The following is a 541047-nucleotide window of genomic DNA, read 5'->3' on the forward strand; positions in this document are numbered from 1 at the left end:
TAAGAGTCCAAGTGGTTTTTACTTTCTTATTTAATATTTTATACTGATCAAATTGTCTAAAATGAGCATAGATAGATGTTACACTTTTGAAATTATTTTTTTAAACCTATTCCCTTCTTTCTAAAAAATCTTAGATAAAATCTTAAATAGAATAGTTGCTCCAGGGAAATTCATGATGTTTACCCAAAAGCTTCTCTTCCTTCCCAGTATGTGACTTTGGGTCCAGAAAACCTGTGTCCTTACAGAAGCAGGCTTTAGAAAGCTTCCTGGAGAAGACGAGAGAGGATTAGCAGTGTGCTACATGTAGAAAAAAAAATCCAGCTGTAAGTAATTGTCATTTTGTATGTTATTTCTATATTTGCTCGGCTGTCTCTACTTATGTTTCCTGTATACTACATACGTTTTTCTGTTTTGCCCTCACTAATGTTCTCCCGGGAGAGAACCAAGCTGTAAGCTCCTTCATGTAGAATGCCAAGAGAGCACGGATATTTGAACAATGCTTTTGACACTGCTAATGAAGATCAATATTTCAAGCACTAATTAGTGCAACTAATGTTCTTGGTGTGATTGGAAGTATGCCTGAAAACAGTTGAAAAATTCCTACTTGTAACATCTTTCTCATGGGAATTATACCTGAGGCTGTGAGGTTCAATTCCGCAGTCATTTCTTTACCTATTAAGCACCAGATATTATTGCAAAAATCGTCAGGGTCAGTCATCAAGTTCACAGCCAAATGCAGGCGGAATTAAAGCTAAGCCTAACTGATCAATATTTAACATCTGGTCATTCCTCAGTCCTTCTAGAAGAAAGACAGATGCTAACAAAAGGCTTTTTAGCTCTATTTTTCACATGGATTAAAAAACTAAGGCGAGTTTTAACTTTCTAAGAGAGTAGAAAGAATCTTAGGAGGAGTTTCTCCCCATTTTAAAGATAGAGAAGCAGGCTGAGTCAGACCAGCTGTCTCTGATGTGTATCCTGAAGGGAATGTTTTCTATTAATATCTCCAAGAACCTAGCTGATCTTCCTCAGAATGGCCCAGTCAGGAGTTTATACAAAGAGTACACATTAGGGCCATATCAGGACAGCAGCTTAACCAAGCATGGACGTCAGGGAGGCAGAAGTAGCTTCATTTCCTTGCAACCCTCCTAGGCAGTGACTAGAACTTCTTTTGAAAGATAAGCGTACGCTCAGAGGACGGAGAAAAGCAAGTTTTACACTTCCTGACCTATGAGGGTTTACTGTACAACCTGAATGCCAGGTTAACGTGCCATATATTCTAGGGATGCCAACAATAACAGAACATTCTCCTCACTGTCGTGTGTGTGTGTGTGTGTGTGTGCGTGCGCGTGTGTGTGTAGCCACCCACAAAACAAAAGATGGTATTTTCTATGACTCCATTTCTAGGAATGGATATAGATACTGTTGTTGGGTAGAGAGGCTATCAGGCCCTGTGCTGGCATGGAGCAGGGTCTCACAAGATCTACACTATATCACCCAGTTACAACAGATGTAGGTCATTTCAGATCACAAACAAGGAAGTCTAAGTTGGTTTTTTGGGGGTTTTTTTCCTAAATTTCTAAAGGAGTCTCTACAAACTCCATTACTACTGCATCCATTGACAGATCTCCCTATCAGACACAAAGGCAGGGAAATGGTGCCAGAGCATGGCCTAAAAGCAGAAGCTGCCAGCACCCCGCTGGGGACAGAAGATAAGCTACAGGCCTGAATATGGGGCCGTCTTAGTCAATTTGTGTTGCTATAAAGGAATATCTGAGGCTGGGTAGTTTATAAAGAAAAGGACTTTCTTTGGCTCATGGTTCTACTGGCTGTACAGGAAGCATGGTGATAACATCTGCTTCTGACAAGGGCCTCAGGAAGCTTCCACTCATGGGGGTTGGTGAAGGGGAGCCGCATATGCAGATCACAAGTTGGGAGAGGTGGCAGAGAGTGTGGAGGAGGTGCCAGGCTCTTTTCAACAACCAGTTATCACAGGAACTAACAGCAATAACTCACTCTTGCAAGAATGGCACCAAGCCATTCATGAGGGATCCACCCCCATGACTCGAACACCTCCTACCAGGCCCCACCTCCAACACTGGGGAGTAAATTTCAACATGAGACTTGGAGGGGACAAACAAACCATATCCAAACGATAGTGGAGGCATAGGTCTCCAGATCTGGGATCCAAACTCTCCTTTGGGGGATTTCACTTAGCCCCTTCCATTTTTTTTTTTTCCAAATAAGGGATTACCCTCCCCATTTTGCTAATGCAGGAAATACAGGACCCAGACTTAGCCACATCCTAGTGTTTGTGACTCAACCAACGCTCCATGCTCATGGGAAGCTGCTAAAATGGGAGCCTGCACAAACAGGAGTTGTCCTGTTCATTCTCACAGCACCATCCATTCTATCTCTGGAGTACCCAGCCTGGTAGAGAATCCTCCCTCCTCATACAACCACAGAATAAGAATCAAAATGGAATACTTCCAACTCCTATCTCATCTTCCTCATATCTTTTCCAGTCCAAGCTGAATTCCCATCTCTGTTTTCCTAGATGGTAGATTCTCAATCTTCCCCCTCGCCTTCTTCAAGTATGTTTTGTGAAATAAGATGGAATAGGTTAGGATCTTGTTAGCGGTGCAATGCTGGTAGGAGAAGAGGTCCATTCGTTCAAAAAAGGTGAGGACAAAAGAAAGCCAAAATCAAAAGTCTAGGAATTAGAATTCTAGGCCCGTGTGTTCTGATATGGTAGCCGCTACCCCCGTGCGGTTACTGAGCACTCGAGATGTGCCACATGCAACTGAAGGGCTGGATTCTCTATTTCATTTAATTTTAATTAACATAAATTTAAAAATCGATCATTTGATTCTATTGTTGGAAAGCATAATTATGTATGTGGCAACGTAGGCTTGTAAATCTATTTCCTCAACCATAAATGTTATGAAATCTAAATACACATTGAATATTTCCAATGAAAATGTAGTGTCTGAATGTAAATGTGCAATACACATAAAATATAACCAGAGTTGGAAGACTTAGTAGGAAAAAATGTAAAATATCTTATCATTGATTTTTCATATTGACACACGTTGAAATGATATTTTAGATATACTGTGTTAAATAAAATATATCATTACAATTACTTCCACCTGTTTCTTTATATTCATTTTTAAACGTGGCTCACGGAAAATTTTTAACGACATATTATATTTCCATCGGTTCTCCACTGTAGACGTTTAATGTTACTGGGGATACTACTAGAGAGGGAATACCCTAGCCCAGAGCTTCATTCATCACTCACCCTCTCCTACTGCTAAAAAAGTCACTCTAGGCGTTTTCCAACCCTCTCTTTCCTCATTGCTGTTTCAATGTTATTAACTTTGGTGAATACTGACTTCCCCTCACCCTTACCCTCTTCCAGCATTCCTCCCCTCCTTGGGCCTACTCCACTCTTCTTTCTTACTTCTGGCTTTTGAAAATCCATCTTCTACTACGAATAAGCTTCCCCTTCACTCCCCATTCCCCAGGCTCTTTCCTTCACACCACCTTCTCTGAGTTTTTCTGACCATCCCTGTCTGTTTAAACGGCTCCCTCAGAGGCCAAAGGGAGCGGCGTCGGGGCCTGTGCTCATTCAGGCCTCCCTCCCATTGTCGCTGCTTGACCTCTCAGTCCCACCTTTTCTTTGTTTCCCACGCCCTTTCTCAGTGTCCCTGTACCTCCGAATGGATTTCTAGGAAACAGACTCTGCACAGAGATGGAGGTGGTATGCGGGAGGTCTCCTGGGAGGTACTCTTGGGAACAACACCTTGAGAGAGTGAGGGAAACAGGATTCGGCAGAGAATGAACTTGAACTGTGCCGCTTTCCACAGAGGCCTCGGCGGATCCTTTGGGAAGTTATGGAGCTGGGGTGGCCCTTCAGGGCCCTCCATAATGGAAGCAAAGAGGTGAACCTTTGTATCTCCCCATCAACCAATTGGATCCGAGATACAGATGCACCCCCAAGGAGTGGCAACCCGGTTTATAAAACCCACCACTCAAATAGGTATCTTGAACTAACCCAGCGATCTCCTAATTTCTAAATCTAAACCAGTTTTTTTGGGGCGCCCTCCTCCTTGGTGTCCCTGCAACCCGGGCCCCCACTGAACGTCCCTCTTCTCCTGAGTCCTGTCACCCTGCACAGTCCTGACCCTCCCTCATGGTTTCTCCTGATGGTTTCCGTTCCTCTCATGGGCTCCTTCTAGGTAGACCTAGGTTCTGTCTTCAGCCCTGTTCTCTCTACCTTTTCTACCCTCTCCCTCCACCTCCAACTTCTTTCCAGATGATTCCAAAATTCACAGCCTCTCCTGTGAACTCCAGAATCACCTTTCCAATTGCATTTGCTGGATATCTGCCCCTGGAAGAAGGTGGCCTGCTTCTCCAATCCAACTTGCCCCACACTAAACCCAGTCACATCACTCCAGGTGCTCCTCCAGACTTCCACAATGTTACAGCCCCAGTGTGCGCCTCCTGCACCACACACTCTGTAGACTCTCCTTTGCTGCAGCTTCCGCATTCATCCCCCAGTTAAAGTCTTATCTCACCGGACTATTGGAATCATCTCCTTCCCGGGTGGCCCCTCTGCGAAGCCCCTCTCAGCAGTCAGCTGGGGTATTTAGAACGCTGGTGCTCCCGGTGCAGTGGCTTTGTCAGCGTTCCCTGCCTCCAGTGGCTTCCCTGGCCTAGCAACCTGGTAAATGGGTAATCTTCCTCACTGCAGCTAAGTTTCAAAAGAACACGGTTGGATAAGCACAAGGCCCTGGTTACTTTGGGAAATACATAATCCATGCCCCACTGTTAGGGCCGGTCCCGTTAGGGCCAGCTTTGCACCTTCACAAGAGCTCAGCGGGAACAGATGGACTCTACTCTCTGCTCTTCCTTTTTGCTTCTGATTAGAGAGACCTTGATTCTCCCCGGGGCCCAGGAAATGTAAAGCTGATGCTCCACAGGACTCTGACAGGGACAGGGCAGTGATGGGGGGTGGTGAGGAAGGGGGATGGTGAGGAAGGGGGATGGATAGGCTCTCTCTTATCAGACAAGCTTGTCCGTAGAGTCCCTGGAAACCCCCAAAGGCCAACCTCTCCCAGGGGCCGACAAACGTAGAGGGCAGGGGGACATAAGCGGGGAGCTGCGGAGGGCGGGAGTTTGAAAGTCGCTCCACCGCCCCCTAGTCGATTCTTTTGCCCCGCCCCCCGCAGGGATACCCCCGGCAACCGCACAGCTGCCTCGGACTCTGACTTAATTCCCTCCGCGTGCTCTGAATCGCAGAGAGGCAAACTCCCAAACAAAGAGCCGGCAGCTAGCGTGCGGGGCTCCTGGGCGCGTCCTGCCGGCTGGGCTGGGAGAGCCGGCGCCGGGGCGTCGCGGCGGAGCGCGGGGCGGGGCGGCGAGGGGGAGACGCTAAAGCCGGCAGGAAGCCTCCGTGGGCGCGGGGGCGCGGGCCGTGCTGCCCGCAAGCTGACCTTCCCGGGCTGGGAGGGAAGAGCGTTGGCTGCGGGTGGTGGGCGGCTGGGCGGCCCCGGGAGCCACCGCTCTCCGCCTCTCTAGGCGCAGCTCCCGTCGCCGCGTCCGGAGCCCCTGACCGGGTAAGTGCAGAAGCGCGCCTGGGAAGTGGGGGCGCCAAGGGAGAGGCTGGGGGTCTGGGAGAGGCGCCTCCACCTCCGCTGCCAGCCCCGCCCGCAGTCCCGAGCTAGACTGTTCCAAGCTTCCCCCGGGCGGGCAGAGGGAAGCCGGCTGGCGGTGAGGAGTGGAGGAGGCAGGAATGCCTGGGACACTCGCGGGGCATGTGAGCAGGTATTGGTGTCTGCACGGAGCACGCAGCACGGCGTCCATAACTACGCGCCTGAGTCTGCGGGAGAGAACTCTGGGCCTCTGAGGGCCTCGTGCTGTCCAGCGTGCCCGGGGCATGTCTGTTCCTCTTGAAAATGTCATTCTTTGTCCACCCTGAGTTCGAGTAGCTGCCTCTTGTGCGTACACCAAGATGACAGACCCAGAGTCGCCTTAGCAAGATGCAGACAGGCCTTGGCAGCATACCCCATGCAACGCAGGGGTTGCTAAGTGCTGGCAGCTGCTGTATCTGGTACACATTGCTTTCAGAGGGCCTGTGCAGGGATGTCCCCGTGTTCTGGGCCCGTCTGTGTATTTGTGACAACATGGCTGTGTAGGCCCTGTCACTTGTGTTTTCGTGCCCGTCCTTGCACGTGCAGTTGGGCGACTCCATGTGGAAAGAAGGCATGGAAGGTTCTGGGGTGTATCCTTTTCACCAGCGTTATGTGCAGTGTGCACATGTGTGAACGGGCTGGAAAGTATGAAAGGGAGGCAGCTCAGTTGGGGTTGGTGGGACAGCATCTTAACTTGAGTCTAAGCTGCTGTGTGTGCAGGAGGAATAAGTGTTCCAGAGGTTTCCAGTTCCTAGCAAGTATTGTGAGGTGAGTGTGGGGATGGGGGGTGAAGAGAAGAGGCGGCTTATGGAAAAACTCCTAAGTGCACTGTGGAGCATAGGGTGTGTGCAGGAGAGCGTGAAGAAGAGAATGATGGTGGTGTTAGTCAAAAGTGGATGATCTGTGTTCGATTTGTGGGCAGCTGGATTGTAGTGGAAAGCAGCAGTTAGAGGCTGGAGACAGGTTTGAATCAGAACTTAATGGTTGTCACTGTGTCAGTAGCATTGTTCCCTGGACAGATAGGTCATCTGGGGCTCAGTTGCTTTGTGCGCAAAATGGGACTAATAACCGCTGGCCCCACCTGTCTCCCAAGGGACTGGAGGCTCCAATTAATGCCTGGAAATGCTTTAAGACTCCTAGGGTGAGGGGGCACTACTGGCCCACAGGGGCCAAGTTGGTGGTCTGGCAAGTGCTTAGGTGGTCCAGAGCCGTTTGGTTTGTGGGTACCAGAGGGAGGCATTTGTGTGCTCCTTCCCACGATATTCAGCATAATAGGAATTTTACACCCACCTTTGGACTCGTGTGTAAAATATGTACAGGCCTGTGTGATTCCCCGTAGTTCTTGTGTGAGTGCCTGCTACAGAACAAGAGGCAAACTGGCTTTGATATCTTTAGGTCTCCCTAGAGCACCTTGACTTTCCAGAGAGCCCTCTTTCAGATGAGCCCAGGACGTTTATAACCACCAACTTGCTTTTCTCTTTATGCCACCAAATGAAGCGGTAAGGAGCACCCTTCACAGTTTGCAGCCAGGGAGATAGGAGATGAAGAAGCTTTCCCAGCTAAGGTCACAGGTCTGGAGTGTCCACCACCGAGTTCTGTCTCTTGGGTTATAGTGCTTTCAGACCCAAGGCCAACCCTGGACTGGGCTGAGGAAGGAGGGAGGCATCAAAAGTCATGCACAGACGGCAGCGAATTCCAGGATGTAGTTGGGTGGTTTGTCCAGCCTCGAATGTCACCTGTCACTGAGACTTTTTTGCATGTGGTTGCTGTTTAGTAGTGTTTGTAAAAGGAAAGATCCTTGGGTGGGAGATGCCGGCAACCCAGGTCAGGTCCTGGCTCAGCTCCCTGCCTGGGGAAGGTCACATCAGCTCTCTGGTTCTGCTTCCTCTTTGGTCCAAATCAGGGCATCTTTCCAGATTATCATTCTGATTTCAACTGTGTTTTGCTTCCTCAGAGAGACCTTTCTGATCCCCCATCCAAAGTAGCCACCTCCCAGCCATGATCACATCATTGTTCCTTCCTAGCACTTGCAACCTGTCTGAACTTAGCTTTGCCACATCCTACTCCATGTGAGCTCACCAAAAGCGGGGCTGCCTTTGTGCTGTTACCTGCTGGCTCCACCTGGAACACAGTAGGTGCTCAAGAGATATTATTGTTTGTGAACGAGTGAGTGAATCAATTAGGAAGGGGCTGTGCATGTGTGTTTTTCAACTTGTACTCCTGGGAGCTTTGGAAGGGAAGAGCAGGCTCCATTGGCAGGGCCCCAGTTCCCTCACACCAGCAGCTCGGGGTCCATCTAAGTTACATGTCAGCTTCCAGATAGGATCTCCTTTGAAGTAAAGGCTCTCTCGCTAAAATAAAACTAAAAAACTGTTGCACCAGAAGACTTAGAGGAGTCTTTTCAACTCCAAGTAGAAATAATAGTACCGCAACTGGAAGAAATCTGCACTTGACCCTCAACGAGGATTATAGGCAGGATTCAGAGGTACAAAGTGCTTGTTCCACATACCATTTCTGCTTAGCCATGGAATTCATCCTATGGCTATTTTTATACTACTGGTTTAATTTCCTGAATTTTGGTCAGAGTTAATATGGAAATGATTTTGCTTACAACACAGCAGCAAGGGCTATGTGAGAACTCTAACCCATCTATATCTGAGACAGGCACTAGACGGAGGACACCAAACATCTGCAAGGTGGACAAGCTGTGCACAGATATTTGAGAGCTACCTATCTAGGGTGACTCTGTCTGTCATCATCCTCTATCGGGGGTATTCCCAGGCATACTTGCCCAGACGTGCCTCACCCCCAGTAGATGCCCACTCAGCATTGTTTTTCTTGAGTAGTTGACAGTGCTGAGGAACTCTGGTCTCTGAGTGATTACTGAGCGTAGAGGACAGCCACGTCACGAAACCTGGCTATATTTACACGTGATGACCCTGGCCTGTATTTACAGCAGCCATGCTTCCTGGGCTTTCCAAGCTCTCCTCCATGTAAAACAGTCTCTTGTGTTGCCTTTTCCTAGAAATACACTTGGAAGTGGCAGCACAGCTGCTGTGTCCAACACCGTGCCTGGGTTCAGGGCACAGAATCTAGATTTACCACCCTTTTCTAAGCCCCATAGGAGGAGCATTAATGACCGTGCCCGTGATAGAGGAGGTGGTGGTGTTCAGTTTGGTTGGTTTAGGTGGGTTGTTGAGGAGGGAGACTGTGGAGAGAAGTGGAGAGAAGGGTCGGGAGTAGAGAACTAGACCCTCTGTTCATTCCTTTTGATGCTGTCTTTGCTTCCCTTTTGATGATGCCCTGCTCCGGCTGACTCTGGTGGGTTTCTGGGTTCAAAGGTTTATACTCGCAAGATGGCACTCCACAGGGTAGAGGAAATTGGGGAGGGGGCAGCAGATATACGCTATACGTGTATGTTTTCCAAGTGCCTGCTGTGAGCTTTGAACTTCCAGGCCCTGAGACATGCAATAAGGACCTAGCCGCTGACCTCAGAGCACTCGTTGTTGAGGACATTAAACTCATTCCCAGGAAGGGATGAGAAAACAGCTGAGTGCAGACTAAGTGGCACTCACCCAAGCCCCAGCTGGAGCTCCGAGAAGGAAAGGTGTGCAGAGAGGGCAGGCAGAGGCAGCCAGCAGCAAGGGTGGCAGGAGAGCCCAGCTCTAGGGCCAGATGGTTCAGGCACAGATCCTGGCTCTGCCCCTTCCTCTCCGTGTGAACTTCTGTGTGTTATGTTAAGCTTCAATTTCCTCATCTGTAAATCGAGGAAATGACCTCAACTCCTAGCAGGGTGCATGGATGCCTGCCTAAGCTGAGCTCAGAAGAGAGGTACAGAGCACCCAGGTGTCTGATGACCACAATGAAGGAGTTTGAAAAAGGGCTCATGGCGAGGAGGGGCGTTGAAGGGTGGTGACGACTGTGGGACCTTGTCTAATGCTGGTCTCCCCTGTAGTAGTCACAATGTAGTGGCATCGTGCTCGGTAGGCCCCAGGCCAGTCAAGCACTCCCTTTCTCCCTGGGATGCTTTTCCAACTGGCCATGCGACTTCCACTCACAACTATGGAGAGGGAAGTAGCTGCGTCCCTCTCTCACTGCCCTGCACAATGTACAAGCACTCGTACAAGCACGTGGCCCTGCTTAGAGGCTTAAGGATTTTTGCTGTAAAATATCAAGAATTGAGGATGTTACAGAGGTTCAGGAAATGAGAATTGCTCTGATGGTTCCCTGGTCTGTTTTGAAAGGGAGTAGAGGACCCTCCTTGATGGTGGTATGGGATAAATCCCCCAGCGGTTCTCAGCCCTGTCCTGGCTTAGGCATTCTTTTTTTTTTTTTTTTTAATATGTACTTCGTGTTTTGAAAGGGTTTGTCAGCCAAACTTCAATATAAATGAGAATATATTTCTCTATCTTAAAAAGATTAATAATCAAAGACCGTATAACTGATAGTTTGATTCCTTTCTGCTTGATATATATCAGTTTAGGTCATTTGCTAGCAGATTCTAGTGTGTTTAAAAAGCCCAGAAGAAAAAAGGACAAAGGACAGAAGCAGACTGGTGTTGTCTGGTTTGTCCGAGGTCTGGCACAGTTAGCAAACATTTAATCACATAGCTGGTGTGGTAGCTTGACTGAAGCCTTTTTGTCAGGTAGAAATTCAAGTTTCTATGAGCGTTCTTGAAATGCAGTAAAGAGATTTCTCTCCCAGAGCTGCCTTTTGTAGATAAGCACTAGGGTTTTGATAGTTGGAAACCACGGTCCTATGCTGTGCTTTTAGAATTGGAGTCCTAGGCTCATGCCTGTAATCCCAGTGCTTTGGGAGGTCAAGGTGGTCAGATCACCTGACGTCAGGAGTTCAAGACCAGCCTGGCCAACATGGTGAAACCCCATCTCTATTAAAAATACAAAAATTAGCTGTATGTGGTGGTAGGTGCCTGTAATCCCAGGTACTCGGGAAGCTGAGGAAGGAAAATCGTTTGAACCTGGGAGATGGAGGTTGCAGTGAGCCAAGATCGTGCCACTGCACTCCAGCCTAGGCGACAGAGTGAGACTCTTTCTAAAAAAAAAAAAAAATTAGAGTCCTCATCCTATCCTACTTGAGAATAAAATTATGTTTATTAACTTTTTATCCCTAGCAACTAGTGCAAAGCTTGGCAAACAGTAAGAATTCAATAAACGTTCATTGAATGGACATTTTAGGAAGGTGCTTATCAGTCATCACCGAGACTGTGCCTCAGGGAGACGTTCCTCAACCAGAGCCAGATAGGTAATTTGTGGGACCCAGTGCCAAATGAAAACATGGAACCCTAGCTCAAATGCAGGAAAAGATACCATTAAAGGTATATTTATACCTTTATAAATATAAGCCTTTTCCTTTTTTCCGTGGTCTTTCTCTCAACTTGTCATGTGGTATTTTTATTTACTATTTAATGATATTTTAAGTAAAGAAAAATTAAATTTTTAAATTATTAGCATGAATTTTCCTGTTCATCCTTAATATTGTGCAATGCCACTTTAAAAGACTGAGCATATAACGCGTGTAGAATCATCAAACTACACAATTCCGATTTCATAGCTCATACATGCACATGCATTTTGTTCTTACCGGAGCAGTGGCATTGCTGCTCTCAACTACTCATCAATGCACTCAGCATCGCTAACTCAACTGTTTTTATTCCTCTAGCAGCATCCCTGGGGCTCACTAGGTCTCTGCGACTGTGCTGGGCATATGGTCCTTCTCTTGAGAGTTGATAATTCAGGCCTTGTCTGTGCCTACCCAAAAAAGGAGGAAGGGTTGGACATCAGTGGTTCATACCCTGTTTGCGTGAGAGTGTCACAAACTCCTTTGGAGATCTACTAAAACCTATGGAACCGCAGCACATAGATGGTAAAAATGTTTTATACAATTTCAGGAGCCCCCAAGTTATAACTCCATGGAAGGAATTGTCTTTTAGGCTTACTGCTACGCTGTGGTATCCTGTTCCAGAGACAAGATAGGGACTATTTTGAAAGCAAATGAGAAATTGTTCAAATCCTTCTGTCTGGGAAAGGAGATGAGATGTCATTTGGCTTTTGAAATTCAATTCCTGATGCCTAGAAGGGAATGACACTGCCTTTCTGATTCCCAGTGGACAGGTTGTAAATGTCCTTAAGCGTGAAATGACGTGGTCCACGATGAAGGCTTTTGTGAGAGAGCTTCTCTTTCCGCCCCACAGGCTGGACTCTCCTCCGGCCTGGCTGACCCCGGCCAGAGCCGCAGGATGACAAACTGCCACCATCCTGTTGCTGGGCTGCAGCTGCTGCTCTAGTGGGGAGAGGCAGCTGCACATCCAACCAACACTGACGGAATTCAGGCACAGGCTGGGGCATCACGGTCACTCTCTGGGTGATCCTTGCCCTCTAATTTCACCGGGCAGAGGAGGACACTGGCTCAGATAGGTTAGGTGACCTGCCCAGGGTCCCCCAGCCAGTAAGAGTGACATTAATCTTCCCTCCATGTATGTGACAGCCCAACCCCCAAATCAGGAGGACACTGGCTCAGGTAGGTTAGGTGACCTGCCCAAGGTCCTGTAGCCAGTAAGACATTCATCTTCTCTCCATGTATGTGACAGCCCAACCCGTAAACCAAACATCGAGAACCAGGCTCATGTTTATGTTCCCCTTTCCAGCTCCCTCCTCTCAGCACTGGGGATGGGAGAAGGGAGGAAAGCTGCCCGCTACCTCTGTCCGGGATAGTGCAGGAGCCTCTGCACTGACCTCTCCCTGAAGCTCATGGGTGTCCTTTGCAGCATCCAACCAGTCATTGCCCATCCAGTTCTCAGAAATTGTCGGGTCAAGCAAACAGTGGCTGCAGCTGTAGTGGCTGCAGCTGTGGACCTGGGACAGGCTGCTCTGGGGACCTTCTCCAGTGGAAGACACAGCAGTGTTGTTGAGGCCACTGTGTCTTAGACTCTGGGTCCCCTGTGTCAAGCCTGATGGTGAGCTCTTGATTCAGATTGAGTTGAGATCATTGTTGATTTGGGGCCTGGAATGCCTCCCATGTCCTCTAGACAGCCATGAGGGGCCATGTCCTATACTCCTTCCCTTCACACCTACACACAGCAGTGAACACACACCAGGGCCCCCATGAATAGAGATGCCTATGGACCTTTAGCGCCAATCTCAGTCCTAAATCCAAACCTGGGAGTCCCCAGAACCTGGAGGTGTCATTCACTTTGGCCCGGCTCTCTGGGGGACTGTGGATGCGGGCTCTCAGAGTCATGATTACCCAGCTCCCTGGCCGCCTCAAATTTCTGCAAGGCACTAGCCCCCAGCTGTTGGGTGGGCCAGGCCCAGGTGGACGGGGGTGACTGGGAAGATGCACTTCAGATGTTTCTGTCTTGGCTTCATGCCTGAGGGGCAGAGCAGAGCCAACCACAGAGGACTCCTGCTCTGCACCTGCTGGAATTGCAGCCATGTGTGCCTTGTTGTGGTCACATGGACTCAGATCCCAAGGCCTGGGTACAGGCTCCAGAGAATCCATCCAGGCTCAGCTTCTCTGGCATCTTAGTCCATTTTCACACTGCTGATAAAGACATACCTGAGACTGGGAAGGAAAAGAGGTTTAATTGGACTTATAGTTCCATATGGCTGGGGAGGCTTAACACACCCCTTCAACAAAAGAGATCCTGCTTTATCTGCCTTATATACTGAGGTTCTACATCAAGCTTGTCAAACCTACGGCCTGCACGTGGCCCAGGACAGCTTTGAATGCAGCCCAACACAAATTAGGAAACTTAAAATATTATGAGAGGTTTTTTTGCAATTTTTTTCTTTTAGCTCGTTAGCTATCATTAGTGTTAGGGTATTTTATGCATGGCCCAAGACAATTATTCTTCTTCCAATGTGGCCCAGGGAAGCCAAAGCATTGGATACCCCTGCTCTACATAAAAATTTATTTGAAAGAATCTACTACTACCATAACTTTCTCAGAATACAAGTAAAGAAACTCAAGTCACAGAGAGGGTCAGTGACTTGCCTGAGGTGCTGGCAAGTAGAGAGGGACCTCCTAAACCTAAGACCTCTGCCTCTGAAACCTAGGCCTCTGCCTGTCCCCACCCCCATCTGTGTGCCATTGCCTTTATAAACACAACACAGCTGTCAACAGATTCCCCTCACATCACTTTGGCAACTCCCCTTTCTTTGGTCATCATGGGAAGCAAGGACTCCCTCAGCCCCTGTCCCTCTCCTATGATCCGAGAGCATACACTCTCCCCAGCCAAATTCCCCTTGTGCCAAGCACTGGTCTTCCCTGCAGGGAGGTGAGCAAGCAGCTCCCACGCAGACAGGGCGTCATACAACATGTCTCCATGGGGTGAAGAAAAGAGCAGCTCTTCTCCACAGAAATCATACATGCATTCAGTCAAGAAGACTGGGGAAATTATCACAGAGATCATTCTCTGAGTGTGGGAAAAAGTATAGACTGTATCCTTCACTATAATTAAGCTCAGCTTCAAGGGAGTAGTAAGTATATTAGCCAATGCATTGTTCTCTCTCTCTCCCTCTCTTTTTTTTTTTTTGTTTGGGAGGTGGAGTTTCACTCTTGTCTCCCAGGCTGGAGTGCAATGGCGTGATCTTAGCTCACTGCAACCTCCACCTACTGGGTTCAAGCGATTCTCCTGCCTCAGCCTCCCAAGTAGCTGGGATTACAGGCACCCGCCAACATGCCTGGCTAATTTTTGTATTTTTAGTAGAGACAGGTTTTCACATGTTGGCCAGGCTGGTCTTGAACTCCTGACCTTAGGTGATCTGCCCACCTCAGCCTTCCAAAGTGCTGGGATTATAGGCATGAGCCACCACACCTGACTGCGTTGTTCTTTTGGGAAAGTATTTTTGCAACCCGTTATGTGAAAGTTAAAACCCTGTGCTCTTAGTGCCAAGAGGCAGTGATTTTCCTGCATGGGCTTAGGGTCACCAGCAGCCTCCTCCACTCCCCTAGCTGGATCCATTGGTGCAGTTAGGCAGCCTGGGTCAGCTGCCATGGACTGACCATAGGCCAGGCTGGACAGCCCTTGACTGTCCTAGGTGACATAGTCTCTGCCATGGTCTTGCAGAATCACGGGAAATCAATTAACAGATGCCCAATTATCCCTACAGAGAAGTCGTTTTAGAACTCATCTAAATGGATGCTTGTTCCCTAACGCCAGCTCTGGTTTATAACCTGCTGAACCATTTAGGTTTCTTTAATTTAACCTCATAAGTGGTGGGTGACTCTTAAGTCTCATTCCCTGGATCAGAAAGCCCAGTGGTGCCCTATTGCTTACAAAATAAAATCCTGAAATCTTGAGCCTGGCACATACCTTCTCTGTTACCTTCTTTGCTTAATTCCTGCTCTTCCTTCAAAACCCTTGCCCACAGCTCCCTCCTCAGCACTCCTGTACACATTTTTCTCCCTGAACTGCATACATTGTGCTACAGTGATGTTGATGTGTCCATTTCCCCAGCTGTGAGCTCTTTGAGGTCAGGGACAGCTTCATTCATTCTCTTTTCTTCATTCTTTGTCTTTGGGAATCTCCAGCATCTGGCACATCGTGTGCCACATACGAGGCCTCAGATGTTCAATGAATTAATAATTAACTGGTTAATTTCAAGGGAGAAAACAGATACCTGAACCACCAAGCACACCCCTACAATGATAAATGAGGAGGGCAGCCTCAGGCAGGGCAGCATCAGGGAGAAGAGTGGAGTGGTGGGTTCGCAAGATGTTCATTGAGAAGAGCTGCAGAAAGGAATGGCTTGGTGTTGGGGTGGGAAGTGGTAACACTGAGAAAAAGGAGTGAGCACTGCGTAGGTGGATGGAGTGTCACAGATTAGGAATACAAGATGGATGGGTTGCAGTGGGAAGATACTGACTTAGTTCTGGGCATGCTGGATGTTAGGGGGCCTGTGGTCATGGGCATGAGCCTGGAGCCCAGCAGGCTTTGAGAGTCATCAGCTTGTTGGAGATGGGTGGAGTTTGGCATGAATGGGGGTAGCAAAGAGGAGACAAGAGGCAAAGCACAAAATGTTCCCATCTCACCCTGGAGGGAATGCCAGCCTTAAAGCTGTAAACCAGGAAGAGGACCAGTCGATGAGGCCAAGGAAGAGTGGACAGTTTCGGAGACTTGGTTATGATGTTCAGATCAAGGCAAATTGGAAACTTGGAGAAGAATACAATGAGAATGGTAACATGAAACCAGCAGTGGGGGAAGAAGGCTTCAAAAGAAGGTGTGACCAACTTTTCAAATTCAGCAGAGATGAAGCAGGAGGAGATAGGAAAAGCCACCTTTGGCTCTGGCAATTAGAAGTGACTTTGGGATGAGTGGGTAGTGGAGGAGGTCAGACAGTGGTGGGGTGCAGGATGAATGGATGAAGAAGTGAGTCTTCAGAGGAAGAAAGCTCTGGCAATAACTTAAGAGGGAAAGAGGATCTAGGGAAGTGTGACTTGAGAAAGTCTGGTCAAAGTATGCATGGTCATTAGGTTGAACTGTTGCATCTTAACAGCTGAGATTGTGTCCTGGCTCACTATACTAGTCTTATTCAGGACTAATTTGTTGCTTCTAGAAGTGGAGCTAGAGCAGTATTTTTTTGAGGGGACGGGGGTAGTGGAGCAGGGACATTTGTACGAAGACTCTGACCCCCAGCTATAAAAGTCAATTAAAACAAAGGCTGAGCTGCATGTCAGAAACCCAACAGGACTGCGGCTTAAAGAACAAAGAAGCTTCTTTTTCTCTCATATAACAGTCCAGGCTAGGCAAGCTGTTCTGCTCCACACAGTCACACAGGGAGCCAGGTTCCTGCCCTTGTTTCTCTGCCATCCCTAAGGGTAGTGCGTGGTCTCAAAGTGTGGTACCTAGACCAGCAGCATCAGCCTCACCTGGAAACTTGTTAGAAATGCAGAGTCTCAGGCATCACCCCAGACTTACTCAGAATCTCTAGTAGGGGAGCACTGTAGTTTTGAAAGCCCTCCAGGTGATTCTAATGTACCCTTGATTTTTGAGAACCACCACTCTGAGGTGCTGTCCTTGTCTGCATGGTTGAAGCTGATTTCAGACACATCTGTGGCAAGGGAAAGACTGGAAGGGGAAAGATTGTGGCAGTATGCATGGGCAGTATTTTAAGGTCCAGGGGTGGAGTGCTACTTCCACTCATCCATTCTCAAGAATACTATATGGCCAGAGCTAGCTGCTAGACCGGCTGGGGAATGCAGTCACTTGTTAGGTGGCCACATACCCAGCTACGACTCCATTTTAATGGAAGAAGGGGAGAAAAATCTTCCGGGAGACCATTAGTAGTCTTGGCTCCCTTATGAATCAAACTTAAGTTTAATGCCACATCCCATCCTCTAGAAGGAAAAGAAAATATCTACCTACAGATCACTACAGCTTATCTGTTTAAAGAGATCCATGGGGGTCTTTTATTGGGTGTACCACCCCCCAAATGTCTGTCCACCCTCACTGGACGTGAGCAACCCAGCCCTTAGACACCTGCCTCAACTGCTCACCCACTATATACTGTGCTGCCCAGTCCCTGGTTGGTAACTTCCAATAAACATCAGGATTTCCCCAGCTGACCCCATCAAAAGGAAGGCACCCAGGCTGGGCAGGGAAGGATATGTAGTTAGAAGGGGTGCTGGTTTATTAAAAATCAGAGCTAGAAAGATGAGCAGCTTGTCCAGTGAGCAGCTGGGCACTTGCAGGGCAGCTGTGCACACCTGCACAGACTGTGCCTTGCACAATTCCAGGGACAGCCATTCTCATGTGTCTCAACCATGTCCCACCCTCAGGGGAACCCCAGCAGCCTGGGATGTTGGGCCTTCTGCTGCTGCTGCTCTTTGCCTTACAGATCCTGAGCTCACCCTCAATGGGTCACCCCTGAAGCTTCCATCCTTGCTCTGAGCAGCTTCTCAGGAAGCATCTCAGTGCTCCAAGGACCAAGCCTGGACAGAGAAATCAATTCTGGATGGGGACAGCTTATCTTCCCTCCTCAAAGCCTACTAAAAGCCCAAACCTGAGAGACCTTGACTTTGGCATCAGCAACACCTGGGCTTGATTCCCAGGTCTGCCAAAGGAGCCTCAGCCTCCTTGTTTATAAAACAGAAGTGGGCCGGGTACAGTGGCTCACACCTGTAATCCCAGCACTTTGGGAGACCAAGGTGGGTGGATCACTTGACGCTGGGAGTTCGAGACCAGCCTGGCCAACATGGTGACTCCTGTCTCTACTAAAAATACAAAAATTAGCCGGGTGTAGTGAGCATGGTGGCGCATGCCTGTAGTCCCAGCTACTCGGGAGGCTGAGGCAGAACTGCTTGAACCTGGGAGGCGAAGGTTCTATTGAGCCAAGATTGCTTCACTGCACTTCAGCCTGGGCAACAGAGCGAGACTCCATCAAAAAAATAAAAAGTAAATCCCGAAGGAATGGCACCTGCCTCACTGAGTTATTGAGACAAGAAACTTGGACCAGATGAGGGCCCGACCACTATGCTGAAGCTGCAGGGGGCTGGGTTTTCGACTACTGGCCAGAGTCTGGGAGAGATGGTTTCTCAAGGCCATAAAACACCTGTCTTCATAACTAGGAAATCATAATTTCTGAAACAGAGGCAGGATGATGCACCTTCCTTAGATCTGGCATTCGTTTATGTAATGATCTACCTTCAAATTCAGCCACATGCACGCGCTCCATCTCTAACAGCTCTGCCGCTTGTGACGCTGAGGTCTACAGCAGGAGAAGGGAGCCACTTGTGTTTGTCGACACTGAAGTCACACTTGTGGTGGGCCTTAGGGGCTCTGGGCTTTCCCGGCCTCTGCTGTGGGTCCGTTTTTAAGGGCTGGAGCAAAGGCAAGAAAAAGTGGGCTGGGCGCGGTGGCTGAAGCCTGTAATCCCAGCACTTTGGGAGGCCGAGACGGGCGGATCACGAGGTCAGAAGATTGAGACCATCCTGGCTAACACGGTGAAACCCCATCTCTACTAAAAAATACAAAAAAAACTAGCCGGGCGAGGTGGCGGGCGCCTGTAGTCCCAGCTACTTGGGAGGCTGAGGCAGGAGAATGGCGTAAACCCGGGAGGCGGAGCTTACAGTGAGCTGAGATAGAGCCACTGCACTCCAGCCTGGGTGACAGAGCAAGACTCCGTCTCAAAAAAAAAAAAAAAAAAAAGAGTGTGGGCAAAGGGTTAGGAGAAGTGAGGAGACTGCATATTCATTTTCAATCCCTGTCAGAGCTGCCCCCTCCTGTGGGTTTCTTCTGAGGTCTCACTCCTCTAAAGGGCCTGATTATGCCCTCAGGTGTTTCCCATCAGTGGAACTGTCCTGTTCACATTGGTGCCTTGTTTGGATTATTTTCAAAAGGATTTTTTACTTTGATATACAATGGACATAGGTCTGTGTCTCTCATCTGAGGCTGAAATTGGAAAACGAGGGAAAAGAGAAGACACTGTGGAGAGTGCACAGAAAGCTTAGGGAGAAAAAGACGGGGGCAATCCCCGGACTGGCTTGTGAAAGACTCCCAAAGGGCCCTGTTGGGAGAACTGGCTGGTGCCTGCACTAAAGCCATCTACACAGAAATGCATCCTGCACGTTCCCACAGGCGCACGCCATAGAAGCGATGGCCTGAGTTTCGATTCTCTCCTTTCAAATACCTTTGACTTAGGTTCCTGGGGAACCAGGTGAGAGCCTGAGTGGGATAAGAAATACTTATGTGATTCTCAAAGAGTTCATGAGCATTCACATGGCTCCTTAGTGCATTCCTTCCTTCCTTCATTCAGCATCCGACACTCATACATCAGGTACTCTGTTGGGTGTTCAGGGCCCAGAACTCAACTCAGATTTTATCAGATAATATAGCTAAGGGGCATGCCTCAGGCTTCATTAGTGGGGATTGTTGACCCTGGGATGTAAGAGCAAGAAGTGGCTTGGAGAAAGACATAGAGTGTGGAGGGAATCTGACAGGTTTGGAAGCTTGAGGAGTGTTGAATATTGTTGACAAGCAGCATAACATGGTGGTCAAGAGCCAACCTGGGATGTTTTTTAAGTGAATAGAAGCACTGCTCATAATTATGTCCACAACAGGTGTAAACCAGAGTTAACCTGTCTCCCTTTCCTCTTCTGTAACATGCGGATGATGTGCGTGCCTACCTCATGGGGTGGCGAGGATTAAAAGAAATAATGCTTACAAGGCAGGAGTCCCTGACCCCCAGACCATGCCCCAGTAGGAACCAGCCTCAAAGCAAGAGGTGAGTGGCAGGTGAACGAGCATTACCGCCTGAGCTCCACCTCCGGTCAGATAAACAGCGGCATTAGATTCTCATAGGAGCACGAACCCTATTATGAATTCACATGTGAGAGATCTCAGTTGCACACTCCTTATGAGAATCTAATGCCTGATGATCAGAGTTGAAACAGTTTCATCCCAAAACCTTCCTCCCCCTACCTCCACCATCCGTGGAAAAATTGTCTTCCATGAAACCAGTCCCTGGTGCCAAAAAGGTTGGGGACCGCTGTTACAAGGTACAGTTGATCCTTGAATGGCATATGTTTAAACTGTGCAGGTCACCTGCATATTTTTCAACCAAAACAGATAAAAAATACAGTACTTGCAGGATGCAAAACCCATATATACAGAGAGCTGACTTTTCACATGCAAGGGTTCTGTGAGACCAACTGACAACCTTGAGTATGCGTGGATTTTGCTATACTTGGGGATCTTGGAACCAATCCCCTGCGTATACTGCGGGACAACTGCTCTTAGTACCGTGCCTGATGCATGGTACATGATAAACACTAGCCACGGTTATTCCTAGGCACACAAAATGCACAGAGCATTGGGTGATGCAGAAATGGTCCGAAACTACTGTGCCAGCAGTAAGTCTTGGAATCAGGCCTCATTTTTACCCAACCCAGTAAGGAAGGTGGTCACTCCAGTATTATAGGTGAGAAGAACTGAGGCCCAAAGGCAAGGAGCAAGTTAGAAATAGAACTTGGACTAGAACCCAGGTGCCTGGGTGTAGGCCTAGCCCCTCTTAAGTTGCAGTAGTGTTTGGGGGCCTATTGAGAAGGGAAGGAATGTGTAGAGGTGACCCAAGCACCAAGACAGCTGTCACCTTCTGGACTTGATGACCTCACTGGCCCTGCTGGGATGGCAGAGGCCCTGCCGGTGCTGCCTCCTGGAACCCCACCCACAGAGCACCGCAGCTGCAGCCCCGTCTGGGGGCACCTCTTCCAACCCCACCAAGGGTGCTCTTTTTGCTGTGCCTTGCTGCTATGTTGAAAACAGAGATGAGGGACTTCTCTCATTCTACAGCGCTTATCACTGTAGCTGTTGCCTTCTTCCTACTTCTTTTAAATGACTTTCCTGTCGGAAGCAATTTGCTTTGTTAAACTCAGGTCTTGGTTTTCTCCAAGTAGATTTTTCATGGCCACCTGGGGACAGGGTCTCCCCTCACAACCATCTGAATAGAGTGCACTAGCAGGCCGGTGGGCTGAGGGGCAGAGGTGCTGAGACTGCATCCCAGCCATCAGATTCAGGCTCTGAATGATGTATTTTTAGGGTTACCCAACCTTTTCCCATTGTCTTTCATCGGAAAGCTCTTAGAAACTTGGGTCTAATAATTCCTTTACCCTTGTCTGGCACTGGTGCCATAAAATTGAAGTACACACTGTTCTCACAAATTCTCCATCCCAGTTGGTCCTCACAGTCACCATGCAAGCGAGACAAAGCTGGCCCAGCATCGTCTCCATCTTACAGAGGAGGAAGAGAGGCTCTGGAGGTCATGGAATTTTTCTGGGGTTCACACTGCTGTAGGTGGCAGCTGGTACTCACACCCAGATCTTCAAACTTGCCAACTAGTGGCTATTTTCTGTTTGCTTCATCACTGATTTTTGTCACAAGCACTGAAGAAGTTCTGGTTTCAGACTGCAGCTTTTTTAAAAAAGAAAAAAGGATCTAGGAAAAGCATGGCATGTGTGTGGCATTGGAATATTTACCAAAAAAGAAAGAGAAACACACATAGCAAACCATCCAGGGACTCTGTCTGTATGTCTGCATCTAGAGAACAAGGACAAGTCAAACCACTTGCCTAATGATAGGAGCAGAGTCCTGACTAAGACATGGAATGCAATTTGTTACTTGCAAATGAAGTAAAAAAAAAATAGTCATGTACTTAGGAAAACATGTCTCTCAGGGCATAGAGACAAAGAATTCTTAGTGCTAGGGTTTTAATTCAAGTTCTGCTTACAGCACCATCCACGTGACTCTGTACTTAGCAATCTGACCCCAGGTTTAGTCCAAAAGAGTTGCCTGAATTCATTTACCTGCACACAATGAACATGGTGATAGAAAAGGCCAGCGGTTGCTCAGAGACCCCCGCCCAGCCTGTGCCTCACTGTGGCACTGGCAGCCACTGGATCTCTTGGCCTAAGTCAAGGAGACAGAGGACCAGGGAGAAGTTGTGATTCCCTCCAGAGGGTTCTCCAAGCAGTTTGTTTCTTTGCAGTGACAGCCATCATGGCCCTGCTGACTCAGGTTCCCTTAAGGGTCAGAGAACACTGTCCCTGCTGCCTCCCACAACCCCGACTGGGGTCTCTGCCCAGGGCAGATCCCCTCATTCTTAACTTCCACCAGAGACCACCAAGCTAAAAGAAACTACAAGAAACCCAAACTAGATCTGCGCAAGGAAAAGTCAAACATCTGCTCTGGGTGTCCGGGTCTCACTTGCTGGGTCTCAAACATCTGCTCTCATGTGTCTGGGTCTCCACTTACTGTTCTGTGCCTCAGTTTTCTCCTCTACAAGAAGGGATGATAATCCATCATGGGATTATTTTAAGGATTAAATTAATTAATGCACATACATCACTTGGTTTGCGGCATGCCTAGCATGTGGTTAGCATTTAGTAAATGTTTATGTTTATAATTAGTGTATCTGCCAATGAAAATGTTGTTGGTAGCTGTGGAAAGAACACTGGCCTGGGAGACAGGAAACCAGATCCTGCCCTGCCACTAATCTGCAGTGTGACTTTGGCCACAGTGTGACCTCCTGTTCCCCGACCCCAAGCTCCACCAAACAGGCTCAGCTTCCTTGATTCTCACACAAAGGAGCTGAGCTCAGGATCCTTTTGGCTTCTTCCAGCTACCCCATTCCAAGAGTCTGAAGAAGTCTCACTTCTATGACAGCTTCAGGAATATGGACAGTCACAGTGTCCACTCATCGGGAATGGAGCAGGAAAGTGAAAATTAAATAAGAGGGAAACGGGTACAGAAGGACAAGGCTGTTGGCATGGGGTGTGGAAATCCACATGCAGGGACTGTAACCAAGTTTCATCTGAGGCCTAAATTAAGTTATAAATTAAATCATTTAGACTGTTTTTTCCTTTCCAGCTGTCTTTGGTCATCGAGCAGGCATGACCTTTTGTTGGCCAAGAACTCAGAGGTAGAAACTGGCACTTATTTAACCGAAGGGATGCAGAGTGGGGTCTAGCTTATCCCCTATGGCAAACACACTAGTTTTGTGGGGAGTTTTCCTTTTTTTTTTTTAATGACAGATAAAACTGTATGTATTTACCATGTACAACAGGATTTTTGAAGCATATATACATTGTGGAATGACTAAGTCTAATTAACATAGGTGGTACTTCATAGAATTATCGTTTTGTGGTGAGAGCATGTAACATTCACTCTCTTAGTGTTTTTCAGGAATACAATATATTATTCACTATAATAATCTTGTTGTACAATGGATCTCTTGAACTTCGCTTGTCTAAAAATTCTGTACCCTTTGACTATCATCTCCCTAATCCCCCTCACAACCACCCCAGCCCCTGGGAACAACCATTCTGTTTCTATGGGATCAATGATTTTAGATTTCACATGTAAGATCATATGTTGTTTGTCCTTCTGTGCCTGGCTTATTTCGCTTAACATAAGCCACTTCTGTGTCTACATCCAAAGGAAGTGAAGTCAGTATGTGAAAGAGATATCTGCACTCCCATGTCCACGTCAGCACTGTTCACAATAGCCAAGATATGGAATCCACCTAAGTGTCCATCAACAGATGAATGGATGAACGGAATGTGTGTATATACACAATGGAAGACTGTTTGGTCTTTTAAAAGAAGAAAATCCTGTTGCTTGTGACAATATGGTTGAACCTGGAAGACTTTATTTAAAGTGAAATATGCCAGCTTTGTTTTTATTTTAGAAGCACCAAGTTCCCCAGAAGCCCTCCCCTGGATATGGGATGCTCCCCGCTTAGGGAATAGAGAGTCAGAGTCCCCCAACCTGAGCTTTTGCTAATGGGAGCTTTTGCTAAAAAGCTGATGAGATCCCAGGAGTAGAGGATGTGGAGAAAGGGAGGCAAGTCACAACTAAGTGAGGCCAGCCAGACTGTTCCAGGCCCTAACCCGAACCCGACTTCCCAGTGCTTCCTGTTGCACTGGCCCATGCTGCCCGGCCGTTCCCCGAGGCCTTTGCTCACACTGTCCCCTCCGCCTGGGCAGCCCCTGCTCCTTTTCTGCCCTCAGAAACCCTGCCTGTCCTCAAGGACCAGATTAAATGCCCCTTCCTTTTGCCATCCCCCTGCCCCCACCATCCCTGTCTGGCAGAATGAACACCCCTCCCTCTGTGTTCCCATTATCAACACAGGCCAGCATCTCAAAAGTGCTCCCGTGTCTGGAAGTTGTTTATATGCCTGTGGCCCACCCTGCATGGCTCTGTCAGCTCCTGAAGGAGTTAAGTCCAGTGATTCTAAGTACCAGGCCTGGCACCTGCTGGTGACTCCACACATCTTTGAGTGTGTAAAGGATGTAGCTGGCCCAGGGCCTGAAAATGCCTTGTATTTATGTCTGATTTATAAAAATCAGCTCCCAAGCACTCCTCAACTCCCTGCCAACCATCACCATTAAAGGACTCAGCTCTCCCGCTCAGCCAGTAGTTGTGGTCCCTCTGCTTCTGGTCACTGGCCCTGGCCGGAGCCTTGCCCTGTTCACTGGGACTCCCAGCACATCTGGCCAGCCAGCTGGGCCCTTTCTACTTGTCCCTTGTCTTCTCTGTGCTTTGACCCTCATTCACTTAGGGAAGGGGGGATCCAGCCGGAGACACAATGATCCCCAAGTCTCACAGCCCATGACATTACACATCCGGCCCTGAAGAAAGTCGCCAAAATCCATCACCTCACCATCAAGGCATCTGCGGTTGCTTTTCTGAGATGTCCTATGGCCTGGGTCCTGCCTATGACATTAACGGCCCCCAGGGCCTGCTGGCTCCCCCTGAATCCCAGCTTTGTTCTGCAGTCAGAACCTCAGCCTGGAAGAAGGCCCACTGAGGCCCGTTACCAGGACATCTGGGAAATCCTTGACATTTCAACAGGAACTGTGTCCTAAATGTGAGTTAGCATGAGAGAACACGGCCACCCTTGTGCTCCGCCCCACTCAGTTTGTTTCAGATGTGAAGGATACTTACACTGCAAGGTCGTGAACTTTCAGAACTGGAAAGGGCCTTGAAGAACATTGAATCAAAGTGTGGTCCCGAGACCAGCAGCATCTGGGAGCAGTGGCCAGCCATCCTGGTTTTCCGGTATTACCCAGGTTTAACACTGAACAGCATTACCATATTCCAAGAAATCCCTCTGTCCTGGGCAAATGGGGATCATTAGTCGCCCTTCTGAGAGCAAATTCTCCAGGGTCTCACCCTAAACCTAATGAATCAGAAACTTTGGGGGTGGACCCAGCAATTTGTGTTTTAACAAGCCCTCTAGATAGTTCTGAGACTTGCTCAGGAGAACCACTCTGCTGATAGCTGGGAAAACAAACACCCTGAGAAGACAGTAACATACCTCACGAAGCACAGGCAGCAAAGAAGGGCAGACCCAGAGAAAGGGTCCTGACTGCACTGTGAGGTTCAGCTGCCCCAGCTCAAGCCAACAGGCTCGGAGAGTTACCCCACAAACTCCATCAGCCTGCTAAGTAAATATGGTACTGAAAAGGACCCAAACCACTTGCTGTGGTCCACGGGCACTGGGTGCCACTCTGGGGATCTGGGAAGGTGGGGACAGCCACCTTCAGAGAGGATGGGATCCCTCTGAGCCCTGAGCATTTGGACAGGCAGAGAGGAGCAAGTGTTTCTGATTCAGATCACAGCGTGAATGACCTGGAGCAGGGATGCAGCAGGGCCTTTCAGAGGCCAAAGAAAAGACCAGCTTCACAGAGGTGGGGGGTCTGGGGGTATGGTCCCTCTCCTTTGTCCTCCTGGGCCTGTCCGTGATTCTGTGTCCAGTGTTGATTACCACCCCTGGGTGGGAGTCTCTGCCTTGCCTGCCCCCCGCTCTCTGGCTCTTGCCCCTTAGGGACACCTCCTCCCATTGGTTCAAGAAGCCCAATTCCTGTGAACAGAAATAACCCACTTAGGAAGGCCAGTCTGCTTCCCAGAAATCAGAAGACACTCCTCAAAGCTCAGCGAAAACAATTTCAGGGGATTATCCAAAGTCCAGGTCCTTCCGTTCACTGGTGGGGGCAGATGAACCCACCTCAAGTGGCATATGTTTGCTTCTCTCCAGGGGCTACTGCAGCCATTACCATGCCCACCTCGTGTATCACTCTCTAGGCAAAGAAAAATTGTGGGGTACAACAAGGTCCTAGACAGGGGAGTTCATTGGGCAGCCAGGAGGAGGGCTGGAAGTGGTTGCTAGCAATAGTAGCTCCTCCTCTCTCCCTCCTTCAGCCCTGTCCCCTTTCCCTAGAGGTAGCAGAGCTAAGTGGGCTTTGGAGCCTTTCCCAGTGCTCTAGGCATGCTCCAGCCTCCCTTCCTGACAACACAAAAGCGCTTCTGTATTAGTCCGTTTTCATACTGCTGATAAAGACTTACCTGAGACTGGGAAGAAAAAGAGATTTAATTGGACTTACAGTTCCACATGACTGGGGAGGCCTCAGAATCATGGCAGGAGGCAAAAGGCACTTCCTACATGGTGGTGGCAAGAGACAATGAGAGAGAAGCAAAAGCAGAAATCCCTGATAAGCCCATCAGATCTCGTGAGACTTACTATCACAAGAATGGTACACGAAAGGTTGGTCCCCATGATTCAGTTGCCTCCCCCGGGGTCATTCCCACAATACATGGGAATTCTGGGAGATACCATTCAGTTGAGATTTGGATAGGGACACAGCCAAACCTTATCATTCTGCCCCAGCCCCTCCAAATCTCATGTCCTCACATTTCAAAACCAATCATGCTGTCCCAACAGTCCCTCAAAGTCTTACTTCAGCATTAACCCAAAGGTCCACGGTCCAAAGTCTCATCTGAGACAAGGCAAGTCCCTTTCACCTATGAGCCTATAAAATCAAAAGTGAGCTAGTTACTTCCTAGGTACAATGGTTGTACAGGTATTGGGTAAATACAGCCATTCCAAATGGGAGAAATTGGCCAAAACAAAGGGGTTACAGGGCCCATGCAAGTTCAAAATCCAGCAGGGCAGTCAAATTTTAAAGCTCCAAAATCATCCCCTTTGACTCCAGGTCTCACATCCAGGTCACGTTGATGTAAGAGGTGGTTCCCATGGTCTTGGGCAGCACCAGTCCTGTGGCTTTGCAGGGTGCAGCTGCTTTCACAGTCTGGCATTGAGTGTCTGCAGCTTTTCCAGGCACATGGTCCAGGCACAAGCTGTCGGTGGATCTACCATTCTGGGGTCTGGAGGACAGTGGCCCTCTTCTTACAGCTCCACTAGGCAGCTCCCCAGTAGGCACTCTATGTGGGGGCTCTAACCCCACATTTCCCTTCCACACTGCCCTAGCAGAGGTTCTCCATGAGGGCCCTGCCCCTGCAGCAAACTTTTGCCTGGGCATCCAGGTGTTTCTATATATCCTGTGAAATCTAGGCAGAGGTTCCCAAACCTCAATTCTTGACTTCTGTGCACCCACAGGCTCATCACCATGTGGAAGCTGCCAAGGCTTGGGGCTTCCACCCTCTGAAGCCACAGCCTGAGCTTTACGTTGGCCCCTTTCAGTTACAGCTGGAGCAGCTGGGATATAGGACACCAAGTCCCTAGACTGCACATAGCAGAGGGACCCTGGACCCGTCCCACAAAACCACTGTTTTCCTTCTAGACTTCTGGGCCTGTGATGGGCAGGGCTGCCATGAAGACCTCTGACATGCCCTGGAGATATTTTCCCCATTGTCTTGGGGATTAACATTTGGCTCCTCATTACTTATGCAAATTTCTGCAGCTGGCTTGGATTTCTCCTCAGAAAATGAAATTTTCTACTGCATTGTCAGGCTACAAATTTTCCAAAGTCTTATGCTCTTCTTCCCTTATAAAACTGAATGCCTTTAATAGCACCCAAGTCACCTCTTGAATGCTTTGCTGCTTAGAACTTTCTTCCGCCAGATACCCTCGAGTTCAAAGTTTCACAGATCTCTAGGGCAAGAACAAAATGCCGGCAGTCTCTTTGGTAAAACATAACAAGAGTCACCTTTGCTGCAGTTCCCAGCAAGTTCCTTATCTCCATCTGAGACCACCTCAGCCTGGACCTTATTGTTCATATCACCATCAGCATTTTTGTCAAAGCCATTCAACAAGTGTCTAGGAAGTTCCAAACTTTCTCACATTTTCCTGTCTTCTGAGCCTTTCAAAATATTCCAACCTCTGCCTGTTACCCAGTTCCAAAGTTGCTTTCACATTTTCTGGTATCTTTTCAGCAATACCCCACTCACTGGTACCAATTTACTAATATTAGTCCATTTTCACACTGCTGATAAAGATGTATCCAAGACTGGGAGGAAAAAGAGATTTAATTGGACTTACAGATCCACATGACTGGGGAGGCCTCAAAATCATGGTGGGAGGCAAAAAGCACTTCTTACATGGTGGCAGCAAAAGAAAACGAGAAAGATGCAACAGTGGAAACTCCTGATAAACCCATCAGATCTTGTGAGACTGATTCACTATCGTGAGAATAGTACGCGAAAGACTGGCCTCCATGATTCAATTACCTCCCCCTGGGTCCCTCCCACAACACATGGGAATTCTAGGAGATACAGTGCAAGTTGAGATTTGGGTGGGGACATAGCCAAACCATATCAGCTTCCTTTCCCAGGCCGCCTAGCTGCTTCCCTCCTGGCCTTGTCATTTGAAAATATCCACCTCCCGGTCTCATTTCCTCCCACCTCATGGTGCAGCCCTAACCCCCCACCTGTCCTCCATGGATGAAGGTGAGCCCTTGCTAGTCCTCATTTGACTGAGACCTCTTGGCAGCATGTGGCACTGTGGACCACCCTGTCTTCCCTGGCTTCCAGGACCCTGCACTCCCCTGGTTCTCCTTCTATCCTCTCCCTCGCATACCATTTTGCTGCCTGGTTTCTTCTTCCTCCACTGGCTCTCTTTTTAGACAGCAGGGCTCCTCCTCAGAATCTTTCCTCCCCTGCCTCTTACACACACTGCCTGCCTGATGGAACCTCCTCTCTGTGCTCTTGAGGAGTCTGTGCCCTGCTCTCCATCCCCCACCCCCTTCTCTTTCTTGGACTTAAGCGCCACCATCCTGGGGTCAGCCTTATCTTCAGGATGCAAATCCAAGTCTCAGAGCTTGGCACGTAAGGTCACTTTTGACCCCCTACATATCCTTCAGCTCTCACTCCCTCCACTCATACTCTGTACCAGTGGCCTCCAAAGTGGAGACAGACAGTACACTGGGGTGCAGGGAGGACTTACTAGAATCTGTATCCCTAATTATTTTTACCTTTAAACAGTGCAGAATTAAACTTTGAATATCTGCATATAGATTGATAATAGTACATGAATAATATTTATCAATAAATTAGTGGAGGCAGTTGTACAGTCAGAATTGCTTGGCAACCACTGCACGGCATTATCTCTGGTCTTGCTGTGTAAGACCTGCCATGCCCCAGCATGGGATGCTCCTATACACCTTAGTACCCACTGCTTCCTCTGCTGTGTCAGGGTGATATTAGCTGCGAGCAATAGCATATTCAAACATGTAGCCGAAAGAAGCTACAAGTTTGTCTTTGTCTCATGTAAACTCAGTCTGGAGGTAAGCAGCTCAGGGATGGTATGGCAGCTCTAAACTCATCTGTGCCCAGACTCCTTGAACCCATGGTTTCCAGCTCATGGCCCAGGATGGCTGCTTGAGCTCCAGCCATAACATCAGCATTCCAACCAACAGAAAGAAAGGGTGAAGAGAGACATCCCCCCCACACACACATTAAGGATACCTCTGATTATTAGCGATAAAGAATGACATTTATTAATGATGAAGAGTTTGATCCACCAGAAGGATATCACAACTCCAAATTTCTTTGCACTCTATAAAATATCTACAAAATATATGAAGCAAAAATTAACAGTATTAAGCAAGGGATAGATAAATTCACAATCATAGTGGGAGTCTGGAATATACCTTTTTCAATAGCCAATAGAACGTATCAGTAAGGATATAGAAGATGTGAAAAGTACAATTAACAAATTTGATCTAACTGACACATACAGAATTTGTACCCTATAATGACAGGATTCTCATTCTTTTCAAATGCCTGTGAAACATATGTCAAAAAATGATCCTTGTAAGAAGTTGCCTATACCACTTCTTATATACCATTTACCGGCCAGCAGTGAATCCTCCTTCTAGCAGGACGGGAGTCTGGGAAATGTTGTCTGTTCCAGGTGACTAAGTATCTAACTAAAATTGAGAGGTTCTATTCTAACAAATACTAGGGGGACCAGCAGTCTCTGGTCCCTCCCCTTCCTCCTTTGCCCTGGTAGATCTCGTCCTGTGAGTACTGCACAGTGGGTAAAAGCTTGAGCCCAGAAGCAGAGATTCTTTATTCAGCTCTGACTTTGTCATTTACTTGTTATGTGACTTTAGTTTAATTATTTAACCTGTCTAAACCTGATTATATTATGAAATGGGAATAACCCTATTTCATAGGGGTATTGGGAAGATGGACTGAAATCATGAGTGTAAAGCACTTAGTTCTGTGCCTGGCACATAGTAAGTGTTCCATAAATATTAGCTACATAGAGAGGTTAAATAACTTGCCCAAGGTCACACAGCCAGTAAAATGACAAAGCTAGCTTTCAGATCCAGTCATCTGGCTGCAGGCTGGTACTGACACTTCTTTGGGGCCTCTGCCACCCCCAGCACAGTGCCCCACATGTGGTGTTGGGGAAAGGAGCACTGAATGGTGGAGAATAGGAAACTCAACTACAGATTAGCCATGTGACCTTAGAAAAGTCATTTTTAAATACACATCTTAAATATGTAAAGTTCCTCATTCTTTCTGCAGAAGATTGAATTAAGTGAGCCCAAAGGTTTCCCCTGACCCTGACATTTTGTGGTTCTATCTTCCCTACCACTAATGACCGAAATTTTACCATTAGAATGGTTTCTTTTCCTTAAGCCTTGTCTTCTGCCTGAAGTTCTTTTTAAAAGATACAATTTTCCTTTAGAGGGCAGGGTCCTGACTCTGTGGTTTGAGTAAGTGAATCAGGCCCCTTTGCCGCAAGTAGAGAGAAGGTTCTGGGGCAGAAGTCCAGTGGCCCTGCCTGGGAGGGGAGGGGTGTGCGCAGGGGGAGAGACTGCAGACAGGAGTGGCCAGGCCCCACAAACTATGCCACTCGCTAAGGGCCTGCGGTGGCCCAGGAGACGCTGCACCTGCTCTCTTGTCAGGACTGACTGCATGACCGTGAAATCGCTCCCGTTACATCCCCTGGCCGACACCATCCACGGCCATATCTTATAGGCTTTCTTTTTTTTCTCCTTCTGTATTTATTCTACCACCCTACCTCGAAAACTAAATTGGAGAAAAATGAGTTTTGTCTTTTTTTAACGAGAAGACTAGCAGTCTTAAATTGCCTTCTTCAAAGTCTGCAAATAGAAATCACAAATAAGTCAGCCACATTGTCTTTTCTCTCTTCCTCTCTTCCTGTCTCAGTGAGCCCATGAGCTTGAAATAAGAGGCAGAACAGTGGCTCAGAGGAAATAACTGGGGCGTGGCCAAGCACCAGTCCAGGAGGCAAGAACAGGATGAAAGGAGGGCCCAACTGGGGGTTGGAAATAATGGAGGAAGAGATGGAAATGCTAAATCCCCCTGGCCCAGCCCATATGTCTTCTCTGCAGGCCCAGCAGCCATGGTCCATTATAAGACTGAACAGGATGACTGGCTGATCGTCTGCCTGAATAAGCATAAGCTGTGCCTCATTGCTTATGGTTCTGAAATAAAAGAGGTTCCCAAAATGGGGGTAATTTCTTAAAGACCAACTACTCTGTGAGTGTGGGTGTGCACGTTCCCGGGGCAAATGTAGCTCAAGAAGGGGAAACTACAAAGGCTTCAGACTTTCTGAGGTTCAGACAGAGAAGCAAACAAGATTACCAGGCACAGTAGGCCCTCTCTGCCTTTATCACCACCGTCGATGTCATACTTCCCAGAGAGTCCATCAGTGGGTGTCAGGACAAGAGAGAGCATGGTGCTGGGGTAAAGACGGGAGTTTTAGGACTGGAGTCTTAGGCCGTCACCCCAGTTCTATGACATGTAATAATGGGTAACATTGATTGAACACTTACTACATGCCAAGGACTATGTTAAACACTTCACATAGATTATTTCATTTAATCCTCAAAACAACCCTATGATATATGTGTCATTATCCCCACTTACAGATGAGAATGCTGAGGGATGGGAGGTCACATAACTTGCCCAAAGTATCACACATCTTGTGACAGATCAGGGTGTGAACCCAGGGAGTCAGACTCCAGGGGCTCTTGTACTTCTTCCTGCCAAACCACCAGGCCTGTCTGGGCCTGCTTCCTCATCTGGAAAGTCAAGCTGCAGCAGCCAGGTTGGGTGGACTGGGTGATCACTGGGGCCCTTTCCAGCACAGGTGCTCTGCTCTGGGGTTCATGCCGCACCTGTGGATTCAGAGTCCTTTTCAAATGATGCAGAGTGCAAGTTTCCTATGCAAAGTAGTGATGCTGAATATGTGTGTGTGTGTGTGTGTGTGTGTGTGTGTGTGTGTGTGTGTGTGTGTGTGTGTGTAAGACAGGTAAACTTGTGTCCTGCAACCCTGATGAGACAGGACAAGAGATTAAGAATACAGTAAGACCAGCGCAAAGTCTGTGGGAGAATTGTAGGTTAGAACTTTGTCAGGAGGACAAAACTGACATCTAAAGTTCTGGAAGATTCTGCCCCACCTCACCTCTATTTGATGTCCTTAGCAATTCCCAGATCTTTGCTCCATGCTACCCATGCATAGCCTCAAAGTCCCCCGGCAGATAGGTTAATGAGCTCTTCGAAGGGAACCTTGCCAAGATCCTCTGGCACTGGGAAGGACAAGGTGGTTCTTGGTGATTCCCTGGCCCAGCATATGTGTCTTCTCTGCAGGCCCAGCAGCCATGGCCCACTATAAGACTGAGCAGGACGACTGGCTGATCGTCTACTTGAAGTACCTACTCTTTGTCTTCAACTTCTTCTTCTGGGTGAGTGAATTTTGCACACACATCCTCTTCCCAGAACACTGAATGAGTCAAGCCACCTTTTTTTTGTGTCACCACTTTGAGGTTGATATCTTCCAAATCAAAGATCAACGATCAACCATGGATGAACTCTTCCCACTTTAAAGCGAATATGTACATTTGCTACTGAGAAGGAAGAGAAGAATTGGGTCTGCAGGTTGGCATGGAGTTCGTACCACCTGGTATCTGAATAGAGGCACAAACATAAAAATAAGCTTTGTGTTCCAGCCCTACTGTATGAAGGGTCCAGTTCTTTCTTCCCCACTAACTTGTTGCACCAGTGCCTTTTGGAAAATGTGACTGCCTGAAATAATAACTTGTTTTCCACTGAAGTCCATTCGCCTTTCATGGTTAACATTCTCCAGGCCCAGGGCAGAGAAACAGAAGTCCTGGAGGCTCCGACTACTGCTGCCTGTGATGAAAATGATCTCTATGGCGACTCCCCTCAGGAGCCTCTCTGGGTGAGGTCTTCCAGAGGGGTGTAGTCTGTCCACTTGAAGCAATCATCTGGGTAATTGGGAGCAGAATACCATCAGTTCCCGAAAATAGACACTGGAATGTATATATTTGTTACGACAGTCTCACTAAATTTGAGAAGGTAGAAGGGTGACAAGAGTGCAGGCTTTGCAGGCAGCTGGACCCATGCTCTGCTGACTACTAATGGTGGAGCCTTGGGCAGGCTACTTAACTTCCAGGAATCTGTTTCCCCAGCTACAATTCAATGATAAATTCTAGCCTGTTGGGGTTGCCTTCAATGAATGTAGTATTTTGAATATATTAGATGTCAAATGCCTAAAAATACCAGCCAATCAACCCATGATAAGGCATAGCTGGGCTTCCTGCTACCATGGTAAGGGAGAAGACACTTGACAGAGTCTTAGAAGCATCTCAGAAAGGCAAGTGCAAAGGTGGGGGACATGTCTGAGTTTTCTGGGTCTTTCCTACAGGGGCTTGCTTAAGATTGGAAAAGACCATGACGTGAGAGTTTAGGGTGGGTAGACATGGCAAGGCAAGAGTTCTGAAGAGCCTTGGAGAATAGACCAGTCATTAGATGCTATCTATTAAAAAGTTGTGCAGTCTGCTATTTGTTTAAATGTTTGTAAAGTTCCTGAAAGGAATAATAAAATAATTTGTCACTTTTACCTTCCTGGACGAGAGTTTCCTGCAATACTGAAGTCGTGACGATGAAGATGGTGCAGTAATAAAGCTGTGTTGATATGGATAGGAAACTGTGTGGTAGAGATGGTTTCCATTCTGAGGGACAAATCCAATAGGGCGATAAGGATTCTTGCTAAGTAAGCATTTCTTTTTAAGAATAACTTTATTTCCTGATTATAAAAGTCTTATGTATCCACTACAGATAATCTCTAAAATATTAAAAAGTATCATAAAATGAAGATTGTTTTTATCTCACTATGTTCATTTCAAAGTGCCATACACTGGATGGCTTTAAACAACAAAAATTTATTCCCTCACAGTTCCGGAGGCTAAAAGTCAGAAATCAAGGTGTCACAGGGCCAAGCTCCCTATGAGACTTGGGTAGAATCTTTCCTTGCCTCGTCCCAGCTTCTGGTTGTGGCTGGTGATTCTTGGCACTCCTTGGCTTGTGGCTGCATCGCTACAGTCTCCAAAGCCTCTGTCATCACACACTGTTGTCCCTGTGTGTCTCTGTCTTCACGTGACATTTTCTTCTTACAAGGACACCAGTCATGTTGGATTAGGACCCACCCTAATGACCTCATCTTAACTTGATTACATCTGTGAATATCATATTTCCAGATAAGGCCACATTCTCAGGTACCAAGGGTAAGGATTTCAACATATCTTTTGGGGGACCCAGTCCAACCCAAACCACTGGCCACCCCAGGAACAGCCACTGTTGACATTCCCTCTAGACTTTGCTTTGATCAGGGCAGGAGATGGTGGTGACTTGCACTGTGGGAGTGTCAATGGGGATCTAAGTATTTGCAGAGAGTGAAGGGATTTAAAAGGTGAAATTGTCAAGATTGAGTCCTTAACCTAAAAAGGCATCTGGGACGTATGGATGGTGGATGGTAGAGCTCTTCATTGTAAACAGGAGACCAAGGTTCAACCTCAGTCTCCAATAGCGCTGGCTTTAAGACTTTTGGGATCATGTCCCATGTAAGATATACGTGGAAGCATAAGAAATAGTTATGTGAAACATTGTTCACCAAAGTAAGTTTACCCTTATGTTGCGTGATGCGCTCAGATTTTTTTTCTATTTTGATTATTTCCTTCTTTTTGTTTTTAGTGCAGCTTACAACCCACTAAACTTAATCACAACCCTAATGGGTCACATTCCAAAGTTTGAAAAATTCAGAGTCATCTTCACCTCCACCTGAACGAGGTCAGACTTCAGATGGCAATCCTTCCCCACCACCCTGTCCCTCACTCCCGCCTCCCGCCCCGGCCTCCACCACCTAGAATTTCAGTTAAGCTGGTGTTGATTGGATGATCCTACAGAGCAGGGAAGGAACCAAAAATGCTGACACTTTCTTGCCTCCTTTGCAACCGTAAAAGAAAATGTGGTCCAGGGTTTCCTCTGTGGCCACCCAGGAGATGTGTTTCTTTCCCCTCCCTTTTCTTCCATGGCTCCCTACGGCTCCCATCGCCCCTGCAATGGTGTTCTCTAACTTCTTATTTTAGTCAGCCGCTTGGCTGTGTTAATAATCAAAACTTTTCTAGCCTCTCAGGCGCTCTGCCAGGCTATGGGGAGCACTGAGGAAGCAGCTGCTCCCTTGCCTGGAGAGGCTGCCTCTGCTCCACAAGCTGTGTCCCGCCCTTGAGCATTAGCTGAGGCCTTGGTATTTCCTCAGGGACCAGGGATACATGGGGCTAAGACAGGTAGCAGAGAAGACGGAGGACTTGAGCCCCAGCAGGGGAGTGAGATGACTTGAGAGCATCACTTCGGGAGTCAGGGAGGCCGTGGGAGCGAAGCACCTTCTGCCGAGGCTCAAAGCCCTTCTCTTGGTACATCGACATCCCACCGAATGTGGCCACTGCCCACTTTCCAGGCTTGCCATCTAAGAAAGAGCAGGTGATGGCTTTTCTGCTACACCCCTACTTGAGATGCTGAATGGCCTGGGACCACCGCCCCCCCACCATGGTCTTCTGCCCCTCTGTGCTGTCAGGATCTGCTGGGAGACAGAGTCACAGTTGAGGGGGATGTGCACTTGGTCTGCACAGCGCCATGGCAGATGAGACAAGTCAGGACGAAGCCTACAGTAACCCCTTCTAGCTGCTCTGCTGTAGCTCAGGACTCTAGGCCTGCTGTAGCCCAGACACCAGTGACTTGCTTCCCAGGCCAAGCAGCTTCGTTGTGGGTCAGCAGCCCAGTTGGTTAAATGGGCACTAAACTGAGCATTAGGATTCTTAATTTCTGCTCTCCACACTTCCTTTGGCCTTCTTGTGGGACTGTGGAAAACTCACTTCTCTCCAGGCCTTGGTTTCTCCATCCAGAATATAAAAGGGGTTGAAATCAATCTGTCCCTTCCTCCCTCCCTCCCTTCCTCCCCTGCTTCCTTCTGTCCTCCTGTCCTCCCTTCCTCCCTCCCTCCCTCCCTTCCTTCTTTCCTTCCTTCCTTCCATCCATGTGTAGCCCTCTGCTAGGGATATTAAGATGAACGAGATTTAATCAAGAGGCTAAAAGAGGAGGCACACAAGGTATCCAATAAAATAAATAGACTATGAGTGTAATTATACAAACATGTGCAAGACATGGAGTTGGTACAGAGGACAGAATGATTTGCTGGGAGATGGGGCAGGGACAGCTCCAAGGAAGGTTTCCTCGGGGCTCTGAGCTGGGTTTGGAAGATGAACAGATGATCATATGTTCCCTCCCAGCTCCACCCTTCAGTAAGACTCATGAGATTTTGCTCTTGTTATAGGGGTAGATGGGAGTGGGGAAGACAGCAGAGGAGGTAGTGTTCTGAGGTTAAAGGCAGAGAGCCAAAAACAAGGATGCCTCAAAGTGGAAAATAGCCCTTAGCATGACAAGCCTATCCTTGAAGATTCCATAAACCAAGGCAGCAGGAGCATGGGCACAGCCGGAGAGAAATGCATGCCTGGCACTCAGAGAAGGTCGTTCATGAGGAGGGTGAGCAGCAGCACCTGATGCATGCTTTTGTGTGCCCTCCTGGAGAGCTCGGCAGCTCGGGCGTGGGACTGGGGTGCCTGCCTGCGTGTGGGCATAGGGCTCAGCTGTGCTGTATCAGGACTGCAGCCCAGGGTTCAGCTGACTGTTCTGATGTGGGAATGGGAAACCATTCTTTAAAAGAAGTTGAGTCTTGTTCAGACCTGGTCTCCCAGTCCTCTCCCTGAGCCCCCACGCTGTGTTTGCTCCCCATATTAGACCCATTCACTTCTCCTTCATAGCACCCTGGTGATTACTAAGTCAGGTCTTTCAACCCAGTGTCCTACAAGTGATCCTGGGGCAGGGGCAGTGGCAGTGTCAGGCATGGGCCCCATGATGGCCCAAGAGCCTGGCATCATCATAGCAGGTGCACAGTGGGTATTGGTTGAAAGAAGGAATGAGAGTAACCAAGCATCAGTCTGTCCTTAAGATACCTAGGGCGCAACCCCAGCCTTTCCAGGAGCCTCTTCTTAATGACCCAGAGAAAAACCCATTCCTCACTGGGACTGCTGGGACTTTGTAGACTGCCCCTTTAAAAATCAAAACAGCCATAAAGCAGGAAAGAGAAACACTAGCTGTTGCCCTAGGAGCTCAGCAGACAGAGGCAGGTAGGGGAGCAGGTGCCATTTCCACAGCCCTCTGCAGAGCCCCATCCACTGAGTCCCACACTCACTGGGGCGGCTCCCCGGTGCCAGGCCGTGTGCTGGGCTGTGTTCTGAGGGGAGTGAGGGGCCCCCTGCCCCAAGTGCCGAGGGCTGCTGTGAAGTGAGCAGCACCACAGGCTTGCAGGAGAGGGATGAACTCACCTGCCCAGGACAGTCAGAGCAGGTGCCACACTCAAAATCTCAAAATGGGCCTTAGAGGGTGTGTAGGAGTTCAATGGAAAAGGAAGGGCAGAGAGAACAATGTGTGAAAGGTGGGCAGGAATAAGAGCCTCCCTGAGGCCCACAGAGGCTGTCTTGCTTATCCAAATCCACACAGCCAGTAAACAGAGGGGCTTGGACTCAGACACCGCGCCACGTCCCAGAGTTCACCCTATTTCCCACTCTGCTAATAGTGCCTGAGTTATTAGGTAACCACACTGTTTTCAAGAAAAAGCAACTACTTAGTTCAAAGTGATTAAAACCCAGGAAAAAAAAATACAAAAATTAGCCAGGCGTGGTGGCACGCCCCTGTAATCCTAGCTACTCAGGAGGCTGAGGCAGGAGAATCTCTTGAACCTGGGAGGCAGAAGTTGCAGTGAGCCGAGATCTCACCATTGGTCTCCAGCCTGAGTGACTGAGGAAGACTTCGCCTCAAAAAAAAAAAAAATACAACCCAGGTGTGGGGGAAAGAAAATACCAGAAGATGATGCCAAAAAGTCAGGTTAAGGCCAGACAGTAAGAGCCCCGAGGCCATGTGAAAGAGTTTTTGGGCTGGGTGCCCTGGGCGTGGGAGCTGGTGGGGACTTCTCAGCCGGGGGTGCCTTGGGGGATCAGCCTGTGGCTGGAGCAGGAGTCAGGAGCCGGCAGCCGACTGTGGTGGGGAACCAAGTTGGGCAGTGTGGCGGGGAAATGGAGACAGGTTTGAGGGCAGAGGGGAATTGGCACATGGTTGTCGTTGAGAGGAGGAGGAGCCTATAGTGACCCTGCGGTGTCTGAGGTTGGTAGGTGATGGCACCATGGATGAGACTGAGCAGGGAGGAGGAGCACAGATGATGAGTGTGGTTCCCATGGGTGAGCTCCTGTCCAACCCCAAAGGCTTTTCAGTCCAGTGTGGGGCTTGGCATGTAGCAGGTGGCCAGTAAACACAAAGTCTGCTATCACCCTGTGCACTTCCCGTCACCCTGTGCATTTCCCGCATCCTGAGCCATGGGCTCCTCCTCACTGAGCGTGGAGAACTCCCCTGCCCAGAGGATCCTTCTGTATTGGGATTCAAGTGGTCCTGGCTCCTGCCCCATCCCTTTCCTTCCCTCATTGTGGAAGCCCTGTGGTAGCAAGACACAAAGAAAAACGCCTACAGTCACTTTTATACTCTCTGCCTGCTTTCCTCCAGGTCTGCTGCCTTATTTCTCTCAGCCCTTAGGCATGTGCAGCCACTCAGGTTAATGCTTCACCCCATCATGTTTCTTTCCTATGAATGGAAAGTTCCTAAAATTACACAGCAGGGGTGGCCTGCTCCGCCCCTCCTGGCCGGCTTGCATCCTCATTGCCTGGCTTCACCCTCCGCAGGGCTTGCCGGCTAGTCAGCCACAGGCTATGGCTTTGAAAAATGTAGTTATTGCCTAGGCCTGGTGGCTCACGCCTGTAATCCCAACACTTTGGGAGGCCGAGGTGGGTGGATCACCTGAGGTCAGGAGTTCGAGACCAGCATGACTGACTTGGTGAAACCCTGTTTCTACTAAAAATACAAAAATTAGCCAGGTGTGGTGGTGCATGCCTGTAATCCCAGCTACTCAGAAGGCTGAGGTGGGAGAATTGCTTGAAAACCTGTGAAGTGGAGGTTGCAGTGAGCCGAGATCGCACCACTGCACTCCAGGCTGGGCGACAGAGCAATAAAAAAAAAAAAAAGAAAAGGAAAATGTGGTTATTACCCTCACGGAATACCACACCAGTTTCTGTAAAGAGCCAAATACTGTTGAATCAACTGTATGCCAATGGTTGTTGAATAGTTCAGTGGTGTCAGATCTTTCCCCACCCCATCAGTCCCTCTTCCTGCCTCTTCTGCTGCTCTCTGCTGACTTAGGCAGTTTCCAGATGGCTTGAGTGACAGCCAGGAGCCACTGGTTCAGAACCATCTTGCCGGAGGTTCTTTGGCAGAAGCTTGACCTCCAGTACTAAGAGGGGCAGTTTAACCATGTGGAAGGGACCTCAGAGATGTTCCCATCCAGTGCCCCCAGTTTACAGATGAAGAAACTGAGGCTTAGAGGGGCTGCGTGTGGTTAGTCAGGCGCACAGTCAGAACTAGAACCCAGGCTGCTGACTTCTGTCCTCCCGTGACCCCCTCTGGTGACCCATCCAACAGTGAGCAGTGTTCATTTTCCTGCCCAGAGAAAAGCTTGTTTTCTAAAGAGATGACCATGTCCCAAGCAGGTCTTCTGAAGGAATGAAACCTTCTCATTCCTTACAGCTAAGCCTAAGGACTGGGACGGGTGGAGGCCCTCAAAACATTAGATCCTGGGAAAAGCAATCAAAGGGCTTCCCAGTAGTTATAGGCTGGGAACCACCTAGATAAGCCTGGGAGAGGGGTGGAGGCCCTCAAAACATTGGATCCATGGGGAAAAGTAATCAAAGGGGTTCTTAGTAGTTACAGGTTGGGAACCACTGGTCTAATACATCCCTTATTTAGGAGATGAAGAAGCTGAGGTCCAGAGAGAGGTTAAGGGACTATGTTGAGGTCACACCGCTAGTTATGCAAAGTTGGGACCCTCACCCAAGCCTTCCAGGCATGCTGAAGGGGGCAAAAAGAATTCCATGCAGGATATTTGGCTGCAAACCCTCACTTGTTGACCCAAATTCAGGAAATCCCTCACTGGTCATGGAGGTTGTGTGAGCCACAGATAACCTATACCCACAGAGAATTTTAAAACCTATTCTAGGATTTCACTGAAGCTAAGATATCAGTGGTAAGATACACTATTTGTTTTTTTGTACCACTAAGAAAAACTGCCAAGTATAATTATAAAATACCATCAGTCATAAGATACATCCCAATTGTAGAGATGTTAAAATGTGAGAGAAAAATGTGTGCATCATGGAATTGAAGAAATCTGCGTGATAGCCACTCCCATTCTGTTTGCTGTAGCCCAGATGGTGTCCTTCCACCTGGCTCTTTCACCTGGTGGAGGTGCCAGTGGAGATAAAATGGCACTTTGAAGAAATAGTATCTGTTACAAACGGAGAAGTAGAGGAGCAGGCCCAGCCCAGTCTGTGGGATCTGGGTAGAATCGTGGATTTGCTCTCTCAGGAGACGTGGGTTTGAATCTCAGTTCTGAAACTCTAATGGTGTCGTCTTGGGCACATTCTTATTCTCTTCAAGCCTCAATTTCCTCATCTGCACAAGGCAGAATATGTGCCCTGCCACCCTGCTGCATGCCCACAGAACTGTTGCAAAGCTCAGAAGAGAAAATGGTAAATATGTGTTTGTTAGATCCACAAATGTCTGTGAATGCCCAGAAGGAGAACTGGGAAATGACAGGGTAGGTTGTGTGGAGTCTTCCTGGGGCAGATGGGGAGCTCCTCTCGGCAACAAGGCTCAGGGGGCATGGACAGGGCCCAGGGCACTTCTCTAGCTTTGACCACACCCAGGACCCCTTGAGGAAGCATTCCTCACCCATTAGAGGAAAGAGACCCATCCTTAAATGGGGGCAGGGAGACTAGCCGGCAGAAGTCCACCTTCCCAGGAGCAGATGGCAGAGATAGTCAGAGGTCCCAGGGGTTCTGTCCCCAAATCCTGGGCAGACACCCTCGTACTCCCCACCTGGCACGCTGAAGATGCTGTGCATGTGTGCATACACACACATTATGCCCTGCTGGGTCCAACAGTCACAGAAAGCGTAACTTGGCTTCATTGCAAATAGAATCAGCCAAGCCGAGCCATCCCTGCCCTATTTCCCAACTCCAGTTTCTAAGGAGGCGTCCCCCCATCTGCAAGTCAGGAGGGTCCTATCTATCCCTCCCTTCTTCTCCGGACCAAAGGAGAATCAGACAGTTAGCAAAAAAGTTTCTCCTCCTGCAGTCCCAGGCGGCTCCAGCCTGTCAAGCACCCTGACTCGTCAATCATGGAGGCAGCGTGACTGAGTGGGCAGGCCCTGGGCTCTGAGTTCTCGTCCTGCCTCTGCCCCTACCCCTGCCCCCAACTAGAGGCAGGACCTCGGGCAATTTACCTTTCCCCCATGGGTCTCAGTTTCTTCCTATGTATAGTAGGGATAAAAAGCCCAGCTGTGCTTCCCAAATGGGCAAACATAAGGATTAAACAAGGGGCGGTGCTGGAACAAGCCCCACAGGGGAAGTGTGGACAGAGGGAAGGAGTGCTTTGAGGGAAGAGGAACCAAGGGTGGCAGGAGTTGGGGAGGTGAAAAGTCAGGGAGGCAGAGGGACTCAGATACGTTGGTCATCGCTGAAACTGCAGTCCTCTCCCCCGGCCTCATATGCAGTAGGCCACCACAGTAAAAAGCACCGAATTCACAGTCGGACCTGGATTCCAAACCTGGCTCTATAGGCTGCTTACCTTGGACAAGTCTCCTAACCTCTCTCAGCCTCGATTTCCTCATCTATAAAATTGGGTAACCATACCATTCTCGCCTCCTTTGGAGGAATGAATGAGCCGGTGCAAAAGAAGTGCCTGGTGCCCTGTGGGCATTGAATAAATGGCAGCTGCTGAGGCCCCCACCACCCCCTGCTCTAACCCAGTGGTCTCCTGCAGGTCGGGGGAGCAGCCGTCCTGGCTGTGGGCATCTGGACCCTGGTGGAGAAGAGTGGCTACCTCAGCGTCCTGGCCTCCAGCACCTTTGCCGCCTCCGCCTACATCCTCATCTTTGCGGGCGCACTTGTCATGGTGACCGGCTTCCTGGGCTTCGGTGCCATCCTCCGGGAGCAGAAGGGCTGCCTCTCCACGGTCAGTGCCCACCCCGTGCTTGGCAGGGAGGGGGAGCCCTGCACCACCCAGTCAGGTTTCCAGCAAGCGAGAGGGGCCCCAGCCCTGGAGTGGGAGGGGCTGAGGCTGTGGGAGAGCCAGAGAGGGGGTGGCGGCTCCTGGGTCTGGTGTTTGCCACGGTCTCCAGGTTCCTAGGACCCAAGCAAGCAGGGCCGTCTCAGTAGCTGCAGTGGCAGCTCCTTCTCCACATCTCCATCTCTGTCTCCTTCTCCCACTCCCCTTCTGCCTCCTCCTCCATTTCTTCTCCTCTTCTTCCTGCTCCTCTCCTTCTTCCCCTCCTCTCTACCCTTCCCCTCATCCTTATCCCTTTTCCTTCTCATTCTCTTTCTCCTCCTACTTGCCCTCCTCCCCTTCCTCTCCCTCCTTCCTCCTCTTCCTCCTCCTCTTCCCCTTCCTCCTTCTAGGTTTTATTATGGCAGTTTTCAAAGATATACAGAAATAATGAGTGTTTTTCATGAAGCTCTGTCTTCCCTTCACCCAAAGTTCAACAATTACCATCTCATAGCCGATCTTGGTTCCATCCACTCTCTCACCTGCATCCTGCCCGCTTCCTAACCCCAGGGTGGTTCTGAAACAGTCCCAGACAGCATGTCATCTGTTAGTGTTTCAGTGTGTACCTCTAAAACTTCAGGACCCTCTTCTAGAAAACGTGATAACATTACCATTATCACATTTTAAAACAATTAACAGTCATTCCTTAATATCATGAAATACCCAGGCAGCTTCACATCTTCCCAATTGAACCATAAGCTGTCATTGTGTTTACATTTGAGTTAGAATCTAAATTAGGCTCATGTGTTAAAACTGGTTGCTTATCTCCTAAGTCTCCTAAACTGAAGGCCCCCAGAGTTTGGATTTTGAGCTATTTTCCAGCAGGTGGGACATGTGTGCTGAGAGCCAGCCACGCCACCACCCACCCCCACATGGGGCCTACCATGAGGATTTCCAGCAGGGCGATGCAGGTCGGTCAGCTGAGGTCCTTGAGAGCCACGTAGCCCATCCCAGATCTGACCAACGTAGCCGGATGAAGGCACATGACATGACTGACTAAAACCAGGCATGTAGGGTATCTAGGGATATTCCCTGTGGGTGGCACTGACTAGCCATGAGGTTTACGGGGATCAGTGCAGTTGGGCCCAGAGAGAGAACCCCTCTCCTCTGCAGTGTCAGCAAGCCTGTTTGTATCCTGTCTGGCTCTGCACCCCTTAGCAAGTAGGGCCTTCAGCCTGGCCTCAGGCTTCAGGCTGGGCCTCTGGACCTCAGGCCTGGAGGTCTGCCCATGAGCAGGCTGCTGAGCCGCCTGCCCTCACCTGCCTCCTTCCTTCCGTTGGGTCATCTAGTTCGGAGAGGACAGAACTCACCTCTGGACAGCTCGAGAAGGAATGCAGAAGCCCCCACCGAGCACCTTCCTTCTGACCCAGAGCCATCTGTCCTGGTTCTGTAGAGCCACTAAAGGCCAGTGCTCCTCTGCAGCACTGGGAAACAGGCCCTGCATTCCTCCCTGAGCCCAATTAGAACACAAATGGCCACTATTTACTAGAGCCACCTCCCTGTATCCTCACTACAGCAACCTGCAAAGTCCCGGTAATCTGAACTCTGTGCCAAGCAAGTGCCGTGCTCAACACTCATGCGCATCAACTCACTCAGTCCTCGCCCTGCCCCGAAGAGCAGCAACTCTTACTCTGTGTATGGACGGGGAAGAAACAGCAGAGGCAGGTGAAGCGGTTTGCCAGAGTCACCTGGCAGCTGTGTTCTTTTAGGTGATGGTCAGTCAGGTGTGGCCACAAGAGGGGGCACAGGAGAGGCACAGGACCACAGAGTTTACCAGATTCATAGGTCCTAGACCGAGCCTGTCCAACCCGTAGCCCACGGGCCGCCTGCAGCCCAGGACAGCTTTGAATGCGGCCCAATACAAATCCGCAAACTTTCTCAAAGCATGAGACTTTTTTGTGATTTTATTTTTCTTAGCTCATCAGCTATCATTAGCGTGTTTTATGTGTGGACCAGGGAAGCCAAAAGATCAGACACCCTGTCCTAGACAGATTCACTGCACACTCCACCAGGAGTGGGGTGGGGGGTCACACGGGTGGAGAACTAGGGCTCCCCAAGCAGGCAGGGAACAGAGAGTGAGTGTCAGGATGGCACCATCAGAAAAGGCAGGAGGGGATTCCATTGGTGCATTTGAATATCATTAGATCACAGTCAGGGGAGGGTAGCAAGGGGAACCTGTAGCAGGGCCAGCCCTGGTGTATCTGCTTACCCCAGCAGGTGCGCACAGCCCGCATGTAGGGATGTGGAGGCAGAAGAAATGCAGAGTTTTAAAATGCATGATACACACTGCTGGTGAGCAGCATGTGGTCTGCCTCCAAGCCCACGCTGTCACCCACCTCACTCTTCTGCATCCAAAGAGGTCATATTCACTCCCATTTTCCAGATGACGAAACTGGGCTGAGATGTGGAGCAAGTAATGCCTGGAGCTGGACTGTGCATTACAATCTGTTGGAATCACCTCTAAGAGTCTGCTTCCCTGGGGAGGACAAGCCTGATGGGAGGCAGAGGGACCAGAGGCCAAGGGGGAGGATGTGTGCAGGGCACACCCTGCCCTCCATCTCTGGAGAGGTCTTCATGAAACAGTGGCTTTCAGAGATCTGGTTGGTAACAAGGGAGGGCTCCTTGCAGCACCTAGCCCAGAACCCTAGGGCAAGATATGGGGGTATGGTGGGGGGACCCTAGAAGCCTCAGGTATCTCAGTGCCTCCTTGCTCCCATTATAGTAAGGAAAGAACAGCACACCTGGGTCAGAGCATATTCAGTTTAGAAGGGACCTCGAGGGTCACAGAGTCCAGTGCTCCATCCAAAGGTTACAGGCTGAACGACAGTGTCTGGGTGAGTGTGTGGGTCACCCAGGCATTAGTGGGAGACACTCAGAATTATTGGAGTGTTTGGAGAATAGTGTAATCATAGGAGCTCTTCTCCTTGGCCATCTCAAAGGCCAGAAGGGAAACCTAAGCTTTAGCACCTGACCACGCTGTGCTCTCCAAGCCACCGATCACAGCCTCCCATTCCACACTTCCTCTCACACCATCCATTCATGAGATCTGTCCAGACATCCAGGCTGATCCATGAAGAATGAACGTCTTCAGCCTCTGCATCTCAACCTGGCTGTCACTTAGTCTAGGCGGCCTGCCCAGAGGGAACCAAGCCCTGTGCCTGGGCCATGCAGGAGAGATGTGGAGAGTCAGTGAAGGTCAGGGCCTTGTGCTTGCCTAAAGGCTTGCTGCGCACCTCTTGCCCTACCCTTCTGCACTTCAGGGAGTCAACAAAGTGAGCCTTATCCCTCTGGGGCTTGAGGCAGGGAGGGGTACAGCAGCTGTTGGACAGGCTGGTGCAAGATTCCCTGCTTCTTCTCAGCTCCAGTTTACCCTCTTCTGTAGAGACTTGTCTGCGTTCACTCCCATCCCACACAGTACTGGCGATCTCTCTGGTCCAAGTCACTAAACAGACACATCAGGGAGGCAACAGCTTGAAACTGAGGTCAGAAAAAAGTGTGCATGCACACACACACATGCATATGCACACACACACATGCATATGCACTCAGCCACCAATGCAGGACTGTGGAGACAGGCACCTCTGCCAGGGCACTAGCAAACAGCAAACTCCATGGCCTAGAAAGCTTTCTTTGCTTTGTCTACTCCTCTGAAAGAACCAGTGACAGAACTGGCCCAAGGACAGAGCAAGAGATAAAGCTGGGGATCCTGAGTAATTCACATCCTGGCCCAACAGCCCCTGAAACATCGAGCACTTGATTGTTTAAACCAAGAAGGTGGCTGTACAACCTTTCTTGGGCTAACACAAGTAGGAATTTTAAAACCCAGGCTCCTGTTTAGAGTCACGTGGTGTAGTTAAGGCAGTGTAAAAGTGCTCCATGCCTCTCAGCAGTTCCTTTCTGGTTCCATTTCATTTTGTCCCCTCCATGTCTCACTTCCATGTGAAATCTTGAATCAGCTGACAGGTGAGGGAAGCTCCAAAGGAGAAGGGCAGCGAGTCTATCACTAGACAAAGTGGTCCCTGAGGAGGAGAGGGAAAGATGAAAGCCCAGGCATCTGAATGACATGGGTCTACCTTGGATCGGGAGGAGCGTGGGAGAAGTTCCCAAGGAATGACCCAGAGGGAGACCATCCAGCTTCCACACAGGCACGAAGTCCGTCCTGGCACAGCCCTTTCTCCTCGCTCACCTGCAGCCCCTCAAGGTCACTTTCCCAAGAAGGAAGTGGCTGTCGGGGACAGAAATAGCACATCTCTGCCGGTGCTGAAATGATGATCAGCTTGGCACTGGAAATCTGCCGAGCAGGAACAGGAGTGGGGCCTCAATTATTCACACCAGATCTTTTTTAGCAAAGACTGCATGAGAGAGATCATTCAGGCCGTCTGAGCCTAGGGCCAAAGACCAGGACAGAGGCCACCTAGATCAAAAGAGAGGGATATTTTTAGAGTTTTGAATGGAGGCTCTGAAAACTTCTATATTTTAAGCCAAATGAAGATCATGGTGGATGATTCAAACTAAACTGGGTCTTTATTGGGCGTTCTTTTCTGTTTGGGGGATGGATTAAAAAGTAAGAAGTTCTAAAAACCAATTTCTGAAAACAAGGGGATCCAGAATTGCCACACCTCCATCAAATAGGCCAAGACTTGGTCAACCAGGGCACTAAAGTCCACAATCAGAGGTGAAAATATATGGGCTCGGGTTCAAAAGCTGGTTTCCGTGTACCTTGCCCAGCTTGCTCTGGGACCTCGGGTAAGTCACTCAGCTTCTGCCTGCCTCTTTGTGTTGCCATTTTATACAGGATGATGTGTGAGGTTAATGAAGAAGTATTTTCAGGTCTTAGGAAGTGAATCACCACATTATAAAAAGACGGTAAAAATGGGGCTCTAATGAACATCCGCATCACTATTGCCATCACCATGACCAAGCTCCCTTAAGAAGGAACCTAAATAAATAAGAGTTATTCTGAGGGCCATGGCTCCCAGGGCCCTGCAGCCTGAGCTGGGCCACATCCTCTGAAGTAGCTGGCGCTGATGGGAAGTTCAGGGTGAGGAGAGCCTGGGTCCCCATGCCTGGGAACTGGACTGTGTCCTCCCTGGCTCGTTTCTTACCTACATGTGCTGTTATGTTGCTCCACCAACCACCCAGCTCCAGGGTGGGCCTTGCCTCATCTGTTTGGTGGCTCTTTAACCTTTGAGTCCGCTGACCCCACCGTGCTCCAAAGGGAGCATTCTATAGCCAGGGCTTGGGGAACCCCGACCGCTCTCCAGCATGAGCCTTTCCTCATCCAGCGTGGCTTCTGCAATGCAGGCAGGGGAATGGACCAGGTGGCCTCAGAACCCTGAAGGATCCTTGGGAAGCAGGATGCAAACATCCCCGAGAGCTGGCCGCTCAAGAGACCCATAGGATCTGTGTTGACATCCACCCTTTTCGGGGTACAGCAGGCGTATCTGATCACCACAGTCCAGGAGCATTGTCTCGAAGGGGTGGTTCTACGGCCAATTAGCTTCCACCACCACCTCCCTCCAGTTTTCTGCAATGGATGCTCCATATTGCATGGATGGGACTGCCTAATTCATCAATAGCAACAAGCATTTCCAGCACATTCCTGGCAAGTCCTGCTCTGCTGGGCCCAAGGCAGGGTGAGAAGGGGAGGAAGGAAAAAGGCACCCTGACTTATTCTAGGCTTAGAGTCTAGTGAGGAGCACGAGGCGCCTGTATTAAAAGGCAAAGGACCATGCAGGCAGTTTAAATTTGTGTTGGATTTGGTCAGAGGCTCTGACCTCTCTGCGCTTTCCTTAACTTCCAGGCTGCCCTGTTCCATGGAGCCTGGTGTCTCCTCGTTCTTGGGAGCCTTCCCTTTCCACCCATAGCCAGTCCTGTCCTAGAATTAATTACCACTGCTCGGGACCCATCACCAGCCCTGTCCTGGGGTCCCTGCCACTGCTCCTTGTCCTACCCTTGCTCCTTCCTTGCACAGGTGCCTTCAGGCTGTACTATCTCTCCCACAGCCTGCAAGAAGACAGCCAATGGGAAAGTCTGGGTCCTTCCAGGGCACTGGGAGGGAGTAGCAATTGGTCACTTTCCTCATGCCTGAATCCACTGAACACCAGCATCCTCTGAGTTCCCTGCGCCGTGTCTGCCTATAGGGGGACTGGCCCTCATCACCCCAGCCAGCTGACCAGGGCCTGATGCCCAATCTGCGGGGCCACTGTCACTCAGCCTGTTCAGACTGGGCTCTCAGTCGTCCCAGCTTGAATCCTAGTAAACGCCTGTCTTTGGCCTGGAGTTCTGAAACTGTGTTCTCCTTCCATGACCCTCACCACCTCCTGGAACACACACAGTGCCATCTCCTTAGACCTCCAACATTTGGGCTGGAACATTGAAGTGCCTCAGCCACATTTTCTTGATGTGCCTCTGGAAGACTTGCTGCCTCCCCGAGACCCAGTTTTGTCCCTCCGTGCCTCTTCCAGCATGCCCTTACTCTGTCCACCGGTTTTCTGCACCCTAGCTCTGGCCCCCTTTTCTGCTCCCAGAGCCACATGTCAGTATCACACATTGGCCAGAGCACATTCTTGAGCCCTCACTGTAGAGCCGCTTCCAGGTGGAATGGCTGAATCCCAACCTTTGGCGTGGTTGCAGCTGGACGACCCAGGCGTTGAGCCCTGGGCTGGGGCCAGGAGGGGTAGAGGTTACCTCCATCTTTCTAAGAGTGACCCTTGGTTACAGGAATGGCTGAAGGCTCCCAAATCTACATCCTCTCTTTTCTGCACAAATGGGCCTGGCAGCTGCACCTCTGAGCCGACTGCAGTTAATGGTTAATTGCCAGAAAATAATTCACCCTGAGGCCGTTGCCACTGAAAAAGCTGGCTTCACTTTTCCTGTTTGGCGGGAGTGACCCTCCCTCCCTGACCCTCCCTCCGGCTTCCTCTGTAATCCTCTCACACACACAGCCAGCTGGGAGCCTCGGGCTGGGCTCTCCTCCCTGCAACTTAACCTTGGCAGGGTCTTGGGTTTTCTTTGGCTGTTGCTGCACTGTTCTGAGAATAGGCTAGTACCTCCCTCTCATCCCAACCTGCCTGGACTGCCTTGACTGGATGTGGCGTGGCAGGAAGCTTCACAAACCCTGACTATCTCTAATTACGCAGAATGGCTGGAGACACAGATGAGGAATGCTTCAGTGAAGCTCCCTTCTTTGTGGTAGAATCAATACAATGGAGAAATTTCGAAATTCCAGTTTCATAACGTTCTTCAAACTTACCTCAAAGATGGCACCAGCTGATGCTGAGCTGCCCTGTCTCTTATGCACCAGTGAATCTGCCCCAAAATCTCTATCTGGGGCTCAGCTTGCCCCAGGCAATGTAAGTCCAGCCCTCAATTTCTGGCAGGGCATGGTGGCTCATGCCTGTAATCCCAGCACTCTGGGAGGCCAAGCTGGGAGGATTGCTTGAGGCCAGGAGTTTGTGACCAGCCTGGGAAATATGGTGAGACACCATCTCTACAAATAAATAAATACATAAATTTAATTAGCCAGGCATAGTGGTATGCACCTGTAGTCCCAACTACTCAGGAGGCTGAGGCAGGAGAATGGCATAAACCCGGGAGGCGGAGCTTGCAGTGAGCTGAGATCCGGCCACTGCACTCCAGCCTCGGCTACAGAGTCAGACTCCGTCTCAAAAAAAAAAAAAAAAAAAAAAAAAGAATTAATTGGAAATAAAATCACTTTGCTATATGGGGAAAGATGAATGTTTGGATCCCATTCTATGCTTAACACACTGCTCTCGTTTGGCATATTTTGAAATGGGATCATTCTTATGGAGGGCTCTGGGGCAGATGCTACAGGGGCTTTCTTTGGAATTCTCGTTATCTGTTTCCGTTAGACCATAGGTGGTCACTTTTGGAAGGACCGGCAGCCCTGGATCTGCAGGGGCAGACCAGTCACAGAAACCAGAGTGGAGCTGGAGGTCAGTGGAGTAGGTTCAGGTCATACCAAGGGCACAGGGACCACGAAGGCAGAACCAGGTAAAGATCAGAGCCAGGAGGGCAAGCAGGGATCAGCGCGTACACAGTCCCAGGGAGCGAGACAAGCAGGGAGGCCCCAGAGTCAGGGAGGCTCAGAAACAAGGATGCTAACAGTGAGACCATGGCTCAGAAACTTCTGGCCCAGGGAGGGCTTCATGGAGGCTGTGCCTGAGCTGAGAGTGTTGGTGGCTGAGCAGCCAATAAATAGAACACAGATGGGGTCGGGGCAGGGAATTCTGGGCAGGAGGAACAGCGAGAGCAAAAGGCGCAGAGGCTGGAGGCTTCACTGTGTACGGCTCTTTGTGCACGCACAGGAGTGTTTCTCAGGTTTGTACAGCAGTGACTAGCTTCTGAGGTGAGAGCGGGCTGGGTTGAATAAAGTGAAGGGTGGAGGGGGCAGAGACAGGCATTAGAATCCACGGCCATGAACCCAGGATGAGCCAAGGGGTTGAGGAGCAGGTGAAAGCTGCTCTTGTGCCATTCTTGGCAAAAAGGAAGGCCAGCTGCCCGGGGCGGGGCGGGGGACCTGGATTATCTCTTGCCTGCCCCACTGGTGCAGGGAGGGCTTCCCTGGGCTTCCCTCTATTCTCTCCATCTTCACCTACTCATTCCTCACCTCTCCTGACACTCTGTCCCTTGTGGAGCACTGACACCCCTGTGTTCACCTGAACCATACCTGCCCTAAAATGCTGAATCCACCCTGAGTGAGCCCAGGGAGCTCATCCGTCCATCTCTCCCCCATTTAGTGGGGACAGTACCATGCAGCAGGTCAGAGCACAGGTTCTACAGCTGGAACTCCTGGGTTCTGTTCCTCACTCACCATGTACTTGCTAAGTGACCTCCAGCAAGCTACTTAGCGTCTCCGAGCTCCTGTCCTCACCTATAAAGTAAGGCTGATGCTCGTGCCCACGTGGCAATGTGATGAGCAATGCTTAGTACTCATCTCCAAGGGTGGACAGGAGATGCCATGCAATGTGCTTATAAGGAGGGGGCTGGCACCTGGGAGAGCTTGTACATGTGGGCTGTTACTGTTACATGTGGGAACCATGTGCCAGGCTAGGCTTGGTGCTCCAGGGCTGTGCAGATGAGTAAGGCACTGCCTCTGCCAAGGAAGGGTTATTTTTTTTCTTTTGCTGGAAGGCATGCCTGTCTATTGCTCCCACTACAGAAAACCTGCCTGCCCTCTGCTCCTCTACGAGAAGCAAGGCCAGCCCGCCCTGAGTTGGGGTGTTGCCTCCTAAGCCATGGGCCAGTGCTTCTGGGGGCTCTCTGCAGAGAATTCTGGGCTTTATTGGTGGAGCGGGGGCCCTCCCTGGCACAGTGAGCTAGGAAAAGCAGGACACCATGAGGTCCAGTGAATTCTAACTACATGGAAATATGGGCTGAGAATTTCTTATTACTGACTTTTGTATAATAATTCAAAAAGCAATACCAAACCCAACTTAAAGAAGGCTAAAGGTGTTTCCAGAACCTTCTTGATGCTTCCTAGAGTCAACCCCTAACACAAACCTTATGGCGTCATACCCCTCCCCAGCTCACTGAAGCAAATGGAGGAATCCATGGCTGCTTCAGAAAACAGATGATCACCAAGGAAACATTGAGAGCTCTCGGGTTGTACCTGGTCTCATGGAATTCCCTCGTGGAATTCCAGCCCCTGCGGTCCCATGGGATGTGAGCTGAAGCAATATAGGCTTCCCTGATCCTTTTGTCAAGGTGAGCAGCCTCCTACCGCAGAGGCGCCCTCCCAGGCGGGTACAGTGCTGCACGTGCTTCTGTCCATGTTCCGTTTCCAGCTGCTTGGGAGCTAGCTAACATTCCTTGGATCTTATTTTTGTGGCTCCCACAGTGCATAGGGACACATAAGCGAATCAAGTCCCAGCATCAGCCTGAGAACCTGAAGGTAAATGTGTGACCCAGGGTTTTGCCACCTCGGCACTGCTGGCATTTTGGGCCAGATAATTTTTCACTGCGGGAGACTGCCCGCACCCAGTGGGATGCTTAGCGTCTGGGCCTCGATCCTCTAGATACTCCTTTTGCCAAATACCCACTGGGTGCAAAATTGTGCCAGGTTGAGAACCACTGGTGTAAATTTAACTAAGGTAACTGCTATCCTACTCTCAGATCAGAAAAAGATTAAGCTACTGCCCCCAGCATGGGGCTGGTATGCTGCAGCCAGTTTCTGCTGTCTCAGAGGTGTACTTTATTAGAAAGTGCACTCCTGCATCTTAATCAGGGGATGTCTGCTAAGTGTGTATCTAGACCCAGCACCATACCGGGCACTGTGGAGGAGCCAGAAGCAACCTCAGATGTGGTCCCTGTTTCTCCGAAGCTCACAGTCATTCTAGGGGACAGAGTGGTAACACCTGAAGCAAAAGCAGTGCTACAGAGCAATGGGTAAAGCTGTGTCACTCATCCAGTGATGACCTACACTGAGGAACCACATGGCAGGCAGGGGAGGGACACAGAGGTGAAGCCCAGTCCAGCCGAAGAGAGACAGGCAAAGCAGAGAGTGCAGGTGTCAGGAGACAGCAGATGACGCGCTGCAGGCATTCAGAGGGCGGGGAGTGGCAGTTGCTCCCGCCCAGGGATGGCCTGGTGGAGCCATGACTGAGCCGAGCCAGGTGTGGAAGGAGAGGTAGGCGCCAGCATTCGGCAGGGGGACAGGCAGGGCAAAGGCCCGAAGGCTGGACACTTGGCCTGTGTGCAGCAACACCAGGAACACTTTTCAGCTTTGCACACAGAGCCAGTGTGTGCCGCAGGGGCCCTGAGATGATCCCGCCGGACCCAGGGAGTTAGGAAAGGCTGGGTAAGGTGCAGGGTGGAGGGGCAGAGGTGACGGCTCTGTCAGAGCCCATGACCTCACCCGGCTGAAGCCCTAGCTGATGAGGGACCCTTTGCCTGCTCCTGGGCCTGGTGGACCACACACCTGGTGGGTCACACCTGCAGCCTCCCTGCTGTGGAAGCTGCTGCCTGGAGCCAGTGCCTGTGCCCACCAGCACCCGGCCTCAGTCCCCTCGAAGCCCCAGGCCAGGCCTTCACTCCCCTCCCAGGCATCTTTACACACTGGAGCTTGAGAAGGCTATCCCCACACACCACTGCCCCTGCCAAGTGCTCCCCCTCCTCCTGGAGGAGGTCACTCCAGCAGGTCAGATAGCCTGTGTGATGCCTCTGAACCAGCCTGTGCAGATAGGATGCACAGGGGTAGGATGTACTAATTTAGCCAGCCACTAAACCAAGGGGTGAGGTTCGGTATCTCTACCTCCCCATCCTCCCTGTTTGCCACCCTGTCTTCAATAGGAACCGGGGCAGTGGCTTCTCCTGAGAAGCGGCATGACAGCTATCCAGGAGTATCCTGTGGACGTGACTCACGGCCCACAGGGGCGATGGGGAGAAGGAAGGTGTAGAGATGCCAGCATGCGGCTCTCCTAGCTGCCAGCAGCCTGGGTGCTCCTGTCAGTTACGGACACTCCATCACCTCTTCCTCCCATGTCCCCGAGGTTTCTGGGAGCGACTGGCATCAGTGCCTTCAGGTCCTGTGCAGCGGGAGGGAGCCAGCCTCAGCACCATAGCTGGGGATGGTGGAGGGAAGTTTGGAGCAGGCAGGAAGGGCACGCATGTCAGAGAGGAGCCGCAGGGCCCCGCAGCATATGGCAGGGGAGAGCCCCTGAGTCGAGGAGGCTCAGAAACAAGGATGCCTCACCCTGGGTAGGGTGAGGGTGAATGTGTAGCCATGCTCTGTCTGATGGACTGGGCGGCTCCCTGGGGGACCACACTCTGGCATGGGCTGGCTGCGCCTCCCACTGGCTGACAAGGACCGCACCCCTCATGCTGTGGGACCTGGAGCTCTGGGAGGGCAGGAGGCAGGTCAGATCACTGGAAAGTACATTTCCCCTCTCACTGGGTCCTTGTTGACCCTAAAGTTTGCGTCCTACACAAGGGGACCAAAGAAGGCTGAAATCCGGCCCATGCAACTCTTCCTGAGCCACGTTTTTCTAATTTGCACCAAAGTACTAGCAGCCATCCGGCTAGAGCCAGCATGTGGTGGAGCCTGAACCCAACCCAAGTTCACTGACTTTCCCCCAGCCTTCCTCAGTGTTTGGGCCCTACTTCTCAGAGGCTTGTCAAGCAGGAGGACCATCCACAGACCCTCTCTTCAGCCTCCTGCCGCAGCTTACCCTGCATCCCACTCGGTACATGTAGACCCAGGCTTGGGCCTGAGGCCCTCTTCATCCACACTCGTCCCCAGGGAGTGGAAAGTCCGTAGGGTGGAGGGAATGTGTCCTTGTGGAATCTGCAACTCCCTCCCACCACTTCCTGACCTCCTCTTAGAGACCCAGGAGTGTGAATCCTCTGTCCAGACAACCTGCACGCAGCATCTGCAAGCATGTCCTGAGGCTGACTAGCATGTGTGCCTCTAGCCTGCACCACACTCAGCCCTCTCCACACCCCCTGCCAAGGGGCATCTGACCCTGGGGGAGGGGCAGGCAGAGCTGGAGGTTGTTCCTGGTGCAGCGAAGAGCCTGGGGCAGGAAAGGAAGGGGCAGGGACCTTGCATTTGTGCTCTTGGCCTCAGGCCCCACAAATGATGGGGCTGGGCCTGACACTGTTACTCTGAAACTGGAAACTCTCCCTGTATCCCTGATACTGGGAGACTATAGGACACAGTAAAATTGCAATGAGGAGGTGGGTAACACACTTCATGTGAAAGGAAGCCCTGCTCTTGGACCACAGTTCTTTCCCTGTGAAAAGAAATGGCCCCTCTCCTACATTCCTTAATCCCTGCCCATGCCAGGCTCCCTGCTGAGTGGTGCAGGAGATGGTTGGGCGAGTCCCATGGGCCCATGGATTAGCATTGCCTCTGAAATGCCCTGTCTGTCCTGGGCATCCCCCACCACCACCCACCACCATATACCTCCTGCTCACACTCCTTTCCCTGCTGGGTGAAGCCTAGAGTTTCAGTCTCACCCACAGGCTGGGCCTTCCCTAGAATCCAGCCATCCCAGTGACCATGGGCAGCTGCCCTGCTGTGGCCAGGTGGGCGGGGAGTGCCTGGGGGCAGCCCGGGTGGGAGGTGCTCTTGAGTCGGGCTGAGCTTCCCCACAGTGGGGCTGGTTTTGATCAATAGTGTTCCCCCTCTCTTCCCCTCTCTCCCCCTCTCTCCCCCTCTCTCCCCCTCTCTCCCCCTCTCCCCCCTCTCCTCCTCTCCCCCCCCTCCTCCTCTCCCCGCCTCTCCTCCTCTCCCCCCCTCTCCCCCCCTCTCCCCCTCTCTCCCCCGCTCTCCCCCTCTCTCCCCTCTCCCCCCCCTTTCTCCCCCTCTCTCCCCCTCTCTCCCCCTTTCTCCCTCCCCCCCTCTCCCCCTCTCTCCTCTCTCCCCCCCTCCCCCTTTCTCCCCCTCCCTCCCCCTCTCTCCCCCTTTCTCCCTCCCTCCCTCTCCCTCGCTCTCCCCCCCTCTCCCCCCTCTCCTCTCTACCCCCTCTCACCCGCTCTCCCCCCCTCTCCCCCATCCCCCTCTCTTCCCCCTCTCCTCCCCATCCCCCTCTCTCCCCCTCTCTCCCCCTCTCTCCCTCTCTCTTCCCCTCTCTCCCCCTCTCTCCCTCTCTCTTCTCCTCTCTTCTCTTCCCTTGTCCCTGCCTGGGAGCTCCATGGCTGCCTGTAGCCAGCTTCATCCCCCTCTCCCCGCTCCTCCAGGGTTGGGAGAGAGGGAGGCCCAACATGCCTTCTAGGCCTGTTGGCTCCTGCAAGCAGAATTGGTTGAGCAGGGTCTCAGGAGCTCCCCCTGACTGTGCAAGCCAGGTGGGAGTGAAAAGGAAGCAGCACCCATGTCCTTCTACAGGTCACACTGAGTGCAGGGCCGGGAAGCCAGCAGCAGCAGCAGGCCTGGGAGGTGGGAAGAGCAGTGGTGAGGGGAATAAGAACCCTGCAGGGCCATGAAGAACAGGAAATGGGCATCAGGGCTGAAAGACAGCACAGGAATCGCCTTCCCCTGGATCTCTGATTTGGTTTTTCCTGAGCCTTGGTTGTTGCAGTCCACCCTGGTCCCTGCACTGCAACTACAAGGGTACTGTCCACTCCCTGAACACAAATGCCCCATGGCTTCTCACTTGTTCTCCCCTCTTTCTGGAATGTGCTTCCCTCCTTCACTTAGCAAATGCCTATTCAGTCCTTAAAGATGTTACTTAGGTGTCACCACCTCCAGGAAGCCTTCTCTGACTGCCCACCCTACCAGGAGCCTCCCACCATCTCTAGAGCTTACCCCATAGTGACATTTATAACACAGCATTGCAGTCACTCATCTGTCTTCCCACCATCAATAACTTTGAGAGCAATAGTTGTCTTACGCTACCTGGCATCTGGCATATAGCAGGTATTTAATACATATTGGATCGGTAGATGCATTACTGAATTGTCAGCAGACCAAGGAGGGAAGGAGTAAGTGGGGAACTTGGTACTGGCAGCCAGTGAGACTGGTACATCCAGGAGGAAGATGGTCTGGATGATAGGGGTCCCAGCAGGTATCTCTACCACCCCCACCAGTGTGGGGAAACGTTTGTCATAGCAGCATCCTGATCCCGGTGGTGACTGTCCTCTCTCCTTGCTCCTAGTATTTCTGCCTGTTGCTCGTCATCTTCCTGGTTGAGCTGGTGGCGGGAGTCCTGGCCCATGTGTATTACCAGAGGGTGAGTGACGTTTCCTCCTCCTGCATCCTCTGTCAGTGCCCCTGAAGAAGCAATGTGGGTAGGGAGGTTTGCATTGTGATGAGGGAAGCTGAGGCGGGCGCAGGGGTGGTCCTGTTTCCCAGGCCCTGGCAATCCCCCTACACATCTGCATCCCAGCTGCTGGTCCCGGCTCCAGCAATTCTGTCCTGCATGTGTGGATGCTGATGTCTTCCATGTGGGAACTGGGGACGGGGGTTTCCCGTGGGACATTGGGTCATCCCTCTCCCCTTCCAAGGATGGTCTAGAGGATGAATCCATCTGTCAGAGACATCCAAGAAAAAAGGCCTGGGCCAGGGTCACATGCCAGACCCTGAAGCAGGATCAGGCCTTGCCTGCCTGGATTGAAAAAGGATGGAGTGAGTCCCAGAGTCAGTCCTATCCACTCCCACCCTTGAGCCCGCTGAATCGGGAATTTGAGGTCATGACCAGGGTAATGTTTGGTTGGTAGAGACAGTACGACTCTGCTGGTTGTTTCCAGCCAGTGCTGATATGATGCCCAGAGGGTAACAATTATAAATACTTTCAATATCACCTCATGATCACAGTTAAGATCAACAGACGTTTCAAAGCACCGTGTGTCTGGCCTCACCACCGCCTCCCACCAGCTTCTGGATGTGACCCTTTACCTGAGCTGTCTCCGCAGCCTCTCTCAGCTCTGCCCATCACACCTCTGCCCTAAGTGGGGGCCCAGTTTTGGTATCTTCCTCTCCATAGCTGTCTTCTGCACTGTCTCTGGCTGATGGTCCCTTACACTGCTGAGAAACCTCTGCATCACACCATCCACAGTCCACAGTGTTCTAGAATTAGCTGGGGGGTGGTGGGGGGTTGTGAGTAGGCCTGGGGCCAGGACGGGGATGGGGCTGGTCCTGCTGATGGCACCTTCCCTCTTACCCTCCTCAGCTGAGTGATGAACTGAAGCAGCACTTGAACCAGACTCTGGCTGAGAACTACGGGCAGCCTGGAGCCACGCAGATCACCGCCTCAGTAGACCGGCTCCAGCAGGATGTAAGCCATGCCCCATATGGCCTTGAAGGCTAAGCCCACATGCGTTCAAACCCTAACTGTTCTTTCCTGTCTGGGTGACCCTAGGCAGGTTACTTACCCTCTCTGAGCTTCAGATGTCACATCCTTAAAATGAAGCCTCTTTAGGGCATATGAGCATTAAACATGGTCACATCCGTAGATGTCCCCACTGCCATGAAAAGTACCTGCTGAAGCCCGGTTCCTCTCCTATTCCGACCACCTCCTCCAGGCCCCACCCCTGCTGCCTTCCCGTTCTGGGGCCTCTGTGGCCAGGAAGCCGGCTGTGCCAGGAGAACTCCGTCTCCTGCCAGGATCCAGCCCAGGAAGCTCCTGTCCAGGCTGCTTCTATCCGCGGGGCTGCCTTCCTCCTTCCCCGGGGGGCTGGCTACTGCGGCTCCATAAGACTGAGCTGTAACCAGCAGAGAGATTTCAGTTAAGCTGCCACAGGAACCCTCCAGTGTGAGCCATCAGACAGAATGCTGGGGGACAGAAAGGATTTCTCCAAATCCCTCCAGGGACACCCACCGGCCTGACCAGACATAAACGATGGGCAAATGGACCTCAGAGCTGTCCTGTCCAATATGGCAGCCACCACCCACATGTGGCTATTTCCAGCTCAATTAAATACAACATTCAATTCCTTAGTCATACCAACTGCATTTCTCGTGCTCATTAGCCCATGTGTCTAGTGAGCTCCGATCAGACAGCACAGATGTAGGACGCTGCCTTCATTGCAGAAAGTTCTCCGGGACAGCGCTGCTCTAGGATCCGAATGTGTCCATGTCAGAAAATTCAAAGCAGTCCCATCTGCCCACTCTGGTCCCCTTTCTCTCTGCCACCCCACTCCCCATCCCCACCCCCTGGACCTGAGGCCTTGCTCTTGGCCCCAGGGAACATCAGGCAAGTAGAGGAAGTAGATGTGGGGAGCTCTGAGCCCCAGGGGCGTCAGGGATCAACTGGAAGGCCCCTCCCCATCTCCCCAAGACTCAGGACCAGCTCCCACTGGGTGCTGCAGAGAGGAGTCTCTTCTCTGAAGTAGTGGCCTGGGACATGCCTGTACACACAAGTACACACCCACAGGCGCACTCGCACCCCACGGGCTTAGCTCAGGACCAGGAGGAGGCAGCGCACACTGCTGGCCAGCCCTGTGCAAAACTAAGTGTGCACTCCACTCACTGGGCCTCACCTGTGAGGAACTGTGCTAGACCAAGCGGAATAGGACAGGATCCCTGCCCTCGGGGAAGCTGGACACACAGCGGGCAACGTGCAGGCAGTGCAAGGCTGGGCCACCTTCAGAAGAGGCAGGAGCCTCAGAAGAGAGAGCAGCCAAGGTAGGGAGGGCTTCATGGGGCAGAGGCAGGGTTTGCTTAAGTGAAGAGGGTGGAAGCGGCAGGTCAGGGCCAGGGGCAGATAAGGAAAGGCACAGCTGAGAGCGAAGGCTGTGTCGCTGACGAAGACTTGCAGGGTGTCTATGCGTGCGGACACGGCCCTCACACAAGCCGGGAACACTCAGAACCCCAGACCACATCTCAGGCAGGAGACTGAGCCCAAGAAAGCAGTGGCTGCAGAGCCAGGGCCAGCACCCAGGCCAGCATCCACCACCACGTGGATGTAAATGAGAGAGACACACGAAGCTGTATTCACACAAGCGTGATGGTGGAAGCAGGTGTCTCTCCTTCACCACTGACTCAGCGCCGGGCTCTCTTCTAGGTGCTTTATGTGAATCACCTCTGTCAGTCCTCACAACAGCATGGCATGGAGGTACTTTTGTTGTCCGCATTTTACAAATGACAGCCATCAGGCGGCACCAGCACAGACAGGCAGTCACGCGGAATGTGCAGTTCCCACGTGACTCCTGCACGCTGTGCCAGTCCCTGCTCTGTCTGTGTGCTGTCATGCTCTCCTCAGCTCCTGGGGCCCCTGTTCATCCCTGTGGATTGTTCCTGGCCCTGGACAGAGCCTCTGTGCCTCACACAAGCTTCTATCATCTCCTACTATGCGACAGTGGATGCTAAGCTACCCAAGGGTAGGCCCCATGCCTTACTCAGGTTGCTTCACTCCAGGCACATAGTAGCTGCCTAGCAAACTCTTGGTAGCTGGACTAAACATACCTCCACCCCCCATCTCCAGACACACACCAGCAGCAGCCTCATAGCAGCCCTGCTCTCTGTCCCGTGTGGGAACTTTGAATCTCAGTGCTGTAACTGGGAAAGGCGAGAAGCAACCAATGTCCGCTGTCTTGGAATCATTTTATATCTGGGTGGGCGCTTTCCTGCCCTGGGGTGGTGCAGATGACCCCAGGTCTTAGCACTCATGACAGCCCCTCTGGTTGACACTGGTCTCCCAGTGCCATGGGCAGATCTGGGGCTCTGAGACTTCAAAGCCTGAATGGGGGCCTGGGAGCCTCTGGCCAGGCTAGATCCCTGTCCCCACACCCTGACCCCTGGGTGACCAGGAAACTCCCCTGCCTTGTGGTTTTGTCCCCACCCTGGGCTCTGCCACCTAGTAGTGGTCCACAGCCTCACTCTCTGGGGACCCACCTCGCAGACCCGGCCTGCCCCCAAGACACCTAGCATAGCCTCCTTGAAGGACTTGGGTGGCTAAAAAGCTGGGAAGCAGGTGTCCTGCAGGCAGTTCAGCACTGAGTCTGAGAAGGGCCCTGGAGTGACCAGCTCTCTTCTCAAAGCATGGGAAGGGAAAACACATTATACACATACTAACTAACCATGGTTCAGATAGACAAGTAGGGGTTGGGTTAGTATTTGAATAATGTGTCCTGCAGCCTGGAACCCTACGCAGGCCTCTCACCTCCAGCCTCTGCCTCTGCCTCCAGTTCAAGTGCTGTGGAAGCAACAGCTCAGCTGACTGGCAGCACAGCACGTACATCCTGTCGCGGGAGGCCGAGGGCCGCCGGGTGCCCGACAGCTGCTGCAAGACAGTGGTGACGCGCTGCGGCCAGCGGGCCCACCCCTCCAACATCTATAAGGTGGAGGTGAGCACCCAAGCTCAAGCTGGGGGTGAGGAGAGGGCCCCGGCCTGGCCGTTCAGGAGCCCCAGAAAGGCTGGATCAGGCAAGTGGGTGTGGGAAAGCAGGACACATGTGCTCCTTGGCCACGAGCCCACAGTGCCTGGGGCTTTCCAGAGTCTCTACAAAGCCCTGGGACAAGCAGCTCATACCGGAGAGTCTAGGACACCACGGCATGCCCCTGGGTCCACTCAAGTAGCCTGTGGGCAGTTCAAGGCTAGGTCCAGCCTGTGAGTCCTCTGGCTTGTCCTCAGTCTCTGCGGCAGTGACAGCCCGCCCTCCCTCCCCACCCGCGCCTGCTCCTGGGCCATGGCCGCGTCACCTGCCCTTCTCTTACAGGGAGGCTGCCTCACCAAGCTGGAGCAGTTCCTGGCCGACCACCTGCTGCTCATGGGGGCTGTGGGCATCGGGGTGGCCTGCCTGCAGGTGAGTTGCAGTGCAGGGACGGGTGGGGGTGGAAGGGCTCTGAACCCCTCTCGCATTGACACAGGTCTTCAGTAACCACCTGGGCTGAAATAACTGACCCTTTGCACACCCGCACCCTACCCTGCTCTCTTCTTCTCTCCCCCTCCCTCTGCAACCAAGGCTGAATCCCACGGTCAGTATCTCCCCCAGAGAACATGAAGGAAAATAGCTGGGGGACAACATGAACTTGTCGGGAACAGGGACCTGGGAGGAGTGTGAGTGTGGGCTCAGGTATGTGCATGCACCCCATGTGTGTGCACGGAGGGGCGAGTGTGCAAGCCATCTGTGGTACATGTGTCTGCATGCTTCTGGGTCCATGTGGTTGGGGTTGTATGCATGTATATGTGTTTAGGGGTGCTTGTGCATGTGTGTGTGAGTGTGCATGTATCTGCATTCATTCCTTTGTGTGTGCATGTATGTTTGTGTGTGTACAGTCAGTCCTCCATGTCCATGGGTTCTGCATCCATGAATTCAACCAATTGTAGATCAAAAATATTCCAAAAAATGGATGATTGCATCTGTACTGAACAAACTTTGGCACCATTGCCTGAATAATGCAATATACCGACTATTTACATAGCATTTACACTGTATGAGGTAGTATAAGTAGTCTAGGGATGAGGTTCAGGTATTATATAGGGGAGAATGTGCATAGGTTATATGCAAATATTGCACCATTTTATATCAGGAATTGAGCATCCATGGATTTTGGTGTCCAGGTTGGTGACCGTGTGTGTGTGTGTGCGCCCTCATCCAGCTGTCTCTCTTAGGATGAGCAATGTCCTTGGCTCCCATTTCTCCCTGTGCCCTCTCCCCTAGCTGCTACCCAGGAAGTCAGGGTGACTCTCTCAGGTTGCTCTAGTCAGAGGTCCGAAGGGGGTGAGCCAAGAAGGCCTCCTCAGCAGCAAGGGCCCCTGCAGTCCCCACCTCATGTACATGGCTGCTTCAGCTCAGCAGGGCTGAGTGTGGGCTGTCCTTCTAGGAGTCCTGCTGTCCTGCGAAGCCCTTCCCACTCCAGGGTTAAGCACCGTCTAGAGAAGGGGAGGAGCAGAGGGTTTGGTCTCAGAAGGCCTGGGTCCAGTCCTGGCTTTGCTCCTAGATAACCTTGAGCTATTTAACTTCCCTGTCCATTGACTTCTTCATCTGCAAAATGTGGACCATTTCCCCAGCTCTTGAATGAGGCGATGCCTGTGACCCACTTACGAAGTACCTGGCACATAGGAAGGCCTCCAGAAGTGGAAACTGTCTTTCTCCCGTTTTCTGTAGACTTCAGAGGATTTCTGATACTTCCTCTCGTTGGGCCCACACAACAGCCTGAGACTCAGGCCAGAAAAGGGGTGGTGTTCTTCGCTTTTTTTTTTTTTTTTTGCGACAGAGCCTCACTCTGTCACCCAGGCTGGAGTGCAGTGGTGCAATCTCAGCTCACTGCAACCTCCACCTCCCAGGTTCAAGCGATTCTCCTGCCTCAGCCTCCCAAGTAGCTGGGATTACAGGCGCACGCCACCATGCCGGCTAGTTTTGTATTTTTAGCAGAGGCTGAGGTTTCATCATGTTGGCCAGGCTGGTCTCCAACTCTTGACCTCAGGTGATCTGCCCACCTCGGTCTCCCAAAGTGCTGGGATTACAGGCATGAGCCATGGCACCCAGCTGCTCTCCACATTTTACAGATCAGAAAGTTGAGACCCAGAGAGGGGAGTTACCCAGGGCCTCACACCCTGAACCAGCACCCAGGTCTCCTGGCTTTGGTTCTTTGCTTTCCCGAACTCCCTACCATGACACAGAGGTCTGTGGGAAAGAGAGCAGGGGACAGTGCCCTTGACTGGCTTGGAGAGACTTCCAGTGCAGGGTCCTTGGAGACCATGGTGCCACCTACCCACATCATCTGTGGGCCTGGAGGGCCTAGCTGCAGCCTAACACACTGGGAGGAGGGTCCGTCGCCTCTGGAGGGACACCCATCTTGGTTCTGCCACCTACAACTGTGTGACCTAGGGCCAGTTCTTTCATCTCTGAGCCTCAGTTACTCATTTGTAAAATGGGGCTAGTTATACCTTATCTGCTGCCTGGTGGTGGGAATTAGCGATATCCATGTAAGTCACTCAGCTCATGGCTGAGCAGATAGCAGGTGTTCAATAAATGATACCCATCATTTCTGTGATTTCTGCATAAGCACATCATCTCTCAAAAAAAAAGCTCTTGTTCCTTGACCAGACCAGCCTGCTCCTCGTCATCCTCACTCAGCTGCAGGGCCAGGGAGCCCAGGTAGCGTGAGCATTGCCCCTCTATTGCACTTCCCCAGGGCAGGCCTCCTGTCCCCTGTGCTGAACCCCAGGGAAGTCGTCAGTGGGAACAGGGGAAGGGATGCTCAGCAGCACAGAGCAGCTGAACTTTCCAGAAACCTGTGAACTCCAGGTGCTGAGGGGTCCTGCTCTGTATGGACACTGACCAGGCCTGGGCCACTCTGTCTATTTCTTCCTCACCTCTCTGGCCTCAAGAACCTGTAGAAGCTGCAGACGAGGTCAGTGAGGCCGAGGGCAGGGAGTGGGGCTGCAGATGCCCAGAGCCGGCCGTCAAGGTAGACCATACTGGTGGAGGTCTGATGTTGAAAAGGTCAGGTTGTTGAGCAGTGGGCCTGCAGGCCTGTCACGCCTCCTGCCCACTCACAACCCCCACTGCGCAGCCTGTGTTCCTTCGCCGTTGCTGTGGAATGGCTTTTGGTGGCTCTCAACCTCTTGCCCAATTTTCTCCCCTGTGGCCCACTGAGCCAGCCCTGCAGCAGCCAAGCCTCGGGTTAGAGCTCCCTCTGCCAGCCGACGCTGGGCACTAGACTGCTCAAGTCCCAGGTGGGTCATAAGCCTTGAGAAAGGGCTCATACCAGTCTCTTCCCCAGGGTCATAGTTTCCCTCCCAGTGAGCAGACACCAGGCATTTATCTCCCCTACATGCCCAGCCTGGCACTTCCAAGACCCCCAAGGCTCAGGAAATATCAACCCAACATGGTGTCATAATGTTCCCCAGCCCCCAGCTACTGCAAGAAATCTTGCTTGGGAGTTACAAGGCCTGATTTCTAAACATAGCCCCACCTCTTGCTGTGTGACCTCAGGGAAATCTCATTCCCTCTCTGAACCCTTAGTGTCCTTACCTGTAAAATGGACAGATTGGATATTTGTGAGCCTTTTTAAAGCAGCAGCATCCTCTTTTCAATGGAAATCTTATGTAGGAGCCCAGTACATAAACCATGGGAGGTGGAGCTGTTCCAGGCAGACACAAGCCTAGCATCATGACCTCCCCTCACAGCCCTTGGTGGCCCTGAGCTACGCAAGGGTTTCCAATACAGCTTGCAAGCTGTGGGTCTAGCCTATTTTGTGGGACCTTCTGGATCTAGCGTTCTATGATTTTTCAGTGAAGTTCTCATCTTAGGAACCAGTGACCTTGAGACTGATGTCCTGCAATACCTGGAGTGTTAAAGCAGATGGTTTGTGAACACTAAAAACTAAACAGAATATTTAACGCAGGGAGCACACCTTGATTTCAGCGAGGTATTTGGCAGTGCATCACTTGTTGCCTTGTGGACATGTGGACCAGGCACTTGTCTGCTCAGGAGAAATCAGGGCAGGCTGACTGACCACACTGTGAGAGGGAGATGAGCGAGTTCATGTCAGCTTGGCAAAAAGTCTCCAGGAGTGGGCTGTGGCCCTTCAGCCTCAGACCTGTCTCTTCATTTTTCTTGGACCTCAACAAAGACCCAGGAAGCATGCTAAACTATTTACCTAGCGTTTCTGGTCTGTTGTATGATAAAGCTAGTATTGAAAAAAGAGCTTGTTGGATGTGAAGATGTGCTGAAATGAAGGTTGAAACACTTAACAGAGTTAAAGTCCTTGCACTTGAGCTTTGTTTTGTTTTGCATTTAAGCCTGTAACAGAGAGAGGGCATCTGCCTGAGTTACATGATAGGGTGCTGCCCCCAAAGATGTGGCCTGGAACGGCACTGGTAGAAATCGTGGAGAGAGCCAGGGTGTGGGCAATGCCAGCTCAGGCCACCCTCCGGGTAGGAGCAGACCTCCACAGAGCCCCCACGGCAGGGACCTCAACCTCGGCTGCACATTGGGATCACCTGACAAGCTTTAAAACTATCCCAGGCCTGTCATCCCAGCACTTTGGGAGGCTGAGGTGGGCGGATCACAAAGTCAAGAGATCAAGACCATCCTGGCCAACATGGTGAAACCCCATCTCTAGTAAAAATGCAAAAATTAGCCGGGCGTGGAGGCATGCACCTGTAATCCCAGCTAATCAGGAGACTGAGGCAGGAGAAATGCTTGAACCCAGGAGGCGGAGGTTGCGGTGAGCCGAGATCGCGCCACTACACTCTAGGGTGACAGACTCCATCTCAAACAAAACAAAACAAAAACAAAACAAAGCTACCCCAGGCCTGGGCTACCCACAGCAAAGTGAAACAAAATGCTCTGGGGCTGGCACCTGGGCATCAGTGTATTCGTGAAGCTCTCTAGTGATGCCACTGTGTGGCCAGATGCAGAGGGAGTGGCAAGGGGTGTGTGGGGCCCGGAAGTCAGGTGTGTGAGAGGTCAGGAGATGGGGAGCAGACGCAGCACCCTCGTGGTCTTGAAATGCCCAAGGCAGTCATGTGGGGAATGGAGGGACTGTTCCTGGGAGGTTCCAGAGGGCAGAAGGGGAACAGTAGGTGGAATTAGTTTCAAGGAGACACATTCAAGAACTTTTTAACAATTTGAATTGCTAAACAGTGGCCCTTGCAGAGTACTAAACTCCCTGTGGCTGCAGGTTGGGGCAGAGGCTGGGGGCAGGGATGCTGAAGGGAGGATCCCCTGCAGAGAGGAGGGGCAGAGGCCCCTCCACGCTGAGGTTCTACATTCTGGGAGTGCACCTATCCCCTCAGCAGAGACCTCCCAGGCTTCTCACCCACGTCAGTCATGGAGCAGCACACCAGAGGCAGTTTCAGACCTGGACAGGATCATCACAGCGCTGAGGTACTCCCTGATCAGACTCTTCCGCCTGGAAAGGCCTTACAGACTCCCTGGACCAGTGCCACCGGTCCTGGTTGCATGCTAGAATCGGGTTTTTAAATACCATTGCGGCCAGGCGCAGTGGCTCACGCCTGTAATCCCAGCACTTTGGGAGGCCGAGACGGGCGGATCACGAGGTCAGGAGATCGAGACCATCCTGGCTAACACGGTGAAACCCTGTCTCTACTAAAAATACAAAAAATTAGCTGGGCATGGTGGTATGCACCTGTAATCGCAGCTACTCGGGAGGCTGAGGCAGGAGAATCCCTTGAACCAGGGAGACGGAAGTTGCAGTGAGCCAAGATTGTGCCACTACACTCCAGCCTGGGTGACAGAGCAAAACTCGGTCTAAAACAAAACAAAACAAACAAAACACATTGCTCTGGCCCCCTCTCCACAGACTGGCTTGGATTGTCTGGGCTGGGGTCTGTGCACAGGTATTTTTAAGCCTCCCAGCTGGGTCAAACGTGCATTTAGGGTTCAGAGTCCCTGGGCTCATCTCATTCATGCACATGTGAAGACATGAAGCCTCACCAGAAAGTCACCTGCTGAAGGTGACAGCCGCTGTGGCAGAGCTGGCCAGGTCTCCAGCTCACGGGCCTGCTTCCTCTGCTTCCTCTGCTTCCTCTGCACCAGCTTCCCCTCTTGTGGGTAGACTCTGGAGGCACTCCACTTTGAGGTAATTTTAGAAGCTAATTTCTAGAATATTCTGGCTGGGGAACATTTCACTGAAAATGTCAGAGTAGCCCAGGCCTTTTCCTGCAGCCCTCCTCACATCAGCGTCCTAGGAGCCTCCGCCCAGGCAGCCGGCAGAGGAGGCTGTGTTTACTTTGGAACAGAGCTTCTGTGTGCCAGGAGCTGTGCCCAGTGCCCGGGCCCCATTGCAGGCAGGGTACCGTCCCTTCTTCCAGGGAGATTTTACTTGAAGGAAGGGGACAGATAAGTGTGTGGCAGTCACAGTGCAGTGCTAAGTGCTGTGTTAGTAGGAGCCCTGGGGTTTAGGAAGCAAACATCAGTGGCCCTAACCAGTCACGGGAGGTCAGGGAAGGCTTCCTGGAGGAAGTGATATCTCGTTAAGTCCTGAAGAAGCCCGATAGAGGGGAAAGAGCCAGGGTGAGGGAATGGCATATGCAAAGCCCTGGCTTGCAGGTGGGGAGTGGGGGTCTTTACCCTGCCTGGCCTCTCAAAGGATTGGGGTGTTGGAAGGACTGGGTGTTGTGCTGTTGGTTTCTGTTATTCTAGTTTTTAAAGAATCTCACCAAGGAAGACCCTAAACCAGTGTACAGACTGGATATTTTCCTATTGGCAGAGGGGGATTTGAGGCTCAGAGAGGGAGGTAACTGTACCCAAGATGACACAGGCCACTGGTGTAGCCTCGAGTAGAACCTAGCCCACCTCCAACATGCTCACCTTGCAAATGTAAACGTGTCTCAGAGCATAGAAAACTCACAAGACAGTCGAGACTGGGATCTGCAGATCATTAAAAGGGAAACCGAACGATCATTTTGGAATGACTTCCTGGACGCTCCCTGGCCCTTCCTTCATGCCCTCTGCTGACAGCCAGGTGCTGACTCAGAAGCCTCAGAGGAAGCTGAAGGCAGGACGGCCTCCCTGTTAAAAATGTCGCATGTGTGGCCAAGTGTCACACACAGGCAGCTGTCGGAAGACAGCACCAGGCACCGTGTGGCTGGGCCTCCAAGCTGAGCCCGACCCCATCTGCCACCTGCAGCGCCTGCGGTTAGCTGGCCTCGTGTTGTCTCTGCGTGCCCCCTGCTGGCTGCAGGAGCCATCCGTGATGGTGTCTCAGTGTCCTCTGTCAGGAGGGAGATGGCAATGCTTATTCAGGAACCAGACTGAGTGGCATCCTGTACCCCTCCACATGCTTTGGCGTGGTGTGCACATGTGTGTGTGTGCATGTGGACGCAGTGATGAGAATCTGGCCCACACACCTCTGCCCCTTACTGTGCCTGTCCTGGGAGGCTCCCTGGGAACACCCAGCTCACACAGGACCCTGTCTGCCCGGGAGCACGGCCCCTCCAGCCCTCCCCCAGCAGGAGACGTACACCGCAGGCAATGCAGATATGGTTTCCAGCACAAACCCGTGCCAGCCAAACAGCTCCCTTCTGGCCTCCCTCTTAGCACAGATAAGAAAGATCCAGAAAACCCCACAGGAAAATCATCAAACCATGAGGTAGGGACACCTGCACGGGTGGAACGGCATGACAGCTGCCTGCGTAAAGCTAGCGGGAGATGAGATAACCTCCTAAGCCGCCTTTCAGCCTGAGGCCCCAGGTGGATTAACACCAAGTCTGCAGGCTGAAAGCAGTGTTCAGGCTCCACAGTGTCCTCCAGGTTGGGAGGGATGGAGAGGAGGAAGGAGGGGAAGGAGATGGACCCCTCCCATACTACCTCCCCCAGCTAGACTGTCAGAGACTGGGTACGGGACACACACATCTCCACCAGCCTGCTCTCCTCCCGCTGGATAGAGCTCCACCTGCGTCCAGGTTTGCACCAGCAAGGTCAGGGCAGCAGCAGCTGCTAGCAAAGTCAGGACACTGTTTCAATACTTAGGGGAGCCACCTTCACTCCAGGTACCATGGGACAGTCATGGGGCTGCTGTAGTCCAGTGCCCCCTCCTGTGTGCAGACAGCCAAGATCCAACAACATGCCATCGTCATTATCAGGATCATAATCACATTACCCTCAATGCGTCCTTGGGTGGGAGGGAGGAGAGGAAGAGGAGGAAGAAGGCAGAGGGGGGCCATGAAGAGCAAGGAGGGAGAATAAAGCTCCTCTGCATTCTGGAAGTGGGAGAAGTGAGAAGGGGTGTGCAGGGTGATCCTCCCAGGCCTGTGTCTGCTTTGGACCAGATGATCCAGCCCCTTCTTGTTTAGCCTGTGGATACCGACAGAAGGGCTGGCAGACAGGACTCCCGGGGCCTGGGCTTGGTGCTGCATTCTACACTGATTGACAGGGTGAGCTCACCAGCTCTTATCATTTTATGCTGACTGACAGGGTGACAGCTCAGCGGGCTCCTCTCAGAGTCTCAGTTTCCCCCATGGTTCCTGTACACCAGCCAGAGCATCGAAGATGGACCTGAGTTTTGCTCTGGAGTCCAAGGACAGCAAAACGCAGGCAGACTCTTTCCTAGAGAGACAGTCCACTTCAGACAGCTCTGGTGAGGAAGTGGAAATGTTACTCTCAGGGCCTAATTAAATCAGGCCGTCTCTGGAGATCTAGGACCACGGACCAGCAGCATCAACTGGGAGCTTGCTAGGAATGCAGACCCTCAGGCTGCCACCAGGCCTGCAGAATTGTAATAAGGAGGTCCCCAAATGATTCATGCCCATTAAAGTGTGCAAAGCCCTGCTCTTGGATAGTAGATGGCAGAATGTGGTTCCCCCATGCACACCGCCATCACCTGGGAGCTTGTCAGAAATGCAGAATCTCAGGCCCCACCCTGAGCTTTTGAGCAGGAATCTGCCCTTTGTCCAGGCCCCAGGGGATTCAAGTGAGCAGCACTGCTCCAGGGCCCTCGGGGTCAGCGGCTTCCATGAGTTCTGATTTCTCTTTGCTCCTCTGCTCTCTCCACCTGGCAGATCTGCGGGATGGTTCTCACCTGCTGCTTGCACCGGAGGCTCCAGCGGCATTTTTACTAATGGCCAACCACCTCCTCTTCCAACTGCCCCTCAGGACGACAGGTGGCCACATGCCATCTGCAAGGCCTGCAGAGTTAGCACCAGCTCCACTAGGGCCATAGATACCCCCTCTTTTGTGCCCAGCTCCTGCAAATCCACCAAGTGCCTGAGACCATAGCTTCTATTGTGCCCACCCAGGCAGGGACCCTCGGCCCCCCTCCTCCATTTTTCAGCCCCCATGGCCAGATCCTGGGCAGGGAAATGATCCTTTCAGGAGACAACCAGAGCCCCTCACCAGGCACAGGGGCACCCGTGGACTACGAGATGGTGGCAGTTGAGTTCTCTGCTCCCTCCCAACCCCTGAACCTGGAACAATGGGCAGAAAACCCAGGAACCCCGGCACTCCTGCATTCAGCAGGGGCTTCCCCCACCCATGCTCAGAAGCCCTGACCTTGTTGTTTCTGAAAAATGCATGGGTGGGGCAGGGAGGGCTGACTACCCCCCCACCCCCCCCTCCGGAAGACCTTGCCCTTTGACCTGCCCGCTCTCCACACTGCCTCACCTGGAAAGCCATGTCCTGCTGGCCTCCTTCCTGCAGGGCCTGGGAGTGGGGAGGCCTGGGTAGGGCAGCCACAGGCTGGGTAGAGCCGCCCTGGCAGGAAGCAGGGGGTAAGGTGGCCACACCAGCACATGCTGCACTAGGAGCAGAGCCCTGCACCTGCCTAGCAGCCTTCCCGGGAGAAACCCCCTGGGAGACCATGGCCCCAAGCCCTGGCCTCTAGTGATAAGCCCCCCAGGGATCTCCTGTTCCGGGGCCTGATTCTCAGGAACACCAGGTTTGCAGACCATCTTCAGTTCCTAATGTTGGTGGGTGTCAAACATCTGGAGTGGACCAACTCGCAGCCCTGCAAAGTTGGAGCCGCTGAGAAGCAGCAGCTCTGAATAGAGGGGCATCTGCCTGAACCTCACTTTTCCTGGGGCCCTCTCCTTGACCCCGTGGCCACCGCACTGCTTCCAGGGGGTCCCGCTCTGCTTCCCTTCCCACCCATCCTAGAGTGGACAGAGTTTTTCCCCCAGGTTCTCTCTTGCATCACTAAATTCAGCAGGGAATTTTCAGGAAGAACTTTCCCCAGTAATAAGGGAGAACGGAAAGAAAATCCTAGAAAATACAGAGTATCCATGCTGGCAGCTTTTTGTACAACACCCATAGGGACCCCCCAAATGGCTATTACAAGGGGGCAGCCCATTCACTACACAAGAACACCATACCTGGCTTCCACCCTCCCCAGGTCCTACATTTCTCCCCAGAGCGGGACCCTCTTCCCCTCTACGAAGGGGGGTACCTTGTGCTAAGGCCAAGACAGAGAGAGGTCCCAGCTCGCCTCCCTGCTTGATCCAAATTGCACTGTGGTGAGCACATTGCTGACCTAGGCCAGTCCTGGGGCAGGGGTGCTCTCTCTCCCATACATAGGAGTGGCCTCAAGGCCACGCAGTGCTGACCCCAACAGAGCCCTGAACTGTCCAGAAGCTGCATCCTCAGCACAGGAAGTACCCACATGGACAGAGGGAAACCCAGCCTCGGGGCCGGTTGCCGCCTCTTCTCTGGGTGTTGTCCAGTGGCTTCTTGGAGCCTAGGCTGGTTTATCTCCCCTGCCTAAAAGGCCCTGGAGTTACCAATGCAAATTCATTAAAAGGAAGACCAGATATCCCAGACTGCACAGGGCAGAGAGAAATGGTGTAGTGCATGATTCGCGCTGCTCTCCAACCTCCTGGAATTCGTGCAGATAATCGAAAACTGGCTGTGACTCCCAGGCTCCCTGAAGGATGAGATCACAACTGACAAATCTTACTACAGAGGGAGAGTGGAGAGAGAGGGGGGTACTGGGCTAGAGCCATGTTCTTCCTGCCGGGGTGCCAAGGGGAGGCGGCAGTGGGCACGGGGTGCTGGGGCCTTACCTGTCTGCCCTAGTGGGGATGAAAGACAGGTGGCAGGCAGGTGCCCTGTGCGCAGCCTTGTCACTGAAGGCAGGCCCAGGAGAGTGTGCCCCATCTGCCCCAGCCCCATGGGATAGTTGGTCCAGCCTTACTGAGGCAGGATTAGCTGTGATTCCTGCCCTGTGTGTCGTCCAGCCAGACTGCCTCTTAGAGAATGGCTTGTCCAAGCTGCAGACAGTGGTAGAACAACCCAGGGCCTGGAAATCTGACCTCCTTGGCCATGCCAACAGCCTGGGAGATCAGACAGGGTTAGAGGAAATGGAGGCCCAGGATAGGGCAGGTTCTGCCTGGGAGTGTACAGTGGCTGGAGTCCAGAGCCAACCATGTGGTCCCCAGTGGGGTGTGCCCTTCCTGCTGACCAGGGTACAGCTCCATGTCCAGTTCAGTTCCTCCCGGGCCCGTGTTTGGAAGCTGGTACAGCCTTGAGTTCCTTGGAGAGAGAGGACGTGCCTGTGGAATGTCACCATCAGTCCTGTGTGGGCAAAAGGCCTCTGTACGCCAGGGCACCAGGAAAGCAGCATCAGGAGCTGGGATCCCACCCAGCTGGCCTGGGCACATCCTTGCCCTGCACACACCATGCTGCCCTTCCCTAAGCTTGCAGGGGCAGACACTAAGGGAGAAGGGCGCGTCCCCGAGTCCCCCGGGTGACCTGTGTCAGGACAGCCAGCAAAAATGAAACATGGCCTTGGCTGAGGGGGTGGAATGTTTGTGTCCATTCTCTTTCTCCCTCCTGCTTCCCTAACCCTAGCCCCATGTCCAGGGCCCCTCAGGCAGAGTAAGTGAGGAGTGTGTCCAGGCATGTTTTTGTGTTTACCAAGGTCCTGCCGTGCACTTAGAATCTGTCACCATAAATACTTATCTTGCAGTTACCCCAGTAAGAGGGCGTTACTTCCCCCATTTTATAAATGAGGAAGTTAAGGCTGGGCAAAGTTAAGACTTGTCTGTCAGTGGTCATGGCAGTTGTCTTGCCACCCCCAGCCAGGGAAAAGGAAGGAAAGCTGGGCCGGGAACCCCTCTCCTCAGTGTCCCCCAGTTCTCCATCTCCATAATGAGCCATCGGGCTGTCAGTAAGGAACAGAGTGTCACTCGGGGGGCACTGTCACAAAGCAGCACCCGTGGCACATGTGCCGGAGATGCGGAAGCCTGGCTCGTTTCAGGCTGACAGCTGGGCCCTCCGGGTACAGGGGCTCAGGCAGCAGCCAGGAGCCCAAAGCGCCAAGGCTCATGACGACCACCCAGCCCATCACCCCAAGTAGCAACACTAACCCCAAAGCAATAGCAGGGACTGTCCCTCAGCCCTCAGGGCCTTCATGCAGAGTGCGGAATCTCATGTCCACATGGAGGTCACACCCACTTCCGGAGCCACCCTGGGCAGGCAGGGAGGGGCACTCTGGGGATGCGTTGACCACCTCCCCTTCAGGTGAGGCCCTTTTCTGCCTTCTTTCTAGCCCCCGCGTGGAGTACCTGCTGTTGCTGGGGCTCTGGGGTGGACCCTGTGTGATTTCTCTCAGCGAGCCTGTGCAGTGCACGGCCAGAGGTGTTTACATCCAGAAGGGCCCAGCACGGCCCTGTGGGGTATGGGGGGAACATGGTAGATCACTGTGATGTGCCTCGGGGCCCTCCTGCCCTGGAGCCAGCTGTGGTTTCAGAATCTGCTACTTGGGCCCTCTTCAGGGTTTTGAGGCTGGAGAAGTGAGTTGGAACAGTCGCTGTCATCACCGCCCACCCTGTCACCCACCTGGAAAACATGCTGAGGTACTGGCCACTCTGGGGCTGAGGAGGGAATGCCAGTCTTTTGCATGGCTGCTGGGGCAGGCTCACATCCACTGAGGGTATGGTGACCAAGCGTCTAAACCAGTCGTTCTCAAACTTCAGTGAGTATCAGAATCACCTGGAAGGGCTTTTCCAAACAGATTGCTGGCCCCACCCCCAGAATTTCTCATCAGGAGGGGGCAAGACCAATCCTTTGCATTTCTGACAAGTTCCCAGGAGCTGCAGCTGCTGGCCCTGGAACCACACTTTGAGAACGACTGCTTTAGACCAAACCCTAAAGGAAGATGCAGCCACCCTCCTTTATATGTCACAACGCTCAAGGTTCACGAGTACCTCAGGCTGTCCAGCTGAGCGCCACCTGCAGCAGCCGAGATTCCCGACTCGCTCCACCACTGGGGGCTGGGAGTGAAGCATGTCACCATGGTCAGCTCATGGCCAGCCAGGAAAGCGTTTCTGCTGTGCGTCTGTGCAGTGCTTGCTCTTCCCTGGAGGACTCTTGGATGGCCTGTAATCTTGGCCAGGAGACCAGGTGCCTGGGTCCCTTCCTGGAAGGGGACAAGTTACACACCCCAGCCCCATTTTCCCACCAACTTCTACATGCCTTGGGAGAACCTGCTACATTCTGGCTGCTCCCTTCCCCTATTTCAGCAGTGCCCAGCCCTGCTTATAAACCTGAGGCTTGCTCCCCATGCCCTGCCCTGTGCAAGTGCCAGCCATTATTCCAGACAGCCCAATGTTGGTGAGGCCGGATGGACTCCTGGAACCAGCTGGCTCATGGATGTGGGTCATCGCAGTATTCTAGAAACGGATGTCTTAACCTAGTGTGTATAGAGAAATTGTTCTCGTTATAAACATACCCCTGTTCTTACCTGAACTCGGTGGAAGCCCAGCTTCGTATGCTACGGGGCATGATAATGATAATAAAGGAATTGTATCTAGGACTACCTTCTGTTGGTTGTTTTTCTCCTCTGCAAGGAAGCCCCAGGCCATCAGTTCATCAGATGTACTGTGACCCACTGCTACATCGTGAAGCTGCCATATTAGCCACGGCTTCCCTATAAGTAAACCATTGGCCACATTGGATACGGTCCTGCTTACCCTTCTTTTGTCAGCCCTCATCACTGTTGTGTTTGAACTGACTTCTCCTGCTCACAAGTGTCATTAGCTCCTGGCTGCAACAGAGAGCCAGGCTCAAACACATGTACTTAAATTTTATTCCTCCTCAGGCTTCCTCCCTTCAGTCAGTCATGTTTTCATACCATTTACCATGACGCACAACCAGCATCTGTTCATGAACCTGCAGTGAGCTCCTTCCACTGCAGGCGGCACCCTCTGCTTGGCTGCAGCAGATGCAGAGTGTGGCAAAAAGTCAGGAGCAAGGGGGCTCGGTCTGGTGAGACACACACACCTACTGCAAGCCGCACCCCCAGACCAACTCACTCCACTGTGACAGGGTTTCTCCACCATTGACCAGCTGATTTGTCCTCATCCCCAAACCTGGAGTTGGACACGTTTTCACTGCAAATGCAGAAAGATGAATCTTTGCTGAGGGGACTAATAGTTACCTAGTCCAGAGCTACAAGAAAGTACGTGTTTTTGTCTTCTATGACATAAAATGGTCATATTATTTCATTCACTATTCTGTCTAGAAAACTTGCTTGAGAGGTGGTATATTCATCTGTATTCACAGTGCTAAAAAGAACTACCTGAGAGTGGGTAATTTATAAAGAGAAGAGGTTTAATTGACTCACAGTTTCACAGGCTTGCCAGGAAGCATGGCTGGGAGGCCTCAGGAAACTTACAATCATGACAGAAGGCGAAGACGAAGGGGAAGCAGGCACCTTCTTCACATGGTGGCAGGAGAGGGAGAGTGAGGGGATAGGTGCCACACTTTTAAACAACCAGATCTCATGAGAACTCACCATCACGAGAACAACAAGGGGGAATCCGCCCTCATGATCCAATCACCTCCCACCAGGCTCCTGCCCCAACATTGAGAATTACAATTTGACATGAGATTTGGGGGACACAGAGCCAAACCATATCAGGCAGTGAGGAACCTGAAGAGTACCCAGGTAGTCTGGGCTCAGGGGTATCCCCAGACAGAGGGATGGGGGTGGTGAGGGAGGCAGCTGAGAACCCAACAGGGCTCTGCCACTTGTGGTGTAAGCACATTGATCCACCCGGGGAGGTCCCCAGGCAGGGACCCACTTTGCAGGGGAGCTCCAGTCGCTCTCCTGTGTCTGCAGGGCCTCTTTGGTCAAGGTCCAGTTGTTCACTGAACGGTCATAGCAGTGGCCGCCTGACTGTTTAGATGCTGAGCAGGGGAATTGAGCCAGCCTAGGGCATGCTCAGGGTCATCTGTCCCACTGGAGTGAGTTGCCTGCTCCCCTCCACCATCACTATGAGTGTGTGCATGTGTATGTGCAAATCATCCAACGCGAATGTACTAAGGAGGGACAGGTGCCCTCCAGGCTCTTTCCTGCTGCAAGTAGGCAGCACTGTTACTGGCTTACAGCTGCTGCCTACACAGCCCCAACAGCCAACAAGAGCCATGTCAGCCAGGCAGGCAGCATGATGCCATTGCTGAAGCTGTGCCTTTGGTGGCTGCTGGCTGGCCTGCCACCCTCTGGCTTCTGTCTCTAGCTGAAACCCTGTCTGGCAGTGACTTGAGCAGAAAGAGGAGGATCCTTCCAGGAACCTGGTGGGAGCCTTTGCATCAGGCCAGAGGACAAGAGGGAAAGAGTGAAACAGGAATCCAGCCCTTTCCATCAGCAAGGTACAAACAACGTCACCGCACTAAGGGCATAACAAAGCCAGCCAGAGGCAAGAACATTAATGTTCCCATGATGGGGACAAGGAGCAACTTCCACTGGGCTTTTAAAACACACCGTAGTTCACGAAGCCCAAATTCTACTTTAGAGAACCCTGAGTTAGGGGCCAGAGGTCAAATTCAACATCCTCTCCCCAAGTTCCCTATTGGTAAATAAGAAGGTTGGGTCATTTTAGGAACTGGGGTCTCTCACCAAAGAAAAGAAATATATTGAGAATATACAGATGCTCCTCAACATATGATGGGGCTACATCTTGATAAATACATTGTAAGTTAAAAATATTGTAACTCAGTTAGGTGTGGTGGCTCACATCTGTAATCCCAACACTTTGGGAAGCTGAGGTGGGAGGATTGCTTGAGTCCAGGAGTTCTAACCTGGGCAACATATGGAGACCCCGCCTCTACAAAAAATAAACAAAATTGGCTGGGCATGGTGGCACACACCTGTGGTCCCAGCTGCTATGGAGGCTGAGGTAGGAGGATTGCTTGAGCCCAGGAGTTCAAGACTGCAGTGAGCCATGGTTGCACCACTGTACTCCAGTCTGGATGACAGAGCAAGACCCTGTCAACCAAAAAAAAGGAAAAAGAAAAAGAAAGAAACAAAAAGAGGAAAGAAAGGAAAGAAAAGAAAAGAAAGAAAGGAGAAAAGAAAATATCAAGAAAGAAAAGTAAAAAATGCATGTTAAATACACCTAACCTACCAAACATCTTAGCTTAGCCTGGCCTACCTTAAACGTGCTCAGAACACTTAAATTAGCCTACGTTTCAGCAAAGTCATCTAACGCAAAGCCTGTTTTATAACAAAGTGTTGAATGTCTCATGTAATGTATTAAATACTAGTTTGAAAGTGAAAAGCAGAAATGGTTTTTGTATGGGTATTGAAAGTACGGTTTCTACTGAATGTATGTGGCTTTCACACCATCATAAAGTTGAAAAAAATCACAATTTGAACCATCATTAATAGGGGACCGTCTGTCTGGGGATTCCAGAAATTTGCCCACTGGTGGATTGGCCCTGCTCTGGATGTTGGACATGGGTAAGTTCCAGAATTCGGTAACCAGAAGAAACATTTCTAGGCAACAGGTACTAACCGCAGGCCACTGTGCAGCCTTCCTCTACCAGTTCACCTCTCTCCTCTCACAGGGCCAAGGGACACTAGTGTCCAGGTCTGTCCCCGCTGGTTCTCAGCTATCTGATGGTCTCTGGGGCCACAAAGGGGAAGTCCCGAATAGCAGCATCAGCCAGGAGAGCCTGGCTCAAGTGTGCCCTGTGGAGTGTTGTTACTCTTTCTGTTAGCTTGAGGAGACAATAGGCTGTCTCGTGGCTGTCATTAAACTCAGCAAAAGCAAGATGGCTAAATCAATAGCCTCCCAATTGATGAATGCTTTAAGAAGGGGCCATCCCGATGCCAATATCTTTGAGTCCAAAATGACATTTATTTAATCTGGCTTTCCTCTTGCTTCTGTGGAATATTGAGTGCTGCTGCTGAGCTAACCCAGAGCAAACTGAGGCCTGGGGAAGCTTGTTCCCTGAGCTCCTGCAGGCAGCAGCTCACCCACCTTGATACACCAACTCCCCTTCCCCGACCACCCCCTTCCCACACCACTCTCCTGTATCCCCGGCTTTCGGCCTGGAAGATGCTCTTCCTTGAAGACCTGACTTTAATTTTTTAGGGACTCGTGTCCAACCAATTTCTTGCCAAGCTCCTATCCTGGTCTAGGAACAAGCTGGATGCCTCTAGACACATGCTTTCATTCAATCCCCACAGCAGCTCTGTAAAACAGGCATTATTTGCATTTTGCGGATGACAAAACCAAGACAAGTTCAATGACTGCCCAAGGTTCACATGGACACCAAATGCAGAGTGGGAATTTAACCCAGGGTCTCCAACTCCCAAACCAGTGCCCTTTCCATCCGCGCCACAGTACATGTCTAATGGTGAAAGTTCAAGTGTGGTGATGGCTGATAAGATAGTTTTGGTCTGGAGGAACCTCGATAATGTTTTGCAGGCTATGAAGCTCAATACACACAAAAGAAGAGGTTTAATTACACCATGCTGGTCTCTGCCCTCTCCTGCACAGGAGCACCGAGCCCAGAAAATCCGTTCATCCATCTATTTGTATGAACAATAAGTCATCTTCCCATTTATGCTGGATGAATGGCAAAAATGCTCCCTCTCCCACCAATAAATCTAGTTAACCACAAAGGCTGTACATCTCTCAGATCTGCCGGCTTTGTCTCCACCCCACTGCCCTTCCCTGCAGCTCTATCATCTCTCACCTAAATCACTGCAGTGCCTGTGCCTGATCTCCCTGCAGCCTCCTCTGTCCCTCTGACCTCTCTTCACACTGTAGCTTCAGCCAACTTTCTAAAGGCCAGATCTGAGCCCATCACATTTGGGCCTTTCCATGGAAAGCCTTTCCATAGCTCCCATTGCTCTCAGCCTAAACGTCAAGCTCCTTGACCAGGTTTTCAAGGTTGTGATCTGGCAGTGTCTCCAGACTGTCCACCTTCACCCTCTGTGCTTCAACTCTGTGGACCACATCCATCCACAGGACACATCTCCTTCCACTCCTTGCCAGGTTAACTAACACATCCTGTCTTCAGTTCTTAGCATCAACATCACCTCCTCTGGAGGGCCTCCTTCTCCTCAGGCTGGGTCACAGCCTCTCCCACATGGCCAGCCAATAGCCTGTGAATATAACCATCAACACTGACCTGCAATCACATTCACTCTTCTGGGGTCCCCACTGGACGGTTGGCCCTGCAAGCACAGGGACTGTGTCTGCATCTTCCTTGACTGTTGTCTAGGTGCTTGGCATGAGTTACTTGAGTATTCAGTAAGTCTGAGCCAATAGACATTTGTGTGTGCAGACACCAGTGTTAGCCACATGAAGGGCTGGCAGGGTTCTGCTGCAGCTCATAAGCCGCCCTTTCTCAACTGTGCTTTGCTGAGCACCAGTGGGGAGGCAGTTCCCATACCACATCGCACAACAGTGAGAGGACTCCCAGAGTCATCGCAGCCACTCCCATGGACGCATCCCAGACAGCTCTAGCCCAGTCACCAGACGTCCCCAGGGAAGGAAGATGACCCTCTCATATACAGCCAGGGCAGCCTGCCTTCCACAGCTCTGCTTGTGTGACGGGGGCCCAGTGCTAAGAGAGAGGCCAGTGCGTTCCACTGCCCTGTGAGCCACAAGCACACAAGTGGGTCCACAGACCTGGGGGCAGGAGCCAGAGCAAGAACAAGCAGAGATGAGGTGGCTTCCACCAAAATTCCCATGACTTGGTTGGTCCTCCACAGATGATGGGGGTCACCTGCCCCTCTGCCATGACCAGTCCACATCCTGCAGTCACTGAGTCTCTCTCAGCAAATCCCCTGGGGAGGCTCTTAGGGACCCTGCTCCAGCTGGGCCTGTGTCAGAGGGTCCCCTCAGACACAGAGTGGTCTCTGCGGGCTTTGGGACACGGCGGCTGCAGGATGGGGCCCTGGAGGCTGATGCCTTGGGACAATTCCATGTGGACCTGGCCACCCCCTTGAGGAGAGAAGGAGGTAGAGCTCCATGTGCAGAGGGGTTTCAAGATGCCCACCTCCAACTGTTGTCAGACCCACGTGCACACTCGTTCTTTATGCCTGCCTCCTCTCCGGGGACGTGGTTCAGCAATGACCCAGGGCAAGGGGAATTCTCAGCTGCCGTTGTCTACCATGTGTCACTGTGACTGTGACAGCCAAGGAAACCCCATACACCAGGACCCAACCAAGGCCACTGCGGGACTTCTACTGCAGTAGGACAGTGGGATGCCCCTCAGGCCCCGCCTCTTCAGAGTGCCCATTTGGAGCAGGAACCCATCCTGGACTACTGCCTCACTGCAGCAGAGGGGCACACCGGACTCTGAGGGTCTGCAAGACAAAGAATGGACCCCATGCAACTGGCACCCAGCTCCCATCCTGTGCCATGTCCCTGCTAGTTAGCATCTCCACCTATATGGGGGCCGGAGAGGAAGGGACAGTCACTTCCATCCACCTGAACTGCTCTTTGGCCACCAAAACCTGGAGGGATGGCCATCTAGTTTCAAGTCAAACCAGAACATCTACAAGAGGTTCTAGGGCAGGGCAGCAACCTCTCCAGAGAGCCCAAGATGCAGGCGCATGTTAGAAGGAGGGAGAGTGACACCGCTCCAGCTGGGGGCTGCGGGGAAGAGACTTACACCCTGACGCCCACTGCCAGCCGCCCGGAGGCAGTTCTCACCCCCTGCCTGCTCACCCCCTCTGTGAGATGACTGCAAAGAAAGGCTGAGTCCACATCAGACATCCCCCTGTAATCATCGACAAACTCACAGGGACTTTCTGAGACAAGTCTGTAAATTGGTTGCATCAGACCTGATTGAACTAACTCTGATGTTGGCAAGGGAAGCAGAGTGAGGGAATTCACTCAGGGGAATTCTGCCCCAGTGAGATCATAGTCAGGAGACACTGAGGAGAGACACTGAGCCACCTTCACTGGCTTTACAGGATGTGGCCCTCTGGGAGGTGTGGGGACCGCTCCGCAGGACAGGCAAGGGGCTTGGAGGAACATCTACTCTATGCGTGGAGGCTTCCACCGAATGTAGACTCGGCCAAATGATGAAACGGCCAAGCAGCGGGTGAGCCAAGAAGGCAGTTTGAGGACCTGTGAACGAGGCTCTGCAAACGGACAGATGAGGTGGGGGGTGGCCGGGGGAGCAGACACTGCAGCAAAGGCTCCAGGGCCAGAGGATACCCCTAAAGCACTCCAGAGACAAGATTTTCAGGGAGGACACATGTCTCCCAATGCACTGGACTGTTGCTGTTGATATTAACAAAAGCTAAAAATGGCATAAACAAACCTACCTCCCCCACACCCACATCAGAAACACATGATGCTCCACGTCCCACTGGGTGACTTGAGCACTTGTTTGGTGAGCATCTGTCTACAAGAGTGTGTTTGCTCTGGAATCTGCACTTTGGGGCTCCCGGGGAGGACTCCTGACCAGGAAGACCGGCCAGAGGACTAGGGAAGGCTAGTGTTGCCCAAATGTGTGCCTCTCTCGTATTGCATCAGCACCATGGCTCCTGCCTCAGAGACTTTACCCCATCCAGCACCCTAAGACCAGCCTACTGTCCACTCCCACCTGCCAAAAATATGAATCCTGAACACATCAAAAGTTATATCCTCCTGGTCCCAATTTATGTATTACTTAAAGATGAACAGAGGAGTGACAAGAAGCTGGGTGGCCATGACTCAGCCCTGAGAGCAGACGGGCAGGTGGAGGATGGAGAAGAGAACTCGTCTGGCTGGGAAACCAGGGTAAGGAGCCAAACTGTAGGAAGAAGGGCAGCCACCCACCAAGGCCCCACCCAGTGATGTGCACTGGATCCTGGCTAGTGGATAACCTTTGCACGCTGAGTCCCATAGATTCTTGACTTTTTCTTAACTGCAAAACATTACACTACACCAGCCTCAGTTCTGAGGGGTGCCTCCTGCCATTGAATACCCAACCCTGTCTGTTCATCTCACACATCCGGGTGTGTGCATGCCATGACTCCAGCTCTTTCTTTCTGGGGCTATGGTAGCCTAGGGCCAGTCTGATCTCTCTTGGGCTTTCTGTATTTCTTCTCTTTGAGATCATAGAGGATGTGATTGTCACCCACCCACTGCTGATGTCAATGAGCCCTGGGAAGGAGATAGGGATCCTAGGACCAAACTGGACATCTTTCCCTCCCTCCCAGCAAGGCAACCTGTGGCTGGGTGAAGCTGGCAGGAACAATCAGGGGCGCCACTCCTACTTGCCCTCATGATGGGTCCTCTGTCGCTGTCTGAGTAGTAAAACTTAAGAACAGTTTCCCCACCCAGAAGCAAGGGGAGAAAGTGAGTAGCATCCACACTAGAGAGAAATTTGAAAGGTGTGCAGAGCCTGTCTCGAGAAAGCCCGCATGTGGTGGAAGGGGCGGCCTCCCATGCCAGTGGAGGGCAGGAGGAAGGAAGAAGGAAAAACCCAACAACTGCTCCTCAGTGAAAAGCACAGGGACCCTGCCAGCTCTGCTACGTTTCTGGCAAAGTGCTTCACCAGCCCCCAGGGGACCCCCACTGCTGTGGCATCTGAGCTGTGTTAGCAAACACCATCACCCTGTGATTAGTTGCCTCCAGCCTCCTTCCCACTCCTCTCTCCACCTGCCTCTCCCAGGCTCCTGTCTGCAGATGCCAGGCCTGGCAGGACCCCTGGGTCCTCTCCATGCATTCTGAGCATAGGCTGGTGAGTCTCATCAGAGAGCTTTGTGGGGGTTGCACAGTGATTTGGCCTGACTGAGACTGAACGGGGGTCCTGTATTCCCACCCATCCCCCACACTTAGGGAAAAAATAAATTAAGCCATTAAAGAAATCAACACAGTAAAAAGTTATCAATCAGAAAGCTAACCCTTAACTTACCTCAGAGGTAGTATTCCTGAACAATTAATCACAATAAAGTAAAGTTAACAAATTACACTGTAAGGTATAAAAAGCCTGGTGAGGTGCCCCAGGGATCTTGCCTGGTGGCAGGCAGACGCCGCCCCGCCAACTCCCCCACGGCGGCCACGGATGGCAGCAGCCTCCATGGGGATAGTCTCTCCGCAGGTGGAAGCACTGTGCTCCCTGCCCCATGGGGGGACAAAGTGTCAGGGTGAGGAAAGGCAGGGGACAGACACCCATCAGTGGGGGTGGTTCCTCCAGAGCACACCCCCCGCCCACTTCATCATCTCTGGCAAATATGCACACACAGATGCAGGCATCCAGGTGCCCCATGCCCCAGGTCTCCATGTGCTGACACCGCCTCCCCGCCTCTCCACCACTGAGAAGGCTGAGGCTGAGGCAGGGGTGGGTGGGCGCAGGGGTCATATCTGGAGAGTGTAGGCCAGCGACACAAAGCTCAAATCCTCTCCCTCCACAGAGCATCCAGCAGAGGAGTGGGGAGTGGAGAGTGGGGAGTGGCTTGTGGGGACACTCCGGCCAGCCCACACACACATCCTACTTCTTACCAGTCCCATGGATGTGCTAGGCAATGGTTATGGAGAAGGCCATGCCCAGGATCTGAAAGATACACGGAAGGGCCTTCGACAGGAGCTCCAGCACTCTGGGTCTGACCTCCGCCCCACGAGTCGGGGTGTCACAGGGCTCCTAGTGCGTGTGGGGATAGCCACTGGTGTGGTGGGAAAACGTCCCTGGAATGGAGAAGATGGTGAGCAGAGGTCACCCTGGGTGTGGCAGGAAGGGAGAGGGAGGAACAGGGCAGGAGGACGCCCAGTACAGGAAGGAGGCAAGGCCTGTGGTAGCACAGCCAAAGCTCAGAGCCAGAGAGCTTAGCTGGTGGCATTCGGGAAAATTCCCTTTCAAAACCACAGAGTTGTCTCAGTGGACATGGCCAAAGCTATCATCTGGTCCACAGCAGGAGAATCTAGGGCGAGGCAGGGTGACTCAGAGGATCAGGCCCCAGCCAATGTCAGCACCAACCAGCCAGAAGTCGCCAACCATCCCAGTGTGGTCCAGGCCTGATCAGTGCCCTTCTACAAGCAGGGGCAGGCCTAGGGGCCAACCTGAGTATCAAGCCTCCCCTGCCACCTTCACCAGCTGAGGGCATTTCAAACTAACTTTAATTCAGGGCTCCAAATAAACCCACATTGAAATTTGAGAAGATGAAATTGAGAAGATTTGCCAATGGCCTCCTCAAGGGCCAGGATTTGGGTCTGTTGTGCTTGTGGTTAAATCCCCAGACTGGGGCCTCACCCTTGGCAAATCCTTTGGGTCCTCCTCCTAGGGTGATCCTGTCTGGACCCTGCCCTGACTCTGCAGGAGGGAGAAAGTGCAGACCCCTGGCGTAGAGAGGAGTCCTGAGCCAACGGGCATCTCAGGTCTCCCTCATCACCACAGGCCCATTCAACACATGCACAGCAGGTAAACTGAGGCCAGTCAGGCCATGACTGTATAGTGAGCCCACGCTTCAGACTCCTCATTTATTAATTCTTTTAATTAGCTCAATATCCCTATGGCATTATTTTCTTCTTTTGGTTGAACCATATTGACTTGTAGTTTTAATATATGTTTCTGCCATATGTATATGTCATGCAGACATCCCATCTCTCTGGGGGTGGGGCCCACAATTTCCCCTCAAGCTACCCTCCCTCCTGAGCTTCTACCCTCACTTGCACACTGCTTAGGACCCATGGACAACCACTGCCCATAGCCGTTCATAGCTGCCACCAGTCTCCGATTGGTGTAGGGGTGGCCCCTCCCCAGGGGTGACCTCTTGTGCTGGGGCTGGGCCCAGAGCAGCACATTAGGAACCCTCCTAGGCTTCTGTGTAGACTCGCTGCCCACCTTCTCTAAAAACAAGAGCATTTCCAAGACCTGGGTTCATATCTTACCCATTTCCCCCCCCCCCCCCCCCCACTGTAAGGTCTAGAATATGCCTGGAATACCAGATAAATATTTGCTTGAGGAATGAATAAATGAATGATGGGGACAGGTGGGGGTTCCTGAGCAGACCACAGCCCAGGAACAGGGCCACACCCAGACCCACAAACCCAGAGAAAGCCCTCTGTGCACCCTACCTTCCCCACTCCCAGAAACCCCAGGGCCCCCAAATTACTCCCCTTTCAGCCACCCTTGGCTCCTCACTGACCTGGGGTAGGTCGCCTGTCCTACCTGCCCCAGCCCCCATCATAGCCCATCACATCCCCTGGCTACTTTAATCCCCACTGCCTCATGCCTCTCTGCAGAGACACCCAGTCTGGTATCTCTGGTGGCCCCCACCCCGACCCCTCGGCCCCTCTGCCACCCTCATCCCCTCTTTGCTTCCAGGAGATTTTCAAATGCTAGGGCTCAGCACTCCCCGATGCTTTCTGTGAGCTAGGGCCAGGCTCAACATTTAATAACATTTAATAAATTAGTGGATGGGAAGACTTTTTTTTTTTTAAGGCTTTAATTTCACAGCCTGACATGCCTGCTAGTAATGAACCTGCCCGGCCCTGGGAGAAGAAAACCTGCCAAGAACTTCGTCTCAGGGAGCAGGGACAACATGTCAGTTTCAGGAGTGCCCCTGCTTTGTATTTCAGCACCCCTTGCCTCCAGGGACTCCGCAGCTCCGTCATTCTCACAGCCGTAGAGGCGGGGCCAGGGAGGAGGGAGAACCGGAAGGTGCTTCCACTTCCGCATGGAGGGACATGGAGGGGCAGAGACACCTTGGTCAAAGTTACCCAGTAGGCAGAAGGGCCACAGCTCCCTAGAACCACAGAGGGGGAGGCGGCCACACTGAGTCCCCCAGGATCTGAGTGTTCACCCTCCAACAACTTATTCCGTTTCTTTTTTTCTTTTTTTTCTTTTTTTTTGCTTAACTTTAGTCAAGAATTCTTTCTTATTAACTCAAGAATCTACTTCCCTGTGGCTAACACACATCCTCCTAGTTTTGCTCAAGAAATCTACCAAGAACAAGTAAAACAGGCCTTTAAATATTTGAAGCTATGCATGGAACAATTCAGGTTCCTCTGCTGAAAGCTGCCTGTCCAGTTTCCCCAGAGAAACATGTCCAAGGTCACGGAGCTCCTCATAGTACAGTCATGCCTGCTCCCAGCACGCAGAGCCCCTTCCCTGTCCTTTCTCCTTGGTGCTGTGCTGCTGTGGATGGTGCCTGCAGCCCCAGGCTAAATGCCCCAGGCTAAGGAGACCAGGCTGAAGCAGGGCAGCCATGAGTCAGGAGCTGGTAGTGGAGAGAGGTGAGGACGTCCTGCCACTGCCCCAGCTGCTCCAGCCCCAGCCCGCCCACGAGGGGGCCACTCTGCTGGCCTCCCGGAGCCCCATCCGCCCAGGACCAGCAGCAGCGTCTGGCTAGACAGGCTCTCCTCCCTCCACCATCCTCCCGGGAGGCAGCCTGCTTTTCCAATTTGCAGCATGTTTTCTTTTGGCAGGGAGCTGCTGCCATCTGTGCTCTGGACTGTGAAACAAGTTTTCATCAATAAATTAAGATAGTGACTGAGATGGGAAGTCACTCTGCAACACAGAAGGGGCCAATGCGAATCTAAAGCAAGACTGGGTTCCCACCCACTTCCCTGAGTTTCCTGTGAGCCATTCGACCCAGGCTTCTAAGAGAAGGAGAGACTCGGAAGGTCACCTGCCTCCTTCTGGCCCCATTACATCCTTGAGGTGGGTAAGCCAAGGGTCACAGTGACAGGTAAGCCAGGCTTTCAGCAATGCTCTGAGCCAAAATAATGACCCCAATCACTGTGTTAGACGAGCTAAGTCACTCAGACACTGCCTGCCCAATGACTAACACTTTAAAACCTCCCCGCAAATCAAAATGCTCTTCCCCCGGAGTCTCCTCGCTCTTCAGCATGACCTCTGCCTCCACACCTCTGCCTTCCACAAATGCGCCTTCCACACCTCTGCCTCCAGACCCTGCTCACAGCACGCCTTCTCACCCAGAAAGCCTTCCTTGTCTTCTCTGCCCTGTTCTCAATCCAATCCGGGGCCTTCAAGGCCAGCTGAAGCTCCACCTCCTCCTCTGGACCTGCCCACCCCCTATTGCTCCGCAGTGGCTGTACCCTCATCAGCCTTAGAGCCTTCTCCCGCCCTGTGAGCACTGACCTCTTGCGGGCGCCTATTCGGGCTACAAATGGCTGCACGAGGACAGGAGCCTCTGTTCAGACTTCTCTGTGCAGTGTCCTAGCATCAAGCACGATGCTGGGCACAGAGGGAATCTCGTTCATAAACAGCCAGATATGGGCTGTGTGAGCCACGCAGGAGGGAAGCAGCAAGCAAGACATGTTTTCAGCCCAGCAACAGAAGTGCCTCCCCACCTTGGTGCGATGATACATGATCTCCTTCAGCCCGGCTTGTACAGGCCAGAGCAGATGGCAGGAGGAGGGCCATCTGTCCATCCACCGCCACACACAGAGAGGTGAGCCTCTCTGCATATGCTTATGAGTTCACAGACAAGTAGGCCTTTAGATGAAGCAGTGTCATGAGGCCAAACAGCACAGCACCCTGACCACATGCTGCTAACGGGACGCGTCATCCTGGGCATCATTCACTCCTTTCAGCCTCGGTTTTTCCATCTATAAAACAAAAAGTTGAAACTAATAATATCCAAAGCCCTTTCCAGCCCTAAGAGCCTATGACTGCCCTTCTATTTAGTCCTCCCTCTAGCTGTATGAGATACGTAAGACAACTGCTATTAGTTTATTTTACAGATGAGCAGGCTGAGGCCTCTCTAAGTGACTTGCCCACAGAGCTAGGAGCTGGAACCAGGCACCTCTGCCTCCATGAGAGTGGCCCCACTTCTCTCAGGGAAGAGCGCAGGAAAGAAATGATGTCCACCAAGTGCTATGTGAGCTGGGCCTGAGAAGTGCTGTTACTTGCCCCTCATCCCCTTGTGAGATGACATCATGATCCAAATTCCCTGGTGCAGGAAACCAAGGCTCAGAGATGTGACTTGCTCAGGGACCCCGGGGTCAAGGTCTGGTGCCAATTCCCCACCCTACCTTGGGAGCTGGTGGTCATAAACCAGAAACAGAAATGTCCACATGAAACTGTGTGCTGCATGTTGGCCATCACTCATGGATCACTAATGAAAACCGACTTGGAATCACTATTTTAAGGACAGGATGGCGAGGAGGCATGCTTGTAAACAGTCTTGCTTTAAATACACACAAACAGAGAGAGAGAAGATGGCAAAGTTTCAGGCCACAACGACATTAAATCACAACTGCTAATTATACCCCAACCTGGCTATAAATCAGAATCAATTACTTCTGAGTTCAGGCACTTCCCATATGTAGAGTGAACAGAGTCATGTGAGGCCTTTGGTCAAGTGTAGGCTGGGGTAGGCTCAGGGTGAGCAGCTTTAAAGCAGATCTCTGGCTGGGCACGGTGGCTCACACCTATAATCTCAGCACTTTAGGAGGCTGAGGCAGGAGGATCACTTGAGTTCAGGTATTTGAAACCAGGCTGGGCAACATAGTGAGACCCCATCTCTAAAAAGAAATTTTTTTTTTTTAATTTACTGGGTGTGGTGACACGTGCCTGTAGTCCCAGCTACATGAGAGGCTGAGGTGGAAGGATCACTTAAACCTGGGAGGTTGAGGTTGCAATGAGCCATGATTGCGCCAATGCACTCCAGCCTGGGTGGCAGAGTGAGACTCTGTCTCAAAAAAATAAATAAAATCAAAGTAGATCCCAACAGGCCCTCCCTCCACTCCTCCAACTCTTCATGATAAAGATAAGCACTCCCACTACCAAGACCTGGCGGCAGGAAACAAGGTCGTGTTAGAAAGATGAACAGAGGGGTCAGGAGGGCACCTATGTCAAGGTGTGAGCTGGCAAGAGGAGCTAAGAACAAAGTTCAATGAACACAACAGAAACAGATTGAGAACAGCAAAAAGAAACACTGTGCGTTTTCGTATGAGATCTGAACAATAAATTTGTTCTTGCTCTTGTTTATTCAACAGGCCAGGTGTGGTGTGGCTCACCCCTGTAATGCCAGCACTTTGGGAGGATGAGGAGGGCAGATCACGTGAGGTCAGGAGTTTGAGACCAGCCTGGCCAACATGGTGAAACCCCGTCTCTACTGAAAATACAAAAATTAGCCAGGTGTGGTGATGCATGCCTGTCATCCCAGCCACTCAGGGGGCTGTCTTTTAAGCAACGCGGAATAGTCATAACTTAGGGGTTTTTCTGTAGTCCCTCTGAAAGACTGAACCTGGCCTCCAAAGTCAAGATCAGGGGTGCCGCTGGGGAGCTTCTCTGACCTCCTGAAGGAATTAGTATCCAACTCAAGAAATGCCAATCAGCCAATGAGGCCACATTTAACCGCTTCCATCCCTCCCAGCACTAGCCAAGGCACTCCCAAAATCAGCAATTACACTGGAGGCGACTCTCACTGCAGCCCGGCATTAACTACTTGCAACCCACTCGCCTCCCGCAGGAACCCGACACCTCCCATCACAGCGCACGCCAGGCACCAGGCCTATGGCCTTGGCCTCAGGGACTCTGTCACGCTGCCCACACCTGCACAGGACCCCTGTGCCACCAAAAAAAAAAAAAAAGGAAACCCCATTGGTGATTCCATGAAACTAACACAGGCCCCCGTGCTGCCCTCCCTCTACCAGCTTGCAAAGGCCACATGCCTTTGGGGTGGTACAGGGACAATCTCAGGTATGTGGCGGCAAAGGCTTGAGAGGGAAGAAAGCGCTAGAGAAAAGTTTAACAGAGCTGAGTTGGGCTCCTTTTTCAGTTACCCTGATCAATTTCTCCCGTTACTTGATGTGGGCCGTGGGCAGGGCCAGTCAGCTGCTGGGGAGATTCAAACCCAGGTCGGCCCAGGGTCCCTGTCTCCTTAGACCACCTCTGCGAAGGGTCAGCACGCCACAGTCAGATGAGGTCCATGCACAGCTCACTCCAGGCTCACCTAACACAGCCTCTTTATAAAAAGCCGGGAGTTGGCGGGACAGACAGAGCCAGGCTGGAGGGCCCAAGGCTGACTGTTCCTGCACCATCAGCCCTCCAGCCCAGCCACATGCCTTGCCTCTCCTGACTGTGCACCGCTGTTTTGGCCTCTGGGGGACAAAGGGGAGCTGAAGACTGTAGCAGGGAACCCCCAGGATGGGGAGGCTGGCACCAGAACAGCTCTCCTGGTGGCGGGACAGCTGCTGCCCTCCCTCCAGCCTCTCCTCTGTCCCCTGGAAAGCAACAAATACATTTCACTCATCAGTCAACACATGTGGTGCATGATGCATCCACCCCGTGCAGTGGTCATAAACCAGAGAGAGAAATGTCCACATGAAACTATGTGCTGCATGCTGGCCATCACTCATGGATCACTAATGAAAACTGACTTGGAATCACTATTTTAAGGACAGGATGGTGGGGAGGCATGCTTGTAAACAGAGCCCTTGGTGACTCAAAGTTCATCTGCAACTCATTTTTCTTATATTGTTAAATATATCCCTTCAAGATCATTGCAAAGAAAAATTAAGTTAACATAAGAAACAGTGCCTGGTGGGTAGTGAACGTTCTACAGGTGTTGGATGCTGTTGTCATCATTGTCATCATTATCAGAATGGACAAGACAGAACCCCACAGTCACTCATTTCAGCTCTCTTTTTGGTGAAGAAATGTGTTGAGCATTTAGCTGGAAACCTGGCACTCAGGCACAAGGTTGGTGTAGAAGGCACCAGCAGGCCTGACCCAGGGGCAAGGCTAGGCACTCTTGTCCAGTTCTCTGCTGATGTATAGGCAGTTCTCCCTGACTGCTCCTCACCTCCAGAATAAGCAGACTCCCTCAGCTTTGAGGATGTGGGAAGAACAGGGGTGAGGGTAAGGAAGAGAGCCTCTGAGCATTGAAAGGGCTGGGAAAGGAGGCTGGAGCCCTGGAGGCAGTCAGCACCTGCTCCCAAGAATGCAAGGCTGGGCCTAGCAGAGAAGCAGGCCCCTGCCCAGCCTGCACTTCAAAGGGAATGACATGACTCCCACTATGCCCTTTCCAGAACCAGGCCTGGGCTCTAGGCTCTGCGCTGGGTGCTCCCAATGCTCTATTCCATTTAACCTCACACCAGTGGCTCACACAGGTGGTCACTGCTGTCCAAGACCCATGCTCTTGCCAAACAGGAGGGTTCTGTTTCTGGTTGCACACCATGAGATGCTGGACGAGGGATGCGTCCCAAATCAGCAGCTGCCTCCGGCCATGGTGACAAGAAGATCCTGCACGAGTCGGTCAGGACCCAGTTGGTGGCAGGCTCTCCACATGTGTACAGCATGAGGGCTCTGTCCCCAGTCCCAGAGCTCTGGGAGGGCAGGAATGGCTAGATAAGGGCATAGGGCTGGGGGAGCCCAGGGGCTGGGATTTCTCCCCGGCTCAGGGTAAGCCTCTGCTCACACACGCCTGTACCTACACCTGCCACAGATGAACGGCCATTCCTGCACCATTCTCTGGCGTGGAATGAGCTTCCCTATGTCACTGCCTTCACCATGCCCTCCAAACGCCATTCCAGTCTCACCTGCTCCACAAAGCCTGGCTACAGGCTTCACCTCTCTCTGGCTGCACCAGCATCCAGGCATGTGGAAATCATATTCCCCACAGGAACTGGGTGGGAACTAGAGGTGCCTGGCCTGAGAGGGATTTGGCAAGGAACGCAGATGAATGCAGAGTTTTAAGTGTGAGAGGATGGCCAGGTTTACAGTGTCTGGGCTTACTCCATGAGGCTCTGGGGGGCAGAACAGGGACCAAGTGCTAGAAACTACAAGGTAAAAACCTATCCCTCAAGCTCACTCACCCAGGGACTCAGAGCGGGCTAACATGACGGCTGAGCAGTGAGGTCCCCGCCATGAGAAGTCTGGACAGAAACCGCCTGGCCCCCTGCCAGACCTCTGCTCCGGGAAGGGCTGTCCTGTGAGCTTCGGTCCCAGCCTTGCCGCACTGCTTGCTCCCACACTGCACTAGGAGCTCCCTCCCGGGAGCAGGGTCCCCTTTCCAGGTTGGCCTCCCCTCCCAGCTCTGAGTTGAAGCATGGCGCTGATGGGCTGCCCAATCCCCAGGGGTGGACAGCTGGTACTGTCAGAGGGAGGAAGGCTAAGAACCCAGCATTCTCTGTGTAAAGTAAAAGGTGCAATGAAAGAACTTCCTCCCCCACACGCCTAGGAAACTCAACAAAACATTACCCCGGATGACAGCGTTGTAAGTGGTTTTAATTCATGTAATTTTCATGCCTCGCTGTTCTTTCCTGTACTCTCTGATGACTATATGCTAGTTTTATAATCAAATAAACTTTTTTTTTTGAGACGGAGTCTCACTGTTGTTGCCCAGGCTGGAGTGCAATGGCACGATCTCGGCTCACCGCAACCTCCACCTCCTGGGTTCAAGTGATTCTCCTACCTCAGCCTCCCAAGTAGCTGGGATTACAGGCGCTCGCCACCACGCCAGGCTAATTTTTGTATTTTTAGTAGAGATGGGGTTTCACCATGTTGGCCAGGCTGGTCTTGAACTCCTGATCTCAAGTGATCCACATGCCTTGGCCTCCCAAAGTGCTGGGGTTATAGGCATGAGCCACCATGCCCTGTACAAATAAACTTTATTTTTAAAAACTAACTCCCTTCTCCCCTCTCAGACACATCTATCATCTGTCAAGATCAGCCACTCAGAGCCCTCGACCTTGCCCCCTCCTCCTTCAGACCCCGTGGTACAGTCACACCAGGGAGGGTGTCACAGTGCAGGGGTTTCATCTCCAGGGCAGCTCATTGCTGGGAAGGCCACAGCACCCAGCTCCCTGTGCTGCCAGATTCCAGGCCCTGTAGACAGCGTGTGTCACACAGCAGGTGCACACTGACTGTCATCTCCCTTCCTTAGTCCTGGAGGTGGTCTCTGCTGTGGCTCTGCATGTCACCAATGCTCTCTGACCATCTCTAAAGACAGCGTTTGATCTCAAAAATGCCCCGGCCTCTAAGTAACCTGTGGCAGTATGAAGCCAACAATGAGGAATTTCTTCCAAGCTCTCCCCTGGAGATGGTGTGGCAGGAGGGCATGCCTGCCACTGAGATAACTCCCAAAGCACAGCGGGAAAGGAAGAGGAGAACGATGAGGAAGAAAGGGAGCTGAGAAGGGAAGGGAGGCAGACAGGAGATGAGGCGGTACATGGAAGACAGCCCAGTGCCACCCCCATAGGCTACCCTATCACCTCAGTCCCTCCCAGCATCCGAGGCCCTTCTTCAGGGCTGCTATGCCTATCACGGCCACTAATCTGGCTGCTCCCTGAGTCTGGCAGCCAACCATCACACAGAAGTCCAAGAGCCCAGCTCTGCACACCTCAAGCACTCCTGCCACAGCAGCGGGAAAGGGTTCTGGTGTCACCGACGTGGCGCCTTGAGTCAACCTGGGACGGGCAATGTCTGTGGCCACTGGGAAGCTGACCTCAGCGTGGTCCCGCTGGGACTAGCATGGGAGCAGAGACGGGGCTTCTCGAGTCTATCTGTGCGGTTGGGAAGGTCTTCCTGTATGTGTGGCTATGGGCAGATCTAGAAAGAGGGATAATGGCCCTGCCTTCAGGGCACCCCAACTCTACTGGGGAGACTCGCTCTGACACATGAAACACACCAGACACCCAAGAGGCATATGAAATGGTGAGACATGACAGGTGAATACTAAAAAGCCAGGAACTCCATTCTGGACAAACAGGACTGATGTCATTGAATCAAGTCTGCAAAATCACAGAGGACAATAAAGAGAACTGACACAGACCTGTCTAAGATCCTGAAACAGGACCCCAGGCATCCCTTGAAGCTCAAAAGAATGATCTGAGGACAAATAAAGGGCAGTTGAGTTTTACACAATGGGCAAAGGCAAGGAGCTCCTTACCATGCAGGTGACACAGGATAAAACATGACTGAGACCAGGAGAGCTCAGATAAACTCCGGGGAGAACCACAATGTGCTGTGGAGGGGAGCAGACACACGGGGGCGCTCCTGACCTCCACAGACGGCCCATGCCAACAGGGCCCGATGGAGCTGCCTACCTAGCGTGGGTAGGCCTCATTCCTTCAGAGAAATGAAAGAAATTTTAATTTCTTTAAAATAAAATGCTTTAATTTTAAGAGACTTAAAATGAAAACCTTTAAGCCAGCCCTGCCCTTGTGTGTGCTGAGTTCCAGAACCAGGGGCTGCCAGCGAGCCGCAAAGGCAACGGCCTAGGCTGGAGGGGAGCAGGGCCGGGGGCGCGGGTGCCGGAGGGGAGCAGGGCCTGGGGGCGCGGGTGTCGGAGGGGAGCAGGGCCTGGGGGCGCGGGTGCCGGAGGGGAGCAGGGCTGGGGGCGTGGGTGGTGGTTCCTGTTCTTCCCAGGGTCACTGAGCACCTAGGTGAGCTGAGCTACCAGAGTCCTTGGAAAGACCCAGCGCCCATCCTTTTAGGGTCAAGAAGTAAGGCGCAGAGAGGGAGAGCGGCTCGGCGAAAGAGGCCCCTAAGCTCCCAGGGCAGACTGCTGGATGCTGAGAGATGAGGCCAGGTCAACTGCCCTAGGAGGGGAAGGGGAGGGAGAGCCCTGGCAAGGAAGCCCCTGACTCCGCAGGAATCGTTTCCTGAGCCTGGCTGGGGTGGTGCGAGCCTAGTGAACCACGCTCCCTCCTTTCTCTGCTACTCCAGCAGGAACTGGCCCCTGTGAACCCTCTGCCCGCATTACTCGGCTCTCACACTGTGACTAAAGAGACCAGCCACCACACAGTCCCGGTTACAGGGGCGGCTGGGGCCTCGCCCTCTGCAAGGACCTGCTGCCACTGGCGCTCGCTGTCTGTGAGCACAAGGTCTGGTGGGCAGGAGGTGACTGGAAGGCATGTTTTCCCAAAGCAGAGCTCGCCAGCCACTTCCCAGAGTTCCCAGCCCACACCACCAGCTGCCTCCCCTCCTCCCATCTGTGCACCTTGTGCCATCGAGGGAGGACTGGCACCCAGCTCCAGGGCTGTGGCTGGCAGAGAAGGAGCTGGCCTCCTGCCCACTGGGACAGAGAGGTAGTGGGTGGGGCTTCTACCTTCCTCACCTCCCGAGATGTCCACAGGCTTTGAGGAAATGGTTGAGGGGCTTTGGAAGTTCAGGGAAAGAAAAGGAGGCCCAGGAAGAGGATAAGGCCAGCCTGGACTTGTTCACCACAGGGACCAGGGTCCATGTAGCTGATAGTCTCCTGGGGAGGGGACAGGAGTCTGGGTCAAGAAGGCTAAGTCCCAGACATAGTCATCTCCCTGCCTCTGCACAGACCGTTGGGGTCAAAAACAGCATCGTGTAAGCACCCTCCCCTTGGAGTGCACTGTTTGGGGCAAGGCGCCCCCAGACAGGCCCTGTAACACTTACACCCAGCTGTCCCAATGGGCAAGCTGAAAGGACAGCCTCACCCCAGGTGCCCGCACCAGAGAGCTATGACTGACAGCCAAGGCTGACTGGTGAGCCCTTGGTTCTGAGCGAGAGGGCCTGTGAGCGCAGTGGAGCCTCAGGACAGCACTACTAGAGCTGGCTTCTCAAAGGCCGTGCCCTTGAGCTCAGTCACCTCTCGCCCCTCTGCCGCCCATCACTGGCACCCAGCTCAGGCTCTCCGTCTGCCCCACACCTCGTTTCAGAGGAAACAGGAAACCAATGGGGCCTTCACTGCCCTCCTCAGCCAAACCTGGGCAAGGCCAGCACATGGAAAGGGAGCCAGGAAGGGTGACAATGGAGGGGCAGAGGCCTGGCTGCTTCTGCTGTGATCTGGGTGTACACTAAGCTGCTTAGCCAACAGCTCTCCCTCCTGGGCTCAGGGCTCAGCCATGTGAGGATGAAGGGATCAATGCAGCCCTGAGGGAAGAGTGTGAGGGCCTCAGCCAGAGCTGGTGCCCCGCAAACTACTGTGAGACCCAAGTAAGTTACTCCACTTCTCTGAGCCCCCTTATGTGCAAAATAGGAACAGCAAACAGGAGCCCCCACCTCCTGGGGTTTTACCGGAAATTCAGTGAGGTAGTAAAGCACCCCGCTCCACGCCTGGCCTATGAGAGATGCTCCACAAACGGGAACTGCCATGGCAGTGGGGTCATCACCACAGGATGGCTGAGCCCAGCAGACAACAAGACGTGGAAATCAACCCCTGTGGAGTCACTCACAAGGAAGAAGGTGGAAAAGCTCATGAGAAACAAGCATCCTTATGACAGGCTTGCACGGATGCCTCTGTATTCAGTTATTTTTTTCTGCTTTGTTTTTTGTTTGTTTGTTTGCTTGCTTTTCTGAGACAGAGTTTCGCTCTTGTTGCCCAGGCTGGAGTGCAGTGGCGCAATCTCAGCTCACCACAACCTCCGCCTCCCAGGTTCAAGCGATTCTGCTGCCTCAGCCTCCCGAGTAGCTGGGGTTACAGGCACATGCCACCACACCCGACTAATTTTGTATTTTTAGTAGAGATGTGGTTTCTCCATGTTGGTCAGGCTGGTCTCGAACTCCTGACCTCAGGTGATCCGCCTGCCTCAGCCTCCCAAAATGCTAGGGTTACAGGTGTGAGCCAACGTGCCCGCCCTCTGCTTTGGTTAAGGCTCATCAGTGATAGCCTCCTTCATTCCCCCAAATATACCACCCACACCCCAGCTTTCTCAGGCTGATTCAGAGGCTGTGCAAGGAGGCCTCTGGGGACCCCGTTCTCCCACAGAACTCCTGGCTGAATGCCCTGCCTCATGGTCCCTCTAGGACAGGCCCACACTTCACTTCTGCGCAGTTGGGAATGTGTGTGAGGTAAGGGTGTAGCCGCCATAGAGGGAAGGGCCCTGGACCTGGGTCAAGCCCAGTGACTGCTGGAGCTCCTTGTTCGTCTGTTACATCCTCTGCTGGTAGGCAAAGGGGAAAGAAAACTCCTGGCCATCAGAGCACCCAGATTCTACTCGGGGCTCTTTCCAGAACTGGCCATGGGAGCTTGGGCAGGCTGTGTTGCATGTCTAGGCTGTGGCTCCTTATCTGCAGAATGGGAGCCATGCTCACTGGTGGATGGAGGAGGGGACAGCGGGCAGGCTGGGTGGCATCCCAGGGCTCCAGGCATTGGACAGAAGGCATGTCCAGGGCCTGGGTCATGCCCACAACAACCTAGAGCAGGGCAAGCAGCCTTCCCAGGCTGCTGGCAGGGGCATCCTTGCCCTAAAGCAGCCCATCCCTATCCCACCCCAGGTAGCGACTTTGAAAGAGCAGCTTCTAGATGCTTAGCCAACTACACACGAAGGCTTCTCCCTGCTGGGTACAAAGTAAGAATAACGCCACCCTCATGGGCCCAGCGAAGCTCTGAGAGGGGATCCATGAAGCCGGCCTCAGGAACCAGAGGAGGCAGGGGGCAGCAAGAGGACTGGGCAACAGACTGTTCGCTCGCCTGATTAGCTGACCCCACCCAGAAGAAGAGGGAGGATTCTAGTTCTTTAGGGGAATGGGCAGACTTCTCCTTCTGTAGGAGCCCCCTGCCTCCCGGAGCCCCAGCTCTGAAGCAGCTGCCTGGCAGAGACGGTGAGGAGCGTGCAGGGAGAGGACTTCGCCCTCCACTGCTCTCCAGCCAGGACACAGCCCCAGCTGGCAGTCTTTCGTTCTGTACTGAGCCAAGGGACACACACCAGAGCCCCAGGCTGGCCATGCTCCACCACCTCTCCAGCCCCACTGGGCACACTGGCAAGTCTGGGGCTTCTGCCCATAGTCAGGACCTATCGTGGCCTGGAGCCCACACCCACCACACTGATTACAGCAGGACTGAGGGCACTCATGGTATCTCAGGGAAAAAAACTGAGGCCCAGAAGGAAAATGTTTGTTTAAAAATTTGCACGCCATTTCTCCAGGGCCACTAAGCCAGGCCCACTTACTTTGATCACTCTTTAGTGCTGTCCTTCCAGCCATATGAAGAAAACATGTATGTTTTCAAAACTTAGGAATATACTGTATTCTATTTTTTCTCACTTGAAATTACATCGACACACCTGCAACCGTATGTATTTTTTAAAACTCCAAGAACTGTACACCAAAAAGAGCAAACTTAAAGCTGGGAGTTGTGGCTCACGCCTATAATCCCAGCACTTTGGGAGGCTGAGGTGGGTGAGTCGCCTAAGCCCAGGAGTCTGAGACAAGCCTGGACAACATGAAGAAACCTGTCTCTACAAAAAACACAAAAATTAGCTAGGTGTGGTGGTGCGCACCTGTAACCCCAGCTACTGGAGAGGTTGAGGCTTGAGCCCAGGAGATTGAAGCTGCAGTGAGCTGAGATGGAGCCACTGCACTACAGCCCGGGCAACAGAGCCAGACCCTGTCTCAATCAATCAATCAATCAATAAAAAGAGCAAACTGTAAGGCATGTATGTTGGTAATACATAACCTAATTATACATATATATACACAGTATATAAACTTCACAGTGCATTGAGAACATTTTCCCTGTATCATTGAATAGTTTCCCAAACCCACTCATCCATGCACATACTATACTTTATTTAAAATGTTCCCCTAATGGGCCAGGTGCGGTGGCTCATGCCTGTAATCCCAGCACTTTGGGAGGCCAAGGTGGATGGATCACGTGGTCAGGAGTTCAAGACCAGCCTGGCCAACATGGTGAAACCCCATCCCTACTAAAAATACAAAAATTAGCTGGGCATGCTTTCATGCACATGTAATCCTAGCTACTCAAGAGGCTGAGACAGGAGAATTGCTTGAACCTGGGAGGCAGAGGTTGCAGTGAGCTGAGATCACACCATTGCACTTTAGCCTGGGCAACATAGTGAGACTCTGTCCCAAAAAATAAAAAGTAACTGAATAAATAAAATGTTCCCCTAATGTAAGATATTTGTTTTTAATTTTCCTTTATTATAAATTCCTCCTTAATGAGCACTCTAACACATAAGATATTTGATAGCTTTTCTTATTATTTTCTTAATATGGAGTTTTAGAAGTGCAGTTACTGGTCCGAGGATAGGCCTTTAGTACCCTTAGCCTTAGTTCTTTAGGCTTTTAGTACCCTCTGCAAAGAGGTTTTCCTGAAAGCTTTTGACAAGCTATACTCCACCAGTGCTGGAGTAGAGGGCTGCATCATATTAGCAGTTATCAGCTTAAAAATCCGTGCGCATTTGGAAGGCGAGATGGCGTGCAGCTATAGTCCCAGCTACTAGGGAGGCTGAGGCAGAAGAATCACTTGAGGCCAGGAATTTGAGCCTGCAGTAGCTGTGATTGCACCACTGCACTCCAGCCTGAGCAACAAGGTTGAAGGGGGCCAGCCTCTCCACACCTGTGGGTATTTCTCGTCAGGTGGGAAGAGAGACTGAGAAAAGAAATAAGACACAGAGAAAAAGTATAGAAAAAGAACAGTGGGCCCAGGGGACTGGCGCTCAGCATATGGAGGACCCACACCAGCACCGGTCTCTGAATTCCCTCAGTATTTATTGATTACCATTTTCACTATCTCAGCAAAGGGAATGTGGCAGGAGAACAGGGTGATAGTGGGGAGAAGGTCAGCAAGAAAACATGTCAGCAAAGGAATCTGTGTCACAAATAAGTTCAAGGGAAGGTACTATGCCTGGATGTGCACGTAGGCTAGATTTATGCTTCTCTCCACCCAAACGTTTTAGTGCAGTAAAGAGTAATAGAGCAGCATTGCTGCCAGCGTGTCTCGCCTCTGGCTACAGGGCAGTTTTCTCTTACCTCTGAATAGAACAAATGTACAATCGGGTTTTATACTAGACATTCCGTTCCCAGGGGCTTGCAGGAGACAGAGGCCTTCCTCTTTTACTAATTCTCCGCAGCACAGACCCTTCATGGGTGTCGGGCTGGGGGACAGTCAGGTCTTTCCCATCCCACAAGGCCATATCTCAGGCTGTCTCAGTGGGGAGAAACTTTGGACAATACTAGGCTTTCCAGGGCAGAGGTCCCTGCAGCTTTCCACAGTGCATTGTGCCCCTGGTTAATCGAGAATGGAGAATGGCAATGACTTTTACAAACCATACTGCCTGTAAACATTTTGTTAACAAGGCACATCCTGCACAGCCCTAGATCCCTTAAATCTTGATTCCATACAACTCATGTTTCTGTGAGCACAAGGTTGGGGCTAAAGTTACAGATTAACAGCATCTCAAGGCAAAACATTTGTTCAGGGTACAGATCAAAATGGAGTTACTTATGTCTTCCTTTTCCACATGGACACAGTAACAGTCTGATCTCTCTTTTCCCTACACAAGGTGAGATCCTATCTCTATAAAAAATAATAATAATAAAGAAAAAAGAAAGGCAAAAACAGCATACTATGACTGCCGTTGAGTATACGTTACAGAGGGCCTCTGCTCTGAGGGCTGACCGTGGGAAGGCAGGGAACTGGACCCAAAGATCCTGGCTTTTCCTCCCCAGGAGACCAGGGATACGCTCAGCATCCCCATATGCCGAAGGCTGTCTAACGCCCCTCCTGCTTTGTAAGAGGTTCCATCCTAATGCAGAGCTGGGGAAAGGAGAGATGCTGGGAGGGATTAGCATGCCCCACCAGGGAAAAGGCTGGTGCTCTCAGTGGTGGCTGGCTCTGGCTGCAGCTACGGGACTGAGAGAAGAAAGTCATTCAGAGAAATCCCAAAACACAGAGATCAGCTTCGTGGCTTAGATCCTTCTTGCTTCCCTTCTCCGAGGGCTGGCAGTGGGGAGTGTATATTCCTCCGAAAATGAGAGCTGGCTAATACCAGGTGTGGTGTCGTGCCCGTAATCCCAGCTACTTGGGAGACTGAGACACAAGAATCACTTGAACCCAGGAGGTGGAAGTGGCAGTGAGCTGAGATCGCACTACTGCACTCCAAACTGGGAAACAGAATGAGCTCATCTCCATGAGCTCAGCTCAAATAAATAAAATGCCCCAGGAGGGAAAAAAGGAGTGAGAGCAGATGGAATAAAGTCACAGTAGAATGTGGCAGCCAGGTGAGGGTGACAAAAGGGTTCACTACGTTATTCATCATATTTTTGTGCATGTTTAAAAATTCCCACACAAAAAAAAAAGATAAGAGGAAAAAGGGGAGTAATAGAAACCGGGGGACTACATAAGATCACGATGCCTGTCCCTCTTTGTCAAACTTCTCTGTACTTCTCATCTTGGCAATGCCCTCCCTGTTCCTGCCCTATAGCTGTGTTCTTTTGCCTTTATTCCATTTCAAAATTTCCACACCCTTGGCTGTTTTCCTCACCCCAACTCAGCTCCTTGCTTATCTCCTTCTTCCTCACCCTCCCTGTCAAAACCCTGTCAGAAGCTCTGATAACCCTCCAAGAAGACCAAGTCCAGAAGAGCAGACCAGGAACCAGGACTCCTGGGTTTCAGCCCCAGCGACGCCACTGTCTGCACCTATGCAACTAACCCCTGCCCAGTACACATCACATGAAAGCCCAGCAGAGCCAGGAAAGAGACGTTCAGAAGTCACTGCTGCTACTACTTCTACAAGGCAAAAAAGGAGAGCCCCCGTCCCTCAGAACCTATTTGCTAGGATCCACTTCAGGTAGCAGAGCGGGGACATGGTGGCCTGGCAGGGCACCACGGAGGGCTGGGGAAATGGGAATATAGATGCCATCATGATTATATTAATGAGGGTAAAAATTAGGCCAATAGGGGATGTCCCCTCTGCACATGTGTACAAGTGTGTGCCTTTCACAGACAATAGAGGCTGAAGTCAGGAAGGCAGCATGCACAGGCAGGCCTGGCTCAGACAGGGGCCACGTCCCAGCCAGACAGTCTCCTGCCCCGCGTTCCCAGCAAGGATGTGAAAACAGCTCTGCCACTTTCTTTCCACCCGCCCCCCCTCCATGCCTTGCCTTTCTCCCTCTTTTTCATGAGGGAGGAGAGTGTGCTCACCCTCTTCTCTCCCAGGATGACGGAGTCAGGCCTGGAAAACGGAAGGCATGGATTTGTCAAGGGACAAATCCATGTGCCCTCCGGTCTAATACTAGCCATGTCCTGCTGGCTGGGTGCCTGCGGAATCCGCCACCGCTCTCCAGGCTGAGAAGACGGCCACCCGACCTCCTTTGGGAGGTCATTCCTTTGGGGCAGTCATGTTTTGGGGGAAACCAGAGAGAACCTGAAGTGAGGAAACAGCTTGGGGATGAAGGTGCTGTACAGATACCGGGCCAGTCCCGCCAGTCCCTAATGTTTACTAGGCACAGCCAGCATGCCCGTGGGTGAAAGGCCTTTGGCGGCCCCTGCTCCCTAACAGCTAAGCACTAAACAGTGCATCCGCTGCTGCTCTCAGATGACCCCTGCTAACTCTCCCAGTGGACCTCACGCTGCCCCACTAGGGACTGGGATTTGAAGTGGTAGCCTTTACCTCCATTCTTGAGTGAGGAAATGAGGCAAGGGATTTTACCCTAAAACAGGGAATATAGACTAGTTGGCCTTGGGATCTAAACCTAGGAGTCCCGACTCCCAGCCAGGGCTCTCCCCATGAGACGGGGGAGAGTTGGCCAAGTTTTCCGGGGAAGGGCACCATCTGGGGTTCGGTTTTCCTAGCTTGCCAAGGAGAAGGAGCCGGCCCTGACAACTCAATGACATTCACAAAGGGCATCGTGGGAACAAATGAAAGCCACAAACCACAATTCAGCACAAAGCAGGCTGGCTCCTGGCAGCTGCAGACTGATCAGCCCAGTATGTCCCAGGGGTGGGGCAGGAGCGGACTCTGAGATGCCCAGGAAGGACGTTTGGCATGCCAGCCAGACCAAGCCTGCTCCACAGAACGAGGGCAGCAAAGGATGCAGACCCAGGACCAGGGTTCCAGGCTCAGCTCAGCTGCTTCTAACCAGGAGCCTTGGACAGATCACTTGGCCTCTCTGACCCTCAGTTTTTCTACCTATAGAGTGGACATAATGCATCTTCTCTACAGGAACGATAGAAGTGCTTTGTAAACCATAAACAGCATGGGAAAATGAGGGACTATCCTAGTCCTCTTGAGGATGAGATGGGGAGGGAAGAGGAGGGAAGGAAGAGAAGAAGGTAGAGAAGGATCCACAATGAGGCTGAGATTTTGAAACCCAGCCTGCTGGCTTTATAGCCAAGCTTTTCATCATCACTGGAAACTCAACCTGCAGTAAATGTATGCTGAGGTCACAAACGTGATTTAAAAGGTTGTTTGCAAAGTTGATTCCAGGGAAATGAGCTGCAGATGGCGGCGGCATCAATGTCCTTTCGCAGCAGGCAGCAGCTGGCTGTGTGGACTCAGGGACAGCTGGAGGGAGTTGGGCTAATGCCCTCTCCCAGCTTTGGAAGGCGGGGGCAAGCTGACTCTGCCCTCTCTGTGCCTGGGGATGGGGGAGATTTGCAGAGACGTGAAACCCTAAACCATAAAACTGCCATTTGTTCCAGAGAGAAAAGCCAGTTTTTCAATTCCAGCCCAACCAGGAGGGCGGGCCAAGCTCAGAGAAAGAAGAGTGGGCTAAGTGTACGAGCCCTTCTACGGCAGCCTGCCTCAGGTGGGACAGGCTGCAGCGGCTCTGGCTGTCCACTGGAAGTGTCCTTGGTGAGGGAGGAAGGAAGGGATTTGGCAAAGCCACTTCTGAGGTCTCTCGGCCAGAGAGACCCTCTGTTCCGAGGCCAACAGGTAGCCCTGGTACAAGGAGAAGGTGGAAAATACAGGCACCAGAAAGTTCTCTGCTGCTTATGGCTTCGTAAAATGCTTTGCAGGTGACATTTCACATAAGTGGTCACCAGCCTGTCTGTCTGGTGACATCAGGAGGCAGGACCCAGGACTATGTGTCAGTGGCTTCCTATCAGAGCAGCCAATATAGGATACTTAAAAATGTGAAGAAGGAGACGTTGATCAGGATAATACAATGAGCCCTTGGCCCAAATTTGGGAAGGGCCCTCCCTTTCAATGTATTTCACTACCTCAGCTGCCATCCCTCTCCTGGTCACTTCTACCCATGCTTCAGCCGCAGCCCCACCTACTCCAGGAAGCCCTCCCTGATGAGTCACCTGCAGCAACCGCCTGTCCTGCAGAGCCTCACACCGCACTGCTCGCTGCCTTGGCTGCTGCTCCCAATCACATGTGTGCCCATGTCTATCTGACAACTGGGCACTCCCTAATGGTAGGAGCACGTCCGTATGACATTTCTCAAATGTTCCCTACAGTACAAGGAACCAGAGCACATCCAGTGACGTCGGGATCTGAGCCTGCAGAGCTTTTCACAAACTTGCAGAACAAGCTGTGTCCTTTGGCGTCATTACCTGCCCTCCCCCTCTGACGGAACCTGGAAAAGAGTCAACAGCCTGCTACCAAAAATCCCCCATGGCCCGGACTCTCGGACGATTCCCCTACAAAAGCTGGGGAGCACAGTCCCAGGCTTACTAATCTCCTCTCTACCCCATCCCCATTTTTTCTAGTGCCCAGAAAGCCCCAACCAATCTCTCAGCAAATTCCACAGGATCTGTCAGATTCAGATCCAGTCAACTGCAGGCCGAGTGCTCTTCACATCTCGTCTCATCTACTGCAGGAAGCAACCTGAGGGCAGCAAAGAGGAAGACAGCTGGTATGAATGGGCTCTGCAGTCTACCAGCTGTGCGGCCCAGAGCAAGCTACCTAACGTCTCTGAGCTTCAGCTGCTTCAGCTGTAAAATGGCATGTATACCGCCTCTCTCAGGTTTACTGTTGAAATCATGTTTGTAAAGTGTTTATAAAGTGTTTGGCACTCTTAGAAAGTACTCGATAAATGGTAATTAACATTAAATTATCATACCAATCTCTCCAGGTAGGTGTTATTGTCTTCTCTCTACCAATGAGGAGGGTGACGCTCAGAGACATTCAGCAACTGGTTCAGATTCACACAGTATCGGCGCGGGAGGCAGAGCTGGGGGTTCAGACAGAGCAGCAGAGCGTGCCCTCAGCTCCGGGGAAGTTTGCAGCCTCAAGTCACAGGGACAGAGTAGCTGTGGGAGCTTGGGTCAGGCACCTCCACCCCTCCTCAGCTTCAGTAGCTGCCCCAGAAACACGAGGCATGGCCTCAGCAAGTCTCCATTTGAGAGGATCGGCTGGGCTCTCCCAAATTAAGTGCTGTTGCAGGCAGCTGGGCCAACCCGCCCTCCCCCGCAACCCCAGAGCTCATCAGATTGGCACCTGCTTTTTCCACACAGGCAAATGTAAAGCCAAGAGCTAAAGAAAATTTCAGTTGTTAGTCATGGTGGACACATTTATTGGACAGGTGCAAGCCTTTCCCTGCCACACTGAGATGGTTTCAAAAGAAATAAAAGCTTTACTGAAAGAAATTGTCCTCAGATTTGGGGTTCCATTCCCCACACATAGTGATAACGAAAGTGCCTTTATTGCCACTTTTTTTGAGACAGTGTCCCACTCTGTCACCCAGGCTGGAGTACAGTGGTACCATCACAGCTCACAGCAGCCTCAACCTCCTGGGCTCAAGGGATCCACCCACCTCAACCTCCCAAGTAGCTGGGGCTATAGGCACATACCATGCCTGGCTAATTTTTTTTTTTTTTTTAATAGAAATGAGGTCTCACTATGCTGCCTAGGCTGGTCTCAAACTACTGGGGTCAAGCAATCCTCCAGCCTCAGCCACCCCAAGTCTGTTGATTTCACTATAATTAACCCACTGTCTAATTTCTCTTTTTCTGACTCAACTACAAAATACCGCATAAGAGAAAAATACCATTACATGTCTTTGCTTCTAGGAGCTACCTTGATCAAGTTTGCTGAAGAAGGAATCATATGCCTCCCCTTTGTTTAGTTTACTATCAGATTGATGGGAATTCTAGAAGCCCTTACTCTTATTCCTGTCATTCCCTAACAGCCTGTTCGGGAATGCCTCCAAGCTTTATCTTGGATTGAGTTAAATTCAGCAACTCCTTACTACAAAGCAACACTCAGAAATAGACCTACCAGATCCTTGGTTTAATCCAATCCACAAAGCCCTGCTACAAGATTCTAAACTTGATCTATACAATCTTTCTGGGTCCCTCTGTGCATCCTCAGAATATCTATCTGTTTGTAGGGGATAACAAGAAACCCTCTGGACATATGAATGTATTGACAGCTAGCATACAGGAGGAACTCGCCTGTAAGGATACTCATTTATCCCAGTTTTCTACGAACGAAACTGCTGAAACCAAGCACTGGAAAACCTCCCTAAAATTACTTGGTAAAACTACATGGTCCACAACTCACTTTGGAGATACATAGATTCATACTTGCCCAGTACCAAGAAGACGGAGCTGGGTATTTCTTCAAATAAACTGTTACCTTGGCAGAGAACGGTGCCCTATGAGCACAGAATTCAAAATCTCTCGCTTCATGAATTCTTGCCAAGGAAATTGCAATCACAGCCCAGCAGAGAGGAATTAATGTATTCGGTCAGGTTGTCTTAGATAATAGGATAGCCCTAGATTACATCTTAGCGGAGCAGCGAGGAGTATGTATGGTTGCAAATACCACGTGCTATATTTACATAAACGAATCTGTGGAGGTAGAAACTCATCTAGAAAAAGTTAGAGAGCAAGCCACGTGGGTACAACAGCCCTCCCGGACTGTCTCTGAAGACTGGTTTTCTTTTTTGTTTTCTTGGATTCCTCGTGGAAAACAGTCTATGTTTTCTGGGTTGCTAAAATTAGGCATGTCAGTCTTGTTAATTGTGCTTATGCCTTCTATTATGACCAAATGTGCATTAAAATGTTGTAGTGAAGCTGTGACTAAAGCAACTAATACAATGACAGTTCAGCACCACGGTGCCATGCCTGGGACTCGTGAATATTCTGAACTCCATGCTATTATAGAAACTTTATCTCTCCGTATCCTAGTCCCCAGTCTTTGCTCTGATTCGGCAGGAAGTAGCCAGAGTGGTCTGTTCCCCTATACCCTTCAGGACTGTGGAGTGACAAGGAAAGAATTGAGCTGCAAAAGGGACCCCTTTTTTAGAAGCCTGACGACCCCAAGCATGAAAATAAAGAAAAACCCTGAGTTCCTTCAAGAGAAATTCCAGGCACCTCACTAGCCCTAGAAGTAAATAAGAAGGTAATATAGCCTAAAACAAGAGCCAAGGACGTTCGAGTTTCAGAGATGTTTGCTTTCCCTGTAGGAACTAAAGACAACATCTTAACATATGCCCTTGAGTTGTCTTTCAGAAACCCCCACTGAGGACCCACACCGAACAGATCCAGTGGCATTTAGACCTCAGATAAGAGGGAAACTGAACATTAAACTTCTTCCTGATGGGGCTTAGAGAAAGTCACACCCCATCCCAGCCAGTTAACATTTTTCTACAGACCCCAGATTTTTAAACAAAGCTTCTCTTCTTTAACCAGTTGCAAATCAGAAAATCTTCAAATCTACCTGTGACCTGTAAGCCCCCCTCAAAATATCGTACCCTTTTAGGACTAAGCCAATGTGTAATCTCCGTGCATTGATTTATGATTTTGCCTGTAGCTTCTGCTTTCCTGAAATTTACTCCTGCCTTTAAAAACCCTTGCCTGCAAGCCACTGGGGAGGTCAGGATTTGGGCATTTAACTGCTTGGTCCTCTTTGCTTGGTGCCCTGCAAATGAACACTCTTCTGTCGCTGCAAAACCTCAGTGTAGATATCTGGTTTTACTGCACCAGGCAAGCAGACCCCAGTTCACTGTAATAGAAGGCCATGAGGAAGAGCTTAGGTTTGTATTCTGAGTTTAGCGGGAAGTAGAGGCTATTAAGCTGAGTTACGACATAGTCTCACCATTTCAGTCCCACTCTTAGTCCTAGCAAAACCCTTTGGCTGCTGTGTGGAATAATGATTATAAGAAAACAAGCATGAAGCTGAAAGAGAAGTAAGGGGCTGGGCGCGGTGGTTCATGCCTATAATCCCAGCACTTTGAGAAGCCATGGTGGGAGGATTGCTTGAGCCCAGGAGTTCGAGACCAGCCTAGACAACATGGCAGGACCACGTCTCTACAAAAAACTTAAAAGTTAGCTACATATAGTGGTGCGTGCCTGTACTCAGGAGGCTAAGGTGGGAGAATTGCTTGAGCCCAGAAGGTTGAAGTTGCATTGAGCCATATTCACGCCACTGCACTCCAGCCTGGGCCACAGAGCAAAACCTTGTCTCAAAAAAATTTTTTTAAAAAGACAAGGAAAATCCTCCTGTATTCTAGGTGAGGGGTGATACTCTACACTAGGTTGAAAGCACTGGTAATAAAGAATAGTGGATGGACTGGGGATATATTTTGGGAGCAGGGCCAAAAGAATTTGCCGAATGCGACAGGGAGAGCTCATGAGTGTCCAGCTGGAGCTACGGAAGAAAATGGGAGAGGGGCAAGGCAAAGGGTAGAAATCAAGAGTTCTCTTTTGTTCAGGTAAATCCAAGATGAAATTAGATGTCTGGACCACACCCGAAAAGAAGAAAGAAAAGAAAAGAAAAGAGAAATTAGATGTTGAGGTGGAAATGCCAAGTGGGCAGATGGATACACCCATCCTGAGTTCTGGGGAGAAGAATGCCCTAGAGGCTGGGGGCAAATCTACGCAAAGATGACACTTAGCATCCAAGAATTGCAGAAGATTAGCCAGGGAGGGAGTGCAGGTGGGAAAGAGGACCCAGGCCTGAGCCCAGATGGACGGCCTGGCGGAAGCGGAGGAGCAGTTGCCACCGCGGCAGCTTAACAGAACTGTCTAAACTTGATGAAACCCCAGAGGCAGCAGTAGAGAACCATAGATATGACTGGGATTAAGCTTCATGCCTGGGCTGAATGAAGGCTTAGAGTCAGAAATGTTCCCTGTTACAGAAAAATGTTAAATTCGTAATTCTTGGCTAGGTGTGGTGGCTCAGGCCTAGGATTCCACACTTTGAGAGGCCACAGTAGGAGAAATGCCTGAGCCCAGAAGTTCAAGAACAGCCTAGGCAACATAGGGAGACCCTGACTCTACAAAAAATTTAAAAATTAGCTGGCTGTGGTGGTGCACACCTGTGGTCCCAGCTGCTCAGGAGGCTGAGGTCGGAGGATCGCTTGTGCCCGGAAGGTCAAGGCTTCATTAAGATGTGATCATGCCACTGCACTCCAGCCTGGGCAACAGATCAAGGCCCTGTTTCGAAAAAATAATAAATTTTTTAAAAATATATTTGTTTTGAGACAGAGTCTCACTCTGTCACCCAGGCTGGAGTGCAGTGGTGCGATCTCAGCTCACTGCAAGCTCCACCTCCCGGGTTCACGCCATTCTCCTGACTCAGCCTCCCGAGTAGCTGGGACCACAAACACCCGCCACCATGCCCAGCTAATTTTTGTATTTTTGGTAGAGATGGGGTTTCACCATGTTGGCCAGGCTGGTCTCGAACTCCTGACCTCAGATGATCCACCTGCCTCAGCCTCCCAAAGTGCTGGGATTACAGGTGTGAGCCACCATGCCTGGCTTTAAAAAAAACTTTAAGTTGCACTTCTTGCTTACCTGAGTCTGAGGAATGAGATTTATATCCACTACTCATAAAAATAATTACATAAAATTTTATATATGCATAATTAACCGGGTTATGTATATGTCATTATATGAGTGTTACAAAATAATCAGTGCCCTGAAGGCAAAGAAAGAACTAGGAAAGAGAATGGGAAGGGGCTCAGTCGAGATACAGCCTTCAAGGAAAGCGTCTCTTAAGAAGCCTTCATGGCATTTCTCCTTTCCAGTCAGACCTCTGCTGCAAACATGCTCCACCAGATCCTCGGCCAGGCCAAGAAGCTTCCAAGCGTGATCCTCCTCTTAATATTTATTGGAGCTGGAGGTCCTGGAGCAGCACTGTATGTCTTGCATCTGGCACTGTTCAATCAGATGTTAGTAGGGGCAGAAAGAATAACCCAAAACCCTGAGACAAACTGGGTGCCCATGATCAGCACAAGTTCAACTCAGTGAATGTCTACATTACAGCAAACTGAAGCAAGAAGGCCCAGATTTCTAAATGAAATGTTTCACTCTAAAGCTGCTTAGAATGAAGGTCTTCCAGGAGCCATCCGCACAATTTCCCACTTAACCAGGAAACATTTCTCCTCTAAATATATGAAATCATCTTGATGTATTATTTTGGAGATTATACTAATCAATACATATCTGAGACTTGAAAAAAATAAAAAAGAAGGTTTCGTAAACAGAAGACAGTTCAAGAGAGTTCTTGTGATCCTAAAGGGAGGAAGGATTTTTGCCAAAGGTTGAGAGAACAGACAGATGAAAGCTATGGAAGGGACAACAGCGCAATTTAAAGCTTGAGAAACCGAAGGTAAATGAGAATGGCAACAACAACAAAAACTAAACCTGAGATTTGAAGGGAAACTGAGTCTTCAGAGGAAAGAAGGCAAAGTAATCGTTATTTGAAAGGTTAAGGATATAGGTAGCTTGCAACTCTTCTCAACTGGGCTTCCTCATCTGAACAGGGTTCCTTATTCCTCATCTGACCCAGAACACACGACTTAATTTGAGTAACTATTTCTTAATTCCCATAAGAATGGCAAATCGGCTGGGCACAGTGGCTCACACTTGTAATCCCAGCACTTTGGGAGGCTGAGGCGGGCAGATCACTTGAGGCCAGGAGTTCAAGACTAGCCTGGCCAACATGGCAAAACCCTGTCTCTACTAAAACTACAAAAATTAGCCAGGTGTGGTGGTGGGTGCCTGTAATTCCAGCTACCCGGGAGGCTGAAGCAAAAGAATCCCTTGAACCCAGGAGGCGGAGGCTGCAGTGAGATGAGATCTTGCCATTGCACTCCAGCCTGGGTGACAGAGCAAGACCTGTCTCAAAATAAATAAATAAATAAATAAATAAATAAAATAATGGCAAATCTAGAATCCAGAAGGATGGCATTGATCTAGATGCATGGAGCGTGAAGTTGATCAGTTCTATGCAATAGATGACACAGGGCACTGGGGCTTCGAATCCAGATGTTAAAAGGCCTGCTGTAAAGACGTCTGTCTGATAAAAAATCATAATACCAGAAAACCAGAATCAACAACGAAAATTTAAAAGAAAAATAGAGATCTCACCCAGGGACTCTCAAGCTTCACTGAGGCAATGTGGTGTGATTCTGGGGTGGGGTGAAGGCCCTTCCTCATCCAGATACCCTGTCGTGAGTGTTCACAGCCAATGCACTCTCAGCTGTACCCACCTGGCTTGCAGCATTGGGCTTTGCCCCCAGCCTCTGTTATTTCGGGACCCTGTCATCCCCATTGCTGGCAGCGAGCCCAGTGCTGTAACAGCATCTCCTGCCATCAGCCTGCCCTTCGGAATGCTGGACGGCAACTCCAGGGCTTCTCAGTGATGCTGGTGCCCTCCTCACCAGGCCACACCTTAGCACGCCGGTAAACGGAGTATGCTCTGGGCCCTCCCAGGGAACACTGTGGAGGGTGGGTTTTCTGGCCTCTATAATCTAACCAGTTTGGCATGCCCACTGCTCTGGACATTCTGATTCCTTCCTTCACCATTTGCTGTGGCAGTTCTTCCAATTCTACCTCACTTAACGTGGGTCAATACTTTTTCAAGCCTCTCAGAGGCAACCTCTTAGAGGTTGTAGTGTAGTAGTGGTGCATTGGCGCCCACTCCCGGGGTCCGTGTCAGGGTGTAAATTCCATACCGTAAAAGAAAGTTCTCCCTTTTCCAATTAGTATTTTGTTTCCTTTGGTTCAGCACCCTCAGGATCCAGTCCCGTACATAATCCCCCAGTTCCTGATGGTTCACATTGACCAGGCCTACAACTACTTTAGGACAAGGTTTCCTTTTTTTCTTAGCAGGCCTAGCACTTTTGTGGCTGGGTTATGTTGTAACTTGACCTTAGTTTCGGGTCTGATGGCCAAGGCGGGAGGTAGAGCTGAATGCTGAGCAGAGCGCGGGTTTTCTTGCAAGACAGGATCCTCCGCATGATCTTCAAATAAGCCGGAGGCTCTAGCCTTTAACAGAGAGAAGTGGGTCACTTCTGCAGGCCCTCTTCCTCACTTGTTACCGGCAGCCTTGCACTCACAGGAATGCCTTTCTTAACAGGCTTCCACTCCAAAGATCTTATTATCGAAACCGCAAATATGTCGTATACCAACGTCTGAGCCCTTTTAATTACCGTCATTGCCGCCTCCCTGACAGCTGTCTACAGCACCCAAATTATTTTCTTTGCACTGTTAGGACAACCTCGCTTCATGGCTGTAATTTTCATCAACAAAAACAACCCCCTCCTAACCAATTCAATCAAACGCCTAACAATTGGTACTATTTTTGCCGGGTTTTTCCATCTCCAACAATATTATTCCAATATCAATTCCCCAAATGACTATGACCCTTCACCTCAAACTCACAACCCTCAGCGTAACTATTTTAGGCTTCTCACTAGCAATAGAACTTAACCTTATAACTAACAACCTCAAACTCAAGCACCCATCACAAATGTTTAATTTCTCCAACATAGTAGGATTTTACCCAATCACAATACACTGCACAACACCGCACTCAAATTTACATGCAAGTCAGAACCTAACCTCTCTTCTACTAGACCTGATTTGATTAGAAAAATCGATACCAAAAAATACTGCCCACGTTCAAATGATAGCCTCCACCATTGTATCTACCCAGAAAGATCTAATTATGCTCTACTTTTTCTCCTTCCTTGTTCCATCTCTAACTCTATTCTTAATTATTTAACCCTATTCCCTCACATAATCGCAATCGCAGTAAAGACACTAACAGAAATCAACCAGCAACCACCACCCACCAACACCCATAACTGCACAAGGCAGCTACATCCATAGAAACCTCACGAAGTAATCCTATTTCCTCAACCTCAAAAGTTACCCAGTTTTCCATATTCTTAAAATCGGTTACAATTTCCACCTCATCATAATCAATTAATCACATAATTATCACCAACTCTTACAGCAGCCATAATAATAAGGCACCCCAAATAACCACACTTGACCTTCAGGTCTCAGGATACTCCTCAGTAGCCATTGCTATTGTATAACCAAAAACAACCATTATTCCCCCTAAAAAAAAATTTTAAACTATTAAACCAGGCTGGGCATGGTGGCTCACGCCTGTAATCCCAGCACTTTGGGAGGCTGAGACAGGCGGATCATGAGGTCAGGAGTTTGAGACTAGCCTGACCAACATGGTGAAACCCCATCTCTACTAAAAATACAAAAATTAGCCAGGCATGATGGCGCATGCCTGTAATCCCAGCTACTCAGGAGGCTGAGGCAGGAGAATTGCTTGAACCCGGAAGGCGGAGGTTGCAGTGAGCTGAGATCGTGCCACTGCACTCCAGCCTGGGCAACAGAGCGAGACTACGTCTCAAAAAAAAACAAAACAAAAACAAAAACAAAAAAACTATTAAACCTACAAAAGTTCCACCAAAATTTAACACAGTACTGCAACCCACACCTCCATTAATAATTAATCCCAAGCCTCCATATGTAGGAGAAGGCTTTGAAGAAAACCCCATAAAGCCTGTAATAAGAATAATACTTAATAAGAATACAGTGTATGTCATAATTCTTACATGGGATATAACCATAACTAATGACATCAGAAATCTTCGTCGTGCTTCAACTCTAAGAACTCTAATGACTAACATCTGAAAAACACATTCTCTATTATTAATCACTCGGTTATTGAGCCACCTGCATGATCAAACATCTCAGCATGGTAAAGTCTCGGCTTGCTTCTAGGTATTTGACTGGCCCTTCAAATCATCACAGGGTTTTCTTAGCTATACACTACACGTCAGATACTCTAACCGCCTTCTCGGTCACTCACTTCTGCTGAGATGTAAATTATTGCTGAATTATAATTATGCTATATGTTAATGGGGCTTCGATAGTCTTCATCTGCCTAATTTTACATGTAGGTCGAGGCTTATACTAGGGGTCACTTACTTTCCTAGAGACTTGGAATATTGCCAGTATTCTTCTATTAGCAGTTATAGCAACAACATTAATAGGTTACATACTTTCATGAGGCCAAACATCATTCTGAGGTGCAACGGTAATTACAAATCTATTGGCCATCCCATATATTGGAACCGACCTTGTACAGTGAATCTGAGGTGGATTCTCATTGGATAAAGCGACTTTTACATAATTCTTCACTTTTCATTTCATCTTACCTTTCATTATTACAGCCCTAGTAGCCATTCACCTCTTATTCCTACATGAAACGGGGTCTATTAACCCCTCAGGAATTTCATCAGATTCTGACAAAATCCCTTTTCACCCTTATTACACAATTAAAGAGATTCTAGGCTTAATTCTACTTCTCTTGCTCTTATCAATCCTGCTGACCTCCTAGGAGACCCACACATCTACCCCCCAGCAAACCCCCTCAGCACTCTGCCCCATATCAAACCAGAGTGCTACTTTTTACTCACCTACGCAATTCTACAGTCCATCCTAAACAAACTAGGATTTTCTTGCAAGATAGGATCCTCCATGTGATCTTCAAATAAGTCAGAGGCTCTAGCCTTTAACAGAAAGGAGTGGGTCACTTCTGCAGGCCCACAGTTCCAGTGGAACCTGATAATTCAAGATTTTTTAGTGCTTGGACCCAAGTATCCCCATCCAAAGTCTCAGAATCTTACTGATTCCAAATCAGTACCCTGACCTCCATATAGCAGAACTGGCTGGAGTTGAGAATTAAGAGTTCAACAATTTCTGGAACTTTGCTATTCATATAATTTCTTAGCTTTACTGCCCCTAGGCTACCGGAGATGAGATTCTATTTATATGCAGCCAAGTTCTGGCTTCATACTTCCCCTCACATGATTAAGTAACCAACCCAGGCAGTCATTGTCTTTCTCCAATGCATGGATAGCCTCCAACAACAGCCATCTAATTCCAAAAGTCTTGTATTTACTTAATTTCCCCTGAAACTCTCAACCTCCTAGATGTGACACTTGCCAGCGTATCCCCTTCCACCAGTATTGCGTCCCAGTTTGCCAACTGTAAACATGTGAACACTGGCAGTGGCATGGATGGCTGGGGCAACTAGTGCTCCACCTACTACCAGTGATGGGGTCCTTATTACAACCAGCCAGGTGCAGCAACAACATCCTATTTTAGAGTCAGTTCCTAAGACCACATCCAGTACCAGCTGTCACAGGTGGAGTTCACTGAAACACACTCTGAGACACTGAGATTTCTATACGGAAGTTATTGGAGAGTAATCACAGAAATAGCACCTGTAAGCGGTGAAAGACGAAGAATTTGGCAGATAGAAAAGTTGAGCTGAGCCTCAGTAGGTCCATGAGGAGCTCTGGATCTGGGATGGCCCTTCTGAGATATTGCAAACTGAGGCGTGGCGGACAAGTCTTGGTACCTCACAGGAGCCAGTCATTGGACGTGCAAGGTCCCTAGGGAGGGAGCTTAATCTTGGGCAGTGTCTTTCTTTGGCTAAAAGCAACACTGGGAAAATAGCACAGGTGAGAGGTGCCAGGCAGCGGCTCCCCCAGCGGCTGGAGAATGAGCAGTGTCTCAGTCCTGGAGGGGAATCCGGGCAGCACCCACAGCATGCACAATGTCCTGCAGCACTGAAAGCAGCCCTCACCTTTCTGAGACTGTTTCCTGACCTGCAAAATAAGGGAAAACAGTTGGTTCCTGAGCAGTGTGGTGGCTAGAGGGCACTCCCAAAAAACCTAAGAACCTATTGTTGACCAGAAGCCTTCCCACAGAAACAGTCGATTAACACATATTTTGTATGTGATGTGTATCCTGTATCCTTATAATAAAGTAAGCTAGAGAAAAGGAAATTATAAGGAAGAAAATATATGTTTACACTGGGCACAGTGGCTCACGTCTGTAATCCCAGCACTTTGGGAGGCCAAGGAGGGTGGATCGCCTGAGGTCTGGAGTTTGAGACCAGCCTGGCCAACATGGTGACACCCCATCTCTATTAAACATGCAAAAATTAGCCAGGTGTGGTCGTGGGCCCCTGTAATCCCAGCTACTCGGGAGGCTGAGGCAGGAGAATTACTTGAACCCGGGAGGCAGAGATTGCAATGAGTTCAGATCATGGCACCGCACTCCAGCCTGGGCAACAGAGACTCTGTTTCAAAAAAAAAAAAAAGGAAAAAAGAAAAGAAACAGAAAATATATATTTGTTATTCATTACGTGGAAGTAGATAATCATAAAAGTCTTCATCGTAATCATCTTCACACTGAGTAGGCCGAGGAGGAGGAAGAGGAGGAGTTGGTCTTGCTGTCTCGGGGTGGTAGAGGTGGAAGAGGGGGAGGAGGTGGAAGGGGAGCCAGGAGAGGCGGGCACACTTGGGGTAACATTTGTTGAAAAAAATCCACACAGCCTAGGCAACAATGCAAAACCTCTCCACAAAAGATACAAAAATTAGCTGGGTGTGGTGGTGTGCACCTATAGTCCCAGCTACTGGAGAGGTTGAGACAGGAGGATCGCTTGAGCCCAGAAGGTCAAGGCTGCAGTAAACCGTGATTACGCCACTGCACTCCAGCCAGGGGGACAAAGGGAGATCCTGTCTCCAAAAAAAAAAAAGAGAAAAAAATCCCTGTAAAAGTGGACTCACCGTTCAAACTCATGTTGTTCAAGAGTCGACTGAAATAGCTACCTCAAAGATGTCCAGAAAAGCAAATTAGAAAGCAAATGAAAGCAATTTGTGAACTGTTAACAAGGTTATTCTTTTCATCCTAAAGTCTGGAGCAATCTCATCACCATCTTTCTATTACGCCCCACGCCCACTTCTCGTCTCAAGAAGAGTCAGTATTTTACCAGGATTTAGCTTTACTGTCCACTTTACTGCTTCTCCAAAAAGTTGCAGTGATGATGTTGAGAAGTGACTAATTCATTAGGTATATCTTTGAGTTGTTTTTCACCATAAATTAATTTCTAAAGCAGGCTCTATAATAACTAGAAATCTTCTAGTCTATAATCAGGTACTCTATAAAACATAAAATTACAGGATTTATAGTTCTTTAAAATGGAAAACTGCTCTCAAAAAAAATGTTACTAGTTCAAAGGAGATTCATAAATGAATCATGTAATTTTGAACAATTCTCACCAGATGGAGCTAGTTACAAATAAATATTTTTTAAATATTTTTCTTTTTTCTTTTCTTTTTTTCTTTTTTTTTAATATAGTAGTCTTTTAATTCCTTGTAAGGAAAATTTCCTGGAAAATTCCATGTTTTTTAATAATCACAGAGATATTCCTATCCTTACTCGTTCATTACCAAAAATAAAGACTTCAGTAACAATTTATACTCCATAGAGTATACGATCTCATCTATTTTGACATCAAAAAAAAAAAAAAGACAGAAAGACAAAACACAAATTCTGAGGCAGAAATTAAGACAATACAACATGCTTATTTTTTATTTAATTTATTGTTTGTTTTGCTGCTTGAATGTTTATCTTCCAAGAGCCTACAGAAGTGAGGGAAAGTATCTGCAGACTAATTTTAAATAAAATAAAATAAAGCTTTTAGCTTACTTACTAAACTAGGAAGAATTTTCCTTAAACACATCACTCTAATTGGTCTGCAATGCATCAATAAATGGAGAACATGGATCTCATCTAGGAAATATTTTAAACATTGTGGACGCTACCAAAAAGCTCATCAGAATATAAAAATTTTCAAGTCACAATCCCCTAAGCAGACTAAAAACAAGTTAGCCTTTAACCTAAAATCAGAAGTGCAAAATCTGTAAAAATAAAAATATTGCCATTGTTCTCAGCAATCTATGAATAAATCCTACAGCTCCTTAAGGTCTTTTCAATAAAATGAACCATGATCGCTTGACAAACTCCTTGCTTAAATGACAGATAACTTTTGAATCTGGGCTTCTCAATCTGTCAAGAGAAGCAAGCTGTATTGGCAGCATTGCTCCCTTTTGAAAATCACCTTCTGAACAGAAGGTCCAGCAAAGACCTTCAATGCAACACTCCCTACATATGTGCAAGTCTGCATATGACATCCTCCCGTAGGTGCAAGTCCCAGTCAATGAACCAGAAACAGATGAAAGACAAGAGGAGAAAGTCGAGGTCAAATGTTTCAGTTTACCCATGCTATCCCAGATAAAATGCCAAGGGCTTTTGGAATAAAATAGACAATATGCAAGGATGAGGTGACCAGATGTCAATAATGTTGGGAATTTAAAATGCATGTACCACACATGAACACAGAATTCTTTAAATGCAGCTACAGGAGGTTCCGTTTGGGGGTCATCCTCTTGGGAACTCTCTTCTGAGCAGTACTGCTTGTCATTTCTATCATCTGATACATCTATACTTCCAAATAATCATGACTGATACTCTAAGTGATGTCTTGACACCTTCTGAGGTTTTACAGGTTCTTCCAAATCAAAGAGAGGGCACATCATGCATAGTATTATTTGGGGGTTAGCATATATTTTGTAATAATTATGCTAAAATTGGTAATCCATTTTGAGGCTCAATGATAGCTCTATTAATTATATTGTCTTATTAACTGAAATATTCCACTCTGTCAATAGGATTAATGATTGGAGATTATGATACAACCAAAACCAAAGCTGGTCAATGGGCTCTTGGAATGGAATCACCCACCATGAACCATCCATCTGATCAACTCTTTAATTTTCTTCCTAAACATCAGATCATCAGAGTGTTTTAGTGCAGCCCGCACAATTCATAGAGTCCAGATTGAAGGGTCCAGATGGAAGACCTTACATTTTTGTAGAATTCAGAATCAGTTTTCACTCAGTAAACTCTCTATTTGCTCGCTCTCTTCTACATGTAATTGTTCCACTTGGGTTGAACTTCATGGAAGAATTCTCATTCTGCCCCTGAGCCTCTCCTTTAGGGACTTGGAAATGGAAGGTGGTGCGGTTCTCTCTGGCCATCTGCCAGGCAAGGAGCCCCGGGCTTCTTGGGGTAAGTTCGTCCCTTTTCCCAAGTCTTTCACTTTGTACTCTTCATTCAGAGTTAAATGGCATAAAACTCAGATTTTCAAAGCCGGTTGATTTAATCCGGGACACATAAGACTAGGATCAAATAAGTGAAGTAAATGATTCAAATGCAATGACTTCTGTTGTTTTTCCTAAAATTATTCTATGGCCTAATTTTCAGAAACTATTTTAGGACAAAAAAGAACCAAAAAAAAAGTTATACTAAAACAAATAAAGAGAGAGACTAGTCATTTGCTTGGTCAGAGCTTCTTTTTTAAAAAATAAAAAAATATTAAGTCAAAGAGGAAAACAAATATAACATCAAACTATTTGCAAAATAATGAAAATTGGCTGGGCACAGTGGCTCACTTTGGGAGGCTGTGGCAGGTGAATCACCTGAGCCCAAGAGTTCTGGACCGGCCTAGGCAACATAGAGGGACCTCATCTCTACAAAAAATTTGTGGGGCATGGTGGTACACACCTGTAGTCCCAGCTACTAAAGAGGCTGAGGTGGAAAGATCTCTTGAGCCTGGGAAGTTGAGGCTGCAGTGAGCCATGAGCATGCCACTGCAGTCCAGCCCTGTCTCAAGAAAATCACAATAATAATGAAAATGAGAACAATGCATAGAAAACTTAGGGGTTATAGTCAAGCTACAGTGTAACTCATAACCTTAAATGTTTTTCTTCTTTTAAAAAAAATCTAACTCTTCAACTCAAAAAATTAGAATAGCTAAAACAAATCTAAGAAGAGAGAAAATGAAAATAAATTTAAAGAAAATAAAAGCAGTAAAAATGATAAACCCAATAGCAGATGTTTTGGGAGGGGGGAAATACAAATGAAATAAGCATCTTTCTGTCAAATTCACTCTACACTGTCACACTTTCACACACACACACACACACACGAAAAAAAATAGGTAAAATAAGAAATCAGCAATAGTCTGGAAATTTTTAATGATAAAATAACAATTATTCATATATGCAGATAAAACAAAAATCTCAGTAAACTAGATGATTAACAGAAAGATATAATGGCCAAAATTGACTCAACAACTGGAAAATCTAAAACTTATGGCCAAAGAAAAAAATGTTTAAGTTATTAAAGAAATGTTTATTAGACATTTCCCAGGCTCAGACAGTTTTACTGTTCAGTTATTTTAAACTTTCCGTATCTGGACAAAAATACACAAAAATATGAAGACTAATTTGTGGACCAAACATTGTTTATGCAGCAGAACTCATTTACATCATATAATTCCCTCTTTCTTCCATTTATTGTTAGAAGTCGGCCTCTAACCTGCCTCTGATAGAACACTTGATTGGATTTTTCATTTCTTTGCCTCTTAGAATATTAAAATGTTTTTCTCTGGCCGGCTCCACAAAACTGATTTTGATGAAATTTTGCCTTCTCTCATATTTTTTAGTGACGGGCCACCCAACTCTTAAACATCTGATTGCATTCTGGAAAGCTCTGTGGCTCTGAGAGACCATGAGATCTTCCTTCCTTCCTTCCTTCCTTCCTTCCTTCCTTCCTTCCTTCCTTGCTTCCTCCCTCCCTCCCTCCCTTCCTTCTTCCCTCCCTCCCTCCCTCCGTTCTTTCTTTCTTTCTTTTTCTTTCTTTCCTTCCTTCCTTGCTTCCTCCCTCCCTCCCTTCCTTCTTCCCTCCCCCCTTCCTTCTTCCCTCCCTCCTTTCTTTTTCTTTCTTTCTTCCTTTCTTTCTTCCTTCCTTCCTTTTCTTTCCTTTCTTTTTTTTTTTTTTTTTGAGACGGAGTCTCGCTGTGTCTCCCAGGCTGGAGTGCAGTGGCGTGATCTCGGCTCACTGCAAGCTCCGCCTCCCGGGTTCACGCCATTCTCCCGCCTCAGCCTCCCAAGTAGCTGAGACTACAGGCGCCCGCCACCACGCCCGGCTAGTTTTTTTGTACTTTTAGTAGAGACGGGGTTTCACCATGTTAGCCAGGATAGTCTCGATCTCCTGACCTCGTGATCCACCCGCCTCGGCCTCCCAAAGTGCTGGGATTACAGGCTTGAGCCACCGCGCCCAGCCCTTTTCTTTCCTTTCTTCTTTCCTTCCTTCCTTCCTTCTTTCCTTGCTTCCTCCCTCCCTCTCTTCCTTCTTTCTTCCCTCCCTTTCTTTCTTTCCTTCCTTCCTTCTTTCCTTGCTTCCTCCCTTCTTCCTTCTTCCCTCCCTCCCTCCTTTCTTTCTCTTCTCTTCCCTTCTCTTCTTTCTTTTTTTCTCTATTTCTTTATTTTCCTTCCTTCCTTCCTTCCTTCTTTCCTTCCTTCCTTCCTTCTTTCTTTCTTTCTTTTTTGACAGAGTCTCACCCTATTGCCCAGGCTGGAGTGCAGTGGCCCAATCACAGCTCACTGCAGTCTCAACCTCCTGGGCTGAAGTAATCCTCCCACTTCAGCCTCCTGAGAAGCTGGGACTACAGGCACGCACCACACCGCGCTAATTTTTTGGTATTTTTTGTAGAGACGGGGTTTTGCAATGTTGCCCAGGCTGAAAGATTATATTTCTTAATGTCATTCTACTAACTAGTCCTTCAAGTTATTACAAATTATAAATCTGCAGTAATTAAAATGGAGTCATATTGACACAAGAATAGCTTTCAGCGAAATAGAATAGAGAGCACAGAAAGTCACAAGATTTTAAAACAACTTAATATATAATAATTACCAATCAACAGGAAAGAAGGAAATTATTCCATTTATTTCATAAATAGCATTGCAGAAATTGGCTTGCTATTTGGTGATAAAATAAATAATAAGTTGAGTACGGTGGTGCATGCTTGTAGTCCCAGCTACTCGGTAGCTGAGGCAGGAGGATCGCTTGAGCCCAGGAATTCAAGGCTGTAGTGTGCCATGATCACACCTGTGAATAGTTGCTGCATTCCCGCCTAGAAAATACAGTAAGACTCTGTCTCTAAAGATAAACAAATAAATCCCAGATGAATTAAAGATCCGAATATAAAATAAAACCAAAACTATGAGCATTTATCTTCTCTTCAAAAGAAAGCACGTTCAAGCTTAAACACAAAGGAAGATACGGCCGGGCGCGGTGGCTCACGCCTGGAATCCCAGCACTTCGGGAGGCCGAGGCGGGCGGATCACAAGGTCAGGAGATGGAGAACGTCCTGACTAACACAGTGAAACCCCGTCTCTACTAAAAACACAAAAAATTAGCCGGGCGAGGTGCCAAGCGCCTGTAGTCCGAGCTACTCGGGAGACTGAGGCAGGAGAATGGCGTGAACCCGGGAGGCGGGGCTTGCAGTGAGCCGAGATCGCGCCACTGCACTCCCCTGGGCGACAGAGCCAGACTCCGTCTCAAAAAATATATATATATCATAATCCACTGAACTGCATAAAAATTTAAAACACCTGTATATAAACATGACACACACCTGTATATAAACATGACACCAAAAAACAATAACCAATTGAAAAACAGTATTTATAACAAACATGACAAATGATTAATGCCTTTTATATATAAACAGCTTACGCAAGTCACTAAGAAAAACACTAAGACCCCAATAGAAAGTTGAGCAAATTATATATAAAGAGGTTTCCCAGAAGAGGAAATATAAATAAAAAGAAACATGAAAAAAAAATTAACCTCACTACAAAACAAATACAAGCAAAACTTTTAAATGGCAAAATGCCCTACTTTTTCTATGAAATCATAAAGATTGCAAATATAAATACTCAATGGTAATGAAGGTGTAAAACTATAAACATTCACTGTAAACATTCCACTTTCCTTTCTCTCTCTCTTTCTTTCTTTCTTTCTCTCTCTTTCTCTTTCTCTTCCTTCCTCCCTCCCTCCCTCCCTCCCTCCCTCCCTCCCTCCCTTCCTTCCTTCCTTTCTTTCTTTCTTTGAGACAGGGTCTTGCTCTGTCACCCAGGCACAATCATGGCTAACTGCAGCCTTGACCTTTCAGTTACAAGTGATCCTCCCACCTCAACCTCTCAAGTAGCTAGGACTGTAGGTGTGTGCCACCTCACCTGGCTAATTTTTTTATTTTTTGGATAGATGTGGCCTCACTATGTTGCCCAGGCTGGTCTTGAACTCCTGGGCTCTAGCAATCCTCTTGCCTTGGCTTCCCAAAGTGCTGGGATTACAAGCATGACTGTAATAGACATACTTCTATTAAGAGTTAATCAGTATAGCATTTCTGGAAAGCCATTTAACACAATCAAGCATATTTAAATACTCTACCTTTTAACCCAGTTTATCTATATATTACTAATATATTGCTACATAATAAAGAACCCTAATATTTAGCAATTTAAATATGTTAAAAGACCATAACATTTATTATCTCACATAGTTTCTACCAGACAGGAATCTGGGAGCATATTGGCCTAGATGGTTCTGGCTCACGGTTTTTCATGAGGTTTCATTCCAGCTGGTGGCCAAGGCTTCGGATGTCTGAAGGCTTAGCCAGGGCTGGAAGATCTACTCCCAAGGCAGCTCTTTCACATCGTAGTTGGCGGATGCCTCACGTCCTTACCACATGGACCTCTCCAAAGGAGAGCTGAAGTCCTCTGCCAGAACAAGGGAACCAGCACAGAGAGATCAAGGCGAAAGCCACAATGGCCGGCCGCAGAAATCACTCTTCATCATTTTTGCAATATCATACAGGTAACACAAAAAAGTTCCGTTCAGTGGGAAGTGGGAATGGGGGCTCAGGGGGTGGTACTTACACAACAGCAGTAATAACAGAAAAGGGGACCATACTGTTGGAGAATGGCTAACAGAATCTCTTTGTAGGAATCTAATTTAACCAAATAATCTGAAATGCAGATAAAACTTTATGCATTAAGATATTCATTATAATAATATTTGTAATAGTAACAATTTGTAAACAATACTCAGCAATGGAGCTGGTTAAGTAAATCATGGCACATTTCTCCAATATTCAATTGTATTCTATATTGCCTCTTATACAATCACATCAAAAATACATGTCATTTTCATATTTCCGTATATACTTATGTGTGCAGAAAAAGGATGAGAAGAAAATGGACTAAATATTAATGACTACTACCTCTGGGTGATGGAATAATTCATTATTATTTACTTTACTTTTCATACTTTTCTCCATTTTTAAACTTTTCTAAAATAGGTGTATATTACATAGATAATTAGAAATAATTCTTTCAAGGAATTGTAAATACGGTTGAGACATTGTGCCTATAGTCTCATGGTAAGAAGAAAGAAAACAACAGAAAAACTCACTGATCTTGGAAGAGTGTTACCAAAATTATTTCATTTTTCAGTCCAACCAATTGCAAAGTCATTTTGAAGAAGGTGTAACATATTAATCTGTATGTATTACGTACATGAGTTAAAAAACAGAATGACAGCTGGGCACAGTGGCTCATGCCTGTAATCCCAGCACTTTGGGAGGCCAAGGCAGGCAGATCACTCAAAGTCAGGAGTTCGAGACCAACCTGGCCAACATGGCAAAACTCCGTTTCTACCAAAAACCACAAAAATTAGGCAGGCATGTTGGCACATGCCTATGGTCCCAGCTACACAGGAAGCCGAGCGTGAGAATCACTTGACCCCAAGAGGCAGAGCCTCGATCTCGGCAGTGAGCCGAGATCTCCCCATTGCACTGCAGCCTGGGAGACAGAACGAGACTCTGTCCCAAAAAAAAAAAAAAAAAAAAAAAAAAAAAAACCAAACAGAATGACAACAGATATTTTCAGAGTATCTTGTAGTTTACAAAGCACATTCACATAGTTATTTGCTTGATAAATCAGAGTACTTCTGCAATTAACACTCTTCCCAGCTATGTATATCGCTCGAGATGTTTGAAAAATGCCTTTTGTAAATTGTAACTGAATGGAGGCAAATTCTTCTGGGGCATATGGCTGTACAACATTCACTGGGAAAGGCAACTAATTGCATGTGTGTACACTTCAGGCAATAATTTGTTTAAGATAACTGAAATATGTCTGAGTTGAATCTTTTCCTACTCCAGCTAATGGTCATCACTTTAACTGTGTTCTTTCCAAAGCTTTATTACACATGCTATGAAAATACTGAGCTTGAGCCTGCTAATGGGAAGCAAGTAATCTCCCCCTTCATTAAAGGTGCATTCATTCTTCCAGGTCAGTAGGGTGACATTGCAAGATCCTGAAAATCAGTGTGCAGTTGAGTCGCTAAGTTTATAATTGAATTTGCCTGGCTAAGTATCTTAGCAATTCAGTTCACGTCAGCGGAACTTTGTTGAAGGGTATATTTTCATCATTTCTCGCCAGATTTTTAAAGCATGACATGTTATGTTACTAAAACTAAGTAATTCTCCCAGGGGGAGGAAGCAGTAGTGGCTATTACATACCTTCCACTTTACTTATTTAAGAAAACATAAAAAGCTATTACTGGGAGAATAGAATGCATTGTTCTGAATCTAAATTTTTTTTTTTTTTTTAGACAGAGTTTCGTTCTTGTTGCCCAGGCTGGAGTGCAATCGCGCGATCTCAGCTCACTGCAGCCTCAGCCTCCTGGATTCAAGTGATTCACCGGCCTCAGCCTCCCAAGTAGCTGGGATTACAGGTACCCGCCACTACGCCCCGCTAATTTTTGTATTTTTAGTAGAGATGGGGTTCACCATGTTGGCCAGGCTGGTCTTGAACTCCTGATGTCAGGTGATCCGCCCACCTCGGCCTCCCAAAGTGCTGGGTTTACAGGCATGAGCCACTGCGCCCAGCCCAAAGCAATCGTTTAAAAGGTGTATAATCAAGAAAAAGAAGAAAATCGGGGGTTTTTTTGTTGTTTTTTTTTTTTTAGGGATTCAAGGTATGCTTATAAGCACAGGAATAAAGGAAAAATGCAGTAATCTAAGTTGCAGATATAATGCCTATAAAACAAAAGGCACCGTTTGGCAAGGTGTCTGGCTGATATAATGGGAAAACCAATAATTCAGGCTTCAAAGGAGATTTTTTAATGCTTAAATGATGTGGTTTGTCTGATTTAATTATATAATCAGCAGCTTTCCCCCTTTATGTTAAAAAGTGGCCAGGTACCACAGTATGGCCTAGAAAGCACCATCCATATATGTCAGAATATGCCCAGCGGGGCTCCATTGATGTGACCCTCTGACCATCTGCCAACCCGCTGTCATGTGCTTCATATTTCTTTCAAACCATTGCAGTAGATGGCAAAGAATGAATGGTCACAAATTATTTGTAGCAATTTCCACCAGGATATGAACTCTATTTCCCCACCCCTTGAACCTAGACTGGCCTTGTGACTTGCTTTGGACAATGGGACATTAGCAAATGAGATGCAAGCAGAGGCCTGAAAAACATTTATGCAATGGGGCTTGTCCTTTCTTGCCCCTTTTGGAAATCAGCTGCCACATGGGGCAGAGATTTTTCTTCCACTTCAATTACCCTTGAGTTCAATCGTCCTGGTAAAACTATTGGTTTAATTTAAACTTTTTTTTTTTTTTTTTTTTAAAGAAACAGAGTCTTGCTCTGTCACCCAGTTCAGTGGTGCAATCCTGGCTCACTGCAGCCAGAACTCCTGGTCTCAAGCAATCCTCCCGCCCCCACCTATCCCATGTTGGGATTACAGGTGTGAGCCACTGCACCTGGCCAAATGTTGTTTTTGATAGCTATTTGGCAGATATTTATATGTACCTGACAAAGAACTAAGCAAGGAGACTGATGAAAGTCATGAAAATGAATACATTTCTGTCTATGTCTTGCAGGAAAATAAAGTAACTCAAAAAGAAGGTATAACCTTATATATAATAGGGTCCTAACTTATAAATAGGTTCTATTGTAACAGTTACCTATAAGTCAGCTGTCTGGATCTTAGAAAATGTATCCACACATCTATCACAGTATCTGGCACATAGCTGGTGTTCAAAAAATAGTTCTTGAGTAAATGAATGAACAAATGGAAAGTGCAAATGACTGTTGTTCCTTGACAACGAGAAGAAACTGAATATGCTTTGTGATGGTTAATTTTGTATGTCAGATTGGCGAAGTCATAGTACCCAATTTATTCAATTAAACACAAATCTAGGTGAAGGTATTCTGTAGATATGGTTAACAGCTACACTTAATTGACTTTAAATAAAGGAGATAATCTTTTATAACCTAGGTGGGCTTCATGCAACCAGGTTTAAATTTTTTCTCAAAGTAAAAAAATTTTTAAAGGAAGGTAAATGGCTGGGCACAGTGGCTCACACCTGTAATCCTAGCACTTTGGGAGGCCAAGGCGGGAGACTTGCTTGTGTCCTGGTGTTCAAGACCAGCCTGGGCAACATAATGAGACCCTGTCTCTACAAAAAATTAAAATATCAGCCAGGTGTGGTGGCATGTGCCTGTAATCCCAGCTACTGGAGAGGCTGAAGCAGGAGGATCGTTTGAGCCTTGGAGTTTAAGGATGAAACAAGCCAGAATCGCACCATTGCACACCAGCCTGGGTGACACAGCAAGACCTTGTCTCTAAAAAAGTTTTTTAAAAAGAACGAGGGTAAATGGAGTGAAAGTGTTTAAAGCCCTCACATTGTCCAGAAACTGGTGAAATACTTACATTACAATCTTTCTTAAGCAAGGATTTGTATTATAATCTCTTGGGTAACAATTAAAAGAGTAGTAAAACAATGAATAACAAGCTACTGGCAGGGATGTGGAGGGAAAGCAAAATTTTAAAAACTACTCCAAATAAAGGCAAGAAAAGTGAGGAAAAGTGAGCATACAAAACAGATGGGATAAAATAGAAACAAATAGGCCGGGCGCGGTGGCTCAAGCCTGTAATCCCAGCACTTTGGGAGGCCGAGGCGGGTGGATCACGAGGTCAGGAGATCGAGACTATCCTGGCTAACATGGTGAAACCCCGTCTCTACTAAAAATACAAAAAACTAGCCGGGCGTGGTGGCGGGCGCCTGTAGTCTCAGCTACTTGGGAGGCTGAGGCGGGAGAATGGCGTGAACCCGGGAGGCGGAGCTTGCAGTGAGCCGAGATCACGCCACTGCACTCCAGCCTGGGAGACACAGCGAGACTCCGTCTCAAAAAAAAAAAAAAAAAATAGAAACAAATAGTAAGATAGCAGACAAATCCAAATATATCTGTTTACACTAAATGTAAACAGACAAATCAAATGAGAATAGTTGTTAGACTGGATTTTTAAATGATTCTATTTTGATACCAATAATAAGACATTATTTGCCTTCTTCACTTTTGACAAGTGCACTGATGGGGGGGAAGGTAATGGTGGGATAAACTGCTGGCACCTTAGCCCAAGTCAAGGCGGTAGCACCAAACGTATTAATAACCATTTTACTTGTCAACACCAGAGACTCATACACACAAAAAAAGTCAATTTCACTTAAAACGGTCTTTGATGGGCTGGGCGCAGTACCTCACGCCTGTAATCCCAGCACTTTAGGAGGCTGAGGTGGACAGATGACTTGACGCCAGGAGTACGAGACCAGCCTAGCCAGCATGGTGAAACCCCATCTCTACTAAAAATACAAAAATTAGCCAGGTGTAATGGCGCACGCCTGTGATCCCAGCTACTAGGGAGGCTGAGGCAGGAGAATTGTTTGAACCCGGGAGGCGGAGGTTGCAGTGAGCTGAGATAGAATCGCTGCATTCCAGCCTGGGCAACAGACCAAGACTCTCTGTCTCAAAAAAAAAAAAAAAAAAAAAAAGTCCTTGATGAAGCATTAAACATTAATTTTATCAATCTCAAGTACAGTTATTTTTAGTGCATAAAGAATTTCAGCTGTCTTCTCCTACTGCCCTGTCTTCATACACAAATTGCCTCTTCAGAATTCTAATAAATGGTCAATTCATTTTAGCCTGAATGGTACAAGGAACAGGGAAGGTATTTTTATAGTAGAGTTTAACGTGGGGTCACCTGTCCCTACTGTCCTCTTCGTACCCTGACCAGCCTCTCGGCACCCCCAGAGAACAGATGCTTACTTCCTTGCAAGGAAAACGGTGTCACCTTTGAACATGCTAGTTGTTAAAGGCAACTTTTCAACATTCTAATATCTTAGAAAATATTTGGCTAACAAAACAGGAGATTTCATAAAAATTATAAATCAGATAGTACCAAAGAGTCAGGAGTTCTAGCCAGGTGCGGTTGCTCAGGCCTGTAATCCCAGCACTTTGGGAGGCCGAGGCAGGCAGATCACCTGAGATCAGGAGATGAGCCTGACCAACATGGAGAAACGCCGTCTCTACTAAAAATACAAAATCATCTGGGCATGGCGGTGAATGCCTATAATCTCAGCTACTCGGGAGGCTGAGGCAGGAGAATCGCTTGAACCCGGGAGGTGGAGGTTGTGGTGAGTCGAGATAACACCATTGCACTCCAGCCTGGGCAACAAGAGCAAAACTCCATCTCCAAAAAAAAAAGAGTCAGGAGCTCTTCATGTTTAAGATAATCAAATCCACATTTTATGGTTGTATACATTTTATTTAACCACACAATGAACACACAAAAATTAATAAACTACTATAGCTCACTCCACAATTTACACACATACACATATACATATACATATATATATAATTTTAACACACTCCCTAAATTTTTCAGAAAGTGTAATGTGTACCTCACCAATGCTAAGAATGGTGAAAAATGCAATTAGATTTACAGCAACTGCTCTTGAGAAACTTAGATAGTGTTGTGCCTTTCCCATACACAAGGAACTTTTGCTCTGTGACTAAGAAGGAAACTGAGTAAGAATATGCCTCATCCTCTTTGCTTTTCTAGCCAGGATGCCTGGTAGCAAGGAAGAACCAGCATGTTATAGAAAAAGAGGAGCCGGGAGCGGTGGCTCACTCCTGTAATCCCAGCACTCTGGGAGGCCAAGGCAGCGGACCCCATGTCTACTAAAAATACAAAAATTATCTAGGCGTGGTGGTGGGCACCTGTATTCCCAGCTACTCAGGAGGCTGAGGCAGAAAAATCACCTGAACCCAGGAGGTGGAGCTTGCAGGGAGCCGGGATCACCCCAGTGCACTCCAGCCTGGGCAACAGAGCAAGAATCTGATACAAGAAAAAAAAAAAAAAAAAAATTAGAGGCAAGAATAAAAGGGTTGACCCTCTGTTTAGACTGACCTGATGTGAAAATGCCTGCCATGCTTAATATTAGTCACAAAGACTCAAAGAGCCAAAATATTATCCGATGGTCTCTAGGGTTGTATTTTTGAAAAGAATAATTTCTGACAAAGTTGAATTTCTTAAATTCCAACTAGTTACCATTACCAGGGATGTTCGGGTAAAAACCTGCTGGCCAGCTTCTCTGGTAGATCTTATGCAAACAAAATGTGTTCCACCATCAAAAAGAGACAGATTCAAATGCATACATTGATATCCAACAAGCAGTTTGCATTGTTTATATTGTGTCAGATTTGCCAAAAAGCACAAGAGATTTCTAAAGCCTCTGATGGCTGGCGTCATCCATCAGTATCCATTAGGTGCTCCCAATTTGGAAAATGATGGGAATCATGTCACGGGAGGTATTTTTTAAATGACTTCTATAACTAGTCAATAAACTTGGCAATGACATAGAAAAATCTAGTCAATCTACTTAATATCTTAGAAAAGTAAACAGGCTGAGAAAGCCCAAGTTTGAAACCTTCTAAGGAATAAAAAGCATGCCTACTCTAGCAGAAGGAGATGGATTTAAGCTACCAACCCAAGAATTTTAAAAACGGAACTTTTAGATACCGACAAGGCAGGCTGCGGTGGCTCACGCCTGTAATCCTAGCACGTTGGGAGGCCGAAGTGGAAGGATCACTTGAGCTCAGGAGTTTGAGACCAGCCTGGGCAACATAGCAAGACCTCATCTCTAGTAAAACTAAAAAAAAAAAAAAATTAGTCAGGCGTGGTGGTGCGTGCCTGTAGTCCCAGCTACTTGGAGGGCTGAGGCGAGAGGATTGCTTGAGCCTGAGAGATCGAGGCTGCAGTGAGCCCTGATTGTGCCACTGCACTCCAGCCAGGGTGACGGAGCCAGACCTTGTCTCAAAAGAAAATACTGACAAAGAAGAATTCTTATGGAGGGGGATGTGTGTGTGAATGAGTGGTTAAGAGGATACGACATATAACACTGTTTAAATACTAAATAAAATTGTCCTCACAGAATGTACTATCTTCACGGTACACTTTCTATTCTCTTCGTTTTCTTTTCTCTAACTTCTTTGCCAAATGCTAGCCAATATGTGTTTAAATTTTTCCTTCATAGATATACATCAACAATAAAACTTTTATTTAAAATTTGTAATCAGTATATACACAGTCTTACATTTATATGCCAGTAGAAAAGGATAGTGGAAACCAAATCAGGAATAAGTGAGAAAATAGCAGTGACCAAAAACAAAACCTCATTTTATAATAAAAAGCCAATCAGTCATGTAATGCCAGTGATAGTAGTCACTGAAGCCTTACTGTGTGCCAGGCACCATCCAGCATTTTCATGTCCTGTCACACTTGTGGCTTATGACACACCTCAGTGTGTCAGTTGGGTCCTCTGAAAGCAGATGGAGCTAGGAGTACAAGAGGTTAACTGTGGCACAGCACTGGTGAAACATAGAAGTCGGAAAAAGCAAGTCTAGGCAGGGAAATTCTTCAGACCCTGCGGCAGATCTGACACCTGTTAAAGGAAAGGAGGGGAAGTGGGTTTGGGCAGGGAGAGCCTCAGACGGCACTGCAGACCTGACAAAGCCTGGGCCAATGTGATCAGCAACTCTGGACAAGAGCTGGCCAGTAGAGGAGTCTCTTCTTAGGATGCAGGGCCCATGCCCGGAAGCCGCTGAGCTCAGTCACTAGCTGGGGGCTACCTTAGGAGATCAAGGTCTCACCTCCAAAGGTGAGTAAGATTCAAAGGTGCTAATGGCTGAAGGCATCTGCTCACTGCACTCCTCACCGGCTGAACAGCAAGCCCTTTCTTGAAGGGAAATCTGAGTGCTGCTCCTCCATGGCTACCTCAGTAAGGGAGGTTTTATTATGATTCCCCCATTTTTCAGAAAACAAAAGAGGCACAAAAGTTACGTAAATTTCCCAAAGTTACACAGCTAGTAAAGAGCTGATAAATGTCTCTTATTTGCCTTGCAGCTGATAGTAAAAGTCACTTTTTTTTTTCTTTTTTTTTTTTTAAGATGAAGTTTCACTCTTGTTTCCCAGGCTGGAGAGCAGTGGCACGATCTCGGCTCACTGCAACCTCCACCTCCTGGGTTCAAGTGATTCTCCTGCCTCAACCTCCCACGCAGCTGGGATTACAGGCCACCACGCCGGGCTAATTTTTGTATATTTAGTAGAGACGGGGTTTTACCCTGTTGGCCAGGCTTGTCTCAAACTCCTGACCTCAGGTGATCCGCCCACCTCGACCTCCCAAAGTGCTGAGATCACAAGCGTGAGCCAACGTCCCCAGCCCTAAAAGTAACTTTCTAATTGATTAGGAGTTTTTAGAAATGTTCAGCTTTCAGGCCAGGCGCGGTGGCTCACGCCTGTAATTCCAGCACTTTGGGAGGCCGAGGAGGGCAGATCACGAGGTCAGGAGATCCAGACCATCCTGGCTAACACCGTGAAACCCCGTCTCTACTGAAACTACAAAAAAATTAGTCGGGCGTAGCCTGTAGTCCCAGCTACTCGGGAGGCTAAGGCAGGAGAATGGCGTGAACCCGGGAGGCGGAGCTTGCAGTGAGCTGAGATTGCGCCACTGCACTCCAGCCTGGGTTACAGAGTGAGACTCCATCCAAAAAAAAAAAAAAAGTTCAGCTTTCATCAATACGTCATTTAAAAATGCTTTTTAAAAATATTAAGTGTTTTACATTGTTTTTAAGTGTGCTAAGTATACCATGAAAAAAAGAAAATTTATTATGTAAAATTTCTCATTTTAAAAAGCAAAATGATATGGGAGAATATATCCCAAGTTCCAGAAATGTTTAGCCTTATTTTTCTCTTCTAATCAAAAGGTGTTATTTTTAACAGTTTAATCTCTGGACTGCAGTCAAAGGTGCTAAGTTTCAATGTTGATGCAGAGTTTACAACATAGTTTTAAACATGTGAGAACTGGAATTGTAGGAAAGTGCTCAGAGACCTCCAATTACAGTAGCATTCCCAGGTGCGGCCATAACAATTTTATTACCAACACGCTGTCCCTTTGCACCTCTTTCAGCAGGGGAAGTAGAAGAACCTTCAGGAAATAGTCAAGCAGCAAGTGGTCGAGCAGTTTAGGTACTATTTGCCTGATGATGTTTTCTAAATTGATTTCTTTATTACCTAGAGATCTTTCTCCTTCCTTTCAATTTTCACCTTTCCTGACACATAAGAAAACGCAGCTTTGAACAAGCAGAGCGTTGAGGTGGCACAGACCTTCAGAATTTCTCATCTCCTCCATGCTAGCCAATTATTTCACTATTATCTGTATGGAAAAGAAGAGGAGAGGAAACCTGGGGAGGGAAGTCTTAGAGCTACAGTTGGAATCACCTTTCCATTGCATGACAAATAATCCTTCTGGACCCTTAAAAAGTTTGTTTTTAACATAATGTTTTAAAAATACAATTTAAGTTTATTGTAGAAAAATCAGAAAACACTAAGGCAGAAAGAAAAGGAGATCCACCATCCAGGGCTCCCTAACATTACATTTATTTTTTATTTATTTTGAGATGGAGTTTCACTCTGTCATTTGGAATGGAGTGCAGTGGCACCATCTCAGCTCACTGCAACCTCTGGCTCCCAGGTTCAAGCGATTCTCCTGCCTCCGCCTCCTGAGTAGTTGAGATTACAGGCACCTGCCACCACGCCTGGCTAATTGTTGTAGTTTTAGTAGAGACAGGGTTTCGCCAGGTTGTCCTGGGTGGACTCGAACTCCTGACCTCAAGTAATCTACCCACCTCAGCTTTCCAAAGTGCTGGGATTACAGGCATGAGCCACCGTGCCTGGCCTCCCTAACACATTAGTGTATGGACTTCCACTCACTCCTCTCTAGTGTATTTTGTTTTTTTTTTTTTCCAAAAAATAGGATCATTCCTTAAATATTATCTTAGAACTGGTTTTTCTTCACTTGATATCATAATCGTCTTTTCACATCGATAAGTTCATTTCTACAAATGTGTACATACAACTCTAGCACAATTTATTCAAGTAGTACCCTACTGAACGCTTTAATTTTTTTTCTTCCTTTTTTCAATATGAGAAACAATTCAGTGAACACCCTTGTAGCTAAATCTTTTTTTGCAATATTCTGAGATAAAATGCATAAAACACAAAATTTAACATTTTAACCATGCTCAAGTGTACAGTTCAGTGTTTTGTGCATACTCATAAAGCTGTACAAACATCACCACTACCTAATTCCAGAACATTGCCATCGCCCCATAAAGAAACTCCATACCTATTAGCAGTTGTTCCCAATTCCTCCCTACCACCATTGCCTGGCAACCACTACTCTAGTTTCCGTCTCTATGGATTTGCCTATTCCGGACATTTCATATAAATGGGATCGTATCACATGTGTTCTTTTGTGTCTAGCCTGTTTCACTTAGTATATAGTATTTCCAAAATGCATCCATGTTGTAGCACGTATCAGTGCTTCATTCCTTTTTGGCTGAATTACTTTTTATGCCTGAATTATTATTCCACTGTATGGCTATACTACCACATTTTGTTTATCTATTCATCAGATGATGGGCATTGGGTTGTTTCTGCCTTTTGGCTACTGTGAATAGTGATGCTTAAACATTTTTGGACAAGTTTTGACATGGGCACATGTTTTCAGCTCTCTTGGGTATACAGCTAGAAGTGGAATTGCAGAGTCACTCTACATTTAACATTTTGAGGAACCACCAAACTTTTCCATAGCAGCTGTGCCATTTTCCATTCCTGCCAGCAATGTATTAGGGTTCTAATTTCTCTCTGTCTGTGCCAACACTTATTTTCCTTTTTCTTTTTTTCTTTTTTTTTTTTTTTTTTTTTTTGAGACAGAGTCTCGCTCTGTCGCCTAGGCTGGAGTGCAGTGGTGCGATCTCTGCTCACTGCAAGCTCCGCCTCCCAGGTTCACGCCATTCTCCTGCCTCAGCCTCCTGAGTAGCTGGGACTACAGGCGCCCGCCGCCACGCCCAGCTAATTTTTTGCATTTTTGGTACAGACAGGGTTTCACCGTGTTAGCCAGGATGGTCTCGATCTCCTGACCTCATGATCTGCCTGCCTCGGCCTCCCAAAGTGCTGGTATTACAGGCGTGAGCCACCGCGCCCGGCCTATTTTCCTTTTTCTTATTATTATTGCCATTCGATTAGGTGTGGTTCTGATTTGCATTTCTTTAATAACTAATGAAGGTCAGCATCTTTTCATGTGCTTACTGGCCATTTATATATCTTCTTTAAAGAAATGGTTTTTTAAATTCTCTGCTCAATTTTTTTTTTCTTAGATGGAGTCTCACTCTGCCCAGGCTAGAGTGCAATGGTGTAATCTCAGCTCACTGCAACCTCTGCCTCCTAGATTCAAGCATTCTCCTGCCTCAGCCTCCAAGTAGCTGGGATTACAGGCATGCACAACCACGCTCGGCTAATTTTTGTATTTTTAGTAGAGATAGGGTTTCACCATGTTGGCCAGGATGGTCTTGAACTCCTGACCTCAAGTGATCTGCCTGCCTCAGCCTCCCAAAGTGCTGGGATTACAGGCATGAGCCACTGCACCTGGCCTTTTTTTGTTGTTGTTTTTTTTTTTGAGATGGAGCCTCACTCTGTCACCCAGACTGGAGTGCAGCAGTGCAATCTTGGCTCACTGTAACCTCTCCCTCCCAGATTCAAGGGATTCTCCTGACTTAGCCTCCTGAGAAGCTGGGATTACAGGCATGCACCACCACATCCAGCTAATTTTTTTTGTATTTGTTTCAGTAGGTACACAGTTTCACCATGTTGACCAGGCTGGTCTGAACTCCTGACCTCTAATGATCCGCCTACCTTGGCCTCCCAAAGTACTGGGATTATAGGTATAAGCCACCGTCCCCAGCCCTTTGCCCAATTTTTAATTGGGTTGTTTGTCTTTTCATTGTTGACATGTAAAAGTTATTTATATATTCTGGATAGTATGCCCTTATCAGATAAATGACTTACAAATATTTTTCTCCTATTCTATAAGTTGTGTTTTCACTTTTTTTTTTTCTTACTTTTTCTTAAATAGAGACAGGGTCTTTCTATGTTCCCTAGGCTAGTCTCAAACTCTCAAACTCCTGGACTCCAGCAATCCTCCTGCCTTGGCCTCTCAGAGTGTTGGGATTTCAGCTGTGAGCCACCAGGCCTGCCCCTTCACTTTCTTGATAGTGTCCTTTATACACAAAAGTTTTTAATTTTGATGAAGCCCAATTTATCTTTTTTCTTTTGTTATTTGTACTTTTGGTGGCATATTTAAGAAACTGTTACCTAATCCAAGGTCATAAATATTTATACCTATGTTCCCTTCAAGTTCTATGAGCTCTTACATTTAGGTCTTTGATCCATTTTGAGTAAATTTTTTTATATCGTGTGATATTTTAAGTATCTACTTTGAATAGATTCCCAGAAAGTGAGCATACAATGCTTCAGGGGTTGTTTTGGTTTAGGTTTTTTTTTTAGAAAGTCTCGTGTCTTGCTCTCTCTCCAAGGCTGGAGTACAGTGGCACAATCATGGCTCACTGCAGCCTAGAAATCCTGAACTCAGGCAATCCTCCCACCTCAACCTCCCAAGTAGCTAGAACTACAGGTGCATGCCATTATGTTCAGCTACTTTTTTTATTTTTTGTAGAGACAGGGTCTTGCTGTGTTGCCCAGGCTGGTCTCAAAATCCTGGCCTCAAGTAATCCTCCCACTTTGGCCTCCCAGACTGCTGGGATTACAGGTGTGAGCCACCACACCAGGCCCAGTTTTAAACACAGAAGCTGAATTTCTAATTCTAGTCACAGTTCCATCATCAATGAGGACAAAAGAAATAAGAATGGGCCAGGCGCGGTGGCTCACGCCTGTAATTCCAGCACTTTAGGAGGCCGAGGCAGGCGGATTACGAGGTCAGGAGATTGAGACCATCCTGGCTAACATGGTGAAACCCCGTCTCTGCTAAAGAATACAAAAAATTAGCTGGGCGCCCAGCTACTCGGGCAGCTGAGGCAGGAGAATGGTGTGAACCAGGAGGCGGAGGTTACAGTGAGCCGAGATTGCACCACTGCACTCCAGCCTGGGTGACAGAGCAAGACTCTGTCTCAAAGAAAAAAAAAGAAAAAGAAATAAGAATGCATTTATTTAACAAAACATTATATTTTTCCTTGTAAGCAAATGACTAAAATTAACAAGAAATTACTGGATTACTACCTCACTTATTTGCCATCACTTTTTCCAACTGCTGTTCCTAGTGTCTTAATTACTTTTGTCTGGTACTTTGCAGAACTGTCACTGTGAGGATCTGACCTTAACTGTCAGATCACTGTAACCAGGTTTCATCTCTTGCTAAAGATTCCACATAAAGAGAGGGTATAAAGGAGCTGGTGGGTACAAGTCTCTTCACAGACATGCAAACCTGGAGAAACCATTTGTGGCCAGCATTCCTTGTTCATCTAAGAAAATACATGTTCCTTTATATTCCAGTTTTCCAAACATGGATCACCTCCTCTTCCCCTAAATTTTCTTTCCTTGTAACTACACAAAAGAAACCACTCAAGTTCCCATCTCTTCTCCTTGCCAGTGTTTCATCAGGCTGATAATGCTGGACGGGAGAAAACAAACCTCTTTGACTCTTCTGCCATCTACTGACATGGAAAACTGCTTATGCAGCAGTGAAACATGAAGCACTACCGAAAAGGAGCAGGACCTCGACCCTGAGCTCTGAAGTGGGAGACAAAAGACCAAGGTTGTTACTGAACTGGGGAATGGGGATGGAGAGTTGGATTTACAAGGGATGTCTTTAAAATATATATATATGTTAGGTTGGGTGTGGTGGCTCATGCCTGTAATCCCAGCACTTTGGGAGGCTGAGGTGGGCAGATCACCTGAGGTCAGGAGTTCAAGACCAGCCTGGCCAACATGGTGAAAACTCATCTCTACTAAAAATATTAAAAAATTAGCCAGGCGTGGTGGCGTGTGCCTATAGTCCCAGCTACTTGGGAGGCTGAGGCAGAAGAGTCCCTTGAACCCAGGAGGCGGAGGTTGCAGTGAGCTGAGATGGTGCCACTGTACTCCAATCCTGTGTGACAGAGTGAGATTCTGTCTCAAAAAAAAAAAATTTTTTTTAAAGCTAGACATGTTGAATTTTAGCTATGGTTATTTGGTCTGGTATAAAGGGGGTCATGTTTAATGCATGAATCCCTTGCACCCTACATAACATGAGAATAATATTCACAATCAAGGAAAACTGGTGAACTAATTCATCTGTATATATGTGATATATGTATTTTTTAAATCAAAAGAAACCTGTATCTAACCAAGTAGTGACTGAGCTCTCACAATGTGAAAAAACTAAAATGTGGCCTTTACATCATTAAGGCCTAAAAACTCTCTTTCTCAGCTATATAGGTAAGTAAAAAATCAAACAGACCAGGTGCAGTGGCTCGCGTCTGTATTCCCAGAATTTATGGAGGCTGAAGAGGGAGAATCACTCGAAGCCAGGAGTTTGACACCAGCCTGGGCAACATAGGGAGACCCCATTTTTACCAAAAAATAGAAAAAATTAGCTGGGCATGGTGGCACACAACTATAGTCCCAGCTACTCCAGAAGCTGAGGTGGGAGGACCATGTGAGCCCAGGAGGTCAACGCTGCAGTGAGCTATGACTTGCCGCTGCACTCCAGCTTGGGCAACAGAGTGAGACCCCATCTGTAAAAAAGAAGAGAAAAATATTCAAGCACTTGCCTCTCCAAGCTGTCTGGCACAGCTGATAGCAGGCATATGCACTACAATATTGACCCTTATTGCCAAAATACAATAAGTTGGCAGTATTTTCTGTGGAGAGCACACTTTGCAGTTTACTTCATATTGTATAAATCTCAAGCAATACTGCTTTTCTGACTTCTGATTGGAAAGAGACCATTCCACACCATACTACCTCTTCCTGTACTTCCTATCAATGGCAACCCTCCTTTTCCTTGCATATAAAGTCCATTTAACAGTATATCTTGTAGCAAAGATTTCTTAACAGGATAAAAACATTCGCCATAAAAGGAAAAGGTGAAGGATTAGCCTATACTAAAATTAAGAGTATCAGGGGCTGGACATGGTGGCTCATGCCTGTAATCCCAGCACTTTGGAAGAGCAAGGTGGGAGGATCGCTTGAGTCCTGGAGTTTGCAGTCAGCCTACATAACATTGGGAGACCCCGTCTCTACAAAAAATAAAAAAATTAGCCAGCTGTGGTGGCACACGCCTGTAGTCCCAGCTACTCAGGAGGCTGAGGTGGGAGAACCACTTGAGCCCAGGAGGTTGAGGCTGCAGTGGGCCATGATTGCACCACTGTGCTCCAGCCTGGGTGAGAGTGAGACCCTATCTCAAAAAAAAAAAAAAATATTGAGAACATCTTTTCAAATGATATCACTAAGAGTTCTAATAGGCAACCTATAGGTAGAAGAAGATATCTGCAATAAATGTATCCCTCAAAGAATTCATATCCAGAATACATAAAAAACTCTGATCATGGTGACCTGAATTCCCCCTCCCCAAGAATATGAGAGTGACAACTCTTGCAAAGTGTTGTAGGCCACGGAGTATGTAAGAAGACACCAGTGGTGGAATCGAGTGTTTGGTCCCAGTTGGGGACCTGTGGTAGAAAAATACTTAGTAGCTACCCAGATTGTAACGGTTGGTGTTCCTGGCTGGTGTGCAGGATCTGTGTTCCAGAAAGTGGGAAAACATAGCAACTGCAGTAGGAAGTGGCTTTCTTCCCTTCAGATTGCTAGTCATAGTGGCTATGTGCAGATCAACTGGGAGAGAGTTGAGAAAGATGTAAAGAAAGCAACACGACAGGTTAAGAAACGTGCAAATAGGCCAAGTGTGGTGGCTCACACCTGTAATCCCAGCACTTTGGGAGGCTGAGGTGGGCAGATCACAAGATCAAGAGCTCGAAACCATCCTGGCCAACATGGTGAAACCCCGTCTCTACAAAAAATACAAAATTTAGCTGGGTGTGGTGTCACATGCCTGTAGTCCCAGCTACTCGGGAGGCTGAGGCAGGAGAATCGCTTGAACCTGGTAGGCAGAAGTTTCAGTGAGCCGAGATCGCACCACTGCACTCCAGCCTGGTAATAGAGCAAGACTCCATCTCAAAAAAAAAAAGAAAAAAAAAAGAAATATGCAAATAAAGCAACACCTAAAATCAACAATGTAATTGAAGAAGTCACAGAATTTATCAAACAGAACATCATGATATCCAGTTGATTTGTGGGAGGTTTTCTGCTAAGACATGCATCTTAAGGAGATGAATATTTTCCCATAGTGGATTCAACTATGAGAAGAGAAGTGGCAGCAACAAGGTGGTCTCTTAATAGTACATGCTGCCGGGATCTCAAGGGCAAGGAGAAGCAACTGGCCGGGCCATACTGAACTCACAACTTAGCATTTTGCCATCTGAAGCTTGCCAAACTAGTATCTGCTGTCAAACAACCTATGTGGAATGTGAATAATAGTATTCCTGAGTGAAATATGGCTTTCCTAATATTTTAAAATTCACATCTGTTTAGAAATCCACCTGCAAAATATCATGACCGGATGTAGATATGGAGAGAAAAGAAATATGTTGGATTTATTGTCCAGTGAAATATTATCTTTTTATTTAAATAACATGATCTTCATTGTGCTTTATGGTATAGTGCTGATAATTTAAAATGTGTATTATAGCTTCAGTATTAGGGCTGACTTTTTAAAAAACAGATATGTTTGCAATAAATTGAAGAACTATAATGTCCTTTTGTGAAAAGCTTTAGAAATGATATAATTATTAAAGATATTAAATAGACCAAAAAAAAAAAACAACTTACAAATCAATAAGAAAAAAGACAGTTCAATGAAAGACAAAAGACTAGCAGATCTTTCACAAGAGGGTATACTAACAGTCTATAAAAGTATGAAAAGGTGTTCAACTGATCAGTCATCAGGGATATGTGGATTAAAACTAAAATTTATATTATTTTATTTTACATAATACAGACGTAGTCTTGCTATGTTGCCAAGGCTGGTCTCAAACTCCTGGACTGAAGCAATCCTCCTGTCTTGGCCTCCCAAAGTGCTGGGATTACGGGTGTGAGCCACTGGGCCCGGCCTAAAATGTTATCAGAGTGGTTAAAATGAGAAGATGCAAAATATGAAGAGCTGACAAGGGTATGGAACAAGTAGAAAACTCACACACTGCTGGTGGAATATAAAAGGGTATGAACACTTCAGAAAATAATTTGCCAATGTCTCCTAAAACTGAACATGTTTATACCCTATGATGTAACAATCCACTCCTAGAACTCTACCCCACAGAAATGCATCTCTGTTTAACAGAACACCAGTACTACAATGTTAGTTGAAACTACCCAAATGCCTTTGAAAAAATTATGTTACATTCGGCCGGGCACGGTGGCTCGTGCCTGTGATTCCAGCACTTTGGGAGGCCAAGGCGGGCGGATCACGAGGTCAGGAGATCCAGACCATCCTGGCTAACACGGTGAAACCCCGTCTCTACTAAAAATACAAAAAATTAGCCGGGCATGGTGACGGGCGCCTGTAGTCCCAGCTACTCGGGAGGCTGAGGCAGGAGAATGGCGTGAACCCGGGAGGCGGAGCTTGCAGTGAGTGGAGATCGCGCCACTGCACTCCAGCCTGGGCGACAGAGCGAGACTCTGTCTCAAAAAAAAAAAAAAAAGAATTGTTGGTATTCACATCAAATTAGTTTATTACTGGTCAGGCACGGTGGCTTACACCTGTAATTCCAGCACTGTGGGGGGCTGAGGTGGGAGGATCACTTGAGCCCAGGAGCTCAAGATCAGCCTGGGCAACAAAGTGAGACACTCGTCTCTACGAAAAATTGAAAAACTAGCTGGATGTGAGGGCGCTACACCTGTGGCCCCAGCCAAACAGGAGGCTGAAGCAGGAGGATCACTTGACCCCAGAAGGTTGAGGCTACAGTGAGCCAAGGTTGTGCCACTGCACTCCAGCCTGGGAGGCAGAGCAAGACTCTGTCTCAAAAAAAAAAAAAAGTTTCTTTCCAGTTAGCCTTTCTAAGCCTCTTTTCTGAGCCTAGTTTTTAAAATAGAGTGCCTAGCACAGTGTCTGGCACAAAATGCTCAATAAATGGTAAATTGATACCTTCTCCTAAACAAGTGGGACAGGTTTAGGAACCTTTTCCACACACTAACACAGTACTCTGTACTTCTCCCCGTCTTAGCATTTCTTACTGCTTTCCAGGACTAGAAGGCATTTGAGTGCAAGAATACTGTGTCGTCCACCATAATATTCCTAGCACCGAGTTCGGCATCTGATGTGGAATAAGATCTCAATATTTGTTAAATAGATGGTTGAATAAATAAGTAAACTTCCAGTACTCTGCAACATCTATTATTTTACTGCTAAGTTATGGAATTACATTTGTTTTCCCTAAAGTAAGTTTTCTTAGCCTCTCCATCCACTGATAATCTGTCCCACAATATCGTGACTTGATTCTGTTCCAGATGAACCTTTTCCTAGTATTTCTTGTATTCTTTATTATCTGTCATGTGAGGGCAGTTATGGAGCTTCATTTTTACAACTGCTGAATCTAAATTTAACTGCTGACTTTCTACCATCCATTTGCAACCTTCTTTAAAAAGCCTGGCGAGTAATTCTTCATCTGTCATGGCCCATTTCAGTGCCCTCAATAGTAAAACTGGCAAATGTGGAGACCTATCCTTAATGAACAGACCAGTTTGGTCATTCTTACTAGATTCCATGGATTTTCAACATGATTAAGAGAAAATAATTTGAGGCTGAGAATTGTAGTTACCCAGCTGAATGGAAGGCAAAGGAAGAAACTAGACGCTCCCAGGTAACTGCCCAGTTTTTGTTTTTGTTTTTCCTTTCCACCAATGACAAGGTACGCTCAATAACTTTACTCCCGAGGGAGGATATCCCATTCTGAAAAACACACCACTGTATGCGATAAAGGCAGGGGGTAGGAAACATTACACTGTGGGAGAGGAAACAAACATTTGATAAGCGTGTAACAGAAAACAGTTCTGGCAACTATTATTTCTTCTTCTCCCTCAAATCCAGGAAAGGTCCATAGCCCATTTTCTGTAATATTTCACCAACCAATATGATCTCTTGGACTTGAAAATAATCGCCCCCATTTCCAACTCTCCATCACTCTAAAATTATTAGTGATCTTCAGGTACTTGAAAAAGTAAACTTCTGGCCAGTTGCGGTGGCTCACACCTGTAATCCCAACATTTTGGGAAGCCGAGGCGGGTGGATCACTTGAGGTCAGGAGTTTGAGACCACCCTGGCCAACATGGTGGAACCCCATCTCTACTAAAAAGTACAAAAATTAGCCGGGTGTGATGGCGCGCACCTGTAGTCCCAGCTGCTTGGGAGGCTGAGGCAGGGGAATTTCTTGAACCCAGGAGGAAGAGGTTGTAGTGAGCTGAGATCGCGCCACTGCATTGTGACAAAGCCAGGCTCCATCTCAAAAAAAAAAAAAAGAGCAAACTACACTTCTTCTTGAAATGTAATGCACAGAGAGGTATACAACTCTCTCCAAACCTTATTAAAAAAAAAAAAAGTATCTGTGCCCCAGCATGCTTCCTTGTTATGAACTGTGCACAGGTAGCACTCTGCTAACATTATGTAAATTATAAAACATATACAAACAGGACAGGAGAGAAAATGAGGAAAAATCAACAGAAATAGGAGTTCTAATTTTTACTTTGTACATTTCTTTTTCTTTTTTTTTTTGAGACGGAGTCTCACTCTGTCACCCAGGCTGGAGTGCAGTGGTGCGATCTCGGCTCACTGCAAGCTCCGCCTCCCGGGTTTACGCCATTCCCCTGCCTCAGCCTCCCGAGTAGCTGGGACTACAGGCGCCCGCCACCACGCCCGGATAGTTTTTTTTTTTTTTTTTTTTTTTTTGTATTTTAGTAGAGACGGGGTTTCACCGTGTTAGCCAGGATGGTCTCGATCTCCTGACCTCGTGATCCGCCCGTCTCGGCCTCCCAAAGTGCTGGGATTACAGGCGTGAGCCACCGTACCCGGCTACTTTGTACACTTCAATGGGCCAGTCTTGCATAAAACTTTAGAAATCACAGCTTTAAAGACAGTGGCAACACGCTGCATCCACAACCAGATTGACTGGAGGCTCTAGGAAAGGCTTGGTAGCTTCTGGCCTCAATTGTATGACATCAATTCAATCTCCAAAAATACACTGGACAGAAATCCAGGCTGTCCTAAAAGTTTAGAACTGTGGCCACCATGTCTGTGATATCCAAGGGTACTGTAAATCACATTGCATGTCTTTATATGCAACGGCAGTCTTCTAGGAAAATGGCATTTGGGGAAGGAAGACGGTGGATACAAGTATACTTTCTTCCTCCTTTGTGATAATCTAAAATGAATTGCAGAAAAGGTATGGGTTGGCTCTTAACTGTTATTAAAGATTAAAATTATCTTGGTCAAAGGGAAATAGAAATTAGGTTCTCCAAACTTTTAAAATGTGTTTCTCAGGTTTACAGTTGAGGTGAAATAATTGTTTAGCTGACTGTGGATGAAGCAATGAAATAACTCTTGTTTTAACGCACTGGGTAACCATTAGGTAAATATCTGCATCTGTAAAAACTGTTACACTGGATGTGCCTACAACACTGAGTATGACGTGTGACTAGCACCACCTAGTGGACATTCATATGGCAATACGTGATAAGGGAAGCTGCATGGCCAGGATGGAAAAGCTGCTGGTCACGGTAGCAGCATACGGCTTAGCTAGTTCTTCCTGGCAGCCTCCTCAATAATTCATAGTTTACTGGGAATCATATATCAAATAGTTTTAGCTCTTCAGAAGAAAATGAAGTTTATAATTAACTGCATTGCCTGGGCGCAGTGGCTCACACCTGTAATTCCACCACTCTGGGAGGCCGAGGTAGGCAGATCACGAGGTCAGGAGTTCCAGACCACCCTGACCAACATGGTGCAACCCCGTCAAATACAAAAATTAGCCGGGCATGGTAGCACACGCCTGTAATCCCAGCTATATAGGAGGCTGAGGCAGGAGAATGGCTTGAACCCGGGAGGCAGAGGTTGCAGTGAGCCAAGATCGTGCCATTGCACTCCAGCCTGGACGACAGACTCTGTCTCAAAAAAAATGTAACTGCATTATGACAGACTTTTTTCCTTTTAGCAATTGAAACTGGCATCCCAAGGATGCTCTAGATACAGTCATAAAGATAATGCTTACTGCATCTCTCATCACTGGCTCACTTGGAAAAGAACAAAAAAAAAAAGTTATAAAGAAAATCTGCCTGGATCACGAGCGATGACTCACATCTGTAATTTCTGCACTTTGGGAGGCCAAGACAGAGGAGTGCCTGAGGCCAGGAGTTTGAGGTCAGCCTGGCCAATATAGTGAGACCCCAGCTCTATTAGAAAAAAAAAAAAAGAAGAAGAAGAAAATCTGCCTGATATTGCCTGATAAAGAGCTAAAGAAGCAGCCTTAAGCTGCTAGAGCCACAAGCACCCTTGGAACCGTGCACTCAAATGGCACTGTCTTTAGCACTAGCATAACTGGGTGAAAGGAGCACCATCTCTGTAACCTATAACTTGAATGGTGCTTGCTCCCTTGGAGTTGTTCAAGGAGTCTAGACTGACCAAAGCAGGCAACCAGCCTGGCTTAAACTAACTATGCTTGGAGCTTTGGGCCTTGAGGCTAAGAGGTGTGTTGTACTATTTCAGCATGTTTTATGAATTAGTTCCACAGTGCTGTTACAACACAGCCAAATTTTATTCTTCGAAAATCATCCTGAGTAGGCCATTACCTGAAACAAATTAATGCAGGAACAGAAAACCAAATACCACATGTACTCACTTATAAGTGGAAGCTAAACCTTGGGTACTCAAGGACATAAAAAGATGGCAACAACAGACACTGGGGACTACTGGAAGGGGGAAGTTGACAAGGGTTGAAAAACTGTTAGGTACTGTGCTTACTATCTGAGTGACAGGATCATTCACACCCCAAACCTCAGCATCATGCAATATACCCAAGTAACAAACCTACACATGTACTCCCTGAATCTAATATAAATCATTCCTTCAAAAAATCATCCTGAGAGCCTATCTTGGCCACCCTCTGGATTTCAACATACTTTTTGTGCAGCTTAATTATATCTGGCATCGTTTCATGCCCTCTATACAATTTCCCAATCCTGGGATTCATGTGCTGCCAAAGCATAATAATCTTGTAGTGAATACATATTCTTCTTTAAGCACTGAAACCTAAGAAAGCTTTGAGCTTTTTTATGGGGGCAGGGGGGTGTTGCTGATGTGAATTGTTTAAGACCTTTCCTGTGTTCATCGTAACTACAGATCAAAAAAGTTTTCATTCTTAGCATATCCAATTAGACTTCGTTGCTAAAGATTAAAGAACAAATGAGGGAACAAGCTTATCATTAGGTGCTTATCACTGTGCACCTATTATAGGCCAGGCCCTCTATGATCCTCATTTTACTCTTACTACAGCTGTGTTTGGTATTATTTCCTTCACTTACAAAGGAAATGAGCTCAGAGAAAAATTATCAAAGATCATAACGCCAGTAAGTAGCAAAACCAGAATTTAAATTCAAGTCTCCTGACTCTAATTCCATTGTTTATTCATCTGTGCCCTGGTGATATTAACTAATAAGGTCATGTGCCAAATACAACCCCTAACCCCTATCCACTACATACTTACTTCTGAATAGAAAATAAAAGTCACGTGCAATTAAATGACAAGAAAAAAGCCCCACAATCTTAGTATGCCACGACTCTCAACAAGGACTTAATGATTCTAGCCACATGATTTCTCAAGCATCAAGGGACTACTTAGAACACTTAGTAGGGCCTTGTACACAGGTGCTCAATGAAAGGTTGTTTTAGAAGTCTCACAGTATTACCCCACAGATTATTTTGTTCATTTACAAAAGAAAAGATATATATTTTAAAATGGAAAAAGATCTGGTGATCTTAACTCAGTGATTAATCTTAGCATCACCAACAGTGGGACTACTTGACATTGTGTGCTTCTTGACATGATGCAGTAACAGAGGCACCACACAATCTATGCTATATCCTTGCCAAAAGTAAAGTCCAAATCCACTAAGAAAACAACCAAGTCTGGACAACACAGTGAGACCCCATCCCTACCAAAAAAGAAGTTAGGCCGGGCGCGGTGGCTCAAGCCTGTAATCCCAGCACTTTGGGAGGCCGAGACGGGTGGATCACGAGGTCAGGAGATCGAGACCATCCTGGTGAACACAGTGAAACCCCGTCTCTACTAAAACTACAAAAAACTAGCCGGGCGAGGTGGCGGGCGCCTGTAGTCCCAGCTACTCGGGAGGCTGAGGCAGGAGAATGGCGTGAACCCGGGAGGCGGAGCTTGCAGTGAGCTGAGATCAGGCCACTGCACTCCAGCCTGGGCGACAGAGCGAGACTCCGTCTCAAAAAAAAAAAAAAAAAAAAAAAAAAGAAGTTAGCCAGGCATGGTGGCACAGGCCTGTACTCCCAGCTACTCAGGAGGCTAAAGTAGGAGAAATGCTTGAGCCCAGGAGTTCAAGGTTACAGTAAGCTATGATCATGCCACTGCACTCCAGCCTGGGAAAAGAGGGATATTCTGTCTCAAAATAAAATATAAATAATAATAATAATAATAATAATGAAACATAGCCAGAAAAATCCAGGATAGGGGACATTATACAAGACAATTGGCTTGGACACTTCAAAATGTTCATTGCCATGGGGGGAAAAAAGCAGAGGACTATTCTAGATTAAAAGAGGAAAGATATAACCAAAAGTATGCCTGAACCTTGACTAGACCCTAGATGAGAAGCAAATGTTTTAAAAGACACTTTGGGACGATGGGGACAATTTATTCCATACGGATCTATCATATTGGATATTGAGTTATTATTAACCAGCTCAGATACGGCAATGACATTATGGCTAGGGAGGAGAATATTCTTATTCCTAGATGAACGTGTATTCAGGGATGAAGTATCATGATGCTACAATTTACTTTCAAATGATTCAGCAAAAGAAATTAGATAAAGCACATATGGTAAAATTTTGCATTTGTGGTTCTAGTTGAAAGTTATACTATTATTCTTTCAACTTTTCGGTGTACTTAAAATTTCTTCAAAGTATTTTTTAACATTCTTGAATAAAATTCATCAAGACAGTTGGGATATATTCAACTCTTCTATGAACATGATTTCTGAAAATACCAAGTTGTAAGCAAGTGATCAATATAAATATTTATTGTGACCCTGCTATTAATATATCCTAATCAACCCCTCTGGTTGCTGTAGTGGTGACTAAACAGACATGCTTCATGCTCTCTTGGAACCCATGTAGCATGTTATTTTGTACGTGTGTGTGTTGGAAGAAAGAGGAATTATTCTGGAATGCTTCCCCAAGTGATGCCTCAGCTTAAACGTGAAGGATAAATAAGTAGGTGTTGCCTAGTTACAGGATGGTGGGGAAATGGGTCAGAGAAAACAAACAGAAGATGTGAAGGCACTAATGATGGAGTTGGCCAATCTGGAGAGTGAGAATATTTACTCGTACTGCTTCCTCCAGGTCCCCACTCTTTTTAGATAGCCTGTTGGTCTCCTGTATCCGTTAACCAACCCCCTCTACTCAATCTTCAGACCCAGGAGTAGTAGTAACAGGACTCCAATGTTACTAGTCCCAAGAACTGTACTCACCCTGAGGTTTCCCTATACCCTACATACAACTTTGTAAAGGTCCCTTTATTAAATTTTGAAATTATCCAATTTCAGTAAGCCATCTATTTCCTGCCAGCAGGACTGATAAAAATCTCGAGACAGATATGGGAGATGTCTGCATATTTCATATTGTATCTACCACTGCCTGGGCCAGTGAGCATCTGAGGTCCAAGGAAAAGCTGGAAACTGTGTTTTCAACCAAGAGTATTTCAAGAAAGAAACTGTCAATCGTATTAAGCACTGTGGAGAGGCTGGGTAAATAAGATAAAGGCTTTGGAATGTCCCATGAAGAAGCCATCAGTGACAGATCAACATTGAAGAGGTTTGTAAAGTTAATTGGAGGCCAAGTATACACTTACTTGAGATAAAAAAAAAAAAAACACTATGGCCAGGCATGGTGGCCATGGGTCATGCCAGTAATCCCAGCACTTTGGGAGGCTGAGGCGAGCAGATCACTTGAGGTCAGGAGTTCGAGACCAGCCTGGCAAATGTGGTGAAACCCTGTCTCTACCAAAAAATACAAAAATTAGCCAGGCATGGTGGCACATGCCTGTAATCCCAGCTACTCGGGAAGTTGAGGTGGGAAATCACTTGAACCCAGGAGGCAGAGGTTGCAGTGAGCTGAGATTGTGCCACTGCACTCCAGCCTGGGCTACACAGTGAGTCTCTTGTCTCAAAAAAAAAAAAAGGGAAAAAAACCAACAACAACAGTATAATTGTTCAGGTTTCTATTTTAACTCTACCAGGAACTTACTAAATATTTTGAGATTTTTTTAGTTTTAATTATTTTGAGATTTACATATAAAAGTAAGCAAAAACGATCTTTCTCTTTTATTTGCAAAAAGCCGATACCGGCTGGGCGTGGTGGCTCACGTCTGTAATCCCAGCACTTTGGGAGGCCAAAGCAGGTGGGTCACCTGAGGTTAGAAGTTCAAGACCAGCCTGGCCGACATGGTGAAACCCCGTCTCTAATAAAAATATAAAATTAGCTGGACGTGGTGGCGGGCGCCTGTAATCCCAGCTACTGGGGAGGCTGAGGCAGAAGGATGGCTTGAACCCAGGAGGCGGAGGTTGCAGGGAGATGAGATCGCGCCATTGTACTCCAGCCTGGGCGACAAGAGCAAGACTGTCGAAAACAAAAACAAAAACAAAAAAGGCCAATACCTGGAGCCACAGTTCAGCCAATATAAGCCATAGAAGTTTAGAGAACAAATGCCGTAAAACAGAGTAAGTCATTTTCCCCTTTCAGACAAAGAGTAGACTTTGGCAAAAAAAAATCTTTTGTCTCTCTCTAAACTGAATGACTAAGTTCTTTTACACTAAAGCTTGCAACTGAGTTTGTCTAAGATTCCCTAGTCAACATACAAAAACAAGCAGTTTCTAACCAGGGTGTAAGGTATTTGATACCTAAGGCATTCTCATGAATACAATGAGTAACCAAACTCCACAGCTTGAGAAATTGTTAGACAGAACCCACAGATCCCTTTCTTTGAGAACATGAGCCTGTGAAATTATCTATCTTTGATCCAATTTGGCTTTCTCCTCCCTTCCAAGTTCACTGAACATCACACAAAAATGATGGCCTGACCACTGCAATGCTAAATCTGGGGCACTAGGAAACTGTTCTAGGGACGTTGAATAAAAGAGGCTCCCAGGGTACCTTCTATTTGTTCACTGCAGAGCAGCTACCTTGATGAATTGTTTTAAGATACCGTTTCACTAAGTCTCCGGCAGTTTTCTCCACAAAAAGACAGATAATATGTACTTTGAACATTACCAAAATTAAAAAACAAAATTTGATTAACTTATAGATCAAACTATCTGCAAAAGTTAAACTTGCCCCTCATTTCAGCCTTCAGAAAGAAGGGAGGCAAGAGACCCAGGAATAGTTTCCAATGAGGGTTAGGACAGCATTACTATAGTAGACAGGGGACAGTTTGGAGAACAAAGGCTTTCAAATAAGAAAAGCAGATTCTTTCATTCAAGTTACATGACCGCCTGGCACCTCCACTTAGCTGTAAATAGACTTTTTTTACTTTGCAGGGTTACTTAAACAATGTTTAAAAGTGCCTGTCCCCACAGTAGGTCTTTTCCTTTCTTTTTTTTCTTTGGAGATGGAGTCTCACTCTGTCACCCAGATTGGAGTGCAGTGGCCTGACCTCGGCTCACTGCAACCTCTACCTCCCAGGTTCAAGCAATTCTCCTGACTCGACCTCTAGAGTGGGTGGGACCACAGGCACATGCCACATGACTGGTTAATTTTGTTTGTAGTAGAGATGGGGTTTCCCCATGTTGGCCAGGCTGGACTTGAACTCCTGACCTCAAGTGATCCACCCGCCTGGGCCTCCCAAAGTGCTGGGATTACAGGCATAAGCCACGGTGCCCAGCCAGGGTTTTTCATATTGTGAAAGCCATTTTTCTTTTTACTTGCTACACAAAGCATTTGCATTGTAGGGCGAGAGGACCAATTTAAAGAGATTCAGTTTAAAAAAAAATGCTGTGACAAACTCTAGGTGCCTTCCCATTAGCCCCACCCCCCCCTTTTGGTGTCCAGTCCTTTACATGAGCCTCTCCCGCTTGGATATGGGCAGGACCTGTGAAGACCCCTCTTGCTGGCAGCTTGGCTCTCGACACTTGGTGGTAGTGATAGTAATCATGTCAGTGGTCCAGTCAGCAGCAAGGCCATGCAGGGAGCACCCAGCTGGCAAGGAACTGAGGGGGAGCCTCCAGCTGACAACCAGTGAGGTCTGGGCACTCAGTCCTGCAGTGGCAAGAACTGAATTCTGCCAGCCGAGTGAGGCTGAATGAGTTCTTCCCAAATCACCAGGTGAGAATGCAGATGAGACCAGGAGCTTTCTAAAGGACCTATCTACACCATGCTCAGACAGAAACTGAGACGCATTTGTTTTAAGCCACTAAATTTGTGGTAATTTAGGACATAGGAATAGATAATACAGGTACTGTCAACTTCCTTAGTTACATTGTTAATTTCATAGCAACTGTATTAGGTGGCAGCCAAATCATCCAGACTATCCCAAAGCAAATTTAATACTAACAGTAGTATAAAAAGTCTGGACCTTTATTACCTTTCCCAGGTAATAAAACAACTGGTTTCTAAAAGTTTGATATGGATTACACCTCTTAGGATTCCTCATAATCCTGTGACGTAAATATTCCCATTAATTATTTAACTCATATGACTAACAAAGAGCAGAGCTAGGAACTTGAGAACCAGGGTCCAGCCCCTGATGCCACCACCCTTCCAACTTTTATAGTTTCCCTAAAGTCTCAACTATGTTTCCCATATGCCCATAGACAGTAATAAAACCACAGACAGTAAAAAGTACTGGGAACATTTTGTTCTTCCTTTTAAATCCATCTTATCCACTAGATTAATAATTGTGCACATCAGTTAAAATGTCTTTTATTCGAAAGTCTATGTCTCAGTACAGAGGAATTTATTCCCTTCATGGCTTGTTATTAATACTAAGCACTTAAACTGAGTATATGTGAAGGCCAAAAACATTATTCTTACTGAAGACCTGTCAAACAAAGCCACAAAACAGCTCCTTTTATTTTCTAATAAGACTAGATTTATTCAATACCCTAGTAAAAGTTTTGATTATAAGTATCCAACAGTATAAAAAGTACAAAACAGATCTGTAGATTTCTAATATATTAATACAAAGTGCATGACTACATACAGTACACCCTACAGGCAAAGAGAGGTGGAAGGGGAAAAAGAAGACTGTGGTTGAGGTCTAGTAATAAATAAATAAATACAGAAGTAGAGATGATCCATATTATAGTATATTCTACCACCAATACTGCAGCCAAAATGTACAAAAAAAAAAATCATTTCAAAATAACTCAGGAGGATGATAATGGCTGGACTTTTGTAATTCACCTCAAAGACTGTGGGAGAGCCGACTCAACTCACTGTATAGTCTGTGCATATGGTGGCTTGTAGCATGTAGGTTTTTTCCAAAAGAAGGAATTATAAAATGTTTAGATTAAGAACTATAAAACTACAGGGTGCCTATAAAAGGTGGCTTACTCCTTGTTATTATTATACTACCCAATTTTTAAAATGCAGTTTAAAAAATAAGCACTGAGTCTTGTTATGACAAGGCAGGCAAATGCTTCTCCCTCATTCTGAAAAGACTGAACTGGCGATGCTTTTGCTGACTATTCAGAAAAGAGGCAGTAAGAGCACACTGTGGTTTGGGTTCCAGTGAGAGGCTTTTCATGGGGATCTTAGGATTGAAGAGTGCTAAGTTCAGGATATCTCAATGTTCAGAAAGCCTGACTAAAAGAAGCCAAACCAAAACCATTTAACATGAACACAAACCTCTTTTCTTTTAGTAAATTTTACTTTTAATACAGAGTGAAAGAAAATAATAAAAACTTAATAGGCTAAAACAAGTCAAACACCCATTCTACACAGATAAAAACCTTCACAAAGGTCAACGGAAGTAATCCAGAGCTGAAACTGAATTGTGCAGATTTTCAATGGTCATCAAAGTCATGTAACACAAACAAAAGTCAATTATATTTACACACTCAGCAAGCCCTCTAAGAAATGTGCCCCAAAAAGCATTAACCTTTGTTTTGTGCCATCCTGAAGACTTGCACATTTTATTTTTCAGATAGCTTAACATTTTTAATAGAGTGTGCTCTCTACCGTGCGGTAATGCTTTGGTACTATTCATACAGGGTCTCGCCTGTCCTAAAGACTTGCCATTTCCCAAAGAGGAGCTTTTGATTCTGCTTTAGAAGTTTTACATAAATTAAAATCTTTATCAAATATTAATATGAAGGGAGGCACAGGATGCAACATATATAGTCAAGTTACCTCTCTGTACATTTAGAAATTACTTTCTCCTCCAAGGTATTTGCAACATAAAGCTCAGTCTGTCCTGCTTAATAATCAGTAGTACAGGTTTGAATCATCAGAAGCTTGGCAAGACCTTAATACTTCAGAATTATCAACAACTACCTCTAGGGGCAAGTCCATGTTACTGAGTTATGACAAATGTATTATCGTGAGGGAAAACAAGAGTAGCCAGCCATCTTAAAAAATGCCCCAACCACTGCTTCTCAATACAGAAAGACTAAAAACTACATACAGTTTATCATACAACAAATCCCATCTCTGTCCCCTGAAATTCCCCTAGTTTCATTCATTAGAAGGGGATTAAAAAAAAAAAAAAAGACTTAAAGAGCACTTTACAGCAGCATTCAGCTTTCCTATGAAATACTCAGCATCTTAAATATTATGTACAACTCTTTTTTTAGTAAGCTAGACACTGGCTTCAGAGTTTGTGGGACTGGGGGAAATCAACCCATTCAAAACTACTCTAGAAATTGTGTTTTGGCAGAATAGCAGATATCCAAGTTAAAAATAGGAGGGTCATTTGAGACCAGCCTGGCCAACATGGTGAAACCCCGTCTCTACAAAAACTAAAAAATTAGCTGGGTCTGGTGGTGGGCACCTATAAACCCAGTTACTTGGGAGGCTGAGGCAGGAGAATCACTTGAACCCGGGAGGCGGAAGTTGCAGTGAGCTAAGATCACGGCACTGCACTCCAGCCTAGGCAACAAGAGCAAAACTCCATCTCCAAAAAAAAAAAAAAAAAAAAAAAGAGGGTCAGTTTGTTGCTTTGTGGTCTTTTCAAAATTTAGATGTTTTTTGTTGTTGTTGTTGTTCCCCTTCTACATAAAAACCTCAGTCACCACTCCTGAGTGGAGATGGGCAGAGGCTCTGGCCCCTGCTCCTCTGGCTTCTCGGCAGCTGCTTTCTTATTGCTGCAGCAAGGCTTGAAGAGATGTGTGTCAATGAGGACTTCCCCAAAACGGCCTTTATAGATGATCCCACAACATATCTTCTGTCTAAAAGAAAAAAATGGAGAACAAGATACATTAATAAGGAAGAAAAATAGGAATACAAAAGAAATCTATTATTATAACTGCTCAAATATAACCAAACAGTTGTGCTTCTACAATCTTGCACATTCCAAGTGAAAGGGCTCCTAGAGTAACCCCAGTTAGCTAGAGAAGGGGAATTACCCAGGTCCCTTAAAGGCCACACTGGAATCTTCTCAAATATTGAGGAAGATGGCATTTTGAGAGACAGCAGTCAGTTTCAAAGGCTGCCCCTGATGTTGTTAACTACAAAATCACCAACTCTTGAAAAAAAAATCAGCCACCATAAACAGGTTGATGCAGCTAGCAATTTTTTTAGATATTTTTTTTTTTTCTTTATCAATTCCTAAGTGCTTGAGTGGTAATTTTTAATTAAATACTGACTAGATAAAAATACACCTGTAATCCCAGAAGTTTGGGAGGCTGAGGTGGGCAGATAACTTGAAGTCAGGAGTTTGAGACCAGCCTGGCAGACATTGCAAAACTCCATCTCTACCAAAAATGCAAAAATTAGCCAGGCGTGGTGGCACGTGCCTGGAGTCCCAGCTACTTGGGAGACTGAGGCAGGAGAATCACTTGAACCCAGGAGGCAGAGGTTGCAGTGAGCTGAAATCACACAACTGCACTCCAGCCTGGGAGACAGAGCAAAACTCTGTCTCAAAAAAAAAAAAGTGTGTGTGTTAGCAAAGGCATCACAATAAGAATGCCCACAGACCACATATTCTAAGGGAAAGAAGATCATTTCCTATGAAGCCTCCTGCAGGCCCCTCCCCAGTCCCATCCCCACCTCATCTCATCCTCTCCCCACTTAATTGTAGGTTTATCACTCCCTTCTCTTTATACTTATGGTTTCACCATATGTTGGTATCTCTAATCATACTGCACAGTTATCCACTACACACACACACACACAGAATCACAATGTATTCTGCAATGTTTTGGTCAACATTAATTGAGATCCATACATACTGTTATAGAGCTTTATTTCATTTTGACTTATGTATAATATTCTACCCTGTGAATATATAACACAGTTTTATTTAGCTACCCTTATTTTAATATATAAATCAGTGGATACATTCTAAAGTTTTTACTAGTTTATACTGCTACCATTTAGGAATGGGAACATCTTCAACTTTACTCAAAAACGGCCATTTATCTACATGGTTATAACTATTTACACCTATAACTGACAGTGTTCTCATCATTCCATACCCTCTCTCCAACATTTGGTAATAGATTTTTTATTTTAGTTTTTTCACCAACCTAATGAGTGTAAAACCGTATCTCACTGAAATTTTAATTTGTATTTCCTTGATTTTCAAAAAGTTTGAACACATTATCATTTAATGAGTTATTTCGTGATTCCTTTCTAAGTGTGTCCATTTTTCTGTTGATTTATCTTTTTCTTCCATTGTAGTTGTCTGTATATTCCAGATACTAACCCTTTGTCAGATATATGTGCTGGATATCATTTCATTTTCTTTATGGTGTTATTTGATGAATTTAAGTTCATAATTATAATGTAATCAAACCTGGAAGTTTTTTTAAATGCTTAGTACTTTGTCATAAAAAATCCTTTTCCACTCAAAAGTCATATTCTATTTTCTACTTTAATGCATCTGTAATTGGTATTTGTCTACGGTGTGAGGTAGGGAACCAAGCCCAGTTTTTTCCCATGAATAACCATGTTGTTTTTAATATCCTAGCAACACTTATTGAACAGACCATTTTCGCCCATCAATCACCCCCACATCATGTATCACATAACAAGTGCTATATACATATGTGGGCTTGTTTCCAGGCTCTCTATACTATTCCACTGGTTTATTTTTCTATTCCTAGTCCCAAAACACATTAATTACTATGGCTTTATAACGTCTTGATTTCTGTTAGGAAAAGTTTATCGACATCTTTCTTTTTCTTCTGAAGATGCCTATTTTGGGCCTTTTGCTTTTCTATATAAATTATAAATTAGCTTGTCAAGTTCCATAAATATGTTGGGGTTTTGACTGCAATTACCCTGAATCTACAAAGTGATAATCTCCCTAACAGTCAGTTTAATAATATCTATGAATGTGCTATACCTCTCAATTTATTTAGGTGTCTTTAAATGTTATTCAATGGCCAGGCACAGTGGTTCATGCCTATAATCCCAGCACTTTGGGAGGCCAAGACGGACAGATCACCTGAGGTCAGGAGTTCACTATCAGCCTGGCCAACATGGTGAAACCTCATCTCTACTAAAAATACAAAAATCAGCAGGGTGTGGTGGTGCACGCCTGTAATCCCAGCTACTCCGGAGGCTGAGACAGGAAAACTGCTTGAACCCAGGAGGTGGAGGTTGCGGTGAGCCAAGATTGCACCACTGCACTCCAGCCTAGGGTGACAGAGCGAGACTCACTCTCTCTCTCTCTCTCTCTGTGTATATATATACACACACACATATATATACACACACACATACATATATATATATATGAATGTTCTTCAACAATATTGTATGATTTTTACATAACTCCTCCAAAGGGTTTTTGATATTTTACTACTACATTATTTTATATTTCCTAACACTAGGGTAAAATGTATCATTCTAATGCCAAACTGCCTAGATTTAAATCCTGCTCTACTTATTGTGTAACCTTAAACAAAGTACTTCCTTCCTCTTTGTACCTCTGTTTTCACATAATGCTTCACAGAACTGTTGTAAAGACTAAGTAAGGCCAGGTGCAGTATCTCACACCTGTAATCCCAGCACTTTGGGAGGCCAAGGCAGGCAGATCACTTGAGGCCAGAAGTTCAAGACCAGCCTGGCCAATATGGCGAAACCCATCTCTACTAAAATACAAAAGTTAGCCAGACATGGTGGTGCATGCCTGTAGACCCAGCTATTTGGGCGGCTGAAATGGCAGAATCGCTTGAACCCAGGAGGCAGATATTGCAGTGAGCCAAAATAACACCACTGTACTCCAGTCTGGGCTACAGAGTGAAACTCTCAAAAAAAAAAAAGATTAAATAAATGCATATATTTAAACCATCTATAAAGTACTCATACTATGCCCTAGGCACTGTTCTAAAGCGTTTACTACTACTGGTACTACCACTATCACTGCTACTACCAATATTGTATTGGTTAGAACATTCTGTATAATGCTGAATAGAAATGGTGATAGTCAACACTCTTGATTTGTTCCTGATCATAGAGAAAATGCTTTCTTTTTATCACAGTTATGTATTATGTACTTTGGTACTTTTTGTAAGATTCCTGTTGTCTAAGTAAAAAAGTTTCCTTCTATTCCTATTTTGCTAGAAGTTTTGTTTTAAACCTTAAAGGAAAGTTCAAATTTGTCAAACTCCTTCTTTGCACCACTAAGAAGACAATACCTTTCTTTAGAACCTATCAATGTGGGCTGGGCACGGTGGCTCACGCCTGTAATCCCAACACTTTGGGAGGCTGAGACGGGTGGATCACCTAAGGTACGGAGTTCGAGACCAGCCTGACCAACAATGAAACCCCTTTTCTACTAAAAATACAAAAATTTAGCCAGGCATGGTGGCGTGCGCCTGTAATCCCAGCTACTTGGGAGGCTGAGGCAGGAGAATCGCTTGAACCCGGGAGGCAGAGGTTGCAGTGAGCCGAAATCGTGCCATTGCACTCCAGCCTGGGCAACAAGAGCGAAACTCCATCTCAAAAAGGAAGGAAGGACGGAAGGACGGAAGGACGGAAGGACGGAAGGACGGAAGGAAGGAAGGAAGGAAGGAAGGAAGGAAGGAAGGAAGGAAGGGAGGGAAAGAAAGGATGGAAGGAAGGAAGGAAGGAAGGAAGGAAGGAAGGAAGGAAGGAAGGAAGGAAGGAAGGAAGGAAGGAAGGAAAGAAGGAAAGAAGGAAAGAAAGAAACTGCTGATGTGGTAAATTATATTAGTTGATCTTCTCATGTTCAAAAACCAATCTTACATACCTAGAATAACCCTAGTGGTAGATGATGTATTGTTTTGGTATCAAATTTATATCAGCCTTAAAAATGCTTGGGGCCTATGCCCTATTTTATCCACAGTCTGGAAAAGCCAGTGCATAGGCCCCAATCATCTGTTCCTGGATGTTTAGTACAACTTGCATATTGTGGCTTTTTTTTTTTTTTTTTGAAATAGTCTTGCTTTGTCACTAGGCTGAAGTGCAGTGGTGCAGTAATAGTTTACTGCAACCCTAACCTCCTAGGCTCAAGCAATCCCCTCACCTTGGCCTCCCAAAATGCTAAGATTACAGGTGTGAGCCACCACGCCTGGCCCGAATCAATTTATTATGAGATTATCTCGTTTTTTCACTTTTTCTTGAGACAGCTTTAGCAAGATGCCTTTTTTCTAGTACTGTACCCGCTTCACCTGTATGTTCAAATTTATTGGCATAAAGTTGTCTATAATATCCTATTTTTTAAATGTCTGCTTTATCTATACCTAAGTCTCTTTTCTCTCTCCTAAAATTGCTTATGTGTATCATCATCTCCTTTTCCTGATCCACTTTATCTCTAGTACTTTTTTGGTCACGTCTTTTTGAAGGACGAACTTTTAGTTTCACTGATTCTCTCCACTGCATATTGTCTTTCTACTCCACTTATCTAGCAATAGGAAATGTAGGTACCTTGATGTGATTTTTATTTTAAATAAATTTTAATAGGAAGAACATACAAAATCCCACTTCTCTGCTCAATTCCTGCTTAATCCACTGCAATCGTGTGTTACCAACTGTTTGCCAAATGCCATTTAATTGCTAAGAAAGTAGGAAAACACTGCCTGTAATTAAGATGGTTTGCTGGTTAGAGAGATATTTTCTGTTTCTTTTACCTTTTCCAGTATGTGAGATCTAAAAAGGAAAAAACTGGTGTTCTGTTAGAACCAGAAGCCATCTCTGTATCTGAGCCGTCATCGGACTGGTTACTGTAACAAGGAGATTGAGCTGGGGAGGCACTTGAGGTGGTACTGTGAGCATCAGAATCTGCAATAAAGATTAAAAGAAAAAATAAAATTTTCAATTTCATTACATGTAATTGCAACTAAACCTCAGCATAGGACACTGTGAATCAGTTGGTAAAAAAGAAAAAGTAAAAAAAATTCATTTTCTATCCACTACTGGTATTTGAAGATATTCACACTAACATGTTTTTTTTAAAAGTGAAGAAGATGGAATAGACACACCCTTTCCTATTCCTCCTGCTTATACAACTAAAATCCCAGGATATTATATATAAAACAAACCTAAGACTCCAAAAGGTGACGACCATCTAGGGAGCTCAAGACCCAAGGCAAGCCATGGTGGTGGGTTCCTTAGTTTTTCTGGATTTTCCTTTTGCCTCATAATCCCCAGCTTTGGAAGTGACACAGTAGCCACCCAGAAATGCCAATGGGTACAGACAATCAAAACAAAAACAAAACAAAAATCCAAAACCCCAGTTAAAGCCTGATCTCTCTAGCAAAGAACTAGGAAAAGGGCAGCCTAGCCAGACAGAAAACGTTTCTACACAATAACCTTCCTATTCCAGCCAAACCCACAGAAAAAACTGTGGACACCTTTCCTAAGCCCAGCAGAGGCTGAGGTGAAGAGCCTATATTTCCACCCTCACAAGACTTGGAAGCACCCCGACACCTACACCAGGGTGGTGTCACAGGAAGCCTAGCTAAGTCAGGATTTTCGTTATGGCCCACTAACTACAAGGCCACCCTCACCAAGTGGGAGCCTGAACTCTCCTGACACCCAGTAGTAACGAGGAGCCTCCCCTCCCCCCAATCTCAGAGGTCAACGGAGGATGAGAGAGAAACCAGAATTCTAACACCTGGCGGTAACAGGGTGGTTACGCCCCTCCCTCTTTCCCTGCTCTGAGGGGTGTCAAAAAAGCCAGTTAAAACAGAAGGGTTAAATAAGACCCAGAGTCTCACAACATAATCTGAAAATGTCCTGGTTTCAATAGAAAAATTACATCAGTCCAAGAATCAGGAAGATCTCAAACTAAATGAAAAGGCCAACATTAAGATGACAAAGACATCAGAATTATCTGACCAAGATTTTAAAGCAGCCATGACAAAAATGCTTCAGTGAGCAATTATGAACATGTTTGAAATAAATGAAAACACAGCCTTGGCAAAGAAACAGGAAGCCTCAGTAAAAATAAGATAGAAAACTATAAGGACAAAATAAATGGAAAATTTGTAACTGAAAAAAATACAATAAAGAAAATAAAAACCACAGTGGATGGGCTGAGCAACATGGAGGGGAGGCAGAAAGCAAACAGTGAAATAGAAGAAAGAACAACAGAAATTACCCAGTATGAACAACACAGAAAACAAATGAACAGAGTATGAGAAACCTGTGGGGCTTAGTCAAACACACATCTACATTCATGTCAGTGCAGTCCTGGAGGGAGAGGAAAAACAGAATAGAGGCGAAAAAGTACTCAAATAATGTGGCTGAAAACTTGTCAAATTTGGTGAGACATAAACCTAAGATTCAGGAAGCTGACCAAAGCCCAAACAGAATAAACCCAAAGAAATCCATGCCAAAACACATCATAATTAAACCTCTATAAACTAACCCAAGAGAAAAATCTTGAAAGCAGCCAAAGAATAATGACATTATACCTATAAAGGGAAAACAAAAGATCCTGATTTAATAAGGAAAAAAAGCAGTTCATTAGATGCAGAGCTAACGCTGATTTAATACTTTGCCTGTTTACATGAAGAAGATGTCATATAAATGTACAAGTCAGAAAATAAGTTTCTTGGTTAACAGTCATTGTGCTATAAGGCTGTTGTACTGCCACGTCACAGTAAGAGCAGTATCATAAACCTCATAAACACAGGTAGGGCCGACCATACACCTTGTCCGTCCCAGGACACATGGACAGAGCAATCCTTCAATTCAGATAACCAATCAAGTACTTATTAAATATTTATAAGACATCAAATCCTATGTTTTATGCTGCATGGAAAGAAACAGACTAAAGAAAACTTTGGATTTTTTTTAATTTTTATCTTTTGGTTTTCCTTGAGACCGGATCTCACTGTCACCCAGGCTGGAGTGCAGTGGCATGACCACAGCTTGCTGCAGCCTCAACCTCCTGAGCTCAAGCAATCCTCCTGTCTCAGTCTCCTGAGTAGCTGGGGCTACAGGCACACACCACCATACTCAGCTAGTTATTTTTTTTAATTTTTAGTAGAGACAAGGTCTCATTATTTGCCCAGACTGGTCTTGAACTCCTAGCCTCAAGCAGTCCTCCCACCTCAGCCTCCCAAAGTGCTGGGATTACAGGCATGAGTCACCACACCTAGCCAAGAAAATTTGTTTGTTTTTGTTTGTTTGTTTAAAACAGAGTCTCACTCTGTCACCCAGGCAGGAGTGCAGTGGCACGATTTCAGCTCACTGCAGCCTCCACCTCTTAGATTTTCATGCCTCAGCCTTTTGAGTAGCTACAACTACAGGTGTGCACCACCACACCCAACTAATTTTTTTGTATTTTTAGTAGACAGGATTTCACCATGTTCGCCAGGCTGGTCTTGAACTCCTGGCCTCCCAAAGTGCTGGGATTACAGGTGTGAGCCACCACACCCAGTCAAGAAAATGTTTTCTGAATAGAGCTCACAAATATTTTATATTAACAAAAATTTACATAAAACAGCATAAAATTAGGTATCTAAAACAAAGAAAGCACCGTTAGTATTTTTAATATGTTAACTTAGCAACAAACAAAATCCTCAAGAGTAGCAGGCTTTAAAAGAATGAGTCTAGTGGGATGTTTAAGACTTCCTAAATAACTAACATCAACAGACACCTCTATGCTGCTGAGGAAAACTCACTCCCCTAGGAAGTACTTAATAGCTTTAAACTATTTGAAATTTCAATTATCTGACCATTTTTTGTTTTGTTTTGGGAGACGGAGTTTCACTCTTATTGCCCAGGCTATAGTGCAATGAGGTGATCTCGGCTAACCACAACCTCTGCCTCCCGCGTTCAAGCAATTCTCCTGCCTCAGCCTCCCCAATAGCTGGGATTACAGGCATGCACCACCACGCCCAGCTAATACTGTATTTTTAGTAGACACGTGGTTTCTCCATGTTGGTCAGGCTGGTCTTGAACCCCCAACCTCAGGTGATCCTCCTGCTTTGACCTCCCAAAGTGCTGGGATTACAGGTGTGAGCCTCCACACCTGGCCCAAACTGCAATTTTAAGTCTTAAAAATTACGTAGGATTTGGAAGGCACCAAGGAGTGATTAGATGGCATCAAGTCGGTAGGGACAACAGGCAAAGTCAACAAGCAAAGTTGTGGAAGCCAAACACACTCCAGGACTCGCTCAAACAAAAATAGGACCTTCAAACACTTTCTAGGAATTCTCAACTGTATTTTACAGCAAGCAGAAATCACTGCAGATTTTGGAAAGGATGACACAAAAAGAATACCTAACATTTATAGAGGAATTTATTTTGTTTTACAAAGCCATTTTTTATTTGATTATCCCCAGTTCTCTGATTAGAAAATTACGGTTAAACGTCAAGTGACTCCAGAATCACACATCTGCTAGTGAGAAGAGCCAAAATTCAAATCCAGATCTGTAACTCTAGGTCCAATGCCTTTCCAGTACACCACAAAATGTCTCGAAAAGAGAATACAGGGCTGGGCAAGGTGGCTCAGGCCTGTAATCCCAGGACTTTGGGAGGCCAAGCAGGGCAGATCACCTGAGGTCAGGAGGTCAAGACCAGCATGGCCAACATGGCAAAACCCTGTACCTACTAAAAATACAAAAATTAGCTGGGCATGGTGGCAGGTGCCTGTAATCCCAGCTACTCAGGAGGCTGAGGCAGGACAATCACTTGAACCCAGGAGGCAGAAGTTGCAGTGAGCTGAGATAGTGCCATGAGCTGAGATAGCGGCACTGCACTCCAGCCTGGGTGACAGAATAAGACTCCATCTCAAAAAAAAAAAGAACGAAAGATAAGAGAATACAGGCCAGGTATGTGCAGGATGCACAGAAGCAAACACATAACCAGAAGCGCAGACCCTTTAGTGGGTGATATATAAAAATGCACATGTCTCCCAACTGCTTCAATGCACAAAGGTGCTAGCAATTTATAATGTACCTGGTGAACACCTTGTTTCAGTTTGAGCCTCCACAATCCACACACCTTATTATAAAAGGAATTTATTTTCAGTCTCCAACTACTACACAGCACAGTTTCACAATAAAAATCTAAAATTGCACTGAATATATTCCCTTAAGTAAGGCAAAAGTGAGATATCACTTTCCCTATAATTAAGGGAAAGGGCTAAGAATATACATATGAATAATCAGTTCCTCCGCCTTCAAGTGATAAAAGAAAATTAGTGTTTCCCAAATGTTCATTAAAACATCTAGTGAGGACCGGGTATGATGGTTCATGCATGTAATCCTAGCACTTTTGGGAAGCCGAGGTGGGTGGATTGCTTGAGCTAAGTTTGAGACCAGCCTGGGCAACATGGCAAAACCCCAGCTCTACTAAAAATACAAAAAATTAGCCAGGCACGGTGGCGCATGTCTGTAGTCCCAGCTACTCGGGAGGCTTATGCACAAAAATTGCTTGTACCCGAGAGACGGAGGCTGCAGTGATCCAAGATCACACCACTGTACTCCAGCCTGGGTGATAGAGCAAGACCCTGTTTCAAATAAATAAATAAATAAATAAATAAATAAATAAATAAAACAAAACATCTAGTGAGAAAGGAAGGTAGTGTTAAATCTTTAGGGAGATGCGGGGTTGAGAGCTGGTTAGGAAAGGGAAATGTATAATTAAAATACATATACACATTTATATTACCTAAATATATTACTACATCTCTACCACTTATTAAGTGGCCCAGATCAAGGTTAAATCACCCCTTCGTGCTTCCTATTCTGAGCTCTAAAATGGAAATAAGTGAGATCATTACATACGTAAAGTGCTTAGTATACCAAAATGCTCAAAAAATGTGAGTTCTCCTGCACTCCTCACTTTACTGTCACTAAACTTAAATGTCTTTTTCCATTATTCTAAAATAAGCATGATAACCATTTGTCTTGATTGATAATGTTTTCTCTAACAGGGCCCTATAGATTTTTATAAGTACTGAGAGCTACAATACAGGTCCACAACCCCTAGCGGCAATTCTGGGAAAGCTCTGGAAACACAAAGTGTATTCCTAACCTATCTGGCCACAAAATCTGACATGACCTACACTATGATTATAAGCAAACAAACCTGACTAGCCTATGTACCATCTATTTATTCCACTAAATGTGAATACTGCTACTTTTTGCTGTAAAAATACTAATGTGTTTGGTTCAATAATGCTCCTTCAAACCCCAAGGGTAATAGAGATATTTATTAGACAATAACATTATATGCAGTGTATTTCCTTTTCAAAATCTAAAATCTAAATTCCAAAATACAGACGTGCCACTACAGCAATCCCCCAAAACTTCCAATAACAGCATGTGACCTGACATTAGACATTCCTTTCTTACTCTATCAACACAACACACTGCCCCTTAAACCTGAAAGCAAGCCCTGAGGTTGGCTGTATTTCAAAATGTGAGTTATGATTTCTAAAGTTACTTTCCAGAAAACCTGAGCTTTGGTCTCAGATTGTCCCCTAATTATTTACGTACCTTCTTGCACATCTGCAGGACTCAATTTCCTTATGGATAAAAATCAAGTAAACGAGCTAGAAATGCACCTCCTAGAAAATTAAGATGTCAGTAAAGACATCAGAGTGGTCTCAGTACAATCTGAAGTGGTTAGCTAGTAGAAATACTCTCAAGACATCATCATCAGAAAGAGTGCTAAGATTTCACAGAAATAAGGTAACATCTCTACCAAGTCAATATTGCCTTCCAGTGCTCTTTATGAAAAGCAATAAAGGAAAAAATGATCCACACATGCCATACACCACCCCCAGCCAAAAATAACAGAACAATTATTAAGTACTAATGTTGTAATATCAAACTTACTATGACGTTTAAATTCCTTCTGCAGTTTACTGATCTGGTTGCTTTTTATCCTGTTCCCAGATAGAGTTTTCACTTTCTTTGGTTTCAATGTAGTCTTTAGACTGGGTCCAGCCCTTGCATCTACCACCTGGAAGAAAATACTGAATATTTAATAATATTTTTAAAATGATACTAGTGTATCCCTTTGGTTCAGATCCGTGCCTATTTGAGAACCACAGTTTTACACTGAAAAGAGGGTGAAACTCCTCCATGTGCACCTTTAATCATCACATGACATAAGGGAATAAATAATATTTATCTAGTGGGGTTTTTTAAGATACTCTTTCCTGTGAAGTGGGTAATAGTGGGAGTCTGTTGGAAAAAAATTTAAATAGATTTGTATATGGGATAATCGTTACTGGATGACCCAACTAGGTTAAGAATCAAACCTAAAAACAACTCCATTTCTACAGGATAATGTTTTGCAGTTTATGAAAAGCTTTCAAATACTTTTTATCTTCAATACAAAGCAATAAACAGGGCTATTTTTGTTACTCCAATTTTAGACGGAAGGAAAACAAGGCAAAGAGAAATTATGCATTTTGCCTTATTTTACCAAGCAAGTAAATGGGTTAAGAGGGGTGGAGAGGGGAAAAGACTGGAATCAAGGTCTTCAGGTCTTTATGCTTTTTTCACTACACACCTTAATCTCTGAGGTGAGTTATATGACAGCAATAGCATGTTCTCCCACAGTCTAGCCCAGCCATTGATCTCGCCCCATATGGCCCTGTTTCTTAGGTATTCATTCACATTTATTAGTTGCAGATTTCTACCCCATGTAAAAAGGAACGTTGTTACCATCTTCAAAATCATGACCTATTATAATAGCATAACACTGTTATCAAAGGACAATGTAAGGCTAGTGTGAATGATAACTATGTGTTATACCTTCTACATATCATCTCATCCAGTTCTCACAGCTGCTCTGTAACAGAGCTATTATCTTTGCACTTCATAAATAAATGTAACCTGCCCAAAGTCCACAACTAGTAGTGGTAAAAGCAAAATTCAAATTCAAGTCTGATCCTAAAATCTATGTGCTCATTAGTACCAACCTGAGTTCAAAGGATGATGTTATCCAAAGAGATTTAAGAAAAAGGATTCACATCTAATTAACTCTAGGAATTACTGAGTTAAGCCTAAAAATAGGTGAATGCTTACTGTGAATCTCCAAAAGGGAGATATTGGATACAGTCTTAAGGAAATGCCATACCAGGCTATTCTGTTCTAAAGATGCCAAAATGTTAGGCAATTATATCTGAGCAGCAGCTAGTGTTTTTCTTTATTCTTTTCAGACTTTTCTACCCTAGGGATATATTACTTCCTAAATTAGGGGGAAATTAATGTTACTTTAAATATAATAGCGGTATAATTGAAAAAAAGAAAATGGACTAACATGATTCCAGTTTTTTTTTGATCCTGCTGGCAACTTCTTCCATCTTTTCACAAGCAGGACACAGGCATTGCAGATGTCTCCTGAACGAGTCTCATGCAATCTGATAAGAAAACAATCAAACCTTTATCAGTCTCCCTTACCTTAAAGAATTCAAGCAAGCACATTTCCTTTGGGAAAAAAACTGTATCTATATATGGTTTATAGATACAATTTAATCATCCTGGATGATCCCATTCCATTGTTTCTATAGAATATTTCAGAAATAAAATTATCTTCTAGATTCAACAAACCAATTCTACGTACTGCAATTTGGTTATTTTGAAATAAGAAATGCTTTTAAAATTAAATAGGCCAGGCTGGGTGTGGTGGCTCACGCCAGCAATCCCAGCACTTTGAGAGTCTGAGGCGGGTGCATCACTTGAGGTCAGGAGTTCGAGACCAGCCTGGCCAACATGATGAAATCCTGTGTCTCTCCTAAAAATACAAAAATTAGCCTGCTGGCACACACCTGTAGTCCCAGCTACTCAGGAGGTTTAGGCAGGAGAATCGCCTGAACCCAGGAAGCAGAGGTTGCAGTGAGCCAAGATCGCACTACTGCACTCCAGCCTGGGCAACAAGAGTGAGACTCCATCTCAAAAAAAAAAAAAAAATTAAATAATTAAATAGGCTGGTGCGGTGGCTCACACCTGTAATCCCAGCACGTCGGAAGACCAAGGTGGGAAGATCACCTGAGTGCAGGAGTTCGAGACCAGCCTAGGCAACAAAAGGAGACCCCCATCTCTACTTTAAAATAAAAAAAAAGAAATTTAATTTAAAAATGCTTTTAAAATTAAGGAGTAAAACTCAAGACCTAAAAGAGATTCTGATTATCATGGTTTTAAATAATGCTGTTTAATCAATCTTTCTTGCAATGTGTAGATATATTTCTTTTTTGGTGAGGGCATGGAGGTGAATAGGATCTCACTCTGTCACCCAGGCTGGAATGCAGTGGTGGGATTATGGCTCACTACAGCCTCAACTTCCCAGGTTCAAGTGATCCTTCCACTTCAGCCTCCCTAGTAGCTGGGACCACAGGCACATGCCACCACGTCTGGCTAATTTTTCTATTTTTTGTAGAGACAGGGTTTCACCATGTTGCCCAGGCTTTGTCTCCAATCCCTGGGCTCAAATGATCTGTCTGCCTTGGCCTCCCAAAGTGCTGGGATTACAGGTGTGAGCCACCGCACCCGGCCTGTGTAGTTATTTCATAAGTATCAAAATGCTACCCTTTGGCAAGTAAAATAATGTGTCATAATATTCTAGTTTCACAGCAAACAAAACCAGAGAAGGATTGTAGTTTTAAAAAATGAAAATGGCCAGACGAGATGGCTTATGTCTGTAATCCCAGCACTTTAGGAGGCCGAGGCAGCCGGGAGTTCGAGACCAGCCTGGGCAACATCGCAAAATCCTGTCTCTACAAAAAAATAAGAAAAATTAGCAGGGTATGATAGTGCATGCCTGTAGTCCTAGCTACTCAGGAGAATGAGGTGGGAGAATCACCTGAGGCCAATGAGGTCAAGGCTGCAGTGAGCCATGATAGTGATACTGTACTTCTGCCTGGGTGACAGAGTGAGATTCTGACTCAAACAAACAAACAAACAATTATATTGCTGGTGCACACCTGTAGTCCCAGCTACTCGAGAGGCTCAGACAGGAGGATCACTTGAGCCCAAAAGTTCAAGGCTGTAATGCACAATGATCACACCTGTGAACAGTTACTGCACTCCAACCTAGGCAACACAGGAAGACATTGTCTCTTTAAAAAAGAAAAGAAAGAAATAATGATTTCCCCTGTTAGAAATTACTTTCACCACCTTTTCTTATCGAAACATTTGTTCATCGTTTATTGTTAATCCTGGACTTTGTAATTATTCTGAAGGTTGTCAAAAAGGTCTGTGCCAACCATTCCTTTTTAAATTTTATTTTTATTTTAGTATCTTCATTTCCTCAACCTCCCAGGCTCAGGTGATCCTCTCACTTCAGCCTCCGACGTAGCTAGGACTACAGGCAAGCACCTCCACGTCCAGCAAGTTTTTTTGTTTGTATTTTTTATAGAGATGGGTTTCGCCATGTTACCCAGGTAGTCTCAAGCTCCTGGTTCAAGTGACCGACCTGCCTCAGCCTCCCAAAGTGCTGGGATTACTGGCGTGAGCCACTGCACCCTGTCAAGGGAAATTTTTTTTTTTTTTTTTTTTTTTTGAGATGGAGTCTCGCTCTGTCGCCAGGCGGGAGTGCAGCGGCATGATCTCGGCTCACTACAACCTCCGCCTCCTGGGTTCAAGCGATTCTCCTGCCTCAGCATCCTAAGTAACTGGGACTATAAGTGTGCGCCACCACGCCCAGCTTATTTTTGTATTTTTAGTAGAGGCAGGGTCATGTTGGCCAGGATGGTCTCGATCTCTTGACCTCGTGATCCGCCTGCCTCGGCCTCCCAAAGTGCTCTCAGATTACTGGTGTGAGCCGCTGCACCCAGTCAACAGTAATTTTTTTAAAAGCCTTTTTAAAAATTAACCACAAAAGGAAGTCAACAACAAAAGGGTTTGTCTAGCTACAACTGTAAGGGGCTTCACAATTAATGTGGTAGCTCCTCATAATCTGGAAAAAAGTAGGCTGTCAGCGTTGTTTGATTCATTTAAAAAGCAGGAGACTTAAACAGCCTAAATTAGAATAAGTGATTTTTATTATTAGCACATTGTTCCAATCACCTTGCTTACAAATATTTCTGTATGCTGTGGTATTTTTTCACTCTAAGAATAGTAAAAAAATCAGGTGATCTTACCCAAAACAGCTCTGGAAGTCCTTTTCATAGCGTTTACTGTCAGTGAATCGAGAACTGGAGGACTTAGCTCTGCAAATACAGCAGCCCTCTATACTTCGGTACATCTTTGGCTTGTGAAAACCAAACATCTTTTCTTCTGGGCAATAGTCTGTAAAGCCAAGGGAATTGACACATCTTTGTTGAGGGCTGTAACAAGGAACCATTAAAGAGTTCTCTCTGCTCCACCCCACCCCCAAGCAACTTGGTATTATATGACCAAGACAGGCAGGCAGCTCAGGGGAAGACCTCCTGGATCTACCTCCATTCTTGGCACTATCATGGCAAATGTATAAAACACAAAGAAAAGTTTAGTTACTTAAGGAGGACTCTACTACCTCTTACCTCACCTAGCAAACACGCACTCTAAAAATGGGGAACAGGAGCATTTTTTAAAATCAGGTTTTTAAGTAAGAAATGCCACAAACAATCCTGTAAAATAATGAAGCTGTACACAATCAAGGATGTATCCTTAAACTTAAGACACACCTTTTTATTTTGCATCTTTGCATTAACGTGATTCCCCTCTGGGGAAGTTTTGAGCATTTACCATGAACACTATTTGATACTAAGTACACAACTAGCTCACTATGCATAGCCCATACTACTTTGCCTAATGGGAATTCAGAGGGGATTTCTTCTGTGATAAATGGGAAGTTCTAAGCAACAGGGTCAAGCTTGGCCCTGAATTGAAACTGCTGAAAGGAAGATGTAAAATTCACAAAAATCCAAGGTTAGAATAATAATAATAATAATTCCATGTAACATTAAGACAAAAAAAGAACGAGCTCATGTTGTCTGACCGCTGATCTGCCCCTTAGTTGTTAGAGGTTTGTGGACCTCTTCTATGAGGCTTTGTGCTGAGAGTAGTAAAAGTGGGAGGCAAATGTCCCAGAGGTGCAGAGTGAAATAAATTGCAGTCCTTCTGTTAAAAAAAAAAAAAAAAAAATCTCAACATCAAGGAAGGAATGAAGAAAATAGCTCTGGAGCTGGATGCAAATATGTAGCTGGCAGTAAATCTGTACCTTAGGAAAAGTAATTTGGAATATCCAAATCAAGGGCCAGCTCACCAGAACATCTGGACTAAGAGACGTGATGAAAAGGCAATGAATATAGAAACTAAACTCCAATGGACAAGTCCAGAGGATGTTTGTATGTATGAGGGTCTAACATAAATTATCACATAAAGCAACAATAAAAGAAAAAAAAATTTTTTTTTTTTTTTTTTTTTTTTGAGAGAGTCTCGCTCTGTCGCCCAGACTGGAGTGCGGTGGTGCGATCTCGGCTCACTGCAAGCTCCGCCTCCCGAGTTCAAGTGATTCTCCTGCCTCAGCCTCCCCAGCAGCTGGGACTGACTACAGGCGCCCGCCACCACACCCGGCTAACTTTTTGTATTTTTAGTAGAGACAGAGTTTCACCGTGTTAACCAGGATGGTCTCAATCTCCTGACCTCGTAATCCGCCTGCCTCGGCCTCCCAAAGTGCTGGGATTACAGGCGTGAGCCACCGTGCCTGGCCAAGAAAATTATTAATAACACTTTCGATTCCATAGTTTTAGGAGTTATAACCACAGAACAGTATCTTTTTAAAGTTGTTTTAGACATAAACTTAGATGACTAAACCTAAAGCTTCAGTACAGTCATGTGTTGATTAACAATGGGGATACATTCTGAGAAATGCATCATTGGGCATCCTGGTGCAAACATCAGCATCCTCACACAAACCAAGATGGCAATAGCCCACAATACCCCTAGGCTATATGGGATAGCCTACTGTTCCTAGGCAATAAACTTATACAGCATGTGACTGTACTGAATGCTGTAGGCAACTGTAATACAATGGTAAGAATCTGTGCATCTAAATACAGAAAACGTACAAAAAAAATGGTATTATAATCTTTTGGGACCAACATCATATATGCAGTCTATGGTTGACCAAAAAGTCCTTGTGTGACATATGGCTGTATTTGTCTTTGGATTATCTCATCTGATCCCATTCCATTCCAATTCTGGTTAGTATAATATAGCAAGTATTAATGAAAATGATTCAGAAGTAACCAAATATCCAGGCTTTTTATATGTCTTTTTTTGGTATTGAGGGGTTTTGAAATATAGACAAAAGTTTTACAACTTTTAAAAGAAAGTATTTTTAAAACTTTTATTAGCAAATAATTAGCTTAAAAATTGAAGCTTCCCTTTCAAACAGGCTGTTGTTAATATAACTGTTCCTCTGCAATGTTTTTGTTGGTGAGAGAGGCAGGCCAAAGAGTGACATGGGGGCAAGGCAGAAGGCCTTGATGCATTTCAATAATTAAGTCTTAACAGTTACCTCTAAGAATTGTTCAAAAGAAACATTTTTAGTTGATAATAATTTTAGTTAAATGCTTGGGAAGCTGATGCTTTGAGAGGAAGAAAAATGAGAAAGTACCCTCTACACAGTCGTAAGAAAAGGTCTAGAGAGGCCTGCTCAAATGAGGCAGATTTTTTTTTCTCAATCCAACAACAAACCCATTTGATAACTGAAAAGAAAATCCTGAAGAAAATGGTTGCACGTTGCTTTGGAAAAAACAATGTCAAATGACAGAAGATTGCAGAAACAAGAAAGCAGAGTAGCAGTTATTGTTTTAATATGTATATTCCTGTTTTAAGGCACAATGTAATACGAACCTCGTCCTCACACCACCCTGTGCTCTTCTCCAAACTCACCCAACAGCTTGCATTACCATCAAGAAGGTCAGAGAACAGTTTCTCTAATACTCTACAACTTCATCCATAACTCTTGGAAACTTCAGCCTCCCTTCTCAGCAAGGACAAATGAAGCAGGGCAAAAAAGGCCAGTTCATTCCATTAATACACAGACCAAATCCTATTACGACAGATAGATTCCTATCTCTACCCTCGCAATCTCTTTCCCTTCCCCCAAATAAACAAGTCCTCAAAGCTATCAGCATTCAGCTCATCTCTAGGATATGAACTACCTTCACTGAGGTTGGATTTGACCAAGACGCCATAGTTTGTGCCAGTTACCACACTGGCAAGCTGTTAAGGATGTTAGGATTATAGGTGAATACTGAGGCTTTCTTTTTAATCAGCAGCCATTGTGAATTAAGTGTTCCTCTTCAATGATTTTTTTCTGCTGGTGGGGACCTCCACAAAACTTACCCACCACCCCCTAGCAAGACATTCCAGTCATCAGCTGAGGAATATTCTTCTTAGACATGGGGGAGAATAGGCTGATGTCTTAGGATTCATAATCCATTTTTATATAGCTCCGTGACCTTACTTTTGTCCTGACTGACCTTACTTTTGTCCTTACTTTTGATCTGAGAGGGATCTAAATCCTAGGGCTTACCCTCTCCTAGGCAATGCTCAGTGAGAAATGCAATGAGGTGGCAGACACCTGTCCTTATGCAACACACAAGGAGCATGTGAACCTTTTAATGGATGACAACTTAATACATCTATTAAGCCTTTTCTGAGCTTATCCTCACACTTAAGAGGCACCTGGGAATCTGCAGTAAATACACAGGGGTTTCATTTTGGGCTTTGTTTACAGCAACCAAGTTAAGCAGTGATTGGTGTTTAACCATTTTGAGATTTGGGGATCCCTGAGATTAACTGATAGTATTTTCAAAAATCTACAAACCCATGAAATTTTTACAAAAACACTACTTAATCTCTAGAGGAAAACCAAGGACACAAAATGGTCTCCGAAACCAAGTTACTCTATATATTTAACAAAGTAGTGGGTGGGCATGGCATAAGTTGATTTTAAACTGGACATTTGTTTTTTCAAGCAACCTGGTGGTTCTTTAGAATACTGCTTTCCTAGTACCACATTTGTGCAATATTAAATGATTCCTCCAGTACAATCTATCTTATTTGTTCAAATGACACCATCAGCTCTGAAACTATCTGTGAATTTTGCCTCTATTCTCATAGGCATCATATCACTCGGCACTATGTTTTAAAGGAAGAAAAGTAATACTATCTGCTTTCTAACTGATTAATAGTTACAGCTGAGAACAGACCCATACAATCTCACCCTTAAACGTGTGTCTGGAGAAAGAAGAGGAAAATTTTTTTTTTTTTTTTTTTTTTTGAGAGGGAGTCTCGCTCTGTCACCCAGGCTGGAGTGCAGTGGCCGGATTTCAGCTCACTGCAAGCTCCGCCTCCCGGGTTCACGCCATTCTCCTGCCTCAGCCTCCGGAGTAGCTGAGACTACAGGCGCCCGCCACCTCGCCCGGCTAGTTTTTTGTATTTTTTAGTAGAGACGGGGTTTCACCGGGTTAGCCAGGATGGTCTCGGCCTCCCAAAGTGCTGGGATTACAGGCTTGAGCCACCGCGCCCGGCCAGAAGAGGAAAATTAAGCTGTGAGATTAAAGCCAAAAATCAAGAAAAACTTAAAATACTGATTAGGAACTGTTATTTGTCTTCTAAAATTAAATAGTGGTATGGTTGCAAAACTCTGAGTATACTAAAAGCCCCTGAATTGTACACATTACAAGAGTGAATCTTATGGTATATAAATGAGTGAATTTTATGGTACATGAATGATCTCAGTAAGCCTGTTTTCGAGACATTTAAAAATAAAAATAACTGAGGAATTCACTCATCTTTATCATCTTTGTAAGCTCAGCATCTAAGATTCCAGTCTCATAGTAGGTGTGTCAACCCAAATGAGAGATCCAAGATGGGAATCTCAATCAAACAAGGTTTATTAGGCCGAGCTTGAGGATGTGCACCCAGAGAGCACAAGATCCAATAGCTTATAACCTGTGTTTCAAAGCAAGATTACATGAGGCATGGTATTCATACATTTTTTTAAACAGGGGGATACCTGCAGTACAGTGAAGCAACAATTACATTCTTGTCGATTTGATTGGTATTCAGTGATGTTACACATAAGGTAAAGTAAGTATGTGGCTGAGTGGGTAGGAGAGAAAGGTTAATAATTGCGTAGGCATCTCAGGGTCTGGCGGAAGGATGATTGATTCCATCCTGCCTTTGTTCTATATCTGACACACAAGTTTACAACCAGTACCTGTTAGTAAAATATTTAACAAACTCCAGTTACAAATGCACAAAGGGTCAGCCTCAGTAAATAGGCCATGGTTTTATTACCCATATGTCCAAACTGCAGCCATCTTGTCTCACTTTTCTCTTTTCTTCTGACACTATCATCATCTATCTGTCTATCTACAATATGTTTTCTTAAGGTCCTTGAAATAGAAAAAAAAAAAAATTTCAAGATGTTTTTCAAGATTTGAGGGGTTACAGTTAAAACATGCCCATTTATGGGAGGTTCTAACAATGATCTAACTGACATAGCTGCCTTTGCACATATACATTCTTCAGCCAGAACAAATATTTAGAAGAGGCTGTGTCAATCCACTTTTCCTTGTATTTCCATTTTCCCCCTTTTGATCAAAATTTCTCTTTAGAGAACACAAATGATCATACTTTATGTCCTTCTGTCTTCCCAGGAAGTCATGTCCCACGTTGGAGGGAAAGAAGTGAGATGAGGTTGATGTAGGCCTGAGGCAGACACTCCAGGGGTATGTAGTGGAATCTGCTACTACGCTTACAGGATAATTCTATCTACATTGTGCTACCAAAATGGGGGGGAGGGTGTTAATTTTTTTTTTTTATTAAGACAGGGTTTCACTACATTGCCCAGGCTGGTCCCAAACTCCTAGCCTCAAGCAGTCTTTCCACCTTGGCCTCCCAAGTGCTAGTGTGTGGGCCACTGCAACTGGCCTATAATTCTGGTTTTAGCAATAGACTTACGTAGGTTGATTATAAATACCATGAGTAATTTAACTGATAGTAAGAGAAATAGGATAGACACTACGATTATATCAAGGTTTGAGATCCTTCTGTCATTTATAAGTGTGATGACTGGACATTCACACATGTGTGAGATGCACCTCCCTCAACCCTGTTATGACATTGGTACTTTACCCATGAAAAAGGGTTTGAATTGCAGACTGGAAGAAATAGGAAGCCAATTAAACAGATCATTGAGAAGATCGGTAGTTTGTGCCCCTTGTAACCATTTAGCTTGCTTGAAAATTCTTTCTATGCAAGTCTCTACTTCACCTGAGGTGTTGATGTAAGTGCAGCAGGCAGTGTGAGCTACTGCACAGACTCCTTGTCCCAGCTACTCGACAGGCTAAGGTAGGAGGATCACCTGAGCCCAGGGAGGTCAAGGCTGTAGTAAGCCATGATCACACCACCACACTCCAGCCTAGGCGACAGAGCGAGACCCTCCCTCAAAAAAAAAAAAAAAAAAAAAAAAGGCTCCTTTCAATTTGCCAGCTATTTTGCCAGTTATTTACACTATGTGCCCATCCTTGGGTTGGTGGGTGTGGCCCAATGCCACCTACCAAAATGTATCTATTAACCATTCATGGGTAAGTTGTTTAAAACATGAGTGAGCCATGGATTGGTTTTACTGCAGGTCTTACAAAAGCCTGCATAAGCATGATACATAACAAATAAGACGTGCTGGCACAATTTGCTTTTGCTTTTTCTCCTTTGGACATTCAGTTGCCAGTTATGACAGTAACGGTGGGAAGCCAGGAATGTGCAGGGACAGCAGCCTGGAAAAGATGAGGAATTAAGTTTGTGTTCCAGATAAGTTAGAGAATTTGTCCCTGATTGGCTTCCTGATAGACAGGCCTGGGGGCGGTGGGAAGGGGTGAGACTTAGGGGATATAATTAAGCACAGAATGAAAATATGGCCTGGCTTTAGAAGCTGAATTTGAATTTGGAAAGGGACACTTGGAGAGAACTGGTGCAAGTATATGGTAACATTTGGAGTGTCAGAAAAATCAATCACAGGTGCAACAAGTAGTATGTAATGATATTGAATGGCCCTAGGAAGTTGGTGACAAATCCAGCAATCTGAGAGACTGCCTCTATCTGCCACACTTTGGAAAAGTTTAGCTCATGAACTATTTTTCCATCACCAGCAGAGACCCTGAAAAGTCAAGTGTATATATATATTGGTGGCCATCATGTGTATGGAAACATTAACCAGGTTATATATCCTATAATCTGAGTCAAAGCAGACAAGGCCAATAGTCCCCAAAGTAAATATAATACTGTAAGAATGTTTAGACAGGAGATCATACAGGCCTGCTCTGAAGTCTTGGGTCAATTAGCTGTCCACTCAGATGTTGTCAACTTCTCGTCCTGGTTTCAAGGTTGAAGCTGTTTGGTGAATCAGAGACAAGGATCTTTGGTGGGAGTCATGGTCCATTCAGGAAGTTGTGCCTTTTTAAGGTGAGAGATATGGATCCGTGAGTCTACACCCTTTAACTCTGCTGTGCATGGATTACTCAACGGTACCTGGCAAGGGCCCCTCCACCAAGGCTGGAGGGAGTCCTTTATGAGATGTCTTTTCCAACAGACAAAACTTCCAGGTTGGAGGTCATGACCAGAATCTTCATCTCCCAGGAGTACACTGTGGGACGTGTCTTGCACTAAGGTCTGCCTTTTCATGAGTTGGTGAATGAGTCCCTTAAAATAGTGCAAGATGTCCCCATTCAGTAAATTTGGATCAGTCATCTTGATTCCCACGTGCCTGGGTCTTCCAGTTACAATTTCATGAGAAGAGAGCTGATAAAGGGATGGATCAAAGGTTGAACAATACCAAGGGAAGTGCCTTCGGCCAGCAGAGGCGAAAAGCCTCCATAAATTTAGCCAATTTTTTCTATTATTCCATTGGTCCATTGCACCAATCCAGGGACTTAGCCAATTGTGTTATTATTCCATTGCTCCATTCTACCAATCCAGAGGACTAAGGGTAGTAGGCACAATCAAAATACTGAAATACAGGCCAATTTTTTTTTTTTTTTTTTTTTTTTTTTTTTTTGAGATCAAGTCTCGCTCTGTCACCTAGGGTGGAGTGCAGTGGTGCGATCTTGGCTCACTGCAACCTCCGCCTGCCGGGTTCAAGTGATTCTCCTGCCTCAGCCTCCTGAGTGGCTGGGACTACAGGCATGTGCCACGATGACCGGCTAATTTTTGTATTGTTAGGGGAGACAGGATTTCATCATGTTAGCCAGGCTGGTCTTAAACTCCTGGCCTCAGGTGATCCGCCCACCTCAGCTTCACAAAGTGCTGGGATTACAGACGTGAGCCACTGCGCCCAGCCCCAAATTTTACAAATGCTCAATGACCTGGGCAGTAAAATAAGTTCCCCTACTGCTGTGAAGTTCAAAAGGGGACTCCCCACAATGGGGTAATCCTTTCTAATAAGATTTTACCCACTACCATTGACCATCAGCAGGATGGGCAATTGCATTACCCAATGCAAAGACATGCATGTCATTACCAATGCATGTTTATATGCTTAAGATGGTGGCAGCTGGATAAAATCAAGCTGCCACATCTCAAAAGGTCTAGGTAGAAAAAGAAAATAGGCCAGGCGCGGTGGCTCACGCCTGTAATCCCAGCACTTTGGGAGGCCGAGACGGGCGGATCACGAGGTCAGGAGATCGAGACCATCCTGACTAACACGGTGAAACCCCGTCTCTACTAAAAATACAAAAATTAGCCGGGCGCGGTGGCGGGCGCCTGTAGTCCCAGCTACTCGGGAGGCTGAGGCAGGAGAATGGCGGGAACCCGGGAAGGCGGAGCTTGCAGTGAGTGGAGATCGCGCCACTGCACTCCAGTCTGGGCGACAGAGCGAGACTCCGTCTCAAAAAAATAAAAAATAAAAAATAATGAAAAAGAAAATGACCCTGAGCCCCATAAAGGGGTTTTCCAGGATTGTGTTTTGGGTAGATGGTACACTGTGAATCAATCTTCTGTGCCATGATGACAGTTTCCAATAATATTGTTTATAATAGGATATCATTTTATCTGAATTCCAATGGGTCAAGCTGTAAATGTGTTCCATGAAGGGCATCTGACACCCCACTAGGATGATGGGTTTATCATTAGGTCCATACCATAGTTCAGTTTGGGGGAAAAAGTACCCCCACTTTCATTTCCAGGTAGATCTTTCTTCGGTGGAAGCTAAGTCTTGGATTTCCTTTAGCGTAGACTTAACTGTTTAAGTCTCACAGTCATTCCAAGGTTCGGACTGGTGTCTCAAACACAGCTCTCTTAGCTACTGCATCAGCAAATTGACTACCTTGATTCTATGTTGTGTCTAATTCAGAGCGGCCTGGAACCTTTATAATTGCCAAAAGCGAGCTCCAAGACTAGTCCATTTTTTATGGGTTGCCCTGAGAAGGTTAAATACCCTCTCTCTTTCCATAGCATTCCCAAGTTATGAGCACCACTGGATGCATAGGGGCATAATTTTTGCCACTTTATTCTTTGCTAGTTGACAAGTTTGAGTCATGGCAATCAGTTCAGCCAGTTGGGCTGACTTAGCCTGAAGAAGACCAGCTTCAATGACCATGGCACATCCTGCTTTAAACTTACTACCTTCTCCCCTCAAGTAAGATACATCTGTAAACCATTCTGTCTAGGCATTATCTAGTGGTGATTCTTGTAGGTCTGTCCTTGGGGTAAAAAGTTGGGTATGTCATCAGGATGAAGTCATGAGAGATCGTGTCAGAAGACTGGCCAGGCCTGGTGCAGTGGCTCATGCCTATAATCCTAGCACTTTGTGGTCTGCTAACTTCATTATTTGGGAAAAGTAAGTGGGGCACTGTATATCCCTGTGACATCACATTTAAAGTATCCCGTCATTCTCTCCAGGTAAAGGCAAACAAATACTAACTACCTGGATGTATAGGGATGCTTAAAAAGGCACTACAGAGATCCACAAGTACCACTGAAGGTGGGCAGATTGCTTGGGCCCATGAGTTCGAGACCAGCCTGGGCAACATGGTAAACCTTGTCTCTACAAAAAATACAAAAATCAGCCAGGTGCAATGGTGCACACCTGTAGTCCTAGCTACTGGGGAGACTGAGGCAGGCAGATTAACTGAGCCCAGGAGGTCGAGGCAGCAGTAAGCTGTGATCATGCCACTGCACTCCAGCCTGGGTGACAAAGCAAGACCCTGTCTAAAAAAAAGAGAGAGAGAGAGAGAGAGAGAGAGAGAGAGAGAGGCGCCAGGTTAGAATCACTGCAACAAGAGACAGTAACATTAGAGGATAGTAAAATTAAGACCTAATAGGAAGTCAATCTATTGAAAGATAAGTGTTAAGTTATGATGAGAATTCAGAAGTAGCTCAACTGAATGTGGAATGAAGGCAGTAAGGGAGGGGACCCCAAGACTGTCTCTCCAACAATTTTATAGAGAAGGGCTGTAGCTGATATTGCCTTTACACAAGGGGGCAGCCCTCGAGTCACTGGATCTAACTGCTGACTATAATAGCCTATAGGTCTTTGCTGGTCACCATGTTTGAGTCAACATACCAAATGTGTTTCCCCATCTTCATGAAGAGAAAGAAAGTTCATAGTTTGGGTGTCTTATTGCTGGGGCATTTATTAATCTTTTTTTTTTTTTTTTTTTAAACAGACTCCTGCTCTGTCACTCAGGCTGGAAGGCAGTCAGCTCACTGCAACCTCTGCCTCCTTCAAGCAATTCTCCTGCCTCAGCCTCCCACGTAACTGGGACTATGGACGTTTTGCCACCATATCTAGCTAATTTTTGTATTTTTAGTAAAGACACGGTTTCACCATGTTGCCCGGGCTGGTCTTGAACGCCTGGCCACAACTATTTGCCTGCCTCGGCCTCCCAAAGTGCTGGGATTACAGGCATCAACCACCGCACCTGGCCTACTAATCTTTCTTTAATTTGTTGCACAGCTGGTTGTCCCTCACGAGTCCACATGATGGGACCAGGCCGGTCATTCTTTAAACAGATATAAAAGGGTTGAGTCGCACGATAAAAATTTAGTATCCAGCTTCTACAATAGCAAGCCAACTCCAAGAACCCTCTAAGCTATTTTTTAGTAGTAAGCATCAAAAAAGCTAAGATTCCTTTGATTCTATCAGGATTGATGCTCAATCCTTTGGCTGACATGACATGTCCCACATGTCTGACTTGAGAAAGACAAAATTAAAGTTTACTCTTAGACACCTTGTGCCCTGTAATGGCCAATTGCTGAAGTAAGTACAAGTTTTCTTCTTCAGAGGAAGAAAGTGTGTCAGAGCAAAGGAGGAGGTCATGCACACACTGGATGAGGGATGAGGATCCCCTGAGAGAAGTCCGAGTCTGCTAAATTCGTATTTCAGTATTTGGGAAAAGTAAGAGGCACTGTATATCGCTGTGACATCACAGTCCAAGTATCCCGTCATTCTCTCCAGGTAAAGGCAAACAAATACTGACTACCTGGATGTATAGGGATGCTTTAAAAAGGCACTACAGAGACCCACAACTGAAAAATATTGTCAGGGACAGGCACAGTGGCTCACACCTGTAATCCCAGCACTTTGGGAGGCTGAAGCGGGTGGATCACTTGAGGTCAGGAGTTCGAGACCAGCCTGGCCAACATCATGAAACCCCGTCTCTACTAAAAATACAAAAATAAGCCGGGTGTGGTGGTGCACGCCTTTAATCCTAGCTACTTGGCAGGCTGAGGCAAGAGAATCGCTTGATTCCGGGAGGTGGAGGCTGCAGTGAGCTGAGATTGTGCCACTGTACTCCAGCCTAGGGGACAGAGTGAGATTCCGTCTCAAAAAAAAAAAAAAGAACACTATCGTCATTGATGTTTGGTATGGCACACAGAAGTATGAAGGTTAAGAAGCACTGGATATCTAGGTATTATAATACCGTCTACAGCCCTTAAGTTCTGTACAAATCTCCATCCCCTTCCCATTTGGTTCTCTGACAAGGAAAATGGGGGTGTTGCAGGGACTGGTGCAGGGAATAATAAAACTTCTCTCAAGATAATCTCATGATTGGGGCAACTCCACCTAAGGCTTCTTGCCATAGTGGCTATTATTTTACGTTAAGCAAGGGATTCATAGTGTTAATCTCAACCTTTATTGGAGCAGCTGAGAGTATCTTTCCTATGTCTGTGTTAGACTGGGACCACAGCTGGTAAGACATAGTTTCAAGTAAACGCTCAGCTTCTGGCATTAGTAGAAAAGCTGAAGTTTAAAAGAAGCCTTATGGTTTCCTTCCCTTTATTATATTTCTTTTTGTTTTCCCATTTTCCCAATCACATGAGGGTGTCTTTACACCACTAACATCAATTTGTGATTTTTTTTTTTTTTTTTTTTTTTTTTGAGACGGAGTCTTGCTCTGTCGCCGGGGCTGGAGTACAGTGGCCGGATCTCAGCTCACTGCAAGCTCCGCCTCCCGGGTTTACGCCATTCTCCTGCCTCAGCCTCCCAAGTAGCTGGGACTACAGGCGCCCGCCACCTCGCCCGGCTAGTTTTTTGTATTTTTTTAGTAGAGAAGGGGTTTCACCGTGTTAGCCAGGATGGTCTCGATCTCCTGACCTCGTGATCCGCCCGTCTCGGCCTCCCAAAGTGCTGGGATTACAGGCTTGAGCCACCGCGCCCGGCCAATTTGTGATTTTTTTTTTTGAGACATAGTCTCACTCTGTTGCCCAGGCTGGAGTGCAATGGTGTGATCTCGGTTCACCACAACCTCCGCCTCCCAGGTTCAAGCAATTCACCTGCCTAAGCCTCCCAAGTAGCTGGGATTACAGGCATGCACCACGCTCGGCTACTTTTGTATTTTTTTTAGTAGAGATGGGGTTTCTCCATGTTGGTCAGGCTGGTCTCAAACTCCTGACCTCAGGTGATCCGCCCAACTCAGCCTCCCAAAGTGCTGGGATTACAGGTGTGAGCCACCGCACCCGGCCAACCTGTGATATATTATGAGAGCATTATTTGGTTTGCTTTCCCTAATCCCATGGTTCGAGTTCCAGAAACATTTCCCACTTTGAGGAAAAAGAGATAAGCATTATGGATGTTGTGGAAATTTCAATTCAGAAGGTTAAACAGGCACTTCTGGGCATATCTGGAAAACAAGGGATTGGCTGAGGGTATCATATTCATAGCCCTTGGGAGGAAGCCAAACCCAATGAACCAGTAAAGCACAGGTGTGCATTTAAACCAAGAGATAGGTTTATTAGGTATACCCACCATGTTAACTTTTTCATTCCTCTGAGAAATGAGGTTTTCAAGTAAGGTGGAATTTATAACTGATACAGCAGCTCCGGTGCCGATTATTGTGTTATTTTTTCCCCAAAGAGTGAGTTAAAGCAGCATAATGGGAGAAATGAAAACCCCCTATTTCCTCAGAGGATTCCTAGTTTTCCAGTTTATCATCCTGTTGTTTCCATTTCAGTATCTTGCAATTCCTTTTAAAATGCCCTAGTTTCTTGTAGTAGTGACAGACAAGGGGAGAAGAGCTCTTAGGACCAATAGACTTAATTTTCTTCTTCTTGGCCTGGGAGTTTTAAGAGGTTAACTGTTGCCATTATTAAGTATACAGCCTTTTGATTTTCCTTTTTTATGACTGTACAGGACAACTGGTCAGCTAAGTTGACCTGTCATTAGTTCTGGCCATCACCTAGTCAGTCATGTGACATTTGACAATAGTGGGTAGTGCATCATCCAAATTGTTTGGGAAATCTTAATTTAATAATGTGTCGTTTTTATTGTTTTCCAAGTTGTCCACTGACATCTGCAATATTGTTTTCATAGTTTATCAAAGTGGGTAAAAAAAAAATCTACAACAGGCCCATCCGGATTCTGGCAGCATTGCTGGATTTTAATCCAATCTATGATCTTTTTTTTTTTTTTTTTTTCCTGAGACACAGTCTCACTCTGTCGCCCAGGCTGGAGTGCAGTGGTACAATCTCAGCTCACTGCAACCTCTGCCTCTGAGGTTCAAGCAATTCTCCTGCCTCAGTCTCCTGAGTAGCTAGGATTACAGGCATGTGCCATCACGATTGGCTAATTTTTGTACTTTTAGTAGAGATGGGGTTTCACCAGTTGACCAGGCTGGTCTCGAACCCCTGACCTCATGATCCACCCACCTCGGCCTCCCAAAGTGCCTGGCCATAATCTATGATCTTTTGAAAAAAACAAGGGAATGGCATTTAACAGAGAAGCTGCTCATACCCACGCATCTTTGAGCCATCTTCTCAAAGTTAGGGAGCTGGCTGCAGCAGAGGTCATACTGGATTTTCAGGAACAAGATCTGTTAGGGGATCCAACCACACTGTGCTTTTTCTACCTGTTCCTTAGCTTAAGCAGCTGAAACCAGCATGTAGACAAGCCGATAAATGTCAGAATGACCTGGGTCATAGATTTTAATTGTGAGTTCAAATTCTTTGGTAAAGCAAATCCGATCTTCATAAGGATCAGGAAGTTCCTTAACTATGGCCCATAATTTGGCCTTCGACTAGGATTGATAAAGAATCAGGACTCCTGGCCGGGCGCGGTGGCTCACGCCTGTAATCCCAGCACTTTGGGAGGCCGAGGCGGGCGGATCACAAGGTCAGGAGATCGAGACCACGGTGAAACCCCGTCTCTACTAAAAATACAAAAAATTAGCCGGGCGCGGTTGTGGGCGCCTGTAGTCCCAGCTACTCGGGAGGCTGAGGCAGGAGAATGGCGTGAACCCGGGAGGCGGAGCTTGCAGTGAACCGAGATCCCGCCACTGCACTCCAGCCTGGGCAACAGAGCCAGACTCCGTCTCAAAAAAAAAAAAAAAAAAAAAAAAAAGAATCAGGACTCCAGGCAGGCTGGGCACACACACTGCTGGTACTGGAAGTGAACCACTGGGACCAAGCACGAGCAAGCCAGTGAGTAGCTCCCGCAGCCCCCTGGACCCAGGGCCATGCATGGCAGCTGCCAAGGTGGCTTTAACCAAGAGAGCAGATCCAACTGAGCTTACAACAACATTTTTGAAGTATGCAAGCACTGAGAAAAATGGTGAATTTTTCATGTCTCCCAATGACTTTATCACTCCATACTTGAACATTTTTGGAGAAAGCCAGCCTAATCCAAAGATGGTGGAACTTTTAAGTGGAGTGGTGGGTCAGACCGAAGATGGGAGGAATGTTGTCCCAGTGTTGGTGATGCTACGTTTGATAACTTGATGAAGGTGGCATCCACCAGATATTTCCACTGTAATGACTAATATCTTTTCAACAGTGTGTGGCCTTTTAATTGGTCCTGGGTGCCCCTGATACTTTATGGTAGCCTTTCAGCTGTTTGACAACACTGGCAAAGGAGAAGTAACTTTTGACTAGAAAGAGGATTGTACCAGCAGTCTACAGGTCTCATCCCAGTCACTGTTCCCAATGGTAACAACTGACATTTATCACCATCAACTGGTTTTGCCTGTTTTTAAACTTAATTGGAACTATACAGAATGTACCCTTTCAGTCTGGCTTCTTTTGTTCAACATTTCTGAGATTAATCCATGCTGTATTTTTTATTTTTCTTCACTGTATAGAATTCCACTGTGTGACGGCATATCCATTCTAGGGTCGATAGACATTTTGAGACATTTTCAGTTTTGGCTACTACAAATAATGTGTTTTCAACATTGTTTTATGTATTTTTTGGGTGTGTGTGTGTCTCTGTGTGTGTGTGTGTGTGTGTGTGTATTTCTAGGAACAGAACTGCTGAGTCATAGAAAATGTGTAAATTTGCCTTCAGTAGATCTTGCTAAACTGTTTCCCAAAATGATGGTACCAGTTAACACTCATACCATCATTGTATGACGGCTCCATATATTTCAGATCATTGCCAACACTTGGTATCAGCCATTTTTATTTCAGTGACATCTCACTGTGTGGTTCTGATGAGTATTTCCCTGATTCCAAATGGGTCCTAGACCTTTCTTTCATATTTATTGGCCATTTAGGTATCCTCTTCAGTCATGTGCCTATTTTCTGGATACAAGACCTTTGGTGGTTATATGTTTCACAGATGTCTTTACTCTGTGCACTGTTACTCATTTAACTGAGTCTTGAGGAACTTCAGTTCCTAATTTTAATGTAGTACAAATTATCAGCATTTTCTTTTGTAGCTAGTTCTTTTTGCATCCTGATTAAGAAACCTTTGCTTTCCTCCAGGTCCGGAAAATAATCTCTTTTATTATCTTCCAGAAGTTTGTTTTCCTTTCAAATTTAGATTTTAATTGTTCCAGAATTTGTGGTATTTTTACATGGTATTAAAGGTAAGGGTCGAAGATTCTTCCCTGGCCCTCTTCCCCACGGATATGTAGATCACCCAGCACCACCATTTAATGAAAAAGATCACTCTTTTTTCTTTTTCTTTTTTCTTTTTTGAGACAGAGTTTTGATCTTACTGCCTAGGCTGGAGTACAATGGCACGATCTCGGCTTACTGCAACCTCCACCTCCTAGGTTCAGGCGATTCTCCTGCCTCAGCCTCCCAAGAAGCTGGTATTACAGGCACCGCCACCATGCTCAGCTAATTTTTTGTATTTTTAGTGGAGACGGGGTTTCACCATATTGGCCAGGCTGGTCTCGAACTCCTGATCTCAGGTGATCCACCCGCCTCGGCCTCCCAAAGTGCTGGGATTACAGATGTGAACCACCAAACCCAGCCAAGATCACTCTTTTCTTTATTGCACTGCAGTGGTACTGCTGTCAAAAATCCAATATGGGGCTGTATCTGAATGTTCTATTCTTTTTATATAATTGTATATTATCCACTAATAATATACTATCTTAATTACTACAGCTTTGTAAGTCATACCTGATAAGTCTTTCAACTTTATTCTTTAAGATTATCTTCGCTATTCTTGGCCCTATTCATTATCAAAACAATTTTAGAATAAGTTGTTAATTTCCACAAACATCCTGCTGGGATTCTGAATGCTATTGCATTGAATATGTGTAATATCTGTGTGTATATGTATAATTAAATGGTTTTTTGTTTGGTTTTGTTTTCTTTTGAGACAGAGTTTCGCTCTTGTTGCCCAGGATGGAGTGCAACGGCACGATCTCGGCTCACTGCAACCTCCACCTCCTGGGTTCAAGCGATTCTCCTGCCTCAGCCTCCCAAGTAGCTAGGATTACATGGGCCATCATCTCACCCGGCTAATTTTTTGTATTTTTAGTAGAGATGGGGTTTCACCATAATGACCAGGCTAGGCTGGTCTCGAACTCCAGATCTCAGATGATCCACCCTCCTCAGCATCCCAAAGTGCTGCGATTACAGGCGTCAGCCACCACGCCCAGCCAATTAAATGTTTTAATCCCTTAAAAAAAGAGAAAGAGAATTAGGAATCCCCCACCTGTCATAGGCTGTTCCCAGAATGATGCAACCACAGGAAGCATTCCTGTAGAGTTCCTATCCCTCACTTCTGCACAAGAGGTTGCTGCCAGGGTAGGTGGAAGGACAACAAGAGCAGGGGCCTTTGGAGCCATGTTCCCTGTCACAGTCTGTTTAACAAGTGACAGACAAGGAGAAAGAGATGGGAGAAGAAGAAAAATTAGATCCAGCCTGGGGAGTTAGAAAGATGTAGAGCGAAGGTGTAGGTGGCAGGTAGAAGGAGGCACCAAAGAGTAAAGAAGGTACTTCTGAAGATTGTTTTTTAATAAGAGAGTATATCTGAGAGCTATCTGTTACCACCTCTAAGTTGTTTACTAGCATTCTGTAAGGAAAAAAGATCATCCTACCCACTTTTACTACTTTCAAGATACCACTGGAAGTAGCTTCCCCATTCTGGTTGCTTAATTTTTGCACTAGCACCTTCCATCCTGGTCTGCATGTATGCCAATTTTGGCATATCAAAGGATCTGCATTTAGGCCACTGTGATGTAGAGTCATTCTGAAGTTGTCGTAGTCCATTTGTTTAAGTGATTACACAATGAGGCACCCTAAGTACTGTATATTAACCCAGCTGGGGTTTCTAAAGGTGGAATCAGATGTTCTGCAGTTGCAGGGGATTTAGTCGATTTAGAGGCTTTGTTCTCCATAATTTTTAATACCTTCTCATTAGATTGACTAAGTCAGGAGGTGTTCTGAATCTGAATGTGCTGCTTGCAAACACAAAGCTTGAGGATGCGCACCCAGGAAGCATGAGTTCCAGTAGGTTATTATCTGTGCTCTGAAGTAGACTGCATGAGGCACGGTCTTTATACATTATTTTAAACAGGAAAATATGTGCAGTATGGTGAAGCAATAGTTGAGAATTTGGTTCATATTCAGTGATGTTATGCCTAAAGTAAAGTAAATATGTGGTTGAGTGGGTAGGAGAGAAAAGTTAATAATTGTGTAGGCACCTTAGGGTCTGGTGGAAGGATGATTGATTCCATCCTGCCTTTGTTCTATATCTGACAAACAAGTTTACAACCAGTATCTGTCAGTAAAATATTTAACAAACTCCAGTTACAAACCCAAGGGGTCAGCTTTAGTTTGTAGGCGGTGGTTTAATCATGCATATGTCCAAACTGTAGCCATCTTGGGCCAGTTTTCTTTTCTTCTGACACTATCTATCATCATCTATCTGTCTGTCTACAGTATGCTGTCTGAAGTTTCTTCAAATAGGACAAACATTTTGAGAAGTTTCTCAGGATTTGAAAGGTTACAGTTAAAACATGCCTACTTATGGGAGTTTGTAATGCTTATCTCTGACATAGCTGCCTTTGCATGTACACACATTTCTGGGCCAGAAAGAAATTTAGAGGAGGACTGTGTTGATCAGTTTTTTCTTTTATTTGTTTTCACAAGTGTAATAAATGTGTTGCTTAAATTTTAAATTGTCATTTGTATAGCACTTTACATTTTATAAAGCACTTTCACTGGCATTCTTTCTTTGACTACTATTAGCCAAAAACCCAAAAATTGTTTTAATACTGTAACAGTTAAAAACAATCAACCATGGCCGGGCATGGTGGCTCAAGCCTGTAATCCCAGCACTTTGGGAGGCCAAGCTGGGTGGATCACCTGAGGTCAGGAGTTTGAAACCAGCCTGACCAACATGATGAAACCCCATCTCTACGAAAAATAAAAAAATCTGCCGGGCGTAGTAGTGGCAGGCGCCTGTAATCCCGGCTACTCAGGAGGCTGAGGCAGGAGAATTGCTTGAACCCAGGAGGTGGAGTTTGCAGCGAGCTGAGATTGCACCACTGCACTCCAGCCTCGGGGACAAGAGCGAAAATCCACGTCAAAAAAAAAAAAAAAAAACCATGCTATAATTATAGTTCTGACCAAATTAATTGAATATCCCAAAGTTAAAAAGATTAAAGGTAATAGCTAAGTGAGCAAAAGCAATTAAGAAAGATAACTGTAATTACATGGACAAAATGTATATAAACAAAAAAATAAAGTTTTAAAACACGACAATCAATTCTAAACATCTGTTCTGGTTGATTTGTGGGGTTTTCTTCTACTTTAAAGCTGTGGGTTTCATATAAATTTAATGATCAACTTAATGAATCTAACCTTGGTGCTGATGAGTCAAGAAAAGGATGAGATAACCACGATATATTAAAGATACAAAAGGGACAATTCTAATCTCATCTAATGAAATTGGGAAGCCAAAGATCAGGAATAATGTCTAATTAAACACATAAGTTTACTGAATATAATAATATACATAAGAAAGAAAAAGAGATTCACAGCAATAGCTTATATTAAAGATGCTATTTACGAAAAGTTTTCTGATAAATAAGATTAAAGATTAACTCTTATAAATCTCAACAATACCAAATACTTGTTCATTTTAAGCTCCAACCAGGAAACAAAATGAAAAATACTGAAATGCAAATTTTAGAGCTTTAGTAACCTTTTTAATATGGAATCAGGAGACAGTGAAAAGGCCATGAATTTAATTCAACTATTTTCTTGTCTTTTTAAATCTTATAAGGGTGTTAACTCACATTTAAGGATATAGAGAGGGTTCTTATCATGATGAATTTAACATCTGTTAAACTCTCCTTAGTTGGTATGTATGCTCTGAAGGACACCATTAGTTACTCTAATATAACTTCCACTTCCACTCTCTAGATTCCTTCTTCTGGCTTTTTTATATATTTAGAAGTAAAGGGTTATTTTTATATTCAAAAGTACCTTTCGAAACTCAATCATACCACTGGGTGGACTAGATGGAAGAAAATTGAGAGCAATAGTCAAATGTGGTAAATCAACAGTTAACTTCACAACTTGTCCAAGTCATCTTGGGAACTGAAATTTTGACATGCACAAATTAGGGGAACAACCTCCCAAATGAAACTATCCTTAAGTTTCCAATAAACCAAAATCCTAGCTTCTAATTATCATTTTTTCTTTCTAAAAATCAACTGGCCTAAGTCTTTAAAAAAAAACACACACACAAGGTAGTTGAGGTGACTTAAATGTCAATGAATTTTCAGACTGGTTAAATTATGCTTGAAACACCACAGAATGCTGTTTCAACCTTTAAAGCAAGTTGAACAATAGTAATACAGTATAATCTCACAGGATGTTTTTAAAATGAGACTGTGAGTACACAAACTTCTTTTAAAATTGGTTTTTAAAAATAGTAAGTAGTGGTTGCCTCTGAGGAGTGCAAGCATAAAAGAAGCTTACTTTCACTTTACTACCTCCTGCTTTTTTTTTTTTTTTTAACCAAGAGCATCACTCCCCAATAACCTTGGTTATCAAGACGCACCTTAAGAGTAATCTAAAAAAGCACAGAGCTTAAATAAACTTCCTCAAAGACATACAGATGGAGAGATACAAATTAAAAAATACACTCCATGGGAGAGACTACGAATTAGACTGGTAAGATCAAAATACACACAGAGCAGAATGGGAAGGAAACTGCAGAGAGGAGACAAGCAAAAGATTTGTAAAGTGGGAAGGAAGCAGCAGAGAACAAAGACAAAAAGAACTAAGCAACCAAAGACAACTTTGAAGTGAAGGAGATGCATGTCTTTAGAGTCAAACTAGAAATGGCAGGATGATGGGAAAGGAAAAGAAATAAACAAGAAAAAATACTCGTGATCACAAACTATGGGGGGATACTTGAGTTCCTGTAACTGGTAATGCCACCACTGACACCATTTTAGTCAATCATATGCTATCATGAATCACATTTAAGCACAAGATCCAGTAAACACTAACAGTGTAACTGGAGCAACACTTTTCACAAAGGGTCAACAGGACTAAATGCTTTGTATTCTCCCGCTGCTAGGCCACTTGGCTGCAGTATTCCCCAACAATGAGACATGTTTCACCAGCAGTTAAGGAAAGCCATGGAGCAGTAAGACATTATTTCCTCTTACCCGCTTCTAGATACCAGCCTACATCTCAGCAAAATTCCTGAATTTAGCTTACTTTAAGGGACAAATGTAAATCTGTCTGTAAGAAAACTGAGAAAGGGTAGCAGACCCCACTTGTTTGCCAACAGCCTCTGCAAACACGTGCCCTGTCTCTGAGAAATTAGACGATAAAGCATTTATAACTGTGGCTGTCTATGGAATCCACACTTGGCAGAAGAGCCTAAAACTCATCCTATACAGGAAAGAGGTCAAACTCAGAAATAAGTCTTCAACTGAAGTGGCATAGGTTAAAAATAAAATTACAAATTCAAGTATCTGGGCTTTAGATAGTGTAAAAAACCATCAGGCCCCTCCCCAATTTTGGTAGAGTTAGAAAAAAACTAGGTCTCCCAATTCTAGATTAAGAGGAATTCCAGTGGATGAAAAAAAATTCAAAGTGTCAGAAAGAATACTTATTCGCTTTAAAGGGATGATTATGAGTTAGAAAATATAACTATACTCAGGCCGGGCGCGGTGACTCACGCCTGTAATCCCAGCACTTTGGGAGGCCGAGGTGGGCGGATCATGAGGTCAGGAGATTGAGACCATCCTGGCTAACACAGTGAAACCCCATCTCTACTAAAAGTACAAAAAAAAAATATATATATATATATATATAAAAAACTATACTTGAGTCTGCAATGAGTCAATTTGGAGTCTATTTCTGCTTCTGTCTTTACAACTAACTAGGAAGTCACTACTAATTTTATTTGCCCTTCTGTAATATTAGGAAATTCTGTTTATTTCCTTGAATTTATAAGAGCTGCACATTAAAGAAAAATAAACGCTATCTATCCCAAGATACGTACAACAAATTTAATTGAAGATAAAACTCTGATTACTAAAGATTTTAAGCCCAGGTCTGTGGGAAAAGAGGAACTTAGCCTTTTCAGGGAGACTTTAAGGTCATGAAATGGGCCCATATACTCTTCTATGAAGCTGTTCTCCCATTTTCAAACTTGATAAAAATGTTAAGAAAATGGATACATGGTAGTATACACACCTGATTTGACCCAAACCTCAGGAAAGTTCCTTAACCTCACTAATTCGGTTTCCTCATCTATAAAATAATGACAGGCCGGGCACAGTGGCTCACACCTGTAATCCCAGCACTAAGCGAGGCCAAGGCAGGTGGATCACCTGGTCAGGAGTTCGAGACCAGCCTGGCTAACATGGTGAAACACCGTTTCTACTAAAAATACAAAAAATTAGCCCAGCCTGTTGGCACACACCTGTAATCCCAGCTACTCAGGAAGCTGAGGCAGGAGAATTGCCTGAACCCAGAGGCAGAGGTTGCAGTGAGCCGAGATCGTGCCATTGAACTCCAGCTTGCTTGGGCAACAAGAGCAAAGCTCCATCTCAAAATAATAATAATAATAACAAATCCCAAATCTCCTGAATAGTATCTGTAAAGCATCAACACAAAGACTGGCACGAGGTATGCACTCAGCTCTGACAATTCTGTTTACTCACAAATCTTTCTTCTTTCTCTCTTTTTTCTCCCTTACATTTCAGGTATCATTTTGCATTCTGTCTTTGGGCAATTCACTCACAGGAAGTTACTAACAATCTTATTGGTAATAACCCAATATTATTCATTTCCTGGTCCAATCTCTCCCCTTAGCTCTAGGATAAATATGGCCAACTGATCACCAATCCATTCCAACCTTTAAATACCCTGAGAATTGATTATACAATCTTCCCTCCAAATCTGCTCTTCCTCTGTTTACCTATCTTGGTTATCATCCACAGTCACACAAAAACAACTTGGAAGCCAACTGAGCTCTTCCTTCACCCTCTGCATGGCCCTCCATCAAATTTATTGTGAAGTCCTTAGAGATTCTGTTTCTTCTTTCACTTCCATCCCCACTGCCTGTTTATTCCTCATCATGGTGCATGAACTCCTGTCAGAACCTTGTAACTGACTTCCCTACATCCTTTAAACATGTGATATCTTCCTAAAATTCAACTATTAATCTTCCCTTCCAAGGTAGCAACGCTGGCCTCATGATAGTATCTAAACTCCTTGGCAAGGAATTCAAAGCTTTTCAGGATCTGCTCCTGCCTACCAGCTGCTCCTAACTTGGAATTCTGATATTCTAAGAGTGTCAAACCAACTTTAATAACTAGCCACCCTCTACTCAGGCTATTATTTCTGTCTGAGACAGCTTACCCTCCATCCCCTTGACCTGGGAAATTCTCTTAAGAATTACTTCTTTTACAAAACCCTGCCATACTTTTATTAGGACACCTACCACGTAAGATTTCACTTCTTGTTTACTGCATTATCTCCTCTACTCAATAATAAACCGCTGCAGAGCAGAAACTAACTCTTGTATTACAACCAGGTTGTACATAGTATACGGAAACAGGTAGAATTTGCTAACTACTCAAAGAGTTGGGCAGCCATATAGACAGTATATTTTAAGGGCATGGAATGGGAAATGGTGTCTACAATAAAGACGTGAATTTTACAAACTAATGTTTTGAAAGGAGTCATTGTTTGCGCTATTGATTATAGAAATATTTTTAATGTTTTTAAAAAGGAGTCATTTTTCTTTAACATTTGGTCTATAGACTTTTGTAGGAAAAAAAGCTTGAGGTTTTAAAAGCTATAGGAAAAAATGTTTCTTGCTTATTTCAAGCAGGACCGGGGGAAGGAAATTAGACTAGTGTGGGGAGAAATGACAAATGAGAGCTACTTCAACTCAGCACAGTTAACATTAACCAAATTAAAACAACATTAAGCCAAACCAAACTTGTAATAGGTGGAAAACAACTAAATACAAAACTAGAAATAAATTATTTTAGTTCAACTGTGACTTTCATACTTGAATATGTAACAGCAATGTGCCTGTGACATTAGTATTTCTGTGGCAAAGAGAAAACCTCCCTACCTTGAAAACAAACTCCCTTTTTGGACTAGATGCATTTCCAGATTATTTCCATAATACAGAAAAATCCTAGTTGCAGATTCAATTAAAAAACTGGAGAAACAAAAGACAACAAAAAAAGTCTCAATTTGTAACACCCCAAAATCAAAACTAAGTGTGGACAAGAGAAATCAGGAAGAAAGAAAAATGACATTTTCCAGGTTTCCACAGGACTTTCTGATGTAAAATGGTTGAATCAGAATTGAAAAGACAACCAAGAGTCAAGGGCAGGGTCTTCCCAGAACTGCTTTCATAAGGTAAGGGAAGAGACCAAAGACACTCATTCTTTCCACTAAAAATTTACTTAATGTTTCCCCAGAAACAACAACTGACCCAGGCCTCCGTTTTACTTTATATAGAATGTCTATTTCCCAGTGTCGTGAGGACAACAGCAGCTAGTATTTATCAATCATGTCATTTGCTTAATTATTTACAACTTATTTACAATACATATTACTACCATTTTACAGATGAAAAAAACTAGATCACAAAGTGACTATAAGATGATGACAGCTTTGAAACCCAAGCATTACTAACTCAGAAACCTCTGAACAGCAAAACTTTGTGCCTCAATCCTTGTGTTCCTTTTCTGCTCGGCCAATTATATTCCTACCATCTCTTAAGAAAAAACGAAAACGACATACTTTTAAAGCAACCTACTATGTGCCTGGCATGGTAAATTGATTAATTTATCCTCCTAAGAGCCCTGTGTAGTTGGTTTAGATTTAAAATAAGTTTACACTTTTCCCAGTGAAAAACTTTTATTTTACATGTCAAATGGTTCTTAAATTGCTTCTCTTACACAAATATGTCTGAGTTTGAGCCCTATGAGTCAAGATTTCCCAGGACTTGATAACCACTGTGGGGGGGAAAAAAATTGATCATTCAGGTTCCAGATATACAGCATTAAGAATACTGTGCAAGGACAGACAGACTTGGGGCCTGCTGTCCACCAGTGATCTAGAATATTCTACCAATTGAACTTCGTATTTCCAACCTCTCACAAAAGCAATACAAAGAGAAGGCAGTAGAGACCTTGTCTGTGGATCTTTCCCACCCTGAATTCATTCACATTGATAATCCAAATCTCTGTTTTACATCATCTAATTAGTAAAACAAAAACCATTAAGCTCTGTATGTAGTATATGAAATCTGCTAGGAAATGGAAATTCTAGCCATAACTTAGCTATGAAATACTAATTAAGAAAAACAACTCAAATAATCTCAGCGTATTTGCAAAGCACGTCATATGCATTTTAAATAACGACCCAGGGAAATAGCTGCCAAAGGAAAGTCAAAGTTATTAAATCCAAAGTTTTTCATTTTCTTGACATGCTCTTTCTATTTACTACAGAAATGTACTAATATTGGTTGCCTTTTGGTATTGTAATTTGGTCAACCAAAACTTGGGAAAAATAGGTTTATTAGTAACAAAATAATGAAAAGAAAAAAATGAATTCCAACTAGTATCGATTTTTTGGTGTGTGGGGGCAGGGCATTTAAGGGTATTATTTCCTAGTAATGATCACTTAGATTCTAAGCCTTAAACATGATTCAAATGCAGCAGAAATCAGGAAAGAAGCAACAGATACGATGGTGCATATCGGATGTCTAGACTACAGGCAAAACCCAAATACCAAAGAAGCATCCATGTGTCAAACCAGCATAATTTCTGAGCTATGCCTGGGGCCACGTACAAAAAAAAAAAAAAAAAAGGTTAGCTTGAAAGAAAAATCTAGGAGGGGTAACCAGAAGGTCAACCCCAGTTCACGGGAACTGGGAAGAAGCTAGCCGTTACCCTGTGACATCTTCCTGAGCAGCTTCCTCCGCAGCCAGCTCCCCAGCCTCCTTACAATGTTTCCAAAAGGCCCAACTCCCTAAACATTTGCTTCTTCAAGGTCATCCTAAGATAAGGCAGTGAATAACCACCAAACACTGAGTCACGCATACCTTTCGGCTAAAAAAGATCCCCCTTCCCAAAATCATTACATAAATACTTTAAATGCCATGAGGGTTTTCTCCGGAACTCCACCAGAAACTCCCAGCCTTTAATTTAGATTGGGCAACTAAATGTGTTCAATTTTGCGACATAAAATATTAAAAGGCTTTTCAAGTCTGGCAAATTCCAGTTCAAAAACAGGTGCTTTCAGTGTATGCTCAATAACAAGGTCAAATTCATTTTTAAATTATTAAAAGAAAAAGAAAAGCTTTTCTTAACCCTCCTTAGGACAACATAAGGAGGGGGAGAAAGGGTTGCTGGGGTAAAACTGTCTCGAATAGGGTCCCTGTTTAACTCAACAGTAATTCCTAATCTTCCGAGTGCCTGAAGTAATGGAAGGTTACAGGAAGAAAATAAAAACAAAGAAACTGACTAGGGTCATAGTTACCAGAACAAACTGCACCGCCCTACCACCTCCATAAACCAACTCCCCCCACACCAAAACAAACCTTGCCCCTCCCCGCTCCCCCCCACCCCCTAGAAACACACAAAGAAACTGGCCGCACGCACAATTCGCCCACAGTCCTCACTTCCCTTAGTAGGCAACTGGGAGCCCCGGAACTTCCCCACGGTGGTTTATCGGGAGTCGTCGGGGCTGGGTCCCCTGGACTTGCGGGCCACAGTTCGGCTGGAGAGGAGGTGCTAGCCGCCCTCGCCCGTTTCCCCGAAAGCAGTAAAATGCCTCCCCGCTCCTCCCAGGGCCCTCGGGTCCCCACCTTCCGTAAATCGCGCCTCCCCCTCGGGCACTCCGGTGACCGCCAAGAGAGACGCCGAGCCAGCAAATAAGAATGCTCCCTGGTGGATTTGTTGGTAAATAAGACATCTCGCGTCGGGAGGAAAGTTCCTGCGGGGGCCGCTCGCCAGGGCGAGAGCGAGGGCGAGGGCAGCGGGAGGTGAACCGCGTCGCTCGCCGCCACCTCCCTCACCTGCGCCGGAACAACGGGCCCCGCGCCCGCCCGACCCGGCGCCTCCCGCAGGCCGCGCCTCCCGCACGCCGCGCTGCCGGGGCTTGTTCCTCCTCATGGCTTTGCCCTGACGTAATTCAAACATGGCAACAGTTCGACTTCAAAGGCGAACCCACAGACCTCCCAGACACAGGCTCCCCGGCCACGAGGAACCGGCCGAGGAGTCCGGGCCACGCTCTCCGGACCCCTCGGCCGTCGCAGCCCCCGGTGCCAGGGCTGGAGCGCCGGGCACTGCCGCCTCCCTCGCCCGCCCGGAGCGGGGAAGCACGCCGCCTCCCTACGCACCAGCATGGCACCTCGCACAAGTAGCGCCGCCAAAGTTTCCCCACGAGGGGGCTGAGGGACAAAAGCCCCTCCCGAAACTCGCCCGAACTTCGAGGGCCTCCGACCCGCACGTCCCTCCGCCCCGCACGTCCCTCCGCCCAGGCGGCCGCCCCGAGCGCCGGGGGCCCGCACGGGCACATGCAGCCCTTTGTTTTCTGTCCAGCCGGGCGCTGCCTACGTGCAGCATCAGAGATATCGGAGCGTTTCGCAGGGGCCGGACACTGGACGATCACCCCGGGTAGGGGTCCGGACCCCGCGCCCCGAAGAGTCCGGAGCCTGGTCCCCCGGCCCTACCCTCGGGAGCGGGCCCATTTAATCAAAGTTTTGCAGTGTCCTTGATGAGAAACGCCCGGAGTACCCGCCCCGCACGGGCGGAGAGTTGGCGACTTTCACTCTGCTTTTTAAACTGGCAAGACGCCATCATCAGCAAACCACATTGTCCTGCCGGCCGGACCTGCCTGACGGCGGCCGCATCCCACGGCTCACGCGGGGCTGGACATTCGGACAAGGACCAGGGTCGCAGCCCGAAGCACGTGGTCTCTCACGTAGAGCACAAAAAGCAGTGCCCCGCGGAGTTCACTGACTCCTGCGGCGTAGACAACGCCGCCGCCTCCGTCCCCAGCCAAGTTGGCTTCCCTGGCCATCTTACAGCGCGGACGGCCGCCCACAAACGGGAAGCCCTCGCCGTGGCGCCCACACCTACGCTACAGGTGAACGCACGGGGAGCAAAACTTCGGGCTCCGAAGGCACCCCGGACACCAGACGCTCTTGGGCGCGGTCCCAAGAGGGCAGGAGAGTGGAAGACGGGCTGTTTTTAAGCGACCGCGTGTTGCTCTCATTGTCGCATCCGCATCCCTCCGGAGTTGAGCAAACAACGCCACGCCGCGTGCGCTCCGGCAGAGCCCAGCACTGACCCCCAAAGGCCGATTTAAAGACCCTCGGCCGCCAGCTTGGAAGCGGACGGCAACTTAGTTTCCGAGCGAATGGCGTTTATTGTCCACCCTAGCCCGGGGGCTGCAGTCAACTAAACCACGAGGTTTCACAACGGCGCCCGACCCTGCCCGCGCCTCGCGCCCACGCGGACGCACCGACCCCGGCCGCTGCGCGGTGGCCAGCCAGTCGCTTTCCTCTCGGGCCTTTCGGCCGCCGGGCTCCTTTCCGCGAGAGAATACTGCGGCGGAGAAAAGTCATTGTCACCTTCAACGTGGATCCCTCAACTCCGGCGACTCCTCAATTATGCCTAGGCTCCACTCACTTCCCCCGCCCCGAGACTTTCGGTTTGCCTCAAATACCCTCCCCAATTAATAAATACACACTAAACAAGCGCGTACCAAAGAACCTGGGGTCTGAAGATCACGAAAACAGCGCTCCCAACAATGCCACCTCCAAGACAAAACTTCCTGTGTGTATGTGGAAGGACGGGGGGAGGTGGGTGGAGGTGAAAAGAGAGAGAAAAAAAACACTCTGAAATCAAAGCCTCATGAGACAGTTTTGCACTAGAGGCATGGTGAGAGTCACTCACCTTCCAAAAGCAGCCGTTCCACGCGCAATAACGTCCCCGAGGTGCGGAGTGCACGCCAGGCCAGTCCCCCTCAAGCGCTCCCTCCTCCTCAACTGCCTTGTCTAGAAAGATTGTCTCCTGCAGTTCTGCAGTTGCTACCGCTGGCCGAGAAGGTGTAGATTCCGCTTTCCCTCTGCGCACGCGCGGCTCCCGGCACAAAATTCTCTTGAATCGAACTTATTTGCATACGGGCGCGCGCACGTCGCGGGCTGGGAGGGGGAGAAGTCCCGGCGACCGCGCGCGCTCCCGAGGCCTCTATTGTCCTTTTAAGGGGAGAAGCTCCGCGGCGCGGGAAACGCGGCGGCCAGAGGGAAACGGGGGCGGGGACTGCTTACTACGCCGGACGTCACATAAACAAACGCCCCCCGGCTGGCGGCCGCGACGGAGAGGGAGTGGCGAGGTGGGAAAGGGAAAGGTTAGCAACCGAGGGGAAGTCTTCGCTGCTTGGCGTGTTTTCCACCCCCGAAGTTCTTGGGGCACCATTGAGCGCCGAAAAATTGTTCTGAAAGCTGCTGTTGCAAAATTCTCACACCTGTGTCCACTTTCGGTGACAGAGGAGGTGGTCTTGTAAGCACCCAGACTGAACTTATACTAATCCCACGTTTCCTAAATTTTGTTTGAAGTTAGGTTTTTGAAACTTTAAAAAAAAAAATCCTCTGGGGCCAGCAAAGGTTTAGTTTTTGTGCAGTTGTAATGAGTCATTAAAGTCCCATTTTAACAGCCTATCCATTCGCTAACTCCCGCTTGCCCTTCTCAAATAGTAACCTAACCCATAACAATCCAATTTTTTTCTCACTTCGGCCTTAAGATTTCGAGTCTCTCCAAATTGAATGATTGTTTATTTCCGTGGGAACAGTGCCACTTTCTATAAAAGACTAGGCAATGGAAAGCCAATAACCTAGGGACAGGCATACCTCCTCTAGCAGCTTGTAAAGGGTGTTCCACTCACCCAGAAATAATTCCACTAACTGGTGGTCTTGGGAATTGAAAAAATAACAAGTGACGTACAGACTTTTCCATGCAGAATATGTAATAATTCACAAAGCGCTTTCTAGACTCCGGAAGAAAAAAACTGAAGTAACTCTTCTCAGATTAATAAGAGGAAAATGAAAACCGAACGATTATGATTCGCCTTTATCCCAAGGACACACTTAACACAACAGGCAGAAACCCGGGGTTAATGACAGAGGGTGGGGAGAGAGGAAGGATGTTCTTCCCAGAAACTTGATATTGGTCCCAAGCTACAAAAGTGTGAAAATCAACCATAAAACTTAATCATCTGCTGACAAGTTTCGCTGCTTTCACTGCATTGTCAACAATACAGATTTAAATAGTTACTTCTGAAATGTTAATTCAACAGGCAATTCCTAGTACATACAGTATAAACCCACTTCTAAACTCAACTAATACTTCTTTTTTTTCCTTTAGGTTCTGTAACATACTATTCCTGTAACTGTATATGAAAACTATATTATAAACACCTGAAAAGATAGCCTGGCGTGGTGGCAGGCACCTGTAATCCCAGCTATTCGGGAGACTGAGGCAGGAGAATCGCTTGAACCTGGAGGCGGAGGTTGCAGTGAGCAGAGATTGCGCCACTGCACCCCAGCCTGGGCGACAGAGCAAGACTCTGTCTCAAAAACAAAAACAAAAACAAAAAAAAACAGAAAGAAAAAGGACACTGCTCATTAAAATATGAGCTCCTTAAAGACAGGGATTTTATCTCTTTTTTACCCATTTTTGTATTCCAGTGCCTGAAACAGTGCACAGCAGAGGATATATACTGACATCTTGCATGCATTGGTTGGCTAGGAAAAATTTTTTTTAATATAATAAACGGCCGGGCGCAGAGCCTCACATCTGTAATCCCAGCACTTTGGGAGGCCAAGGCAGGCAGATCACATGAGGTCAGGAGTTGGAGACCAGCCTGGCCAACATGGCGAAACCCTGCCTCTGCAAAAAACATAAAAATTAGCCGAGTGTGGTGGCTCACACCTGTAATCCTAGCACTTTGGGAAGCCAAGGCAGTGGAGGTCCAATTTGCCACCAGTGGAACATAGAAACAGCTATTAAGCTTATTCATGTTTATTGTCATAAGGACAGGGATGGCATCATATCAACCAATGTGACCACTATAACTTCCAAACTCATTTTAGGTCAAATGCAAAAATTATAAACTAAAGTTTTGATTAGCGATAAACCTATAAAACCTTGAAAATGTCCATTAATTTCTTTAAATTATATTTACATATTTATTATTATTATTATTATTATTATTATTTTGAGACAGAGTTTAGCTCTTGTTGCCCAGGCTAGAGTGCAATGGCTTGATTTTGCCTCACCACAACCTCCGTCTCCTGGGTTCAAGGGATTCTCCTGCCTCAGCCTCCTGAGTAGCTAGGATTACAGGCATGTGCCACCACGCCCAGCTAATTTTGCATTTTTGGTAGAGACGGGGTTTCTTCATGTTGGTCAGGCTGGTCTCGAACTCCCTACCTCAGGTAATTCACCCACCTTGGCCTCCCAAAGTGCTGGGATTATAGGCATGAGCCACTTTGCCTGGCTATTATTATTATTATTAATTTTTTATTTATTTATTTATTTTTTTTTTTTGAGATGGGATCTTGCTCAGTCGCCCAGGCTGGAGTGCAGTGGTGCGATCTCGGCTCACTCCAAGCTCCACCTCCCGGGTTCACGCCATTCTCCTGCTTCAGCCTCCCAAGTAGCTGGAATTACAGGTCTCCACCAAAATGCCCAGCTAATTTATATATTTTTTATATATATACACATATATACATATATATGTGTACATATATGTATACACACACACACACACTTTTTTTTTTATATAGAGTCTTGCTCTATGCCCAGTCTGGAGTGCAGTGGCGTGATCTCAGCTCACTGCAACCTCTGCCTCTCGGGTTCAGGTGATTCTCCTGCCTCAGCCTCCTGAGTAGCTAGGATTAGAGGCATGTGCCACCACACCTCAGCCTCCTGAGTAGCAGGGAGTACAGGTGAGTGCCACCACTCCCCGCTAATTTCTGTATTTTTAGTAGAGTCAGGGTTTCACTATGTTGGCCAGCCTTGTCTTGAACTCCTGACCTCAGGTGATCTGCCTGCCTTGGCCTCCCAAAGTGCTGGGATTACAGGTGTGAGGCTCTGCACCTGGCTGTTTATTATATTTAAAAATTTTTTAAATATATTTAATAATTATTTATAATAGTATAAATATTAAATAATTATTTAATTTTTTTAATATTTGGCACAGACCTGTAATTCCAGCTACTGGCGAGGCTGAAGCAGGAGAATGGCGTGAATCCGGGAGGTGGAGCTTGGAGTGAGCCAAGATTGCACCACTGCACTCCAGCCTGGACGACTGAGCAAGATCCCATCTCAAAAAAAAAAAAATTAATAATAATAATAGCCAGGCAAAGTGGCTCATGCCTGTAATCCCAGCACTTTGAGAGGCCAAGGTGGGTGAATTACCTGAGGTAGGGAGTTCGAGACCAGCCTGACCAACATGAAGAAACCCCGTCTCTACCAAAAATGCAAAATTAGCTGGGCGTGGTGGCACATGCCTGTAATCCTAGCTACTCAGGAGGCTGAGGCAGGAGAATCCCTTGAACCCAGGAGACGGAGGTTGTGGTGAGGCAAAATCAAGCCATTGCACTCTAGCCTGGGCAACAAGAGCTAAACTCTGTCTCAAAATAATAATAATAATAAATATGTAAATATAATTTAAAGAAATTAATGGACATTTTCAAGGTTTTATAGGTTTATCGCTAATCAAAACTTTAGTTTATAATCTTTGCATTTGACCTAAAATGAGTTTGGAAGTTATAGTGGTCACATTGGTTGATATGATGCCATCCCTGTCCTTATGACAATAAACATGAATAAGCTTAATAGCTGTTTCTGTGTTCCACTGGTGGCAAATTGGACCCTAATCATAAATTTCTGCCTTCTTTCTAAAGAGAATTTCAACAGTTGTCCTGGGTTGTCTCAAATATTTATTTGACTTATGACAGATCCTCCAAAAATAATTTCAAATTATTATATGCCTCTGAAGGTATGAAAACTGCAAATACCGGCCGGCGTGGTGGCTCATGCCTGTAATCCCAGCACTTTGGGAGGACGAGGCGGGTGGATCAGAAGGTCAGGAGTTCAAGACCAGTCTGGCCAGCATGGTGAAAACCCATCTCTACTAAAAATACAAAAAATTAGCTGGGCATGGTGGCACGCACCTGTAGTCCTAGCTACTTGGGAGTCTGAGGCAGGAGAATCACTTGAACCCAGGAGTTGGAGGTTGCAGTAAGCTGAAATCACACCACTGCACTCCAACCTGGGTGACAGAGCAAGACTCCATCTCAAAAAAAAGAAAGAAAGAAAGAAAGAAAATTGTAAATACCATAACAATATTTTTTAAACTCCAATTATGGTTTACAGGAGTATATATATACATATATATAAGTATGTACACACACATATACCTTGAATGCTTTTTCTCTTGAAAGTTTATGTAAAGTATATTATTGCAATACAGAGATGGAATAATAAACTCAAATGTGCAAGCAATGCAGGAATTACAGTACTTAGGATATACTGTTCGGGTAAGAAAGTACCTAGAAGTTGCAGAGCTACTGAGTTAATGTAGCTAGATTTCCTCTGCTCGCAAAGTATAGGTCAAGAAGTAATCTGGATAAGTTTTATAGGAAGGGTAGCTACAAAATTCTTTTTTTAATTTTTTCATTACTTTTTAATTTTTCTTTGATAATCCTATTGCAATAAACAAAATTCTTAAAGAAAAATCTGAATTCCATAGTCTTTTTTTTAAAGTAACCACCTGCTATTTTTGAACAACCAAGTGCATTCCAAAGGTTCTTTTGTCCATTTTGTTGCTTGAACATGTCATTATGGATGGCCATACCCAGGCCCAATAGCCCATATATGGGCTACTTTTAAATACTACTACCTAAATTTCCCAAGTGAGGTTTTCAATGTGAAAAAGGAAAGAAAGAAGTAATTTATAATATATCAATTTGTATTACAAGAGACTGAACTACATCATGCTAGGAAAATATCTGCAGGTTTTTTTGGTTTGGTTTGGTTTGGCTTTGTTTGTTTGCTTGTTTGTTTGAGACAGAGTTTCGCTCTTGTTGCCCAGGCTAGAGTGAAATGGAGCGATCTCGGCTCACCACAACCTCCACTTCCCGGGTTCAAGTGATTCTCAGCCTTCTGAGTAGCTGGGATTACAGGCATGAGCCACCATGCCCGGCTAATATTGTATTTTTAGTAGAGATGGGATTTTTCCGTGTTGGTCAGACTGGTCTCGAACTCCCAACCTCAAGTAATTCACCCACCTTTGCCTCCCAAAGTGCTGATTACAGGCGTGAGCCACCACACACCGCCCTGAGTATTTTTTAATGACTACAATGCTATGTTGAATTCATAAGGAGTTTTCAAACATCTTAAAGTTGAAAGCTAACTACTTTGCTTATAATGTATGTCTCACTGTAGAATTATCCCTAATACTTGAATTTTCATTCCTTTAGCAGACATTTAATGATCATCACTATGTGCCAGATAGTGAAATCATTTCAGAACTCGAGGGCCTCAAGCCTCTCTAATTCATTTCTATATAATTCTATTTTATTTGCTCCTTTTTCTTCTGTAGAATGTGTTGCCTTCTTTTGAGATTTATTGTCAGCAACTTTAGAATTTAATATTCTTGGAATGGAGGATAAATTATATATAAAGGATTGTAGAAGAGAACAAATCTTGCTTGGTTATGAAGGACATTGCTAGCAATTTAGTCATGTTTGTAATGACAAACTAATGATTGTTTTTAAAATAAAGGCAGATACCCTCATCAGAGGCTGGTACCAACCACATGAAAACATGTTTGCCAAGCCCAGGAAAGAGCTGATGATTATTATTAAGCATAGGGTTTGGTTCCTCTTTTTCTCACAACAAAACAAGTACAGTGTTTTATTAATTTGTTTAAATTTCTTTGAAGTTCAAACAGTAAGTGGTCAGAGCAAGGCAGATAAGTTTACACTAGAAGGTATAGCCTGGATTATGCCATCTAAGTTACCCCAATCCTCCAACAAGTGTCAACAGCTGCCAGAAGAAGTTATTTATTATTTAATCAAAATTAACTTTTCAAATTTCTGGGCATAAAAGCTTAAAGAATTATCAAAAACTTAGAGTATCCTGAACTTATAGAGATCTTAAGTTTTATAATAGTATCTTATGACATTTGAACAGCATGATTTTATTTTATTTATTTATTTTATTATTATTACTTTTTTTGAGACAGAGTTTTGCTCTTGTTGCCCAGGCTGGAGTGCAATGGCATGATCTCAGCTCACTGCAACCTCTGCCTCCCAGGTTCAAACCATTCTCCTGCCTCAGCCTCCCTAGTAACTGGGACTACAGGCGTGCACCACCACACCCAGCTAATTTTTGTATTTTTAGTAGAGACGGAGTTTCACCATGTTGGCCAGGCTGGTCTCAAACTCCTGACCTCCAGTGATTCGCCCACCTCGGCCTCCCAAAGTGCTGGGTTACAGGCGTGAGCCACCACACCCGGCCAGCATGCTTTTAAAAAATAAAATTACTAGTAACAAAAATAGTTTTTCATTAAGAAGAACATTGATAAACTAGAATGAGTTCACAGGAGAGTAAATCAGGACAATGAAGAAGGATGGAAACCACAGCATAAAAGCAATAATAGAAGGAAGGCTGTGTTACGATTGAGTAAGAGGGCAATATTTGACTATCTCAAGGATTGTCCTTAGTAGAGGGATGGAGTTGTTGTTTTATCCTTTGGATCAAAATTAGTCTTGAAAATCAAAAGAATGGTGCTAAACATGATAAAATATCCCGAACATACAAATAGTCCAAGGATGGTTCAGGATACTTCCAAAGGCAACTCCTCATCACTAAACAAACAGATAAAAACAAGATCATCCGTTTAAAAATTCATTCAGTGAATTGTATTACTTAACAATATAAAGCTAGTTAACCTCTCTAAACTCCTGTTGAATTTTATGAATCTTTGATTGCACGGAATAAACTACTGGTACCATCAATAATGTCTCAAGGTCATGAGGTATTTACATCACTGTGGCCACAGAATAAAGTGTGAGAAATAAAAGAAAAAAAGGTAAGTACCAGGGACTTAACCATGTATGGCAAGGGGATCAGATCTAATCTGGAGGTAAGAGAAGGCTTCTTTGAGGAAGTGACATTGAGATACTAGTAGGATTCGATGGGGAAGTGGGAGAGAGGGAAAGAGTGTTGAACCGGTGGCAACCTCAGGAACAATGCATGTTAGAAAAAGATATGACTAAGAGAAAAAAATGTGTCTTTGACTAAATAAAAGTCAGAATAAAAGATGGCGTATGAGTCCTGTTTGAGGGAAAAGATGATGTCAGCTGTTGGAGACAGAGATTTAAGCCCTATGAATTTGGAAGTTATATCGGAGTTGGACATAATTACATGCCAAAAGCATAACTCAGAGATGAACCCCTATAATTAGGTTACAAATGGTTTAATCAATGTATGTTTCTTCTACCAAAATTTAGTTTTCTAAATGTCAATAAGAAGTTGATCCCTGGCCGGGCGTGGTGGCTCAAGCCTGTAATCCCAGCACTTTGGGAGGCCAAGACGGGCGGATCACAAGGTCAGGAGATCGAGACCATCCTGGCTAACATGGTGAAACCCCGTCTCTACTAAAAAATACAAAAAACTAACTGGGCGAGGTGGCGGGCACCTGTAGTCCCAGCTACACGGGAGGCTGAGGCAAGAGAATGGCGTAAACCTGGGAGGCGGAGCTTGCAGTGAGCTGAGATCCGGCCACTGCACTCCAGCCTGGGCGACAGAGCAAGACTCCGTCTCAAAAAAAAAAAAAAAAAAAAGAAGAAGTTGATCCCCACCACTACTCCCTGGCCAGGTGCCGTGTCTCAGGCCTATAATCTCAACACTTTGGGAGGCCAAGGAAGGAGGATTGCTTGAGCCCAGGGGTTTGAGGTTGCAGTGAGCTATGATAGCACCACCACACTTCAGCCTGGGTGACAAGACTCTGCCAAGAAGGAGGAGGAGGAGGAGGAGGGGGAGGGGGAGGTGGAAGGGGAGGCGGAGGGGAGGGGAGGGGGGAGGGGGGAAGGGGAGGGGAGAGGCAGGGGGAGGGAAAGGGGAGGGAGAGGGGAGGGGGAGGGGAGGGAGAGGGGAGGGGGAGGGGGAGGGGAAGAGGGCGAGGGCAAAGGAGGAGAAGGAGGGGAAGGGGAAGGGGAAGGGGAAGGAGAAAAGAAGAAGAAGAAAGAAAAAAAGAAGTTGATAACCCAGACATAGAGTTCACTTCCTGGAAAACCCAGTGTTCTAACTATTCAAGGCATTACTAAAAGCAAGCATGCTACATCATCAACAGATGATGAACAAGTGAGTGAGTGGACGCCTAATAGTCAAGGAAACATGCTGCATTGCCATTTCTAAAAGCTTTGGTGATAAAATATTGAGGAATCTGGAATGATTTATTTACTTACTTAATTTTTTTTAGTGACAACATCTCACCCTGTTGCCCAGGCTAGACTGCAGTGGCACAATCACAGCTCACTGCAGCCTCTAGTTCCTGGGCTCAAGTGGTCCTTCTGACTTAGCCTCCAGAGTAGCTGGGACTAAAGGCATGCACCACCACACCCACCTAATTATTATTATATTTTTTGTAGAGATGGGATCTTGCTATGTTGCCCAGGCTGTTTTCCAACTCCTGGCCTCAAGCAACCCTCCCACCTCAGCCTCCCAAAGTCTTACAATTACAAGTGTGAGCCACCATGCCTGACCAGGAGAACTTAATATATTGCTGACAGTTAATTTAAAAACTTTCAGCCAGGCATGGTGGCTCACACCTGTAATCCTAGCACTTTGGGAGGCCGAGGCAGGCAGATCACTAGAGTTCAGGTGTTGGAGACCAGCCTGGGCAACATGAAAAAATGCCATCTCTACAAAAAATCAAAAAATTATCTGGGTGTGGTGGCACATGTCTGTTGTCCCAGCTACTTGGGAGGCTGAGGCGAGAGGATCGTTTGAGCCCACAAGTGCAAGGCCAGCTTCGGCAATATGGCAAGACCCTGTCTCAAAAATTAAATACTTATATCAAATAATGTTTTTAGCATGGAATGAGGGAACTCAAAGAACTTAAAAGATTAATAAATTTAACTACATAAAAATATAAAAATTTGTAAAATAGGAGAAAATACCATATAGTTAAAGACCAAAAAGTCAAACAATAAAAAAAAAAAAAAAAAAACACCACTGCACGGTAAAGGGATAATTTCTTTGTTGCTGTTGTTGTTGTTTGAGACGGAGTCTTGCTCTGTCGCCCAGGCTGGAGTACAGTGGCATGATCTCGGCTCGCTGCAGCCTCTGCCTCCCCACCTCAAGTGACCCTCCCACCTCAACCTCTGGAGTAGCTGGGACTATAGGTGTGTCCCACCGTGCCAGGCTAATTTTTTTTTTTTTTTTTTTTTTTTTTTTGAGACGGAGTCTCGCTCTGCCGCCCAGGCTGGAGTGCAGTGGCCGGATCTCAGCTCACTGCAGGCTCCGCCTCCCGGGTTCACGCAATTCTCCTGCCTCAGCCTCCCCAGTAGCTGGGACTACAGGCGCCCGCCACCTCGCCCGGCTAGTTTTTTTTGTATTTTTTAGTAGAGACGGGGTTTCACCGTGTCAGCCAGGATGGTCTCGATCTCCTGACCTCGTGATCCGCCCGCCTCGGCCTCCCAAAGTGCTGGGATTACAGGCTTGAGCCACCGCGCCCGGCCCAGGCTAATTTTTGTATATTTTGTAGAAACAAGTTTTCCCATGCTGATGAGGCTGGTCCTGAAATCCTGGGGCTCAAGCAATCCTCCTGCCTCAGCCTCCCAAAGTGCTGGGATTACAGGCGTGAGCCACCACACCAGACCCAATAATTTCTTAATATCAGTAAAGTATAAGTGATAAAGTATCATTGAAATTAGTTTACCCAAACGAATATAAATGGAAATAAACATGTAAGAAGATGCTGGACTTTATTCATAATAGTTTTGGCCAGGCGCAGTGGCTCATGCCTGTAATCCCAGCACTTTGGGAGGCTGAGATGGGTGGATCACGAGGTCAAGAGATCAAGACCATCCTGACCAACATGGTGAAACCGCGTCTCTACTAAAAATACAAAAATTAGCTGAGTGTGGTGGCACGCACCTGTAGTACCAGCTACTCGGGAGGCTGAGGCAGGAGAATGGCTTGAACCTAGGAGGCAGAGGTTGCAGTGAGCCGAGATAGCACCGCTGCACTCCATGAAGACAGTAAGACTGTGTCTCAAAAAAAAAAAAAGATGCTGAACTTTATTCATAACAGTTTTATATTAATAAAATTGTTGCTAAACTTTGTAACTTAATGCATTATTATTATTATTATTTTATTTATTTATTTTTGAGACGGAGTCTTGCTCTCTCTAGGCTGAAGTGCAGTGGCTCGATTTCAGCTCACTGCAAGCTCTGCCTCCCAGGTTCACGCCATTCTCCTGCCTCAGCCTCCCGAGTAGCTGAGACTACAGGTGCCCGCCACCATGCCCGGCTAATTTTGTATTTTGTTTAGTAGAGACGGGTTTCACCATGTTAGCCAGGATGGTCTCAATCTCCTGACCTCGTGATCCACCCACCTCAGCCTCCCAAAGTGCTGGGATTATAGGCGTGAGCGACCGTGCCTGGCCTCTTAATGCATTATTTTAATGTAAATTGAATTGACCACTTTTTAAATGATGGAACACCTATAAAATGGAATTCTATACTGCTGTTACAAAGAATAAGTCCGCTTTATATATGCTGACATTGAAAGATAGTCCCAATATAGTAAGTGGATAAAAAGCAATTTGCAGGCCAGGCGCAGTGGCTCACGCCTGTAATCCCAGCACTTTGGGAGGCCGAGGTGGGCAGGTCACCTGAGGTCAGGAGTTCAAGACCAGCCTGACTGACATGGAGAAACCCCGTCTCTACTAAAAACACAAAATTAGCCAGGCGTAGTGGCACATGCCTGTACCCAGGTACTCAGGAGGCTGAGGCAGGAGAATCACTTGAACCCGTGAGGCAGAGGTTGCAGTGAGCTGAGATCATACCATTGCACTCCAGCCTGGGCAACAAAAGCAAAACTCAGTCTAAAAAAAAAAAAAAAAAAAAGCAATTTGCAAGCTGGACATGGTGGTTCGTGCCTGTTATCCCAGCACTTTGGAAGGCCGAGGTGAGTGGATTGTTCGAGCCCAGGAGTTCGAGACCAGCCTGCAACATGGTGAAACCCCATTTCTACAAAAAAAAATAAAAAAAAAAAATTAGCTGGGAGTGATGTCGCAGGCCCATAGCTTGGGAGGCTGTAGTGGGAGGATCTCTTGAGCCTGGGAGGCGGAGGTTGCAGTGAGCTGTGATTGCACCATTGCACTCCAGCCTGGGGGACAAAATGAGAGCCTGTCTCAAAAAAATCAAAACAAAACAAAAAAGCAATTTGCAGAACAGTAGGTAAAGTGTGATTTCATTTAAGGGGCAAAAAGGAATATGTGTAATATAACATATACATACAGGTAATATATGTACACATGCATATATGTCATGTGTTTGCACATAAAAAGTGATTGCCGAGAGGAGACATATCAGTGTTAATCACAGTTGCTTCTGAGGATAAAGGTAAGAAAGAAAGTGGGAAGGCAAGGAGTTACTTTTATTTCATATAATTTTACCCACTTCGGGTTTTTGTTTATTTGTTTTGAGACAGAGTTTCGTTCTTGTGTCGCAGGCTGAAGTGCAGTGGCAGCCATCTCGGCTCCCTGCAACCTCCACCTCCCGGGTTCAAGCGGTTCTCCTGCCTCAGCCTCCTGAGTAACTAGGATTACAGGCACCCGCCATCACACCCAGCTAATTTTTATATTTTTAGTAGAGATGGGGTTTCCGTGTTGGCCAGGCTGGTTTCAAATCCCTGACCTCAGTCTCCCAGAATGCTGGGATTATAGGCATGAGCCGCCACCGCTGGCCCCCTCTTCAGGATTTTATGAGCTTTGGTCATTTTGGTAATATAAATTTTTTTTTCTTTTCTGAGACGGAGTTTCACTCTTGTTGCCCAGGCTAGAGTGCAGTGGCGTGAGCTCGGCTCACTGCAACCTCCACCTCCCGGGTTCAAGTGATTCACCTGACTCAGCTTCCCAAGTAGCTAGAATTACAGGCACCTGCCACCACACCCAGATAATTTTTCAGTAGAGACGGAGTTTTGCCATGTTGGACAGGCTGGTCTCAAACTCCTGACGTCAGGTGATCCGCCCACCTCGGCCTCCCAAAGTGCTGGGATTACAGGTGTGAGTCACCACACCTGGCCAGTAATATAAAATACTTTAAGGTAGAAAAAAACCCTATTAAAATATGTAGGCTGGGCATGATGACTCATGCCTGTAATCTCTGCACTTGAGGAGGCTGAGGCAGGAGGATTGCTTGAGGCCATAAGTTCAAAGACCACCCTGGCGAACATGGTGAGACCTTGTCTCTATTAATTCAAACACACACACACACAGCACATTAGGAATACAAGCAACAGTATTTTTTTAAGGGTGTTTGTATTAGTTTAACAAATGAATTACTGAGGTAACATTAGCTTCTTGAACCCAGGATTCACATCTGTTTTGGCTTTAAAGCTTCCACAGTATTTTGTACACTACCTGCTCATGTAAATAGTACCTACTTATATAAATAAATATGCAACCAAGAAGTCCATAAAAGCTCTTCTTTCCTCTACCCAGAACTCTCTTCCCCCTCATCTTTGAATGTTTAAATCCCACCCATCCTTCGAGGCCTGACTCGAATGCCAGCTCACGTCAGTAATGGTCATGGATTGATTGCCAGCTCTGGATCCAGTATTACTCTGCACGCCCACATAGTTTTTCTTCCTTCACAATAATCTTCACAAGAATCCTGACATAGATGCTGGTCTTTCCTATTTACATAGGAAAAAAATGGGCCTTTACAGTTATGAAGCTTATTCAGTGTCACATGTGTCATAAATTAGTGATGGAGCTAAGAAACCTCACTTCCTGACCCGGTTCATTCTGAATTCATCCCGCTTTACTCCATGGACTTCGCCTTAATCTCTCAAACAGGAAACAATACTTTCTTCCTCTCAAGTCTTCTAACATTTGGTGAGTGCCTCTTAAAGCACATATTAGTTTCTGCTTTATGTTTCGTTTATCTGTGTATAGCCTCACATCTCTATATGAGAATAAGAGCTGACTCTAATCATTTCAATCCACAGATGGCATAAAAATCACCTGTGAACGTTTAAAACACATTTATGCCACAGACTGAAGGAATCAGAATTTCTACGCTTGGTACCTGGTTATCTGCATATTTTTAAACCTGCGTAGTTGATGCTGATGCAAAAGGGCTTAGGACAGCTAGCTTCACCTAAGCTTGATTCATCTTTGAATTTCCATAGTGCCTTCAAATAGCAAATGCCGGGTGGGGCACGGTGGTTCATGTCTGTAATCCCAACACTTTGGGAGGCCGAGGCAGGTGGATCCATTGAGCTCAGGAGTTCCAGACCAGCCTGGGCAACACGGTGAAACCTCATCTCTACAAAAAGTACAAAAATTAGCCGGGTATGGTGGTGCACACCTATAGTCCCAGCTACTTGAGGGGCTGAGGCAGAAGGATTGCTTGAGCCCAGGGGATCCAGACTGCAATGAGCTGTGATGGCATTACTGCACTCCAACGTGGGTGCCAGAGCAATACCCTGTCTCAAAAAAATAAAAAAGAGCAGGCATGGTGGCTCACGCCTGTAATTCCAGCACTTCAGGAGGCTGATGTGGGCGGATCACAAGGTCGGGAGATCGAGACCATCCTGGCTAACACAGTGAAACCCCCATCTCTACAACAAAATACAAAAAAAAAAAAAAATTAGCTGGGCGTGGTGGCGTGCACTTGTAGTCCCAGATACTCGGGAGGCTGAGGCAGGAGAATCGCTTGAACCCGGGAGGCAGAGCTTGCAGTGAGCCAAGATCATGCCACTGCACTCCAGCCTGGGCGACAGAGTAAGACTCCGTCTCAAAAAATAATAATAAAAAATAAAAAAGAAAGAAAAGAAAAGAGAAAAAGCAGATACCTTGTAAGTATTTGTTGAATTACCCATAATCATTAATTATTTTTGTAAATCCAAATATGGAATCAGAGCTGCCTTTACTGGAAGAAAAGTCTAAGTGTTTGGGTAATGGAGACACTATGAGGATCAGGTAGTTTAAGCAACTGCGGGGTGGCTAGTGGGTAAACTATATGGATTAAAGGTGCCAGCCGGGCACTGTGGCTCATGCCTGCAATCCCAGCACTTTGGGAGGGTGAGGCGGGTGGATCACCTGAGGTCAGGAGTTCGAGACCAGCCTGGCCAATATGGTGAAACCCTACCTCCACTAAACATACAAAAATTAGCCAGGCGTGGTGGCGAGCGCCTGTAGTCCCAGCTACTTGGGAGGCTGAAGCAACAGAATCACTTGAACCCAGAAGGCAGAGGTTGCAGTGAGCCAAGATCCACCACTGCGTTCCAGCCTGGGTAACAGAGCAAGACTCCGTCTCAAAAAAAAAAAAAGGTGCCACAAAGGTGTGCTCAGAAACAGCCGTAAGAAATGAGGAGACCGGGCTGGGCGCGGAGGCTCACGCTTGTAATCCCAGCACTTTGGAAGGCCGAGGCGGGTGGAATATGAGGTCAGGAGATCGAGACCATCCTGGCCAACATAGTGAAACCCCATCTCTACTAAAAATACAAAAAATTAGCCGGGCGTGGTGGCGGGCGCCTGTAGTCCCAGCTACTCTGGAGGCTGAGGCAGGAGAATGGCGGGAACCCGGGAGGCAGAGGTTGCAGTGAGCCGAGATTGTGCCACTGCACTCCAGCCTGGGCGACAGAGGAGACCCTGCCTCAAAAAAAAAAAAAAAAAAAAAAAATGAGGAGACCAGGCTTATCAGGTCATCCCTTAGGCTAGTAGCTGCCCTTTCAAGATGGCTGTGTGCTTTCTTTTCCTGTTTTTTGTTTTTGTTTTTGTTTTTTTTGAGACAGGGTCCTGCCTTGTCATTCAGGCTGGAGTGCAGTGGCACAATCACAGCTCACTGCAACCTCCACCTCTCAGGCTCATGAGATCCTCCAACCTTAGCCTCCCAAGTAACTGGGACTATAAGCATCATGCACCACCATGTTCAGCTAATTTGTAATTTTTTTGGTACAGACAGGGTCTTGCTATATTGCCCAAACTGGTCTCAAACTCCTGGGCTCAAGCAATCGGCCCACTTCAGTCTCCCAAAGTGACTGGAGTGGAGTTACAGGCATGAGCCACCACACCCAGCCTGGCCTTTCTCTTTTTTTGAAGGTTACCCTAATTTTCTTACTTTTTTTTTCTTCTTTATCCTTTTTTTGTTGTTGTTTCTAATAAACATTGAGACAGCCTTCAAAGTTACCCTTATTTTATCCAGATTACATCTGCTTAAAAATTGTATGATATATTGGAAGGGTAAAGAGTTTGCCTTGGCTCACTCAAATTCTCTCTAACTTGAAGATAGTGAAACAGGACTAGATCCTACTGGTAGTGCTTTGAGAAAGAATGAGTTGATATGTGAAGGGGAAGGAGACTTAAGGGGACCACGGCTGGAATGTGGTCAAACAGGGCGGACTACATATGCACCACAAAGGCTGATATTCCTAATCTGAGGAATTGCCTATTCAAGGAATCATTTTTGGTGATACATCTGCCTAGTAGCCAAATACTCTTATGATAAGAACAAAAATCTGTGTGTGTGTAAGATTAGCTGATACTTCACTTTTCTCAATCTTTTATATTACATATTATCATAAGAAATCTCATTGGATCAGGCCGGGCGCAGTGGCTCACGCTGGTAATCCCAGCACTTTGGGAGGCCGAGGCAGGTGGATCACCTGAGGTCAGGAGTTTGAGATCAGCCTGGCCAACATGTCGAAACCTTGTCTCTACTAAAAATATGAAAATTAGCAGGGTGTGGTTGCGGGCACCTGTAATCCCAGCTACTCAGGAGGCTGAGGCAGGGGAATCGCTTGAACCTCTGCAGAAGGTGGAAGTTGCAGTGAGCCGAGACTGTGCCATTGCACTCCAGCCTGGGTGACCAAGCGAGACTCCATCTCTAAATAAATAAATAAATAAATAAATAAATAAATAAATAGATCAGTTAACAGGGTTGAAACAAACAAAAACGTAAATAAATAAAAAGAAACAAAAATGAAAGAAAAGAAATCTCACTGGAGATTTTTGCATAAATTTGATCCAAAATGGACTGCTCTTATTACATAAGGATTACAGAGCTGAGCCACAATTAGTAAAGTATATGCTTGAGTTGTTTTTCCTAATAATATTATTTCGCCGGGCGCGGTGGCTCAAGCCTGTAATCCCAGCACTTTGGGAGGCCGAGACGGGCGGATCACGAGGTCAGGAGATCGAGACCATCCTGGCTAACCCCGTGAAACCCCGTCTCTACTAAAAAATACAAAAAACTAGCCGGGCGAGGTGGCGGGCGCCTGCAGTCCCAGCTACTCGGGAGGCTGAGGCAGGAGAATGGCGTAAACCCGGGAGGCGGAGCTTGCAGTGAGCTGAGATCCGGCCACTGCACTCCAGCCTGGGCGACAGAGCGAGACTCTGTCTCAAAAAAAAAAAAAAAAAAAAATATATATATATATATATATATAATTTCATAATATCATTAATTAATATATTTGTGCACATACTCTGCTATATGATAAGGACATACAATGTTATGAAATATGCTGCCTAGACTGGGTGTGTTGGCTCACACCTGTAATCCCAGCACTTTGGAGGCCACGGCAGGAGGCTGTGTTCGAGAGCAGCCTGGGCAACACAGAGAGACTATGTCTCTACAAAAACTTTAAAAAATTATCAGGGCATGATGGCACGGGCTTTTAGTCCCAGCTACTCAGGAGGCTGAGTGGGGAGGACCCTCCGCTTGAGCCCACAACGAAGAGGTTGTAGTGAGCTGTGATTGTGCCACTGCATTCCAGCCTGGGTGACAGAGCCAGACCTGTCTAAAAAATAATAGAGCAAAATATACTTCCTATCCTTAATGGGCTTCCAGCCCCAAGAGGGAGACATAACAGTTACATAAAAAGTAAACACCAGCTGAGCACAGTGGCTCATGCCTGTAATCCCAGCACTTTGGGAGGCTGAGGCAGGCAGATTATGAGGTCAGGAGTTCGAGACCAGCCTGACCAACATGGTGAAATCCATCTCTACTAAAAATACAAAAATTAACCAGGTGTGGTGGCGACTGCCTGTAATCCCAGCTACTCGGGAGGCTGAGGCAGGAGAATTGCTTGAACCTGGGAGGCAGAGTTGCACTGAGCCGAGATCGTGCCATTGCACTCTAGCCTGAGCAACAGAGCAAGAGTCCATCTCAATTTAAAAAAAAAGTATGCATAAGGTACTAAGGTACTAAGACACGGTGGCTCATGCCTGTAATCCTAGCACTTTGGGAGGCCAAGGCGGGTGGATCATCTGAGTTCAGGAGTTCGAGACCAGCCTGGCCAACATGGTGAAACTCAGTCTCTACTAAAAATACAAAATTAGTTGGGCGTGGGGGCACATGCCTGTAATCCCAGCTACTCAGGAGGATGAGGCTCGAGAATCGCTTGAACCCAGGAGGCGGAGGTTGCGGTGAGCCAAGATAACACCATTGTACTCCAGCCTGGGCAACAAGAGTGAAACTCCGTCTCAAAAAAAAAAAAAAAAAGAAAGAAAGAAAGAAAGCAAAAGAAAAAGGAAAAAAAAAGGTACTAAGGAAGCACAGAGCTGGAATACTTGGGCCAGCTAGTATTCAGAGAAGGTTTGGAGAAAGTGCTGCTTGAGTGGATCTGGAAGGATGAAAATGAAGTTGTCAGGTGAACAAACATGGGCAGGGTTTTCTAGGCTGCAGGAACAACAAAAGCAAAAGGCCATAAGTGGAAAAATGTTAAAAAGCATGCCATGTTGAAGACACATGCAGATTTATTACAGTGTCAAGCGCATGATTGGATTTGTGGGGGATGAGTCTGGTCAGGTCATGCAGGGCCTGTAAGCCATGTAAAAGAACTTGGACTTAAGTTGTAGGCAGAGGGAGCTGTTAAAAGCATTTAAGCAGGCCGGGCGCGGTGGCTCACGCCTGTAATCCCAGCACTTTGGGAGGCCGAGATGGGCGGATCACGAGGTCAGGAGATCGAGACCATCCTGGCTAACACGGTGAAACCCCGTCTCTACTAAAAAATACAAAAAACTAGCCGGGCGAGGTGGCGGGCGCCTATAGTCCCAGCTACTCGGGAGGCTGAGGCAGGAGAATGGCGTGAACCCGGGAGGCGGAGCTTGCCGTGAGCTGAGATCCGGCCACCGCACTCCAGCCTGGGTGACAGAGCAAGACTCCGTCTCAAAAAAAAAAAAAAAGCATTTAAGCAGAAGAATGACGTGATTTGTTTCATGTGTGTAAGTAATTCTAGATACAGTATTGAGGACAGGCAAAAAAGACGGCAGGCAAGCAGATTCCTTAAAATTGTACTCCTATAGTTTTGTCAAAATACTATCAAGGGCCGTAACTACATAAGGATAAAGAGGACAGACCTAGGAAACTAAGGCAGATTTTTAAGGAGGGAAAAGAAGGACTTGGTTATCGACTAAACATATATGAAGGAGGGCAAGAGATCCAATGTCCATGGTTCTAATTTGGTTTTTGTTTGTTTGTTGGCTAAGTTTTTTGCTTGTTTGTTTGTCTTTAGACAGCGCCTTGCTCTGTCACTCCGGGCTAATGTTTTTGTTTTGTTTTTTGACACAAAGTCTCACTCTTATCCCCCAGGCTGGAGTGCAATGGCATGATTGCAGCTCACTGCAACCTCCACCTCCCAGGTTCAAGCGATTCTCCTGCCTCAGCCTCCGGAGTAGCTGGGATTACAGGCATGCACCACCACGCCCGGCTAATTTTTATATTTTTAGTAGAGACAGGGTTTCACCATGTTAGTCAGGCTGGTCTCGAACTCCTGACCTCAGGTGATCCGCCCACCTTGGCCTCCCAAAGTGCTGGGATTACAGGCGTGAGCCACCGCAACCGGGCCTCAGGCTGATGTTTTTTATGTAGAGACGGGGTCTCACTATGTTGCGCAGGCCTGTCCCTAACTCCTGGCTTCAAGTGATCCTCCCATTTCCCATGTTTCTAATTTTGATGGTGGTCACATGAACTAAGTTTGAGAAGCTAGGAAATGAACAGGTTTAGGGAGGAAGATGATCAGATCTGATCTGGGGGAGAGAATGAGAAAGAAGAGAAGCTAAAGAGGAATGAAAGATCAAGGAAAGTTTTTTGTTTGTGTGTTTGTTATGTTTTATTGTATGAATAACTTGAGCATGTTCATAGGCTTGGACATAGGGTTGTATTCTATTCTGCATGGTAGGAACTCAGTAAATATTTTTTGAAAAAATGAAAAGATTGGGAGGCCGATACAGGTAGATCATTTGAGGTCAGGAGTTCAAGACCAGCCTGGCCAACATAATGAAACCCCATCTCTACTAAAAATACAAAAATTAGTCAGGCGGTAGTGGCACACACCTGTAATCCCAGCTACTCGGGAGGCTGAGGCAGGAGAATCGCTTGAACTCGGGAGGCAGAGGTTGTGGTGAGCCGAGATCACGCCACTGCACTCCAGCCTGGGTGACAAAGTGAGACCTTGTCTCAAAAAAATAAAATAAAATAAATAAGAATAAGAAAAAGAAAAAATGGAAAGGGTTGAGAGGAAGAAATCAGAGATAAAGAGAGTATGACTGAGAAAGCAAGGTCCTCAGGAAAACCACATGCAATCGTTTCTTAGTCTGTTTGGGCTCCTATAACATAATACCATATAATTCTGGGTGGCTTATAAACAACCGAAATGTATGGCTCACAGTTTTGGAGGCTGGGAAGTCCAAGATCAGAGAGCCAGCTTTGTTGGGTTCTGGTGAATGCTCTCTTCTGGATTGTGGACTTCAGACTTCTTGCTGTGCCCTCACATAGTAGAAGGAACTAGCTAGCTCTCTTGAGCCACTTTTACAAGGGTCAGGATATCAACACATAAGTTTGGGGAGGACATAAACATTCAAACCAAAGCAGTAGAATTAGGAGCAAAGGTGGATGACTTGTTCTTGGCCTTGAGCAATAGAAGGATATTTCAAGCCTGGAGCAGTGGCTTATGCCAATAATCCCAGCACTTTGGGAGGCCAAGGCAGGCAGATCACTTGAGGTCAGGAGTTCGAGACCAGCCTGGCCAACATAGTGAAACCCCGTCTCTACTAAAAATATAAAAATTAGCCAGGTGTGGCAGTGTGCACCTATAGTCCCAACTACTTAGGAGGCTGAGGCAAGAGTATCAATTGAACCTGGGAGGCGAAGGTTACATTGAGCCCAGATTGCGCCACTGCACTCCAGCCTGCAAAACAGAGGGTAAGACTCTGTCTCAAAAAAGCAAACAACAACAACAAAAACAGAGTAGTGCGGGCTGGGCGCGGTGCCTCACGCCTGTAATCCCAGCACTTTGGGAGGCCGAGGCGGGTGGATCACGAGGTCAGGAGTTCAAGTGAGCCTGGCCAACATGGCAAAACCGCATCTCTACTAAAAAAATACAAAAATGAGCTGGGCGTGGTGGCGCACTCCTGTAATCCCAGCTACACGAGAGACTGAGACAGGAGACTCGCTTGAACCTGGGAGGTGGAGGTTGCAGTGAGCTGAGAACGCATCACTGCACTCCAGCCTGGGCAGCAGAGTGAGACTCTGTCTCAAAAAAAAAAAAAAACAGAGTAGTGCGATGTGTGTCTTTCAAGGTTTTCCAAAGAAACAGAACCAATAGGAGTATATATACACTCTTATTCTATATCTATGTGATATATAGAGTAAGCAATTGTAGGAGTGAACAAGTCTAAAATTGGTAGGGCAGGCCAACAGGCTGCAAGCTCAGAACTTGGGCAGGAGGTGACACTCCAGTCTTGAGGTCTCAAGGCGGAATGGAAACTTCAGTTTTTGCTCTTAAAGTCTTTTTTTTTTTTTTTTTTTTTTTTTGAACAAAGTCTCACTTTATTGCCCAGGGCTGAAGTGCAATGGCACGATCTCAGCTCACTGAAACCTCTGCCTCCCTGGTTCAAGAGATTCTCCTGCCTCAGCCTCCTGAATACCTGGGATTACAGGCATGTGCCATCATGCTCAGCTAATTTTTGTGGGTTTTGTTTGTTTGTTTGTTTGAGATGGAGTCTTGCTCTGTGGCCCAGGCTGGAGTGCAATGGCAGGATCGCGGCTCACTGCAACCTCCGTCTCTCGAGTTCAAGCGATTCTCCTGCCTCAGCCTCCAGAGTAGCTGGGATTATAGGCGCCCACCACCACACCCGGCTAATTTTTGTATTTTTAGTAGAGATGGGGTTTCACCATGTTGGCCAGGCTAGTCTCAAACTTCTGATCTCAAGTGATCTGCCCACCTTGGCCTCCCAAAGTGCTGAGATTATAGGTGTGAGCCACCACACCCGGCCCATTATCACAAACTTTCTTATCTCCTGTTTGTTCCCCTGAAAACCCATTTATTTTTCCAAAATGGTCATTTGTTCTCGCACAAGTGCCTTTCTCTCCTTCCCCTTCACCAATTAAGATGGCATATAAGCCCCAAATTCTAGCCACCCCTTTGAATTACTCATCACAGAATTCTCCCGTCTGTATACACCTTGCACGTGTGAGTGTGAACTGTTTTTTATTTTTCTCCTGTTAAGGTATCTTTTGTGAGTTTAATTTGCAGGCCCTAGCTACCGAATCTAAGAAACTGAGAAGTGGCTGGGTGGGGTGGCTCACACTTGTAATCCTAGCACTTTGGGAGGCCAAGGCAGGCAGATCACCTGAGGTCAGGAGTTCGAGACCAGCCTGGCCAACATGGCGAAACCCCATCTCTACTAAAAATACAAAAATTAGCCAGGCATGCTGGCAAGCGCCTATAATCCCAGCTCCTCGGGAGGCTGAGGCAAGAGAATCACCTTGCACCTGGGAGGTGGAGATTACAGTGAGCCGAGATCACAGCATTGCATTCTAGCCTGGGAGACAAGAGCAAAACTCCATCTCAAAAAAGAAAGAAAGAGAGAAAGAGAGAAAGAGAAAGAGAGGAAGAGAGGAAGAGAGGAAGGAAGGAAGGAAGGAAGGAAGGAAGGAAGGAAGGAAGGAAGAAAGAGAGAGAAAGAAAGAAAAAGAAAGAAAGACAGAAGGAAGGAAGGAAAGGAAAGAAGGAAAGAAAGAACTTGAGAAGCTTTTTCTCTTCTACACTTTCAATTGGTTGGATGAGGTCCATTCACATTATTGAAGATAGTTTACTTAAAGTCAGCTGATTGTAGACATTAACCACAGGCTACCTTCACAGCAACACCTAGATTAGTGTTTGATTAAAAACATTACAGCCTGGGCATGGTGACTCACGCCTGTAATTCCAGCCCTTTGGGAAGCAGAGGAGAGTGGATCAGTTGAGGTCAGGAGTTGAAGACCAGCCTGGCCAACATGGCAAAACCTTGTCTGTACTAAAAACACAAAAATTAGCCAGGCATGGTGGTGGGCGCCTGTAATCCCAGCTACTCAGAAGGCTGTGGCAGGAGAATCGCTGGAAGCCAGGAGATGGAGGTTGCAGTGAGCCGAGATCGAGCCACTGCACTCCAGCCTGGGTGACAGAGGGAGACTCTGTCTTGAAAAATGACAACAACAACAACAAACAAACAAACAAAAAAACAATAAATTAGCCAGGTATGGTGGTGCACACCTGTAGTCCCAGCTACTTGGGAGGCTGAGGCAAGATGAGCCATACCTGCACCATTATACTCCAGCCTGGGTGACAGAGTGAGACAATGTCTAAAAAAAAAAAAAAAAAAAAAAAAAAGAAAAGAAAAGAAAAGAAAAAGAAAAAAGAAAGAAAGAAAAAGAATGTCCAAAGTTTTTAGGCTTGGAGGCAGTGTTTTGCATCCACATTCTTCCCTTGTCCTACTCTTAACAATTGCACACATACTTTTAACAACTGGTTGGGGTTAGGGATGCAATGTGTGGCTATGTAAGGAAGGTCTGCATAGGGATTACCAATGACCTTGGCCCTATACATACAATACTTGAGATAAAAGTAATCCCAATGAAGTATTACCCTGCCTGTTAGAAAGAGCAGTCTGTTGACCAAGAAATGAATAATCAGTCACTGACAAGAGTAGAAAAAAGAGCAAGAGGCCAGGGGAGGTCGAGGTGGGTGGATCACCTGAGGTCAGGAGTTTGAGACCAGCCTGGCCAACATGGCGAAACCCTGGCTCTACTAAAAATACAAAAATTAGCCAGGTATGGTGGTGCACGCGTGTAATCGCAGCTACTGAGGAGGCTGAGGAAGGAGAATCGCTTGAACCCAGGAGGTGGAGGTTGCAGTGAGCCGAGATCACGCCACTGCACTCCAGCCTGAGCAATGAGAGCGAGACTTCATCTCAGAAAAAAAAAAAAAAAAAAGAGCAAGAAATTCTGTGAGAAATTTTTCTGAAACATGAAGAATTGCCGCCTTCGTTTGGGCAGGGACATGCTGACTGGTTAATGCACTTGCTTCAGTCAATTGAAATTTAAGCAATTAATGTAACCGTGAGCACAGGTTTACAAGTTTTCTCCATTTGACATAAGATTTATTTATCTGGGTTGATGTTTTCCTGAGTTTCATTTCTATTTTTAGGTTTGGGTTTCTTTCTAAGGGACATGTGGATACGACTTGTAAATTATAAGCTTGGTGTTTTGGCAACTGCAACAACAAAAACCTGAAGCATGAAGATTAAAAACCCCGCCTGGCCTGGACGCACTTCACTTACTCTGTTAGATTGGTAACTTGTTGCCAACAGAAACTTAAATAAGCACTTTCTGCAATTAATATGGTAACTACCATTAATGGCTTTGTTTTCTCCAGACAAGCCAAAAGCACTGGCATTAGTCTTTAGTCTCGATGAACTGGTTCTGACAAATGAAAAGCATGGGAAACAGAATAGCACCCAGCAGTGAATCTAGCTGCAAAATGCTTTTTGGTCCTCCAAGGTGAATTAAAATCTTGAACTTAGAAACCAATATGACAGACTTTATTTAGTGTGTCAGAAATGACTGGTGACACAAGCTTTGTAACCTCCAGTCCAAAACTTACTAAACATGCAGACCACTCTCCACAACCCCTGGGGCACCAAGCCTCAAGGACGCTCCCTGGCTCTCCAGAGCCAGATTGGTGGCACTTCATCCTCTCCCAAAAGACTTCCCTTGGATTCTTCATACCTCTAGGGGTCTCTAACCCACTTTCCTACATGCAGCTGCAGACCTACAGCTAAGGTGGGACTCAGGGACCGGGAGAATGAATGTTCTCTTTGGGCTTTAGTCCAAGTACATTAACTACTTTATCTACTTTATCTCTACCTCACACTATCCCTGTAAACTAAGCATTATTCTTATCATCCTCATTTTATCACTGAGCTAAATGAGCTTGAGAGAAATGAAGTAGCACACTGCCAGTCTCACAGCTAGTTAAGTGGTGGAAATGGGCTCCTACTCAGGTCTCTTGAATTCAAACATGGCAGGCTTCATTAATCTGCATTGTAAACCAGGATTTTACCTACTTAGTTTATACCAGATAATTTCCTGAGAAAGGGTTGCCTCTTCTCAGTTTGTCTGTACTAAGTGTGTGTGGAGGAGTCCGACAGCTTACCCACGCAGTGAACATCTCCCAAGACATTTTGTACTTAGTGCCAACAAGGGAGGATCAACCTGGGCTTTAATCTCCTTGGTGTGATAAGAGAGAGATGGATCATTTAATAAGCATAGTGCTGCAGTTAGGGGGTGCAGGTAGGCACAGCAGCTTCGGGGGAGATGAGGTCCTGGCTCACAGGTCCTGAGTTCCCAGATAGCTCGATGAGCTGCCAGTTCCCTTCCAGCGCCAGCAGTAACACATCACAGGGCAACGTGGCTTTACCCTTCTCCAGGGGAATTTCATACCCATGGTCTCACTTAAACTTCAAACACCATACTCAGAAAATAAAGTTGCGAGTAAACTTTTTCTTTCTTCTTTCTTTTTTTTTTTCTTTCTTTTGAGACAGAGTTTCACTCTTGTTGCCCAGGCTGGAGTGAAATGGCACGATCTCGGCCTGTTCCTGGCTAATTGCAGTTAATAAATGCATAATACTAGTCTGAGTGTCCACAGGAACCAGACTGTTTCTTAGTCTCCCTTGAACTTGTGAGGACATGAGCTGAATAATTTGCAGTGACAATTGATCTATGAAAGATTCCCAAATGACAAATTCAGGACACTCACTCACAAGTGCCATTCGGAGATGGTGGTACCCCCACCACTCCACTGAGGAAGCTCTTGATATGGCCATCAGAAGCACTTCTGTTGGCCAAATCCAGTAAAAAATTTTCTGTTTATTTATTTACGTTTTTTGGCAAGGTCTTGCTCTGTCGCCCAGGCTGGAGTGCAGTGGCGCGATCGCGGCTGATGGCAGCCTTGACCTCCTAGCTTCAAGCCAGCTTCCCACGTCAGCCTCCTGAGTAGCTGGGACTGCAGGTGCAAGTCACCACACTTGGCTAATTTTTGGTAGACATGGAGTCTCACTATGTTGACCAAGCTGGCCTCGAGTTCCTGGGGCTCAAGCGTTCCTCCCATCTTGGCCTCCCAAAGTACTGGGATTACAGGCACAAGATACCATGCCCAGCCCAACAAACATTTTTCTTTTTTTTCTTTTTTTTTTTTTTTGAGACGGAGTCTCGCTGTGTCGCCCAGGCTGGAGTGCAGTGGCCGGATCTCAGCTCACTGCAAGCTCCGCCTCCCGGGTTCACGCCATTCTCCTGCCTCAGCCTCCCGAGTAGCTGGGACTACAGGCGCCCGCCACCTCGCCCAGCTAGTTTTTTGTATTTTTTAGTGGAGACGGGATTTCACCATGTTAGCCCATGTTGGGATGGTTTCGATCTCCTGACCTCGTGATCCACCCGTCTTGGCCTCCCAAAGTGCTGGGATTACAGGCTTGAGCCACCGCGCCCGGCCAACATTTTTCTTTTCTTTTCTTTCTTTCTTTTTTTTTTTTTTTGAGATGGATTTTTGCTCTTGTTGCCCACGCTAGAGTGCAACGGTAGGATCTCGGCTGACTGCAACTTCCGCCTCCCAGGTTCAAGCGATTCTCTTGCCTCAGCCTCTCGAGTAGCTGGGATTACAGGCATGCGCCACCACGCCAGGCTAATTTTGTATTTTTAGTAGAGACGGGGTTTCTCCATGTTGGTCAGGCTGGTCTCAAACTCCCGACCTCACGTGATCCTCCCGCATCGGCCTCCCAAAGTGCTGGGATTACAGGCGTGAGCCACTGCGCCCGGCAATATTTTTCAATCTTCATCATATTGGAGGTTAGTAATTCACACATGTGACTAGTGGCCTTCTTATAACACTCTTTTTGGTACCTGTGACACTATACTGCCTTGGATTTTCTGTCACCCGTCTGCGGTACCTTTTCCGTTTTCTTTGTTAACTCTTTGGCTTGTACCTAACAATTTATTTTATTTTATTTTTTTGAGATGGAGTCTCGCTCTGTCGCCCAGGCTGGAGTGCAGTGGCGCGATCTCAGCTCACTGCAAGCTCCGCCTCCCGGGTTCACGCCATTCTCCTGCCTCAGCCTCCCGAGTAGCTGGGATTACAGGCGCCCGCCACCACGCCCGGCTAATTTTTTGTATTTTTAGTAGAGACGGGGTTTCACCGTGGTCTCGATCTTCTGACCTTGTGATCCGCCCACCTCGTCCTCCCAAAGTGTTGGGATTACAGGCATGAGCCACCGCGCCCGGCCGTACCCAACTATTAAATGTAGTGAATTCCTCCAATGTCAGTCTCAGGGTCCTCTTCTTTTCTCATTGTATACTTTCTGCTTGGGCAGTCTCACCCCTTCCTATTGGTTTTTTCAGTGATTCGCAGATTTATACCACTAACCTAGTTTTTTCATATATCATGAGATACATATATCTAACTAGTGTTTAATATCTCCACTTGGAAGTCCTACAGGCATCTGACACCTAACATGACAAAACTGAAGCCAGTCTTTGATCTTCATTGCCCTTCTCCTTGCAGCATCCTTCGTTACTTCTCAACTCAGCTAATGGCACTACCAACCCCCAGAAACACAAGCCAGTAACCTGGAAGCCATCCTTGATAGCTCCCTCTCCGTCACCTACCACATCCACACCATGTCTAGTGTCATTGGTTCTATCTCCAACATGTCTCAAATCCATACTTCTCTGCCATCACCTGGTCCAAACTAGCATCTTCTCTCCCCTTACCTATCTCCTATAATCTCCTAACTGGTCTCTCTTCTCTTTTGTCCTTCTTCCATTAATTGTCTTTTTTAAAGGTAATTTAGAGCATGAATTAAAATTCGTCAGTAGCTTTCCATTGCACTAGGATAGAATCTAGAATCCTTACTCAGGCCTTTCTCTATTCCTCTAGGCTCTTTTCAAGCCATTTTTTCCCTCCCTAACTATGCTTCAGCCACACTTCTCCTTCATTTATAGCCAAGCTCTTTCTGACCATAGGGCCTTTGCATACACTGTTTCCTTTGCCTGGAATTATCTTCCCTCCTCTTGCCTTGCCTTGCCATTCTCCTTCCCCATACACTAGTTGCCTGGCTAACTTCTACTCCCTTTCAGGCCTCCATATTCTCCACTCAGAGAAACCCTTCTTAACCTTCCAATCTAAAATAGGTCCTGCTGGGTATGGTGACTGATGCCTGTAAACCCAGCACTTTGGGAGGCTGAGGTGGGAGGATCACTTGACACCAGGAGTTCCAGATCAGCCTGGGTTACATAGCAAGACCCCATCTCTATAAATAATAAAATACATCCCTCCTTGTCCTTCTTTCTCATAACTTTTCATTCATAATGTTTACTACAGTTTGAAATTATAATTGTACATTTATTGGTATATTAATTTGTTCAGTATCTTTTTTCCCCATAGACTGAAAGTTCCCTGGGAGCACAAATCACATGTCTTCTGTGTACTGCAGTGTGCCCACCCACACTTACCAAAGTGCCTGCGACATAGTAGGCCTTTAATAATTGTTGAGCCGGGCGCAGTGGCTCAAGCCTGTAATCCCAGCACTTTGGGAGGCCGAGATGGGCGGATCACAAGGTCAGGAGATCGAGACCATCCTGGCTAACACGGTGAAACCCTGTCTCTACTAAAAAATACAAAAAACTAGCTGGGCGAGGTGGCGGGCGCCTGTAGTCCCAGCTACTCAGGAGGCTGAGGCAGGAGAATGGCGTAAACCCGGGAGGCGGAGCTTGCAGTGAGCTGAGATCCGGCCACTGCACTCCAGCCTGGGCAACAGATGAGACTCCCTCTCAAAAAAATAAAATAATAATAATAATAATAATAATAATTGTTGAATGAATAAATTCATGTCCTCCTGATAGGCATACTTGATGGTGAAACTAGACATCAGAGCCTGATGCCAGTAAATATTTAAGTCAGTTATATAGTTTGACTGTGTCCCCACCCAAATCTCATCTTGACCTGTGGTTCCCACAATCCCTACATGTCGTGGGAAGGACCCAGTGGAAGGTGATTGAATCACGGGGGCGGTGACCCTCATGCTGTTCTTGTGATAGTGAGTGGGTTATTTTCCCTGGCTTTGCTCTGCACTTCTCCTTGCTGCTGCCATGTGAAGAAGGACATCTTTGCTTCCCCTTCTGTCATAATTGTAAGTTTCCTGAGGCCTCCCCAGTCACACTGGAACTGAGTCAATTATACCTCTTTCCTTTATAAATTACCCAGTCTTGGGTACATTTTTATTACCAACAAGAGAATAGACTAATATAGTCAGCTTGTGTAGATCCCCTTGGCTGGGATTCTAGGCTCACCAACCATCTTTTTGATAATTTCCTTTTTTTTTTTTTTTTTTGAGCGAGTCTCACTCTGTCGCCAGGCTGAAGTGCAGTGGCGTGATCTCGGCTCACTGCAACCTCCGCCTCCTGGGTTCAAGCGATTCTTCTGCCTCAGCCTCCCAAGTAGCTGTGGCTACAGGCACGCGCCACCACGCCCAGCTAATTTTTGTATTTTTAGTAGAGATGGGGTTTCACCATGTTGGCCAGGATGGTCTTGATCTATTGACCTCATAATCCGCCCACCTTGGCCTCCCAAAATGCTGGGATTACAGGCATGAGCTACCTCACCGGCTGATAATTTGCCTTTTCATTTTTAATTTAAATAGCTTCAGGTCCCACAGAGGCTGTAATTGATCTTTAACGCCCAAATTCCTGATATGCTGGCTGTCCTAGAGAGCCACATGCCTCAGTCCCTGAAGGATCCCCAACTACTTCTCAGGGTCCACTTCTCCACCCAGCCCTCTGCTCCTCTGGAAAGATGTTGTATGTCCCCAGGGGCTCTCCTCGGGCTTTCCCAAATGATCAAGACCTCAAGGATCCACTTAATGCTCTGTCCCTTTCCTCCTCACTATGCTACAGGTTTCTCCTAGGACTCTTTTTGTTCCAAAAACCCAATTCAAACTAGTTGACCACAAAGGAGACCTGGTTAATTCTCATAACGCTGGATGCACCAGGGCCAAACCTTAAGGAAAGCTGGAATCAAGAACCTCTAAGCTATCTGGCTCTTGCCCTCTGCCTCTCATCCCAGCTCCTCTCCTCCTGTTGGCTTCATCTTCTCTTTTTTCAGACAACTTCTCTCCATGTATTTGGGGATGTAGCTGCTGCAGTTCCAAGGTTTTGTGCCCAAGTCCCGCATCCCAGACAGGAAAGAATCTTCCGCCACCAGGTCCATTTAGAAAAATCTGAGGGAAGGTCATTAATTGACCAGTCACATGCCCAGCTTGGGTTACATCTCAGTCCTGTGTGGCCAAGGGTGTGGACTCGCAGGTGTGGAATGGTGAGGAAGTTTCCCATAGGAAGGGAGGAGGGAGGTGCAGTGCCAGAAGAAGAGAAAAGATATGAAGCAGTGTGAGCAGATGCCCACTACACTATCGTTTGTGCAGAAATAATGAGATTGCCTTTATGGGTTGAATTGTGTCCCCCAAAAAGATACGTTTAGGCCATGTGTGGTGGCTCACACCTGTAATCCCAGCACTTTGGGAGGCCAAGGCAGGAACATCACTTGAGCCCAGGAGTTCGAGACCAGCCTGGGCAACATGGTGAGACCCCCGTCTCTACAAAAAATGAAAAAATTAGCTGGGTGTGGTGGCGGAAGCCCGTGGTCCCAGCTATTCAGGAGGCTGAGGAGGGAGGATCACTTGTGCTTAGAAGGTACAGACTGCAGTGAGCCATTATTTTACCACTGCACTATAGTCTGGGTAATAGAGTGAGACCCTCAAAAAAAAAATGTTAACTTTGCTGCTAATTAATTTAAGATTCTGAATCTGCAAAGGCAAAGGCCAACCTTCCTGGGCCTGTCTGGAGGTGTCTAACAGAAAGCTAGATGACCAGACGACATCTGTCTCCATGGCATCACCGTGTTCCTTTCTATGGATAAAATGGGTCCAGGGGCCAGGCGAGGTGGCTTATGCCTGTAATCCCAGCTACTCGGGAGGCGAAGGCACGAGAAACACTTGAACCCAGGAGGCGGAGGTTTCAGTGAGCTGAGATGGTACCACTGCACTCCAGCCTGGGAGACAGAGTGAGACATTGTTTCAAAAATTAAAAAATAACAAATGAAACAGGCTGGGCACGGTGGCTCACACCTGTAATTCCAGCACTTTGGGAGGCTGAGGCGGGCAGATCGTGAGGTCAGGAGTTCAAGACCAGTCTGGCCAACATGGTGAAACTCCGTCTCTACTAAAAGTACAAAAATTAGCTGGGCATGGTGGCAGGTGCCCGTAATCCCAGCTCCTCAGGAGGCTGAGACAGCAGAATTGCTTGAACCTGGGAGGAGGAGGTTGCAGTGAGCCGAGATCGTGCCATTGTACTCCAGCCTAGTGACAGAGCGAGACTGTCTCAAAAAATAAAATAAAATAAAATGGATTCAGGTGATAACACTCTTTCCTACCTATGGCCCCGTCCCTCTATCCTAACAGGGGTCCTCTGATTGAGGATTAGGACTAAACGTGGCTGTTTTCCCACTTTATCCCTCATGGCTGCTGTAATTTTTATCTTTATTTTTATCCTATAGAAAGTAAAATACTCCCAATAGATTAACTCTACTGTTATGTAGTTTTTGCTTCAAATGCAAAGAATATTTGTCCTTGGGTATAATTTTTTGTGACCCTACGTGGTTGCGAGTGTCTGTTGGTGTGCATGGATGCTTTGCTTCAAATGAGTTGCCTTTACAACGTGATAACCTTGTACCATATGTCGGGCAAATATCTTGGCCATAATTCACAGGCAACTGACACATCAATAGATTCTCTGCCCGTTCTCATTGTGGAGAGTCTGTGTTAGTGGCCTTTGTCTACCATGGAACCGACAGAGGGGCAGGATTAGCTCACTGACGCTCGGAACACAAGTGACGAGGGATTTCATGAAAACAAAGCCAAACAAACGAGGCGGCTTCCGCGGGCACCTGGCTGAATAAATTAAACTTGATTGAATCCTCTATTATAATGACGACAGAAAAAGAGGTAAAATATGCCTTCCCTAATGAGTTTCTTTACAGTCATTTACTATTTAAAACTTGCTATCCCAGGAAGGCAGCCATCGCGTAAGACTGCTTTGACTGGGTCTCGAAGGCTCTGTAAAATCTCTGGGCTTACAGAAGCATTGTGCATACTTCCCGCAAGCATAGTTACTGGACAATGTTGCTTTAAAGCCAAGCTAGCAAGGGAACCCTACACTCTCTTCCTCTTGGCCTGCCCTAGGTTCTGAGTGGTCACATGAAGATGGCCTCAAAGCAGGAGAAACTAATGTGCCAAGCAGGGAAAACACTTTTGTCTCCCAGGCTGGTGTGCCGTGGTGTGATCATGGCTCACTGCAGCCTTGATCTCCTGGGCTCAAGCAATTCTCCTGCCTCAGGTCCCAGAATAGCTGGGACTACAGGCTGCGCCAGCACACGCCACTACATTTTGTATTTTTAGTAGAGACAGGGTTTAGCCATGTTGCCCAGGCTGGTCTGGAGCTCCTGGGTTCAAGCAATCCACCCACCTCAGCCTCTCAAAGTGCTGGGATTACAGTCGTGAACCACCCCACCCAGCCATTTTTTTTTTCTTTTGAGACAGGATCTTGCTCTGTTTCTCCTGCTGGAGTGCAGTGGCACACTCATGGCTCACTGTAGCTTCAACAGCCCAGGCTCAGGTAATCCACTTCAGCCTCCAGAGTAGCTGGGACAACAGGTGTGCCCACTAAGCCTGGCTAATTTTATTTTTGTAGAGATGGGGTCTCACTGTGTTGCCAAGGCTGGGCTTGAACTTCTGGGCTCGAGTAATTCTCCTGTCTGGGCATCCTGAAGTACTGGGATTAACAAGTGTGAGCCACTGCACCCCGCCTCCAATAAAACTTAATAAATTCTAACAGTTACTTCCCCAAGCATTGAAAACTCTTCTACAACACGAGTTTTAATGATGGCATAACATTCCATATAGATTTTCATGATTTATTTAACAAAGGCTTTAATGTTGGACATTTAGTTTCTCTTCATTTGCTTACCTCAACTGGTGCTCATAATTATTTTGTAACAATTTTTTTTTTTAAGACGGAATCTCGCGCTGTCACCCAGGCAGGAGTACAGTAGTGAGAGCTCAGCTCACTGGACCCTCCGCTTCCTGGGTACAAGTGATTCTCCTGCCTCAGCCTCCTGAACAGCTGGGACTACAGGCGCCCGCCACCACGCCCAGCTAATTTTTGGATTTTTAGTAGAGATGGGGTTTCACCATATTGGTCAGGGTGCTCTTGAACTCCTGACCTTGTGATCTGCCCGCCTTGGCCACCTAAAGTGCTGGGATTACAGGTGTGAGCCACCATGCCCGGCCTATAGAAATTATTTTTAAAGTGGGGATGAGAAAAAAAAAAGAAAAAAGAAATGAAGTGGGGATAAGAAAAAGAAAGATTGCTCATAGGCCATTCAGAGATTATAACTGCCCTCATTATTATATATGCTTTTCAGGCTTATGATTACCTTTATTATTTATTTATTTATATTTTTTATTTTCTTGAGACAGAGTCTTGCTCTGTCATCACCCATGCTGGAGTGTGGTGGTGCGATCTCAGCTCACTGCAAACTCCACCTCCCAGGTTCAAGTGATTCTCCTGCCTCAGCCTCCCAAGTGGCTGGGATTATAGGCATGTGCCACAACACCTAGCTAATTTTTGTTTTGTTTTGTTTTTAGACGGAGTCTTGCTCTGTCGCCCAGGCTGGAGTGCAGTGGCATGATCTTGGCTCACTGCAACCTCCACCTCCTGGGTTCAAGCAATTCTCCTGCCTCAGCCTCCTGAGTAGCTGGGATTACAGGCATGTGCCACCACGCCCGGCTAATTTTTGTATTTTTAGTAGAGACAGGGTTTGACTATGTTGGTCAGGCTGGTCTCGAACTCCTGACCTCGTGATCTGCCTGCCTCGGCCTCCCAAACTACTGGGATTACAGGCATGAGCTACCACGTCCAGCCTAATTTTTGTATTTTTAGTAGAGACAGGCTTTGCCATGTTGGCCAGGCTGTGTTATCACCTTTAAATAAAGCTGGGGTTACATTGTACATCTTATTTTGTAACTTGAATTTTCACTTACCACAGTGATAAAGGTCTTCTTCCCCTCTGAGGTCCTAAACTTAGAATTGCTGGTCTCTGACTTCCATTATTCTAGTTTAACTTCTGTCTTCCGACTGTCTCACATCTACTCCCATAAGGGAGACTGCACTGACCATCTGGTCCTCTTGGCATTTTATTTCTTACTATAAAACTACAAATTGGCACCTGGCTTGCACATCAGTCTCTTAGGAGTTTGGTTACTGTTAGCTCCCCCTGTGAGCCTGAGTGATCACCTCAAGTATTCTAGCAAAATAGGAGGGTTGGGGCCCTCCAAAGCTGAGAATTTGGGCATTATGACCTAAATAAAGTAACACAATACTGTCTGAGCAACTAGTCAAACCCAACCAGCCTCCTTCTCTGACAACTTTATTTTGCTTTCTTTAAGTGCCCTACCAATTATTATAAGTGATGACTGGTATGTATCATTTTAAATGGCAAACAACTCTAAATGGCTTGGTGGAGGGCAAGTTCAGACATCGTCGCTGGAGACTGGCTGAGAGTAGAAGCCCCTTTGCAGTGTTCTTTGAAGTGCTGACTTTAGTTACACAAAATGCTAAATTGCCTCTCCCACTGTCAAAATAGCCTTTTATACCTCTTCCTGTTTATGCTATCAATGAGTTAATATGTAGGCTTCAGAACTCAATTTTGATCTGCTCTTGATAAAACCTTGGTTTACAGAACTACAGTAGTTTTTCACATTGTTGAGAAAAAGTTGAACTATTGTAATAATGGATTTTCTGTGTGTATAGAAACTCCTATGATTGATTTAATTTTTTTTTTTTTTTTTTGGAACGAAGTTTCGCTCTTGTTGCCCAAATTGGAGTGCAATGGCATGATCTCAGCTTACTGCAACCTCTGCCTCCCGGGTTCAAGCAATTCTCCTGCCTCAGCCTCCTGAGTAGCTGGGATTACAGGCGCCTGCCACCACGCCTAGCTAATTTTTTTTATATTTAGTAGAGATGGGGTTTCACCATGTTGACCAGGCTGGTCTTGAACTTCTTACCTCAGGTGATCCACCTGCCTTGGCCTCCCAAAGTGCTGGGATTATAGGCGTGAGCCACCACGCCTGCCTGGCTTTTTTTTTTTTTTTTTTTTTGAGACAGAGTCTTGCTTTGTCACCCAGGCTGGAGTGATCTCAGCTCACTGCAACCTCCACCTCCCGGATTCAAGTGATTCACCTGCCTCAGCCTCCCAAGTAGCTGGGATTATAGGCACCCACCACCATGCTAATTTTTGTATTTTTTGGTAGAGATGGGGTTTCACCATGTTGCCCACGGCTGGTCTCCAACTCCTGACCTCAAGTGATCTACCCTCCTCGGCCTCCCAAAGTGCTGGGATTACAGGCGTGAGCCGCCGCACCCAACCTTGATTTAAATTTCTAAAAATCTCAACATAATGTGTTTGGCTGTTATTCTTATTATGCTTAGAGTCAGGCACTAGCACATACTAGACCTAATCTTGACTGATTTGAAAAGACCGCTGAAATCCATGATTTGCTACCAATTCTCTGTGTCTGCTGTGGCCAATATAAAGAAACTTGGATGCACTTAATTTATGAAGACAAGCATTTGCTGATCTGGAAGTTGAATGATACATGTGAATCCAATGATGCTGTACCCCTGCAGATAATGGCAGGCTGGATGTAGCGTGTTAGCCGTCATATTCTGTGTGATCCCTGTAATGGGGGCACTTCCCTTCCATCGTGGCGAGGCCAAAGCAGAGGTACACAGACCTGAACACAAACATGAAAAACACCTTATCACGTGGGAGTCCGGGGCAGGCTCGGGCACATCCATTCCTCTGGCATTTGAGCAGCTGTTTTCCACAGCATTAACGCAGCACAGCAGGGTAAGTCAGATTAAAAACCAATAAGAGTAGTCTCCTCATACCACCCTCAACTTCTTCCTACTTCACCAAAAAACCAATAAAAGACTGAATGTGGCCCTTTGTCAGCTAGACCTCAAAATCTTCTTTGCTTTATATGCGTATTTCCAATAAAAAACTACAAAGATTGTTAAAAGTCCTTTTATTTTTACTTACTTATTTATTTATTTATTTTTAGAGCCAGGGTCTCACTGTGTTGCCCAGGCTGGAGTTCAGTGGTGCAATCATAGCTCAATGCATCCTCCAACTCCTGAGCTCAAGTGATCCTCCCACTTCAGCCTCCAGAGAAGCTGGGACTACAGGTGCATGCTACCATGTCAGGCTAATGCTTTTGGTTTTTTAAGAGTTTTGTTGAGTCAGGGTCTTGCTATGTTGCCCAGGCTGGTCTCAAACTGCTAGCTTTAAGCAGTCCTCCTGCCTCAGTCTCCCAAAGGGTTGATATTACAGGCATGAGCCACTGTGTCTGGCCTTACAGTCCTTTTGAAACACAAGACAAGAAACATTTGGCCGTGTGTGGTGGCTCACGCCTGTAATTCCAGCACTTTGGGAGGCCAAGGTAGGCGGATCACCTGAGGTCAGGAGTCTGAGACCAGCCTGGTCAACATGGTGAGATCCCATCTCTACTAAAAATACAAAAATTGCCAGGCGCGGTGGCTCGTGCCTGTAATCCCAGCACTTTGGGAGGCCAAGGCAGGTGGATCACGAAGTCAGGAGTTCAAGACCAGCCTGGCCAAGATGGTGAAGCCACATCTCTACTAAAAATACAAAAAATTAGCTGGGCATGGTGACACGTGACTGTAATCCCAGCTACTCGGGAGGCTGAGGCAGAGAATTGCTTAAAATCCAGGAGGCAGAGGTTTCAGTGAGCCAGTATCTCGCCACTGCACTCTAGCCTGGGCAACAGAGCGAGACTCTGTTTCAAATAAAATAAAATAAAATAAAAATAAAAATACAAAAATCAGCTGGGCACCTGTAATCCCAGCTACTCAGGAGGCTGAGGCAGGCGAATCGCTTGAACCCGGGAGGGCGGAGGTTGCAGTGAGCCGATATCACACCATTGCCCTCCAGCCTGGGCAACAGAGCGAAACTCAATCTCAAAAAAAAAAAAAGGAAACATTTATTGAACACCTAGTACATTCCATGCACTGTAGTGTGTGTAGTTTTATTTAATTTCATTTCTGCACAACCCTGGGAAACGGTCTATTAGCAGACGCAGAGGATAAGGCATAGGACAATCAGGTAACACACGCAGGGCCAAATATCGTAAGTGGCAGAATTCAAATTAAAGCCACCTTCCAAGCCATGTCCTTCCCATCATCACGATACTGCATGTCTACAGCACAGTTGATGGGCATAACCCTTCTTAGCAACAGCAAGCAGCTGAGCAGAAAGTAATTGCAGGAGGCAGAGCCAAGAGGAAAACTGCTGAGAGTGCTGACAGTAGGTGGAGAGAACAGAAGCACACACCGTAGGGTGCAATCTTAGTGAGCTTTGTTTTCCTCCAATAGAGGTGAGTTCAGACCCAGGCGTGTCTCTCAAACATTCATTCCCCCTGCTTGGGCATCGTAGACTTGAAGGATTGGACTCAGGAGTGGGGGAGGACACAGGGGAAGTTGCTTTCCTGGCGTGAGGACTCCGGCCACAGTGGTAGTGTACAGCAAGTACAGGGTAACAGAAGGGCCAGCGGGAGGACACGGTGCAATGGTGTACCAAGGGACAGGAGAGTGAATCAGAGCCACAGGACAGAGCTCCACCCGTTTCCAGGGAGGTGCCTGGGGGGCTCCCGGAAGCCAAAGGCAGCGCCCAGAGGCAGTGTGAAGAGGCCTTCCTCAGACCTCAGGGTTTGGGCAGGGATAGTGGGTGACCTGTGTGCCGGCTCTCCGGAAACTGAAAGCAGCAAGAGACGCTTGGGCTCCATTTTTAGTTTTTCTGGTTTGTTTGTTTTGTTTTTTGCAGGCACTCAGTGGTTAGCTGGAAATAAAGGTGGAGGAACTGGGCAGTTCAAAGGTAGAGACGGCTTCCCCCAGCCCCGCCCCACCTCCCCTTTCACTCAGAAAAGCCACAAAAGCGTGGCCCCAGGGTGTGTGTGAAAGGAGGGAGGAGTGACTCCACCTAGCTCCTCTGGAGTAGAGGGAGGCTGTGGGCCTGGTGTCGTGCGCGCATGCCTGCGTGTGCCTGTGTGTGTGCGTGCTTGCCAGGTGCTCAAGGGTCGGGGGAGCTGGCCGAGAAGACTGAGGAGATGGAGGAAGGTGGAGGGAAGTGTAATAGAAGGAGGTGGAGGAAGGTGGAGGGAAGTGTAATAGAAGGAGGTGGAGGAAGGTGGAGGGAAGTGTAATAGAAGGAGGTGGAGGAAGGTGGCTGCTGTAGAGCTTTGGCTCTGGCTGGCCCGATCCTCTTTCTGAAGTTGCAGCTGCACTTCGGGGCCAGGCACTGTTGACACTGTGGGTATAAACGTGTGGCCAGCAGCAGAATAGAGACTCAGTCTTGAGAAAGAAAGTGGTGACTTCCCCCTCTTCCTTCCTTCTTTCCTCTACAGAGTCTGCCATCTGGGGGCAGAGATATGGGCAAGCCCTCATTATAATACTAGCAGTGAAGGGCTGGGCATGACAGGTGGAAACCCCATTGGCTCTAGAACTCAGGGCATGGAATTTGGTATGGTGGCAGGCAGGGGTCCAGAGGTGGTGTTCTCTATCTCTGTGGAACGAAGTAGCTTAAGGTATAGCAGTTTGAGAGAAGAAATGTTTATTATCTCACAATTTCTTTGGGTCATAAATACGGGTATGGCTTAGCTGGGTGCTTTCTGGCTGAAGGTGTTTCATGAGGTTACAGTCATGCCACCAGCTGGGGCTGCCATCTCATCTGAAGGCTCAACACTGGGGGACCGAAGTCCAAGCTCCCTCACTGGTCACCAGCAGGATTCAGTTCTTCGAAGGCTGTCATTTAGAAGCCTCCCTCTGTCCCTCCTTACAGGTCCGTCTCACAGGGCACTTCGTGACATGGCAGTTGACTTTCTGGAGACCATCCAAGTGAGAAAGAGCCCTTAGAAAGAAGTGACAGTCTTTATGTAACCTAATCTCAGAAGTGATGTCTCATCCCTTCTGCAAGGTTCTATCATTCAAAATTGCATCAGTAAATCCAGCTCACTCAAGGGAAAGGGATTCCTAGGAGGTAGGGGTCACTGTGGGCCATTCTAGAGGCTGCATGTCACAGCATCCAAGCTGAGCCCTACAGAGTGACAGGAGTTCATCAGGCAGCGAGGCAGGAGGGAGCTGAGGGACGGCAGGTGCAGTGAACCGTGGCTGTAACTCAGTATGGCCGCACAGAGAGCGCTGCCTGAGGGTGAGAGGTGCCGTGGAGAGCCCAGCAGGGCCCAGAACTTGTACCATCTTTTAACCCGAGTTTGCAAGGGTGGACTTTATCCTGCAAGCGTGAAGAGCCTAAAGCTGGAGGCTCACAGTTAAGATTTGGCTTTAAAAAGATTACACTCCTGGCCCAGCTCGGTGGCTCATGTCTGTAATTCCAGCACTCTGGGAGGCTGAGGTAGGCGGGTCACCTGAGGTCAGGAGTTCGAGACCAGCCTGGCCAACATGTTGAAACCCTGGCTCTACTAAAAATACAAAAAAATTATCTGGGCAAGGTGGTGGGTGCTTGTAATCCCAGCTATGAGGGAGGCTGAGGCAGGAGAATCGCTTGAACCCAGGAGGTGGAGGAGGTTGCAGTGAGCCGAGATGGCGCCGCTGCACTCCAGCCTGGGTGACAGAGCGAGACTGTATCTGAAAGAAATGAAAGGAAAGGAAAAGAAAGGAAAAAAAAAGAAATGAAAACAAGGAAGGTTACCACTGCTGTGGGAGAATGGATTGAAGGGAGTAAAAGAGCAGAGGGAGGCCAACTGGCGGGGTGAGGCGGATGCGGGGATTGCACTGAGGAGCTGGAGAGGCCAAATGGCTGGCGGCAGCGCTGCTGCAGAGCTGGCGTCACTGGGTGTAGGAACTGACTGCTATGTCTGTCTTCCTCCTCGGGAACATAAGCTCAATGAGGACAGGGATACTTGTTTGTAGTCTCTGGTATCCCCAGTGTTTAGGACAGTGGTGCTAGATGGATGACTAGGACACCCCCAGGTTTCTGGCTTGAGTAACTGGGCGGAGCTATTCTCTAAGCTGTGAGGCACAGAGGGCAAACATGGATAGGAACTTAACATTTGAGAAATACTGAGCTTGAGGTGCTTTGTAGGCCATCTGAGAATAAATGCTTAGTAGGCAGTTGACGTGCGGGGATCTGGAAAGCCTCTCAAAGAAATGGTGAGAGATGGAGACTTGAGAATCCAAGCACCTAGACACCAATGATGGGAGTAGTTAACATGGCCCTAGGACCCTTCCCCAGAGTTTCTAGGACACCTTATGCAGCAACGTTGCTTGCTTTGAAAGATAGTAAAGGAAGAAAGTCTTGCCAATTGTCATTCACAAAAGAAAGTCGAAAATATGTTGCCAGAGAGGGGAGGAGAAAGCCAGGAATCACAGGAAGCCAGAAGAGAGTTTCAGGTACTGTGAGAACAGCACAGTAGGTTAGATAAGGACTGAAAGGAGGCCAGTGAGTTGAAGCCCACTGTGGGTGGGGAGGAAGGAGAAAAGGAATGTTTTCCAGAAATGCAAAGCACTACTTAATATTTATTTTATTTTATTTTTTTGAGACGGAGTCTCGCTCTGTTACCCAGGCTGGAGTGCAGTGGCGCAATCTCTGCTCACTGCAACCTCTGCCTCCCAGGTTCAAGTGATTCTCCTGCCTCAGCCTCCAGAGTATCTGGGATTACAGGCACCCACCAACACGCCTGGCTAATTTTTGTATTTTTAGTAGAGACAGGGTTTCACCATATTAGCCAGGCTGGTCTCGAACTCCTGACCTTGTGATCCGCCCACCTCAACCTCCCAAAGTGCTGGGATTACAGGCGTGAGCCACCGTACTCGGCCTATTTTATATTATACTTATTTTATTTTATTTCTTGCTCTGTTATTCAGGCTGAAGTGCAGTGGTACAATCATGGCTCACTACAGCCTCCACCTCCTAATTCTCAAGCAATCCTCCCACCCCAGCCTCCCAGAGTGCTGGGATTACAGATGTAAGCCACTACACCTGGCCTCCATTACTTAAAAATTGTTTAAATTAAAGGCTGGGCGCAGTGGCTCACACCTATAATCGCAGCACTTTGGGAGGCCGAGGCAGGAGGATCACCTGCGGTCAGGAGTTTGAGAGCAGCCTGGCCAGCATGGTGAAACCCCGTCTCTACTAAAAATACAAAAATTAGCTGGGCATAGTGGTGGGTGCCTGTAATCCCAGCTACTTGGGAGGCTGAGGCTGGAGAATCCCTTGAACCCAGGAGGCAGAGGTTGCAATGAGCAGAGATCATGCCATTGCACTCCAGCCTGGGCAACTGAGTGAAATTCTGCCTCAAAAAAAAAAAAAAAAAAAAAAAAAGATTAAAATTAAAACTGTCACTTCTGAACACCATTAAAAAACAAAGTGCCTGCTTCGGCAGTACATATACTAAAATTGGAACATTGGAACCATAACAGAGAAGATTAGCATGGCTCCTGCAAAAGATGACAGGCAAATTCATCAAGCATTCCTCTTATTATTATTATTATTTTTGAGACAGTGTTTCACTCCTATCACCACAGCTGGAGTACAGTGGCGTGATCTCAGCTCACTGCAACCTCCACCTTCCGGGCTCAATGGATTCTTCTGCTTCAGCCTCTGGAGTAGCTGGGACTATAGGCATGCACCACTGTGCTCGGCTAATTTTTGTATTTTTGGTAGAGGCGGGGTTTCACTATGTTACCCAGGCTGGTTTTGAACTCCTGAGCTCAAGCGATCCACCCGCCTCAGTCTCCTAAAGTGCTGGGATTACAGGTATGAGCCACTGTGCCCAGCCTCGTATTTTTTTATATTCATTTTGAAAAAAAAACAACATACAAAATATAGATAAGCATTTAGATCACAAGTTCCTCAAACTGGTCTTTGTCGCAGCAATTTAGGAATCACCTAGGTGGTTTTTAAAAATACATGTTCTGCCGGGCATGGTGGCTCATGCCTGGAATCCCAGCACTTTGGGAGTCCGAGGCGGGTGAGTCCGAGGCGGGTGGATCATGAGGTCAGGAGATCGAGACCATCCTGGCCAACACGGTGAAACCCCGTCTCTACTAAAAATACAAAAAAATTAGCCGGGCATGGTGGCGGGCATCTGTAATCCCAGCTACTCTGGGAGACTGAGGCAGGAGAATGGCATGAACCCGGGAGGCGGAGCTTGCAGTGAACTGAGATTGCGCCACTGCACTCCAGCCTGGGAACAGAGTAAGACTTCGTCTCAAAAAAAAAAAAAAATACAGATTCTGGGTTTGCCCCAGTTCCATAAAATTCACCTCTCAAGGGTGAAGCAGGAGAAAACTATTTTTTAATGTGCCAAGTGACTTTGAAGTGTGACAAGTTTTTCAAACATTTTATTTGGAGTTTTCTGCTTTTATTATTTTTAATTGACACATAATAATTGCATATATTTATGCGGTGCCATGTAAGATTTTGATATAGGCACACAATGTGTAATGATCTAATCAGGGTAATTAACATATCCATAACCTCAAAGGGTTTTGAATCACTCATTTAAACCTCTAATACTCATTTTTTCTTTGACTTTAAGCCCTTTTAGAATAAATAAAGTGATACAAAATATTCATAGATTACTAAACTGTTAGAAGCCAATTGTTACATTTAAGACTTTAATAGGGAACTTAAAGCAATCAAGAAAATAAACTCTCCACAAAGTTTTAAAAAACAACTATAAAATACATCCTGTAGGCCAGGTGCAGTGGCTCAATCCCAGAACTTCGGGAGACGGAGGCAGGCGGATCACCTGAGGTCAGGAGTTCGAGACCAATATGGAGAAACCCCTTCCCTACTAAAAATACAAAATTAGCCGGGTGTGGTGGCGCATGCCTGTAATCCCAGCTACTCGGGAGGCTGTAATTCCAGCTACCCAGGAGGTGGAGGTTGCGGTGAGCTGAGATTGCACCACAGCACTCCAGCCTGGGCAACAAGAGTGAAACTCTGTCTCCAAAAATAAATAAATAAATAAATAAAATCTTGCAGGTTTATTATCAAGAAAATGCTGATGACTATAATTAGGACTATAAATTTAGTTGAGAGTGAGAGCTAGATTAGTAAATAAAATTGTCTGTAAACATTTGTAAATCAGTCATCCTCCTGGGTACGGTTTGTGCTTAAGTGAAGAGCAGGGACAGCTACTGGCTCTGGATGGGGGAGAAGTCTTCCTTGTTTCATAGTCAAGGAAAGCTCCCAGCTGACCACCAACCTCTTCTCTTGGAAAACGCCACAGCTACCTTCTTGCCATTTCTAGAGCAATTTTCCAGCCTGAGTTGCACGACTGCCTCCATTTCCTCACCACTCTTGTTTGTCCCTGGCAGTTCACTTTGATTCTCAAAAGTCCATTAAAAACCCTTTCCAGGTCCTCGGGGATCCCTGGCCATGTAAGCTCTGCAACCAACAAGCAGCTTTTCTAGTACAAAGTCTCTAGAGCTTTCCACAGCCTCTAGCTCGGTCTCTTCCTCTCCAGGCTGGCCACAGACCCCCAGGGACCTATCTGCCATCTCTTGGAAATATCTTTCTAAATTCCCCACTCCCCCTCCCGCCTTTTCCACGACTTTTGAGTTGCAGTAGTTTGCCCAGTTCCCCTTTTCCTTGTAGTCTTTAAATATAAGTCCACAGGTTTTTCATTTGTTTATAGGATTTACTCTCCATCAGGAAATGAAAATAAACATAGGGAAGTTGATAAGTCACAGCTCCCCACCCCCAGCCCTTGCTCAGGGGAAGCCTCTCTAGCAAGGCTCAGATGTTTCCATCTTAAGGTTAAATCACACCGAACAATAGACGCCCTTTGGTTTCACCTCAGTGGGCGGGATGTGCCTGGTTTCATGGATCTCCTGCCCCACACAGGATTTCTCTGGACTCCTTAGAGTGTTTCTTCAAAACTAGTTCAATCTTGATCTAATTAGTCCCCAAAGAGATGCAAACCAAACGAGATACAATTTTTGTTCTCTCAAGAGGGCACACAAATAAAAAATAAAAATTAAGCCTGATAATAGCCTGTTTGGGCCAGCTTGCTGGGAAGCGGACTCCTTTTTATACTGCGGGAGGGGTTCGGAATCAAGAGTCTTAAATATGTGTATCCCCTTCAACCCAGTAATCCCACTTCTAGGAACATATCCTGAGGAAATAATCAAGATGTGCAGTCAAGAACTGATGAACAAAAGATACTCACTGCAGAGCCATAATTGAGAAGAACTGGAAAGGACTTACATGCCTCCCAGGTGGGGCTTGGCTCTGCAAATCCTCATCTGACTATGATGGAATGGGGTGCATCCAGTCATGCAGTCATCCGTGCCACAAGTAGTTATTCAGTACCTACTCTGCGTTAGGTAAACAATGCAGAGTATTGTTAACTTGGCTGGGTAAACAGGTAAGTTCTCGGCCCCTCCCCCGCCGGAAAATCCATGATCTCCTAAAGTAAAGCACTTTAAAATTGTTCACATTATTTTTGTGTGTGTATGTGTGTGTGTGTGTGTGTGTGTGTGAAGGGGCATTTCATCGCCCTCCACCTCTCATCCCCCGCACCGCAAGCAGTTGCCAAATTCAAATAATTTTTCCTTCAATGCCTCTCCCATGTGACCTCTCCTTTTCTTTCAAAAGCAAATCCTAAGTCTGGGAGGTAACACGATCACCGCGGAAAGAACGCCGACATGGAAATCTTCGGATTGGTTTCTCGTTCCAGGAAGTTGCGCTACTTTGGGCAAATCACGTCATCTCTGGGACTGTTTCTAATCAGAATAAAGAAAGGGCTGGACCAATCTTTCAGATCCTTTGAATCCAATGGACTTTTTGGCCTTATGACGGAACCGTCTGTAGATGAGAGTATCTGAACCCCAGTTAAAGGGAAGGGGACAGTGAAGCCCTGGAAGATCTGGGGCATTTTCCTGGACACCAAAAAGGCAAAGGGCTGTCTAGAGTGAAAGTATAAGACAGACAGGCTGTTACAGGAAGGTCCCTGCACTCTGCTCTTCTCCCCGAGCCAACCCCAAACTCTAGCAAGCAGGCCTGTCATCCATCCAGGTGCGATGTAATATTAAGAAGCATCAGCTAACGATTATTGGTGCTACTAGGGGCAGGCGATTTGCGGTTCCTTCACTTTCGCACAGAAGTATGAGGTCTGTTTTACTATTCCCATTCTAAAGGCAAAATGGAAGCTCACAGCGGTTAGAGAACTAATGGGAAGTGACAGGTCTATTTGCCACCTTTATACTGGCCAGTCTTCTTTTTTCTCAAAGGGCGGGATGGGGGAGCAGCCTCCCGTGTTATCACCCTCTCCTGCAGAACACAGAAGCATAGGTCATTATGGTAATAAGGGTTTGTTGATTACCAACTGGGAGACAGATATGAGGTAAATCACAAGCATGTAGGTTAGCAGGGCTGCAGAAGTTTGTAAATAAATGATCTCAGAATCTCCTGCAGCCCCGTTCTTTCATTGGTAACCTACCTCCTCCCTGCCCTCATCCCCGTAGCGCCCTTCCCCCATTAGGGTGAAGGGTCAGCTCTAAAAATGCAGTCAGGAAGGAACAATGAGAGTCCTCTCCCCTCCTGGGAGAAATGCAATTTGCATCTCAGATGAGCTCAGATTGGTGAAGCCTCGTTTGGACTCTGATCCTTGCAGTAAGGATCTGCTCTGGGAATCTCCTGTGACCTATTGAGGTTTGCTGCTCCAAAGGAATAAGGAGTCTTTGACATTAATGTCCATTTAACTCAGGGATCTAAAAAGGCAGGTTAGTGTTAGAGTTCTATGGGCACCCCAAAATTGTACCTAAGGGTGTGTGTGTGCATCCATAATGTGTGTTTTCCTGGGGATGGTGTAGCTTTCTTGAGATTGTCAAAGGAATTCAGAGCTGCCCAAAGGTTAAAAACTTGTGTGACAAGTGAGTGTGATGAAGGAGGAACAGTGGTGCAAATCCTGTTGGGGGGGGGAATGACTTAACAAACCCAGACGTGGGGGTGGGAGGGAAATAATTCAGGTGAGACTCCACTCACAGGTAGGATTCTTTTTTTCTTTTTTGTAGGTAACATTTTTTGTTTTCTTCCGTGTGCCAGGCATTGTTCTAAACTAAATATACAAGGCCAGGTGCAGTGGCTAACTCCTATAACTCCAACACTTTGAGAAGCCGAGGTGGGTGGGTCACTTGAGGTCAGGAGTTCGAGACCAGCCTCATCAACATGGTGAAACCCCAGCTCTACTAAAAATAGAAAAATTAGCCAGGCATGGTGGCTGGTGCCTGTAGTCTCAGCTGCTTGGGAGGCTGAGGCAGGAGAATCTCTTGAACCCCGGAGGAGGATGTTGCAGTGAGCTGAGATTGCACCACTGCACTCCAGCCTGGGCAACTGAGAAGACTGTCTCAAAAATAAAAACTAAAAAAAAATAAAGATAAACAAATAAACTAAAATCTATGAGAATTAGGTAATTCTGTATCTCTCTTTTTCTTTTTTTTTTTGAGACAGAGTCTCGCTCTGTCACCCAGGCTGGAGTGCAGTGCTCCTATCTCGGCTCACTGCAAGCTCCGCCTCCCGGATTCATGCCATTCTCCTGCCTCAGCCTCCCGAGTAGCTGGGACTACAGGCGCCCGCCACCATGCCCGGCTAATTTTTTTATATTTTTAGTAGAGACGGGGTTTCACCGTGTTAGCCAGGATGGTTTCGATCTCCTGACCTTGTGATCCACCCGCCTCGGCCTCCCAAAGTGCTGGGATTACAGGCATGAGCCACCGCGCCCGGCCTCCTTTTTTTTATTTTCGACATAGTTTTGCTCTTATCCCCCAGACTGGAGTGCAGTGGTGCGATCTTGGCTTACTGCAACCTCCACCTCCCGGGTTCAAGTGATTCTCCTGCCTCAACCTCCCAAGTAGCTGGAGTTACAGGTGCACACCACTAGAACTGGCTAATTTTTGTGTTTTTTTAGTAGAGACGGGGTTACACCATGTTGGCCAGGCTGGTCTTGAACTCCTGACCTCAGGTGATCCACCTGCCTTGGCCTCCCAAAGTTCTGGGATTACAGGAGTGAGCCACCGCGCCCAGCCTAATTTATTTATTTTTTTTTTAGAGATGAGTCTCGCTCTGTTGCCAGGCTGGAGTGCAGTGGCGCGGTATCAGCTCACTGCAAGCTCCACCTTCCAGGTTCAAGCGATTCTCCTGCCTCAGCCTCCCAAGTAGCTGGGACTACTGGCGCATGCCACCATGCACAGCTAATCTGTAATTTTAGTAGAGATGGGGTTTCACCATTTTGGCCAGGATGGTCTCGATCTCTTGACCTCGTGATCTGCCCACCTTGACCTCCCAAAGTGCTTGGATTACAGGCGTGAGCCACCGCGCCCGGCCTAAATTTTAAACTCTTTGTAGAGACAGGGTCTTGCTATGTTGCTCAGAATGTTCTCAAACTCCTGAGCTCAAGCAATCCTCCTGCCTTGGCCTCCTGAAGTGCTGGGATTAAAGGCATGACCCACCGTGTCCAGCCTTTTGTGGGCTTTTTGACATTGTTTTATGTTTTTCTTTGGTGAAGTGCCTTTTCAAATCATTTGCCCTTTTTTTGTTGTTGGGCTGTTTATCTTATTACTGCATTTTGAGGGTTCATTATATACTCTGGATACAAGCCCTTTGCCAGATATGTGTGTTGCTAATATTCTCTACCAGTCTGTGGCTTATCTTTGCATTCTCCTAAATTTCTTTCAGAGAGCATACATTCTGGCAGAAGAGTTCTTAGTCCTGGGCCTGGCAGATTTATTTCTTTCAGGACCCGAGGCCTCTGCTGCAAACATGTACCACCAGATCTTTGGTCAGAATATGAAGCATATGAGCTTGATCATTGTTATGGTCACAACTTTTGTATCCCCTCAAAATTCGTATGTTGAAACCTAATCTCCAATGTGATAGTGTTAAGAGTTGGGGCCGTTTGAGAGGTGACGAATGGGCTTCGCGCCCTTATAAAAGAGGGCCAAAGGAGATTGTTTACCCCTTCCACCATGTGAGTGCACAGCTGTAAGACACCATCTGTGAGGAATAGGCTCTCACCAGATACTAGCACCTCGCTCTTGGACTTCCCAGCTTCCACAATTATGAGACATAAATGTCTGTTGTTTATTTTATTTATTTATTTATTTTTGAGACATTGTTTTGCTCTTGTTGCCCGGGCTAGAGTGCAATGGCACAACACTGCAACCTTCACCTCCCAGGTTCAAGCAATTTTCCTGTCTCAGCCTCCCGAGTAGCTGGGATCACAGCCACCCACCACCATGCCCAACTAATTTCTGTATTTTTAGTAGAGACAGGGTTTCATCGTACTGGTCAGGTTGGTCTCGAACTCTGATCTCATGTGATCCGCCCACTTCGGTCTCCCAAAGTGCTGGGATTACAGGCGTGAGCCACAGCACCCAACCTGTTGTTTATTCTTTATAAGTCATCCCGCATATGGTATATTTTTTTTCTTTTTTTGAGACAGGGTCTTGCTCTGTCACCCAGGCTAGAGTACAGTGACATGATCACGGCTCACTGCAGCTTCAACCTCCTGAGCTCAAACAATGCTCCCACCTCAGCTTTTCAAATATCTGGGACAACAGATGTGTGACACCATGCCTGGCTAATTTTTTGATTATTTGTAGAAATGGGGTCTCCCTATGTTGCCCAGGCTGGTATTTTCTTATAGAAGCCTGAATGGACAAAGACACTGTCCATCTTTTTCTTTTTCTTTTTTTTTTTGAGACAGAGTCTTGCTCTATCACCCAGGCTGGAGTGTAGTGGTGCAGTCTCAGCTTGCTGCAACCTCCACCTCCTGGGTTCAAGTGATTCTCCTGCCTCAGCCACCCGAATAGCTGGGATTACAGGCACGTGCCACCACACCCGGCTAATTTCTGTATTTTTAGTAGAGACGGGGTTTCGCCATGTTGGCCAGGCTGGTCTCAAACTCCTGACCTCAGGTGATCCACCTGTGTTGGCCTCCCAAAGTGTTGGATTACAGGTTTGAGCCACTGCGCCTGGCCCATCTTTTTTTTTTTTTTTTTTGGAGAGAGAGAGAGAGAGTTTTGCTGTGTTGCTCAGGCTGATCTCAAACTCCTGGCCTCAAGTGATTCCCCCACCTTGGCCTCCTACAGGATGTAATCCCATGCCTGGCCATTCTTAAATTTTATGATGTCCTCACACTTGTAATCCCAGCACTTTGGGAGGACAAGGCAGGTGCATCAACTGAGGTCAGGAGTTCGAGACTAGCCATGCCAACATGGTGAAACCCCGTCTCTACTAAAAATAACAAAAATTAGCCAGATGTGGTGGCTAGTGCCTGTCATCCCAGCTACCCCGGTGGCTGAGGCATGAGAATCGCTTAAACTGGGAGGCAGAGGTTGCAGTGAGCTGAGATCGCACCACTGCACTCTAGCCCGGCAGACAGAGAGACACGCTTTGTCTCGGAGGAAAAAAAAAAGTTTTGTGAAGTCCACTTTATCAAGTTTTTATGTACTGTATTTCCTTGTTGTAGCTAAGAAATATTTGGTGAAAAAGATTTTCCCTGTTTTATTTTATTTGTTTCAGTGTCTCGCTCTGTCACCCAGGCTGGAGTGCAGTAGTATGATCTCGGCTGAATGCAACCTCCAACTCCTGGGTTCAAGTGATTCTCCTGCCTCAGCCTCCTGAGTGGTTTGGGATTACAGGCCCTTGCCACCACACCCAGATTTTTTTCACGTAATTTTTGTATTTTTTGGTAGAGATAGGGTTTTATCACGTTGACTAGGCTGCTCTCCAAAGTACTGACCTCAAGTGATCTGTCTGCTTCAGGCTCCCAAAGTGCTAGGATTACAGGCATGAGCCACTGCGCCCGGCCTGACCAATCTTGATAAATGATTGTGTACTTGGAAAGAATGCGTATTCTGCTGTTGTTTTGTTGGACAATATTTCTTTTTTGAGACGGAGTCTCACTCTGTCACCCAGGCTGGAGTGCAGTGGCACGATCTTGGCTCACTGAAACCTCTACCCCCTGGGTTCAAGCAATTCTCCTGCCTCAGTCTCCTGAGTAGCTGAGACTACAAGCGCACGCCACCATGCCTGGCTAATTTTAGTATTTTTAGTAGAGACGGGGTTTCACCATGCTGGCCAGGCTGGTCTTGAACTCCTGACCTCGTGATCCACCCGCCTCAGCCTCCCAAAGTGCTGGGCTTACAGGTGTGAGCCACTGTGCCCGGCCCTGATTTTCTATTCTATCAATTATTGACAACAGGATCTGACTATAATTGAAGATTTGTCTATTTCTCATTGATTCCATCAAGTTGTTTTTCCTTCTTCATGTTTTGAAGCTTTTTTTTTTTTTTTTTTTTTGAGACGGAGTCTTACTCTGTCACCCAGGCTAAAGTGCAGTGGTGCGATCTCCGCTCACTGCAAGCTCCGCCTCTCGCGTTCACGCCATTCTCCTGCCTCAGCCTCCCCAGCAGCTGGGACTACACGCACATGCTGCTATGCCCGGCTAATTTTTTTGTATTTTTAGTAGAGACTGGGTTTCACCGTTGTTAGCCAGGATGGTCTCGATCTCCTGACTTCGTGATCCACCTGCCTCGGCCTCCCAAAGTGCTGGGATTACAGGCGTGAACCACCACACCCAGCCTTTTTTTGTTATTTTTGAGTAGGATATAAGTGAGAAATTCAAGAAAATTTTGAGGCATTTAAGAACACAGGTTGGCCAGGCGCGGTGGCTCATACCTGTAATCCTAGCACTTTGGGAGGCTGAGACAGGTGGATTACTTGAGGTCAGGCGTTTGAAACCAGCCTGGCCAACATGATGAAACCGTGTCTCTACTAAAAATACAAAAAAAACTAGCCAGATGTGGTGGCACATGCCTGTAATCCCAGCTACTTGGGAGGCTGAGGCAGGAGAATTGCTTGAACCCGGGAGGCAGAGGTTGCAGTGAGCCGAGATCATGCCACTGCACTCCAGCCCGGGCGACAGGGCAAAACTCCATCTCAAAAAAAAAAACAACAAAACAGTTTATAGGTTAAGCAAATGACAGACCTCAGGATTATATTATTCTAGGGAACACAGAGCATCTGGCCCACAAGCCAGCCCTCATCAGAGTGACTTATTTTTAGGCTTTGCAACCCACATTAATTGCTCTTTTTTTTTTTTTCCCTTTTTTCCACGTTTTAAAATTGTATATATTTGAATCGAAGTACATGTCAGGATAAAGAATCAAAAGAATTATCAAAAATATTAGGCTGAATCCTATGAAGTTGTTAACAATGCCTTTGACCTTTAAAAGAGGTAATTTCTTTTTTTTTTTTTTTGAGACGAAGTCTTGCTCTGTCACCCGGGCTGGAGTGCAGTGGCCGGATCTCAGCTCACTGCAAGCTCCGCCTCCCAGGTTTACGCCATTCTCCTGCCTCAGCCTCCCGAATAGCTGGGACTACAGGCGCCCACCACCTCGCCCGGCTAGCTTTTTGTATTTTTTAGTAGAGACAGGGTTTCACCGTGTTAGCCAGGAAGGTCTCGATCTCCTGACCTCGTGATCCGCCCGTCTCGGCCTCCCAAAGTGCTGGGATTACAGGCTTGAGCCACCGTGCCCGGCAAAGAGGTAATTTCTTACAAAATAAGGATATTTGTTCATTATAGTTTTTTTGGAATAGAGAAACACTGGCAGCTATTTAGATGTCTTCTTTTTCTTTCTATTTATTTATTTAATTTATTTATTTAGTAGAAAGACAGGGTCTTACTATGTTCCCCAGGCTGGTCTTGAACTCCTGGGCTCCAGTGATCCTCCTGCCTCGTCTTCCCAAAGTGCTGGGATTACAGGCTTGAGTCACCGTGCCTGTAATGTTTTTCATCATAACATTGTTCAGAATAGTGAAAAAAATGAGAGTAATCTAAATGTCAAACAAATAAATCATGCCACATCCATATCACAAAATTAAAATCAATGTTTTAGATTTAATAACTCACTCCCTTTGTGTTCTCATGAACACATGATTTAATATTGGTTTCATGACATTAAGTTCCATTTATACATGCTGGAAACTTCCAAATTTATATCTAACATCCAACTATAGCTCCCCAAATCCAGCCCAAGACATTGAATTTCCTCTGTAGTGTCCCGGCAAGTTCTGGAGTATGTCACCTCCTCATGGATGCGTCCTTGGCACCTGGGGGCAGATTCCAAACAAGTCCACTTCTTTTAAATGTCTCAGTAAACTTTTTTTTTTTTTTTGAGAATGGGTCTCACTCTGTTGCCCAGATGAGTGCAGTGGCATGATCTCGGCTCACTGCAAACTTTACCTCTGGGGCTCAAGCGATCCTCTCACCTCAGCCCTGCAGGTAGGTGGGAACACAGGCACGTGCCACCACGCCAGGCTAATTTTTTGTATTTTAGTAGAGACGGGGTCTTGCCACATTGCCCAGGCTGGTCTCGAACTCCTAGGCTCAAGGAATCCGACTGCCTCAGCCTCCCACAGTGCTGAGATGACAGGTGTGAGCCGCTGTGCTCAGCCTCAGTAAACTTCTCTGCCACCCAGAGAGAGGGTTGTACCCTCTCTCAGGGTCTGGTTCAACCTCAGGCAGGGGGGCTCATTTAGATTTGCCTTGACTCAGCCCTATGGTTTTTTTTTTTGGTGGGGGGATGAAGTCTCACTCTGTCACCCAGGCTGGAGTGCAGTAGCGTGATCTCGGCTCACTGCAACCTCTGCCTCCCAGGTTCAAGCGATTCCCCTGCCTCAGCCTCCAGAGTAGCTGGGACTACAGGCTCGCGCCATCATGCCCGGCTAATTTTTTGTATTTTTAGTAGAGATGGGGTTTCACCGTGTTAGCCATGATGGTCTCGATCTCCTGACCTTGTGATCCGCCTGCCTCGGCCTCCCAAAGTGCTGGGATTACAGGTGTGAGCCACCGTGCTCAGCTGACTCAGCCCTATAGTTAATAGCTGCTCCCCATAAATGCTTTTCTTATAATCTTTAAGAGTTTTGTTTTCATCACCTGGCATCAGATCCTCCATTATTCCAATTTCTTGTTATTGTTTGTGATAGGTAATCTTAGGTCAACTTAGCTGGGCCAGGGTGCCCAGAAACTTGGTCAAACATTATTCTGGATACTACTATGAAGGTGTTTTTGATTGAGATTATACTTTTTTTTTTTTTTGAGATGGAGTCTTGCTCTGCCACCCAGGCTGGAGTGCTATGGCGTGGTCTCAGCTCACTGCAACTTTCGCCTCCTGGCTTCAAGCAATTCTCCTGCCTCAGCCTCCTGAGTAGCTGGGATTACAGGCCTATGCCACCATGCCCATCTGATTTTTGTATTTTTAGTAGAGGCGAGGTTTCACCATGTTGGCCAGGCTGGTCTTGAACGCCTGACCCTGTGATCTGCCCACCTCAGCCTCCCAAAGTGCTGGGATTACAGTGCCCGGTGAGATTAACATTTTAATTGGTGGACTTCGAGTAAAGCAAATTACTATCCGTAATATGGGTGGGCCTTATCCAATCAGTTTAAGGCCTTAATATAAAAAAGACTGACTTCCTCCTGAGCAAGAAGAAATTCTGCCAGCAGACTGCCTTTTGGCTTGAACTGTCTCTTCTCTGATGGCCCACAATAAAGATTTAGACTCCCCAGGCCTCCACAATTGTGTGAGCCAAATCCTTAAAATGTTTCTCTATCTATACATGTCCTATTAGTTCTGTTTCTCTGGAGAACCCTAACACATTAATCTTTTATTTTTATTTTTTTGAGACAGTCTCTCTCTGTTGCCCAAACTGGAGTGCAGTGGCATGATCTTGGCTCGCTGCAACCTCTGCCTCCCGGGTTCAAGCGATTCTCCTCCCTCAGCCTCCAGAGTAGCTATGGTTACAGGCATGCGCGACCACACCCGGCTACTTCTTGTACTTTTAGTAGAGACAGGATTTCACCATGTTGGTCAGGCTAGTCTCGAACTCCTGACCTGGTGATCCACCCCCCCCCCCCACCCCCATCCCGCCTTTGGCATCCCAAAGTGCTGGGATTACAGGCGTGACCCACTGCGCCTGGCCTACATTATTCTTTACATTCAGCTACCCCAGTTCAAATTGCTGTGTGGTTTCTGTCTCCTGATTGGACTGTGATGAATACATTATTATTCTCTCCTCAACTCCCAATCCATATGTGCAGATGCTTACCTAGCATCTCTATCTGGATGTCTAATAGGTATCTCAAAAGCATCACAAACTTCTTATCCCCAAAAGTAGCTCTTGATGCTCCTCCTACAAACTTGTTTTTTTTCTTTTGAGTTGCAGTGAGCCAAGATTGTGCCACTGCACTCCAGCCTGGTGAAAGAGCGAGACTCCATCTCAAAAAAAAAAAAAAAAAAGAATTTCATGGGTTTTTGTTTGTTTGTTTTAAGTCTCACTCCTGTTCCCCCAGACTGGAGTGCCATGGCGTGATCTCAGCTCACTGCAAACTCTGCCTCCCAGGTTCAAGCGATTCTCCTGCCTCAGCCTCCCAAGTAGCTGGGATTACAGGCGACTGCCACCATGCCTGGCTAATTTTTGTATTTTTAGTAAAGACAGGGTTTCACCATGTTGGCCAGCCTAGTCTTGAACTCCTGACCTCAGGTGATCCACCCGCCTTGGCCTCCCAAAATGCTGGGATTCAGGCCTTCTCCTTTTAATGATATATTCTGATGACCAGAAATTCTTAATTTTTATATAGTCAGTTGTTTTTTACAGCAAAGCACCTGTGAGCATAGTCAAATTTATCACACTTATCCTTTATAATTTAAATGTCTTACTTAAGAAAACTTCCCTTTCCCAAGTTAATAAGTACATTTGATATTTTCTTCTAAAAATTATGTTCCATCTTTCACATTTAGGTTGTTAAGCCACCAATAATTGATTTTTCTGTATGGTGTGAGGTAGGGTTCAAATTTTCACCCCTTATTCAGAAGGCTCTGTTTTTCTACATAATAGTTTCGGTTTGATCTCCCTGCTTTCTGGAATCTCTTATCCTATGAAACACTATCAAGATTCTACAACAATGAAGCAAAACAAAGTATCAATCCCACAGTTTTATTTGTAAAGAACAAAGCATGAAAAGTCATATTTAAAGGTACTCCCAAACCTGAAAAACCCACGTCAGTTTGTCTGATATGTATGTTAAAGTGCTTAATATCACAATACTCTTTTAAATTTTATATTATGTTCAGATGAGAAAAAAATCCAGTTCTGATGCATTTTGTTAACAATACAAAGAAAAACAATATAATTTAAATTGAGAAATGCTAATTTGAAAAGAAAGATACACAGGGTACATTTATATATGATTCAAGTGTAACACAGAGCATTCTAAATGTTTCACACCCTCATTTGATTGACAACAGGAACTCCTTACTATACTTCTCTATTGTTGACAAGACTTGGTGTTTAGAATCAAGGTTGGATTCACACACAAGTACATTCAGGTAAATTAGGACAAGCATGATTCCCTCCTACATAATCCAAGGATACCCTGGATCCCTTCGAATGAGGAAAAATTTTATTTGAGGTTTTTTTCTTCCCTTTATCTTGATGTGATATATCTCTGAAGCCAATCTTTATCTTGTCCTTGAGAGGGTGAACAACTCTAATCAGATTTTGGAGATGAGGTTCTTCTTAGATTCTTTTGATCACACTACATCAGCAACCGCTTCAAAAAGCTTAGAATTCAGCTGATTCAAGGGATTTGTAAGTTTATTTTAATAGGAATAAAGGACCTAGTAGTTTATTATCCTTTTCTGTCTCCTATTTATGCTAAACATTAAAGTAATAAATACTTATATAAGAAACAGACTTCAAAAGACATGGATGACTTGGAAATAGGATTCACTATAAAAGTAGAGAAGGGCTCAAGACTCTCAATCAGTGAAGGTGTGTTAATACTGAAATATAAATAGCTAAAGTTCAGATTGTCTTTTCAACATAGTGAAAAGGATAGACTAGTTTCTGTAAACCTCACAGAAAATATTCACAGTTCCCTAAATGAAAAAATCATAATTTTTAGCAGAAAGAAGGTATTTCATTATGAAGATCCACACTCCTAATGTTGTGAAATAAATATTTCCCTGGAAATTTGAGGTCCTTGTCTGTCACCTCATGTTTCAAAATACCTTAGGGATGTCAACGTATACTACACATAAGCTGTCGTATAGTCTTGAACCTCTCTTTTTCACTTACATGAACATATAACGGTGCTTTATTGCCAAAAAAGGAAATATGAGCAATTCAGTATTTCCCCCATATCATTCATATAGTGTGACAGAAGTTCATTAAAATAATTTTTTAAAAAGCCATGTGAAAGTAAATACCACAAGGTTACAAAAGGTACAAAAATGTGTGAAACATTTAAATTTCAGAGGGAAATCCACACTTCTGCAAGGTTTAAGTTTCTCATATCAAATTCTCATTCCCAGTGGAAAACAGGGCAGGGAGGGTTGGGAGGCTTTTGTCCTCAGTAGCCTGCTTTTTCCCACTTAGGACTCCACTTTATACTACTTCACACTGACTCGCAGTCATTTTTAAGGCATATGACTCCCGACCAGGGCACAGATCTCACACATACTTCCAACGTCAGTGTAATGCCACTGTGTCATAAAGGTCGAGATTAGGGGTTTCAGGACATATGAAAAACATTGGGAAAATAAATATTTCAAGAGGTAATACTTTTGGCAATTTAATTTTAAAACAACTTCTTCACCAGCTATTACTATGCAAAAATAATCATTATGGTCCCAGGCATTTAATTTATTTGCAGGAAAAAACAAAACAAACTAAATGTTGATTTTTTTATTTAACTTTTGAGACATGATCCTAAAGCAATATATTAATTTGAAAAATTACCACAGCAGAAAACATGCCTCTATGTGGGTATGGTCCTTCCAAAAGTCAGCTTAAAAGTCAAGCATTTATTCTAAGCATTCTTCTACTACAGTTGTACTCAAACTTTTGGTATAACTTAGAGACAGTTATGAGCCACATAAAAACTAAGTCCTTTGTTCTGTTATTTTGAGATGGGATTTCCATATGTTACCCAGGCTGGACTCAAACTCCTAGGTTTAAGTGATCCTCCTGCCTTGGCTTCCCAAGCAGCTGGGACTACAGGTGTGTACTGCCATGCCCAGCATGTCTTATTTCTTTATAGCTGCACTTCTTATGTGACCCCAAACTCAGCCTAAGCATCCTTTTTATTGATCAAACTTGGATCCTAAGGACTATTTCCAAATATTTAAATTTATTCTTAAAGGCCAGGATTGACCACCATTGGGAATATTCAAAAGAATGGGGGTACCGGCCATTCAAGCAGCTCACACAAGGAGGGCCCCACACATTTATAGCATGGGCTGTATCAACAGAATAAGTACATGGGCTCACAAGGTGACTAAAGGACCCACCATCCAAGAGGATGTGTCAGTTCTGATGTGTTTTATTAAAATCATTTCACTATTACAGTCATATTACACAAAGGCATGAAGATGAAATTTTAGGTGTAACTTTTTTGGGGGTATTACTTTTTAAAGTAACGGTTTTATTCATGGGCCCCAAATCCAACTTTGCTCTCAGTTTTTTTTTTTGAGACAGAGTCTCACTCTTGTCACCCAGGCTGGAGTGCAGTGGCACAATCTCGGCTCACTGCAACCTCCACACCTCCTGCATTAAGCAATTCTCCTGCTTCAGCCTCCTGAGTTGCTGGAATTACAGGCCCTGCCACCACTCCCTGGATAATTTTTGTCTATTTTTTTTTTTAGTAGAGACAGGGTTTCACCATGTTGGCCAGTCTGGTCTCGAACTCCTGACTGACCTCAGATGATCCACCCGCCTCAGCCTCCCAAAGTGTTGGGATTACAGGCGTTAGCCACTGCACCTGGCCTGCTCCCAGTTTTTACAAGATGTTAATTCCCAACAATCTGAGAGCAATGTGTTAATATGAATATTAATTCTACTAAATGAATATTCATCCTTATTTCCTCCTTGTGTAGGTGGATGAATAAAGATCCAATAGTTTAATAGAAAGACTACTGGTAAGAATGCCAGAAGGTCAGTCTCATGCCGCCTGGTGAAATCAAACAAACAAACAAACAAACAAACATGAATTCTAGAGCTTGTGTTGTCAGTGACCAGCTGTGGGGTAAGTGTAAGATTTAATCTCTCTATTCCTTAAGTGTTCCCTTCTACAAAGTAAGAAGGCTGGACGAGGTGCGTCAATCCTAGCACACTAACCTAAGTCATCCCCCTGGTTGCCTAGACCTGTCAGGAGCATGGCCTTATGAAGATACAAGCATGAAATCCTGGGTTGGACCCTTCTATAGTTTCTGATCACTAAACACAGTAGGAGCCCAGTGTAAAACAGGTTCTGGATATCTCCCACGATAGACTTCCCAGGTCCCTGGAAGAGCTGTACCATTGTAGACACACTTTAGCCTCAGGCAAACAAATTTCTGGTCTACCAAGAACCATCTTCTTAAACCATTTCCATGGGTTTTTAAATACAGCTGTCAACTCTCCTTTTCCTCAAGCATGAAGTCAATGTTAAAAGAGGCTGTCCTTGGCTGAATACAGTGTTTGATAAAGGGAGTTAGGCACTTGTTTCACTAGTTTCTTCCTCCAGGAAATAAGGTTAACAATACAGTTGGTCAAAGCTCAGCACCCTCAGATTGCACAAGGATACTGACGCCATGGCTTTGCTTTTCAGCCACAACTGGGAATAAAACTAGGAGCTCTGCTGAGGCAATTTTGCTGCTAAAAATGTACAAAAGCCTAATTAGCATTACAGGACCTACCAGAAGATGAGGACTTAAGAGTAACTAGCCAATACTACATTTACTTAACTTCTTTATAAACTATCAAACTGGAAAGTTACTCACAACTTTTGGTCCTTCAAAATTGTTGCCATCTCTTGTTTTGCTTCCATTTTATCAGCCTGTGCCGCCAGTGGCTTTTAGCTTCTCTGGGTCAGTTGTTTTACATTATTACTCCCCTTCCTACAAAGGAACATAAAGCTTGCCCTGAAACACCCAGAAAGGGTTCATTCTCTCTCTCCTTCTGTTATTTGCATTATCATGGTCAACAAATGCTTCCACAAAAACATTCCAAGCCACACAGAACCCTCCTCCTCCTTAGACATTCCTTCCATTTCCTGAGGGGGGATGGGCCCTGGAGAGGTGGGTGATTAGGCCCTAAAAAAGACAGAGCTCGTGGTTATCCTTAAGAGGTAGACCACTGCAGAGTTTAGATGGCCACATTAAAAGTACAGAATCAAACTGCTGTTTGCAATTCTTATGACTATGAATCTAACACTGAAATTCACATCTCCCCAACATACCTCAAATAACAAGAATAAAAATGCCAAGAATGAAGTTAGTCTAGGCTAATCTTTCCAAAGTGTAAAGAAGTTATAATCCCACAATTGAACACACTTCTCAGGGCTTTGTATGTTCTCTTTCCAGTTCAGCCAAGCTCCTGGGGTCTAGTGTTAAAAATACTCCAATTGTATCATCTTGTGCGGACTGAAATTTTTTTCCAAAAGACTGGAGAAGTGACTAACAATTCGAATATATAAAACAGTTTGTAACTTAAAAGATACAAGTGCAGACTACCAGTACAGTAGGTAAAGCTGTGTGCATTCACAATACAAAGGATCAGACTCCAAGATGGATGGCTACTACGTAACAATGCATTCTGGGTTTCTTTGTGATACCTGGAGAAAAAAAAAAGCCCGACTGGGTTGCACTGTATTTACATCTTTACTGGCTTCTTCCTGGCTAGCACCACTCTTCCCCCCCAACCCCCAACATTTTTAAGCTACTTATTTTAAGTCACAGGAATATTCAATCTAAGAAAAGCGTCTTATTCGAGTAATATAATTTCTTAAAGAAGATAGCATATTTACACACATCTAACACATGAAAATACTCTATTTTATACTAAATTCCAGGTTCAAATGAACTACAATACAACATTTTGCCTTGTCTGTAGAGTGAGGATTGATCCAAATGGGGCATATGTTGGGCTGCCCCTGCAGTGACTCACTACTGTCAGACAAGTCCAAATCGGTCCCCTAGTTGGGGAAGGAGCAAGGTTTGGACTGAGAGTTTCTAGACAGTTGGGTTACACGTCCACTCCTTTGATGAGTGATCCTTCTAGGACTATGGTGAAGTCCTGAATGGTCTGCAGAATTCGGATAAGGGAGTTGACAGTCATGCGGTCTCGCAGGAGAGCGCTCTCTTCATACATTCGAGTGATGGCTGGACACTCAGCTAACAATGGAATCCACTGTGGGAGCAGGCGATCCCTACAGATCCAAACAGAAACAATTCCTAAGCACTGCTGGCCTCACTGCAGAACAAGGCACACAGTGGAGCCTGTGTGAATGGGTAAGTGTGGGGCCTGATGGTACAAAATCTATCTAAGCTAAGAGGTCAGGAGAGAGGAAATCAAAGGCAAGAAGTTGAATATTTTCTGGTAAAACAAACAGTGATGAGATAGTGTAAAGCTAAAGGGAAAATCCATTATTTTAAACCCAATTTAATTACATTAGAGAGTCTATGCACATTAAAGACATTCTCTATTCTGATTTTACCACCTTTAGAAAGAGGCAGAATGTCATTTTCTATGTCTTTTTTTTTTTTTTTTAATAGGAGTGTTACTCTGTGGCAAGGCATGCCACAGTATACTGACCTTTTGGAAGAAAGACTACACTAAACTGTAGAGATTTGCTTTTTATTTTTTTTTAACTTATACAACGTAACAGGGTGAGGAACAAAATCAAAGCAGAAAAACATTAAGTAGATTTTATAAACCAGATGAGAGTTTGCATTGGTCTAATAAATCAGGAGAGTATAGAGATAAAAGGAGATAAAGATCATGCTCAAAAGAAATTTTAAAAGCACAGCTAAAACTGGGCTCCTTTTATGAAGAAGAAATACAGAACTTAGTTCTGTAAACCAGCTGTTTCAGGAGGATAAAACCTCACATCTTCAATTTTTCCTGATCAAACCTGACATTAGTAACCCATTGCTAAGTTCCTAAGACATCCTTATTGAGCATCCCCAACCAGGCCATCTTCAGTCTCAGGTTGGGGCTCTTAAGGTTCAGGAAAAAACAAATACTACATGGGTAACTTAAAAAAAGAAAACTAAAGGTCTCTATGTTTCATTTCTTACAATTCTGAGAGCTGTTTTAAAAGTAATGGATTGTATCGCTCCTATGTGCTACTTTCAAAAAATAAAGGGGTAGGAAATAGTCTTAGAGAGAAGATGATATATAGCAAGAATCCCATAACATTAAATGTAAATATAGTGGTATATATACACTATATAAGGTTTACATAGCAAATATGTACGGTGTATGTGTCTAATTATCTAGCAACCTCTCTATTACCCATCTATCTGTGGAGCCAGTATAGAGTCATGGTGGAGACCTTGGGCTCTGCAGTGGGACAGGGTGTGAACCCAGCTCTGTCCCATTTTTCTGTGTGTCCTTGGGAAAGCCTGCTAACTTATGTGTGCCTCATCTATTTTCTACTTTCTTATCTTTAAAATGAGAAAATCGTTCGCTACCTCATGTAGTGGTAGTGGTGAATTAAACTCGAGGGAGGAGGCAGAGGTTGCAGTGAGCCAAGATTACGCCACGGCACTACAGCCTGGGCGATGGAGTGAGACTCTGTCTCAAAAGAAAAAGTAAAAGGAAAGAAAGTAACCCAAAGGAGAGCTCTGGAAGGGGTATGATCTGGTATAACCTTTTCTGGACTCTAGTTCAACATGTAACAGTTCAACGTGTAACAAAGATAGGAAAAATAAAACACTGGTTTTGTACCTTGTTCCAAGGCAAACTAAAATCTGGAATTTGCCGTCCTTCCCAATGTTCCTGGGTGCAGTATTAATAGCATTTACATAGTGGCAGAAAGTTTTACAGGATGATTTCTGAATAAGGACATCATCTTCATTATCTAGAATCTGGTCAGTTGTTTCAAAATAAGCAACCACTTTCTCTGAGGAAAAAAGTCAGAATTACATCACAATATATGTCAACACTTCATATATAGAAAGATTCATCACTTAATTTATTATGGAAACACTAATGATGCTTTGCATACAGTCAGTGCTGAAGCCAATATCATTACTTTATCATTGATTTCAGGGGTCCATGTTTCATGGTAGAACAATAAATACGTTCCCAGGAATTTCTTTTCTTTTCTTTTTTTTTTTTTTTTGAGACAGAATCTCGCTCCGTCGCCAAAGCTGGAGTGCAGTGGCCTGATCTCAGCTCACTGCAAGCTCTGCCTCCCGGGTTTACGCCATTCTCCTGCCTCAGCCTCCTGAGTAGCTGGGACTACAGGCGCCCGCCACCTTGCCTGGCTAGTTTTTTGTATTTTTTAGTAGAGACGGGGTTTCACCGTGTTAGCCAGGATGGTCTCGATCTCCTGACCTCATGATCCGCCCATCTCGGCCTCCCTAAGTGCTGGGATTACAGGCTTGAGCCACCGCGCCCAGCCAGGAATTTATTTTCTAATCTAGACTGCATTCCAGAAGACTATAAAGTTTACTCCCTTTAAAATACTTTCATGAAACAGAAACTGGCAAAAAAGAAAAGAAAAATAGCATCTTCTGTTGAGACTGGAACCTTCTAGGAGTAACCAGCAATGACGTGGTAGCCACTGAAATAATACCCCCTGTGTTCTACTTATAGAATGACTTGCTAACACTTCGCAACAAGACCCTTGAAATGTACCTGAATAAGTATCTGACAAAGACAGACATATGTATATACACAAGAAGCAGAAGCAGTAAGATTCTAGGCATTCCAGAAGAAAAAAAACCTGTGGGCCTATTTCTATCAACTTTCCTTTTTTTTTGTCTATTCTAAGTTAGAGGAAATAAACTACTTCATCTAGGCCTTATTTAGAAAACACAAAATGATTAATTGCCCATTTAAAGAAACTATGAATTCTGGAAGAGCTGCATACCAAAAGAAAGATTACAAAGTTTAGCAAGCTAGAGCAGAAACACTCCAAAAGAGCTTTCTGTGATTATGAAAATGTTCTCCATCTACAAGGTCCAATTTGGTAGCCACGTGTGGCTACTGAGCACTTGAAATGTGGCCAGTGTTATTAAGAAAATGAAATTTACATTTGATTTAAATTAAATACATTTGGCCACGCATGGTGGCTCACACCTGTAATCCCAGCACTTTGGGAGGCCAAGGCGGGCAGATCACCTGAGGTTAGGAGTTCGAGACCAGCCTAGCCAGCATGGTGAAACCCCGTCTCTACTAAAAATACAAAAATTAGCTGGGCGTGGTGGCAGGCACCTGTAATCCCAGCTACTTGGGCTGAGGCAGGAGAATTGCTTGAACCTAGGAGGCAGAGGTTGCGGTGAGCCAAGATCACACCATTGCACTCCAGCCTGGGCAACAGAGTGAGACTCTGTCTAAAACAAAAAAATTAAATAGATTTAAAATTTAAACGGCTATGTGTGGCTAATGGTTACTATACTGGACAACACAGAGCTAGAGGAATCCTTTTACAAAAACTGGCCAGGTGCAGTGCTCATACCTGTAATCCCAGCACCTTGGGAGGCCGACCTGGGTGGATCACTTGAGAACAGAATTTGGGACCAGCGTGGCCAACATGGCAAAACCCCGTCTCTACTAAAAATACAAAAATTAGGGGTGTGGTGGCAGGCACCTGTAATCCCAACTACTCAGTGACTGAGGCAGGATAATCGCTTGAACCCAGGAGGCAGAGGTTGCAGTGAGCTGAGATGGGGCCACTGCACTCCAGCCTGGGCAGCAGAGTGAAACTCCATCTCAAACAAACAAAAAAGTTCTATCATGTCACTCCTTAGCTCAAAGCCTTCCAACAGCTTCCAATTTCATTCAGGATAAAAGCTGAGGTCATTCCAATCACCTAGAAGGCCCTACACAACCTGGCACTGACACTAAACACCACCTCCCCGAGTCTCCTACTCTCTCTCTCTCTCTCGCTGTGCTCCAGTCACACTGGTCTTGGAGTTCCATGGAAACACTTCCGCCTTGGGGCTTAGCACTCGTAGTGCTGTCAACCTGGAGTCCCTCTTCCCAGATATCTACATGGCTTACTTCCTCACCTACATGAAGTCTATGCTCCAATGTACCTTGACATTCAGCACAGTCTAAAACCACCCATTAAAAAGACCACCCGTTTAAATCCCCACTTTATTTCCTTTTATACTGCTCTATTTCTTTCCAGATCAATGGTCACATTTCTGACATACCATATGAATTACATTATTTGTTATGTTTTTGTGTATTGTTTGTTTCCCACACTAACCTAAGTTTGTCAACCACAGGGATTTCTGTTTTGTTTATTAATGTATATCTTGAGCAACTCGAATAATATTTGGAATATTGTACATATTATAATTTGTTGAGTGAATGAAAAACAAAGACAGTACTTGATATTTATTATTATTATATATACTTTTTGAGACAGGGTCTCACTCTGTTGCCCAGGCTGGAGTGCAGTGGCTTGATCATGGCTGACTGTAGCCTTCACCTCCTGGGCTCCTGGGCTCAAGTGATGCTGCTGCCTCAGGTTCTCAGGTAGCTGGAACCACAGGTGTTTGCTAGCACACTCAGCTAATTTAATATTTATTTAAAAAAATATATATACCTTTGCCAGGCACGGTGGCTCATTCCTGTAATCCCAGCACTTTGGGAGGCTGAGGCGGGTGGATCACAAGGTCAGGAGTTCAAGACCAGCCTGGCCAATATGGTAAAACCCCTTCTCTAGTAAAAATACGAAAATTAGTTGGGCATGGTGGTGCACACCTGTAGTCCCAGCTGCCTGGGAGGCTGAGGCAGGAGAATCGTTTGAACCCAGGAGAAGGAGGGTTGCAGTGAGCCAGGATTATGCCACTGCACTCCAGCTTGGGCAACAGAGTAAGACTCCGTCTCAAAAAAAGAAAAAAATATATATATACCCTTATCACTAACCCTTATTCACTCAGATTCCTGGGTCTGTGAGTTCCTAAGAAACACTTCAGTGACCTTAAAGTATATACATCTGCTTTATTTACCTATGAAGTCCCAGATGAAGACATTCTTGTGAAAGATGCGGGCAGATTTGAACCCATGGTGGAAAACCTGCTCAAGGGCTGCAACCAGGCCATTTTCTCCACACAGCAACACGGTGAGGCTTCCTCTCTGTGGGGCATAACACACAGTGTCAAAGAAAAATCTCCTGCATCTATGTCTAAGAAAAACACTAGAGAAGCAAGTGCTGAATGTAGCTATATGAAGCATATTTTTACAGCTACCAGAAAGCTTACAAATGAAAATTCAAGCACCCCATATTGCCTCGTGTATCACATATAAAAGCATCTTTAAAAGTCCCACTATACTAAGTTTTATAGCCCATAAATACCTCTTTTTCAGGTTTATGAAAATGTTTCACAATATTATTCACAGCTTCTCCAATTCCTTCTTGGATCTGCCCAGCATTGGGTTCTGTAAAATAATAAACAGTGGCTGCATTCTCATGGGAGATAAATAAACCAAAGTACTATGGGACATCAACTGTGTCCACCTAGGCAGGAAGTACATCACCAGAGCAGGCTGGTTTTGCCAGGGGCTCTATAGAACTTGCCTCTGGCCAGTTTGGCCAAGTGGGAGGCATCCTGGCAAAATGGAAAATAATCCAAGAGATCCCTAGATTCAAATCCCAGCATTACCATCTGCAATCTATAACCCTAGCCTAGTGTCTAACTTCCTCTGAGTTTTCAGTTTCCTCAACTGAAAATAGGGAAAACACACACCTCATTGGGAAAACTGGTAAGTTATAGGAGTAAACAACTTAGCATGGTGCCTGTCACAAAATGCAAGCAAGCCCCCAAATATGAGAAGCAAGGCTGGGAAGTCCCAGCATCACTCCTCAAATGTTCCCTTATGCTACGTACCTATGAGCCCGTTAGTGAGCATAGACTAAGGCTTGAGGCGTTCTGGATAGCTAACCTGGAGTTTGAAGATTTGTTATTGTGTTTAAAATAAGAGGAAAATGCCAGGTACCCTGTGGCATCCAGGCCTGAAGCCCAGAACTCCCTCCCTTCCTGGCTAGTCAATCTGTCTCAGCACTGCTTCCTTCTGCCAGCCAGCACTTGCTCTTCTAGGCTACTTTCCTGAGGGATAGGTTGGTGGGCTGCTTGAATGGGACCTAAATCACTTTTGTCCACCAAATCTAAGGAATGGTTTGTTTTTTTTTTTTTTTTTTTTTTTTTGAGACTCGCCCTGTCGCCCAGGCTGGAGTGCGGTGGCCGGATCTCAGCTCACTGCAAGCTCCGCCTCCCGGGTTTACGCCATTCTCCTGCCTCAGCCTCCCAAGTAGCTGGGACTACAGGCGCCCGCCACCACGCCCGGCTAATTTTTTGTATTTTTTAGTAGAGATGGGGTTTCACCGTGTTAGCCAGGATGGTCTCGATCTCCTGACCTCGTGATCCGCCCGTCTCGGCCTCCCAAAGTGCTGGGATTACAGGCTTGAGCCACCGCGCCCGGCAGGAATGGTTTGTTTTTTAAAAAAGGTGGTAAACATTTCAGAAGTAGGTAACAAGAGAAAAGGTATATAGTTTGGATTTTCTTGTAGTTCTAATTTACTTATCACACTATAAAGGAAAACCCATACATCCTCATGTTTAAGAATCTCTGAATTCATACTGCTGAAGGATTTCTTGCATAAACATTTCTTTCAGTGAAATTCAAGGTTTTTTCTACACTAATGCATAAAAATTGTTAAAATGAAAACTTCCTATAATTGAAGTACTGATACCACGACCTCTTGTTCCTAGTAGTTTCTTTACCCAGTAGCTTTTTGTTTTTTTACCTTTACCTTTCTCTATTTCTTCTTTTAGACATCAAGTCTATTTTGAAACCTGTCACCTATTCCAAAAGAGCCTTGATCAATATTATTTTAAAACTGACTTAAAAAATTTTCAGTTCTCTGAATACCATCTTACATATAACATACTGTGAGAAAATACCGTTATCCATTTCTGAGTCTTGGGTCATTCAGACTTTTCTGCTTATAGAGTGAGAAAAGAAAGTATGATAAAAAAAAATGGGGGATAAAAGCCTTTCAAATAATACCCCCATAAAATTGGACTGACTCAGCTGTTATAATAATTTGGATGGATTGAGCTGAAACCTACTTTTAAATTTTAAATCAGCATAATTAAAATTCACCATATACTAAAAGTCACCAATTTTGATGAGCTTTGACAAATGGACAGTCATGTAACCACCACCACAATCATGATATGGAACATTTCCATCATTCCTGAAAGTTACCCTGTGCTCTTTTCAGTTACCTTCCTTAGCTCCTAACTCCTGGCAACCACTGATCTGCTTTCTATTATTATATTGCTTTTATAGAGATCTGATATATAAATAGATACATATCACTATCTGTTTATCCTTTCACCAGTTGACGGATATTGGGATTGTTTCCATCTTTGGCTATTACGAATAAAGCTCTAAGAACATCTGCGTACAAGTCTGCGTAGATATATGTATTCATTTCTCTTGTGTACATATCTAGGAGTGAGATTGCTGGGCCAAGGGTATGGTAAGCGTACATGTATCTTTATAAATGCCAAGATGTTATTTTGTATTCCCACTAGCAATGCATGAGCTTTCTGTTACTCCACATCCTTACCAATATTTGTTGCTATAAGTGCTTTAAATTGGTTGGGCGCAGTGGCTCGGGCCTGCAATCACAGCACTCTGGCAGGCTGAGGCGGGAGGATCATCTGAGGTCAGGAGTTCAAGAGAAGCCTGGCCAACACGGTGAAACCCCATCCCTACCCAAAATACAAAATTAGCCTCTCGTGGCAGTGCATGCCCGTAATCCCAGCTACTTGGGAGGCTGAGGCAGGAGAATCGCTTGAACCTGGGAAGCGGAGGTTGCAGTGAGATGAGACTGCACCACTGCACTCCAGCCCCGCCAACAAGAGCGAAACTCAATCAAAAAACAAACAAACAAACAAAAACAAAAACAAAAAAACTGCACACATGGTTAATACACAATCATGTGCTAGCAAATGGATAGAGACTAATAGAACCTAGGGAAACTACTTTGTTAATAAACTAAGGACCTATTAGGTACCTTTGTTATTCTACTTGTGGTTATAATCTATAGCTAAAAAGCCCCGTCACTGATAAACTTCTGTAACTTTTTCCTAAATACTGCCTCTATATTCATGTTCTGTGGCTGCCTTCTGTGGCTGCTGTAACAGACTCAAAAATTTGGTGGCTTAAGTGACAGAAATACATTTTATTGCAGTTCTGGGGGCCAGAAGTCAAAATTTAGTTATCACTGGGCAAAAGAAAAAAAAAAAAAGCAAGGTGTCAGCAGGGCTGCATTCCCTTGAAATTCTAGGGGAAAATCCCTTCCTTGCCTCTTTTAGCTTCTGGTGGCTGTTGGCATTGTTTTTTTTTTTTTTGAGACGGAGTCTCGCTCTGTTGCCTAGGCTGTAGTGCATGTAGTGCAGTGGCCAGATCTCAGCTCACTGCAACCTCCACCTCCCAGATTTAAGCAATTCTCCTGTCTCAGCCTCCCGAGTAGCTAGGATTACAGGTGCACGCTACCATGTCCGGCTAATTTTTGTATTTTTAGTAGAGACGAGTCAGGCTGGCCTCAAACTCCTGACCTCAGGTGATCCAACTCAGCCTCCCAAAGTGCTGGCTGGGATTACAGGCGTGAGCCATAGCGCCCGGCCGGCATTCCTTGTTTTTTTTTTTTTTTAAGACATAGTCATGCTTGCTTCACATATACTTGCAGCACATATACTAAAAAATTGGAACAATACAAAGAAGATTATTAGCATGGCCCCTGCACAAGGATGACAAGCAAATTTGTGAAGCATTCCATATTTTCCTCAATACTTGAATATGGAACATATGCACAGGAGAAGGAAATAACATTGCACTTTATAAACACTGTATTGTAAGTGGAAAATGCAATGTCTTAAATAAAACTATTTAAAATTGGCACCAAAAAAAAAAAAAACCCAAAAAAAGACAAGAGTGTCACTCTGTCACTCAAGCTAGAATGCAGTGGCATGAGCTCGGCTCACTGCAACCTCTACCTCCTGGGTTAAAGCAATCCTCATGCCTCAGCCTCCTGAGTAGCTGGGATTACAGGCATGCACCACATGCCTGGTTAATGTTTTTTTTTTTTTTAGTAGAGACGGAGTTTTGCTATGTTGGCCTCAAACTCCTGACCTCAAGTGATCTGCCCACTTTGGCCTCCCAAAGTGTTGGGAAAGAATACATATGATTGCATTTAGGGTCCATGTAGGTGATCCAGGACAATCTCCTTATTTCAAGATCCCTATCACATCTGCAAAAATCCTTTTTCCAAATAAGGCAACATTTATAGATTCTAGAGGTTAGAATTTTACATTTTTGGGAGACATTATTTAGTCTATTAAAGCCTACATTAGTAATTTAGTCTATTAAAGCCTACATTAGTATAAATTAGGAAGTTTACTATATGCTAAAAATGGCATGTGAACATAGTATAATACTCATAAAATTAACTCCTTTATAGTATTTTGTTTCATCCCTACTATAGGAAGAAAATTGGAACAGAAGGGGTAGAAGGAAATTTTAATCTCTTAGAATAAGAGACACTGGGGCAGGCGCAGTGGCTCACGCCTCTAATCCCAGAACTTTCAGAGGCCAAGGCGGGCAGATCTCAAGGTCAAGAGATTGAGACCAGCCTGGCCAACATGGGGAAACCCCGTCTCTATCAAAAATATAAAAAATTAGCCAGGTGTGGTGGCGGGCACCTGTGATCCCAGCTACTTGGGAGGCTGAGGCAGGAGAATTGTTTGAACCTGGGAAGCAGGGGTTGCAGAGAGCTGAGATCGCACCACTGCACTGCAGCCTGGGTGACAGAGCAAGACTCCTTAAAAAAAAAAAAAAAAAAAAAAGGCTAGATATGGCTATCTGGGAGTACTGTAACATACAACTATTATTATTTCTCCTTTAAGTTTCAGGCAAGGCCAGATGTGGTGGCACATGCCTGCAATGCCAGCACTTTGGGAGGCTGAGGCAGGCAGATTGCTTGAGCTCAGCAGTTCAAGACCAGCCTGGGCAACATGGCGAAAGGCAGTCTATAAAAAAAATACAAAAATTAGCCGGGTGTGATGAGGTGTGGCTATAGTCCCAGCTACTTGGAAAGCTGAGGTGGGAGGATCATTTGAACCCAGGGGGCAGAGGCTGCAGTGAGCTGAGACTGTGCCACTGCATTCTAGCCTGGGTGACAGAGTGAAATCTTGTCTCAAAAAATAAAAGTTTCAGGTAAAATATTTACTTATATTTCCACAGCTTAATAAAACAGAGCAAGCAGGTTTTCTAAAAAGATAGATTTTAACTCTAAACTCTTCCAGCTTTTGAATATTTATGAATTTTCCTCAACTTTCTTCTTTTTTAAATCTCCTCACTACATTCATTAACACAACTGTTTTCTATCAAATGGTCACATGAAGCCTACATCATATGAGCACATAGGAAAAATTTAAATATACTTACTGTTGTTTTTTCCTGTCAGTGAAGTGATGCTCAATCTCCTAGCCGTGGTGGGTGACTTCTGCTGGGGTGGAGTCCGACACTGCTTTACTAGATCATCATCTGATGCTGATGTCATCAATTCTCCAATAAGAATTCTCTCCAGGCTCCCATCATCAATGCCTTTCCCCAGCCACCGTCCACATGGGAATCTGGTAGGACAGAGAACAAATTTTTTATTTTTATTTTTTTTTGAGACAGGGTTCTTGTTCAGCCCCCTGAGTAGCTGGGACTACAGGTGTGCACCAACACACCTGGCTAATTTTTGTGTTTTTCGTAGAGAGAAGGTCTCATTACATTGCCTATGCTGGTCTTGAACTCCTGGCCTCAAGTGATCCTTCCATCTCAGTTTCCCAAAGTGTGGGGAGGATTACACAGGTGTGAGCCATTGCACCCGGTCAGAGTATTTTCAAACTAGAAATTAATTTGGGAGTTAAGGCACAGAAGAAAAGAGGACAATGTTTCCACAGAGTAGTATTGGCTGTGATTAGTGGAATCCAAGAGATCTTTTCCTCCTACTGAAATTATTTTAGGCTCTTTTTGATTTTCTTTTATTCTGAGAGTTATATTAATCTTTCCAACATTTGTGGACTAAGCAATAGCAGCAAACATCTGTTGTTTTAAAGTTTTTTGAGGCTGGGCATGGTGGCTCATGCCTGTAATCCCAGCACTTTGGGAGGCCAAGGCGGGTGGATCACTTGAGGTTGAGACCAGCCTGGCCAATACAGCGAAACTCCCATCTCTACTAAAAATACAGAAATTAGCCAGGTATGGTGGCGGGTACCTGTAATCCCAGCTACTTGGGAGGCTGAAGCACGAGAATTGCTTGAACCTGGGAGGCAGAGGTTGCAGTGAGCCGAGATAGATAGTGCCACTGCACTCCAGCCTGGGCAACAAGAGTGAAACTCTGTCTCAAAAAAAAAAAAAGGCCGGGCGCGGTGGCTCACGCCTGTAATCCCAGCACTTTGGGAGGCCGAGGCGGGCGGATCACAAGGTCAGGAGATCGAGACCACGGTGAAACCCCGTCTCTACTAAAAAAATTACAAAAAATTAGCCGGGCACGGTTGTGGGCGCCTGTAGTCCCAGCTACTCGGGAGGCTGAGGCAGGAGAATGGCGTGAACCCGGGAGGCGGAGCTTGCAGTGAGCCGAGATCGCGCCACTGCACTCCAGCCTGGGCTGGGCGACAGAGCGAGACTCCGTCTCAAAAAAAAAAAAAGAAAAGAAAAAGAAAAAAAAAGTTTTTTGGGGGGCAATTTTGTATGACATAAACAAAAAAAAATTGTCCCCCTCCCCTGGAAAAAAAAAAACCCTAAAATTCAGAAGGCAGCAGAAGAACTCAAACGATCTTTTTTTTTTTTGAGATAGAGTTTCACCTTGTTGCCCAGGCTGGAGTGCAATGGAGCAATCTCGGTTCACTGCAATCTCCGCCTCCTGGGTTTGAGCGACTCTCCTGCCTCAACCTCCCAAGTATCTGGGATTACAGGCATACGCCACCATGCCCCACTAATTTTTTTTATTTAGTAGAGATGAGGTTTCACCATGTTCGTGAGGCTGGTCTCAAACTCCTGACCTCAGGTGATCCACCCGTCTTGGCCTCTCAAAGTGCTGGGATTACAGGTGTGAGCCACCGTGCCCAGCCTACAATTCTTAAACTTTTTCTTATCTGAAGAGTCTTAAAACAAAGAATTCTGAGTTCCCAAGGCCATTTACTTACCTGTATGTATGTCCTGTGATTTCATTTCTGACCATGACACAATCCACTAGCCATTTGGCTAACAGTCCTGAGTTATCGTGACCAATCTGAACAGTGGTCAGCTTCCCCAAGTTCTGGCACTGTAGGGACAGGACTTTAGGTTATTTAGTACTCAATCCCATCCTGTTACATCTCAGCTTTACAGGTACTTTGGTTCCGTCTAATTTAACAACTGCATAGACAAACCCTGAATAATGTATTCAGCTATGCACTAGAGAAATATATTCACATGTATTCCTTGCTCTCAGAGAGCTCCCACATAATGAGATAGGAGACATATGGACATTAACTACCAAATGAGGGGGACTGCACACAGTGCTAGATTAGAGATATAAAAAGTGCTAGAAGAACGCTGGGGAAGGAACAGTTACTTCTACTTGGGGAACCCACAAACAACATTGACACAGTGACTTGTGCCTTGAAGGATGAGAAGAATTTCAAAAAACAGGAAAAAGATGCTATTTAGATTTAGTTACAGAGAGGCCAAGAAAACAATTATAGGTTTTAAAAATCACTGATTTTTTTTTTTTTTTTTTTGAGACAGAGTCTCGCTCTATTGCCCAGGCTGGAGTGCAGTGGCCAGATCTCAGCTCACTGCAAGCTCCGCCTCCTGGGTTTACGCCATTCTCCTGCCTCAGCCTCCCGAGTAGCTGGGACTACAGGTGCCCGCCACCTCGCCCGGCTAGTTTTTTTTTTGTATTTTTTAGTAGAGACGGGTTTCACTGTGTTAGCCAGGATGGTCTCAATCTCCTGACCTTGTGATCTGCCTGTCTCAGACTCCCAAAGTGCTGGGATTACAGGCTTGAGTCACCGCGCCCAGCCAATATTCTTTCTTTAAAAAAAATTTTTTTTTTGTGGGTACACAGTAGGTATATATATTTATAGGGTACATGAGATGTTGACATTTTTCTTTTTTTTTTTTTTTTTTTGAGACGGAGTCTCACGCTGTTGCCCAGGCTGGAGTGCAGTGGCGCGATCTCGGCTCACTGCAAGCTCCGCCTCCTGGGTTCACGCCATTCTCCTGCCTCAGCCTCCTGAGTAGCTAGGACTACAGGCGCCCGCCACCGCGCCCGGCTAATTTTTTGTATTTTTAGTAGAGACGGGGTTTCACTGTGGTCTCGATCTCCTGACCTTGTGATCCGCCCGCCTCGGCCTCCCAAAGTGCTGGGATTACAGGCTTGAGCCACCGCGCCCGGCCTATGTTGACATTTTTCTGTTCCAATAAGATACTCAGGCAGAACTGACCTCAGACCTCATATACTAGAAGTCTTCGAAGCTATTTTTTAACAGGCATAGCTATCAGTAAGTTATCTTCACTGGCCCTTTGTGGACAAGTACAAAATAAAGCAATGATAATAGGAATAGTAAAAATGAATACTAATTAAATTCTGACTTCTAAAATCTGATAATGAAAAGATCACTGACCCCAACTATGTGCTGGATGAGAACATCAGAATTATAAGTTCTTTTTTTGGTTAATTTTAATTTTTTATTTTTATGGGTACCTAGTAGATGTGTGTATTTATGGATTAATTGAGATATTTTGATATAGGCATGCAATGCCTAATAACTGTATCAGGGTAAATGGGGTATCTGTCACCTCAAACATTTATCATTTGTGTGACAATCCAATTATGCTCTTTTAAGTTATTTTAAAATGTACAGTTAAATTATTTTTGACTATAGTCACCCTGTTGTGCTAGTGAATACTAGGTCTTATTCACTCTATTTTTTTGTATCCATTAGAGCTACGAGTTTTTTTTTTTTTTTTTTTTTTTTGGTTAGAGCAAAAGCAATTGTGGTTTTTTGCTATTACTTTTTTTTTTTTTTTTTATTTATTATTATTATACTTTAAGTTGTAGGGTACATGTGCATAACGTGCAGTTTTGTTACATATGTATACTTGTGCCATGTTGCTGTGCTGCACCCATCAACTCGTCATTTACATCAGGTATAACTCCCAATGCAATCCCTCCCCCCTCCCCCCTCCCCATGATAGGCCCCGGTGTGTGATGTTCCCCTTCCTGAGTCCGAGTGATCTCATTGTTCAGTTCCCACCTATGAGTGAGAACATGCGGTGTTTGGTTTTCTGTTCTTGTGATAGTTTGCTAAGAATGATGGATTCCAGCTGCATCCAAGTCCCTACAAAGGAGTCAAACTCATCCTTTTTTATGGCTGCATAGTATTCCATGGTGTATATGTGCCACATTTTCTTAATCCAATCTGTCACTGATGGACATTTGGGTTGATTCCAAGTCTTTGCTATTGTGAATAGTGCTGCAATAAACATACGTGTGCATGTGTCTTTATAGCAGCATAATTTATAATCCTTTGGGTATATACCCAGTAATGGGATGGCTGGGTCATATGGTACATCTAGTTCTAGATCCTTGAGGAGTCGCCATACTGTTTTCCATAATGGTTGAACTAGCTTACAATCCCACCAACAGTGTAAAAGTGTTCCTATTTCTCCACATCCTCTCCAGCACCTGTTGTTTCCTGACTTTTTAATGATTGCCATTCTAACTGGTGTGAGATGGTATCTCATTGTGGTTTTGATTTGCATTTCTCTGATGGCCAGTGATGATGAGCATTTTTTCATGTGTCTGTTGGCTGTATGAATGTCTTCTTTTGAGAAATATCTGTTCATGTCCTTTGCCCACTTTTTGATGGGGTTGTTTGTTTTTTTCTTGTAAATTTGTTTGAGTTCTTTGTAGGTTCTGGATATTAGCCCTTTGTCAGATGAGTAGATTGCAAAAATTTTCTCCCATTCTGTAGGTTGCCTGTTCACTCTGATGGTAGTGTCTTTTGCTGTGCAGAAGCTCTTTAGTTTAATGAGATCCCATTTGTCAATTTTGGCTTTTGCTGCCGTTGCTTTTGGTGTTTTAGACATGAAATCTTTGCCCATGCCTATGTCCTGAATGGTACTACCTAGGTTTTCCTCTAGGATTTTTATGGTATTAGGTCTAACATTTAAGTCTCTAATCCATCTTGAAGGTGCTCTACACGTTCAGAGAAACTTCTCTAGTCACAAACTATAGAAATGATCCCTGAAAGTATAGTCTTTTTTTTTTTTGAGATGGAGTTTCACTCTCATTGCCCAGGCTGGAGTGCAATGGCGCAATCTCAGCTAACCACAACCTTTGCCTCCCGGGTTCAAGCGATTCTCCTGCCTGAGCCTCCTGAGTAGCTGGGATTGCAGGCATGTGCCACCATGCCCGGCTAATTTTTGTGTTTTTAGTAGAGATGGGGTTTCTCCATGTTGGTCAGGCTGGCCTCGAACTCCCGACCTCAGGTGATCTGCCCTCCTTGGCCTCCCAAAGTGCTGGGATTACAGGCGTGAGTCACTGTGCCTGGCCAGAGCTACGAGTTCTTAAAGCACTTTTTTCTTTGTAGCTCAGTGAGAAGGTATCACCATACTCTAGCTTAGGGATGATGGCATCTTGAATTAGTTGTACTGTAGAGATGGACAGAAGTAGGTAGACATGAGAGAGACAGCTTAGAAATGGCAATGATGGGGTTTTTTAACGTAGTTCCATTATTGGTAGATGAAGAAAAGCCAAGGGTTTTAATATTTTATATACAGGTGGCTTTGAGTCTACTGCATGGATAAGGCCAAACTGGGCTCCTGGGGCAGGGGGGTGGTATCATGACTCTAAGTGGAAACTGCTATTTCGAGACCCCAAGGAACATGAGAATGGGACATTCAGTTAGTACCATTTCCTTCCTCAAACACAACAGTTATTTGTCCTCTTCCTCCACCAAGATCAACCTGTGTACAGGCTTAACCACATGGAACTATCTCACCAAGTAAGACCTGGAAATTGACTACAATATTAAAAGGTTGTTTATTTTGTTTTTTGAGACAGAGTCTCACTCTGTCATCCAGGCTGGAGTGCAGTGACACAATCTTGGCTCACTACAACCTCTGTCTCCTGGGCTCAAGTGACCTCAGCCTTGCAAGTACCTGGACTACAGGTGCATGCCACCACGCCCAGCTAATTTTTGTATTTTCTGTAGAGATGGGGTCTCACTATGTTGCCCAGGCTGGTTGTCTCAAAGTCCAGGGCTCAAGCAATCTGCTTGCCTTGGTCTCCCAAAGTGTTGAGATTATAGGCATGACTCACTGCGCCTGGCCAAAAGGCATTTTTATAGAATCACTCTATAAATGTCACCATGTGGTCTAAAATCTGTAAGTAGACGCTTGAACCCAAGAGGTGGGGGTTGCAATGAGTGGAGATCACACCACTGCACTCCAGCCTGAGCGAAAGAGCAAGACTCTGTCTCAAAAAAATAAAAATAAAAATAAATAAAAAATAAAAAATAATAAAATAAAATCCATAAGCGTGAATATCAGCTCTCCTGTCCTTTTGCCAAAGGATGACCAGGTTTGGGCAGAAAGCATTTTACAGTAGGGAAGAGAACCACTGTGGGGAAAACATTTATTTGAACATTTCTTGCTTGCTAGGATCTGTGCTAGGCCCTGAAAATAATGGGAGAAGACCTGGAAAGCCTCAAAGCACACCACTACAAGTGAAAAATAGAGCTTAACAATGAAAATGTAAAACAAACAAATTAGTATAAGCTGCTTAAGACAACTTTTGACATATAATCACAAAAATGATCCTGCTCGCTTTGAATGTTCCTCTGTTTTGATTCAAGGAAAAATGAAAAAGCCAGACAGAATCCATCTGTAAAACTACACGTGATACATTCTGCTAGGAAAGGTGTTAGCTGAACCTACCTCAAAGGTCATTTCGAGGAGGTTTTTGGGAATCTGCATTACTCCTGTGTCTCCTAGCTCTCCTGATACACAGATCCAAGGGTTTGATGTGATTATTGCATTGCTCAGCTTTTTGATTGGGATGATCACTGACCTATATGGAATCACTGAAAGAAAAATGCAGAAATTAATAAAAAAGTGGGAATAAAATTCTCCTTATAACAATATATTAAGAACTCTATTGGTTTTCATTGATAATTTGCTTTTTATGATCTATCAAGATGTACTTACATGAAAAGTTGATATCAAAACCTTTCAGTCTAGAAAGATGAGATCTAGTTTGCAAACCAGAAGTTTCAATACTTGCAGCAATGGTTTTCACAGCATGTATATCATCATGTATGTATGATGCATATATCACCATTAAATGTATGAACAATCTCAAGCATTAGTACCAGAATACCTAAAGATATGAACATTGACTGTGTATATTGTGTTTTCATTGCTTAAATTTTCTTAAAAACTAATTTTGTACCAAAATTGAGTAGAAATGAACATGATTATTGACATGGTTTTATATAAAAAGAGGGGTGGATGACTTTTTGGACAGTACTGTTTCTTGGGCAATGCTTTAAAGCGCTGCATTTCAGAACTTTCCCGTCCCAAGTTTACAGAACAATATGCAAAAACCACCAATAATAAACAATGGCACCTCCACTCTGGACATACCGTGAAGTCTATAAACCACAACTTGGAAAGCTATTAAGGTGACTCAGGTGCAAGAGGAGCCCGGGGAGGCTCTTCCACAGACACACCACTAGATGTCACTGCCCTATTACCGTCCTTTGCTCAAATGTGGAAGCACGAGAGGTCAGACGTTACGCATGTCCTCCCTTCTTTTTTTTTTTTTTTTTTCAGACAGTCTCGCTCTTGTTGCCCAGGCTGGAGTGCAATGGTGCGATCTGGGCTCACTGCAACCTCTGCCTCCCAGGTTCAAGTGATTCTCCTGACTCAGCCTCTTGAGTTAGCTGGGATTACAGGCGCCTGCCACCACACCCGGCTAAATTTTGTACTGTTAGTACAGAGATGGGGTTTCATCATGTTGGCCAGGATGGTCTCCAACTCCTAACTTCAGGTGAGCCACTGCGCCCATCCCTCCCTTCTCTTTTTAAAAAATGGGAACAGGGCCGGGCATGGTGGCTCAGGACTGTAATCACAGCACTTTGGACGGTAAAGGCAGGTGAATCACTTGATGTCAGGAGTTCGAGACTAGCCTGGCCATCATGGTGAAACCCTATCTCTACTAAAAATATGAAAAAAAAATTAGCTGGGTGTCGTGGTGTGCACCTGTAATCCCAGCTACTTGGGAGGCTGAGGCAGGAGAATCGCTTGAACCTGGGAGGCAGAGGTTGCGGTGAGCCAAGACTGCACTACTGCACTCCAGCCTGGGCAACAGAGTGAGACTCTGTCTCAAAAAAAAAAAAAAAGAAAATGGCTGGGTGTGGTGGTTCACGCCTGTAATCCCAGCACTTTGGGAGGCCAAGGTGGGTAGATCACAAGGTCGTGAGTTCGAGACCAGCCTGATCAACATGGTGAAACCCCGTCTCTACTAAAAATACAAAAATTAGCCAGGTGGGCCGGGCGCGGTGGCTCAAGCCTGTAATCCCAGCACTTTGGGAGGCCGAGACGGGCGGATCACAAGGTCAGGAGATCGAGACCATCCTGGCTAACACGGCGAAACCCCGTCTCTACTAAAAACACAAAAAATTAGCCGGGCGAGGTGGCGGCGCCTGTGGTCCCAGCTACTCGGGAGGCTGAGGCAGGAGAATGGCGGGAACCCGGGAGGCAGAGCTTGCAGTGAGCTGAGACCTGGCCACTGCACTCCAGCCTGGGCGACAGAGCGAGACTCCGTCTCAAAAAAAAAAAAAAAAAATTAGCCAGGTGTGGTGGCACACACCTGTAATCCCAACTACTCAGGAGGCTGAGGCAGGAGAATCGCTTGAACCCAGGAGGCAGAGGTTGCAGTGAGCCGAGATCACGCCATTGCACTCCAGCCTAGGCAACAGGAGTGAAACTCCATCTCAAAAAAACAAACAAACAAACAAAAAAAAATGGGGACGGGCCAGGCACGGGAGCTCATGTCTGTTATCCTACCTAGCAACTTGGGAGGCTGAGGTGGGCAGATCACTTGTGCTCAGGAGTTCAAGATCAGCCTGGGCAACAAAGTGAGACCTTGTCTCTATAAAAAATAAAAAAAAATAATTAGCCAGGCCTGGTGGTACACACTTGTAGTCCCAGCTACTCAGGAGGATGGGGGCGGGGAATCCCTTGAGCCAGGGAGGTCAAGGATGCAGTGAACTCTGATCCCACTACTGCACTCCAGTCTGGGCAACAGAGTAAGACCCTGTCTCAAAACAAAAAGGGGGGAGATGGCTTAAGCACATAAGCATTTTTGTCCATCACAGCCATACATTTCTGGTTTTTTGTTTGTTGGTTTTCTGGAGACAGGATTTAGCTCTGTCACCCGGTCTGAAGTGCAGCAGCCCAATCAGCGTTTACTGCAGCACTGACCCCTGGGGCTCATCCACCTCAGCCTCCCCAGTAGCTGGGACTATAGGTGCATGCTACCACACCTGGCTAACTTTATTTATCTATTTAGACTTAGAGTTTCGCTCTTGTCGCCCCGGCTGGAGTGTAGTGGCATGTTCTTGGCTCACTGCAACCTCTGCCTCCTGGATTCAAGTGATTCTCCAGCCTCAGCCTCCCAAGTAGCTGGGATTACAGGCGTCTGCCACCTTGCCCGGCTAATTTTTGTATTTTTAGTAGAGAAGGGGTTTCGCATAGCCGGCCCCTAGCTAACTTTTTAATTGTTCTTTTGTTGAGACAGGGTCTCATTATTTTACCCAAGCTGGTCTTGAACGGGACTCAAGTGATCCTCTTGCCTTGGCCTCTCAAAGCGCTGGGACTCCAGGCATGAGCCACTGCACCTGGCCTGTTTTGAAATTTTGAAATTTTTTTTGAGACAGGGTCTTGCTCTGTCACTCAGGGTAGAGTATAGTGGCACGATCTCAGCTTACTGCAATCTCCATCTCCTAGGCTCAAGTGATCCTCCCACCTTAGCCTCTCAAGTAGCTGGGACGAGAGGTGTGCACCACTACGCCCAGCTATTTTTTTGTAGTTTTAGTAGAGACAGGGTTTTGTCATGTTGCCCAGGCTGGTCTCAAACTCCTAAGCTCAAGAGATCTGCCCACCTTGGCCTCCCAAAGTGTTAAGATTACAGGCATGAGCCACCTGCCATGTATTTATGTATGTATGTGTGCATGTATTTATTTTTGAGACAGAGTTTCACTCTATCTCCCAGGCTGGAGTGCAGTGGTGCAATCTCGGCTCACTGCAACCTCTGCCACCCGGGTTCAAGCAATTCTCCTGCCTCAGTCTCCAAAGAAGATGGGAATACAGGGACCTGCCACCGTGCCTAATTTTTGTACTTTTAGTAGAGGCGGGGTTTTATAATCTTGGCCAGGCTGGTCTTGAACTCCTGACCACGTGATCTACCAACCAATGCCTCCCAAAGTGCTGGGATTACAGGTGTGAGCCACCGCACCCGGTCACTATTTATTTATTTTTTGAGAAGGAGTCTTGCTGTCATGCCCAGGCTTGAGTGCAGTGGGGCGATTTCAGCTTACTGCAACCTCTGCCTCCCGGGTTCAAGCAATTCTCCTACCTCAGTCTCTGGAGTAGCTGGGATTACAGGCGTGCGCCCAAAACGCCCAGCTAATTTTTGTACTTTTAGTAGAGACAAGGTTTCCCCATGTTGGCCAGGCTGGTCTCGACCTCCTGACCTCAGGTGATCCACCGCCTCGGCCTCCCAAAGTGCTAGGATTACAGGTGTGAGCCACCATGCCCAGCCATTTTGTTTGTTTGTTTGTTTAAACTAGGGTAGAATCAATATTTTTTGTTATCCTTGGGATTTCTGCCCATTTGATCATAAGCGGGGGTGTTAGAAGCCCTCCTTGAAAGATCTACAAGTAGGATGAAAAACATTTACTGAAGAAGATGCCTAGATACAGCCTCACAGTATGAGCTCATGGTTCAGTGCACTCTTAGATGAGGAAAACAAATGAAATAAATGGTTCATTTCCCTAATTTTACATAAAATACTTTATGTTAGGTGAATAGTCTCCCTTTGTGTCCTTTTATTTTGCTTTAGGATAGGAAAATGTCAGAGAAAAGGCCACACTTTCATGGTTTAGTAATCATCAGAGTCAAATGGGTTTTGAAACTGAAAGCAGAAGAGGTTAGCGTAAGACTTTATTTTAGGTGCCAGAGGCTTCTCTCATTTCTTGCATTGATAGGATAAGAAAATCTGCAGAAAAAAGGCATGTTTAGGGTCAGCAGTTCTGTGGCTGCAAAAGGCCCACAGATGCACAACGGTGATTTCATAGTTCAAGTATGAAAAAGCAACATGATTAAAAATTTCTTTCATGAAGAATTCCTCAAATTGAAAGAGTTACTCAGATGAAGAGACATCTACAGATATAAGAAGGATCTTAGGACTCCTCTACTGCTATTTCTTCTTATTTATTTAGAGACAGAGTCTCACCCTGTTACCCAGGCGTGATCTTGGCTCACTGCCACCTCTGCCTCTCGGGTTCAAGTGATTCTCCCACATCAGCCTCCCGAGTAGCTGGGACTACAAGCATGTGCCACCATGTCTGGCTAATTTTTATATTTTTTGGTAGAGATGAGGTTTCACCATGTTGACCAGGTCAGTCTCGAACTCCTGACCTCTCACGTTATCCACCGCCTTGGCCTCCCAAAGTGCTGGGATTACAGGTGTGAGCCATTGTGCCTGGCCTCTTTGATTTTAAAACTGTATGTAACGTTTTAGTTTCTTATACCTGCAGTAACCTAATCAATGCCTTGACAGGCATTACAGGCTGGCCTAATCCCCATTCCAATTCCCTTTTCCTTTGTCTGCCATTACCAGAAACTGGAAAGCCAAAACCTACACAATTCTGGTCAGTGAAATGTTAGTGATATTTATTGAGATTTTTTGGAAAATTATGTCTTTCTAGCACAGATCCTGCCCCTCCCTGACACTCTCTCCTTCCTGTTGGAAGGTATACTGAGAACAGCCATGTTGAAACCATGAGGTAACTAGCACACACAGAGCATGTCTAAGGGGAAAAAGACAATGAGCCTGGGTCCGTGACAGCACTGCCCACTGCCTACTTTGAGACCTTTATTATGTAAGTGAAATCATTAAGCTGTAAGCCACTGGTTTTCAAGTTTCTGATACTTGCAGCTAAATGCAATTCCTAATTGATACAAGTAAAAATTCTCCAAAGTAAGGAAGAGGACCCACTGCAAATAAGAATTAGCAACGAAGGAAAGAATAAACACTATCATTCAGCTTTCTATAAAAAATACATCTCTTGGCCAGGCTCGGTGGTTCACGCCTGTAATCCTAGCACTTTGGGAGGCTGAGGCGGGTGGATCACCTGAGGTCAGAAGTTTGACCTGGCCAACATGGTGAAACCCTGTCTTCACTAAAAACACAAAAATTAGCCGGGCATGGTGACACATGCCTACATATAGTCTTGTGATTTGGGAGGCTAAGGCAGGAGAATCGCTTGATCCCAGGAGGTGGAGGTTGCACTCCAGCCTGGGTGACAGAGCCAGACACCATCTCAAAAAAACCAAAAACAACAACAAAATCTCCAGGTCAAGCGTGGTGGCTCATGCCTGTAATCCCAGCACTTTGGGAGGCTGAGGCAGGTGGGTCACTTGAGGTCAGGAGTTCAAGACCAGCCTGGCCAACATGGTGAAACCCCATCTCTACTAAAAATACAAAAATTAGCCAGGTGTGGTGGGGCGTGCCTGTAATTCCAGCTACTCAGGAGGCTGAGGCACAAGAATCCCTAGAACCCAGGAGGTGGAGGCTGCGGTGAGCTGAAATCATGCCACTGAATTCTAGCCTGGGTGACGGAGTGCGACTCTGTCTCAAAAAAAAAAAAAAATCTCCAATCAGCATTTCCTTCCAAAGTTGAATGATGTCCAATTATATAAGTTTATTATTATCACATAGTTACTTTCAACTTATGTGTTAAGATATTGGAATATTTACTTAATAAAACATTCCTTTTCACATCTGTTGTAGGTAACATTTCCTATCCAAGACTGGGTTTCTTGGGAAGCAATCTCTGAGTCAGAAATTAGCATGCACAATGCTGCTCCTGGGACCAACATGTGAGAAGGAAAGCAGGATTGGTTAAGCAAGATGTTAAGCTTCAACGCAGTCTCAATGAAGTTCTCATCTATCTAACCCCCATGGTGAGCTCCCGGACAGCTCTTTGTTCAGTCATGGGATGCTGGCTGGCACTGGCAGAAGGGATCATCTTGTGAGGTACTTTTCTTCAGTAAGGCATTCTCCACAGCCTGACAGTCAAGGGTTTCCTGTAGCACTCCTAGCATTTGGGGAATATCCTTTATTCCTAAACACAGATCTGGGGGGATGTCACAATGTCACATACACTATGGCATATCTTGCTTTAAAAAACATAAATGCTTTTATTCCATTAGCCACCTCAGTAACCCTTAACAGTCAATTCTCTAAACTTACTGATAGTAGTGAACACACTGGTGAAGCAGAAATAGTCCACAGCATTGAGAGAAAGAAGGTGGTAAAGAAACTGCTCTCTTTCTTCTTCACAACGTAGAAAAGCGTATCGCTTATAAAGCTTCCTAGGAAAGGGTAAGACAAGCACAAGACAGTAGTATCAAAGAAAAAAAAACAAGACAGTAGTATCATGTATTTTTCATTATGTCTTTTTTTTTTTTTTTAAGACAGAGTTTTTCTCTTTTTGCCCAGGCTGGAGTGCAATGATGCAATCTCAGCTCACTGCAACCTCCGCCTCCTGGGTTCAGGTGATTCTCCTGCCTCAGCCTCATGAGTAGCTGGGATTACAGACATGTGCCACTACGCCAGGCTAATTTTTGTATTTTTAGTAGGGATGGGGTTTCAACATGTTGGCCAGGCTGGTCTCAAACTCCTGACCTCTGGTGATCCATCTGCCTCTGCCTCCCAAAGTGCTGGGATTACCGGTGTGAGCCACTGGACCTGGCCATTTTTTTTTTCTTTTGTTTCTTTCCCATTATGTCTTCTTTTTTCCAAGATGGGGTCTCGCTATATTGCCCAGGCTGGTCTTGAACTCTTGGACTCAAGTGATCCTCCTGCCTCAGTCTCCCAAAGTGTTGGGATTACAGGCATGAGCCACTGGGCCTGGCCCTCATTAAGCCTTGACTAAAAATAAATAGCTCCTCTTAGACAAACACCTTTAATCTTGAAAAAATAGATTCACATCTATTTCAATTCATAAAACGGATATATAAACAGTTAATAAAACATTTTTAACCTAAAGAGTAATTAAGAAAAAAATGCATCTATTTTATCAAACTAATAAAGACTTAAAAGTGATGACCAGTATTGACAAGGAAGAAATGAATGCCATTCTCACAGTTGGTGGGACTGAAAATTTCAGGAAAGCAATTCAGGTAACAATTATTTTAAACCAATCATACCCCTTGACTCATCAATTTCACTTTTAGGACTCAGTCCTAAAGATACAGATGAAATGGGGCAAAGATTTCATTAAACAGCTACATTTAAGCACTTTCCCAAGTGTTTTATAGGTATTAATACATTTCATTCTCACTCTATGAGGTAAGTCTATCAGTGCCTTTTTTATTTTTTTGAGATGAGGTCTTGTTCTGTCACCAAGGTCATGGTAGTACAGCGCCGACTTAGTAACAGCTCACTGCAGCCTCGACCTCCTGGGCTTGAGTGTGCCTCCCACCTCAGCCTCCCAAGTTGCTGGGACCACAAGTGCATGCTACCACGCCCAGCTAATTTTTTATTTTTAGTAGAGATGGGGTCTCACTATATTGCCCAGGCTGGTCTTGAACTCCTAGGCTTAAGCAATCCTCCCACCTTGGCCTCTCAAAGTGTTGGGATTACAGGAGTGAGCCACCAGACCCAGCCTAGTGTCATTTTACAGATGGGGAAGAGATACAGGAAAGTTAAATATCTTGTCCAAGGTCATTCAAACACTAAATAGGGAAGGCAATATTTGAACACAAGCATTCAGACCTCAGAGTTTAAACTCTTGTGATATGGTGAAATGTTTATGGTACACTGTTAAGCTAATAAAAAGGATGATATTGAATTGCAAATATAGTATATCTTAGTAAGAGAACATGCATAGAAGAAAAGTACAGAAGAAAATGTGAAATATTTAGTGTTCTTTATAAGCAGGATCGTAAGTGGTTATCATTTTCCTCTTTGTACTTTGGCCACTATGAGCATAAATCACTTTTTTTGGGGGGGGGGGACAGAGTTTCACTCTTATTGTCCAGGCTGGAGTGCAATGGCACAATCTCGGCTCACTGTAACCTCTCGTCTCCCAGGTTCAAGTGATTCTCCTGCCTCAGCCTCCCAAGTAGCTGGGATTACAGGCATGTGCCACCACGCCCGGCTAATTTTGTATTTGTAGTAGAGATGGGGTTTCTCTATGTTGGTCAGGCTAGTCTTGAACTCCTGATCTCTGGTGATCCGCCCGCCTCAGCTTCCCAAAGTGCTAGGATTACAGCTGTGAGCCACCACACCCAGCCTGTTTTTTTTTTTCTTTTTGAGACGGAGTCTTGCTCTGTTGCCAAGCTGCATGGAGTGCACTGGCGCGATCTCGGCTCAATGCAACCTCCGCCTTCGGGTTCAAGTGATTCTCCTGCCTCCCCTCCCGAGTAGCTGGGATTACAGGCATGCGCCACCACACCCAGCTAATTTTTGTATTTTTAGTAGAGACGGGGTTTCACCATGTTGGCCAGGATGGTCTCGATCTCCTGACCTCATGATCTGCCCACCTTGGCCTCCCAAAGTGCTGGGATTACAGGTGTGAGCCACTGTGCCTGGCCAGTAACTTTTTATAATTGGAAAAAAAAAACACAAAACCATGCCAGTTTTAAGAAAACAAGGTCAGATTCGCAGGCTGTATGTGACACTTCATTCTTTATCAAATCTACTCTTTGGACATTAAGAATCATCTGAAAATGCTCCAGGGGGTATGTAATCCAAGTGTGATATGTACAAATACAAAACTACAAAAAGCACTGGGTTACTATGATGGGACTCTAATAGACTGTCATGTTTGAGGTCTTTGTTTAATTCTCTGCCTAACTTTGCTCCTGAGAAGTCAAAGTTCTTAGCCTTCAAATTAGCACTAATGTAAATATAAGGGCAATATATTTCATCCAAGATAGCTTTTTTTTTTTTTTTTTTTTGGAGACAGGGTCTCGCTCTGTTGCCCAGGTTAGAGTGCAGTGGCACAACCTTGGCTCAAGTGATTCTCCTGAGTATCTAAGTATCTAAGAGGCTTCTCCTGAGCCTCTAAGTAGCTGGGAATACAGGTGCATGCCACCATGCCCGACTAATTTTTGTATTTTTTGTAGAGACAGGGTTCTGCCATGTTGGCTAGGCTGGTCTCAAACTCCTGACCTCAAGTGATCTGCCCACCTTGGCCTCCCAAAGTGTTGGGATTACAGGTGTGAGCCACTGCACTTGACCTCGAAGAGGGTTTCTTGATAGAGTAAACAGAAGAAATTAAAACGGTTAACAATTAATTGACATGTACTTGACTGGTTTCCTGGCTCTAAACCAGTGGTCCCCAACCTTTTTGGCACCAGGGACCGGTTTCATGGAAGATAATTTTCCCACGGCTGTCGCAGGGGCTGGGGAGGGGGAGGTGGATTCAGAATAAAATTGTTGCACCTCAGATCATCAGTCATTAGAGTCTCATAAGGAGCAGGCAACCTAGATCCCTCACATGCGCAGTTCGCAATAGGGTTTGTGCTCCTCTGAGAATCTAATGCTGCTGATCTGACAGGAGGTGGAGCTTAGGCGGTAATGCTTGCTTGCCCTCGGCTCATCTCCTGCTGTGCAGCCCTGGTTCCTAACAGGCCACGGACCAGTACCGGTCCATGGCCCAAGGGCTGGGAACCCTTGCTCTAAACTGCTGAATGCAAGGCTCTCAGAAGAAGCCCTTTACTGGGACCTCCTCACATAACTTGATTATTTTTTTCTTTTTTTACTCCAGGTTTTATCTGTGTATTTTACAATATAACATAAGGTTTATATAAACTTAACCTATCTTTTGGATGTTACTGTCAGCTTGTATGAACTAGCTAGCTTTCTGCCTGATTCTGGCAGGGCTTTTTCTTTTTTTTTTTTGAGACAGTCTCGCACTGTCGCCCAGACTGGAGCGCAGTGACGCGATCTCGGCTCACTGCAACCTCCCACCTCCCAAGTTCAAGTGATTCTCCTGCCTCAGCCTCCTGAATAGCCATGACTACAGGTGTGCGCCACCATGCCCTGCTAATTTTTGTATTTTTTGTAGAGATGGGGTTTCACCATGTTACCCAAGCTGGTCTTGAATTCCTGGACTCAAGTGATCCGCCCATCTTGGCCTCCCAAAATGTTAGGATTACAGGCAACAGCCACCACACCCAACTGCAATCTGGCCTTTGGCTGTTATGTTTGGTGTGTCCTCCCTGAAACGATCAAGTATTACATCAAGACAGAGTTCTCAAAGCACATGCCTGTTAGATAAAGAAGAATGCACGTGCACAGGAAACAGCACTTCATACTGAAGAAGCCAGTCTGTCAGTTTACGCAACTTGCTTTGTATGCACAAGGGTATAGAAACAGAAATGTATCAAAGATGGTATCTTACTTGGTAAGTGGTTGGTTAGAAAGCAACTGCTTAAGATGCTGGGACAAGAGCTTCTTTTCTAGAGACAGTCTTATCCATGCCCGAGCTCGTCCAACATCAGTCTTGATCTCACTCATGTTTTGAATATGCCTAAAGAATAGTGGTAACAGCAAAGATGTAGATCTTAAGGATAATGCTGACTAGAAAAGAAGTAAAGAGTGAACAGTACTGGGCACAGAAAGGTTATTTTATACTTAAAGGGAGCAGTCGATAATATACAATTGATGTTGATTAAATCTTTGAAGGTTCCATCTGAATCATGAAGTTAGTCTCACATCATAATTGCCATTACAACACAAGCACACAGACAATGTCATAAGATAAAGCATTTAACACTCATTCACTCTTTCAGGCTTCATTATGTCCTTGTTGAAGAGTCATAGATACCTGTAAATAAATATTTCTGATTCTCAAAAAAAAGTAATGAAACAGGGTGAATACTTAAGTAGCTTTTCAAAGTAACTGTTCTATATCATAATTAAATATCAGCCACAACTTTAATCCACTGAATTACTTTTCAAGTTGCACTGGACAACATATGGAAAATATGAAATCTTACGTTCTATGGCATTAGAGAAAATAAGCCAGACTGCACTGATAATCTTTAATTGGCTAATTATTTAAAAATACAGGGTCTCGCTATGTTGCCCAGGATGGTCTCAATCTTTCGGTCTCAAGTGATCCTCTTCCCTCAGCCTCCCAAAGTGTATGACCCACTGCACTCGGATCTTATAATATTGCTTTAAACCCACACATTGTAAAGGTTGACTAAGTATTGTACCTAAAATATTTAAAAGATAAAAGCCTCTGCCTTCCTCATTCAATAAATCTGTGTTAGGTATCTTGATGTCTTCTAACGATTTCTTAACAGTAATTGCAAGTGATGATTCTCAGATCTGTATTTGCTTCAAACTAAGTCTACCTGATTGCAATTGTTCTGCCACATATCCTGCCATTATTTGCAGATTTTTTCTTCTGTATCGGTGGGCAGCAGGTATTTAAGGCAATTTAAAAAACTGAACAAAAGAAGCTATAAAATAGTTTAGGATGGGCACAATGGCTCATGTCTGTAATCCCAGCCCTTTGGGAGGCCAAGGCGGGAGAATCACTTGAGGCCAGGAGTTCAAGGTCAGCCTGGGCAATATTAGATCCCATCTTGGCCGGGTACAGTGGCTCACGCCTGTAATCCCAGCACTTTGGGAGGCCCAGGCGGGTGGATCACGAGGTCAGATCAAGATCATCCTGGCTAACATGGTAAAACCCTGTCTCTACTAAAAACACAAAAAATTTGCCAGGAATGGTGGCACATGCCTGTAGTCTCAGCTACTCAGGAGGCTGAGGGAGGAGAATTACTTGAACCTGGGAGGCGGAGGTTGCAGTGACCTGAGATCGTGACACTGCACTCCAGCCTGGACAACAGAGTGAGACTCCATCTCAAAAACAAAAAACAAAAAACAAACAAAAAAAACCCTGTCTCTAGTGAAAATCAAAAAAATTAGCTGGGCGTGGTGGCAGGTGCCTGTAATTCCAGTGACTTGGGAGGCTGAGGCAGAAGGATTGCTTGAGCCTGGGAAGTTGAGGCTGCAGAGAGTGGCGATTTCACCACCGAACTCCAGCCTGGGTGACAAAGCAAGACCCTGTCGCTAAAGTAAAATAAAATAAAAAAGTTTAGAGATGCTTTAAAACTCTTCTCAGCTGCATCTTCCATTTGAATTTAATGTCAGGAAACAATACAATGGTACAAAAATAAAATAAATGAAACCATAAAAATACTTTCTTCAGAATTACATAAGCCAAAAATACACATAGCCATAATTATTTGAGCAATTTAGTTAAAAGCCACAAAATACTTCAAAAAGTTATCACCACATGCTAACACATGTACTAATAACAAATACCTCATGTCCTGGATAAGAGAGACCCTGAGTGTTGGCAACATAACTCCTGACTCAGATTTTCTTCTTTCTGGTCCGAGGGCAACTATGTAGAAAAATATCAGCAAAATATTAGAAAAGTAAAAAATATACATGGTTCATACTAAATACTTTGAAACTGCTTTGATAAGAAAAAATTTTAACAATTTATATCATCTAGCCCAAAATGTCAAAGAACAAATTTTAAAGAAAATAGGGTCTTGCTCTGTCACTGAGCTTGGAGTGCAGTGTGCAGTGGTGTGATTGTGGCTCACTGCAGCCTCGACCTCCTGGGCTCCAGCAATCCTCCCAACGTAGCCCTGTCCAGAGTACCTGGGATTACAGGTGTGCACCACCACACATGGCTCATTTTAAAAATTTTTTGTAGAGACGGGGTCTTCCTATGTCTGGGCTATTTTATTAACACAGTAAATCAGCTATTTTCTTCTCTTTTCTTTTTTTTTTTTTTTTGAGATGGAGTTTTGCTCTTGTTGCCTAGGCTGGAGTGCAATGGTGCGATCTCAGCTCACCGCAACCTCCACCTCCTGTGTCCAAGTGATTCTCCCATCTCAGTCTCTCGAGTAGCTGGGATTATAGGCATGCACTACCATACCTGGCTATTTTTTTGTATTTTTAGGACAGACAGGGTTTCTCCATGTTGGTCAGGCTGGTCTCAAACTCCCAATCTGAGGTGATCCGCCTGCCTCGGCCTCCCAAAGTGCTGGAATTACAGACGTGAGCCACTGTGCCCAGACCCAGCTATTTTCTTTCTATGTAATCTGGAACTGCTTTTGGAAATTTTAAACGAATCACAAAAGACCACCTAGCAAACGATGCAATGCATACAAATTCTGGCCATAAGGACCAGGCACTTTTTTTTTTTTTTTTTAAAACATAGTCTTGCTCTTGCCCAGGCTGAAGTGCAGTGGTGTGATCTTGGCTCACTGCAACCTCTGCCTCCTTGGTTCAAGCAATTCTCATGCCTCAGCCTCCCGAGCAGCTGGGACTACAGGCGTGCGCCACCACGCCCAGCTAATTTTTGTATTTTTTAGTAAAGACGTAGTTTCACCATGTTGACCAGCTGGTCTTGAACTCCTGAACTCAAGTGATCCGCCCGCCTTGGTCTCCCAAAGTGCTGGGAATACAGGTGTTAGCCACCATGCCTGGCCAGTTACTTTCTAGTTACTCATTCTAATAGCTCTAGATGATTACATGAAAGCAATGTATATAAATTAAGCTACTAAAAATGTGAAACATCTCTGGGCTCATGAATTGAAGTCACACAATTAAACTCTTGAAGAGTGAAAAAAAATCCTGTGTGCTCAGTCCTGGAATCCCAACACTTTGGGAGGCCAAGGCAGGAGGATTACTTGAGCCCACGACTTCAAGACCAGCCTGGGAAACATAGAAAGACCCCGGTTTTGTAAATAATTATATGGGTTTGGACAATGGGAAGCTAAATATATATATATGTCTTTTTTTCAATTAGCTTTTTTTTTTTAATAGCTGAGCATGGTGGTGTTCACCTGTAGTACCAGTTGCTTGGGAGGCTGAGGTGGGAGGATCACCTGAGCTTACCACTGCACTCCAGCCTGGGCAACAGAAGGAGATTGTCTCTTGAAAACAAAAAAAAAAAAAAAAAAAAGAGGCCGGGCACAGTGGCTCACGCCTGTAATCCCAACACTTTGGGAGGCCAAGGCAGACGGATCACGAGGTCAGGAGATCAAGACTACCCTGGCTAACATGGTGAAACCCCATCTCTACTAAAAAATACAAAAATTAGCTGGGCTTGGTGGTGGGCACCTGTAGTCCCAGCTACTCAGAAGGCTGAGGCAGGAGAGTGGCGTGAACCCGGGAGGCAGAGCTTGCAGTGAGCCAAGATTATCCCACTGCACTCCAGCCTGGGCGACAGAGCGAGTCTCTGTCTCAAAAAAAAATCTAAGATTTCAGGCTCTTCAGTCTGGTAAGTTTCTACCTTAAAGTTCAGAGTCCAAACTACAGTAATTATAGCATGCAAAGTGAGTAATCTAAATAGACACTAAGTATAATGTCCATGAGTATTCTCTTATGAAGCCTTAATAGCTAACATTTATGAAAGAATAGCTAACATTTATGATAGCTAACAATTATGGGATTACAGGTGCATGCCACCACACCTAGCTAATTTTTGTACTTTTTGTAGAGATGGGGTTTTGTCTCTATGTATGAAAGAAGGAAAGATTATTCTCATACAGCAACAGCTAAGCAAAGATCTATTGGCTAATATATTGTAGTTGCAGTGTTTGCTCTCATGCTCAAGGAGAGGCCATGGAGTTTAGGCCTTTCATTTCTATCTTCTCATCTATAAATATAAATGAAATTCCAACATCATACTCAGCAAATACACCTATATAAGTAGAACTGAGAATGCAAATTTTTGCTATATATTAAACCTATCATTTTCTGAGTTTTTAGATTCTTTCTACTTTGGGGGGCTGCGATACAATACCAAAACACATAAATATATATGAAGTTGGCACTAAAGGAAGATAGGGAACATTTTGGTGTATTATGATCCCTATGCTTTTGACACTGGCAGGTATAAATGAGTACCGATGGGGTTGCCAGAAGGAAGAGGCCAATCTAAAAGCACTACTTTCGAGGGTCTTCCATACCATGTGATGATAAATAGGACATTCGTTGTGGCGATTTTGGGAGGGAGTTTCAGTGGGGCACTAGACCCATTCATCTTGACACCCAGGAGGTAATAAATGCTGAGGAAACTGTTCCAGACTTGCAGGGAATGTGTTATGTGTTACTGAACAAAGCGCATCTTTTTTTTTTTTTTTTTTTTTAGATAGAGTCTCACTCTGTAGCCCAGGTTGGAGTGCAGCAGCATGATCTTGCGTCACTGCAGCCTCCATCTCCAGGCTCAGTGATCCTCCAACCTCAGCCTCTTGATAGCTGGGATTACAGGTGCGTGCCACCACACCTGGCTAATTTTTGTATTTTTTGTAGAGACAGGGTTTTGTTTCTATGTTTATGTTGCTCAGGCTGGACTCAAACTCTTGGACTCAAGCAGTCTGCCTGCCTCGGCCTCCCAAAGTGCTGGGATTACAGGCACGAGCCATCACACCCGGCCACATCTTTCTTTTTGAGGACAAAGTGAGATGGCTCAGAGAATGCCTCTGTACTCCAGATGATTAGACAAAATGAAAGATGGCCACACAGGCGGTAAGAAATAGATTGACGGAGGAAAAAAGGGGATTTGAAACCATAATTAACAAGTTGGCTAGAAGGAAACATGACAACCAGAAGTAATTATGCCTCTCAAACTAGAGAGCAAGTGAGAAACTTCGTTTTAAATAATAAGAGATGGGGGTCTCACTATGTTGCTCAGGCCGGTCTCAAACACCTGGCTCAAGGAATCCTCCCATCTTGGCCCCCTAAAGTGCTGGAATTACATGTGTGAGCCAGTGTGCTTGGCAATTCCTGTTGTTTAAACTACTCAGTTTGTGGTACTCTATTATGGTGGCCCTAGGAAATGAATGTGGTAATTTATTAGTGACTCTGGAGAGAAGAGTTTAAAAGCCTGTGAGCAGAGGGCAGATTTGGGGTTTGGAAATGGAACCACTTCTTTTATCTAGAGACCTAAAATCTAAGATTTCCATGAAGCCTACTCCAGCTAGAAGAGAATTTTATAAACTATTTAAATGTATACTTCCATTACTATTTCTTAATTGAAAATACTCAAACAATAGGCCACTTTCTCCTTCAAAATAAAGATTCATGGATTTAATTCTTGGCTACAAGAATTTGCTCATCTGCCTGAATCAAACTACAAAATTAGCCGGATGTGGTGGCGCATGCCTGTAATCCCAGCTACTCGAGAGGCTGAGGCAGGAGAATCGCTTGAACGTGGGAGGTGTAGGTTGCAGTGAGCCGAGATCATGCCATTGCATCCAGTCTCGGCAACAAGAGTGAGCGAAACTCCGTCTCAAAAAAAAAAAAAAAAAAAAAAAAAGAATGAACACAAGTTAAACATTTTGTTTACTTTCTATTTGGAGTGGTGAATTTTATAAATGTAGCACAGATAGCAGTTTTTGAGGGCAGAGATTGTATATTTCTACAGAACCATGTACAGTCTATAGGTAGGTAAGTAATTAATAGAAAATTTCTGATGAAGGTAAGATGAAGAGTGACTCAAAATTCCTGCGTTAGATCCAGAAAAAACACTTAAAAGCAGCATTTCTGGCCAGGCGCGGTGGCTTACACCTGTAATCCCAGCACTTTGGGAGGCTGAGGTGGGTGGATCACCTGAGGTCAGGAGTTCAAGACCAGCCTGGCCAACATGGTGAACCCCGTTTCTACTAAAAATACAAAACTTCACCAGGTGTGGTGGCACACGCCTGTAATCCCAGCTACTCAGGAGGCTGAGGCAGGAGAATCGCCTGAACCCAGGAAGTGGAGGTTGCACTGAGCCAAGACTGCGCCATTGCACTCCAGCCCAGGCAACAAGAGCAAAACTCCATCTCGAAAAAAAAAAAAAAAAAAAAAAAAAGGAAAAAAGGCAGCATTTCCATTCCCTTCAGTGGAAGGGTTCTACACCTACACCCTGCCAAAATCCATTTCCAGTTACTAGTAGAACCTTGTCTGAAGGTGCAAAGTTTAAGAACTGGCTCAACATTTTTATTTATTGTTACTATTTTTTGGAGACAGGGTCTTGCTCTGTCACCCAAGCTGGAGTGCAGTAGTGGGATCACAGTACTCACTGTAGCCTCAACCCCGTGGGCTCAAGCGATCCTCCCACCTCAGCCTCCCAAGCATCTGGGACCACACATGTGTGTCACTATACCTGGCTAATTAAGACAAAAAACATTTTTTTTTTTTTGTAGACAGGGTCTTACTATGTTACCTTGGCTGGTCTCAAACTCTTGGGCTCAAGTGATCCTTCCACCTCGGCCTCCCAAAGTGCTGGGATTACAGGACTGGGTCACCATACCCAGCCTCCTAATACTTTTTTTTTTTGAGACAGCATCTTGCTCTGTTGCCCAAGTTGGAGTGCAATGGCATGATCTTGGCTCACTGCAACCTCTGCCTCCTGGGTTCAAGAGATACTCATGCCTCAGTCCCCCGAGTAGTTGGGATTACAGGTGTGTACCACCATACTCGGCTGACTTTTATATTTTTAGTAGAGACGGGGTTTCACCATGTTGGCCAGGCTGGTGTCGAACTCCTGGCCTCAAGTAATTTGCCCTCCTTAAGCTCCCACAGTGCTGGAATTACAGGCATGAGCCACCACATCCAGTCCTCTCAACAAATTTAAAGGTTAAAACTTCTGAGTGATGTGTCAAGAACAGTCTTTGTTCTAGGACCAATTGTATTCTGAAATTCTTTCTCTAAAATAGGATGTCAAACTACTAGGTGCAGTGATCACTAGGTCAAAATTAATACTGCCTACCCACTATGGTCCTCTTGCTATCTTTCCACTCCTCTACCACCCTTAAAATGTCTCTGACTCCTGTTCAGTGCTGCTTCTGAAGACTCACGATAATAATCCAGCATCTAGTTTCATCATGATTCAATGCTAGTAAGAGTAATGTTCAAACCCATCATAAATCTTTTTTTTTTTTTGACATGGAGTCTCACTCCATCGCCCAGGCTGGAGTACGGGGGAGCAGTCTTGGCTCACTGCAACCTCCATCTTCCAGGTTCAAGCGATTCACCTGCCTCACCCTCCTGAGTAGCTGGGATTACAGATACCCGCCACCATGCCTGGCTAATTTTTGTATTTTTAGTAGAGAGGTGGTTTCACCACGTTGGCCTGGCTGGTCTCCAACTCTTCATCTCCAGTGACCCATCCACCTCGGCCTCCCAAAGTGCTGGGATTACAGGCATGAACCACCGTGCCCGGCCCATCATAAATCTTCAAGGATTTTTCCTAAATATGACAATGCAGACTGTATTGCCATTAATTAGGAAGCTTAATAATTGGCAAAAAAAAGTACTTGGTAGAAAAAAATTCAGATTTTAAAAACTGTTAATTTTTGCATAATTACAACTTACTCCTTAAGAATGAGAGATTTCAATTTAAACTGATGTTTTAATACATATTTTATATTCTTATAAATATATATATATTTCGAGACGGAGTCTCACTCTGTTGCCCACGCTGGAATGCAGTGGCGTGATCTTGGCTCACTGCAACCTCTGCCTCCCAGGTTCAAGTGCTGGGATTACAGGCATTGAGTCACCACGCCTGACCTCATTTTTGTTTTTTAACAGAAAAAGTGGCAGAGGAGATGGACACTAGAGAATGCTTTTAAATTTGATCTGAATCTTTATAAATATAGTTACAGTCAGAGACAGCAGAACCTTGGCATTCTGATTGCAGGAGCTCCAGGGCAATGTAGTCAACTCATATTCCTAGCTGTCTGATTAAATACATTTAAACACTAGGTTTCTAACAATAAATACTACATTTAGGGTAGTGTTGCCCTCTAGGGGCAGTGAGGGAAAAGAAATTAGGGTGAACAAAAGGGTCTTCAGGCTGGGCGCAGTGGCTCACGCCTGTAATCCCAACACTGTGGGAGGCCGAGGCAGGTGGATCACGAGGGCAGGAGATCGAGACCATCCTGGCTAACACAGTGAAACCCCGTCTCTACTAAAAATACAAAAAATTAGCTGGATGAGGTGGCAGGCGCCTGTAGTCCCAGCTACTCAGAAGGCTGAGGCAGGAGAAGGGTGTAAACCCAGCAGGCAGAGCTTGCAGTGAGCTGAGATTGCGCCACTGCACTACAGCCTGGGCGACAGAGCGAGACTCCGTCTCAAAAAACAAACAAACAACAACAAAAAAAAACGGGTCTTTAAGGCCAGGCATGGTGGCTCACACCTGTTATCCCAGCATGTTGGGATGCCAAGGCAGATGGATCACTTGAGGTCGGAAGTTCGAGACCAGCCTGACCAACATGGAGAAACCCTGTCTCTACTAAAAATACAAAATTAGCTGAGCATGGTGGTGCACGTCTGTAATCCCAGCTACTCAGGAGGCTGAGGCAGGAGAATGGCTTGAGCCCAGGAGGCAGAGGTTGCAGTGAGCCGAGATTGTGCCACTGTACTCCAGCCTGGGTGACAGGAGCAAAATTCCATTTAAAAAAAAAAAAGGTTTAGTTTAAATCATATTTGTAATGCACTCTTTTTTTTTTTTTTCCTGAGATGGAGTCTTGCTCTTGTTGCTCAGGCTGGAGTGCAACAGCACAATCTCAGCTCACTGCAACCTCCGCCTCCCAGGTTTAAGCGATTCTCCTGCCTCAGCCACCTGAGTAGCTGGGATTACAGGTGCCCGCCACCACGCCTGGCTAATTTTTGTATTTTTAGTAGAGATGGGGTGTCACCATGTTGGCCAGGCTGGTCTTGAACTCCTGACCTTGTGATCCGCCCGCCTTGACATCCTAAAGTGCTGGGATGGTAGGTGTGAGCCACTGCACCTGGTCAATGCACCTTTTTTTTTGAGATGGAGTCTCGCTTTGTCACCTAGGCTGGAGTGCAGTGGCACGATCTCGGCTCACTGCAACCTCCGCCTCCCAGGTTCAAATGATTCTCCTGCCTCAGCCTCCTGAGTAGCTGGAATTACAGGCACACACCACCATGCCCCGCTAATTTTTGTATTTTTAGTAGAGATGGGGTTTCACCATGTTGGTCAGGCTGGTCTCGAACTCCTGACCTCATGATCTGCCAACCTCGGCCTCCCAAGTACTGGGATTACAGGCATAAACCACCATGCCCGGCCCCTGCACTCTTTCTTAAACTGTGTTAGGCTTATGACTTGTTGTTGTTGTTGTTGTTGTTTTGAGATAAAGTCTAGCTCTGTCACCTAGGCTGGAGTGCAGTGGCACGATCTCAGCTCACTGCAACCTCCACCCTCCCGGGTTCAAGCGATTCTCCTGCCTCAACCTCCCGAGAAGCTGGGACTATAGGCATCCGCCACCACCTGGGCGAGGTGGCTCATGAGTGTAATCCCAGCACTTTGGGAAGCTGAGTAGGGCTGATCACTTGAGATCAGGAGTTTGAGACCAGCCTGGCCAACATGGCGAAACCCCGTCCTTACTAAAAATACAAAAATTAGCCGGGTGTGGTGGTGGGCACCTATAATCCCAGGTAGTTGGTAGACTGAGGCAGGAGAATTGCTTGAACTTGGGAGGCAGAGGTTTCAGTGAGCTGAGATCACATCACTGTACTCCAACCTGGGTGACAAGAAGATACTCCATCTAAAACATTTCTGAATATCCAAAGTAATCCATACTTTATGAAAAGGTTCCAAAATGGCTGATTCAGTATAAAGCATTTTATCTCAATTAGCTTACCACAGTTACTTCTACTTTTTTGTGAAATAGATGGTTATTTTATATAAAGAAAAGCATGTGTTGTTGTGAAAAATACACAGTAGGTAAGAACACTTAGCTTAAGAAACCCTACATAATTCTAATTAGCTAAAAAATTATGACACTTCTAACATATTTTCTATAAATTGAAGAAGAGATTCAACTCCTGAAATTTTTCGAGACATATGTACATATTTTTTCCCTGAAAGATCACTAATGATGGTTATAAAACTTTTTATTTTTGAGATGGAGTCTTGCTCTGTTGCCCAGGCTGCAGTGCAGTGGCACCTTCTTGGCTCACTGCAACCTTTGCCTCCTGGGTTCAAGCGATCCTCCTGCCTCAGCCTTCCGAGTAGCTGGGACTACAGGCACCCACCACCACACCCAGCTAATTTTTGTATTTTAGTAGAGATGGGGTTTCACCATGTTGGCCAGGCTGGTCTTGAACACCCAACCTCAGGTGATCCGCCCATCTTGGCCTCCCAAAGTGGTGGGATTACAGGTGTGAGCCGCCGTGCCTGGCATAAAACTTTTAAGAAAAAAACTATTCTGATGCTACTGAGAGTAATGTATCCTTGCATGGCCATTTACAATTCATTGGGGGTTTTCACATGATACCCTGCTTGATCAGCATGACCATTCCAGCCTAGGTAATCTCATTTTCCCTGTTTTATAGATGATGAAGCAGGACTTCAGAAAGGGCAAATAACTTTTTCCAGGTCTCACAGTTAGTCAGTAATACTGCTCCTTCTACTTTATCCCATTATTGGCAAAATGAGTAAATTTTAGCTTGAGAGAGAAAGAGAGCAAGACAAGGCCATATAGTATTGAGTCTTCTCAGAGTCCAATGCTGCTAGTTCTTTACCAATGATGTCATACCTGGTGATTCTGCAAGGTGCTCTTGTTTCTCTTCTCTGTCCTGAAATTGAATTAAATGTGACCACAAAGCCGACTTCCCCTGGAAGCACAAGGTGTGTAAAAATTTCATAAGAAATAATTCATCATAAAATAATTTCTCATCCAAATCATTCATATTCCAATAGCCATTTAGAAGTTTGGTGACCCAAGCTTATTCATTCCTAGCTGTATGACATTCTGAGCATCTTCTGCATGTATCATAAAGGTCATCCTTTGCCTCACTGAGAAGACTGGCAAGAGCCTGGGGAAAGGAAGCAGCTAAGCAAAGGGCCAGCATGGCAGGCAGAAGATTTCTGATGTCTGCTAGGTTGTTACTTAGTTGTATATAATTAGGGCTGTCTACACTGGGTACATCAGTAACCATGGGATTAAAATGCTCTAGCAGCACAGAATGTACTTGTGTACATCTATATGTAAAATATGTTTGGATATATGGAGTGGCAATAAGACAAAAAAATAGAGGTGAGAGGAGAAAGAGAAAAAGGGAAGAAGAAAGAAACACGCACGCATCAGAAAAAAATCAGAAAGGGAGACTAGAGAGACGAAAGCAAAGAGACCATTTGAATTTTTTCACCCTGAATTATTAGATCTAACTTAAAATGGCAAGGAACTGTTAATTCTGGACAGTGACAAAGACAAACATTTAATGGAACTTACTAGGGATACAGCCTCTGCAATGTTGTGCTATTTCATCCTTTCCTGCTTAGCAGTAAAGATCCCCAAACCACCTCCTGCTCATGGGTTATATTTTCTTGTTCTGAAATTAAAATGTCTGTGGCATTTTTCTAGTCCCCTTGTGACAAAAGAGCCTATTTGTTTTTTAATGACATATTTTTCTCCTTGTTACATTTCTTCACAGGGCTCTTAACTGGCCATGTCACCAGGACCTCCTAAAACTGTTACCTGCTTGACCTGCAAGCCATGGCTCCATATCCTCTCCAGCAGGTCACAGAGGCTGGCGATCAAGGTGTTCTCCTCCAGGCCGGTGATGTTTGCTTCTCCATGGCCAAGTTCCACTGCTTCGTGTCCCATCTTCTCCACCAACATGCGCTTTGTCTAAGAATATCACGTGTAGTCATAAGGCACCCCAGTAGTGAAACCAAAAACCAACAAGTCAATTACTGAAGTAGGAGACTTGGTTTCCCTTCATTATACCTCTGTTTGCAGATTTGTAATCACCTTGGGAAAAATCTCTTAATCTTGGTGGTCAACTAATTGGAGTAATATAATTTATATGTTACTATTTTGTCAGAAAAAATGGAGTGTAACTAAAGAGAAAATAAGATAATATTTGTAAGCATCCCCATGTTGAAAAGATGCTTATGTACAACAATTGTCAAATTATTAACTTCTGTGATATTGGGGAATTACAGCAGACCTAGAAAATGTACTGTCAGGGTTGGGTATGGTGGCTCACACCTGTAATCCCGGCACATTGGGAGGTCGAGGCAAGTGGATCACCTGAGGTCAGGAGTTCGAGACCAGCCTGGCCAACATGGTGAAACCCTGTCTCTACTAAAAATACAAAAGTTAGCCGGGTAGTAGTGCCACACTCCTGTAATCCCAGTTATTTGGGAAGCTGAGGCAGAAGAATCGCTTGAACCCAAGAGGTAGAGGTTGCAGTGAGCTGAGATTGTGCCACTGTGCCAGCCTGCTGGGTGACAGAGCGAGACTCTGTCTCAAAAAACAAAAAACAATAAAAAAAGAAAATGTACCGTCAGAATATGGAACCCCATCCTGCCACCACAACTTGCCCTATCACTGCCCCAGCATCTTAGCATACTAAAGATTCTTGCACTCAGTTTGATTGCACTTAAGTAAAAACCAGAATACAAATGGGCAGCTCTAAATTTTTTGAGAACTCTAATTTGTGAATGAACCAGGACTTTCCTTCTCTTTTCCTTTTTTATCCTTTCTTTGTTCATCAAGCATACACCAAAAAATGCAAAGAAAATGGAAATCAGTTTCATGTAAGTTAATTTGCATCAGTCTTAGTAGCTTTTATAAAATGTAAAATGAGAGAGAATCTAGCTCTTTTAGGCAAGAACTTTAATTCACCACCATATTCTGATGCTGAAAATAGTGCATTTATTGAATATGCAGAGAAGGTACTCAAGAAATGACTGTCAAATAAATAAATAAAATTATTAGCTAAAATGATGTTTTTAAGTTTTGTCAATTTGTACTGCTACCTCCAAAAAACACAAGTTTCTGAGAGGAGAATGCTGTGCAATATACACAAACCTACAACACAGCCAAGGTATTTTTCCTTATGGGGATGAAAACCATGTATAGGCACAAATAAGGCTGTACACAGCTGCACACACAGACACAAGTGTTGCCTTTCACATAAGATGACAACATTCCTGACACAAATTATGAGTGGCTTAAGACATCCGTTCATGTTGGTGAGGAGGACAGCAATGTCTGAAAAGGGGAGAAAAATGATACAAGGCTCTCATGTCATTGATTCTGTGGGCAATGAAGAACCCATGGAGGTTCAATACCCCAGTAAAGAGTACATGAGGTCAATGCCACAATAAGAGTTTTCTTCTAGCAAAATTACATGCTTAAATGGGGGTTAACTCAGTTCATCTTAGCCTCACACATGGTGTAAACATGAATGCACACTGTCTGGCATCAGTGAATAATACATACCTTCATTCTACATTCTTTTAATAAGCCTTCTACGAATTTACAGTTGGTCTGTGCAATCACTGCAGGAGAGAGGTCTGACAGTTTGGGTTGCCTCAGGTTTTTTCCTAAACTTCGTGCCTCTTGCATATATTTCTAAAAATTAAGGAGTATTTTTAATGCATAAACATTAGCTATTCTTCTAATCTTCTTAACCTTATACAAACAAGTGCAGAGACAAATGAAATGCAAAAAAGTCTGTAAGTGTATGCGCATAACAACAATTAATGTTTTAGTGCACCAAAAGACAGAGGACACTCATATGCCACCCCACAACAACTGTTAACTCCTGTGAGAAGTAAAGTGACAGAAATCCCATCAAATTAAAACTTATTCAAAGTGAGATGACATTTCATTTTGTTTAGTCTTTTCACTGGGAATACAAAAGGTTGTGATTAGTCAGGATTGTGGTTGGGACAAAAAAATTTAGGTGTTTAGATTACAAATCCAAGGTTTTGCAGGAGCCCAGTGGTTCTCAGATCACCGATTTCCTCCACTCCTTTCCCCATACAGCAAGACTTAACATACCTCTAGCCTTTGGGCAGTGCGCTCCAATCTAACCCTTTGCTCTATGATCAAGTCACAACAGTAAAATCAGGAACTGTAGAATCTGGTTGTAACTAATTTTATGACTCAGGCATATCAACTAATGTTTGTGCACCTCAGCTTGTTAAATGGGCATAAAACATGCCCCCCTACCTTCCCAAAAGGCTATAAGATCACTCTGAAAAGCACGATGTGCTCCAAGCGAAGGTGGCCTCTTTCTGTGATGTTTTTGCTAAAGCCCTTCCTTGCCTTGTTCTATAATCAAGAGAAAGTGAATTACAGTTACTTTTGGGGTTTTTGGTAACTCTAAGGTATCACAGAAACTTAACCAAATGCTCTTGAGCTTTGGTTAGTGAATTTCTATTAAAAAGAAAATCACTACATGTGATTAGTGCAAGACACGTGCTCTCTCTCTCCTTTCTATGCTGTCTATAAAGGTTCATCCAGGGGCTGGGCGGTGGCTCCCGTCTGTAATCCCAGCACTTTGGGAGGCCGAGATGGGTGGATCACCAGAGGTCAGGAGTGTGAGACCAGCCTGGTCAACATGGTGAAACCCCGTCTCTACTAAAAATACAAAAATTAGCCAGGTGTGGTAGTGGATGCCTGTAATCCACCTACTCGGGATTATAGGCTACTCCCCAGCTACTCGGGAGGCTGAGGCAGAACAATCACTGAAACCTGGGAGGCGGAGACTGCAGTGAGTGCAGATGGCGTCACTGCACTCCAGCCTGGGCAACTGAGCGAGACTCCATCTCAAAAAACCAAAAAAAACAAAACAAACAAACAAACAAAAAACCCATCTGGATACCTTGTGTTTACATCAGGATCACAGGGCAGAATTTTCCAAAAAGTCCAAGTGTCTTAGGACCATATCTAGAAAATAACTGCTCTACAATACATAATAAAAGAAGCAGTTTATTGGCTGGTAGTTGGGGGCAGCAGGGAGACTGAGACGGCAAGCCAGCACATCCTCCCACAGGCACATATGTGAAATCTATCCTTACTATCTTCAGAGGAGAGCTTGATATTATAAAAGAAGATGTGTAAAATCCTTTGCATTCTTTAAAAAAGAGAGTTTGTACATTTAATATATTTCTCATTTGGAAGAAAACTAATCTGCTAAGTCTGGTACAAATTAAAAAAAATCCCACTGATTAGGGATTCAACTAATCAGTTTACCTGCTACCTCCCAATCCTTGTGATGAAAGGCAAAATTAACAAAATAATGTTTTTTCCAGTCCAATCACTTTTACAGTTGTCTCTGATTCTCAATTTTCCCTTATTTCTTTGACCGTCTTAAAAATGTTTGAAGCAGAGGCCAGGCGTGGTGGCTCACACCTGTAATCCCAGCACTTTGGGAGGCCGAGACGGACGGATCACAAGGTCAGGAGTTCGAGACCAGCCTGGCCAACATGGTGAAACCCCGTCTCTACTAAAAATACAAAAATGTGACAGGCGCCTGTAATCCCAGCTACTTGGGAGGCTAAGGCAGGAGAACTGCTTGATCCCGGGAGGCAGAGGTTGCAGTGAGCCAAGATCGTGCCATCGCACTCCAGACTAGGTGACAAGAGTAAGACTCCATCTCAAAAAAAAAATGTTTGCAGCAGAAAGAAGTATAAATAAATGTTATGGGAACTGCAGAGTTTATTTTTATTTTATTTTTTGGGATGGAATCTCGCTCTGTCGCCCAGGCTGAAGTGCAGTGGTGCGATCTCAGCTAACTACTACCTCTGCCTCCCAGGTACAAGTAATTCTCCTGCCTCGGCCTCTTGAGTAGCTGGGATTACAGGCACGTTCCACCATGCCCGGCTAATTTTTTTTTTTTTTTTTTTTGAGACGGAGTCTTGCTCTATCACCCAGGCTGGAGTGCAGTGGCGTGATCTCGGCTTACTGCAACCTCCGCCTCCCAGGTTCAAGTGATTCTCCTGCCTTAGTCTCCTGAGTAGCTGGGATTATAGATGCACATCACCATGCCTGGCTAATTTTTATATTTTCAGTAGAGACAGGGTTTCACCATGTTGGTCAGGTTGATCTCGAACTCCTGACCTTGTGATCCACCCACCTCGGCTTCCCAAAGTGCTGGGATTACAGGCGTGAGCCACCACGCCCGGCCATAATTTTGTATTTTTTAGTAGAGACAGGGTTTCACTATGTTGGTCAGGCTGGTCTTGAACTCCTGACCTCGTGATCTGCCTGCCTTGGCCTCCCGAAGTGCTGGGATTACAGGCGTGAGCCACTGTGCCTGGAGAGTTTGATTTTTAAAATCTATCAACCATTACCAGCAGAGAAGTCAAATGTAACAAGGTCTATAGAAATGGTCTGAAGGTTAGTTTTATTTATTTATTTTTTTCTTGAGATGAAGTCTCGCTCTGTTGCCCAGGCTGGAGGGCAATGGCTCAGTCTTGGCTCACTGCAAACTCCGCCTCCTGGGTTCAAGCAATTCTCTTGCCTCAGCCTCTCAAGTAGCTGGGATTACAGGTGCTGGCCACCACACCTGGCTAATTTTTGTGTTTTTAGTAGAGATGGGGTTTCGCCATGTTGGCCAGGACGGTCTCGAATTCCTGACCTCAAGTGATCCACTCACCTCGGCTTCCCAAAGTGCTGGGATTACAGGCATGAGCCACCATGCCCTGCCTGTTTTTTGTTTGTTTGTTTTTTAAAGACAGAGTCTTGCTCTGTCGTCCACGATGGAGTGCAGTGGTACAATCTTGGCTCACTGTAACCTCCGCCTCCTGGGTTCAAGCGATTCTCCTGCCTCAGCCTCTCAAGTAGCTGGCATTATAGGCACGCACTACAATACCTGGCTAATTTTTATATTTTTAGTAGAGATGGGGTTTCACCATGTTGGCCAGGCTGGTCTTGAACTCCTGATCTCAAATAATCTCCCTGCCTCGGCCTCCCAAACTGTTGGGATTATAGGTGTGAGCCACCGCCCAGCCTGAATCCTTTTTTTGTTTGGTTTTTGCTTTTTTGAGACAGAGTCTTGGTCTGTTGCCCAGGCTGGAGTGCAGTGGCGTGATCTTAGCTCGCTGCAGCCTCCATCTCCAAGGTGCAAGCAATTTTCCTGCCTCAGCCTCCTGAGTAGCTGGGACTACAGGCACATGCCACCACGTCCAGCTAATTTTTGTATTTTTAGTAGAGTCAGGGTTTCACCATGTTGGCCAAGCTGGTCTCGAACTCCTGTCCTCAAGTGATCCGCCCACCTCATCCTCCCAAAGTGCTGGGATTAAAAGTGTAAGTCACTGCGCCTGTCCCCTGAATACTTTTTAAAGTCAATTATTGGATTAAAAATTAACCACTGTCAGCTGGTTGAGGTTGCTCATGCCTATAATCCCAGCACTTTGGGAGGCCGAGGTGGGAGGATCACGAGGCCAAGAGATAGAGACCACCCTGGCCAACATGGTGAAACCCCATCTCTACTAAAAATACAAAAAAAAAAAAAAAAAAAAAAATTAGCTGGGCGTAGTGGTGCGTGCCTGTAGTCCTAGCTACCTGGAAGGCCTAGGCAGGACGATGGGGAGGTGGAGGTTACAGTGAGCCGAGATCATGCCACTGCACTCCAGCCTGGTGACAGAGGGAGACTCTGTCTCAAAAACAAACAAAAATTAAGCACTGTTTAAAGTTTATGTCCTGTTTTACATAAATGAAAACAAGCTAGATTGTGCCTGTCCTATGAGTGACCAACTTACTGAGCCCCCAGTACATATGGGGCAGGTACAGTTATTAGCCAACAGTGGATTCCATAGGGCCATGTGCAAAGTCTCCTTCTGGGCATCTCTGCTGGAGACACAGAACTAGCAACATTCCATGGACATGCACAGAAAGGATACAGGGGGCGGCAAAAGGCCTCTCTTCACAGCAAGAAGGGAGGCTGCCTCTGCAAGTTGCAAAAACAGAGCAACTGCCTTTAAAATAAACAAGTGATGATAAAAATATCATCTGAAGGAAAAAACATATTTCAAGATGAAAAATACAGAACAGAGAGACACTTTTCACAAGAAATGCTTTTATAATACAGTCTAGAAGTAACCCCAGATTTCTTCTGAGATTACTATTGCGTTCTTCTTTATTTCTGCTTAAGAACAAATGAAACAAACCACTAGGAACTACCTATGAAAATATATCCTGTTATTCAATAAAAAACACTGAACGAACTGCTCTTTAATACAGGCTCTCCCAGAATTTTCTAATAAACACCCTAGCCCTTTACCTGGTGTTCAACTTGTGAAGAGAAGACCATTGTACAATAGATTTAAGCTAGTATGACATAATGGGCAGAAAATATAAGCAAGATTTCTAAGTGACTTGTTGCCTCAAGTGAACAGCAGTTAGTGAAAGCCGGCATGCAGGGTAAATGGAAAGAATATTGGCCTAGAAGTCAGGAGTCCTGGGCTATAGGCCCAGCTCTGTCTTTGTGTGCTTTTAACTCTGGGCAAATCTCTTGGACTTCAATTTAATCATGTCAAATTGGACAAGATGACCTTAAAGATTCCTCTTGGCACTGAGATTCTATGTTGATGACTGAACTTTCTGACCACATAAAATACAGACTAGGAAGGGGAAATTAAAATTCTGTGGAGATAAAACCTGGCAAAAGAAAGGCTATTTGAAATTGAATCACATCTGTACTTCTGGAAAACGCTTAAATAAAGGGGAGTTTGTATATTTAATACATTTCCCCCTTTGAAGTAAGGCAATCTGCTATCTAGCACAAAAAAAATCCCACTGATTAGAGACCTGAATGATTAGTTTTACATGTCAGCAGCATAGAATTACTCATATCAGCACACACAAAAACAGAGAGGGAGTAAACATAACAAGAAACAGAGAGCAAAATGGGGAGTGTGAGTTCACATCGCAAGGTCATGTGAGGCATTCTAGAGCTATGTGCACTCACACATGTGTAACATTCAAGTAACACCAAAGACAAGATTGAGGGAACATCTGGTAAAGCACTTTCAAGCAAAGAACATACCAGGCAGCACTCAGAGAAGGATTTTTTAGGAAGTCGTGCAGGAGGAGGTGGACCCTGATCCCACTCCCAGAATGCCATGGAGTTCTGACAGACCAAAAGTTCCCCGGAAGGCTAAGAGGATGGAGAAGTGCCAATGACAGAAAAGCAAAAAAGAAAAGGATAGGGAGAAAGAGACAAGCAGAACAAGCATGCATATGATAAAATCACAGCAAAAGAGAGGGAAGGGAAGAAAATACAGTAGCCAAAAAAAAAAAAAAAAAAAAAAAGCACTACACAGGTGATGTTTCAGTTCTTAATAAAATGTTTAAAATCATACATGTACGAACACAACAAAAACAAAAGATGTTTGGGGTTATGTTTTCTGCTTTATTTTTACAAATTTGATTCTAGAAAACAGTTAACAGGTCTTCTGACTGGATTTCTCTTTTGATCATAAGAAACAAAACAATCAGTCTGGGCATGGTAGCTCATACCCGTAATCCCAATACTTTGGGAGGCTGAGGCAGGAGCACTGCTTGAGCCTGGGCAACACAGCAAGGCACTATATATATGTATACTGGCATATACATATAGTGGCAGATTTCACACAGAAAAAAATCAAAACTTACTTGTAATTATTCAAATGGATAATTATGGTCTTATTTTCAAACAGTACAAATAAAGTGTAAGGATCTTAATTTAAAAACAGTTTTCAAACACTTTCAAAAATATAAAGTAGATTTAAAGATTCAAGAAAAAAAAATGGTGCCAGCAAGCCAAGAACAAAGCATAGGCAAGTACATCACACTACTTATTACAATTATGCTTGAAATTTAGAAATGTCTAGGCTTCTCATGTAGACAATTTTTCTCCCAATATGAGACATAGTAACTGAAAATTTATCCTAAACTTGATCTTTACTTGATGTAATACACAGAAAGTCTTGTTTTAGAGCCTTATTATAGATGTCTTAAAATTACAAAAATGGAAAAAAGGGTGTTTTCTGCTATATGCCCATACAAAAGGATTAATATTTTAAACTAAACAGTTCTTTTTTTTAAAGAACATTAAGAATCTACACAATGACATCTGCTAGAAGGAATAAGCCTAGTTCATGGCACTTGCTGTGAGGCACCCCAGGAAAGTAGATCACATACCTCCCTCAAGTCGTTGTCCAGCCCAACATGATCAGAATGCTGGCGAAGGCGTTCTTTCCTGCGCTGTGCAGTGGCACTCCGACTTACCCAGCGACTGAAACAACCAAATTATTTAAAAACGTGTTCCTTATATTTAAAATAGAATTAACCATTCAATACAAAAGACTGACACACACATTTTTTAATCAATTATTTAAAAAATATATAGCAGCTTTGTTAAAATATAATTAAAATACCATACTATGCACCCATTTAAAACACACAACCAAACAGTTTTTAGTATCTTTCCAGATACATGCTGTCATCATCACAATCAGAACTTTTAAAAACTGAGGTCAAAAAGGCACAGAATCAAAACACTTTAGATACTTACATACATAACAATAAGTCAAATATTAACTGAGTTAGTCCTTGATTATATTAAGACATATAATAGTAATGCCTTGACTTGTTCAAAGTATTACGAATATTTTTTAATACAAAGGAGAATATTCTCAAAACCCATAATTTAGAATTACTTAATTCTAGTGTCCTAAAAGAACAATAGAAATGTATGACGCTTCCAACTTTTTAAGGAAAGATTTCTATCAAACTTGGCTGGGTGCAAAGGCTTACACCTGTAATCCTAGCACTTTGGCCTGATTACTTGAGGCCAGGAGCTCGAGACCAGCCTAGGCAACATAGTGAGACTCTGTCTCTACAAAACATTTAAAAAGGCTGAAGTGGGAGAATAATTTGGGCCCAGGAGTTTGGGGATGCAGTGAGCCATGACTGCACTCCTGCATACCAGCCTGGATGACAGTGATATCCCGTCTCAAGAAAAATAAAAAGATTCAAACTCAGAAGAGTACTCATCTGTATAGTCTTAAGGGTTGCGCTCAAAGACCCCTGTGATTCCTTTTTGCTCTAAAATTTCATGATTGTGTTTCTGAAGTGATAGCTTGTGTTTATCAGTTGTTTTAGAAAATATTTATAATATAAACTCAGTATCAAAATACGCAGGACAAATGAGTTTAAAATAAAACCTGAGCTCTTTTCCATGGCCTATAAAACTCTAAATATAAACAGACCTCTGCTTCATTCCCTCTGATCTTATATCACTTCTCCCCTAATTACTATGTTCTAGTATAGTAACCTCCATTCTGTTTCTAAACGATTAATAAAATCATTGCTAGTTCTATAATAATTTTCTCCGCTACTGAACTGCTGGTATTGAAACTGCCTTTCAGATGAGATCAGGTGCGTTCAAGGTGGTATGGCCAAAGATGTAAGAGTTGCCTTCCAGCTCAAATACCTTTGTTTTTAGTTAATAATGATTCAACTCACGTGCCCTAGACCCAGACCTGCCCTAGATGATATGAGGGGCTTAAAAATATGTTTCCCTTATTCAAAGGTCCTTTTGTGGCCAGCCTAGCTACCTACAGACTCCAGCTTAGTGTATATGACTCAACCACCCAGCGATTATCCCTAATCACTCCTTTCTCTCTACCATCTTCATTCAGCCAAGAATTTAGAACCTGGCTCAGTTTTCTTCCCTGCTACGGGAAGTACAAAGACTATATAGATAACTTTGTCTTAAAATTCTGGGGTTGTCTAATATGCAACTTTACCTCCACTGCGCTTTAGACGCAACCAGGACATCACACTAAATCAAATGGTCATCCAGAACTCCTCTGAGAAATCCCAAACTCCACCATCTTAGCCACTGACCCCCATCTCCCATTACATTAGCTCTTCCATGCCTTGACTCTCACTTAAGACCCCTTGTGCTTTCTCTTCTTTCTGTTATGAGCCTAAATTCTGTGGAAAGCCACCTAAACTACTCCCATTCTAGCACTCTCTCCTCTGTAATAATTCTCTACTTCCCTCCTTACCTGCCCACTAGAGCCCCAAACCCTGGATGAAGACTATCCCCTCATTTCCCTATTCCTGTACCCACACAGACTAGTTCCCAATTTCCCTCACAACTACCTATGAATCACTTCACCTGTCTTTTATCAACTCTTCCCCATTCTCCTCAAAGACTACTGCAAACTCTTTACCCTCAGGTACCCTCGCTTCTTTCTTCCTGCCTTCCACGTAAGACAATGCATGCACATAAACATCCTCATCTTTCTTCTGATCTCAAAGTATAAAATATATTAGCCACGGCTCAAAATTGTGTCTTCCACCTGCATCCTTGACCAATTCTCGTCTTTTCAACCCGCTCCATTAGTCACCTCCTCTGCTGTATCACCACTCTTTCTCTCAGTGGAATCTCTTCAGCTGACAAGCATGTTGGTCTTCCTCGTGGCCCTCTGTAGTCATGTTAACATCTGTTTCTTCACACCTCTCATGTAAAAATTCTTAAAATATTTATACGTAAGACTTCTCCTTATTTACATTTGGATCTTCAGTTCATTTCAAACTAGCTCCTTCCCTTGAAAACACTTTTTAAAGTTTTTTTGTCTGTTTGTTTGTTTGAGATAGAGTCTTGTTCTGTCACCCAGGCTGGAGTGCAGTGGTGCAACCTCAGCTCACTGCAACCTCCGCGTCCTGGGTTCAAGTGATTCTCCTGCCTCAGCCTCCCGAATAGCTGGGATCAAGGGGGCACGCCACTACACCCAGCTAATTTTTGTATTTTTAGTAGAGATGGGGTTTCACACCGTGTTGGCCAGGCTGATCTCGAACCCCTGACCTTCATGTGATCCGCCCACCTCGGCCTCCCAAGTAGCTGGGATCACAGGTGCAAGCCACTAATGCTCAGCTAATTTTTGTATTTTTTGTAGAGACAGGGTTTTACCATGTTGCCTAGATCAGTCTTGAACTCCTGAGCTCAAGGCGATCTGCCTGTCTCAGCCTCCCAAAGTGCTGGGATTACAGGCGTGTCTGTTCCCAGTTGCTTAACCCCGCCCCCCCACTGCCTTTTGTTTTTTTGGGATGGAGTCTCAGGCTGTCACCCAAGCTGGAGGGCAGTGGCATGATCTCAGCTCACTAAAACCTCCGCCTCCCGGGTTCAAGTGATTCTCCTGTCTCAGCCTCCCAAGTAGCTGGCTACAGGTGTGTGCCACCACACCCGGCTAATTTTAGTATTTTTTAGTAGAGACAGGGTTTCATTATGTTGGCCAGTCTGGTCTTGAACACCTGACCTCAGGTGATCTGCCCACCTCAGCCTCCCAAAGCGCTGGGATTACAGGCATAAGCCACCGTGCCCAGTCCTAAAAATCCTCTTGATGAAGCCACTGAAATCCCTAACTGCCAAGTCCAATGGCTATTATTTGATCCTTAGCTTACTCAAACCCTCTTCTACATTTAGTACTGCTGATCACTCTTTCTACTTTAAAGCTCCTGCAATTTTTTCTTTTTTTTGGAGACAGAGTTTTGCTCTTGTCACTCAGGCTGGAGTGCACTGCCGCAATCTTGGCTCACGGCAACCTCCACCTCCCGGGTTCAAGCAATTCTCCTGCCTCAGCCTTCCAAGTAGCTGGGATTACAGGCATGTGCCAACATGCCCACCTAATTTTTGTATTTTTAGTGGAGACGGGGTTTCACCATGTTGGCTAGGCTGGTCTGGAACTCCTGAGCTCAGGTACGTGATCTGCCTGCCTCCGCCTCCCAAAGTGCTGGGATTACTGAGCCACCGCACCCGGCCCACCTCCTGCAATTTTCAACCTCAGTGTTTCCAATGAAATAAGCTCTCTCACCTTTGAGACTTTGTCCATGAAGTTTCCTCCCAACTTTCATTCATCTTTCAGATAGATTAGAGGCCACTGCTTCCAGAAAATGTTCTATGACTCTTCCAAATCTAAGTTAGCTACCCATCCTGTACACCTCAATTATAGTATCTATCACAGAGTATTATAGTTACTTATCTCCATTTTCTATAAAATCTCCTCTAGAAGGGCCAGTATCTTGTCTCTCAGCTATCTTACTAGCAAAGTCTACTGTATCACCTGCCCCTTCTCTCTTTTTTTTTTTTTTTTTGAGACTCAGTCTTGCTCTGCCTTCCAGGCTGGAGTGCAGTGGCATGATCTCAGCTCACTGCAAGTTGCAAGCTCCGCCTCCCGGATTCACGCCATTCTCCTGCCTCAGCCTCCCGAGTAGCTGGGACTACAGGTGCCCGCCACCATGCCTGGCTAATTTTTTGTATTTTTTAGTAGAGACGGGGTTTCACCTTGTTAGCCAGGATGGTCTGGATCTCCTGACCTCATGATCCACTCGCCTCGGCCTCCCAAAGTGCTGGGATTACAGGTGTGAACCACCATGCCTGACCATCACCTGCCTCTTCTATAAATACAATTAAGTAAACAGAGATGCAATCTAACATGTAGGTTTACAGATGTTCATCACAGCATGTATATATGTAATAACAAACTGTATTTCCTTTATTCCAAGACTCACATTTGGGCTTTTAAATGTTCCTGAAATTAGGATGCATCTTTCAGTCCATATGCACGTTTAATATATAATTTTTCCTAAAAGCCTTTGAGTTAATTGCAGATCTTACAAGAGTAGAATCAATATACTCAAAACAACCGAAATGTTCAACAGTAGAGGGTAGTATACAATGAAATCTCATGCAGTCATTAACAAATTCAAATTTCTAATAAATATGAGAATCCTCATGATACAGTAATAAAAAAAGTGTAACATTCTATAAACATTTTAATTTCATTTCAAAAACAAGATGTGGGCCAGGTGCATTGGCTCACACCTGTAATCCCATCACTTTGGGAGGCCAAGGCCGAGACAGGACAATCACGAGGTTAGGAGATCGAGACATCCTGGCTAACAGGGTGAAACCCCGTCTCTACTAAAAATACAAAAAACTAGCCAGGTGTGGTGGCGGGCACCTGTAGTCCCAGCTACTCAGGAGGCTGAGGCAGGAGAATGGCGTGAACCTGGGAGGCGGAGCTTGCAGTGAGCCGAGATCGTGCCACTGTACTCCAGCCTGGGTGACAGAGCGAGACTCTGTCTCAAAAAAAAAAAAAAAAAACCCCAAACACAAGATGTGTCCACTCCTGTTCTCCTGCTCCCTCATCTTTGCTATGTAAGAGCATAATATCACATTTTAACATTCCATGGTGATGGGATTCTGAGTGGTTAAAAATTAACCCCATCACTTTCTAATCCAGATTTTTTTTTTTTTTTTTTTTTTTTTTTGAGATGGAGTCTCACTCTGTCACCCAGGCTGGAGTGCAGTGGCTTGGTCTCAGCTCACTGCAACTTCTGCCGCCCGAGTTGAAGTGATTCTCCTGCCTCAGCCTCCCGAGTAGCTGGAATTAGAAGCTTCAGCCACCGTGCCCCGCTAATTTTTGTATTTTTAGTAGAGATGGGGATCCACCATCTTGGCCAGGCTGGCCTTGAACTCCTGACCTCATTATCCACCTGCCTTGGCCTCCCAAACTGCTGGGATTACAGGCATGAGCCACCGCGCCTGGCCAATACTCCATATTTTTAAAGAGCAAACATTATATCAATCTATTTTAAAAATTTTTCTCAGCTCTTACCTATCATCCCCATGACCTGTACTCATTACACTATCCTAGGAATACTTACCTTTTTTTTTTTTTTTTTAGGCAAAGTATCACTCTGTCGCCCAGGCTGGAGTGCAGTGGCACGATTTTGGCTCACTGTAACCTCCACCTCCTGAGTTCAAGCGATTCTCATGACTCAGGCTCCCAAGTAGCTGGGATTACAGGTATGCACCACCACGCCAAATTAATTTTTGTCTCTTTAGTAGAGGCGGGGTTTCACCATGTTGGCCAGGCTGATCTTAAACTCCTGGCCTAAAATGATCCACCATCCTCAGCCTCCCAAAGTGCTGGGGTTATGGTGTGAGCTACCATGTCTAGTTGAATACTTACTCTGGAGTGTATCTTAGACAGCACAGAGCTAGATATAATTTAAAAAATTATCACTTTTGCCACTCAGAAAAAGTCATGTTACATTACTGAAAACAATTTATTATTTTTATTATAAAGAATCCAGTGTGAGAAAAGCTTAAATGAGAATAATGCTTCTTTTGCTGCTTTAAAACTAATTTACAGCTGGGCATGGTGGCTCATCTAATCCGAGCACTTTGGGACGCTGTGGCAGGAGGATCACTGAGCCCAGGAGTTCAAGACTAGCCTGGGTAACACAGGGAGACCCTGTCTCTATAAAACACAAAAAGTTAGCTGGGCATGGTGGCATGTGCCTGTGGTCCCAGCTACTTGGGAGGCTGGGGCAGGAGGATCACTTGTACCCAAGAGGTTGAGGCTGCAGTGAGCCATGATCATGCCACTGCACTCCAGCCCGGGCAACATAATGAGACCCTGTCTCTAAAAAAAGAAAAAAAAAAAATTACATATGCCTTTGGTATCAAGCTTGTGAATAATCTTATTTCAGTCAGTTATTTAGGGGAACACTGGATAATCATTGTTACAATGGTATCAAGGAAGGTAGCCCCTCTCAAAATAGTTTCTTAAGAAGAGGAATAGGTTTATGGTTTATATCAGGGAAAAATGTGCAAAGATCTAGTTACAGATCTTTGAAGTGGAATCCTTGGAAATATCTCCAAAGCAAAAGATCAATGTAAAACTGTAAAAAGGATACAAAAAGAATCGGGGGTGAATGAAAATTATGATCCATAAAAAAACACATTAAGATTATGAAACAGAATACAAATACAACCTGAAGATCTTTAAGGGGAAAGAATAGAATATAAATAACAAAATGTACAAACACCTGGGTGTAGATATTTGATATGGAGGCCTTGAAAATAGCCCTGTAGCAAAAAATGTCAGTGTAACACAAGTTTGCTCAGGAATTTTAAAAATTAGGGTTAATGGGCAAGATAGTCCAAATAAATAGTAAAAACATGAAACAATATAAATACTAACTAATGGACTTATATAACAAACGAAAGTAAGGCGCAAAAATATAAATGGCATAAAACTGTGCCCTTGGCAGGCAGAAAAGGATAAAGATTAACTTAAATATAACCAGCTCTTACTATATGCTCTGTGGGACAAAATGGCCTACTTAATTTTATTTTCAAAACAGGGAAATGAGCACTGCTTAAAAAAATTGCTATGAAGTCCACACATTCCTGGTCTTGTTAAGTAAGTAATTTATTCTTTGCATTAAACTTTATTTACTGAGCATAATTTTACCAATGATAATCACAACTGCTGAAATACTAAAGACTGCTTATTTGGTTCTGTCTTGTAAACAGCATATGAAGTTCTCTCTAACAGTTGATCCACCATATATACAGGCATGGTTATAAATCCATTTACCCCACAATTGGGACACTGTGGCAGGAGGATCACTGAGCCTAGGAGTTCAAGACTAGCCTGGGTAACATAGGGAGACCCTGTCTCTATAAAACACAAAAAGTTAGCTGGGCATGGTGGCATGTGCCTGTGGTCCCAGCTACTTGGGAGGCTGGGGCAGGAGGATCTTTTCTCTGGACTATATCTACCTGAAATGTAATGACTGAGGCTTAGTGTGGAAATGGGAAACCGTAAAATTATATATAAGGCAAAAGCAAGAAAACAAGGCTATAAGATTTCAAAATTAAACTCCTCCTTCCTAAGCACTCCCTATTTTTCTTTCCCACTTTGTTTTTCTTCATACCTCTTACCATCTGACACGTTATTTGACATATTAAGTTCCTTTTTCTGTTTATTTGCACTTGAAAGCAGAGATTTTTGTTGTTTTGTTCATTAATAAACTCCTAGTAACTAGGACAGCCCTCACATACAGTAGGAGTTCCATAAATATTTGCCAAATGAATAAATGAACTATCTAATGCCATCAAAAGAGCCAGGCGCAGTGGCTCACGCCTGTAATCCCAGCACTTTGGGAGGCTGAGGCGGGAGGATCACCTGAGGTCAAGATTTCAAAACCAGTCTAACCAACATGGTAAAACCCTATCTCTACTAAAAAAAAAAAAAAAAAATTATCCTGGCATAGTGGCGCATGTCTGTAATCCCAGCTACTTGGGGAGGCTGAGGCAGGAGAATCACTTGAACCAGGGAGGTGGAGGTTGTGGTAAGCCGAGATCATGCCATTGCACTCTAGCCTGGGCAACAGAGCGAGACTCCGTACAAAACAAAAAGAAAACAAAAACTGTTAAACTAATAGTCTAACCAGATCAAAGTGATTTGAACAATTAGAATACTTCACAAATAAAAGAAAAAATAAATAAACTGATGGCTAATCTGCCTTATGGAAAATTCTCCTAGTTATCATCCACTTCTGAAAAATAGAACATTGTATCTAATATCATTATCTGTAAAGTTTGAACCCTAACAACCATCAATATCTATTAGCGCATTTCTTTTCTTTTATTTATTTATTTTTTAAAATAAAGATGAAACCTCACTATGTTGCCTATGCTGGAGGTTATTCACAGACACAATCATTGCACACTGTGGCTTCTAGCTCCTGGCCTCAAGAAATACTTCCTCCTCAGCCTCCTAGTAGGTAGTACTGGGGAGTGCCACCACGCCTCACTTCTTAGCACAGTTTTTAAGTTCAGTGTGTATAAAAGCAGGGCCAGCCCTTCACTGGAGGGTGAAACCCTGCAAACTAAGGTAAGTACAATAAAAAGTTCAGTCATTAGTTATTTGCTTCTGTCTTGTAAGTAGCATGTTAAATCCTCTTGAACAATTTTCCTCCCCAAGACTTTAGTATAAACATTTGCATTTTCTACAAGAGGAGAAAATTTCATTCTGAATATATAACTTTTCCATATTTCTAGTGAACCATCCTCTAATACTGTCTTCATTAAAGTTGAGACAGCCTTTTAAATGAAAGGTCAATCAAATGAAGGGTTTTTTGTTTTTGTTTTTTTGAAAGAGGGTCTTTGCAAGGTTGACCAGGCTGGAGTGCAGTGATGCCATCACATCACAGCTCACTGCAGCCTAGACCTCTCAGGTTCAAGTGATACTCCCACCTGAGCCTCACCAGTAGCTGGGACTATAGTCGCATGCCAGCATGCCTGACTGCCTCCCAGGCTCAAGCGATTCTCATGCCTCGGCCTCCCAAGTAGCTGGCATTATAGCCTCCCAAGTAGCTGGGTATGCACCACCACACCCAGCTAATTTTTGTATTTTTAGTACAGATGGGGTTTCGTTATGTTGACCAGGCTGGTCTTTAACTCCTGGCTTCAAGTGATACACTCGCTTAGGCCTCCCAAAGTGCTGGGATTACAGGCATGAGCCACCACACCCGGCTTAATTAAAAAAATAAATTTTGTAGGAGCTTGGCCCGGCGGCTCACACCTACAATCCCAGCACTTTGGGAGGCCAAGGAGGTCAGGTTGCTTGAGCCCAGAAGTTCAAGACTAGCTTGGGCAATAGGACAAAATCCTGTCTCTACAAAAAACACAAAAATTAGCTAGGTGTGTTGGCATGTGCCTTTAGTTCCAGCTACTTGGGAGGCTGAGGCAGGAGGATCACACAAGCCTGGGGAGGTCAAGGCTACAGTGAACCAGGATCAGGCCATAGCACTCCAGCCTGGGCAACAGAGTGAGACCTTGTCTCAAAAAAAAAAAAAACATGTATTTTTTTTGTAGAGACAGGGTCTTCCTATGTTGCCCACGCTGGTCTCAAACTCCTGGGCTCAAAGTGATCTTTCTGCCTCGTACTCCTAAAGTGCCAGGATTACAGGCGTGAGCCACCGTGCCTGGCCCAAGTTTTTTTTTTTGAGACAGGGCCTCGCTGTGTTGCCCAGGCTGGATAATAGTGGTGCTCATAGGTCACTGAAACCTCCAACTCCTGGGTTCAAGTGATCCTCCCACCTCAGCCTCCCAAGTAGCTAGGGATACAGGCATGTGCCACCACACCCAGTTCCAAATGAAGTTGTTGTTGTTGTTTTTAATCTACAATTCTTTTTAATACTATTTTTATTTTTTGAGACAGGGCCTCTCTCTGTTGCCCAGGCTGAAGTGTAGTAGTACAATCACGGCTCACCATAGCCTCAACCTCCCGGGGCTCAAGTGATCCTCCCACCTCAGTCTCCTGAGTAGCTGGGACTATAGGTGCACACCACCATGCCCAGATAATTTCTGTATCTTTTTTGTAGAGACAGGGTTTCACCACAGTGGCTAGGCTAGTCCTCAACTCCTGGGCTCAAGCTATCTGCCTGCCTCGGCCTCCCAAAGTGCTCAGGTTACAGGTGTGAGCCACCATGCCTGGCCACAACTCTTTCACTTTACTGTTTGGTATTCCTTTTCTAAGTATTTAAAAGGATACTAATACTAAAAATTCTTTTCAAAAAATTTTCTCTTTAGCTCTTCAAGAGGGAAGATGGAGCCTAAGAATGTATCTTGCTACCCAAAGTACTACCCTGTCTTCTCTGGAACCACTCCTCTTAACAAAACCCAGTTTAAGGCAGAGGTGAGACATCTGAAAGCTCTTTAATCTGGAAGGATCTCATTAGACTGGTGTGACAGGCTGTTGTTAAACTCTCTTATGTTCTCCTAAAAGCTGGAAAAGGCAAGGAAGGATCATTCCCTAGAAGCCTCGAAGGGAGCACGACCCTGACAATTCCTTGATTTCAAATTTCTACCTCCCAAAACTGTGGAAGAATAATTTCTGTTGTTTTAAGCCACTGAGTTTGTGGTTCTTTGTTATAGCAGCCCTAGGAAACTAATACAGATGATAAAGGTCTAACCTTTCTAAATTCCATTAGATAGTATTATCATTATATTTAAATCGCCACTTAAAGTGTGGCTTTTCCAAGTGTACTTTGCTTGAAAAAGAAAAAAAAATCTCTAGACTTTGGTTTTTTTTAAATGATGGATTTAAAGGTCAAGCACTCACAGAAGTGTCAATCCATATTTTAAATGCATTAATGTGGTCTTGAAAAAAGTAATCAGATAGATGTTTAATAGTTAAGCATTGTCCATTTGAGTTGCAGAGCACCCCACCCTTCATTCATTCCTTCAACCAACTACTCAAGTGAAGAACGTGCTTACTTGTTATTGGTTGGTCCTGTTGCCAAGACATCGGACTGTAACTTTGGAAAGAACCCCTGCTCATATTTGCCTTGACCAATTTTCATATCAAGTAGATGTGGGTGGATTGCAGTGTGATCCATTTTCATCAGTCTCTGTTCAATTGATTGGGCTATAAATTAAATTTATAATAAATTAGAGACATTTCATTGCTAGCCCTTCAAAAATAATGCTTCCTCCACTCATGCACCTACAGAGAGCCCAATCACTCCGACACTCTGAAACAGACTGTGTGTGTGTGTGTGTGTGCACGCGCACGCGCATGCGTGTATGTTTCGAGACAAAGTTTCGCTCTTATTGGCCAGGCTAGAGTGCAATGGCACAATCTTGGCTCACTGCAATCTCCGCCTCCCGGGTTCAAATGATCCTCCTGCCTCAGCCTCCCAAGTAGCTGAGATTGCAGGCATGTGCCACCAGTTCCAGTATTTTTAGTAGAGATGGTGTTGCATCATGTTGGTCAGGCTGGTCTCGAACTCCTGACCTCAGGCGATCCACCTTCCTTGGCCTCCCAAAGTGCTGGGATTATAAGCGTGAGCCACCGCGCCCGGTCTTGAAACAGATTTTTACAAAGGCTCTTCAGAAATTAGTATAATATAAGTATAAAAACGTTAACTTTAAGTAAATATTGGATGATTGATTTTCATGGTATTTTCTGCCTTTGTCAAAATCAGGGCAGCGGGGCTGAAAAACCTACAATTTTGTATTGAAACAGTTTCCCTTAAGTGAGAAATTCAATATTCTTACACAAAAATACGGTTCTAAGTACAACATTAAAGAAAATGATAGCAAATAAAATATTTTTCTTGAGCTGAAATACAAGTTAAAGAGAAGACACAAGCACAATGGCCTTATTAACTTTACTTCTTTGTACAAAGACCTATTAAATATTCATGGTTCTCCATCTGTAAAAACAAGCAACGGTGTGAAGTTTATTACCTCACTTTTAGCAGCAGTCACATTCTCATTAGTAGGAGTCATTTACGAGTGTTTATTAGATCAAGAGGGTAATACAGCAAAAGTTAAATAACCAGGCATTTAGAATGTTCAGAGGATAAGAAACTGGCCTTTGGAAGAAAAAATAGGTCAGTGTTAAGATGTGATTATTAAACATTTCTATTTTAAAGCCACTAAAAGTCAGGGATGTTGGAAGATGTCTCAAAGACCCCAGAAACAGTGACCTATTTCTCAGGTAAACAAACAAATAAATAAAACCTGATCTTAAACATTTTAATCAACTGAATTGTCAAGAGAAAATATAATATTTTAGAAGCAAGACTAGGTCTCCGATCCTCTGCCTGGAGATTACTTAAAAGGGGAGAACAAGCAGTAATGGTAGTTGTGTGATAAACAGAACACACTGTGGGAGCTGCTAATCTTGTGACTTAAGAGAAGAACAAGGTGCCTTTATAAATATTTCATAGAATCAGTTTATGTTGCCCCTTTTCCTTTTTTTTTTTAGATGGAGTCTAGGATGGAGTGCAATGGCGCAATATCAGCTCACTGCAACCTCCAACTCCTGGGTTCCAGCGATTCTCCTGCCTCAGCCTCTCGAGCAGCAGGGATTACAGGCACCCACCACCATGCCCAGCTAATTTTTGTATTTTTAGTAAAGACAGGGTTTCACCATGTTGGCCAGGCTGGTCTCGAACCCCTGACCCCAGATGATCTGCTCTCCTCGGCCTCCCAAAGTGCTGGGATTACAGGCGTGAGCCACTGTGCCTGGCCACAGTGGTATATTTTCAAGAGTATTATATAATTTCTGCGATGACAGTGGGAGTACCAAACTGTCTGAGAGGCTGAAAGAAAATCTATTTTAATTGGAAAGACTTTCTGGAAGCACACAATTAAGGTATTGGTGCTTAGTTCCATCTAAAAAATTCCATCAGGAAGGGAGAAATGAAATTTGTGCAACAAGGCATTATGCTATTCAAATGGCTATTAAGGCACTGGAATTCATTTTATTCTCTGAACAAGGATAGACAATTTCATTAACTCTACTTCCTAAATTTCCAAAACCACATAGGTAATTGCCACTTCCTGAAGGGGCTCCAAGGATCTACCCTGATTCGTGGGAATACGACAGGGTGATGTTTCTATGGTTACATAAAAGACATCATTTACATACTTCTCCCTTACATACACTAACGCTTCAGCATCATCATTCCTGACTTTGATCTATTTAAGTGAAGTGGGAAAGGCAAGCAAACAAGACAGGCAGATCAAGGAAGTTCCACATTTGCTGCCTCTCCTTTTTCTCCAGAGGAAAAGTTGCTATCAAATAACTCCAACATTTGAAGGGAATGAAACAAAAGGGAGGGCCATCAGGTGACAGGTATCTGCTTATGTGGCAAAGAACAGGTTAGGGACCAGGCATAATTGTATAAAATAAGTGTGGACTAGTACATTTTACATAGTTCTTTCTTGAATGAACAGCTAACATGATGTTAAGGCTTCCTGTGCCAGAAATCAGTCAGACCTGGATTCAAACCATGGCTCGACCAATCACCAGCTATGCAACCACAGGCAAGTTACTTAACCTCTCAGTTTTCTCAACTGTAAAATAAGGGCAGTAATAAAACGAAATAAAAATAAGTATTCCAGGCCGGACATGATGGTTCATGCCTGTAATCCTAGCACTTTGAGAGGCCAAGGCAGGTGTTTTGTTTGAGCTCAGGAGTTCGAGACCAGCCTGAGCAACATGGTGAAACCCTGTCTCTACCAAAAATACAAAAAATTAGCCGAGCATGGTGGTGTGCATCTGTGGTCCCAGCTACTTGGGAGGCTGTGGTGGGAGGATCACTTGAACCCAGGAAGCAGAGGTTGCAGTGAGCCGAGATGGCACCACTGCACTCCAGCCTGAGTGACAGTGAGATTCTGTTTCAAAAAAAAAAACGGGTGCTGGGCCAGTCACAGTGGCTCACACCTGTAATCCCAGCACTTTGGGAAACTGAAGCAGATGGATCGCTTGAGCCCAGGAATTCAAGACCAACCAAGATAAGATAATTACCTTAGTAACACGGTGAAACCCTGTCTCTACAAAAAAAATCACCCGAGGGTGGCGGCACATGCCTGTAGCACCCATTCCCCAGGAGGCTGCAGTAGGAAGATCACCTGAGCCCAGGAGGTTGAGGCTGCTGTGAGCCATGATGGCGCCACTGCACTCTAGCCTAGGCAACAAGCGAGACCCTGTCTCAAAAGAAAAAACAAAAAAAAAATTCATGAACAACACCTGGCATGATGACTGACATAGCAAATACTCATGTTGGCTATTAATATGATTATTTATTTAATGGACTATATTACACTCCTAGACGAGACTGGTTAAGACTTAATTTCTTTCTTTTTTTTTTGAGACGGAGTCTCGCTCTGTTGCCCAGGCGGGAATGCAGTGGTGCCATATTGGCTCACTGCAACCTCCGCCTCCCAGGTTCAAGTGATGCTCCTATCTCAGCCTCCCTAGTAGCTGGGATTACAGGCACACGACACCACACGTGGCTAATTTTTGTATTTTTAGTAGAGATGGGGTTTTGCCATGTTGGACAGGCTGGTTCTGAACTCCTGACCTCAACTGATCTGCTGGCCTCGGCCTCCCAAAGTGCTGGGATTAAAGGTGTGAGCCATCACGCCCGGCCTGACTCAGATTTAATTTCAATAAATGAAGCTATTATAATTAATGGCACTACCAAAGCAAAGATACTGTTTTAGTATGTAAATTAAGCAGAATCTAAGATTTACTGTTTTAAATAAATACTTACCCTTTCTTGGATATAGAGAAGAGGTGAGAAGTAAAAAGGAAACATAAGTAGCAAGACAGAAATTAAAAATTTTTCCATTAGACAATAAAGAGAATAAAACAAAAGTCAGGCTGGACACGGTGGCTCGCACCTGTAATCCCAGTACTTGGGAAGGCTGAGGAGGGCAGATCACCTGAGGTCAGGAGTTCAAGACCAGCCCGGCCAACATGGTGAAACCCCTGTCTCTATAAAAAATACAAAAATTAGTCAGGCATGGTGGCGCATGCCTGTAATCCCAGCTACTTGGGAGGCAGAGGCAGGAGAAATGTTTGAATCCAGGAGGCGGAGGTTGCAGTGAGCCAAGATCGCACCACTGTACTCTAGCCTGGGTGATAGAGCAAGATCCATCTCAAAAACAAAAACAAAAAAAACAAAAACAAAAATCGTAGCAACCTTCCAGTCATACTTGATTCAATTTATTATTGTTTTTCCTCTTCTGACTAAGAGATAAGGAAAGTCAAGTAGGAGTGGGACTCAGAAACAGAAACAAAAATTTACAAAGCATTTTGTGATAATCGGACCAGGATTAGCCATGAAGTCTAAAACTGAAAATTAATTTTGTTGTACATAAGGCCAACAATTTGTGGGGAAAAAGCGATCATGGATTTTAATTTAATTTAAAAGGCATGGCAAATGTACCTGCTTCTTTTAAAGTGCTGCATTTCTGATATATAGACGTCCGCAAGGTGGGTGCCCTTACATTATACAGTCTTATCTTATCAATCCGAGAGTCAAAGACCCGAAGCAAAGGATCTTTCTCTTCCCACTGAGACATAATTTTATTATCAATAAAGGTGGCAAACATCTGTGTTTCAATGAAGCGTGAAAGAAATGGCAGGTAAGGCTCAGGCTGGTCAGACAGAAAGGAAGCCTGTAATGAGATAATTAGGAAATTATTAGTGCAAAGAGATCATCTCAACACTACATGATAAGCCTGAAAATTATGTTAACTCAGGACATTCTTTTTAAATCTTATAAAACTGACACTTGAAATTCAAAAATCCTTAAAAATCCACTTTTCTTTACATTTTCCTAAATTCAGAAAATGTAGGTCACTTAGGTCTTTAGCACTGATCTTATTTTACAAAACTGATTTACATTCTGATCCTTATGACCATTATGTATAAGAGAGGGCATCAGTAATGAAAGATGGCAGAGAAGTTGCTATACAATTTTCAATCATCCACTTCACTTGCAGTTAAAAATTTTTATCCCTTTCCCCAATGGGTTGTAATTTCTTCTGTTCTCTATTCCTAGCCTATGAAATATACTTTCAAGCCGTAGGTAGTGAGATGATTAACTGATACAATAAAGATAAACATATCAGCATTAATCTTAAAAAAAATACATGGAATTTATGCTTATGGGTGAAATTCTTTTGTTCTTCTTCAAGTGAATGCTTTTCTAGACTCTTTAACTCTGTGAGAAATCAATAGATGAGTGTTAAGCCAAGGTCAAATTCCTTCCACACCTGTGCTGACACAACAGTCTCAGCCTTAACAACTAAAAAAGGCACTGCCTGGAAGCTGGGCATGGTGGTGGCCACCTATAGTCCTAGCCACTAGGGAGGCTGAAGCCAGAGGATCCTGTGAGCCCAGGAGTTCGAGGCCAGCCTGAAGAAACATAGTGAGACCCCGTTTCCAAAACACAAACAAAAAAACCAAAGCACTGCCTGAAAAACCATCAGAAGCAAGCCTTTAGAGAACATGTATAATAAGCTGTACACCTTTCCTGTTACTAGCCTGTCTGATGCATGGGATGGTTCAGTTCCTAATTCAAAGTGTCATTTTTTTTGTTGTTGTTCTTCCATGTTCATGTGTGTACAGGAATTCTAGACTCAATGCAGTACTAAAATCTGGAAGTAAATTTAGAAGTAAATTCCTATTTTGGTTGCTGGGTTGGTTTTTATTTTTGTATGGCAGAAGCTAGAAGGCGAAAGGGGAAAGAGGGAGTAAGTTCTGACATAAGGTGACTTTTAAAAATACTCATCAGCTTGTTGCTAGCATATTTATTTTCATTCTGAAATTTAGGAGGTCTTTTTAAAATTTCCTTAGAGAAATCCACTTATTCACTTTAAGTAGTTCCATAGTTCAGGTGTATATACATAAATCCAAATAACCACAGATTCACAGCAGTCTCTAGAAATCAGTTCACCTCCACCAATAAACATCTTACTTTTCATACAGCAAATAGCCTTTTTTAAAAAAAGTGGGCCAAAGATCTGGCTTTTGATATTCAGACCCTCACAGACTATAAAATTTTAGGTCATCAAAGATTTGGCTTGTAGGACTAGTATGTCCTGCAAATTTTCCTAGTGAAGGTAATTACAAGCCTTCTGGAATCCAACAGAAAATTTTCATTTCTTTAGGGGTTATATAAAAAGAATTCCATTTATATAGTTTGAGGCTACATAAAGATTAGGAAGGAAGGAAGTATCAGGGCTTCATTTAGGTAAGAATTTGAATTGCCCCAAGGATAAACCATGGATATACACAGATTAGTTCTAAGATAGATAGGAAAAAGTATGGAAAATTGTTGAGTCTAATGAGAAAGGAACCTAAGGGCATACACTTAAAGAAGTGAAGTCTTGTTAATATTAAAGAAGTTTTCTCAAACATAAGTGCACCAGGATGCTTTTGTAGTTCATAAATGTAACAACTGGCTTTTCATGCTCATGTGTGAGATATACCTTCCTCAAACTTTGTTACCATGTTGGCACATTACCTGTCTGATGTGGGGAAAAACAAAGCACACCAGAACATAACTGTTCAACATACAATATTATCCTCCAACAGAAAAAATATCTCATGAAGTATAAAAATTATCTTTTATTTTTTTGAGACAGGGTCTCACTCTCTAGCCCAAGCTGGAGTGCAGTGGCATCATCTTGGCTCACTGCAGCCTCAACTTCCCAGGCTCAAGTGATCCCACCTCAGCCTCCCTCCCAGCCTCCAGCACTGGGACCACAGGTGCACACCACTGTGCCTGGCTAATTTTAAAATTTTTTGTAGAGATGAGTTCTCACTATGTTGCCTAGTCTGGTCTCATACTCCTGGCCTCAAATGATCCTCCAGCCTCAACCTCCTAGTGTTGAGATTACAAGTGTGAGCCACCATGCCCAGCCACTATGTACCTTTATGAAAAATTTTAATTATTTCCAAAAATTCTCCAATATTGTAAATTAGCCTCTTGGAATGCATCAGCCCCTTTAGAAGGCCTTTCATGAGAGGCCACTTAGTGAAATCCATGATACATTCCAATACAAGTATTATACCTCAGCAATCACAGAGGCAGAGAACTAAACTACACCCTGGTGACCTAAAAGAGTTAACATACAACCCTAAGTGCACCTGTCTGAAAAATAAAATCTGGGAGATAGGTGAAAAAAAAACTGGCAGAAGAATCCAGTACCCCTTAGAAATCACAGGACAAGGAAAGTTGGTATTATTTTCTGACTTCCCTTTCCAAAATCTTTGGAACCATTTTACACTTACAGTCATAAAACCTAATTTAGTCACTCTTTTTCTCCTTTGATCTTAAAATGAGATAGAGAAATTTGGCTTCTGAAACCAAGCTGTTAACTTTACATGGACAAGTTGTGACTTCTGATAGGATAAAGACTAAATAAATGATTTCTAGACTAAATAAATAGATTTCATAGAAAAGGAGTAGGCTGATTTAACTATACTTGATCATAAAATAAGAGTAAATAAAACTGTTACAAGGTCAAACAGTATTAACAGATTCGGAAAACCTGCAAAATGTAAGTTTCCATAACTTCTTTCTTTTTTTTTTTTTTGAGCTGGAGTCTCTGTCTGTTGCCCAGGCCGGAGTACAGTGGCTTGATCTCGGCTCACTGCGACCTCCACCTCCCTGCCTGGGTTCGAGTGATTTTCCTGCCTCAGCCTCCTGAGTAGCTGGGATTACAGGTGTGTGCCACCATGCTCGGCTAATTTTTTGTATTTTTAGTAGAGACGGGGTTTTGCCATATTGGCCAGGCTAGTCTCAAACTCCTGACCTCATGATCTGCCCGCCTCGGTCTCCCAGCGTGCTGGGATTACAGGCATAAGCCACCATACCCAGCCTGTTTCTATAATTTAAGCATCTTTAAGGTAAAGAAAAATTTTAAATAAGATTACAGGCAATTTAACACACAATTTAATGACCAGCTCAATGAGCTGGTTGATTTGCTTTCTTGTAAAATTATTTTACCTAATGTAAAAATACTTGGTAAAGCAAAGTTCCTAATGGGCTGGAAGATGAAAAGTCTGCATTTAAAAAAGGTTAACAAAATCAATAATATATGGATAAGCATAGGCACAGAAGAAGAAAAAACTTAAAAATTTAAAATATCAATAATAAAGCCACTAATAACCACAAAAGGAAAACTATGGTTCTTTTTACTTTGTCAAAGTTCTGCATCTGTTCCCGGTTGGTCAGCCAGGATTCCATATCCTGAGCAGTCTGAATGACAAACGCTTCGTAATCTGCAAACATCTGTGTAAAGCGGTTAGCAAAGACCTCTCGGAGCTGTACGTTGAGCTGGTAGTCCCTTAGTTCTGCCTCTTCACACTGCAGTTTTAAATCCTTGTCTTTTTCACCCAGAGAAGCAGAAAGGTCCATTTTTTCCACAGCCACACCAGTCCGCTTGGCCAGAGCCTGCAAGCGGGCTATGGTTTCATTGCCCTTCAGTAACTCATACATGCTGATGTTATTAGTGGAGACATTGCCGTTCTTTTTGTCATTGACCAAGTCTTTCAGAACCATATTCTTCAGTTTGCTGGTACTCTCACTGCAATGTAGGCTGCCCTCAGGAGGGATCCCAAATTGAACAAGAACCTCAGAGAGTTCTTGGATAAAATCCACTTTATTGGGGAACTGTGGAAATTCTTCAGGCAACTCAATAAAATGGTTGTCAATGTCCACAAAACACAAATTAGCCTGAAAGAGAAAATAGAAAGGTTTGAAATAAAGAAACTGTATGTTCTAAAATATTCTTGCCAGCCACAGTGGCTCACACATAATCCCAGCACTTTGGGAGGCCAAAGCAAAAAGACTGCTTGAGCCCAGGAGTTCGAGACAAGACTGGGAAACACGGCAAGACCCTGTTTCTACAAAAAGAAAAGAAAGTCTTGCCAACTATTACAAACAAAAGCATAGATTATGGCGTCTTTTGTTAATCTTTGCAAGGTTTAGAATTTCTTATTCTTTAAAAATAACCTCTTTTTCCATCATTTTCCCCTATATGATTATTTTTATACCATACTTAATATATATGAAAATTTTCTCTGGGTCTCAGCAATATATTATAATCTGAATATGATTTTCTAACATTTGGCATCCATTAGGCATTCCTATGTGGGTAAGGGTGCCCAGACTCATAAGACCTTACACATACATGGTATTAGGTAAAATGCTCACTGAATGCACTTGAACTTTCTTTGCCACTCCACTGCTCTAATATCTGTAATTTAGAATTGACAATAATCACTAAAAACCAGCAGCTGTAGTATCTCCCAATAGGATGAAACTGGCAAAATCAATCCAATTCACAGATAATCCATAAATTTTAACTTTACTCAAAATTCACTGAACCTCCCAGAGCAAAACCATTTCAGAAGTCATTATAGCTAATGCAGGAGGCAGAGAGAGGTGGTAGAGGCAAGTGCATATATAACTGTGCACTTGATTGACCTTTGAATAATTAAGAGTTCACACAAGATATTTTTGAGTTGAGAAAAAGAGGTGACAGAAATCAGAAGAAATGTTTTTTTGAGTTTGTTTATACTTCACATTTGGAATTTATTTTGAATAAATATTTTAAATATTTTTCAAGTAGATATAGAAAATTCAAGAGGCCAAAGCATATGTATAAAGTTCTGATTATCCCTCAGGTATCTGTAGTAGACTCTAAACAGTATTTTATCTTTACTGTACACACTCTCTTAATCAGGACAAGGTTGTTAGTTTAAAAAGAAGGTTGTGCTTCTAGATTGGGGGGTGTGGTGCCAAAATTGTAGCCCATCACATAAAAATAATATTGATTACATTAATGGTTGAACACAAGACATGGGGTGGAAGTCAATAAACAAAATAGGAAGCTTCACTGTGTTTTTCTCCCCGGCTCCCCCACCCCTAGGTCACCAAGAGGAAAATTCATACTGTTCTTTGATCTAGATGGCAAAGTAAGGGAAAAGGGGGAAAGCAACCAGTTGGGTCTTTGTTTTTCTCTTTTGATCTTTGCTCTTCATGTTAGATACCAATTAGCAAGCAGCATACATAAATTCTAAATTAAGTTCAATAAAAACTCAAAATGAGGCCTGGCATGGTGCCTCATACCTGTAATTCCAGCACTTTGGGAGACTGAGGTGGAAGGATGACTTGAGGTCAGGAGTTTGAGACCAGTCTGGCCAACATGGTGAAACTCTGTCTCCACTAAAAATACAAAAATTAGCTGGGCACGGTGGCATGCACCTATAATCCCAGCTACTCGGGAGAATGAGGCAGGAGAATCACTTGACCTCAGGAGGCAGAGGCTGCAGTGAGCCAAGATCGTGTCACTGCACTCCAGCCTGGACAAAACACAGAGAGACTCTGGCAAAAATAAAATAAAATAAAATAAAAAAATAAAGTAAAATAAAATAAATTGATTTTCCTCCATTCAAAGCCAGATGATCAACAATGATTCCTAAAGCCTGATGTAATCTTTGAATCCAGCCTTTTAATTTTGCAGATGAAAAAACCGAGGTCAAAGAAGTTAGGTGACTTTCTGGCACCTGTTCCAAATGTGCACCCTCAAACAGACTGGTGGTTTATGGCCTTTCCCTGATATTTTTCCTCACCTCCAATGTCAGTAGTTTTCTCTAAATAAATTAAGAGCTGAAATGATGCATCTTGCTGAGACAGTAGCACTGCCTACACCATTCTTTTCTTTTCTTTTTTTAAGATGGAGTCTTGCTCTGTCGCCCAGGCTGGAGTATAGTGGTGTGATCTCAGCTCACTGCAACCTCTGCCTCCCGGGCTCAAGCAATTCTCTGCCTCAGCCTCCCGAGTAGCTGGGATTACAGGTGTCCGCCACCATGCCTGGCTAATTTTTAAATACTTTTAGTAGAGATGTGTTATGAAACTGTGTTTCAAACTGTGTTATGAAAATGTATTGAAGAAAACTAAAAAGAAGCCCTTTCTCCAAAATAAACAAGAACTCTATAATAGGGCATTCTGATAAGTTGCTTCTCACTTTTAACACCATTAAAAAAAAATGAGAAGAGTATTGCATGATAAAAATTTACTCAACACCTCAATCTGACATTGCTTTAGGACTAAATATTTCTACTTATCAACACTACTCACAAGCCTTCATGATATGTAACTACTTACTTCCTATTAAAAACAACAAAAGTGGGCTGAGCTCGGTGGCTCACACCTGTAATCCCAGCACTTTGGGAGGCCAACGTGGGCGAATCACGAGGTCAGGAGTTTGAGATCAGTCTGACCAACATGGTGAAACCCGGTCTCTACTAAAAATACAAAAAATAAGCTGGGCGTAGTGGCAGGCACCTGTAATCCCAGCTACTGGGGAGGCTGAGGCAGGAGAATCACTTGAACCCGGGAGGCAGAGGTGCAGTGAGCTGAGATCACGCCACTGCACTCCAGCCTAGGCAAAAGAGTAAGACTCCGTCTCAAAAACAAAACAACAACAAAAGTGGCAGGGCACAGTGGCTCACGCCTGTAATCCCAGCACTTTGGGAGCCCGAAGTGGGTGGATCACTTGAGGTCAGAAGTTCAAGACCAGCCTGGCCAACACGGTGAAACCCCATCTCTACTGCAAATACAAAAATTCGCTAGGTGTGGTGGCGTGCACCTGTAATCCCAGCTATTCAGGAAGTTGAGGCAAGAGAATAGCTGAATCTGGGAGGTGGAAGTTGCAGTGAGCTGAGATGGTACCACTGCACTCCAGCCTGGGCAACAGAGTGAGACTCCGTCTCAAAAAAAAAAAAAAAAAAATTCCCTCAAAAGTAAGAAAACAAAGGCTTAAAGCTTAATCATATCTTCTGCCATGAAACCTTCCTATACCCTTACCCTAAAGGCATTCTGATCTCATCTGTATCTTCTCTGTTCATTTATTCCTCTTACTAACTTACTTTTTAACTTGTGTTATTGGTATTTGTAAACGACTTTTTTGAAAAGCAGAAATCACCTCTTACTTGACTTGATGTCTCCCACTGTATTCTACACAAATAGTGTATGAGACAACTGTTCGGCAAATGAAAGAATAAACTCTGAGGAGATGGTCGTTTCTGGGAACCCTAAAACTGCAGGCTGGAGCAGGAAGTATCGAGACTAATGCAGCTCTCTTCATGTTTAGTAAGTGATCTCACTTCTCAGTGTCTGAAATTAAGCCAGCTTGAGGGTAAGCCGGAGAGAGGAGAGCATTTAAAATATTCCCTCTGGACCAGATGCTGTGGATCATGCTGGTAAGCTTTAGGAGCCCAAAGCCGGAGGATCACTTGAGCCCAAGAGTTCAAGACCAGTCTGGGCAATGTAGCGAGAGTTCATCTCTACAAATAATAACTTTAAAAAATTAGCTGGGTGTGGTGGCATGTGCCTCTTGTCCTAGCTACTCACAAAGCTGAGGTGGGAGGATCTCCTGAGCTCAGGAGGTCAAGGCTGCAGTGAGCTGTGCGACCACATTCCTGCCTGGGTGACAGAGTGAGACCCTGTCTGAAAAATAAAATAAATAATTCCCTCAGAATCTCTGGACAAGATATGACAAAAACAAAGTTGCAAAAGCAACTGTTTCAGTTTTTCTCTTAACTTTTTGTTTACCAGTTACCTTGAAGATGAGTAAGAACAGTAGAAAGTGAGGTACATTCCATGCAATTAATCTTCAGTGCCTTCCTTCCACCCTCACTCTCTATATCCTACTCCCTAAAAAACAGTATTACAAATGGTTACTTGTGGCTATCACTTTTAAATCATGGGGATAGCTAGTTGATGATTAATTTACAAATCTATGTAGTTACATTAGTTCGCTAGCAACTAAAATCATACCTTCTTAAAATAATTTTGCAAACTTGTCATTTTTTTAAACTATGTTTAGAAGTCTTGTCACTATTTTTAGCCATTATTTTATTTTAGAGTTTTCAGGGAAAGGTGGAGGGAAGTATTACTAGTGAGTGCATTTAAGTCATTTTTTTTTTTTTGAGACGGAGTCTCGCTCTGCCGCCCAGGCTGGAGTGCAGTGGCCGGATCTCAGCTCACTGCAAGCTCCGCCTCCCGGGTTCACGCCATTCTCCTGCCTCAGCCTCCGGAGTAGCTGGGACTACAGGCGCCCGCCACCGCGCCCGGCTAGTTTTTTGTATTTTTTAGTAGAGACGGGGTTTCACCGTGTTAGCCAGGATGGTCTCGATCTCCTGACCTCGTGATCCGCCCATCTCGGCCTCCCAAAGTGCTGGGATTACAGGCTTGAGCCACCGCGCCCGGCCAAGTCATTTTTTTAAATGACTATTTTTATATCTACTTCCTTCCCAAAATTATGTGAAGCAGATTATTTCATCTCATTGTAAAATGATACCAGAACAAAGTGATAGGCTGTTAGCCTTTTCTTATAAAACAATGATGCCCTAATTTATAGTTTCTACACAGAAGCACTGCTATTTTCATAGCGAATTCAGGTTATTTCATATTATTCTACTCTATGAACAGATGGGTATATGTATTTATTAAGCAGTGTAGATCTCATGAATGAAAAATTAGAAAATCACAGACATTACTTTAAGAGCTTTCAGAATCCTTACATTTGTTTATCTTTAGTGGATACACACAGGCACAGAGATGGAAAAGTTTCCCAATTACAGATATGTCAAGGTGGCACTGAAAAATCTCTCAACAATTGTTACAAAAAATGGAAAGACAATATACATAAAGTTATCTTATAAAATGTTACATGATTAACATACACAATAGATCAGACACTCAACAAGAAACCAAAATATCATTAGGTCTTCAAAACAAAATGCATTTGGCTAGTCTATTTCTTTTTCCTTGAAAATTTAAAGGATTAACTTCTTTGAGCAAATAACATACTAGACTAATTTAATGAAAGTGAAAACAAGAACATTTAAGGAATAGAGAAAAGAGGTAAAACAGAGAAGAAAAACATGCACAAGCCCAAAAAGAACAACAGTCTGTATATGTATCTTATGTGATCTGAATCAAGTTATTTTCCTTTGGGTAAAAATGTTAATTTTTGTGGGGAAATATTCATTAGAATAAAAGTAAGCAGTGGAAGATTATGAGAATCACTACAGAATACAATGGCTGTGGCTTAGTGTTAAATTCACTTATTAAAATGAGAATCTCTGGGAAATAAGAACAAATAAAGGTGAATCTCAGCATGATATTCTATTAAGAAAGATGTGAATTAAATAGCTAGTGATATAATGTAATTAATCAGCTTTTTAAAAAAGTTGTGGCACGTTCTCATCCATATTTCATTTCAAAGACTTTACATGGTAATCCTCAGTACCATTAACAATAGGTAAAAATTAGGCCAGGTGTGGTGGCTCACACCTGTAATCCCAGCATTTTGGGAGGCCGGGGTGGGCGGATCACCTGAGGTCGGGAGTTTGAGACCAGCCTGATCAACATGAAGAAAACCCGTCTCTACTAAAAATACAAAATTAGCTGGGCATGGTGGTGCCTGTCAGCTACTTGGGAGGATGAGGCAGGAGAATCACTTAAACCCAGGAGGCGGTGAGCCAAGATCCCACGATTGCACTCCAGTCTGGGCAACAAAAGCAAAACTCCGTCTCAAAAGAAAAGAAAAGAAAAAAAAAAGTAAAAACAACACATGGGAGGTGTTATTATTCTTATTTTATAGATCAGAAATATGCTTTCAATAATTCTTGTTTATTTATTTATTTATTTATTTTGAGACGGAGTCTCGCTCTGTCGCCCAGCCTGGAGTGCAGTGGTGTGATCTTGGCTTACTGCAACCTACACTTCCAGGGTTCAAGCGATTCTACTGCCTCAGCCTTCCAAGTAGCTGGGACTACAGGTGCGTGCCACCACACCTGGCTAATTTTTGGTATTTTTAGTAGAGACGGATTTCATCATGTTAGCTAGGATGGATCTCTTGACCTTGTGATCCACCCGCCTCAGCCTCCCAAAGTGCTGGGATTACAAGCATAAGCCACCGCGCCTGGTCTATTTTTTTAAACATTTGAAAGTACAACACACAGAAAGTATAATAACTTTAAGGTGGCATAAAAGTTAGGTGTTAGAATTTTTATCTCAACCACCAAGCCAAGCTGACGTTTAGAACAGATAATGGGCCCTGTATCTGAAAACAGAGAATACTGAAGTATTTGATATTTCCACTATCCCTAGTTTGCTGCAACATGTTACTTTTCAGTTGACAGAGGTCAAAAATCAAATTCACCTCAAATGATAATGATTTTAAAGGATGTTAAAACCTGGGTTGTATTGTTTAAAAACAAAATTTATAACATGAGTGAAGAAAAAAAATGTTACCAGAATAAAGCAATGAGATCATGCTACCACTGCTCCATCTTCACAAATTTATAGTTGTGAAAATCAGCCACTGTCTTGTTTTGAACCAGGTTTAGTTAATGACTATGTGGTAGTTATCATCAGGAGTCTGCATTCTATAGCTGAGGCTCTCCCCTAGCCATACTTGGAGATTCAGGAGAGTCAAAAAGACAGATAAAATTTGGACAAAGGCCGGGCGTGGTGGCTCAAGCCTGTAATCCCAGCACTTTGGGAGGCCGAGACGGGCGGATCACGAGGTCAGGAGATCGAGACCATCCTGGCTAACACAGTGAAACCCCGTCTCTACTAAAAAATACAAAAAAATAGCCGGGCGAGGTGGCGGGCGCCTGTAGTCCCAGCCTCAGGAGGCTGAGGCAGGAGAATGGCGCAAACCCGGGAGGCGGAGCTTGCAGTGAGCTGAGATCTGGCCACTGCACTCTAGCCTGGGCGACAGAGCAAGACTCCGTCTCAAAAAAAAAAAAAAAAAAAAAAATTTGGACAAAGACAATGTGATCTAGCAAAGTCGCCTTGACCTAAATCAGCAAACAGCAAATGCTTCACCATTCATTGTAGTTTTACCTCTTGAGGAAGTTCTAGTTTAGAACGGTCAGTTCCTTCTTTTGACTGAAGGCCCATCAGATAAGGGACAGGAGCATCAAGAAAATGTAGCAGAGAAGCAGGTAGGATGGGCACATAAACATGTTGCCATTGAAACGGGAACAAAAGTGTGGTGATGCCTTCCGCCACAGTCATCAGGCGTTGATAATCTGCACAGAACAAGGAAAAAGAGAGGGGAAGAGTGCAAGGAAAAACATAATCACTTAATTAGGCTGGAAAATGTGGATTTTAAGAAAAAAATTTATGCGTTAAAAGTAAATATTTCTTTATGATCATGCAGAAAATAGCTCAGTTCTATTCCACTATAATTAAATAATTAAATGGTTTCATTTGAATAGTTTTAAGGGAGTGTGGGTAGGTGGGAAACATCACACTCTTTGCTTCTTAAAATCATGGGTAGGCGAACTTATATTCTCTTAAAGTGTGGCGAAATCAAGAACTAATAAAACTGCTCTTGGCATTTATCCCACTAAAAATGTACAAGATACAGTGTAACATTATTATGATGATGATTTTTGAGATGAAGTCTCACTTTGTTGCCCCGGCTGCAGTGCAATAGTGCGATCTCAGCTCACTGCAACCTCCGCATCTTGGATTCAAGCGATTCTCCTGCCTCAGCCTCCCAAGTAGCTGAGATTATAGGCGCCCACCACCACACCAGGCTAATTTTTGTATTTTTCGTAGAGATGGGGATTCTCCATGTTGGCCAGGGTGGTCTTGAACTCTTGACCTCAAGCAATCCGCCCATATCAGCCTCCCAAAGTGCTGGGATTACAGGCGTGAGCCACTGCGCCCGGCCAGTATAACATTTTTGATCACTTCTTTATACATGCATGCTCACACAATTCCCAATTCAGAGGCATTTTTCTTTTTCTCTCTTTTTTTTTTTTTTTGAGACAGTCTTGCCCTGTTAACCAGGCTGGAGTGCAGTGGCATGATCTCAGCTTACGGCAACCTCCATCAGAGGCTTTTCTCTTATATGGTATATATGATCGTGGCTATAGCTTTTGGTTAGCTGATTATACTTATTTTAGCCTTTACTTTGGGAGTACAAGAAGTCAAACAGATACATGCATTCATAGTCACACTTCCTATGTCTACCCCAACCACAAAACTATCACAGCTGGGTATTCCTGAGTTAACAGAAAATTAAGGATTAGTGTTTTTGTTATGTTTTATTTACATGAACTCATTAGTTTACCAAATTTAAAAGCTCCCCACAACAGTAAAGTAGCCTTTTAAACCACTCTGCAACGGCTGCTTTATACTTACGTATGTCCACAATTCCTATTTAAATGTTTAGAAGTAGATACGTTGGCCGGGCGTGGTGGCTCACGCCTGTAATCCCAGCACTTTGGGGATCACCAGGTGATCCGCCAAGGTGGGCGGATCACAAGGTCAGAAGTTCGAGACCATCCTGGCTAACATGATGAAACCCCATCTCTACTAAAAATACAAAAAATTAGCCGGGCGTGGTGGCGGGCGCCTGTAGTCCCAGCTACTCGGGAGGCTGAGGCAGGAGAACGGCGTGAACCCAGGAGGCGGAACTTGCAGTGAGCCGAGATCGTGCCACTGCACTCCAGCCTGGGCTACAGAGCGAGATTCTGTCTCAAAAAAAAAAAAAAAAAAGAAGTAGGTATGTTTTAGAATTCAGATTTTTTAATTAAAAAAAGCAATATGGTGCATATACCACATACATGAACTATCTAGGGCAGTATCCTATAATCAAATACATTAGAATTTCTGTAGCAAACCATATATGTCCCAGTAGGACAGATAATCAAAGAATATGAATAGGGTCACTCTGGTTCAGGTCTGGTTTTGCTGATGAATGAGTTACAAAAAGAATGTTTGGTTTTTAGAATTTTTTGGATTTAAGAATTGAAGACAATGGATTGTGAGCTTGTAATAATCCTTTCACAGAATCCATTGTGAACAAATACAGTAAAATCTTTGGGAGGAAGAATTTAGGGGAGTCTTTTAAAAAAGGTTAAGGAAATGATCAGATGTTACTTGAGTCACATCAACTCAAAGACCTGACCAAGCATAAACAGGATGTTTTACATTTAAATTTTTTCTTGTGTCATTTTATAATTTTAAATGACTACCTTTTTGGTAATGAATCATCAGTTATCCACAGCCCAAGTTTACTTAAAATTTTCCTTATTTGATTCATAAAGATTCAAATTTTAGGTGAAAACCTGTTTACAGGAATAACTTCTAAAACAAACACCAGGTGGCCTGAAAGGTAGGGGTCAGCCATACAAGCACAAAGAGCTAATAACCTAATTACCTGGGGTAGACACACACATTTTATCAGCTGAGGCCCACTGAAGAAGCTAGGCTGAGACAGCTGGCACTCTCTGTGCAGGTGAGGCGGGTAGTAGAGGAGACCAGACAATCAGTTCCTACCACTCTGCTAGGAATAATCAGGCAGATGTTTGAACTGTAGGCAATAAGGGTCTTTTATCCCAGGGGCGGAGATGGGGTGAGGATGAAAAGTTGACCTGAAACCCCTGAAGTCGGCTGGATGCCCCCTAGGTGTAGAAGCTGTGCCCTAATTAGAACTAACTGAAGTTCTGCACCATCACAGGACTCGATTATGGCCCCTGGCCCCTGTACTGTCTCTCCTCTCTGTGAGTTTCCTAAGGACAGAGTGGCACCCATTTTCTCTGGTTCTACCCATAAAGCACAGGGCCTACTTCACACCCAGTGTGGACTAACACTTACTGACACTACTAAATGTTATGTTTTTTTTCCTCTTAAGTTCAACAAAATCCTAACAAAATACCAAAAAAGGCTGGCCAGGCGCAGTGGCTCATGCCTGCAATCCCAGTACTTTGGGAGACCGAGGTGGGAGGATCACCTGAAGTCAGGAGTTAGAGGCCAGTCTGGTCAACGTGGTGAAACCCTGTCTCTACTAAAAATACAAAAACTAGCAGGGCATGGTGGCAGGCACCTGTAATCCCCGTAACTTGGGAGGCTGAGGCAGGAGAATTGCTTGAACCCAGGAGACAGAGGTTGCAGTGAGCCCGGATTGTGCCACTGCACTCCAGCCTGGGCAACAGCGAGACTCCGTTTCAGAGGAAAAAAAAAAAAAAAAGAAAAGCCAAGCACAACACCTGTAATCCCAGCACTTTGAGAGGCCAAGGCAGGTGAATCACCTGAGGCCAGGAGTTCAAGACAAGCCTGCCCATCATGGCAAAACCCCATCTCTAGTAAAAATACAAAAATTAGGCATAGGGGCACATGCCTGTAATCTCAGCTACTTAGGAAGCTGAGGCACGAGAATCGCCTGAATCCAGGAGGCAGAGGTTGCAGTGAGCTGAGATCACACCACTGCACTCCAGGCCTGGGTGACAGAGTAAGATTCTGTCTCAAAAAACCAAAAAAACACACAAACAAAAAATACTCAACAACAAAAACCCAGCAGGAGTAGGAAGAGACAATTATGTACAGTTACAGACCATGAAGACGAAATCCAGAGAAATCTCCTTAGATTCTACTCTGTGGTCATCATTTCAACCAAGGATTGGGGCCTTTTATATTCTTGTAACCTCAGTATTTACCACAGTATCTGACATATAATAGAGGCCAAAACAGTATTTTTGAACGAATAGATGATGAGTGGGAAAAGAATATATATAATCTTGCTAGACAGCTATAACTTAAAAAGACATGCTTAGATTTTATTCCATCCATGTGTTGTAGGTGTTCTATGTCTATTCTTCTTTCCAGTTCTGCATTCTCTTCAAGACTGGTTGAAGTACCACATACATTTTTTCTTTTCTGAGATGGAGTTTTTACTCTTGCTGCCCAGGCTGGAGCGCAATGATGCAATCTCAGCTCACTGCAACCTCCACCTCCTGGGTTCAAGCGATTCTCCTGCCTCACTGAGCCTCCTGGGTAGCTGGGATTACAGGCACCGCCACCATGCCTAGCTAATTTTTTTGTATTTTTAGTAGAGATGGGGTTTCACCATGTTGGCCAGGCTGGTCTCCAACTCCTGACTTCAGGTGATCCACATGCCTTGGCCTCCCAAAGTGCTGAGATTACAGGCGTGAGCCACTGCGCCCGGCTCACACATTTTTTAATAATGCAATTATTCAGCAGAAACAAGACAATTCTTTTTAACTGAATCAAGAAATAAAAGGCAGATTTTTCTTCTTTAAGCATTTTTTTTAAACTTAAGTATTTTAGGAAAGTCTTTTTATAATTGATACTCAAAGTGATGAATGCATAAAAGAAGTCATTTTAATATTTAAGACAGGCCTCAGCATGGCACATGAGGCTCTTCATGATTTGGCCCTTGTCTGCCTCATTCCTTATCACCACTCTATATGCAGTAAGATCATCTGCTTGCAGTCCATGTTTTCACAGGCCCTGTGCCCCTTGTATATTGTTTTCCTCTGCCCAGAATGTCCCTTCCTCTCGCACTGCCTGACTAGGTTCCACTTTTTCCTCAGGCAATTGCTTCTTTGGAAAGCCTTTCCTAACACTTTTCACCACCAGGCTACTATCTACATGCTTCGACAGTACCCTATCTGTATTTCCATCACAGGAATTACTCATCTCACTAAAACATTACAATTCTGTCATAATTCTCTCTTTATGGTTTCTCTTCCCCAATACACCATCATCTCCTACAGAGCAATATCTGTATTCTTCTTTTTATTTATTTTTGGAGACAGGGTCTCACTCTTTCATCTAGGCCGGAGTGCAGTGGTGCAGTCTTGGCTCACTGCAGCCTCTGCCTCTCAGGTTCAAGCGATTCTCATACCTCACCCTCCCGAGTAGCTTGTATTACAGCTGTACACCACCACACCCGGTTTTTTGTGTTTTTTGTAGAATGGAGTTTCGCCATGTTGGCCAGGCTGGTCTTGAACTCCTGACCTCAAGTGATCTGCCTGCCTCCGCCTCCCAAAGTGCTGAGATTATAGGCATGAGCCACTGCGCCTGGACATATCTGTATTTTTAATCTTAGAATTGTTAATATTCAACATATGACCTACTACATGGTCAGTAGCCAGTAAATATGCTTTGGGAAATTAATATGTTAACATCCAAGGCATGTAAAATGAAATAAAAGTAGACATCAAAAAATTATGCTTGACTATATTACACAATAAAAACATACTGTCAAGAATTTGCCTACTGGTGGCTCTGGCACAGATCCCAAGGTGGCAATGGCCTCTGCTGCCGCAGTCCCTGCCATGCTGTCCACTAGCATTACTGTGGAGAATAAGATCAGCCCCTCGAGGGCAACAGAGGGGGATGGGTCTGGAGCTGCAGTTGGTGACACAGGAACCATGGTGGTGCAGATCAGGAGCTGTGTCTAGCAAGCTTTATTGCCAAGCACTGCCAATGGAGATGTGAAGCTGCTGGTGGTATTCAGCATGCCTCTGGTAGACTTCCTGATGCAGCTGGAAGATTATACACTTATGATCCTGGATGCTGTGACTGACTACTTTTTATTTTTATTTTTGAGACAGAATCTCACTCTGTTGCCCAGGCTGGAGTGCAGTGGCATGAACTTGGCTCACAGCAACCTCTGCCTCCCGGGTTCAAGTGGTTCTCCTGCCTCAGCCTCCCCAGCAGCTGGGATTACAGGCGCACGCCACCAGGCCTGGCTAATTTTTGTATTTTTGTAGAGATGGGGTTTCACCATGTTGGCCAGGTTAGTCTCAAACTCCTGACCTCAAGTAATCCGCCTGTCTCAGCCTTCCAAAGTGCAGGGATTACAGGCGTGAGCCATGCGCCCGGCCCAATGTGACTGAGTATTATCTGAATTACATTGGCTTTGAGGTCTCAGACACATGCATAACTTGGTTTATCTCCCTAGTTTCACAGAAATTTATCTCAGGCATTGCCAACAATGACTTACGGCATTGGAAAATGAAAGGCACAGCCTCTGGCAGCTCCTGAAGTAAGAGCAAAGACTAATCATCGAGTACTTGACCCCTGTCCTCAGTATGACATCAATGTGGGGCCACCACACCACCTAAGCCACCCAACCTAAACATGTTTGTCTGTAACAAGCTTCACTGTGACCAAAAATGTCAAAGAAAGGGCTAATTATAGATTAAACACAGGTAAAGAGAGAATTCATAAAGTAGGAGACAGATGTGGAGAAATTACCCAGAATGCAGCACAGAGACACACAGAAAATGGGAATGAGGCCGGGTGTGGTGGCTCATGCCTGTAATCTCAGCACTTTGGGAGGCCCAGGCGGGTGGATCACGAAGTCAAGAGATCAAGACCATCCTGGTCAAAATGGTAAAACCCCATCTATACTAAAAATAAAAAAATTAGCTGGGCGTGGTGGCATGTGCCTGTAGTCCCAGCTACTCAGGAGGCTGAGACAGGAGAACTGCTTGAACCCGGGAGGCAGAGGTTACAGTGAGCAGAGTTCACACCACTGCACTCCATCCTGGGTGACAGAGTGAGACTCTGTCTCAAAACAACAACAATAACAACAACAACAACAACAACAAAGATGTGTAATTAGAGTTTCAGGAGGATTAAAAAAAGATACATGAAAGCAATATTTACCAAGATAGTCGAGAATTTTCCAAAATGGGTAAACGACAGTTCTTAAATTTCAGGAAACATAATGAATCACAAGCAGAACAAATAAAGCAAGCCTCATTCAGATAAATCAGTCACAATATTGGACACCAAAGACAGAAAATCTTAAATATAACCAGAGTTGAAACAACAGATTTCTGGCTAATGAATAATAATGACAGTCATTCATTAGAACGACATTAGAAGTGATAGCTGACTTCTCAACAGCAATACAGGAAACCAGAAGATGATAGAATATTATCCTCAGAGTACTAAGAGAAAAAAAAAACCTTTTAACATAGAATTTAACATCCAATGAACTATTTAAGATGATAGAATATTATCTTCAGTGTATTAAGAGCCGAAAAAGAAAACCTTTTAATATAGAATTTAATATCCAACGAACTATTTTTCAAAAACAAGGAGAAAACAAAATCTAACAGAGAAAGCTACCTCAGGAAAGGAACTTCTAAGAATACATGTTAGGAAGAAGACTGATCTCAGAAGAAATCTCTAAGATTGAAATAAAATTGTGAATTTTCAAAAAATAATAACTGAGGCTGGGTGCAGTGGCTCACACCTACAATCCCAGCACTTTGGGAGGCTGAGGCAGAGGACTGCTTGAGCCTAGGACTTCGTGAGCAGCCTGGACAAGATAGTGAGACCCCCATCTCTACCAAAAAAAAAAAAAAAATTAGCCCAGCTTGGTGGCGTGTGCCTGTAGTCCCAGCTATCAGGAGGCTGAGGCAGTAGGATCGCTTGAGTCCAGGAGTTCAAGGATGCAATGAGTTATGGTTGCATCACTGCACTCCAGCCTAGGTAATAGAGTGAGACCTTGTTTCAAAGAAAAACAAAATAAGGTCACTATGAGTAAATTTAAACAAAACCAAGTGTATAGAATAAAAATGTCTAATTTGAGGGATTACTAAAACTGAACAATCATAACAAGTAAGCCACGATGAGCATAGAGTTAAAGCATTTTATAGTATCTGTAAAGATTCTATAACATAAGAGTAACTGTTCATGTTGAAATCTCAAAATTTACCATTAAGAGCATATAACATCTAAACAGAAAAAACTACAATGAGAAAAAAATTTAAATCAATTCAAAACATCAAAAACAAAGAGAGAGAGAGAGAGAGAGAGAAAAGCAAGACAAATGGCCAAAATAAATGAAAATTTAAAAATTCTTAGAATGAGCCAGGTATGGTGGCTCACACCTCTAATTCCAGAACTTTGAGAGGCCGAGGTGAAAGGATTGCTTGAGCCTAGGAGTTCCAGAACAGCCTGGGCAACATACGGAGACCCCCACCTTTAAAAAAAATTAAAAATTGGCCAGGTATGGTGGCATGCACCTGTAGTCCCAGCTACAAGGGAGGTTGAGGTAGGAGGATGGCTTGAGCCTGAGAAGTTGAGGCTACAGTGAGCTGTGATCACACCACTGCATTCCAGTCTGGGTGACAGAGAAAGACCCTGTCTCAAAAATATATATATATATTTTTAGAATTCAATGATAATGAAAATATCAGATACTAAGACTTGTGGGATGCACCTACCACAGGACTCAACTGCTTAAGATGCTGATTTTGGTGGGCAGGTGGGGAGAAAGAAAGGTTTAGTAAGCCCAAAGAAAGTAGCAGAAAGAAGTGAATAATAAAAATAAAACCATAAATTAATAAAACATAAAACAAAGGTACAATAGAGGATACCAATGAAAGTAAAAGCTGGTTCTTTAAAAAGAGTAATAGGGCTGGGCACAATGGCTCATGCCTGTGATCCCAGCACTTTGGGAGGCCAACACAGGAGGATCGCTTGAGCCCAGGAGTTTGGGACTAGTCTGGCCAACACAGTGAGACCTTGTCATTTCAAAAAATAAAAAAAAATTAGCCAGGCATGGTGGCATGCACCTGTAGTTCCAGCTACTTGGGAGGCTAAGGCAGGAGGATTGCCTGAGCCCAGGGAGGTCAAGACTGCAGTGAGCCTTGATCATGCTATTGCACTCCAGGATGGGCAACAGTGTGAGGCCCTGTCTCAAGAAACCAAACAAACAAAAAGAAGTAATATAATTGACAAACTTCAGGTAAAAATAACTGGGGAAAAAGAGACTGCACAAACAGTATTAGGAATGAAAAGGAGGACAAAACTACAGATATAACAGGGGTCAAGAAAATAAGGAAATATTAAGACATTTTACTAATAAATTGAAAGCTTAATAAAAATTTTCTTAGAGAAAATAGTAAGGACAAAAATTTATTCAAGAAAAAAATAGAGGTGGCCAGGCGCACTGCCTCAGGCCTGTAATCCCAGCACTTTGGGAGGCCGAGGCAGGTGGATCACTGGAGGTCAGGAGTTCAAGACCAGCCTGGCCAACGTGGTGAAACCTGTCTCTACTAAAAATACAAAAATTAGCTAGCTGTGGTGGCATGTGCCTATAATCCCAGCTACTCAGGAGGCTGAGGCAGGACAATGACCTGAACCCGGAGGCAGAGGTTGCAGTGAGCTGAGATCATGCCACTGCACTCTAGCCTGGGTGACAGAGCCAGACTCCATCGCAAAAAAAAAAAAAAAGAAAGAAAGAAGAAGAAATACAGAGGAGCTTCTGGACTGGCAAACACATTAAGGTGCTGGATAAGTCCAAAGAAAGCAGAGCAGCTCTGCACCCACCCCTACATGTACTTTTATACCTCTCTTCCATTTGGCTGTTCCTGAGTTGTATCCTTTACAATAAACCAGTTACAGTAAGTAAACTGCTTTCTTGAGTTCTGTGAATCATTCTGGGAATTTATAGAACTTGAGGGGTTGGGGGATGGTGGTGGAGAACCCCTGATTTTGCAGTCACCCAAGAAAAAATGTATGTGGCCTGGTGCTATGGTTTGGACATGGTAGTTTGTCCCCAATGTTGGAGGTGAGGTATTTGGGTCCTGGGGGGGCATCTCTCATGAATGGCTTTGTGCCATTCTCATGGTTGTGAGCGAGTAGTTTTCACTCTTACTTTCCATGAAAATTGGTTATTGAAAAGAGTCTGGCATCTCCCTCCTCTCTCTTGCTTCCTTCCTCTTGCCATGTGATTCTGGCTCCCCTTCACCTCCTGCCATGAGTAGATGCTTCCCAAGGCCCTCATCAGAAGCAGATTCTAGCACATGCATAGAACTGTGAGCCAAATAAACCTCTTTTCTTTTTTCTTTGAGACAGGGTCTCGCTCTGTCATGAGGCTGTAGTACAGTGACATAACCATGGCTCACTGCAGCCTCTAACTCCTGGGCTCAGGTGATCCTCCACCTCAGCCTCCCAAGTAGCCGGGACTACAGGCAAACACTACCATGCCTGGCTAATTTATTATTATTATTATTATTTTTGAGATGGAGTTTCACTCTTGTTGCCCAGGCTGGAGTGCATTGGCGCGATCTCGGCTCACAATGCAATCTCTGCCCCCAGGGTTCAAGCGATTCTCCTGCCTCAGCCTCCTGAGTAGCTGGGATTACAGGCATGCACCACCATGCCTGGCTAACTTTGTATTTTCAGTAGAGATGGGGTTTCTCCATGTTGGTCAGGCTGGTCTTGAACTCACAACCTCAGGTGATCCACCCACCTCAGCCTCCCAAAGTGTTGGGATTTACAGACATGAGCCACGGCACCCAGCCTGAAACGAAAGTCTTTTTTTTTTTTTTTTTGAGACGGAGTCTCACTCTGTCGCCCAGGCTGGAGTGCGGTGGCTGGATCTCAGCTCACTGCAAGCTCCGCCTCCCGGGTTTACGCCATTCTCCTGCCTCAGCCTCCCGAGCAGCTGGGACTACAGGTGCCCGCCACCTCGCCCGGCTAGTTTTTTTGTATTTTTTAGTAGAGACGGGGTTTCACCGTGTTAGCCAGGATGGTCTCGATCTCCTGACCTCGTGATCCGCCCGTCTCGGCCTCCCAAAGTGCTGGGATTACAGGCTTGAGCCACCATGCCCGGCCTACGAAAGTCTTAATATAGCATTAACAAAGGTTGCATGGACTATAAGGACCCTCAGATGGTTTCCCAACATTAAAGGGCCAAAACAAATCTGCTCTATTTGCCCCAGCATAGAGAAATTTTAAATGTAAGAAGGCAAAGATTATAGTTAGAAACATGATCTGGAATTGCTTCGGGATATAGTAAGGCAAATTAATCAAAATAAAGACTGACAAAAGGGCCAGGATACCTTGCTGAACTACCAAAACCTAATGCACAGGAGTGGGTCAAATAATCAAGGGTTGGAGAAGTTTCTGGGGACTCATTTGAGAGCCTTATACGCTGTTACACCAAAATCTTTTGGTGAAGTCTTTTTTTTAAAAAAAAAAAAAAAAAAAAAAAAAAAGATAGGGTCTTACTCTGTCACCCAGGCTGGAGTGCAGTAGCACAATCTCAGGTTACTGCAACCTCCACCACCCAGGCTCAAGCGATCCTCCCACCTCAGCCCCTGTAGTAGCTGAGACTACAGGTGCACACCACTATGCCTGCCTAATTTTTGTATTTTAGTAGAGATGGGGTTTTGCTATGTTGCCCAGACTGGTCTCAAACTCCTGGGCTCAAGTGATCCTCCCGCCTCAAACTCCCAAAGTGTTGGGATTACAGGCACGAGCCACTGCCTCATTACAGTGGCTTGCAGCCTTAGTGCAGACTACAATTAGAATGATATATTAAAGTGTTAAAGTTGACAGGATTAAGGAGGAAGTCTGAATGAAATTGGAACATTTAAACAGACTTTACCTAAATGTTTCATGGGAGTGGATCTTACGTTTGACTGTTTCACCCCATTTCTCCTACCTAGTACAGTAAAACAGAGGACACAGTGTCAATCTACCTTTCAAGCAATATTAATTGGACATGCTAAATGGGAATGAATTAGATTGCCTGAGCTCACACAGTGTAGAACAGAGAAGCTGGAGCACTGGTACAAATTCTCTGTATGTGGAGTGTGGGCTAGGGCTATGTCAAAAGCCTGTGAGTGCCTCCCAGTGACAACTATCAGGGTGCTGGACTACAGAATTTCCATTTGAGGGGCAATTACTAAGTATGCTATTGGATATTGATTTAAAGTGCCCCTATGGCTGAAGGACATAAAATAATGCTGAAACTTGAAATATCCATGGTATCTAGGGGGATTTTGGAAAAACACTCAAATGGGAGAGGACACTGCCCAAAAGAGTTCCCTAATGAAAAAGAAATGGTTTATACTGGATCTTGTTACCAGAGGAATGCAAGGAAGAGATTCTCACATATAGGGAGCCTCTTTTTCCCTAGGACTGACTTTGGAACTGTAAGAGAAGCTTCTACATTTAATTGTCACTTGGACAATGCACTATAAACACCTCTCAGTTGACCAACAAAGTACTGCTTGGTTTATGGATGGCAGTTCCAAGGAGAATGATGATGTTCGCTTGAGCATGCCTAGCAATTTGTGATGAGAAAGCTCCCAACTTTTTCAAGAAAACTTCAAGTAGCTTCCACTTTCTGACAAGGTTAATTCACATACGACTCAGAGGGATGAAAGAACAGAGGGATGGCAGAGGAGCACTGCAAAGGCACACAGGCATGCAGTGTGGTGTGGGCGGTGGGTAGTGGTTTATTTCAACTATGAAGAACCAAAGGAGGTAAGCAAGGCCCAAAAATGTTCCTTAGACTTTTGTACCAGTATCAAAAGCTAGACATTGGTGTTTAAATTCCCCTTTTATTCTTCCACTAGTTCTTTGTAAAAACTATCATACTCTGATTTTCATACTGAGCTGCTCCAGGTATTTCCCAATTGCAGAACAAAGTGCCCATTTCTGATCTGGGGTCCTAGAAAAGAGCCTTCACATCCTGGGTACGTTTTCTCTACTTAGAATTTCTAGCTAGTTATCACTGCAAAGTGACAGTGATATACACACTTCCTAAATAACAGATTGAATTGGTTTAAATGGGCTGTGGATCGGAATTTCAAATCAGTCTAGAAGGACATTTTCATTACTGAAATCCATGTACTTTGATTCACTTTGGGTTTTCATGGTAATTCTTCAGCACATGCAATGTTTTCAAATTTATGGCATAGCTTTATCAGTGAGTAAGAAATGAAGTATCACATGTTATTAGAACTCCCTTAACACAGTTAAGAAGAGTAAAGGAGGGCACCCAAGTACAAATCAACATAAGCACTCTTATTTCATTCATTTAAATGAAATATTTCTCTCTAATAAAAGAGACATTGTCTATTAAAATCTAGATTTACACAGAGCTTTCATTTTATACTCTACAACTATTTCACATGACACCTTTACAATAGACCCACAGAATGAGTTAATCATTTAAAAATAAATATTGAGATGGATAAGGAGAGGTTAAGTGTAGTGCCCAATACAGTTAACACAGTGGTTAAGCATCTGAAAAAAGACTGATGAAACCCAATTCTTAGTAGTACCATACTACTTACTAGCTGTATCATCTTGGGCAGATTACTTAGTTTCCCCAAGCCTCAATCTCTTCCTCAACAAAAAATGCAGAACGGTACTAACTCACTGTTGAGAGGATTAAATGTAGGGAAAAGATCCAAAATATACAATGCCTTTTTGTAGCACAATTCCTAACATAGAATGATTTTAGTGAATGGTTATAAATTCACTGTATGGGAATTTTTTGGGGTATGACACTTTAAATTTTTAAAAAACCCAGTTCTATAATCTAGGGATTCACTCTGTTGTTTGCAGCATACAGATTACAAAAATATACTCAGAGTATAAAACCATATCCATAAATGCTTATTCTTCTTCATTTGAAACTGAAATAAATTAGTAGATATTAATGAACTAAAACCCCTGAATAGACTCGATAAACCAAATGGGACAAGCTAAGCAGTGGCTCACACCTGTAAACCCTGAATTTTGGGAAGCTGAGGCAGAAGGATCACCTGAGCCCAGGAGTTTCAAACAAGCCTGGGCAGTGTAGTGAGACTTCATCTCTACTAAAAATAAAAAAAATTAGTCAGGTGTGGTAATGCATGCCTGCAGTCCCAGCTACTCAGGAGGCTGAGGGGTGAAGGTTGCTTGAGCCCTGGAGTTTGAGGTTGCAGTGAGCTACGATCATGTTGCTGCATTCCAGCCTGGGCACCAGAGTGAGACCCTGTCTCAAAACAAACAAACAAAAAAAGAGCAGAAATAGGAGAGCTCAGGACAGATCACAAACGGTGAGACATAAAGTGCTATTTAAAAGAGGAAGTGTGGGCCGGGTGCGGTGGCTTATGCCTATAATCCCAGAACTTCGGGAGACTGAGGCAGGCAGATTACCTAGGGTCAGGAGTTCGAGACCAGCCTAGTCAACATGGCAAAACCTCATCTCTACTAAAAATACAAAATTAGCCAGGCATGGTGGTGCGTGCCTGTACTCCCAGGTACTTGGGAGGCTGAGGCACGAGAATCGCTTGAACCCAGGAGGTAGAAGTTGCAATGAGCCGAGATAACGCCACTGCACTCCAGCCTGGGCAACAGAGACTCTATCTCAATAAAAAATAAAATAAAAATAAAAAATAAAAGAGGAAGTGTGATAATGGAAGGTTTTGGGTTTTTTTTGGTTTGTTTTTTTGACTTCTAAAAAAAGCATGGTACACAATATAAAGGAACATATGTTAGGTTCTTTGGAATAAACTCTTGACTATATCATTTAAAAAGGTTTTATGTTAAATGTAGTAATATGTTGAACCTTCACAACTCAGAGATAAGTATAATTTATAGAAGATTATATGGGACTAATAAAACTAGTAATTATTATAATAGCATCAGCTATAATTTAGTCAGTGTCAATTATACCCTAAGTATTTTATACAGGTTTTCTTATTTAATTGTCATAATAAATCAGTGAGAAAGGAGAAAAAAAAAACCCAAACTATTATCCCTATAGAGATGAGGCAACTGTCACACAGGAGGATTACCTAACTCACTCACGGGTATAGTTAATGAATGATAGAGTAGATATTTGAACCCAGGATTGTTATGACTTCAAAAACCAATACTCTAAACCAGGCATGGTGGTATGTGCCTGCAGTCTCAACTACTCGGGAGGCTGAGCTGGGAGGATGCTGTGAGCGGAGGAGTTTGGGGCTGCAGTGTGCTATGACTGTGCCTGTGAATACGCTGTACTCCATTCTGGGCAACACAGTGAGACCCCATCTCTAAAAATTAAAGGCAAAACCAAAGAACACACCCACCCCCAATATTCTTTCTAACCCAAATTGCTTCTCTAGGCAGAACATAAATAAATTGAACTTTAAGATTTAAGAAAATGGCCTTTAAGATTTCTTCTAAGTCTAGAATATAAAGTTTTTTTTTCGGCCTGGCACAGTGGCTCACACCTGTAATCCCAGCACTTTGGGAGACTGAGGTGAGTGGATCATGAGGTCAGGAGTTCAAGACCAGCCTGACCAACATGGTGAAAACCCTGTCTCTATTAAAAACACAAAAATTAGCTGGGTGTGGTGGTACACACCTGTAGTCCCAGCTACTTGGGAGGCTGAGGCAGGAGAATCGTTTGAACCTGGGAGGTGTAGGTTGCAGTGAGCCAAGATCGTGCCACTGCACTCCAGCCTGGGTGACAGGGCGAGACTCTGTCTTTAAAAAAAAAAAAAAAAAAAGGAAGTTCTTTTTTTCTAATGGGCTAAAACATCAGAAGGTATTAAGCTCCAAGCCTCTGCCCCTTCTAGTTATTCTCTAATCCCTACCCTATTCAAGGGGAAAAAAAGGAAGAAAGGAAGAGAGAATTACTTAAAGTAAAATTTTTCAGATACAAAAAGGTGATCTGTAAGTAATGATGGAAGGAGTGAGTCCTCAGCTTCTGCTGCTGGGAAGTCCTCAGCTTCTTCGTGCTGAATATTTAGCAGATGCTGCCTCTAAAGAGAACAATCACTACACTTATGGCAGGGATTTTGCTCTCAGTAGCTCAAGAGGCAAAATGAACTACAGACTGGGACAAAAGGTGTGAAGTCTCTCATTTACATAGATTGGATTCATCACAAATTTACCAGGTCAAGATTTCCATATCAAGTGTTTCAGCCTTCACTTGCAGATCATGAAAAATATGATGGAGATCCACAGAATCTTCAGAAACTGCATGTTGTTACCAGAATAAAAAGTACAAAAAGGTGCCCATATATTGGGAAAAATATATAATAAAGATGCTCAGATTAGAAAACACACATACCCCTCAAGTTCACAAGCATATCTCTTAAGTGAGTGCAAAACTAAAAGTGGTTAAACAGTAAGAATCAAGCCCCTGAAGTTGCCACAAGGACTTCCAACTGAGGAGGTCATGTCTAAGCTCTGCCTCAAGAGCACTGGGGAATTAGTGCAGTGGCATCTGAAATCTGTGGAGCAGAAAGCAATTAAGTCCTAATGCCCGAGGAGCTTCAGATTAAAAAATGGAAATTTTTTTTTTTATTTAAAGATGATGAGAAAGTGTTTCATTAAAACATATGTTAAATATATATAAAAAAAGAAAGTGGGCGAAAGAAGAAAGGAAGAAATTTAGATTGGTCATTAGAGAATAACTTCCTGACAACAAAAATTGAGACATGGAACACATTATCAAAGAACATTATGTTGGATAAACTGAAGAAAATACAACCTTGTGAAGGGCTGTCAACACACAAATAGTGTCAACATACACACAAGATGGGGAAGTACAAATATAGTCTACTTGGCTCAGCCCCACTTATAATTTAAAATAGAAAAATAAAAAAAGGAAAGTGGTAAAATAAACTTCACGGCACCAGTCACGACTGCACTACAATTCCGCCAGCTTAAATACAAGTTAGCAAAATGCTAACCCCAGCCGGGTGCAATGCTTCATGCCTGTAATTCCAGCACTTTGGGAGGCCAAGGCGGGAGGATCATTTGAGCCCAGGATTTTGAGACCAGCCGGGGCAACACAGTGAGAGTCCATCTCTACAAAAAATAAAAAATTAGCTGATGTGGTGGCACATTTCTATAGTACCAGCTACTCAGGAGGGTGAGGTGGGAAGACAGCTTGAGCACAGGAGGTTGAGGTTGCAGTGACCCATAATTGCACTACTGCACTCCAGCCTGGGTGACAGAGTGAGAACTTGTCTAAAAAAAAAAAAAAAAAAAAAAAAGAATCCAAACATTTGTGCAACATTTTTTTTGAAGAATCTATCAGTGCACAGGTACTATTTTATAATTTCCTTCAATTCACTATCCATTATGACATAGCATCTCTATTTTCTCTACATATTCATATTCAGATGAGAACTAGTATCCTAGTCTAGGCTCAACATTAGTCATCACAAATGTACTGGTAAAATAAAATCCATAGTTTGTAAGTTTCTTAATATGTGTTGGAAGAACTCTGAATGAAAGATACCACAAAGATAACTTCCTTCTGAGAGTAAAAAACAAAAACAAAAAAACAAAAAAACCACACACACACAACTCTGGCAGAATTGTTAGACCTGGGAAAGTCATCTGTCTCATGCCTGCTCACCTTTTCTCTCACTCAGATGGAATGCTCCCCCAGGCAAAGATCCAAAGTTGATTGCCTCAGGAAGCTGCAGAGTCAATGATTTCATTTATCCTTTTTCAATGTTTGCTGAATTTTGATGTGAACCTTTACCAATCTACAAAGAATGGGAAGTCTACACGTTTCTAGTAGTAACAGAATTCTCTCACTCTCATTATGAAGAAGAAAAAATGTTTTCTTAATGACAATTATATATTATCAGGAAAAAAGAGCTATTTCCATTAAGAACTAAATATGCCCAAATCAGCGAAGTTAATGCATGTATTCCTTCCTACTTCTCTCTGCAGTCACTGACTGCCACCTCAAAGAGAAACAGCACAGTCACATCTCAGCCTTTGGCCCCACCATACCTGCTCCCTTTATACAAAACAGAAAAGACTGTGATCATTATTTATTTGGTTCTAATAATACACCCCATGGAAACACAGTAGTTGGGAGCATAAGTACTTGTTTTTGGAAAATGTAAAATCCAAGGAAAACCTACCTTGTGAGTAGAGAAGGATTTGCATCTCTAAAAGAACACAGGTAAACACCTGCACCAGGTTCTCTAATCCCAGGAGCTCAAATGCCTCCCGAAGGGGATAATCAGAGAGGGGGAGTTCACTGGGCCCAGGCCTCTGGCAGATGACAGGTTCATAAACACCATAAAATTTCAGTGACCTCCCTGGAGGTGGAAGGGGTACTTCATAAAGAATATTGTGGATATAGCTTTCAAGTGGCAAGGGTGGTGGCTGCTGTGAGGTAACGGCCTTGTAAAGCTGGATAAGGAATTTCTTGCAGGCCTGCATGAATGGTAATGGTGTGATCAAGCATATACTTTTTGAAACATACAGGGTGTCTCTGCTAATATCATAGGAGTTGTACCGCTGGAGTTTCAAAAGGGAAGTTGTATCTCCTTCATCAAGACTACTTGCCAATGAGTCCATGCTGCAGGAAGATGAAGCATACACACTGCTATAATGCTCAGCGTTGTGCATCTGGTAGAGTGTCTGCATGGCTGTGCAGATTTGCTTACTTGTAACTTCTTCATAAAAAGTGAGAACAAAACCATAGGTGCGAGAACCATCTTCCCTGGTAATTATAAATGAGTGAAACTGGGGGTCTTTATTGTCAGTTTGTGTCCTGAAAGATAGCCCTTTAGGCATGCACAACTGTGAAAGAAAGAAAAAAAAGGATCAGAATGCAGTACACAAATAACTTCAAGCCAGAAACAAATGTTGTTTTTTAACATAACAGGATTCAAAAGGACAGGTTTTATCCAGATTTAACACTGGCAATAGCCTTAAATTAGAAATACATTATAAGTTCCTCATATATATACATATAAAATTATTCTTAAAAGGAATATATACAAGGGAAAAACTTTTATTGTGTGATGTTACATGCAGAGGGCTTTACTAAGAACAAGACTATCACTGATTTAGTCCCAGAGTAAACCTCTAACCAAGCTTGTGGCCTTTAGCAAGCCATATAACTTCTATGAGCCTCAGTTCCTTTATCTACAATAGCTGCTATATCAATGACTTGAAGACAGAGCAAAAGCACTTCACAAATATTAAAAAGCACTTTACAAAAATAGTACTTAAGTACTTACTTAAGTACTATTTTTGTATTAATGATGAAAATGTTTCAGGGGAGCAGGGAAATAGGAAAAGGCTCATTTAGGAAGTGGAAAAAAGTTAAAGAATAATAAAAACAACAGTATCATCTTTGCTATTTTGAATAGTATGGTATTTTATGCAAGAAAAAGACACTTTGGAAATTGAAAGCTTTTTGATCCACTAAAGCAGAAGCACAGAAACAAGGCATTTCAGATTACTTCTAGTAGACATTATGCTCTAGTTCTTGGGAACTACCCAGGATTGAGTCAAACTTGAGAACAAAAGTACCCAGAGGAGCTAAAGATGCTATATTTAAGATACTTAAAATGCACAGAAAATTAGAATTGATTCTTTAAAACATTTTAAATAAAAGAAATGAAATTACAGAAAAATTGAAATATACTAAGGAAAACAGAACTTGTAATTCAACCACCCTAATAATCATTATTCATATTTAGATATTTCTATTTTTGTATTGCAATATGCTTTTCACATAGAAATAATTTAACCATATATTACTACTTTCTAGTTTTTTCTACATTTAATAACTGATATGGTACAAAAGTTAGACTATCTCCCACATCCCCACATTACCAAGAAAAACACAGTTCCTTTATTCCTTCATTCAAACCATCAAAAAGCATTTATTAAGTGCGTTTTATGAGAGGGGCCCTGTGATACAACGGTGGGAAGGACAGTCATGGCCCATGCTCCTATGGTATTTCCAGTCCAGTAAGGATAACAGATGAGTTTTAAAAATCATAAACTATAAAGTAAGGGAAAGGCTATGGTAGGGTAAATAAGGGTTGCTAGGGGAAAAATATGTAATAGTAGGAAGACATACATTAGAAAAGAAGGAGCTACCAGGAAAAAATGAAGCCCAACTGAAACCTCAAGACAATTATAGGTCTTAATGGATAAAGAAGATTCTAGTCAGAGAGGACATGTGCAAAAGCCCAGAAGAGTTTGAGGAACTGAAACAGGTCAGTGTGGGTGGGGCACAGAATGCAAGGTGGGAGGACGTGAGAGAAAGTAAGAGAAATAATTAGGGGCTAGCCCATGAAGGGCCTTGGTAGGCCATGATAAAACTGTGGGGAGGACAATGGGAAACCTCTGAAGGGTTTTTAGGAGAGGGACAGAATTAGATGTGTCTCTTAGCACATGCATCTTGGAACACTAAGGGGAGTGGTTTTCAAAGGGGTTCTAAGGAGGCAGCAGGAATGTCTCAGGGCCTTGGAAGGGAGTGAGAGGCTAGAGGAAGAAGTTGAGAGGGCCAGTGTCCCTCCTTCCCCTATGAACATTCCACTTTCTTTTATTTTGTAGAGTAGAATTCTTTCGGTGTTAAGATTTCCAGGTTCCCACTGCTTAAAAACAAAATCTTGATGGTGGGATAGGATTAATGCAACACAATTGTCATTAAGCATGAAGGTGGGTGGGTGTCCAAACTGCTCCTCACAGCCATTTCAGATCGTGGTCCTTCCTTTCACCCTAAAAACTCTTGGCATTGAAGCTCATGTCATAATTGTGCCACCACATTTTGTGTTTCTTTTCTATCCAAGTTCATTTCCGGAGCAACTTCTTCCATGATTTTAAATATACTCCGTCAACTCCCAAATCTACAATCTCGTGAACCTGACTCTTAAATAACTACTTGACAATCCCATCAAGATGTGTAATAGGCAATTCAAACTCACTGCGTTCCAAACTGAAGTTCTGATTTCTTCCTCCTCCAAATCTGTTTCTCCTTATATCAGTCTTTTCTGTAATTCCATCCATCTAATTTGCCCAGGATAAAAACCTTGGAGTCATCTTTAACTTCTTCCTCTCTTTCTCACTTACCCCATTATCCAATCCATCAGCAAATACTATCAATTCTATCTTCAAAAATATATGCAGAAACTAATTGCTGTTGCTTCTTTTTTGTTTTTCTTTTTTAGAGATGGGGTCTTGCTCTATCACTCAGGATGAAGTGCAGTGATATAATCACAATTTACTGCAGCCTCAAACTCCTGGGTAAAAGCAATCCTCCCGCCTCAGCCTCCTGAGTCAGAAAGTAATTGTTTTGATCTTTACTCTTACCACTCTAATCTAAGCCACCCTCTTCTCTTGTCTGGATGTAACAGCCTGCTTACCAATCTCCCTGCTTCTGCCCTTGTTTCCCATAATCTACTTCCCTTATAAGAGCCAAAGCATGGCCGGGTGCGGTGGCTCAAGCCTGTAATCCCAGCACTTTGGGAGGCCGAGACGGGTGGATCACGAGGTCAGGAGATTGAGACCATCCTAGCTAACACGGTGAAACACCGTCTCTACTAAAAAATACAAAAAAACTAGCCGGGCGAGGTGGCGGGTGCCTGTAGTCCCAGCTACTCGGGAGGCTGAGGCAGAAGAATGGCGTGAACCCGGGAGAAGGAGCTTACAGTGAGCTGCGATTCGGCTGGCGACAGAGTGAGACTCCGTCTCAAAAAAAAAAAAAAAAAAAAAAAAAGAGCCAAAGCAATCCTTAGAAAATGTTAGATCTTGTCACTCTTCCCAAAATTCTCCAATGGACTCTCATCTCACTAAAAGCTCATGTCCTTATAATGCCCTACAAGGAAGCCCTGCATGACTCAGCCCCCAGCAACCTCTCTGCCCTCATCTTGTACTCTCTAACTCACCCACTCTGCTCTAGCAACAATGGCATGTTACTATTCTACAAACACACCCCACGTGCTCCCATCAAAATCTGCTCTTCCCTTTCCCAGCAACTCTCTTCCCCTCGGTATCCACATGACTCATTCCTTGTGGCAGATATAGCTCCAATAATATTTCTACTTTCACACACTCTTCCAAACCTTGACACTTCCACATTAGGAAGTGAAGCTCACTCTCCTTGAACCTAGGTGGGCTGCTGAGAATGCCTATACCAGGATCTGGGAAACTTTTTCTATAAATAGACAGATAAGTATTTCAGGCTCTGGAGGCCGTACAGTCTTTGCCACAACTACTCTATTCCACACTGTATTAGGTGAGTGCAAAAGCAATTGTGGTTTTTGCATTGTTGGAATTTGCCATCTGATATTAGAATACATGTTTAAATAAATGTGGTTATGTTATACATCTTTTTTTTTTTTCTTTTTCCGAGACGGAGTCTTGCTCTGTCACCCAGGCTGGAGTACAGTGGCGCAATCTCAGCTCACTGCAACCTTCACCTTGCAGGTTCAAGCAATTCTCCTGCCTCAGCCTCCCAAGTAGCTGGGACGACAGGCGCCTGCCACCACACCTGGCTAATTTTTGTATTTTTAGTAGAGATGGGGTTTCACTATGTTGGCCAGGCTGGTCTCAAATTCCTGACCTCGTGATCTGCCTGCCTCATCCTCCCAAAGTGCTGGGATTACAGGCATGAGCCACTGAGCCTGGCCCATCATTTTAACAGGCATTTCTAGCTTTATGTTTTTCTGCTAATGACTCATTACTTGCTGTGTATTTTAGGTTTATTTTAGACTATAAAAATGTTAAAAAGCAATTAGAGCAGTTTTCTTTCTTTCTTTCTTTTCTTTTTTTTTTTTTTTTTTGAGATGGAGTCTCACTCTGTCACTCAGGCTGGAGTGCAGTGGCGCAATCTCAGCTCACTGCAACCTCCGCCTCCCAGGTTCAAGTGATTCTCGTGCCTCAGCCTCCCGAGTAGCTGGGACTACAGGCCTGCATCACCATGCCCAGCTAATTTTGCATTTTTAGCAGAGACGGAGTTTTACCATGTTGGCCAGGCTGGTCTCAAACTCCTGACCTCAAGTGATCTGCCCACCTTGGCCTTCCAAAGTGCTGGGATTACAGGTGTGAGCCACCCCATCCAGCCCCAAGCAATTTTCTTATTCAAGTTCAAAATGGGTAGTAAAGCAGTGGAGACAACCCACAACATCGACAATGCATTTGGCCCAGGAACTGCTAACTAATGCACAGTGCAGTGGTGGTTCAAGAAGTTTTGCAAAGGAGATGACAGCCTTGGAGATAAGGAGCATAGTGGCCGGCCATCGGAAGTTGACAATGATCAATTGAGAGCAATCATCAAAGCTGATCCTCTTAGAACTACATGAAAAGGTGCTGAAGAACTCAATGTCCACCATTCTACGGACGTTTGGCATTTGAAGCAAACTGGAAAGGTAGAAAAACTCGGTAAGTGGGTGCCTCATGAGCTGAGTGGAAATTTTAAAAAATCATCATTTTCAGCCAGGTGCGGTAGCTCATGCCTGTAATCCTAGCACTTTGGAAGGCTGAAGCAGGCGGACTGCCTGAGCTCAGTTCGAAACCAGCCTGGGCGACATGGTGAAATCCTGTCTCTATTAAAATACAAAAAATTAGCCGGGCATGGTGGCATGTGCCTGTAGACCCAGCTACTCAGGAGGCTGAGGCAGGAGAATTGCTTGAACCAGGGAGGTGGAGGTTGCAGTGAGCCAAGATTGTGCCACTGCACTCCAGCCTGGGCAACACAGTGAGACTCCATCTCAAACAAAACAAAACAAAACAAAACAAAACAAAACAAAACAAAATCAAATCATCATTTTCAAGTGTCATCTTCTCTTATCCTACACAGCAACAACGAAACATTTCTCAATCGACTTGTCATGTGCAACAAAAAGTGGATTTCATTAGAGAACCGGCAATGACCAGCTTAGTGGCTGAACCACGAAGAAGCTCTAAAGTACTTTCCAAAGCCAAACTCGCTCCAAAAAAAAGGTCATGGTCACTGTTTGGTGGTCTGCTGCTGGTCTGATGCACTACAGCTTTCTGAATCCTGGCGAAATCATTACATCTGAGAAGTATGCTCAGGAAATCGATGAGATGCACCAAAAACTGCAAAGCATGCAGCAGGCACTCATCAACAGAAAGGGCCCGATTCTTTTCCACGACAAAGCCCAACCACACATCGCACAACAAACGCTTCAAAAGTTCAACGAATTGGGCTACGAAGTTATGCCTCATCCACCATGTTTACCTGACCTCTTGCCAACCGACGACCACTTCTTCAAGCATCTCGACAACTTTTTGCAGGGAAAACGCTTCAACCACCAGCAGGATGCAGAAAATGCTTTCCAAGAGTTCACCAAATCCCAAAGCACAGATTTTTTATGTTACAGGAATAAACAAACTTAGCTCTCATCAGCAAAAATGTGTTGACTGTAATGGTTCTTATTTTGATTAATAAAGATGTGTTTGAGCCTAGTTATGATTTAAAATTCAGTCCAAAACCACAATTACTTTTGCACCAACCTTTAAACACATAGGTATGGCTTTGTTCCAACACAATTTTTATTTGTAAAAACAGTCAGCTGGACAGATTTGGCCTGGGGGTCATGTATGCCCACCCCTGGCCTAGTCAAAATGCAACAGCAGTGACAAGTGACAGAGTGACTTTTGAGCAGAAGCTAAAAAAGGCAATACAGCTTCCACCTCCTCTCTCTCTCTCTCTCTCTCTCTCTCTCTCTCTCTCTGGTAACCTGGTAACACACTCTGGGAGCCCTGAGACAACATATAAAGAGTTTAGCTAGCCTGAAGCTGCCTGACTGGTGAGACCAAATGAAATACCACACAGAGACAGAAGGAGCCCCAGCTATATGCCTGGTCGAGGAGACAGGTCTGTGAATGGGTGAGCTTTCAGAGATTTCAGTCCTCAGCCTTCAAACCTCCCAAACTGACATGGATTAGAACACAGGCGCGGCCAACCAAAAGCTACCTACGTTGCAGATATGTAGGCTAAGTAATGATTTTGTTGCTTTAAATTAAGGGTCAACAAACAACAGCTCTGCTATGGGTTTAAATGTATGTGTGCCTCCAAAATTCATACGTTGGAACATCACTTCAGGGTGATGGTATTAAAAGGTGGGGACTTTTGGGAAGTGATTAAGTCATGCAGGCTCTGCCCTCATGAAAGGATTAGTCCCTCTTATAAAAGGTTGAAGGGAGCAGCACCCTAGGGCCTTTTCTCTGCTTCCATCCTTTCTGCCATGTGAGGGCACAGCATTTGTCCTCTCTTGAGTACACAATAACAAAGTACCATCTTAGAAGCAGAGACTAGGCCATCATCAGACCCTAAACCTACAGACACCTTGATCTTGTACTTTCAGCCTCTAGAACTATGAGAAATAAATTCCTATTCCTTGTAAGTTACTCAGTCTAAAGTATTTTGTTTTAGCGGTAGGTATGGACTAAGAAAAACCCTTAGGTCAAATACAATCTGCCACCTGATTCGTAAATAAAGTTTCACCGGGACTCAGTCACATCCATCCATTTATGTACTGTCTATGGATGCCTTCACACTACAACAGCAGAGCTGAGTGACTGTGGCAGAAACTGTATGCCCACAATACCTCAACTACTTACTATTTGGTTCTTCATGAAAAAAACGTCATGAAAAAAAACTGCCCTATTTTAAGCCATTAACTGGTAGGGGGATGGATTGTCATGCAGCGACAGATAATCAAAACACTTCCTTACTTCCCTTAAGTCTCTGCATAAATACTACCTTAGAGAGGTCTTCCTTTACCTTTCCATAAAAAATAGTGTTCTCTTCATCTTTTGCATGCCATAAAATGTTACTCCTCTAGAAAGTATTTATTGTGGAGAAGCAATTAAAGTCTTGTACCACTGTAAACATATGTACATTACATAAACATACACATTACTAGTATTGCATAATTCTGTTTGATCTCTAGATTGCCAGCTACTCAAGGGCTAGTACTATATTTCAATAACTTTAAACATTCAAGGGAATTGCAATGGAATAATATACTATTTGGGGCCATAACAGGTGGTGACTGATAACAAGGGTAAAAAGAAAAAATTGTGAAGCTCAGCATTAGTGCACCAGTGAAATGTCTTCATATTTCATATCACCGAATACGAGATGTGGAAAGGACTAAGGCAGATTTACTCAATTCTTTTACATATTAAATTACTATGTATATTTGGATAGAATGAGATACAGACTTAGGTAAAAGCTATGAATACCTGGATTTGGTAAGGGGTAAAGACCACTTATTCCTAGTCTTAGGAATAACTGTATAAGGAAAGGCTATGGCAGAATCTTTTAATAATTCTACCTTCAAATTAAGGCTGATTTCATCATAGCAAGTTAATGAGTTGTTCTGCTGATAGCATGAATAAAAAACTCATGTGGCCGGGTGCAGTGGCTCACAACCACAATCCCAGTACTTCGGGAGGCTGAGGCGGGTGGATTGCCTGAGTTCAGGAGTTCAAGACCACCAGCCTAAGTAACATGATGAAACCCTGCCTCTACCAAAAATACAAAAAATTAGCCGGGTGTAGTGGTGCACACCTGTAGCCCCAGCTCCCTGGAAGGCTGAGGCAGGAGAATCGCATGAATCCAGGAGGCAGAGGTTGCAGTGAGCCAAGACTGCGCCGCTGCACTCCAGCCTAGATGACAGAATGAGACTGTCTCAAACAAACAAATAAACAAACAAATAACAACAAAAAACCCCAAAAACCCAAAAACCTCATTCGACACATTTACTGTAGTCAATAAAGATTGTAGAAGGGATGATTTGAATTATTCTTGCTCCAGGCTAAACTCAAACTTGTTTAGCACAGTGCATGGCATATAACAATTGGCTGAATGAATAAATGAATGAACAAGAAAACAAACAAAAACAACATCTAGGGGTAAAGCACCAGGCTTAGTTCACCTCTTGATCTGGTCTGTAATTCACTTTTTTTTTTTTGAGACGGAGTCTCGCTCTGTCACCCACTCTGGTATGCGGTGGTGTGATGTCGGCCTATTGCAACCTCCACCTCTTGAGTTCAATGGATTCTCCTGCCTCAGCCTCCCAAGTAGCTGGGATTACAAGTGTGCGCGATTATAGGCATGCATACCCGGCTAATTTTTTTTTTTTTTTTGTACTTTTAGTAGAGACGAGGTTTCACCATGTTGGCCAGGCTGGTCTCGAACTCCTGGTCTCAAGTGATCCACTCGCCTTGCCTCCCAAAGTGCTGGGATTACAGGCATGAGACACAGCCCATGGCCTTCAGTTTGTAATTGTTTTTCCCTCAAGTAGGCAATACAGAAACATAGTGACCTCCAAAGTCAACATAAAGATTTAACTTAATTGATAGGCGTTCCTGTCATCCTAAATCACAAAATCATAGCTCAACTGCTGTTGAACAGCTGCCAAATATTCCCTTACGGGTTTGTAGCTTTCTTGAGCACACATTCAAACATTTATAGAAAAAGCTTGCCAAAAGTTGTACTCAAAGTGAAGAATGGCTTTCTATGCTACAGACAACAGATGTAAGAAATTTTCCTAAATGCTCTTCCAACAAATCAAAAAGAGTAAGAATTATATTTCTAATCGGGAAACATTAACTGCAAAATGCTATTATTTTTCCATTTTTAAAAGATATACAGTATTGTTTTATATCAGGAACTACAAGATACTTTCTCAGAAAATCTGAGTTTCGTCACAATTGTTAAATTGTCAGGAACTGCAAGAAATCTCAGAAAACCTGAAATATAAATCAAGATTTGTCATGGTATTAAATATCTCTAATTAACCCATAACACTGCTATCTACTAACAATACCCCTTCACCATCCCACAATAAAACAACTAAAAATTAGAGGTGTCACTGATGATCAGATTACTACTAGTAACCAGGTTACTTTAGTCAAAGCAGGCTTATAATGACAAGTGTGTAACTTTCCCAGTTTGAGTCAGCAAATGTTCTTATATTTCCCTAGACTGGTTTCAGGCAGTTTGGCTAGAGTTTTAAAAATCCTTTTTCCACATTTTGTAGTTCTATGACTTACATGGCCTCTCCCTCATTATGCAAACACAGTCATATACTGTATAACCATGTTCTGGTCAACAATGGACTGCATATAGGACGATGGCTGGAGCAATATGTTATACCATATAGCTTAGAAGTATAGTAGGCTATACCACCTAGGTCTGTGTATGTATATACACTCTGATGTTCGCACAACAATAAAATCACCTAACAACACATTTCTCAGAATGCCTCCCTCCCTACCTCTCTCCCCTCTCTCCTTCTACAAACACTTATTTTGTCCCATGTTTTGCATTAGATCTTGGTAACTCAAAAGACAAAGACGAAAATAATCCTTTCCTCTAGGGAGTTCACAGTCTAGTAGGAAAGACAGACATGGAAACCAGTTACCAAAAAAATGTGATCAGTGTTGCTATGGACTCTGTTCAAGATATCATAAGAAAAGACAGAGTAACTGCTTCTGCTTAAGATATGGTTTTATAAGTGGAGGTCACACCTAGTCAAGGACAGGGAAGAGAAGTATTGTAAGCAAGTAAGTATCACTTCATTTATTCAACAATTTGAACATCTACTATGCGCAAAGCTAGGGATACAGCAATGAAAAAGAGAAACTGTTCCTGTTCTCATGGTGCTTACATTACAGCAGGAGATACACAGTTGACTACTAGCTATGTAATTGGTTAATTGCAACTGAGATAGGTGCTACAAAAAGGTACAAGGTACTAAGAGAACCTAAGGTGACCTGAGTGCTGGGAAGATGGTGGAAGGTGGTGGTCAGGAGCGGCTTCTCTACATAAATGGTTACAGTGAAGTCTGAAGGAACAGTAAGAATTCACTAGGTGAAGGAGAGGTGGAAGAGCCTTCCAGAGAGAAAGAACAGTAGAAGAAGCTATAGTATGAGGAATGAAATGGACAGGTTACTGCAGGAGTCCAGGTAAGAGATCTTGATGGTTTGGACCAAAGTGAGTATATGGAAACAGAGAAGTAGACAGGTAACTGATTCTATATGGGAGAGGGTGAGTAAGTGAGAACTTTCAGGGTGATGTGTACATTGCTAGACTTGGCAAACAGTGGATGGTTGTACCATTCACTGACAAAGATTGGTGGGAAGAATAATGAATTCAGTTTCGGATATGTTGTGTTTGAGATGCCAGCGAAATATTGTAGCTGCAATGTTAAGGAAACAGGGGAGAGGATGGGGCTGGCGGGGGCAGAAGGGTCCTCCGGCAATGGTCCTCCAGCAATGAAAGCCCCATTCCTATAATTTTACTGTGAGATATGGCTAGGCGTGGTGGATCACACCTGTAATCCTAGCACTCTGGGAGGCCGAGGTGGGTGGATTGCTTGAGTCCAGGAGTTCGAAAGTAGCCTAGGCAACATAGCCAAACCCCGTCTCCACAAAAAGTACAAAAATTAGCTAGGCGTGGTGGTGCACACCTGTAGTCTCAGCTACTTGGGGGGCTGAGGTGGAAGGATCGCTAGAGCACGGGAGAGGTCAAGGCTGCAGCGAGCCAAGATTGCACCAGTGCACTCCAGTCTGGACGACAGAGCCAGAGCCTGTCTCAAGAAAAAAAAAATTTTTTTATTGTGAGCTATGAACCTAAACTTGGCTCAAAATGAGGGCTTACCTTCATTCTAATGTCAAACCTATGAATGTAATTTGGGGTTATCCATTTCAAATTCAAGTAATTGCTAGGTCTACAAAAAGTATATGCAGCCCTTTTTCCTTTTAATCTTACAAGATAAGCATCTGAATAGGTTTCTTCAGCCAACCTTTCACCATTTATTTTTTGCACTTCTTTCCACTATATCCTTCTCTGTGATCAAAGTAAACAGCAAATTGTAAAGCAAGACTTATAATAGTTATTACTGTTTAGTTACCTAAAATAGCATATTTATGATGTTTCATTTAGGACAGACATATAAAATAGAATCTTTATATTTCCATGCAGTTTGCTTAAAAGTTATTAACTCTGTTTTCTTCCTATGAATTCTTAGGTACAACACAGGCTTAAAGATAAGATCTATCAACTAGAATATTACATAGCCATGGATGCCAAAGCAAATTACCTCAAAGAGATGTTAAAGTGGGGTAGGGGACCTTCAGCTCTGTTTGCAATGCTTTATTTCATTTAAAATGAAATGCAGACCTGGCAACGGTGGCTCACAGAGGTTGAGGTGGGCAGATCACTTGAGGCCAGGAGTTTGAGACCAGCCTGGCCAACGTAGGGAGACCCCGTCTCTACTAAAAATACAAAAATTAGCCAGGCATGATGGTGAGCGACTATAATACCAGTTACTCGAGAGGCTGCAGCATGAGAATCACTGAGCCCGGGAGGCAGAGGTTGTAAGCAAGCTGAGATTGCACCACCGAACTGCCTGGGTGACAGAGTGAGACTGTCTCAAATAAATAAATTAATTTAATCAAATGTACTGCACTCCAGCCTGGGAGACAGAGCAAGACTGTGGAAACAAGGGAAAGAAAGGAAAGAAAGGAAGGGAGGGAGGGAGGGAAAGACAGGAAGACAGGACAGGATAGGACAGGACAGGACAGGAAAGGAAGAGATCTGAAGCAAACATGTCAATGTTGGCATATGTTAATTCTAGGTGATTTACATACATGACTGTTTATTGTATTGTTCTTTCTGTTCTGTGATATTTATATTCTTTTCATAAAAATCTCTGAATCAGCAACTGAGGGAAAAAAACTAATTCAGGATTATTTCACCTGTCACTTGTATTTATTTTTTATTTTATTTGCACTGCACTCATACACATTAAACATTTTACTTAACAAAGTTCATTGCTTTGGGTACTTAATTTATGTATGAAATTAATGACCTTTTATTCAAAGCACTACTGTTGTTTGTTAGAGGAAGGACTAATATTACAGAAGGTGATGACTCACTGCAGTGGAATTTTGCTAAAGGCAAGACAAAGCTTTATACCTTTAGGTGGGGATAAATTACAGCTTCATACAAACACACTTACTAGTAAATCAAAGAGGAAATTAAAGGCAGTAAATCTATGACCCGAATGCAAACTAATGGGAGGCTTTTCAGAGATTTTCCAGGAGTACAAGCAAATCCTTTTAGATTTGCAGCAATAAAAAAAACGCTACGTGGTGCTTAACAATCGAACACAGTCTTTACAATTATTCTTCAGGGGAAAACTTTTGCTGCTTACATAGAACCACCTCAGGGGCAAGGAGTAAAGAAAATATCAAAGACAGATCAAGGAAGCTGATAATTACTTTAAAGATTATTGTTTTGCAGATAGAGGCAAAAGCTACCATGGATATCTCACTATTAATTCACTCAAATGATTAAAAGAAAGAAAACACATCAAGGGTGGCATTTTGCTCCAAATGACTGTGGATTCATATAGTAAGAAAGTACTTGTACCCAGGCCCCAGTGATCTTCCCACCTCAGCCTCCAGAGTAGCTAGGACCACAGGCATGTTTCCACCACATTCAGCTATTTCTTTTTTTCTTTGTAGAGAGAGAGTCTCCCTATGTTGCTTAGGCTAGAAACTCATTTTGAACACCATTCTGATTTCTCACAGAGTAAGTTATATTTTGAAATATCTTACTAATTTAAGAAGATTAAGTATTGTGATCTATTCACATTCTTACCCAGTTTTTTACTGCTTGATTTAAACATTCTTTTCCTAAATGCCTTTCTATTAATTTGCTACATAAGCAGCTCATAAGTTATTTTTTTGTCACTGCTGTTCGACTATTTTAGTCAGATCTTGTCTGGACTCTTCCAAGTCTTATGACGATAACTAACAGTTGTGTTCTACTTAATATCTATAGTAGAGTCTTCACCAAAGATGATGCTAAGCATCTACAATATTAACTTCCAGCAAAATGGCATCTCTGATTATTTTAGTATTGGGTAACAGTTTGGGAAAATAACCACATTGTACTCTGTAAGGAATCAAAGTCAAAGTGCCAAGTGCTTTAGGCATTTGTCCTTACAAAAAGCACCATGCTATCCCCTCCCTAGAGCGAGCCCAGGCTAGAAAGAGTTTACTGTGATACGAAAATATCACAAAGGGTCCAGTGTGACCCATAACATTTCTAGTGCAGATCAAAACTAAGTTATATAGTTTTTCTTTTGGGAAGACAGCAAGGCAGATGAGAAAAAAAGTGAGCTAGAGAGTAAAAATGATCTGGATTTAACTTCTGAGTTCTGCCTAACTTTGGGCAAATTACTTAACCTTTGAAAATATCAGAATTCTCACTGGGTACATGTAAACATGTATGTGAAAATAACATACATAATGTACCCTAGCAGACATCTAGTCAATATTAATTTCCTTCTGTTAGATTATCAGGTTATAATGGAATCTTTTAACACTATCTTTAAAATACTCAAAAAGACGCTGGGCACAGTGGCTCACGCCTGTAATCTCAGTGCTTTGGGAGGCTGAAGCGGGTGGATCACTAGAGGTCAGGAGTACAAGACCAGCCTGGCCAACATAGCAAAACCCTGTCTCTACTAAAAATGCAAAAATGAGCCACGTGTGGTGGCATGTGCTCACAATACCAGCATTCTGGGAGGCTGAAGGAGGGCATATAATTTGAGGCTAAGAGTTCGAGACTAGCCTGGCCAACATGGTAAAACCCCGTCTCTAGTAAAAATACAAAAGAATAGCTGGGCATAGTGGTATGTGCCTGTAATCCCAGCTACTCAGGAGGCTGAGGCAGGAGAATTGCCTGAACCCAGGAGGTGGAGGTTGCAGTGAGCCAAGATTGTGCCACTGCACTCCAGCCTGGGCAACAGAACAAAAACAAAAACAAAAACAAAACAAAACAAAACACCTCAAAAAGAGCAATGGCTATCACTGTGTCTCAGTTCACCTTTAACCATTTCTGGTTTTTTTTTTTTTTTCATTCTTATGTATACACCCAATTCATTTCTGTATCTATCATGCCTGGTATCTCCTTACTTTGGGGCCCCCTGAATTATATAATCATAGAGTTTATGGACATCCAAAATATTATTCAGGCTTCTAAGAAGAGCCCTTTCTAAATAATCTGAAAACTATGACCTACTTTATTTCTAAGAACCTCTCAAGGAGACTGACTGTCTCTCTCTCTCTCTCTCTCTCTCTCTCTCTCTCTCTATCTATCTATCTATCTACCTACCTACCTACCTACCTACCTACCTACCTACCTACGTACCTATTTTGAGGCAGGGTCTTGCTATGGTGCCCATTCTGGTCTCAAACTCTTGGGCTCAAGCAATCACACTGCCTCAACCTCCTGAGTAGCTGCGATTATAGATGCACACCATCATGCAGGGATAAAAGAGACATTTAATCAGCACTGGTAACTCATTATGAGGCAGGAGAACAGGGTCTGGAGGCAGGGAACCTAAGGCCGATTCATGCTGACTTTCTAGAACTAAATCAAAAGGAAAACCCCGACTTTCCATGCCCAAGTAGCAAAAAGACCAGTGGCTACTCCCTTTGTACTCTCCCCCCACCCTTTTTCTGCATGGCAGACTAAAAATTGAAAGTACCAGGCGCGGTGGCTCACGGCTGTAATCCCAGCACTTTGGGGGGCCGAGGCAGGTGGATCACGAGGTCAGGAGATCGAGACCATCCTGTGAATGGTGAAACCCCGTCTCTACTAAAAATACAAAATAACAGCCGGGCGTGGTGGCAGGTGCCTGTAGTCCTAGCTACTCAGGAGGCTGAGGCGGGAGAATGGCGTAAACCCTGGAGGCGGAGCTTGCAGTGAGCCGAGATCGCGCCACTGCACTCCAGCCTGAGCAACAGAGCGAGACGCCGTCTCAAAAAAAAAAAAAAAAAAAATTGAAAGTACCTCTGATCGTTCCCCTCCCACAACCAGTCAGGATGGTTGGGGGCCAAATCTTCATTTGCACAAGAGTATAACTTTGTAACTTCACTTCAGTCTCTGATTGGTTGTATGTTTATGTAGGGTGTAGCTTTGCTTCAGCCTCTGACTGGTATCCTCCCACAACCAAACAGATTGATCGTGGGCCATTACTTCATTTACACAGAGTGTATACCAAGTAACCAATAGAAAACCTCTAGAGGGTACTTAAACCTCAGAAAAATCTGTAATGGGCTCTTGAGCTGCTTGCTCGGGCCTGCTCCCACCCTGTGGATTGTACCTTCATTTTGAATAAATCCCTGCTTTTGTTGCTTCATTCTTTCCTTGGTTTGTACGTTTTGTCCAATTTTTTGTTCAAGACGCCAAGAAGCTGGATGTCATTCACCGATAACAATTATACAAATTCAGATTTCTACTATACCTAAATAATACAATTAAGTTGCTTTTCATCTTTACATTGTCTGCAAAAATGACAAATCACAGGACTACCATACAACTTTCCTTGAAATATGAAAACTGTATCAGGCTCTTACCATCAGGCTCCTCTTAGGCCAATAAAGTAGTATCACTGTTTATCAAAGCTTCTATGTATTAATACAAATGCACAACACAGTTTAATAGTAGGAAACTAAAATGGGCTTTTAGGATCTACTGTATAAACTTATTAGCTATGGAAACTCTGGGCAAGTAACTTGCTTCTCTGAGCTTCTGCTTCTAGATCTTTAAACTGAGGACAATATCACATTTCTTTTTTTTTTGAGACAGAGTCTCACTCTGTCGCCCAGGCTGGAGTGCAGTGGTGTGATCACACAACCTCCACCTCCTGGATTCAAGCAATTCTCCTGCCTCAGCCTCCCGAGTAGCTGGGATTACAGGCATGCGCCACCACACCTGGCTAATTTTGTATTTTCAGTAGAGACGGGGTTTCACTATGTTTGTCAGGCTGGTCTTGAACTCCTGACCTCAGGTGATCCACCCGCCTCAGCCTCCCAAAGTGCTGGGATTACAGGTGTGAGCCACTGCACCCGGCCTCACATTTCTTATAAAATCACTTAAAGAATAAATGAAATAAAGAATAAATTCAAAATACAGCCACTACCTTCATCTTAATAAAGTAAAAACAAGGCTAAAGAGAAAATGAGGGGGAAAAAACACATACCATGTTAACCGCATCTTGATCAAAAGGATTCCATTCTATATTCTGAGGATAATGGGCGAGAACTTTGGATTTGAATGTTCTTCTCAAAGGACTCTGGTCAAAATTTTCACCTACAACAAATAATTAATACATAGTTAATATCTAGAACTTTTCCAAAAGCATGTCATAGTTTTATATTTATTTTATAGACCTACTACTGACTGATAATGTTGAGATCTGATACAATTTCTGCCTCTAACCATCTGACTTGTAAAATCCCAGTGGACAACTGAAAAACTTAACAACAGAGCAGCATTTAAAACTTCAGAATCTGAATTTTAAAATCCTGGTCACTCAACTGATACTAAAAATCAAAATATGGTAATATAATCATTGCTGTAACCTAATTATGGTCCACATTTCAGTGTGTGGTAATAAAAAAACTATATGAAAACATTTACTTCAGAAAATAAATGTCTTGTATTAAACGAATCATATGTCTTATGATCCTAAAATTTTATACACACTTAGACCCCCATGCTATAGTGCTCAAAGGAGGCAATTTGGCTTGAGTTTCCACAAAAATCTCTGAGAAATGTGACTGCATATCCAGGATGTTAAGGAACAAAACTAACAGAATTACAAACATCATTGCTGAGTCATCCTCTTTAGTAGACAGAACACATTAAACATACTAACCTTTTAAAATAAATGAGCTATCCTAAGTTAAATTCATTATCTGGCAAAATTCTGGAAAGATAAAAGTAGGCTACATTTTAATTACATATAAGAAAATTCAGGCCAGGCACAGTAGCTCACGTCTGTAATCCCAGAACTTTGGGAGGCTGAGGTAGGAGGACTGCTTGAGCCTAGGAATTTGAAACCAGCCTGGGCAACATGGTGAGACACTGTTTCTTTTCTTTTTTTAAAAAAAATAAATTTTTGAAAAGTAAAAAATTGAAAATTCAATAATAGCTATCAGATTAGTTTTTTTAACCTCCTCAACCAGAGTAATTCCCTTAAGACCTATTATCCCTAAATGTTTCATGAAATATTTTAAGATAGATGGATCTGAAATTCTCGATGTCAAAAATCTGGGATCAAGGAACTAGAAGACCTTGCAGCAATTTTATTGTGTTCTGTGTTTTCCTACTTTTAGAGTTCTAATTAAGTACAAAATACTAGCTGTTACAGCAAAAGATAAATGTCACTTAACAGTATTTATACTATTAAAAATATCACAAAGCAATTTGATTTATGAGTTGTATTTGACTTCCAGTTAGACTCAGTTTCTATTTTGGGTAAAAATATGAAAAAAAAAAAAGAAAAAAAAAAAAGAAAAAACACCTTGGAATGCAAAACAGATCATAGAAGGAAGAAAAAGTCGCACTCAAAAATCTTGCTGGAGACTACAATATAAAATACATAGGAACTTTTTTGAACGAGGACACATAATTTAAGTATTTGCTGAGGCAACTAAACTACTATTTCTAATTGAAGTCCTTGGCTAATGATGATTATTTTATTTAGATTCCTCTGACTTATTTAGGCAAACATTTCATCTCTGTATTTTTCTACTCTATACTTCCATCTTCTAAGAGTTGAGAGCACTCATTTCTAGAAGAGAAATTGTCAAAGATATCCCTAAGTAGAGTTTATCAATTTTTGCACCATGCTTCTAGAGTATGTAAGCATCAAAAAGTCAGCAGAGGAATGTGAAACTGTCCATGAGAGTCAATGTGGCCAAAGAACAGATTCAGGGCTCAGAACTGATTTTAGGAAGAGTCCATGATGTTTTTAAGCTGATGCTACATTTTCCTGTGAACACTAAGAAATTTTAAATTACTCACTTCTTCAGTAAAAAAGTTACTTGGCCAGAATATGGTGGCTCATGCCTGTAATCCCAGCACTTTGGGAGGCTGAGGTGGGCAGATCACTTGAGCCCAGAAATTTGAGACCAGCCTGGGCAACACAGTGAAACCTCATCTCGAAAGAAAGGAAAGTAAGGGGGAGGGTGGAGGCTGGAGGGTGAGAAGGAAGGAAGGAAGGAAGGAAGGAAGGGAGGGAGGGAGGGAGGGAGGGAGCGAGGGAGGACGGACAGAGGGAGAGAGGACAGAGGGAGGGAGGGAGGGGAAGGGAAGGGAAAAGGGAGAAAGAGAGAGAGAGTAAAGAAAGGAAAAGAAAAGAAAGATTTTTAAAAGTTACTTTTCATTTACTTTAGAGAAAAAAAACAAACAAAATTCTTCCTAGTTATAAAGTCTATGCTGCTGATTGTGCACTGACAAAGCAACAGCGTATCTTCATGGTATACAGCCATCGAGAAACCCTCTCCTTCACCTACCCTCTAACACCAGAAATACTTGCTTTTATTATCCATAAATGTAAATAAAATATGAAATACTGCAGAAGCAGAAGAAACATGACATAACCTATCATATAACTCCTTGTAACACTTACCTTTTAATTCAGTTCTGCCTGTGTATAGTTAAAATAACATTATCTTCATTCATGTATCAAGTTAGTAATGGAACAGGAGAGATATATCAGAAAGGTCATGAAAGTGCCATTCTCAATATAATTGTTCTATTAACTAAGGAACATTGCACCTTCTTGAGGCACAAATAATCCACTAGAAGGAAACCACTTCCAGAAAGAAATAATGTTACAAAAACAAAAAAAGCCACAAAACAGTAACAAATGTAACAAAAGAAAAGCAAAACCACCACCACTCCACTTATTAGATTGCTTAAAAAAGGGATAACAGGAAAGATCATTGCTATATATACACAGCTGTCTTGGCAAATATGATTTGGAAGGATATTAGAGGAAGAACCAATTATTTTGGAATTCTGGTATCACTGTTAAGAATTTAGAAATGGTCCGGCCACAGGGGCTCATGCCTGTAATCCTAGCACTTTGGGAGGCTGAGGCGGGTGAATCACTTGAGGTCAGGAGTTCGAAACCAGCCTGGCCAATGTGCCAAAATCCTGTCTCTACTAAAAATACAAAAATTAGCCAAGCATAGTGGCATGCAACTGTAATCCCAGCTACTCAGGAGGCTGAGGCAGGAGAATCAGTTGAATCCGGGAGGTGGGGGTTGCAGTGAGCCAAGATCACACCACTGCACTCCAGCCTGGGTGACACAGTGAGACTCTATCCCCCCCAAAAAAAGAATTTAGAAATGACTGGATGCAGCTATTCCTACCAGCACCAGCCAAAATAAGAGAATCTTGGTGATGACTTTTGGGGATGAGAGATGGGGGAACAACCTATACTTCTCATTTTAAACACATGTTTCATAAAGCTCTAACTTAGAATTTACTGCTGGGGTGGGGGGAACACACACACAGGAGAATAACTAAGTCTAAGAATTTGGATTCCCAGGAAATGAAAATTACATATGCATCCTGTACTTAAAATTTACCTTTTAAATATTATCTTAAAACAAACAAGGACTATAAATTTGTACAACTACCACAGCTACATATCAGCTTAACTCCAAGTAATACTGCCAAATAACCTCCTACTAAATTGAAGCTTTTCCTCCTAAGAAAGTAGGAAATATCTGCCAAGAGAGCTTAAAGGCTACTGAATACATGTTTTCAAGGCTTGAAGCAAATGAGGTCTTTATGAAAATTAAGATGCAGATGAGAGAAGAGAAACATAAAATAACATCTGTAAGTCTGACCAAGCAAAACTGAATAAAGAAACATTTACAATGGGCTTGGGGTCACTTAAAACAATGATTTATAACAGCCCATCCTTGTTTTTAATTTTATTTTTACCTGAAGTCGTATTTGCAGCATCTTGGCTCTTGCCATGACGATCTGCTTCTAGCCATTGGTACAAAACTACATAATGTAACAGAAACAAAAAAGCTTTATGAACAAATAAAAACAAACAAACAAAAAGCAAAAATGACTTTGAAGAATGGAAAATGAGAATAAATAATTAACCAAAAGCAGTTAAACAGGAGACATTAACATCAGAGTGTAGCTTAACACCAATGGAATGTAGCTGATAAGGGGTTAGTAATGAAAGCAAAGAGAACAGGTAATTTTAACAAAATAAGTGAAATGCTATTAAATATGTTAACACATTCTCTTCTTAATGCTTATTTAAAGAGGAATATTAGGAGAAAACTAATGCTTCTATAGTCAGTTATCACACAAGTTGAATATCCCTTATCCAAAATGCTTAGGACCAAGAAGGGTTTTGAATTTCTAATTGTATCAGATTTTGAAACATTTGCATTATATTTACAGGTTGAGCATCCTTGATTCGAAAATCGGAATACTGGCACTCAAAAAGATCAAATTTTTGAGCATTTTAGATCTCAGATTTTTGGATTAGGAATGCGCAACATAAAAAGTATGACAGTAAGACTAAATGACCAACTTTAAAAATTACATCCTGGTTGGGCATGTTGGCTCACAACTGTAATCTCAGTACTTTGGGAAGCCGAGGCAGGTGGATTGCTTGAGGTCAGGAGTTTGAGACCAGCCTGATCAACATGGTGAAACCTCATCTCTACTAAAAATACAAAAATTAGCTGGGCATGGTGGTGGGTGCCCATAATCCCAGCTACTCAGGAAGGCCAGGCAGGAGGATTACTTGAACCCAAGAGGCGGAGGTTGTAGTGAGCTGAGATCATGCCACTCACACTCCAGCCTGGGTGACAGTGAGACTGTCTCAAAAAAAAAAAAAAAAAAAAATTACATCCCAACCACTGCATATTGACTAGAATGGCTTAAGTCCCAAAAGCTGACTCTACCAAATATTGACAAGGATATGAAGTGTCAGTAATTCTCATTCACTGCTGATGAGAATGTAAAATTGTACGGCCACTTTGGAAGAGAGTTTGGCAATTCCTTACAAAGTTAAACAGTCTTATCACATAATCCCACAACTCCAGTCTAATCATGAGAAAAACAACAAATTCCAAGAGGAGTAACCTATAGTATATCTGTTAAGTACTCATCAAAACTATCAAGGACAACAAAAGCAATGAAAGTTTGAGATTCTGTCATAGCCAAAAGGAGCCTAAGTAGACATGACAATTTATGTGGATCGGATACTTCAGCAGAAAGAAGACTGATATGATTTGGCTGTGTCTTCATACAAATCTCATCTTGAATTGTAGTTCCCATAATCGCAACACATCGTGGGAGGGACCCAGTGAGAAGTAATTGCATCATGGGGGTGGCTGTTCTTGGGACAGTGAGTTCTCAAAAAATCTGATGGTTTTATAAGGGGCTTTCCCCCACTTCACTCTGCACTTCTCCTTGCTGCTGCCATATGAAGAAGGATGTGCTTCCTTCCCCTTCCACCACAATTGTAAGTTTCCTGAGGTCTCCCCAGCCCTATGGAACTGTGAGTCAATTCAACCTCTTTCTTTTATAAATTGCCCAGTCTCAAGTAAGTATATCTTTATCAGCAGCATGAGAACAGACTAATACAAGAACATTAAGCAAAAACTAAAGAAATCTAAATAGAGGCCGGGTGCAATGGCTCACGCCTGTAATCCCAACACTTTGGGAGGCCGAGGCGGATGAATCACCTGAGGTCAGGAGTTCAAGACCAGCCTGGCCAACATGGCAAAACCCCATCTCCACTAAAAATACAAAATTAGCCAAGCATGGTGGTGCATGCCTGTAGTCCCAGCTACTTGGGAGGCTGAGGCAGGAGAATCGCCTGAACCCAGGAGGCGGAGGTTGCAGTGAGCCGAGATCGCGCCATTGCACTCCAGCTTGGGCGACAAGAGCAAAACTCCATCTCAAAAAAAAAAAAAGAAAAAAAGAAATCTAAATAGACTGTAGACTTTAGTCAGCAATAATGTATCAATATTTATTCACTAATTATAACTAATGTACCATACTACTACAAGAGGTTAATGATAGGTGAAATTGTGTGTGTGGAGTGAGGCAAGTATATGGGAACTCTATTCTTAATTTTTCTGTAAATATAAAAACAACTTTATTTTAGAAATTACATTCCAATATTTAAAGTAAAAACACCAGCAACATTATATCCAATCTTATAAGTAATCTACCTTTTATAAATCATGTTTATCAATGCAAACATAAGCTGAAATTTGCTTTATACTGATATCCCATTTAATCAATAATATTCCTAAGCATAATTATGAAATGTCAACTCTTGGAGGAAAGTTTATTACTGTAATGACACAGGCTGTAACTTAGCAGCTTTGAAGGGTGTTAAAACTTCTGAATGTCTTTTATTGTAGTCAGATGTCTACAACTTTCAGACATCTTTAAAGAGATGTCAGAGTCTTTCTTTTAAATAGTCAATAATGATAATGTAGGGTACCAATGGCCAAGAGAGCTTGCTATCCACACCCCAACGTTTGATGATCCAAGGACAGCAACAAATACTAAGCTTCTATGCTGGGGGGCTACTTACCCACAGATACTGTGAGAATTGAATATCCCAAACAAGGTTTACAGAAACTTTCCATGCTCTCCCCTCAACAAAAACAACAACTAAGGGCTGAGAAAGCTGCCTACAGAACTCCTGAACTGGAATAAAAAAGGAACCGATTTATTACAAATATCTAAGAGAATCCTGAAATCATCAAAGTGGTTACTTAGATCTCCGAAGAACAGCCAGGGCTGTGAACTGACGTCCATGGTCATGGATAGATAGCTGAAAGACCTCTGAGCAGACAAACATCTAAGTCCTTGGTTAAGGGTGCCCCAGAGGGCACAGTCTCCTCCAGAGACACACTTCTGGGAGGCAAACAATTGTTACAAATGGGACTAGCATGAAAGAATTCAAGAAGTAGACCTCAATAATTAAATATATACTACAGGTATTTCTCTTCTCTTTAGTTTACAGGGATAACAGCTACTCATTAGCGGAGGAGAGAGGGGAATTATATCATGACACAAAAATCTTCCCATTAGGAAAAGCAAGCATGAGCTTTACAACTGACAGTGAAGGCTGGGTGCAGTGGCTCACGCCTGTAATCCTAGCACTTTGGGAGGTGGAGGTGGGCAGATCGCTTGAGTTCAGGAGTTTGAGAACAGCCTAGGCAACATGGTAAAACACTGTCTCTACAAAAACCATAAAAATTAGCTGGGCATGGTGGCAAGCACCTGTAGTCCCGGCTACTCAGAAGGCTGAGGTAACAGGCTGGCTTGAACCCAGGAAGTGGAGGCTGCAGTGAGCTGTGATCCACTCCAGCCTGCGCAACAGGGCCAAACTCTGTGTCAAAACAAACAATTGACACTGAAAATCACTTCCACAAAATGAGATGCAAAGTAGGGAAACAAATCCATTAACTGCTCTAACAATTTTGCCCAGCTCCTATCTTAAGCCTAGATTTTCCCCTGATTAAGGTAGAAACTCTTGGCTATGTTCAGGTTATCACTAGGAATATTTACCAATAGTTCCAATTACTTCATATAGCCCTCGTTTCTAGTTTTACCAGAGAAGTTTATCATGTTTGCTTTCATGTTTCATTGATAAAATCATAGTCTGTTTCTAACCAGAGACTCTCCACAAAACAAAGCTAAGTCTCACACTATTTCCCTCTCTTCCTGTCCTGACAGGTAACCCCAGAAGCCTAGTTTTAAAGAAAATCATTAATAAAATGAGACATGAAAGCTATTCCAGGTCACTTTAACCAGTTATATAAAGAACGACACATAAGCAAAAATCATTTTAATAGATTTACATATTCAAATATTTCATCCTTGCCTCTAGATTACCAAAGTCCAATTAACTTCAGTTTAAATAATTCAGAGAATTTCCGGTGAAATAAGTGCATTTGATTCAAGAACACTATAATGTAAATCACCATTTATATAAAGTTTGGACTTTAAAGTCTACTTTATAGGGCATATATTTTAAAAGATAATGTATAATTAAAAAAGAAGTGTGACTAATTTTTTAACTTAACATACTAGAATGTACATGGGCAGCTGTGGAAATACTGAATTCCCAAAATTTCTCACTCTCCATAAAATACATGAAATATATCATAGCACAAAAGGTCTGCTACTATGAATGTAGATGATGTTAGAATGCCAAGAACACACCTCTCTTCACTACAGAAACATGAGATCTGGCCTTCCGGTTGCTTCATGCTTCCTCTCAGTTGGCAGTGGAAATAGGGACCCCATCCCCAGCTCAAAGCTACTGGCAGAGAGTTCTGTAGCATGTTTGTGGGGTTGTAAGTGAAGAGGAAATTTCGAGATTTATGAACCTTGGGGGCTATTTTTCAGCCTGATCATCACGGTTAAATATTTCTTCACTCACTTTCCTCCCTAAACCTTCCCACTAGGAGGGCCCCAGTTCCCTCCTGCACTATCCACTTCCATCATAGCCTGTTTGTAACCAGAGACTTTCTCCAAAAACAAAGCTAAGCCTCACACTATTTCCCTCTCTTCCTGCCCTGACAGGTAACCCCAGGAGCCTAGAAGTCTTAAAGAAAATCTGCTTCTGGATGGGGGTCAAATGACTAGTTCTTGCCAGTGAAATGTGGGCAGCAATGACATCATTTCCAGGTCAAGGCACACAATCTATATTTCCCCAGCCATCTATCAGCTAAACGCAAAGGAGGCCTTAAAAGATGGAAAGTTCCCGAAGTGGAAGAAAGTTGAGTCACTAAATGTCTCTGTGAAGTAGAGGGCCTCCCACCTTGGCCTACATTACACTAAACGTGAATGAGAAAAACTTGTATTACCTCATGCCACTGAAGCATTATGGGGTTGTTATTACAGCAGTTAGCTATTTATGTGTTTATTAGCCTGAGTTTTTATTCGTGTTAGTTTTGACCTTCTGTCTATAATACTAACCCCTGACTATATCATACCTTCTATTGGTAACTTCTCTACATTGCTTGTTACATGTTTAAATACATGAGTACAGTTCTCCAAGTATAAGGACAGAATTTGCCTTTTTTTTATTTTTATTTTTTTTATTTTTTAAATTTATTTATTATTATTATACTTTAAGTTATAGGGTACATGTGCATAACGTGCAGGTTTGTTACATATGTATACTTGTGCCATGTTGGTGTGCTGCACCCATCAACTCGTCATTTACATCAGGTATAACTCCCAATGCAATCCCTCCCCCCTCCCCCCTCCCCATGATAGGCCCCTGTGTGTGATGTTCCCCTTCCTGAGTCCAAGTGATCTCATTGTTCAGTTCCCACCTATGAGTGAGAACATGCGGTGTTTGGTTTTCTGTTCTTGTGATAGTTTGCTAAGAATGATGGTTTCCAGCTGCATCCATGTCCCTACAAAGGACACAAACTCATCCTTTTTGATGGCTGCATAGTATTCCATGGTGTATATGTGCCACATTTTCTTAATCCAATCTGTCACTGATGGACATTTGGGTTGATTCCAAGTCTTTGCTATTGTGAATAGTGCTGCAATAAACATACATGTGCATGTGTCTTTATAGCAGCATAATTTATAATCCTTTGGGTATATACCCAGTAATGGGATGGCTGGGTCATATGGTACATCTAGTTCTAGATCCTTGAGGAATCGCCATACTGTTTTCCATAATGGTTGAACTAGTTTACAATCCCACCAACAGTGTAAAAGCGTTCCTATTTCTCCACATCCTCTCCAGCACCTGTTGTTTCCTGACTTTTTAATGATCGCCATTCTAACTGGTGTGAGATGGTATCTCATTGTGGTTTTGATTTGCATTTCTCTGATGGCCAGTGATGATGAGCATTTTTTCATGTGTCTGTTGGCTGTATGAATGTCTTCTTTTGAGAAATGTCTGTTCATATCCTTTGCCCACTTTTTGATGGGGTTGTTTGTTTTTTTCTTGTAAATTTGTTTGAGTTCTTTGTAGGTTCTCCCTTTTTTTTTTTTTTTTTAAGACAGAGTCTTACTCTGTCACCCAGGCTAGAGTGTAAGGTTGAGATCTTGGCTCATTGCAACCTCTGCCTCCTGGGTTCAAGCGATTCTCCTGCCTCAGTCTCCCAAGCAGTTGGGACTACAGGCATGCTACCATGCCCAGCTAATTTTTGAGACCAGGCTGGTCTCAAACTCCTGACCTCAGGTGATCTGCCCACCTCAGCCCCCCAAAGTGCTGGGATTACAGGCATGAGCTACCATGCCCAGCCCAGAATTTGCCCATTTTTAATGCATGTTCTCTACTTTTCATAGAAAAAGCCATATATCCTACTAAGCTACTTATGAAGACCACAGGTTCTAGCCCATGACAAGCTTGTTATCCTTTCTAAACACACAACCCCCAAATCTAGTCAGCAAAGTTGAAGGTCTAGGGTGATAGTCACGTAAGGAATCAAACAAAAGAATCTTGGAGGGGTCTCTGCAAATTCATTGACCCGACTGAGGAATTCAACAATACAGAAACTTAAATCCTGGTAATATTAAAGTTTATTTTAATTAATTTTTTTTTTTTTTTTTTGAGACACAGTCTCACTCTGTTGTTGTCCAGGCTGGAGTTCAGTGGCATGATCATGGCTTACTGTGGCTTGGACCTCCCAGGCTCAAGTGATTCTCCCACCTCAGCCTCCCACATAGGGCTGAGACTACAGGCATATACCCTCATGCCTGATTAATTTTTAAAACATTTTTGTAGAGGCAGGGTTTCGCCACATTGCCCATGCTGGTCTTGAACCACTGGGCTCAAGTGATCTGCCCACCTCAGCCTCCCAAAGTGCTGGAATTATAGGCATGAGCCACCTTGCCTAGCCTTAGTTAAGATTTCAGTAAGAGTACATCAACATCAATCCAGTAAGCTTTGAATTTTTAAGACATTCACAATATCTTTCCTCTTGATTACATCAAAATTAAAGAGCCATGTTATATTTAGCTAACACTAAATATACTTTCTCTTTTTAATTTATTATTATTATTTTTATTTTTTAAAGGCTAGTCAAGTGAAGCAGTGTGAGTGGAGAAGGAACAAAGAAATCTGTAACTGATTGTGTTGAATTAGTTATCAACACCTCTGCACTCGGACTAGCCTAAATACACTTGCAATTACTAAAATTTATTCACTGAAAACCAAAAGTTCACAACACAGTTATTCTGTTTCAATCTCAACTGAGTATACTGCAATCCGATTCTCTCATTAGCCACCCAAAGTTAGCACAGACCCCACAAGTAAAAGGGTATGCTCTCAAATAAGAGTGCCCTTATTTCAGACACCAGTCACACTTTGGGAGTCCCAGGCTACCTGCACTTCTAACAGGCTGGCTATAAATTTGAGTTTCCACAAGCCCCTCAGGTATGCTAAATTCACTAGAGCTTGCAGAACTCAGGACAGTGCTACATTTACAATTAGTTTTCTTACAAAGGACACAAATCAGAAGGACCAATCAAATGAAGAGATATATAGGGTGAGATCAAGAAGAGAATGCAGAGTTTCCATGCCTTCTTCTTGTGGAAAAAGGGCATGTCACCTGCTTTCCCCTGCGCATACATCAATGTGTTCACCAACCAGGAAGCTCCACCAAATCTCAATGTCCAGAGTTTTTGCTGGCTTTACTACATACGCACGACTGATTAAATCATTGGCTACATGACTAAGCTGAATCTCCAACTCTTTTCCCTCTCCAGAGGCCAGGTTGGTTCAGAGTCCCAACCACACAGTTGGTCCTTCCAGAGACAGCTCCTATCCTGAAGCTATCCAGAGGCCCATCATTAGTTACCTGATTAGCATAACAATCCCGTGGTCACTCAGGAAATTCCAAGGGTTTGAGAAGTTCAGGAAACATGGACAAAGATCAGACAAATTCTCTTTTTTTTTTTTAAAGACAGGCTGCAGAGCAGTAGTGCGATCATAGCTTAGCAGCCTCAAACTCCCGCCTCAGCCTTCCTTGTAGCTAGGACTACAGGTGCACGCCACCATACCCAGACGAGTTATTTTTATTTTTCATGGAGACAGAAAAATAAAAGTGTTTCTTGGCCTCACTCCTGGCCTCAAGTGATCCTGCCTGGGCCTCCCAAAGCACTGGTATTAAAATAATTTGCCACTGCACCTGGCCAAATTATTATACAACAGTTTTAGGCACTGCGCAGCTTACCACCAATCAAAGAACATGACAGTAGATTATATACTTGCAAAAATAACCTTAGCAATAAATTAAAGATCTAGAGTTCTCTGATAATAAGGAATAAACAAAGTTTTTGATCCTACCCCATATCTGTCATACTAATAATAAAATCTGAAGTGAGAAAACAATTTTAAAAAGTAATTTAAGTATTGTAACTGCTATCATGAAACTCTAAGAGGAAAGAGTCCATAATTTTTAGATTAATAAATGTCATGTGCTTGCCAGTGCTTAGTAAATAATTTTTATTATTCTGAAGAACATCTAAGTGATTTGCAAATAATACATACAGCCAAGAAAACAAGGTTCTAGTTCTGGCTGAATACGCTGGTCTAGTAGCCTAGTGCAAATCACAATGTCTTTTAGCAAGGGTTTTCTCTTATATAAAACATTATTTTATTACTAAATTAGAAACACATTATTAATTATTCTTAAGTATCTACCTTCTACGGAAATTTTTTATCCAATGTATTTCTGGGAAAGCATATTATTATCCATGTCACATTTTATTATACAGTATAAAACAAATCTTTCCCTGTTACTAAAGAACATATTCTTTGCTAAAGAGACTCCAACACAGCCACACTTTGCCTTCCAGAACAAAACAAAGTAACTCAACATTAAAAAACTTATGGCTGACAAGTAACACTATGGAGCAACACTGCTAAGGTGATTCAAACAAACTTTCCTGAGGTATGTCTCAAAGAAGCAGTCATCTGGTTAGAGGTAAAGCAGACCTTTCCCTCCATTTCCATTAACTACTTTTGTTGCCAATACATGCTATCACCAAAAAAATTTCTATAAGAAGTCAAAAACACAAGGAACTCAGTTAAGCTTACATAGGGGTATCAGTGATTTACACAAAAATACCACTTTCTTCCTCCTACATTAGAAATCAACAGTTCTCTAAAAGAAAGATATAAATTACAAGGTAGAGAAGGGGGTACATTTGTTCTACTAATGTAAAACATCACATTAGTCAATGCAGTCTTTTAGTAAATAGACTATCCTGTTTCATGGTCTATGAAATTATCCTAACATGAGCAAACTGAGCTAAATATGTTAGAAACAAGACTCACTGGAAAAGATAATCTTCCTGCAAGAATCAAACAGAAGTCTCATTATTCTAACAATTAACTGAAGTTGTTAGCAGCTTAAAATGGTTCAGTTGATGTGATTTTTGCTAAACAGAAACAGTTATCTGAGTCTCTGCATTAGTGTGTGGCCTTTTATCTAAAGGCCTTCAAGGCCCTCTCCTACTATGTTTGGCGTTAGAAGATCCAGATTTTAAAATAGTATTGAGGTTCTGCACAGACTGAAAATCATGCATCACATATATCAGGAGGAGAACAATGACCTACAAGATGACAAAGACCCTCCCAGTTCTATAAGAGACTGTGATTCTCAAAGCTACTACCCAATGTACTTTTTTGAAATAGAAAGAAAAAAGTCAAGTCACCTTTGGGGCGGGGGGCGAGGTGTGAGCCATTTTAACCACTTTTTGAAGTTCGCAAAATTAACATAAAACAAAGCAACCAAAAAGAAAAAAAGTGAGGTGAAGGGAGCAGAATTTTCCTCTTCTCCATGGGAAAAACAAAGTCTTCCTTCCTCCCTCCATCAGAAAAACAAAAAGAAAATCCTCAGGCCGGGCGCAGTGGCTCACGCCTGTAATCCCAGCACTTTGGGAGGCCGAGGCGGGCGGATCACAAGGTCAGGAGATCGAGACCACGGTGAAACCCCGTCTCTACTAAAAATACAAAAAACTAGCCGGGCGAGATTGTGGGCGCCTGTAGTCCCAGCTACTGGGGAGGCTGAGCCAGGAGAATGGCGGGAACCCGGGAGGCGGAGCTTGCAGTGAGCTGAGATCGCGCCACTGCACTCCAGCCTGGGTGACAGAGCGAGACTCCGTCTCAAAAAAAAAAAAAAAAAAGAAAATCCTCAAGATGATCCCCAGACCTGAGTTTCAATTCATGACTTTTACTACACAGCAAGAATCTCCACTTGCTGTCTCAGACTCAGCAGTCTCAACATCAATGTTTCCACAACTGAGCTCATTTTTCCCCTCAAAGCTTTTCCTCTGTTGACAGTGCCACAATTCATGTAGCCATCTAAGCATTATTATCCACTTATTCATCCCTAAAGAGGAGTTGATTTGGCCAAGTGTGGCGGCTCACACCTATAATCCCAACACTTTGGCAGGCTGAGGCATTCTAAGGGGAGAGACCCATAGTTTTGCATGCCTATAGGCCTAGCTACTTGGGAGGCTGAGGCAGGAGGACCGCTTGAGCCCAGGAGTTAAGAGGTTACAGTGAGTTATGATTGTGCCACTGAATTGCAGCCTAGGTGACACAGCCAAGACCCTTTCTCAAAATAAATAAATAAATAAATAAAAATAATTTTAAAAAACTATTGTTTTAAGTGGCTAAATTTTGAGATGGTTTATTATGTAACAATAAATAACTGGAAAAAATAGTGAACAAAATACCCAAAAAAATCCTTGCTCTCACAGTTTACATTCTGAGAAGGGAGACAATAAGTATAATAAATTATATAGTATTGCTGGAAGAAGAAAAGTGCGGTAGAAAGTTAAAAAAGAATAAAGTGAGGAAAGCTGGCAGTACACAGTACAAGTTGCAGTATTAAGTAGGACGATCAAGTTGGCCCTCATTGAGAAGATGATGTTTGAGCAAACTTGGAGATAGAGAATTAATCTTACCTCCTTGGGAAAATCAACGTGAACTAAGATACCAGTCTCACAAATTCAGTCCCTGCCAACTAAGGTCCAGATTCCTTAGACAGCATTTGAGGACCACCATGATCTAGCCGAACCTACTTTTCCAGCTTTAGTTTCTGAGGCTCCTGCACTTGAGCTATGCCAAATGACGCAGGGTTCCCTTTTAAGTACGATATCCTATGGGTCCTTGCTAGAATTCATGTGTCTGAAACATCTTCTCCCCTGTAATAATATTCTGTTGTCTCAAGTTATTATGCCAAATTTAGCAGCTTAACACACCCACATTTATTATTTCACATTTTCCATGAGCCAGAAGTCTGGCACAGCGTGGCTCAGCTGATTCCTTTACTCTAAGTCTGACAATACTGACACCATCCTGTTGATAGGGCTGCATTCCTTTCTGGAGGCTTTGAAGAAGAATCCACTTTATTTATTTATTTATTTTTTTATTTTTTTGAGATGGAGTCTCGCTCTGTCACCCAGGCTGGAGTACAATGGCACAATCTCAGCTCACTGCAACCTCTGCCTCCCGGGTTCAAGCAATTCTCCTGCCTCAGCCTCCCCGGGAGCTGGGACTACAGGCGCCCACCACCACACCCAGCTAAAGAATCCATTTTCAAACACACTGAGGTTATGGGCGGAATTCAGTTCCTTGTGGTTGTAGAGCTAAGGTCCCCATTTCCTTGCAAGCTGTTAGCCAGGTGCCCTTAGCACCTAAGATCTCTCTTTGGTCCTTGCATGTGACACCCAACATCTCAGATCGAACTATCTTGTACTTGAAATCTAATTTTTTCTCTCTTCTGCAGCAGCTAGCTGAGTTTTCTGCTTTTAAGGACTCGTGATTATACTGGACACACGTGGATAATTCAAGCAACTCTCCCTATTTTAGGGTCGGCTAATTAGTAACCTTAATTAAATCTGTAAAATTCCTTAACAGCAGAACCTAGACTGCTCTTTAACTGAAGACCCAGAAGACAATGTTTGGGAATACTTTTAAAATTCTGCCTACCACACCCCTCCTTCCATGTCTGCCTATTAGGCTCCTGCACATCTTTAAGAATTCTACTCGGGGCTTCCTTGATGTTTTGGCCAGGCGCAGTGGCTCATGCCTGTAATCCTAACGCTTTGGGAGGTCAAGACAGGGGTAATCACTTGAGCCCAGGAGTATGAGACCAGCCTGGTCAACACAGTGAGACCCCATCTCTGCAAACTTAAAAAAAAAAAAATTAGCTCAGCATGGTGGCAAGCACCTGTAGTCCCAGCTACTCAGGAGGCTGAGGTAGGAAGATCTCTTGAGCCCTGGAGTTCGAGGGTGCAGTGAGCTGTGACTGCACCACTGTACTCCAGCCTGCAGGCAGACCCTGTCTCAAAAAAAAAAAAAAAAAGATTCTATTCAGAAGAGCCCTCCTGGGGAAACCTTTCTTGACCTGTCCAGAAGAAAGGAGTTTCTTCCGTTAACACTACAAAGTCTACAAATTAGAACAGATTTTTATGGTCCAATATTTTAAAAATTCCGTATCTTAATTTTTAAATGAACCACTATCGTACAAACACTGTACTAAACAAATATTAATTGATGTGTTAAAATAAAAATTTTTCTCAACAGTAAGGTTCGAGATAAAGCATTTATCTTCCTTTCTTGGTTATCTTATAATACGTGAATATGATGTCTCTTTTTTTTTGTTTGTTTGTTTTTTTGGGAGACAGCACTGTGAAGTTCTTGGAACTTTGTTCTCATAATTGCTATGGCATATTGCTGTCTGCTTACCATATTACATTAACACTGTTAAATTCTATCTTCCCCTTTAGAAATTAAGCTCTTCAACATATTACTCACCCTTACATCCTCAACACCTACTTAATATTGTGCCTGGCAGTAAAAATGTTTGCTGAGTAAATGGATAGATGAATAAAAATTGTACTCTTAGGTCTGAATTATATACTCCAAAATTTTTAAGACACTTATTTAAAATATTGGTAGCTTTAAAAATGATTCATTTCAAAGCCTTGACTACATAAACTAAAATATAATTTAAGAAATAAAAACATCCCCTCCACTATCTTTTTGTTTGTTTGTTTTGAGACAGAGACTTGCTCTGTTGCCCAGGTTGGAGTACAGTGCTCGGCTCACTGCAACCTCTGCCTCCTGGGTTCAAGCGATTCTCCTGCCTCAGTCTCCTGAGTAGCGGGGATTACAGGCACGTGTCACCATGCCCAGCTAATTTTTGTATTTTTAGTGGAGACGGGGTTTCACCATGTTAATCAGGCTGGTCTCGAACTCCTAATCTCATGATCTGCCCGCCTTGGCCTCCCAAAGTGTTGGGATTACAGGCGTGAGCCACCGCACCAGCCTCCACTGCCCTTTTCTTTGACATAGGTCTTAATCTGTGACCCAGGCTGGCGTGTGGTGGTACAACCACGGTTCACTGTAGCTTGGACCTCATGGGCTTGTTAAGCGACCCTTGCACCTCAGCTTCCAGAGTAGCTGGGAAAGGCACACACCAACACACTCCCTGGTTATTACTATTATTATTATTATTATTTTAATTTTTAATAGAGATAAGGTCTTCTATGTTGCCCAGGCTGGTCTCAAACTCTTGGGCTCAAGGGATCCTCCTGCCTTGGCCTCTCAAAGTGCTGGGATTAGAGGCATGAGCCACTGCACTCAGCCCATTTTCTTTAGAACATTTTAGTCCTTTAATAATGTGTTGATTTGTAAATTAAAATTTGATACCTACCTTATTTCAAACATAGAGATATTATTATTGTACTGTATATGCATCATGGTGTCACATAATCAAAATTTCATTAACCTTTGCTTTGAATCCTAGATTTCATGGTTATCTTTTTTCTTCAGCTTTGTATTGGTCAAACTCATTTCATTGTTTTAAGAAACTTTTTAAAAAGTAAATTTAATTTTTAGAATGGTTTTAGATTTACAGAAAAATAGGGAAAAGAGTAGAGTTCCCATATACCCTAAACCAGTTTCTCCTAATAGTAACATCTTACATAAGTATAATACATTTATTAAAATTAATGACTAGTATTTGGTACATTATTAGCGAAAGTCGAAACTTTATCTAGATTTTCTGAGTTTTTACCTAAGATCCTTTTTGTATTCAAGAATCTCATCCAAACTACCACATTACATTTAGCAGTTAGGCCTCCCTAAGTTCCTCTTGGCTATGACAGTTTCTCAGATATTCCTTGTTTTAGATGACCTTGATAGTTTTGAGTAGTATTGGTCAGGTATTTTGTAGAAGGTCCCTCAACTGGGATTTGTCTGATGTTTTTCTCACGATTACACTGGGTTTATAGGTTTGGGGAAGACCACACAGGTCAAGTGCCATTTTCATCACTTAATATCAATGGTTCATACTGTCAATGTGACACCACGGTTGATGTTAACCTTCATCACTTGGCTAAGACAGTGTTTTTCAGGCTTCTCCACAGTAAAGTTTTTTTCTCTCCTTTTCTATATTGCATTCTTCAGATGGAAGTCACTCTACCCAACCGACATTTTAGGAATAGAGAGTTATACTTCACCTCTTGAGGGTAAAGTATGTATCTACTTCAATCATTTGGAATTCTTCTGTAAGGGAGACTTGTCTCTTCTCCCCCCATTTTCTAATTTATCTGATCATTTATTTACATCAGTATGGACTCATACATATTTATTTTATATTTTGAGTCATGACAGACTTTTATTTTTCTGCTCAGTATGTTCCAGTCTTGGCCATTAACAACTCTTTTATTTGGCTCCTATGCCCGTTTGATGCACCCCCATCTATGTGTTGTGCGGCTTCTTTGTTCTTTTTTAGGTTTTTGAGCACTTCCTTAATTGCCAGCAGTATAAGGCTCATATTTCTTGGCCCATTTCTAGAAATCAGTCATTTCTCCAAGGACCCCCTGCTCCTTTAATTGCAAAATGGTATTAGAAATTAAGATCTCTGGGGTGTCATTGCTTGTAAGCCCCTTGGATAACATTTTTTTTTTTTTTTTTTTTTTTTTTTAAGAGACAGCATCTCACTCTGTCATCCAGGCTGGAATGCAGTACCACAATCATTGTCCATGGTAACCTTGAACTCCTGGGCTTAATCAATCCTCCTGTCTCTGCATCCCAAGTAGCTAGGATTATAGGAATGTACCACCACACCTGGCTAATCTTTTAAAAAAAATTTTGTGGAGCGACACAGAGTGTCACTGTGTTGCCCAAGCTGGTCTCAAACTCCTGAGCTCAAGCCATCCTCCCACCTCAGCCTCCCAAAGTGCTGTGATTACAGGTATGAGCCACTACACAAAGCCAGGATAACTTATTTTTACTTCTTACCTAAATATGCAGAAATAGGGGAAGGTTGGCAATACCAGTTTATAAATAAAATGTTTAAATCTTTTATAACAATAAGAGCAATAGGTTGTATCATATAGTCAAGGTTTGTAGTAGGCTATGCTATCTAGTTTTATGTAAGTACACTCTATGATGTCTGCACAATAACAGTATCTCTTAATAGTGCTTTTCTCAGAATGTATCCTCATCATTAGGCATATGAGAATAAATGAATAATTATGAACATGGGCTAGTTGAAAGAACACAGGAATACTACCGACTTTGTGTAAATATTTTTACCTTGTTTGTACAAATTCTAGAATAATGGTTTTATAGGACTATGAAGGTTATTTAATAAAAATTTAAGGCTGGACGCAGTAGCTCATGCCTGTAATCACAACACTGTGGGAGGCCAAGGTGGGTGGATCACGTGACATCAGGAGTTCGAGACCAGCCTAGCCAACATGGTAAAAATCCGTCTCTACTAAAAATACAAAAAAATTAGCCGGGCATGGTGGCGTGTGCCTGTAATTCCAGCTACTCGAGAGGCTGAGGCAGGAGAATCACTTGAATCTGATTCAGGAAGGCAGAGGTTGCAGTAAGCTGAGACTGTACCACTGCACTCTGTCTGGGTGACACAGAGAGACTCTGTCTCAAAAAAAAAAAAAAAAAAAAAATGTAAGATTTGTGACACTGGGTGCAATGGCTCACGCCTGTAATCCCAACACTTTGGGAGGATGAAGCAGGAGAACCACTTTGGACCAGCCTGGGCAACATATCAAGACCTTTTTCTCTATCAAAAAAAGTTCTAAAAGAGTTTAAATTGAGTAGCTGCAGTCCTAGCTACTCAAGAGACTGAGGTGATAGGATTACTTGAGCCCAGGAGTTCAAGGCTGCAGTCAGCTACGATAGTGCCACTGTACTCCAGCCTGGGCAACAGAGTGAGACCCTGTCTCTAAAAAGAAAACAGAACATAAGATTTGCGATTATAGGCCGGGCGCGGTGGCTCAAGCCTGTAATCCCAGCACTTTGGGAGGCCGAGACGGGCGGATCACAAGGTCAGGAGATCAAGACCATCCTGGCTAACATGGTGAAACCCCGTCTCTACTAAAAATACAAAAAACTAGCCGGGTGAGGTGGCGGGCGCCTGTAGTCCCAGCTACTCAGGAGGCTGAGGCAGGAGAATGGCATAAACCCGGGAGGCAGAGCTTGCAGTGAGCTGAGATCCGGCCGCTGAGATCCGGCCACTGCACTCCAGCCTGGGCGACAGAGCGAGACTCTGTCTCAAAAAAAAAAAAAAAAAAGATTTGCAATTATAAGCCGAGTGTGGTGGTGCGTGCCTGCAGTCTGAGCTATTTGGGATGCTGAAGTGGAAGGATCACATGAACCCGAGTTCAAGGCTGCAGGGAGCTATGATTGTGCCACTAGACTTCAGCTTGGGTGACAGAGTGAGACCCCATCTCTAAATATATACACATATATTTTAAAAAATTGTGATAATAATTATACTGAAATTGTAAGTTTAAATTATCATTATGATTACTGTAACAGTATTTGACTCTTTTATAGTATGATAGAGAAATAGATGAGAAATAACCTGGGAAACTACATTATTAATTTTGTGCTTCTGTAAGACCATTCCACATACTTACAGTTTTGTAGATATACTTACATGCTGGGTAAATTTTATTGCCATAAATGTTTATTAAGTTGTACTTCTGTGAGAGACTATAGTATGTTAATTCCTTTCAGGATGAGTTCTAAACAACCTCCCATTTTGTATGAATGAATGAACAAAAAAAGCAATGAACTTGAGATTTGTTCAATTATATACAATTAATCAGTAGAAAAACTGTTACATAGATATGCTTTTTGCACTAAGATTAAACTCATCTATTCACTAGCAACACAATATTACTGGTATAAACAGACTACTCAAAATTCTGTACTGCCAACCAACAAATATATTAAGTCTTGCTATAAGCTTAGCCAAGCATATGGGGAATATAGAAAATTTACCAGTAATGGTTCTTCCCTCAGTACTTACAGAAGAAATTCTTGAAAAGGCAAAAATTCAACTGTTAAGAGACAATTACAGCACAATAGACAGACTTTAGAGCATATTTTAAAATAATTTAAATATATGCATTAAAAGCTACTCTTTCAGAAAAATGTGATTACACTTATTTTTCATGTAGATGTATTGGCTGAATTTGCTCCTTTTGATAATTACTAAAGTATGTCATTTATTTATATTCATTTTCTCTAATGATGTACAGCATATTCTCTGTGTTAGTATATCTCACACCTAAACAAATTAAGCATGGGTGGGCACGGTGGCTCGCATCTGTTATCCCAGCACTTTGAGAGGCTAAGGTGGGCAGATCACCTGAGCCCACGAGTTTGAGAGAGCCTGGGGAACAGGACAAAACCTTATCTCCACAAAAAAAAATATAAAAATTAGCCAGGTGTGGTGGTGCATGCCTATAGTCCCAGACAGCTACTTGGGAGGCTGAGCTGGAAGGATCACCTGAGTCTAGGGATGGTGAGGCTGCAGTGAGCTGTGATCACACCACTGCTCTCCTGCCTGGACAACAAGAGTGAGAACTTGTCTCAAAAAAAAAAAAAAAAAAAAAAAAAAAAAAAAAAAAAGTTAACTCCAAGCCATGAAGAAACCTTGGCCCATTATTTATTTTTTCCATTTCTTCACCACATTTGAGCTTTCATCATTGATGATCGTAGTCATTTTTCCATTCTTGGTTGCAGAACAATATACTATTTACGTGCTCCTTCAAGACTGATAGAATAACTGACTGCCATTAACACCTACCTTTTCAAGAGCTGACCATCTGATCTATATATTATTCAAGCTCTCTCCTTTGTCTCCTGAGTTGCTCGACTTTAATGCAATTTATTTTCCTGTCTGTAATTTTAAAATATTTCAGGCTGGGTCCTGTGGCTCACATCTTCTAATCCCAACACTTTGGGAGGCTGAGGCAGGAGAGCTGCTTGAGCCCAGGAGGTTGAGGCTGCAGTGAGTCCTGATCATGCCACTGCACTCCAGACTGGGCAACAGAGTGAGATTCTATCTCAAAAAAATTAAAAAGAAGAAATTCAAGCATATAGAGAAGTAAAACAGAAATAATGAACACTGTGTGTAGATACCTTCCTCCTAAATTCAACAAATGTTAACACTTTGCTATATGCATTTCACAACTTTTCAAAACAGAAATATGAATCTTAAATTCAGCTGGGGAAAAAAAACAGAAATAAAACTTTAGATGAATGAAAATTCCCTCAGCTGGAGCTCAGAACATCAGCCTCCATTCTGCACATCCATATCTTTCAGGACTGTTTCCTACATGTATAAACTACCCCACTACAACCCATGGTGATTCCTTTTTTCTCTAAGCCCTACCTACTTGATTATCTAATATAGGTAATGTTTGGTTTTTTTCTGTGAGAATTTCCCCTATCCTGAGCTTAAAGCGGACTATGAGTAGTTAGCACACTGATCACACACTGCTCTATGCCCTAACTCTGTATTGGCTGTTTGCTGCCTTTGTCTAGAGACTTAAGGTGAAAACCATCTTAGCTGAGGTGAAGGGCAGTGAAAAGTATAGCACAGTACTGAATGAGAAGTACATAGAAATATGAATTGATAAAAGAAAGGATCTCTCCATAACTATACAAGCTTCAGTTAAATTAACAGTTGTAGCCTTAGTTTTACTAATGATTGTATTTGGACATTAGTCTATAAAATAATTCACCTCCCATAGGAACAATGTTACAAGATGATTAAGTCTCCTCATTTCCCAGCCCTAACCTAGTAGGGATGCTTTTAATGATTGAAGACTGGGATGTGGGAAAGTCAGCGAGGAGAAAGTGACAGAGATCAAGTTCAGAAGTCCTTGAATCCAGAGTTGATGAAAGGCTGGGAGGTGAAGCACAGGGGTTCTGGGAGTCTAAGAAGTCAAATGACACTTTGGGGATCATCAATCACTATGAAGTTGATCCTTTACTGTGCCTTTCTGCCTCACACTGTCCCTTCCTATAACTTGTTACCTGCAGCTATGTACTCTGCCTTTGCAGGTGGATGAGAAAGTGGGGGCTCCTTCCCTCAACCCAGCCTTGCATTGCTGGAATAAAAAGCCTGAGTTCCCAAAGGTGGATCCATGGGCAGTCTCTGCAATGGGAGCAGTGCAAAGTGGAGAGGTAGGGAAAAAGAGCTTTGTAAACTGAAGCTCTGGAAGTCAGAAACCTCTCACGTTCAGCTTCTCTGATTACATAGCTCATCTTTCCTCCTCATCTAGACTGGATGTCCCACTGTCAGAGACAATGAACACATAAAACTTGATTGAAATATTTTAGGAAATAACACTACACAAATAATTCAAAAGATATTAGACTTGAATTATCTTTAAAAGCCCGAGCAGTCCCTCTCACTCTCTCACTGTTTACATTAGGAGAACACAGATGCTCAGTTAACATCGTTTGCCTAAGGTGAGAATTAAAGACAGAGCTGAGGCTTGAATTAAGAGTCTCCAGAAACCCAGTCTCAAAGACAGTGTCCTCCTCTATTAAATGTCCATCTCTATACCCTTGTGCCGGACCATGGCTAAGCATGAGGCACATACTCAATATAAATGAGTCAACTGACTTGTCTAAATGTAATCTGTGGGCTTTGAAGCCCTATTCAAATATACCTTTTTTTTTTTTTTTAACTAAGATCGTTAGCAAGCAAATATCTTCAAGCAGCTTTTAATCAAGCTTTTAGTACTGTATATTACCTTCCCTTCTCAAACTAACTTAAACTCATTTTAATTCCACACTCACTGCATCATACTCAAAAGCATTGCTAATTTTTTCTTTTCTTTTTTTTTTTAAATCTTTCTTTTGCCTCATGCTGTGCTAATTTAACCTCATTTTGGTAAACAAGAAAATGGTCCTTGTTTGACAGACTCTAGCTGCAGCAACTGCAGCTGGCCTATATGCAAACCAATTTTGTTCATTCTTTATCCTGGCAGGGAGCCCTGCCCTAGAATTGTTTTAGGGCTAATCAGCATTAAACCTGCGTCAGAAAGGTTGCTGAAAGCAGCCCTAGAGCAAGACCACAGCAACAAGACTCTTCAGGAAAGGGATGAAGACAAATGCAGCAGCTGTGTAGAAATCTATGGGAAGACTTTTGTTCATGAGAGTAAAAGTGGAGCCTAGCTTCTTTTCTGTGCTTTAGCACTTATCCTGTGGAAATGACTTCGAAAGGAGATATGGAAGAAAACGATGCACCAAATTTGCTCTATTTCTTTCTTTCTGAGTGCTTGGTGATTAGCCAGAAAATGTTACTAACTTCAGACGGTAGCAAATGGTAAAGAAATTAAATGTGCATCCTCTGCTACTCTCTGAAGTTGAAAATACTGCATGACTCGTCTTCGGATATTCTTGTGAGTTAGCATGATTTTCTGTAAGATGAACCTGAGGTACAAGAAACAGATGTGCATAACACCTTGAGTAGATATAAACAACTCTGTCTAAAAACTGTTAATGGATAAATTTCTCAACAACAAATGATTAAATATTGGAGTGGTTTTCTTTCTACTCAAAAGAAGGCCACTACGCTTCCCTAAATGCCACCAGATCTGTGGGGCTCACATAGAAGTCAAAAAAGGACAGTCCATTTTTGTCTGATCACCGTAGTTCTTGAACATATGGTTGCTTTCTGTCTGCTCACTTAACTCTCATTAAATGACTAGTGAGTCAGTAACTCCAAGAGTTAAGCATGTTCAGATTGTTTTTTTAATAACAGCTTTATTGAGCTATATTGCACATACCCTACACCCACCCTTTTTTTTTTTTTTTGAGATGGAGTCTCTGTCGCCCAGGCTGGAATGCAGTGGCTCAGTCTCGGCTCACTGCAAGCTCTGCCTCCCAGGTTCATGACATTCTCCTGCCTCAGTCTCCCGAGTAGCTGGGAATACGGGCACCCGCCACCATGCCCAGCTAGTTTTTTGTATTTTTAGTAGAGACGGGGTTTCACCGTGTTAGCCAGGATGGTCTCAATCTCCTGACCTCATGATCCACCCGCCTTGGCCTCCCAAAGTGCTGGGGTTACAGGTGTGAGCCACCGCGCCCGGCCACACTCACCCTTTTAAAGTATACAATTCAGTGGTTTTAGTATATTTATAGAGTTGTGCAAGCATCACTACTATCTAATTTTAGAACATTTTCATCACCCCAAAAAGAAACCCTGCACCTCACCTTAGCAGAGAGACTTTTTGATATGGCAGCCAGCCCTGTTTCCTAGGTGTGTTTGTTACCGGTACAGGCATTTCTTGGCCTGTGTCAATTGGAACACTGCAAAAAAATTTTAGTGTTTAGACAATAAATGAAAACCCTCATAAAATGTTTTTCAAATAAGCTTTTTCTCTAGTCCAATCTTATTCATGTACCAGCTTGGAGATTTTCATTGTAGAAATAATTGATCTGCAGAAGAGTTAACAAACACTATCCAACTTACAGATTTCAAAATGAATTGTGATAACATCTACAAAAATCAGTTTCCTGTAGATAGTCTGCACTGAAGTTCTTACTAATAAAATCAACTATAGGGTGCTACAGAACTTTTTAACCTTGTTTCCAAAATACGGGAAGACAATTTAGCATTATTGCAGTTTCCAGGCACTTATAACGAATTAAAATGAAACAGTTGTTAATCATATGCAGCAAATCACTAGCTAGCATAGAAGTTAGGCAGCTAGCATAGAAGTTAGGCAGCTAGCATAGAAACTAGGCAGATAATGGAACTGAAATAAACTTAGCAAAGAAAGCAATAGAAAGATAATGTGAGCCATATAAATAACTTACATTTTTCTAGTAGCTACTTTTTTTTTTTGAGACTGAGTCTCGCTTTGTCTTCCAGGCTGGAGTACAGGGGTGCGATCTCGGCTTACTGCAACCTCCGCCTCCTGGGTTCAAGTGATTCTCCTGCCTCAGCCTCCTGAGTGGCTGGCACTACAGGCGTGTGCCACTACGCCCGGCTAATTTTTGGTATTTTTAATAGAGACGGGGTTTCACTGTGTTAGCCAGGATGGTCTCGATCTCCTGACCTCATGATCCGCCCACCTTGGCCTCCCAAAGTGCTGGGATTACAGGTGTAGCTACATTTAAAAAATAGTTAAAAACAAAAACAAAACAGGAAAATTTCATTATGACAATAAATTTTACTTCTTGTAGCCAAAATAATGCTCCAACATGTAATAAATATACAAAAATTTTAGTGAGATTAAGTCTTTGAAATCTAGTGAGTATATTACATCTCCACTCATCTCATTTTGAACTAGTCAAATTTCAAATACTCAAGTCACATGTGGCTAAGTGGCTCTCATATCAAATAGCAGCACAGCCTTAGATCATTACAGGTTTTTTTTTTTTTTTTTTCCCAATTACTCATAAGGGATTGCCTGGCTATAAGGATGCCAAGGAAAATAACGCTAATTGAATAAAATAGGTGTCAAAAACAATAGAAAAGGTTATATCACTGTTATGTATAGTAAGTTGAGAGATAAGGCATTAGAATTCCACTGTACATTCTGTGGGGTGTGCAGATAAAATTCTTTCTGTTTTTTAATACTTAGAGACAGGGTCTCACTGTGCTGCTCTGGCTGCACTCGAACTCCCGGGTTCAAGTGATCCAACTGCCTCAGCCTCCAGAGTAGCTTGGAAATACAGGCATACACCACTGCACCTGGCTATTCTACCAATACTTATTTTTGTAGACTGAACTGTACAGGGTTAAGTAAAATTATAATTAGAAAGTGGGTGATTGTATTTCAATTAAATTTAAGAAACAGTTTCATTTTTGTCTGTCCTATACAAGATGCCTACATAAAACAGAAACGTGTGTGGGTTTTTTTTAGTGGCTTTTCTACTCCTGTATATCTAGTGTCAGTAAAGACCACTACCATCCATTCAAACCATTAAACCAAGGAATGATTCTTGCTTCCTCCTGCTTCCCCTAGCCCATTTAAATAATTGCCTGTGATGCTAAGTTCCTCTCCATCCCCATGCCTTAGTTTAGGTCCACATCATCTCTAGTCCAGACTACTTCAGGAACCTCCTACCTGGTCTCCCTATCGACCAGACTCCATACTATTGCCAAAATCATCTTCTTAACACGCTAATCTGATCATTACAATCCCCTGCATAAAATCTTTCAGTGGCTCTTTATGATTGGATAAAATTTCCTTAGCTTGTAATATAAATTTATATTTGGCCCTTGGCTACCTCTTCAATTCTATTTATTACCCTTCCCCTTCTCTCTCATGTTAGCTGTAGTAAATTATTTGCTGTCATATACTCACCCCTTTCTGCTTTTACAAATGTTTTCCCTCAGTTTAAGACATTCCCCTTCAATCCCTGCCCACTTAGCAAACATCTGCTCCTGGTGCAGTTACATTCTCAGTGAAACTTTCCCCATCTCCCACTAGGAAAAGTTAGATAAACACCTCTGAACTCCGATTTACAGCATCTATCACATTGTGCAGTAGAAAAGGCTAAACTGAGAGTCAATTACCTTTGGAAATTTCTTAGGAAAGCATGGCCATATCAGGAACTAAAATTTGCTGTACTCTGCAGTCCTTCCTAAATTCATGTACCTCCCTTTGAAAGCTAGACTGATCCCAATTTCATAGGTCAGGCAAATACCAAAGAGGTTCTAACTAGTTCAAAATTTAAAAACTACTAAAATTGCTATTATTATTATTGTTTTGAGACAAGGTCTGGCTCTATCACCCTGGCTGAAGAGCAGTGGCACGATTTAGCTCACTGCAACCTCTGCCTCCTGGGCTCAAGCCATCCTCCCCAGTTCAGGGTCCCAAGCAGTTGGGACTACAGGCACACACCACCATGCCTGGCTAACTTTGTATTTTTTGTCGAGATGAGGTTTCACCATTCTACCCTCGCTGGTCTCATTACTCGTGAGCTCAAGCGACACACCTGCCTGGCCTCATCCTGGGATTACAGGTGAGCCGCTGCATACGGCCTTTTTTACTCTTTAACTCTCCAATAGCTTACTGCATTTGTTCAGTTCTTACCTGATCCCAGTAAAGTATCCATGACAAAAACATCTAAATACCTTTCCTTTTTTAGGCAGGAGGGAGAGGGGCTTATATGCAGGCTTTGACTTCCAGTTTTATTGAGGGTGGCTTCATCCCTTAGAACAACTTTTTTGTTGTTCTCAGACCTACAGTGGTGCTCTGAAACTCCCAAGCATTGGGTTATAGGGGACCAATTTGGGACATTCCCTGAGGATGTTAGCATCCCCAGAATAGGAGGGAAGGTGAGATAAATGTGCCTTTTTTTTTTTTTTTTTTTTTTTTAAAGAAAAAGCTTCACTCTCACCCAAGCTGAAGTGCAGCGGCGTGATCTCAGCTCACTGCGCCCTTCGCCTCCCAGTTTGAAGCAATCATCCCGCCCGAACTTCCCAAGAAACTGATATTACAGGCATGCACCACCACACCTGGTTAATTTTTGTATTTTTAGTAGAGATGGGGTTTTGCCATGTTGTCCAGGCTGGTCTCAAACTCCTGGCCTCAAGTGATCTGCCTGCCTTGGCCTTCCAAAGTGTTGGGATTACAGGTGTGAGCCACCACACCTGGCCTATTCTTGCAATTTTGGAAGATTTAGGGGGCTGGAAGGAGATAAGACTGAGATTGTTTAGGCCATGCTGTTGCTGACACAACCCCGGCACTTAAATGGGAATGCAGTGGCCTAAGTGCAAGGCAACATATCTCTCAACCATTTCACCAAAACAAAACAAAACACAAAAAACATTTCTGAGGGAATGTCTGGCCATCTTAGTAGCATCTTATTAATCTGTTTTGACATTATCCTAAAAATAAGCTTTTCCTCAAAAAAAAAAAAAGAGTTGTACAACACTGTGAATGTATTAAATGCCATTAAATTGTACACTTCAGAATGGTTAATTTTATGTTATACAAATTTTGCCTCGATTTTTAAAAATGAAAAAAAGAGTATATGACAAGAAGGGTTACTATAGGATTACCAAAGCCATTATATTTTTCCTCATTTGTATGTACATGACACACTGGTTCTATAATGTTGCCCAAGAATAGATCTTGAATCCTAAGACTGCTGCGATGGGGCTCTGAGAGAAGAGATTATAATGTCAGAATACTTAGCTCCTAGGATGTGATTAAGTTTATTTGGTTCATCACTAAAGTGGTATCATAGCATTCTTTCTACCATAGTAAAGGAAATGAATCCTAATTAACATCTGTAATAGTTCAGTGGGCCTCTTTGTCTTTTAAGTGAAAACTACTGAGCCCCTTTGTTTTTGGATCATGTCATAGAAACATTGGTGGTACAATTCAAGTGGTGAGGAATCAATTAATGCATGGAATAAAAAAAGAGCTGAAAAGACAGTAGTAAACATAGGGCTAATTTATGAATTATCGTATTTTTAATGAAATTACCTTTTATTAGGAAACTCTAAGAGGTCTATTTCTCTCCTTTTGAATTTGGGCTTGCCTTGTGACCAGCAGAATATGGCAGAAATGTCACTGTGACAGTCCTAGGTCCAGCCCTTAAGAAAGTCCTGGCAGCTCCTATTGTTTCTATCTTATAATTCATTTAAGAAGCCTGGTTGGGACGGGCATGGTGGTTCACACCTGTAATTCCAGCACCTTGGGAGGTGCAGGTGGGCAGATCACAGGTCAGGAGTTCAAGACTAGTCTGGCCAACATGGTGAAACCCCCTCTCTACTAAATATACAAAAAATTAGCTGGGTGTGGTGGCACACACCTGTAATCCCAACTACTCGGGAGACTGAGGCAGGAGAATCGCTTGAACCCAGGAGGCGGAGGTTGTAGTGAGCCAAGATCATGTCATTGCACTCCAGCCTGGGTGACAGGGCGAGACTCTGTCTCAACAAAAAAAAAAAAAAGAAGAAGAAAAAAAAAAAAATCCAGAAGCCTGGGCTAACCTAGAATAATAAGAATGACATGTAAAAGTGGGGAGAGGCCTGCCTGGGCCCCAGACATTACAGTCACCCAAGTCAAACGACAGAAGATATTGTGAAAATCCAGCCACATTAGTTACCCCAGCTGACACCATGTGAAGCAGAACGTCATGAGAATTTGCATTTGATAAATCAGAATTTTAAGAAATAGTATCTCACTGGTGATTTAAGCCACTGTTTGGAGTAATCAGTGAAACCTCAACAGATAACTGATCTATCCCACACATTTCTTAACCAATTTTCAAGTAGAACCATAGATTTAGAATTAGAATTGTATCTCTGCTAGTTAAACTGACGATCACTCTGATCCCAAAGAATCTTTTTTTTTTTTTCTGAAACGGAGTCTTGCGCTGTCCCCCAGACTAGACCGCAGTGGCACAATCTCAGCTCACTGCAACCTCCGCCTCCTGGGTTCAAGCGATTCTCCTGTGACAATTCTTCTGTCTCAGCCTCCTGAGTAGCTGGGATTACAGGCGCATGCTGCCGCATCTGGCTAATTTATTTTGTATTTTAGTAGAGATGGGGTTTCATCATGTTGCTGCCCAGGCTGGTCTCAAACTCCTGAGCTCAGGCATTCTGCATGCCTCAGCCTCCCAAAATGCTAGGATTACAGGCCCGAGCCACCGCGCCCAGCCAAACTTTTTCATTTTTGTCAGCCTAGTCATATTATTGAATTATACTGAGCTTGGAGTCAATTAATTCATTTTAAAGCCAATATATAACTATATGCCAAGTATATACTAGGAACTAGAAATACAATGAGTATACTGCTGCCCTCAAAGACTATGAAATTCCATGAGGAAGACAAACAAATAAACAACTAGAATAGTGAAATAAGTTTTCTGAAAGAGGCATCTACAGTGTGATGACACAACATAGCAGAAGAGTACTTAACCTGGAATATATAGAAGCTTTCCTAACCAATCCCCCACAACAACATGGACTCAACAACTGCTTTGTTTCCCTTATAATACATAATAGCTGGTGTCTACAGTGGACCAAATGCTCATGGCAGTGAACTTCCGCTTCCTCTACTTGGATTTGCTTACCAAGAGCCACTCCTAACCTGTTTAAGCAGTTGTACATGATACTGAATTAATAACTTAATTAATTTTAAGTAAACCTATGAGGCTGGATGTGGTGGCTCCTGACTATAATCCTAGCACTTTGGGAGGCCAAGGTGGGGTTTTTCTAAGAAAGACCACAAAATACTAGTCAGTAAATTCTTACTCAATGTGATGCAGGGTTCACAAGTCCCATCTCCTACTCCAAAAAGAAAAAGCCTTGGTCCTAAAACAAAAGGTTGATGAAAACACACCTACATGGTAAGAATGTTTAAAATATGCATGCAACCTTTTCTTTATAGTTTATCAGGCTTTTCATTAGTTGGTATGGACTACAGTGGAAAAATACACTTCAACTGCAACAGTCTCAGAAGAGAGAAATAAGAATGCCAGGGGGGAAATTCAGGCTGCTGTTGTATGAGGGATGACCAATGATCAAAACATAAGTCTTGGCCTGTGTGGTGGCTCATGCCTGTAATCTCAGCACTTTGGAAGGATGAGGAGGGAGGATCACTTGAGGCCAGGAGCTGGAGACCAGCCTGGGCAACATGGTTAAACCCAGTCTCTACTAAAAATATAAAAATTAGCTATGTGTGGTACACATGCCTGTAGTCCCAGCTACTTGGGGGGCTGAGGAAGGAGAATCGCTTGAACCTGGGAGGCAGAGGTTGCAGTCACCCGAGACTGTGCCACTGCACTCCAGCCTGGGCGACAGAGTGAGACTGTCTCAAAAAATAAGTAAAACTGAAAATAAATAAATAAAACGTATCTAAAAAGATGGAAGCTGAAAAGGACTATGACCCAATCCAGTAAAATCATCAATAGCATAAACAAAGTAGACCCGGATTTGTTTATCAAATGCTAAAAGGCTGGAATAAAGGCAGCCTTTAACAAGGCAGGTTTTTTTTGTTTTGTTTTTTTTTTTTTGAAACAGAGTCTTGCTCTGTTGCCCAAGCTGGGATGCAGTGGCACAATCTTGGCTCACTGCAACCTCCCGGTTCAAGCGATTCTCCTGCCTCAGCCTATCCGCCACCAATCTCCCCAAACCCTCCACATCCACAGCTGGGACTACAGGTGTGCACCACCACACCTGGCTAGTTTTTTTATATTTTTAGTAGAGACGGGGTTTCACCATGTTGGCCAGGCTGGTTTCAAACCCCTGACCTCAAGTAATACACCTGCTTTGGCCTCCCAAAGTGCTGGCATTACAGGAATGAGCCACCATGCTGCACCATAAGACAGGTTTTTACTGGTACAAAATCATCCTTACTAGAAAATAAGCTCTATGAAAAGCAAGGACTTTGTCTATTTTTGCTCACTGATCTGTTCCTCTCACAAACAGGGCCTAGAAGGCCTGGAATAAATAAAGACCCTAAATAATTATTTAAAAGTTGAAAGAATCAATTGAATGACCTAGCCACGATACTCTCTGACATTTACAAAGGAAGGAATATCCTTGAAAATTAAGAAAAAACAAAAACAAAAGAAAACCCAAAAGCAAAGAAAAACAAAAACAACAACAAAAAAAAAAAGAAAAAGAAAGAAAGAAAGAAAGAAATTTGAGCAAGGTAAGCTTAGGATAAGCAGAGGACAGTGTGACTTGACACATCAACTTAGAGACCCAGTTTTCTATAGCACTCTCTTAATTCCCATTATCTGAGAACCCTACTCTCTCTTTTACTGATTCTCTCACCATTTCTCAGGCCTTTGTCCCTGTTCTCTTGCTCCCTTCCATTCCCCATTCTTCCTCTACTAAAATTATATGCTCAAGATAACATCTACAAATGACCAATAGGCACATGAAAAGATGCAACATCATTAGTCATTAGGGAAATACAAACTGAAACCACAATTCCACTTCACACCCACTTGCATGACTAAAATAGAAAAGACAGACATTAACACATGTTGGCTTGGATGTAACGAAATTGGAAACCTCATCAATTGCTGGCGGAAATGTAAAAGAATAACTGCTTTGAAAAATAATCTGCTAATTCTTCAAGTGGTTAAACATAGTATATACCCAACATTAATGAAAACATATGTCTGTCCATGCAGAAATCTGAATGTTCATAGCAGCATTATTCATAATAGCCCAAAAGCAGAAACAACCTAAATCTCCATCAACTGATGAATGAAAAACCAAAACATAATTCTATAAAATAGAATATCTGGCAATAAATAGGAATGAAGTACTGATAGGTGCTACAATGTGGATGATACAATGTGGATGAATCTTGAAAATGTTATGCAAAGTGAAAGATGTCAGACACATACTGTACAATTCTAATTATATGAAATACAAGAATAGGCAAGTTTACAGAGATATAAAGAGTATTTGTTGCCAGGAGCTGAGTGAAGGGGAGAATGGTGAGTGAACACAGGTATGGTATTTCTTTTGTGGCTGATGAAGATGTTCTAAAATTTATTGTGGGATGGTTGCACAACTCTGTGAATATATGCATAGGCAATTGAATTGTTTGTTTTAAATGGTGCACTTGATATGTATACGTTAATAATATCTCAGTAAAGCCATTTTAAAAAATTATATGAGGTCAGGCATGGTGGCTCACACTATAATCCCAGAACTTTCGGAGGCCAAGATGGGTGGATTGGCTTGAGCTCAGGAGCTCAAGACCAGCCTGGGCAGCTTGGAGAAACCCCTTCTCCACAGGAAAAAAAAAAAAAAAAATAGCCAGGTGTGGTAGCAAGTGTCTGTGGTCCCAGCTACTCTGGAGGCTGAGGTGGGAGAATCACTTAAGCCCAGGAGGCAGAGGTTGCAGTGAGCTGAGATTGCACCACTGCACTCCAGTCTGGGCAGTGGAAGTGAAACCCTGTCTCAAATAAATTTCTTTTTCTTTTCTTTTTTTTTTTTAATTATACTTTATGTTCTAGGGTACATGTGCACAATGTGCAGGTTTGTTACATATGTATATATGTGCCATGTTGGTGTGCTGCACCCATTAACTTGTCATTTACATTAGGTATATCTCCTAATGCTATCCCTCCCCCCTCCCCCCACCCCACAACAGGCCCCGGTGTGTGATGTTCCCCTTCCTGTGTACAAGTGATCTCATTGCTCAATTCCCACCTATGAGTGAGAACACGTGGTATTTGGTTTTCTGTTCTTGCGAAAGTTTGCTGAGAATGATAGTTTCCAGCTGCATCCATGTCCCTACAAAGGACACGAACTCATCCTTTTTTATGGCTGCATAGTATTCCATAGTGTGTATGTGCCACATTTTCTTAATCCAGTCTGTCATTGATGGACATTTGGGTTGGTTCCAAGTCTTTGCTATTGTGAATAGTGCCGCAATAAACATACATGTGCATGTGTCTTTATAGCAGCATGATTTATAATCCTTTGGGTATATACCCAGTAATGGGAGGGCTGGGTCAAATAGTATTTCTAGTTCTAGATCCTTGAGGAATCACCACACTGTCTTCCACAATGGTTGAACTAGTTTACAGTCCCACCAACAGTGTAAAAGTGTTCCTATTTCTCCACATCCTCTCCAGCACCTGTTATTTCCTGACTTTTAATGATTGCCATTCTAACTGGTGTGAGATGGTATCTCATTGTGGTTTTGATTTGCATTTCTCTGATGGCTAGTGATGATGAGCATTTTTCATGTGTCTGTTGGCTGCATAAATGTCTTCTTTTGAGAAGTGTCTGTTCATATCCTTTGCCCACTTTTTGATGGGGTTGTTTTTTTCTTGTAAATTTGTTTGAGTTCTTTGTAGGTTCTGGATATTAGCCCTTTGTCAGATGAGTAGATTGCAAAATTTTTCTCCCATTCTGTAGGTTGCCTGTTCACTCTGATGGTAGTTTCTTTTGTTGTGCAGAAGCTCTTTAGTTTAATTAGATCCCATTTGTCAATTTTGGCTTTTGTTGCCATTGCTTTTGGTGTTTTAGACATAAAGTCCTCGCCCATGCCTATGTCCTGAATGGTATTGCCTAGGTTTTCTTCTAGGGTTTTTATGGTTTTAGGTCTAACATTTAAGTCTCTAATCCATCTTGAATTAATTTTCGTATAAGGAGTAAGGAAGGGATCCAGTTTCAGCTTTCTACTTATGGCTAGCCAATTTTCCCAGCACCATTTATTAAATAGGGAATCCTTTTCCCATTTCCTGTTTTTGTCAGGTTTGTCAAAGATCGGATGGTTGTAGATGTGTGGTATTATTTCTGAGGGCTCTGTTCTGTTCCATTGGTCTATATCTCTGTTTTGGTACCAGTATCATGCTGTTTTGGTTACTGTAGCCTTGTAGTGTAGTTTGAAGTCAGGTAGCGCGATGCCTCCAGCTTTGTTCTTTTGACTTAGGATTGTCTTGGCAAGGCAGGCTCTTTTTTGGTTCCGTATGAACTTTAAAGTAGTTTTTTCCAATTCTGTGAAAAAAGTCATTGGTAGCTTAACGGGGATGGCACTGCATCTATAAATTACCTTGGGCAGTATGGCCATTTTCACGATATTGACTCTTCCTATCCATGAGCATGAATGTTCTTCCATGTGTTTGTGTCCTCTTTTATTTTACTAAGCAGTGGTTTGTAGTTCTCCTTGAAGAGGTCCTTCACATCCCTTGTAAGTTGGATTCCTAGGTATTTTATTCTCTTTGAAGCAATTGTGAATGGGAGTTCATTCATGATTTGGCTCTGTCTGTTACTGGTGTATAAGAATGCTTGTGATTTTTGCACATTGATTTTGTATCCTGAGACTTTGCTGAAGTTGCTTATCAGCTTGAGGAGATTTCAAATAAAATTTTTAAAAAATTCTATTAATACTTGAAGGGCAAGTTTAAATGTGATCTTCTCCCTATTTCTCATCTCACTCAGTTAACATTAATAATTTCATCTGTGCTATCTAACCAGTTGTTATTATAATCTGTTAGTTATATATTACCTATATTAGAACCCAGGCTAGTAAAAAACTTATTCAAATTTCTTTACATCCCCCTTCACAAGGAGGAGTTCCATACAGTTCATTACACAGGGTAGGTACCTAACACATCTTGATTTTGCTACAGAAATAATTACATTTACCCATTAAAATGTCACAAACAGTTAATGGTTATGCTAGGATTCACTTCTTCAAATGACAACATGAACAGGATTGGGAAGCTCTGATGGCAGAAGAGAAGAGACTAGATAAACTCTGCATTTGACCCAGAAAATATGTCAAATCCTGTGATCACATATAAAGTTCAACAACGCCCTGTGGCTATATATTCTAGTGCTCCTAAGCTTTACCTTTCTTTCCTTTAGAAATATTCACATGATGTGAATGCTGAGGCATAAATAAACAAAAGAAATATTCACTTAAGCAAATAATCCACAAGAATCTTTCAAGAAATAGTCTCTGCACAGATTAGGGGAGACTTAAGAGACGTAACTAAATGCAATGTGGGCCGGGCATGGTGGCTCATGCCTGTAATCCCAGCACTTTGGGAGGCCGAGGCAGGCAGATCAACTGAGGTTGGGAGTTCGAGACCAGCCTGAACAACATGGAGAAACCCTGTCTCTACTAAAAATACAAAATTAGCTGGGTGTGGTGGCACATGCCTGTAATCCCAGCTACTAGGGAGGCTGAGGCAGGAGACTCACTTGAGCCTGGGAGGTGGAGGTTGCGGTGAGCCAAGATCGTGCCATTGCACTCTAGCCTGGGCAACAACAGCAAAACTCCGTCCCAAAAAAAAAAATGCAATGTGGGATCCTGGATTGGACAGTGGAACAGCAAAAGGGTATTAGTGGAAAAATTCGTGAAATCCAAGTGAAGCCTGGAGTTTAGTTAGTAGTATTATTCCAATGTTAATTTCTTAGTTTTGATAAATGTACATTGGTTATGTGAAATGTTAACACTTGGACAAACTGGGTGAAGGGCAAACAGGAATTCTACACCGTCTTTGGAACTCTTCTGCACATCCAAAGTTATTTTGAAACACAGTTGTGACTCTATTGTGAATTAAGGCAAAGAAGGATATATTCATCCTGAAGTATTTGCATATTCATCCATTCAACAAATTATTTTGGGCCTGCTATGAACATAACATCATGGGATGACTCTGGGAACAAAACAAAGATTCCTGCCACCATGGTGCTTATAATTCAGTAGAGAAAGCAGGCAATAAACAATAAACATAGTAAGTTACACGGTATGAGAGAGGATAATATGGAAAAACACAACAGTAAAGCAGCATTGAGGGATCGGCAGTGGGAAGCCGGTGGAGAATCACAATTTTAAAAATAGTCATCTGGAAAGGACTCACTGACACAAGGCATTTAAGCAGACATGAAGGAGGTGAGACAGTGAGCCAAAAGATACATGGGGGGAAGAGCTTTCCGGACAACCAGAACAGCTAAGGCAAAGGTCATAAGACAGCAGCATGCTCAGACTGGGAAATGGCAAGACAAAAGCAATACAATTAGTGAAGGGGAGAGAAAGCTCCAGAGGTTACGGGTGGTCAGATCATATGAGGGATCTGGCTTTTCCTCTGAACAAATGGGAGGCTACTGGAGACTTTTGAACAGAGGAATGCCATGCTTCGACTTAATGCTTTAAAAGAATCACTTCAGGCCGGGCGCAGTGGCTCAAGCCTATAAGCCCAGCACTCTGGGAGGCCGAGGCAGGCCTAAAAATACAAAAATTAGCTGGGCGTGGTGGCCCGCGCCTGTAATCCCAGCTACTCGGGAGGCTGAGGCAGGAGAATTGCTTGAACCCGAGAGGCAGAAGTTGCAGTGAGCTGAGATCGTGCCACTGCACTCTAGCCTGGGTGACAGAGCAAGACTCCATCTGGGAAAAAGAAAAAAAAATCACTCTGGCAGTTGTATTAATAATATGCTTTATGCAACATCACCTACATGGTATTCTCGGAAAAAATGTTTAACATGAATCTAATTATGAGGAAACAATCAGATAATTCCACAACATGGGATAGTCTGCAAGACAATATTCCCAGACTCTTTAAATTAAAAACAGTCAGTGTCATGAAAAACAAAAAAGGTGAGGGGGATTATTTTAGATTAACAAGGTCATAAAACCCAAACACAATGAACAACCTTGATTGAAATCCTAAACAGGGGAATGTATTAATTTCCAATGGCTGCTGTAACAAATGACCTCAAACGATATGGCTTGAAATTTATTCTTTCAAGGTTCTGGAGGTCAGAAGTCAGAAATCAGTATTACTGGTCTGAAATCAAGGTGTCAGAGAGGCCGAACTCCCTCCAGAGGGTCTAGGGGAAAATTCATTTCTTGTTTCTTCCAAGTTCTGGTTGCTATGGGCATTCCTTGGCTTACAGATGCCTCTCTCTAAACTCTGCCTCTGTCTTCACGTCACCTCCTCCTGTGTGCGTCAAATCTCTCTTTGCCTCTCTCTAGAATGGTACATATGATAGCATTTAGAGCCAACCAGGATTATCTCCGCATCTCAACGTCCTGAATCACATCTGTAAAGATACTGTTTTCCAAATAACATTAACATTCAGGTTGCAGGTATTAGGACCTAACATTTAATCTACCTAATAGGTAAAAGTGGTAGCAGTGGAGATAGTGAGAATGTATTTGAATTCTGGATATATTTGGAAGGGTGAGGCAACAATACTAACCGACTAAACATGAAGTAAGAGAGAAAGAGAGGAATAAAGAAAGGGTGCAAGGCTTTTGAGAGACTGCACTGTCAACTGACAAGAGGAAGATTACATTTCTGAGGAAACAACAGGAATCCAGTTTTGAACATACTGATTTTGGGATGCCAATTAAAACTGGAGATGTTAAGACAGCAGTCAGATATATTTAAGTCTGGATTTCAGGAGAGAAGTCTGGGCTGGAGAGGTAGATTTAGGACTCATCTGTAAAGAGATGATATTGGATCATATTAAAGTCATGAGGGGGTTGGGCGCGGTGGCTCACGCCTGTCATCCCAGCACTTTGGGAGGCTGAGGCGGGTGGATCATGAGGTCAGGAGATCGATACCATCCTGGCTGACACAGTGAAACCCTGTCTCTACTAAAAATGCAAAAAACTAGCTGGGTGTGGTGGCGGGCGCCTGTAGTCCCTGCTACTCGGGAGGCTGAGGCAGGAGAATGGCGAGAACTCGGGAGGCGGAGGTTGCCAGTGAGCCGAGATTGTGCCACTGCACTCCAGCCTGGGCGACAGAGCAAGACTCCATCTCAAAAAAAAAAAAAAAAAAAAGTCACGGGGGTTGGGCACGGTAGCTCACACCTGTAATCCAGCACTTTAGGAGGCTGAGGCAGGCGACCACCTGAGGTCAGGAGTTCAAGACCACCCTGGCCAACATGGCGAAACCCTGTCTCTACTAAAAAATACAAAAATCAGCCTGGCATGGTAGCGGGTGCCTGTAATCCCAGCTACTCAGGAAGCTAAGGTAGGGTGAATTGCTTGAACCCAGGAGGCAGAGGTTGCAGTGAGCTGAGATCGCGCCACTATACTCCAGCCTGGGTGACAGAGCAAGACCCTGTCTCAAAAAAAAAAAAAAAAAGTCATGAGGTATTGGATGAGATAACCAAGGGAGATAATGACACCAATCTATGAAATCACAAGATGCCTGACAGGGCAGAAAAAAACTAGAGAAAATCTTATAACCTCAGTCATCCTAAGACTGAATGGATCCAGCAGTTCTTTAAGCAAACTGCATCCAAAGGAGTCCACAGCACTCAAAGATCTTGGAAGATTTTCTGGTTCCCCTCAATTTAAAAATGTATGCAGCTAATCAAATGGCAGGTCCAGGATCCCTGAGATAGGAAACTTAGAACCAATATTCCACTTAAACATTCCACAAAAGCATTTCAAGTCCTACCAAAATAATTCAACAGCCATCATTCAAGAAAACATCCTTTAGGCTGGGCGCAGTGGCTCACACCTCACTTTGCAAGACCAAGGTGGGTGGATGGCTTGAGCCCAGGAGTTCGAAACCAGCCTAGGCAACATGGTGAAACCCCATCTCTACCAAAAATACAAAAATTGGCCAGTCTCATAGCCCGGTCTCAAAATAAATAAATAAAAATTTAAAAATAATTTTTTTTAAAAAAGAAAACATCCTTTAAAAAATGCCCAACAAAATCATTTTATTAAGAATCTCTTACATTTTTAAAACATAGATAAAAACTGCTATAAATGCCATACAAATAGCCATTGCTTAAAATTCTGCATTCTCCCAAAAACCCACTTAGCACAACTGCATTTTTTTATTTTGTTACTGGCTTCTAGAAGGATCTAGAAACTTTGTGTTATACAAATTAAACACTATAGCACTATAAATCAATTTTAATGAAATTGAATACAACTGGACATGTTAACTAAACGACAATATACTAGTCACATATCTAAAGAGGAGCAACATTTTTCAAAAACAATATATGCGGCCGGGCGCGGTGGCTCATGCCTGTAATCCCAGCACTTTGGGAGGCTAAAGCAGGAGGATCACTTGAGGTCAGGAGTTCGAGACCAGCCTGGCCAACATGGTGAACCCTGTCACTACTAAAAATACAAAAATTAGCTGGGCATGGTGGCACACGACTGCAGTCCCAGCTACTTGAGAGGCTGAGGCAGGAGAATGGCTTGAACCCAGGAGGGGGAGGTTACAGTGAGCCAAGATTGTTCCATTGCACTCCAGCCTGGGTGACAGAGCGAGACTCCGTCTCAAAAAAAAATAAAAATAAAAATAAAAACAATATATGAATCAGTTTCAGGATTATTTGTGAAAAGTGAAACACTGTGTACGATATTTTGAATATACAAACATTTTTCTAGAAAGAAGGTTCAAAACATTTTATTATATTCTCAATGGGATCCATTATTCCAACATAGTTTAAAACTCTCAGGTTTGAATTAACATTGCTAAATACCTGAAAATGAAAATAAACCATAGTTGAATATGTCAGAATTGAAAAAAATTAAATATTAAAAATAGAACACACATTTTCCCACTCTTTAAAAATAATTATACTAAACAAAGAAGGGAAATTTGGCAAGTTAAAGCCATGTTCAGACATAATGAAAATTATTGAAGGAAAAGAGTCTCTAAAGAATTTCCTTAACAAAATAAGTACATTTACTTCTGAAAGCTTTAAGCCTTAGAGGAACCCAAGCCTGGGATCTCAAGTGTAAGTTGCTGCTATCAAAGTTGCCAGTGAGGTAATCAGCTAAAATCTTCCTATTTCTAGTAATTCAGCCAAGATTCATCTCCTATTTTACTCTAGGATCTAAAAAGGGCTTTTAAATGATAAGAATGGGTAAAATTGAGAAAGCTCCTAAACACAAAAGGGAAGCAGAAACTGGCTAAGTAATTATTTTCAACACAGTTCAGTTTATGCAGTGTTCAAAGAAATGCATGCTTTCCTGAATTAAAAAGTTCTTAATACATTTAACATTAGGCATAATGTTGACTCAAAGTCTCTTTGGCTCTACACACATTACCTAACACTTTTATATCTTACTATGAGTTAATAACTGTGCTTAGAACTAACCTTTTTTTTTTTTTTTTTTTTTTTTGTCCTTTTTACTTTGAGATGGAGTCTCGCTCTGTCGCCCAGGCTGGCATGCAATGGCGCAGTCTGGGCTCACTGCAATCTCCGCCTCCTGGGTTCAAGCGATTCTCCTGCCTCAGCCTCCTGAGTCGCTGGGATTACAGGCGCGTGCCACTAAGCCCCGCTAAGTTTTGTATTTTTAGTACAGACAATGTTTCACCATGTTGGCCAGGCTGGTCTCCAACTCTTGACCTCAAGGGATCTGCCTCAGCCTCCCAAAGTGCTGGGATTACAGGAGTGAGCCACTGTGCCGGCCAGCACTAACTTGTATTAACTCATTTAATTCACATATACTATGGTAAACTGATTTTTTTTTTTTTTTTCTGAGATGAATTCCTTGGACTGACAATAAGTACTATAGGTTTACTTTGGGGTTTGATTCAGAAGTTACTTCCACAAGAAAAGCCTTTTAAGTCCTGATTCCTGGCATCATGCTATTGTGGCTATAATCAACCTAGAATTACATTTCTTCCAGAATGAATTTAAGAATCTCATTAAGTTCAAAATTCACTTAAATACTGATGGACCCTGCAACTGCCTTGATCTCTCCGGGCGAAATTGAGCTTATAACTCCATTCTACTCACTGTATCAGAAAAGCTGGAACTGGCCTAAAAGTAAAATCAGAATAGAGAGATACTTGTAGGCTACTTATTTGGAGACATGAAGGTCTTCAGCCAGACCTTACAGAGAATTACTTCACTTACTCAGGTAATGTTTATGGAGCCATTTCACTGTGCTGTGTACTGGAAATACAATACAGGATAAAAAATACACTAGGGGACAAAAAATAACAAATGCCTGCTCTTGTGGAATTTCCAGTTTGGGGAGAAGACTGACATTAATCAAAGGATTGCAATTATGACTATATGGCTCTAAAGTGAGATAATTCTCTGAAAGAAAGAAGCACAGTTTACTTAATGTTGATTAAAATAAAGCGGTGGCATGGAGTACTCTGGGATGTCAGAGACTTCCCTGAGTGACAGATGCCTGACCTAGGACTTAAAGAATAGTCATTAATTAGGCAAAGACTGGGGGATGGGGGGAATAGGTAGGAAGCATTCCAAACTCAAAATAAGCCCAATGTGTCTGGAGGGCAAAGACACAGGGAGAGAGGGGAGGTTTAAGACAAGAGGGTGGGCAGGGTTTGCTAAGAAGTTTAGGCTCATAGATCTCAATATAACAGCAATGGAAAAATCATTGAGGTGGTTTTAAGTGGTGTAGAAGAGACCAGGCACGGAGGGGGAAAATTCTCACTTTAAAAAGATCATTCTGGCTTCACTATGGAGAACACAGATGGGAGAATGGTCAGGATAGACTTGTGAGAAAATTAGTGAGTTATATTGTAGTGAAATAGGGAGGTGTGAGAATGATAGAGAAACGGGTAGATTTGAGACCTATATAGGAGATAAAACTGATGGCACCTGATAAGTTATTGAAGATAAAATCAGATATGGGGGATGGGGAAGAATGAGGTATTCAGATAACTTATAAGTATCTGGCTTTAGCAACTAGTTAGATTGTGGTACTAACTTGTTCCAAAAGGGAAGACTGGAAGAGAATCTGGTTTGCAATGAAAGACAGCATGTTCCATCTTAGATATGTTGATGATTATTTCACTGGCTGAATATTTTGTACAATGAGAGAAAAGTTTACCGTGGGACCAGAAGACCGAGGATCAAGTTCTGGGTTCAGACATTACAAATAGGACTCTGATTTTAACAAGTCACAATTTGTAGGCATCGGTTTTCTGAGGCTTATTTCATTGACTTGGACTACATCACCTGCAGTTCTTTCCTAAGCTTTGGAGACTAAGAGCTTGCACAAGTAATTGGATAATCATCCTTTTGATCTGATTAAAGAAACTACATGTAAAAAAGCTCACATTAAATATTGTGAGCTATTAAATATTGTTAAAATACGAATGCTTAAATTTGCCCTATTACAGTAGGCTTTCCAAATCTACGGATCTGCATCTGAAGACATGACCAACTGTGGATTGAAAATATTTGAAGAAAAAAAAACAATTTAAAAAGCCAATACAACAACAAAAAATATAGTACAACAAATAAAAAATACAGTACAACTGTTTACATGGCATTTACATTGTATTAGATATTATAAGTAATCTAGAAATGGTTTTTGTTAAAACTTATACTTTATTTTCTTGAATGTTTATATTATGCTTTTTGTCACTATCTATACTGTTTTTTTTTTTTAAAGCCTGAGCCACTTTGTGGTTTTAGCCTCAATATAATAATAATCCCCTACTTTTAGAATTCCTTTTCCCTTATCACTTTGCCTTTGTATGGTTTCTATAAAATGAAGACCTTGGAAAATCAACATTTTCTGTGAACTCAAGAGATTATATAGGCAGTCCTCAAATCAGCAGGATTACGCAGGTAAAACCAGTTGGATAGTAGATACACTATGAGCTCTTTGACCACAATGTAGTTGTATGCATGTCTAAAAGGTCATACTGATTCACCATTAAAATAAAGATTACATGTAGGTTGACCAGGGAGGACTATCCATAGAATTGTGTGAACTGTGGTAGGGTAGGCAGTATACAACATTCATGGATGAAACACCTAGCTAACTGCTTTCCTAAAAATTATCTATTGTCTAAAAGACAAACATCTAGGTTTTTTATGTTTTTTTTTTTTCTTTAACTTACGAAGATTCAAGTCACTAATATGTTAGTTCTTCTGGTTTAAAATGAAAGTAACTGGCTATGGTAATGTAGAGAAGGCAGATGACTGCATCAGAATATTTAAGACTTAAATTTTGAGTTACCTCACCTTATAAAAATATATATCAATATACTAAATACTCAACAAAGATCCAGGATGTACAATATTTAAAAATACATTTCTCTTGGATCAGCACCAAGAATAATGTTTCTGTTCAACCTGCGTCAAGTTTGTTTTTTTGTTTGTTTTTTGGGGCAGAGTGTCTCACTTTGTGGCCCAGGCTGGAGTGTAGTGGTACGATCTTGGCTTACTGCAACCTCTGGCTTCCAGGTTCAAGTGATTCTCACGCCTCAGCCTCCCAAGTAGCTGGGATTACAGGCATGTGCCACGATACCCAGCTTTTTATTTTTATTTTGTATTTTTAGTAGAGACAGGGTTTCATCACGTTGGCCAGGCTGGTCTCGAACTCCTGACCTCAAGTGATCTGCCTGCCTTGGCTTCCCAAAGTTATGTCAAGTGTTTAAGTTCAGGCGAGTTAAAATTATTTCTCATAAAAATCACAAGCTCCACAAAAATCATTAAAAATATATCCAAACACCTTTCAAATACATTCCGATATCAGGTCAGGCATTTCACTTGAAAGAACATAATAACAACTACCTTACCACTGAATTTTTGCAGTAAGATGTTTTAAGTCAACTTTGTCTTACGGGAATATTTTACATCTTACACAAAGGAGCCACTGGCACTTAGACACTTAAAATTACTAGAACCATTAAGACTGAGGTGAAGAATTTGTATAGCCTTCTATATATACTTGTCCTCCTGGCAATATCAAATGCCGTGTCTTCGAAGTTGTTTTTCAGCCCTGGTTTGATGTAATGGTTCATCAGGAGGAGCTCTAGGTTATCTGTGCTATCTCCTTTCCCAGCCACAAGACGCAAGGCAGTCAAGAGGCTTTGGTTTGATTAACTGGGTGTGGTGGCGTGTGCCTGTAGTCCTAGCTACTTGGGAGGCTGAGGCAGGAAGATCACTTGAATCTGGGAGGTGGAGGTTGCAGTGAGCGCAGATTGTACCATTGCACCCCAGCCTGGGTGACAGAGCAAGACCCTGTATCAAAAAAAAAAAACAAAAAAAGGCTTTTGTTTGGGCATTGATATCTGCATCATGCTGAAGTAAGAAAGAAGCCACTCTGGTACCACTTGCAAGTACTGTGCAGGGGTGTCCAGCCATCCACCATCACTGCATGAACATCTGCCCCTTATGCTATAAGCTCAGGGACCTAAGTGTCCACTGTAGGCTGCTCAATGAACACTAAGGATAAAGACATACTCATGGCTTCAGGTCTGACCCAGCATAGTCCCAGTGGTGGTAGCCACAGGAGTGACTCCGTCACCCTACCCCAGCTCCAGGTGGATTAGCACAGATAGACACACATACACACACACACACACACACACACACACACACACACAAACACACAGACTCAGTTTGTTTGGGAGAAAATAAGTGAAGAGAACCAGAGTCTCTGCCTGGTAATCCAGAGAATTCATTCAGGTCTTATCCAAAACTACCAAGGCGGTAACTCTACAAATCCGTAAGAACCACAGGTTACTAGGTTTGGGGTGCTCCCTAATGCAGATACGACTTAGATCACAATACCCAAGTTCAAATACCTGGAAAGGCTTCCTAAGAAGAACAGGTAAAAAAAAGTCTAGACTGCAAAGGCTACAATAAATACCTGACTCTTCAATGCCCAGACACCAACAAACATCTGCAAGTATCAAGATCATCCAGGAAAACATGACCTCACCAAATGAACTAAATAAGGCAGCAAGGACCAATCTTGGAGAAACAGAGATATGTGACTGATCTGGTTTGAATCTGTATCCTCACCAAATATCATGTCAAATTATAATCTCCAGTGTTGGAGGTGTGGCCTGGTGGGAGGTGACTGGATCATGGGGGTGGTCCTTAATGAATGGTTTAGCACCATTCCCTCAGTACTGTTCTCCTGACAGAGAGATTTGGTTGTTTAAAAGTGTGTGGCAGCTCTCTGCCCCTCTTCCTCCTGCTTCTGACCATGTGAGACGCCTTGCTCCCACTTTGACTTCCACCATGATTGTAAGTTTCCTGAGGCACCCTCAGAAGTCAAGCAGATGTCAGAATCATGTTTCCTGTACAGCCTGTGGAAACATGGGCCAATTTAACCTCTTTTATTTCTAAATTTCCCAGTCTCAGGTATTCATAGCAATTTGAGAATGGACTAATACAGTGACCTTTCAGACAGAGAATTCAAATAGCTGTTTTGAGAAAACTCAACAAAATTCAAGGTAACACGGAGAAGGAGTTCAGAATTCTATCAGATAAATTTAACAAGGAGATTTAAATAATTAAAAAGAACCACGCAGAAATTCTGGAGTTGAAATATGCAACTGACATTGAAGAATGCATCAGAGTTTTTTAATAGCAGAAGGATCAAGCAGAAGAAAGATTTAGTGAGCCTGAGACTATTTGAAAATGCAGTCAGATGGGACACAAGAAAAAAGAGTAAGAATGAAGCGCACCTACAGGATCTAGAAAATAGCCTCAAAAGGACAAACCTAAGAGTTATTGGTCTTAAGCAGGAGGCAGAGAAAGAGATAGGAATAGAAGGTTTATTTTTTAAAAAAAGGTTTATTCAAAGAAATAATAGCAGAGAACTTTCCAAACCTAGAAAAGGTCATCAATATCCAAATATAAGAAGATTAATGAACACCAAGCAGATTTAACCCAAAAAAGGCTATCTCAAGGCATTTAATAATCAAATTCCCAAAGGTCAAGGATAAAGAAAGAATCCTAAGTGCTGAAGGAAAAAAACTTTTACCCCAGAATAATGTATCTGACTAAAATATACTTCAAACATAGAGAACTAAAGACTTTCCCAGACAAACAAACACTGAGGGATTTCATCAACACCAGACCTAGCCTAGAAGAAATGCTAACAGGTATAGTTCAATCAGAAAGAAAAGGACATTAATGAGCATTAAGAAATTATCTCAAGGTACAAAACTCACTGGTAACAGTAATTACACAGAGAAACACAGAATAACACTGTAACTGTGGTGTGTAAATTACTCTTAAGTAGACTAAAAGATAAACAAATAAAAAATACAACAACTTTTCAAGACACACAGTACAATAAGATATAAATAAAAACAAAAAGTTAAAAAGCAGGGGGATGAAGTTTAGGTGTAAAGTGTTTATTAGTTTTCTTTTTGCTTGTTTGTTTATGCAAACAGTGTTAGGCTATTAGTGTAAAATAATAGGTTATAAGATAGTATTTGCAAGCCTCATGGTAACCTCAAATCAAAAAGCATACAACAGATATACTGAAAATAAAAAATAGGAAATTAAAATCATACCACCAGAGAAGATCACCTTCACTAAAAGGAAGACAGAAAGGAAGGATGGAAGACAAGACCCACAAAACAACCAGAAAACAAGCAAAAAAAAAAAAAATGGAAGGAGTAAGCCCTTGCTCATCAATAACAACACTGAATGTAAATGGACTAAGCTCCCCAGTAAAAAAAACAGAGTGGCTAAAGGGACTAAAAAACAAAACAAAACAAAACAAAACACAAGACTCAGTGATCTGTCGTCTGTTGCCTACAAGAAGCACACTTCACCTACAAAGACACACATAGACTGAAAATAAAGGGATGGAAAAACATATTCCATGACAATGGAAATCAAAAAAGACTAGCAGCTACACACATATCAGACGAAATAGATTTCAAGACAAAAACTAAGAAGAGACAAAGAAGGTCACTATATAATGATAAAGGGGGCAATTCAGCAAGAAGATGTAACAATTGTAATTGTATATGGAGGCAACACTGGAGCACCCAGATACATAAAGCAAATATTGTTACAGCTAAAAAGAGAGACAGACTCCAATATAATAATAGCTGGAAACTTCAACATCCCATTTTCAGCATTTGACAGATCTTCCAGAGAGAAAATCAACAAACATCTGACTTAATCTGCACTACAGACCAAATGGACCTAATAAATATACACATAATATTTCATCCCAAAGCTGCAGAGTACACATTCTTTTCCTCAGCACATGGATCATTCTCAAGGACGGACCACATGTTATGTCACAAAACAAGTCTTAAAACATTAAAAAAAATGAAATAATACCAAGCATCTTCTCTGACCACAATGGAATAAAACTAGAAATCAGTAACAAGTGGAATTATTGAAAATTTTATTGAAATAAATTATAAAGGAAACACAACATACAAAAATCGATGGGATACAACAAAAGCAGTACTAAGACGCAAGTTTACAACTATAAGTGCCTACATCAAAAAAGAAAAAAAACCCTCAAATAAACCACCATTTAACGATGCACATTAAAGAACTAGAAAAGCAAGAGCAAACCAAACCCCAAATTAGTAGAAGAAATAATAAAGATCAGGCCGGGCATGGTGGCTCACGCCTGTAATCCCAGCACTTTGGGAGGCTGAGGCAGGTGGATCACTTGATGTCAGGAGTTCAAGACAAGCCTGGATAACTTGGTGAAACCCCATCTCTACTAAAAATTCAAAAAATTAGCCGAGCATGGTGGTGTGCGCCTGTAATCTCAGTTACTCGGAAGGCTGAGGCAGGAGGATAGCTTGAACCTGTGAGGCGGAGGTTGTAGTGAGCCAAGATCATGCCACTGCACTCCAGGGTGGGTAACAGAGCGAGATTTCATCTCAAAATACAAAACAAAACAAAATAAAAAATAAAGATCAGAGCAGAAATAAGTGAAACTGAAACAAAAAAAAATTTGCAAAACTTCAAAGAAACAAAACGCTTTTTTTTTTGGAAAAAAAATTGACAAACTGCTAGACAGACTAAGAAAAAGAGAAGACACAACTAAGTAAAATCAGAGATTAAGAAGGAAACATTCAACTGATACCACAGAAATTCAACGGATGATCAGTGGCTGCTATGACCAACTATACGCCAATAAATGAGAAAATCTAGAGAAAATGGATAAATTCCTAGATACATACAACCTACCAAGATTGAGCCATGAAGAAATCCAAAACCTGAACAAACCAATAATAAGCAACAACATCAATGCCATAATAAAAAATCTCCCAGAAAAGAAAAGGCTGGGACCTGATGGCTTCACTACAGAAGAAAACCAGACATTTAAAGAACAAATACCAATCCTATTCAAACTATTCTGAAAACTAGAGGAGAAGGGAATAATTCCAAATTCACTCTATGAGGCCTGTATACCAAAATCAAAGACATATTACATATTAAAAGAAAAAAAGCTACAGACCAATATCACTGATGAAAATGAATGCAAAAATCCTCAACAAAATACTAACAAACCAAATTCAACAACACATTAAAAAGATCATTCATCATGACTAAACAGGATTTATCCCAGGGATGCAAGGATGGTTCAACATATGCAAATCAATCCATCTGATATATCATCATATCAACAAAACGAAGGACGAAAACCATATGATCATTTCAATTGATGCTGAAAAACCACTTGATAACATTCGACATCCCTTCATAATAAAAACCTTAAAAAAACTGGGTATAGAAGAAATGTACCTTAACATAATTAAACTATATATGGCAGACTCTCAGCTAGTATCATACTGATGAGGAAAAAAAAAAGCCTTTCCTCTAAGATCTGGAACACAACAAGAATATCCACTTTCACCACTGTTATTCAACACAGTACTAGAAGTCCTAGCTACAGCAATCAGACAAGAGAAAGATATAACGCGCATCCAAATTGGAAAGGAAGGAGTCAAGTTATCCTTGTTTGCAGATTATATGATCTCATATTTGGAAAAACCTAAAGACTCTACCAAAAAACTATTAGAACTGATACAAAATCAGTAAAGTTGCAAGATACAAAACCAACCTACAAAAATCTAGCATTTCTATATGCCAACAGCAAACAATCTAAAAAAGAAATCAAGAAAGTAATCCCAGTTGCAATAACTACAAATAAAATTAAATACCTAGTAACCAAATAAATGAAAAGTCTCTACAATGAAAACTAAAACACTGGAGCAAGAAATTGAAGAGGACACAAAAAACTGGAAAGATAGTCTATATTCATGGGTTGGAAGACTCAATATTGTTAAAATGCCCATTCTCCCCAAAGCAATCTACAGATTTCATGCAATCCCTGTAAAAATACCAATAATGTTCTTCACAAAAGTAGGAAAAACAATCTTAGGCCAGGCGTGATGATTCAAGCCTGCAATCCCAGTACTTCAGGAGGCCGAGGTGGGCGGATCACTTGAGGCAAGGAGTTCAAGACCAGCCTGGCCAACATGGCAAGACATCGTCTCTACTAAAAACACAAAAATTAGCCAGGCAAGGTGGCGGGTACCTGTAATCCCAGCTATTCAGGAGGCTGAGGTACGAGAATCGCTTGAACCTGGGAGGCAGAGGTTGCAGTGAGCGGAGACTATGTCACTGCACTCTAGCCTGGGTGACACAGTGAGACTCTGTCCCGCCCCCCAACCTCCCTCGAAAAGAAAAGAAAAGAAAAGAGAAAAGATCCTAAAATTTACACAGAACCACAAAAGACCCAGAATAGCCAAAGCTATCCTAAGGAAAAAGAACAAAACGAGGAATTTCATTACCTGACTTCAAATTATACTACAGTTAGAGTAACCAAAATGGCATGACACTGGCATAAAAATAGACACATTAGACCAGTGGAACAGTCTAATAAAGAATGCAGAAATGAATCCATACATCTACAGTGAACTCACTTTAGACAAAGGTGCCGAGAACATACAACGGAGAAAGGACAGTCTCTTCAATCAATGGTGCTGGGAAAACTAGATATCTTTATGCAGAAGAATGAAGCTTGACCGCCTATCTCTTTTTTCATTTGATAAAAAAATCAAATGAAAATGGATTAAAAACTTAAATTTAAGACCTAAACTATGAAACTACTAAAAGAAAACATTGGGGAACCTCTCCAGAACACTGGAGTGGGCAAGGATTTATTGAGTAATACCCCACAAGCACAGGCAACCAAAGCAAAAATGGACAAATGGGATCACATCAAGTGAAAAACCTTCTGCATAGCAAAGTAAACAATCAACAAAAGACAACCCACAGAATGGGAGAAAATATTTTCAAACTACCCATCTGGCAAGGGATTAATACCCCAAATACAAAAGGAGCTCATACAACTCTACAGGAAAAAAAAAATCTAATAATCCAATCAAAACTGGGCAAAAGATCTGAATAGACATTTCTCAAAAGACATACAAATGGCAAACAGGTATATGAAAAGCTGCTCAACATCACTGACTATTGGAGGAATGCAAATCAAAACTACAATGAGATATAATCTCATCACAGTTAAAATGGCTTTTATACAAAGTCAGGCAATAACAAATGCAGGCGAGGATGTGGAGGAAGGAGAACCCTTGTAGATGGCTGGTGGAAATGTAAATTAATACAACTACTATGGAGAACAGTTTGGAGTTTCCTCAAAAAACTAAAAATAGAGCTACTATATGATCCAGTGATCCCACTCCTAGAAATATACCCAAAATAAAGGAAATCAGTATATCAAAGAGATGTCTGCACTTCCATGTTTATTACAGCACTATTCACAATAGCCAAGATTTGGAAGCAACCTAAGTGTCCATCAACAGATGAATGGATAAAGAAAATGTGCTACTTATACATAATGGAGCACTATGCAGCCATAAGAAGAATGAGATCCTGTTGTTTGCAACACCATGGATGGAACTGGAAGTCATTATGTTAAGTGAAATAAGCCAGACACAGAAAGACAAACTTCACATGTCTTCACTTATTTGTGGGAGCTAAAAATTAAAGCAATTGGCCGGCACAGTGCCTCACACCTGTAACCCCAGCACTTTGGGAGGCCAAGACAAGTGAATCACAAGGTCAGGAATTCAAGACCAGCCTGGTCAATATGGTGAAACCCTGTCTCTACTAAAAATACAAAAACATTAGCCAGACATGGTGGTGGGTGCCTGTAGTCCCAGCTACTCAGAAGGCTAAGGCAGGAGAATCCCTTGAATCGGGGAGGCAGAGGTTGCAGTGAGCCAAGATCGTGCCACTGCACTCCAGCCTGGGCAACAGAGTGAGACTCCGTCTCAAAAAAAAAAAAAATTAAAACTATTGAACTCATGAACATAGAAAGTAGAAGCATAGTTATCAGAGGCTGAGAAGGGTAGGAGGTAGGATGGGGGGAAGTAGGGATGGTTAATGGGTACAAAAAAACAGAATGAATAAGACCTAGTATTTACTAGCACAACAGGGTGCCTATAGTAAAAAATAATGTAATAGTACATTTTAAAATAATTAAGAGTATAACTGGATTGTTTGTAACACAAATGGTAAATGCTTGAGGGGATGGATACCTCATCTTCCATGATGGGATTATTATGCACTGAATGCTTGTATCAAAATATCTCATGTAACCCATAAATACTTCTGCTACGTATCCACAAAAATTATAAATTTTTTAAAAATGGGTTGGGCACAGTGGCTTATACCTGTAATCCCAACACTCTGGGAGGCCAAGGTAGGCAGATTCTTTGAGCCCAGGATTTTGAGATCAGCAAGGGCAACAAAGCAAAATCCCATCTCTATGAAAAAATATAAAAATTACCTGGGTGTGGGGGTGTGCAACTGTAGTCCCAGCAACTCAGGAAGCTGAGGTGGGAGGGTGGCTTGAGCCTGGGAGGCGGAAGTTGCAGGGAACCAAGACTGTGCCACCGTAATCCAGCCTCGGCGACAGAGCCAGACCCTGTCTCAAATAAGTAAATAGTATTGAAAAAACTTTTGTAGTGAGACAAAAAAGGTTTTTTGGTACACAACATTTAAATCTCTACAAAAAATACAAACATTAGCCAGGCATGGTAGCCCACACCTGTAGTCCCAACTACTTGGGAGGCTCAGTAAGTTAAGGCAGGATGACCCCTTGACTCCAGGAGGTTGAGGCTACAGTAAGCGTTGATCGGGCCACTGCACTCCAGCCTGGGTGAAAAAGTAAGACTTTGTCTCAAAAAACGAGAGATTTAATACCAAATGGTTCATAAAGATGCAAAACTGCTATGTAAAGTTTCCATATGTTTTGTAACAGAAAATGTTAGGGGTAAGATGATGTGTGTGGTATCACTCTTTACACTCCAAGTCATTAGCTTGCTTCTTTCACAGTACCTACTACTAAGATCTGACTTTTTATAAAAGTAATTTATGTCCCTTGCTTGTTAGCATAGATACCTTGTAAAAATTTGTATAAGGTAAGCGGCTTATAAAATTTTATCTGAAAAAAACCTCACTAGGCTATCATGGAGGTTTAAGATCAAAGATACTATGCTACCCTTTTGAAACAGGTGAGAAATTAGAAAAAGGTTAGTCCAATTAGAAGTTCTCTTACAATGTTATGACAATCATCAAAAGTATAACAGCAGCACAGGAATAAACAAGTTGCTAGGAAAAAAAGAGAAAACCCACAGACACTAGTATATGTAATTATTTAGCGTGTAATAAAAGGAAAATCAGAAAACAGAAAGGGAATGTTTATTCAATAAACAGGGACTGGAACATGTGGCTGGTTTTTGAAAAATAATCTACTCAGATCCTTACCCTACAGCAAAATAAATTCCAAGTATATCACATCTCTATCTACTCTCCATCCATAAGATACAAACAATATATAAAAAGTGATTTAAATTTACTAAATATGGCTGGCACAATGGCTCACGCCTGTAATCCCAGCACTTTGGGAGGCCAGCCAGATCACTTGAGGTCAGGAGTTTGAGACCAGCCTGGCCAACATGGTGAAAACCTGTCTCCACTAAAAATACAAAAACTAGTCAGGCATGGTGGCACAAGCCTGTATTCCCAGCTATTCAGGAGGCTGAGGTACAATAATCGCTTGAACCTGGGAGGCAGAAGTTGCAATGAGCCAAGACTGCACCACTGCACTCTAGCCTGGGCAACAGAGTCAGACTCCATCTCAAAATAAATAAATTAATGAATTAACTAAATTAATGAATTACTAAATAAGTAACTTTAATACACATTAAAATATATTTTAAAAGTCGATACATAAAAATATTTTAGAAGATACTATATCACATTTTTTATTTTTATTTTTTAATTTTTGAAACAGGGTTTCACTCTGTCACCCACGCTGCAGTACAGTGGTGCAAGCACAGCTCACTGTAGTCTCAACCTCCAAGGCTCAAGCAATCCTCCTGCCTCAGCCTTTTAAGTAGATAGAACTGCTGGCATGTGCCTCCACATCCAACTAATTTTTATTATTTTATATGTAGAGACAGGGTCTCCCTACATTGCCCAGGCTGGTCCCAAGGTCCTGGGCTCAAGTGATCCTCGCACCTCAGCCTCCCAAAGTGTTGGGATTAGAAGTGCGAACCACCATGCCGAGCCAATAACTATCAAATCTATGAATATTAATAGAATGAAACTGAAATTACAATGAAAGAAAAATGAAAATATTAATTCAATTACAAAAAAATTTAAATATCCTATGCATGAAAAGGAAAACTACCAAAAGTGGAAAGGCCAAGAATAAACTAATGAAAATATCTACAGCTTGAGACAATCAGACATTATGCCCTCCTAATAGGATGCACTATGAATTACATAAAACCACTAATAAAATATTCATTCTTTCCCCAAAAAAATGTTGAACCTGAATCTAATTAAGACTTTAGAGAAGGCTGGGCGTGGTGGCTCACGCCTGTAATGCCAGCACTTTGGGAGGCCGAGGTGGGTGGATCACCTGAGGTTGGGAGTTCGAGACCAGCCTGACCAACAAGAAGAAACCCCCGTCTCTACTAAAAATACAAAAATTAGCTGGGCATGGTGGCGCATACCTGTAATCCCAGCTACTCGGAGGCTGAGGCAGGAGAATCACTTGAACCCGGGAGGCGGAGGTTGCAGTGAGCTGAGATCAAGCCATTGCACTCCAACCTGGGCAATAAGAGTGAAACTCTGCGCCCCACCCCCCACACAAAAGACTTTAGAGGAAAGGTGTTAACAAATCCAGGAGATAGAGAAACAAGTTAACCACCAAGAAACAGACGATAAACAAAGAATCCAAAATATGGGACATTCTACAGGGAAAATAACCCAGTTTCTTGAAAAAAATCAAATGCATAAAAACAAAGGGAAGGGGAATCAGTTTTTAGACAATCTCCCCCACCACAGGCACACAAAAGCTTCTCAGTCCATTCATAAAAAACTAAAAAGTCCTTATCAGAGCCAGAGCCTACGTCCTTGGGATTTTACCCTGTGAAAAAGAATCCAAAAAACTAAAAAATTCACATACAAAAAGATGATGTTCAGCATGTGTTTTCATTTCCTTTCCTATTTACCTATTTTTGTTTCTTTTTCCAACTTTTATTTTAGATACAGGGAGTACATGTGCAGGTTTGCTACTTGGGTATATTGTATAATGCTGAGATTTGGGGTACAAATGATCCCATATCACCCAAGTATTGAATAAAATACCCAATAGGTTTTCAACCATTCCCCTCCTTCCTTTCTCCCCCATCTAATAGTCCCGAGTTTCTGTTGTTGCCATCTTTATGTCTACGAGTACCCAACGTTTAGCTTCCACTTACAAGTGTGAACATGTGGTATTTGACAGCATGGTTTTAACAGTGAAAAATTATAAATGACAAAAGAACGTTAAGCAAATTAAGGGATATCCAGAATATAATATTATACAGCCTCCAAAATGTTTATAGTAATAAAAAGGACATATAATAATGAAAAGTGCATATTTTAAATGTTTAGTGAAAAATCAGGATAAAAGGATATATATGGGCCAGGCGCCATGGCTCACACCTATAATCCCAGCACTTTGGGAGGCTGAGCCAGGTGGATGGCTTGAGCCCAAGAGTTTGACATCAGCCTGGACAACATGGTGAAACCCATGTCTACAAAGCAAAACAAAATAAACATTAGCCAGGTATGGTAGCGCATGCCTGTATTTCCAGCTACTCAAGAGGCTGAGGTGGCAGGATCACTTGAGGCAGAGGTTGCACTGAGTCAAGATCGTGACACTGCACTCCAGTATGGGCGACAGAGTAAGATGCTGTCTCAAAAAAAAAAAAAAAAAAAAAAAAAGTGGTGGGGGGATATATAAGGTAACAAGAAAACATACACAAAAGCATATTAAAAATGGAAAGGAAATACAGTAAATATTAACACTGTATGCCTAGTGTTTCCACTTTCAAGTTATTTTTTCTTTGCTTTCTAGTTTTAACAGCCAGGCATTTTCTATGATTTTAAAAATCCTTTCTCAAATTAGAAACTATATATATGCTATATATATGTGACCCATATAATAACAAATCTAGATAAGCTAGCTTTATGTTACAGCGTATTTGTTTTTCCCATTTCAAAATGTTATTTATTAAGCACGGTATCATTCTATAACCATTTTCTGAACATTTCCCCAAATCTTTACCAAAACAAAGCTCTCTTAAATTCTTTCTCCATTGTATTTCTTTTCAACTCCTCCCTGAGTAACTCGTATTTAGTGGGAATAAAGTTTTTATTTTGGCCAGGTGCGGTGGCTCACGCCTGTAATCCCAGCACTTTTTTTTTTTTTTTTTTTTTTTTTGAGACGGAGTCTCGCTCTGTCGCCCAGCCCAGGCTGGAGTGCAGTGGCGCGATCTCGGCTCACTGCAAGCTCCGCCTCCCGGGTTCACGCCATTCTCCTGCCTCAGCCTCCCGAGTAGCTGGGACTACAGGCGCCCACAACCGCGCCCGGCTAATTTTTTGTATTTTTAGTAGAGACGGGGTTTCACCGTGGTCTCGATCTCCTGACCTTGTGATCCGCCCGCCTCGGAATCCCAGCACTTTGGGAGGCTGAGGCAGGTGGATAATTTGAGGTCAGGAGTTCGAGATCAGCCTGACCAACATGGTGAAACCCCATCTCTACTAAAAATACAAAAATTAGCCAGGCGTGGTGGTATGTGCCTGTAATGCCAGCTCCTCAGGAGGCTGAGGCAGGAGAATCGCTTGAACCGGGAGGCAGACATTGTAGTAAGCTGAGATCACACCAGTGCACTCCAGCCTGGCCAACAGAGCGAGACTCCATCTCAAAAAAAAGAAAAAAAATTTTTATTTCAGAGTATAAAATTATTCTGCATTTAAAATCAACATTATAACCCCACATCTAAAAGACCCATGGAGGAGTGAAAAACATTTGTTGAAAGTGTACTTTCTGTATACTATTTTAAGTTTCTTTGTTCTATAAAAATATGGTAATATTTGTTTGATACATTCGATGACAGCAACCAAAATTTATTTTGAGTTTACAGTCTGCAACGTGAATTTCTAAAAATATCAAACTAACAGTCAAGTTTAATTGGCACAGACATATCTGTTATGTTCAACAGAAACAAAGACTCACACGTGTGGGGAATGACAGTTCTGAGTTTTTCTCTGTTTCCAGCAAATATGCTTCATTAGCCATTATTCTTTTTTCCTCTAGAGTGTCTCTGAGGTCACTGCCACATTGCTTCCTATCAGACAAGTTAACACTGAGGAACCTGTGCCTGTGTGCAATCTCAGCAGATTTGCACTTATTGGTGTTACTTTTTTTTACATACACATTTTTAAACATATACCCAAGGCCAGAGAATAAGGGAAAAGTATAATGAACTCCCATGTACTCACTACCCAGCTTCAACAATTATCAACAGTTTACTATTCTTGTTTTATCTACTATCCTCCCAACTTTTTAAGACAGGGAGCAGGAGTTGGAAGTATTTTAAAACAAATCTTAGACATGATTAGATGAAAATTTTTGGCTAGCAAACTAAAAAGGTTTTTATTTTGTTTTGTTTTTGAGACAGAGTCTCAGTCACCCAGGCTGGAGTACAGTGGCACAATCTTGGCTCATTGCAACCTCTGCCTCCTGGGTTCAAGCGATTCTCCTGCCTCAGCCTCCCTAGTAGCTGGGACTACAGGCGCATGCCACCAGGCCCAGCTAATTTCTGTATTTTTAGTAGAGATGGGATTTCACCATATTGGTTATTGGTCAGGCTGGTCTTGAACTTCTGACCTAGTGATCCACTCGCCTCAGCCTCCCAAAATGCTGGGATTACAGGCGTGAGCCACCGTGCCCGGCCTCAAACTAAAAAGTTTGTTTTGTTTTGTTTTGTTTTTTGAGATGGAGTTTTGCTCTTGTTGCCTAGGCTGGAATGCAAAGGCACGATCTTGGCTCACGGCAACCTCCACCTCCGGGTTCAAGCAATTCTCCTGCCTCAGCCTCCCAAGTAGCTGGGATTACAGGTGCCTGCCACCAAGCCTGGCTAATTTTTTGTATTTTTAGTAGAGGCGGGGGTTTCACCATGTTGGCCAGGCTGGTCTCAAACTCCTGACCTCAGATGATCCATCCACCTCGACTTCCCAAAGTGCTGGGATTAAAGGCGTGAGCCACCCCACCCAGCCTCTAAAATGTTTTAAAGGTACTTGTCTTCTCTTGCTTAAAACTTAAGATGTTAAAAATATTAAGATATTAAACTTAACATCTAATATAGTTCAAATTAAAATCCAGCCAGGCACAATGGCACACACTTGTAATCCCAGTGCTTTGGGAGGCTGAGGCAAGATAACTTGAGCCCAGAAGTTCAAGACCAGCCTGGGCAACAAAGTGAAACCCCACCTCTACAAACAAAGTTTTAAAAATTAGCCAGACATGGCAGCATACACCTGTAGACCCAGCTATTCAGAAGGCCGAAGTAGAGGATCACCTGAGCCAAGGAGGTCAAGGCTGCAGTGAGCTATGATCGCTCTACTGCACAGCAGCTTGGGCAACATCTGTCTCAAAAAACAAAAAAAAAAAAAAGAAGAAGAAGAAGAAGTTAAGAGTTAAGTGACTCTCTCACCAGAAGCAGAACCTAGAGTATCTGATTCTAAGACCAGACTGTTTTCCTCACAAGACATACTGCCACTTTAAAAACTTGACTACATCACAAGACCTCTTGGATTTATGACTCTAGATCAATAAACAAATAAATGTTAGATCATACTCCATTTTGTCAAACAACAACAATAAATAATTTTTAACTCATGAGAACCTAACATTTTCTCAAATGTTGTGTTATACACCAGAACATAATCTGTAAATTAAACCTCTTCCTCCTTTGGGTAAAAGGACAGACCTTTCAGCAAGTGTCCTTTCAAGAAGACCAATTTAATTAATTAATGGCTATGTATTTCTCTAAGGTCAGAACTACAGTCCCCATATGCAGAGAATACATTATTGGGTACAGCTGAAAAGGGGGTCCTTTGAGCATAGCATCAATAAACAGTACCAAAAGCCAAGGGTTTTTTTCCTTTAGAGACTAGGTCTTACTTTGTCAACCCGAGCTGGAAAGCAGTGGCACGATCATAGCTCACAGCAGTCTTGAACTCCTGAGCTCAAGTGATCCTCTTGCCTTAGCCTCCTGGGTAGCTGGGACTACAGGTACCTGCCACTACGCCTGGCTAATTCTTTAAAATTTTTTTTACAGACACGAAGTCTCACTTTGTTGTACACACTGTTCTTGAACTCCTGGCTTCAGGTGATCCTTCCTAGTGGACCTCCCAAAGTGCTGGGATTACAGGCATGAGCCACCATGCCTGGCCAAGTTCATTTTTAAATTCTGACTTTAGTAAAAAAGTTTAGAAATGAGAGATAAAATGTAGCATCTGCCCCTATCAGCAATGATAACCACGTCTTCTTGTTATCGTAAAAAGGCACTGACTTTTTCCTTAATTCTAAGAAAAGGAATCCTGATTTTTAAAAAAATGTGCATAAAACTTAAGGTTACAATTTTTAAAATTATTCTGAAACAAATATTATTTTAATTATGATATCTATATGGCTCTGATTTTCTATTCTTTAGAAAATTATTACTTTCTTGGGTCCTATGGGTTTCCATAAAAGGTCATTCTTTTTTTTTTATGTGACTATTTCTTTTTTTTTTTTAATTTTTATTTTTATTTTAAGTTCCGGAGTACAGGTGCAGGATGTGCAGGTTTATTACATAGGTAAATGTGTGCCATGGTGGTTTGCTGCACCTATCAACCCATCACCTAGGTATTAAGCCCCGTATGCACGAGCTATATTTTTCTTAATGCTCTCTCCCCCATCCCAACCCCAACAGATCCCAATGTGTGTTGTTCCCCTCCATGTGTCCATGTGTTTTCACTGTTCAGCTCCCATTTGGAAGTGAGAATATGCAGTGTTTGGTTTTCTGTTCCTGCATTAGTTTGCTGAGGATAATGGCTTCCAGCTCCATCCATGTCCCTGCAAAGGACATGATCTCATTCCTTTTTTATGGCTGCATAGTATTCCATAGTATATGTGTACCACACTTCCTTTAACCAGTCTATTGTTGATGGGCATTTGGATTGATTCTATGTCTTTGCTACTGCAGATAGTGCTTCAATGAACATACACAAGCATGCATCTTTGTAACAGGATGATTTATATTCCTTTGGATATATACCCAGTAATGGGATTGCTGGGTCAAATGGTATTTCTGGTTCTAGATCTCTGAGGAATCACAAAAGGCCATTTTTTCTTTTTTCAAGACGGAGTCTCGCTCTGTCACCCAGGCTGGAGTGCAGCAGCACAATCTTGGCTCACTGCAACCTCTGCCTCCTGGGTTCAAATAATTTTCCTGTCTCAGCCTCCCAAGTAGCTGGGGCTAAAGGCGCCTGCCACCATGCCCAGCTAATTTTTGTATTTTTAGTAGATATAAGGTTTCACATTGTTGGTCGGGCTGGTCTTGAACTCTCAACCTCAGCTGATCCACTTGCCTCGGCCTCCCAAAGTGCTGGGATTACAGGTGTGAGCCACCGTGCCCGGCTAAAAGGCCATTCTTAATTTTCAAAAGAGAACTTTATGACATCTGGGAATTTCAGAGGCTTTGCAGAACAATATTAAGAAATCTACAGTTTGGTAGGCTTGAGGTCGGTTGTTCAAGACCAGCCTTAGCAACATAGCAAGACCCCATCTCTATTCTATTTTAAATAAAAAATAAAAATAGAAAACAAGAAAAGAAACCTACTGTTTATAGAATAGAGTGAGTTTAGGTCTTTCAGTGAGGTCTGTTTTCTTAACAAAATACACATTGAAGTGTAAAAATACTGCCCAACTGATGATATTCCTTCAAGAATACTAGCAGATGAGTAAACTGGCAATATGATTAAAAAAAAAAAAAATACATGCCTCTTGACCCAGCAGTTTCCTTAGAAATGTGACCTAAAGGACTCATTAAAAATGTGTGCAAAGATTTTCCCACTAGGATGTTCTCCTCAATGCTGCTTAAAATAACAAAAAATTCAAAACAACCTCAGGATCTATAGTAAGAGAATCTGTAAATAAGGATGTAGCTACAGTGAGCTATGATCTCACCACTGCACTAAAGCCTGGGCAACAGAGATCCCGCCTCTTAGAAAAAAATTCTACCAACCCCAAACGAAAGTAATTGCATAGACTAGTCTTAGAAGTTCACTATCTTGATAATAGCGCTAGTAGAGATACTAAGACACTGAGCCCTTTCTAAAATAATGTAGAGGTGTATCAAAGACCAGAGAGTTTTATTGTTCTTTTCAGTGATTCCTCAAAGATGGTGGTCTTAATTTCCCTATACATATATGAATCAGAACCCACCCCCCAAATCCCTTGTTTTCTTTTTCCTGGGCTTGAAGCAAGAGGCAATTGCACTGGTGACTCTCCACAATGTCATGAGTTCTCAGTTGTTCCATTAAAGATTATCACAGTGCAAGTAAAAGAACAGCACAATAAGAGAAATGGTTCTCACCTGTTTGATCTACAGAAACATATAGACCTCCAAGGCTCAATAGAAAAATTTTCCTGGAACTCCTAAACTTCAGAAATAAGACCCAAATAACTTCATTCCTAGCCTTTTAGTTTGTACCAAGGTATCACAAACTTATTTACAAAGTTTATTCTGACCAATGCAAATAAAATTGGGCACTTCGTTAAAACTTCCTTGAATCTATTACTCCATGAATAGAAGATGAAAAATACTCATACTGATGGATAAACACTTTACACAACACTGAATCAACTCCCCTTTGCTTGCCTCCTTCTAAAGGACTGGCTTAATTACAGTAGTAGAACCCAAACATGAATCAATCTCATGACTAAGAATTAACTATGCATCCATTTAGCAAATGAAAGTTTATTTTAGCATTTGAAATTCTGTGGTTCCTCAGGAATATAGCCAGATAATGGATTTTTACTAACAAATGCAACTAACACCATTTCATCTCCTCTCTAGGAATGACTGAAGACTCTTGACTGTCATCTATTCAGCACCTGGAAGTATTATCTTTTTGTAATAAGAAAAGAAAACTAGCTGAAAGAAAAGAAAATATACTTGTTCCTTCAAATATAGATCATACAATCAAATACACCTTAATTCACTGGTAAACATGTCACTTGTAATGTAAGTTCTAACTCCAGATGAAAAATGAAAAGTAAGCTCTCTACCATCCTAGTATTGATAGGAAATCCTCACTGTAGAGTAACGGAAAACAGTCAGTCTTTGGTCTATTTTAGTTGAATCTTTACATTAGTAGAGGAAACAATGAACTCAAGGCAAATTAAGTTACCCTCCCTAAGTTATTTTTCCTCAACAAATCAAGCTCAAAGACAATCTTACAAACTAGAAACACAGAATAAAAGAATAGAGGAAGATACCGTCTCCTATGCCATATTACAGCCCAGAATTAGTTAATCTAATTCAAAGTATTGGCAAAGATTTTCCATCAACTAGACCAGGTGTTTATCATTCATTACCATGTACTGCTTAAGCTTGTAAAGTAGGTGAAACACAAATAATTTGGAGTTATCTCCAAAGAGTAAAAACACAAGAAAAATGTTAAAATCCTATTATGTTCAACAGCTGATTTTCAGAATTTACATAATTAATTTTTATTAACATTAGGAATGATTTGCCTACACTGTTCAGCTTAATGAAAGTGTAATGGAAATGCAAGAATCTGACAGCACTTATTAATATCTGTTTAGCAATTATACACTTGAAGTTTAATCATGGATTTAAGAACTTCAATAAACTAGTGAAAGAAGAAATTTTAAAAAAGAAAACAGTGAAAGAAATAGAATCAAGGCATTAATCCACCAAGAAAAGGGTTCGCCGTGTGTTCACTCTGACCTTGAGTCTATCACCACATGGAAATTTTTTAGGCATTTTACCAGGGAAGGAAAAAAGGGAAGAAAAAAGAGATACTCTTAGTGCTGCTGCTGCCTTCCTTCTTTACTGTTCTAGTCTCCATATCTTCAAAAAATACTTAGTAATTTTTCCCCTAAAATGTTGTAAATGTGCTTACTGATCCAATCTTACTGTTAGAGTATCCATGAACAATCCTTGGCCCGCTTCCTCTTCTCTACCCACATTCTCTCCCTTGGTGATCTTATCTAAACTTAAACTCAAGGATTTAAATACTTTGCCTCCATAATGTATAATTCCAGCTCAGTCTTCTCTCTTAACTCCAGACTCATACATCTAACTGCCCACTTGATCAGAATATCTTATAGGCGTCTCAAATTCAGAATGTCCAAAAATGAATTCCTGAGCTGTGCCAACCCTCCTCCAACCTAAGCAACCCATACTATGGTATTCTCCAGTTAAGTTGATGGTAATTCCTTTTTTCTTCAACTTACTGAAGTTTAAAACCTTTAGAGTCATCTTTGATTCATCCCCTTTCTCTCACACCCCACCTTTTGATAACAAAATCCTACTGTTTCAATCTTCCAAATATGTGCAGAAATTGACTACATCTCACTACCTGCACTGCCACTACGTGGCCTGAGCCACCACCATCATTTCTTTCTTAAATTACCGCAGGCTTCCCAACAGATCTTCCAGCTTCTACCCTTGAACCTCCTCGATACACACATACAATTTAGTCTTAATACAGCTAGCTGCCAGGATGATCCTTTTAAAACTAAGTCAGAGGTCTCTCTACCCTGTTCAAATCGGGCAATGGCTGCCCAGCTCTCTTAGAGTAAAAACCAAAGTCCTTCCAACAACATAAGGCCCCATCATAGAAGGCCTCCCCTTCTATTATTTGTTCCTCTTGTTCACTCCTCCAGACTCTTTAGGGTTACTTGAACTCACCAGGTGACCGCTTGATGTTTTCTTTGGGATACTTTTCCCAAATATCTACTTGGCTAACTCCCTTACTTTCTTAAGTCTTTGTTCAAAGATCACCTCTCAGTGTGGGCTACCCCGAACACCTTGTTTAAAACTGCAATCAGCTCCTTTACTACCAAAAAGAGAGAGTAAACTACGCTTAGTGAACTCATCTCACCTAGCACAGACTGTGGAAGAAAGTACTAAGATCAGAGGGAGTATTCTCATGAGGAAATAGAATAGGAGATTAGCTGGAACCTTTGTCAAGATCCCAATTATGTTCAGGGATTTAAAAAGAGAATTCCGTATGTTAAGGGATGAAGAAATGAGGAGATCAGTTACCAAAAAGGATCTATACTCAGGATCTGTCTGAGTCACAGATACACAGCTGCAACATACTCATATATGCGTCTCAAGGGGGAAAAGCCCACACTTTAAAGCACAGCAAAGTATTTCCTTATCCATACATCACAAAAGAGAAACAGAAAGAAAATATATCCCAGCTTAAGCATAGCATATGCAAATGAATTTAACAATAATTTCTTAAGCCAAGCATGGTTGCACACACCTATAATTCCAGCTACTTGAGAGGCTGAGGAGGAAGGATCACCTGAGCCCGAAAGTTCAAGAACAGCCTGGGCAACACAGTGAGACTCTGTCTCAAATAATAATAACAATAATAACAACAACAATTTATTCTCCACATGCCTGCAACAGTTCATCTCTAGGAAAAGGGGCTTACTTGAGACTAGATGCTTACATTAAAAATATGTATACGCATTTTGAAACCTGATTAGCCAACATCTAACCACCTCAATTTATAGTAAAAAGGATTCCAAAAACTCAAACCTGTTTAGCATAACATAAAATGACAAACAGAAAACCTTGCCATTTCCAGGGAGAATAAAAAATCAATAATTTATTCAAACATGTATTGAGCACCTACTATTTGTCAGGCCTGTGACAGGAGCCAGTATGGCATTAAGAGTGTAGTAACTACAGTCAAAATGAGGTATAAATATCAAACACATGAGAATTTTTTCTCTTTGTAATAGATTTATCAATCATGTTGACAATGGCTACATATTCTGGAACCTTCCCTTTAAGTTTAAGCCATATCATTCATTCAACAAAGTTGCAGTATCTATTAAGTGCAAGCACTGTAGTAGATGCTGAGGGATTACAAATATAAATAGCAGGTTACATTAATTGGGTACTTCCCATGTACCCCAGATTCTGTATATTATCTCATTCATCAACTCAGCAACTTTATAAATTAAATACTTCCCTGTTTTAGAGATGATAAACTATTATGCTAAACTGTTTCTCTCAGGTAGCTTCAAGTCTAGAAGTCAGAAAGATATGCTTAGAAATAATATTAATACTATCTGGCCAGCTCTACCTTATTACCACCCAAAAGTCTAATAAATAAAAATGGCAATTTATGTACCCACAGGTAAAGAGTACACACATTCTATACTACAGAATTGCTTTCTAAAGGACAAATTTAAATTACAATAAATAAATGGGCCAGGCACAGTGGCTCACACCTGTAATCCCAGCACTTTGGGACGCTAAGGCAGGCGGATCACCTGAGGTCAGGAGTTCGAGACCAGCCTGACCAACATGGAGAAACCACATCTCTAATAAAAATACAAAATTAGCCAGGCGTGGCGGCAGGCACCTGTAATCCCAGCTACTAGAGAAGCAGGAGAATCAGTTGAACCCAGTAGGTGGAGGTTGTGGTAAGCCAAGATCACACCATTGCGCTCCAGCCTGGGCAACAAAAGCGAAACTCTGTCTTAAAAACTAATAATAGGCCGGGCGCGGTGGCTCGAGCCTGTAATCCCAGCACTTTGGGAGGCCGAGGCGGGCGGATCACAAGGTCAGGAGATTGAGACCACAGTGAAACCCCGTCTCTACTAAAAAAAATAATACAAAAAATTAGCCGGGCGCGGTGGCGGGCGCCTGTAGTCCCAGCTACTCAGGAGGCTGAGGCAGGAGAATGGCGGGAACCCGGGAGGCGGAGCTTGCAGTGAGCCGAGATCGCGCCACTGCACTCCAGCCTGGGCAACAGCGTGAGACTCCGTCTCAAAAAAAAAAAAAAAAAAAAAAAACTAATAATAATAAATAAAATGAAATAAAAGGCTTGTAGTTGTATATGATCTGTGTAATGATAGCAGTTTTGTAAGAAAAATAAAATGAAAGGAAATAATAGACAATGAAAGCAACTAATGACTGATTTCTAGCTTCTTCCTTTCTACTCTAAAAAAGCTGCTCTGTAATAGCTTTAATTACTTCAGTGACAAGACTTCTAATTCTGTCCAACTCATTTTTTCCTAACACATTTCATCCTAACACATGGGAACAAAATCAGGTGACTTGTACAAAACGAAACACTATTTTAAGTATTTATCTATAAACTGCTTTCCTTTTTTTTTTCTTTTTTTTTTTTTTTTTTTTACAAATTCTAAAATCTTACGTAGATAAGGCTTCCTCTGCCCCTAAGTAAACTTTCTGCACATTAACTGCACCTAGCTTGGTGAGACAGATGGAGACCCTGCAAGGTCTACAAACTCTTTGTTTAAAAGGTGGCAAATGAGTTCTACTGACCATCAAAGCTAGGTTTCTTGGAAGCACTGACCCTGGGGCCATGTTTTTTCACCTTGCAAGGCCAAATCAGACAATGGATTCAAAGCTAAAAGAAGAGAAGCCAAAGGAAGATTGGACTTAAACATGAAAATCCGTACCATACAAATTTATAACACAAACAGCCCATCTTTTTCAACACTACCATCAGTGTTAATTTACAAAAATGGAAAGACTGATCCTACTCTTTCCAAATTCTAAATCTATCACTCAACTAGGTAAAATCTCAGCATTTTTTTATGAACTCCAACTGCTAACCTCCTTTGGGGGTAAAAACAAAAATAAAAACTGAGGATTCCATTCCTGTGTAAAGCAGAGTTAATGTAAAAAGATCATACTTTAACTGTGAAGACAAAGCAGCAAAGTTTCTTCCTAAAATGGAAGCAGGAATACCTAAGTGAACTCAAGTTACTATTCAGTACAAAAAGCAGTCTTAGGAACTTTAAGAGGAGTTTGTAAGACCAATTTTTAGAAACATTTTTGAATCCTAGATAAACCTAGTATCAATGATCTGAAGATAATTTAATGTTTAAAAATAAAAGGATTATTTACTATCTCTCTTGATCTACATCCTAAATGATTTCAAGAGATCTCTTGGAAACTAATAGGAAACATGCAAATAAATGCCTTTTGCAAATAAAAAAATTTAAGTTGACTTTTAATCATATGCTCTAAATAAAAAAAATTTCTTTAATGAAAATGGGCCGGTTGTGGTGGCTCACGCCTGTAATCCCAGCACTTTGGGAGGCTGAGGTGAGTGGATCACTTGAAGTCAGGAGTTCAAGACGAGCCTAGCCAATGTGGCGAAACGCCATCTCTACTAAAAATACAAAAATCACCTAAGTGTGGTAGCGCATGCCTGTAATCCCAGCTACTTGGGAGACTGAGGCAGGAGAACTGCTTGAGCCTGCGGGGGCAGAGGTTGCAATGAGCCAAGATCACACCACTGCACTCCAGCCTGGGCAACAGAGCAAGTCTCCATCTCAAAAAAGAAAAGAAAATGAATGTTACTGTTTAATGACTAGAATAGATTCATAATTCAGAGATAAAATATTATATATACAAATAAAAGCATAATAAAATGTAGTGATTACTTTGGCCATTATTTGTAAGTGAATTTGAGTATCCACAAACTTTACCTTGAGTATCTACTCTTTATTGATTACATCCTCAGCAACAAGAAACAAAACAAGGGCAACCCACTGCAACTACAGATTGGTGGCCAGAAGGTAAGAGTACATGAGGATCTAGTGCAAACAAGGTAAGAACTGTTAGAGCCCATGAATATTTCAGAAGAATAATGAAAAAGTGTGCCAGATGGGTGCACTTGCAGCTAGCTGGCTAACAACAAAATTTCTGACCAAAGCCTAATGCTTCCTTACATAATTTATCAAGCACTTTTCAGTTCCCTTCCACTACCACCCTTCTCTTTTCATTGTGATTATTATTATTATTATTATTTTGAGATAGGGTCTGGCTCTGTCACCCAGTCTGGAGTGCAGTGGCGAGATCTCTGCTCACTGCAACCTCCAACTCCCAGGCTCAAGTGATCCTCCCACCTCAGTCTCCAGAGTAGCTGGGACTACAGGTAGGCATCACCCCCCTTGGCTAATTTTTGTATTTTTTTAGAGACAGGGTTTTGCCATGTTGCCCAGGCTGATCTCACACTCCTAGCCTTAAGCGATCCTCCCACCTCTGCCTCCCTAATTGCTAGATTACAGGTGTGAGCCACCACAACCAGCCCATGCCACACTGCAATTCTAAAGATAGCAGATTGTATTATTTCCTTCAGCGGAGATGGCATCAAAATCCTGCACACTACTATTGCTTTAGTATGCTCTACTTAAAACCACTGCTGAAGATTATAGATCCTAACAGATTAACCAATGTGGCAGTCAGCCTCAAGATGACTCTCAATGATTCTTGGTTCCTGATATTCACAACCTTGCCACTTCAACTATTGCATCTATTGCCGGTAATCCCAGCACTTTCAGAGGCTAAGGCAGGTGGCTCACTTGAGACCAGTCTGGGCAACATGGCAAAACTCTGTCTCCACAAAAAAAATTAAAAAGCCAGCTAGGTGTGCAGGCACACACCTGTAGTCTCAACAACTTGGGAGATTAGGATAGAAAGATGCTTGAGCCCAGGAGGCGGAGGTTGCAGTGAGCTGAGATCGTCTCACAAAAAAAAGAAAGAAAGAAAAGAAAGGAGTATATCTATTGAATCCTTTTACACTTACGTTGTTGAGTCCTCTTAAGCAATTTATACATCTTGCTTATGTGGATACCTCTGGTCACTTACATGTAGATAGTATACTCCCAAAACAGATGTGCAACCAACAAAATCTGTAATTTTCATACATAAAAGGCTCAAAGTTAGTCCTGTTTTCATTTAGAATGTGATTTAGGTTAACACATAATAGGTTTATTAATGTTCCTTTTAAGTATATAAATGCCCTGCTCTCTATCAGATTAAAAAGGTGGGCTCTTTTACACATGATAATGATTTAAGTTTCTGAGACTGTTCTCTTTAGTTAAAGGGGCCTAGATTTGAACCCAGAAGAATCTGTGTTGTGGTTCTAATTCTGCCACTAGCAATGCAAACTTAGGTAAGTCATTTAATATCTCTAAACATGATTGCCAACTGCAAACTAGGGACTATATTTGACTGGCTCTAAAAACTAAAAAATAGTGGCTGGGCACAGAGGTTCATGCCTGTAATCCCAGCACTTTGGGAGCCTAAAGCAGGTAGATTGCTTGAACCCAGGAGTTCGAGACCAGCCTGGGCAACACGGTAAAGCCCCATCTCTAGGAAAAAAAATATAAAAATTAGCTGGGCATAGTGGCATGCACCTGTAGTCCCAACTACTGGGACTTGCAGACTAGGGTGGAAGGATCGCTTGAACCCAGAAGATGGAGATGGCAGTGAGCTGAGATCACACCACTACACTCAAGCCTAGGTGACAGAAGTGAAACTCTTGTCTCAAAAAAATAAAAAAAATATAATTTGAAGCCAGTCATGGTGGTGTACACCTGTAGTTCCAGCTACTCAAGAGACTGATGCAGGAGGATTGCCTGAGCCCAGGAGTTCGAGGCTATAGTGTGCTGTAATCATGTCTGTGAACAACTACTGCATTCCAGGCAGGGAAACATAGTGAGAACCTCTCTTAAAAACAAAACTCGGCCAGGCGTGGTGGCTTACGCCTGTAATTCCAGCACTTTGGGAGGCCGAGGCGGACATATGCATATTCCTATTGCAATACCTTATTTCCAAATAAAAATAATTTTCTTTCAGACAGCCTGTCTCTATTTGTTATTTAGGTTGACAAACCCAACATACAATAAAGTTGCCAAATTCATTAGCTGGGTGTGGTGGTACATGCCTGTAGTCCCAGCTATTTGGAAAGCTGAGGTGGGAGGATCACTTGAGCCCAGGAAATGGAGGCTGCAGTGAGCTGTGATAGCACCACTGCACTCCAGCCTGTGTGCCAGAGCAACACCTTGTCTCAAAAAAAAAAAAAGAAGTTGCCAAATTCAATTTACTTGTGCATCCTATCTTTCCCATCCATCCCCCATCTTCTTTACTCCCACCACTACTATTCTGATTTAGACCCTTTCCTTCTAATTTGTCTTATAGTAATAGCCTCCTGAGAGGTTACAGTGAGCGAAGATCGCACCACTGCACTCCAGCCTGGGCAACTGAGTGAGACTGTGTCTAAAAAAAAAAAAAACCTCCTAATTGGTTTCCCCACTTCAAATCTCATCCCAGTTTAATTCCATTCTATATCCTCCACCCAGAGTGATATTCCTAAGGCTATGGTTTTGAGCAAGCCATTCCTTTGTTCAAAACCTTTAGGGTGATACATACCTGCAGTCCCAGCTACTTGGGAGGCTGAGGTGCGAGAACTGCTTGAGCCCAGGAGATAAACGCTGCAGTGAGCTATGGCCTCACCACTGCATTCCAGCCTAGGCAACAGGGCAAGATTCCACCTCTTTAAACAACAACAACAACAAGTCACCTCTCAGTGGCTCTTTTCTGTTTTGGGGGGGTTGTTTGCTGTTGTTTTGTAGAGACAAGGTCTTGCTTTGTTGACCAGGCCAGTCATGAACTCCTGGGCTCAAGCCAAGCCATCCTCCCGCCTCCGCCTTCCGAAGTACTGGGATTACAGGTGTGAGCCACCACAACTGGCCTCTGTTCTGTCTTTCAGAGGGCGCTCATCTAGCATTCAACGAGTAGAGAACATAGGTTGAGCATCCCTAATCCAGAAATATGAAGTGCTCCAAAATCTGAAATTTTTTGACTGCCAATATGACACCACAAGTGGAAAATTCCATACCTGAACTAAAGTGATGGGTACACAAAATCATTTAAAATACTGTATAAAATTACCTTCAGGCTACATGAAAAAGGTACATATGAAATGTAAGTGAATTTCATGTTTAGACTTAGGTACCATCCTTAAGAAATCTCATTATGTATATGCAAATATTCCAAAATCTGAAAAAATACAAAATCCTAAATACTTTTGGTCTCAAATATTTTGGATAAGGGACGCTCAACTTGTATTGGGAATGCTTCCCAGCAGCCACCTCCCTCCCTCTTCTACTGTGAACTAGCTATGTAGTTTTCATCCCAAATTAGTCTCAGCAATCAGTTTAATCCCATTTTACTTGCCACACTGATTTGTTAAAGGACAGGCCACAGCAAACACCCATATTTTTGTTTCCTGACAGGAGTGAAGGCTAGAGGAGGAAAGTTAAATTCTCTTCTAAGGAAGGTGTGATGTGCAAATACAAACTTAACTTCTGCTGCCACTTAACCACTCTGAGAGAAGCCACCTGAAGAGAAGTCAACACTGTGTAAAGGTTGCGCCTAAACAGCTGCAGTGAAATGGAGCTGGAGCCACATTCAAATTACACTCTGAACACATGGACCCCAAAAACTCCTTTTAAATTTTGTGAACCAGCCAAATTCCTTTATTTCCTCTTTGACCTATAAACCACAAGCATTCTAACTGATAGAGAACTCCAAAGGCTGATTCAATCTCTTTACCCAAGTCATCTCCCACCACTTCATAAAATGTTGAAGTGGGCTAATCTATATACCTCTTTTTTTTTTTGAGACAAGGGTCTGGTATGTTGCTCAGACTGGTCTCAAAACTCCTGGGCTCAAGCAATCCTCCCACCTTAGCCTCCCAGGTAGCTGGGGTTACAGGTACATACATGCCACCACACCCAGCAACATATTTTTTTTTTTTTTTTGAGACGAGGGTCTTACTGTGTCACCCAGGCTGGAGTACAGTGGTGAAATCTTGGCTCACTGAAATCTCCGCCTTCTGGGCTCAGGCCATCTTCCACCTCAGCCTACCAAGTAGCTGGGACCACAGGTGCATACTGCCACACCCAGCTAATTTTCTGTATTTTTGGTAGAGATGGAGTTTCACCACACTGCTCAGGCTGGTCTCGAACTCCTGAGCTCAAGCAATTCACCTGCCTCCCAAAGTGCTGGGATTAAAGGTATGAGCCACCGCACCTGGCCCACATACCTCTTTTATGTGTGTAACATATACATCTGGCTCTGGAAACAAAAAGTAGGAGCAGTGAGCTGGGCATAAATAGACCTTCTTCTCCACAATTTGCTCTCTTACATTATTTTGTGACTGTGTTATATTATCCACCCAAAATTTTAAAGAGCCAGTGCCAGCTGGGAGCAGTGGCTCATGCCTATAATCTCAGCACTTTGGGAGCCGGAGGCAGGCAGATCACTTGAGGCCAGGAGTTTGAGACTACCCTGGCCAATGTGGTGAACTCCATCTCTATTAAAAATACACAAAAAATTAGCCGAGTGTGGTGGTACATGCCTGTGATCCCAGCTACTCAGGAGGCTGAGGCAGTAGGATCGCTTGAGCCCAGGAGGCAGAGATTGCAGTGAGCCATGACTGTGTCACTGCATTCCAGCCTGGGCAACAGAGTGAGACTCTGTCTCAAAAAAATAATAATAGCCAACACCAGTCACAGTACACAGTACTTAGGAACAACTAAAATTCATCTCAATTCAACTCATTCTAAAAGATAACCAAAAAATGGCCGGGCATGGTGGCTCGGGCCTGTAATCCCAACACTTTGGGAGGCTGAGGCAGGCAGATCACAAGGTCAGGAGATCGAAACCATCCTGGTTAACACAATGAAACCTCATCTCTACTAAAAATACAAAAAATTAGCTGAGCATGGTGGCGAGCACCTGTAATCCCAGCTACTCAGGAGGCTGAGGCAGAAGAATCGCTGGAACCCGGGAGGTGGAGGTGGCAGTGAGCTGAGATCACGATACTGCACTCCAGCCTAGGCGACAGAGCAATACTCCGTCTCAAAAAAAATAAAAAAATAAAACCAAGAGAAAAAAATTATAAGCAATATCTCTCTGGATAAGAACTAATCAAAATTCTTTTTTTTTTTTTTTTGAGACAGAGTCTCGCTCTGTCTCCCAGGCTGGAGTGCAGTGGCGCGATCTCAGCTCACTGCAAGCTCCACCTCCCAGGTTCACACCATTCTCCTGCCTCAGCCTCCAGAGTAGCTGGGACTACAGGCGCCCGCCACCACGTCCGGCTAATTTTTGTATTTTTAGTAAAGACAGGGTTTCACTGTGTTAGCCAGGATTATCTCGATCTCTTGACCTCAAGATCCGCCCGCCTCGGCCTCCCAAAATGCTGGGATTACAGGTGTGAGCCACCGCGCCCAGCCAAAATTCTCTCTATTTAAAAAAAAGAAAAAAAAGTTTTCTTTTTTAGGAGTTTGGCTTCATTTACTCAAAAAGATTTTAGTAATTTTTTTGGCACTGTCATTACTAACAAAAATCATATTCATTTTCAGTAAATTGATAGGTTTAAAGAAAATGAGAAATGCACATTTGTCCTTGCAGAAGGTTTTCCAATTACTGTAACTCCCTTCTCAGGTTATACCTTCTTAGGTTATCTTAAGGTCTTTGTTATTTGGTTGATTGGTTTAAACATTTGAAACTCACAGGTAGGTTTTGGCAGGAAAGTCATTTACAGAAAGGGTGAGAAATGTTACCTACCTTAGAGCAACACAAACTGAGAATTTTAAAAGCACCAACAGCCAAAATATAATAAGACAATCAAAAGATTGTCCCTGTTATTATTCTGCTGCATGAAAGGGGAAACTGCAGGCAATCTCTGCGTTCTCAGCTGCAAGTGCCAGCACTGATCATGAAATGTTTACCGAGCCCTTACTATGGGAGACAGGAAGGGGAGTTGTGAAGGACAAGTGTCAGATCCGCTGCTGCTTCAAGACTCAGCCTCCCTGAAATATCACTCTTTCTTAGCAACCTGCAGGGAGACAACCAGATTTTTCCATAAGAGGTTTCTTATACCATATAAACATATTTCCATTCTACGTGACAACACACAATTCGGATCAGTAAGATAGAGATCAAGAGGTTATCTTGTCACTGAGTTGCCTCTTCTGCTAACTAGCTTCTTCCTGTCTTCCCATCTTATTTATCACTAGTGTTTTCCCCTTTCCATAATAGAAAAAAAGAATTTTAATAGATTATTTTAGCATTAAACTGAGATTCAAAGCTACTCTTTCTTTTCACATTTCACTTTACTGATTGTAGAAAGGATTTGGGTTTTTAAAAAAAAAAAAAAAAAAAAAAAACGTTGCAAGAACTATGATTTAATTTCTAGCTCTCAAAGTAAACACCTGAATTAGAAAACTCCATTTTATCCATTCACTCTTTTTTAGAAAAATAATTTAAAAGCCACAATCTTGTTTTGTTTTGTTTTGTTTTTTGAGACGGAGTTTCGCTCTTGTTACCCAGGCTGGAGTGCAATAGCATGTTCTCGGCTCACCGCAACCTCCACCTCTCGGGTTCAAGCAATTCTCCTGCCTCAGCCTCCCGAGTAGCTGGCAAGCCACCATGCCCAGCTAATTTTTTTTGTATTTTTAGTAGAGACAAGGTTTCACCATGTTGGCTAGGCTGGTCTCGAACTCCTGACCTCAGGTGATCTGCCTGCCTTGGCCTCCTAAAGTGCTGGGATTACATGCATGAGCCACCATGCCAAGCCAAAAGCTGAAATTTTTTAAAAGCACATATTGCCAGGCTGGATGCAGTGGCTCACGCCTGTAATCCCAGCACTTTGGGAGGCTAATGTGGGTGGATCACGTGAGCTCGGGAATTCGAGACCAGCCTGACCAACATGGAAAAACCCCATCTCGACTAAAAATACATTAGCCAGGTGTGGTTGGCGCATGCCTGTAATCCCAGCTACCTGGGAGGCTGAGGCAGGAGAATCGCTTGAACCCGGGAGGCGGAGGTTGTGGTGAGCCGAGATCACGCCATTGCACTCCAGCCTAGGCAGCAAGAGAGAAACTCTGTTTCAAAAAAAAAAAAAGCACATACTGCCTTTTGTTATTTCAAACCAATCATTTTATTTATCCTTATTTATTGTTGAGTAGCAAGAATGCGCCACATAAACCACAGCCCTACAGCTTCATTGTTATAAATCTTTCTGATGGTGTGTAAAACAGACATTCCTCAGAAATTCCTATTAAAAATGTCTGAAACAGAGCAAACGCTTAATTTTCTGGATAATCTTGAAGACAGGATGTAAAACAATAACAAAATAAATATAAAATCCCCAAGCCCTTATTTTTGTCACTAATTTTACTCTTTCTCAAAAAAAACTCACATGAGTTATTAACACAAAGCCAGTGAAATCAGTCTCCTTTTCTCTGCCCTTGTTTCTCTTCCTACTCCATTTTAGGCATCTGAAAAAGTATCTAAAAAGTGTCTATTATAAGAAGGTTAAAGCACTGATTCTCTCTGAAAATAATCTCCCGCTCTTGTTTGACACCCTCTGAATCCAGATTTTAACTTCACATACCCAGAGACAACAAATAGGGAATAAAGAGTTGAATCTCTCTTGGATTTTCTTATCCTAGAAAGCTCTAATGGTTAGCCTCTCCCGAAATAAACCATTTTAGAAAACATAATTAAATAGATTTGGGGGACAGGAAAGCATTAAGGAAGAAAAAGACTTTTTAAAGAAAAAATATTTACGAAACTCATGCCAATTAAATCTGAGTGTTCTCTTTAATTCTAAGAGCATCTTTTAAAGAAGCTTAAAGCTTTATATGTTGCTGTGTAAGGGAACCTGAGCAGACTAGAGAAAAGCTCAAAGGCCTATCTATAATCCCATCACAAAGCGACAGGGTCAAAAGGCAGAGGTCAGGGAACATTGTACAAGATAGTTCCCACACTTGAAAGAAAACTATATCTCATTTGTTCAGAGACATTAAAAAATATTCAATTGTGTTACTAAAATAATACGACAATTTATACGTTAAGTCCCAAGGCAAATTTGAATATTTTGAAATAATGTACTTTTAAGAGCAAAAAATCTGTTACCTCTTCTACATTTGAAACAAAACACCAATCTCTTGCTCACACACATATGCCAGTGCTTCAACTGTCCCTCAAAGACTGATGTTCAGATAAAAGCTGTCACCTGATCTATTCAACAGAGTTCAATAAGGCACTGAAATAAATACTGAATGTGCATACATGTCAACAGACATTTCATATCTGGGCCTCTGCCGCATAATGATTCAACAAGGTATGTCTACTTCATGGCCTTAAGTTCACATTCAGAAAAAGCTAAATTTTTACTCTTGCTTAGAGATTTCATTCCAGGGAAAAGTGAATGTAATTTTGCTCAACGGTCATTAAGCAGGCTCAACACTTGTGCAGGAGACTCTTATAATGACTCCATGACTCTTCAATCGGCAATTAAATCTACAGAAGCTCTGGGGTCTAGGGCATTTGCTGGCTATCCTTCTACTACTTCTCCTACTCTAACCACAAATTTTGTGTTCTAAGTGGCACAGAGGGTGATAGAGGTATCAATGAGATAACTTAAAGAGAATTTTGGCCAGGCACCGTGGTGCACGCCATTAGTCCCAGCTACCCCAGGAAGCTGAAGTGAGCTATGATGGCCTGTTAATAGCCACTGAGCTCCAGTCTGGGCAACACAGGGAGACTCCATCTCTTTAAAAAAAAAAAAAAAAAAAAAAAAAGGCACAGTGGCTCATGCCTGAAATCCCAACACTGGGAGGCCAAGGTGGAAGAACCATGTGAGGCAAGGACCATTTGAGACCAGCCTGGACAACACAGTGAGATCTTATCTCTACAAAAAAATTAAAAAAAATTAGCCAGGTGTGGTGGCATGTGCCTGTGGTCCCAGCTACTCGGAAGACTGAGGCAGGAGAACCACTTGAGCCCTGGAGATAGAGGCTGCAGTGAGCCACGATCGCGCCACCGCACTCGAGCATGGGTGAGAGAGTGAGACCCTGTCTCTAAAAAACAATAATAAAAAAAAAATTAAAAGGGGGGTGGCCAGGCGCGGTGGCTCATACCTGTAATCCCAGCACTTTGAGAGGCCAAGGCGGGTGGAGCTCTTTAAGTCAGGAGTTCGAGACCAACCTGGGCAACACGGCAAAACCCAGTCTCTACTAAAAATACAAAAGTTAGCCGGGCATGCTGGTGTGTGCCCGTAGTCCCAGCTACTTGGAAGGCTGAGGCAGAAGAATCGCTTGACCCTGGGAGGTGTAAGATGCAGTAAGCCAAGACTGAGCCACTGCACTCCAATCTGGGCGACAGAGTGAGACTCTGTTGCAAAATAAAAAATAAAAAAATAAAAGGGAGGTGGAGGGATTTCGGAATTTTGGAATCACCAGTATGGTTCTTACGTTTTTGTTTTCTACCAACTTCTATCTTCTCCATACACTCAATACTTTAATTATTTCCCTATTGGCCCCATCCACCAGAAACAAGATGATTTACAAGTGGTTCACTGTAAACGAGTCCTGTCAGTTCTTCGCTCTGAAGAATATACAAGATTTTACATTCTAGTACACACAGCTTTCATGTATTTAATTAAAATCAGATTGTAGCTAGAGCTGCCAATAAAAAAATGAAGCACTGCCAGACAGGAGTGAGAATAACCAAACAAAATAACCTATTTTCGCATAGCCACCTCAAGTACCAATGCCTGTGTTTTAATTAACTGAAATCACGGTCATTGTTCTAGTGAACAATGGCACAAAACAAGTGAAGTCTAGTGTGAAAGTTCATTTTCCTGGAGCTGAGCCAGAATATTTTGAAATCCTGACAAAAGTTTATTTATTAAGAAAAAGCATACACTTGAGACAGGAGATAGGAAATAGTTTTAAACAATCTGTTATCTTATTACCCCGGCCATTTACATTTCCTTAAAAGTTAGAGTTGAAGTTGAGGATAACTTAACTAAAAATAAAAAACACTGTGGTTCTAAAAGTAAATCATCTACAAGCTTTAAACCTATAACCAGCCATAAATTCCTACTGCTCAATGTATTCTTATTAAAGTTAGTATCTCATTCTCATGGAATTCCAATTGATATGTTGGTGCTGATTCTTGTGACAAAGGAGGACTTCTACATCAGGGAATTACGTAAGAGTAGATTGTGACTACCCACTACCCCTTCAAAAACAATTCACATCTCTGCCCAAAGGAAACAATTCCTTTTTGCTATTTTAGTCCTGATCTACAGCAATAAAAAATTGATATAAATTTACTATCTAGAAAGAATACCGTTAGACTAGCAGATTGTCCTTGTTTTCTCAAAGGACCACAAGAGAAGGAAGAGGAAGAAAACTGAAGGGATACTGGAAATAAAAGGTACTAAACCTGAAAAGGTGTGAGATATAAGAAATTTCCCAGTTTCAGGCTGGATGTGGTGGCTCACACCTGTAATTCCAGCACTTTGGGAGGTCCAGGCAGGATCACTTGAGTCCAGGAGTTCGAGACAGCCTTTGCAACACAGTGTGACCCCATGTCTACAAAAAACTTAAAAATTAACCAGGCACATAGCAGGCATGGTGGTACATGCCTGTAATCTCAGCTACTTGGGAGGCTGAGGCACGAGAATTACTTGAACACAAGAGGCGGAGGTTGCAGTGAGTCAAGATCATGCCACTGCACTCCAGCCTGGGTGACAGAGCAAGATTGTCTCAAAAAAAAGAAAGAAAGAAAAAAGTTAACCAGGCATGGTGGCATGTGCCTGTAGTCCCAGCTACTCAAGAGGCTGAAGTGGGAGGATTGCTTGTCTTAAAAAAAAAAAAAAAAAAAAAAAAAATTCTACAACCCTAACATTATTAATTCCATCACGTTTTTGTTTGTTTGTTTTTAGCACACATCACCTTTTGGATCTTTTTTTATTGTAATCTATAAATGCTCTTTCCAAAATACTGTCACATTGTAGAAACAATCCAGCTCAGCAAAAGTGTTGAGAAACACATTCCCAAGGGTATCCTCAGATAATGCACAAAATAGTTTTCTAGAGGAAAGTAAAGCAAACAAACTGACTACTTCTGCAGTGATATTCCTAAAGGCTTTATTAATATGTGGAAACTATTCCTAACTCATCAGTAACAGTAGCTTACCAGTAGCATAAAATAGATTTCCCATTATGTATGGGGCTATGTACAATTACTGGTTTGATGCATACAATGCCACCTTTCTCTCCCATCCAATAAAAGCACATAGGAATGGAACTGAATAAAAATGATACCATTAGAGGGAAGAACTTGAATCCATTCCACTTATTTTAAAATATATATCGTAACCTCAGTATGTCTGCTATTGTTAGTAATTACTTGTGACCTACCTCATGAATGGTAGGCCCATTAATGTGTCACCAACCAGCAGTTGAGGACAGCTGGTCTGAAGGGGCAGCAGGGCATAGGAAAAAGGGCTAGTTTGCAGCCAGACACCCTGGGATGGAATCCGAGCTACGGCCTTTCCTGTCTTTGGGCAACTCACTGAATGTCACCCTTCTCATCTACCAAATGAGAAAAGTAATACTTTCAAGTTATTGTGAGAATTAGTGTTTATAAATCACCAACCACAGTTCATGCTTCATAAATGTTAGCTATTTTCATAGCTTCATAGTATAAGGGGGACTTCCTGGGATTATTTCTGACTTAATAATGCTAGCACATATCTTTGAAAGTCATTTAAAAAAAGCATTATTTCAAAATTAGCTTTCTGCAGTGATATACACCCGTTTTTATCAGAAAAATAAAAAGTAACCCAAGAAACCCATGTTAGTAAAAACAGTTACAATATTTAATTTCAAATAAAGTTAGTAAAGTCATAGATGCTCGGAAAAGGTGCAGAACATCTGAGAAAGCCAATCCTCCAGCCTCTTCCATCCTCAGGATGTGCTGTCTCAGCAGCAGATAAAATACTAACACTTTCATTCCTAGAATTCTCAGTTCTTACCTCGTCACACTCAACCAGCCATCCCCGCATTTTGTTTGAAAAGTAATGGAGGCCAGGCGCAGTGGCTCACGCCTGTAATCCCAGCACTTTGGGTAGCTGAGGAGTATGAATCACCTGAGGTCAGAAGTCTGAGGCCAGCCTGGCCAACAAGGTGAAACCCCTTCTCTACTAAAAATACAAAAATTAGCCAGGCGTGGTGGTGAGTGCCTGTAGTCCCAGCTACTTGGGAGGCTGAGGCAGGAGAATCACCTGAATTCAGGAGGCAGATACTGCACTGAGGCGAGATCGTGCCACAGCACTCCAGCCTGGGTTGCTGTTGTTGTTTTGAGACAGAGCGAGATTCTGCGAAAGAAAAAAGGAGAAAGAGGGGAGGGGAAGGGAAGGGGAAGGGGAAGGGGAAGGGGAAGGGGAAAGGGGAAAGGGAAGGGAAGGGAAGGGACAGAGAGGAAGAAGGAAGGAAGGAAGGAAGGAAGGAAGGAAGGAAGGAAGGAAGGAAGGAAGGAAGGAAGGAAGGAAGGAAGGAAGGAAGGAAGGGAGAGAAAGAGAGAGAGAAAGTAATGGGGAAAGACAGTCCCATTTAATCCCATACATAGGATTAAACTTTATAGAAACAAAGAGAACTGTACTGGCTGACTGTGCCCAAAGCTGATGTAGGTGCCATGAAGAACAAATCTGTATATGCAGTTTCCTAAGATATTCCTTTAAAACCACAACTGAAGCTACAAGTGCTCTTTAGTACAACCACTTTCTGAAATTTCATAAACACTATCCATCGTTTATGTGCTCAACACTTGACACTAGTTTATAAATAAATAAGACATGTTTGCTTAAAAAAAAATCAAAGCCTTGTTGGTACCTGCATGCTTGCTTGCATATAACTGGTTAAAAAAAAAAAAAAAAAAAGGTTAATTTTATTTACCGTATCTTATTTAAAGAGGGAAGGAATAGGCTAATATATTTTGTAGTTAGCTCTTCACAAAGTTGTTAGATACCTTTTTTAAAAAGTCATTTACCCATTCTCTTGCTTTTTCATCAATCTCAAGTTTCCCATTTTTAAGGAAACTCTAGCTTCCATTTTAGGGTTTTTATTTATTTTATTTTATTTTTAATTTTTGAGACAGGGTCTCATTCTGTTACCCAGGCTGGAGTGCGGTAGCGCAATCTCAGCTCACTGCAACCTTGACATCTTGGATTCAAGCGATTCTCGTGCCTCAGCCTCCCGAGTAGTTGGGATTACTGGCAAACCCCACCACATCCAGCTAATTTTTGTATTTCTAGCAGAGACGGAGTTCCGCCACCTTGGTGAGCATGCTCACAAACTCCTGACCTCAAGTGATCCACCCATCTTGGCCACCCAAAGTGCTGGGATTACAGGGGTAAGCCACCGCAGCTGGCCCATTTTAGCGATTTTAAAACCCACACATAGGCCAGGCGTAGTGGTAATCCCAGCACTTTGAGAGGCCAAGATGGGCAGATCCCTTGAGCCCAGGAGTTCAAGACCACCCTGGGCAACACAGATCCCATCTCTACAAAAAAAGATTTTTTTAATTAGTCAGGCATGGTGGTGTACACCTATAGTCCCAGCTACTTGGGAGGCTGAGGTAGGAGGATCACTTGAGCCTAGGAGGTTGAGGCTGCAGTGAGCTGTGATCGCAGTACTGCACTCCAGCCTGGGCAACAGAGCAAGATCCTGTCTCATTCTTGTTATAAATAAACAAATAAATGTAATATTTTTGTTATAAACAAATATCTACAAGTTTGAACCTTATTCTAAATACAAAGGAAGTTATTAGAGAATTTTAAGTAGAAAAATATTATTCTAAGATCTCACTGACTATTATTTGGGAACTGGCAGTGTCATCCATACTACAGTAATAATCTAGAGATTAGCAATGGTAATTTCAAACAGGAACCCCTGGGTCCTTAAAAGTCCATGAAGATAATAATTGGGAGTCCATTAATTGACATTAAGATTTCAAAATTCTTCTTAAAAATTGTAGCTTTCGGCCAGGCACAATGGCTCACGCCTGTAATCCCAGCACAGAGGCAGGCAGATCACCTGAGGTCGGGAGATCGAGACCAGCCTGAACAACATGGTGAAACCTCCATCTCTACTAAAAATACAAAAATTAGTGGGGCGTGGTGGCACATGCCTGTAATCCCAGCTACTCGGGAAGCTGAGGCAGGAGAATCACTTGAACCTGGGAGGCGGAGGCTGCGGTGAGCCGAGATCGCACCATTGCACTCCAGCCTGGGCAATAAGAGCGAAACTGTCTCAAAAAAAAAAAAAAAGTAGCTTTCCTGGAAAGAGAACAGTATAAACTAACTGATTTTCTCCCTTTCCTGATGGCTGATTTTGTAATTCCTTAATTGCTCCTCATGTGGTACAGTTATCCTTCAGTATCTGTGCGGGATTGTTTTCAAGACTCCCAAGATGCTTGAGCCCCTTACATAAAATGGTGTAGTATATACAGATAACACAAGCACATTCTCCCGTACACTTCAAATAATCTCCAGGTTAGTTACAATACTTAATACGATGCAAATTCCATGTAAATGGTTGTTATGCTGTATTGTTTAAGGAACAATAGCAAGTACAAAAAACTTGTACATGTTCAGTACAAATGCAACCACCATTTTTGGTTTTTATTTTTTTGGAACACTGTATTTTCAATTTGATGACGGTCGAACCCACAGACGTGGGACCCACACACAGAGGGCTGACTATACATGTGGTATGTACTGGTCCTCTTGTTCTATGACATTTAGGATTTTTTTTTTTTTTACGGATAAACTTAGTTTTTTTACTCAAAAACAATTTCAGGCCCCAAGGGTGGTAGTTAGAAATCATTCATCTCATTTAACCCTTTTCAAGACAGACAAGAACACTGATGCCTGCAGCTGTCATAAGTGACAGGCCAGGACTGGAATCTCAGCTTCTGACTGTGTATCCAGCTCTAATTGCTGTACTCACTGCCCTGCCAGCTATGGTTTCACAAGCATTCATACATTCCTTTAAAAAACTATAAACTCACCTAATAACAAATTATTTATGCTAAGAAATAATAAAACCCAGTAAGAAGAGCAAGAGTTTTTTTAAAAAGTTAAAATTTCATAGTAAAGGCCTTTATATAGTAACACCTTATCTTTAAAAATATTCATTGACAAAAGCAAAAATATCATTAAATATATACTCTTCTAACTCCCTGATGAATGAATGAAGAAATACATGCAAGAGAAATTACTAGTGCTAACTAAAGAAGAAACAAGCTAGGTCAGGTCATAAACGTCATAAAGGCCCAGTAGTGTCGCCTTTAGTATCTTTACCATATAGAGGAATAAAAAAATAATTTCATTTGATGATAAGGCTACCCATTTGGGATCTCTATACTGGTAGATTTTACAATCTGTATGATACAGCATATGTTACTAGGAAGACAGCAAATACACTGGTTAAGGGTATGGATGAATTACATCAAGCAGACCTTCAATCTAGGCTTCTTTCTTATTATATGAACTGGAGTAAAGTACTTAAATTCTCTAGACTCAGTTTCCTCCTGTGTACAAAAGAGAAAACAGGCCGGGTGCAGTGGCTCACACCTGTAATCCCAGCACTTTGGGAGGCCAAGGTGGGCGGATCACAAGGTCAGGAGTTTTAGACCAGCCTGACCAACAACATGGTGAAACCCTATCTCTACTAAAAGTACAAAAAGTAGCCAGGCGTGGTGGTGCGTGCCTGTAATCCCAGCTACTCAGGAGGCTAAGGCAGGAGAATCGCTTGAACCTGGGAGGCAGAGGTTGCAGTTAACAGAGATCACACCACTGCACTCCAGCCTGGGCAACAGAGTGAGACTCAGCCTTTCTAAAAAAAAAAAAAGAGAGAGAGATGGGCCGGGCATGGTGGCTCACGCCTGTAATCCCAGCACTTTGGGAGGCCGAGGTGGGCGGATCACGATGTCAGGAGATCGAGACCATCCTGGCTAACATGGTGAAACTCCGTCTCTACTAAAACACACAAAAAAATTAGCCAGGCGTGGTGGTGGGCACCTGTAGTCCCAGCTACGCAGGAGGCTGAGGCAGGAGAGTGGCGTGAACCCCGGAGGCAGAGCTTGCAGTGAGCCGAGATCGCGCCACTGCACTACAGCCTGGTTGACAGAGTGAGACTCTGTCTCAAAAAAAAAAAAAAAAAAAAAAAGAGAGAAAAAACAATGCCCCTAAGGTTGTTGTCTGGACTGAATGAGGTAATGACTACGAAGAATTTAGCACAGTGGCTGGGTGCGGTAGCTCACGTCTGTAATCCTAGCACTTTGGGAGGCCAAGGCAAGCAGATCACCTGTCAGGAGTTCAAGACCAATCTGGCCAACATGATGAAACCCCGTCTCTACCAAAAAATACAAAAATTAGCCGGGCATGGTGTCACGCACCTGTAGTCCCAGCTACTCGGGAGGTTGAGGCACAAGAATTGCTTAAACCTGAGAGGCGGAGGTTGCAGTGAACCGAGATCACACCACTGCACTCCAGCCTGAGCAACAGAGCAAGACTGTGTCTCAAAAACAAACAAACAAACAAACAATAACAAGAATTTAGCACAGTGTCTGGCATGTGGAAAGCACTATAAATATGTTAGCTATTTTACTATTACTATTTCATCATAGATTCTTACAGAACAGAGACCATCACTTATGTATGTAGTCCAGAATCTAACACACTGTAAGCATTTAACATTAAATAATCCAAAATATAATAGTTATGGTTTTACCAAAAACAAAATTTAGGTCATTATTAAACAAAAATGCTAAGGATCAGGCATATGGTACACGTTTCCTAAAGCGTCCTGTGTAGAACCATCTCCACCATTCAGTAAATTATAGAAGAGGAAAATGTTTTCTCCATATGAAGCTTTACGGAAATCATGACTAACAAAGCATTGTATTCTAGATATTTACTTTTATTACTCTGAAAGTATCTGTGACCAACAGTGGAAATACAAGGAAAAGGATGTGCACAGGAATTTCAGGACAGTCTGTCTTAACATCTTAGCAGCAAACAGAACTTGTACTCCTTCAGGTTCCTTTCTCTCTCCCTGTCCTCTTTTCTTTCCCTTTCTCTCCTCCCACAAAGACACTATTTGTCTCACCGTCTTCCCCTCTCTTGTCTTCCCAGTTGTTTATGCTGGTGTGTCCTGCATTAACAAAATGTGCCATAAGCCTGAGCCTTGGGGTTATCATAAAGAATTTAGCGTCACTCACTTTTGGGCCAATTTCACTATAAAGAGTTTCATTTCCACTGTAATCCCAGCACTTTGGGAGGCCGAGATGGGCGGATCATGAGGTCAGGAGATCGAGAGACGATCCCGGCTAACACGGTGAAACCCCGTCTCTACTAAAAAATACAAAAAAATAGCCGGGCGAGGTGGCGGGTGCCTGTAGTCCCAGCTACTCGGGAGGCTGAGGCAGGAGAATGGCGTAAACCCAGGAGGCGGAGCTTGCAGTGAGCTGAGATCCGGCCACTGCACTCCAGCCTGGGTGACAGAGCAAGACTCCGTCTCAAAAAAAAAAAAAAAAAAAAAAAAAAAAAAAAAAAGAGTTTCATTTCCAGTAGATTTCCAAAACTGAGTGATCATTATACCACAGCATCTTAGTCTGTTTTCGTGTTGCTATAAAGAAATACCTGAGGCTGGGCAGTCTATAAAGAAATGGCTCAGCCAGGCATGGTGGCTCACTGCCTATAATCCCAGCACTTTGGGAGGCCAAGGAGGGGCGGACTGCTTGAGCTCAGGAGTTTGAGATTAGCCTGGGCAACATCTTTGTACAGATGGCAAAACCCCACCTCTACAAAAAATACAAAAATTAGCCAGGCATGGTGGCACACGCCTGTGTTCCCAGCTACTAGGGATACTGAGGTGAAGGACTGCTTGAGCCCAAGGAGATTGAGACTGCAATGAGCCAAGACTGCACCACTGCACTCCAGCCTGAGTAACAGCGGAGGCTCTGTCCCCCACTCCCGCCCCTCCCCTCTCCCCCCCCAAAAAAAAAAAAAAAAGAAAGAAAGAAAGAAAGAGAGAGAAAGAAAGAAAAAAGAAATAGTTTGCGGTTCTACTACGCCAAAGGCATGGCACCAGCATCTGCTTCTGGTGATGGCTTCAGGCTGCTTCCTCTCATGGCAGAAAGCTAAGCAATTAGCGATCACATAGCAAGAGAGAGGAAAAAAGAGGGTAAGGGAGGGGTGCCAGACTCTTTTTAACAATTAGCTCTTCCGGGAACTCACAGAGGGAGAACTCACTCATTACCTCCAGGAGGGCACCAAGCCATCAACGAGGCATCTGCCCCTATAACCCAAAGATCTCCCAATAAGCCCCACTTCCAACTTTAGGAATCAAATTTCAACATGAGGTTTGGGGACAAAGAGTCAAACTAGCACACAGCAACCAGATCTTGAATCTTCTTTGGCCTCATTAAAATGAAGGCTGATCCCTGTACTACTCCTTCCCCAGCCCCCGAGCTACCCGGAGCAGACCTTCCAAACTCCCAGGAATCTACTGTGAGCCTAGGATGTCAACAAAGCTAACAACTGACACAGTACCAATGGTAGTTGGATCAGGGTAGCTTCTATTCCACCTAAGCCTATACACCCGGCCACTGTTTTTAAAAGACACACTTCAGCACAGTCTTGACTATGACATTCAGTTTGGAATAAGGGCAATCCTGAAATGCTTGTTGAATGAGTCAAGCTCATCTTTTTTCTGAGCTTAAATAGAATAACTACGGAGCATAGTGCACTGGAACCACCAGGCACTAGTCAGGTGTCTACTGCTGATCAAATGTAATCTGAGAGGGCCCTTAATCTCTGAGCCTCAGTTTCTTTACCGTAAATATGTTTACGGTCCCTTCAAGAACTAATGTGACATATTCTGTCAGTCTCGACTAAATTTTATACTTATTTGAATTCAGATCATGGTCCCACTGTCTCTACGCTCTTTTGAAAACCACACCCAACACAACCAAAGCTAAAAATAGCTGCAGAGAGACACCAAGGAAAAGATCTAAACAAAGCTCTATGGCAGAGAGCTCATCTATCAGACTTCAACAACTATTAGGAGGGCTGAATCCAGACTACCAAGGGAACACTAAGAATATTCTGGTCATCACATAATTTATAGACTCATATGTAAACTTATATTCATTCCCTTATTAAACACTGTGTACTGTATATAAGACACTACGAAAGAGACAAACTCCCTGCTCTCTTAGAGGGCCTGTATATTTATGTCACTTAATAAAGGCCTTATCATGTCCTTCATTTTCCCATTGCTCAAAAGATTAAGCCATGTGTAAATTAAGCCATGTGTATTCCTATAGCCAGGTTTTAAAGGAAATAAGAGCTATAAAATAAGATTTCAAAATGATGTCTGCCTTCCCTGACATCAACTAATTGCATGATTTACCTCCATTTATACCTCCTTTCTTCTATATGCAATAAAGAATTCCGCTTTGAAACTTTTTCCTTATCTTTAATATTTAAAGGAAATTTAAACATTTCTCCCAAAGGATATTTTGTTTATGGACAAAGTGCCTCTTGAAAATATACAATGAGTAGGAGAAGCACAACAACTAAGATGTGGTACAGAAAGAACAACAGGTAATATGAGTATATCAGTATATACATGTGGACATCACCATAAAGTTTCTAAGTCCTCCATTTTAAAATATATTTTTATGTATATAGTTAAATTATTTTCAGCTATTAAGAGATCTATGTATTTGAGATGAAAGAAGTCTTTTCCATTGCTGTTTAAGCTGGGTTTTACTAGGAGTGTCTAAAAACTATTTGAAGCCTTGATAAGTTTTATTATAAGGTCTTAGTCTATTTAACTGTTACTGTCTTTACTTTGATTTCAATGTCCCACCACCTGCAGTGTGAATTCTAGGAACATGCATATGTTAAGAAAGTCTATGAAGCAAACTGGTAGAATTTATGTTTAATAGGAGTCAATTAAGACCTTCTAGAGGCAGGGTGACAACTTGCTAAGAAAGTGTGATAAAGACAGATCAGCTCCAGCAAGGCAAAATAGAAACTTAACTATCATTAACTTTGAAATTAATGCAGCAAAACAGAAACTACCTTCTGGCTCATTTGCCTAACACAGTTTCATGATCCCCAAATGTTGCTCTACAGAAATAGTCAAGAAAATTCTTAGTTGAGAACATGATACGACATTCTTCTGTTTTCCTGCCATGTCACTATCCATACTCCTCAATCTCCTCAGTTGTCTCCTCCTCATTCTCCCCACCTATGCATGCTAGAATGGCCCCAGGGCTCAACCATTTGAGTGTCCTCCTCTCTTTTCTATCTATACTCAACCCTCAAGTAATTTCATCTAATTTCATGGCGTTAAATTTATACCTACAGTCCAGATCTTCCCCCAAGAGATGTCTTGTCTATGTGACATCTCCATTTGAACACCTAATGGACACCTCCAACTTAACACATCCAAAACTGAACTGATTTCCAGGCTGATTCTCCACCAGTCTTCCTATTTCAGGAGAGAAGCTTACAACTGTTCAGTCCAAAAATCTTGGAGTCATCTTTGATCACTTTCTTTCAATATGACTACCATATTCATAGATTTCATACATATTCATACAAATCATCAGCAAATCTCATTGGGTCAACCTTCAACATCTGTCTAGAATCTGAGTCCTTCCTGCCACTTCACCAAGCCAACAACATCTCTCACCACAAACACCTTTTTTTTTTTTTGAGACAGAGTCTCCCTCTGTTGCCCAGGCTGGAGTGCACTGGCACAATCTCAGTTCACTGCAACCTCCACCTCCTGGGTTCAAGTGATCCTCCTGCCTCAGTCTCCGGAGTAACTGGGATACTGGACTCCTTGCTGTTACCAGTACAAACTAGGGACTGTCCCACTCAGGGTCTTCGCACTTGCTGTTTCTTCTGCCTGCAATGCTGTGCCCCCAGGTGATCCATCTGGCCTGCTTCCTCACCTCCTTCAAGGCTCTGTTCAAATGTCACCCTCCCTGTGAGGACTTCCCTAAACCATCTTATTTAAAATCACAACCCCACCATCCTACCACTCTGCTGACATGTCCCTAAATCTACTCCCCTGCTTTATTTTTCCTCATAGCACTTATTAACATCTGGAGAACTATATACAGTCAGCACTTCATGTGGACTCCACATCCACAGATTCAACCAAGCACAGACTGAAAATGTAGTTAGCCCTACAATAGCTGCATCTGTAGTGAACATGCACAGACTTTTTTTCTTGTCATCATTTCCTAAACAATACAGTATAACAACTATTTACATAACATTACAATGTTAATAGGTATTATAAGTAATCTAGAGATGACAAAGTGTATAGGAAAATATTCATAGGTTATATATGCTACACCGTTTTATTATAAGAGAGTTGAGCATCCGATGATTTTGGTGTGGGGGACACTCTAGAATCCATCACCCATGGTTACGGAGAGATTATTGTATTTTCATTATCTCTTTACACTAGAACGTATGCTCCATGATGGCAGGGATTTCTGACTGCTTTCCTCACAGCTGTCCCCAGTGCCTAAAAAACCGACTACAGATAGACGCTTTCAAAACTGTTGGATGAATGATACCGAAATATTACCAGGCAAAATACATTATTACCTGATTACATTAAATATTATGAGAAGCAGAAATCCCAATCACCCACACTCACAGTTTTGCAAAAAGAGACATCAGAGTTTGTTTCTTAAAAATGCATTAAAGTCTGATGGTATTGTTAACGTCATTCTCACTGTGCCTAAAGAGTCCTAGGTCACACCTAAAAGGTACTGTTTTAGCTTCAGGAAGCAAATGGAGAAGAAAAAATACAGGCTTTTTTCCTTTCATCAGTCATCACTGACAGAAGGCCTCCAAGTGACTCTGGTGCCACAAATGTTTAGGATCTTTAGGGAAGAAAGGAGTCTAGAAAAATAAGAATATTCCTTCATCAAGTTTGAGAAGAATCTCCCCTAATCTCTCTGCAGACATTTTTTCTTCATATCCTTTGACAAAGCCATTCTTAAGATGTACATGAAATCTTAGTTGAAGAAACAATGTGATTACATAATTACACATACAGAAAAACCTGGTATTCTATTAGTTCTCCAAAATTTAAAACCAGACTTACAGTTTTTGTTGAAAATGTTTTGTGTTTCTACCTCCAAAGAATATGAAAAAAAGAAAATGTTTTGCTGTGAAGCTGAGTTAAGAAAAAGATAGCCAAGACGTGGGTTGATCGGACTGTATTTTAAGGCTTAACAGTTTTGTTTACTATTGTTTATTATTTAATATATTCTTCCCAGTCTCCCCACCCCCACCAAAGGAAAAGCGAAAAATTTACGTTGGTGCAATCAATAAGGAATTATCTGTCCTAAGGAAGTTGTTCTGAAAGGCTATGACCTAAGTCTTTAACACTGACACAAAGTTCAGGCGGTAGATGTCACTTCTCTCACCCATATAACGACAACAACATATCAAGATTCAGATCCCGCGGAGGCAAGCGGAAAGGAACATGGGTGAAAAATGAAATCAGTCGTTTATCCCCGGCCTCCTCTCGACACTGCGTACTCCGCCGCCCCCCCATTGCCCTTTAACGGCCCCTTTTCCCCGCATCGTTTCCCCAACACAGCCCCGCACTGCGCCATCAAATGAATCAAGCAGAGGGACCGGTACCCCTCCGGGAAAACCAGGCACTAACACACGGTGCACCCAAGTGAGTTTAAACTCGGGAACAGTGTAGGCAGTGTCAACAAAGCGCGGTGCTGGATCCCGAGCGTCCAAAGGTCCCCGTCAGCTCCCAGACGCGGCCAAATCCACAGGATTCCAAAAGGTGACTTGGCCGGCACCGCAGAGCGGGAGGCGGCGCAGAGGGCAGAGTCCACGATGAAGTCCGACCGGCCTCCGCCCCGCGCTCGCACCGCACGGCCACCGGCGCCTCCGCGGACTCTACCCCCGCGGCAGCCGAGCTGAGTCCGACTCCCCCTCCCCCAAGAGGCCCGAGAGCGGCGTCACGTGCGGGGCCGAAACTTCGCGGCCGGGGCTGGGAGGCCGGCGGGTGGGAGGCGGGCACGGCGGCCGGGGGGCAACCCGCGCTCCCGGTGAGTCACTGGCCGCCTCCGCGTGCGGCTGCGGGCGAAGGGGCCGACGCACCAGGCGGGGACCATGCCCTTGGGGCCACCCCCGCGCCCGTTATTAATAACCCAGCGCCCGGAGGCGAAAGCCCGGGTGGGCGCAGCCGCACAGCCCGCACGCGGAATAAATAACAATGTCATTAAATCGCGCCCGAGCGCCCGTTCGGCCAGAGAGAGGCGGGGGGACGCCGCTGGGAGCTGACTTTGTCTGGAGCCCGCACCCCGCCTCCCGCGCGTCCCCGCAGCGTCCCCCGCGCCCCTGAGGGAACCCAGCGCCGCCTGAGGGAACCCAAGCCCTAGCCTTACCCGCCAGCTCGTCAGGCTCCAGCCCGCTGTCCGCGTCGATCCCGCACAGCACGAAGTAGTGCGCGAAGCGGCAGGCGGCCGGGGAGGAGCCCGAGCCCGGGCCGGGCGCCGCGCCGCTCCCGCTCATCCCGGCCGCGCTGCTCTAGTGGCCGCCGCCGCCGCCCGGGAAGGCTTTCTGTGGAGGCTGCCTCCACCGCTCCGGCTGTGGTACCTGCGCCCGCCCTAGGGCGACACTGGCGCGCCCATGGCCGCGCAGCCGCCTCTCGCCGCCGCAGCCTGCCTCCTCGCTCGGCGCGGGGGAAGCGGCCGCGGGCTCGCGCGCGGCGGGTCCGGAGCCCGGCCAGGTGGGGGAGGGGCGCGGGGGGAGTGTCGCCCTGAGAGGTCCGCGCCGCCGCAGCTGCGCTCGCGAGCTGAGAGCCGCCGCGTCTGGCGCCCGCGGGTCAGCTGAGCGGCGCTCGGGCTGTGGGAGCGCGGGGCAGGCGGGGGCACCGGGGCTCGGCGCGTGCAACGGTGAGGGGTGGGGGGCGCGCTCGCGAGGGGCGGAGGCGCGCGCTTCTACCGTGCGCGCGCGCCCAGCGGGCTCGAAGGCCGAGCCTGGCGTGGGGCCGCATTCATGCCCACCTGCTCCGGCTGCGGCATCGAGGGCGACCCTGCACACACCCCTCCTCGCCCTGGCCAGCCGATAAGAGGGCTAGTCTCAGTGTGGGGGGTCTGTCTTCTAAGGGGGATGTCACCCATCCTAATTTTTTTTAATGCAGCTTTGGGGAAGGTGAACAGCCACTCTGAGATCATTTCGCATAACGGTCTGAACCATCTTCTTTTAAACTGTGACCTGTGTGGGGGGTGCCTGTCTCACTTTAAGTCCCTCCATTCCGATTTACAGGCCATCCTTCCTCAGTGACTTAGTGATAAGTCAACGGTGAGGGGGAAAAAACACAACTCAATACCCACAAAGCGTTGAGACTTCTAGAAGGAGTGCAGTCACCAACCCCCGCCTTCTGTCATTTATCCTGACATTTTCCAGGTCAGTGTAAATAGCCCAGGCGCTCCAGTTCCGCAGCCCTGTACCCATGCGATGTTATCGGCTCTCCCGGCAGGTAGCAATCGGAGGCTAAAGCAACAGGAATTAGACCCTGAACTCTGCTCCTCCCAAGGGCACGGCTTTCTTGCCCTGCTCAGCTCTGTCTTTTGCCTCTTCGGAAAGAGCTCGACAACCACTTCTTTTTCCTTTGAAAGGAAACTCACTGGGCTCAGTGGCTCACGGCTGTAGTCCCAACAGTTTGGGAAGCCCAGGTGGGAAGATCCCATGAGACCAGGAGTTCAAGACCAGCCTGGGCAATGTAGGGAGACTCTGTCTCCACCTAAGTGAAGATAAAATTTATTTATTTAAAAAAATAATGTTTTTAAGAGACGGAGTCTCACTATATTACCCAGGCTGCTCTCAAACTCCTGGGCTCAAGCGATTCTCCCGCCTTGGCCTCCCAAAGTGCTAGGATTACAGGCATGAGCCACTGTGCCCAGCCATGTAAGTAAAAATAAAACTTAAAAGATAGAAAACTGAATCCAATTCATCTCCACATGGCAACCCCTTCCACACCACTCCCTGCTTTCTTCTTTGGGGATTTGGGGTATCTACCACCAGACACACAAGCAAACCTTCCAGAGAGGTTGCCTGAGAGAGCCTCGATTATTTGACTGAATAATATTCTTCCTGGAAGATAAATGTGCATGCATACCATCATTTAATGTAGCTTGTATCTTCACTTTCTTTTTTCAATTTTGAAATGGAAGTGGCTGGCCACGTTGGCTCAGGCCTGTAATCCCAGCACTTTGAGAGACCGAGGCAGGAGGAGCACTTGAGTTCGGGAATTCAAGACCAGCCTGGGCAACATAGTGAGACTCTGTCTCTATAAAAATAAAATGAGGCCGGGTGCAGTGGCTCAAACCTGTAATCCCAGCTCTTTCGGAGGCCAAGGCGAGAGGCTCACTTGAGATCAGGAACTCGAGAGGAGCCTGGCCAAGATGGTGAAGCCCCGTCTCTACTAAAAATACAAAAAATTAGCCAGGTGTGGTGGCGGGCGCCTGTAGTCCCAGCTACTCCGGAGGTTGAAGCAGGAGAATCACTTGAACCTGGTAGGCGGAGGTTGCAGTGAGCAGAGATCACACCACCACACTCCAGCCTGGGCGACAGAGCAAGACTCTGTCCCCCGCGCCTCCCCCCACCCAAAAAAAAGAAAAGAAAATACAAGAAGAATCAAGAAATCAGGGTGAGCCACAGTCTGGGTAATTGACCTTTAGGTCCTATTGCACCCTGTACTTCTTCAAAAACACTTGTAATGACTTTTCTGTGTCTTCTTAGCTGTGCTATAAACTCCACAGAGCAAGAGTTGGACTCTGTGGTTCTTCACTTTTCTGGTATGTAGCAGAACTCTGGTCCTATATAGCCCCTCAATTTATATTTGAGTGATGAAAGAAGGGTGGTTATCTAGGTAATAACAGGTTGTTGATGCTACTAGGAAAATATACAAACTTTAATATCTGTAACATTTTTTAAAAAATAAGCCCTGGGCCAGGCATGGTGGCTCACACCTGTAATCCCAGCACTTTGGGAGGCCGAGGCGGGTGGATCTCATGAGGTCGGGAGTTCAAGACCAGACTGGCCAACATGGTGAAACCCTGTCTCTACTAAAAATACAAAAATTAGCCAGGTGTGGTGGTACATGCCTGTAATCCCAGCTACTTGGGAGGCTGAGGCATGAGAATCACTTGAACCCCGGAGGCAGAGGTTGCAGTGAGCTGAGATCATGCCACTGCACTCCAGCCTGGGTGACAGAGTAAGACTCTCTCAAAAAATAATAATAAAAAAATAAAAAATAAATAAAAATTAAAAATAAATAAATAAAAATAAGTGCCACATATGCAAGGCCTCAAAAACTTGGTCAGGCCGGGCACAGTGGCTCATGCCTGTAATCCCAACACTTTGGGAGGCCGAGGGGGGCAGATCACCTGAGGTCAGGAGTTCAAGACCAGACTGGCCAACGTGGTGAAACCCTGTTTCTACTAAAAATACAAAAATGAGCCTGGCATGGTGGTGAGTGCCTGTAGTCCCAGTTACTTGGGAGGCTGAGGCAGAAGAATGGCTTGAACCCGAGAGGCGGAGGTTGCAGTGAGCCAAGATCACACCACTGCACTCCAGCCTGGGCAACAGAGCAAGACTCCGTCTCAAAACAAAACAAAACTTAGTTAGAAACTCAGAATTGTTCCTTTCCACAGAAATCTTTAGTAAAAGACAAAAGATGTATACGATCTGAAGAGAAACCAGAGTATGAACCTAATTGTGAACACTTTAATTACTCTTATACAATATTGCTTTTCCTTGCGTAGAAAGTACTGAGATGCATAACATTTCATTAGTAAGGAAGGAAGTGCCAGGCTATCTGTTGGTAGTGACTTCTTACAGAATGTTTGTTAGATTCCAAGCTAATCAAACAAACACAGTTAAAAAACTGTTTTACTGTTTGCACTAGCCAAGGCACGTCAGTTTTTTTTTTTTTTTTTTTTTTTTTGAGACGGAGTCTCGCTCTGTCCCCCAGGCTGGAGTGCAGTGGTGCAATCTCGGCTCACTGCAAGCTCCCCCTCCCGGGTTCACGCCATTCTCCTGCCTCAGCCTCCCGACCAGCTGGGACTACAGGCACCCGCCACAGCGCCTGGCTAATTTTTTGTATTTTTAGTAGAGACGGGATTTCACCATGGTCTCAATCTCCTGACCTTGTGATCTGCCCGCCTCGGCCTCCCAAAGTGCTGGGATTACAGGCGTGAGCCACCGCGCCCGGCCGGCTTTTTAAAAAATTTGAACAGTAACTGATTTATGAGCTTGTAAGCCCCACATTAATATTTTTAAGGTGAAAAAAATTGAATCACCAACAAACAATGTGGGCAATTAAAATATACTAATCTCATAAAAATAGAATTCCTAAAATCTTTCCTAAAGCTTTTAAGAGAATAGTCACACATTATAAAACTAAACACGAATTTGAAAATATCCGTATGCTTTTCTAATTGTCACTTCAGGATGACACTGTGTAAGTATATTCTGCATTAAGCTACAATGAAACGAAGTTTAAAGGATACTCAAGAATTAGCTATGTATCATTGTATGCAGATTGTCCTCTAAAATAATGACAGAGAAGTAAATTAGCTCAGTGAACAAAAATCTGAGCAATGATCTGCTGTCTCCAAAGGACTTACTGGTAAAGCCTCAAATGGACTGCATGGCATGCTTGGGATAGCTGAGTCCTGCCATGGTCTGTGAAAGTGGAGGAATGAGAGATTGATAGCACTGCTAAGCTAGTGGCACATGGTGACTGACTACTAGTACAATGTGGTCCAATGAATGTTTTGGGCTCTAAATAGTTACATTAGCAATCAATCCCTTCTTTCTTTGTTTGTTTGTATGTGGCTAGAGTGTGGTGGTGAAGAATGGTGTTGACAAGGATTGTCATAGCATCAAAAGAGAAAAATAACCTCTCCTCTCCTTAACACAATTTAAATATTTTGGAGAGTCCACTCTCCCTCACTGTACTTGCTGCTTCTCGATCCCTTACAGCCCTCTGTTTCTGGGAGGTGGGCGGGTCACTCACCCAGGCAGGAGGGCAGTGGCACAATCTCGGCTCACTGCTTCCTCCACCTCCCTGGCTCAAGCGATCCTCCCACCTCAGCCTCCTGAATAGCTGGGACCACCCACAGGCATGTGCCACCACACCCAGCTAGTGTTTTGAATTTTTGGTAGAGACAGGGTTTCACCCTGTTGCCAAGGCTGGTCTCCAACCCTTAGGCTCAAGCGATCCACCTGCCTCAGTCTCCCAAAGTGCTGGGATTATAGGTTTGAGCCACCTTAGAACCCTCTTTTACCCCTTGTTGTTGTTAACCACTTTTTACTAGCTAACAATTATAATACATTTTCCTGTTCAAATTACTGGTTTCTATCTCCTGACTGATCCATAAGCCAAATGTCCATCACCAGATGAATGGAGAATTAAATTGGTATCCTCATACAAGGGAACAGCACTTAGTAGTAAAGAGGAATGAACCACTGATACATGCAACAGGGTGCTTGGCTGTCAAAAATATGCTAAGCAAAAGATGCCAGGCACGGAGGAGTCCATAGTGTATCACTCTACCCATAGGAAATTCTAGACTGGACAGGAAGCAGATCAGTGGTTGCCTAGGGCCAGAGGTGGGATGTGGTGGGAAATTGACTGCAAAAGGGCAGGAGGGAACTTTCTGGAGCAATGGGAAAATGTTATATCTTGATTGTGGTAGTGCTTTCACAGATGGATGTATTTGTCAAAACCTAATGTGCTCTTACAGCAAATACATTTTGATATATAGAAATTGTACCTCTTAGCTGGGCACGGTGATGCATGCCTCTGGTCCCAGCTACTTAGGAGACTGAGGTGGGAAGATCGCTTGAACCCAGGAGATGAAGGTTTTGATGAGCTGAGTTTGCGCCACTGCCCTTCAGCCTGGGCAACAGAGCAAGACCCTGTCAAACAAACAAACAAACAAACAAATAAATAAATAAATAAATAAATTGTACTCACAAACCTATTTACAAACAAAAAAGAGCCAAAAAATTTATGTCCAGTTTTTATTGCATCCTACTCATTTTCAAAAAATTTTGTAAAGTTTCAAAACTTTACATTTCCTAAAATTCTGCTCATTTTAGTTGATTGACAAGGACTGATCCAAATTCTTACAAAAATTTTATTCGATTTTGCTTTTTTTCAACCAGTATGTTTTGTGGTGGTTTGGTGTGCTGATGAAGGGGACAGCCTCCAGACTCTCACTACCTAGGTTCAAATCTCACTTCTTTTAGTATCTATAAGACAATCTGCTTAATGTTACTCTAGCTTTAATTTCCTTATTTGTCCAGTGTGGATCAATATTAAGTTATTGTGAAGTTTGAAGGAGATAATACATGTAGAGTGCTTATCACGGTCCCTAGCATGTAGAAAGTATTCAATATATGTAAGTCATTGCTTCTGTGTGCCAGGCATTGAGCTAGACATTTTAACATACTCTGTCTCATTATTTTCATTTTTTTTTTTTTTTTTTTTGAGACAGGGTCTCTCTCTGTTGCTCAGGCTGGAGTGCAGTGGTATGATTTTTTTGTTTTGGAAGGCAGTTTTATAATTTTATTTGATATATTTGATGATCAGCGGTTAGTTCTCATCCACATTGACTGTAGATTTTTGAAAGCTTGTTTGGTGAATCTTCATTCTCATTACGTTTTCTGGACAACTGCATAGGGATGCCGTATGGGACATTCCTTAATCCTTTGGTCAAGACAGCTTTGTTAAGCCTGGTATCAGTGTGCACATCTGCAGTTCCCATGTCCTTGATGGCAAATTTCCAGATCTCGTTGAGTGCCCAAGGGGCACACTTCTTGAAGCCAGCTCCATGAATGCACTTGTGAATGTTGATGGTATATTCTCTGGTCACCAGTTCATTGATGGCAGAACTGTAATTCTTCTCGCCACCCTTCTTTGCAGGACGCATTCTGAGGGGCCCAGGTTGGAAAGGAGGAGTGTGAGGGATTGTGGGCGAAGTGCAGTGGTGTGATTATAGCTCACTGCAGCCTCCATCTTCCAGGCTCGAGTGATCCTCTCATCTCAGCCTCCCTAGGAGCTGCAGCTGCAGGCACATGCCACCATGCCCAGCTAATTCTTTCTTTCTTTTATTTTTTGAGGCAAGGTATCACTCTGCCACCTAGGCTGGAGTTCAGTGGCACGATCACAGCTCACTGCAGCCTCCACCTCCTGGGCACAAATGATCCTCCCACCTCTCAGCCCCCTGAGTACAGGAACCACAGGCACAAGCTATCACACTCCACTAATGTTTGTATTTTTTGTAAAGCTGGGGTTTTACCATGTTGGCCAGGCTGGTCTCCTAGGCTCAAGTGCTATGCCTGCCTCAGCCTCCCAAAGTGCTGGGATTACAGGCGTGAGCCATCCCGCCTGGCCAATTTTTTATTTTTATTTTTAATAGAGATGGGGTCTCCATACATTACCCAGGCTAGTCTCGAACTTCTAAACTCAAATGATCTTCCTGCCTTGGCCTCCCAAAGTGCTGGGATTACAGGCATGAGCCACCACGCCCAGTCATGAAAATCAGTCCAAGAGGTCTAGCACTTCTTGCGTAGCATTTCAGAATACAACAGGCTGTGATCACTTTAATTAGATAGAACCAATGGAGATATGCAGACCTAGTTCCAGGCCCACTCAATGAGATGTGATAAATTCTGAGAGGGGTATAGAGGGGTTGGGGGCACTGAGCCTGTGCTGTGTTGACAAGAGAAGTTCAATGTGGCAGTCAAACTTAGCATCCAAAGTGGGCCACAATCTCTAGACGGCATCTACACAGTCAGCAAAAGGGGCCCTAAGATTTAGTTGTTGCAAATGGTGACAGAAAGGAGCATCCAAGGCATCTGGCATTCAGAAATCCAGGCAAGCAAGGCGGGGCACAGCAGCTTACACCTGTAATCCCAGCACTTTGGGAGGCCAAGGCAGGTGGATCAGCTGAGGCCAGGAGTTCAAGGCCAGCCTGGCCAACATTGGGAAACCCTGTCTCTACTAAAAATACAAAAATTATCCAGGTGTGGTGGCGCACACCTATAATCCCAGCTACTTGGAAGACTGAGGTAGGAGAATCGCTTGAACCCAGGAGGTGGAGGTTGCAGTGAGCCGAGATTGCACCAGTGTGCTCCAGCCTGGGAGACAGAGTGAGACTCTGCCTCCAAAAAACAAAATAAAATAATATAAAATTCCAGGCAAACAGCTTCAGGAAGTCTATCAAGGAATCATGGGTTCTATCCAGTTGGAATAAGAAATGAAGGGGATATAGTGGATTGAATTGTGGCCCCAAAAAAGTGTGTCCAAGTCCTAATCCCTATACCTGTGAGTGTGATCTTATTCAGAAATAAAATATTTGCAGATGTAATTGAGGATCTCATCCTGAGATCCTTAATGCAGTGCAAGTATAGCTGAGTGGGCCCTAAACCCAATGACTGGCGTCCTTATAAGAAAGGGAGATTTGAGATATTGAGACACACAGATGCAAAAATCATGTGAAGACAGAGACAGAGCTTGGAGTGTTGTTGCCACAAGCTAAGGAGTGCCAAGTGTTGCCAGCAGACACCACCAGCTAGAAGAGAGGGTTGGAATGGATTCTCCCTGGGGGCCCCCAGAAGGAATCAACCCTCCTGACACCTTGGTTTTAGCCTGTGGCATCTAAAACTGTGAGAAAATTAATTTCTGTTATTTAAACCACCAAGTTTGTGGTAATTGGTTGCAGCAGCCCTAGGAAATTAATATAGAGGGTAACCTGCAAGGGCCCAGCCTGAAAAAGGAACTGGAGACCTAGGTAGGCTACCAGAGCAGAACCCAAGATACTATGACTGAGGGCTCCTGGAGAGAGATACTTGCATATAAGGTAGAAACTCAATTTTAATGACCTAAGTACAATGACGAAGTCTAAATACAAAAGACAGGGACAGGACTTGGTAGAAGGTCCAAGCAGAACACATTTGAAGCCGAAAACAGGGCAGGGATAGGCCTGAAAATCAACATCAAGTGTCTTCATCTATGGGAAGGAAAAGCTCTAAAGAGACCAGAAGCTGAAATAGGGTAGTATTGTGTTTTTTGTTCGTTTGTTTGTTTTTTTAAACAGAGATGAAGTCTTGCTATATTGCCCAGGCTGGTCTCAAACTCTTGGGCTCAAGCAATGCTACCACTTCAGCCTCCCAAAGTGCTGGGATTATAGGCATGAGCCACCACACCCAGCAGGGTTTGGGTTTTAAAAGGTCAATCAACATCTTCATCGTTCTTCCCTAAGATTGGAACCAATTGCGAAATAAGATATAGGATGCCAACAGGTAGAGAACAGGTTCTATTATTAAATGTAGCCTCTGTTAATGCTAAAGCTGGCTGGGGTGCGGTGGCTCACACCTGTAATCCCAGCACTTTGGGAGGCTAAGGTGGGCAGATCACCTGAGGTCAGGAGTTCAAGACCACCCTGGCCAACATGGTGAAACCCCATCTCTACTGAAAATACAAAAATTAGCTGGGCGCAATGGTGAACGCCTGTAATCCCAGCTACTCAGGAGGCTGAGGCAGGAGAATCGCTTGAATCTGGGAGGCGGAGATTGTAGTGAGTGGAGATAGCACCACTGCACTCCAGCCTGGCGTGACAGAGAGGACTCGGTCTGAAAAAAAAAAAAAAAAAAAGCTGAAACTGATCCGAAGAAAGAGCAGGTCTGTGGCCAAGAAGGTTTACTACATTACTTTCCATCCTTCCAATCTTTTTCTTCCTGCTAACCAAACCCTGGCTCAGGCCACCGAAGGGGATATTTGACTCTGTAGAGCATCTACATTTAGTTCAGTATTGCTGTCCCATGTAAGGCCCAGGTGGAAAGAAAATGGAAGACTCTCCAATGCTTGCTACCTTTAATAAGATTAGCGCCATCCAATGGAAAAATGAAGACCATGACAACTTTGCTAACCTAGCAGGCAGGGGAGGGGTGAAGTGGGGGCCAACAGTGTTACTGTAGTAGAAGTCCCTTTACATGGAAACGTGACGCAAGAGGAAAGAAAGTTCCTCCCTAGTAGGTGACTGTTTAATCAGAATCCATCCCCTCCTCCTTCATTGTGTAGCGTTCAGATAGGATTGGGCTTACACCTAGCTCTAGGGTGAGTCTTTGTGAACCTATGCTCCTTGTAAGAGTTACTGACTCAGGGATGAACAATTATCCTAAGCTGTTCTAATTAGGATGAGGTTCAGAACTTTTGATAGTTGGAGAAAGGAACATCTTCTCACCTTGGGTGTAAATAGGATATACACAGTCCCAAAATTATCAGTAGCCTTACAAGGAAAGCCAGGCCAAGGATGAAGCCAATATATGGAATGGAGCAGAGCCAAGAATATCACTGAAAAGCGATTATATTATAAATCTGGCTCAAATCATACAGGAAGCCTACTCAATATCCGGAATTTGTCAGTTAATGTGAGCCAATGCATTTTATTTTTCCTTTTATTGTTTCAGCCAGTTTTAGTTATTTTATTTAACTTTCAACCAAAAGTTTACTCTCAAAATAAGGGGAATGGTCTCTAAGATCCTGTCCAGTTAAAAATATCTTACAAATCTAAAAGGAAAGAAATATATAATTCCATATTCTAGAAAAAGTCCCAGAACTAGCTCTTCTTAAGGATGTGACAGTGATCTGCACTAGAGCTTCAGGCAGCTAAGGTAGGGTCTCCTGGAAATCAGTGCATAAGATGAGGAAGAAATCTTATTTATTTATTTATTTATTTATTTTGAGAAGGAGAGTCTCACTGTGTCACCCAGACCGGAGTGCAGTGGTGCAATCTCAGCTCACTGCAACCTCTGCCTCCCGGGTTAAAGCAATTCTCTGCCTCAGCCTCCCCAGTAGCTGGGATTACAGGCGTCCGCCCCCACACCCAGCTAATTTTCATATTTTTAGTAGAGACGGGGTTTCACCATATTGGCCAGGTTGGTCTTAAACTCCTGACCTCATGATCCACCCGCCTCAGCCTCCCAAAGTGCTAGGATTACAGGCATGAGCCACCACAGCCGGCCCAAGCTGAGGAAGAAATCTTAGCAGCCTTCTGCAGAAGGTATTTTCCTGGGTTGGCTGGGTTCCTTCTCATCAAACCGAAATCAAGAGTATGTGAATAGCAATTAAAATGCAGATTTTCTATCAAAATTTAGAATACTCATACCGTCTGATTCATCAATTCTGCATCTCAAAATTTCTCCTACGGAAATATGCAAGTAAAGGATATGTGTACAACAACATCCCCTGAAACATTGCTCATTATATTTAAAAAGTGGAAATGATCATATTTCTACTACTAGGAAATAGGAAGTAGCTGGGCGTGGTGGCTCACATCTGTAATCCCAGCACTTTGGGAGGCAGGAGGTTCCTTTGAGCCCAGGAGTTCAAGACCAGTCTGGGCAACATGATGAAACCCTGCCTCTATTAAAAGTAAAAAGTATAAACAATTTTTTAAATAAAAATAAAAAAAACAAAAAAGGAAGAGGTTAAATAGATTCTGGCATATCTAATACAATGCATGCTAAGAATGAGGTTATACTGATGGAAAAAATATCTAATATATGGCTGAATATAAAAGGCAAGAATAGTGGTGGCTCACACGTGTAATCCCAGCACTTTGGGAGGCCGAGGTGGGTGGATCACTTGAGTCAGGAGTTCAACATCAGCCTGGCCAACATGGTGAAACACCGTCTCCACTAAAAATACAAAAAATTAGCCAGGCTTGGTGGTACGCACCTATAGTCCCAGCTACTCAGGAGACTGAGTCAGGAGAATCACTTGAATCTGTGAGGTGGAGGTTGCAGTGAGCCAAGATCATGAGACTGTACTCCAGCCTGGGCTGTAACACAGCGAGACTCCATCTCAAAAAAAAAAAAAAAGCAAGAAAAGAAAAATATACAGTTCCTGTTTTTGTGTTAAAAATAAAGTATATACATCTGTATACATGTTTGTGCATGAAAACATGTGAACAGCTTCCATTTTTTATTTTTCATATTTCTATATTGTTAAAAAATTGACAACAGGCATCTGTTGCTTTTTGTAATTCAAAACCTTTGTTAAGTCCGTGTGTGTTTCCGTGAGAAAAGATGATCAGCATTGCGAATCATGGCTATTCTTATATAAATCACTCAAATATGTAACTATTATAATGACTAGTGAGACTAAGTTGAATAACTACACATATATGCATATACATACATGGATGCATGAACATTCATTAATTACTCAACAATTCTTATAATGCCTACTATATGCCAGGTAATGTTCCAGGGATATATCAATGAATAAAATCCTAGAGATATATAATGCTGCACATATATACATTCAAAATACTCTAAGAGTATAAATAACTGTGAAATTGAAAGGATTAGCCAGGTGTGATGGCATGTACTTATAACCCTAGCTACTTGGGAGGCTGAGGTGGGAGGGTTGCTTGAGCCCAGGAGTTGCAGGTGGAAGTGAGCTGTGATCGCACCACTGCACTCCAGCCTGAGTGACAGAGCAGAGACCTTGTCTCTAAAAAATAAAAATAAAAAAAGAGAAATGAAACAAAGTATGCATAATTTTCAATCATCAAAAAAATTTGGCTACTCAGTGATGAACTTGATTTTATGTTACAAATTTGTAATCTTTCTCAAGTCCATCTAAAAACCTTAAGGTTGAAAACACTCCATTCGGTAGCCAACAGAATAAAACTATCAGTCTTGATCTGAGTATATTTTGGATCCAGCATCTTTTTTTTTTTTTTGAGACGGAGTTTCACTCTTGTTGCCCAAGCTACAGTGCAATGGCGCCATCTCGGCTCACCGCAATCTCTGCCCCCAGGTTCAAGCAATTCTCCTGCCTCAGCCTCACGAGTAGCTGGGATTACAGGCATGCACCTCCATGCCCGGCTAATTTTGTATTTTTAGTAAAGACAGGGTTTCTCTATGTTGAGGCTGGTCTCAAATTCCTGACCTCAGGTGATCCACCCGCCTCGGCCTACCAAAGTGCTGGAATTACAGGCGTGAGCCACCACACCCAGCCTGGATTCAGCATCTTTAAACCCTGGCCACATGCCAGATTTTGAACCTGAGTTTTCTGTTCCAGACTTCACATGTGATTTTTCTCTCTCACTCTCTTTTTCTTTTTCCTTTTTTTTGAGACGGAGTCTCGCTCTGTCACCTAGGCTGGAGTGTGTAGTGGTGCGATCTCTGCTCACTGCAACTTCCACCTCCCGAGCTCAAGTGATTCTCCTGCCTCCAGCGTCCCACATAGCTAGGATTACGGGTGCCTGCCACCATGCCCTGCTACATACAATTTATCTTGTTCTTTTATTATTATTATTATTTTGAGATTAGGTCTCGCTCCATCATCTAGGCTAGAGTCCAGTGGCGCAATCATGGCTCACTGCAGCCGCCACCTCCCAGGTTCAAGTGGTCCTCCCACTCAGCCTCCCAAGTAGCTGGATCACAGGCATGTGCCAACACAAACACACCGGGCTAATTTTCTTCCTCTTCTTTTTTTTTTTAATAGAGACTGAGTTTCGCTATGTTGCTCACATTGGTCTGGAACTCCTGGACTTAAGTGATCTGCCCACCTCAGCCTTGTAAAGTGTTGGGATTACAGGTATGAGCTATGGAGCCTGGCCTCTACATACAATTTCTAACACCTCTTTTAAATCACAGAAATCTCACTTGTCTATTCTTTCCCACTTTGAATTCAGAGGCACTTGTAACTGGTCCCACACCTTTTAGTATTGCAATGTTATTCTAGGTGTATTAATTGCTTTAGTCTGTTTGGCCTGCTATGACAAAATGCCATAAACTAAGTGGCTTATAAGCGACAGAAATTTATTTACTGCAGTCTGGAGGCTGGGTAGTCCAAGGTGCCAGCAAATTCATTGTCTGGTGAAGGCTAGTTTCCTGGATGATAGATGGCACCTTCTCACTGTGTCCTCAGGTGGTAAAAGAAAAGAACTAGTTCTCTTGGGGTCTCTTTTATAAAGGCACTAATCCCACTGATAAGGTGCCCGCCTTCATGACCTAATCAGCTCCCAAAGGCCCTACCTCCTAACGCCTCACATTGGGGGTTAGGATTTCAACATGTGAATTTGAGAAGACACAAACATTCAGACAATAGCATTGTTTTCTTCCCTACTTGTGCAGCTAAGAGCTTCCGGAGATAGGGAACTGTCTTCTCTCACCTCACATCCATACATCACACAGTTTATACTTTCAGAAAATTGATTGATTAAATGCATCCCTCAGCCTCCCCAACAAAGATCGTGTATCTACTCTAAAAATAGAACACAAATCCTCCATGCTTTTTAGTCATAATCAATATGACTGTTCATAAGGCAATTATTTTAAGTTTAGCAATTTAGCCATAATCCCATTATTGAATTAGGCTTGAAATCTTAGAAACTTCAAGATGTTTATTTGCCTTAGCTCCCTTCTAAGCAAACATCATCCTCCAAGTCTATATCCTCTCCACAGGCATCATTTCTAACGAGCAATGTTAGCTTACATAATAGTTTTTGGAAAATGTTTTGGAAAGTATCTATTCTGTTTGAGGAAAACTATGGACTGACTCTCCTCTCTCTCTCTAAAGAATTCTTCTCCTATGACTATTTCCTTTAACTTCAGACTCAAACAATGATTAAAGATGGCAAGAAAAATGCCAGGAGAAAAGCCCATTTAATTGTACTGTTGGAATAATTGTTCCTGACTTCTAGCTTGCCCATTGTAATTTTGTGGGGGGGAAGGAAAAAAATTAGTATCAGACTCCAGCAATCTCCAAACAAGCCAAAATTATAATCTGGTGAGTGCCTATTTAAAGTAACAGAATCCAAGGCAACATAAGAGGCTTAATTTTGGCTATGCATGTTATTACCTAAGAGTAGGAGAGAGAGTTATCTAGTAGCGAAAAGCCAGGAGCATGAATCAACCACTTTAGATTTATACTCCCCTTTAGAGTTTACGATGGATAAAAAAACTTTATGTCCCTGTGTTTAGCATCTCTGTCCTTAAAATATAAGCAAACTCTCTATCACTCAGCAAAATTGTTGTCTATATAAGCTGAAAAAAACATCAAGCTCCTCAAACAGGTTGATTAGTAAATAAATGGCCCAACACAAAAAGGGTAATCTCAGTTTAAAATTTTTTTTTATTTTTTAAATTAGCAGATAAAATTGTATGTATTTACTGTGTATAACATAGTATTTTGAAGTATATATACATGGTATAATGACTAAATCTAGCTGACATATGCATTACCTCTAATCTCAATTTAAATTGGGGCAATCATATTTTTCTTTTTTTTTGAGATGGAGTCTCCCTCTCTTGCCCAGTCTGGAGTGCACTGGGACTACAGGCGTGCGCCACCATGCCCAGCTAATATTTTTTGTATTTTTAGTAGAGACGAGGTTTCACCGTGTTAGCCAGACTGGTCTCAAACTCTAGACCTCAGGTGCTCTGCCAGCTTCGGCCTTCCAAAGTGCTGGAATTACAGGCGTGAGTCACCTTGTCCAGCCATATTTTTCTTTTTCTATTTTCAATTAAGTATTAAAGAATGTATTAAGTAGAGACAGGGCCTCACCATATTGTCCAGGCTGGTCTCCAACTCCTGGGCTCAGACAATCCTTCTAACTTTGCCTACCAAAGTCCTGGAATTACAGACGGCAGACGTGAGCCACTGAACTTGCCCCATATTTTTCAAAAGTGAAATTTTGCAGGCACTTGTAGTCCCAGCTACTCAAGAGGCTGACATGGGAGGATCCCTTGAGGCCAGGAGTTCAAATCCAGCCTGATAACACAGCAAAACCCCATCTCAAAAAGAAAAAAAAAGGCTGGGCACAGTGGCTCATGCCTGTAATCCCAGCACTTTGGGAGGCCGAGGCAGGCAGATCACCTGAGGTCAGGAATTCAAGACCAGCTTGGCCAACATGGTGAAACCCTGTCTCTACCAAAAATACAAAAATTATCCAGGCGTGGTCGTGGGCGCCTGTAATCCCAGCTACTTGGGAGGCTGAGGCAGGAGAATTGCTTCAACCCAGGAGGCAGAGATTGCAGTGAGCTGAGATCACGCCACTGCACTCCAGCCTAGGTCACAGGAGGGAAACTTCGTCTCACAAAAAAAAAAAAAAAAAAATGAAACCTTTTCTCTAAGGTAGATTATACAGCTGATCCTAAACAACACTGGTTTGAACTGTGTGGGTCTGCTTATATACCAATTTTCTTCTGCCTTTGTTGCCCCTGAGACAGCCTGTTCTTCCTCCTCCTCCTCAGCCTACTCAATGTGAAGATGATGAGGATGGAGACCTTCATGAGGAGCCACTTCCACTTAATAAACAGTAAACATACTTTCTCTTCCTTATGATTTTCTTCACATTTTCTTCTACTTAGCTTACTTTATTGTAAGAATACAATATGTAACACATATAACATACAAAATATGTTAATCGACTGTTTACATTATCCATAGGGCTTGTGCTCTACAGTAGGTTATTAGTAGCTAAATTTTGGGGGAGTCAAAAGTTAAATGCAAATTTTCTACTTGAGGAAGGATCAGTGCCCCAACCCCTATGTTGAATATTCAAGAGTCAACTGTAATTCAAGTTATACATTTTAATTTTTTTCTTACACTAGTAAATACCAGACTGAGAGGATTGAAGGTTTGACACATATCACACATCTTTGCTTGATCTCTTTAGCTCTTATAAACATTATTAAATGTACAGTCCTTTGTGATTAAATTATTATTCTACATGTGATATGAAATAGATTTCTGAGCTGGGCATGGTGGCTCATGCCTGTAATCCCAGCAACTCAGGAGGCTGAGGCCAGAGGATCACTTGGGGCCAGGAGTTTCAGAGTAGCTTGGGCAACATAGCAAGACTCCATCTCTAAATATTATTTAATTAATTCAATAAGAAAGAATTTTAAATGACTACTAAAAAAATCACAAAAATAATAGCATATTTTAGCCTTTAAAAATTAGTAGAGATTGGGATTCCCGGAGCAAGATGGCCAAATAGGAGCAGCTCCAGCCTCCAGCTCCCAGCGCGAGTGACACAGAGGACAGGTGATTTCTGCATTTTCAACTGAGGTACCAGGTTCATCTCACTGGGGAGTGCTGGACAATCAGTGCTGGTCAGCTGGTACAGCCCAACCAGCGAGAGCTGAAGCAGGGTGAACCATCACCTCACCTGGGAAGCGCAAGGGGGAAGGGAATCCCTTTTCCTAGCCAAGGGAAACTGAGACACACAACACCTGGAAAATCGGGTAACTCCCACCCTAATACTGTGCCTTACCAAGGGTCTTAGCAAACGGCACACCAGGAGATTATATCCCACACCTGGATGGGAGGGTCCCACGCCCATGGAGCCTGCCTCATTGCTAGCACAGCAGTCTGAGATCTAACTGCAAGGCAGCAGTGAGACTGGGGGAGGGGCGCCCACCATTGCTGAGGCTTAAGTAGGTAAACAAAGCCTCCAGGAAGCTTGAACTGGGTGGAGCCCACTGCAGCTCAAGAAGGCCTGCCTGTCTCTGTAGACTCCATCTCTGGGGACAGGGCATAGCTAAACAAAAAGCAGCAGAAACTTCGGCAGAGGTAAATGACCCTGTCTTACAGCTTTGAAGAGAGCAGTGGATCTTCCAGCACAGAAATTGAGATCTGAGAATGGACAGACTGCCTGCTCAAGTGGGTCCCTGACCCCTGAGTAGCCTAACTGGGAGATATCCCCCACTAGATGCAGACCGACACCTCACACCTCACACAGCAGGGTACACCCCTGAGACGAAGCTTCCAGAGCAAGAATCAGACAGCAACACTCGCTGTTCAGCAATATTCTATCTTCTGCGGCCTCCGCTGCTGATACCCAGGCAAACAGGGTCTGGAGTGGACCTCAAACAATCTCCAACAGACCTACAGCTGAGGGTCCTGACTGTTAGAAGGAAAACTAACAAACCGATAGGACACCCACACCAAAACCCCATCAGTTTGTCACCACCATCAAAGACCAAAGGCAGATAAAACCACAAAGATGGGAAAAAAGCAGGGCAGAAAAGCTGGAAATTCAAAAAATCGGAGTCATCTCCCCCTCCAAAGGAACACAGCTCATCGCCAGCAATGGATCAAAGCTGGATGGAGAATGACTTTGACGAGTTGAGAAAAGAAGGCTTCCATCAATCAAACTTCTCAGAGCTAAAGGAGGAACTACATAACCAGCGCAAAGAAACTAAAAATCTTGAAAAAAGAATGGAAGAATGGATAACTAGAATAATCAATGCAGAGAAGGCCATAAACGAACCGACAGAGATAAAAACCATGACACAAGAAACACGTGACAAATGCACAAGCTTCAGTAACCGACTCGATCAACTGGAAGAAAGAGTATCAATGATTGAAGATCAAATGAATGAAATGAAGCGAGAAGAGAAGTCTAGAGAAAAAATAGGAAAAAGAAATGAACAAAGGCTCCAAGAACTTTGGAATTATGTGAAAAGACCAAATCTACGTCTGATTGGTGTGCCTGAAAGTGAGGGGGAGAATGGTACCAAGTTGGAAAACACTCTTCAGGATATCATCCAGGAGAACTTCACCAACCTAGGAAGGCAGGCCAACATTCAAATTCAGGAAATACAGAGAACGCCACAAAGATACTCCTCGAGAAGAACTCCAAGACACATAATTGTCAGATTTACCAAAGTTGAAATGAAGGAAAAAATGTTAAGGGCAGCCAGAGAGAAAGGTTGGGTTACCCACAAAGGGAAGCCCATCAGACTAACAGCAGATCTCTTGGCAGAAACTCTCCAAGCCAGAAGAGAGTGGGGGCCAATATTCAACATTCTTAAAGAAAAGAATTTTCAACCCAGATTTTCATATCCAGCCAAACTAAGTTTCATAAGTGAAGGAGAAACAAAATCCTTTACAGACAAGCAAATGCTTAGAGATTTTGTCACCACCAGGCCTGCCCTACAAGAGACCCTGAAGGAAGCACTAGACATGGAAAGGAACAATCGGTACCAGCCATTGCAAAAACATGCCAAAATGTAAAGACCATCGAGGCTAGGAAAAAACTGCATCAACTAACAAGCAAAATAACCAGCTAATATCACAATGACAGGATCAAGTTCACACATAACAATATTAACCTTAAATGTAAATGGACTAAATGGTCCAATTAAAAGACACAGACTGGCAAATTGGATGAAGAGTCAAGACCCATCAGTTTGCTGTATTCAGGAGCCCCATCTCACACGCAGACACACACATAGGCTCAAAATAAAGGGATGGAGGAAGATCTACCAAGCAAATGGAGAACAAATAAAAGCAGGGGTTGCAATACTAGTCTCTGATAAAACAGACTTTAAACCATCAAAGATCAAAAGAGACAAAGAAGGCCATTACATAATGGTAAAGGGATCAATTCAACAGGAAGAGCTAACTATCCTAAATATATATGCACCCAATACAGGAGCACCCAGATTCATAAAGCAAGTCCTTAGAGACTTACGAAGAGACTTAGACTCCCATACAATAATAATGGGAGACTTCAACACCCCACTGTCAACATTAGACAGATCAATGAGACAGAAAGTTAACAAGGATATCCAGGAATCGAACTCACCTCTGCACCAAGCGGACCTAATAGACATCTACAGAACTCTCCACCCCAAATCAACAGAATATACGTTCTTCTCAGCACCACATCACACTTATTCCAAAATTGACCACAATGTTAGAAGTAAAGCACTCCTCAGCAAATATAAAAGAACAGAAATTATAACAAACTGTCTCTCAGACCACAGTGCAATCAGACTAGAACTCAGGACTAAGAAACTCAATCAAAACCGCTCAACTACATGGAAACTGAACAACCTGCTCCTGAATGACTACTGGGTACATAACGAAATGAAGGCAGAAATAAAGATGTTCTTTGAAACCAATGAGAAGAAAGATACAACATACCAGAATCTCTGGGACACATTTAAAGCAGTGTGTAGAGGGAAATTTATAGCACTAAATGCCCAGAAGAGAAAGCTGGAAGGATCTAAAATTGACACCCTAACTTCACAATTAAAAGAACTAGAGAAGCAAGAGCAAACACATTCAAAAGCTAGAAGAAGGCAAGAAATAACTCAGAGCAGAACTGAAGGAGATAGAGACACAAAAAACCTTCCAAAAAAATCAATGAATCCAGGAGCTGCTTTTTTGAAAAGATCAACAAAATTGATAGACCGCTAGCAAGACTAATAAAGAAGAAAAGAGAGAAGAATCAAATAGACGCAATAAAAAATGATAAAGGGGATATCATCACCGACCCCACAGAAATACAAACTACCATCAGAGAATACTATAAACACCTCTACGCAAATAAACTAGAAAACCTAGAAGAAATGGATAATTTCCTGGACACTTACACTCTTCCAAGACTAAACTGGGAAGAAGTTGAATCCCTGAATAGACCAATAGCAGGCTCTGAAATTGAGGCAATAATTAATAGCCTCCGAACCAAAAAAAGTCCAGGACCAGACGGATTCACAGCCGAATTCTACCAGAGGTACAAGGAGGAGCTGATACCATTCCTTCTGAAACTATTCCAATCAATAGAAAAAGAGGGAATCCTCCCTAACTCTTTTTATGAGGCCAACATCATTCTGATACCAAAACCTGGCAGAGACACAACAAAAAAAGAGAATTTTAGGCCAATATCCCTGATGAACATCGATGCAAAAATCCTCAGTAAAATACTGGCAAACCAAATCCAGCAGCACATCAAAAAGCTTATCCACCATGATCAAGTGGGCTTCATCCCTGGGATGCAAGGCTGGTTCAACATATGCAAATCAATAAACGTAATCCAGCATATAAACAGAACCAAAGACAAAAACCACATGATTATCTCAATAGATGCAGAAAAGGCCTTTGAAAAAATTCAACAGCCCTTCATGCTAAAAACTCTCAATAAATTTGGTATTGATGGAATGTATCTCAAAATAATAAGAGCTATTTATGACAAACCCACAGCCAATATCATACTGAATGGGCAAAAACTGGACGCATTCCCTTTGAAAACTGGCACAAGACAGGAATGCCCTCTCTCACCACTCCTTTTCAACAAATTTTTGGAAGTTCTGGCTAGGGCAATCAGGCAAGAGAAAGAAATAAAGGGTATTCAGTTAGGAAAAATAAGTCAAATTGTCCCTGTTTGCAGATGACATGATTGTATATTTAGAAAACCCCATCATCTCGGCCCAAAATCTCCTTAAGCTGATAAGCAACTTCAGCAAAGTCTCAGGATACAAAATTAATGTGCAAAAATCACAAGCATTCTTATACACCAGTAACAGACAAACAGAGAGCCAAATCATGAATGAACTTCCATTCACAATTGCTTCAAAGAGAATAAAATACCTAGAATCCAACTTACAAGGGATGTAAAGGAATTCTTCAAGGAGAACTACAAACCACTACTCAGTGAAATAAAAGAGGACACAAACAAATGGAAGAACATACCATGCTCATGGATAGGAAGAATCAATATCGTGAAAATGGCCATACTGCCCAAGATAATTTATAGATTCAATGCCATCCCCATCAAGCTACCAATGACTTTCTTCACAGAATTGGAAAAAACTGCTTTAAAGTTCATATGGAACCAAAAAAGACCCCGCATTGCCAAGACAGTCCTAAGTCAAAAGAACAAAGCTGGAGGCATCACGCTACCTGACTTCAAACTATACTACAAGGCTACAGTAACCAGAACAGCATGGTACTGGTACCGAAACAGAGATATAGACCAGAGCCCTCAGAAATAATACCACACATCTACAACCATCTGATCTTTGACAAACCTGAGAGAAACAAGAAATGGAGAAAGGATTCCCTATTTAATAAATGGTGCAGGAAAATTGACTGGCAATAAGCAGAAAGCTGAAACTGGATCCTTTCCTTACTCCTTATACGAAAATTAATTCAAGATGGATTAGAGACTTAAATGTTAGACCTAATACCATAAAAACCCTAGAAGAAAACCTAGATAATACCATTCAGGACATAGGCACGGGTAAGGACTTCATGTCTAAAATACCAAAAGCAATGGCAACAAGAACCAAAATTGACAAATGGGATCTAATTAAACTAAAGAGTTTCTGCACAGCAAAAGAAACCACCACCAGAGTGAACAGGCAACCTACAGAATGGGAGAAAATTTTTGCAATCTACTCATCTGACAAAGGGCTAATATCCAGAATCTACAAAGAACTCAAACAAATTTACAAGAAAAAAACAAACAACCCTATTAAAAAGTGGGCACAGGATGTGTACAGACATTTCTCAAAAGAAGACATTCATACAGCCAATAGACACATGAAAAATGCTTCTCATCACTCGCCATCAGAGAAATGCAAATCAAAACCACAATGAGATACCATCTCACACCAGTTAGAATGGCAATCATTAAAAAATCAGGAAACAATAGGTGCTGGAGAGGATGTGGAGAAATAGGAACACTTTTACACTGTTGATGGGATTGTAAACTAGTTCAACCGTTGTGGAAAACAGTATGGCGATTCCTCAAGGATCTAGAACTAGAAATACCATATGACCCAGCCATCCCATTTCTGGGTATATACCCAAAGGATTATAAATCATGCTGCTATAAAGAAACATGTACACATATGTTTATTGCGGCACTATTCACAATAGCAAAGACTTGGAATCAACCCAAATGTCCATCAGTGACAGACTGGATTAAGAAAATGTGGCACATACACACTATGGAATACTATGCAGCCATAAAAAAGGATGAGTTCATGTCCTTTGCAGGGACACGGGTGCAGCTGGAAACCATCATTGTCAGCAAACTTTTGCAAGAACAGAAAACCGAACACCGCATGTTCTCACTCATAGGTGGGAACTGAACAATGAGATCACTCAGACATGGGAAGGGGAACATCACACACAAGGGGCCTATTATGGAGAGGGGGGGAGGGTGGAGGACTGGCATTGGGAGTTATAACTGATGTAAATGACGAGTTGATGGGTGCTGATGAGTTGATGGGTGCGGCACACCAACATGGCACATGTATATATATGTAACAAACCTGCATGTTGTGCATATGTACTCTAGAACTTAAAGTATAATTTTAAAAAAAAATTAGTAGAGATTGGGTGCAGGGTCTCATGCTTGCAATCCCAGCACTTTGGGAGGCTGATATGGGAGGATCACTTGAGGCTAGGAGTTTGAGACCAGCCTGGGCAACATAGTGAGAACCCTTCTCAACAAAAAATACAAAATCTAGCCAGGTTTGTTGGCACATGCCTGTAGTCCCAGCTACTTGGGAGGCTGAGATGGGAGATGTAGAAAGTAAAAAGTTCCTCTTCAAAGTTTCCCGTCTTGTTAAAGAATAAATCATAAGTATTAGAAATAATAGTTTATTTTAAAGTCTAACTTCCTTCAAGCCTCCTTGATTTATGCTAATAACTCTTTGTTAAGCCCTATCCTATGTAGCTGCTAGATATAAGGGAATGAGTATATTCTATGTCTTTGTACTTTGACCAAGATATTTGTTTCCTTTCATAAGCAACTTCCTCTTTTTCTTTGTTCTCCCTTGCTTTTACCTATTTAGGAAAGTTTTAAGTTATTACCCAGTCAGGTTAGTTTAAATTGTGAGGTCCAGCGCCAGTCAATGGAGACAGGACACATTAGCAGGGACAAGCTGTGTAAGGAATAAAAATTGCTTCCCTCCTTTGTTCGGGTGTGCTCTTGCCGTTGTTCCATCTGCGAGGAACACCCTTTCTGCAGAAAGTAAAATTGATTTGCTGAGGGAACTTTTTGTCTAAATGCTGATTTTTCCTTGTGGTACCGAGGAACAAGCATTCTATTTCTAAATAAACATTTTACTTCTAGGCCGGGCACGGTGGCTCACGCCTGTAATCCCAGCACTTTGGGAGGCTGAGGTGGGTCGATCACGAGGTCAGGAGATAGAGACCATCCTGGCTAACACGGTGAAACCCCATCTCTACTAAAATACAAAAAATTAGCCGGGCGTGGTGGCGAACACCTGTAGTCCCAGCTGCTCGGGAGGCTGAGGCAGGAGAATGGCGTGAACCTGGGAGGCAGAAGCCTGGCGACAGAGCGAGACTCCATCTCAAAAATAAATAAATAAATAAATAAATAAACAAACAAACAAACATTTTACTTCTAACAGGAGGACTGCTTGAGCCTGGAAGATCAAAGCTGCAGTGAGCCATGATTGTTCCACTGCACTCCAGCCTGGGTGTCACAGTGAGACTTTATCTCAAAAAAATAAAAAATAAATGAAAATACATAAAAATTTTCAAATACATGAAAAATAGAAATGAATAGAGAAAATAATAGGCAACGCTCAGACATGAGTTTTGAAATTTTAAGTTATTAAGAACATAAAATTCAAAAAAAAAGAACATAAAATTCAAGCTTAGAATACCCACTTAAACCTTTTATAAATTCCCTTTCTACAAATCTATTATAGTTATCTATAAACTGAATCCATTATAATTACCAGTGAAAAGAGTGAAGAATATCTTACTTAGGGATATATACTATATAAGGTATAGCTAGAAATTTTAAAATATGGTGGAGCCACCTTTTCAACATCGTTGGGTAAAAAGTGAGTTCTGGAGATGCCTCTAAGACAAAATATGGCCAGATTATAATACAGAAATAAGACAATAATAGAATTTAAAATGTTTAACTTTTAAAAAGTTACCAAAAAATGGAAAGCTTATAAGGTTAATATCTGAATTTAGCCACTAAAATATTGTCTGTTTTGTAATGTATTTTAAAATGTTATCAGTGGCTACAGGCAGGCATTAGCTACACAAACGTAGCAATTAATGTAACAGCAGTTGAGTGTTGAGGCCAAATTAGAGGGAATTATTTATTCTTGTTGCTAAGATTGGAAGTGTATAGGAGGCACCCAGAAGCTACCATAAAAGAGGTTATGGTTAAATACACACTACTTTTTATATTCATATTGAAACATACAATTTCACAACATCCTTTCAAGAAAAGCAACCCTAAAGCAAGTGAAAGGTAGAAAACAATTGCAATCTCATGTCTGTTTTGAACAAACCTCAAATAACTATTGAGCTTTTTTTCTTAAACTTTTTGTTATAGAAATTTCCAAACACACACAAAATAGAATAGAATAATGAGCCCCCATGTATCTATTACCCAGATTCAACGTTTATGAACATATGGCAACATTTATCGACATATGGCCAGTCTATTTCATTTACAACCCCACTGTTCTCACCCCCTGCACACTAGATTATTTAAAATCAACTGTTGGTCAGGGCATGGTGGCTCATGCCTGTAATCCCAGCACTTTGGAAGGTCGAGGCGGGCAGATCACTTGAAGTCAAGAGTTGGAGACCAGTCTGGCCAACATGGTGAAACCCCGTCTCTACTAAAATACAAAAATTCAGCAGACGTGGTGGTGTGTGCCTGTAATCCCAGCTACTCAGGAGGCTGAGGCAGGAGAATTGCTTGAACCCAGGAGGCAGAGGTTGCAGTGAGCCGAGATTGTGTCACTACATTCCAACCTGGACTATAGAACAAACTCTGTTTCAAATAAATAAATAAATAAATAAAAAATAGGCCGGGCACGGTGGCTCACTCCTGTAATCCCAGCACTTTGGGAGGCCAAAGCGGGCTGATCATGAGGTCAGGAGATCGAGACCATCCTGGCTAACACGGTGAAACCCCGTCTCTACTAAAAATACAAAAAATTAGCCGGGCGTGGTGGCGGGCGCCTGTAGTCCCAGCTACTCGGGAGGTTGAGGCAGGAGAATGGTGTGAACCCGGGAGGAGGAGCTTGCGGTGAGCCGAGATCGTGCCACTGCACTCCAACCTGGGTGACAGAGCAAGACTCTGTCTCAAAAATAAATAAATAAATAATGAATTAAAAATTAAAAAATTTAATTAGAAAAATAAATTAAAAAATCAACTGTCAGGCCAGGCACGATGGCTCATGCCTGTAATCCCAGCGTTTTGGGAGCCCAAGGCAGGCAGATCACTTGAGGTCAGGAGTTCCAGACCAGCCTGGCCAATATGGTGAAACCCTGTTTCTACTAAAAATACAAAAATTAGCCAGGCGTGGTGGCAGGCACCTGTAATCCCAGCTACTCAGAAGGCTGAGGCAGAAGAATCACTTGAACCTGGGAGGAAGAGGTTGCAGTGAGCCAAGATGGACCCACTGCACTCCAGCCTGGGCAACAGAGCAAGACTCTGTCTCAAAAAAAAAAAAAAAAAATCAACTGTCAGATATCACATCAGGTCATTCCATCAGAAAATACTGTGGTATGTATATCTAGGAGATAAAACTCTTTTTGTTTCTTCAAGGCACAATCAGAATTCCAGTGTCACATCTACAAAAAACGAACCCCTTAATATCACATAACATACAGTTGGTAATATTGAAAGTCTTACTGGTCAGACACAGTGGGTCATGCATGTAATCCCAGCACTTTAGGAGTCCTAGGTGGGAGGATCACTTGAGCCCTGGAGTTCAAGACCAGCCTGGGTGACCCTATCTCTACCAAAAAAAAATGTAAAATAAAAATTTTAAGAAAAGTCTTACTTCTAGTCACATAGCTTAGATAATATTTAGTAGTAATATAAAATGTTTTCAGATTGATCTATATGGGAATCTAAATTTTTTAGATTATTTCCATGTAATACTTGAACCGTTTTGTTGTATTAAAATTACCCTAAAATGAACATGTAAACCACTTTCCCATGTTTAACAGATAGGTTGGCTAATTTTATCCAAGTACTAGGAATGTAGCAAGTTGATTACAGGACAAGAAACAGCGAAACTGAAATCCAACTTCTCTGCTTTTGAAAATAACCTCTCTGAATTCAGAAAAGGAGTAATATCTCAACAGCCTACTTGCTAAAGTCATGACGACTTTTCAACCGGTTTGTACTGCTATTGTTGCACTTAATGTTAAAATATTAAAATTCTTCTGAAAAGGTTGGTAACCAGCTACTACACTGTACTCCCAACCCCAACCTACCAGATTCTCTTCCCCCACTCCCCAAACCCTGACTTCTCTGGCCCTGGGGAGAGCAGGCCTGGGCTCCCCGCTCCACATCCCTCTTCACATGACATCTGCATGTGGTCTGTACAGCAAGGTAGTTGAACTTCTTAAGTGCAGGTCAGGATTCCCAAGAGCAAAATGTGGAAGATACCAGTCTTTCCAATACTTAAGCTTGGACCTAGCACAGCATCACTTCTGCCATATTTTATTGGTTAATAGAGTCACAAGGCCAGCCCAGATTCAAGGAACTATACTGGGGCCTGCGTACCAGGAATGTTTCATGGGGTCAAGGGAGGTGGAGGTAATCAATGAAACTGGCAAGCACACCATACCAAGGCTCAGTATATTTTACCCATTGTATGACTATCTGGCAGCTGAGAAGAAAAGAAATACTCTAAATGGCTCAGCTGTATTGCAAATTATAGCATCTTTCCTAATGTAGAGCTGTACTAACTAGAGTAGAAAGGGCTCATGAACTACTTTGAGTATAGGAGTCTTTGCAGCAACTTGATCAAAAAGCACACACTTAGATATGGAAATATTTTGTTATACAAACTCTTTGTAGATATACTCATTATAATGAAAGTTCCAAGTTGGGTACAGTGGCTCACGACTGTAATCCCAGCACTTTAGGAGGCCGAGGCAGCCAGATTGCTTGAGTTCAGGAGTTCAAGACCAGCCTGGGCAACATGGCAAGACCCCATCTCTAGCTGGGTGTGGTGGCTCACGCCTGTAATCCCAGCACTTTGGGAGGCCGAGGCAGGTGGATCATGAGGTCAGGAGATCAAAACCATCCTGTCTAACACAGTGAAACCCCGTCCCTACTAAAAATACAAAAAATTAGCCGGGCGTGGTGGCGTGTGCCTGTAGTCCCAGCTACTCAGGAGGCTGAGGCAGAGAATGGCGTGAACACGGGAGGCAGACCTTGCAGTGAGCCGAGTTTGCACCACTGCACTCCAGCCTAGGCAACAGAGCAAGACTCTGTCTCAAAACAAAAACAACAAAAACGAAAAACAAAACAAGAAAACCCATCTCTACAAAAAAGAAAAAAAGGAGACCACTTCTCTACAAAAAATTTTTTTCAAATTAGTCGGGTGTGGTGGCGTATGCCTGTAGTCCCAGCTACTTTGGAGGCTGAGGCAGTAAGATTGCTGGAGCCCAGGAATTCAAGGCTACAGTGAGCTATGATCACCATGCACTCCAACTAGGGTGACAGCATTAGACACTGTCAAAAGAAAGAAAGAAAGAGAGAGAGAGAAAGAAAGAGGAAAAGAAAGAAAAAGAAAGAGAGAGAGAGAAAGAAAGAGGGAAAGAAAGAAAGAAAAAGAAAAAGAAAGAAAGAAAGAGAGAGAGAAAGAAAGAAAGAAAGAAAGAAAGAAAGAAAGAAAGAAAGAAAGAAAGAAAGAAAGAAAGAAAGAAAAGAAAGAAAGAAAGATCTATTCTCTTAACCAGACAGACAGCATAGTGTAGTAGTTGAGTACAGGACTCTGGAGTCTGCCTATCTGGGTTTGAGTCCTACCTGGGCTGCTTACTAGCCAGTGGTCTTGGTTTCTTAATCTCCTCATGCTTCAGTCGCCTCACCTGCAAAATGAGAATGGTGATAATAGGACCTACATTAGGGATGTGATACTGTGAAATATTTATTTGGTCTTCCTCCCATCTCCTGGCATAAAATCTTTGGAATCTCCCAAGTGATAAGTTTCTTTTTGTAACACAATGAGTCGACTGATGGCTGGCAGCCCCCAGGTGGCTTCAGGATGGAGGTTGGGCACATAAAAGACCAAGACAAAATTAGAGAGTTGTGATTTTCAGCCTTATCCAACTTCTGGGAAGGGGAAGGGGCTGCAGGTTAAGTTGATCACTGATGGCCAGTGATTTAATCAATCATGCCTACATAATGAAACCTCCGTAAAAACCCCAAAGGACATAAAAACCCCAAAGGTCTGATTGGGGGAGCTTCTGGATAGCTGAACACGTGGAGGTTCCTGGAGGGTGCCCCTTACCCCACGTAGGGCATGGAAGCTCTGTGCTCCTTCCCATACCTTGCCCTATGCATCCTTTCAACTACCCTTTATAATTTTTTTTTTTTTTTTGAGACGGAGTCTTGCTCTATCGCCAAGCTGGAGTGCAGTGGCACAATCTTGGCTCACTACAACCTCCAACTCCCTGGCTCAAGGCGAGTTGAACCAGGCATGTGCCACTATGCCCAGCTAATTTTTGTATTTTTTTTTGTAGAGATGGGGTTTCACCATATTGGCCAGAATGGTCTTGATCTCTTGACCTCATGATCCACCCACCTTGGCCTCCCAAAGTTCTGGGATTACAGGCATGAGCTACGGCGCCTGGCCTTTTATTTTTATTTTTATTTTTTAGACAGAGCCTTGCTCTGTCACCCAGGCTGGAGTACAGTGGTGCAATCTTGGCTCACTGCAACCTCTGCATCCCTGTTCAAGCAATTCTCCTGCCTCAGCCTCCCGAGTAACTGGGATCACAGGCACCTGCCAATAATATTCTTTATAATAAACTGATAAATGTAGATATGTGTTTCCCTGAGCTCTGTGAACAGGTCTAGCAAATAAATCCCCCAAGAAGGGGGCCATGGAACCCCGATTTATAGTTGGTAGGTCAGAAGCACAGGCAAAACAACCTGGGGCTTGCAATTACATTGGAAGTGGGACTGAGTCCTAAGCCTATGGCATCTGACACTATCTCCAAGTAGATAGTGTAAGAATTGGATTGGATTAGAGGATACGCCCCCCTCCCCACTCCACCACCACCACCCAGCTAGTGTCCATTGCAGAATTTTTTTTTAGATAGGGTCTTGCTCTGTCACCCAGGCTGGAGTGCAGTGGCATGATCAAGGCTTACTGCAGCCTATCAACCTCTCAGACTCAAGAGGTAATCCCACCTCAGCATCCCTAGCTGGGACCACAGGCACACCCCCCTTGCCCCTCCACCTAATTTTTTTATTTCTTGCTGGTGGAGAGAAACTTCCACATATTTGTTCACAAAAGTCTTCTGTGTTGATTGTTACCATGTGAGAGAGAGGAAAAACTGTTTTTTCTACTCAGTGGGTTATTGATAACTAAATTAGTTAATGTCTATAAAGTACAGGATAATGCCAAAGAGTAACTACTACTAGGTAAGCATTTATTAAATGAAACACCAATTTCAGGTTTAAAAAAAAACCTGAAATGTTGATTCTATTGAATAAAAAGTATAGGAGGTTGTTTTTTTGGATTAAGTTTCTGTGCTAGGCTCCAACAGACAAAACCAAAAATCAAAATAGAGTCACCCATGCTAAAGTTTTGTCACCAAACTTAAATAAGTTGTTATCTGATCTTCAGAGTGAGACTGATGGGCTGGGAGAAGTTCCCAAACACTGATGAAAACTCGACCCAGGCCAGTGTGCAGGCTCCTGATACCATGATGAGAAGGCATTCAAGGGTGAGTCAGAAAATGGTGAAAGTATGGAGATTTATTGCAAAGTAAAAAATACACACTCAAGAAAGGGGAGCATGGCCATACTCATGTGAGAGTTGCACAAAGGGGCTTGGGGTTTCTTATATGGGTTTCTTTACCCAAGGGGTGGGACTATTCATGAAGATTCCTGGAAAAAGGTGAAGATTTCTCAGAACTGTGGTGCTGCCCATTTTTACACCAAATACAGTGTTCTTGTCACAGTGTAGGTGGGTGTGTGATGTGTTTATTAATGAGTGAATAATGAGGTCCTAGGAGAAACCTAGGTCAAATCCTGCTCTGTGTTGGGTCTGGTTGGTTTTAGCCAGCTTGGCCCACACCCTGTTTTTCATGGTCTTATCAGTCCCAAGTTTATGGAGCTATTTCAACAGTTTCATTTTGGAAGCCATGTGAAACTGCTGCCTGGAATTTTCTATTCTCTTGCAACCACCGTATATTATTCCTGTCTTAAGGGAAACCGAGAGAGAGAGAGAGCCAAATTCCCAAACAGGTCAGTTAATCTTCAAGAGTCATGATAATGAAGTTCCCTCTGCTTTAATCCTTTCACACACAGAAAAAGTAGCCCCAAGAAACCTGATGTTAACTAATCAGTTATTTTTCTATTGTTCTGTCTCCTTCTCTCATCTTACAAGAAAAGTCGCTTTGAAACAATGGACATACTCTTTGCTTTTTTTTTTTTTTTTTTTTTTCTGAGACAGAGTCTCACTCTGTTGTCCAGGCTGGAGTGTAGTGGTGCCATCTCAGTTCACTGCAACCTCCACCTCATGGGCTCCACCATGATCCTTTCACCTCAGCCTCCTGAGTAGCTGGGATTACAGGCATGGGCCACTACACCCAGCTAATTTTTGTATTTTTTAGTAGAGATGGGGTTTCAGCATGTTGCCCAGGCTGGTCTTGAACTCGTGACCTCAAGTGATTCACCCTTCTGGGCCTCCTAACGTGCTGGGATTACAGGTGTGAGCCACTGTACGCAGCCTGCTTCTTTCTTCATTCCTTCTTGCTCTGTAAAGCCAATGCCTTCTGCTCAGCTGGTCATCTGTTTTGTGGAACAAAGTGTTACCTGTTTCTAGAATTGCAAATAAAGCCAATTGAGATTTTTTTTTTGGTAGAGTCACATTGTGTTGCCCAGGCTGTAGTGCAGCGGCGCAATCTCAGCTCACTGCAACTTCCAACTCCTGGGTTTAAGGGATTCTTCCACCTCAGTCTGCCAAGTAGCTAGAACTACAGGCGCATACCACCATGCCTGGCTAATTTTTGTATTTTTAGTAGAGATGGGATTTCACCATGTTAGCCAGGCTGGTATTGAACTCCTAACCTCAAGTGATTTACCCACCTCAGCCTCCCAAAGTGTTGGGATTACAGGCGTGAGCCACCGTGCCTGGCCCAACTGAGATATTTAGACTAAATTAGTTGTAACTTTGTCTTTTGACAAGTCTAAGAATATCAGTAATTTTTTGGCAACCAGTAGATAGCCCCTTCCCTTTTTTTAACGTCCCAAAAGGCAATTGAACCAAATCAAAATAATTTACCAGGATATAATCTAAACACTTCCTTCATTCAGGTTTTCCCCAGTTATTAACTATATTAACATAATTAGTAGTTATGCCAACTCATGATATGTTCTTTTTTTAAAAAAATTTTTTGTAGCCAGGCATGTGGCGGGTGCCTGTAATCCCAGCTACTTGGGAGGCTGAGGCAGGAGAATCGCTTGAACCTGGGAGGCGGAGGTTGTAGTGAGCGGAGATCGTGCCACTTCACTCCAGCCTGGGCAACAAAGCAAAACTTTGCTTCAAAAAAAAAAAAAATTGTTTTTGCAATGATTTAATCAGACTTTCTTAAGACTTTGCCCTTTATGCACTTTTACCTTCCTTAATAACTCTTCAAAAGAGGCCTTGAAAAAAATGCAATGACTAGCAAGTTAAGGGAATACTGGAAAGCAATGACTGTTCAAAGGTTGGTTTCACCCATAGCTATGAGTGTCATAGTCCCAGGAAGATGGGTTGAATTCAGGGCCACTCTAGGAATTTTGCTGCAGTTTCATAAGCATAGACTATTCCAGACTGCACACCCTTTTTACCTACAATGAGTCCCAAGGCAAATAGAACACTGTGAAGAGGGAGACCAGAATTAATCTAGCTCTCGTCAGAGTATTCTAGGATAAATTCCCAGGCCAAATTGTCACTGACAATTTTAGAAACTCTGGATTGGATAAATTCATTATGATAAAGATTAAAATATCACCTTGTGTTTATGTGTTGTGGGAGCTTTTTAAAGGGTTTTTAGTCTTATGAATAGTCTCAGCAATATTGAAAGACTAATATAGTAATAGTAATTATTGCTTCCATGTTAATCAGCATCCAAAGATAAGGGGTCAAAGCAGGTTATTAATTATAAATAAGAATATCTGTGGCTCATCTGGCCTGGAAGTTTCTCTGAATATGAGTGAATTAGAGAGTAATGCATGTCCCCTTTGCCTTGCCTGCACTTAGTACATGTACCTACCAAGTATTGAGCACTGACTATTGAAATTGTAATTCTCTTCTTTTCTTCTCATTTTTATTTTTTGTGATGCTATAACAATAAAGGAGAAAATCTAAGGCATACCTAATCTTACCACCTCAATGCAATTATCTCCATTTCTACTTATTTCCTTCTAGACTTTGTCCAGATGCGTACAGGCCTTTACATAATTATCATCACAGTGTATGTGCTTCTTAATTTTACTTTTTCTCCATTTATAGCAACTTTCGTTCAAATTGTTTCATAATCATCTTAATTACTACAGTTTTATATTCCTGTTAGTTGGTACGTGATAATTTACTTAGCTATTTATCAGGAGACATGTAGGTTTTTTCCAAATTTTTTCCCTACAAAAATTGAGATGAACTTCTCTGTTCTTATATCTTCCTTGGATTATTTCTACGTAATACATTTATCAGGATAAGATTATAGGTTGTGGCCAGGCGCGGTGGCTCACATCTGTAATTCCAGCACTTTGGGAGGCCGAGGCAGGTGCATCACCTGAGGTCAGGAGTTTGAGACCAGCCTGGCCAACATGGCTAAAACCTTGTCTCTACTAAAAATATAAAAATTTTCTGGGTGTGGTGGTGAATGCCTGTAGTCTCAGCTACTTGGGAGGCTGAGGCAGGAGAATTGCTTGAACCTGGGAGGTGGAGATTTCTGTGAGGTGAGGTGGTGCCACTGCACTCCAGACTGGGCAACAGAGCGAGATCCTGTCTCAAAAAAAACAAAAAAAAAAACAAAAAAATAAATTATAGCTTGTGGCAGATTGTATGTTCCAAAAGCAGCCACAATGATGTCCTCCTGATCCCAGTGCTCTTCTGCAATGTGATCTTGTCACTCCCCTTTGAACCTGGGTCCTGTAACTGCTTTGACCAATAGAATATGGCAACACTGACATCGCACCTTTTCAGGGGCAGTCCTTGTTTGGCCTGGTAACATCTACTTCCCACTTCAGCAAAGTGCAACTATTCTGAAATCCCGCCCCCGCCCCAATGCTATGAGAAGTCCAAGCTACATGAAGGGGTCCTAGGGGCTCCAGTGCTAGGTATAGAACAAGAAAAGCTCCAGAGCATTTGAGAGACTGTGAGGAAAGACACCACCTGGGAAGTGTATGTTCCAGATCTCATTACCCAACAGAAAGCCAGGCAGACAAATTGTCTAGCAGAGCCCTTCCAAATTTCATACTCACACAACTGCATGCAAAAGAAATAGTTATATAGGTTGAACATCCTTAATCTGAAAATTCAAAATCCTAAATGTTCCAGAATCCAAAACTTTTTGAGCGTTAACATGATGCCACAAGAGAAAAATTCCACACATGACCTCATGTGATGAGTTGAAGTCAAAACAAAAGCTGACGGCACACAGTTTACTTAGCATTCCCAAAGGAAAACAGACCCTCCCAGTCCCCTTCAGCTGTGATATATCTTTTCTGCATCTGTTCAGAGTCCCTCGTGCAAGCACATTCACAAAGCGTAATAAAATAAAAACTTTGTTTCATGCACAAAATTATTTAAGATATTGTATGGACAGGCACAGTGGCTCACACCTGTAATCTCAGCACTTTGGGAGGCTGAAGAGGGCAGTTAGCTTGAGCCCAGGAATTCGAGACCAGCCTGGGCAACACAGCAAAACCCTGTCTCTACCAAAATAATAATAATAATAATACAAAAATTTGGCTGGGCACAGTGGTTCATGCCTGTAATCCCAGCACTTTGGGAGGCTGAGGCGGGTGAATCATCTGAGGCCAGGAGTTCGAGACCAGCCTGGCCAACATGGTGAAATCCCGTCTCTACTGGAAAAACAAAAATGAGCTGGACATAGTGCTGTGCACCTTAATCCCAGCAACTTGGGAGGCTGAGGCACGAGAATGGCTTGAATCTGGGAGGTGGAGGTTTCGGTGAGCCAAGATGGTGCCACTGCACTCCAGCCTGGGCAACAGAGTGACACCCTGTCTCAATTAAAGAAAAAAAAAAACCACAAAAATTAGCTGGGCGGCATGGCACACGTCTTTAGTCCTGGCTACATGGGAGGCTGAGGTGGGAGGATCACTCAAACCTGGGAAGTCGAGGTTGCAGTGAGCTGAGATCATGCCCCTGCACTCCAACTGGAGTGACAGAGCAAGAACCTGTCTCAAAATAAATAAATAAATGATAAAAATAAAATATTATGTAAAACCACATTTGGTCTATGTGCATAAGGTGTATATAAAACATAAATGAATTTCATGTTTAGACCTGGGCTCCATTCCCAACAGCTCTCCTTATGTATATGCAAATGTTCCAAAATCTGAAACAGTTCTGGTCCCAAACATTTTGCATTAGGGATACTCAACTTGTATTAAGCCATCAAGTTTGTCAGTAGTTACTAATATAAAGGTATTTGAAACACAGGTCAAAAGATAAATTTTCTTTTCCCACACACTGGCAAGAGTTTCTAATAGGATTGATTCTGTTTATACAATTTGCAGTGTCCTTAAAGAGGCTGTGCTTTTCAGGGTGCAAGCCTTGGAAGGCTGTTCTCTGCCCTGATTCTCAGTTTCTTCATTTAAGGTGCCATATTGTCCCACTTTTTAGAGGGCATTTTTGCCTCTTTTCTGAGTAGATAACTCCTTACTTTGGAAGTCCTCCACTAATTTTCTTACCTTCACCAGCTCTAGTTTTTCTTCCTTCTTGTTCTCCCTACTTCTCTGTCATCTTCTGCTCTGCTCATCTTCAAACAAAAGTAAATGCTACTCGGCCGGGTACGGTGGCTCATGCCTGTAATCCCAGCACTTTGGGAGGCCAAGGCAGGCAGATCACTTGAGGTCAGGAGTTTGAGACCAGCCTGTCCAACATGGTGAAACGCCCCCTCTACTACAAATACAAAAAAATTAGCCAGGTGTGGTGACGGGCGCCTGTAATCCCAGCTGTTCAGGAGGCTGAGGCAGGAGAATCGCTTGAACCTGGGAGGCGGAGGTTGCAGTGAGCTGAGGTTGCACTTTGCCTGGGTGACAAAGCGAGACTCTGTCTCAAAATAAATAAATAAATAAAATAATAGCTACCAGTGGAACATGGTTATTCATGCCTGTAATCCAGCTTTTTGGGAGGCAGAGGCAGGGGGATCACTTGGGCCCAAGAGTTCGAGTGAGGTATGATTGTGCCACTGCACTCCAGCTTGAGCAACAGAATAAGACCCCATGTCAAATAAATAAATAAAAGCTGCCACAGAGACGATAAAATAATCATAATCACAGTAAAACCTTCCATTTATCTACCTTATTATTATTTTTTTTTCTTTGAGACAGAGTTTCGCTTCTGTTGCCCAGGCTGGAGTTCAATGGCAAGATCTCGGCTCACTGCAATCTCCGCCTCCCAGATTCAAGTGATTTTCTTGCCTCAGTCTCCCAAACAGCTGGGATTACAGGCACCCGCCACCACGCCCCGCTAATTTTTGTAGTTTTAGTAGGGACGGGGTTTCACCATGTTGGCCAGGCTGGTTTCAAACTCCTGACCTCAGGTGATCCACCCGCCTAAGCCTCCCAAAGTGCTGGGATTACAGGCATGAGCTACCGAGCCTGGCCTATCGACCTTAAATTTAAACATACGAAGTTTTTTTTAACTCACTTGAAGAAAGGAACCAGGAAGGGCTGAAGTATGTGTGTATGACTTCGTGGTACATTAAAGATAAATGCTTGATTCACTAATTCATTCAAAGAAACTTTTTGAGGCCAGGCATGGTGGCTCAAACCTGTAATCCCAGCACTTTGGGAGGCAGGAGGATTGCTTGAGGCCAGAAGTTGGAAACAAGCCTAAGCAACAGAGTCAGATCCCATCTCTACAAAAAAAACAGACAACAACAACAAAAACAAAAACCTTTTGAATACCTATTATGGGTTACGCATACTGATTCTCTCAGGTAGGACTCTCAGTATGCAGTGTAGAAAACTAACTCAAATTGGATTAAGGCAAATGGGAATTTATTGGCTCGTGGAATTGAGGACCAGTTTCAGGAGAGGCCTGACTCAGGGCTCAACAACATGAAGGGGAAATGGATTTTTCTGTTTCGTGGCTGACTGCTCTTCTCTGTGTGCTGGTTCCTTTCTCAGGCTCTAAGTAGTTGGTCGAAATAGCATCTCTCGACTCACAGCCTCTGAGGTTCAAGTTCAATGAGAGGGAGCGAGAGAGAACTTGTTCTAGGGAACTGCAGCAAGACCTAGGATCCAACGAGTGGACCATCTTAGATGGTCCCATTTCTGAAGGGCCCATTTCTGAACCAGTCCCAGTGGCCAGCGGTATAAGCATGTTCTGATTGGCTTAGGCTTGGACACATGTTCCACCTCTAGAGCTGAGTTGGCTTTATCTGGAGTACAGGGACTGAAAGTGGGGAACGGAAGTCTCCCCAGAGCAAAATAGGAGTGCTCTGAGATGTGGTTGCAAATCAACACACGCCAGCTCTATCTGTTTGACTACTATTTATGAGTTTTCAGCAGACATAAATGTGTTAATAGTAGTAGATCAGCTGGGTGCAGTGGCTCACGCCTGTAATCCCAGCACTTTGGGAGGCTGAGGCGGGTGGATCACCTGAGGTCAGGAGTTCAAGACCAGCCTGACCACTATGGTGAAACTCTGTCTCTACTAAAAATACAAAAATTAGCCGGTCGTGGTGGCGTGCGCTTGTAATCCCAGCTACTCGGGAGGCTGAGGCAAGAGAACTGCTTGAAACTGGGAGGCAGAGGTTGTAGTGAGCCCAGATCACGCCATTGCACTCCCACCCGGGTGACAGAGCAACCCTCTGTCTCAAAAAAAAAAAAAAAAGGTAGATCACAGCCTTCTTTGACTAATACTGTATCCACATCCACTCCCCTATTTAACCAGTGTGTCCCCTCTAAGAATCTTTATCCTCATGGTTCACATGGTATATTAGTCTATTCTCATGCTGCTAATAAAGACATACCCGAGACTTGGTAATTTATAAAAGAAAGAAGTTTAATTGACTCACAGTTCTACATGGCTAGGGAGGCCTCACAATCATGGCAGAAGGTGAATGAGGAGCAAAGTCAGGTCTTACATGGCAGCAGGCAAGAGACCTTGTGCAGGGGAACTCCCCATTATAAAACCATCAGATCTTGTGAGACTTACTACTACGAGAACAGTATGGGGGAAACCATCCCCATGATTCAATTATCTTCACCTGGTCCTGCCCTTGACACATGGGGATTATTACAACTTCAGGTGAGATCTAGGTGGGGACACACCGTATCACGTGGCCAAACCATATCACATGGCTTTGGAACCCTTCAGGGTGCTGGGTGCATGGATATTTGTAATGTTTTATTGCTTCTCTTTTGAGATGCCACAAAATACCCTTCTCTACTTGGAGATGCAGGCTCCAGGAAAAGGAAGGAGACCAACAGATGAGAAGTGACTTCTTTTCTTCCACTTCTAGGAAAATACATAATTAGAACCTTCCAAGATGTAAGGAAAAAGGGCCAGATTTAGATTTCCAAATGTGGAGTGACAAGTATTTTACAAAATGAGGGAGTTGGATTAGATAGCTCACTAAAGTCCCTCCTAGTAATCGAAGGATTCTATGATTCACATCCTTTCTTTTAGAACAGCAGTGTTTGTGTTGGTTTCAATAAGGTGAGAGGGCATGGGCTCCTTAAGTGGCAGGAAGGAGGGGAAGAGATGAAGCAGGGCAGGGAGGGGCAAGTGGGGACTGTGAGACAAATATCACCCATTTCCCAGTTTTAGTCGTCAGGCAACTGCTCTTCACTCCCCACTTGGATTTTGAGCATTTTCACAAATCTTCAGAATTAGTTCAAATCATCAACTTGTACTTGGTAGCTTTATTCCCTTGGCTCTTGAAAGGGAAAGGAAATCAAAGCTTGTCTGCCCAGAATCTGGCAGGAGCATTTAATAAAGATGTTCAGCTGGGCACAGTGGCTCATGCCTGTAATCTCAGCACTTTGGGAGGCCGAGGCCGGCGGATCACTTGAGGTCAGGAGTTTGAGACCAGCCTGGCCAACATGGTAAAACCCCATCTCTACTAAAACTACAAAAATTAGCCAGGCGTGGTGGCAGGCACCTGTAATCCCAGCTACTCAGGAGGCTGAGGCAGGAGAATTGCTTGAACCTGGGAGGCAGATGTTGCAGTGAGCCTAGATCATGCCACTGTACTTCAACCTGGGTGACAAGAGGGAGACTCTGTCTCAAAAAAAAAAAAAAAAAAAAAAAAAAAAAGATGTTCATCCCAGGGTGGGGGCAGGCTTAAGGACTCTGCGGTGGTCTCTCAGGATCTACTCCAGATCCAAGCTGGCTTCTAGGAAATACTGCAAGTGCTAGGAATGCCAAGATTTATCAGCTCTGTTGCAGAATGAATTAGCAGCTCTCAAGTGAAGTCACTGCAGAACAAAAGGCTACAAAAGGAGAGGAAAGAATGAGGGAGAGATGTTATAGGCGCAAACTGGCACGGAAAGCCCTGCAACGCAAGCAAGCAAGATGTTTGAATTCTCTCAAGAGAGGCAGAGAAAGCAACACAGGAAAACACTTAGACGTCTATGGAGGCAGAGAGGACCCTGAAGCGGAAGTCTGTCGGTGAGCAGCATTTCAAAGTTGAGCCAAAGACAGGGAATTGGCCAAAGCACTAGGAAAGAGAGCTGCTGGCCTTCAGTAGCTGCTCAACCAATATGGGTTGAAACAAAGTCTAGTTTCCGCATTTGTGCTGCTGTTGCCTCATTTTATGTTTTTTTGTTTTTGTTTTGAGACGGAGTTTTGCTCTTGTCGCCCAGGCTGGAGTGCAATGGTGCAATCTCAGCTCACTGCACCCTCTGCACCACCCCCCCGCCAGGTTCAAGCAATTCTCCTGCCTCAGTCTTCCTAGCAGTTGGGATTATAGACACGCACCACCATGCCCGGCTAATTTTGTATTTTCAGTAGAGACAGGGTTTCACCATGTTGGCCAGGCTGGTCTCGATCTCCTGACCTCAGGTGATCCAGCTGCCTCGGCCTCCCAAAGTGCTGGGGTTACAGGCGTGAGCCACTGCACCTGTCCCATTTTACATTTCATTTCTTATTGATCACTTGCAGGTCAGAGAGCCACACAAGCTACAGTCCCAAGCATCTGTATTCTAAACGATGCAGCTTGGCAAGGGCGTCACAAATATGCCCCTCTACCCAGTTTCCTCTTCCACATAGTCCTGCCTCTCTAAGTAAGGACCCAGAAGTGCCTCAGGTCGTGTTAAAGCCTACATTTCACTCTTTTCTCTGAAATACAACAATTTGAGAAATAGGAAATGCATGATTTGTAACCTGACAGAGGTGAATTTTACCTGAGCCTTGTGGGCCTGGTGAACAGTGAAAGTTAAGAAATCCCCTACCGGGGCTGGGCGCAGTGGCTCACACCTGTAATCCCAGCACTTTGGGAGGCCGAGGTGAGAGGATCACCTGAGGTCAGGAGTTCGAGACCAGCCATGATTAACATGGTGAAACCCCGTCTCTACCAAAAATACAAAAAATTTAGCCAGGTGTGGTGGTGGGCGCCTCTATTCCCATCTACTCGGGAGACTGAGGCGGAAGAATCTCTGGAACCCGGAAGGCGGAGGTTGCAGTGAGCCGAGATCATGCCGCTGCACTCCAGCCTGGCCACAGAGCAAGACTCAGTCTCAAAAAGAAAGGATGGGAGGGAAGGAGGGAAGGAAGGAAGGGAAGAAGGCAGGGAGGGTGGGAGGGAGGGAGGGAAGGAAAATACCCCACCCTTCATGCTTACTGCAAAGACCACCCCCCAGCCCTTCCAGATGTCACTTCAGTAAGACTCACAGATGCTCTTCTCCTTTATCTATGTTAAGACCAGGCACAGGCCCTCAAAATTTCCTTTCTTTGCCTCACAGATAATTAGCTGAACTGCTTGACCTCACTGAAGAACTAGAGCTTCAGTGTTACCCAAACTTTGGTTAGGCTTCTCTCCTTCCTTAGGGCCTCAGAACTTTGCTTAGCGTTGGCCTGATCCCCTTCAGAGAACAGATTCCCCTTCAGAGAACATTCCAATTCGCTCGATTTGTTACTGTTTCATCTGCTTCCCACATCTGGTTCATCCTAGCCTTGTTTCCTCCTACCATAGAGAAACCCTTTGCAACCTTTGAGATGTTTACAGACCTTCCAGTCCCAGCTTTCCCCTCCCTCTACTACAAGAGTACCCCCACAACGCCCTGGCAATAACCTGTGAATAAAGGTCTGTCTTTTACCACATCCAGAATTCTTTTTATTTGACAAACCAGAAATAGAAGACAACCCATCAGCTTGTCTTCTGAGCTCCTAGCGCCAGGAATTTCATAGAAACTGCATATTGTTTGATTCCTCGGCCCCCTGGATGGGTTTCCAGAGTGCACCGGGGCTTGCCAAGAGAATGTGACCTCTGACAAACAGTAATATGGGTAGAGAGCCTAAGTTAAATGCTTATCATGTGCTAGGTACTATTTTATGTGTTTTATGTTTGTTATCACATTTAATTTTCCCAATTTCCATAAGAGGAAAGTATTATTTTCAGCCCTGTCTTACAAGACAGGAAACAGAGGCTCTCAGTTAAATTACTCAAGGTCACACAGTCAGTGAGTGACAGAGCTGGGATGCAAATGCAGGTCAGTCTGAGGCCGTGGTTGGGCTTGTAATCACCATGCCATGGGCTTTCCTAAGAGGCGGCTTCTTGGAAATGTTCCTTTTGGTGTCTGATGTATCTGGATAGAAGCATGTGGAAAAGAAACTGTCAGTTGGGAATTAGCCACGCACCAACAGCCAGAGCATGGTGTCCACTTGCCGAACACTGAAGGAAATCAAAATATTTCTCCCCAACATATTGAGGATTGTTAGTTGAAGACACTGAACCGCAGGGGACCGCTCTGCCTCAGCCTCTGTGTGCCTGATGGCAGGGCATAAATCCTTCCTTACTGGAGACAACACTTGCTTTTTGGCCAAGAGAAGGCACCAGCAGGCACCAGGGGAAACTGGGAACAGATTTTACTCTCTTCCCACATGTATTAGTCAGGATTCTCTTAGAGGGACAGAACTAATAGGAAAGATATAGATAGATAGATAGATAGATAGATAGATAGATAGATAGATAGATAGATAGATAGATACATAGATAGATACATAGACACATAGATAGATACATAGATACATAGATAGATACATAGATACAGAGACAGATAGAGATAAAGGGAAGTTTATTACGTATTAAGTTACACAATCACAAAGTCCCACAATAGGCTGTCTGCAAGCTGAGGAGCAAGGAGAGCCAGTTCAAGTCCCCAAAATGAAGAACTTGGAGTCCAATGTTCAAGGGTAGGAGGTATCCAGCACGGAAGAAAGATGTAAGCTGGGATGCTAGGCCTGTCTCACTTCTTCATGTTTTTCTGTTTTATATTCACTGGTAGCTGATTAGATTGTGCCCACCAGATTAAGGGTGGATCTGCCTTCCCCAGCCCAGACTCGAATATTAATCTCTATGCGGATACACCCGGGATCAATAGTTTGTATCATTCAATCCAAGCAAGTTGACACTCAGTATTAACCATCATACCACATTTTCCCCACCTTCGAAAAGACTGGAACTGCCCTCTCTTTTGTCTTGTCACTAAGTCGGATTTATGGCTCTTTGTCAAACTATGATTTAAGCAAAGCCCCTAAGCCACTGCCTTGAGAGAGAAATACTTTTGAACTGAGGCCTCTCCAGTGTGATGGGTACTGCATGCATTAATAAATTTCTGCTTGTTTTTCTTTCGTTAATCTAACTTTTGTTTTCAGGAGAGTATCTCAACTGAAAACCTAAAAAAGAAAAGGAAAACATATTATGTTTTTCTCCCCCACAATGTCCACCTGCCGAACACAGACCATTTCACAGAAAAGGAATGTCTAATGCAATGGAGTGAAACAAAGAAGAGACCGGTGTGGAATCATGCCCATGCCCTCAGCACACAGAGACAAGTGCACGCACCGTGTGAACTACAGAAACGACAAACACCTCCCTTTCCTAGCTACTGTAAGCAGCTGAGGCTTCTTTACCAATGAGGTTTTGAGTGGGGCTTGGTTCCCGCCACTTCCTAAATCAAAATCATTAAGATACTCAATCACCAAATTGCCTCCACTATCTGCACCCAGTCCAGAGCAGGCCTCACTCTGTTGAACCCTTCCCCAAGTCATCTAACATAAACTCAAATCCTACTATGAGCCCCTCCTAAAGGCCTCTTATCTAGACCACAATTCCCCAGGGTGTGTAAACCCAAATCATAAAGCTGACTCTGGCGCAGGTGAACCAAGGGACTGGTGAGCTTCAACACAAGCTTGGCACCATCTGCGTGCCTGAACTCAATGCTTTTCCATGCGTCTCCCCGTGGATATGTCCTGTAATGGAGGGTGCTCTGACTTCAGCTGGTTCAGGGAAGGCCACTCCTGGGATTGCTTCCTCTTTTCTGCCCAGCATTTCTTCTTCTTTTTCCTCTTCTTCTTCTTCTTCTTCTTTTTTTTTTTTTTTTTTTTTTTTTGCGACGGAGCCTCATTCTTGCCCAGGTTGCAGTGCAATGGTGCAGTCTCGGCTCACTGCAATCTCTGCCTCTCAGGTTCGATATTCTCCTGCTTCAGCCTCCCAAGTAGCTGGGACTACAGGCATGTGCCACCATGCCCGGCTAATTTTTTGTATTTAGTAGACATGGGGTTTCACCATGTTGGTCAGGCTGGTCTTGAACTCCTGACCTCAGGTGATCCACCCGCCTCGGCCTCCCAAAGTGCTGGGATTATAGGCGTGAGCCACCACACCCAGCCTTCTTCTTTCTTCTTTATGCTCCCAACTCCACCACTGCAACTCCCATTCTACGGAGAAGGCGTTATCTCCTTTGGGCTAATGTTTTACCATACTGAAAATACCTAAGTTAGTCCTCTTCACCTCAATTTCCCAGCTGGGTCAGAAGAGACCCTGTTCCTACCTTTAGGTTCTGAATAGGAGAAAGAACTACAGAAGCATCTCCACCAAAGCTCTTCTTCCCAAAGTTTACTTTTGTATTGTTTAGGCCCTGGAGGTGAAGGATAGAATTGTCCAGACAGTTAAATTATTATTCTTCAGGAGGCTGAGGTGAGAGGATAGCTATAGTCCAGGAAGTCGAGGCTGCCATGAGCTATGATCGCACCACTACACTCCAGCCTGGGAGACAGAGCAAGACTTTCTCTAAAAAAGAGGTTAAAAAAAAAAAAAAAAGAAGAAGATTATGTCCTTTGCAGGGACATGGATGGAGTTGGAAGCTGTTATCCTTAGCAAACTATCACAGGAACAGAAAACCAAACACCCTATATTCTCACTTATAAGTGAGAGATGTACAATGAGAACACATGGACGCATGGGGGGAACAACAAACTGGGGCCTGTCAGGGGGTGGGAGGAGAGAGAGCATCAGGGAGAATAGCTCATGGATGCTGGGCTTCACACCTAGGTGATGGGATGATCTGTTCAGGAAAGCACCATGGCACACATTTACCTACGTAACCAACCTGCACATCCTGCACATGTACCCCAGAACTTTAAAGTAGAGAAAAAAAGAGGCCGGGTGCAGTGGCTCAGACCTATAATCCTAGCACTTTGGGAGGCTGAGGCGGGTGGATCACTTGAGGTCAGGAGTTTGAGACCAGCCTAGCCAACATGGTAAAACCCCATCTCCACTAAAAATACAAAAATTAGCCAGGCGTGGTGGCAGGTGCCTGTAATCCCAGATACTCGGGAGGCTGAGGTAGGAGAATTGCTTGAACCTGGGAGGCGGAGGTTGCAGTGAGCCAAGATCGTGCCACTGTACTCCAGCCTGGGCAACAGAGCGAGATTCCGTCTCAAAACAAAATCAGAAACAAATACCATCACACTGGTGGTTAGTGCTTCAACAGAGAAATTCTGAAGGGACACAATTCAGTCCATAGCAAGTAGTACAATGGTTTAAAAATTTTTTTATTTTTAATTCATATGTAATAATTGTACATATTTATAGGGTACAATGTGATGTCGTGATACATGTATACATTGTGTAATGACAAAATCAGAGTAACTAGTACATTCACCACCTCAAAGATTAATTTTTTTTGTGGTGGGAACATACAAAATCCTCTCCTCTAGCTATTTTGCGATATACAATACCTTATTGTTGGCTACGGCCACCCTACTATGCAATGGGATGTGCGAATTTGTTCTTCCTTGTTAATCGTAATTTTAAAAGTTTATTTTTGGCTGGGCACAGTGGCTCATGCCTGTAATCCCAGCACTTTGGGAGGCCAAGGTAGGTGGATCATCTGAGGTCAGGAGTTCAAAAACAGCCTGGTCAACATGGCGAAACCCTGTCTTTACTAAAAATACAAAAAAATTAGCCAGGCATGGCGGCAGGCGCCAGTAATCCCAGCTACTCGGGAGACTGAGGCATGAGAATCGCTTGAACCCGGGCGGCAGAGGTTGGCAGTGAGCCGAGATCACGCCACTGCACTCCAGCCTTGGTGACAGAGCGAGACTTCGTCTCAATAAAAAGAAAAAAAAAAGTTTATTTTCTAGAGGCATGTGCTATGTAACAATTCAAGACTGCGGACCAGATGAAATAATGATAGCAGCACACATCTAGAACTTCTTTGGTCACATGAATGCATAATAAATGTATGAAGTAGAAACTCAAATCTACGTAGTATGACTACAGCAGACTAACAACAATAACCAGGACGGGTGGCTCACACCTGTAATCCCAGAACTTCAGCACTTTAGGAGACCAAGACCAGCAGATTGCTTGAGCTCAGGAGTTCCAGACTAGCCTGGGCAACATGGCAAAACCACATCTCTACAAAAATTACAAAAATTAGCTAAGCATGTTGATGTGCGCCTATAATGACAGCTACTTGGGAGGTTGAGGTGGGAGGGAGGTGGGGACCACAGTGAGCAGAGATGGTGCCGCTGCACTCCAGCCTGGTGACAGAGTGAGATCATGTCTCAAAAAACAAGAAAAAAGAAAAAAAAATGCAGTGACCACCAAAAACTTCTCTCTACAGCAACATGGCAACGAAAATAGAGGCCATTACTATGTACTTTAACTTCTATTATGATTATTTGACATGAGATTCCTTTCCTTTGCTTTCCTTTTTTTTTTTTCTTTTTCCTTTTCCTTTCCCTTTCTTTTTTTGGAGACAGGTTCTCACTCTGTTGCCCAGGCTGGAGTGCAATGGCGCCCTCTTAGCTCACTGCAACCTCTGCCTCCCCGGCTCCAATGATCCTCTTGCCTCAGCCTCCTGAGTAGCTGGGACTACAGGTGCCCGCTACCATGTTCAGTGATTTTTTTTTTTCTGTAGTTTTTGTAGATAGGGTTTCATCAATTTTTCCATGCTAGAGATTTCTTTTTTTTTTCTTTCTTTCTTTGAAAAAAATGAAAAATAAAAGTCTTGCTGTCGCCTAGGCTAGAATGCAATGGTGCGATCTTGGCTCACTTCAACCTCTGCCTCTCAGGTTCAAGTGATTCTCCTGCCTCAGCCTCCCGAGTAGCTGGGATTACAGGCTTCCTGCCACCATGCCTGGCTGATTTTTGTATTTTTAGTAGAGATGGGGTTTCACCATGTTGGCCAGGCTGGTCTTGATCTCCTGATCTAAGGTGATCTGCCTGCCTTGGCCTCCCGAAGTGCTGGAATGACAGGCATGAGCCACCGTTCCCGGACTCATGCTGGAGATTTCTAAGACAATGCAGTTAGGGCCCATTAATGCAGGATTCTATGGCACTGCTCTAGTTATTTTGCTAGAGCAATCATCTCCTATAATAAAATTAAGGTGATTTTTATGAGATCTGAGTTTCTTTCTAGATATTGAGGGCTATTTTAGAAAACACACCTGTATTATTCAATAAAATGACAGGTATTTTTAGTATATGATGTGATGTTTTCCAATAGCACTGTAATGGCCACTTATGTCTATACATCACTTTTTAAAATTTATTTATTTTTATTTAAGATTTTCTTTTTCTTTCCTTTTTTTTGTGAGAGAGTCTTGCTCTGTCACCCAGACTGGAGTGCAGTGACACGATCTTGGCTCACTGCAACCTCTGCCTCCCAGGTGCAAGTGATTCTTCTGCCTCAGCCTCCTGAATAGCTGGGATTAAGGCACCTGTCACCACACTTGGCTAATTTTTGTATTTTTAGTAAAGACAGGGTTTTGCCATGTTGGCCAGGCTGGTCTCGAACTCCCGACCTCAGGTGATCCACCTGCCTCAGCCTCCTAAAATGTTGGGATTACAGGCGTGAGCCACCAGCCGGGCCCAAAAACTTTTTTAGAGGTGAGGTCTTGCTATGTTGCCCAGGCTGTCCTTGAACTCCTGAGCTTAAGCAATATTTCCCATCTATCTTCCCAAGAAGCTGGGACTACAAGCACATAACACCACACCTGCCATTACTTTCTAAATCACACAAATAATTCATTTATATATTAAAGGTAACTAAATTGTGCAAATTGTGGTACTCATAAAAAGCAAAGCCAGACTTTGAATTCTGTGTTTAATGTCCCAAACTCTCAACTGCTACACTGTACGGCTTCCCCATGACAATTTCACTGTCACCCCCGCTGCTTTTGGGTTTGCTTACCACAGGAGTTGGCTGGAATACATGCATATGCCATGTAGGTATTCAGTGGTGGCCCACGTGGCTGAAACAATGGTCACTGGGCAACTTTGTGCAGCTGAACATGGGCTGTTGCAAAGCTTCACTGTGGTAATAACCACAACAGGAAAAAATGCTGCTAAACTTGAAGTTACAATTGCATCTAGTCTATGCCTTTACGTGTTGTCAAAAACTGGGGTGGGTTGGCCAGGCACGGTGGCTCACACCTGTAATCCCAGCACTTTGGGAGGCTGAGGCAGGCGGATCACTTGAGGTCAGGAGTTCCAGAACAGCCTGGCCAACATGATGAAACCCCCGTCTCTACTAAAACTACAAAAAAAATCATCCGGGTGTGGAGGTGGGCACCTGTAATCCCAGCTACTCGGGAGGCTGAGGCAGGAGAATCGCTTGAACCCGGGAGGTGGAGGTTGCAGTGAGCCAAGATGGTGCCATTGCACTCCAGCCTGGTTTTAAGCAAAACTCCATCTCAAAAAACAAAACAAAACAAACAACAACAACAACAAACTAAGGTGGGTTTTTCAATAAAATTGAAAGTTTCATTTAACTGTCTTAGTGTATCAGTAAAATTAGATTTTGACTCTGTCTCCCAGGCTCCTGCCTATAATTCCAGCACTTTAGGAGACTGTAGGGGGAGGATTGCTTGACTCCAGGAATTTGAGACCAGCCTGAGCAACATAGTGAGACCTCGTCTCTATAAGTTTTTTTTTTTATTTTAAGGACTCAAATATCTGTTTAAAGAATAAAAGGAAACAGCCAGTGCAGCTTTATTAAGTGTTGAGACTTAAATTTATTGAACTTTCTATATGCATCAATTTTTCTGATTTAATGATACAGAACATAAGGCCAGGCACAGTGGCTCACGCCTGTGATCCCAACACTTTGGGAGGCCAAGGCAGGCGGGTCACCTAAGGTCGGGAGTTTGAGACCAGCCTGACCAACATGAAGAAACCCCATCTCTACTAAAAATACAAAATTGGCCAGGCATGGTGGTGCGCACCTGTAATCCCAGCTACTTGGGAGGCTGAGGCAAGAGAATCGCTTGAACCTGGCGGTGGGGCAGTGCAGAGGTTGCAGTGAACTGAGATCATGCCATTGCACTCCAGCCTGGGCAACAAGAGTGAAACTCCATCTCAAAAAAAAAAAAAAAGATAGAGAAAATAATGTCTGCTATCTTCTTAGCATCTTAGAGAAGTCATGAGATTGAGATAATATCCAAAGTATCTTATCTTAATGTATAGATTTATGATTTTATATATATATATAGTTTGTTTGTTTGTTTTGAGGCGGAGTCTTGCTCTGTTGCCTAGGCTGGAGTGCAATGGCACGATCTCGGCTCACTGCAGCCTCTGCCTCCTGGGTTCAAGTGATTCTTCCACCACAGCCTCCTGAGTAGCTGGGACCACAGGCACACGCCACCACACCCAGCTAATTTTTTGTACTTTTAATAGAGACAGGGTTTCACTATGTTGTCTCGAACTCCTGGCCTCAAGTGATCCACCCACATTGGCCTCCCAAAGTGCTGGGATTGCAGGTGTGATCTCTTGTTTCTGAATCCCAAAGATTAATATCTGCTGAAAGTTTGGAAACACTGCCCTAGTTTAATGCCCTCTGTTGTGTATGGGAGGATTAAGGTTTTGCGGTCACGGAGAAGCAGAGCTCTAAAAGCAGCTGCAGGTTGTAATTATAACATGGGCTCAACTCTAAAGGTGGGAGTGGTGGGGTAGGGGGTGGTAGGGTCAGTAGTTTTTCATCTATGGAGGGTGGTCAATAATTAGAATATTCTTAAGGTTAAGAAATATTCCTGGAAATCAGCCAAGCACAGTGGCTCATGCCTATAACCCTAGCACTTTGGGAGGCTGAAGCTAGAGGATCACTAGAGCGTGGGAAGTTTGAGACCAGCTTTGGTAACATAGTGAGACCCCTGTCTCTAAAAAAAAAAAAAAAAAGATGAGAGAAAAAAGTATTCCAAGAAATCTTATATAGATTAAAATGCTTATGTAGGTTAAAATGCTTTTAATGTCATCAGAATATGAAAGTTATAGGCTGGGAGCTGTGGGTCACGCCTGTGATTCTAGCACTTTGGGAAGCCGAGGCAGGTGGATCACGAGGTCAGGAGTTATAGACTAGCCTGGCCAAGATGGTGAAACCCTGTCTCTACTACAAATACAAAAAAATTAGCCAGACGTTGGGGCGGGTGCCTGTAATCCCAGCTACTTGGAGGCTGAGGCAGGAGAATTGCTTGAACCCGGGAGGCGGAGGTTGCAGTGAGCCTAGATTGCGCCACTGCACTCCAGCCTGTGTGACAGAGCAAGATTCTGTCTCAAAAAAAAAAGAGTATGAAAGTTTTATTTCATTTATTTCGTTTCTTCTTGTTATTAGGAATTTCATAGAATCCAACAAGTTGGAGTTGAAATGGAAAAATAAAATTGATATTTACAGAAGTTATTTATTTATTTATTTATTTTTAAGTAGTGAGGAGGTCTCACTATGTTGCCCAAGCTGGCCTCAAACTCCTGGGCTCAAGCAATCCTCTCACCTTGGCCTCCCAAAGTGCTGGGATTGCAGGCGTGAGCCATCGTACACAGCCAAGAAAGTTATTTTGACTTTCTTGGTTGACTAAATGATGACTAATGATTGTGGCAGATTCTACGTGATAATTCTATGTATTGGCCAAACTATTTCATTTTTTCCTGCAGAAGAAAACTACATTCCCCTATACTCCCTTGCAAAAAGGACCTCTCATAGTCTCTCAGGCTGGCCCTCTCTTCATCTGCATGACTGGAAATAAAGGTTTCAAGATGGCAGACGCACAGGATGGGAGAAACCTTGATCCCTGAATTTGCTACTTAGAGAAGAGTTGCTCTGGTGAACCCTCTGACCAGGAACATCAGCATAAATGAGAACCAAACCTTCATAGCATTAAGCCACTGAGCATTCAGGGTTGGGTTCGTACCCCAGCCTAGTCTATCCTATCCCTGTACCATGCTGTGTCTTCTTTACTCTTCACTGGCATGGAGAACCACATCCACCTGCGGAGGAACGCCATGTGAGATATACAGAGAGGCATGTGAGTGACTGCCAAATGAGGCAGCCATTCACACTGTGGTGCGTATGAGGCACTACCAGAAGGGTGTCTCCACACTTGGAAATGGACTCGCTGAGACATCAGCGAAGAAAGCCCATGTTCGGTAGATTCCACTGCCATCTGTTAAAATGACCTCAATGACCCAAGAGCTTTTTTCATGAAACCATATGCCTCCGTCACACCCCTGTGCCGTATCTGCTCATTATGACTGAATAAATGGCAATGTATTGTCCATTGTACAACAATCTGCGGGAGTGTGGCAGCGTAAGACTCCATCACCGTGCACAGTACCGAAGAAGAGAGAAAAAAGAAAACAAAAGCGAAAAGCTAAAAACAAAATCCAGATTGTCAGCAAGAGGAAATATGCTGAAAGGGAAAAGCCAGCTGCTTGACAGCATTAGTGTAAGAGAAGAGGGCCCTGCAGCCACGATGTAGAGACACTGTGTCCTCACGGGAGCGGAGTCACAGGAATCGAGTGGGACTGAATGGCAACCATCTTATTTTTTAATTTAATTTCTTTATTTGAGACAGAGTCTCCCTCTTGCTGCCCAGGCTGGAGTACAGTGGCGCCATCTCGGCCCACTGCAACCTCCGCCTCCTGGGTTCAAGCGATTCTCCTGCCTCAACCTCCTGAGTAGCTGGGATTACAGGCACTTGCCAACACACCTGGCTAATTTTTGTATTTTTAGTAGAGACGGGGTTTCACCATGTTGGCTAGGATGGTCTCAAACTCCTAACCTCAGGTGATCCACCCTCTCGGCCTCCCGAAGTGCTGGGATTACAGGCATGAGCCACCATGCCCAGCCTTTTAAATTTATTTTAAAAATAAACGTATTTCTTATAGTTCTGGAGGTTTGAAAGTCCACAGTTGTTGGGCTGCATCTGGTGAGGGCCTTCTTACCTCAGCATAACATGACAGAGGACATCACGGGGTAAGAGGCCATTTTCTTGACTGAGAGTTTGATTTAGTCTAGAATCTGACCCCATCTTGACATAAATACCACTGGCTCAGATAAATATTAAGTGCAACAGTTTATCTAATTTAGTTATTTATTTGCATTTATTTATTTTTATTTTGTTTATTGAGAGGGGTTTCGTCATGTTGCCCATGCTGGTCTTGAACTCCTGGACTCAAGCAATCCTCTCACTTTGGCTTCCTAGAGTGCTGGGATCATAGGCTTGAACCACCGCTTTCAGCTAGGTTATCTAATTTAAAAACAGCAAAATCTAAAGTCAGATTCTTACTTAGATTTGGTGTTTCAGACTTCAAAGAGATAAGATGTCACCAGATAAAAACTACTAGGTGGCAGCCAGGCGTGGTGGCTCACGCCTGTAATCCCAGCACTTTGGGAGATTGAGGCGGGTGGATCACGAGGTCATGAGTTCAATATGGTGAAACCCCATCTCTACTAAAAGTACAAAAAATAGCTGGGGGTGGTGGCAGGCGCCTGCAATCCCAGCTACTAGGGAGGCTGAAGCAGGAGAATGATTTGAACCCAGGAGGTGGAGGTTGTAGTGAGACGAGATCACACCATTTGCACCCGAGCCTGGGCGACAGGGTGAGACACCATCTCAAAAACAAACAAACAAAAACCTACTAATTGGCTTACGCCTATAATCCCAGCACTTTGGGAGGCCCAGGTGGGCCCACTGCTTGAGCTCGGAAGTTCAAGACCAGCCTGGACAACATAGCGAAACCCTGTCTCTAAAAAAACAAAAACAAACAAAAAAAACTTAGCTGGGCGTGATGGCGCATGCCTTTAGTCTCAGCTACTCAAGAGGCTGTGGTGGGAGGATCCTGAGCCTGGGAGGCAGAGGCTGTAGTGAGCTATGATCATGCCACTGTACCCCAGCCTGGGTGACAGTCCCTACCTCAGAAAAATAAAACCAAAAAACTACTGGGGCCACGTCAGAACTGAAAGAGTTCTGCAGGCCCGTCAGAGAAAGGAGAAGTGAGAGTCAACCTCAAGACTACATTTAAAAGCATTTTCCTCTTTAGTATAGCGGTGTGTTAAAAAAAAAAAAAAAAAGCATTTATATGAAGTATGTTAGTGAAACACCAAAAACCTAATTATGTCCTAAATCTCTGGCACACTCTAGGTTACAAATAGTAATTTGTAAAAGACCCATTGAATGAACACATTAAACAGCAGGTTGCTTTTTCCTTCTCAAACCGCACTATAAAAATTCCTCTCAGGCCGGGCGCGGTGGCTCAAGCCTGTAATCCCAGCACTTTGGGAGGCCGAGGCGGGCGGATCATGAGGTCAGGAGATCGAGACCATCCTGGCTAACCCGGTGAAACCCCGTCTCTACTAAAATACAAAAAAACTAGCCGGGCGAGGTGGCGGGCGCCTGTAGTCCCAGCTACTCGGGAGGCTGAGGCAGGAGAATGGTGTGAACCCGGGAGGCGGAGCTTGCAGTGAGCTGAGATCCGGCCACTGCACTCCAGCCTGGGCGACAGAGCGAGACTCCGTCTCAAAAAAAAAAAAAAAAAAAAAAAAAAAAAAAATTCCTCTCTCACATATGTAGGGCCCGGAGCCAGACAGTTATGAGCTGATGATGCCCCCTGGTGGCCAATATGGGGAGCCACCTGGCCAGGCGTGCTTCCTGGCTTTGTCCCAGCCGTGCCTTTACTCTTTGGTGGGTGGGTGGGTGGGTTGGTTGGTTGGTTGATTGAGACAGAGTCTTCCTCTGTCGCCCAGGCTGGAGTGCAGTGGCCATTTTGGTTCACTGCAGCCTCCGTCTCCCAGGTTCAAGCAATTCTCCTGCCTCAGCCTCCAGAGTAGGTGGGACTACAGGCGCCCACCACCATGCTCGGCTAATTTTTGTATTTTTGGTAGAGGCGGGGTTTCACCATATTGGCCAGGCTGGTCTTGAACTGCAGACTTCAAGTGATCCTCCCGCCTCAGCCTCCCAAAGTGCTGGGATTACAGACATGGGCCACCGTGCCCGGCCAGACCATGCCTTTACTTTTGCACATAAGCACAGTATTTCTGAAAATCAAGTGAAAAAGTTGGATTTATATACTCTGTGTGAGTTTACATGTTATAGAGATTTCCATTTCCAGAGAATTAAAATGGATAATTCTTCATTTTATTTCACAATTTTCAAATCAATCTTTTCCTTCCTTCCCTCCCTTCTTCCCTTCCCTTCTTCCTTCCTTCCTTCCTTCCCTCCCTCCCCCTCTCCCCCCTCCCTCCCTCCCTCCCTCCCTCACTCCTCCCTTCCCCCTCCCCCCTCCCTCCCTCCCTCCCTCCCTCCCTCCTTCCTTCCTTCCTTCTTTCCTTCCTTCCTTCCTTCCTTCCTTCCTTCCTTCCTTCCTTCCTTCCTTCCTTCCTTCCTTCCTTCCTTCCAGATGGAGTCTTGCTTTGTTACCCAGGCTGGAGTGCAGTGGTGTGAGCTCGGCTCACTGCAACCTCCACCTCCCAGGTTCAAGTGATTCTCCTGCCTCAGCCCCCTGAGTAGCTGGAATCATAGATGTGCACCACTACACCTGGGTAATTTTTGTATTTTTAGTAGAGACAGGGTTTCACCGTGTTGGGCAGGCTGGTTGTGAACTCCTGGCCTCAAGTAATCCACCCACCTTGGCCTCCCAGAGTGCTGGGATTATAGGTGTGAGCCACTATGCCCAGGCATATTTCTTTCTTTCTTTTCTTTTTTTTTTTTTTTTTAATTGACACAGCATCTCTTTCTGTTGCCGAGGCTTGGAGTACAGTGGTGCAATCATGCTCACTGCAGCCTTGACCTCCAGGGCTTAAGTGATCCTCCCAACTCAGCCTAAGTATCTGGGGCTACAGGTATGTGCCACCACATCCAACCAACTATTTTTTTCTCTTTTTTTTTTTTTTTTTTTTTTTTAGTAGAGTAGGTCTTGTGATGTTTGATGAACGGATGAGATAAGGTAAAGACAGACATTTTGGATGGTCTCCTTTTACAGGCTTTCCCTATTCAGTGAGGCGGGGGCCATCCATGTCCCTAGTCCTAGTGCATTGGAGACTCCAAGTCAGACTTCCAGTCCTTCCAGTGTCCACACCAGTCATCCTCCCCCATATTCTTCCAGCCCTGTTTTATGCCCTTCTCTACCAGAAGAACCCAGCCCTGCCTGCACTACTCACAGTAGCACCTCATATCCACTGGGAAAGTCTAATCTTTGCCCTCTGCAGGAAGTGGCTGATGGGGATGGAAGGACTATTAGGGTGCATGTGCCTTTCTCTATGTCTGATTAGGCTTTATGCAAGGAAAAGTTTGGTCCATTTTCTGAAGAGCCTAGTAAATTTCTTGATGAATTTGAGAAATTGGTTCAAACTTATGCTTTAACATGGCAGGATCTTCGCGTTCTTTTGTCCACTTGCTGTACAATAGAAGAAAAACAACAAATTTCAGGAGTGGCTAGGATCCATGATCCACATAGACCATAGCCCAGATCATGATGTATATCGGGCTAAGAAAACAGCAGTACCCGACCAGGATCCAGGAAGGAATTATCAGAGGGGATGTGAAGACTTAGCAAAGAAGGACTTATTACTTATTTGATAGAGGTGTGAGAAAATGTGTAAAAAAGTCTGTTAATTAGTTAGAGAGATCACACAAGGTAAAGACGAAAATCCAGCCCTATTTTAAGGATGCCTGGCAGAGGCTATAAGAAAGTATACTAGGCTGGGGGCGGTGGCTCATGCCTGTAAATCCCAGCACTTTGGGAGGTTGAGGTGGGTGGATCACCTGAGGTTGGGAGTTTGAGACCAGCCAGACCAACATGGAGAAACCTCGTCTCTACTGAAAATACAAAAAAGTAGCAGGGCATGGTGGCGCATGCCTGTAATCCCAGCTACTTGTGAGACTGAGGCAGGAGAATCACTTGAATCCAGGAGGCAGAGGTTGTAGTGAGCCGATATCGTGCCATTGCACTCCAGCCTGGGCAACAAGAGTGAAACTCCACCTCAAAAAAAAAAAAAAAAAAAAGAAAGTATACTAATACTGGCTGGGTGCAGTGGCTCACACCGGTAATCCCAGCACTTTGGAAGGTTGAGGGGGGTGGATCACTTGAGGCCAGGAGTTTGAGACTAGCCTGAGCAACAGGGCAAAACTCTGTCTCTATAAAAAAGACAAAAATTAGCTGGGCGTGGTGGCGCATGCCTGTAGTCCTAGTTACTCAGGAGGCTGAGGTGGAAGGATCGCTTTTCCCCCAAGTGCTTGAGGCTGCAGTGAGTCATGAACACGCCACGCACTCCAGCCTGGGTGACAGAGCAAGACCATGTCTCAAAAAAAAAAAAAAAAAAAAAAAATTGCATGCTAATACTGAGCCAGGTTCAAGAGAGGGACACTCTATTGGGAGTTCATTTCATAACACAGGCTGCTCCTGATATTCATAGGAAACTGCAGAAAGCTGCTTTGGAGCCTGAGATTCCTATGAGTCAGCTCTTCGATATGGCCTTTGCAATATTTAACAACAGAGACAAGGCAGAGGAAGCAGATAAGTTGAAATGCTCTTCCCAAAAAGCAGAGCTCTTGGCCGTCACACTGAGTGCACCACCTACTCAGGTTCACCTGCCTCATCAGTGGGCTTGGCAAAGGGTACCACCAGGCGAAGAACCCCAAGAGCACTTTCCGAACTACCGCACCCTGGACATAGATGAGTGTGCTAACTTGTCAGAAGCTGGGCCGTTGGAAGAGGAAGTGGCCCAGGTTCCATAGGGAGACTTTGGCCCCTAAACCCATCATGGTCCAGCAGACCCAGGTGTGACAGGGCCTGAGACCCCCTGCCTCAGCTCCAGTCGGACAATTAACCATATTGCTGGAGGAATCTTAGGTGACTCTAGATAGGGTGGGTAAGAAGATTGATTCTTATTGGATATGGGAACTGCTTACTCTGGTTTGACTCATTATAGCGGGCCCTTACCCCCGCAAGACTGCATTGTGAGAGGAGCTGATGGCTGAGCCCAGACTTGCCATTTTACCTATCCTTTGAGCTGTACAACTGGGACTCTAATCTTTATTCATGTCTTTTTACTAATGTCTGAATGCCCTACCTATAAGCACTGCTCTGGCCTTAGGGTCCCCTCATTTAAATTAATAAGTCATTCCTTTTTTTTTTTTTGAAACTGATTCTCGCTCTGTTGCCCAGGCTGGAGTGCAGTGGCATAATCTCAGCTCACTGCAACCTCTGCCTCCCAGGTTCAAGAGATTCTCCTGCCTCAGCCTCCCAAGTAGCTGAGACTAGAGGCACTCGATACCACGCCTGGCTAATTTTGTATTTTTAGTAGAGACGGGGTTTCTCCACGTTGGTCAGGCTGGTCTTGAACTCCCAACCTCAGGTGATCTCCCCGCCTTGGCCTCCCAAAATGCTGGGATTACAGGCGTGAGCCACTGCATCCGGCCAGGTGGCTTATTTTTCTAAGCAATGGGGTCCTGTGGCCGTGGGATGGCCAGGATGTCTCACGGCCATTGCAGCTACTCCCTTCTTAGTAGATGAAACCATTAAACTCACACTGAGCCACCACCTGGAAGTGTTGACCCTGCATCACATTCAGGGGCTAAAGGACATCAGAGGATGACAGGAGTCTGCTTATTAAAATATGAAATCTTACTGTTGGACATTCCAAACATAACCCTTAAAATATGCCAGACTTTAAACCCTACAACTCCAATATTGCTTGAATATTGGAGTTGAAATAAAATAAAAATAAAAATAAATTTTTTAAAAAAGCCAAAACCAAAATACCCCCTGCAACTTATTTGCCAGAATCCACAGACCCTTTAAATCCACTCCTGTGTATAAGTTATAGAACAAGCTTATTCTCGCAGACCAGATTTAAAAGATGAGCCTTTACACAACCCTAAGCAGAATGGTTTGCTGATGGGAGCAGCCTTATGCATCAAGGAAACAGAAAGGCTGGATATGCTACAGTCAGTCAAAGTGAGATCATCGAGGCACGAGCCTTATTAACTTCTACTGTCTCAAAAGGCAGAACTAGTGACCCTCACCAGGACCCTGTAATTAGGGAAGGATTTAAAGCTGAAAATGTGCATTGACTCAAAATTTGCATTTTTAGTGCTCCATGCCCTGCTATCTGGAAGGAACAAGGGCTTCTGACTACCAAGGGCTCTCCCATAAAGCGTCATTTAGTCAAACCTAAGCCTGTTAGACACTTTTCTTCTACCAAGAGAAGTAGCTGTAATTCATTGCAGGGGACATCAAAAGAGGGACTCTAATACAACAAAAGGAAATTCTTTTGCAGGTGTGGCAGCCAAGGCTGCTGCATTAAACGAACCAGCAGAACCTATAGGCATGTTGGTGCCTACTGCCCCAGTAATAGCAGAACCAGAACATACTAAAGAAGAACAAGAATGGGCTGAAAGCCACGGTTTGGATCAAGATCCTTCCAGCCGGTGAGTTAATGATAGTTATAGGTTGTTCATACCAGGTGCAAATCAATGGAAAATGTCAAACACTTGCACGATTCTACTCACTTGGGGAGAGACTCTTTGTGTCCATTGATATCTTGCCTATTTATAGGTAAAAGTCTTATTAAGACAATACAACAAGTGACTCGCGCTTATGAGATTTGTACCTGAAATAATCTGGGTAATCAATCCTTGCCCTCACCTCTGGTCAAACCTGTCCGATATAGAGGAACTTATCCTGGTGAAGACTGGCAACTAGATTTTTCTCAAATGCCTTCTTGTCGGGGATTCAAATATTTGTTAGTATTTGGTGATACTTTTACTGGTTGGGATTGAGGCTTTTCCAGATGGGTCTGAAAAGGCCCTAGATGTCTCCAAATGCCTGCTAAAGAAATCATGCCGGCTGGGTGTGGTGGCCCACGCCTGTAATCCCGGCACTTTGGGAGGCTGAGGAGGGTGGATCACTTGAGGTCAGGAGTTTGAGACCAACCTAGCTAATATGGTGAAATCCCGTCTCTACTAAAAATACAAAAATCAGCCAGGCTTCGTGGCACATGCCTGTAGTCCCAGCTACTTGGGAGGCTGAGGCAGGAGAATCGCTTGAACCTGGGAAGCAGAGGTTGCAGTGAGCTGAGACTGCACCATTGCACTCCAGCCTGGGTGTTGCAGTGAGGCTCCATCTCAGAAAAAAAAAAAAAAAAGAAAAAAGAAAAAAAGAAAAAGAAAAGAAAAGACGTCATCGCTAGGTTCTGGTTGCCTGAGAGTCTCCAAAGTGATAACAGCCCCTTCTTTACTGTGAGCCATAACCCATTACACATCGTTAGCCCTGAGAATTCAATATTGTCTTCATTCTGCATGGAGACCCCAATCCTCTGGCAAAGTAGAGAGAGCCAATCAAACTGTAAAAAGGACTTTAGCTAAACTATGTCAGGAAACGTCATAGTCACAGTCATGGCTTTCCCTGCTACCTGTAGCCTTATTGCTGGTTCGAGCCATCCCAAAGACAGATTGACAGCTAAGTCCTTTTGAATTAATGTATGGTAGGCCCTTTCTTTCTTCCTGCCTTCTTTTCTTTTCTTTTTTTCAGACAGAGTCTCACTCCGTCACCCAGGCTGGAGCGTAGTGGTGCAGTCTCAGCTCGCTGCAACCTCTGCCTCCCAGGTTCAAGTGATTCTCCTGCTTCAGCCTCCTGAGTACCTGGGACTACAGGCCTGTGCCACCAGGCCCAGCTAACTTTTGTATTTTTAGTAGAGACGGAGTTTCACTATGTTGGTCAGGCTGGTGTTGAACTTCTGACCTCAGGTCACCCACCTCAGCCTCCCAGAGTGCTAGGATTACAGGTGTGAGCCACTGTGCCAGGCAGTAGGCCTTTCTTGACTGCAGATTTTCTAACAGAGGAAAACAGCCACCAATTGCAAAAATATATTAATTTTAGACAGGTACAAAAGGCACTTTGTGAATATGAATATGCAGTTGGGTACACTTATCCAGAATTAAACGTGTGTCTCCTGGAACTACATGCCACAGGTATCTCACACAGGGACCGCTGTTCTGGAATACTCCTGTGAGCCAATAAAGGATCAACAGCTTCTTCTCAGGCCATGTGCAGTGGCTCACCCCTGTAATCCCAGCACTTTGGGAGGCCGAAGGGGGCAGATCACCTGAGGTTAGGAGTTAGAGACCAGCCTGGCCAACATAGTAAAACCCTGTCTCTACTAAAAATACAAAAATTAGCCAAGTGTGGTGGCAGACACCTGTAATCCCAGCTACTCAGGAGGATGAGGCAGGAGAATGGCTTGAACCTGGGAGGCGGAGGTTGCAGTGAGCTGAGATTACGCCAGGGCACTCCAGCTTGGGAAGCAGGAGCGAGACTCCATCTTAAAAAAACAAACAAACAAAAACTTCTCTTTTACTATAGAGTTGAAACTAATTTGTTTGCAGATTGGGCACAAACTCTCTCCCCCTGCAAAACCAGACACATTGTTGGGTAAGCCGTGAGTTACCTCTTTCATCAACCTCAGGCTTACTTTGGCATATTCAATAGGCTGTTTTAAGCCTTTGGAGCCATTTCTATAAGTAGTCTGTAAGAAATAAGCACCTTAGGACAGGTGCGGTGGCTCATGCCTGTAATCCCAGCACTTTCGAGGCTGAGGTGGGCGGATCACGAGGTCAGGCGTTTGAGACCAGCCTTACCAACATGGTAAGCTGGGCATGATGGCACATGCCTGTAATTCCAGCTACTCAGGAGGCTGAGGCGGGAGAATCCCTTGAACCCAGGAGCTGGAATTTGCAGTGAGTCGAGATCGCACCACTGCAGTCTGGGGGACACAGTGAGACTCCGTCTCAAAAAAAAAAAAAAAAAAAAAAAATTACAAATGAGTACCTTCCTTTTCCAATGTACCAAAGGGACACCAGTCATTATTCCTTTTCTTTCTACACTGAAACTAAGAAATGCCTTTTTCAGTTAATTCACAAACAAATGATTAACATCCCTACCTTTTTTTTTTTTTTTTTTTTTTGAGACGGAGTCTCGCTCTGTCACCCAGGCTGGAGTGCAGTGGCATGATCTTGGCTCACTGCAAGCTCTGCCTCCCGGGTTCCCGCCATTCTCCTGCCTCAGCCTCCCGAGTAGCTGGGACTACAGGCGCCGCCACCACACTCAGCTAATTTTTTGTATTTTTAGTAGAGACGGGGTTTCACTGTGGTCTCGATCTCCTGACCTTGTGATCCGCCCGCCTCGGCCTCCCAAAGTGCTGGGATTACAGGCGTGAGCCACCGTGCCCGGCCTTTTTTTTTTTTTTGAGACGGAGCTTCGCTCTTGTTGCCCGGGTTGGAGTACAGTGGTGGGATCTCGGCTCACCGCAACCTCCGTTTCCCCAGTTCAAGTGATTCTCCTGCCTCAGCCTCTCGAGTAGCTGGGATTACAGGCATGCGCCACCACGCCTGGCTAATTTTGTATTTTTAGTAGAGACGGGATTTCTCCATGTTGGTCTGGCTGGTCTCAAACTCCCAACCTCAGGTAATCCGCCGGCCTCGGCCTCCCAATAACATCCCCACTTTAGACTACACCATATATAATGAGTTCAGTTGGTTAATGGCTACCCAAATTCAAGTAGCAAGCAAAGTACCTTTTTGCCTTGAGAGGTATGAAAACAGCAGCCTCCAGGCTGAAATACATAACGTGGGATGGCTGCCACCCAAACAACGCAATCAAACACTCCCCTTAACTGATCAGATGTAGATAGGATAGCAAAATACATCTCTAAGATTGGGTGCCCATTCCTCCCCTAAGGGATGGTTATGGGCATGTGAGTCTCAAGATTGACCGTATCCACCTTACAGTCAGACTGGACGATACACCTGGGGCTGTCCTTATCTCCCAGATGTCCTTACACATCTAGATTCCCTCCCCACCAATTGGGAAACAGTGACGGCTCATCATAGACAGAAAAAGTGGGCTTCTTGGTGATTTTATTCTATGGCTGTCTTCTCTCCTCAAGCAGTGGCTGTAGATGTTGAATTACAAATAGAAGCCCTGGCAAAACACACAGCTGCAGCTTTTATTTATTTACTTTTGAGAGGGAGTCTCCTTCTGTCACCCAGGTTGAAAAGCAGTGGCGCCATCTCGGCTCACTGCAAACTCCACCTCCCAGGTTAGCCTTAGCCTCCTGAGTCACTGGGACAACAGGTGTGTGCCACCACTCCTAGCCAATTTTTGGTTTTTTAGTAGAGACAGGTTTTCACCGTGTTGGCCAGGCTGGTCTCTAACTCCTGAACTCAAGTGATCCACCTGCCTCAATCTCCCAAAGTGCTGGGATTATAGATGTGAGCCACCAGGCCCAGCCCACTGTAGCTTTTAATAATACTCATCAGGCTATCACCCTTCTGACAGAAGAGACTTACCAAAGAAGACAAATGGCTCTACAAAACTGTATGGCTTTAAACATTTTAATTGCAGCCTAAGGAGGAACTTCTGCCCTGATCAAAACTGAATGTTGTATTTATATTCCTGAGTATTCACATAATGTATCCCAGGCTATGAGCTCTTTGGAAACTCACATGACAGCACTGATTCTCTGTCTCAAGGCCCCATAATAGCCGGTTTTGTTAGCTATCCAGCACTTGGAAAGCGTTTCTTTTCAGCATGCTTGGTATTGTACTATCAATATTGGTTATTGTAAGTTGTTGTGCTTTTTACTTCTGTTGTACTTGTGTGGGGTTGCAAGATAAAATAGCTCAGCAACTTCTTTACCCATCTATTTACTAATTTCATATTTTAACTTTATAGGAACTAATGGGACATTGGTCAAGCAAGGAACCAACCGCCTGGCTCCCTGAAGAGGCTCAGTGCATGCATTCATGAGAGGACCCTGTCCCAGCAATCAATGTCCACTATCAGCAGGAAGAAGTTACAGAAGAATGACCTTTGCCCTCCTCTCCTCTTAAAATTAAGGGTTCTCTTAGCTGGGTGGCGCACGCCTGTAAACTCAGATACTAGGGAGGCTGAGGCACGAGAATCACTTGAGCCTGGGAGGTGGAGGCTGCAGTGAGCTGAGATCGCACCACCGCACTCTAGCCTGGGCGGCAGAGCGAGACCCTGTCTCAAAAAAACAAAACAAAACAAAAAGATTAAGGGTTCCCTCATAAATAGTGGGGGTAATGTTAGGGAAGCAGGAGCCTAGGAGGGCCAGAGTAGCACCATTTTAAGTTCAGCTCTATTTTGAGAAATAGCAAAGCCCATTCTCTGTTGGTCACGACCCACACTCAAGGGCTGTTTACAGTGGAAGAAGCAGCCTAAAGATACCTACAAGGACACACTCCTATGACAGCTGAGAGTCCAGATGTCCAATACCCATAACAATCTCTGTTTTCAAGATAATAATAGTTATGCTTTGATATATCCACACACTAGAATGTCAAGGCCAGTTTTCTTTAAATCAGTAGAGTCATACATTCTGTCATGCTGTCTGCTCACCCACACATGGACACAGCTTAGCTTAGCCTTTATAGAGACAAGATCTCTAGAGAAGAAAAACAAAAAACAAAGTCGAGGTGTTCCTGCTCTTGCTTTCTGAGGATGCCCTACTCTAACAGTGTAGTTTCTAATAATGTTGCTTCTTTCATTGCACTCTGTGACTCATTTTGAAGTCCCTCCTGCTTGAGATCCAAGAGCCCTCTCTTGGGGTCTGGATAGAGACCCCTTTTCCGGTGACACAATCATTGAAGGTATAGAGGTCCCGGACTACTGGGAATATTTTATATTTCCTTCTGAAGACTCTCCATCCTGCCCTTGTTTCTTAAAGCTGAGTTAATACCACTGCAGATAATTTATTTCTCCCTCCTGTATACATATCTTCCTTTTGCCCTCTTCTGTCACTTTTAATACCGTGTGGAGGTGCAAAACCACTTCTAGTAATGGCTGGGGAAAAAAGCCATGGAAGTCCCAGGGTGAAATAAGACTTTCTAAGAAACTACTTGAGTCTCAACCTCTAAAACCTTTCAAGTACCCAGATGTTTCTTTTCATCTTGTCACAAATTTGTATATTCCTCTTCATCCTGTTAAAATCTGCCCTGTTTTTCTTAAATTACCAACTTTCAAGGTAAATAAAACGCTGCTGGTTCTCTTTTTATCAGTGTGCCATTTTATTTTCACAATAGAATGGTCTTAAATTCATCCTTAAACTGTGAAACATGCAAGTCTCAAGTGATAACATGGCTTAGATAACTTTCGTTTGAGAGCCTGGAAACTAAGTGTCATCCATTACAATGTTTCTGTGTAAGGATATATTCCAACTCCCGAAATAACCAGGAGATGAGGGCTCTTTGTGCCAAGTTTATAAAACTCTTGGTTGTTATGTCTCATGCAGAGACACAATATTTGTTGATAGTTTAAATAATGATTGTTATCAATGTTAACAGAATGTTTTCTATGTTCCAGGCCTTGCTTTAAGAAGATTATAGGCATTGACTCATTTAATTCTCACCACAGCCTATGAAGTAGGTACTTCTTGTCCTCTCATTTTTCAATTTTATTTTGTTTTGTATTTTTAGTAGAGATGGGGTTTTGCCATGTTGCCCAGGCTGGTCTCGAACTCTTGAGCTCAAGCAATACACCCACCTTGGCCTCCCAAAGTGCTGGCATTACAGGTGTGAGCCACCATGCCCGGCCTTGTTCTCTCATCTTATAGACAAATTCACCAAAGCACAGAGAGGTTAAGGCACTTAATCAAGCTCACAGAGCTAGTAAGTGGTGGAACAGATTGACTTTAGAGCCACTATGCTCTGCCCTTTAGCAGAATTCATTCTGTAACGTAAGGCTTATTTGGAGTCTCATTAGGCATATTTTGAAACTCCTCAGATTAATATTAAAACTCCATGAAGGTAGGAACCAAGTCTTATTCATTCCTGTTTCTCCCACAAATTTTTTTGAGATGAAGTCTCACTCTGTTGCCCAGGCTGGAGTGGAGTGGCACGATCTCAGCTCACTGCAACCTCCACCTCCCGGATTCAAGCAATTCTCCTGCCTCAGCCTCCCGAGTAGCTGGGACTACAGGTGCACGCCACCTCGCAGGGCTAATTTTCGTTTTTTGTTTTTGTTTGTTTGAAACGGAGTCTTGCTCTGACACCCAGGCTGGAGTGCTGTGGCACGATCTCAGCTCACTGCAACCTCCACCTCCTGGGTTCAAGCGATTCTCCTGCCTCAACCTCCTGTGTAGCTGGGATTACAGGGGCATGCCACCACGCCCAGCTAATTTTTGTGTTTTTAGTAGAGACAGAGTTTCACCATTTTGGCCAGGCTGGTCTTGAACTGCTGACCTCAGGTGATCCATCCACCTTGGCCTCCCAAAGTGCTGGGATTATAGGCGTGAGCCGCTGCACCTGGCCAATTTTTGTATTTATTTTAGTAGAGACGGGGTTTCATCATGTTAGCCAGGTTGGTCTCAAACTCCTGACCTCAAGTGATCTGCCCACCTCGGCCTCACAAAGTGCTGGGATTACAGGCGTGAGCCACCGCACCTGGCCCCCTAGCAGGTTCTTGATAGTTGTTGACAATGGAGCTAGCTGGGGATTAGTTCCTCCGATGGTCATTATGCATTATAGCCAAGGTTTCTGTGTTCTCAATATGCCCCCAAGGAACATGCTCCAGCAAACGTGAAAAATGCCAGAGCCATAAAATTTTTTTTTTTTTTTGAGTCAGGGTCTCCCTCTGTCACCCAGCCTGGAGTGCAGTGGCATGATAACGGCTCACTGCATCCTCATCTGCCCAAGCCCAGGTGAGCCTCACACCTCAGCCTCCTGAGTAGCTGGGATTACAGGTGCGCTCCACCACACCCGGCTAATTTTTGTATTTTTTTGTAGAGTTAGGGTTTCACTATGTTGCCCAGGCTAGCCTCAAACTCCTGGGCTCAAGCAATCCTCCCGCCTCAGCTTCCCAAAGTGCTGAGATTATAGGCGTGCACCACCACGCCAGGCCCAGAGCCATACATGTTGGTTTAACCAAAAGGGCTGAAGGATGGCTTGGAGCACTGGCATAAATGATGTCCCTTTAGTTGTCAGGGCTGACTGGGAGGGAAACCACCCTGCCACCAACAGTGGTGCTTGGCCTTGTCAAAGAGCACCTTGTACTTGAGGTGCCCTCTTTGTCCTGGTCCCATCCATTCACCAGCAGCCTTCACACATCTGTCCTAAAACCTTAGATTTTACCTATCTATTGCTGCACATACACCGGTGCCAGGGGACACTGTCCACCACACCTGGCTAATTTTTTGCATTTTTAGTAGAGATGGGGTTTCATCATGAAGGCCAGGCTGGTCTCAAACTCCTGACCTCCGGTGATCCACCTCCCTAGGCCTCCCAAAGTGTTGGGATTACAGGCGTGAGACACCACGCCCGGCCTCAAATGTTCGTCTTTTCCAGAAATACCCTCAGAGGAACACCCAGAGGATCGTTTGACTATCTGAGCACATTGCAACCCAGTCAAGCTGACACACAGAATTAACTCTCACAGAGCCGATAAAGAAGAAGTGGAAGAAAGTGCTTCTTTTGCTGCAGGATGAGGTGGGAGCAGGGGTTGTGACAGGCCCCCTCTGGCCACCGTCTCTAGTATATTGGGTTCAGCTTGTTTCCTCCCCAGCACTGCTACTAATGTTCAAGGCATTATTTGTTGAAGTCAGGTGCTGTCTAAGCAGGGTGTTGAAGGAAAGCAATTTTCTTTCTTTCTTTCTTTCTTTTTTTTTTTTTGAGACAGGGTTTCTTTCTGTTGCCCAGGCTGGAGTGCAGCGACATGATCTTGACTCACTACAGCCTCGACCTCCCAAGTAGCTGGAACCACGAGTGATCCTCAGGTGATCAGGTAATTCTTTCATCTCAGCCTCCTGAGTAGCTGGGACCATGAGTGCACGCCACCACACCACACCCGCCTAATTTTCTTTCTTTTTAATAGAGATAGGGTCGCCCTACGTGGCCCAGGCTGGTCTCAAACTCCTGGGCTCAAGTGATCCTCCCGCCTTAGCATCCCAAAGTGCTGGGACTACAGGCGTGAGCCACTGTGGCTGGCTTTTTGTGTTTGTTTTTGTTTTTGTTTTTGTTTTTGGAGAGCAATTTTGGTAACTAGAGACTGCTGGGAAAGAGAATGTGGGCTATCAGAGAGTGCAGGGGACATAGAAGGAACTCTTTAGAACTTGGATGGGAGTCCAAGTTCTGCCACTTCCAGGCCTTTGTGCATTTAGGCCAGTTACTTAAGCTGTTTGGCCTCAGTGTCCATATATTGCATTAACACTGGGAATAACAATTTTTACCTTACAAGATTGTTAAGGGAATTAAATGAGATCATGCAAATAAAGAGCCTGCCATAGAGTTGCACTCAATAAATACTATTTTACTTTCCCCCGAATTCCCTGCCTGTACTTTTGGCACCTGAAAAACTAATTAGGTAGAAATAGGCTGGAGAACAGCAGGGGAAAACAAGCTAAACTTTCTTGGACTACATTTTCACATGGATAAAAATTTTTGCCACTGCAACTCTAAGCAGCACTCAGTATCTTTGAGATATTAGTGACATTTTTCTCTGATGTTCTTTTAGCTCCTGGGGTCACTGGGCTAAGAGAGGTGGAGATAGGCTTTGTGCAATGCTGCCTTGTCCCCCTGCTCAGAGGCAGATGTGACTTAACAGGAAGAATCCTAGAGGCCTTCTGATGCTGTAGAGAAGATTCATGTTTGAAGAGAGTTAGCCTGGATGACATGAAAGTTGTTGTTGTTTTCCAGAGAAAAGGAAAGAGACATAACATTCCCCCTTCCCGCCCAAGCATCAGTTTCCTCTTCTGAACAGGTTGCTGTGGAGATTAAAAACTTTGTACACAGCACACTGTGCACAGGCGATATGAAGTTGTTAGAATCTCATTACCATTGACAATGGCTAATTATAGATGTGAACATCTAAATGTGTCTGAAGGGGACAGAGAAGTTTGGTGAGGATAACTTGCAATCTTTTCATCTTTTGTTTTGTTTTGTTTTAGAGAGGGTCTCACAATGTCACCCAGGCTGGAGTGCAGTGGCACGATCTTGGCTCACTGCAGCCTCCACCTCCCGGGTTCAAATACTTCTCGAATCTCAACCTCCCAAGTAGCTGGGATTACAGGCATGTGACACCGCGCCCAGCTCATTTTTGTATTTTTGGTAGAGACGGGGTTTCACCATGTTGGCCAGGCTAGTCTCGAACTCCTGACATCACGTGGTCCGCCCACCCTGTCCTCCCAAAGTGCTGGGATTACAGGCGTGAGCCACCTTGCCCAGCCTTTTTTTGTTTTGTTTTGTTTTTTAGAGACAGCATCTTGCTCTGTTCTTTAAGCTAAAGTGCAGTGGCTTGAACATGGCTAACTGTAGCCTCAACCTCCTGGGCTCAAGTGATCCTCCTGCCTCAGCCTCCTGAGTAGCTGGGATGACAGGTGTGCACCACCATCCTCAGCTAGTTCTTATCATTTTTGTGGAGACCAGGTTTCATTATGTTGCCCAGGCTGGAATTTTCGTATTTTTTGTCACAAAGCCTCGCTATGTTGCCCAGGCTAGTTTCAAACTCCTGACCTCAAGCAGTCCTCCCACCTTGGTCTCCCAAAGGATCTTGTGCTGAGATTACAGGCATGTTCCTCCACATCCGGCCCCTTCATCTTTTTATATCGTGTAATTATAATACAGAGTAGTTTGAGCTTGGTGATGCGAAAGCTTTCCTTTCGCCTTCCTGCCACTCCTTGTTTGTGTACTTTATTTTCAAAGGCCATTAACATGTTGACAGCCACTGAGCTGCTGTTTTTGTTTTGTTGTTCCCTTGACCACACTCCAACCATGACTCCCAATTAACATTCCTAATGGAATCCAAGTCTCTAGGCCTGACAGTCCAGGCCCTCCACCAGCCTGCCTCGCCCTATCCTCATTTTGTCTCCTGCAACCTGGCTCTCGTGAGTGCTCTTCCCTAGTCAGACTGGGCAGTTTATTTTTTATGCAATGAACTTGCAAATCCCTGCCTTTGGCTCTGTGTTTGAAATAGCTTCCTCTTTCTCATTACCGAGTCTACGTCCTGTGTTTAAGTGTAGCTCTGGAACCAGACGACCTGAGTGTGTCATCCCAACTCTACTGCCAGCTATTTATGAGCCCTCAGGCAAGTTATTGAACCTTCCTGTGACTTCACTTTTTTACCTCTAAAACAGAGGTCATAATAGTATATCTACATTCTAGACTTACATTGAAGCTTAGAGAGGTAATTTAGGGGCCGGGCGCGGTGGCTCATACCTGTAATCCCAGCATTTTGTGGGACTGAGGCGGGTGGATCACCTGAGGTCAGGAATTTGAGACCAGCCTGGTCAACATGGCAAAACTCCGTCTCTACTAAAAATACAAAAATTAGCCAGGTGTGGTGGCAGGTGCCTGTAATCCCAGCTACTCGGGAGCCTGGGACAGGAGAATCACTTGAACCTGGGAGGCAGAGGTTGCAGTCAGCCGAGATCGCGCCATTGCACTCCAGCCTTGTGACAGAGTGAGACTCCATCTCAGAAGAAAAGAAAAGAAAAAAAAAAACAAGTGTTGACAAGAATGTGGAGAAATTGGAAGTTTCATAAATTGCTGGTGAGAATGTAAATTTGGGCAGTCACTTTGCAGAACAGTCTGGCAATTCCTAAATAATTTGAGCGTAGAGTTACTATATGACCCAGCACTTCCATTCCTAGGTATATATCCAAGTGAATTGAAAGCATATGTCGCCACATAAATGTGTACATTAGTGTTCATAGTGGCATTATTCATAATAGCCAAAAAGTGTAAACCACTTTAATGTTTATCAACTGGTGAATGGAGAAACACAATGTAGTACTGAATATTCACATAATGGAATGTTATTTAGCCACAAAAGGAATGTTGTACAATTGTCCCTCAGTATCCACAGGGGATTGGTTTCAGGACCCCTGAGGATACCAAAATTCATGGATGCTTAGGTTCCTTATATAAAATGATGTAGTATTTGCATATTACTTTAAATCATCTCTAGATTATCTATAATGTTGAATATGATGTAAATAGTGTTTTGTTTTGTTTTGAGATGCAGTCTCACTCTTTTGCCCAGGCTGGAGTGTAGTGGCACGATCTCAGCTGACTGCAACCCCCGCCTCCCGGGTTCAAGTGATTTTCCTGTCTCAGCCTCCTGAGTAACTGGGATTACAGGCATGCACCACCATGCCCAACTAATTTTTGTATTTTTCGTAGAGACGGGTTTCACCATGTTGGTCAGACTGGTCCTGAACTCCTGACCTCGTGATCCACCTGTCTCAGCCTCCCAAAGTGCTGGGATTACAGGCGTGAGTCACCATGCCCGGCCAATAGTTGTGGTTTTTTTGGAGACAGAGTCTCGCTTTGTCACCCAGGCTGGAATGCAGTGGTGTGAAATTGGCTCACTGCAACCTCTGCCTCTCGGGTTCAAGCAATTATTCTGCCTTAGCCTCCCAAGTAGCGGGGATTACAGGTGCCCACCACCACGCCCTGCTAATTTTTTGTATTTTAGTAGAGACAGGGTTTCACTGTGTTGCCCAGGCTGGAGATAGTTGTTGTATTATATTGTTAAGGAAATAATGACAAGAAAAAAAGTCTATACATGCTGTTCAGTACAGACACAAAAGTTTTTTCCCAATTTTTTCAACGTGCGGTTTGGTTGAATCTATGGATGTGGAACCTACGGATACAGAGGCCTGACTGTACTTATTCATTCTACAACATGAATGAAGAAAACATTATACTCCATGAAAGAGTTAGTCACAAAGGACTACATATGGTATGATCCCACTCACAGGCACCCCTCCTTTCACTGCGCTTGGCTTTACTGTGCCTCACGGATACTGTGACTTTTACAAATTGAATGTTTTTGGTACCCCTGTGTCGGGCTAGTCTATTGGTGCCATTTTTTTTTTCAAACAGAGTGTGCTTACTTCGTGTTTCTGTGTCACATTTTGGTAATCCTCACAGTATTCAAATGTTTTCATTATTATTAAAAGTAATGGTCAAAACCACAATTACTCTTGCACCAACCTAATATTACATATGTTCTGGTGATCTGTGATCAGAGATCTTTGGTGTTTCTATTGTAATTGTTTTGGGGCACCCATGAAAGACGGAGAACTTAATGGATAAATGTGTATGTTCTTTTTCTTTTCTTTACTTTTCTTTTTTTGGAGACAGAATCTCCCTCCGTAGCGAAGTACAACGGCATGATCTCAGCTTACTGCAACCTCCACCTCCCAAGTTAAAGCGATTCTGCTGCCTCAGCCCCCCGAGTAGCTGGGATTACAGGCACATACCACCATGCCCAGCTGATTTATGTATTTTTAGTACAGGTGGGGTTTTGCCATGTTGGCCAGTTTGGTCTCGAGCTCCTGGCCTCAAGTGATCCACCCGCCTCCCAAAGTGCTGGGATTACAGGCATGATCCATCACGCCGGTCCCCACCCCCCGACTTTTTTTTTTTTTTTTTGAGACAGGGTCTTGCTTTATTGCCAGGCTGGAATGCAGTGGTGAAATCTCAGCTCACTGCAGCTTCAAACTCCTGGGCTCAAACAATCCTCCCACCTCAGCACCCCATGTAGCTGGGATTACAGGTGTGTGTCACCACGCTCAGCTAATTTTTGTATTTTTACTAGAGATGAGGACTCTCCATGTTGGCCAGGCTGGTCTTGAACTCCTGAGCTCAAGCAATCCACCCACCTTGGCCTCCCAGAGTTCTGGGATTCCAGGCGTAAGCCACTGCACTCAGCCCTGCTGTCAGAGGCCTTTGAACCACAGCAACTCCATCTCGAACAGGGGCTGGTTAACCTGAGGCTGTAACCTGCTGGGCTACATTTCCAGTAAGTTAAGGTATTCTTAGTCACAGAATGAGATAGGAGGTCACTATAAAGACCTTGCTGATCAAACAGGTTGCAGTAAGGAAGCCAACCAAAACCCACCAAAACCAACATGGCAACGAGAGTGATCTTCAGTTGTCCTCACTGCTACACTCCCATCAGCGCCATGACAGTTTACAAATGCCGTGGCAACATCAGGAAGTTCCCCTATATAGTCTCAAAGGAGAGGCATAAATAATCCACACCTTGTTTAGCATGTATCATCAATAAATAACCATAAAAAAATGGGCAACCAGCAGCCCTTGGGGCTGCTCTGTCTTTGGAGTAGCCATTCTTTTATTTCTTTACTTTCTTAAACCTGCTTTCATTTTACAGAATTGCCCTGATTTCTTTCTTGCATGAGATCCAAGAACCCTCTCTTGGGATCTGAAATGATCCCTTTCCAGTAACACTACTAGAGGGTTTTGAATGCAAGATTGAAATGATCTGACTTTTTTTTTTTTTTTTTTTTAAAGAATCACTCTGGCTTTTCTGTTGAGAATTGACCAAAGGAAGCAAGGAGGGATAAGAAGGTTAGTTCAAAGACCTTTGCAACGAAAGAGTTAAGGACACGCCACCCCCAAATATGCCAGTTTGGCATACTGATTATTTCAAGGTGAGGGTACTTGAGAGACTGTCATTGCAGGAAGAGCTAGCTGACTTTCACAGTGGGCAGGATCTATGCAAACCTGCAGCCGAGGAAGCTGAGAGGCCGAAGAAAGAGGCTGACACATCCAGTTTCCTAGGAAGAAACGTTTACTAGGGACTTAGAACAGAAGCCATGTCTGTATCTCAGGAAGCAGTGAGACAAGATGGTGGATCCCTGCACTATTACTCCTCAAACCCAGGGCTCATATACCCCAGGAGAGGAGTGATTCAGGAGGGACGCGGAGAACAACTGAAGTAGGATAACATCAAGGCCGCTTGACCTAAGGGCAGGATTTACAGTCAGTACGTGCTCTTACACAAAGAACAACAGATAAACTGGAAGTCTTAGAAGACTTCCTGGAACTGGGGTTAATCAGAAACCAACATGGATTAGCATCCAGGATGGAGTTGCTTTGCCCTCCCCACTGACATGTCCATTCCTACCTTGAGGAAGCCATAAAAATTCCTTTGAGAAACATGCCTTCCTTTTTTTTTCTTTTTCTCTTTTTTGAGGTGGAGCCTTGCTCTGTCCCCCAGGCTGGAGTGCAACGGCACAATCTCGGCTCACTGCAACCTCCACCTCCCGGGTTGCAGTGAGGCAACCCGGGTTCAAGCAATTCTTTAGTCTCAGCCTCCGGAACAGCGGGGATTACAGGCGCGTGCCACCACGCCTGGTTAATTTTTGTATTTTTAGTAGAGATGGGGTTTTACCATGTTGGCCAGGCTGGTCTCGAACTCCTGATCTCAGGTGTGATCTGATCTGCCTCTGCCTTCTAAAGTGCTGAGATTACAGGCATGAGCCACCATGCCCATTTCCTTTAGTAGAAAGAGAAAATAACCCTTATCTCCAGAGACTGGGAATTGATGCTACAATGGACCTATACAGATAAACTTACTAAACCAACATTTATCTTTCACCAGCTTTGCACTTCACCCATACAGGAGTTTAGAAAAAATCACTTAGGCAGATAGTAGGAGTGTGGGAGTCCTCAGTAAGGCTTTTCTTTTTTCATGAAAAGCAGCCCCAAATAATTTTCTAACAAAGAGCATCCTGTGAAGCCAAGCTGCAGACATAGACAAGCAAGTTGGGAGCTTGCACCAGTGAAGGCCAGGAGGAACTTCGGGCTACACATGTTCAAGTTGGAGGCTCCATCTTCCTTTCCCTTTGTCAGCCACGTGTACTGTAAGGAGCAGACAAGATGGCGCTGACCAACTGGAAAGTTCATTTACATAATAAGATTAGAGTGGGGTAACCAGCCTTCCCCTGCACACTATGTAAACATCATACCTGATCAAACCAATCTGTGAGCCCTATGTAAATCACGCACCGCCTCCTCAGACCTCACTATAAAATTTGGCGCATCCACCACCGGCTGGGCCTTTCTGCTGGGAGACCCATTTCTCTGTAGAGAAAGCTGTTTCTCTTTCCCTTCTCTTCTGCCTGTTAAACCTCTGCTCCTAAACTCCTCGTGTGTGTCCGTGTCCTAAATTTTCCTGGTGCCTGACGACAAACCCCAGGTTTATACCCCAGACAATGTAGCTGCTTCATCACCATGTATATCTCCTAATGATTTCCCCACAATTTACTGCCCCGAGTTCAAATCCCTTTGTCTTCATAAATTTATCATTTCTTTGTCTAAAAGGTATAAAAGCTTTTTGTTCTGGCCATTTTCTTCAGGTTGTCACCCCTTTCATCTTGTGAGATTCTTCATGTACAAGTAAAAATTAATAACACTTGTATGCTTTTCTGTTAATCTGGTTTATGTCCATTTAGTTCTTAGACTCAGAAGCTCCCAAGGGAGTACAGGAGAATTTATCCTGCCATCAACAATAACCCAGGCTAGAGTTGATGGTGATTTGTATTAGAGGAAAGCAATGCAGGTGGTGAAAAGTGGTCAGATTCTGCATAGACAGTATTTTGGATTTGCTGGTGGGTTAGTTGTGTAGTATGCACGTGCGTGCGAGAGAGAAAAAGATTGAGAGAGAATGTCTTATAGATTATACCAAATATGTTTTAAGCTTTAAGCCTGAACTATTTATTATCAGTGATAAATATTTCCATCATATCTTACAACTAAAAAAATGTGCCAGGCTAGGCGTGGTGGTTCACACCTGTAATCCCAGCACTTTGGGAGGCTGAGGCCACCAGATTGCTTGAGATCAGGAGTTCGAAACCAGCCTGGGCAACACGGTGACATCCGGTCTCTACTAAAATACAAAAAAATCAGCCGGGCGTGGCGGCGTGCGCCTGTAGTCCCAGCTGCTCAGGAGGCTGAGGCAGGAGAATCGCTTGAACCCAGGAGGCAGAGGTTGCAGTGAGCCGAGCCGAGATCGTGCCACTGCTCTCCAGCCTGGACGACAGAGCGAGACTCCTTATCAAAAAAAAAAAAAAAAAAAAAGGTACCAGTGTGTAGTAACATTGTGGGTGAGAATCTTTGCTCTTTATACATGACTCTGTTTAAGTTTCAGTTTTGTTTTTGCTCTTACCATTTTAGCTGAAACACACTTGGCTAAATTGTTAAGCTAAATTATCAGTAGATGGCACCACAGCCTTAGTTAGCTGAAGCTTTCTGGGTTTTGCAGGGAGAAAGGATTCCCTTTTGTAGTCAACTGGTCTTATATAGTGTCAGTTGTCAGATGTTTAGGTGTGACTCAGTGACCTGTGCTTAAAAGTTTGCCTGGTTACTAACTGAGGGACCAACAAGTGCAAACTGCAGATAAGGAACTGAAAAAAGGAAACACACAAATTTACACAGACACGGTGCCATAGATTTGTTGCAAGGGCAGTTTGGTAGAGAGAAGCTGGAAGGAAGCTGAAGCTCCAAAAAACCCAAAACTACAAACTTCCTTCAAAAGTCTGGGGAGAGGCCGGGTGTGGTGGCTCAGGTCTGTAATCCCAGCACTTTGGGAGGCCGAAGTGGGTGGATCACTTGAGGCCAGGAGTTTGAGACCAGCCTGGCCAACATGGTGAAACCCCGTCTCTACTAAAAATACAAAAAATTAGCTGGGTGTGGTGGCGGGCGCCTGTAATCCTAGCTATTTGGGAGGCTGAGGTGGGAGAATCACTTGAACCTGGGAGGCAGAAGTTGCAGTGAGCTGAGATAGTGCTACTACACTCCAGCCTGGGCGACAGAGTAAAATTCCGTCTCAAAAAAAAAAAAAAAAAAAAAGAAGACAGATAATAGCGAGTGTTGGCTAGGATGTGGAGCAATTGGAAATCTCATGTAATGATGGTGGAAATGTAAAATAACTATTTTATTTTAATTTATATTGTTTCTGAGACAGAGTCTTGCTCGGTCATCCAGGCTGGAGTGCAGTTGCACGATCTTGGCTCACTGCAACCTCTGCCTCCTGGGTTCAAGTGATTCTCCTGTCTCAGCCTCCTGAGTAACTGGGATTAGAGGCACACACCACAATGTCCGACTAATTTTTGTATTTTTAGTAGAGACGGGGTTTCACCATGTTGGCCAGGCTGTTCGAACTCCTGACCTCCAGTGGTCCTCCCACCTTGGCCTTCCAATGTGCTGGGATTACAGGCATGAGCCGCGGTGCCCAGCAGGCACAACCATTTTAGAAAAAGTTTGCAGTTAATCATACACCTACCATATGATCTAGCCATTGCACTCCTAGGTATTTATGCAAAGGAAAGAAAGCATAAGGCTATACAAAGACTTGTACACAAATGTTCAAAACAACTTTATTTGTAATAGTAAAAGAAAGAAAACTCAAATGTCCATCAACAGGTAAATGGATAAACACGGGAGCTTATCTATACATACAATGAAACACTACTTAGTAATATAAAGGAGTGAATTATTGATGCAGGAAACATGGATGAATAAAAATAATTACTAGTGAAAGAAATAAGACAAAAACAGAATAAACTCTATACAATTGCATGCATATGAAAATCTAGAAAAAACAAAGCAATCTATAGTGACAGAAAGCCAAGAATGGTTGTAAAGGACTGAAGAAGGGAGAAGGACTGGATGGGTGCCGTGGCTCACACCTGTAAACCCAGCACTTTGGGAGGCCGAAGCAGGCAGATCTCTTGAGGTCAGGAGTTCGAGACCAGCCTGGCTAACGTGGTGAAATGCTGTCTCTACTAAAAATACAAAAATTAGCCAGGTGTGGTGGTGCGCACCTGTAATCCCAGCTAGTCAGGAGGCTGAGGCATGAGAATTGCTTGAACCCGGGAGGAGAAGGTTACAGTGAGCCAGGATCACGCCACTGCACTCCAGCCTGGGCAACAGAGTGAGACTCTGTCTCATGAAAAAAACAAACAAAGAAAAAACAGAACAAAAAGGTTTAAAAAAAAGTGGGGGAAGAATTGGAGGGAACAATTACACAGGAGCACTGAATATGTTCACTATCTTGATTTTGGTGATGGTTTCATGAGTATATACTGTAAAGGAACATAAAAAGTCTCAAAACCCCCAAACTTATTATGCCAAAGGGAAAGTTAAGCCTGCTTACTTCGCAGCCTTGTGTCAAAGTGCTGTACATTAGCCAGATCCCTACAAAAGGAAAAGGTCTCGGGTATTTCCAGATGACTGCCCTCACAAATTGCTCATACGAAAATTCTTTCCTGGCTCCTAAACTTTTCAAGGTGTATAATAAATCCTCCCATAAATAAGGACATGTCAACTGTCACTTTAAGTCTGCAACTTAAGTCTAACTCTTTGTCCAGGAACCTAAAGTCTGGTCAATTTCACACAGATCGTGTCAATTATAAGCCTTATCTTCCCAAGTGCAAAAACAAAGATGAGATCCATTATTCTTCTACCTATCCTGAGAAGTCTGAATAATGAATTCCTCCTTTACTCCCTATTTTTGAATGTTTTCCCTTATCTCATGTATAGCATAGATTTACTGGGCACTAATTAAAATCTCACAAGAATGTCGTCATTTGCCTCACTGCCTATCTCCCTTTTCCTGCGTGTCTTTTCTCTTAAAGAAATGTGTAAATACCGAATCTCCTGAAACCTTTCCCAAGGAGCATAGGCCACAGACTCATGTTTCTGTGACTCGGGGTTTTCCTGGGCACACTTTTAAGCTCTGTCTCAATAAACCTGGATTGATTGAGATTCTTGCCTCAGTCTCTCATTTGGGTTGACAATACATATGTTAGGACATTGGATTGTACTCTGTAAACATGCAAAGTTGCCAATGTGAAACTATGTCAAATATACCTCAATAAAGCTGTTAAATTTGTAAAATGAGATACTGATATGTAATGTTGGTTATTTTACTCACGTATTTGCCTTTTCTTTCATTTAACAGAGTTTATTGAGTGTCTAACTGTGCTAGAGGCTAAAAGAAGAATGAGATGGTCTGCTTTCAAGTCTAGACAGTGACAGTTCTGCTTGATATTCTTGTTGAACATGCCCATAGGAAGCTAAGAAAATAGGAAGATTAGTGTGTAGGCTGACGTGTTGGGGAAGGCTTTTCAGAGGACCTTAACCTTGAGCTGAGTTCTGAAGGACGAGTAGGTGGTTTGGACAGTGAGGAGCAGTTGGGGGTAGGAGGCAGTGGCAGCTTTCTGTCTTCAACAAGGCCTAGGGATGAGAGAACAAGGTGCTGTGGGAGGAAAACAAATTGCAGCAGAGAGGGGAGAAGAGCGTATTGAAAAGAGGCAGGATAGGTTAAGTTAGGACTGATTAGCATGGGCCTGGAAAGTTGTAGTCAGGATTCCAGCTGTACCAATGAAGGTCTGGGGAGCTAGAGCAGGTTTTAGGCAAGGGAGAACACAGATAGCCTGCTGATGAACAGCACAGGCCAGTCGAGTGGAGCAAGAGAAACCATCTTGCCCTGAGGTTGGCTAGCATTATGGTTAAACGTGCTTATTTAATTAGTCTCCAAGTCTTGCTAATAGCTCATCCTTAATCATTTTCAGATGTTCCAATTCTTTCCATCCCTGTTGCAGTTACCTTAGTTCTGCCTCTGTTATTGTTTGCTTGGATTACCATAATGTCCTCCAATGGCGGTGTCCTTGTCTTCAGTCTTGCCCCCACTCTAAACTCTTTGCTACCTGCAGCATAAAACATTTTTCTAAACTTCAAGTCTGATCCTCTCAGCTTTAACTGAAAACCCAATCTGCTGCTCATCAATTTCTGTGTTTCTAATAATGATCATCACTGTAATAGCACACTTAGCAAGCATTTACTACATGCCAGGAACTGGGCTAAACACGGTGTGCTTTTATCTTATTAAATCTTCCTCAAACATTATTATTATCATCACTGTTTTACAGATGAAGAAACTGATTATCAAGAAGGTTTAGTAATGTGTCCAAGATCATACAGCTAATAAGTGTAATTGAATAACTTGTTGAAAAACCAAAAACCCCGTAAAGACAAAGTTGGGTAGGGAATAGAGTTTTTTACTTGCACCTGCAAGAGGGACTAATTGTTAGAGAACTGGCTTTGTAAACAAAAATGTAGGGCAGGTAGTTAAAGTAAAAAAATCATGAGGATAGACAACAGCTCAAATTGTTATCAGTTCACAAGTTTGCTTGGATGTATGTGGGTCAATTTTGTTAAAATCTAGACGGTCCTTTCTATTACGAAATTACAGCGCATCAACACCAAACAACAGAAAAGAAAATCCGTATGTCCCTGTTTTTCATGCTTTATCTGGGACTACAGGAAGGGTAGGCCTTTTCTAGACTATGGAATCTAAGCTTCAGAAAAAAAAAAATCATTTAAGCTGCAATATAAAGAATAGTTTTGGCCAGTCATGGTGGTTCACACCTGTAATCCCAGGACTTTGGGAGGCAGAGGTGGGCGGATCACTAGGTCAAAAGTTCGACACCAGCCTGACCAACATGGCAAAACCCCATCTCTATTAAAAATACAAAAATTAGCTGGGCGTGGTGGTGCACGCCTATAATCCTAGCTAGTGGGGAAGCTGAGGCAGGAGAATGGCTTGAACCCAGGAGGCGGAGGTTGCAGTGAGCCGAGATCACGCCACTGCACTCCAGCCTGGGCGACAGAGCAAGACTCCATCTCAAAAAAAAAAAAAAAAAAAGTCTCAAGGAAGGCAGAATTAGAGAAAGACAAATTATAGGAACCCAGGCAAGCCATTATAATGCCAAACTAAGGCAATGGCAGGAGGGACAGAAAGAACTGGACCAGTTTTCAAACCATTATGGAACAGGAAAGGCATGTTGCAGCCCCTTCAGCCAAGTTGCAAGTT

The 541047-nt window shown here is 44.1% G+C and overlaps 4 protein-coding genes, 1 long non-coding RNA gene, 4 other non-coding genes and 4 pseudogenes across 29 annotated transcripts; 9 read left to right on the plus strand and 4 right to left on the minus strand.

The window, feature by feature from the left end:
- Positions 1 to 5264: 5264 nt before the first annotated feature.
- TSPAN11 (tetraspanin 11) lies at positions 5265 to 75676 on the plus strand. 8 transcript variants are annotated; one of them, XR_012420113.1, is made up of 9 exons: positions 5265 to 5621; positions 33082 to 33176; positions 42769 to 42960; positions 57669 to 57743; positions 58683 to 58787; positions 61639 to 61797; positions 62170 to 62256; positions 62416 to 62526; positions 70929 to 72155. XR_012420113.1 is itself a non-coding variant. In XM_065523980.2 (8 exons), the coding sequence occupies exons 2-8, from the start codon at positions 33093 to 33095 to the stop codon at positions 70986 to 70988; spliced, it is 813 nt and encodes a 270-aa protein (XP_065380052.1). In that variant the 5' UTR covers positions 5265 to 5621; positions 33082 to 33092; the 3' UTR covers positions 70989 to 75676. The 8 variants fall into 8 exon arrangements, 6 of the variants coding, with proteins under 6 accessions (XP_065380052.1, XP_005570546.1, XP_073862649.1 ...); XR_010579346.2 differs by having other exon boundaries at positions 61588 to 61797; positions 70929 to 71108; XM_065523980.2 differs by lacking the exon at positions 62416 to 62526 and having other exon boundaries at positions 61588 to 61797; positions 70929 to 75676.
- A 64897-nt stretch (positions 75677 to 140573) lies between these two features.
- LOC102142330 (FUN14 domain-containing protein 1-like) lies at positions 140574 to 141350 on the plus strand (annotated as a pseudogene).
- Positions 141351 to 153433: 12083 nt separating this feature from the next.
- SINHCAF (SIN3-HDAC complex associated factor) lies at positions 153434 to 200223 on the minus strand. 7 transcript variants are annotated; one of them, XM_015430595.4, is made up of 7 exons: positions 200050 to 200223; positions 178222 to 178363; positions 171049 to 171196; positions 168231 to 168330; positions 166796 to 166922; positions 160628 to 160778; positions 153434 to 155755 (listed from the first exon to the last, which is right to left on the minus strand). In XM_015430595.4, the coding sequence occupies exons 3-7, from the start codon at positions 171174 to 171176 to the stop codon at positions 155596 to 155598; spliced, it is 666 nt and encodes a 221-aa protein (XP_015286081.1). In that variant the 5' UTR covers positions 171177 to 171196; positions 178222 to 178363; positions 200050 to 200223; the 3' UTR covers positions 153434 to 155595. The 7 variants fall into 7 exon arrangements, with proteins under 7 accessions (XP_015286081.1, XP_065380059.1, XP_015286078.1 ...); XM_065523987.2 differs by lacking the exon at positions 200050 to 200223 and adding an exon at positions 197955 to 198220; XM_015430592.4 differs by lacking the exon at positions 178222 to 178363.
- On the plus strand, positions 176956 to 177054 carry LOC123567817 (small nucleolar RNA U13). The gene has a single exon (XR_006690918.1). It is a non-coding gene; the product is annotated as a small nucleolar RNA U13 (small nucleolar RNA).
- On the plus strand, positions 197760 to 200813 carry LOC102142972 (uncharacterized). The gene has a single exon (XM_005570493.5). It carries the CDS (start codon positions 198866 to 198868, stop codon positions 199343 to 199345), a length of 480 nt encoding a protein of 159 aa, XP_005570550.1. The 5' UTR covers positions 197760 to 198865; the 3' UTR covers positions 199346 to 200813.
- Positions 200814 to 241297: 40484 nt separating this feature from the next.
- On the plus strand, positions 241298 to 241399 carry LOC123567745 (U6 spliceosomal RNA). The gene has a single exon (XR_006690852.1). It is a non-coding gene; the product is annotated as a U6 spliceosomal RNA (small nuclear RNA).
- Positions 241400 to 244160: 2761 nt separating this feature from the next.
- LOC123567483 (uncharacterized) lies at positions 244161 to 244675 on the plus strand. Its single transcript, XR_006690438.3, has 2 exons — positions 244161 to 244294; positions 244525 to 244675. It is a non-coding gene; the product is annotated as an uncharacterized lncRNA (long non-coding RNA).
- Positions 244676 to 254909: 10234 nt separating this feature from the next.
- DENND5B (DENN domain containing 5B) lies at positions 254910 to 462251 on the minus strand. 8 transcript variants are annotated; one of them, XM_045364981.2, is made up of 23 exons: positions 461948 to 462251; positions 395154 to 395249; positions 373547 to 373612; positions 369783 to 369892; positions 352860 to 353526; positions 335251 to 335438; positions 327523 to 328059; positions 323758 to 323989; positions 319286 to 319436; positions 308335 to 308428; positions 301642 to 301773; positions 299887 to 300039; positions 298945 to 299023; positions 289691 to 289772; positions 287754 to 287882; positions 283592 to 283713; positions 276988 to 277133; positions 272205 to 272323; positions 270454 to 270641; positions 265292 to 265374; positions 264945 to 265071; positions 261703 to 261877; positions 254910 to 260179 (listed from the first exon to the last, which is right to left on the minus strand). In XM_045364981.2, the coding sequence occupies exons 4-23, from the start codon at positions 369783 to 369785 to the stop codon at positions 259996 to 259998; spliced, it is 3591 nt and encodes a 1196-aa protein (XP_045220916.1). In that variant the 5' UTR covers positions 369786 to 369892; positions 373547 to 373612; positions 395154 to 395249; positions 461948 to 462251; the 3' UTR covers positions 254910 to 259995. The 8 variants fall into 8 exon arrangements, with proteins under 8 accessions (XP_045220916.1, XP_065380054.1, XP_045220913.1 ...); XM_065523982.1 differs by lacking the exon at positions 395154 to 395249 and having other exon boundaries at positions 353391 to 353526; XM_045364978.2 differs by lacking the exon at positions 395154 to 395249.
- Positions 268685 to 268792, plus strand: LOC123567708 (U6 spliceosomal RNA). The gene has a single exon (XR_006690816.1). It is a non-coding gene; the product is annotated as a U6 spliceosomal RNA (small nuclear RNA).
- On the minus strand, positions 275215 to 275309 carry LOC135966411 (small nucleolar RNA U3; annotated as a pseudogene).
- On the plus strand, positions 325749 to 325852 carry LOC123567810 (small nucleolar RNA U13). The gene has a single exon (XR_006690912.1). It is a non-coding gene; the product is annotated as a small nucleolar RNA U13 (small nucleolar RNA).
- Positions 350721 to 351232, plus strand: LOC135966284 (large ribosomal subunit protein uL30m pseudogene; annotated as a pseudogene).
- A 2913-nt stretch (positions 462252 to 465164) lies between the features above and the next one.
- LOC123567845 (U5 spliceosomal RNA) lies at positions 465165 to 465274 on the minus strand (annotated as a pseudogene).
- Positions 465275 to 541047: the final 75773 nt, after the last annotated feature.

This window comes from Macaca fascicularis, chromosome 11, assembly GCF_037993035.2.
Source record: "Macaca fascicularis isolate 582-1 chromosome 11, T2T-MFA8v1.1".
NCBI classification, from domain to species: Eukaryota; Metazoa; Chordata; class Mammalia; order Primates; family Cercopithecidae; genus Macaca; species Macaca fascicularis.

What these genes read in the sequence shown, in the direction of transcription:
- TSPAN11 (XM_065523980.2), top strand. Translation starts at nt 33,093, where the DNA reads ATGGCCCACTATAAGACTGAGCAGGACGACTGGCTGATCGTCTACTTG. An exon ending in CCCATGTGTATTACCAGAGG is followed by an intron (nt 57,744 to 58,682) that starts GTGAGTGACGTT and finishes TACCCTCCTCAG; the next exon opens with CTGAGTGATGAACTGAAGCA. An exon ending in TCGGGGTGGCCTGCCTGCAG is followed by an intron (nt 62,257 to 70,928) that starts GTGAGTTGCAGT and finishes TCCACCTGGCAG; the next exon opens with ATCTGCGGGATGGTTCTCAC.
- SINHCAF (XM_074006552.1), bottom strand. Translation starts at nt 198,714, where the DNA reads ATGCTGCACGTAGGCAGCGCCCGGCTGGACAGAAAACAAAGGGCTGCA. An exon ending in CAAAAAAAAACTGGAATCAT is followed by an intron (nt 166,923 to 168,230) that starts GTTAGTCCATTT and finishes ATTTTCTTCCAG; the next exon opens with GTGGTAGATGCAAGGGCTGG. An exon ending in GAAGGAATTTAAACGTCATA is followed by an intron (nt 160,779 to 166,795) that starts GTAAGTTTGATA and finishes TCTTTATTGCAG; the next exon opens with ATTCTGATGCTCACAGTACC.
- LOC102142972 (XM_005570493.5), top strand. Translation starts at nt 198,866, where the DNA reads ATGAGAAACGCCCGGAGTACCCGCCCCGCACGGGCGGAGAGTTGGCGA.
- DENND5B (XM_045364982.3), bottom strand. Translation starts at nt 374,337, where the DNA reads ATGGGCACCCACCACCATGCCCAGCTAATTTTTGTATTTTTAGTAGAG. An exon ending in CCAACATGCCCAACCAGGAT is followed by an intron (nt 373,613 to 374,171) that starts GTAATTTTTAAA and finishes TACATTATGTAG; the next exon opens with TTTTGTACCAATGGCTAGAA. An exon ending in TCTCTTATCCAGGACATGAG is followed by an intron (nt 287,883 to 289,690) that starts GTATTTGTTATT and finishes ACTATTCTTTAG; the next exon opens with GCATATTCAAAACATGAGTG.